At 37.1% G+C, this 576716-nt stretch overlaps 3 long non-coding RNA genes and 1 pseudogene across 31 annotated transcripts; 2 read left to right on the forward strand and 2 right to left on the reverse strand.

The window, feature by feature from the left end:
* Positions 1–79108: 79108 nt before the first annotated feature.
* Positions 79109–467667, forward strand: LOC129057743 (uncharacterized). Of its 24 annotated transcripts, XR_010136346.1 has the most exons (15): positions 79109–79368; positions 146809–148949; positions 149272–149431; positions 150045–150137; positions 165370–176548; positions 193880–194072; positions 204626–204715; positions 209270–209536; positions 219957–220020; positions 243851–243974; positions 249143–249208; positions 318289–318367; positions 356465–356565; positions 458587–458675; positions 467409–467667. It is a non-coding gene; the product is annotated as an uncharacterized LOC129057743 (long non-coding RNA). The 24 variants fall into 24 exon arrangements; XR_010136333.1 differs by lacking the exons at positions 318289–318367; positions 458587–458675; positions 467409–467667 and adding an exon at positions 357337–357698 and having other exon boundaries at positions 249140–249208; XR_010136335.1 differs by lacking the exons at positions 318289–318367; positions 356465–356565; positions 458587–458675; positions 467409–467667 and adding exons at positions 310639–313411; positions 314698–318280 and having other exon boundaries at positions 249140–249208.
* On the reverse strand, positions 231487–264159 carry LOC129057742 (uncharacterized). 4 transcript variants are annotated; one of them, XR_010136327.1, is made up of 8 exons: positions 264046–264159; positions 263532–263722; positions 243082–243264; positions 242409–242536; positions 242036–242191; positions 236722–236967; positions 232127–233236; positions 231487–231656 (listed from the first exon to the last, which is right to left on the reverse strand). It is a non-coding gene; the product is annotated as an uncharacterized LOC129057742 (long non-coding RNA). The 4 variants fall into 4 exon arrangements; XR_008522482.1 differs by lacking the exons at positions 263532–263722; positions 264046–264159 and adding an exon at positions 243816–243927; XR_008522486.1 differs by lacking the exons at positions 232127–233236; positions 263532–263722; positions 264046–264159 and adding exons at positions 240480–240543; positions 243816–243927 and having other exon boundaries at positions 231496–231656.
* Positions 448701–448818, forward strand: LOC112132221 (5S ribosomal RNA; annotated as a pseudogene).
* Positions 467668–472011: 4344 nt separating the features above from the next.
* Positions 472012–575266, reverse strand: LOC129057744 (uncharacterized). 3 transcript variants are annotated; one of them, XR_008522490.2, is made up of 10 exons: positions 575083–575266; positions 562746–562908; positions 561920–562142; positions 545395–545481; positions 537152–537230; positions 527259–527375; positions 476652–476717; positions 476347–476469; positions 473528–473556; positions 472012–472137 (listed from the first exon to the last, which is right to left on the reverse strand). It is a non-coding gene; the product is annotated as an uncharacterized LOC129057744 (long non-coding RNA). The 3 variants fall into 3 exon arrangements; XR_008522489.2 differs by lacking the exon at positions 561920–562142; XR_008522491.1 differs by lacking the exons at positions 472012–472137; positions 473528–473556; positions 476347–476469; ... (1 more) ...; positions 527259–527375; positions 537152–537230 and adding an exon at positions 541863–542051.
* Between the last annotated feature and the right edge of the window lie 1450 nt (positions 575267–576716).

A 576716-nucleotide genomic window follows, 5' to 3' on the forward strand; every position in this document is an offset into this window, starting at 1 on the left:
TTATTTTCAAGTGTTTTTTGCTAGTATATGGAAATAAAATTATTGATCTTGTGTCTTGTAACTTTTCTAAACACAATTTTTTAGTATTAATACATTTTAAAAAGATTTTATAGGATATTTTATGCAGATATCTGCAAATGAAGACATTTTTTCTACTTCCTTTCGAATCTAGATGCACTTATTTCTTTTTCTTGTTTTACTGCACTGTGTAGAACCTCCACTAAAACATGGTAAAGAATTAGTGAGAATTGCAATGCTTGTCTTGTTCTCAGTCTCTGGAGGAAAGCATTCATTCTTTCACTCTTAATTATGATATTAGCTGCAGATTTTTTGTAGATTACCCACTATCAGGTTGGGGATGTTCACTTCTATTCCTATTTTGATAGGAGGTTTTATCAGAAATGGATATTGGATTTTGTAAAATGCTTTATCTATGTATATTGAGATGACCATATGAATTTTCCTTTTATTTTAATAGGGCGAATTACAGTAATGGGTTTTTAGATGTTAAACTAACCTTGCATTCCTGGGTTATGTCCCACATGGCCATAGTGCTTTCTACTATTTATACAGATGGTGCTGTACTGATAATGACTTCACTTAAATTTTTTTAAACTTTCCAGTGGTGTGAAGGCAATATGCATTCAGTAGAAACTTTACTTCAACTTTTGAATTTTGCTGTTTTCTCCTGCTAGTGATATGTGGTATGATATTCTTACTTAAATGTTTATCATTTTATTATAAAATAGTATTTGTGTTAGATAACTTTGTTCAACTGGTGGTAAACATAAGTGTTTTGAATACATTTAAGATAGTCTGGGCTAAGCTATAATGTTCAGTAGGTTAGGTTTATTAAATGCATTTTTGACGTGGTATTTTTTTACTCAACATTGGGTTTATCAGGACATAAGCTCATCATAAGTCAAAGAGCATTTGCATATTGTTTAATTTATTTTGCTGTTTTTTAAATACTTGCATCTGTGTTAATGAGGGATATATGTATGTCCTTTCCTTGTCATGTCTTTGTCTAACTTAGGCATCAGGGTAATGCTGGCTCATAAGGTGAGTTGGAAAGTATTACCTCCTCTTCAATTTTCTGGAATAGTATATGTAAACTTAGTACTATTTCTTCCTTAAATAACTTATGGAATTAATCAGTGTATCTATCTGAGCTTGGAGTTTCCTGTAGTTAAGTTTTTAACTACAAATTCAATTTTCTTGCTATAAAGCTAATCAGGTTATCTATTTCTTCTTGAATGCACACTGGTAGTGTGTGTATTGCACTGTACTTTTTAATTTTATCTAAGTTGCTGAACAAATTAGTATACATTTGTTTATATAATCCTTTATTTTCCTTTAAATGTCTGTAGATTTTGTAATGGTGTCATCTCTCTCATTCTTGATATTGTTAATTTGTGTTTTCTCTCTTATCAGTCTGGCTAGAAGTTTATCAATTTTATTGATCTTCTCAAAGATCTAATGTTTCAGTGTAATTTCATTTATTTATTTATTTTTTATTTATTTTTATTTTATTTTTTTTTTTGAGACAGAGTCTCGCTCTGTCGCCCAGGTTGGAGTGCAGTGGCGTGAACTCGGCTCACTGCAAGCTCCGCCTCCTGGGTTCACGCCACTCTCCTGCCTCAGCCTCCCGAGTAGCTGGGACTACAGGCGCCCACCACCACGCCCGGCTAATTTTTTTTGTATTTTTTAGTAGAGACGGGGTTTCACCATGTTAGCCAGGATGGTCTCGATCTCCTGACCTCATGATCCACCCGCCTCGGCCTCCCAAAGTGCTGGGATTACAGGCATGAGCCACCGCGCCCAGCCAATTTCATTTATTAACAATTGTTTTTCTTCCTTGATTTTTCTCTCTTATCTTTATTATTTTTATTCTTCTGCTTACTTTGAATTTCATTTGTGCTTCGCTTTTTTCTTTAGGTAATAACTTTTCTTCTTTGCTAATATAAGCACTTGTTTTCATGAATTTCACTCTAAGTAAAGCTTTAGTGTCATTCCACAACTTTTGATGTGTTGTGTTTGAAGGTTCATTCTGTTCTAATTTTCCTTTTGTTTTCTTCTCTGACCCATTGACTATTTAGAAGTGTGCTATTAATATTTAGTTTTCATATATCTGAATTTTTCAGATACCTTTTTGTTACTAATTTCAAATTAAATTCCAAGTTGGTCATAGAACATACTTTGTGTGACTTAAATATTTTTAAATTTACTGAGATTTACTTTGTGATCTAGAATATGATTGATTATGCTAAATATTCTGTGGGCACTGGAGGAGAATGCATTTTCATCTCTTGTTGAGTGGGATAATATCAGTTAGGTTAAGTTAATGCTAGTGCCTTTTAAAATCTTCTCTACCCTTACTGATTTTCTATCTATTCTATCAATTATTGAGAGAGGGGTGATAAAATCTCAAATTATAATTATGAATTTGTCTATCCTTAAAGTTCTGTGTAGTAATTTTATTTCAAGTTATTTTGGTGAAGGTGATAGTGTAAAAATATAACCAGAGAATTTTAATTGGAAAATACCAAATTGTGTTAGGTTGGTGTTTGTTCTATGTATTTTGAAATTCTATTATTAATTAGGTACATAAATATTTAAGATTATTATGTTCTCTTAATGAACTGATTTCTTTTTTATGACTTAAACAATAGAAATGTATTCTCTCATAAATAAATGTGAGGCTAGAAGTCCAAGAAAAAGTTGCTGGCAGGGTTGATTTCTCTTGAGGCTCTCTCTTTCGCTTTCAGAAGCCCTCCTTCCCCCTGTGTCCTCACATGGCCTTTGGTCTGTATAGGTCCATCTCCCGGAGTCTCTTCCTTTCTTACAAGGACACCAGTCATATTGGATTAGGACCTCACCTTTATGACGTGAATTGATTGCTGAGTCATCATAAAACGACACTCTTTACCCTGTAATTTCTTTGCTCTAAAATACGCTTCATTTGATATTAACTTAGCCATTCAGCTCTCTTTTTTACTGATGTTCACATGGAATATCATTTTTATTAGTTTTACTTTTAATCCTTTGTTTCTTTATTTTTAAAGTGGACTTCTTATAACATATAACACAGTCTATTCTTCTCTCTCTACCTTTTAATAGTGTTTAGACTATTAACCTAAAATGTGATTATTGTTTTCATCAGATTTAAATCTACTGTCTTGCTATTTGGTTTCTGTTGTCTCCTCAGTTTTTGTTCTTCTCTTTCCCTCCACCCCCAGCCTCTCACCTTTTGGGCTTCTTTTGAATGAAATATTTTAAATGATTCCAAATTATCTTCTTTATTGGAGTCTCAAATTACATGAATACTTGACTGCTTGAAGTTGTCTGACAATTCACTTTTGCTATGTTAATGTTTTTGATCTTTTTCTCTACGTGTTTCTCTTTGGATAATTTCTATTGCTATGTCTTCAATTTCACTGTTATTTGTTTACAATTTCTAATCTCCTTTTAATATTTTTCATTTCTTGATCCAAATTTCTGTTGAGTCTCAATTGACTCCAATCTGAAAAACACCCTTTAGCATTTTGTTGTTGTGTAACTCTGCTGATGAAGAATTCTGTTTTCATTTGAGAACGTCATTTCCTCTTCATTTTATAAAAATTACTTGTTTAGAAATAACTTCATAATTTCAGCAAATGTATATGCTATTAGAGACAATAGTTGTACACACTTATCAACATTTACTTGATCTAGCCTAGGACCAATATTGCATTTAGCATTCATGCCTTTTGAGTATCTTTAACCTGGGGCTTTTTAGCTTTGAGATGTTCACAATTTTGGAGAAGAAAATATTCCCTATTTTGAATATGGTTGATGTTTTATCATAATTAATTTAGTTTATGCATTCCAGGCTACAATATCACATAAGAGATGTTGTGTTATTTTCAGGGTATTATATCTGGGGCGTGTGATGGCCATTTATACCCTCCTTGGTGATATGAATTTTGTTCACCCAGTCCAGGAGTTATCTGGATTCTTCAGTGTATAATTTCTATTTTTTCCTTGAATAATAAGAAATCTATATCATAAAAATAGCCCAACCTCCATCATAATCTGTCACATCAGACTGATGATTCTTGCCTGAATTGATTTTCATTTTCACAACTGCAGAATGTTTTCCAACTCCAGCACTTTTTACATATTTACTTGCCATCCCTCTTCCTTGTATTGTAGAGAAGCACCCACTTTCTTTTCTCTTCTTTTTTCTTTTATTGCCCTTCTTTTCTTTTTCCTTCTTTTTTTCCTCCCTCCTTCCCCCCTCCTTTATTCCTCTTATCCTCTTCCTGCCATTTTAATTAATTAATTAACAATCACTAGAAAGTTATTTATTTCTACTTCTTCCTTCCTGTACTTTATAATTCAATACTGAATTATTTTGCTGTTCATTATGTTTTAAATTTGGTTAGTGGAATTCAACTCAGTCTGTCTACTTTGTTTTTCTTATATCACCTTCATTTTCGACAACTTTTTCCACTGAATATGTTGAAAATGTTTATTGTTTTAGTATCTCATAGATGTTTTTCCATTGTCTTTTGGCTTCCATTATTTTTATGAGAAGTCATTTATTATTCATATTGTTAATTTTCCATAAGTGCCATTTTCTTCTGTTTTCAGAATTTTCTCTTTATTTTTGGTTTTGTTATTTAACTCTGATATTTTTAGGCATGATTTTCTTTGTAATTGTCTTTCTTTCCATTTCTAAACTTATATATGGAATTTTCTATACAATTTGGGAAATTTTCAGTCATTTTTTTTCTTCTCCAATCTTTTACTCTTCTAAGTTTCTAACTGCAGATCATTTGATATTGTTTTATAGGTGACTGAGGCTCTGTTCCTGTTTTTTAAAAATACCTTGGTTATTTGAATTAGGTGATTTATTTTGATATCTTTTTAATCATCTTAACTTTTTGTTCTTTAATCACCAATCTCTCTTAATCCCATTTAGTGAAAATTTTAATCAAACTACTCTAATTTTCATTCTAAAAATTTGATTTGATTCTTCTTTTATTCTCATATATCTGTTTAATTACATGACCATATTATTCTTTAAGCCTTTGAACATATTTGTAAGAGTGTCTTTCAAGTCCATTTTTGCTAATTCCAACATCTGGATTACTTCAAGATATTTTGCTATTGATTACTTTTTCTATCGACTGTGGTTCATATTTCCCTGTTTCTTCTGATGTCTAGTATTTTTTTATAGTATACTAGACATTATGGATGATATAGTATAAAAATTCTGGGTTCTTTCATCATCCTCTGAAGTATGTTTATTTTTTGTTCTTCCTGGCATTTAACTTAGTGCTATGGACTGAATGTTTATGTCTCACCAAATTCATATGTTGAAATCCAATCCCAATGTGATCATATTTGGAGACAGGGCCTTTATAAGGTAATTATGTCAGGAGAGTGGAGCCCTCATGAATGGGATTAGTGCCCTTATAAGAAGAGGCCAGAAAGCCAGCTAGCTCTCTTTCCACTTTGTCCGGATACAATGAGAAGTCATCAGTCTGCAACCTGAAAAAAGGCCTTCACCCAAACCCAACCATGCTGGTGGTATGATACACACCATCCAGCCTCCAGAAATGAGAAAAATAAATTCTTGTTGTTGATAAGCCTCCTAGTTTATGGCACTTTGTTATAGAAGCTTGAATTGACTAAGATATTTGGTTACATTCAAACTCCAAACTGTGTCTTCCATGTGATGGGTAGCAGCTAGAATCTCTGCTTAGTTCTTTTTGCCTGCCACCTATTGCTTTCCTTTGGGCCCATGGCATTTCCCCAGATAATCACAGCTGGGGCTTAACTAAGGATTTGGGCGGAGTTTATATACAGGTATTGGGCTTTCTGTCTGTGGCTGTGTGGCTTCTTCCTTTCTCCTCACTTTAAAAGTAGCTCAGGAGTCCTAACCTCCATTCTCAGACTTCTGAAACAAGCACCACTGTGACTTTCAGCCTGAGTTCCTGCAGAGCTGTGCTATCCTTACTGAGATTTCTCAGGAGAAGGGCCATTAAATGCAAATCTTACCCAGAGCATTTATCTTCTTTTAAGTGGCAGGTTCCTTTTCAGCTACTGGCTGATTTTGCTGCTCTTCTGTACTTTCAGATTCTTTATATTTTATGCAGGGTTTTTAATTATTACCATATAGAGGAATTCATCCAATACAAACTACCTTCCCATTAGCAGATGTGGAACTTCTTTTCTTCTGTGCTAACCTCACTCAGGCTATTATTCCCTTCACCCTACTAATAATGCTCTCATCAAGGTCCCTAGTATCCTCCATATTGACAGATTCAATGGTCATTGTCAGTCCATTTGTTATATGATATATGTAGAATACGTAGCCTTGGCATTTCTTTTTTTCTTCTTGAGTTTTTTTATTTGGTGTCAGGACATGATGCTATTTAATCTACTTCAATTCCACTGGTTGCTTCTTCTCAGTGTCCTTGTCTTTACTAAAGTCATATTCCTACCACAACATTTTGGATGGCACTGGGATTCAGAACTGGTTCTTCTCTGTTTCTCTACCTACAGTCACATCTAAGGTGACTTCATCTAGTACCATGGTTTTAAATGCTATGTAAAGTTTTTGTGATTATTGTCATTATATCTGATCAGATCTCTCCCCTGAATTCCAGTTTAATAAATCTCACTATTTTCTCAAAATCATCCCTTGGCATCTCAAATTTATTCTAAGTCTGAACTGTTGGCATTTTCCCCAAAAGGCCTTTTTCTTCTCTCCTTGGTAAAAATTAACTATTCATGCTGCTTCCTATTAACCAAACCATAGAATAATTTGAGACTACTAGTTTTTATGCAAATACCACACCAAGTTCCCCTGAGAATTTTCTCTGCTTTCCTTCAAAATGCATCCAGATTCTGGCCACTTTTCTTGTTCTTCTCTGCTACCAACTTAACCCAAGACATTATTAGCTTTTGCCAAGATTATTATAAATTCTTAATTCAACTTTTTTCTTGTTACTTGCACTATTACAGTCTTACACAGTAACCAGAGTAATGTTTTAAAAACCTAAGTTAATGTCTCTGTTCTGCTCACAATTATCTAATGGCTGGCATTTGCGTCTCAATCTCATTTGAAATGAGATCTGAATTCCTTCCCATTGCCTACAAGTCCCTGTGTGCTTCTGTCTCCCCAATAAGCTCTTTTATAATCTCATACATGACATCTTATCTACGCAGCATTCCTTTTACTGAGGCTACCCTCGTCTCCTTGCTGGGCCTTTGTACTTGCTGTTTCCTTTGATTTGAACACTGTTTCCCTAACAGTGTTTGCTTCATCATTCATTCATCTAGATTTCTGCTTCAATGTCACTCCATTAGAGAAGCATTCCTTTTTTTTTTTTTTCTATTTAAAACAGTACCTTTATTATTCTCTATTCACTTACCCTGTTTTGTAAAGCTTCATGACATTGATTTTGGCAATGGCTTCTTAAATATGACACCAAAAGCATAAGCAACAAATGCAAAAATAGACAAATGGGACTATATCAAACTAAAAACCTTCAGCCCAGCAAAGAAAACAATCAACAGAGTGAAAAGGCAACCTGCAGAATGGGAGAAAATATTTATTAGCCATTTATCGGATAAGAGGTTAATGTGTAAATATATAAGGAACTGTTATAACTCAATAGCAAACAAACAACGAAACAAACACACTGATCTAAAAAATGGGCAAGGGAATTGAATAGAGACTTCCCTGAAGAAAACATACTAATCTTCCACAATATGAAAAGATGTTCAACATTACTAATAATCAGAAAATGCAAATCAGTGTCACAATGAGATAGGACCTCACACCTGTTAGAATGGCTATCAAAAAAACAAAAGACAACAGTGTTGGCAAAGATGTGGATTAATTACAACCCTTGTACATTTTTTGTAGGAATGTAAATTGGTGCAGCTGCAATGGAAAATAGTATGGAGGTTCCTCAAAAACCAAAATGCAACTGCCATGTGATCCAATAATTCTACTTCTAGGTATATATAGCCATAATAGTTGAAATCAGGATCTTGAAATGGTATCTGCACACTGCTCCCACCCTTGTACATTGCAGCATTATTCACAATAGCCAAGATTTGGAAACACCTTAAATTTTCATCAGTGGATGAATGGATACAGAAATATTATTCATTTTTTTGTGAAAAAGGAAAATCTATCATATGCAACAACACGGACAAACCTGAGGACATTATGTTAACTAAGATAAACCAGTCACAGAAGGACAAATATTGCATGATTCCACTTATATCAGGTATCTAAATAGTCATATTCACAGAAGCAGAGAGAGAATGGTGGTTGCCAGGAACTATTGGGAAGGGGAAATGTGGGTTGCTGTTCAACGGGTATAAAGTTGCAGTTATGTAAGATGAGTAAGTCTTAGAATCTGCTGTACAACATTATGCCTAAACATACATACATATTTATATATATACACGCATACATATATATATACCATATTTGTTTAGTTTATTTAGTGTATATCTTCCCTGCAACAAAAATGTAAGCTCCATATGCACAGGCACTGGCTAAGTTTGGTTCATTGCAGTATATTTAATATCTCAGTTAGTGCCTAGGTCATAAGTAGGTGTCCAGTAATATTTGTGGGATGAACAGATGTGGGGAGAGGGAGTGCAGTGAGGAAATAAAAGAGGGCCAGGAGAAGTGACAACTTAGGCAGAGGCAAGACTATAGAATTCTGTAAACCATGTAAGCATGTTTCTTTTCTTTTGTTAGAGCAATGCATAGTCACTGAAGTATTTTAGACAACAGGACTAATGTAATCAAATTTAGGTTTTGAAAAAAAATCCCACCCTGGTCTGCAAAGTGTATGAACACTAGGGCAATAGTTCTCAGGCCCAGACTAATTAAATCAGACCCTCTAGGGAGGAAGCCCAGGCATCAGTAATTTCTAAAGCTTTTCAGGTGATTCCAATGCACAGCCAAGATTAGAAAGTAGTAGTATGACAATGTGGCAATTCCTCAAGGATCTAGAACCAGAAATACTATTTAACCCAGCAATCCCATTACTGGGTATATACCCAAAGAATTATAAATCATTCTACTATAAAGACACATGCACATGTGTGTTTATTGCAGCACTATTCATAATAGCAAAGACTTGGAACCAACCCAAATGCCCATCTGTGATAGACTGCATAAAGAAAATGTGGCACATATACACCATGGAATACTATGCAGCCATAAAAAATGATGATTTCATGTCCTTTGCAGGGACATGGATGAAGCTGGAAACCATCATTCTCAGCAAACTAACACAGGAACAGAAAACCAAACACTGCATGTTCTCACTCATAAGTGGGAGCTGAACAATGAGAATGCATGGACACAGGGAGGGGAACATCACTCACTGGGTCCTGTCAGGGGGTGGGAGGCTAGGGGAGGGAGAGCATTAGGATAAAAACCTAACGTAGATGACAGGTTGATGGGTACAGCAAACCACCATGGCACATGTATAACTATGTAACAAACCTGCACGTTATGCACATGTATCCCAGAACTTAAAGTATAATTAAAAAAAAAAAAAAAAGTAGTAGTTGAGAGTAAGATTCCTGACATAGCAGGACATACAGAATTCAAAATATAGGTGGAGGAATTTCTTGTTTCAGCTTTAATATGTTAAAATTGGAAGTTATTACTCTTGTCCTTACAATAAGAGGAAGTTATACGAGCTGAAAATCATGACTTTCTTAGTTCCATCAGAGAACTAAGGTTGCAGGACAGACAATCACCCTGAAATCTGGAGCATATCTGGGAGACATATCAACTAAGATCAACTTACATGGAGCAGAAACTGCTGGGACCACAACTGGTAGAAATGCTTAAATAGTAATTTTGACAGATTGCTGGAGTCTGTGTCTAGATTTGCATGAGAATGGGAAGCTCCTGGGGGCAGTAGTTATAGGGACTCTCATACTTTCCCAGGGTTTCTTCTAGGGACCCTACCATTTTCTCATGGGGAGAAGCTGTGAAATCTTCCTACATGGTCCTGGCAGGCAGAGACATGGAAGAAGAAACAGTAGCCATGGTGAAGTTCTCCTAAACAAAGGCCTAATCTCCAGGGTGAAGGACTTCATTAGAGGGTAATTTTGAAATGTTATCCCAGCTGGGGGAAGGCAACTCTGCCCCACTGATGTCTGTTCAAGCCCTTACTGTCTTACCTAAGGGAAAATAAGTAAGAGCCTAGTGTTTAAAGGTAAATAGAGGCATGATAACATTTTAAAGACTTTATTTGAACAAACAGTGATTTATCAATTGGGAAGCACCAAACTGAAGGTGGCTTGGATTCCCCCAAGGGTACACAAGGAGAGGGCTTTTCTAGGATGAACTCGGAAGCAATGTAAATAAAATACTTGATTGGTTACAGTTATGCAATTGCCTTATTTGGTCTATCATTGGAAAGTCCTTAGGTGTATAGCTGTAAGTTAGCTGGCATCTTCTGATTAGTTGATCTTAAGTTTCATTTTTCTTTAATTAGGCACTTACAAAAAACAGTTCAACTTAAGTTTTGCCTATGTTTGCAAATCTAATAAGGTCAAGGTTGCCACTGTGGATTAACTGGCTTTGTCTGCTCAGGAGATTCTCAGGTCTATTCTCCATTTTATTTTATTTTAACACTAGTCAACAGGGGAAAGGACTTCAAAAAATAGAATAGGAATGTTGTAGCTAGAAAGGGACTTGGAAACAGTGGGGGAAGAGATGTACTCCTAGCAAAGCGATAGATACTTCTGAAGTTCATACCCCTGAGACATAAGCCCACTAAAATACTAAGACACAAGTAGAAGATTATAGAATGCTCATGTCTAAGCACTTTCCCCACATCTTATCACTAAACTAACCAACTTACAGTAATAATAACAGTGGATTACAGGTGAAAAAGTAGTAAGGCACAGACTCTACCTGAGGAAGAGTACATAGGGAAGACCCAAAGCCAAGAAGGGAGGATAAAACAGTACCAGTAGAGGAATTTGAAGCCTTTGTTGCCTCTAGCTACAATAAACTTTAAACAGCCTGACTCCTAGCCAGATTAACACAAATCCTCATATTAAAGGCAAATCTACTTTTGTACCTATTATCTTAAACAACTCTGGCTGTCAGCCCAAAATTACAAGTCATTTTGGAAGGCAAGGCAGTCTGAAGAGACAATTATCAGAACCAGACTCAGATATGATAGATGTTGGATTTATCAGACAGGAACTTAAAGGAAAAAGTAGACGACATACAAAATCAGATGGGCTATATAAGCAAAGAGATGACCACTATAAGAAAGAATCAAGGCACAAGTGGAGAAACTGTCTTTAGCCAGGAAGAGGGACAAATTTAACATAACAGTAGAGAAGAAAAAAAATGTTTGGTGCAGATATAGACATGCATTTGTAATGCGAGCTTTGATTTCTCTGTTAATTCAGTCCTGTATTTTGTGATTTGGGAGGCACAGGGTGGGAAGGGGCAAAAGTAGGAGGCCATATTGCATGCACTTTCCTGTCCTCCTTCTGGGACTGTTAACCAGACCTGCCTCTCCAGGGTACCCAGCTAGGCTGTGGGAGAGGAAAAGAATGTAATGAGTGAAGAATGCTCAAAGGTGTTTTATTTAACTTAGATTTGGTCAGCTATTGTGCCACAATGTCGATCAAACAACAATCAGGTTGTTCATGTTGAGAGTGAGTACAGCTGTGACACATATGAAACATTAGGAAATGGAGAAGGCAAAGGAGAGGCCCACACAGTTTCCTGTTGACTCATTAGCACATAAATGTTTAGGTTACACTACCCAGATATCTGAGCATGACAAATTCCTCCAGTATGGTAGCCGTGAAATGAAGTAGTCAACAAGGAGCCAGGACACAGTCTGATGTGCTGTGAAATTGGGGAACCAAGTCCAGGGAAACCAGATATTTTAAATTCAACATCCTGTTTCCACAAATGAGTTCTCACATCTAAGTAAGGGCAGTATGTTTTTTAGTTTTTGAAGATTAGATATCTATAATATTAGATTCTAGTGATCAAAGACAAAAAGCAAGAAAGGATGAAAGGGGATTCATATTATCGTGAACTACCATTTACTGAGCACCTATTATGTCTTGAGCTCTGTACTGTATCAGATATTTTACTGAGCTCACAATACCTTTTCAAGGTACGTTTTAAAAACACTCATTTTATAAGTGAGGAAGCAGAAGCCTAAAGAAGTAAATAAATACACAGAGCTGGGAAGAGGTGCATGTCTCATACACACTTGTGTTTTGTTTGTATGGGATGGGAGTTTTTAAACTTCCGTCTCCATATCCACTGTTTATTCCACTGCTTTGTGTTTTTCATATAATAGCAAGTGGGAAAGTAAGTTGTGATAATGGTTTTGCTTAAAAAATGAAAACTTAGCTCTCTATTGGAGGTTTTTTTATCTGATTTCCACCTCAGTTAAATAGTTTGCATTTGTAGCATTGTACTGTATTGATTTAAATGTAAATTTAAAAGTTAAAAGAGTAATGATGGCTTTTAATGCCTTTACAAAATTATGTGATTATACAATATTGAAAATAAAGTTATTGTGACTATAGAAGATTGCTTGCCAAATGCTAGAAAGTGCAATTAAAGGCAAGAGAAATTGTTAAGTTTCTTAAAATAGATCATATAATTTTGAGAGCTTGAGAGAGTGATGCCATCAAGTGATGCCTCCTGAAGGACTCTCACACTAGCCCTGAACTGCTATTAATATTTTGCTGAAGAGCTTCCACTCAGCTTGTAAACAAAGATATTTAACTTCTAGCAATACTTAATAAATCAAGAAAACTATATAAACAAGTAAACCCAAAGTTTGACCACATAGTCAGTATAGATAAAAATGTTATGCCTACATTTATACTTTCAATTGTAAAGAAGCTAAAATGACCCCAATTGATGAAGAATTTATGATTGGGGCAGGAGGGGTAGAGATGGACAACCCACCTGGGGTGCTGAAGAGCAATACATGATTTCACTAATGCTACACAAACATTGTACAAGAGGTGTTCCAGAGAAGTTTTACATATGCCAGCTAATTGTTATAGATGCTAATTTATGAAGGACTTGAAGAATGAGAAACTACCTGTAATAGTGACCAAGCAGACATCCAAGGAAAACTAAGTATTAAAGGATTGTAAGAGCCTTAACAGGTTGAAAAGTTAGGGGTGGGGACTATTTCATGTATGTACCTTCTTCCTCTACCCAACTAGTGTTCATGTCAGAGTTTTCCATTTGGTTGCACTAAAGAAATTATTTAATATTTTTAAAATGAAGGACAACATCTCCTAATGGATATAGAACGTTTAATGTCATAGAAGAGCACAAAAAATCCCGACAGAGACCCTTCTACTCTTCTCACATCCATTTCAGATACATTCTCAGAGTCAGCACCATCCTATTTTTAAACATTTCATTTGTCAGCTTTTTATTATGAAAAAAATGTCCAATTTGCTTAAAGTGCCTCAGGCAGAAGTATGATCAAATTCATTGATGACAGCAACACTGAATAAGAATGTCCAGGGATGGAAATACCAGGGCCCATTAAAATGGACCCATGGATAAAGGACACTCTCACTGCTGCATTTGACCACATTCTGGGTTTAGCAAAATAAAACCAGGGATGATCATAGATTGACGCAGAATGAACCTCAGAGGCCATGTTTTCACAGCCGAAAAGACGGAATTGCTCTCTGGCTTGACCAAGAATATTCCCAGGGGGTTGTCTGAGTAACTGCGTTGTCTTCATACGCCCTCTCAGCTTAAACTGTTTTCCCTCAAAGATCTGTCAGGGAAGGAATGGCCTTTGACATTCTTATGTGGAGGTGTTGCCTCAAGCACATATAGGTTTAGATGATTTTAAATCAGGGTAGTTCATGTTGAGAGTGAGTACAGCTATGACATATATGAAACATTAAGAAATGGAGAAGGCAAAGGAGAGGCCCACACAGTTTCCTGTCGACTCTTTCATTAGCACATAAGTATTTAGGTTACACTACCCAGATATCTGAGCATGACAAATTCCTCCAGTATGGTAGCCATGAAATGAAGTAGCCAACAAGGAGCCAGGACACAGTTTGATGTACTGTGAAATTGAGGAGCCAAGTTCAGGCAAATCCAGAGATTTTAAACTAAAAATCCTGTTTCCACAAATGAGTTGTCACATCTAAGCAAGAGTCATTTTTTTTTAGTTCTTTGGAATTGAGGTCATTGAAGGGGTATGGGGGAAGGACAAGGAATGGAAGGCAGTTGAGCCGGCAGTAGAGAGGGCAGTGCTGCTGAAATCCTGAGGGGTCTCTGTGGAGGAGTCACCCAGCCTGTCTCATGGATGTCCTTATCTCCTTCCTGAAGAGGTGCTGAGCAGTAGGAAAGCTCCAGGACCTTGCACTTGATTGAAGGCCATGAAGAAGGCTTCTGGAGGTCTGAGTGAGAGTGGAGGGGGCAAGACATCATGAAGGTCAGAGAAAGGAGGTCTTAACTGATGGGGCATGAGGGAGGAGACCAAATGGAGAGATGCCATTTAAAAGTGGCTGCTAAGCCTTGGCCAGGTACAGTGGCTCATGCCTGTAATCCCAACACTTTGGGAGGCCAAGGCAGGCGGATCACTTGAGGTCAGGAGTTCGAGACCAGCCTGGCCAACATGGAGAAACTCTGTCTTTAGTAAAAACATAAAAATTAGCTGGGCTTGGTGGCGGGCAACTGTAGTCCCAGCTACTTGGGAGGCTGAGGCAGGAGAATCACATGAACTTGGGAGGAAGAGGTTGCAGTGAGCCGAGATCATGCTGCTGCACTTCAGAGTGGGTGACAGAGCAAGATTTCGTCTCAAAAAAGAAAAAAAAGTGCCTGCTAAGCTTTTCAACAAATGGTGACAGAACAATTGGACATCCATAGGCAGGGGTAAAAAAAGAGACAAGGGAGGAAAGTGGAAGGGAGCAGGAAGGAAGGAAAGAAGAAAGAAAGAGGACGGGATCCTTGACTTAAGCTTCACACCTTATAAAAAATTAATACAGAATGAATCACAAACTTAAGTGAAGAATATAAAACTATAAAATATATAGCTAGCAAACAAAAATACAGGAGAAAATTTTTGTGATCCAGGGCTAGGCAAAGATCTCTTAGGTTTGGCACCAAAAGCCCAATCTATAAAAGCAAAAATTGACAAATTAGACCTCATCAAAATTAAAAAAAAATTGCTGTGCAAACGACTCTTAATAGGATGAAAAGATAAGCTACAGACTAGGAGAAAATATTTGCAAACCATATATCAAACAAAGAACTGCTACCTTACCTGTATAAATAACTTTCAAAATTCAACAGTTTAAAAAAGCCAAACAATTCAATTATAACATGGGCAAAAGACATGCACAGATATTTTATTGAAGAAGATAGATATACAGATAATAAATAAGCACATGAAAAGATGTTCACCAACTGTATTAGCCTGTTCTCACACTGCTATAAAGAACTGCCAGACACTGGATAATCTATAAAGGAAAAAGTTTTAATTGACTCAGTTCAGCTTGGCTTGGGTGGCCTCAGGAAACTTACAATCATGGCGGAAGGGGAAATGGAAGCAAGACACTTTCTTCACAAGGCATCAGGAAGGAGAAGTGCCAAGCAAAGTGAGGAAGAAGCCCTTATAAAACCAGCAGATCTCCTGAGAACTCACTCACTATCACAAGAACAGCATGGGGGGAAAACGCACCCATGATCCAATTACCTCCACCTGGTCTCTCCCTTGAGATGTGAGGATTATGGGGATTATGGCGATTACAATTCAAGATGAGATTTCGATGTGGAACAAAGGCTAACCATATCACCAACAGTAGCCATTACAGAAACACAAATTAAAACCACAATGAGATATTAATATCTCTACACACCTATTAGAATAGCTAAAATTTTAAAAAATGACCACAACAAATGCTGGCAAGTCTATGGAGAAACTGTATGGCTCTTACATATTGCTGGTAGAATACAAAATGGAAAAACCACTCAGGGAAACAGTTTTGCAGTTTCTTATAAAACATGTGACTACCGTACAGCCCACAAATTGCACTCTTGGGCAGTCATCCCAGAGAAATTAAAACTTATGTTCACGTCTGCACATGGATGCTCATAGCAGTTTTATTTGTAGTAGCCAAAATCTGGGGAGAGCTAAGATAATCTTCACCATACAAATGATTAAACAAATTATGGTACATTCATACCAGGGCAAGTGGGTTTGGCTATAAAAGGGAAAGGAAAGGTGTCTCTGTGGTGATGGAAATCTGCATTTTGACATATCGATATTAATATCTTGGTTGTGATACTGTATCACGGGTTCACAAGATGTTATCACTGGTGGAATCTGGGTAAAAGATCTGTCTGTATTATTATTATTTTTCTTTTGAGATGGAGTTTCTCTCTCTTGCCCAGGCTGGAGTGCAGTGGCACGATGTCCATTCACTGCAAGCTCCGCCTCCTGGGTTCACACCATTCTCCTGCCTCAGCCTCCCGAGTAGCTGGGACTGCAGGTGCCCGCCACCATGCCCGGCTAATTTTTTGTATTTTTAGTAGAGACGGGGTTTCATCGTATTAGCCAGGGTGGTCTCGATCTCCTGACCTCGTGATCTGCTTGCCTTGGCCTCCCAAAGTGCTGGGATTACAGGCGTGAGCCACTGCGCCCGGCCTCTCTGTATTATTTCTTATAACTGCATGTGTATCTACAATTATCTCAAAATTAAAAGTTCAATTTTAACAAAAGTTCCTGAAAGTCCATTTAAAAAAGTCAATATATTATCTCCCTTAGAAAGTTCAAACCATATACAAGGTGGCTAGATTCTGGGGATCCAGAGAGAAATGGGGAAGAGGAGGTGCTTTGAACTTTGAAGTACTTTAAGCAGAGGGCTACCATGATCAGATTTACATTTAAGAGAGCCGTGATTTTCCTTTGTGATATGGATGTGAAGTGATGGGTGTTTATGGCTTGGGTAGGGAGACTAGAGGGAGAGAAACTACATAAAGTGTGATTACTACCAACGAGAAGAAACATCATAAGGGACTGTTCTACCAAGGCAAAATATTAAGGATGGTGAGAAAGGAAACACACAAGAAACAGATGATGGATTAATAGTACATAGTGGTTGGTTTGATTTGTGGTGGGGATTTGACAAAGAAAGCCAAGAATTAAGAAATATTTCTAGGGTCTTTTGCATTATCTTTCTATTGGAGAAACTATGGTCCACAATGATGAAGTTACTGGTTTAACACAAAAATCTTGGCTTCCTAACTCCATGAATATGTATTCTCAAAGAAATGGCATACTAATTATCCAGAAATTCCAGCATTTCTAGAAGAGATCTATCTATTCCTTGACCTAGTTGTGGAATTAAATGTTATACTTTCCCTTTGGAAAGAGACATCTGAAAACTATACCTAAAAGCAGTCTATGTGACTTAATTACTACACTGTATTTTTGGGAAGAAGAGGGAACATCATATTCATAGTGAATATACTCAAATAGCACAGGGCTCTGTCCAGAGGAGAGGTTTAGGGTGAATGCATGGTGGATTAGGCCTACCTATGTTTATTGGAGCTCTGACTCAAGCAGGCCCTGTCCAGATTGTAGTGTCACATGCAATCCTGTCTGTGGACTCCCAAGGGTTTCTGAGCATCTGCAATGCACTTCTGGGGTTTTCCTGTTAGGGAGAGAAAAAAAAATCTGCCAACGTTAACCATTTTTATAGTCCCCATCGAACAACATTGCCATATTGGACAAGGCGAGGTTCCAGTTGTGGATTTCTCCTTTACCGAAGCCCTCACTATTATTTCCTGGGTAACTCTAGAACTCTGCAGGGTCTATCCTGGCATCAGTGTCCCATAGCAGCTGGCCTCCTGGGTAGTGCTCCCTAGTACCTGCTGGCTAAGCACAAGAACTTGAGGCATTTGACTTCTTACCCCAGGAGAGCTGGTGTGGATGGGGGTTGGGGTCTCTTTATGAAGAGCACCTTCCTCCACCCATAGCTAGTTTCTTTTAGCACCTTCTTGGGAAGAGAGAAGCAATACCACAAACAAGAAGCCACCCAGGTTGTCATGTGAACACTGCCTTGCACAAAAGAGACCTGAAGGAGTAATTAAATTTCTCTGATGCCCTATCATCATTAAGGCTGATTTTTTTTCCTTCTATAAATACTGAATTACCCTGTGGTGTTTATTTAACGTAATACCCGGAAGATACTGGGCGTGCTTTCACATAAGATGCTTTTTTCCCTTTCCTTACATCTGTCTCACTGTTTCTCTAGGGTCCCTCAAGAGACTCAGCAGAACCCTGGAAGATGTGTCCTGATGGTGAAAGCTATGCTAAGTTTGGCCATGGGAAACGAAGCTCTTTCCAGGGAAATTCTATTTTTGTTTTCGTGTCTGCTTGAATAGACGTGGATAAGAAATTAAATCTGGCCAGGGGGTTGATGCTGGAGCTTGTGGGGGAGAGGAGCATATGGAAGGGTCAGGGAAGGAGAGCAAAACCTGGCCAGGAGGTGGCCCCTAAGGTGATAAAAGAAGGTCTGGAACCTTGCAAAAGCAGATCAGTGTGGCATTAGCGGCAGAAGAGATGTGCCAGCGGCTGATGAAAGACGATCTTAAGGGAAAGCTGAAATCTAGTTATTAGTGGAGGGAAAGAACCAGCCTGAGCTAGAGAAGTGATTTGAAGTGGGGGGACGTAAATAGAAACTGTGATTAGATAATTCCAGTCACTTACCTGCTGCCCAAGGAGGATGTGAGGAAGAACTGGGCTACAAGGTAGGCTCTTGACGGACACACCAGGTTCATCATTGTTGCTATTACATCTAGCATGTAAAGAAAAGCCTGTATGCACAGACCAGCCCATCTGTGCATTGGCAGATGGAATGGGAGCTGCCCGGGTAAAGAGCGCAGTACGATTTAGGACTAGATATGAATGAAATTATACTTAGGCTAGTTCAAATACAATTGCATTAATATGACTGTCTCAGATTTTTAACTGAATGAACAGTTTCTGAATTGATTTTATTGTTTAAAGTCATGCCAGTTAATGGCTTTTCGCAATAAAATTGCCTTTGGGTGATTTAAACATCAATAGAAGATTTTTAAAATGATTTGATTCTATTTTAAACCTCAAATCAAGATTTCTATGAAATCGGACATGTCCCATTTCCCCCTTTGTAAACTGGCTTATTTCTGAACATGCAATGAGCAAAACCAAACCAAATTACAAGCAGATCTGACAAATATTAGGTCAAACCTCAGTCAAAGCCTTTGTTTTCTGTGAACCATTGGATAAGTTGCTTAATTCCTGTTTCCTCAATAGAAAAAAAAATGGGACAATAATATCTACTTTGAAAGCCTATAGTGAAGATATAAGATAAAAAGTGCATAATATTATTTTCAGCCTATAGCAGACATTCAGCAATGGTTTCCTACATAACTATGTTTATTTTGCGTATAGTTCTTAGGTGTATATGTTTGCAATGTTGAAAAGACCTGGAGTGGAGCACAGGACACTTGTATCCAACAGAGAGAAAAGGCATAGAGAAAATAAAAGACGTGATACATTTGGGAATTTTTAAAAAAAATCTTGATCAGTAAGAAAATTACAAACATATTAGATCATGGAAAGTCTTAATTTGAACTTAATTTCCTAGTTCAGAGATTGGCAAGCTTTTTCTATAGAAAAGCCAGATAGTAAATATTTCCAGCTTTGTGGACCACACAGCCGCTGTCACAGATAATCAACTGTGCCATGATAGCGTGAGAACAGCCACAGATAATATGTAAGCAAATAAACATGGTTGTATTCCAATAAAACTTTATTTACAAAACCAGGCATTAGGCCTGATTTGGTCCTTAGGCTGTAGTTTGCCAACCCTTGCTGTAAGTGGCAGCATCCTATTTTATCATTCCTCCATTGAGAAATCCACAGATATTTTGCTTTATGAACTGGTTAGCTTCCAGCTAATCTTGAACTATAGTCATTCATTAAGTCATTTAATAAATACTTGAGTGTCTACTGTAATGAAGCACTGTTTGGGGTGCTGGAAAAATAGCTGTGAGCAAAACCACCAAACATTTCTGGCTCTAAGGAGCTCACGTGCCTTAAATGATGACAGAGCTATATCTGTCATTCCACTTTTGTATAAATCCTGCTCTACACAAACCATATTTATCAATGTGTGCAGTACTGCACTTAGATTTTCTTCCTATAGCATTAAATATAGTCTCCCTATAGCATTAAATAAAGAGATACTGTGGTATACTGTATTTGAATATCAGCAAAAGGTTTGACAGAGTACCCCTGATATTGATGTGGACTGGATGGAGAAATGTGGCTGGATGATAATGTGACTCAGTGTACTGGAACCTGGATGAAAGACAGTACTCAGTGACTGTTGATTGATGGATAACTGGCAACCTGGAGAGCAATCTCCAGTGACCTAGAGGGCCATGTCCTTGCCTCGGTCTACCCAACCTTTCCATAGATGACTTAGATGAAAACATGGAAAGCATGCTGATCAAATTTGCAGATGGCATAAAGCAAGGAGGGAGACAGCTGACAGGGCTGAGATCTAAAATGATTTCGACAGGCTGGAACAATAGCCTGAATCTAACAAGATGAAACTTAATAGGGATAAATGGAGGGTCCTGCACTTGGGTTCAAAAGTCAAATTGTACATGAGATGGGGGAGAAATGGCTAAACTGCAATACCTGGGAAAAAGCCTTAGAGATTTCATTGACAGCAGGCTCAATGGGAGTCCACAGTGTGATGTGAATGTCAAAAATGCCAGGGGAAACAAGCTATGTTGCTAAAAGGGCATCCCAGGGCAAGGGAGGTGGCTGTGCTATGGTGCTAGGCAAAGATCAGATCACACACATGTGTGGTTCTGAGTTTCAGATGTTTTGAGGGATTGGCATAGACTTGGCTATTGGAAAAAACTCAGTGAATAATGAGAAAAGTTAATAATGTGGGGCTTGATTGAGAAAATAAAGTTCATGCACTCTTCAATCTGATTTAGGGTTTCCACATCCCTCCAGAGAGCATATTGTGGGGCAAATGGGCAAAATTAACTCATCAAAACTGCCTCTTCTTTACCATCTTCTCTGAGGACCAAAGGGTGAATGGATGTTTGTTAAGATGCATGCCGTCTGGAAATAAAAGAGGCTGTAGGGGAGTGAGAGGATCATGTGTTAAAATTCATTTATTTCTATGGGTTTCCATACCAGTTTCATGCCTCTGTAATCCACGAGCCGTTTTTAAGGATCTGCATCAAATAACACAAGTGTGAGTTAGGTGAGTAGAAAGATAGCTTCTGGTCCACTGAGAAGCTAAGCACTGAGCACCAGATGTGTGCTCCCCAGGGACCACATTCAACCTGGATTCTTAGAGAAACTTCAGGAAGTCATAGGCTCAAGGAATGGGGCATTTAATTAAATTTTTCTGGTTAACTCTGAAAATATGTTTTCACTCAAGCCTTGCTGCTGAAAAATCTCTGTAAAACACATTTGTTTACATTTTTGCCTTGATAAAATGAATGAATGAATGAATAAATGAATGTTGAATCTTTAACGTGTTTTTCTTATTTGTAGGATAAAACCAAATCTCGTCTGCCTGGTGCAGTCTGACCTGGCGCTTGTATATCTCTTTGACATAATCACCTCTTCATTCCAGCAATGTTGACCTTTTCTCAGTTCCTTCTGGCCTTTGATGTCCCTTGATTTTGGAAGAATTTGTCTCCTCTATCTAATGCATCCTTCAGCATCTCTAACTCATTCTTTCTTTCCAGAAAGTTTAGAAGTCACAATTTCTGGGAAAAACCTTCTGTTTTCCAAAGTCTTTGTTAGGGCCCCATTCAGTACTGTCTGAGGACATCCTGTCCTTGTTATAACATAATTCGTACTCTACTTTCCAATAATTGACTGGCAATTGCTGTGTCTTCCTTTTAAGCCCCAAGAGGGCAGAAACCATGACTGACTGATTTGTTGCTATATCTCTAGCCTGTAGCCTGGTGTCTAGCACAAAATGTGTGATCGATAAATTTGTTAAATTGAATTAATTCCTTGGAGGTATTAAGAATTGAAGGGACATTATTTTGGCCATCAATAACATTGTGCCAAATATAAGCTGGCAGTAATACTGTAATAGTGATAGGAACCATCTATTCCAATGCGCTTTTATGTTAGAATAAGGAAATTGAGTTCCAGTGCAGGGGACTGACTTGCCCAAGGCCACATAGCCATTGAGCAGTTAAGCCAACACTAGACTCCATTTATATTGCCTAGAATCGTATTTTTCTGTCTCACCATAACTGCCATTGCCAGACTGTGAAGTCACACATTTGCTCTGGCAAAATCAAACACAAGAGGGACTTATTATCTCTGAATCCCAAGAATGCTGGAGAGCCAGGTTTGGGAAAAGAGCAGGAACTGAGAATGGTGAGGCATTTGGAAGGATGGACTGGAGCATATCCCAGTTTGAAACAAGCCATGCCTTGGGATGGTCTGGCTAGGAGGCTGACCTGGCAACTCAGTGCCGCTACCATTGGACCTTGGATTCTTCCCAGTAGGCTCACAGTCCTGGCACCACTCTGCTTTCCTACTGGATTTCTCACATGTCCCTGCATTTTTTCCCTTACCCCTTTAATATCCAAAATCCCACGCAGGAGCATCTCATTGGCTGAAGTAAGGTAATGGGTCTGAACCTAAGGTGCTGGGAGTAGGCCCAGGGAGAGTATCTGGCCCCATCCTGGTTGCTGCTATGGGAGGCAGATGTGACCAGGACTGACACAATCTAGGAAGAGTGCCCAGGTGCCTGTAGCCATAAAACAAACAAACTAAACCCTGCCCAGTCACCTCCCACTGCACTGTTTTTGTCTTCAGTGCCTCCGTATCACCATGTCACTTGTGGCTCACTCTAAGCAGCTTTCCTTTTGCCAGTAGAAGTAAAGATAACAACAGGAGGCACTGCATTATTTTTACTTTTTAGAAAATTTGGTAGCTGGTCTTTTCTTGGCTTGTGTCTTCATTTTCTCATCTGTGAAATGAATGTGGGGTTTGCATGGCCTCTCAGTGGGTCAGCCTTCCTCGACCACTCCATTCATAGACCCACTCGCCATGAGGTGTGAGTAACTTTCTGGGGGAAAACGTACTATTTGTCAACTTCTCTGCCTCAGGAAAGAAACTTCGGTAGCTACTGAGTTTGATTTGCTCATTGAAACTCTTGTAGACTCTCTGTCATCATTCTAAGTTCCACCTGCCTTTTCCAGAACTTCAGATGATGAAAGAGAAGAAGTCTAGGAGACAAGGTGGATGTACAGGTCCCAGCACATAGTGAGAATACTCTGATTCTGGCTAACACTCTGAAGGTAATTATCAACTTTAGTCCTAAAAATACATGAATGATCTCTGAAATGGACTGGTTCTGAAAGTGAAATAGAAACTGGTCTTAGAAAAGGCTTGGACTCAAGACTTGCCCTTTCCAACCTAGAGCAGAGAGAAGTTTTGGCTAGGCTGCCACCTTTACCCAAAGCCCAATTCATTGGGAAATCAACAGCCCTTTGAATTCACTTTGCACACATTAACAGTACAGTTTTATGATGACTTCCAACACTTCATGGAAAGCACAATCCCAGAGTGACAGAGAGAAATTCTTACTAACTTTTCCTGAAGCATGCTGCTCCTCAGTAGTCTTGTTGGAACATTAGTATTCATGCCAAGCATAGCGTCTTCCTGACCCATTAAATGATTTAAAACCAACTAGCAAACCAAATGGCAACCCAGGAAAATTCTCCTCTTTGAGACAATGTGGAGCCATTATTCATTTAATAGAATAAACATTATTCTCTATCCCACGATTACTAGCTTTTGAGTCTTTAATGGACTTCACATTGTACTTAGGGGATTAACAGAGAAGTTTGTAATTGATTCTCTTTGTTGGGGGAAATAAAGAAGACAAGTATTTACCTGGTCATGGGTTATGTTACTGATGGAATGCAAAAAGGCTCTCAATGTTTAGAGCAGGGTACATTGTTATTTTCTTCTTTAAAGAGGAGCATTGTGGTTAATATTTGAAAAACAAATCTGCAAATGTATGTTCCTTTAAGAGGACTGTAGGTTCCAGACCCCATTTCCTCACATTTACTCACTCAGACATATTCATTGTGCTTTATTGTGCACCTACTGCATGACAGGCATCCTGTAATCTCTAAGTAGACAGTGCATGTGATGTTGAACAGCATAAAGGTGATTCCAACTTTCAGTAGGATGGCAAGGAAGAGCAGGCATTCAGCTAATAATCACACACATCAATATAAAAGCAAAACTTGCAACAGATGCTAAAAAGAAAAGGAATGAGTGTTTATAGAAAAGAAAAACTAAAGATTGGGGGAAAGGTGGGAAAAGAGGATAATGGGATTAACTTCTTTGAGGAAAAAAGAGCATTTCAGTTGAGTCCCTGGTTTCTTGTGCCAAGTGTGTTCATTAGGCTCCTGGTATATGCTTCTGATTCCTCAGCACTGGTCTTTGGTAGCATATCATGATTACTCAGTACAAACGTGTGTCAGTCAGAGGTGCCAGGAAAACTGAGCCACCACCAACAACTGTAGGGATTTAATACAAGAGTTAAAGCTTAGACAAAAGTAGCGGGGCTAGGAAGGGAGGGAAGAGAATGTGAGGGTCAGAGGTCCAATTTGTAACTAATACTGTCTAAAGTGCTGGTGCAGTTGGGCAAGGCAGAGATTGCAAGAATACATCAAATGCCATACACTTCTGCCTGTGGATGTAGAACCACAAAAGTAAAGCATGTGAAGTCTATAGTGCAGCGCTGTGGAAACTGCTGACTTTATGGCTATGCCTGCGTCTATGGGAATGCTGCCTCTGAGAGTTTGCAGCCAAGCGTCTGGTGTTGGGCTTGTGGCTCCTATTGGTTAGCAAGGCCAGGGGTTGGGTAGACAACCTGGAGTCAGTGTAGGAGGGCAGTGGGGACTAGAGGGGCTGCTGGACACCCCTGTACCTCTTCATCACTGTGTCTGATCCTCATGATCTTCCAAGAAGAATAAGTGACATCACTTCCATTTCCCAAATCTAGCAAATCCATCCTGAGTTGATCAAAACTTTCCATTTTAGCACGGAAATTCCTGTACGTCAGGCAACACTTCCATCCTGAGCAAACCAGGGCAATTTATCACTCTTTTTTTTTTTTGAGATGGAGTTTCGCTCTTGTTGCCCACGCTGGAGTGCAATGGCAGAATCTCGGCTCACTGCAACCTCTGCCCCCTGGGTTCAAGCAATTCTCCTGCCTCAGACTCCCAAGTAGCTGGGATTACAGGTGCCCGCCACCACGCCAGCTAATTTTTTGTATTTTTAGTAGAGATGGGGTTTTACCATTTTGGCCAGGCTGGTCTCAAACTCCTGACCTCAGGTGATCCGCCCTCCTCGGTCTCCCAAAGTGCTGGAATTACAGGCATGAGCCATTGCGCTCGGCCTAGTTGATCACTCTTAAGTCTCATGTGAGTTAATCTCATTGGCCAGCTTTAATCCAAACCACATAGAAGAGGGGTTCAGGGAAACAAAATTCCCAGCCATAAGTAGGAACAGTAGTGCCAGGTTAGTCCGGATCATCTGGCATACCAGGTCTATCATATTACAAAAATCTTTGATGGCCAATATCCAAAGTGGACTATCTTCTAATCAGTGCTGCTATCCCATCTGACATCCCCTTAAGGACTATAAAATAAGTTTAATTCATATTTTTAAATAATGATACTTTGGTTGATGATAAAAGAAACTGTATTAGAATCTCCAAAACTAAAGTTAGATGTTTTTTGGGCCATCTTGTATTTGGCTGGCTTTTGGTATCACTCTAGTTGGTTAGGTTGAGTAAATGGAAATGAAAGCATCCCAGGCATGTCCACTATCCTGGCACTGGCACAAAGAGCCTGTCCTGTAGTTACATAGTTATGAGTGCTCAGGATAGAATAAAATCTCAAATCATTCTGGTGGAGAGTTTGCCAGGTATGAAATAAGGAGAAGTTAGAGGGATGCACTGGGGGGCCTCTATGATTTATTGCTAAGTCTTCCCCAATAGACCACTGTTGATTGTAGGGTATCTCAGCCCTAGGGTGTGTGCCAAGCATGGTGGGAACGTGAACGTTGATGACCAGAATGAAGGATGTTGCTGATAAAGGAAAAGGGGAAGAAGGTAGTCAGCAAGAAAAGGCAACTATAAGATTTGGAAAGACAGGAGAGAGGAGAAGCATGCTGCATATGACTGCCAGGAAAATTTAATCATGCCTGAGAAGGGCTTGGATTTATTGGTAATGAAGCAGGCAAGCTTGGGGCCATTCGTTCGGGCTCAGCCCTTATAAATGATTTGGAGGACTTTGTAGCATGGTAAGTAAGCATAATGGTTTTTGTATTGAACTGTGGCACCCTCAGCCAACTTGAAAGAACCAAGATTCTCTAGAATTCAATTTATTTTGCATTAACGGGAAATCCAATGCTCATCTGTTCTAACTGCTTCTTTTATCTAAGCTGCTAAAGAGTCACATGGTTTAGGAAGAAAATTAAGAAATTTCACATTTGTTGCTCTAAGCAAAATCATTTTGTTATCTACTTTAATGAGCGTGTGGATGAGTTTTCCTGTTTTAATAATCACTGTGTCTTAAACTTCTCTTCCATGAAGGCAATATCAACAAAAACTCTCTAGAGGCTTTATCTTTATACAATTAGTTTCTCTCTCTCTACCATCTAAAGTCCTTGAAATTATTTTTAAAACAGTAGGAGACATGTCCTTTCTCTGAAATCTCTGGACACATGTAAGGAAAATGGACATTACACTATTGCCTTGAAGAAGAAATTGTCATAAACTGAGGTCTCCATCCTTATCTGAATTCACATTGTTTGGAGCAGTTTTTTATTTTCCTTTATTTTACTTTATTTCTGTAGATAAAAGATCTGTATGGATTTCTGTAGGTTCTTTAGTCACTGAGGAGTGAATGTGTGTATTCATTGCATTCACATCTGTTGGGAATTCCTAAGAACTTGAAAAAAGCATTCCAAAATATAAATCTAATATTTTGGTGACTCTGTCTTACACTGTTGATAATAGACAGGTATTCATTTCTGTTGCAATTCCACATTTTGTATCTAAATAACCTAAGAAGTTTCTTCAAATGGTGCTTTATCCAAGTCTTCTGGACTGGGGATAGGCCATCCTGTTTCTGACTCAAATTTAACACTACATCTAAACTTAATGTCTTTATGTACATATTATGTTTATTGTCTATACTTCTGAAGTGTTTGAAAGAGTTCACAATGAAAGAAAATTTTAAAATAAGACTATTGAAATAGGCAAAAACTATAAGAAGGAGAAATGATATGTCAGGCACAAATTAATGGTGAGCTATTTGGAATTACAACAAAAGGAACAAGAAGAGTTACACTATTTTATTTGTCTGATGAAATGAGACACAATGTCTTTAGACAGAGAAACACTTCTGTTAGAAATAAGTATTAGAATGTAATGTTTTTTTGTAAGGACATGGTGTATGCTCTATTCAAGGATGATTTTTACGGATTATGCTAACGTAAGTTTATATGTTTTTTTTTAATTGGCTCTTGACAAAATGAGGAGGGTGTAATATTAAAAAATGTTCAGTAAAGAGGTTTCTGTACAAGGCTAGTCTCATAGGATCCAAGTAAGTTGCTTTCAGGTCATATATTAATAGAAGGCCACAGACATGCAAGCAGTGAAATTCAGGCCACTACAGTTCCCTGAAAATTCAGTGTAGTTTTATATTTGGCATTTTTCAAAGGGAAGTTATCACTGGTATTTTATAATAAGTTGAAATTTTTATATAGTATTAAGTATTAAGATAAAACTTATGTATTATTTTCACATATTTCTTCTAATCTTTACAGTGTTTTCTTCTTTTTATGTTGAAGAATTATTGGGAATTCCTTGAGACTTTATTACTCAGCCCCTGGGACCACTTCTAATGCTCCAATGGCTTCCCAGTTTCTCCTTTTTATTTCTCCTCTGTAGACTCTAAGGGGTCTGTCTGTTTTTTCAACTCTCACCACCTACTTCATCCATTGGGATTCTTTTCCTCTGAAGTCTGACTTCACAATAAAAGCTATTCTCCCAATATTCTCATTTCCCTGCAGCTTCCTTAGCAACCAAGCATCTCAGAAAAACCAGAAAGCAAACAAACACACAATCTACACCTCGCATGGCTCCACCTACTCCCTGGAGTCAGACTTCAACATCACCCTTCCCAAAGACTCAGACTTTATGGAACAGTGTTAGTAAATTTAATCAAAATATCATAATGTTTTAAATCAAAATATCATATTTTTAAATATCCAGCAACTTTTTACAGTGCGTGTCTTCTTTGACCTTTCTTCAGCTTTTACCATTAATGACTAGAATCTTTTCCACAAGCTCTCCCCTAGCTATTCCGTGTTTTTGCTCTGATCTACAAGGCTGTCCTTTGTGGACTTATCCATCTTGGTCCTGGGTATTTTGCTTGAGGTTCTGTCCCCAACTTTCATCGTGCCTTCCTCCTTTTATCTGTTGATCCCTATCTGTCTGTCTGTCTATCTGTCTGTCTGTCTATCTATCTATCTATCTATCTATCTATCTATCTATCTATCTATCTATCTATCATCTCTGGGTGATGTCTTTCACTCCCATGACTTCAACCATATAGGATATACCTATTCCAACTCTGTATCTCCTAAACATATTTCTTGCTCAGCTCAAGTCTCATTTATCTTACTATTTATTGCACATATTCCTGTTGGTACACCTCAGGTGCAAAACTCAACTTGTCGTGTTCACTCCCAATCTCTGCCATTGTCTTCTTTTCACTTCATTCTCTGTTCAGTCACACAAAGCAGAAAATATGGAATCATCATATACTTAGTTATTTTCTTGATCCTGATATCTAATTGCTCAAGAATAAGATATTTTCTGATTTCACTGAACTCTATCGCCCTGTAGATGTAGTTGTCTTATTTTTGCCAGAAAATAGTAATCCCTACCCCTGCCTAAAGACTAGCCCCAAGGTTGCCTGCTTCATTACTAAGTCATCCAAGCCCTTTTTAGACATGATTGAATTATTCTGGCTGTCAGACACAGAACCCATTTCCTTTATCCTCTGTTTTCAAATCTTATGTTGCCTTTTCTCACTAATTCATTTTGTTCCCATTTCCTTTACTGATAATTCCCTTGCTTTGATGAAGGCAGATATCTTGGAAGACAATACCTTTCCTCTTCAAGATTAGCCTCTATCTGCCCTCCTGGCCACTAGATCAATCACTGGGATCAAGTTAAGTATGGTTTGGTAGGGGAATTACTAGCCCTGCTAAGGGAGAGAGGGATTATTCATTGAAGGAGCTGCAGTATCATTTTACTATATATTGCCAGAAACTGGGAGAACAAGCCTTGGAATAGATCTCATGGGTACCGGCTGGAGTGCTAGACAGTATAAGGTTACAAAAGGAAGATTTTATAGATAGGGTGTCACACTACCCAGTGCTTCTGAATTTATTTCCATATAAGCAGGATCAGCATCTCCTGAGAAGTTGTTAGAAATGCAGATTCTTAGGGTCCACCAAAACCTACTGGATCAGAAACTCTGGGGGTGGGTCCCAGCAACTTTTATTTTAACAGTCTCTCCATATGAATATAATGCACCTTAACATTTGAGAAATACGACTCTACCATGATTCAGAATTTAATTCTGGCAAGGGTACCAAGAGCTGTCCTAATACACTGGTCAAACTTGGGAAAAACTGTGGCCCACATTAAATAAAGTGGAGGTGCAATAACTACCTAGGCAGATATTAAGGAAGGTATCAAAATATTAGAAGGACATGCACATGCTGAAATGGATTTATTGTATTGGACTCAGGAACACATGAGATGGATACACTCCTTGGATAAACCCAGAGGATATGGCCTCCACTAAGGCAACAAGAAACGTGCTGGTGAGGGGTCAACTCCAGTAAGTTCAGTAGTGCTGTTTTATGTAACTCCAGCCTGACTCGACGTTCCCTAGAGTTAATAAGGATTATAAAATCCTGAAATTGTACAGGCCATTGCCAGGGGCAGCAATGAGCTATGAGAGACAAGGTGGAATAAATTATTGTAATGGACATCAAGGTCAGAACTGTAATCAGAAGCCCTGGCCTGCAGGGATCTGTGGAAAACATTAATAAATAGACCATATGGTTTTTAGAGGCAAGATGATGACCAGACAACAACAACAACAACAAACAGATCTGACCTAGCTCTCAGAATCCAAGTCCATTAATTGAAGGAGAGGACAGGTTTCCCTGAGGAATGCACAGCAAATGTATACAGTACTAATTCCTTCTGTTCCTTCCTGAAGTGACATTGGCCATTTACATGCTTAGCTGTACACTGGGAAAGGAAATTCCCTGATTTTTGAAAGCTATTGGATATTAGATCTGAGCTGACACTGATACTAAGCCCTCCATAGCACAGTCACCTTGCTTCTGTTAGAATAAAGACATAAGGACGTCAGGTGATAAATGGAGTTCTGGCACAGTTCTGACTCACAATGGGTCCAGTGTGTCCACACACCCACCCATTGGTTATTTTTCTCAGAAGTTGGCAGAAATCTCACCAGAGTTCCTTGACCTTCAGAATAAGAACAGTTATTGGAAAGGTTAAGGACAGAAACTTCCCACTCCATCTGATACTCATGTACCATTCAAAGAAGCAGAGAAAGAACAATAGCAGCTCCCAGATAGATTAAGAGAGTTTAGTGCCGTTCTTAAAAACTTAAAAGGTGTGGGATGTTGGCTTACTTTATAACTATATTTAATTACCCAGGAATCAAAGCTACTCTCATTGTACTGTTTTCTCTCTGCTGGACAAAACTAGAGTTGTTGTTAGACCAGTATTGCTGCTGATAATCTAAGTTCACTATTTCTCTTCTTTAGGCTACCTGGACAAGATTTATAATTCCTCATGAGAACTTCTAGTTAGTTCAGCCAAGGTCATGTTATGCTGATCTGGCTGCTGGAGGTAGGCGTAGTGATGAGTGCAGTGAAGAGGGAGGGACAGGAAGAAAATTAGTCCCCACGGTCACTTGTGGCCATTGCTCAGAGAACAAGGGCAAGAGTGGTCTGGGGTAAAAAAGAAAGAGCAGGGAGGAACCTACTCATATAGGACATTGAGGTCCTGGATAGGATTTTAACTTCAAGGATAATTGCAAAATTATTGAAATATTTTAAGAAGGGGTATGCCATAGTCAATTCTGCTTTTTGCAAAGATTACTAAGGATAATTTGTGTAGAATAGATTAGAGTGGCATGAATAGATGCTAAGAGATTTCCATATATAAAAATGTATGCATAAGTCCTTGCAGGATATGATAGTGAATAAAGCTGGAAGGGGAAATGGAGATAAAAGGTAAAATTGAAAAATACTGCAACTATTAGATGTAGTTGTCTTTAGGGACATTTGAATATCAGAAGTAAGGGTAAGACACGTAAAGTATCCAGTTATACCAAGGGAGCTGGGAACCATCTGCCCTGGGTTTAGGCAACAAAGGAGGAATATTGACTGTAGAATACTTAAAAACAACAATAAACCCACGAAGGTGTCTGATTTTCATTATCACTATGCTCTGGAAAAATTTTTAATTAAAAATTCTGGCTGGGCGTGATGGCTCATGCCTGTAATCCCAGCTCTTTGGGAGGCTGAGGAGGGTGGATCACAAGGTCAGGAGTTCAAGAAAAGCCTGCCCAACATGGTAAAACCCCATCTGTACTAAAAATACAAAAATTAGCCAGGCGTGGTGGCTTGTGCCGGTAATCCCAGCTACTCAGGAGGCTGAGGCAGGAGAATCGCTTGAACCCAGGAGGCGGAGGTTGCAGTGAGCCGAGATCACGCCATTGCACTCTAGCCTGGGTGACAGAGAAAGACTCCATCTCCAAATAATAATAATAATAATAATAATGATAATTCTGAGATCTTTATGTATAACAAAATTCACTCGTTTTAAGTATTTCATATGTTTTGACAAAGGTATACACCTATGTAATGACTATTAAATATATCTCATACATGTATATAAATATGCATACACATATATAGATATATATACAGAGATATAGATATTTATTTCATATGTAGTACTATGAAATTTTAGACCTGTGTAGATTCAGGCAATCATTACCATAATCAGGATACGAATAGCTCCATCACAACAAAAATCAATGTCAGTGATAAAACATTTCTTCCAGAAAAATATTTTATTGGTTTTAAGTTCTAGTAATTTCTGTGGTTAGTGTTAATTTTACACACACACACACACACAATATATCTATATCTGTATCTATATATTATGATGTATATATTTTATATATATATGAAGGGAAGTTAGTGGGTGATAGATATGGTTTGGCTCTGTGTCCCCACCCAAATCTCATGTCAAATTGTAATCCCCTCATGTCGAGGGAGGGGCCTGTAATCCCCACTTGTCATGAGAAGGAGGTGATTGGATCATGGAGGCAGTTTCCCCCATCCTGTTCTCGTGATAGTGAATGAGTTCTCATGAGATCTGATGGTTTTATAAGGGGCTCTTCCCCCTTTACTTCGTCTCTCTCTCTCTCACACACACACCTGTTGCTAGGTAAGACGTGCCTGCTCCTCCTTCTGCCATGATTGTAAGTTTCCTGAGGCCTCCCCAGCCATGCAGAACTGTGAGTCAATTAAACCTCTTTGCTTTATAAATTACCTAGTCTCAGGAAAGTTCTATATAGCATGTCAAAATGGACTAATACACTGTGGTTATTTATATATATAATATCTTTACTATATATATATATATATATATATATAAAACTCAACAGTAACCAGAGGAATTTAAAGTTTTTTGTATGTATGTGTGTGTGTGTGTGTGTGTGTGTGTATGTATACATATATATATATCTCTCTCTCTCTCAGGCAATCATATATATATATATAATATATATTAGGCAATCATTACCATAATCAAGATATTAATAATATTTTATATATATATATAATTTGAAATTAACATGTTTATAATTTGTCTTTTACTGTCCATCTAAAAGGAAGTTAATTTGGAATTCTCAGTTAGACTGCTGCTCTGCATACCTCATGCACATGAGTCAGGCACATGAGTTCATTTGAGTAGTAAATGCCTAAAGGTGCAGAATCATTTCAGCTCATTTTGGGCACATTTTGTATTTCCAACTCACTTGTACTACACATGCCTAAATTTAAGTAATACATGTGACATAAAGAATGACAGCACAGTGATTGTAAAGATGAAGAAAAAGAACTTGAATTATTTAAATTCTGTCACTCTCAGTGACCATTTTAAGTTTTTATTTATGTTTAAAATTTTTTGACTGTGGGACAATTGAAACCTGCTAGAATAGATTCTGAAGAAACAATTACATGAGCAGAATTGCAATTCCTGGATTTTTCGTGTGACATGTAATATTTATGAATCTCCTGCCTAATCTGTCCTTTAAGACTTTTCTCAACTTTGTATATTGGTTACTTTACATTAAAAAATCTGAAAATTAAAATTGATTTAAAAAGTTACTCAGTCAACAAAGAGTGAAGAAAAATGGGCAAATCTGTTATGCTCTCTAGTAAACATGAATATGTGAAGAGCAATTTAAGTTCCAACAAATTTGTAGAATATAAGGCTCAGAAACAGAAAGTATATTATTATTAATTATTGCAACAACTAATATGCAGGTGTAGTGTTTTCAGTATTTTAAAAAGTACATTAAGTTTCTTAAAATATAAAACAACTACCTTTTTCCCTTTTACTATATACTTTTAAAAATCATGTATATATTAATTATTTAATTTCTAGCATGACCACAATGTTTAATTAAAATGTTTTATTTTTCACTTTCTGAGTTTCTGTTGTAATCATTGTCATTATTCATTTTTTCATGATTATTACTGAAAACAATTTTGTTGTATCGATGGGGGGATGTTACTCAGGTGCCAAATATCCAAGGCATGCCTCTGCAAAGCTCACGTGTAGTTTTTTGAAGCGAGCCACTTGGTGAAGGGGGATGTCATTTCCTGAGGTGAGGAACACTGCAAGAGAACAAAACTTAGGTGAGCTGACCGCATTGGTGAGGCATACTGAGTTGGAAGTATCATAGTAACATCCTTGAGAAGATATCATGTGGGCAGATGGATACTAACCCATGAAGCTCAAAAGAGAAGGTTGAGCCTGATGTATACATTTGTTACCCATTAAGGTACAAGAAGAAATTGAAATAATGAGAAAGGATGGGATTGCCTAAAGAGAATGTGCTGCATGAGATTTTAGGATGGCCAGGAACTGAGTCATAAGGAATATCAACATCTAAACGTAGGTAAAGATGAGCCAGCAAAAGAAACTGAGAAGTGACCAGAAAGAAGGGAGGAAAAGAAGGAAAATGAAGTGTCACAGTAACCAACGAGTAGATCATAGGTCATACATGCTAAAAGATACTAAAAGATTGAGTAAAATGAAAACAGAAGACATATACACAGAACTTAAGGAAGTAGAAATATTTAATGACCTTGTGAGAGCACCTCCAGGAAGTGCTATGGCTGGAGGACAAATTTTAGAAAGCTGATGGGAAAAGAGAAAGTGAAGAATTAAACACAGGGAATAAAAATATCTCTTTCAAGAACTTTGGCTGTAAGTTGGGAGAAGAAAGCTACTGTAGTGGTAGCTGGAGTTCTCGGATAGGGAGGACACTGGGAGAGGAAGAGACTGAAAGTGGTGAACACGGAGGAAGAAGCAGAGCTTAAGATTGCTTTGGCGATCCCACTTGTCTAGGTTGCCCATGCTTTTGGTGCCACATTCATTGCCAAGAGTAAGTCATGAAGATTTTTCAGTATGTTTTCTTGCAGGGGCTCTACAGTTTCAGATCAATACCTAAGTTTTAAATATGTTTTGAGTTGATTTTTCTGTAAGTGGAAGATAAGGGTCTGTTTTTATTTTTTTTGCATGTGGATATTCAGATTTCCCAACACCGTTTGTTGAAGAGACTATCCTTTCCCCAGTGTGTATTCTTGGTGCCTCTGGTTGGCCATATACGCATGAGATGGCAGGGGGCTCTCTATTCTGTTCCATTGGTCTGTATAACAAACTAAAAAGCTTCTGCATAGCAAAAGAACAATCAACAGAGTAAAAAGGCAACCTACACAAAGGGAAAAAGATTTCCAAACCATATATCAGGTACCAGGTTAACTTCCAAAATACAAAAGAAATTCCTTTAACTCAACAGCCCCCCCACCCCACCCCCCCAAAAAAAGAAAAAGAATAATCCAATTTGGAAAAGGGTAAAGAAACTGAATAGATACTTCTCCTAAAGCTGACCTAGAAATGATCAACAGGTGTAGACATAAAGAAGCTGAACATCACTAATCACCAGGGAAATGTAAATCGAACTACAATGAGATATCACCTCATACCTCTTAGGATTGCTATTAACAACGACAACAACAACAACAAGGTATTAGGTGTTGGCAAGGATGGGAAGAGATTGGAATTCTTGTACACTATTGGTGGGAATGCAAAGTGATGCAGTTGCTTTGGAAGACAGTATGAAGATTCCTGAAAAAAAATAAAAATAGAACTATCATATGACCCAGCAATTCCACTTCTGGATATTCATTCAATAGAATTGAAATGAGGATCTTGAGTTGATAGTACCACTCCCATGTTCATTAAAACACTATTCATATTAGCCAAGATGTGGAAACAACCTAAATGTTTATCAACAGATGAACTGATAAATAAAATGTAGAATATATACACATTGGGATATAATTCAGCATTAAAAATAAGGAAATCTTGTTATATGTGACAAAATGGATGAATCTTGAGGACAGTATGCTAAGTGAAATAAACCAGGAACAGAAAGGTAAACACTGCATGATTCCATATACATGAAGTGTTTAAAATAGTCAAACTCAGAGTCAGAGAGCAGAATTGTGGTTGCCAAGCCTGAAATGAGAGGGAAATGGAGAGTCGCTTATCAACAGGCATACAGGCACAATTATGCAAGATGAACACGTTCTAGAGATTTGCTATGCAACATTGTCCCTATAGTTAATTATACTGTATTGTGCACTTAAAATTTTAGAGTAGATCTCATTTTAACTGGTCTTATTAAAATTAAATTGAAGTTAATTTAATTTTTAAAAAAGATTCCTTTGGTGAAAGAAAACTCAACAGAACTAGAAAAATTGGTCACTTAAAGGATGATAGGAGAAGGAAGAAATATATATAAAGATGCAGGTAATAACAATTAAATGAACTACCTAAAATAAATCCACATTTAAGTTTTAATTTCGATTCAGTAAAATGGGATTTTTTAGTCCCAACAATCTTAGCAAAGACTTTCCATTGCTTTTAACTCCATAAATCTGAAAGCTTTGGGAAGCTAATAATACATATTTGAATTTTGTATCTTTGATTAATTATTTCAAGTCATATTAGTCAAAAACATTGTAAAGTTCTATTACTGGGTCATATGATAAACATCCAGGCCATTGTTTTCTGAAGTTATGCCAAAATATCTCATTTTTGCACTCTTTTTTGTTTTATGATTATAATATAAAAACGTCTTCCATAATTGAATAAGGTTACTGATATTTTTGACATTCATTAAGCTGTTACTGTTTTCCCTTTTTTATTAGTATCCGAGAACATGATATCCTGGGTTATTCATTCTAAGTTGAATCACTACATTTTTAAAAGCCACTGAGCTGTTTGTAACATTAAAGAACAAATGATCTGTGTTGCAGACATGAATTTGTTAATTTTCTGTTAAACTGTAAGATTTGTGGAAACTCATTTGAACATATCATCACATCATATGTCACATTATTTTTGTATATGTCATGATTTTGATCACGTACTCTAGATTGCAGGTTTTTCTTTCAAATCTGTTTCTCCTTTCTTTCTGAGCACCTGACCACCCAGCTACACATGTTTCCCAAAATTTCTCTCCTCACTCCCATCTTTCTGCTAGCTGGAACTGGCAATAGTGGTAGCAATCTCAGATATACCTGATGAGTTGGCAGAATGTCTCATTGGCCAGGCACCTGGATCATGCTATAGAGCAGAGACTACCTACCCATATTGTATTTTATGAAGGTGAAATAAACACATGTCTTATTTTAGTGGTTTTACTTGACCTTAATTAATAAAAAAAATTATTAGTTGGAAGAAGTGTTCTGAAATAACAAAAGCCTAAAATAAGTGGCATTGTCCCAGTGGGTGGCTGCTGGGTGGTGAAGAAATAGATATTGCAAGCTGGAAAGCTGGAGATACTTATTATGCTATAGAAACTCTTTGGTGGAATTATCATCCATGAGAACTTAGAAAGCAAATGATGTGCCTTTGGAGACTGTAACTCTATGGAAGGCAATTAGATAGAGCCAGAATGTTCTGGTGTATTATTTACTCTTTGCTGGTTTTAGAAAAGCATAACAAGAAAAAGATAAATACAAACAAGAATTGGAAAGTTTGTAAGCAGTGTGGGAAAACACAAGTGTTTCTGAATTACAAAGAGCAGAGATAAGGCTATTTGCCCAGAGCCTTTCATAAAAGCCCTATCATTAAGACTTTCAGACAAACTAAAGGATACAGCTTTGTGCCAGAAAATCAGGCTAATATTTGTATCTAACTAACAGCTTACATAGATTATCCCCATTAAAATGAGGGAGAGAGATATAGGATCAATACTGATTTTGGTATCTAAAGCCAAATTTAGCAGGTGTTCATAAAGGAAGTTTGGGTGAGGTTACTTGAGCACAAACATGCCAAGCATCAAAAGATCAGAAACTTACTAAGTTCTAGAGAGTTACACGAGAGAGAAAAGAAGTGTACCACATTTGAGCCAATAATTTTGGTGCCTCTTTGTATAGAGTCAGAAAAATGAAAGCAACTTAGCTTTTATTGTAATTCAAATTATTTCAAAAGTCTCTATAATCAATGTCATATTATTGAAAATGAATGAATCTACTGATGTCTATAAACCAAAGAGGCAGGGTGCAAAGGGAATAAGCATAAGTATATATTTAAAGAGGAAAGATCTTTAAAAATTAGACAGATATGAAAGGTTTTATTCTCTCTCTCTAGATACATGTGTATATATTTTCATGTGTGTGCATGTATGTACACACATACACATATAACACTACATAATTATTTGTAATATTGTTTAATTATATATATTTAATATATATAATTTATGATATATTTTAATATATACAATTTTATTATATATTAAAATTTTACTTTAATATATAATTTTATTTTAATATGTGTAAAATTTTAATACACATAAAATTTTAATATGTATACATACACACATATAGCACTACATAATTATTTGTAGTATTGTTTAATTTTTCATAAATAGAAGTAGAGATATGTAAAATCAGTGGGTAGCTTATTGAGAAAAAAGTAATTTTTTTAAAAAAATTGTATTTTAATATGGTTATCTGACATTGGGGCACTGAGAGCAACTGGAATCCCCTAAATACATTCTTTTAGAGTACTAAAAGGTATGGTTTGAAAAGATACGTTCTTAGATAGAAAAAGTTTAAAAGCTGCATAGACTCCTTAAAGAAGGGCTTTTTATAGTTTTCTATTTGTTAATCTATGACTGTGTGTCTCCAGGAGGGAGTTTCTTTCCCACAGAATATGTAATGGGACCAATATTTTGTGTTATGCAATGCTGCTTTAAACAAAAGAGTGAAGCCACGCTGACATACTTTGGTTCACAATGAGCTAAAAATATCCATCATGTTAATCTAGGCTTCTTCACAGAACTCTTCTCTGCCCTGCCCCTGGGAGACATCTAAACTCTCAGACTGATGTTTGGCACTGGCAGAAGCTCAGATACCTTATCTGACCCGGGTATGACCACAGCTCACGCTTGCCTTGCAAGATAAGAAGTTGTTACCAGTTTGATTTCAAATGTTCACTTTGTGGGATTTCAGCCTGCATGAGACATTTCGTGTAAAAATGACAAAAATGACAAAACTCAAGGGACTTCGTTATTGACATTAATGAAAAAGTTTGTCAACATTTTATTTTTCAAGAAATGGGCAGTAGTGGTTTGATTTGGGAGGTATGATCAGTCTTGATGCTGCTTTTCGTTTTAGAGTCTTGGGTCTCTGTGACAAAGCTGTAGCTGGAACCTGAAAGCGAAGCACACTGCTGTTCCCAAAAGCAAGTGCATGCAAGAGATGAGGGATACTGCAAGAAAGTTAGCTTTTCTTTAGAAATTTCCAAGTTCCCTTATGGAAAACAGCTTCTTAAATCATAAATGAAATCAAAAGACAAAATCAACCAAGGGTAAGGAGGAGAGAAACATCCACAGTTGCCAGCACAAAAGCAAGAAAGAAATCGATAGAGATATGGAGGAGAAAATGTACAAAACTGCCAAAGATGAGGTACCCAGACATGAATGATGAAGCTCCAGACTTTTCTCTGCTGGCTTCTTATGGCCCAGGAACACTTGCATGAAATGAACTAAAAATCTTAATTTAAATAATAATGATAGCAAGAGAAGGAGAAATGCCAAGTGGGAACTTTCCCAGGAAACTTAAGCTAGTATAGTAACTCCTGATAATTTTACAATACCTTACACTGCACATATACAGTCTGTTGTTGTTACCTTGAGCTTGCAGTTAGATTCAGTGTGAATCTCCATCCACTCCCAAATGCTGGGAATACCAGTAAGGGATCTGACTTATCATATACTCTATCGGTGAAATGGGGTAGTGTTTGTCCCACCAACATTTTTATAAGAATATTGTGAGGATACAATTAAGAAGTTCAGAAAAAACACTCAGCATATAATGATCAATTAGTAAATATTAATATTTTTTGTTGTGTTTACAAACATTTATATCTTTTGTCACACATTTTTCTTCATAGTACTATGGTACTTTGGTAACATCTCTTCCATTTGGATAACTATGCTGATAATCAAAAAGGTTAACCTAATCAAAGTCACAGAACTTCCAAAGATAACTCAAATGTGGGTTTCCTAACTGTGAGTTCAATGATTATCTTTCCTCCTTACTACATCATGGCCATTTTCAGACCAAAATTTAGAGATCTAATGTACAGCAAGAGGACTGTAGTTGATAATGTACTGTATACCAAAAATTCACCAAAAGTAGATTTTAGAAACACATGCATACACACACACACACACACACACACACACACACACACACACACACAGAGGTAACTATCAAAGTGATGAATCTGTGAATTTGTTTGTGGTAATCATTTCATTATGTATATCTGTTTCAAAACACATGTTATACACCTCAAATGTATACAAAACAAAATGAATGTGATTAATTCAGTGATTTAAGTTAAAGCTTATTGTAATTATTTTAATGCAAAATACTTTGTTTTAAAAATTCCTTTTACAATTCTTTGATTGTAAAGCTCTAAATTAAGTACCCTACCAGATATTGATTGTAACAGAAATTCCCACATTTGGGTGATCCTTTTGATAGTCCCATCTTTAGGTAAGTTCTCAGGCTAAGACCTATTTTTTATAGTTCAGTGGGCTTAATATTGGAATAATTGGCTAGCCATATGCTGAAGAATGAAGCTGAACTCCACCTTTCACCATATACAAAAATTAACTCGAAATGCATCAAAGATTTAAATGTAAGACTTCAAACCATAAAAATCCTAGGAGAAAACTTAGGAAATACTCTTCTCAACACTGGTACTGGCAAATAATTTTTGGCTAAGCCCCAAAAAGCAATTGAAAACAAAACAAAAATTGAGAAGTGAGACCCAATTAAACTAAAGAGCTTCTGCACAGCAAATAAAACTATCAACAGAGTAAATAGACAACCTACAGAATGGGAGAAAGTATTTGCAAACTATGCATCTAATGAAGGCCTAATATCCAGAATCTATAGAGAACTTAAATCAGCAAGCAAGCAAACAAACAAACAAAAAACACAAAAAAACCCACAAATAGCTCCATGAAAAAAAATGGGCAAAGGACACGAACAGACATCTCTCAAAAGAAAACATACAAGTAGCCAACAAACATGTAAAAAAAGCTTAGTATCATAATCATCAGAGAAATACAAATCAAAACCACAATGAGAGACCATTTCACACCAGTCAGAATGACTATTATGAAAAAGCCAAAAAACTATAGATGCTTGCAAGGCTACAGAGAAAAGAGAATGCTTATACACTGTTGGTAGGAATGTAAATTAGTTCTGCCACTGTAGAAAGCAGTTTGGAGATTTCTCAAAGAAATTAAAACAAGGCTATCATTAGACCCAGCAATCGCATTACTGGGTATATACCCAAAGAAAAATAGATCATTCTACCAAAAAGACACATGAACTTGTATGTTCACCTCTGTGCTATTCGAAATAGCAAAGATATAGAATCAACTTAGGTGCTCATCAGTGGTTGATTGGAAAAATAAAATGTGGTACATATATACCACAGAATACTACACAGCCGTAAAAAGAATAAAATCATGTCTTTGCAGCAACATGGATGCAGTTGGAGGTCATAATCCTAAATGAATTAACACAGGAACAAAAAATCAAATACCACACATTCTCACTTAAAAATAGGAGCGGAACCTTGAGCACACATGGAAATAAACATGGGAACAATAGACACTAGGGACTAGTGATGATAGTCCCATCTTTAGGTAAGTTCTCAGGCTAAGACCTATTTTTTATAGTTCAGTGGGTTTAATATTGGAATAATTGGCTAGCCATATGCTGAAGAATGAAGCTGAACTCCACCTTTCACCATATACACCACTCTAGGGACTACTAGAGTGGGGAGGTGAGGGAGGGGGTGTGAATTGAAAAACTACCTATAGATTACTGTGCTCACCTGGGTGATAAGATCATTTGTACTCCAAACTTCAGCATCACTCAATATACCCATCCAACAAACCTGCACATGTACCTCTTGTATCTAAAAGTTTAAGAAAAAAGTAAACAAAAAAATAAGAGAGAAAGTTGTATTTGTAAGTTTTTAACTAAGAATATTGTCTTTAGGTGGAATTTATAAACCCCAAATTCTAGTGTTTCGTTTAGATTATTGAAAGATCCATAATGCAACTCACAAAGTGAAATTTGTTAGCAATCTGAGGGCATCATAGAAACAGCTATGCTTCCTTTTTATTAAAATTTAAGTATATTAAAGTATTCAAACACACAGAAAACTAACCAACTTCCATATACATACCCCCTCTATTAAAAAGAAGCTTATGATTGACACATTACACTGAAGTTGGTGCATCTTTCCCATTCATCTTTTAATCATTTTTGTACACAAGTATCAAAGGTAAACAATATATAGTATGAGTTTTGTGTTTTAAAATTTCATACCTATGGAATCATATTGTAAGTATTATTCTGCAACTTACTATTTATAATTAACAAATAATAATTATGTATATTTATAAGGTATAATGTGATGTTTTAATCTGTAAATACATTGTAGGAAGATTCAGTTAAGCTAGTTAATATAACTGTCACCTCACCAACTCATTTTTTGTGGGGAGAATGTTAAAAATCTATTCTTTTAGCAATTTAAAAATATATAACACATTAATTGTGGTCTCCATGCAATGCAATAGATCACCAAAACTTCTTCCTCCAATCCAAGACTTTGTACCCTTTGATCAATATCTTCTCTATTCCATTTTTTCTCTTCCTCATCCCTCAGCCTCTGGTAACTAACATTCTACTCTCTGTTTTTATGAGATAGACTCTTTAATTTTAAGATAGATATAATATTCCACACATAAGTAAGATCATGCAGTATTTGTCTGTATCTGGCTTGTTTCACTTTCCATAATATCCTCTAGGTTTCTCAATGTTGTCACAAATGACAGAATTTTCTTTCTTTTTAAGGCTGACTCATGTTCCACTGGCATCATAGAAACAGCTGTGGTTTCTTTTTATTAAAATTTAAGTACATACATTATACATACTACATTTCCCCTGCCATTCATCTGCTGATGGACACTTATGTTGCTTCCATAGCCTGGCTATTATGAATAACAATGCAATGAATATGGTGATGCAGACTTCTCTCTGACATAACAATTTCAATTCCTTTGCATATATACTGAAAACTAAAATCGCTAGATTATTTACTAATTCTATTTTCAGTTTTTAAAGGACTCTTCATACTACTTTCCAAAGTTGCTGTACTAATTTATATTCATCAATAGTATACAAGTGTTCTCTTTTGTCCACATTCTTGCCAACACTTATTATTTGCAATTTTGATATTAGCCACTCTAACTGGTATGAAGTGATATCCTGGTTTCTGTTTGAATTTCTCTGATTAGAGATGTTGAACATTTAAAACATATATTTAACATCTCTTCTTTTGAGAAATGCCTGTGTAGACCCTTTGTCCATTTTTTAACTGGGTTATTTTTTTTTTACTATTGAGTTGTTTGAGTTCCTTATATATTTTGGTTTATTAGCCTCTTATAAGATATATGGTTTGCAAATATTCTTTCACAATCTTGGTATGGTATCTACACTTTGTTAATTGATTCCTTTGCTGTGCAGAAGGCTTTTCGTTTAATGCAGTCTAATTTGCCTGTTTTTGTTTTGTTGCCTGTGCTTTTGGACTCCTGTCCAAAAAATCACTAACCAGACCAGTGTTGCAGAGCTTTTTCTATGCGTTCTTCTGGTAACATAACAGTGTCAGATCATACATTTCAGTCTTTTATCTATTTTGAGTTGATTTTTGTATATGGTGTGAGATAAAGATTTAATTTTATTATTCTGCATGTGGATATATAGTTTTCCCACCACCATGTATTAAAAGGTTGTCTGTTCCTCATAGTATGTTCTTGGCACCTTTATCAAAAATCAGTTGACTATAAATACCTTGGTTTATTTCTGGGCTTTATATCGTGTTCTACTAGTGGGAGTGTTTTTGTTGTGAGGGTACCATGCTATTTTGATTACAATAGCTTTATGACATATTTTGAAGTCAGGAAGTGTGATGCCTCCAGCTTTGTACTTTTTGCTCAAGATTACTTTGAATATTGAGAGTCTTTTCTTGATTCCATATGAGTTGGAATTATTTTTTTCTCTTTCTGTAGGAAATGACATTGGGAGTTTGATAGGAATTACATTGAATCTATAGATAACTTTCAGTAGTATGGACTTTTTAACAATATTAATTCTCCCAATCCATGAACATGGAATACCTTTCCATTTATTTGTGTCTTCTTCAATTTTTTTTCTCAACATTTTGTAGTTTTCAGTGTACACATCTTTTACTTCCTTCATTAAATTTACTCCTAAATCTTTTATTTTGTTGATACTATTATGTGGAATTATTTTTTTAATTTATTATTTCAATTGCTCATTGTTAGCGTCTAGAAACACTACTAATTTTTGCCTGTTGGTTTTGTAAACTGCAGTTTTACTGAACTGATTAGTTCCAATAGTTTTTCCAATGAAATCTTTAGAGTCTTTTTATATATAAGATTATGTCCATATCCATCCAGCAAACAATGACAATTGCACTTCTTCTTTTATTATATGAATGCCTTTTACTACTTTTTCTTGCTTAATTGCTCCGGCTAGGATTTCTAGTACTATGTTAGATAGAGGTGGTAAGAGTGGGCATCTTTGTGTTGTTCCTGATGTTAGAGGAAAAGCTTTTAATTCTTCACCATTAGAATAATGTTAGCTGTAGCCTTGTCATACATTACCTTTATTATGTTGAGGTATTTTCCTTATATAGCTATTTTTGACAATTTTAATAATAAATGAATGACTTATGTTTAAATACAAATCATAAATGTAATATATATATATTGAAATACAAATATACCCCATTTGCCCTCAGCTCCATATGCCTTATATGAACTCTCTACCCAGTAGAATAATTGAATTCTTAGTTCCTAGGGCTCTGAGTCCTTGGCAGTCTTGCCTAGATGGCTATCACACCTATTTTTAGCAATTAAAAAAAATTATCTCCAGGATACCAAATGTTCTTCTCCTTGTTTCCATTGCATAGTAGTCTATTTTTTAAAGTAAACTACTATGCTACAGAAACAATCATTTGCATATATGTGTTTATATATGTATATATAAATGTGCATATATATATACACACATATATATATAAATTATTATATATGTGCGTGTCGCTCAGGTTATATGACTAACCTGAGGCAGCAGAGGGCTCTGCTCATCACAGTCTCTCAGAAACCCAGGCTTATGGATGCTCCAACTTGACACAATCTTACCTGATGACTAATGCAAGAAAAATAGAATAAGGCAAATTATTTAACATATCTTAATATTTCTGCTCACATTTCATGAGCTTTGCTCAAGTCACCAGGCCAAGAAGGCTATGACTATATTCAAAGACACAGGGAGATGCAATGCTACCATATGTCTGAAAAGAGGAGAAACAGATTTGGGAATAACTTGGTGATAATACCATATGCAGCAACTTTATTTTACCTTGATAAATCAATATTACACACCACAGTCAATACTTCCTTTTTTTTCCTTGTTCATTTATTTATATGTGAATCTTAATAGGTAATGTGATATGCTTAACTTTTAGTCTCTAGAAAAATTGCTGTGCCCCTGGCAAAAGCATTTCTTTCCTTAGGAACTAAATTCTCTAAAATGGCAGTACCTAGAATCGTTGAATGAAAAGTAAAAAATGTGTGCCTGGTCGCAATAATGAGTGGTGTCACTCCAATTTCCATCCCTTCCATCACAGTCTGATATGGTTTGGCTTTGTCCCCACCCAAATCTCAACCCAAATTGTATCTCCCAGAATTTCCACATGTTGTGAGAGGGACCCAGGGGGAGGTAATTGAATCATAGGAGCCAGTCTTTGCCATGCTATTCTCGTGATAATGAATAAGTCTCATGAGAGCTGATGGTTTTGTCTGGGGTTTCTGCTTTTCTTATTTTTCATTTTCTCTTGCTGCAGCCATGTAGGAACTTCCTTTTGCTCCCCACCATGATTATGAGGCTTCCCCAGCCATGTGGAACTGTGAGTTCAATTCAACCTCTTTTTCTTCCCAGTCTTGGGTATGTCTTTATGAGCAGTATGAAAATGGACTAATACGGTAAATTTGTACCAGTAGAGCGGGCATTGCTGGAAAGATACCTGAAAATGTGGAAGTGACTTTGGAACTGGGTAACAGGGAGACATTGGAACAGGTTAAAGGATTCAGAAGAAGATAGGAAAATGTGAGAAAGTTTGGAACTTCCTAGAGACTTGTTGAATGGCTTTGGCCAAAATGCTGATAGCGATATGGACAATAAAATCCAGGCTGAGGTGATCTCAGATGGAGATGAGGAACTTGTTGTGAAGTGGACAAAGATGACCCTTGTTATGTGTTAGCAAAGAGGCTGGCAGCATTTTGCCCTTGCCGTAGAGATTTATGGAAATGTGAACTTGAGAGAGATGATTTAGGGTATCTGGAGGAAGAAATTTCTAAGCAGCCAAGCATTCAAGAGGTGATTTTGGTGCTGTTAAAGGCATTCAGTTTTATAAGGCATGAAAGTTAAAAGCATAAAATAAAAGTTTGAAAAATTGAAAAGTTTATAAAAGCATAAAAGTTTGAAAAATTTGCAGCCTGACTGTGCAATAGAAAATAAAAACCCATTTTCTGGGGAGAAATTCAAGCTGGCTGCAGAAATTTGCATAAGCCGCAAGGAGCCTAATGTTAATCCCCAAAACCATGGAGAAAATGTCTTCAGGCCATGTCAGAGACCTTCATGGCAGTCCCTCCCATCACAGGCCTGGAGGCCCAGGAGGAAAATGTGGTTTTGTGTGCTGGGCCCAGGGTCCCCATGCTGTGTGCAGCCTAGGGACCAGATGCCCTGTGTGCCAGCTGCTCCAGCTGTGGATGAAAAGGGCCAATGTACAGCTCAGGCTGTGGCTTCAGAGGGTGGAAGTCCCAAACCTTGGTAGCTTCCACGTGGTGTTGAGCCTGTGAGTGCACAGAAGTCAAGAATTGAGATTTGAGAACCTCTGCTTAGATTTCAGAAGATGTATGGAAATGTCTGGATGCCCAGGCAAAAGTTTGCTACAGGGGTGGGGCCCTCATGGAGAACCCCTGCTAAGACAGTGTGGAAGGGAAATGTGGGGTCAGAGCCCCCAGAAAGAGTCCCTACTGGGGCACTGCCCAGTGGAGCTGTGAGAAGAGGGCCACCATCCTCCATACCCCAGAATGGTAGATGCCACTGACAGCTTGCACCATGCACCTGGAAAAGCCATAGACACTCAATGTCAGCCTGTGAAAGCATCCAGGAGGGAGGCTGTGCCCTGCAAATCCACAGGGGCAGAGTTGCCCAAGACCATGGGAACCCACCTCTTGCATCAGCATGACCTGGATGTGATACCTGGAATCAAAGTAGATCATTTTGCAGCCTTAAAATTTGACCGCTTTTCTGTATTTTGGACTTTTATGGGCCCTGTAACCCCTTTGTTTTGGATAACTTCTCCCATTTGGAATGGCTATATTTACTCAATATCTATACTGTCACTGTAACTAGGAAGTAGTAGCTTACTCTTGATTTTACAGGCTCATAGGTAGAAGGGACTTGCCTTGTCTCAGAAAAGACTTTGCACTGTGGACATTTGGGTTAATGCTGGAATGAATTAAGACTTTGGGGGACTGTTGGGAAGGCATGATTGGTTTTGAAATGAGAGGACATGAGATTTGGAGGGGCTGGGGTGGAATGATATGGTTCAGCTCTGTCCCCACCCAAATCTCAACTCAAATTGTATCTCCCAGAATGCCTGCGTGTGTGGGAGGGACCCAGGGGAAGGTAATTGAATCACGGGAGCTGGTCTTTCCCATACTGTTCTCATGATAGTGAATAAATCTCATGAGATCTAATGGGTTTATCAGGGCTTTCTGTTTCTGCTTTTTTCTCATTTTCTCTTGTCACTGCCATGTAAGAAGTGCCTTTTGCCCACTGCTGTGATTCTGAGGCCTCCCCAGCCAAGTGGAACTGTAAGTCCAATTAAACCTCTTTTTCTTTCCAGTCTCAGGCATGCCTTTATCTGCAGCATTGAAACGAAGTAGTACACAATCCTATATTCAGACCATGAGACAAATAGCATCATATAAAACATCTTGTAGGAGAGAGGATCTGTTTCACAAGTTGGTGTCTTTCAGCTTGTGATGTAACTGAGTGTTCAATTGGCTATTCCACTGTTCTTTAAAGCCACTTACTAGTATGTGATGGGACATACGGTATGGCCTGTGAATACCATGCATTCTCTCTTGTACCTTGCTTTATCTTTCATGAAATGAGGTCCTTTGTTAGATGCATCATAATATGGAGTACTAATAAGGCAAGAAAAGACAGGCACTTTTATTTGGTCAAGCCTCCTAGGAAACCAGCTTTGAGTCAACTTTGTATGAAGAAGGTTTCTTGGAACATGTTCTCCAGAAAATTTGCAAGGGAGTGTGGAAGGAGGGTTAAGCATAAGGAGAAAGTCAATTGCAATGAAGTTGCAATAGAGCACTCAGCCTATTCTTCAGAGAGCTCTGGAGCTAAGATGACCTTTCACTGAGATGAGGGCTGGGCCTCAACCTATACCCCTGCCTCAACCTATCACTAATTGCAGGATACATTGGGAAAAATGTATAAACTCAGGCAAAGCAGCTCCTTTGGGTGGGAGAAATTCCCAGAAAGATTGTTAGCTGTGAGCCAACAGCAGCTGACTCTCCCAGCAGCTGGGGAAATGTTCATCACTGCTGCTTTACAAATGCGGTTACTCAGCTGGGCAGTAGCCATTCTAGCCATAGCAAAGGGAAGTGACATTGTTTAGTACATGTACAACTTCCATTGTAACTAATATGGATAGTCTGCCAAGGTGATTATATTTTTATTCTTTAATTTATTAATATATTGCAGTGTTAAATTTTTCTGATGTTACACCAGCCTTACATTCTTAAGAAAATCTTTTCTTGGGCAAGATTAAATCTAGACACACTGCTACATTTGATTTCCCAATATTGTATTAGAATTTTTTTATCTATGTTCATAAGTATGATTGGTCTATAATTATCTAGTTCTCTACTTATCTAATTTTCATGTCAAGATTGAATCAGTCTCATAAAAAAGTTAGGTTTTTAACCTTTTTTATCTGTTCTTTGAAACTGGTTTGAAGAATTATCTTTTCATTTCAGTTTACAGAAAATTTACAAGTAAAATTCTTTTACCAATCTGACCTCATCTTCTACTCCTCCTTGCCCTTCTATTCCCTCTGATCCAGTGTTACTGGTCCTTTTGCTGTACTGGGAGCATGTGAGGCACCTGCCTGCATTGCCATTCTGATCTAGCTCTTTCCTCTGTTTGTAATGCTCTTTCTCTGATATCAGCAGAGTGATTTTCCTACCTCCTGAAACTCCCTGCATAGATGGGCCTACTCTGACTTCCAATTTAAAACCTCAGTCAAACTACAAACTCATATCCACCTCACTCCACCCACCCCTACCCCTTACCATGTTCTATGTAATTAACTTATTTTTAATAGTTTATTGTTGTCTCCCCTTATTAGAATTTCAACTCTTTAAATATAGTATTTTTGTTATTGTTTCGTTTCATTTACTGATGAGCCCAAGTGCCTAGCATAGTGTCTGACACATAGTAGGGCCTCAGTAAATAGGGGGAAACAGAAGGGATGAAAGTTTTGTAACTTTCATTTAATTTCATTAATAATTATTGTTTTTGTTAACAATTAAAGTTTGCTTTTTCTTCTTCTTAAGTAAGTCAATTCTAGCAATGTATACTTTTCCATAATATTGCCATTTCTCTAACTTGTAAAATTATTGGCAAATGTTGCTGTTTGTAGTAATTTCATGAGACTTTTGAAATCTCTTATACGTAGTCATATCCTGAATTTTTCATCTCTGATTTGTGTTCTCTCTCAGCTTCTCTCTCTCTTTCTTTTACATTCTTTGATCAGCCATACTTCAGCATAATCTATTTTGTGACTATTTTCAAAGAATCAGCTCCAAATTTGTGGATTAATTTTGTTTTTTAAATTTTATCAATTCATCCTTTATATGATTTATTTTCCTCATTCTTTTAATTTGTAGTATTTTTCTTTTTCTACCTTCTTGAGGTAAATACTTAACTCATTTATTTTCTCCTTTTTTTCTTTTCTTTTTTGAGATATATTCTCGTTCTGTCACCCAGGCTGGAGTGCAGTGGCGCTATCTCAGCTTGCTGCAACCTCTGCCTTTCTGGTTCAAGAGATTTCTTAAAGGCACATGCCACAACACCCAGCTAATTCTTGTGTTTTTTTCGTAAAGATGGGATTTCATCATGTTGGCCAGGCTGGTCTCAAACTCCTGACCTCAAGTGATGCACCCACCTCAGCCTCCCAAAGTGCTGGGATTACAGGCATGAGCCACTGCACCCAGCTTATTTATTTTTAATCATCCTTTTTAAAAAAGTGTTTTTAATACTGCAGTGGATCTCTAGTTCCACTTGTACTACATTCCACAAGGGCTGATGTATAGTTTATTTGTTGTCATTGAGTTCTAAATATTTTATAATTTTCATTGTGTTTTCTTCTTAAATCTATTTGTTATTTAGGAGTATTTCCTATTTTCATATATATAGTTTTGGGTTCTAATGTTTCTAATTTATATATGTTGTAGACAGAGATCGTATGCCATATGATAGCAATTATTTGAAGTGTATTAAGAATTTATTTTGTGGTCTAATACTGTGGAAGTCTGTGGTGGAAAACTTACTTTTGTATTTGTATGTATCAGTTAGTTCTTATTTAACCCCAAATCAAGAATACAATTTTGGTTGGATATGAAATTTCATATTGGTAACTATTTTTCTTCAGGTTGCTACCTTCAGATGTCTGTGTGTTCTGGCATTTAGTGTGGCTAAGGTCTGCTGTCACTTTAATTGTCTTTTCATTATAGTTAAGATGACTTTTCTCTCTGATGCCTTTTAGGATTTTCTCTTTATCCTTGAGGTTCTGAAGTTTCACTCAGAAATGTTTGGGTGTGGATTTATTTTTAATCGTCCCTGGAGTTTCCATCTCTCTTCTTACATTAGCAATCTGTTTTTGCATGTTATCTAATTTTTCCATTAAAACTCTTATATTAATCATAGTTATTTTAGATTTCATGTCTGATCATTCCTAAATCTGCATCATATCTGGTTCTGGCTCACATGCTTACTTTGCTCCTTTATACAATGTATGTATATATGTGTGCAGTGCATGCATGTACATGTGTGCACATTGCCTTTTTACATGCTTGGTAATTTTTTTGTTGAAAGCCAAGCTTGATGAATTGAGTAATAGGAACTGATATATAGGACTTCAGTGAGAGAATTTATGTTAATCTGGCTGGGAACTGGGCTGTGTTTAATGTTTGCTCTTGCAGCTGGTACTAGAGGTTCAAATTACTCTAGTGTTCTTGTTTTTTGTCTCCTTTCTTGACATTGGGATTTGCTATGTACTCCTTCTAAGAATCTGCATTTTGCAGCTCATTCACTATGATCCACTATTATCATACCCAAGTCCTATTGATATGGTAGTAAAGGGTGGAGGACATTCTATAACCTTATTATGAAATCTCAATATTTTAGTGGACCTGTGACCCTGGCTGGTCCTTTATAGTCTTTCTTAGCTTTCCCTCTTAGGTAAGACAGGAAGAGTAGAAGGAATTAGAGTGCCCTAAATGCTTTTCCCAGAGGTCAGCTATGGCTCTGGCTCTGGTAGGTTTTCATTGTGGAGAATACTTTAGGTGCATTTTACAATTACTAATACTTTCTTCCCTCCGACAGAAGCAATAGATTTGTCTAGGCTCTTAATCACAAGAACTGGATAAATTTCATGGAGGTAAGGCCCATGAAAGTATGAGGGCCCCCTTAGCCTGCCTGGCCTTCCCAGTTTCTCACTCTCACGTGAGTCCACACTCAACCATCAGGAATTCCTCAAAATTACCATTTACATATTTATACCAGTTTATAGCTCTATCAGCTTCTGCTCCAGATAATCAGAGCTTGGTCGCTGTGACTCTCTGGATTTATCTTTCTCTGCAAATTTCAGACTGGAAGTTTGCTTTGAGACCTCAATTTTCTGATGGGTAGAAGAGGAGTAATTGATTTTCTGTTTTATTCAGCTTTCTCTTGTAAGAAAGGGAGTGATGACATCTTAAGCTCTTTACATATTAGAGCTAAATATTTTCAGTCATTTTTGAATTTGCTATTCCAAAAGACATTAAGTTTTTGGAATAATAAAAAATAATAGGTTTTTGGCTGGGTGCGGTGTCTCAAGCCTGCCATACCAGCACTTTGAGAAGCCGAGGGTGGCGGATTGCTCTAGTCCAGGAGTTTGAGAGCACCCTGGGCAACTTGGCGAAACTTCATCTCTACAAAATATACAAAAATTAGCTAGGCATGCTGGCCCAAGCCTGTAGTCCCAGCTGCTCGGGAGACCAAAATGGAGGACTGCTTGAGCCTGGGAGGAAGAGGTTGCAGTGAGGGGAGATCGTGCCATTGTACTCTAGTAGGGGCAACAGAGTAAGGCCTTGTCTTTCTCATACACACTAATATAATAATAATAGATTTTTTTATTTTAAAAGTACTTTATAGGGTATGAAAACTCCACCCAGTCACTCAGTCATCAGTTTTAAATGATAAATTGAGCATTTGATTCTTATCCTTGTAAGGCATCCATTATACTTTCTAATAGGGTAACTATTAGGACCCTAGCCAGGTCTGCCAGACTCCAGACTTGGCAACTGTCAGACCAAGACCTCTAGCTTTTGATTAGTTGCTATTTGATCGCTGGCCCATAGAACTGTTTATCTCTTTTTGAACTAGAGCTCTTTAAAAATATATGGTTGTCTTATATTTTATCCATTAGTCCTGTATCTTACAGTAACACAGGACGATACGTTTAAAGCCTGAACCTATTGAGTTTGGAACGCTGAAGTTTATTTTAACTTTAGCATTGACTTTTGGACATCTTTGATGTAAGTAATCATATACACAAATTACATTTAGTCCTTTTGGTTTTTGTTTTTAAATTGTGTATTAATACATAATATTTGTGTATTTTATGGAGTACATGTGGTATTTTGTTACATGTGTAGAATGTGTAGTGATCAAGTCAGGATATTTAGGGCATCTATCACCTTGAGCACTTATTATTTCTATGTGTTGGGAATATTTCAAGTCCCCTCTTCTATCCATTTTTAAATATACAATACATTGTTGTTAACTCTAGTTACCCTACTCTGCTATTAAATTTAAGAACTTATTCCTTTTATCTAACTGTATATTTGTACCCATTAACCAATCACTCTTTATCTCCTTCCAATACCTGTTCCCCACATTACAAACACCCTTCTTAGCCTCTGGTTACTATCAATATACTCTCTACCTCTATGAGATCAACTTTTTAAATTTTCATATGTAAGTGAAAATATTCACTATTTGTCTTTTTATGATTGGCTTATCTCATTTAACATAATGACTTCCAGCTCCATTTACATTGCTGCAAATGACAGGATTTCATTCCTTTTTATGGCTGAAGAGTATTCTATTGTGTATCTATACCACAATTTCTTTATCCATTCATTTATTGATGGACATGTGGGTTTATTCCCTATCTTTGCTATTGTCAATAATACTGCAGTAAAATGGAAGTGTCAGTATCACTTTGATGTACTGTTTTTCTTTTCCTTGGCTAAATACCCACTAGTGGGGTTGCTTGATCTTATGGTAGTTCTATTTTTTGTTTTTTGAGAAATCTCCATACAGTTTGCTGCACTAATTTACATTCCTGTCAACAATGTATAAGAGTTCCCTTTACTCCATATCTTCACAAGCATCTATTTATTATTTTTAATAAGAGCCATTCTAACTGGAATAAGATGATACACAACATATATCACAGTAATATATTCAAGGAAAAAAGAATAAAAATTAAAAAGTTCCATCCAAGTGATAGTAAATTCAAAAATAGGAAGTGACAGCTTTCTCAGGTGAGAAGGAATCAGTAGAAAAACTCCAGCTGTACAAAGGGACAGAATGTCTCAACACCACTAAGGGATCACACTAGATCTTTAGCAATAGATCCTAACCAAAATGAAAAGCCTGAAATAACAGATAAAGAATTCAAAGTATGGATTGTAAGGAAACTCAATGAGATCTAAGAGAAAGTGAAAAATCAACACAAGGAAACCAAAAAAAATCAAGGATATGAAAGATGGAATAGCTATTTTAAAAAAACATATAAAAAGAAATAAAATTTCTTGAATTGAAAAATTTACTAAAGGAATTTTAAAATACAGTTGAAGTTTTAAAAGTAGACTAGAAGAAGCAGAAGAAATAATTTCAGACTTTGAAGACCTGTCTTTGGGATTAACCCGTCAGACAAAAATAATGAAAAAAAGAATTTAAAAACAAACCAAGCCTTCCAGAAACATGGGATTATGTGAAGGCAACCAAACCTATGACTTAGTGGCATTCTTGAGAGAGAAGAAAAAGTAAGCCACTTGGCAAATATTCTTAAGAAAATCATTCAAGAGAAATTTTCTTTTGCTAGAGAGGTTGACATGCAGCCACAAGAAATTCAAAGAATATCTGCAAGATACTACACTAGATGACCATCATCAATGCATATACTCATCAGACTATCCAGTCAAAATGAAAGAAAGAGTCTTAAAGGAAGCTAGAGAAAAGGGCCATGTTATCTATTAAAAAGTCTCACTAGACTAACAGCTTACTTCTCAGCGGAATCTTACAAGTCAGAGGAGATTAGTGGCCTATTTTTAGCTTTCCTAAAGAAAGAACAAAAATGCCGGCCAATAATTTTATATCCTGCTAAAGTAAGCTTCATAGAAAAGAGAAGCAGTCTTTCCAGACAAGTAAATTGTAAGAGAATTTGTCATCACCAGAATAGATCTACAAGAAATGCTCAAAGAAGTTGTAACATGGAAATGAAAGAGCGATACTACTACAGAAACACACATAAGTGCAAAGTTTACAGATCCTATATAGCAATTACACAATTAAAATTACAAAGCAACTAGCTAACAACATTATAACAGGCACAAAACCTCACATATCAATATTAACTTTGAAAATAAATGGCCTAAATGCTTCAATTGAAAGACATAGATTGGCAAATTGGACAAAGAACAAGACTCAACCATCTGCTGCATTCAAGAGACCCATCTTACAATTAATGACACACATAGACTCAAAGTGAAGTCGTGGAGAAAGATCTATCATGCAAATGAAACACAAAAAAGATCAGGGGTTGCTATTCTTGTATCAGATGAAACAAACATTGAATCAACAACATTTTAAAAAGATAAAAATAATAAAGTTTTAATTCAAAAAGAAGATTTAACTATCCTAAATATATGCACATCCATCACTGGAGCACCCGCGTTTGTAAAAGAAATACTACTAAACATCAGAAGAGAGATAAATAGCCATATAATGATATTGGAGGACTTCAAAACACCATTGACAGCACTGGGCTGATCATTGAGGCAGAAAAGTAAAAAAGAAACTCTAAACTTAAATTGGACTCTTAACCAAGTGGATCTAATAGACATGTACAAAATATTTCACCCAACAATCACAGAATATACAATTTTCTCATTTGAACATGGAATATTCTCTAAAATTAATCATATGCTTGGTTGTAAAGCAAGTCTCAATAAATTCGAAAAAATAAAATTATATCAAGCATCTGTTCAGACTACAGTGTAATAAAATTAGAAATCAATACCAAGAGAAACTCTAAAAAACACACACAAGTACATGGACACTACACAACTTGTTCCTGAAGGATTTTGGATAAACAACAAATAAGGAAGGAATCAAAATATTTCTTGAAATGGATTAAAATGGAGATAAAACATACCAAAACCTTTGTGGTGCAGCAAAGGGAGTGTTAAGTTGAAATTTTATGTTACTAAATGCCTACATCAAAACAATAGAAAGATCTTAAATTTACAAGCTAATCCTGTCCTAAAGTAACTAGAAAAACTAAAACAGACAAAACCCAAAACTAGCAGAAGAAAGGAAATAACAAAGAACAGAGGAAAACTAAATGAAATTGAGATTAACAACAAAAAAAAAAATACAAAGGATTAATGAAACAGAAAGTTGGTTTTTTGAAAGGATAAACAAAATTGATAGACCATTAGCTAGATTAATCAAGAGAAAAAAGAGATACCATTCAAATAAGAAAAAATCATAAATTATATATGCAGCATTACCACTTATACCACAAAAATACAGAAGATCCTCAGAGACAACTATGTACATCTCTATGTGTACGAACTAAAAAACCTAGAAGAAATGGATAAATATCTGGAAACCCAACCTCCCAAGTTTGAACCAGGAAGAAATTTAAATCCTAAACAGACCGATAATAGTTTATAAAATTCAATCAGTAATTTAAAAATATACTACCCAGAAAAAGCCCAGGACCAGATGGATTCAGTCAAATTCTAGTAGACACACAAAGAAAAGCTGATACCAATTTTACTGAGACTACTTGAAAAAATAGAGAAGGAAAGATTCCTCCTTAACTCATTCTATAAAACCAGTATTACTCTGATACCAAAATCTGAGTAGCACACACACAAAAATATTCCTGATGAACATAAATGCAAAAATATTCAACAAAATACAGGCAAACCGAATCCAGCAACACATCAAAAGGATAATTCATCAAGATCAAGTGAGGAGTTTTATTCCAGGAATTCAAGGATGGTTTAACATGTGCAAATCAATAAACTTGATTCACCATGTAAACATAATTAAAAACAAAAGCCATATGACCATTTCAATAGATGCAGAAAAAAAATTCAATAATATCCCAAGTCCCTTCATGGTAAAATTTCTCAACAACTAGGGCATTGAAAGACAATACTTCAAAATAATGAGAGCCATCTATGACAAACCTACAAGCAACATCATATTGAATGGGGAAAAGTTGAAAGCATTCCTCCTAAGAACTGGAATAAGAGAAGGACACCTAATCTCAACACTTCTTTTCACCATAGTACTGGAAGTCTTAGCCAGAGCAATCAGGCAAGCAAAATAAATAAAAGACATCCAAATAGGAAATTAGGAGGTCTAGTTACCTTTGTTTACAGATGACATGATCCTATACCCAGAAAGTCATAAAGATTCCTCCAAAAGACTCCTGGATGGGATAAATGACTCTACAAAGTTTCAGGACACAAAATTAATGCATGAAAATCAGTTGGATTTTTATGTATCAACAACATTCAAGTGGAAAATCAAATCAGGAACCCAATCCCATTTATAATTGCCACAAAGACAATAAAACACTTAGGAACACATCTAACCAAGGAGGTGAAAGATCTCTACAAGGAAAACTGCGGATACTGTCAAAAGAAATAGTAGATGACATAAACATATGGAAAAAAATTTCATGTACCTCAATAGGTAAAATCAATATTGTTAAAATGATTATACTGCCCAAAGAAATCTACGGATACAAGAAAATTCCTATTAAATTACCAAGATCATTTTTCACAGAATTAGAAAAAAAGATTCTAAAATTATTTGGAACCAACAAAGAGCATGAAGAGCCCAAAGAACCCTAAGCAAAAACAACAAAGCTGGAGGCATTACATTACCCAATTTCAAACTATAATATAAGGCTATAATATCAAAAACATCATGACACTGGCAGAGAAATTAATCTGCAGATAAATTGATTAGAATAGAGAACCCAAAAATAAAGTCACACACCTAAAATCACCTAATCTTTGACAAAGTTGACAAAAATAAACATTGAGGAAAAGCCACCCTATTCAATAAATATTGCTGGTAAAACTGGCTAGCCATATGCAAAGGAATGAAACTGGACCTCTACCTCTCATTACATATGAAAATCAACCCCAAATCAATTAAAGACTTAAATGTAAGGCCTGAAGCTATAAAACTACTAGATAAAAACCTAGGAAAAACTCTTCTGGAAATTAGCCTTGGCAAATAATTTATGAGGAAGGCCTTAAAAGCAAATGCAACAAAAACAAAAACAGATAAATGTGACTAAGTTAAACTAAAGAGCTTCTGTACAGTAAAAGGAACAATCAAGAGTTAACAGGTAATCTATAGAATGGGAGAGAATATTTGCAATCTATGAATGTGACAAAGAACTAATATCCAGAATACATAAAGAACTTAAACAAATCAACATGAAAAATACATAACCCCATTAAAAAGTGCACATAAGACATCAACACACACTTCTCAAAAGAAGATATAGAAGCAGCCAACAAACTTATGAAAAAATGCTCGTTACTAAATCATCTTAGAAATGCAAATTAAAATCACAATGATATTCTACCTCAAACCAGTCAGAATAACATATTTAACAGTCAAAAATAACAGATTTTAGTGAGGATGTGGAGAAAAGAGAACACTTATAGACTGTTGATTGGAATATAAATTAGTTTAGCACCTTTGGAAAATAGTATGGTGACTTCTGAAAGGACTAAAAATAGTCATGGCATCAACCTAAGTGTCCATCAAAAGTGGATTGGATAAAGAATAGGTGTTGCATATACACCATGGAATGCTATGAAGCCATAAAAAGAATAAAATCATGTATTTCACAGCAACATAAATGGAGTTGAAGGCCATCATGGTGAGAGAAAAATCTCAGAAACATTAAATCCAAGTCGCATGTCTCACTTATAAGTTAGGGCTAAATAATAGCTATACATGGACATGAAATGGAAATAGTAGACACTGGGGACCCCAAAAGGGGTGATATTGGGAGAGAGGCAAGAGTAGAAAAACTATATATTAAGTCTTATGTTCAGCATTTGTGTGATGGGTTCAGTAGAAGCCCAAACCCCAGCATTATGCAATATACCCATGTAGCAAATCTACACATTTTTAAATAGAATTTTAAAAAATGTTCTGTAGATGTCTATTAGGTCCATTTAATCTAAAGTGCAATCTAAGTCAAATATTTTTCCCATTGTTAATTTTCTGTCTAAATGATCTGTCTAATGCTGAGAATGTGGTGATCAAATTCCCAACTATTATTGTATTGAAATCCTTTTCTCCCTTTAGATCTAATAATATATTCTTTATATATCTGGATACTCCAATTTTCAGTGCATGTATATTTATAATTGTTGTATACTCTTGCTGAATTGATCCCTTTATCATTATATAATGATGTTCTTTGTCTCCTTTTACCGTTTTTTACTTAAAGTCTATTTTATCTGATGTAATTATAGCTACTGCTGCTCACTTTTGAATTTCATTAAGGTAGAATATCTTTTTCCGTCTCTTTATTTTCAGCCTATATGTGTCTTTACAGATGAGATAAGAGTCCTTTAGATAGCATATATTTGGGTTATGTTTTATTTCTATTCAGTTGGTTTAGATCTTTCAAGTGGAAAATTTAATATGTTTACATTTAAGGTTATTATTGATAAAAACTTATTTATGTCATTTTGTTAATTTTTTTCTGTTTGTTATACCATTTGTTCCTTTTTTTCCCCTCTCTTATTATCATTGCACTTTTGTGTTTTCCATAGAAGTAAAGTTTGGGTCTTTTCTCTTCCTTATTTGTATGTTTGCTTTAGCAAATGTCTCAACACCACTAAGGGTTTTTGTGTCCTGTGTTTTTATGATGGTAGATTTACTTCCAGGTGTATTACCCCTGGTGTCCCCACAAATTTCATCTTGAATTGTAGTTACCATAATCCCCACATGCTATGGGAGGGACCTGGTGAGGGGTAATTTAATCATGGGGGCGGTAACCCTCATGCTGTTCTTGTGATAGTGAATGGGTTCTCATGAGATCTGATGGTTTTTTAAGGGATTGTTCCCCTTTTACCCACTCACTTCTCTTTCTCCTGCCATGTGAAGAAGGACGTGTTTGTTTACCCTTATGCCATGATTGTAAGTTTCCTAAGGCTTCCCTGGCATGCTGAACTGTGAGTCAATTGAACCTATTTCCTTTATAAATTACCCAGTGTCTGGTATTTTATTATTTATTACCAGCGTGAGAACAGACTCATACGGTAAATTGGTACCAGAGAGAGTAGGGTGCTGATGTGAAGATACCCCAAAATGTGGAAGTGACATTGGAATTGGGTAACAGGCAGTGGTTGGAATAGTATGGATGGCTCAGAAGAAGACAGGAAAATGTGGGAAAGTTTGGAACTACCTAGATACTTGAAGGGCTCAGGGCTCAGAAGACCGGAAGATGTGGGAAAGTTTGGAACGTCCTGGAGACTTGTTGAATGGCTTTGAGCAAAATGTGATAGTGATATGAATAATGAAGTTCAGGCTGAGGTGATCTCAGATGGAGATGAGGAACTTGTTAGAAACTGGAGTAAAGGCCACTCTTACTATGCAAAGAGACTGGTGGCATTTTCCCTCTGACCTAGAGATCTGTGGAACTTTGATCTTAAGATAGATGATTCAGGGTATTTGGTGGAAGAAATTTCTAAGTGACAAAGCGTTCAAGAGAAAGCAGAGCATAAAAGTTTGGAAAATTTGCAGCCTGATGATGTGATAGAAAAGAAAACCCCATTTTCTGGGGAGAAAGTCAAGCCTGCTGCAGAAATTTGAAAAAGTAATGAAGAGCCAAATGTTAACCATTAAGACAATGGGGAAAATGTCTCCAGGGCATGTCAGAGACCTTCATGGCAGACCCTCCCATTACAGCCACAGTGGCCTAGGATGGAGAAATGATTTCCTGGGCAGGGTCCAGGGCCTCCCTGCTGTATGCAGCCTCAGGATTTGGTGCCGTGCATCCAAGCCACTTCAGCCATGGCTAAAAGGGACAAAGATACAGCTCAGGCCATTGCTTCAGAGGGTCCAAGCCCAAAGCCTTGGCAGCTTCCATGTGGTGGTGGTCCTGCAGGTTCACAGAAGACTAGAATTGCAGTTTGAAAACCTCCACCTAGATTTCAGAAGATGTATAGAAACACCTGGATTTCCAGGCAGAAGTCTGATGCAGGGGTGGAGCCCTCATGGAGAGCCTCTGCTAGGGCAGTGTGGAAGGGAAATGTGGGGCTCCCACACAGATTCCACACTGAGGTACAGCCCAGTGGAGCTGTGAGAAGAGGGTCACCATCCTTCAGACCCCACAATGGTAGATCCACCAACAGCTTGCACCACACATGTGGAAAAGCCCCAGACACTCAATGCCAGCCATGGAAGCAACTGAGGAGGGGGCTGTACCCTGAAAAGCCACAGGGTCAGAGCTACCCAAAGCCATGGGAGCCCACCTCTTGCATCAGCATGACCTGGATGTGAGACATGGAGTCAAAGGAGATCTGTTTGGAACTTTAAGGTTTAATAACTGTCCTATTGGATTCTGGACTTTCATGGAGCCTGTAGCCCTTTTGCTTTGGCCAATTTCTCTCATTTGGAATGCATGTATTTAACCAACCCCTGTACCCTACATTGTACCTAGAAAGTAACTAACTTGCTTTTGATTTTATAGGCTCATAGACAGAAGGGACTTGCCTGTCTCAGATGAGACTTTGGACTCGGACTTTTGGGTTAATGCTGGAATGAGTTAAGACTTTGGGGGACTGTTGGAAGGACATGATTGTGCTTTGAAATGTGAGGACATGTGATTTGAGAGAGGCCGGGGTGGAACAATATGATTTGGCTGTATCCCCCCCTATATCTTATCTTGAATTGTAGTTCCCATAATCCCATGTTTTATGGGAGGGACTCAGTTAGAGATAATTGAATCATGGGGTTGGTTACCCTCATTCTGTTCTCATGATAGTGAGTGAGTTCTTCATGAGATCTGACAGTTTTATAAGGAGGTTTCCCCTCTTTTACTCACTCACTTCTCTTCCTGCTGCCATGTGAAGAAGGATGTGTTTGATTTCCCTTCTGCCATGTTTGTAAAATTCCTGAGGCCTCCCCAGACTTGCTGACCTATGAGTCAATTAAATCTATTTTCTTTATAAATTACCCAATCTCAGGTATGTCTTTATTAGCAGTATGAGAATGGACTAGTACAAACCCCTTAAGCATTTTTTTGTAGGGTTGGTCCGATGGTGATGAATTTCTTCAGTGTTTGCTTTTCTGGGAAATACTTTATTTCTCCTTTATTTATAGAGGGTAATTGTGATGTTAAGGTGTCAATTTTAGATCTTTCCTGCTTTCTTCTGTGGGCATTTAGCGCTATAAATTTCCCTCTACACACTGCTTTAAATGTGTCCCAGAGATTCTGGTATGTTGTATCTTTGTTCTCCTTGGTTTCAAAGAACATCTTTATTTCTGCCTTCATTTTCTTATGTACCCAGTAGTCATTCAGGAGAAGATTGTTCAGTTTCCATGTAGTTGAGCAGTTCTGAATGAGTTTCTTAATCCTGAGTTCTAGTTTGATTGCACTGTGTTCTGAGAGATAGTTTGTTATAACTTTTCTGGGTATGGTATTTTTGGTTGGCAGTTTTTTTATTTTTATTCTTCCCCAGCACTTTGAATATATCATCCTATTCTCTCCTGGTGTGTAAGGTTTCCACTGAGAAATTCACTGTTAGTTTGATGGATATTCTCATATAAGTAACCAGACCCTTTTCTCTTGCTGTTTCTAAAAATCTTTGTTTGTCCTTGACTTTTGACAGTTTGATTATATTGTGTCTTGGAGGATATCTTTTTGGGTTGTATCTCTTTAAGAATCCCTTTGTTTACTATATCTGGATGTCTATATCTTGCTGGACTTGGGAAGTTTTCAGCTGTTATCTTGTTTAATAAGTATTTTATGCTTTTTGGTTTCTCTTACTGGAACACTAAAAATTTAAATATTTGGTGGCATTGTTCATTCTTTTTAATCCTTTTTTTTCTGACTAGGTTATTTCAAAGACCTGTCTTCAAGTTCTGAAATTCTTTCTTCTGCTTGATCTAGTTTATTGTTGAAATTCTGAAAAAATTTTATTTAATGCATTGAATTCTTCAGTTCCAGTAATTCTTTTTGGTTCTCTCTTATAATATCTTTATCTTTGGTAAATTTCTCATTCATATCCTGAATAATTTTTCTAATGCCTTTGTACTTATCTGCATTATCTTGTGTTTCACTGAACTTCTTTAATAAAATTAGTTTGAATTATCTTTCTGGCATTTTATATATTTACTTTTCATTGGGCTTTATTGCTGGAGAAATATTGTGTTCCTTTGGATGTGTCATATTTCCTTGCTTTTTCATATTTCCTGTATCCTTACACTGATATCTGTACATCTGGTTTCGTAGTTACCTCTTCTAATTTTTTGTAGTTTGCTTCATAGGGGAGAATTTTCACTAAGGATATATATATGAGTTGGTTGGGTAGGGAACTTTCACTTTGATCATGTGTGCATGCAGTAGTATAGTCTCTGTATGATTTCTCCAGATACAAACAGCATAAGTGGTATTTGTGATTTTCTCAGTAGCTTAGGTTAAATTTGTTCATAGAGACTTTGGTGAGGTTTTCCTGTGGACAGGGACATCACAGAGGCTAGTCCTTGGGCTACATTTGTGAACAGTGGCAAGATGAATGTGCTTGTCATTGGGCTTTCAGGCAGTGTATGTATGCAACAGTGTTAGCAAGTCCAAGCATGTTGATTCTTGGGCCTCAAGGCTGCTGGCTCAGGGGCTGGTAGTGGCATTAGTGGGCTGGGTGGGTGGGTGGGTCCTCGGCTCCTGGGAAGTGTGCATGGAATGGGAAATGACTGTGATGATGGAGGGACAGTCCTCAAGATCTCAGGCAACATGCACTTGTGTTATCAGTGAATGTGACAGGTTCGGTGAACAAGTCCCCAGTGCCCAGGTGGTATGTGCTGGTGGGTACTGGTTGTGATGGTAGCAGCATGCTGAGTGGGTCTATCTTCAGTCCCCTGGGAAGACTGCATAGATGCCAGCAGTGGTAGACAGGATGGGATGATCCTCAGTCCTGGGTGGTATGTTTGGGCACTGGCAGAGGAGGTGCCAGGCTGGGTAGGGCTGTCCTCAGGTTGTTGTGGGCATGGGCACAAGCTGTAGTGGGCAGAGTGAGGTGATCCCTACCTCCCTGGAATCAGTAGCAGCAGTGAATATTGGAAGACCATCTGCGGGGCACATGTAAGTGCATTGCTGCCTTGCTTCTGGGAAGTAATTTGGTTTAGGTCACTGGCAGCTGTCACAGGCAGTTAGTTCTCAGTCGTTGGAGAGTATGGACTTTGCTCTTCAGCAGCAGCAGCAGTGGCAGTGGGGAGACCCATTTCTCAGGGTGCATGCAAATGCAAGGCAGCCCTGCTGCTTTGGGGGCTGGGTTGCTGTCAGTGGCAGTGGCCTTAGGCAAGTGGGTTTCAGGTTCTGGAAAGTGTCCTTTGGCTTCCTTTGTCCAAGGGCAGCCTCCCTGCTGCACTACATCACCCATTCCCTGGAGTGCACGACCCTGTGTGCCAGAGTGATGGAGACTGTACTGATCCACTAGATCCAACCAGGGTGCTGCTTTGGCCCTCCAGGGTGACTCAGGATTATGTCAGTGGGGATCTAGGGATGTAGAGAAGAAGGGGGCTGTTGAGCCTCAGGGCAGAATTCAGTCTCCTGGGGGCTGGGCTCTCAAAGTGTTGCCATGCTGCAGCTGCTTAGGACATGGGTGTGTGTGTGTAGGACCCAGCGTTAACTTCCTCTTTGGAGCAATGCCTATTAGGCAGCCTGCAGGGATGTTCCTATGCTACTATTAGAGCCCACAAGGGTCAAGAAGGTCTCCTATGGATAGGGTTGTGGGAGTCCATGCTGGGAATGTAGACTGCTGAGGATCTCTCACTCACTCTTTCCTTGCATGGAGTAACCTCTCCAGGGCTTCAGCTAGCCCTAGCCAAGCTGGCTGCCTCACTTTCCTCTCTTTCTGTGCCTTGTGTGTTTCCTGTCACTTCTTTGTTGAATTCCAGTATTCTGTCTTAGATACTCTAGTTGACGTGTGATTATATGCTTGTTATTCGGGTTTTTCTTTGTGGAAGAGGCAGGTGTGGAATGCCTTTAGTGATCACATTGAAGAAACTCCCAGCTCTTGTTTTACTATACTTTTCCATAGTGAATAAAATTATCTCTTTAAACTATATTATAAAAAACATTTTAAATAATTATTATATACTCAAAGGGATCTTCCTCAGTCAAGAGATTATAGCATCATGGTGCCTCATAAACTATCTTCAAATTACTATGTCACTAGAAATCAACTTATAAATATTGTAATAGCTTAAAGATTTCCCATATCATTTGAAATTATTACAAGGCATAAAATATTACCAGAATCAGCCATCAAGTTATTTAAATGTCTGACAGAATTTATTGACTTATAATCGTTTTTGAAAATTAAAAACAAAAATAGTCATGCTTGTATGTTTACAGATGATCAAATGTTAACTATAGGTCAGACACTAATACAAAGAAATAAGTAATCCATAATATTTTAAAACTCTTTTTCATGTAGGTCATATTAATGATGAAAAACCTAATAACATTTATCCCAATGTAAAATTAACCTAGATATATAAGTCCTTAATTATATCTAGTAGATTTAAAAATTTCCCAGATATTGCAAGAATCTTTATTTCTGGATTCATAGGCCAAAGGAGAGAGTAGAAGAAGTCAAACTTGGAAGATTTAAAAACTGTTTTTAAAAATAATTCTATGTAAGTACTTTCACAATGAAATAAAATGATATCTTAATGGTTAAGATAATCACACACTTAAAATAATTACTTATAGTACTTATAGAGTGTCTTTTCGTTAAATGTGAATTATAACCAAGAAAAATAGTGGCTTTACTTTACATACAGGAAATCAAGGAAATGGGAAATATTTCATTAGTTGTTCTTATAACTCTTCCTTAGTTAGAGCTGGAAATGAGTGTTGAAGCTCATTTAAGAGCCTGGGCTTTGACATGGAATCCTCTGCCTTTTCATTTCATTCAAGCTCTGCCTCTGAAAGCCTACTAAACCCTCCCTGGCCCTTCCAGAATTACTGACCTGTGACTTCTACCACATATCTCTTCTGCCCTGAGCAGCGCTTTTGTCAGAATCATGGAAAATTCACTTAAGAAAGCAAAAATAAGGAAATGAGATGAGCATTTTTCCTTCTGACCCTGTCAGCTGTCCAGTGAGTTTCTGCCAAGGGTGTGTTAAGGGGAGTAGGACATTTATGCTCTTGGCAGACAGTAAACTCCACGTGAAGACATACAGCTTCATACTTTCTTGCTTTTTTTCCTTGTCTGTCCCCAAGGGCTGCTCAACAGTTAAGGCTGCTTGACTTGAATTCCACCCTGAAGCTTATAAAGTCATCTCTGGGTTACTCTGCTATCAGTTTGGTTATTTCACGGAAGAGAAAGGGACAAAGGGACTTGCTCTTTTGCCAAGTGTGTTGTTCCAGGATGAGCAGGCTAGAGGAAGGAAAAAGAATGCTTTACGCTTTAAGTGGCTGCCTTTTCAGCACAAGGAAACCTGCTGCTGTTATTTTCTCTACAATCCACTTTGGTAAAGATACATAATAGACATTTATATAATGCATGTAAAAAGTCAGAAAACCAGAAAGTTCTCTGACAGTAACACCTTACAACCTGATACTGAAGAAAATATCCTTGTAAGAGGAACATTGTGCATTTCATAGACATTACTCTTTTAGTTCCCTAAGCTTAACTGGCAGGCCTAGCGTTTCATTACGTCTCATATAGCGACTGATTGCTTGGGGCATCATATTCCTTTAAAAGTCATGCCTTTACTGCCTTTCCGTAATTGCATTCTGTGTGTGCAATGATCTGAAAGCTATTTGAGAAGAAGGAGCATAATATTACATATATGTTAGAGAGAAATACCAAACCCCTGCACCATTTCTTGACACTTGAAGGTTTTAATAGTGCTGATTCAATAATAATATAGTCACATCACTAATTTGTATTATCCTGGTTTGCAATTTCTACAGGCTTTTTAAAAAGAAAAATAAACCCATTTAAATCTTTTATTTGTGGTTAATTAGGTAATTGAAAATGTCAATCAATGATTTACCAAATACATTTCTAAACCAATGCAATTGTTCTTGCAAAACATCCAGCAGTCAATAAATGAATTAAAGGAAAAGAAATTTAATGCTAAGAAGAGCATGCATTAAAATATATGAATCCAGAGAAAAATTTATACATAAGGAGCAAAACTGGCAGTTTATTAGAGCCCGGCTTTGAAAGTCCAAAGGAAGAGAGGAAGGAGAGTGGCAAAATGACATCAAGGCCATAACCAATATGAGTATAGGTCCAATTAATTTATTGACATAATTAACACATAGTAATAACATTACAGAAGCAGTCAACTAGGAAGTGTGCATATACACCATTTGAATGAATTCAAAAGAACCCTGTACTTATCATAATTAAATTAATCGTTCTGGGAAAGCAACATAGACTATGGAGGCCATAACAGCAGGCCAGAAGTCACGCATCCAATTAATTTTCTCACCAAAATAAAACATCTAGAATTTTTATATCTCATCAAACTGAATCCATAAAACAGAAATAACTATAACTATCAGGATTGAGTGGCCCTCTTATAACTCTAGCATTTGTGAAGCTCTGAACCAAATTGCCTCATGGTTTATAAAAAAGAAACAGGAAAACATAAAAATGAAATTTTTAAGTGAAGTGCATTCTCTCAGCCAAGCAAATTCTTCACTTTTATATCTTTGCTTCTGGATACACACATAAAAATAAGAACCAAAAGAATTAAATTTAATATTTTCTTTTTTTTTTTTTTCTTTATTATTATTATTATTATTATAATTATACTTTAGGTTTTATGGTACATGTGCGCAATGTGCAGGTAAGTTACATATGTATACATGTGCCATGCTGGTGCGCTGCACCCACCAACTCGTCATCTAGCATTAGGTATATCTCCCAATGCTATCCCTCCCCCCTCCCCCCACCCCACAACAGTCCCCAAAGTGTGATGTTCCCCTTCCTGTGTCCATGTGTTCTCATTGTTCAATTCCCACCTATGAGTGAGAATATGCGGTGTTTGGTTTTTTGTTCTTGCGATAGTTTACTGAGAATGATGATTTCCAATTTCATCCATGTCCCTACAAAGGACATGAACTCATCATTTTTTATGGCTGCATAGTATTCCATGGTGTATATGTGCCACATTTTCTTAATCCAGTCTATCATTGTTGGACATTTGGGTTGGTTCCAAGTCTTTGCTATTGTGAATAATGCGGCAATAAACATACATGTGCATGTGTCTTTATAGCAGCATGATTTATAGTCCTTTGGGTATATACCCAGTAATGGGATGGCTGGGTCAAATGGAATTTCTAGTTCTAGATCCCTGAGGAATCGCCACACTGACTTCCACAAGAGTTGAACTAGTTTACAGTCCCACCAACAGTGTAAAAGTGTTCCTATTTCTCCACATCCTCTCCAGCACCTGTTGTTTCCTGACTTTTTAATGATCGCCATTCTAACTGGTGTGAGATGGTATCTCATTGTGGTTTTGATTTGCATTTCTCTGATGGCCAGTGATGGTGAGCATTTTTTCATGTGTTTTTTGGCTGCATAAATGTCTTCTTTTGAGAAGTGTCTGTTCATGTCCTTTGCCCACTTTTTGATGGGGTTGTTTGTTTTTTTCTTGTAAATTTGTTGGAGTTCATTGTAGATTCTGGATATTAGCCCTTTGTCAGATGAGTAGGTTGCGAAAATTTTCTCCAATTTTGTAGGTTGCCTGTTCACTCTGATGGTAGTTTCCTTTGCTGTGCAGAAGCTCTTTAGTTTAATTAGATCCCATTTGTCAATTTTGGCTTTTGTTGCCATTGCTTTTGGTGTTTTAGACATGAAGTCCTTGCCCATGCCTATGTCCTGAATGGTAATGCCTAGGTTTTCTTCTAGGGTTTTTATGGTTTTAGGTCTAACATGTAAGTCTTTAATCCATCTTGAATTGATTTTTGTATAAGGTGTAAGGAAGGGATCAAGTTTCAGCTTTCTACATACGGCTAGCCAGTTTTCCCAGCACCATTTATTAAATAGGGAATCCTTTCCCCATTTCTTGTTTTTGTCAGGTTTGTCAAAGATCAGATACTTGTAGATATGTGGCATTATTTCTGAGGGCTCTGTTCTGTTCCATTGATCTATATCTCTGTTTTGGTACCAGTACCATGCTGTTTTGGTTACTGTAGCCTTGTAGTATAGTTTGAAGTCAGGTAGCGTGATGCCTCCAGCTTTGTTCTTTTGGCTTAGGATTGACTTGGCGATGCGGGCTCTTTCTTTGTTCCATATGAACTTTAAAGTAGTTTTTTCCAATTCTGTGAAGAAAGTCATTGGTAGCTTGATGGGGATGGCATTGAATCTGTAAATTACCTTGGGAAGGATGGCCATTTTCATGATATTGATTCTTCCTACCCATGAGCATGGAATGTTCTTCCATTTGTTTGTATCCTCTTTTATTTCCTTGAGCAGTGGTTTGTAGTTCTCCTTGAAGAGGTCTTTCACATTCCTTGTAAGTTGGATTCCTAGGTATTTTATTCTCTTTGAAGCAATTGTGAATGGGAGTTCACTCATGATTTGGCTCTCTGTTTGTCTGTTATTGATGTATAAGAATGCTTGTGATTTTTGCACATTGATTTTGTATCCTGAGACTTTGCTGAAGTTGCTTATCAGCTTAAGGAGATTTTGGGCTGAGACAATGGGGTTTTCTAGATATACTATCATGTCATCTGCAAACAGGGACAATTTGACTTCCTCTTTTCCTAATTGAATACCCTTGATTTCCTTCTCCTGCCTAATTGCCCTGGCCAGAACTTCCAACACTATGTTGAATAGAAGTGGTGAGAGAGGGCATCCCTGTCTTGTGCCGGTTTTCAAAGGGAATGCTTCCAGTTTTTGCCCATTCAGTATGATATTGGCTGTGGGTTTGTCATAGATAGCTCTTATTATTTTGAGATACGTCCCATCAATTCCTAATTTATTGAGAGTTTTTAGCATGAAGGGTTGTTGAATTTTGTCAAAGGCCTTTTCTGCATCTATTGAGATAATCATGTGGTTTTTGTCTTTGGTTCTGTTTATATGCTGGATTACATTTATTGATTTGCGTATATTGAACCAGCCTTGCATCCCAGGGATGAAGCCCACTTGATCATGGTGGATAAGCTTTTTGATGTGCTGCTGGATTCTGTTTGCCAGTATTTTATTGAGGATTTTTGCATCAATGTTCAGCAAGGATATTGGTCTAAAATTCTCTTTTTTTGTTGTGTCTCTGCCAGGCTTTGGTATCAGGATGATGCTGGCCTCATAAAATGAGTTAGGGAGGATTCCCTCTTTTTCTATTGATCGGAATAGTTTCAGAAGGAATGGTACCAGCTCCTCCTTGTACCTCTGGTAGAATTCGGCTGTGAACCCATCTGGTCCTGGACTTTTTTTGGTTGGTAAGCTATTGATTATTGCCACAATTTCAGCTCCTGTTATTGGTCTATTCAGAGATTCAACTTCTTCCTGATTTAGTCTTGGGAGGGTGTATGTGTTGAGGAATTTATCCATTTCTTCTAGATTTTCTAGTTTATTTGCATAGAGGTGTTTGTAATATTCTCTGATGGTAGTTTGTATTTCTGTGGGATCGGTGGTGATATCCCCTTTATCATTTTTTATTGCATCTATTTGATTCTTCTCTCTTTTTTTCTTTATTAATCTTGCTAGCGGTCTATCAATTTTGTTGATCCTTTCAAAAAACCAGCTCCTAGATTCATTTATTTTTTGAAGGGTTTTTTGTGTCTCTATTTCCTTCAGTTCTGCTCTGATTTTAGTTATTTCTTGCCTTCTGCTAGCTTTTGAATGTGTTTGCTCTTGCTTTTCTAGTTCTTTTAATTGTGATGTTAGGGTGTCAATTTTGGATCTTTCCTGCTTTCTCTTGTGGGCATTTAGTGCTATAAATTTCCCTCTACACACTGCTTTGAATGCATCCCAGAGATTCTGGTATGTTGTGTCTTGGTTCTCGTTGGTTTCAAAGAACATCTTTATTTCTGCCTTCATTTCGTTATGTACCCAGTAGTCATTCAGGAGCAGGTTGTTCAGTTTCCACGTAGTTGAGCGATTTTGAGTGAGATTCTTAATCCTGAGTTCTAGCTTGATTGCACTGTGATCTGAGAGACAGTTTGTTACAATTTCTGTTCTTTTACATTTATTGAGGAGAGCTTTACTTCCAAGTATATGGTCAATTTTGGAATAGGTGTGGTGTGGTGCTGAAAAAAATGTATATTCTGTTGATTTGGGGTGGAGAGTTCTGTAGATGTCTATTAGGTCTGCTTCGTGCAGAGCTGAGTTCAATTCCTGGGTATCCTTGTTGACTTTCTGTCTCGTTGATCTGTCTAATGTTGACAGTGGGGTGTTAAAGTCTCCCATTATTAATGTGTGGGAGTCTAAGTCTCTTTGTAGGTCACTCAGGACTTGCTTTATGAATCTGGGTGCTCCTGTATTGGGTGCATATATATTTAGGATAGTTAGCTCTTCTTGTTGAATTAATCCCTTTACCATTATGTAATGGCCTTCTTTGTCTCTTTTGATCTTTGTTGGTTTAAAGTCTGTTTTATCAGAGACTAGGATTGCAACCCCTGCCTTTTTTTGTTTTCCATTTGCTTGGTAGATCTTCCTCCACCCTTTTATTTTGAGCCTATGTGTGTCTCTGCACGTGAGATGGGTTTCCTGAATACAGCACACTGATGGGTCTTGAGTCTTTATCCAATTTGCCAGTCTGTGTCTTTTAATTGGAGCATTTAGTCCATTTACATTTAAAGTTAATATTGTTATGTGTGAATCTGATCCTGTCATTATGATGTTAGCTGGTTGTTTTGCTCATTAGTTGATGCAGTCTCTTCCTAGTCTCGATGGTCTTTACATTTCGGTATGATTTTGCAGTGGCTGGTACCGGTTGTGCCTTTCCATGTTTAGCGCTTCCTTCAGGAGCTCTTTTAGGGCAGGCCTGGTGGTGACAAAATCTCTCAGCATTTGCTTGTCTGTAAAGTATTTTATTTCTCCTTCACTTATGAAGCTTAGTTTGGCAGGATATGAAATTCTGGGTTGAAAATTCTTTTCTTTAAGAATGTTGAATATTGGCCCCCACTCTCTTCTGGCTTGTAGGGTTTCTGCCGAGAGATCCGCTGTTAGTCTGATGGGCTTCCCTTTGATGGTAACCCGACCTTTCTCTCTGGCTGCCCTTAACATTTTTTCCTTCATTTCAACTTTGGTGAATCTGACAATTATGTGTCTTGGAGTTGCTCTTCTGGAGGAGTATCTTTGTGGCGTTCTCTGTATTTCCTGAATCTGAATGTTGGCCTGCCTTGCTAGATTGGGGAAGTTCTCCTGGATAATATCCTGCAGAGTGTTTTCCAACTTGGTTCCATTCTCCCCGTCACTTTCAGGTACACCAATCAGACGTAGATTTGGTCTTTTCACATAGTCCCACATTTCTTGGAGGCTTTGCTCGTTTCTTTTTATTCTTTTTTCTCTAAACTTCCCTTCTCGCTTCATTTCATTCATTTCATCTTCCAGGGCTGATACCCTTTCTTCCATTTGATCGCATCGGCTCCTGAGGCTTCTGCATTCTTCACGTAGTTCTCGAGCCTTGGTTTTCAGCTCCATCAGCTCCTTTAAGCAGTTCTCTGTATTGGTTATTCTAGTTATACATTCTTCTAAATTTTTTTCAAAGTTTTCAACTTCTTTGCCTTTGGTTTGAATATCCTCCCGTAGCTCGGAGTAATTTGATCGTCTGAAGCCTTCTTCTCTCAGCTCGTCAAAGTCATTCTCTGTCCAGCTTTGTTCCGTTGCTGGTGAGGAACTGCGTTCCTTTGGAGGAGGAGAGGTACTCTGGTTTTTAGAGTTTCCAGTTTTTCTGCTCTGTTTTTTCCCATCTTTGTGGTTTTATCTACTTTTGGTCTTTGATGATGGTGATGTACAGATGGGTTTTTGGTGTGGATGTCCTTTCTGTTAGTTTTCCTTCTAACAGACAGAACCCTCAGCTGCAGGTCTGTTGGAGTACCTGGCTGGCCGTGTGAGGTGTCAGTCTGCCCCTGCTGGGGGGTGCCTCCCAGTTAGGCTGCTTGGGGTTCAGGGGTCAGGGACCCACTTGAGGAGACAGTCAGCCCGTTCTCAGATCTCCAGCTGCGTGCTGGGAGAACCACTGCTCTCCTCACAGCTGTCAGACAGGAACATTTAAGTCTGCAGAGGTTACTACTGTCTTTTTGTTTGTCTGTGCCCTGCCCCCAGAGGTGGAGCCTACAGAGGCAGGCAGGCCTCCTTGAGCTGTGGTGGGCTCCACCCAGTTCAAGCTTCCAGGCTGCTTTGTTTACCTAAGCGAGCCTGGGCAATGGCCGGCGCCCCTCCCCCAGCCTCGCTGCCGACTTGCTGTTTGATCTGAGACTGCTGTGCTAGCAATCAGGGAGACTCCGTGGGCGTAGGACCCTCTGAGCCAGGTGCGGGCTATACTCTCCTGGGGCACCGTTTCCTAAGCCCATCGGAAAAGCACAGTATTCGGGTGGGAGTGGCCCGATTTTCCAGGTGCCGTCTGTCACCCCTGGAAGGGGAACTCCCTGACCCCTTGCGCTTCCCGAGTGAGGCAATGCCTCGCGCCTGCTTCGGCTGGTGCACGGTGCGCTCACCCACTGACCTGCGCCCACTGTCTGGCACTCCCTAGTGAGATGAACACGGTACCTCAGATGGAAATGCAGAAATCACCCGTCTTCTGCGTCGCTCGCGCTGGGAGCTGTAGACCGGAGCTGTTCCTATTCGGCCATCTTGGCTCCTCCCCCTAAATTTAATATTTTCTAAATACTACACAGAAATAAAAGCAAATACAGAGAATACGCCAACGTATTTAAAATGATAGATTAAAAAAAACTTTCTAACCTCTTTTCTTTAATTATGTTTTTAATGCTATTTACTTTAATCTTGCACTGCTTTTGTTTACCTGGTGAAAAGGATGCAGACTTTTCTTTAGTCAGGTAGATGAATTTTGTGCTGATACGGTTATTATATATTGAACTTGCTAAAGTCAATAAAACTTCTAAGAAAAGAAACCCAAAAATTAAAAAGGAAGGGTGATTTTTATTTTTTTAGGGAAAAATTTAGACTCTAGAAAAATAAAAGAAAACATGTTTTGGTAGAAAAGTTCTTTAGTGTATGCCTCCTATAAAATATGCTTCCTGGAGTATGCAGAAGAAAAATGTGTCTTGGAAATTTAGGAAAATATGGATCTGCATATAACTGGATAACATGTGAATGTGGGTAGGAGTTGGGGGTGGGGGTGTTAGATATAAATGGGAGTTTTCAAATAATAGTTGTGGTTGCCCAGAAATAGAATATGATTAGTCCTAGCAGAATATCCGTTGAATCCGGAAATTAAGAAATGACTTTTCTAGGGTGGTTTCTCCTTGGTTCTTTATCTCTCTGGATCTTTAGGGCTCTGATGAAATCTATGTTATTTGTAGCTATTTGACATATTTGTGCACAACATGCAAGAACAAGAAGACAAGCTTTAATAATAACTCAATAATATTTATTGTCATGCCGACCATCAGCCTGACATTCTTCTAAGTATTCTACCCACAAATTAACTGTTTGCATCCTACCAGTAACCTTATGAGATAAACATTATTTCCATTTTCACAGATGAAAAAACTGAAGCAAGGGGAGGTTAAGTTAGTTGTCCAGCTTCCTACAGCTAGAAATGGTAGAGCTGAGATGTAAGCATTCTAGAATCTGTGCTTTTAGCCACTTCACTTTGCACTTCTTTTACATCAAACCTTGGAGGCAAGATAGCTCTTCTCAGTCTTGACGTAGGAGTTGGCATTACCTTTTTGCCTGTTCTCCTAGCCAATGATTAAGTAGTATAAAAGGCAAGACGAGTGAGACCATCAGATGTACTGGTGGACACTGGAGTGAATGAGAACACTTAGGACAATTAAACTTTAATTATCACACACTGCTCTTTCGGGGCATCTTCAGATTTGTCTAGCATACTGTTTCTGGAATCTGTGCCCACAGAAACCTGCCAGTCTGAGATCATTAGTGCATTTACAAAGGCCTCACTAGTGTTTGCCTCTGTACATTCCCACCCTGAAAGATTTTTTTTCTGGTTGCTTTAGATACTAGGGAAAGCACAGGAACCTATCTTGACTCTTGCGTTTTCAAGGAATGAATAATATAGGGCAAGTCCTCTCCAGGGTATTAAAGGGGATTATCTGGTACAATACTGAGAGTGGATTGGGGGAAGATGGTGTGTGTCCTCACTGCGAGGCACAGCACCCCATGAGTGTCACAGGTCCTTGCTATGTATCTTGGTAGGCTGAGCCCTGCATTAACGTTGAGTCTGAATTTTAGGGAGTAGGAGGATATATCTTGAGAATTAGTGGCAAGAAAGAACCTCCTATCTTTCATTCAGCTTCAGGTGCCTGGATCAGAGCTTCCTGGGGGCTCTAAAATAAACATCTTGTTCTTTTTTTTATTATTAGTATTATTATACTTTAAGTTTTAGGGTACATGTGCACTTTTACACATTGTCCATCATAGGAGCCTTCTCTTTCTTCCTGACAGGCAAGTAAAGCAAATCTCTATTTTTATTTAAAAATGTGCATGCATCTCTAGAATAGAGACTTAAAGTGGGGATTTTCATTTATCTTTCTTTCTTTCTTTTTTGTCTTTTTTTTTTTTTTTTTTTTGAGACAGAGTCTTGCTCTTGTTGCCCAGGCTGGAGTGCAATGTGGCATGATCTTGGCTCACTGCAACCTCCACCTCCCAGGTTCAAGTGATTCTCCTGCCTCAACCTCCCAGGTAGCTGGGATTACAGGTATGTGCCACTATGCCAGCTAATTTTGTATTTTTAGTAGAGACGGGCTTTCTCCATGTTGGTCAGGCTGGTCTCCAACTCCCGACCTCAGGTGATCCACCTGCCTTTGCCTCCCAAAGTGCTGGGATTACAGGCGTGAGCCACCACGCCAGGCATATCTATTGATTTTTTAATTGAAGTATAATTTTTGTGCAGTGAAATGCAGACATTGTAAGTGTGCAGTTTATTCAATTTTAAGAAATGCATATGCCCCCGTAATGGATACCCTATCCATATCTAGAACATTTAAATTCCCTTGTGCCCCTTCCAAATCAATTCTCATCCCCTCCCTACCAGAGGCAACCACTATTCTGGCTTCTTGAAACATATATTAGTTTTGCTTATTCTAGAATGTCAAATAAATGAAATCGTATAGGGCTTCCTTCATTAATTGCATTTAAAAAAATATTAACTCACATTGTTGCATGCATCAGTCATTTGTCTCTTCTTATTGTGGAGCAGCAGCCATGGTATGAATATACAAATTAATATACATATGGATTGTTTCCAGGTTTTGGCTATTGTGAAACAAGCTGCTATAAACGTTCTTGTACAAGTTGTTTTTAGACATATATTTTCATTTGTATGAGAGGAATTGCTGAATCATACAGTAGTTTTTGAAGGATGAACAGGACTTGTAAAGGTAGAAGGAATAATATATTCCAGAACAGAAGAATGACCTGAGCAAATGTACACAGTGGCACCACAGAGGGGTCAACATCAGTTCACGACACAAGCATCACGCAGGAAAATGCAGAATTGTTGGGGCTCGGCTGAGTTCCCATCCTGGAACTGTTTCCTAGGGTAAGCTCTTATTCTTGCTACTCATTTCATTAATGACCCTAAATCCCACAGGTGTTCCCATTGCCCTGGAATGATTACTGTGATTATCTTTATTATACAATCCCTCCCATAGAACCATGCTCAGAATGGTGCCTGCTCTTGACAGGCTCCTACTGATATAATTCTGGCTCTGGGACACACCCCTGAGTAGTTTAAAATTTCTCTTAAAGTATCTTACTTCTGGTATGAAAATGGCATGAGATGGTGGCCCTGCATTTCTGTTCACAAACTCTAGAACACTCCAGAAGCCATGTCTTTACCATTATTTGTCAGTGTGACCTGTCTTTATTTCTTCAAAGGGCATGTACCGCTTGCTTCAAGAAAGATCACTATCTTATGGGTCCTAAATATTCCCTGAAGGGCCCAAATCTCACTTTCTCAGTCAAATAAGTTTTTAGTATTACTTCATTGACTAAATCTCTGCTCTTTAGGGATTCATTCATGATCCTATAGCAAAATATGTAAGAAAGTCAGCTAGAAATTAGATTTCCTCACCAAAGCTAGCAAAAGAGAACTGGATTCAGCGTGTAAACTTAGGGACTTAGGATAGCCTAAAAGATTTCTGGCCAGTAGTTAGAGCTTGTGTATTAGTTTCCCAGGGCTTCTATAACAAGGAACCACAAACTAGATGGTTAAAATAATGGAAATTTATTGTTTCACAGTTTTGGAGCCTAGAATTCTGAAATCAAGGTGTAGGTAGAGCCATGCTCTCTCTGAATCCTCTAAAGAAGGATTCTTCCTTGCCTCTTCCTAGATTCTGGTGATTTGTCTACAATTCCTTGGCTTGCAGCTATGAAATCCCAGTACACTTTCAGTGTCTTATGAGGCCTTCCATGTATGTCTCTATGTCTTCACATACTACCTTCTTATACACGCAGCTAGCATATTAGATTAGAAACCCATCCTACTCCAGTATAACCTCATCTTAACTAATTACATCTGCAAGGAACTTATTTCCAAATGTCACATTTTGAGGTTTTATGGGGTAGAACTTCAACATATCTTTTTTTTTTTTTTTTTGGTGGATAGAGTTCCATGACACCCTAGAATAAGCAGTTTCTCTGGCAATATTTTTAAACAAGAATGCTCAAGCTTTCAACATTATTAAGGTGTGTTCCTGAGAAACAATAATAGATTGTTCACTGTTCTGGGAGACTGAATCTACAGCAGACCTGAAACTAATTCCTATCAGCCATGATTCTGTTATCATTTTTTTCCCTCTAAACAATTGCTTCTAATTATGCCCCTTTGATGTTTATACCTCTCGAATAGCTTGAAACTGAGATCATTTCCATTTCTCACACTTTCAACATTGTTAACATGAGCTGAACAAAATTTAGTCCTTTTAGGCCTTTTTGGATAGTTGGATCCTATAGCACCTTAATAATTGTAAGTTGCTCTTTTCTTCACTTTTCTCCTCAGGTGGCAGCTTTCCTAGCACTGAAAATCTCACCTTGTATCTCACATAGTGGGAACAATGATGTGGCCACCTATGCTGTTTGTGAAGGGACTTCTGACACATTTAATTCCATCTAGAAGTTGAGTGTTCATGTCAGCAACTTTGCTTCTAATGGCTCCAGGGAAATCTGAGTTTTGTTTTTGTAGCTTTTACTTGTACATTTTGGTTTTCCATTCCTTTCACAAAACACACCATGGAAAGAAGTCCATGGTTTTTGCACCTTTTATATAAGCTTTTTGGTGATTAAAACCCTAGGGTGTTGAGTTAGTGTAAATGTTAAAAATGTGTGCCTAGAATACAGTAAGAGCTTTCTTTCTATGCATTTTTAAAAAGAGTGTTAGGGTTGTGAATAATGCTGGATTGAAAACTCTGGGAAGCCAAGGCCCCTCTGATTACAGCCCATGTGGTGATATTGTAAGTTTTTTTTTCCCAACTTTGCTGCATTAAGGCCGCCACATCATTTCAGAGAAAGAGAAGAAAGCTCATTTCTCTTTCAGAGCTCAGGAATTCTGGCCATTTAGTAAACAGTGACTATTAAGATGTGGGTATGTATTAAGCATGTCTTTTTATTCAGAGGCTTTGACATCTTGGGGCCTTGCTGACACTGGAAGGCACTGCGCCTGCTAGGTAACTAATCCCTAGAGACAGCAAATGACTGGGCCCCCAGGAATTGTGCCTTTCATATGCAAACCAACCAATCTAGAGCTCAGGCCCTGACTGCCTCCTTTATCAGGCTCCCACTAGGGGAACCACTATCTGCCTGCCCTAATCACCCCAGAGCCAGATAGCAGATAATTAGGGACAGCCCAGCACCCTACTAGAGCCTGCTGAAATTATTCAAACTAGCCAATCCTGGACCTGCTCAGCCTGCATATCCTCTCTTGCCCATTCTTTCCCAGGGAAATCCCAATGAAGGCTTTCCTTCCCTGGCTACCTCTGCCTCTTGACCAACCTGTGCTTTCCTGTGTGGCCCTGTGCGGCATGACAGACCTTCTGCTCTCAGCATCTGTGAGTATCAAAATTTCTTCCTTCATTTAAGTGTCTGTGTGTCTTACCATACCTAATTAAAACAAAACTGGGTACATATAAGATTCACTCAAGAGCAGCTGTAATCTCATCACTTTGAGATGTCCTTCATTGATTATAGCTGAGTCAGGGACTGGTCAAGGGTGATTTTGACCAGGCTAAGTCAAAAGAGGAATGGGACCCAATACTTATCTAAGCCTGCTGTCTGCAACAGGAAATCACTGAGATCACTGAGGCTTATGGTCAGGCTATTCTAAAGGGGGCAACAGTGCATGGAGAAAGTACTTTCTGAATTAGATGATCTGGGTCCCTTTCTCTGGCTGCTATAAGCTTCTTTTCACAACATTTTCATCTATTCTGATCTTCCTTTAAACTCTTCACTCCAGATCTGAGCCTAGGTAAGACATACCAGATACCTAGGGCACAGATTTTAAGGAGACACTAATCAGGATCATTCCAGAAATGCCTGGCTTGCCTCTCCCTATTCCTCACCCTGATTCACATTACCAGAGGGATCTAAATCTTAAAAGTCTGGGCTTTGATTCTGAAAAGTGCATTTATGCTTAGATAAATCATCATGTCTAATGGTCATTGGAATTATTCAGAAATTAAATTGAAACTAAGCATGAGTCTTGCCCTCTAATATATATTAGGCTAAAATTAATAAGAAAAGTACTGGTACATTGCTCATTCAAATATAGCCAGCAGGGTTGCTCCTCTAATACGGATTTCATGATTATAGTAGCAGAAGCTAGATAGAAGTGTCCTGGCATTGTTTTTGTAGACGGAATTTGTTGCATGATAAACTCATATATAGTAAAAGAAAGAGGTAGTCAGCCATCTTTTGTGTTACTATAGCACAAGGTTTGTTCCCCTGCTCTATGAAGTTTTATGTGGTGCTCAAATTGTTTGCTTGTGTGTGAGCTTTTCAACTGATGGGCTGTTCAAGGGCAGAAACCATTCTTAGTCCTCTCTGTTTCTCCAGAATCTAGGACATACTAGACATTCAAATACGTACTTACAGGGAAAGCTCTTCTTTGAATGAAACTGTTTTTAGAGCATTTTAGAAATATCTGTTTGCCATGTGAATATATGGTTCTGTGAAGCTGTGGCGATTCCAAATCTATCTATCTATCTATCTATCTGTCTGTCTGCCTGCCTATCTCTCTCTCTCTTTCTCTCTATCTATTCATCTGTCTGTCTGCCTGCCTGCCTGTCTGTCTGTCTGCCTGCCTATCTGTCTGTCTGTCTGTCTAGCTATCTATCTATCTGTCCATCTGTCCGTCTGTCTGTCTGTCTACACAGGGCTACTATTTACAGGTCCATAGTATAAAACCTATCATTCTAATAAAGCTATAAGGACTTTGAGGGGTGGGGAGAGTATATCTTTTCTGCTTTGCATATTTTGCCCAAATCATTTAACAAGGGATTGTGAATATATTTATTTTACCTCTTCTTGGTAAGTAGAAAAAGAATGATCTACAAAAATATCTATTTGTGAATATTTGATTCAAAATTATTACGTATTCTGCAATTCATGTGGTAGATATGAACTGAACACATTGGGTACCTCCCAATTTCCTTTTTTAAACTAAATTTCAATCTTTGGGAGTGGTTGCTTTGCCATTATGCATATCTTTTATGTTATGTTTTTAAATTGAGTAAAAAAATATGGAAGGGTAAATGATATAGTCCTAGGATTTGAATGTGATACTTGAACAAAAGCTGTGATATTCACAAGATGCAATGGAGCGTGCATCTGCTTATCTGACTGTGCAAACTTATGAGCCAGATTACAATGGCAATGAGGTATTTTTTGCATGAGTGATTCTTCAGGGATTCTTCTAATAGCCATGGTAGGAGACATGCACTTTGGGATCAGAGTTTTTGCTCTGAATAAAATTATGCAATTTTAGTGTCTCCACTTGTCTGAATTCTGACCTGATGACTTCTCCACATACCCAGCTTGGACTGGCCTCTGAATCTTGCTCATTTCTTCATTATTACTGCCCACCTTTGCCTCACTCACTGTGTATATTCATATGCACTGCATTTTTATGCATCCACCTAATTGATTACTTTTTTTTTGAGACTGAGTCTCACTTTCACCCAGGCTGCAGTGCAGTGGTTTGATCACAGCTCACTGCAGTCTCTACCTGTTGGGCTCAAGTGATTCTCCTGCCTCAGCCTCCTGAGTAGCTGGGACTGCAGCCACACACAACTGTGCCTGGCTAAAATTTTTTGTTTTTTGTTTTTTTGGTAAAGGCAAGGTTTTGCTGTGTTGCCTAGGCTGTGATTACTTTTTGAAGATAAAATAGCACAGACATATCCCCCTTTAAATATACAATCAATAGATTTATATTCATGACTTTCTTGTCTTTATTTCTCCTGATGCTTTGTGAAATGTGTCTGCATCATTCACTTATCACAATTTCTCTGTTTTAATATATTTTTAGGTGTACCATCAACTATTTATTCAAAAGATGGCATTTCTGAAGCTAGAGTTTCCTTAGGCAGGCATGCAAAACCAAATATACTCTGTAGTTGTATCTCCTATCTCTCTTCTTGTCTCAATATTCCAGCCAGAACACTGTGCACTGTAGACACAAAGCCACAGGCTCTGCTGTGAGCCTTTGTTTGACTTTTTACCCAGTCATCTTCACCAGCAAATGCTCCCCCTCCTTAACTCTACCTGGCTTCCAAAGTGGAGAAATGGTCTAGATCCTCTGGAAGCAATGTGCTTCTCTGTAACTGGGCGTAGGACACATTGTTTTGTACAAAAATGCTCTTGTGTTTTTTCTCAGGTTCTGAGATGCCAAGTATCTCCTACATTGAGGACTAAGCCTTACTTTGGTTTCCCAGAGTATTCAACAAATAGCTGAAACGCAGGAGGCATACAGCAAATGTTTGTTGAATTGAAAGGTTGCTTTGTTTTAGTTGTGTTGTGGTTACCCTGAGCCAAACCCAGTGTTATGCTCCCAATCACTGTTTGCAGCCTTCATTTGGCCAGAATTTCCCCACTCGCTTCATATTAAAGACAGTACAGTATAGATGTTAAAAGGGTTAAGTGTGAAGTTATGCTACCTAAGTATATATTCTGGCTCTGACACTCCCTAGCTGAGTAAATTTGAGCAAGTTACTTAACTTCTCTGAACTTCAGTTTCCTGACCTATAGAGTTTGGAGAATAATAGTATGCATCTGTCATCATTCCCTAAGTTCTCTACACCCATAGTATTTAAAGTGAAAAAAAAGTGAATTATGGAAATCCACTACATACAAAGAAACACACACAGAGATGCACTTTCTTCTTGGCTTTTGGAACATGGGCATTACTATTTCTCCATCTGAGATTTACTCTGCTTTCAGGATGCAAGTCAATATATTTCTGAATTCAGAGTATCATGACTCTAATTAAAAAGAAAAAATAACTTCCACCTTCTTTCCTTTACAGACTTTGTAATTAGGATCCTCCCTTTTTCTTCTTTTTTGTGCACCTCTTTTATCCTGCCACCCAGTTCAGAAGCTCCTTTCTTTTGATGCCAAATCTTTCTCTGAATAAGGAGATTCTATGATTCTATTAGAATGGATGAACGTTATGATACATGCTGGGGGTCAATGAAAATGTGAAAGAAAAACACAGGGATTAGAAGGTTTAACCTATGCAAGGAATCAATGGTATTACTCCAGGCAGAAGGACTGGGTAGGTAGAATAAATTTTAAGGTAGGGTGGGGGACAAGTATTCCTCAAGTTATTCCTCGTAGTCAAGTCTAACTTCTACTTTCATTTGCTGTGGCAGATGTGTGGAACTCTCATTTTGTTAACTTTCATTGTCTTTGATATATAACTCATGATTTTCAGAGAAGAAAGGAATGTCTTCCTAATTTGGGGGTAGAGTATAATATAATAGTTAAGACCATACACCTTGAAGCCAAATACCAACTTGGCTACTAATTTGCAAGGTGATCTGTGGCAAATTTACTTAACGAGTTTGTGCCTCAATTTACTAATCTGCAAAATGGAGATGATAAGACTGAGACCTTCCTTTAGAAAGTTAAATTAGTTAAAGTATGTAAAGTATTTAAAATATTGCCTGGGAAAAATTACAAGTGTCACTTTATAATTATTACCACATAAGCTCACCTGTCTAGCAAGGCAAGGCACCAAGTCAATAGGTAGGTCTATTTTCTGGCCTTTGAATTTTAACCTCAAGCCTGACCACCTTCCCCTAGAATGAAGTCAGATCATCACAAATATCTTTCCTGAAGTCTGTCTTTCATTTAATTACATGTCTTGTTGATTCCCCTCAATTGATTTCTTGACTCCCATTCAGGAGTCTCTTGCCCTTGGCTCACAGCATCTTCCAATCAAATATCAGCTAATAACTTGGATATTCCTGAGCCTCTCCCTACCTCTCAGCTTAGATCATCCTGCGATGAGGAAGGAGGGTTGATGCAAATTGCAACTGACAAGGTGCACTGAAGTGGATGTTTATTGACTCCCACTAACCATGCACAGTCGTAGAGATAATTAACATTCACAGCTCACACACACAAATGGCCAAATTGCACAGGTAAGGTGATGAGGAGAGGGCTTTATTTCAACTGGGAGCTTTTTCTCAGAAGTATTCTGCTGTGCCAGTCCTTCTATATTACTAAGATTAGTACCATGATGGCAGCTGTCTTAGTTCATTTGTGCTGCTATAACAAAATACCTAAGATTAAGTAATGTGTGTGTATATATATATATTTGTATAAACTGAAGTTTATTTTATCACAGTTCTAGAGTCTGGGATGTCCAAGCTCAAGGTGCCAGCAGGTTTGATTGTCTGGTGAGGGCTGCTCTTGGATTCCAAGATGGTACCTTGTTGCTGCATCCTCTGAAGGGGAGGAACCCTATGTCCTCACAGTGTGGAAGAGCAGTGGGGAGCCAAATGCTGCATGAAACCTCTTTTGTAAGGAGCCGTAATCTTATATATGAGGGAGGAGCCCTCACAAACTAATTTCCTTTTAAATGCTCCACGTCTTAATACTATCACATTGGTCATTAAGTTTCAATAGCTGAGTTTTAGAGAGGACACATTCAAACCATAGCAGCAGACCTCCATTTTCCCAAGTATAAAATATGTGTAGCCCAGAGCATGCCTTTAGACATTTAATCTGGGCCAAGTCTAGTTGCCTCTGGTAGGACAATACTCGGTGTATGCTTCCAAACTCAGAGCCAAGGTTCTGCCCTTCGTGGGGGCCCTGGGAACAGAGGTTGAATGCAGGAAAATAATGGAGGTGCTTTTTAGGACAGAAACATTAGTCCAAGTACAATCCATTAGGCAGTATCCAGGAATGATGCCACAGTTGAGAATTACGTAGTACAAAGGGACCAGCAAGAGAGAGAGATTGAGTGGGGGACAGAGAATGGAGTAGGCAGCTTCAGAAGGACAGGTGGAAGAACCACCTACAATTTCTTTAGGTTCTTCATCCTATCAAGGGTCATAATCTTAGCCAGTGTGGGAAGAAAGTTGGTAGGGACACTGAATTACTTCATTCTCTTTTTTTGGTCTTTCCATTGGGTCTCTGTGAATCCAAGTGATTTTACTGTATACACTTTTAGACTTGTCCATAAAATAAGTCACCTTTTTGTTTTAAAAAGGATATGTTTTTTTCATAGATTTTAGTCATGGATTTACTCACCTGATTAATATTCTTTTTTGCTTAAAGAACATTAATATGCACATACACATAACAGAATATATCAGAGTCCAATACTGTGGTTGACTGTGGCTAGGCCTTTTATAGAAATGTCCTTATATCAGGACCACCATAAAAGCCCACATAGCATCTTTGTGCACATTAGAAAAAGAGTTTATACAGCCCTCACATGAGCATGCCTGGCTTGGGGAGAAAAAGGTAGATTGGCTCTAAGCCTATTCAGCTATCAGCTGGACACATTATGCAAAGCCTAATCCCTACAAACAGAGAGGAACCCTTAATTATCTGGTACTGTGCAGGATGATGTCACACTTCTCCAGCTGAAGGGGATGAGAGCCATCTAGTCTGCTGCACTGGGCTTCTCTGACTGTAGCAAGTTCCTCACTCCAGGTAGATAGCATCCATCCAGGAAATCTGAACATGTCTTCGTGCTGGGTGACTAAAACAAAGGAGAGTTGCTTCCACTCTTGGACTTCTTCCAGGGAATCTGTAGCTATTCAATCAGTAAGGTAGCTTACTGGTTAGAAAGTACATTGAATTTGGGAATGGGAGTGAAACAAAGTCTGAATTTGGAAATTTCTGCCAATTTCCAAACCTAGATCTGTTATTTTTTTCCCCTTTAACTTGGGCACTCATTCTCAATCTCCCTTGAACAGTTTGGTTTTGTTTCAATTTGCCTCACTCTAAACTCACAGTTACTCCTTAGACCAATAGCCTGTGTTGAATGGAGAATTATGCCCCAGGTTTGGCTAGCAATTGATATGTGAGACAAATGATTTGCTGCCTCTGAACTTCACTTTTCTTATCTGTAAAATGGGGTGATATAAAGATCCAAAGAGATGAACAGTGTGAAATGCATCAAAAACCATAAAGCGCAATACAAAGTAAAGACACAATTGAAACCACAAAGAGTTAATTTAGCCTAAATTAGAGCAATTTACTCATCCATTTTAATATCATTTCTAGACACAGTTTGGACATATGTCAAATACTGAAGAAATATAACATTTTCAACTGTCTGAATCCATATGTGGTTGATTTCAAAACTTAATTGTGTTTGAATGAAGAATCAACACATTATAACTGCACTAACATTGCTCTGCTGAACTATCTGTGCAGGTTTCTGATGCCTTCATAGTATACTTTAATTTTCCCATTATATTTTCATTATTATCCCACACGTTTGAAAAGATTCTTTGAGAATTGAGTCACAAATCCCAAATGAATGGTAATAACTATTTGTTTTGACTTCAAGCTGCATTTGTTAGCAGCTTCTGTAGCTTTTCCTGGTTCCAGGCTGTCTCTATAAGAGAGACACCAAACAATTCTTCCTAAAACATTCATTTCATCATATTCCTTCTTAGTTAAAGTTTCCCCACTTTCCCAGCTTGTATTATTATGAGGGACAGCTAAAGCTTGTCATGGTTTGGCTACAGCATTGTTTTTGGTACTTGTCTCTCTGTTTTAGAATATAGCCCCTTTTCTAGCCAGGCTGAACACTTCACAGTTTCACATGAGAGGACTGTTCTCGATGGTGTCTTTGATCATTCTGACCTTACCCAGAATGCCTTTATCTCACAGTTGCCATAGCCAGTCTGACCCACAGCACAAGGTCCTATTCTGGACTTTTGGGGGTTTTCCAGTTCTAGTGACCTCTCTCTCTCTCTGATAAACCTTGACCCCTGGAACACATTGCCTGGGAAACCCCTTGATTTCTAGGACCATACTGCCTTTAGGGCAGCGCTGTCAATGCCAAAGTCAAGTCCAGATGGATCCTTAGGCCGTGCTGAGTCCTTCTCCTTCACCCTGAGACCAGTTCTTCATTTGGGCCGAGTGTAACTCCATTGTTAACAAAATAAAGCCCATCAATAAAATACAAACTTACCAACTGCTAATCGTAATAGGCTCACAACCAAGAGAAAACATAGTGCAGTTGTAAGACAACAGAGGTCAACGTGACCATGAGGCACACAGGAAATACAGCCAGATGCTGAGAAGAAAATGACAGCAACACTACAGGAAGCTGTCATCATCCTGAGTCCATCATCCTGTTAAAAGAGTACATTCAAGGTATAAATTTAAAGATTCTGGTATGTCTTCTTTAAGTTACTCAATATACTAATGAACTATGTTCTAGGAGGAAATTTTATCTCCTCTTGGAACATATCATCCAGGTTGGTAAGATCTCCAAACATTTTGAAGTTTCATTCCACCTGAATCTGCTTACAAACCTGACTGTATCAATGTCAATTTTGAGACAAGGTGAGTACATAAGTCATCTTTGTTGGAAATTTGGTGTGAATACCTGTCCAGCACCATTTCCTCCTCTAAAAAACTCTATACTTTCTTTTCTGAGTTGTTTCTCCTGACTCTGTGTATGTGTCAATGGGGATGACTCATTCCTTGACTCTAAGGGTTGACATCACCCTGCTTGATCAATCAGTGTATTCCAACTCCTCTGGGCACAGTGATTGGTTGGAGGAAGGCAAGACCTCATCCCCATTGGTCCCAAAAGACTCAATGTCAGAAAATGTATCTGAACATATTGGAGTGAGTTACTTGCCCTGCATCTGTTAGGGTTCTACCAGAGAAATAGAGCCAGTAAGATAGCAGATAGACACATAAATTTCAAGTAATTGGCTTACATGATTGTGTGGGCTGACTAGTCCAAAATCTGTAGGGCCCATAGCACTCTGGAAACTCTCTGGCATGAGCTGCTACTACAGTCCAGAGATGGAATTTCTCTTCCTCAGGTAAACCTCAGTTTTGCTTTTGACACTCTTAGAACTGATTGGATGAGGCCTACCCCATATTATTGAGGATAATCTGCCTAAAGTCAACTGATTATAGATATTAACCACAACTACACTAGAACTTGCTTTTTAGATGGCATTTGTGTGGGCATTTTCCAAACATCATTGAAGGAAATAAAATTCACAGGAGCCTTTTGATTGAATCAGCCAATGTCCAGGATCATGTTGTGACTTCAGACCAAGTGCAGATACTCTATGGCCAGATTCTTTTAAGATCTGTAAAATATATTTCCTGAATGAGGTTCCCAAATCAGCATGTCTGCATTATTCTGGTAAGCCAATCTCTTACAAACCTGTGAAGGAAATACCCAGTCCACAATGGGAACTATTAGTTTGTCAAGTCACTTTCCTAGAATTGGGATCCAGTCATAAGACCTGGAATGGCCCTCTAGTCTCCAATGCCTGAATGCAGCTGTGCATTTGATCGACTCCACACAGGGAGAGGTAATGGGGACAGGATGTCAGAATGCTCAGAAGGGGAGAAATGGAGCTGGGCGAAGTGGCTCACGCCTGTAATCCCAGCACCTTTGGAGGCCGAGGTGGGCGGATCACTTGAGGTCAGGAGTTCGAGTTCAAGACCAGCTTCGCAACATGGAGAAACCCCGTCTCTACTGAAAATATATAAATTAGCTGGGTGTGGTGGTTGGCGCCTGTAATCCCAGCTACTCGGGAGGCTGAGGCAGGAGAATTGCTTGAACCTGGGAGGCAGAGATTGCAATGTGCTGAGATTGCGCCACTGCACTCCAGCCTGGGTGACAGAGTGAGGTTGGATCTTAAATAAATAAATAAATAAATAAATAAATAAATAGTTTTTAAAAAATAAAGGGAGAAACGAGACTGAGGCAGTTCACATGGGGACTGGTCCAGGCTCCAGGGCTCTACTTGCAGGCACTGCTGACTCTGTTTCCAGTACCAGAGTGGGATTACATCAAACTTAGAAAACTTTAAGGAAGACACTCCAAAGCACAAGGCTCTGCTTGAGACAAGGGCCCTGCTTGTCCAGGTCTAAAGCGGATACTGCTCTGATGTCTACATTTTTTTCATCTGTCATTGCTGATGATGGTCATAGCCAGAGCACATTTCTTTTTTTACTTTAATTCTGCTATCTCTCAGAACAGTAATTTTATTTCTGTGAATTGTGTATTTTTAAAAAGCACTTCCCACCCCCATCATCACTATCTCTCAATACATGTGTGAGCGCACACACACACACACATATGCACACAACTAAATAGGATTCTTGTTAGAATAACTAAATTTGGAGATGAAAAGAGAGGATTAAGTATAGTGCTCATCCTATATTCTCCTCTTACAGTAATTGATATAACAACAGTGAGATTTTACTGGCAAAATTGATTCAAATCAAACCAGAAAAATTCAGCCTCAAGAACTGAAAATGATCTAAAAGATGGTAAGCAAAGAATAATAATATGTGGCAATGTCTTCAGATTATTCATATTTTAAGCTTTATATAATTTGAAGTTGCAAAGATGTGTTTAACAAGGGTGGATTTTTAAAAATGTGATGTCTTTATTAATGATCAGGAAGCAGTACTGAAAACACAATAATGTTATCTCTGTGATGTAAATTGGAAGGCATTGAAAACATTTGGGAAGAAATATAAATAATACAAATAGAGCTATACAGCTTATAAATATGGATGGAAGAGGGAACAAAGACATTTCAGAAATATACAAAACAATCGTGCATATAGGAAAATATAATTGAAAACAAAGAAATCCTCAGCTAGGTAAATGGCCCTGTGATATCCTTTTCTACTTAGTGTTCCATGTGCCATTGGGGTTGGTGTTGTATGATATTCCAAGAGGATGGTCAGAAGTAGTTATATTGATGTTGGGCAATAAATAAAATTGTACTTTAAAATCTTTTTTCTATCATTATAATGTGATAATGTGGCCATCTGCCAGTCTTTATGAAATAACTTTCTTTCTCCTTGGATTAATATTTTAAGACTGCCACATTGCACAACTCCTGGAGCTCCATTCATATACTCCCTTCATAGTCTATGCAAACAGTGCTCTCTGGGGATACGCAGTGAACACCCTGTATAACTTTACACCCTGCCATAGTTTAAAACAAAATGGACACTTCTATTTTAGAGTGTTCCCCTGTATCCAGTGATATTTGCATGATACTATATCTAGAATGTAAACAACATCCATTGGGTTATGTCAAACAATCATTTACCCTGAACTACATAATTATTCAAACACGTGGCATTAGGCAGGCCATAATCTGAATGATTTAGTGATTTACTGACTACTTTTCTGGGAGATTTGAAAAGTGCAGATATGTCTTCTGTTACTCTGCAGGTTTTACTGGCTTGTAAATTTTTCACAAAAGTGATTTCTACCTATATATTTAATTAGGTTTCACATTGTTTCACAGGTCACATTGTACCTATTGGCTTCAAATCAATTTACAGGATAAAATGCACCCACTGATTCCAAGCTTGGAAGGAGGTGGCCTCATTATAAACTGTGTCAGGTTAGGTCTCCCAGAACTGTTGGAAAGGTTGGTGTAGGACCTCCTCATGGGAGATTTGGGACTTCAAGCTGTGGCAAAAGCCCATTTTAAGCAAGTATAAAATTGTAATCTCCTGCTATAAGAATCCTTTTATGGATGTGTGCCTTTGCATTACTTTTAAACTACATATCTAATGATCATTCTTAAGAAACTTCTGGTTTCACATATATTGATGAAAATTATTAATTATAGATTATTTTCCTCTGCATTGTATTTTTCCTTTCTGATAGAGTTCTATGGTTAGTTAATTATGAATTAGAACATCCGTAGAACTTGGAGATCTGTTTTGGGGCATTCAGTCAATACAATTCACACTTTGTAAACAGGTTTGGCTGACAATATTGTTATGACTAGGGAAGGTTGTGTGAACCAACAAGGACCGACCTGCATGAAGTTCAGTAAATTGATGCAAGAGCCCAGATATACCTGTGTTGCTTTCTTATTATTCCAAGGGAAAGTCATCTGCATTGAGTCTCTGGTTCCCCAACCAGCTGTATGTAGCCCCCAGTGGAGATGGACCCATTAGGCACTCTTAAGCCAATGCTATTGTCATTGAAATTAAGCCACTCATTTCTCTTGGCAGTCTGAGCATATCCTGACTTCTCATGTTATTATTCGGGGAGTAAGAGTATATACTGACAGGACAACGTGAACCTTCTGACTTGCTTAGCAGTGTTTGTTCTCATTAATTAATGATACAGATTCAGTATTCTACATCAGTGGATTATGAATTTACTTAGTTGAGTCATGTCCTTAAGTTCAGTCATCTCTAGGTCCCTTGAAAAAATCTGGTGTCTGGATCCAACACTGGAGGTTAGACATTTGACCACGGGGCTCTTACAATATAATTGTGCCCCACACTTCCCTCATACATCCCACCCTACAATATATGAACAGTTTCTACAAATCAGTAAAATAAAGACATTCAACACAGTAGTAATACGGATAAAAGCCTTAAATGGACACTACACACACACACACACACACACACACACACACTTCAAATGGCCCAATAAACATGTGAGAAAGTGCACAGCCTTCTTAGTCATCACATAAATGCAAATTAACATCACAGTTATTTGATACTATGCATAAATCACAATGACTACAGATTCAAAAACTTAGACATACCAAGGGCTGCAGAAGATATGAAGCAACTAAAACTCTCATTCAATGCTGGTGGGAATATAAATGTATAAACTGCTATAGAAAATTTTTTGATAGCATTTACTAAAGCTTAACATAAGTTTACCTTATAACCCAGCAATTCTGTTCCTAGATATGTACCCAACAGAAATGTGTACATTTGGGCCTGTTGTGGGGTGGGGGAAGGGGGAAGGCATAGCATTAGGAGATATACCTAATGTTAAATGATGAGATAATGGGTGCAGCACACCAGCATGGCACATGTATACATACGTAACTAACCTGCACGTTGTGCACATGTACCCTAAAACTTAAAGTATTATAAAAAAAAAAACAAAAAAATAAAAAAATAAAAAAAATAAAAAATTAGCCAAGTATGGTGGTGAATGCCTGTAATCACAGCTACTCAGGAGACTGAGGTGGGACGATCACTTGAGCCCAGGAGGTTGAGGCTACAGTGAGCCATGATCATACCACTGCACTCCAGCCTGAGCAACATAGTGAGACCCTGTCTCAAAAATAATAAAAATAAGGCCAGGCGCGGTGGCTCACGCCTGTAATCCCAGCACTTTGGGATGCTGAGGAGGGCGGATCACGAGGTCAGGAGATGGAGACCATCCTGGCTAACACGGTGAAACCCCGTCTCTACTAAAAATACAAAAACAAAATTAGCCGGGCGTGGTGGCGGGCGCCTGTAGTTCCAGCTACTCAGGAGGCTAAGGCGGGAGAATGGCGTGAACGCAGGAGGCGGAGCTTGCAGTGAGCCAAGATGGCACCACTGCGCTCCAGCCTCGGTGACAGAGCGAGACTCGGTCTCAAAAAATAAATAAATAAATAAATAAAAATAAAAAGGCATTCTCATAAAAAATAAAAATAAAAGGACTATTAAACTAATTAGGCTATTGATATGTTAAATTACATGGAAAGCACTGTCAAATAAAAATGATATTAAAAAAAGTGTACATTTGGGCACTAGTAGACATGTGTCAGAGTATAGTGGCACTATTCCTAATAGTTAAATACAGAAAATGACCCACATTTTCCTCAACAGTAGAATGGATAAATTGTGGTAGATTCATAAAATTGATAAGTAGTCCATGAGAATAAACAACCATGTTATGCAATATAGATGAATTTCAAAGATATGATGTCGACAGTAAGAAGGCTTTCATTTCTCTAGATGTCAAAACGGGCAAAATCAACTGAGGGTGATATAAGTTAAGATAATGAGGAGCTTCAGAGAGGGCAGTGACTGGAAGGAAGCACATGGTTGGCTTCTAGGTTGCTGACAATATTATATATATATATATATTTTTTTTTTTCTTTTTTTTTTTGAGATGGAGTCTCACTCTGTTGCCCAGGCTGGAGTGCAGTGGCACAATCCTGGCTCACTGCAACCTCTGCCTCCTGGGTTCAAGTGATTCTTCTGCCTCAGCCTCCCAAGTAGCTGGATTACAGGCGTGCACCACACACGAAGCTAATTTTGTATTTTTAGTAGAGATGGGGTTTCACCATGTTAGCCAGGCCGATCTCGAATTTCCGACCTTAGGTGATCCACCCGCCTCAGCCTCCCAAAGTGCTGGAATTATAGGCATGAGCAACCACGCCCGGCCCAATATTGTACTTTTTGATGTGGGTGGTGGTTCATGAGTGAGTTCACTTCTTGAAATTCTATGATCTGTACATTTGTGATTGGTGAACTCTTCATGTATCTTCTTTTTCAATAAAAGTTTATACATGTATGTATATATAATATACATATATAGATGACAGAAAGAGCAAGAGCTGTATTAAGAGACTTAGCTGTATTGAACTAGGTTTTATAAATATAGTGAGTATAAAAGAAGGATGATTTTTCAATACCATCTGCCATTCCTCCAGAATATGCAATCCATCATGTCTGAAAGAGCTCATAATTAAAGTAATTCCAGGATTACACAGAGATTGTTGTGAAGTCTGGAGTCACAGTCAGTGCAGTAAGACCTTTTTTATTAAACAGCTATAAAAATATTTTGGGATAAGATGTTAAATAACTTCATAGATATAAACATGTTGAATCAAAGTTTGCTGAAAAAAGAAAAAAGCCTAATTTTAATAATAAACACTATCCTACCTCAAATAAATTGAAAATGTAGTTGGAATGTATTGTCTTTTTCCTCCACAACCAAGAAAAAAAGTCTTTTCTTCCAGTAGTAAGAATAATAGGGCACACAGACACCAACAGAGAGAACACTGAATATCCAGGTGGGGTTTGGGGTAGATTCACAGGGTAAGCAGGGCACAATTATATATTGTGAGGTCCTCATGGTCAAGGGTCTCATCTCCATTTTTTAATCCAGACATCAGATTTTTTCAAGAAAGTATAAGCCAATCTATGTGATCCATATAGATGAAAAGAAATCACAAAAAGCTAAGGAAGAGAATCCAGTAATGTACAAAAAGTTAATGTATGATGACAAAGTTGTCTATGTTCCAGGCATGCAAGGTTGTTTTAATATTTGAAAGTCTCCAAGATTCATCCCATTATCAGGAAATGGGGAAACTCATGATTATCTCAACAGATTCTGAAGAGCTCTTGTTAAAATTTAACATGTATTCATAATTAATAATAAAAAAACTCTTAGTAACTGAGAATAAAGGAAAAAAAAATTGGTGTGATGGAGCAGAGTGTACAAAAAAGCCTAGAGTAAAAAAACAAAATGCTTTTTTCTAAGATTGGGAATAAAACAAGGAGGTCAGTATCTCCATTTTTATTCAATATTGTGCTGGAGGTATTACCCAGTGCAATGGGGCATGAAAACCTGTAACATATAATATTTGGAAGAAAAATTAATAAAAATAATCATTAATCTGTCAATATAAAAGAGCACATATGGAAATCTAAGATAATCTAATAACACAATTAAAATTATGAGTTGAATTTGACAAGCTCACTTTTTGTAATTATTATATAAAATCAATTCTCTTTCTATAAATCAAAACAAATAGGAAAAAAATCACTATTTACAAAGCAAATTCTTTAAGACAAAAAAGCAGTGACCCATAAAATATTTGACTACTATAAAATCAAGAACATCTGTTCATTAAAACATGCAATCCATGGATTAAGAAAAGATATTTGCAATGCATATATTCAATATTTCTTTCTAGCAATGTCAAGTTTTGTGATCAAGGTTATGACGATTCTCTAACAATAGATTAGAAATTGTTCATTCTATTTACCTTTTCAGGAAGAGTTTGCACCATATTGTTGAGGTTTCTTCCTTAAATATTCAGAGAACTTGAAGTATGAAGTCACAAGGATCTGGAGAATACTTTGTGGAAAAGTTTTAAAGTATAGATTCTATTTCTTTAATATATGTAAGACTATTTAAATAGTCCTTTTCTTCTTGAATTAGCTGTGATGAGCTGTTTTTCCAAAAGTTTGCTATCTAAAGTTTGGCATTTACAAGCAAAAGTTGTCTATCGAATACTTGTAAGGACTGAGGGGAAAACTTCCCCTTTGCCCTCTGAAGGTTTGTTGAAAACTCAACTCAAAAAAAACAGATTAATTGGAGAAAAGCCATACACATTTATTAATGTATACACAGGAGAATCACAGTGATTACTCAACTACTCAAGCCCACACTGGAGTGCAGAAGCTTACATATATCCTGAGGTTACAGAAATAATGGGGGCTCAGAGCATGGCCCAAAACAGGTTATGATGGTAAATCAGGTTATGGTGACAAGATTGATTATGGGAGGAAGAGAAGAAGAAGCCTGTCTAGCAAAGGTGGTCTCCTTATATAACTGAAACTTCACAGACAGCAGCCCTCAGCAAGAATAGATGGTAAACATTTAAAAAAAAAAACCCTTTAATAAAGATGTCAGACTCAGAGTTAATCTTTTCTAGGTGGGGACATGGAAAAGCCTGGCTGTGTCAGTGCAGATTCTCTGCAGGTGCAAATCTCCCCCTCGAAAGACAGCTTTGCCAGCCTACTTCTGTTTTCTGGCTCTCTGAACAGGCATCTCAAAATATGTCAAAGAAATATATTTTGGGGTAAAATACTTTGATTTCCTTTATACTCACATTATCTTTTTAGAGGTGTAATGTACACAGTATAGTAGGCCAGATTTTAAGTCTGCATCTCAATGACTCGGAATAAATGTATATGTCTGTGTACCCGTTATCCCATTTAAAAGAAAAAATAACCCATCACTCCAATACCTTTCCTCACACTTTTTTTTCTCAGTAATACCTCACCCCTTCCTACAGGCAGATATCCTTCTGAGTTCATAGTTTTGCTTGTTCAAGAATGTCATATAAATAAGATTATATAGTATATATTCTTTTGTGAGGTTTCTTTAATATAACCTAATATTTTTGATATTCATTTATGTAGTGTATACATTAAGTTTGTATTTTTTATTATTGAGTAGGATTCCATTATCTGAGTATAGAATAATTTGTTTATTCACCTATTGATTTAACTTAGTATAATATATTTGTTTGACATCTGTTGGTATGTTATTTTACATTTCCTTAATGACAGATGACATTGGACGTCTTCTAAATATATTTTCTTGGCCATCTATACACTGTATTTTGCATATAAGTTTATGTCTTTTGCCCATTTTTATTTGTCTTTTTTATTACTGAGTTGTAGTAGATTTATCATTGCTCTTTTTCACTATTGTTTGGCTCTTCTAGATCCTTTACATATTTATATAAATTTTAGAATTAGCATGCAAATTTCCACACACTGACATACAGACTCCTGCAGAGACTTTGATTGGAATGGCACAAAATCTATGGCTAAAATTATGGAGTATTCACATCTTAACAATATCGAGTGTTCCAAACCATGAACATGTTAAAAGTTTTTCCATGTGTGTATGTATTCTTTAATTTGAAGGAGAAGTAGTGACATCCTATCCCTGTTTTTATTTCTGATACTGGCCTTTGGATGTGTTAATTTACTGTTATACAGTATTTTACCATTTCATTAATTTCTTTTCCCATATTTGTTATTTCCTTCTTTCTATTTTCTTTGAACATTATTCACTATTATAAGATGGATTGTTAGAGCACTGATGCCTCTCTTTTCTGCTTTTCTAATATATATATTTATAACCATAAGGTTCCTTTTAGGCAAACATTTAGTTGCAACCCTCTATTCCAAGCCCTCTTCCTCTAAGAAGTCTTTTCACACCACAGTTGCTTTGTCCCCACACCTCCTGGACAATGCACAGAAACGGATGGTCTTCAATGTGTAGGTCAAATGCAGACTCAAATGCAGTTTTTCCCAGCTTAGAGTTTTGATGTGCTCTGCTATTTTAGTTAGTTTTAAATATTTTCTAATTTTCATTTTGATTCCTTCTTTGATCTAAACATTGTTTTGAACTGTATTGCTTAATTTCCAACATTTGGAGGCTTCTACTTACCATTTCATTATTGATTTCTAGCTTAATGCATAGTGTGAGAGAACATATTCTGACTGATTCAATCCTTTGATATTTGTTGAAACTATGTTATGTCCCAGGACAACACTAATTTTGGCAAATGTTTAATTGTGCTAAGTATAATATATTTTCTCTTGTAGTGGGTGCAATGTTTTCTCTCTCTCTTTCTCGCAAATTATGTACATTGATTAGGTTTCATTTGGAATTCAAGTTGTTCAGATCATTTAGAATTTACTGGTGTTTTGTCTGCTTGTTCTATAGGCTTCTAAAATAAGTGGGTTAGAATTCTCCACTACGATTGTGGATTTTTCTACTCCATCTCTTAGTTTCATAAGTTTTGTGTTCACATTTGAAGCTAAGTATATAATATTTAGAATTCCAATATTTTATTGGTGAGTGAATTATTTTATTACTATAAAATAGCCCTTTCATAAATCTCTGATAGTGCTTCTTACCTTAAAGTCTATTGTGACAGATATGAATCTAGATAAATCAGTTTTCTTTTTGTTTACACCTACTTTGATTCTTTTATTTTTAGCTTGTATATATTTACATGTAAGCTGTATCTTTTGTAAACAATGTTTAATATGGTTTGTTTTATTAATCAATTCTGGCAACATTTATCTTTCATTGAGCATTGAAACTATTACTTTTAATGTGTTAATGAATACATATCTTCCAAGTATTATCATTTAGTTGCTATTTTTACTACCCATCTCCTATTTTCCTGTTTCTTTCTTTCTTTCCTCTCTTCTTCTTTTGTAACGCACACACACTTCTACAATTTTCCCACGATCTCACTAGTTGTAAATTCTTTTATTATTATACTAAGGTTGTCCCTTTGGAAAATAACCTGTATTTTTGACTCATTATGATGTATTGTGATGATAATTTTGCTACTTCCTAGATAAACTGAAACAAACTTTTCTTTTTCTCATGAAATACTCAAAATGATTGTGGAGAATGAACGTGAATGGACATGCTCAAATCATAGATTGGCAAAAGTTCTCATTCAAGTTCTTTTCTGAAAGCATATTTGAGAACTTATTCTGTATTAGACACTGTGCTGGTGGTATAAAATGAATTAACCATCTTGTATTTATTTGGTCCTTGCATGTTCTAGGCATTATCCTTGGTGCTGAAGATACAAAGAGAAGAACTAGATGTGTTCCCTTCCCTGCATGCCAATAATATACGCTCTAGTGAGAAGAAAAGAGAAAAAACACATAATTATAACATAGCATGTACATGTTTTAACACTACCAAAAGCAATGCTACATTTACTGAGCTCCACTATATACCAGGCACTTCCATGAGCACTTTTCATATGTCAGTGCTCACAATAGCCTAATAGGATTAGGTGTTTTTTCATTTTACTAATAAGGATACTGAAATACAGATAGGGTTAAGTAAGTGTTTTACCAAGAGTCACGTAGCTGAGAAGCGACATAGAATAAGAAAGACCTTTAGAAATACAGGGGAGTTAAATAATTCCACCTGGAATAATTGGGAAGGCTTCACAAAGGAGGAGGAGTTAGCAGAAGTCGGCAGATGTGGTTGAGCTGGCATCCAAAGTACATAGCCTGTGAAATGTGGTAGATTGTGCCTGTGTGTGTGCGTGCGTGCATGTGTGTATGTGAAGAGGCATCTGGTATGTTTGGAGCTCAGGGTTTCAAAAGCAATTTATAGAAAAAAGGAAGACTTTTAAAGAGAAAAGTAGCAGAAGCTGACCTGTTCTGGTCAGCATGTGGTAATCTATCTCTCCTCCTGATTCCTTTAAGAATAATATCTCATACAGAGGGCTTACTGTTTGCCAGGTGGTGTAGTAAGCACGTTACATATGTCAGTTCATTTAAACCTCGGAAGAAACCTATACTAGAAAAGATGAGAAAAGGAAGAAACAATAGAGGCACACAGCAGTTGAGTTACTTATCCAAGGCCACATCCCTAATGTGTGGAGGTGTCCAGATTTGGGTCTGTAGCTCTGCTCTGAACCACTGCATGGATGGTGGCTCTGTCTTTTGTCACTCACAGACTGGCATTGTCAGGTGTATTTTAATGAAGGGGTCTTGCTTCCCAGCTGAAACAAAAACACACCAGGGACAGAGACTCTCATCTATATTGCATTGCCATCCTTTCAGTGGTTATTAGAAAGCTAACCCTTACATAGTAAATGAGGAAGGAATATTTGGTCAATGGTAAGAAGTGGGATAAATATGATACCTGTTTGATAGACTGGCAAAGCAGAATGTGCATGTGTCTGTATACATTTATATATATGTGTGTATATATATAGTGTATATATAAAAAACGTAAAACAATTTTAATATAATATATATCACATATATTTTTCTCTTGAATTACTTGGTATCTTTTATTACTTAATTATGAAGATATGAGATTAAAAATTTTAGAGAAATTGTCAGTAGTTAAGGAGCTTACTTTCTAAGGTCTGGCAGAAACTATAATAATAAAATGAAAAAGAAAATCTGTATTGTTAACATTTCTTAAATAATATTTACTTTGTATTAATTTATTACCCAATGTCCTCAATATAGTAATTTACCTTGGCTTACAGCATATGTTGGGTCAGGATAAGGGTTCCTAGTTGCCAACTTTTCAGGAATAAGCTCTTCTCCATGACTTTCAAGATCTCCTGTTGTCTCACTTCTATATCTGATCTTGCTCTCTTTCCCCACACAGGCAGGGCTTCCTGCCTCCCACTTCACACCAGTGATTCCTCACCTACCTGTGACTTCACCATCACCATTGCTGCATATGTGTACTTGACTTTTTTTTTTTAAGTAGGATGACAATCTCAATCCCTTCACATGTCTTAAGAAGCAGAACTGCAGAGTTTTAGAATTTCTTTCTAAATCCCTTTTGATCTGTCTTTCCTCATTTGTTTCCAGAAGTTGTTACCAGAAAGGGTCCCAATTCAGATCCCAAGAGAGGGTTCTTGAATCTTGTGCAAGAAAGAATTCAGGGCAAGTCCATAGAGTAAAGTAAAAGCAAGTTTATTAAGAAAGTAAAGGAATAAAAGAATGGCTACTCCATAGGTAAAGCAGCCCTGAGGGCTGCTGGTTTACTATTTTTATGGCTATTTATTGATTATATGCTAAACAAGGGGTGGATTATTCATGAGTTTTCCAGGAAAGGGGTGGGCCATTCCCGGAACTGAAGGGTCCTCCCCTTTTTAGACCATATAGGGTAACTTGCCGACGTTGCCATGGCATCCATAAAATGTCTTGGTGCTGGTGAGGGTGTCTTTTAGCATATATAATTAGCGTATAAAGAGCAGGGAGGACGAACAGAGGTTACTTTTAGCACCATCTTGGTTTTGGTGGGTTTTGGCCTGTTTCTTTACCGCATCTTGTTTTATTAGCAAGGTCTTTGTGACCTGTACCTTGTGCCAGCCTTCTATCTCATCCTGTGACTTAGAATCCGTAACCTCCTGGGAATGCAGCCCAGTAGGTCTCAGCCTTATTTCACCCAGCCCCTATTCAAGGTGAAGTTGCTCTTGTTGAGATACCTCTGACAAAGTGAGAAAAGAAGAGTTTGAATAAGAGGGCCAAAGTTTCAGAACTAAGTAGCAACAGACCAGAGACTTAAGTCTATATCTCATGACCCCGGATCCTTTTTTCACTAATGTGTTTTAAATCTAAACCAGTACCTGAAACATTCATGCTGTGCAACACAGTTCAAACTTTTAATAACTTTTGGGCACTGTACCTGCTGATTAAAAGGCCTCTGTATGTTAGTAGTCTCTAGAACTGCACAATTAATTAAATGTGAATTTAATACTTTGGTCTGGTACTCATATTTTTAAAGAAAAAGGCAAAATGCTACACTAAAACCATTCATCATCTAAATAAAAGTAAAAATCTTTTTTAACACAGAGCTTGTGTTACAATATGAAATAAAGTAACCAATAGCACAGTTAAGTCTTTGCTAGCATTCATTTGTTTTGGTAATTTTGCACAGTCTTGATATTCGGTTCATAAAAGGTACATGCCAACAGAATGAATATCTGAAGTTCTTACAGAATTTGCCTAAATTTTGTGCTATTTTGAGGCTTAGGGACATTTCTAATTGAAGTAAAAATATATTGGGATATATTGAGAACAAGAATCAACTGAGAAGTCAGGCTGACTAGAAACATCATTTGTGATCTCTGAGACTGGACGGTACAGTGGCAAACTCTCAGAATTGCAGTGACACCAGAGATAAGGGTACTGGTTTCACTGTCGCTGCTTCCCCCCCACAGGCTTCAGGGAGCATAAATTACAGGATTTTTGTTTGTTTTTGTTTTTCTCCCTCAGAAAGTATTTGTTTTGTTCACTTATGTGACAGTGTTTTAGCAAAAGACAGAGATATTTCTAACACTCAATGCATCTTCCTCACCCCCGAAACATATTTTGCTATTCAGGTTTCTGATACTTTAAATTGTGACTTTGTGGCTTATGCAAATAAGAACATTGTTCTAGTAAAATCAAAATGCTTATCTTCATCTCCCAGGAAAACTTTCAGTTTTCCCATCTATAGTCATTTCAAGTTTATTGTTTTTTAATCAACTATTTTTCAATAACTCTATCTCTATTTCTAATTTTATAATATACAAATTTCTATCATACTACAATTTAAGGATTCCCTGTGTCTTAATTACTTTTGGGTTATTGCCTAATAAGGGCTTAAAGTGGTATTTCTCTCTCTCTCTCTCTACCTTGCTTCCTCCCTGCACACCCACATTTCTTTTCTCACCTCTCACAACTTGGCAATTGTGTCCTCCAACCCAACAGAGCCCGGAGGCTAACTCTCTGGAGAGGTTAAACCAAAATAAAAGATTTTGGGGCATCAGACAAACAAGAAGGTAAGATGTCAATAAGAAAATGAGGAGATTAAGGAAAAGTCTATACTGAATAATGAGCCCTGTAGACATCTTTTTGGTGTCAATTATTCTGCCTATCACAATTATATTTTGGACTTTGAAATCTCTATTAATGGAAAGCCCAGATAAGAATATTTGTTAATATTGTTTATTATCAAGACTGAAATGATACCTGATAAAACTACACTCTACTTGAAAAATTAGTTACCTGGTTTTATACCAGACTTCTTGAGTCAAAAAAATCTGGGACACCCAGTACAAATATTTAACAGTATTTCAAGGCATTCTCTACATTGAGGATCCATGGAAATGATAGAAGTATTTGTTGAGGCAGACTGAGCATGACTCAAGATAAGAAATATACCCTAGCAATATATTTAAGAAGTGTGCCGTATGTATGATATGTAATATGGGTCTCGTAGCACAGATATCATACTTTCAAATATGGACTCTTGAAGCCCACTGGCTGAATTCAAATTCTTGCTCCGTTTATTTCTCATGTAACCTTGAACCAGTCATTCAATTTCTGTCTTACTAATTTTCCCCAATAGGAACTGGGGGAGGAGAAGATAATAGTAACTATCTTACAGTATCATTACAAGTATTATTTAAGATAAAATATGTATAAAACTAAGAACAATGCCAAGTTATAATAAATGTTTGATAGAGGATAACTGTATTTTCTATATTAATAAATCTACAAAAAATTATAAAGATACATTGGATTCTTAAATGCATATCTGGTCACTTTTTAAAAATATATTTTATTTATAACCACTGCCCAGTGTGTTGGCTATTAAAATATTTTACTTTTTATCCTTGTCTGATTCATCTTCCAAGATCTTATAGCTACCTTCTCACATCTAATCATATTTCATCTTCTTTGAGGTTTAGGATGGACCAAAATATCTGTTTCTTGTTTCAGAAACATTTTAATAAACCTTAGTTTATGTGTGTTTTCTCAGAGCATCAGAGACAGTGATATATGTCAATGACATGCATAGCCTTTGGAATTAGGCTACCTGGGTTTAACCTCTTATAAATTTTGTGACCATGGGCATTTTATGTAAACTATTGAGCCTTCGTTTTCTGACTCGTGAAATGTGATTTTAATAATAATTTTGATGGGAATATTAAATAAAATAGTACATTTAAAGCTCTCTGGGTAGTATCTGCCAAACAATAAGTACCCAAGGGATGTTCTTAATGGAGCCAGCTGAGGGCAGGGCCTCTGCCAATCTTAGAGTCTAAGTCATTAGCGACTCATCACCTGGAGACTTAAGGCTGCTTGGGAGGGGACAGAAATATTCAGAGAACATTTGACATTTAAACTGCACTTTGGAGGAAAATAGGACCTTTCAAGGCAGAAAAGAGGTGGTTAGAACTTCTTGAAAATAGCATGTACCAACACAATAAAAAGTATGAAATCCTGTAAGTTGCCCAATGTAGCAGGCCCCTGGGTATATAGGCTGGGGCTATAAAGAGCGGCTGGGCTCAAGTGTGAGCCTGGATAGCAGAGGATGCACATTCTTTGTATGTTTGCTCATTGGAGTATTTGTTTCCAAAGAAAATAGTGAATATTATAAGAAGGAGAAAGAATAAGTTACCATTATTTGCTTTTTGGAGAATTACTATGCTGGTATATTAATGATACTAAAATTGGGCATAATTTTGAGAGCTGAATCTTGGTTTGTTTGGAAGACTGCAGATAGATTTTTCAGCCATTGTCAAAATTTATGAGCACATTTATGTTTGTCATAAGCAGGAATGAAGGGGTGGATTGTAGCTTTGCAGCATTTTTCTTTGTCATTGCATCCTTTACTTCCGGAAGCCCGAGACTCAGGACTTCCTGGCACTCAGGATCCTCCCACATCCTCCTCAGGCTCTCAAGGTCCCAGGTGATCTCCTTTTGGTTACATCTTTTTGTTTTCCAAACTCTACCCAGGGTCATACCCTCAGCCAGCAGTCACAAAATATAAGATCCAATTCCATTGCCTTGAAATATAAGTGATTGGTAACCTCAACAATATGCCCTCAAACCCTCCATACACACAAACAGCACAAATCTTACATTTTATCCATAATTTTAATTAATGATATTATGAATGATAGTATGACAGAAGGAGTTCCACATTGAAATAGGGAACCTCTCAAGATGACCTATCTGGACCGATTACTCCTCTGAGAAGCACTACCAGGAAAGGCCAGACTGCAGCTTATAAAGTAGCTTTCTTGATAGGAGGCTGTCACAGAATCTCTGGTTCCCAGAATTTCTAGAACCCAAGAATGAAAGCTCAAGTGCCCACTCTTAATTCTTAGTTGTCAGAGCACTAATTGCATAATTTTGTTCGGAAATGATGTCCAAGAAAGCATCACGGCTAAATGTTTGGACTTAGTAGACAATTTTCTCTTGTCCTGAGCAGAGGTCAGCACCAAAGAAGCAGCCTCTGAGTACCAATGTAGCCAAAAAAATTTTGTTCAGTCAAATGAAACATTTATCATTTTAAAGTCACTTTACTTTAAGTGATATTGATATAAACCAATTTTCCTCAAAATATGTAAAAACTAGGAACTCTAGGAATCGTTTGTGCATGATTCTGGATTGTTGCATAAATCATGAACTCTCTGACACTATTTTTTTTTTTTAACAGCAGTAACTAAATTTTACCACTGACAATAGATACCTGCCTGGTTCTTTCCTTTGGCTTTCTTAACAGGGTATTGATAATTAATTGCATCAACTCTACTACTTTAATAAAACTGGTCATCCACAAAGCAAATATGTATTGCTTAATTTTCATTTTGAGAGTTGATAACCACTGAAAATTAATCATCCATAGAAAGGGAACTAAGCAGCACTTCTAATCTCTGAAAAGATTGCCAGTCTATTAGAGTTATATGCTTTAATCAATTCACATATAACTGTATAATTTATAAGCTTCAAATTAGATCAGCTGTCTATTAGACCTAATAAAATGGAAATGTATTAATCAGATTAAAAAAATAAGAAAATTAGCAAGGAATGGAATGTGATATCCCTAGAAGAAAGAACAATGACAACTGTTAGTGTGGAATATGAATGGGTTAAGCTGATTTACTTTGTTTACAGTAATATGATTTGACTTGAGAGTTCTATAGTTTATATATAAAAGTTTAAAAAGGGTTCTTCTTGGAAATGATATCAAATCTAATATGCATGAACAAAAGTTCTTTATATTATCTATTACTGCTAAGAAGAAATAACATCTATTGGGCCCTTATTACATGCCAGGTGTGGGACTAAATCTGGATAACATAGGCATGTACTTTAAGACTCGTATTTTTGTTGAGCATACTTTCTAAGTTATAGAGACAATTAATACAATTTTTTTTCTTTCTAGATATCTAGATCAAAGAAACACTTTCTGGTTAAGTTTTTCTAGTGCTTCAAAACCATAAATATTTCTCAGGCTTAATTTGACAGTCAGCAAAACTTGAATGCTAATTAAGAAATCGTTTCAGTTTTATGCCATGTTCCTTCATTTTCTCTTTGTGCCCCTGAACTCAACAGCTGAGTTTATGCCAGCCCCTTACTGAACCACCAGAAACAACAACTTCCAGCTACAAGAAAAGTAACAGTAGAAAAAAATCATTTCTGTAAAAGTATTCTATGAAGAATAATGTTTTGTGGGCCGGGCGTGGTGGCTCATGCCTGTAATCCCAGCACTTTGGGAGGCCGAGGCAGGCAGATCACGAAGTCAGGAGATCAAGACCATCTTGGCTAACACGGTGCAACCCCATCTCTACTAAAAATACAAAAAAAAAAAAATAGCTGGGTGTGGTGGCGGGCGCCTGTAGTCCCAGCTACTCGGGAGGCTGAGTCAGGAGAATGGCGTGAACTCAGGAGATGGAGCTTGCAGGGAGCCGATATTGTGCCACTGCACTCCAGCCTGGGTGACAGAGTGAGACTCAGTCTCAAAAAAAAAAAAATTAATTAAAAAAAATAATAAAATAAAATAATCAGTTTTGTGTTTTAAAATATTGTTATTTTTATTTTTCTCACAAGTAAAAGAGTTTTCTATCTGAATCAAACTGAAACAAATCACATAATGCATCTGACACATAAGCAGCCATTACTTACACATCAGAATCCTTATAGCATCTACTGTGATAAAAGCAAAATGATAGTTTTTTTGGTAATCACCTAACTGTTGGTTTTGTCATTTGAAGTTTGGACATCCTTCTCCAGCTGTCTCCAAAGGGATGTCTGCAAAAAGCAAATATGTCTGCAAAAGCAAATATCAGATATGTAACCTCCTCTGAATAACTCAGTTAACCTGGAGTGAGTTTGCATGTGATTGAAAGATATATCACTTATTTTGCATTTGTCTTGCAAAGAACTGATGGCCACTAGAACTTTAACTTTCTTTAGCCACTCTGCATCAGTATTCAACAGTTATTTTTAGTTTCTTTTAAAATTGTTTGTTTCTCTAATGTTACAAATTTTCCTAATATTGCAGTATGTTTGTACCCCATATCAGATAATATCACATGTATATGGAATTCATTTAACATTCTCTATTTTGAAATAATTGAGTTTATTTTAATTTTTTATCATGTTTAGTATATAGTCACTTTCGTTTGGAAATGCTTTTTAAAGAATTCAGAATAAAAATATTTGCCTAGATTATTCTAGATACTTGATGCGCTTGATAAATTGCTTTTAAACCATCAATTTCCAGAAAATAGAAAAGCAGGGAATATTTTCTAATTCAGTTTTTGAGGCCAGCATTGTACTAAACACATAAACAGATAAAGACAGTATAAGAAAAGAAAATACAGACTAACATGCCTCATGAAAACACTTACAAAAATCCTCAACAAAATATTACCAAATCAAATCTAGCACTATATGGAAAGGATAATACAATGACCAAATGGAGTTTATCTCAGTAATTCAAGGTTGGTGTAACATTTTAATATCAGTCAATGAAATTCACCATTTTAATATATTAAATAAGAAAACCATATGATCTCAATAGATGAAGAAAAAGCACTTGAAAACAAAAAATGTGATAAAACTTCACTTATGATGGAACTCTCAGCAATCTAGTTACAGAGGGAAACTCCCTCAACCTGATAAAGGAATCTATAAAATCTCCTTAGCTAACAACACACTTAAAGTGAGAGGCTGAATGCTTTCCTCCTAAGGTCGGAAAAACGCCAAGGATGTTTACTCTCATCAGTTCCTAATCATCATCATACTGGAGGTCCTATCTAGTGGAAAAAGGCAAGAAGAATAAATAAAAGGCAACAAGGTTGTAAAGGAAGTAATTAAACTCTATTTACAACTGATATAATTGCTTACTTAGAAAATCCTAGATTCTACAAAAAAGCTACCAGAACTAATAAGTGCCTTGAGCAAGGTTTTGGGATATAAAAATAATATTTAAAAAATTATAGTTGACCCTTGAATAACATGGGTTTGAACTGTATGGGTCCATTTAATAAGGAAACATACAGATTTTTCCAATAAATACAGTAGGCTCTCCGTATACTTAGGTTCTGCATCCACGACAAAATGTGAGTGGAAAATACAGAATTCACTGGATGCAAAAGCTTCTGACAGAGAGGGTTCACTTTTTATACTTTTCTTGTATGTGAGTTTTGCAGGGCTAACTACAGGACTTGAGTAAACATGGATTTTGGTATCTGTAGGGTGTATTGGAACCAATCCCCTGCAGATACTGAGGACCAACTGTGTATTTCTATATTCTAGCAATAAACACCTTAAAATCAAAATTAAAATTTTATAATATCATCAAAAGCATGAGTTATACATAAAGTTATCAAAATATATGCAAGTTCTGCATGTTAAAAACTGTGAAATACTCAGAAGACAAAGAAGTCCTAAATAAATGGCAACTTATGGTTTGTTAATGGTTTGGAAGTCTCAGTATTACTAAGGTATCAATTCTCTCCAAACTAATATATGGATTCAACATAATAGGTGTCAAAATCTCAGGACTTTTTGAAGGAATTGACAAACCAATTCAAAAATGGAAGCATTGTATGTGAAAATGCAAAGGATCTAGAATAGCCAAAGCAATTTTGAAAAATAAAAATAAAACTGGAAGTGTTATACTGCCCAATTTTAATATTTATTATAAAGCTATAGCAATTGGGACAGTGTGGCATTGGTGATAGTACAGAGACACAAATCAAGTCAATGAAATGGAACAAAATGTTCAGAAGTCGGACAACTAGCTATATATATTTCACACACAGACACGTTTGTGTATGTCCCTATGTGTACATGGACAACTGGCTCTTGACAATGGTTCAAAGGCAATTAAATGAAAAGGACAGTGTTTTCTGCAAGTAGTTGAGGAAGTATTGACATCCACAAGCAAAATAGAGATCTCAACACTCAATGAAGGTTGATAAATTTTAAAACTATAGGAAACATACATAATAACATATCAAATACACAAGTATCTGCCAGCCAGAATGAAGTGTGAACATTTTATTGTTTCTGCTTCAGATGTCATTTTACTTCCTTTAAAAAATGAAAGCTGTATTACACCATTCTTACATTGCTATAAAGAAATACCTGAGGTTGGATAATTTCTAAATATAGAGGTTTATTTGGCTCACAGTTCTGTAGGTTTTACAGGAAGCAAGGTGCTGGCATGTGCTCAGCTTCTGGGGAAGCCTCAGGAAGCTCACAACCAGTGCAGAAAAGTGAAGGGGGAGCATGTGCATTACATGATAAAAGCAGAAGCTCGAGAGAGAGTTGGCGGGGAGGTGGCATACACTTTTAAATGACCAGATTTTGTGTGAACTCAGAGTGAGAGCTCACTTATCACCAAGAGGATGGCCCAAGCCATTCATGAGAAATCTGTCCCCACAATCCAAACACCTCCCGCCAGGCCCCACCTCAAATACTGGGGGTTAAATTTCAACATGAGATTTGGGCCGGGGCAAATATCCAAACTGTATCAAAAGTTATATAACATTATGGAAGACAGTGAAGTCCTCTTTGTTCCTCCTTGCAATTGCATTTTCTTACCTCCTTTCCCAGAGATGAACACTATCCCAAATATGATGTGTGCCCTTATTGTTCATACTTTTATTATTTTGTCACTTATATATCCATAAGTAAAGCATTGCTCTGTGTTGTTGTTTTAAAAACGTATATTAGTCATAGTATATGTACTATTCCAGAAGTTAGTTCTTTACTCAGTACAACTGACCCTTGAACAACTCAGGGGTTAGGGGGACCTATCCCCACACAGTTGAAAATCATCTGGATATGTGATTTGACTTCCCCAAAACTTAACTACTAATAGCTTACTGTTTTCCGGAAGCCTTACCGATAACATAAACAGTTGATTAACAATTTTTGTATATTATATGTTATATACAGTACTCTCACAATAAAGTAAGCTAGAGAAAAGAAACATTATTAAGAAAACTATAAGGAAATACATGTTTACTATTTATTAAGTGGAAGTGGATCATTATAAAGGTCTTCTTCCTTGCCTTAACCTTAAGGAGGCTGATGAGGACAAGGAGGAAGAGGAAAGGGTTGTCTTGCTGTCTCAGAGGTGTCAGAGGCAGAGAAAATTTGTGTATAAGTGGACCCATGCAGTTCAAACCTGTGTTGTTCAAGGGTCAACTGTATTATATTTTAAAAATCTATTTTCATATACATTAATCTAGTTTGTATTGCTGTATAAATTGAGTGAATGCACAATAATTTATTATTCATTCCCATAACTAAGGACACTGCTGCAACGGATATTTTCATGCATATCTCCTGTGGTGAATATGTACAAGAGTTTCTCTTGAGCATATATTTAAAATCGGCATTGCTGAGTCAGAGATTGCATACCTCAATATACTCAGTTATTGACAAGTTGCCCTCTAAAATAGTTTACCATTTTATTCTTCCACCAGCAGTAAATGAGAGGTCAGTTTTCTTTGTCTTTGTCAAATCTTAGTAGTGTCAGAATTTTGACTTTCCTAATTTAATTGGTATTAGATAATATCTAGATGATTGTTCCAGATTACTAAGGAAGGTAGGTATTTATTTATATATTTGTTGGACTTTGGTGTTTGTTCTTTTGTGAGCTACCTATTTAAAAACAAACACACAAACTTAATTATGAAAAATACATACTGAGAACTGTGTCCTTGTAGCTTAAATAGCTTGACTGAGAACTGAGACCACCTATGTCAACATGTTTACTTTATTTCTTCCAAAAAATTCTCGCCCTAGAAGATGAAGCTGTAATCCAATCAATATTCTCACCATTTGCTTCAGGAAATTCTTGAACGCCAATAGGTCTGGACAAAGAGCTTGCTCATCTGGGAAAATGGTTGTCCTACAAAATATTAGATTGCTCACCTGGGTAAACAAGTAGGTGGTCAAACAACAGTTTACTTATCATTACTCACGTCAAGATCATTGCCTCTCTATGCCAACTGTAATTTTGTCACAGACTTCTCTCAAAATCAAGGAGTCTGCAACTTGAAAGAACCACCTAAGTCACTTGAGCCCAAGTCCTAAAGCCTATAAATATCCTTCTTGACATCCTTGTTCTGAATCACAGCTATGACTGATAAGTTGATGCTCTCCCTCACTACACCATTTGGCCTTGATTGAAAGATTTATTGGTGATCTTTTGAGAAGTCAACAAAATACGGTGCTCATTTGCAAGAAGTCACCGTACAACACATGCTTAAGAAGTGAGAAGTTGTGACCTGCTTTTTTGAAGGAAGAGTACCTACATGAATTATTTGGAATACTTCTGCGTAGATTGTTTGTTTATTCTCCCACATTCATTTATTTATTCACTGATTTTTAAAACAATATGTGCTCGTGGGTATTCATGTTATTGGTTTAAAATCTAATACTGCTTTTTTTGATGCTCAAGTTGTTCTAACTTTGAATATTGGGAGTTCTTTCAGTTGACTCTTTTGTCCCTTTCACAAACTCACATCATTGTGTATGTGTTTAGCACTTCCTTACTTTCTGGCACCACAGCCTCCCACAGGCTTATCTTGTATATTTCCTGTTCCAGTCCCAGAATCGTTCATTTCTCCAAGGAGCCCTGGGTCCTTCTGTTAGAGAGCAGTATTGGAAACCAAATTCAAGGTGCTATTATGCTGGCTGCTCTTGGGGTGCTGTTGCTTCTAGTCCCATTCAGCTGACAGAGCAAAAAAAATGTGTGTATACTAGCCCATGTATATACAACTGTCTATAAATATTTGTATATGTGCCTAACTGTATCTATATTGAGCTAAAAGGGAATTTATATAGATGTCTCCAATTCTAATCCAGTACCATGTGATAATTCTAGCGTCCTCCCCCTTGCTTATATCTTTAACCTCTGACTTCAACAATGGGAGAAACCTACCTGGTACCATGTGTTTTCTTCAAGGTTCAATTTCAGTGTACGTACATAGCAGTAAAACAGTTGGTAACATGTATCCCCATGGGAAATAACTTTATCTATTAGAAAACAATGGTTATGTACAGTTTATATTGCCTTTCATCCTTTAATTTTAGATTCCACTCATTTACAAAGTTACTTATATCAGCACCATCTCCCCACTGCATCACTGAGGTTGTTTGATATGTTTGCAATACAATTAGATTCTTTGTTACAGTCTGCACTCCATCCTGGGAGCCCTTGGTGTCTTTAATTATTTTTTAATTTGTGTACAGTAAGATTCAGTATTGCACTATAAAGTTCTCGGGTTTTAATATATGTATTCCATCATGTATCCACCACTGCAATATACAGAATGGTTTCACTGCCCTAATATGGTCCTTGACTTTTTCAAACCTTCCTCCAAACCCCTGGCAAACACTGATCTTTTAACTGTCCATAATTTTGTTGTTTTCCAGAATGACATATAATTGTAATTAGATTATATGATTCCGTATGTGTGTAGCCGTTTCAGACTGGCTTTTTTCACTTAACAATATGAGTAAGATTCATCCATGTCTTTGCCTGACTTATAGGTCGTTCCTTTACGTTACATAATGGTATTCCATTACATACATGTGCCACAATTTGTTTACGCATTCATCTATTGAAGGATATTTTGTTGCTTCCAGTTTGGGCTATTATTATTATTATTATTATTATTATTATTTTTTGAGACACAGTCTTGCTCAGTCGCCCAGGCTGGAGTGCAGTGGCATGATCTCAGCTCACTGCAAGCTCCGTCTGCCGGGTTGATGCCATTCTCCTGCCTCAGCCTCCTGAGTAGCTGGGACTACAGGCACCCGCCACCACGCCCGGCTATTTTTTTTTGTATTTTTAGTAGAGACGGGGTTTCACCATGTTAGTCAGGATGGTCTCGATCTCCTGACCTCGTGATCCACCCATCTTGGCCTCCCATGGTGCTGGGATTACAGGCGTGAGCCACCGTGCCCGGCCTAGTTGGGGTTATTATTGATAAAGATATTCTAAACATTTGTGTGCAGATTTTTATGTGGACATCATTTTCAAATTAATTGGGTAGATCTACAGAAGAACAATTGCTGGATTATACAGTAACATTATGTTTAGCTTTGTAAGTAATTGCCAATCATCTGCTCCCACCAGCAATCTTTCACTCCCACAAACAATGAATGAGACTTCCTTTTGCTTCACATTCTCACCAGCAATTAGTATTGTCAGATGTTTGGATTTTAGCCATTCTCATAGGCATGCAAAGTATGTATATGAATGTTTTAATTTGCATTTCCTAATAAAAATGGTCTTGGGCATATTTTATACCCCATTATTGCAAGACTTTATGCTTAAAATTTTAATTTAATTTTTATTTTCTAAGTTTAATGTTTATTTTTAAAATATTGAATTGAGAAATATTGTATATAGTCAAGGTGTACAATGAGATGATTTGACGTACATATAATGTTGTAATGATTATTGTATCAAATTTATTAAGATATCTATCACCATCCATGCTGTACCTTTGATTTCCAGAACTTCTTAATCTTATAACTGAAAGTTTGTAGCCTTTGATCAACACCTCCTCATTCCAACCACCACTGGCCTCTGGTAACTACTATTCTACTCTCTGCTTCTATGGGTTTGACTTTTTTCGATGCCACATGTAAGTGAGATTGTACAGTATTTTTTTTTTTTTCGTGTCTGGCTTATTTCACTTAGTATAATGTCTTCCAGATTTGTCCATGTTGTCACAAATGATGGAATATCCTTCTTTTTTATAGCTAAATAGTATTCTGTTGTGTCTGTGTGTGTGCATACACACACACACCCAAACATACCACTTTTTATCTATCCATTAATCTTTTGGTTGACATGTGTTGTTTTCATAATTTGGCTATTGTGAATAATGCTGCAATGAACATGGGGGTACAGACATCTCTCAAGATAGTGATTTAATTTCCTTTGGACATATACCCAGAAGTGGGATTGCTGGATTATATGGCAATTCTATTTTTAATTTTTTTGAGGAGCTCCCATACTGATTTCCACAATAGCATACAAGGGTTAATTTTTCCTACATCCTTCATTACCACTTGTCTCTTGCCTTATTGATAATAGCCATCTTGACAGGTATGAGGTAATATCTCATTGTGTTTTTTATTTGCATTTTTTTCTGATGATTAGTGGTATTGAGCACCTTTTTATATACCTTTGGCCATTTTTATTGCTTCTTTGGAAAAATATCCACTTAGTACTTTGCCCACTTTTATTTTTTATTTTTATTTTTATTTTTATTTTTTGCCACTGAGCTGTGTGATTTCTTTATGTATTTTTTATGTTAATCCCTTATCAGACATAGGGTTTGCAAATATTTTCTTTCATTCCACAGGATGCCTTTTCATCTCATTGATTGTTTCCTTTGCTCTGCAGAAGCTTTTAAATTTGATGTTGTTTCCACCTGTTTATTTTTGCTTTTGTTGCTTGTGCTTTTGGTGTCATAGCCAAAAAATCATTGCCAAGACCAATGTCAAGGAGATTTTCCCCTTCCTTATGTTCTGGGAGTTTTATAGTTTCAGATCTTACCTTTAAGTGTTTAATTAATTTTAAATTAATATTTATATATGATGCAAGACAAAGTTCTAATTTTATTCATTTGAGAGCTTTTCCTCTGGGATCAGAAATAAGGCAAGTATGCCCACTCTTGCCACTTTTATTCAGCATGGTACTGGAAATCCTAATCAGAGCAATTAGGAGAAAACAAAGAGAGAGAGAGAGAGAGAGAGAGCATTCAAGTTGATTTAAGTTCGAAAGGAAGACGGTAAACTGTCTCTGTTTGCAGATGACGTAATCTTACACATAGAAAACCCTAAAGACTCTACCAAAAAATTGTCAGAACTAATAAATGAATTCAGTAAAGTTTCAGGATATAAAATACACAAAAATAAGTTTAACTTGCTGTATACTAACACAAACTATTTTAAAAAGAAAGAAAATTATTACGTTAATAATAGCATCAAAAATAATAAAATACTTAGGAATACATTTAACAAAGGTGGTGAAAGATTTGTAGAGTGAAAACTGTAGAATATTAGTGATAAAATTGAAGTAGATATAAATAAATGAAAATCCAGTGTTTCTGAACTGAAAGAATTAATATCATAGTAATGTACATACTACCCAAAGTGATTCAGAGGGATCCCTATCAAAATTCCAATGGCATTTTAAACAGAAATAAAAGTAAATTCTAAAATTTGTGTAAAACCACAAAGAACCCAAATAGCCAATGCAATTTTGAGAAAGAACAAAACTGAAGACATCACATTTCCTGATTTCACACTATATTAAAATGCTATAGTAATCAAAACCATATGGCACTGCCATAAAAATAAAACATAGTCCAATGGAACAGAATAGAGCCTGGAATAAACCCATGTATATTTGGTAAACTGATCTCTGACAAGAGTGCCAACAATATACAACAGGAAACAGTACCTTTAATAAATGCTACTGAGTAATCAGGGCTATAAGATGGAAAAATATAAATGCTGTTGGGAAAACTGAATATTCACTTGCAAAACTAGGAAATTTGATTCTTGTTTTCATATGCTTTACCATCCATATATATTCCTTGGCAAGGTGTCTGTTCAGATATTGTCCATTTTTCAATTTAATTTTTTTCTTAATGTTATTTTAAGAGTTCTCTGTATATTTTAGGCACAAGTTCATTTTCAGCTATGTGTTTTGCAAGTATTTTCTCCTAGTCTGTGCTTGTTTTTTCATTTGATGAGCCATATCTTTTGCAGAGAATAATTTTAAAAATTGTAATAAAACCTCATGTATCAAATTTTTCTTTGATAGATCATATTTTTGGTGTTGTGTCTAAAAAATGTCACCAAACCCATGGTCATATAGATTTTCTATTTTTTCTCGAAGCTTTAGTTTTGCACTTTACATTTTAGTGTATGAGTTAATTTTTGTGAAAGTATAAGACTTTTTTTCTGCAAATGAACATTCAATTGTTCCAGCACAATTTGTTGAAAAGGTTATCTTTTCCTATTGTCTTTGCACCTTTGTCAAAATCAGTTGACTGTATTGTGTGGCTGTATTATTTCCAAGGTCTCTATTCTGTTTTATTTATATATGTATTTACTTTCTTTTAGACTGTCTTGATTATTATAACTTTATATTGTCTTACTATAAGGCTGCTTATGTCCTCCGCACAGATGTTTTCATTTTTCAGTTTATATAAAAGTTGTTTACACTATACTGTAGTCTATTAAATGTACAACGGCAGTATCTCAAAAAAATGCATATACCTTAAGTAAAAATACTTTATTGCCAGAAGTTGCTAATGATCACCCAGTATTTCAGTGAGTTATAATCTTCTTTGCTGGTGGAGGGTCTTGCCTTGATGTTGATAGTTGCTGGCTGATCAGGGTGGTGGTTGCTAAAGCTTGGGGTAGCTGTGGCAATTTTAAAAAATAAGACAACAGTGAGGTATGTTGCATCGATGGACTCTTTCTTTCATAAAAGATTTCTCTGTAGCATATGAGGCTATTTGATAGCATTTAACCCACAGTAGAACTTCTTTCAAAAGTGGAGCCAATCTTCTCAAACAGCTGCTGTTTGGTCAACTAAGGTTATATAATACTCAAAATCCTTTGTTGTCATTTTAGTGTTCACAGGATCTTTATCAGGAATAAATTTGATCTCAACAAACCACTTTTTTAGCTCATCCATAGAAGGAATTCTTCTTCTGTTAACTTTTTTTTTTTCTTTTTTCAGAGCTAGGATCTTACTCTGCCATGCAGGCTGGAGTGCAGTGGTGTGAGTCTAGCTCTCTGCATCCTCAAACTCTGGGCTCAGGTGATCCTCCTTCTTCAGCCTTCTGAGTAGCTGGGGCTATGAGCATGTGCTACCATGCCTGGCTAATCATTCAAATTTTATTATGAGGTTGCAGCAATGCAGGCACATTTTCAGCCTCTACTTCTAGTTCTATTTCTGTTACTATATCTGCCACATATGTTGTTCCTTTCTCCATTGGAGTCTTGAACCTCTCAAAGTCATCCATGAAGGATGGAATCAACTTCTTCCACAATCTTATGAATGTTGATATTTTGACCTTCTCCTGGGAATCATTAATGTTTTTAATGACATCTACAATGGCGAATCCTTCCCAGAAGGTTTTCAATTTATTTTGCCCAGATCCATCAGAGGAATCATATCTATGGAAGTTATGGCCTTTTGAAATGTATTTCTTAAGCAATAAGACTTTAAAGTTGAAATTACTCCTTGATCTATGGACTGCAGAATGGATGCTGTGTTAGGAGGCATGAAAACAATATTAATCTCCTTGTACAACTTTGACCTCTTGAGTGACCAAGTATGTTGAAAATGAACAGTAATATTTAAAAAATCTTTTTATATGAGTAGTAGGTCTCAACAGTGGGCTTAAAATCTTCAGTAAACTATCCTGTAAACAGATGTGTGGTCATCGATACTTCATTGTTTCATTTATAGAGCACAGGTAGTGTAATTTTAGCTTTTTTTTTTTTTTTTTTTTTTTTTTTGAGATGGTGTTTTGCTCTCACAGCCCAGGCTGGAGTACAATGGCATGATTTTGGCTCATCGCAACTTCTGCCTCCCGGGTTCAAGCGAATTCTCCTGCCTCAGCCTCCCGAGTAGCTGGGATAACAGACATGCACCACCACGCCCGGCTACTTTTGTGTTTTTAGTAGAGACGGGGTTTCTCCATGTTGGTCAGGCTCGTCTCAAACTCCCGAACTCAGGCTGGTCTCGAACTCCCCACCTCAGGTGATCCACCCGCCTCAGCCTCTCAAAGTGCTGGGATTACAGGCATGAGCTACCATGCCTGGCCAGAATTAGCATAATTCTTAAGGGCTCTAGAATTTTCACAATGGTAAATGGGCACTGGCTTCAACTAAGAGTTGCCAGCTCCATTAGCCCCTAAAGAGTCAGCCTGTGCTTTGAAGCTTTGAAGCCAAGCATGCATTGACTTTTCCTCTTAGCGAGGTAAGTCCTAGATGGCATTCAAGAGAAGGCTGCTTTGTCTGCACTGCAAATGTGTTGTCTAGTGTAGCCAATTTCATCAATTATCTTTGCTTTATCTTCTGGATAATTTGCTGCAGCTTCTACATCAACTCTTACACCTTCACGTGTACTTTTTGTTATGGAGATGACTTATTTCCTTAAACCTCATTAATTAGCCTCTGCTAGCTGCCAACTTTTCTTCTGCAGCCACCTCACCCCTTTCAGCCTTCATAGAATTGGAATGAGATAGGGCATTTACTGGACTAGGCTTTGGATTAAGGGAACGTTGTGGCTGGTTTGATCTATACAGACAATTAAAACTTCCTCCATATCATCAATAAGGCTATCATTTACATCTCACTAAAGTGGATCTTCTAATTTCCTTCAAAAACTTTTCTTTTGCATTCACAACTTGGCTGTTTGGTGTAAGAGGCCTAGTGTTCACCCTGACTCAGCTTTCAATGTGCCTTCCTCACTAAGCTTAATCATTTCTAGCTTTTGATTTAGTGACAGAAATGCAACTCTTCCTTTCACTTGAATACTTACAGCCCACTTTAGGCTCATTAATTGGCCTAATTTGATATTGTTGCGTCTCAGGAAATGAGGAGAACTGAGGAGAGTGTTGGTGGAGCAGTCAGAACACTCATATTTTTCTGTTAAGTTACTGTCTGTATTAGTCTATTCTCACATTGCTATTAAGAAATACCCAGTGGTGCAGTGGCTCATGCCTCTAATCCCAGGACTTTGGGAGGCCAAGGTGGGAAGATCACCTGAGGTCAAGAGTTCGAGACCAGCCTGGCCAACATGGTGAAATCCCTTCTCTACTAAAAATATGAAAATTAGCCTGATGTGGTGGCATGCATCTGTAATCCCAACTACTGAGGAGGCTGAGGCAGGAGAATCTCTTGAACCTGGAGGCAGAGGTCGCAGTGAGCCGAGATTGCACCACTGCCCTCTAGTCTGAGCAACAGAGTGAGACCATCTCATAAAAAAAAAAAGAAAGAAAGAAAGAAAAAAAAAAAAAGAAATACCCCAAGACTGGGTAATTTATAAAAGAAATAGGTTTAATTGACTCACAGTTCTGCATGATTGGGGAGGCCTCAGGAAACCTACAATTGTAGTGGAAGGGGGAGTAGAAAGGTCCTTCTTCACATGGCAGCAGGAGAGAGAAGTGCTGAGCAAAGGGGGAAAAGCCCCTTATAAAACCATCAGATTTTATGAGAACTCACTATTACAAGATAATCATGAGGGTAACTGCCCCCATGATTCAATTGCCTCCTACCAGGACCCTCCCATGACACATGTGAATTATGGGAACTATAATTCAAGATGAGATTTGGGTGGGGACACAGCCAAACTTTATCATTCCTTCTCTGGCCCCTCTCACATTTCAAAATGCAATAATGTCATTCCAACAGTTCCCCAAAGTCTTATTCTAGCATGAACTCAAAAGTCCAAGACCAAAGTCTCATCTGAGAGAAGGCAAGTCCCTTCTGCCTAGGAGCCTATAAAATCAAAAGCAAGTTAGTTACTTCCTGGATGCAATGGGGGTACAGACATCAGGTAAATACACCCATTCCAAATGGGAGAAATTGGCCAAAACCAAGGGACTACAGATCCCACACAATTCTGAAATCCAGTAGGGTAGTCCTTAAACCTTATAATGCCAAAATTATCTCCTTTGACCCCATATCTCACATCCAGGTCATGCTGATGCAAAAGGTGTGCTCCCATAGCCTCAGGCAGCTCTGACCCTGTGGCTTTGCTGGATACAGCCCCCTTACTGGCTGCTTTTACAGGCTGGCATTGAGTGTCTGTGGCTTTTCCAGGCACATGGTGCATGCTGTCAGTGGATCTACCATTCTAGGGTCTGGAGGAGTGTCCCTCTTCTCACAGGTCCACTAGGAGTGCCCCAGTGGGGACTCTTTGTGGTGACTCCAACCCCATATTTGCCTTACCCACTGCACTAGTAAAGGTTCTCCATGAGGGGTCTGCCCTTGCAGCAACCTTTGGCCTGGGCACCCAGACATTTCCATACATCCTCTGAAATCTAGGAGGTGGTTCCCCAACCTCAATTCTTGACTTCTGTGCCCCCGTAGGCCCAACACCATGAGTAAGCTGCCAAAGCTTGGGGTTTGCACCCTGTGAAGCAATGGCCTGAGCTATACCTTGGCCCCTTTTAGCCATGGCTGGAGCTGAAGCAGCTGGGATGCAGAGCACCATGTCCTGAGGCTGCATAGACAGGGGGCCCTGGGACCATCCCTCAAAACCATTTTTCCTTCCTAGGCCTCAGGGCCTGTGATGGGTGGGGCTGCTGTGAAGGTCTTGGACATGCTCTGGAGACATTTTCTCTATTAATGTGTGTGTCTCAATGGATTTTCTTATTTGGTAGGTGGTACATTGGTTTATCCACAGGTAAATCAAGTCCAGGATCCTTCCAGCTTACTCAGTTACCATCGTTTATCTACCTTGTGTTTCTTTCATTTATCATAGAAGGAGGGAAGAGAACACGGGGAAAGCACACTTGCTTCTTAAGAGCGTTGGCCCACAATTACATATATCACAACCAATCACATTTCATTGTCTAAACTCTGTCATATTGTCATAACTACTTGCATAGGAGGAGATGGTGGCTGTGAAATATTATGTAGCTTCTTGTCCAGGAAATGGAGACAACATGAATTGGGGTGAGCACTTGCATTTTCTATCACAGATGTATACATTTTAATAGTTATTTTATTCTTAGTGATTGTGTATTAATTTAATTTTTATTTAATTTTACCATAGTGAGAAACCTTGCTAAATGCTTGAGATTTACTGAGTTACTTAGTTAATTATCATATTTTATTGATTATAAATTAATTGTTTTTCCGATTTCCAATCCCTGAAATTGGACTATGTATTGCAATTCATGGCTATTAACCAGTGGTAACTTTTTTTTCTTGGTATTCCTTAAAATAATGGAACATCTTATAAACAAACTTAGGTACGGTAAAAAAAAAATTGTAGTGCATTATCAGTCTTAAGAGTGTTACATGTAATGTGAAGTAATATATATTATTTATTTGTTAGATAAAGGATTATCTCTATAAAAATTAGATCAAGCTTGTTAACATTGTTTTTCAAAAATCTTACATTATTTCTATTTGTTTGTATAAACAATCTGTTCCTGAAAGAAATAATTAGAATCTCCTTCTATGATTAACATTCTTTTTCAATTTCTATTTAGTTATATAATTTTGCTTTGTAATTTCTGCCCCTATAGACCATTAAAGCTAAAAATTGTTTTCTTTGTATTGAATATACTTATAATAATATATAGTGTTTCACTTTACAGCCACTAATACTTTTGCCTTGTATTTTTCTTCCTGATATTAATGCTGCTCTACATGTTTGCTTTTGAGTGTGTCTGCCCTTTTATATATTTTTCTATCCTTCTCTATTGAACCTTCTGTTTCATTTTCTTCTAAAGTTAACTCGTTAAACTGTTCATCTGAATTAAAAATATTTTTATTATTGTATGCAAATAGGTATATATTCCATTTATATTTGTAAGATTGCTACTATATTTGAATATTGTATAACCTTATTTTATGTTTTTCAGTGTATCATCCCTAAAAATCAGACTGACTCTTAAAATCAATGATACTTATTTTCTGCCTTCTGGGGTTGAGTTGGCTTTTATTACACTGCTTCCATCATAGCACTTAAAACATTGCAGAATAATTTATTTGTTTACATCTGTCTACTTGCCTGAACATTATGCTCTTTCCTTGTAGGAAAACTGGCTAATTTATCTTGGTTTTTGGAGCAATGTGTGGCATCTGGAAATATTCGACAAAGATTTGAATCGTCTACAGCCATACCACCCTGAACGTGCCCGATTTTGTCTGATCGCAAAAGACTTGTTGAATGAATGAATGAATGAATGAATGAGTGAATGCATGAAGAAGTGGTATTTACAAATATACAATGTGGCTGTTATATCTCTATTCTGAACTCGTTTTGACTCCATTGTTCAACCTTGTGGTGTGCGGTAACTGTGTATAGTATGACCTGTAAAAATGCAGAAAAACCATCCATCTGTCTGTCTGCCACAGGGGAGTCAGATTTGTCACTTTCTTTATTTGCTGCTCCATGAAATCCTTCTTCATTTTTCTTTGATTTATCCATTTAATGTGCTTTCTATCTCTCCAGGTACTATGAATCATGCTTTTCCTTTCTTCTGGCTCTGCTTGGAAAATTGGTCAGTGTCTTTGCTGATACCTTGTATTTGGGGCTTTGTACCATAGGTCATGATTGATTTACCACATTTGAGTATTTGCATTTTGTATTCATCCTTTGATGTTTCTTTGTTTTTCTTTGTAGCTGGGTTTGCTCTAATGCAAGTAGGATTAACATCTTCAAACACTTATATCTGAATTCTCCTGAGGCCCTCCTGATCCTTTACTTAAAAATTTCTTCAGTGAGGTTCACTTGCCTTTCATGCAGGAGATTTTTTGGATGAAGAATGCTGTTGAGTATTACAGAGACTCTCACTCTTGACTTTGGATATCTTTGTCATTGGATATCCCCAGAAAGGATAAATCATTATTTAGTCATCATGTGGATATTTGGGTTTTCTTGGCCTGTAACAGTTGACCCAAAAATCAATCTTGTGAGCCTTTCATCCTTGGTGGAAATATGCTGCAGATTGTAAAAGATCATGTCTGTACTGTGTATCTGGATGGATTGTGTTTCCTGAAAAGGATTTAGGAATATGAGGTAGTGAACCTTCAACTTTGCAAATTTCAGACACCCACTTATGTAATACATTTATTAGGAACATACTATGTGCTAAAAATGTAGTACTTACTTGGGTTATAGGATGAATAAGACATGGTCCCTGTCTGCAGATGAATATTTGGTATAGGTAAGAAAATAGAGGTATTATAATAACTGTAATGTGTTGTGTCACTCTCATGATGGAGGCACGCACATGGAGCTCCCCAGTCTCCTCTTAGTTCTTTGTGCTGCACCAGCCTTTCTTCAGCCTGGCTCACCATCTCTCTGGGCCCTTTGGACTTGGACATCAAATATTTTGGATTTGACTTAAAATTAATCAGTTTAAAAGATAATGAAGGGAAAGTTTAGTTATCACATTCAATGAATGAACAGAAATGGAGAAGGAATAGGACAGTAGAAGTATCTCAGTGTTAATTTTATTGCCCACCTCTCACCTTCCCCCACCCCTTCCCAAGAAAAGTGACTATTTCAAAACTGGAAGCCTAGAGCTGTACCCAAAGGTCATGGTGGGGAACCTAGTAATTCTCATTTTAGCATTTAAGTCTAACTGGCATATGTTCCTGGCAATCTTATTGCATAAATTAAGTTTTAAATAAATGAAGTAGGAAACATTCTCAAAAAATGAGGACATTCAAATTTAGAACTTTAAAACTGAGCATCATTTTTTGACCCCTAAACAAATTGCCTTTCTGTTTATAGAGTATGCTTCCATGTGTCTGCTTATAAATTGAAGAATAAATGCTTGGAAAATCATTCCATGTTCTGCAATAGAGGTGGAGGAAGAAAGAGAAGCACATTTTTGGAAGAGTCAATGGGGGATAAATGCAGTGTGAGAATTTTGAGTGAATGTAATAAACTGTTGGTAGTCTATGGAATTCAAGCACATAGCAATGTAAATATAATTTCTGTGCTTGCAAGGCAAGACATGCTAAAGGCAATAGGAGTCCATGTAAGAAATGCCTGACCCTTTGAGTCGATGTGATTAGATGACTGGCTCCCAGACTTCTGTTGCCTCTTTCCAGGGAAGTGACAGATATACCTCATAGGTTATTAATCAATAATACTATTAAATGCAAATATTTATTGTCCTCTGACTATGGGCTAGGCACTGTTCTAAGCTCTAATACATATTAAGTCACTTAATAATTGCAACAACTCCAAGAAAAGGGGCTATTATCTCCCCTTGTAAATAAGGACAGAGAGGATAAATGATTAGCCTAAGGTCTACACAGCTGAAAGATGGACCAGCCAGGACTTACCCCAAGGAAGCCCAACTTCAGAGTCCACTATGAATAATTAACTTCTACCTAAACAATCTAGTGATACTGGGATCTAAAACTGTTTTTATGGAACTCAGAATATCATGGAAATCACTATTGTTCAATCTTGGCTCACTTTTGAGAGACTATGTTTATATATGAAACCCAAAGATCCCCTACTCAGAAGTGGAGTTATTACCTCTGAGCTCCAAATTTCCCTTCAGTGCCTATTCTGTGATAATGGACTGGAGGCTAAACATTTCTTCTTGACGATGAGCACAATGTGAAATTTTGTCAGTAGAGGGCATTGAGGAACACTGTAAGAGGAAGCGGACTTCTCTTCCTGGTTCTGGTTGCTGTGTTTGCTTCTGTCTGCTCTTGCTGTAGGATTGTCTGTGGTGCAGGTGTGTGGGAACCTCCAGGGTGCTCTGTCCCCACCACACACATGGCACACAGTACCTTGAAAAACTTACAGCCCCCACCTAGGCTGGTGACCATTTTCTACAGTTCTCCTGACATGAACACCATGCATTCCAGGCCTTGTGCCTGCAGGAATGCCCCCAACTTTCTCTGCCTGTCTTCTCACTGGTGTTTGCTCACTAGTCACTTGGAAGTTTATTCCTACTTGCTTGGCAACTGTGGGCAAGGTTTGGGCTAGGAAAACCAGCCAGCTTCTCCATCCGGTAGTCTACAACCACACCTTCCTTAAGGAGATGTGAACTGCAGCATTAGGAAGGCATCTGCCTTTCAATTTACTCTTTCCTTCAACACTCCCACCAGCTCTAGGTTACCCTTGAGAGTTCTTTTTACATTATTACAGTTATTCTATCCATAGCTTACTAATTATTTATATTGAGCTGCCCTATTTAAATTATCATTTGGTTTCTGTTTTCTGATTGTACCTGGACTGATACAAAAGCCAAGTAAGCTGAGTACTACGTACTATGACACACATGAAGAACATATGAAGGAGAACATCCCTTACTCAGTGCAGGAAATGCTGGAGAAAGTTGTATTGAGTTCTCTCTCTCTCTCTCTCTCTCTCTCTCTGTGTGTGTGTGTATGTGTGTGTGCGTGTGTGTGTTTCTATGTGGATTTTTCAGTTAAGAGTAGAGATTATACTTGTATATTCTAATGAAGAATCTCTGTCCCAGCAAGAGAAAAATGAAGAACTAAGTTCCCACAAATTTAGACAATATTTTCTATATAAATGCCAGATTGAGCAACTCAGGGACACAAAATGAATCTGAAACCCTCTTTTGAAAGATTCAAGTCCATAAATCAATGACTAGATTGCACTTTGTGATGCCTTTTGAAATTTTACAAGAAAGATAATGTGTGTAACATTCTTCCAAAATTGACTAATTCAAGTATAATTCAGAACAATTTACTAATGTGCAGTGATTTATAAAGAGACTTCGTTTTCCTTAAGAATTTCAGAATAGAATGCATGAGAGAGAATGGCTGAATTGAAATGGCTCTTACATGTTATGCAAAGGATGGGCTGTCGTATGAAGAGTGCTAAGACTAAAGCATCCAGAATTTTCACAGACTGATCTTCCAGAGTAACATTGTCCTGTCTGTGTGAACTGGGATGACTCCTGTGTGCTACATCATTTCCCTGGGGTCTGATAGGTGTCCTACAGCACGAATAACGCTGGTGAGTGATAAGCAGAGCAAACTGCACCGTTCCTATGTGATGAAAAGGGTCACAGGGAAAATAGTGCGTCCACATTCAACAATTCTGATTTGAGCATTCTTGTTTTTCCTACCCTCATACATTCATTCTACCTTCCTCATTCGATTATAATGAAACCAATTCCAGACATTATATCAGGTTGAACTGTTAAATTTCTGATCTTTGATGATTTTTGACTGATAAAGAGATCAAATTTATATTTCAACTTAATACCACTTTACCCAAAACTATATTGGTACATATTTCCAAAATAATTCATATTACCATAAGAATTATTTTGAAATACAGTCAAAAGAACACTATAACACCAGCAATATACAAGTTCTTTAATATCATCAAATGTCTAATTGTATTCAAATTATCTTGAATTTCTGTATTTTTGTATTTGTTTTGTCTGTAATTTTCTTTTCTTGTCATGTCTCCGTTAGGTTTTAACAGTAGCTTTAAGTTGGCCTCATAAAGTGAGTTGGGAAGTGTATTAGTTTGTTCTCAAATTGCTATAAAGAAATATCTGAGACTGGGTATCTTATAAAGAAAAGAGGTTCAATCGGCTCACTGTTCTGCAGGCTGTGCAGGAAGCATAGCAACTTCTGTTTCTAAGGAGGCCTCAGGAAACTTACAGTCATGGAGGAAGACAAAGCTGGAGTGAGACATTTCACATGGCTGGAGCTGGAGGAAGAGAGAGAAGGGGGAGGTGCTACACACTTTCAAAACAACCAGATCTGCTGCTAAGTCACTCACACACTATCAGGAGAATAGCACTGAGGGGATAGTGCTAAACCATTAATGAGAAACCACCCCCAGTCTCCTCCCACAAGGCCTCACCTCCAACACTGAGAATTACAATTGAACATGAGATTTCACAGAGACCCAAACTATATCAGGAAGTTTTTTTCTCCACTTCTATTTTATGATAGAGTGTGTGTAAGCTTGGTAATATTTATAATTTATATAGTGGTAGATTTTATTGCTGAGGCCATGTAGGCCTGGAATTGTCTTTGTGGGAAAGATTTTAATAACAAATTTAATTTTTTAAAAAAAAGTAGGCCTATTCATAGTTTTTATTTCTGCCTGAGGCCAATTTAGTAAATTTTTATTTTTGAGAATTTATTTTTATTTCAGGTTGTTGATTTTATTAGTATAAAGCTGTTAATTATATTAACTTTTATAATTTTTAGACCTGTAAAATCATTGGTGATGATTGTTATTGATTGTACAGTTGCCCTTCAGTACCCATGGGAGATTGGTTCCAAGACCCCCCACAAATACTAAAATCCAGAGGTACTCAAGGTACATATAAAATGACAGTATTGGCATATAATTTATGCACAAACTCTCATCTACTTTAAATCATATCTAGATTACTGATAATGCCTAATACAATGTAAATGCTATATAAATGGTTGCATTGTTTTTTATTTGTATTTTTTTTCTTTTATTATTATTATTATTATTATTATACTTTAGGTTTTATGGTACATGTGCGCAATGTGCAGGTAAGTTACATATGTATACATGTGCCATGCTGGTGCGCTGCACCCACCAACTCGTCATCTAGCATTAGGTATATCTCCCAATGCTATCCTTCCCCCCTCCCCCCACCCCACCCCACAACAGTCCCCAAAGTGTGATGTTCCCCTTCCTGTGTCCATGTGTTCTCATTGTTCAATTCCCACCTATGAGTGAGAATATGCGGTGTTTGGTTTTTTGTTCTTGTGATAGTTTACTGAGAATGATGATTTCCAATTTCATCCATGTCCCTACAAAGGACATGAACTCATCATTTTTTATGGCTGCATAGTATTCCATGGTGTATATGTGCCACATTTTCTTAATCCAGTCTATCATTGTTGGACATTTGGGTTGGTTCCAAGTCTTTGCTATTGTGAATAATGCCGCAATAAACATACGTGTGCATGTGTCTTTATAGCAGCATGATTTATAGTCCTTTGGGTATATACCCAGTAATGGGATGGCTGGGTCGAATGGAATTTCTAGTTCTAGATCGCTGAGGAATCGCCACACTGACTTCCACAAGGGTTGAACTAGTTTACAGTCCCACCAGCAGTGTAAAAGTGTTCCTATTTCTCCACATCGTCTCCAGCACCTGTTGTTTCCTGACTTTTTAATGATTGCCATTCTAACTGGTGTGAGATGGTATCTCATTGTGGTTTTGATTTGCATTTCTCTGATGGCCAGTGATGGTGAGCATTTTTTCATGTGTTTTTTGGCTGCATAAATGTCTTCTTTTGAGAAGTGTCTGTTCATGTCCTTTGCCCACTTTTTGATGGGGTTGTTTGTTTTTTTCTTGTAAATTTGTTGGAGTTCATTGTAGATTCTGGATATTAGCCCTTTGTCAGATGAGTAGGTTGCGAAAATTTTCTCCAATTTTGTAGGTTGCCTGTTCACTCTGATGGTAGTTTCCTTTGCTGTGCAGAAGCTCTTTAGTTTAATTAGATCCCATTTGTCAATTTTGGCTTTTGTTGCCATTGCTTTTGGTGTTTTAGACATGAAGTCCTTGCCCATGCCTATGTCCTGAATGGTAATGCCTAGGTTTTCTTCTAGGGTTTTTATGGTTTTAGGTCTAACATGTAAGTCTTTAATCCATCTTGAATTGATTTTTGTATAAGGTGTAAGGAAGGGATCCAATTTCAGCTTTCTACATATGGCTAGCTAGTTTTCCCAGCACCATTTATTAAATAGGGAATCCTTTCCCCATTTCTTGTTTTTGTCAGGTTTGTCAAAGATCAGATACTTGTAGATATGTGGCATTATTTCTGAGGGCTCTGTTCTGTTCCATTGATCTATATCTCTGTTTTGGTACCAGTACCATGCTGTTTTGGTTACTGTAGCCTTGTAGTATAGTTTGAAGTCAGGTAGTGTGATGCCTCCAGCTTTGTTCTTTTGGCTTAGGATTGACTTGGCGATGCGGGCTCTTTTTTGGTTCCATATGAACTTTAAAGTAGTTTTTTCCAATTCTGTGAAGAAAGTCATTGGTAGCTTGATGGGGATGGCATTGAATCTGTAAATTACCTTGGGAAAGATGGCCATTTTCATGATATTGATTCTTCCTACCCATGAGCATGGAATGTTCTTCCATTTGTTTGTATCCTCTTTTATTTCCTTGAGCAGTGGTTTGTAGTTCTCCTTGAAGAGGTCTTTCACATCCCCTGTAAGTTGGATTCCTAGGTATTTTATTCTCTTTGAAGCAATTGTGAATGGGAGTTCACTCATGATTTGGCTCTCTGTTTGTCTGTTATTGATGTATAAGAATGCTTGTGATTTTTGCACATTGATTTTGTATCCTGAGACTTTGCTGAAGTTGCTTATCAGCTTAAGGAGATTTTGGGCTGAGACAATGGGGTTTTCTAGATATACTATCATGTCATCTGCAAACAGGGACAATTTGACTTCCTCTTTTCCTAATTGAATACCCTTGATTTCCTTCTCCTGCCTAATTGCCCTGGCCAGAACTTCCAACACTATGTTGAATAGAAGTGGTGAGAGAGGGCATCCCTGTCTTGTGCCAGTTTTCAAAGGGAATGCTTCCAGTTTTTGCCCATTCAGTAAGATATTGGCTGTGGGTTTGTCATAAATAGCTCTTATTATTTTGAGATACATCCCATCAATTCCTAATTTATTGAGAGTTTTTAGCATGAAGGGTTGTTGAATTTTGTCAAAGGCCTTTTCTGCATCTATTGAGATAATCATGTGGTTTTTGTCTTTGGTTCTGTTTATATGCTGGATTACATTTATTGATTTGCGTATATTGAACCAGCCTTGCATCCCAGGGATGAAGCCCACTTGATCGTGGTGGATAAGCTTTTTGATGTGCTGCTGGATTCTGTTTGCCAGTATTTTATTGAGGATTTTTGCATCAATGTTCAGCAAGGATATTGGTCTAAAATTCTCTTTTTTTGTTGTGTCTCTGCCAGGCTTTGGTATCAGGATGATGCTGGCCTCATAAAATGAGTTAGGGAGGATTCCCTCTTTTTCTATTGATTGGAATAGTTTCAGAAGGAATGGTACCAGCTCCTCCTTGTACCTCTGGTAGAATTCGGCTGTGAACCCATCTGGTCCTGGACTTTTTTTGGTTGGTAAGCTATTGATTATTGCCACAATTTCAGCTCCTGTTATTGGTCTATTCAGAGATTCAACTTCTTCCTGGTTTAGTCTTGGGAGGGTGTATGTGTTGAGGAATTTATCCATTTCTTCTAGATTTTCTAGTTTATTTGCATAGAGGTGTTTGTAATATTCTCTGATGGTAGTTTGTATTTCTGTGGGATCGGTGGTGATATCCCCTTTATCATTTTTTATTGCATCTATTTGATTCTTCTCTCTTTTTTTCTTTATTAATCTTGCTAGCGGTCTATCAATTTTGTTGATCCTTTCAAAAAACCAGCTCCTGGATTCATTTATTTTTTGAAGGGTTTTTTGTGTCTCTATTTCCTTCAGTTCTGCTCTGATTTTAGTTATTTCTTGCCTTCTGCTAGCTTTTGAATGTGTTTGCTCTTGCTTTTCTAGTTCTTTTAATTGTGATGTTAGGGTGTCAATTTTGGATCTTTCCTGCTTTCTCTTGTGGGCATTTAGTGCTATAAATTTCCCTCTACACACTGCTTTGAATGCATCCCAGAGATTCTGGTATGTTGTGTCTTGGTTCTCATTGGTTTCAAAGAACATCTTTATTTCTGCCTTCATTTCATTATGTACCCAGTAGTCATTCAGGAGCAAGTTGTTCAGTTTCCATGTAGTTGAGCGGTTTTGAGTGAGATTCTTAATCCTGAGTTCTAGCTTGATTGCACTGTGATCTGAGAGACAGTTTGTTACAATTTCTGTTCTTTTACATTTATTGAGGAGAGCTTTACTTCCAAGTATATGGTCAATTTTGGAATAGGTGTGGTGTGGTGCTGAAAAAAATGTATATTCTGTTGATTTGGGGTGGAGAGTTCTGTAGATGTCTATTAGGTCCGCTTGGTGCAGAGCTGAGTTCAATTCATGGGTATCCTTGTTGACTTTCTGTCTCGTTGATCTGTCTAATGTTGACAGTGGGGTGTTAAAGTCTCCCATTATTAATGTGTGGGAGTCTAAGTCTCTTTGTAGGTCACTCAGGACTTGCTTTATGAATCTGGGTGCTCCTGTATTGGGTGCATATATATTTAGGATAGTTAGCTCTTCTTGTTGAATTAATCCCTTTACCATTATGTAATGGCCTTCTTTGTCTCTTTTGATCTTTGTTGGTTTAAAGTCTGTTTTATCAGAGACTAGGATTGCAACCCCTGCCTTTTTTTGTTTTCCATTTGCTTGGTAGATCTTCCTCCATCCTTTTATTTTAAGCCTATGTGTGTCTCTGCACGTGAGATGGGTTTCCTGAATACAGCACACTGATGGGTCTTGAGTCTTTATCCAATTTGCCAGTCTGTATCTTTTAATTGGAGCATTTAGTCCATTTACATTTAAAGTTAATATTGTTATGTGTGAATTTGATCCTGTCATTATGATGTTAGCTGGATATTTTGCTCGTTAGTTGATGCAGTCTCTTCCTAGTCTCCATGGTCTTTACATTTCAGTATGATTTTGCAGTGGCTGGTACCAGTTGTGCCTTTCCATGTTTAGCGTTTCCTTCAGGAGCTCTTTTAGGGCAGGCCTGGTGGTGACAAAATCTCTCAGCATTTGCTTGTCTGTAAAGTATTTTATTTCTCCTTCACTTATGAAGCTTAGTTTGGCAGGATATGAAATTCTGGGTTGAAAATTCTTTTCTTTAAGAATGTTGAATATTGGCCCCCACTCTCTTCTGGCTTGTAGGGTTTCTGCCGAGAGATCCGCTGTTAGTCTGATGGGCTTCCCTTTGATGGTAACCCGACCTTTCTCTCTGGCTGCCCTTAACATTTTTTCCTTCATTTCAACTTTGGTGAATCTGACAATTATGTGTCTTGGAGTTGCTCTTCTCGAGGAGTATCTTTGTGGCGTTCTCTGTATTTCCTGAATCTGAATGTTGGCCTGCCTTGCTAGATTGGGGAAGTTCTCCTGGATAATATCCTGCAGAGTGTTTTCCAACTTGTTTCCATTCTCCCCGTCACTTTCAGGTACACCAATCAGACGTAGATTTGGTCTTTTCACATAGTCCCACATTTCTTGGAGGCTTTGCTCGTTTCTTTTTATTCTTTTTTCTCTAAACTTCCCTTCTCGCTTCATTTCATTCATTTCATCTTCCAGGGCTGATACCCTTTCTTCCATTTGATCGCATCGGCTCCTGAGACTTCTGCATTCTTCACGTAGTTCTCGAGCCTTGGTTTTCAGCTCCATCAGCTCCTTTAAGCACTTCTCTGTATTGGTTATTCTAGTTATACATTCTTCTAAATTTTTTTCAAAGTTTTCAACTTCTTTGCCTTTGGTTTGAATATCCTCCCATAGCTCGGAGTAATTTGATCGTCTGAAGCCTTCTTCTCTCAGCTCGTCAAAGTCATTCTCCATCCAGCTTTGTTCCATTGCTGGTGAGGAACTGCGTTCCTTTGGAGGAGGAGAGGTACTCTGGTTTTTAGAGTTTCCAGTTTTTCTGCTCTGTTTTTTCCCCATCTTTGTGGTTTTATCTACTTTTGGTCTTTGATGATGGTGATGTACAGATGGGTTTTTGTTGTGGATGTCCTTTCTGTTAGTTTTCCTTCTAACAGACAGAACCCTCAGCTGCAGGTCTGTTGGAGTACCTGGCCGGCCGTGTGAGGTGTCAGTCTGCCCCTGCTGGGGGGTGCCTCCCAGTTAGGCTGCTCGGGGGTCAGGGGTCAGGGACCCACTTGACGAGGCAGTCAGCCCGTTCTCAGATCTCTAGCTGCGTGCTGGGAGAACCACTGCTCTCCTCACAGCTGTCAGACAGGGACATTTAAGTCTGCAGAGGTTACTGCTGTCTTTTTGTTTGTCTGTGCCCTGTCCCCAGAGGTGGAGCCTACAGAGGCAGGCAGGCCTCCTTGAGCTGTGGTGGGCTCCACCCAGTTCAAGCTTCCAGGCTGCTTTGTTTACCTAAGCGAGCCTGGGCAATGGCGGGCGCCCCTCCCCCAGCCTCGCTGCCGACTTGCTGTTTGATCTCAGACTGCTGTGCTAGCAATCAGCGAGACTCCGTGGGCGTAGGACCCTCTGAGCCAGGTGCAGGCTATACTCTCCTGGGGCACCGTTTCCTAAGCCCGTCGGAAAAGCACAGTATTCGGGTGGGAGTGGCCCGATTTTCCAGGTGCCGTCTGTCACCCCTGGAAGGGGAACTCCCTGACCCCTTGCGCTTCTCGAGTGAGGCAATGCCTCGCGCCTGCTTCGGCTGGCGCACGGTGCGCTCACCCACTGACCTGCGCCCACTGTCTGGCACTCCCTAGTGAGATGAACACGGTACCTCAGATGGAAATGCAGAAATCACCCATCTTCTGCGTCGCTCGCGCTGGGAGCTGTAGACTGGAGCTGTTCCTATTCGGCCATCTTGGCTCCTCCCCACAGCACAATGCTCTTTATTTGTATTTTTTTATTGTTGTAGTATTATTTTTTATTTTACTAAAAAATATTTTCTATGTGCAGTTGGTTGAATCCATGGATGGAGAACCTATGGATATGGAGGGCTGACTGTAACTTAATTCTGCTGTTAGAGAACATATTCTGAGTAATTTCCATCTTGTAAAAGTAATGAGACTTGTTTTATAGCCCAGTGTATAATCATTTTTGTTGAACTTTCCATATTCATGTTAAATGTGACCAAAGTTATTAGAATAGTATTGCCTAAATACTTAAATCAAGATGACTATTATTGCTACTCAAATATTTTTTTATCCTCACGGAACATTTTGTCTATCAATTACTGAAAAAAAGAAGGTTGAAATCTCTATGCTTATCTCTCTCTTTAGAATTTATTTATTTTCTTTTTTAATTTTTCCTTTGTGTATTTTGAAGATCCATCATTAGCTTTACATTCATTCACTATTGTATTAGGGTGTTTCAGAAAAATAGAACCGATAGAAAATACACACACACACAAACACACACACGTCTATTTCTCTATATACGTGTATGTATGTATATGTATATAGAAAAGAGGTTTTTATAAGGAATTGGCTCATGCCGTGATGGAGGCTGAGAAGTCCCACAATCTGCCCTCTGCAAGCTAGAAACTCAGGAAAGCTGGAGGTGTAGTTAGAAGGCCAGAGAACCAGAGAGCCAAAGATGTTTGAAGGCCTGAGAATTGAAAATGCCAAGGGAGGAGATCAATCTCCCAGCTCAAATTCAACTTTACTCTACTTTTTTGTTTTATTCAGACCCTCAAAGGGATGAGGCCTGCCCACATTGGGGAGGGCCATCTGCTTTACCAAATTCACCAATTCAAATGCTAATCTTTTTTTTTTTTTTTTTTTTGAGACGGAGTCTCGCTGTGTCGCCCAGACTGGAGTGCAGTGGCAAGCTCTGCCTCCTGGGTTCATGCCATTCTCCTGCCTCAGCCTCCCGAGTAGCTGGGACTACAGGTGCCTGCCACCACGCCTGGCTAAATTTTTAGATTTTTAGTAGAGACGGGGTTTCACCATTTTGGCCAGGATGGTCTCGATCTCCTGACCTCGTGATCCACCCGCCTTGGCCTCCCGAAGTGCTGGGATTACAGGCTTGAGCCACCGCGCCCAGCCCAAATGTTAATCTTTTACTGCAAAACCCTCATGGATCCACCCAGAAAGACTGTCCAACCAGATATTTAGGCATCCAGTGGCCCAGTCAAATTGACACATAAAACTAATCATCGTAAGTATTGTGGTGTTTTCTTAACCAATTGGCACTTTAGTTCTTATGAAATGCCTTTCTATATTTCCAGGGATACTTCTTTCCTTAAAGATTGATATTGTTAGAGGTATTCAAGCTTTATTCAGCTTGATGTTTGAACTTTGTATTTTCTACTCTTTTACGTTCTACCTATATGTATCTTTATATTTAATATATTTAGATATACTGGATCTGGAATTTTTATCCAGTTTGACTGGATAAGGGATTCGCTTATTTGATGGAATAAACTTATTAATATGTTTGGATCTAAGTCTGTCATATTGATGCTTTTTTCTATTTGTCTCCTGCCCTTTTTCCTTCTTTATTTCTTCCTTTAAAATAACATTGAAGAATATTTTCACTGGGTACAGAATTCTAAGTTTTATTCAATCAGCATGTTAAATATTTTATTCCATCAGCTTCTTTTTCTATTTTTTTCTGATAAGAAATAAGCCATCATTCTTATCTTTGTTCCTTTGGTTGCTCTTATAATTTTTTCATCACTTTTGGTCTTTAGGAGTTTAAGAATAATATGCTAAGGTGTGGTTTTTCTCATATGTATCTGCTTGTGGTTTTCTGAGATTCTTAGATCTATTGGTTGATCATTTTATTCAAATTTGGATAAATTTCAGCCAGTATTTTTAATATATTTTTTCTGCCTTGTTATCTCTTTTCTTTTCTTTTGAGACTTTCATTATATGTATGTTAGAGCTCTTGATATTGGCCCACAGATTATAAAGACTTTGTTTATTGTTTTAATTCTTTCTTCTGTCAATGGTTTTTATTGGAGAATTTCCATCGATTTATCAGTAAATTTACTGTTTCTATACCTGCTATGTCTATTCTACTTCTAACTGCATTCACAGAATTTTTTATGTCAGATGTATTTTTTCAGTGCTAGGATTTTCATTTGGTTTTTCTTTAAATATTTCTAAAATTCTTCTTTTCTTCATTTATTAAATCAATTTTTTCTGAAAATATTTTATTAAACATTAATATACTAATGTCTTTTTTGCTAATTTTAAGATGTGGATCATTTTTATATCGTCTTCTGCTGGCAATTTTTTCTCTTAAATATAGATTGCCTTTTACCTTTTCCTGCTTCATGGCATATATAGTAATTTTTATTGTGCATTAGATACTATGTCTGAAATGTGGACACTCTAGATTCTGTTAACATTTGTATATTTTTGAGTTTTATTTTAGTGGGAAGTTAAATTACCAGTGGGGCATCTTGATGCTAAGAAGGCTTAGATATAGACTTTGTGACTTTAATTTTGTACCTACTCCCAGAGTGTAGCCCTTAGTCCTGGGACATTATTTTACTTTTATGGCATTGCTTTTCTTAGATTTTAAGAGTAAGCCTAAGTTGCTTAGCTATCACCCCTAATTTGGTGAGACTTGATCTCTGAAATTTTTCTCCCCAGCTGAGGAGCTGCTGAAAATCTCTGCTCAGCTCTTTGATCGTTCCAAGTCTTCAAATTCCTCTGATTTGAAACTTGGTTTCTGCTCTTAACTTGTGCATATCTAGAACAGAATGCAATCAAGATTTGAGTGGCATTTGAATGCAGAATTTGAGGCTCCCCTTGTAGCTGTTTACTTTTCCAGTGCTTCCTTCAATTTTCCATCTCTTTTGAAGCTCTTTCCTTACTCTCCACCAGATTAAGATAATCACTTTTGGCTTGAGCTTTATCAACCACGTAATGCGAACAGGAGAAGCCCTGAGGGGAAAAGTTGGTTTAATGTGGATCTCAAATAGTTTAAAGTTTTCCCTTTAAAGATCAAATTCCTTCCAATTTCTGCCACTTTTTATTTTTCTCCAATGATTTCAGCATTGTTTTCTTTTTCATGTTAACCAAAATTTTTGTGGAAAGTTTAGTCTCATACAAGCTAGTCCATTGTTACTGAAAGTGGTACTTCTTAATTATCTACTTTAGTCTTTCACCAGAAGCATGGTAATGTCCTCCTGTCTTATCTCTCTGCCTATAGTCTTTTCTTTTTTTTTTAACTTTAAGTTCTGGGATACATGTGCAGAACATGCAGGTTTGTTACATAGATATACATGCCCATGGTGGTTTGTTGCACCTATCAACCCATCATCTAGGTTTTAAGCCCTGCATGCATTAAATATTTGTCCTAATGCTCTTCCTCCCCTTGCCCCCCATCCCCAGACAGGCCCCAGTGTGTGATAGTCCCCTCCCTGTGTCCATGTGTTCTCACTGTTCAACTCCCGCTTATGAGTGAGAACATGCGGCGTTTGGTTTTCTGTTTCTCTTAGTTTGCTGAGAATAATGGCTTCCAGCTTCATCCATGTCCCTGCAAAGGACATGAACTCATTCTTTTTTATGGCTGCATAGTATTCCATGATATATATGTGCCACATTTTCTTTATCCAGTCTATTATTGATGAGCAGTGTGGTGATTACCATTTGACCCAGCAATCCCATTACCGGGTATATACCCAAAGGATTACAAATCATTCTACTATAAACACACATGCACACGTATGTTTACTACAGCACTATTTACAATAGCAAAGACTTGGAACCAACCCAAATGCCTATAGTCTTTTAATCCACTCCTTCCTGCCTGCCTACATAGGCCATTTAGAATAATTTTTCTGAAAAACAAAACAAAACAAACAAAAATAGTTCTGCTTTTTTGCTGCCTCATTATAAACTATTTCCAGTGCTTCCATTTGCTTCCAATTTAAAGTGTACACTGTTTACTATGCCATATATATAAGAAGAAAACCTAAAATTATTTAATAATTTATAATTTATGGGTACCAATAAATAAATAAGAATCACAGTCAGTGCTCCATTTTGGTTGTACTAGATGAATATCAGCCCTGCACATGACTTTTTTAATCTTCTGCATCAAGCCACATTTCCTGATAATGCCTTCCTGTTAATCTCAATATTTCAGTTTCTAGATAATTCTTTTTCCCCCAAATATGGCATGGTATATATGGAATTGTCATATATACCTGTATTCATTTTCTCAGACAGGCTGGGAGCAAAGTATTGCAAACTGGATGGCTAAAAAGAAACTTAAGGCAAAAAGTCTTCAGTCAAGGTGTCAGGCATGACATACTGTTTCTGAAGGCTTTCAAAGGGGTTTCCTAGTTGAAGAAGCATCACTGCAATCTCTACTTCCATCAACACATGGCATTCTCTGTGTGTCTCTGTGTCCAAATTTGCCTTTTTTATAAGGATACCAGCCATTGCATTAGGGCCCACCCTAATTCAGAATGACTTTTTCTTAACTTCATTACATCTGCAAAGACTTATTTCCAAATAAGGTCACATTCACAAATTACTGATGAATATGAATTTTTTTGAGGGGGAACTGTTAAATCCAGTACAGTACTTAAACCTTATTTGGCATTTATCAACCAAATGACTCTCCCCTTCAAGTATTTTTCTAATTCCTTCCATTGAATAGTGCTGTTTCCTTCACACAGATAATACAGTTGTTTTCTTGGCTGTCCCCCTCCAATAATTTTGAGTCTTGCAGAAAGACTAGTTTATTATTTATCTTTGCTTCTTCAGAGCCTCCTTCAATGCATAGCTTAGGGTAGTCAATGTTTGGTAAATGAATGATTTTTTAAGGTAACAAAGAATGTGCCTTCTTTCTTATTCTTTAAAACCCTCAAGCCTTATTAGCTTTGTATATTATTATCTCATCCCCTTCTGCCACAATTTTTTTCATCAAGATGAAAGAAATTAAAATCATATTCTTGGCAAATTACAAACATAAGCTGTGGTATCAGGATAGAACCTCTGAGTCTGAAAAGAAAGAATAGATAGAAACATAATGTAAGTCTAAAAATGTTACTGAGAATGTTAGTAATGATATTGACTTAATTTTGCTCACTAGGGAAGGACCATGACTGAACTCAATGTGTTGAAAAGTTCAGAGACATTAATCTTCTTATCTGTGCCCCAGAACTCCCCCTGCAAAGACAAATGAGCAAGCATTGATGGATGCTGCTTCATTAGGAGAATTTAAAAATGCAATTTGTCTTCATGAAAAGGAAGCATTTTTACATTTTCCATTTTACAATGAATCAGTGAAAAGAATTTTCAACCATTACCCTTTGACTTAGAATGGCCTTTATGAACAGCATATCAGCTCAGTAATAGACTTTAGGGGAAATCTTAACACAAAGAAACTTCCTGGAAATATCCAAAACAATATCTATAATCTACAGTTCCTTAAAAGACTTTTATTAAATATTTTCAGAGTTTTAAATGCCCCTTTTGTTTACTTTTATAAGAGGCAAGAAAACTAAAAACTAAGAATAATAAAAAGCAAACAAAACACACAAAAAAATCTTTAAAAGGGAATTTTCTGGTCTGTCATAGAGTAAGAATATAGTCTTCCAAATCTTGTGCTTTTCAGTATTCATGTAATCAACAGTAAAACATTTTGTCCTCAGTGATTACATAAAAATCTACAAGATCCACACCGACCCAAACATAAATATACCATGGTCACTCTGTTCTTAGAAGGAATATCAACTTCAAACAAACTGTTGGGGCTCAGGAGACACCACCACAATAAATGCTGTTTCGGCCTATTGGTTACTTTGAGATAAAAGAAATTTAGAGCCAGCCAACGTAGGAGAAGTTCTTCATCTCCTTCTAAACTGTCTAAAATATACAACTCCTATTTTGTAAAGAGAAATTTACATGTACAAAGGAAATGTTAATTAGTAAAGTTATCTGAACTAGAGAAAGAGGCTACTCTGAGACGTTTGTCACCTTAGAGACTTTTATCTGCATAAACAAGGCAACATTTATTATCATACTTTATGTCCTCTAAACCTCCCATAATTTGTCTTCACCACCCTAGATGCCCCAATCCCCTATGTCTTTCTGTGATTAAGGATGCTATATAAACCTCAGTCATCAGGACACTTCATTGAGTCTCATATTTTTGTGGGACTCTTGAGCATGTGTACATACATAAAGTTATTGTTCTTGTGTCAATTTAATTTGTAGACCAGCCAAAGAACCTAGAAAGGTAGAGGAAAGCAATTTTTCATTCCCTACAAAACAAACAAACAAAGCCTTAATATCAGAAAGTATCATCTGTTTAACCATCAAATGAATAGAATATGAAATTATTCAGAACCCTCATCATATATAATCAGCCTTGTTAATGGGAGCGTTGTAGTTCATTTATGTGATAGTATTCATTCAAGTAATTGTTTTTTAGCATTTAAGTTTTGTTCCCATTGTTAAATATATTTTAATGTACTTCACTATCCATGGTGAGTTGGAGGAGCACCATGAGCACTCCTGTGTGTCACTTGCACGTGGGTCTGTCTGCAGGACATTTGTCATTGGCAGTCCATACATTCACTACCAGAAGAATCACCTGGTGAACTTTAAAAAATTCTGCCCCACAAAGATTTTGTTTTTAAAAGGAAATGGATCAGGCCCTGGAATTCAGAATTTTAAAGAAATATTCCAGGTGATTCAAATGCAGGTAGTTTAGGGATCACATTTTGAGGAGTACTAATTCTCTCTGCTTCCACTTAAGTATGCTTTCTGTGTGTAGATCACTCTTTCTTTGTTCCAAAAGAGCACATGGAATTTGTTGTTGCATCAGTGAGTTTTCCTTATATCCTTTTAATTTTACACACACATTACTGAGAAATTTTTTGGAAACCACCAGCTGGCTCCACATGTCACGTATATATATGTGTGTGTGTGTGTGTGTGTGTATATGTATACATATATGTGTATATATATATGTATATATATATATATTTTTTTTTTTGCCTAGATCTTCCATTTTTTAGACTCTCATTCACAACTGAATACTTCATTTCCTTCGACCTTGAGAATCAATTTTCTGCAGCCTCAAAATCCTTTTTCCCTCGGTCTTTGGCCTCTACAAAATTCAGCTCTTCAACTCAAGTGCCCACCATCTGGAAAAAAAAATCCTGCTTACATTTCTCCACCTCATCAGCTCTCCATATGGCTTCAAAACTCAGTTAAAAACACATCTCCTTCTTCTGTGCTAAAGATCTCTTGATTTTCACCTCTCCTTGAGTTATAATTTATTTTTATCTCAACGTCTGCTAACCTTGAAGACCGTCTTTTAAAAAGAATTTAACTCTTGGTTGGTAGTATAGGCTTTGAGATTGATCCTAAGGAATAAAATGCTAATCATGTTGAAGAAAGACAAACTCTGTCCTTTGCAGGTTAACTGCATCTGTGCAGACCTGTTTGTCTTCATCTTTTACCCAAAACATCACATCTTTATATCCTTGGTCAGTATAAGATCTTCTAGAATCATCCTGGTATACACACTGGCTTTATGATGATGACATACAATTTTTTTTTCCTTGCCTTCTTTTCATGGGAGACTTTTCCAGAAAAGGATCTCTACTCAGTGTCCTAAGAAGGGTGAGGCATAGTGTAATTGTAAAGAAAATTGAAATATATTGCAAATTTTGTATGAAATGTGAAGGCCATGAAATATTTCAGCAAAAAAAAAAAAAGATTTGAGGCCTAGAAGGCAAAAAATATGAGAAAAAGATGTAGGCAGCAATGATGCATGAAATGTTTGAAACCACAGAGGAAGTGCCTGACAAGATAGGTAGGAACAAGGTGAACAACATATCAAAGACTGGGAAGGAACAGCTGTTGAGAAAAGACAAGAGATGAAGAGAAGGAGTTTGAGAAGGTGTTTAATTTACTCAGCTGGGTAACACCCTAAGGGAAAAGATCACAAAATTTATTTGAAAATACACTGTCTTTATGGGCTAATACTACCATCATGGAAATAAGTTGGTGGAATTACTTATAGAATTTTCTTCTCTCTGAGTGTTAAGTTTTTTTTCACCATGATATTGATCAGGAACCCCTAAGAAATTGAACTAAAGCCAATGGTATCATAATCATTTTGGGAGTGCATATTCTCTGGACCATTGCTATTGAAATATTTTACTGGAGATTTCCATTCTTAAGGGCTCAGAGGGAAAGAAAATGCTACCAGCATAGACCCCGGTGGTGTTCTTTCTGAACCAGGTGGAAGGGGGATGGTGAGTTCTGAGGTAACTCGCATTTATAGTGAAATCCTATTGTGCCAGGCTGCCGGAAGCCCTTCATTTTAGAGAATCTTTGTGTTCTGCCTATTCTAGCTTCTGTTGCTGCTGCTTCCAAATTTCTCTTAACCTGCTTTCTGGTGTTTTCCCTAACAGATGCAGGTTTGTGGTGGGAGGTGGAGCTGCGTCATCCACAGAGGTAGATGCCTGATTGACTCTAACACACTGTGGAGCTCTCCTATTCCCACCACTTAGCCTTCCAGCCTCATGTGGGAAGACTCTCCTCACTCTGTGGAGTCTTCTGTCAAGAATTAAATTGTCTCACCTTCTTTACAAGGAAAGAACGAGGAGAGGCAGTACTGATTCTAGCCAGGGCCAGAGCCTTAGCAGCCAGCATGAGAGGGGATCTTGAGGCCCAGCTTAAGCCCCTGCTGTGTCAACTGGTTCCTATAGCACCTACATTTATTCTCCAGGGGGACTGACTGCCTCAAAAATCCATAGTAGTGTTCTGATTTTGAATGCTAAAATCCTTTGACCTGTGGCTCTGTTTAATTTTTTTTTCTATTTCATTTAAATCAAAACTGACAGGAAAAAGAGCAGACTAAAAGAGTTATTTCCCTTTGCTGCTTAATGGGATATGAAGCCTCAGCTTATGACTGAAAATAAAACTTTCCACTTGGGTAAACATAATTCTCTCTCTCTCTCTTTTATTATTTCTTTCCCAGAAATAATCCCATTCATTTACAAGGATAGAGTAATTTAGTATAAAATAATTCCCCTTCAACATCTTTTGTTGTAATTACTTGGCTATCTCCTTAGTTCTCTTCTTTTGTGAGTTGTGGACCATCCAGAGTCTGAGCTGGCAATACAGACTGTCCTGGAGACCAGAGGCCAAAGGGATGAGCACAGATCCTTGTAATGCCCCATGAGGCCACAGACCATTAATTGAGAGTCTATAATGATTGAGACCCTTGCTCAATCATTCCTTACAGTTGGCATCAGACCCAAAGATGGAGAGACTCTTGGACAGTTCCTTCCAAGCCAGGGGAATTCATGCTTTTTTGTTGGGGAAGGTTAGCAGTGCATCTCTGATGTTCAGTGACAGTGATGTACATATCCAAGTGGATCTATTGGCTGGTCCAATGAGGAGCAAATACAATCAATGCTGCTGTAAGGGAACTTCCCATGCAGATAACTTTTTGGAAATTTTTATCTCAAGCTCACTGCTTCCCCACTCTCACTCCCATCATGTGCACCAGCTTTTCCTTAAGTACTAAGGAGAGGAGGCAGAGAATTTATCATTTAAATTTATCTTCAGATCCCTCATGGGGTTCAATTAGTCTTGTTCTTTGTCATTCTTAACACTCACTAAGCCACAGTTTTTCTTTTGAGAGCTTATTTTGCATATATTAATGTGCATTAAAATGTAACAAATAGGAATGGAACTGAAAAACACTGTGTATTTATAGGTATATCAAGATTTCATTTCTTTTTTGTAGAAGAAACTCAAGTTTTCTACAGCTTGTTTAATACTGAAACGTAATGACTCTACCTAGTACTATTACTGGGAAAGTAATGGTAGGCTCTGCCAAGGAAGAAGCTGGACCCCAGGGCATTGGAAAGAGAACAGCTAACCAGACTTTAATATAGAAAAATAGATAAATAGGGTGATAATTCAATCAGAAGGCAATGTACCTATCATGCAATAGGGGAAAGCACAGCTGGAGGATTTGAAAGTGATTTGGAAGAGAAAACTTCTTATTAAATTAGAGACAAAGAATCAAGTTAGGTGTTGGTAGTGGAGTAAAACTTGGTTGTGAGGTCCTGGAAAAAGAGCTGCCAGCTCTTTTGTTGTAAATCAGAATATTTCAGAGAGCCCAGTTTTTCTCACAAGTTTGCTTTAGGTAAAATCCAAGTCAGCACCCTTCTGAATCACAAGGAGATGTGTAGTTCCTGATTTACTTGGTAACCATATCTCTGGGAATTGGCTCTGAGGCTGTCACTGCAATCAAGTGAAATTCATTAGCCGATGTTGGATTTTAGTATAACCTGACAGGCATGTGATATCACCAAACAACCAGCTTAGGAAAGCAACTTTGGAAATAGACATAGTTTGCATTAAGTTTATACCAGCATAGGCTAAGAAAATTAGGGGATAAATGTTAGTGAGATACTTCAATCTTTGTCTGGAGGCCAAGTTAGGGTCTGTGACAGAAATCCTAAACATTGTATTATGTGCGTGGTACCAACTGATTTCTTGGCCTTTCATTTTAGGTCAAATAAGCATTTATTCTGTGCTCATGTTTTAGGAGGATCCAAAAGTGAGCTGGGCCCAGATTTTTTCTTCAGAGAGCTTACAGAGTAGATATGGGGAAAGAGCCCATTGTAAAAGTACAAACTTTAATTCAGGGAGACAAGGATCTGTATCATTGACAGGCAGACACAAAATGCTATGAGAATTTAGAAGAGTGAGATGTCACCTTTTTAGTGCTGAGAAAAGGTCAGACTCTTCAGCGGCATTGTGTGTGTTCCATACTCTTTGTAGATATGAAAGTATAGATTTTCCAGGAGTTGTTTTTTAAAGAGTTTAAAGGAGAGTTTTCTATTTTGTTAACATTTGTCCTATTTTTCTAGCGTCTTCAAAAGCACTGGGTTCACCTTTTTCTGCCTCTAGAGCACCCTATTCGTCTTCCATTGCTGATCACTGGAGGGCTGTCTGTGTGGCAATGGGTAGCCCTTGTCCCTACGGAGATGAAGAAAAATGGAATCAGGCTCTTGGATTCCCAATCCTTAGTCCGTCAGTGGCTGGTAAAGCAGAACCTGGCTCAGTTTTCATTATCCCAAGATTTATGCTCCATGTAGGAGAGCTTTGGCAATAGTGGAAAGAGATTCATTTGCTGGCCTATGTTTAATAAGAAATATGGTGGCCGGCCGGGCACGGTGGCTCACGCCTGTAATCCCAGCACTTTGGGAGGCCAAGGCGGGCGATCACGAGGTCAAGAGATTGAGACCATCCTGGCTAACACAGTGAAACCCCGTCTCTACTAAAAATACAAAAAAATTAGCCGGGCAAGGTGGCGGGAGCCTGTGGTCCCAGCTACTTGAGAGGCTGAGGCAGGAGAATGGTGTGAACCCGGGAGGCGGAGGTTGCAGTGAGCTGAGATTGCAGCACTGCACTCCAGCCTGGGCAACAGAGCGAGACTCCATCTTAAAAAAAGAAATAAAAAGAAATGTGGTGGCCTTGGAAATCAATTCACAGCTGCGTCCTTTACCCATAATAGTGAAACTAGACTCCATTAGGTTTCTCTAAATAGTTACCGCACTGTTTCTGGCACTCACATTTCTATTTTTATGGCCCTTCTTGATTTAGACTTTTTGCACACACATTACATTTTCTGATAGCATGATGTATGTCCAAATTATTAGTTTCTTTCATAATTTCAGGATCCAAGAAGGGGCTCAATTATGTTTTGGAAGAGAGAGGTAGAAAATGAATGAATATAGACTTTTATTCATGGGTATTTCTAGATCCATAATACCTTGAATCTTTGTTCAAAACCATTTTGGCAATTGAGGCCACATCTATTCAATTCTTTGAGACTCAATTTTCTCCTCCACAAAGCAGATAATGATTGAGACTTTAGACTTAAAGATGTTCTCCAAATGCCCAGAACTGACATTTTAAGATTTTTAAAGTCTCTCTGAATGTTTAAGTGACTGTTGAAATATAGATCATTTTCCCACATACTGGAAAAGGATTGTATAAGGTGGCTATCTTCCAACTGGTATGAGTGTTTACTTGGACATATATAAAAACTGTCCAGGACTGTGAGAGTATATACATCTTTAAGAAAATCAATTTTCAGATTCAAATGTCCTCTTTCCTAAAATCAATTCTTGAAAAAGTTCTTTTGCACTGCCATTCTTCTTTCCCACCTCCTTTTCACAAATTTCTGCCTTCTAGTTAATAAAGAAAGATCAATTTCTCACCTATCATGACTCCCACTGTGGTTCATTGCCTTGGGAGGTAAACACTTCTGAGGCACCAAACAAAAGGCCAAAGGAAAATGTCTTGCTTCAGAGAGAAGTCCCGTAGAAGCAAAGTGAGAATATTTGGCCCTGTTTCATCTAGGTGACATATTCTTGACAGTGCTCTGTGTTTTTTCTACCTGTCAATCTATATTTGGATTAGAATTTGGGAGAGAGATACTTGTCATGAAGTCATTTATTAACAAGTTTATTTGAACTGAAAAATTGAAGTAGGCATTTTCTGACAAAAAATAATAATAATTCTTATTTGACGGATTGAGTAGATGCCAAAATTGGTTTGCGAATTAACTTATATAGAAGATTGTATGTACAAATTGAGTGAGATAATTCTTCAGCTCCAAAGTTTTGAGAAGTAGCACATATTTAAAGCACAGTCAGAATATATACTAGACAGAAATTATATTCTTTGCAACTATGCATTCTTACGATGAAAAAATTTGGATGTCCACTTAAAACTGTGGAAAATAGTGTATATGTTTTCTAAAACTCTAGTAGAGTATACAGAAACAAAAGTCTGAAAATCACTGAATGAACGTAAGTTCATTAACATTAATTCTGTTTCCCTTTTGTAGGTAATCAGAAGCATGTGGCCAATGCATGGTCCATATGTATTTCCCTAGTCACCCCTTATTACAGCAAACTTCAGAATAAATCCTCTGAGAATTAGATTATACCATCAGCCACTGATGGTTACACTGGCAGCTGAACACTTCTGCCATTCGCATGTTACAAACCACTGTTAGCATCACAATCACCTTACATTTAATGTGCCTTACTTATCATGTAATGGCCCTGTGTTCTATACATTGTCATCTGTAATCTTAACCGCAGCTTCTTGAGGCATATAGGATATTCTTTTATTGGCACATGAATTGGGGACCATTAAGTACACATTTTCTTCTACTTTATACACCTCTCACATGGCAGACACAGAATTTTAATGCAAGAGATTTCAACATAAAGCTTAACCTTTTAGACTATGCATCCTGCAAAAATGAGCTACACTTACCCTAAATGTTTTAAAATGGTTTTTAAAAGTCAAAATTTTGTAGGATCTTCACAAAATTGATCATATTTTAATGTAATTTTATCTGAAAATTACAGTCATTTTTGAGGGATACTATAGTGAGATTTTAATAACAAAATCAAAACATGATATTTCATGTTACCTAAAATAAGAAGGAAAATATTTATGTTCTGTTAGATAGTAACTAAACAATTTAATGTTTTAGGGTAAAATTAATGCTGATTTTCCTTCAGAAATTCTTATAAATAAAAATGTCACAGTCAACTATGAAATTACAAAGAAAATTTCTACACTGAGTACATGGTATGATTTCTTAATCTTGAGGTCACTTTTCTAATTTTGTGGACAATAAATATTCTGTGAATAAATTGTCCAAAAACAATTCTTATACTTTCATGATGATGAGATAATACAATGATAAATATTTCATTATTTATTGAGCAATTACTATGTGCCAATCACTCTGTTGGTTGTTATATATATATATTATTTAATTTGAAACTCATGAGCTATCAGTGAGATAGGTATTATCTGCTTCTTACAGACGATGAAAATTAAACTTGTAAAGGTTAAATAACTTACAAATCACACAGTAGATGATGAAGTTTAGTAACAACATAGGCTGTTTAACTGTAAAAGGCTCTGTATTAAAATATTGTTGGAGATTAAAAAATTTTCTTTCATTGAATCACATTTATTCTTTTTTATTTTTTTAGATGGAGTCTTGCTCTGTTGCCCAGGCTGGAGTGCAATGGCTTGATCTCTGCTCACTGCAACTGCTGCCTCCCAGGTTCAAGAAATTCTTCTGCCTCAGCCTCCGAGTAGCTGGGATTACAGGTGCATGCCACCATGCCCTGCTAATTTTTGTACTTTTAGTAGAGATGGGGTTTCACCCTGTTGGCCAGGTTGGTCTCAAACTCCTGACCTCAGGTGATCTGCCTGCCTCGGCCTCCCAAAGTGGTGAGATTACAGGTGTGAGCCACCATGCTCGGCCACATTTGTTCTTTTATATTATTCTATCTGGGCTAGTAAGGTTATATGGACATGAAAACTTAGAAAGTATAACAGAATCAGAATACAGTCCAGAATTGAGCAACCTGAAAGGAGTAACTTAGTTCAGTTATGCAGTAACAATGGATTGTTCTATAAGGCATTTATTTTTCTGTATTAATTTATGTTTTCACAATCATAGTGGTGATGTGACAGTGTGATCAGAGGTTTGGGGCCAAGGAGGATGCTGGTGAGGAAAGCTTAGGGCTCACATGTGAGGTCCTTCCATGTTAAGAAGCTAATGAATACATTGCATCACTGCATATCTCCTTATTCTTATTCTTTTTTTTTTTTTTTTTTTGAGACAGAGTCTCACTCTGTCACCTGGCTGGAGTGCAATGGCGTGATCTCAGCTCTCTGCAACCTTCGCCTCCCGGGTTCAAGCAATTATCCCTGCCTCAGCCTCCCAAGTAGCTGGGATTACAGGTGCCTGCCACCACACCCAGCTAATTTTTGCATTTTGTAGTAGAGACCAGGTTTCACCATTTTGGCCAGGCTGGTCTTGAACTCCTGACCTCAGGTGATCCACCCATCTTGGCCTCCCAAAGTGCTGGAATTACAGGTGTGAGCCACTGCACCCAGGCTCCTTATTCTAATTCTACCATCTCTTAGTTAGACATGATTTTGGCAAATAATTTCTTGCAGCATCTGTTTCCTCATCTGCAAAGTGAGGATGATATCTCCTTATATGGGTACTCTTATGACCATGAAGATAATTCAAAGTGTTTAGCATAACCTCTAGCATCTGGTAGGTTGCACAACACATGTTAATTACTGTCATTATCATTGTTATTTTCATCATTGTTCTCATTTGACTTGAAGTGCCTTCTGTGTAATAGATGTCATAGACACAACTTAGAAATCTATGACTATTTTGTAAAATTTTCAAATAATCTGGAGATCCTACCTCTTCCCTGGGGACTTGATCATATTTTGCAGTTAGCTGTGCTGTGTGATCTACCTTTTGTTATCTTCACAGGCGCTGCTTTGTTAAAGGAAGGCATTGAAAGCATGGATGACTTCATGGAGCAGATTGTTAAATACTCTCTGGAATGGTTATTTAAATATCTCATTTCTTTGCACATTTCTTCCTGAAAATGTTTCTTGAAAGAGACTCAAGGCAGGAGTTAGGATTTTTATAAGAATTTCTGATATAAGTGGACAATAGTAACTGAGAGTGTGAGAAATAGCAGTGACTCTCTAATGGGTCTTATTTCTGATCTTTGCTTTATAGCTAGCAGGGAAGACAGGAGTTTGAGAATCATGAGAAAAGGAGAACTAGTGGGGGCGGTGTCATTCATACAATAGGGCACAGGGCAGACAAGCAAGCAAAACATCTTTCCATTCATGCTGTGGAAGTGGCTAATTTTTGCTTTTTTTTTTTTTTTTTTTGGAGACGGAGTCTTACTCTGTCGCCCAGGCTGGAGTGCAATGGTATCATCTCCACTCCCTGCAACTTCCTCCTCCCAGGCTCAAGTGGTTCTCCTGCCTCAGCCTCCCAAGTAGCTGGGACTACAGGCGCCCACCACCATGCCTGGCTAATTTTTGTATTTTTAGTAGAGACGGGGTTTCACTATGTTGACCAGGGCTGGTCTTGAACTCCTGACCTCGTGATCTGCCCGCCTTGGCCTCCCAAAGTGCTGGGATTACAGGCGTGAGCCATCGTGCCTGGCTGGAAGTGGCTACTTTTTCAGAACAAAAAGTTAGCGTGTGGGGAGCCAAGTACTGTAAGGAAGCATTGCTCTCTAAAGTGAAGAGCTGTGAGCCGCCTGGAGAAAGCTGTAGTCTCTTCAGATCCTCAAAGAAGGTGGGAGTGTGTGTGGGAAGGGTTGGGGGGATTCGATTTAGGCCACAGACACTGATAACTTTATTAAATATTGATTTTTGAAAAAATATATATATTCACTAAACCATGAGCCAGAGAAGATCAGAGTTAGTGATAAAAATAATTATTAGTAGTATTTCAGTTTTATTGCAAACAAAATAAGTTGGTATAATCTATGTGTAGAACCATCTATAAAAATAACTATCATCTCCATTCCACTTGGAAAGTGGGAGCCACTCTTTCTTTCATGACAACCAGGAGGTCCACTTCAAAGTGGTAATATTTGTTTCTTTTGTGGCTTCAGGAGCCAGCAAAGCCAGGATTTCTGGTCATCTCACAGACTTTCAAAGACTATTAACCCAGGCTCAAAAACAGGGCTGCAGAATTTGTGGCAAGCAGGGCCTGGGAAAATATTCTGTGCGGTGAACAAGGAGAGGAGAGGGCCACTTGAACAAAGCCCAAGAGTAAGCAGTGTCCTTGCTAATTCTGCATAGCGTTTATTTGATATCAGTGGTGTTTCTAACTCCAGGGAGCCTGAGAGCCTTCAGCATCAGTCACCTCTGTTTTTAGAGTAATAACTACTGATTCATTTAATAAGTGTCTCCTAAACTAAAGGATGCAAATGTAGGGAAGGTCTGCTTCTACTTAGAGGACATCAACTTTGGAAGTAGGTATCTTGAGAATTATAAACTTCTTGTCACCACAAGTATTCAGGCAGGGACTAGACAAGCATTTATCAGAGCATACGCTGTGGGTGGGGCATTGAATGTAGTCAGGCACCCCCAAAGCATTCAGCATTCTATGATTCTTCCACAGGCCCAAGTCTCTGATACTCTGTCCTTCTAAGAAGGTAATGATAGCAATACTCTTGTTGATTATGATAATGACTTGTGTTGATTATTCATTGTTTCTCATTTCAATGAATGACAGATCTGATGAGATGCATTCAAGATAATGAGTAAATGGTGCCTTTTACTGAAATGGAAAGTAGACTAGGAACTGTGAGAAATGTTCTTCAATCCAAGCACATAACCCTTTCCACAACTCTAAGAGATTGATGTTATCTCCATTTTACAGATAAGAAAACCAAGCCTCAGAATTAAGACTTGGTTTCTGCCCTTGAATATTTCAGAGTGAGAAAAGAAGCCATATACACAGTTACTGAAAAACGTAAGTAGAGCCTGCTGACACATGGCAATGTGGGAGCTGTTATAAGACATTCCATATCATGAGCACGCCAAGTGTGCATGAGCCCGAGACCTGGCTGGGCGCTGAGAAGGTCTATGGTAGAGGCGGGAACACATTACTTAAGAGGATGGTCTATTTGGTCACATAAGTGGAAGGTTTATACTTACTTTAAAATAAAATCTTTTAAAAAATGAATGTGCTGGCTGGAATTTTACTGTGGCGTCAATAACTTTCCATGCAAGAGCTATCAAATTGGCTGTGTACTCTGGTTAAATATCCTTCCCATTTTATTTGGCTTTAAACCTGGGTTACAGGAGAAACAAATCACTGTAAGTAGGAATACCCAAATTAAATGGGAGTTCAGTTTTGAGTCTACCTGCTTCAGTGTTCTTAAGCCACATGTTTTAAAATTCCCTTAGATTATGTTGGTGGGATTGTAAGTAAATCCACATAAAGAAAATAGATAATTCTCCTACCTCTCTGGACTCCTTGCTAAACTGTTCTGTGAGAAATTAGATACTGACTAAACTTTGCAATCAATTGAAACTTGTCTAGGCACACACATCTATAGATGTGTATAGAGACAGGCTTGTTTTGGCTTTTGAAGAGAGAATGTGAATTATGAGTTGGAAGATGTGAATTTTGGTGGGAGCTTTGTCACCATGACCTTCTGCTTACCCTCAATGCTCTCATCTGTGAAATGAGGCCTTTATACAAGACATTATGACTGACTCACCCTAACAAGGATTCTTTAATGTTGTGTTTTTCAAGATAGAAAAGGAGTAGAGGAAACTGAACATCAACCCTGAGTACAATCCATCCTCTCTCACCACTTTATGGAACAATTTTGGAGGTCATGTCAAGTATTCGTTTAAAGAAGGAATGATTATATTGCAAATTAAACCAAATAAACAGTCACTGGCATCTTCAAGGAGAAGGAAGTTTAGATAACCTCAATTAAAAACAAATCACTATGAATTACTTTTTCTGCTTCTTGCACTTCATATAAATGCATCCTATTCTATGTGGTTTTTTTTTTTTTTTTTTTTGGCCTGGCTTCTTTTGCTCAACTAAATGTCTTTGAGGTTTATCCATATTGTTGCATGTATCTGCAATTAAAATTTTGCACTTTGCTATACCTTAATTTAAAAAATGGAATAAAAACATTACTTAAAAAGGAATAAACAAATCAATATTATCTTTAAAATCATCACCTCCTGGGGTCTTGGTGCGGGCTGAAATTAGAAAAAATGTATATTACGGGATAGGAGAAATTGGCTGGGAAAACATTTTTTCTATATCAGCAGATCACCATTCTCTATGTTGGACCCCTCCTTTCACATAATCAGAAGTGAAGTAAAAGCTATTTTGGTTTTATAATATATTAGTTTTCCCCATTGGATCCCACTTAGTACGATGTTAAATACCCAGGACTTATGCAATGTAAATTTGGCACTTCTAACCAGCAATAGCCAGGCAAGAGTGTGGATGTGCTTTTTCTAGCATGGGCAGGGGAATGTGGCTGGCCACAAGGCTGAGGTCCAAACTCCAGGCCTGGCATTTCAAGCTGTTTAGAGTCAGTCCTTGATTCGGACTAATGCGCTCCCATTCCTTTCTGATTCTTTCTGATTCTGGGTGGCTTGCAAAGAAGCCGCACAGCTTGTCATCACAGCACCCCAGAGCTAAATCTAAAGTGTAGGTTTTCCAGAGTGGTAATTCATTCAAGTCAGCTAACATTTATATAGTGGCTATTGCCTACCTATCTGTTTTCAAGTGTGATATTTTTAAAATCTTTATTCTTTGCTCTCCTATTCCCTATCATCACCGCTGATATGAGCATCACTTAATATATCATAGACTTGGAGATATAGCAGTCTTCTTTGTGAAAAGTGACAGTATCTTTCAACTTTCACCTTATACCTGACAGTCTCTTTTCCTGGGATATCTTCACTCATTCATTCACTCACTTATTCACTCAAACAAATCTTCTCTTCTTGGGGATGAGGATACATCAAGAAATAAAAGTACAAAATTCCCTGCCCTCTTTCCATGTTGCTACCTGTTGTTCAAGACTTGGCTTAACTCCCGCCTCCTTCAGGAATGCTTCCCCCTTCTAAGCTTCTGCAAGCCCGACTTTCTGCACTGTCCTCAGATACTGCTTGCTTACATCTGCTTTATGACTCTTCCTATAAGAGCTTCAAGTATTAGCTAATTCTTTGTAAGGTGATATTTCAGTTTCTCAGCGGCATCATCAACTCTAAAGGATCATACATTATATATTGGTGGACTCCTAAGTGTACCCGTCACAGTACCTTGTGTGGAGTAGGTGTCAAGTGGACAAGGGAATGAACATTTTCTCTCCAGCGATTGTAGGAAGTAATGGACTCTAATGTGCAGATGTACCCTGGATTTCAGGCCGAGCTCCAACATCTCTTAAAATGTAAGGATTATTATAATGTAATTCCCTTTATAGCAGTCCATCAATTTGAACCTGAAGATGCCTCAGCATGTACCTCAGGGCTTGGCATATTTCTAGCACTCAAAAAATATTATTTTACTTTAACATAAAGGTGCCATGGGTGTTTCATATGTAAAGAACCGAGAGTGTGCTGAAGGACCTCTGAAGTGCTGATAGGCTCTGGTGTGCAGGGGTGGGGAAGGATGAGGAGGTGGTAGGGCTTCCTTAGTGGAGTGGGAGCACTCAAACTGACAATAGAGTATGTTGGGGTGCCTAAGGTTGTTCCATCTGGAGAAATGGCACAAGCATGAACTATCCTTGATCTTATTCCTGGTCTCAGTGCTTTTTTCCCCTAAATGCAACCCCCAAAGGAAGAGTACACTTTGACAACAATACCATGTACACCTGCTCTCTGGGTAGTATGTTTAGCATCAAAGCATTGAGAAGTGCTCATGAAATGTAGAAATGGCCTTGGCTCCCGAGTTCTACCCAATCTTCCCTCAGTCAACAAGCCCTGAATGAATTGCATGCCCTCATCTTTCTACTTAGAGGAGGTCAACTTTGGAAGGGGCTCCTTCAGGAGTGTGAGCTTCTACTGAGAGCAAATCGGCCAGCAGAGGCTATACAAGCACCTCTCAGGGGGCGCGCTATGGGTGGGGAACTGAGTTAGGTCAGACACCTTTCATTCTGTGATTCTTCAATGTGCATGCATTTTCTCTGGATGTTGTGTGAGAAGAACTCTATTGCCAGGGGGAAGGAAGGCAAGAAGGAAGGGGCTGCAGGTGGTCTTCTCAAACCCCATCAATGCACAGTGGGAAGCCTGGGCTGAGCCCTCCAAGGATAACAAGTGCACCCAAGTGCAACACCAACGTGCAGCCTTGAGTATTTCTACTTAACGCTTTCATCTCCATTTTTGTTTCTCACAAAGTGAATTCAAGCTGCCTGCCACCTACATATCCCACAGGCTTCTGTGAGGTTGAATGTGTTAATGGTTGTAAAGTGCTTTGACCTTCTCTCATGAAAAGTACTTTGAGAGTACAGAATATTATTATCATTTCATGGACATCTTGCAGTTCCCAGTGGTTAGTTTCATTCTTCCTTTTAATCTTGAATGCATTAAAATGGCTAAATAAAAAGTATTTTGAGTAAATAAAGATACCCATGATTTTTAAAAGTTCTTTATTATATATTTTGATATGCATCATCACCTTCTTCTGACTTTCCACAAAAACTGCTATGGCTAAACAGCTCTGTAATGATATTGCTACTTGGCTATAATTTAGAATGCTATAAAGATTATTTAGCACAAATAAGTATTTCCAGTTAAAATTTAGCAACTCCTTTCAAATAGATTTACATTAAATCTTAGACTGAATTTTAGAAACATTGAGCGAAGCAAAAATAAAATGTAGCTCATGTTCTCGTAAAATATCTGTTCCTCCACTGGCTCTTTACCCTCTGTTTTTCTTTATGGCAGATTGCCTCTACAGTTAGAAGCAACCTACCTTCCCTTTGCTTTCCTTTCCTTTCATTTGTTTCCAACTCTTACCTCCCTCCTTACATCTCTTCTTTCTTTCCTTCAAAAAAAAAAGATACGCTGAAGAAAGCACTTCCCTGGTGTCTGGTATATTGTTAATTTTGGATAAAGATTTAATGTTCCTGTTGTTGTTGCTGTTGTCATATACCAGGCATTGTTTAAGCTCTTGAAAGGACAAAAGGCAGTGAGTTCCTACACTTAAGTATTACATAAGATAGATAAATAGAAACACAGACATATAAGTATATAAATAACAGCATAATGTTTTAGTACTGACATAGAGAATATTTAAAAAGGTTGTGGGACCTACTAATTTCTTAACAAACCATAACAATTAACTGTCACCCACCTGGAATAAAATCTCAATTTTTTTCCCACATTCTTTCTTTGTGACGTTAGACAAGTTGATAATCTTTTTGTGCTTCCATTTTCCTTCTGTAAAATGGGAATAATAGTGCCTTCCTCGTATGGTTGTTTTAAGTCTTAAATGAGCTAATGTATGAAAATAGGCTTATGCCTGGAATGCAAGCCTTAAGCATGGATCAACAAACAAAACAATAAACTCAATGTTCATTACATTCCAGATATTTATTGGGAATAGAAAATAATCTGACACACACACAAACACACACACATACCCCTTCACTTAAACTTTTCAAGTAATCATTCAATTTTTCTTTGTGTTTTACAGTTAAACTTCTTGAATGGGTCTTTACATCATCTTTCCCAGTTCTTCCTTTAACCCTCTAGTCCTAATTTTTCATTTTATGTCCTTGGGCACAGTATTTAATCAAAGTAGTTGGATCTTTTTGAATTCTGGTAGTCGTACAGTGCAAAGATCCCAGGCATGTGTAAGCAATGGTGATTGAAGACTGATGAAAGGACGCCTGCTGTTGGCTGCTTCCCATTTATTTCATTTTACTAGGAAAATGAAATGTCCCATTCTCACTTCAATCCATTCTATTTGCTCTTTCATTCCCACCACTGTACTTAACAATGTCACTGACTACCTTTATCTTGCCAAATCCAGTGTTCAATCGGCAGCCTCCTCCTATTTCAACCCTGTGCCCTCAGTCATCTTGGAAGGCCATATTTTAGGTTAGACAGAGGTTTCTTTTTGATATCTTCTCCTACCCCATCATGTGCCCTACTTGGGTTCATTTCCCACCTTTTGCTGGAAGTTGTTCTTCTTTCTTCTGTTGCTAGTGCTTTTACTACAAACTGCTAGTCACACAGGAAGATCTCCAGGGTACCTATTTATATTGATTTAGTTTATTGATATTTTCAGGGGCAGTTGGAATTTCAAAGTAAAGTCCAGAGAGAGTCTGTAACAAAGGCGATGCAATCATAACGCTAAAATTTCAGGCTCTGAATTAGGCATCAGGAGAAATTTCTCAGCGTGGAGGCTCTCCTGTGTTCTTTAAATCAGACCCCATGAAAATTCAGTCTCACTCACTTCTGACCAACCTGGATGAAGATTTGTCACCACTTAGAGTTTACTTCTTCAGATTGAATAAGACGGGAAATTCAAGGCTAGCCAGAAAATAACATGCATAAGAGGTGATAGGAGAAGAACAGGAATAATTGCTTACAGCTATATCTCAGTATTTCTTTCTGACCTTTTGTTCTTGATCTCTTCTCCTAAATGTCAAATTCTTTTTGAAAAGCCTTAAGCATGGATCAGCAAACGGTGTGTGGTCAGTAAACTCTTATCAGTTTAAGAAAACATCATGAATAATGAGAGATTTTGAAGTAAGGAAACCCTTAGCATGGGCTTAAATATTGTCCAGGAAGGAATGAACTTACAACTGAATTTATTCTTAAGTAACTGATAGGGACAAAATAAAATGTTTTAAAAATAGCATATATAATATTAAAATATCTGAATCAATCAAAGTTGCATAGCTTGATGAGCAAGATATGTACGTGTGCCTGCATGATGCTAAGTTTTCTGGAGCAGTTTACACTAACAGTCACCATGAGTAGTACCAGGTTTCCCTAGATGAGATGTAGAACTCATAGATACAAATCTGTGGCTGCAATAGTCAAAGCTCACTGCATATCCACTGTGACATGTTAAAACAGCACTTTAAATTCTGGCATATTCTGAAAAGAAAATTATGGTGAGATGGTGCTACTGCCAATTATCTGAACACAACTGACAGTCAAAGCAACCAAGTATGAAGTCAAGTTTGTGATTCCCCTTAGATTGCCAAGTTTTTTTTTTTTTTTTTTTCGCCAGGGGGTTGAGATCCTAATCAGATTTTCTTGATTCCGAAATTCAGCCTGGGCAAAACTGATTTTCCTTTATAAGTTGGTCACCAAATGGCCACGTGGCCTGTTGTACACTACACAACAGTTGGCTTTGTTTCTAAGACCTGCTAACATAAAGGAGACAAAGAATATTGATGAATGATCTAACACACAGTTGTAAAGATTTGAGGCTCATATGCACCGAAGGAGGCTAAGTTAGATTCCTCAGATATACTTTTCTCCCTTTACACCCAACCCAATGTCTTGGATATTCCATTGACTCAAGTGCTGCGAGGATCACATTTTCTGGGATTTCGTTTGCACTTGCCACCCCTTCTGCCAAGAATTCATCTTGTAAAATCAGGCATGGAGAGAACTTTACTTTTTGGGGTGTCATATCAACCCATCAGCAAATCCTGTTAGCTATACCTGTAAAACAGATGCAGAATTTTACCACCTTTGACCACCTCTGTCACTCCCACTTGTGCCCAGACCATCATCATTTTCGCTTGGCATATTACAACAGCTTCCTCAACTGATCTTCCTCTTATATGCTTACTTCCTTGAAATCCTTTCTCTAGAAAACATCCAGAGTGGTCTTCCTGAAACTTAAGTTACAAGTTATTACTGTTTACGGCCGGGCGCGGTGGCTCACGCCTGTAATCCCAGCACTTTGGGAGGCCGAGGTGGGCGGATCACGAGGTCAGGAGATCGAGACCATCCTGGCTAACACGATGAAACCCCGTCTCTACTAAAAATACAAAAAGTTAGCCGGGCGTGGTTGCGGGTGCCTGTAGTCCCAGCTACTCGGGAGGCTGAGGCAGGAGAATGGCGTGAACCCGGGAGGCGGAGCTTGCAGTGAGCCGAGATCGCGCCACTGCACTCCGTCCGGCCCGGGCAACAGAGCGAAACTCCGTCTCAAAAAAAAAAAAAAAAAAAAGAAAGAAATTATTACTGTTTACTAGAAGTCTTTTAATGGTTTCAGATTAAATGAGTCAGGTTTAATGAGTCAGATTAGAAGGCAGGGTCCTTAGCAGCAGTAGAACCAGCCACAGTGTCCCGTGTAAACCAGCTACCTGCCAGCTCACCCCTATACCCACACAGGTTTCCTTCTGATTTCTCAAACTTCCAGGCACATTCCAGCCTTGGGGCTTAATTTGCACTTTCTGTTCCTCCAGGCTGGGATCATTTTCTCTGAGTTATCTACACGGCTGCTCCCTCATTTCCTGCAGATCTCTGTTTAAATATCACCTTCCCAGAGAGACTTGTGATGACCAGCCTGTATCTGGCGACATCCACAACATGTACACTATCTTTCTCTTCAGCCTGCTTCGTTTCCCTTCTTAGCATTAATCCTTGCCCAGCATGTTGTTCATTTTCCTTTATTATCTGTCTCCCCTCTCTGGAATTGGGCTTCATAAGTACAGGAGAGGCTTATGGGCTCCATAAGTACTTTTACCATTGTGTCTACTATTGTATCCACTTACCTAGAAATAACCTCTAATGTCATTAAATATAATCAGGGCATTACCTACACCATTATTTCAAAACCTTTCTTATCAGATGAGGCTGTGGTCTAAACAAGTAAAGTGATTTTTCTGTTGTCACACAACAAGTCATGTTTGGAAGAACTCGAATCCTTTTTCCTTTGCTATCCTGTTCCTAGACTCAAATCCTGGGATCATGTGTCTGTGGTCTCTTTGCATCAGGGGTAAGAGAGAGGCAGCTCTCCTATACTTAAGCATTCAATTTTTTTTTTCTTTTTTTGAGACGGACTCTCGCTCTGTCACCCAAGTACAATCTTGGCTCACTGCAACCTCTGACTCCCGGGTTCGAGTGATTCTCCTGCCTCAGCCTCCTGAGTAGCTGGGATTACAGGTGCGTGCACCACGCCCGGCTAGTTTTTGTATTTTTAGTAGAGACGAGGTTTCACCACGTTGGTCGGCTGGTCTCGAACCCCTGACCTTGTGATCCGCCCGCCTTGGCCTCCCAAACTGCTGAGATTACAGGTGTGAGCTACTGCACCTGGCCTCAGGCATTCAATTTTTAAGAAACGAAACAGGATGACATATACTTTCTTTGCTATGGATCATTCCCTAGGGCCTCTACTTTCTTCATTCTCTATTTTATCCTAATTTCTCTCCTTTCTTTGGTTGTTCTGGGCACCACTTAATTCATTTATGATTTGTTCAAATTGCACATACAATTTTGAGTCCTGGGCATTTATAGACTTCAGCATAACAATGTTATTGAATACCTACTATGTGCTACATGCCCATTCTCTTCAGCTGCCTCAGCAGAGTTTGAATTAACAATTGCATTGGTAGAAACACATATTTCTATACTGAAACTTTTTCTTCCTGCCAAAGCCAAATGTTAAATGCATTTATTCTCAGCTGAAGTTCTAGAAAGCAAAATTGCATGGTTCGAGAGTGAAAAAATCAAAGTATCATTTTAGGATATGTCAGGTACAATTCTAAATCTGTGTGCAAGGGTTAGAGATTTGCTAAGTGCAGACCCAGGCTGGTATTATAATTAGCATGCCTGTAGAATACTGAGGCGTAGGCAAGGTCGATGTGGCTGTACCTCAGAGGGCTGCATAGGTATACAGCCTTTTTTACTGACTTTGTATTTATCTGGATACTTAGCCAGGCTTTGTTGGTGCAAGTTTACCTATTAGCTTTGCTTCCTCTCTCCATCCATAAGCACAATGTGAGTGTGAATTCACCAGGTGCTATTCACTTCCTGGTCTTGCAGAGCTGATTTGATTCTCATAATACACACAAAAAATCAGAAGTTAACTATTTTCATAATTCACATCCAAGCAAACCCTGGCATAAGACATAATTCTCTTTACATTTTTTCATTCACTTGGTGATCACCTGACTCAGTAATTGTTTACCCTTGTACTGAAATTCTTAGAGAAGCCATCCTTAAGGCATTTTGTTTCAAGACACAAATAACCATCATAGAAAGCTACCAAGCTTCTGGTGGTCTTACCTCAGTTGCAGCTGAAACTCTTACAGCATCTTCACAGATATGATGCCTTTTTGTGCAAAAGTGAAAAAAATCAGCATAAAAGCAATCTTTTATTATGGTTTCAAAGGAGTAGATTTTCAGTATCTCAGAAATGTATGAAATAGAAACAGATGAAAGGAGACACAATCAGAAAGGGAATATCCTCATGATTAATCAAAGACAAATAATTCCATCATTGAAAGATGACTCAGTATTTAATGTTTTCCTTTGCTCTTTAACACCAAAATTCTATAAAACTTTGAATTCGCAATATTGGAAATAAAAAGATAGGAAATTTTTTACTCTAAAATTTTTTGACGAAGTGAAATTCCGTACTTAAAAGCATAGAATAATCGCTTTATGTTGCCTCTCAGATGAAAGCCTGAATTCCTGGGCCTGGCCTCAGAAGCCCTGGTTGCTGGAGTTTCCTGACCTTATCACCTTAAATTCTTAACAGGAATCATCTAGTTTCTCCCTCCATCCTCATCTAGTTTCTCCCTCCATCCTCATCTAGTTTCTTCCTCCATCCTCATCTAGTTTCTCCCTCCATCCTCATCTAGTTTCTCCCTCCATCCTCATCTAGTTTCTCCCTCCATCCTCATCTAGTTTCTCCCTCCATCTTAAACACTCTCTTTGTACCTCTCTCTTGAGCATCTTAATCTTCAAGAACCTATTAAAGTAATAAACTACTGTTAGCCACTTAATGCTTGGATGCAGAAATTTAGTCCCTATCTTCAAGAAGCCTTCACTCCTTGCCCCAGCTAGGGTTTGCTTCTCCCTTTCATAAGCTCTAGTAGCGCCCACCAAGCCCCCGAGCTCTCTTATTCAGCCCACTGCAGCATTACAGGCTATTTTGAAGTGGTAATAGATCCTAAACTCCCCAAGAACTCCAAACATAGCTTACGTGTCTCTTATATTCCCCAGAGTGCTCAAGAAAATATGAAGCACATGGTTTAGTCAATGTTTGGTGACTTGATAATTTCAGGAAGAAATCAACATTGGTTTTGAAAAAGGACACGTTCTCATGTTTAGGCATGACTAGGTGAGGTTAAGGTAATTACCACTGGCAAGAGCTTTCTTAATGAAAATGTCAAGTGGCCTGGAGACCACTGTACTTCACACTCAGCATCTCTCAAGTGGCATTCCTCACCCACAATTAGCACTTGTATTTTGGATACTTCTTTAACATCCGTAAAAATCCTAAAATATTTTCTTTATATAGAGTACTCAAAAACACCTGCAGTGAGTTGCAACAGTTGGAACCTACAATCCCAGTGTATGAGAGTATCAGGCAAAGCATTTTCCAGAAAATAAGTAATTGAGTTGCTTAAAATAGACCTTTCTATGCCATCATTATGAAACAATACTTTTGTTTAATACTTTACAGTATACAATGCACCTCACATTTCTTATTTTGTTCTCGTTTGCTTTATATTATTTTATCTCAACTTAATCTTTATACCTAGATTTTCATCCATTATCAAATAAGAAGAAACTGAGGCTTACAAGTTGTGGTGGTGCTGAGCTATCTAAGATGAATAGAAAATATCTGTGACAGAAATTTAATTAAGGTTGCATATTCTTCTTCCTACCATGGCAGTTTCCACTCCCATAATTCTGTAATACAAATCCTGGAGGGCTTTATTGCTTATAAAAGAGAGCAAAGCTGAGAATATTCCCTTAAACAACTTTTCTCAGAAAGTTCAGCTCCATATGAGAGCAACATTTGCAGTCTTTGTTTAGTATATGATTCCCTTTTAAAATATATCACTGCACCCTATGTGCCATGCACCCACACATGAGATGAGCAGTGTCTTTTTTTGCTGAGTGAGTAACTGAGATTAAGGTAAACTAGGGAAGTGTACTGAGGCAGGGTTCTATAAACTTCTGGCCAGTAAATTTCTCTTCATAAAAAAACCTGTTTCAAAAACCTGGAGCAAAAGTCTATTCTCTTTTGCATTACGGGGATGATATTACTTTATGTTCTTCAGCAGGTTATTAATCTAGGGTGACAGCTCAGTTGAAATGTGTTTATTTTTCAGAGTAATCTCGAACCTCTCTTAGAGAGTGTTGTTTTAACATTGTTAACAATCTGAAAGCTTATTAATCTTGTCAAGCATCAATCTTCTCTTTGATAGATGGGTGGGGTATTCATTGCTTTTCATGCTACAGTCTCCAGTGAGGCATCTTTCCAGATATACATACCTGTCTGTGGCTCCTTTCCTTAAACCTGGGCTGTGACCTGCTTTAATGAACAAATGTGGCAAAAATGATGGTATGCCTGTTTCATGCTGAAGCCTTAAGACCTGGAAACTGCTACCTTGGGGTTCTGGGGGAATCCAGCTTCCATATTAGCAATTCAAGTACCCTGAGACCACTATATGGTGAGCGGCCCCACCTAGCCATGTGGAGCAGCTGTGGAGAACTGAGGCCCCTGCCAGCCAGCCCAGCTGAGTTCCCAGGTGATAGTTAGCATCAATTTGCTGGCCGCATGTGTGAGGTCATCTGAGCAGTGGAGTCTTCAAATTCCGCCAAGACACTCTAGCTGATGCCCCATGAAACAGACACAGACTATCCTTGCTGAACTCCACCCAGATTGCAGAAATGTAAGAAACTGAAAAAAATTATTGCTTATGAGCCAATAAGTTTTTTGAGATAGTTTATTGTGTAGCAATATATAACGAAAGCAACAGATAAACAGCAAGAGTCATCCAAATAAACAGAATAGATAAACCTGCTGAAAAAAAAAAAAAGAATTAAAAACAAAAGCTGTTGTCATTCATTCTACTGGATTCCTGGCCCATTCCACCTGTCTGGCCCCTTATGCCTCTCTCTACATCTTCTCCTTTGTTTCTCTTCACAACTCCCCAGCCACGTGCACTATTTCCTCTTTCCCTGACGTCATCAGCACTTCTGGTCACACAGAACAAGGTATATACTATCAAAACACAAGAAAACAATACCAAAACAGCAGCATCAAAAAATGAGTGGAAAGTTTTTATATACTAATGGGCAGGATAAACAATTTTGAATTAATTCCATTAATTGTTGCCAGCATTTAAAGAACAAGATTTGTTTTTTATTTTATTGACTGCTTTTTGTCATCCTGCTAATTAGTCTTATCTGAAGCCACCATATTTTAAATGAAACCCATTTGATCTGTCTTTACTATCTACACCAGCAGTGGCTCTAGTTCTATAGCTCATGTTCTTGAAAGGAATTTAAAATCTGTATTAATTAATGAAGTTGGCACCTAAAGTCATAAAGCAGGACATTTTTTAGCTTTTCTCTGCCACAGTTTATTTTGCTTTCTAATGTTTTTCTTTAGCTACTGAACAAACTTTCTAGTTTATAAAAATTTATTACCATGAACTCTAACCAAGTGGCTTGCAACTTCATAGATTTATAGTAAAATTAACAAGAAAATGTTCAAGAACATAACAACCTAAGGTTTACTATTACGGTTGTTACTAAGTGTTTATTAATCAAAGTTTTAGGTGTTTCATAAGAATATGAATAGTGATAGTGATTAAATTTATTTTTTAGGAAAATATTTTCTTTCTTTAGTGACATATTGTCTTTCTACCTTTCTCTAAATAACCAAAATCAATTAGTAGTACATTTTATCATGTTTATAGTTTTGTACTTAATAAACATATCTGCAAGAGACACCAGTTTAAATATTCTGTTATATATGTTGTTCATATATGTATTTGTATTTTGTGTATATGTGTGTATGTGTTTTTTACATATATATATTTTTTCCCTCCATTTACACTTGTCTCAGCTTAAGAAAAAAATTCAGTCTGGCATGACGAGAAGCCAACCTCAACTGAACACAATAAATTGTGTTTATTTTTATGAACTAACAATTATATCTTCTAGTCTTTCTCAGACTCAGTTTTCTTGTCTACAAAATGAGATAATAATTCCTAAGCCCTTGTAGTTCTTGTGACCATTTCATCAGACCACAGGTGTGAAAGTGCTTAGCACAGACATCTGATGTAGAATAACCACTTAGAAAATATTTATTAAAACTCACTCTGAATAGTTCGAATACTTGTATTTATTGAGTTAATGAGTAGGATGCTCACTAGTACATATCTGTACTACTGCAAGCATTTGGTAGTTCTGTTGGTTCCTGGGTAATTACATTGCACTTTACTTCTGTGTATCATCTGGATAATAAAATAATCTCTTCAGATGCATGAGCAAGTTATCTGAACACACTGAAAGTGGTAAGAATGTATAGAGGAGGTTTCATACCAAGCCTAGCTCCCCGATAGGGTGAATTATTCAGATGATGGATGCAATTATTTACATACTGTAACAAAAAGTGGGTGATTATTTATCCATTCTGGGCAACAGAAATGTAAAGTTGACTCAGACACATGATATTTTTCCTAGGAGATCTCAGAATCTACCTAGGGAGACAAACACACACCCAACTGACTGTGATCTATGTTACAATAAGATAATGGTTAAATGTAAAGAGAAGAAGATCTGAGAATCACAAAGAGATAGTAACTGATTCTTAAGAGACCTACAAAGGCTTCACGGAAGAGGGAGACTATGAACAGAGACTTCAGAGGTGAAATAATTTGGATGAACTTTCAGGGAATTGGTACCAGTCTATCCCGCTCTGTTGTAGGCATTTTAGATTGTCCTCCAGACCTACACTCCATCCTTCTCCAATCTGCTCTGTGATGAGGGTTTCTGGCCAAAAGAGACCGTCTCAACTGGCTCCCTTGCCCTCTGGCTCCAGGTTGGTTTTAACCCATGGGGGCGCTGTCGGTCGACAGGAGAGAGGGAGAAGAGTGAGGTTAGGAATACTTGTCCTCCTGGTTTCCTCCCTGCAGTGCTGCAGTGGGCTGATTGCACCCTCAAATTTAGTCTCAGGTCTCCAGTTCTGCTGAGCAGACTCTACTTCTGGATTTCAGCTACTTATCCCTCCCCTGTAGCCCTTCAGTTCTGGGATACTTGCATTATCACTTGTCATTTCTCAATACCTGGCATACACCTTTATAAACAGACCCTTCATTACACTTTACTCAGGTTATCATAATTTTATTGTTCTATTTCCTGCTGAGTCCCTAACTGGATATACTTGATTTTACAAAACTTTGTGGGCTTTTACTCAAGAAAAGATGGCTGCTCGATTTCCCAAGATGCCAGCCATTTTCATCTCTCTATTTTGATCTTGCTGCCTCTCTGTCAGGAGCACCTGGCCATTCCACTCATTATTCAAGACTCTTAGTTTGAAATCTCATCTTTAGATCACTGTCATGGGGTCAGTTTCCTTTCTTTGACTCTACATAACATCATTCACATATACTAGTCATGGTCTTTGCCACAATAGAATATGAGTATATCTACTTTTCTCTCCCATTGAAATGAGACTTCCTCGAGGGTAGAAATCACATTTCTTACATCTTCAAGAATAGTCATTCACATGGTTGTTATAATACAACTTATTACACTGGTCAAATTTAGTGGACTGATTTAGTGTTTTATCCAGTAATCAATAATAATATTAGTTTTCTTTTGTTCGCTTGATTAATTTAAAACTATCTTTGACTTGATCTGTGGAAGTCCAGGTTAGAAGACTGATTCCTTAATACCTGGGTGATGAAATAATCTGCATAAGATACCCCCATGACACATGTTTACCTATATAACAAACTTTCACATGTACCCCAAAATTAAAATAAAAGTTAAATAAAATAAAATAATCAAAAAGAAGCCTTATTCCTTTAGATGAAAACTTTGTTGTGGGTTAAACTAGTTTGGTGTTTCCTAAGTCTTTTTAGTTCAGTGATGCAAATTTCATAAGAAAGAACATGTTTAATTATTTGTTCTGTGATTCATCAGATACCTCTGTTTTACTTTATAGTCCTTCTTCCTTTGACAACCTGATGTTGTTAACATGCAGTATTTTTTTCTGCCAGGATTCACATGACAGATGGATGTCACTCACATGCATAACCTATTTTATCATCTGTAACATAGGTAAATGTATGCGGCTTCTGCAAAATTCCATACTTCCTCCTACTCAACAAATTATGTCACTAAACTGAAAAAGAGTGACAGCATAGGGCTAGACTAGATTGAGCCTTGTTTTAATTCGTTCTATGAAAAAAATCACAAGATTTATTACTATAGCTAGTTTTTTGTTTTGTTTTTTAAAAATTACTTGGGAATGTAACATAACCACACAAATGTATAAGATCTTTCTAGTTTCTTAGAAATTGGCTTTTTAACTACCCACATATAAAGTCATGAAAAGAGATACAATGCAAGCCAATTCTGCTTTTTCATAACAGATATGACTAAGCAGGATATTAAAAAGAAGTTTCAAAGTATGTCTCTTTTCTTAATTTCCCATACCTTGCTCTCCTTTACTGAGTCCAATGAAGGAAAAATTAAGAAGAAAGACTAAATATTTTGAGTTAAAAGCATTAACCTATTCAAATAATTAATAATTATTGGCTCCAAGACCTTCTTGGATTCTACTTCAGAATTACCCCTGAAATGTCACCAGCATCATTCCTTGTTCTGTCTCTATCTCTGTTTTGGATTTTAAGAGAGTCAAGTGACATGGCTTCTAAGACCAGGATCTTTTGTAGTAAAACCACAGGTGAAAATGTCATCAATTTCTTGTTGCCTTGTTTTCAGGAGCAAACTAATTTGATGTTATTTCTTCTTCGATTTTTCCAGGAAATCACATTCAATTCTCAACTGTCCTGTTTTTGAAGAAAGATAAGACTTTGGTTTTGATTGAATTTTCCTTGAGATCAGTTATTGCCAAGTCCAGTTTATTAGAGAACTAACGTGGCATCAGTTCTGAATTCTCTGAGGTCATACTCAAGTTCATCTTTGAATTAAAGAATTTTTTTTTTAAGTGTGAATCCCAAGTTATACTTGTTTCCTATGCAAGGGGAGAGAGAATAAGTAAGTGGTAAAATGGGAAGATTATTCTTCCAGTTTGGTATTTCGTGCCATTTCCTTAAATTTGCACAGATGTTGATGCAAAATGTGTACTTGTTAAGCTTACTGTTCTGTTCATTTGTTTTTGTCATGGACATGTTACAAAATTCTCAAGTTTTATTTAGAATAAATATTTGTGGAGCTCTTAGAAGGAAATGTTTTTCTCCTTTGAGACTTGAAAGATGAGTCGAGAAGGAAGTGTGGTTAGGTACCAAACTAAGAAGGCGATGTATGGCTGCTCGCCTTTAGTGCCTAACAGTGCAATGGATGGCAATTTTATGTGCTTGCTCTTGTTGGAGAGAAATCTATGTCCAGAGATGCTGGAAAAAGTGGAGCTACATGTGCTCAACTTATACCACAGGTGAGTTTGCTATTGTACACCTCTGTGAATAATGCAGCTTTGTAGGCCGCACACCTGTGCAAATGAGACAACTCTTTTCACGGCAAACCTAAGAAGATGGGAAAATTCGTGTCTGAGTTTTGGTTGACCAGTTTTTCCATGATTTCCCAAAATGTATAGCATGTACATTTCCTAAAATTTTCAACGTTTAGAAGTCTCAAACTTTGGAAACGCTTTCTTTTTCTGTTACCTCTCCCAACCATGCAAATGATCAGGATTTTAAGGGGAGAAGTCATAATCAAAATCATATGCAGAAAGCTGAAAGAACAAAATAAACCATTTTAATGTCAAATTTCTGCTCAGAAATCTTTAATTTTATCTACTGGTTTGGTTGCATTAGTTCTAAAATTCTTCATGTGGCAATTGAGGCCCACCACAATCTGAATTTGTCACCTCATTGCAGTTGTATCTCCGATATCACCCCCATAGACACCAAGCAATTCTGCCTGGTGTGGTCTTGACTATCACCATACATACAATGCTTACCCCTGACTTTGTATCTTTTTTTGGGATCTGTCCTTACTAAAAGTTTTAATTTTCTTGTATTTCCAACAGCTATATAACTTTCTACTCCAGCTAAGAAATTCTGTCATGTGAGGAGCTCTCCTTGGTCATCTTAAGATCCATTTTTTTTTAAACTTTTCTGAGCTTCTACAGAATTCATTTTTATTTATTTATTTATTTATTTATTTTCGAGATGGAGGCTCACTTTATCACCCAGGCTGGAGTGCAGTGGTGTAATCTCAGCCTACTGCAACCTCCGTCTTCTGGGTTCAAGTGATTCTCTTGCTTCCGCCTCCCCAGTATCTGTGATCACAGGCATGCACCACCACGCCCAGCTAATTTTTGTATTATTATTATTTTTTTTTAGTGGAGACGGGGTTTAACCATGTTGGCCAGACTTTCTTGAACTCCTGACATCAGGTGAGCCACCCTCCTTGGCCTCCCAAAATGTTGGGATTACAGGCGTGAGCCACTGTGCCCAGCCAGAATTTATTTTCAGTGTAGATTTTTTTTGTTCCAAACAAGTCATTGTTGCTTTGTGAGTATGCTTCTCTTCTCTCCTACCAAATGCTGATTATTTCCTCTTCTGCCTCCTGAGTGGGTGACTTTGTTGAGGGTAGGGACAATAGCTCCTGTATTTCTTTTCCCAGACTCCAAGAGATAGATCCCTATGAGTACTGGCTGGGCTTCTCCTGCACCTCCTCTCCAAGGTCCTCCTGAAAGGACTTGGGCCTTCCCCAATTCTGGTGCCTTTAGTCTGTGAGTCTCCAGAAGGCATGGCCTGTGTTTCTTCCTCTTCAGTTTCTCTCACTTTGAACTATCTATAGTCCAATTTAGGCCTTCTGCTCTTCTGTGTGTTTACTTCATGAAGCCATCCATGACTACATTAGGTCTCCTTGGTCCCTGTTCCTAAAACCCTACAGCATTTGAGTTTAAATCATGTACAACCAGGGAGCCGATTGTGTCAGCACAAATGGCAGGTATGTGTGTGTGTGTTTGTGGGGGGTAGGGGATGTTGTTGAGGTACAGATGCCATCTGGTAAACCTCTTCTATTAAGAAGTAGAAGGACTGCAGCTGCCCAGTCAATGCTTACAGATGATTCAATATGGAATGATAATTCTGCTTTACTATCTTCTGTCTCCTTCTTCCTGCAGGTTGTTCCCAGCTATTCAATAATTCAACTTTTACTTTTTTTTGGCGAATGTCTCTGAGCCACTTCTTACCTGTCTCCTTCTTTAGTTTTCTATGTCCTGAAAGTCATGTTTCAACCTTAGCATTTTATACCTTGTGCATGCTATCTGATCATGTTTTTACTTCCTATCATTCTTCTTGTTTGGCCTGGAATCTCACACCATCACCCCATGTTCAGTACATTTAAGTGGAACTTTGTGATTACCTCTCCTGCCCTTTTTAGCCCCTTGTCCTAATACCTTAAATACTAATCCTCAGACTTGACTTCAGTCTATGTTGGTGACTTATTAGATTTTTCTTTTAGCTTTCCTCCAGGGGACATCAATTTCCAACCACCACAAGCACAGGTGCAACTTCTGCTCTTATAATTCCCACCCACACTCCTAACTACACTCTATCTCCTGATAACACCATATTAAGTCACTAATGGCTAGAGTTTGAAAGATTGAATGTTAAAAGCATAATTAGAGACTTAAGGGAAACAAATTGTACCCATAAAATTTAGAATTAATTTCAGGAAAATAGGGCAATTGAAGCACCTTGTGCTATTTGAAATGACTTCTAAATGAGCGACTGTGCCTGAAATCAGCCCCCTCTTAACTTCCTCTGCTTCCTTCTTATTTCCTTCTAAGAATAAGTGCAGGTTGGTGGGGGTAAGTTTGGTAAACAGCAATGCGTATTGCTTGTCAGAATATCAACCACAAAGAGCTCACCTCAAAGTTAAGCTTTCTCTCTGTAATGGAAATAGAAAATGGGAGGAGGTGTGTGGGTGAGACCAATTATTGACCTTGGGCGAGCTCGAGAAATTCTAAGACCAGAACCTGGGCATTCAAAGAGGTAGTTACTTCTGAGCCCAGGTTAATCCCATCAGTCAATAATTTCTCATTTCTTATATCCAACACTGACTAACAGTACTATCCCAATTCATACATAGTATGTTACATACCTTCAGTTCCCTGGTGCCCAAGTTCCCCTGCCCAAACAATATTGCCTTATGACAATGCTGGGCAGCTTCATTCACCAGTCCAAACCCATCCATTCTTCTAGGCATATTACCGCTTCTCCTTACACAGTCAAAAAGCCCTCTTTGACTACCACAGCCCTCACCTGTCTCTCTGATAGTTCTATGCCACGCAAAGACTGAAAAAAAAAATAGTAGCAGCTCCATGACAGGGACTGTCTGCTATCTGCATGAGCACAAAGGAGAATAACATATGACTCCATATATATAGTCTAGTGTAACAGGCAGCAGAGAGATACCTGTGATTAGGATGCTATAGGATCAAGACAGAGATATTGACGGGCCCTGTGCCTTATTTTCCTAGTTCTGTGTTTACAGACAGGTCATTTCTCTGATCCTCAGCTTTTCCATCCTTAAAACGATGAAATTAACAATTATTTTATAGGGTGGCTTAATATGTTAAATGGGATAATGAATGTAAAATGCATGGTAAAGGTCTGACCTATAGGGGATGTGAAATAACTGTTTTCTAGTTGGCATTCAGGCTGAAAATGGTTAAAGAGACTCTAATTACATGTTTGTTACAATTTAGGGCTGTCAGCAAATTCGGGTTGGCCTCACCTGTCACCCAATGTTTATTATTCTCAAGGGGGTGAGAATGAACATTATGATGGATTAGGGCATCTTCAACCTTAGTCTTGGAAACCCATGACTATGGACAGCAGCCGGGATTTTTGTTGTTGTTGTTAGAAACATAAGGAGAGCAAACCCATGGGGTCTGATTTACGTCAGGTTGTTGAGGTTGGGTTGGCAGTGAACATCTAGAAAATGTGAATAAAAACAATGCAGGCTCAGAGAACTAGAGAGTTCTCTGAAAGATTAACTATACAAATTTCTACTCTGGGGAACTTAGTAGAGAATATTTTTCCAAAATATCTTATTCCCTGTGGTCCTCAGTTGTTTCTTTTTTGGTGAAGCAAAAAGGAGGGAACAAAGAAAATCTAAAAAATCCAAATTGAAATACAGATTTAAAACAAGCGAAAGGAAGCCCTCACATAGCTTCTCTCACTGGGCTATGGAGTCATTCTGTGAATTGTGCATGAATTTTAATAAAACCTGTGTCTGTCTTTTGTAAGAAATAAAAAAACTATTTCTTTTGCTTGACACCTTCTTTTGGGAGGCAAGTCTGGTAGGCAAAATCTCATTCAACATCCTCTTAGATTGCTCTGAGAAACCTAGGAGCTTAGGGACTCCTGTTCCTTTTGCTTGAAAGTAAAAATGACTTAACATCTAGGCACACAGAGAGCTAAAAAGAGCTTTGTCAAATGAGGCAGCCCGACGGCGGCTCATGGACTGTAATCCTGAAAGCTCAGGTCACTACCACCTTGTCTATGGAGAAAGTCCTCAGCAGGCATATGGAATGTATTCTCTTCTTACATCTCCCGGAGGCCCTTAGCAGGTCTTTTGAAATTTATATTTGATCAAATTTAGGACCAGCATCAGTGGGTCATAAAACCAGAGCAAGCCAAAGCTGGGAGGTCATGACACTAGCTCTTGTCTTTCCCCTGTCTCCACAGAGCAGGAAAGAAACCCAGAGGGATGAGGTGATAGGCGGGATGGCTTTGCTAATTTCAGGCTTAACCTAAGGTACAAACATGGGCTCTGGACTCTCAGTCCAGTGCTCCACCTACTAAAATGAGCTGCCACAACAAACACTGAGCAGTGCAGGAACTGTCAGAGATGAGAGGAAATTGTGCTTGTCACAACGTATTGCCTCCCTCTCCATTTGGTAAAATGGCGGTAAGTGGGTAATGATATCAAAACTACCACAGATATTGCCTATGTTGTTCTCAACTACAAGAAGCACACTGAACATTTATAATGAGCAAATGTAATAAGACAGTGTATTGAGTTAAGTAAGGGAGAAAATATGTAAAGGAATATGCCCTTTTCCCTTAATATCTCCAGAGCAGATGAGGAAATGTACCTTTGACTCTTATGCCAGGGGTCAATGACATGTACTCAATTTTAAATTCTGTAAGGGAATGATTAGGCACCACAATCTCTAAGTGTTCATGAAGAAGGTGGGGGAAAGGATGCTACGGATATAAAGAGCAGGCTTTGAAAGGGAATCTGGGGAGGCTTCTCAGAGGAAATGGCATTTTCAGGTGGAATATGCATACAGACAGTACTTTGGTTGGTAAATATGGAGAGGGGATGATGATAATTACATCCAGAAAGAGAGTAATGGCATTTGTTGAGGGGAACATCTAGAAGAGAGAAGAGGGGATTGTGACTCAGAATAGTAGAATAGGGGGTTGATCAATACAACTGATATCCTGATGAAGTGAGATGAAGTCCAGGTGGGGGCTGGGTTGTAGGAGATGCATTTTTCTTCTTTATTTACTACCAGGAAATAAAATTCTAAGCCCTCAGAATAGAGGAGTGACACAGATAAGATCTTGATTTCAGAAAGATTCCATTCTTAACGGGAGCACATTATGACTTTCGTGAGCCGTAGGCACTCTTGCTTTTATAAGCTACTTCTTCCATAAAAAATATATACTTAAATTTATATTTTATGACTGCATTAGTATAAATATGAATATATTAATATTATACCTTAAAACATTTTCTTTAACCTGAAAGTTCATTTTAAAAAATTCTGATTTCAAAGAAAATTAAACCATTCCATGGGCCCCTAAAGGTATTGTGAACCCTAAGTGCCCCACCTATGGCCTAATGGATAAGTTGGCCTTGACTCTAAAAGCAATGTTTAAAATGCTTTAAAGGGCAAGTATGGAAACAGAGACCAGGGAAGAACTTTAGTTAATGGTTTAGGTGAGAGTTAAATTTAACAGTCACAAGTTGTAATGTATGCAAAAACAAAGAGGGAGAAAATGTTCTGAATTGATGTTTCACATAAATCACAAAGAAAATCTAAATTTAATAAATAAAAACAACAAATATATTCATTGATTTTAATCACTGTGAGGCTAAGAAATATCTCCGAAAGAGCTGTATATTATTATCCAAATTAATTTGAACTTTTGTGGTTTATACTATACTGAAGATTGTTCATTATAGAAGAATTCAATACTTTTCTGGTTTTCCTGCTCAGACCTCTACTACTTATAAGTATGCCCGTGTGAGCACACAACCTTTTTCATTTTTCAATTACTGGGTTATTCTAAGCTGCACCTACATCAAGGTCATGTATTTGACCTTCCAAGGTGCTTTATCTGATTTCTTGGGGGATTCAGGACTCTTATCTAAGACTGTTATTTCTTCTAATGGCTAGTAAAATCCCTTGTCTGTCTCTGAAGGAAGCTTTCTCCTGAGTCAGTTTGGCTTCTTTCTTGCTCCCTTGTAGAATTTATGACTTTGTGCAAAACCTCCCCACAGACCCTGGGCTCCGCAGCTTTCCTGGTGGTGATGTCTTGGCAGCATGACAGTGGGCTCACGTTCTCCGGGGAGATGCGTCCCTTTCCCACCATCAGAGGCATATCTTCTGTCTGCAAATCTTCTTAGGGTTTGACTGTGCGCCCTCACATGAAGCAATTCACTGCTGCCCTCTGCAGCTGTTTCACTCAGCTTCTCACCTACAGGGTTAAAGATCCCCAGTCATACAAAAAATTTTAATAAACCCAGATTTCTAAATAACATTTAGCTCCATGCTGGGGAGCTTATCAGTTCACATTAATAAGTTCTCTGTCCTCACAAAAGTTGGTTGTATTGAGAGAAGAAACCCATCCAAAGATATTAAAATGACAGGAGGAGGCAGTATGCGTGAGGAGGGTGGTTGTTTCCAGGAGCAGAGACCCGAAGGCCTGGGGAGGTCCTGGGAAGTTCTGTAGAAGGAATCTGGGGTGGGAATTTAGCTGTAACATTGAGCATGCACATTCCAAAATTTGTTTCAATGCAGAAAGAAATATTAGAATTTATATTTATGTATCTTATCCTTTTAAAATATTCTAAAATATACATTTTTCATAATAGCCTAGCAGATGGTAATGCTAGTATATAAATTAGAAATGAATAAATATGTATATCCTTGGAATACCTGCTGAATTCCTGTTACTAGTAGACAGGACAATTAACTAGGTGGTAAGACTTCTGATTTAGGTGCTTATCGATCATTACCCTTTTGACTTCCTGTTTCCCTAGTCCTAATGCAGTAACCATCTATTTCAGGCAAAGGAATTTCCTCATTGTCCCTTGGAAACACTATGATTTTTCCACTTCAGCAATGTTGGCTTTGTGGATCTTCAGATATTTTGAAAATCCCACCACTTCCCCTCCATCTCTCCAAAGATGAGCAGATTTCAGAGCCCAGTTCAGGTTCCTTCATCCATGCTGCACTCTGTGGACACTCTAACCCAAACTGTTTCCCCTCTGTGGGCACTTAGCCAAGAATTTGTAGCCAGTCAACCAACAGCGCATATGTTGATAGCTTTGTCCTAAGGTGGTGCTGTGCATGCATCTCTGACTGTCACTGCAACTTGGTTCTAAGCTCCCGGAGGCAAGGTCTGTGTCTTTCATTTCCCTGGAATCCCCTTCTGTGGTGGTTACTGGGGTAAGCCTTGGTGGGAACTGGGGATGACCATGATGTCTAGTTCACTGAGCTTTTGTGAACTCTAGTAAGTTACTTGTTCACAAGTGTTTGGTAAATCACTGAGGAATGTACTCCCATGAGGGTAGGTGTCCCATACAGATGAAGACAGAAAGGATGGATGCTTGGGTGGGTTGCAGAAACATAGCATAGTAGAAAGACCATAGCGTTACATAGCTTTAATATCAAAAGAGCCAGGCACAAATTCCAGTGCTGTGATTCATAAATTCTGGGTAAGTCTCCTAAATCCTCTCAGTCTTCTTCTTCATTTGTAAACAGAAGTAGATCCAGGATGCAATATGGATTAGGAATCATATAAGTAAATCCTACAATAGGCATTCTGTGTATGGTAGGTGTGTTCATAACCTCCTGGGCACACATTGGGAACTCACTAAGTTCTGTTTCTAAACCAGAGAGGGGCTCCATATACTCATACACCAGTCGCTTATCGTTTCAGGGCCTCACATAGGCTCCCTGGTTGGCATTATCTGTCTGGCCATGCCCACTTAGTTTTTAAAGGATTTATAGGCCTTGCACTTACAGACTGAGATTTGGCTTTTAATTCTGCTCCAGCAGAAGCCCCACAAAGGTCCCTGACACATCCCCCTCAACTCAGACCCCTCCTTACCTATTACCTAGGGGTCTTCCTTTTGTTACCTGACTTTGCTGACTAAAACAGTTAATGAAGAGGAAGCCTCAGATCCTTGTGTCACTGGTCTTTGTTTTTGTATTTTGTTCTGTTTTACTTCCTTTTTTGCACCTGAAAACAGGCAGCGTGCCTAGGTTTTCTCCAGGCATCGTGGAATGAGCAGATTTAATTGCTGCTGAAGGGCTGGTACAAAAGGTTATCCTACAATGTGAGATCTTATTTGGCACTGAACTTTGAAGCTGAGAATTATGGATTGTGGAACAAGATACAACCGTCTGCTGCTGTCCCAGAGCCGGGAATATAGAATTTAGAGGAAACTGGGTTAGAGCTGATGGGACCTCTCAGGGAGGTCAGGAAGAAACTAACTAGCCATCCATAAAGCTGTCGGAGCAGTTATTTGAAGGAAAAGGCCGAGGCTTCTCTTCCATGTTTCTAAAAACTTCAAATAAAAATAGACAATTCTGCATTGACATAGATATGAAATGGGCAGCAATCGAGGGCATCAAACTCAGAAATAAAACTAAGGTAACCTGTCATTGCTTTGAGGGAAAACTGTGAAATTGGTAGCCACAGCCCAGGCTGAGAGATGGTGAACGAGGAGATAATTTTTCTTTCAGTCTTATCTAAAGCCACAAGAAAAATGGGAAAACCAGAGAGTTGAGGAAGGGGAGGGGTCCTCACACCACTGATACAATTGCAGGGCAAAGCTGGGAGCTGTGTCCATCACTGCTTCAGTTGGACCTTGATGAGGCTGAGCTGGGATGTCTGCTTACATTGGAGAATTTTACCTCCCATGTTCCCTTGCTAACTGTCAGGCTGTCTGGCATTTTGTAACATGATGTCTGGAAGCCTAGGCTGCATCCTGATAAAACTGGAAGGTGTGCATATAGGACCTCCTCTCTGCCATCCCTTGAGTGTGTGTTATTATGTAATCCTCTGTTCTTTTTGGACATTTAATCTATTTAATATTCCTGCAAGTCTCTATTGCATGTGAGGAAAGCTATTAATTATCTAGCTTACTGCAAGCGAGCAGAGGTTAGTACCCCTAAGGGTCTTTGCCCTGCATGGAGTAGTGATAGAGCAAAGGTATTGAACTAGACCCTCTGACACCTACTTGAGTCCTGCAACTTGCTGGCCGTTTGACCTTGGGAAAGCTCCTCAAGGACAAGAAGTTATTCTCTCTTCTCCAGCTATCACCTATTTCTACTGTCATGCTCCAGCTGGGACTATCAGGCTTACCCCAGGTCCTTAGTCTAGTTTCCAAGTACATTTCATGGCAGGAATCTCCCTCTCCATAAATTAGCGCACAACATCTTTGGACGGGCCTGAATACTACAGAGGCTTCCCTGCTGGTAGAGTGAAAAGTTTGCAAATCTGCTGATTCATCAAGCCCATACAAGGGGTTACTGCTACTATACATCAAATCGTAACATTTTCTTGGAGGCTCATTTTTAACAAAAACATATCCATTTGGCTACAAGGATGACCTTTTCTGCCTCCTTACCACCCCATGCTGGAAGCCTTCATTTCCTGATGCCTGCTGCTAATATAGGACACATGTTGAAATGTTTATGCTAATTAGGCTTTGATTGGATCTCAGAAACAAGTTAAAATGACAAGTTTTATTGCATTGATGAATTAATTAATGAAATGAAATCATTGTTATGCTGTTTGAAACCAGTCCTCTGATTTTTGCAGGAGGCAGGCAGATTTTCTACTCTAAAAATCTAGTCGTTTTATGAGAAAGGAGTGCAGAATTTACGTGTTGTTCTCAGGTGGGAGTACTGTGGGAATAAAGAAGGATCATCCTTTTGATGAACAAGTGAGTAGCGATGGTGGATGATGAGAACAGGCATTCATTCATGTAAATGTGCAAACAAATGGAAAGGAGATATTAATAGAACAGGTGATGGAGAAGAATCAGTGGTCGGTGTCTGTGACACTGATAAATTGCAGTCTCCCCACATGAACCATCTTCAGAAATTCAGCTTTTCCGTGAAGTCTCAGTGTGTTCTGGATAGCATGCTGATAGGGTCAGTCATCATTCACAATGGGTCAAAGCCCTTTAGGAACCACACTTTAAAAAAACTTAAAAATTAATATGTTTGTGTGAGAAGGAAAATTCATATTCTCAAGAAAGTAAACATGAAATAGACTAGCTGTCCAGGAAATGAGTCCTTTCATTTGAGTTGTTTGACCATAGCAAGTTTATCCTGTGATGAGCAATGGATGTATTGACACTCAGAGGTACCTGGTTAATTCAACAGTCTCAGACTTCAGAGCATCCCAAATAGGGCAGGGGGCTTTCCCACAATCACACAATCAGCTCATGATGAAATGAGACTAATCACATATTTCCTCATTTAGTTTAGAATTTTTTTGTTGCTTTGACTGTGTGAAATGATGAATAATAATAGTGTCAAAAAATTCAAAGAAATGAAAGCCCAAAGAGAATAAATGACTTTCTGGAGACCACCCAGCAGGTTGTGAGACAGACACCCACCTGTCTCACAAGACACCCGCCAAAGCTGTTGATAAGCAAATTCAGACTGTGTTGCTCTTGGCCTCTCTAATCTCTGAGTTAACATTTAAAATAAGATTCTGTGGTTTGAATGTCCTTTCCAAAGCTTATGTTAAAATGGAATTGCTATTGTGATGGTATGGAGAGGTGGGACCTTTAAAAATTAATAAATCATGAGGGCAGAGCTTTCATGAATGGACTAAATGGCATTATCTTGGGAGTCAGTCAGTTATCCTGGGGTGAGTTCAGGCCAGTTTTCTTTCTCTGTCTTGAGTGTGTGCTTCCTCACCTCACGATGCCCTTCCACCATGTTGTGCACAGGGAAAGGGCTCTCATCAGATGTGGTCCCTCAATCTTGGACTTTCCAGCATTTAGAATCATAAGCCAAATGCATCTCTTTTTTATAAATTATCCAGTCTGTGGTATTCTGTTATAGCAGTAGAAAATGGACTAAGACATAGGACTTTTAAAATAGATGTCTCCAACACAGGACAACATGTATGCATGTTCACAAGTCACGCATTTCACTGAAGTCAGTTAGCCTCAAGAAACAAACCTTTGTCATCCATGATTACCATTAAGATAGACCTTGTATAAGTCTGTATTCCTGATGTTGCAAGTCTTGATAATGCAAAAGTCTTGAGTAGATTTATTAATTGTTCTTTATTCACATGAAAAATAACCAGAGTTTAATATAGTTTAATTCTAATAAGCATATCATTTGAGCCAAACATAATGTAAGTCATTATTTTGGCACTGGTGAAAACACGAAGAAGAGTAAATTTTGCACCTTGTCTTCTATGGATGGACTATATATTTATGAAAATAGATGTGTAAAACAAGGTAACTTTGATACAAAGAAGACTGAAATCTGCTGTCTAGGAGAGGTACATACAGTAGACGCTGGAGTTTCTAATTAGGAATGATGTGATGGGCCTGAATTATCTGAAAACCTTCATGAAACAACTAGTATCTCTGAAAAGCTTCAAGAACTAGTGAGGTTTTTGATTGGAGAAAAGGCACCCATTCTAAGCCACAGAAATAGCACAGGAAAGGACTTATGTGCATGAAAAGGAAAGGCATGCTTGGGTGAAGAACAAAGAACTAGGTAAGACTGTTTGCAAGATACACACACACTCATGCATGCACACACATACATCATGTACATTTATATTTTCTGAATTAACTTCATAATCTTCTTAAATTGCCAAGATATACATATGGAGCTCAGATAAGGACAAATTTCTTGTGCAATGAGCAATTATTATTTAGGATTAAAAATGAGCTCAGCTTGTTTTTATTTAGTGGATTGGTTGCTTTTTTGCCCCCAGATAACACAGTTATAGCCTGTGGCTGCAACACAGTGGTGGTGCATGTGAGAAAGACTCACGTTGCTTCTACAGTACATCCTCAGGTACCCATGCTATCTTCATTATATTAAAGGAATGGATAAATTTAGCAGGAATCTATAATTTAAATGACTGGCAATTTGCTAACTATTTAAGTGCATTTGGCAGAAAACATATTTGTTTTCTGGCTTCAAACTGCAATAGAGTCTTTGTAATTCACACCAGATTTGGAGCCTGTTCAGAAACACTTAGTTAAATTAATGAGATATTACCTACATCTGTTTTTCAATAGCTTCAGTCATGCCACCCAGTGGAAAATTTTTTTATTTTGTAGACTCTGTTAGATCAAAACCCATCTCAAGGACACACTTGTCTAATTGGTAAGATTGGCACAAGATTTCTTCAAGCAATTTCATTTGAGAACTCTACACAATGCATACTTGTTATATTTATTTAAGTTGGGGTCATATGCTTAGCCGATAGATGCCAGTATTTTGTATGCTTATTGACATTATACTTATCCCCTTCATAGTTAGTTTACCTTGCACTCTTTTCTTTTATACATAAACTAGGAATGGAAGCTCAGCAGATATTGGCTAAATGTGGTATTATGCTAATGAGAACAGTCATGATTAGTGCCCGAAAGAACTGGTCTTTCATTGTTACAGAGTAAATGTTTAATGTGTCTTGTTCACAGCATTGCAGAATACTCCCTTCTAAGCAGGTTAGTAATTGCATCACATCCAGCTACATTTTTAGACCTCAGGTAATGAAAGGTTTGCTTCTTAAGTCAGCCTTTAATGTGAAACACTTACAGCTGTAACAATATTCTACTCAGTATTTTTATATGTAAATATTCTCCTCACAAAATTCAGAAAAAAAGTAAATAGAATGATATAATACGGAAATATAATATCGGTTTTGTGACAGTCATCTTTCAGCATAGAACATTCTTCTCGTATTAGAAAGAAAGACATGCTGACAGTAAAGAGGACATTTTAGATTAGGTTTCCCTTTTCCAGAATGGCCTATACAATAATTTGTGAAATTAAAGGATACTTTTTTTTTTTTTTTACTCGCAATAGAAAAGCAACTCTAAGTTTGAGATATTATTGTTGGTTCTAAGAATAAGTATCATTTTCTTTTCACTGATATCTACAATATTAAAAAAAAGGATTTTCTTTCTTGAAAGCCCTTTGATGCCAAGAATGGAAAATTACGTCTTGTATCCAGGAAGATAATGTTTTATTTCATTAAAATGAAAAGGAAAATACGAGAAGAGGGTTTCAGTGTAATTCTTTAAGGGACAAAGTAAAAGATTCATGCAGGAAAAGTAAAATCCTGGATCTGCCATTTTTCACTCTTCAAATCCTGTGAAAGGTTTTGGCCCTTTTGGGTATTCATGGAGACATCCTGGGGTTCATGCAGAGTTCAAGACCTGTACCCTGTGAGCTGCATTTTCAGCCTTAAGTCTGTTGGCTGCCTCAAGAGGGGACTGAAAGAAAGGAATGTATCCCATTCAGCACAGATTCTTCCAGGTATAACAGGAAATAGGGGCACAGCAACCCATCACAGTTAATGAGAGAATGACTTCTGCTAGGTCCCGAAGGAGTAGCAAGAAGCAGGCTGGGCTTGCACTGGGCATGGAGATCTTTGATTCAAGATTGGGTAAAAGACAGTCATTTTCCACTCAAGTTTTTCACCCTCCACCTCCTAGTTCCATAGCAGGCTTTTCACTTTAAGTTTAGTGCAACAAAGCAGGAAGAATTTTGTAATCATTAGGAAGAAATTTTGAGTTGAGCTTTTATCGTATTTTCTTTTGCTCTTAAAACCAAAATTCTACCCATCTTGTCAATTCCAAGGAGGAAGACAACTAATCCTTCTAACAGAATCATCAGGATTTCTTAAGCATAAAAATGAATAAAAGAGGGGGAAAAGGATTTCTGCATGAAAGTTAATTTTATAATATTGCAGCATAAATTGTGACCTGGCAGTTCCCTCTGCAGTTTAATAGAACTGGCAGCAGGCACCACGACTTAAGCAGACTCTGTATAATGAGAAGCAAAGACAAATCGGTGTGAAGGACAGGGAGAAGGACATTACTGCTTCCCTCCTGGAAGATTAAAAATAGTAAAATATTGCAATCAGAATTTATCTAAAGGGAGATACTATCTGAGAAAGAAAGAAAGAAAAAAGAAAAAACCCATGATTTTAAGAGACAGCCATAGCACAGTGTATCATGAGCAGAGCCAGAGAGCCTGGTGCTGGCGTTTGAAAGAAGTCAGGCGGCCTGTGAGGGTTGACCAGTTCTCCTTCTAAAGACCTGGTGGCAGGTAATTGTTTACATTATGATTTTGAAGTGGAACAATTTTCTAAAGCATAATTAGAGTGAAATGAACATGTTACTCCTTTCGCACTATTAAATGCAGGCAAGAGACATGGGTCTACTAAATAAATGAGAGAATTTATTGTTAGAACACAAGAGCCAGCCTCGGCAGACAATCAGACAGGTGACTTTCTCAAAGGGTGCCATCCAGAGGAGGTGGACAGGCGCTGTCCAGGTTTGCGTGGCTGAATGTGTAATGGGCCTGCTCTGAGCTCTGTATCCACAGGAGCAATATCAGAGCAATTTCCAAAATTACACAGGGCACGCAGCTTCTAAATCTCCTAGCAGAACAGCCATATTATCCTGAGGACTTGCAATAACAGGAATTATATGCAATTTTCTGATAATGACTCCATTAATGTGAGTCACTGCTGACAATACAATTTGTTAAACATTGCTGGATTCCTAAATCTTACAGTCTATCACTCTGAAATCCATCATTAACACCACTACCATCATCACGATGATCGTCAGCATCACCGTCATTGTTGTCACCTTCATGGCCTTCATCATCATCATCTGAATAGCTAGGGACCTATTTGAGTTCACCAATATTACCTTTTCTTGATTTCACTAACATTTCAAAGGAAAAAAAAAAAAACATGTCTTTATCTGTTCAAGTATGCTTTGTAGTCGATGTGTTTGATTCCTTCTCTGGGAAACTAGGACCTCAAATTAATTAAATTTAGGCCAGGTATAGCTTAGCTTTAAATTGCCTTTTATATCAACAGAAACTGCCTTGGCAATTAGGTGTTCAAATGAGTGCCTGTAAATATCCATTATTGTACATTCTAATATACCTGGACATAGAATAGAACCTACAGCTCATGGTCTGTCTGATTTACTAATTGGGAGCAGCAACTGCACCTTGTGTTTTGAACCTGAATTAATTAACCAAAACAGATTAAATTGTCTTTGAGGTATTCAAGGGAGTGACACCAAAGGCAGAATTGAATGAGGAAAGGACTATTTAACTTTTTTTAATCACAAAGGTCAGCTTTTTTAATGTAGCAGATCATTAGAAAGTCTTCAAAGGTGGAAGGAAACTAGCAAAACAATCTTAGCTTCCCACAGGAATATGTAACCTGCTTTTCCTTAGACCAGCTTTCCTTTTGGTGATAAGAGATTTTCCCAGGACACATACCTTTGCCTAAAGAATTACATTTACCTACCAGACTTGCTCAATCAACAGAATTTTTTGTTCTGTACATGAAACTAACTTCTGAGATTTTCCTCCTCATTATCCCTGAAGCCACCACTGTGTCCTGATTCTTGCACATTCTTGAATTACTGCACTTGCAGCCTAAGCAGCCGCACGGCCTCTACTTCCTCCTTCCATCTCAAGGTGAAGAGTAAACCAGACTAACACATCTAAAGTATTTTCACCTCATTATCTTCATGCTCAAGAAGATTCCATAGTTTTCTTATTGCCTAGTGAACACAATTATAACCTCTTTCCCTAGATTCTAGCGATGGTTGGACACTGGATTCCAAGTCACACAGTTCCAATAGGTCCCATCCCACAATACTCCCTTCCATGGGGACATGGATGTGTTTGCAGTGCTCAGATTAGACCAGGCCCTGCCCACCTGGTCACTGCTGATCTCTACCTCTGTCTCCCCATGTCCAGCTATCCCCCAACAATTAAAACACACATAGAGACGGAGATAAAAGAGGGAGGGACAGGGGAAGGAAGCAGACAAGCTGTTTCTTCCTCTGAAGTTGTTTTCTGCTTTTTTATTTTAATCACCAGATTGCCTCCCGATCAATAACTCAATGAGAGAGGGTTAGCTCCTCACAGAAATGTATTCAGAAACTTAAGTTATTATAAAATTGGGTCTTCAAATTTTTTTTTCGGAGAATCAGTTTGAGAAATGGCCTTTTAAAAATTATCTCTGGGTATTTTATAAAATTCCGTAGGAGACACTATCCACTATGTTCTTCAATATCACTGATATTTTTTAAAAAAATCTGTCATAATGCATTGCCTAATTTTTTAAAGTCTTTTTTAATGACACTGTATTTTATTATTTAATATATTAAATTTGCTTTTTGCTTCAACGGCCAGTTTTTAACCCCCTTTTTTTTTTTTTTTTTGAGATGGAGTCTCACTCTGTTTCCCAGGCTGGAGTGCGGTGGCACGATCTCGGTCGCTGCAACCTTTGCTTGCCAGGTTCAAGCGATTCTCCTGCCTCAGCCTCCCGAGTAGCTGGGACTACAGGTGCGTGCCACCACGTCTGGCTAATTTTTTGTATTTTTAGTAGAGACGGAGTTTCATGGTGTTAGTCAGGCTGGTCTTGATTCCCTGACCTCGTGATCTGCCCGCCTCAGCCTCCAAAAGTGCTGGGATTACAGGCGTGAGCTACCGCGGCTGGCCCAGTTTAGCCCAAATTTTATTCTTGTTTCCAGGAATTTCTGTTAACTCAGTTTTTGAAACGATTATCTTGGAAACCCAACTCACTTCTTTCATTACTAGGTCTCCCTGTTATGCTCTTGTTTTAACATTTTGCATTATGCTTGCACCTCTGTAGCCATTTTTAGTCCTTTTTTGACATCTCTATGAGGAATCTATGTGATAAACAACAACAAAAAATCCTCTTGCTAAAGTTATTGTTGTTTTTTTTTCTTTGTGACTGCAGGGCAATTTGGTTGTGATTATTTCTCTTGAAGAACCCAGATAAGGCTTACTGAAAAACAGTTAAAACAGTAGGGGCTTCTTCATAGTAAGAAGCGCTCGGGTCCCCCAGCCCTCCTACCTCCTAAGGACTTTGCCTCCTTAGTTGTCCCTCTTTCTCCTGCATCAACAGCCTTTCTCCAGTCTTTCTTGAATCTCTTCCAGCAGCACACAATCGAGCATTAATATTTACCCATTCCCCCAACAAAAAGCAAATAAAACACTCCTGCTAGACATTGGCCCCCGTTCAGCTACTGCCCAATTTCTCTCAATTTCCTTTCACGGCCTTATTGGCTCTGGGTCCTGTTCTTCATTCCCAGCACTATCAACACACCCACTTTTGGCTTCCCCCACATCACTGGTGAAATGGTCACACTAATGACTTCCATATTAATGAAGTTCTTCCCTATGTCCATCTTATTCAACATCTCAGCATTTGGTCTCCTCTTGAAATATGCATTTTTCTTGCTTCTTCTGACAAAAGCCTCTTCTGGTTTCCCTGCAAACTCACTACACTGTCCCTATGAGCCACTTCTGTGGGCTCCTCCTGCTTTGTCTCCCAATGTGAGGTTTCTTGGATTTCAGTCCTGGATGCTCTTATCTTCACTCCCTATACCCTCTACTCAAATCATTTAAATAATTACCATATATGTATTTACCATTTATGCTGGTAAGTTTCAAATTTGTATCTTCATATTAGACTATTAGTCTGAGGTTTCAACACACATATTTAACTACTTTCTATTTATTTATTATTTTTTAATTTTTATGGGTATATGAGATATTTTGATACAGGCATACAATGCATAATTATTACATCAGAGTAAATGGGGTAACCATCACCTGAGGCATCTACCATTTCTTTGTGTTAGGAACATTTCAATTTACTCTTATAGCTATTTTTAAACATACAATAAATTTTTGTTGACTGTAATTACTCTGTGGTGCTATCAAATACTAGATTTTATTCAGTCTATCTAACTATATTTTTGTACCCATTAATCATCTCTTAACTTCCTTTAGATTCTTTCCTCCTAGTTGTGTGATAGATATCTCAAAGTCAGCCTAGCCACAATAAATAAACCCACTGGTTACTGAACCTCTCAGTGGTGATATCTCTTACCATGTTATTCATTTCAACAAACAGTGCCCACTTTCAACCAGATACTCCAGTCATCAGGCTAGGAGTCTGGATTGGTCCCTTCTTTTCCCTCCCCAACCACATTCCATCAATAAATCCTATTAATTACCTTTAAAATACATCTTGAATCTGCTTACTGTTGTGTATGTTAAATGCCAGTTGTTTAACATTAGCACATGATGCAGGTCATTTATCTTTTCTTCTCTGCAGCCAACTGCACACTCAGTCATCTCTTGGATGGAATAGAACCAGTCTCCTATTTTCTTTCATTTTTATTTTAAATTCTGAGGTACATGCACAGGATGTGCAGGTTTGTTACATAGATAAATGTGTGTCATGGTGGTTTGCTGCACTTATCAACCCATCACCTAGATATTAAGCCCAGCATGCATTAGCTGTTTATCCTGATGCTCTCCCCACACCACCCCTGACAAGCCCCAGTGTGTGTTTTTCCCCTCCTTGTGTCCATGTGTTCTCATTGTTCAGTTCCCACTTATAAGAACATGTGGTGTTTGGTTTTCTGTCCCTGCATTAGTTTGCTGAGAATAATGGCTTCCAGCTCCATACATGTCTCTGCAAAGGATATGATCTCATTCTTTATTATGGTTGCATAGTATCCCATGGTGCATATGTATCACATTTTCTTTATCCAGTGATGGGCATTTGGGTTGATTCCATGTCTTTGCTATTGTGAATAGTGCTGCAATGAACATATACGAGCATGTATCTTTAGAGTAGCATGATTTATATCCCTTTGGGTATATACACGGTAAATGGGATTGCTGGGTCAAATGGTATTTCTGGGTGTAGGTCTTTGAGGAATCACCACACTGTCTTGCACAATGGTTGAACTAATTTACATTTCCACCAACAGTATAAAAGCATTCCTATTTCTTCGCTGCCTTGCCAGCGTCTGTTGTTTCTCGACTTTTTAATAATCACCATTCTGACTGGCATGAGATAGTATCTCATTGTGATTTTGATTCGCACGTCTCTAATGCTCAGTGATGTTGACTTTTTTTTAATGTTTCCTGACCTCATAAATGTCTTCTTTTGAGAAGTGTCTGCTCATGTCTTGCCCACTTTTTAATGGGGTTGTTTTTTTTCTTGCAAATTTATTTAAGTTCCTTTTAGACTGTGGATATTAGACCTTTGTCAGATGGCTAGATTGCAATTTTTTTTCCATTCTTTAGATTATCTGTTCGCTCTGATCATAGTTTCTTTTGCTTGCAGAGGCTCTTTAGTTTAATTAGATCCCATTTGTCAATTTTTACTTTTGTTGCAGTTGTTTTTGACATCTTCATTATAAAATCGTCACCTACGCCTATGTCCTGAATGGTATTGGCTAGATTTTCTTTAGGGTTTTTATAGTTTTGGGTTTTATATTTAAATCTTGAATCCATCTTGAGTTAATTTTTGTATAAGGTACAAGAAAGGGTTCCAGTTTTAATTTTCTGTGTCTAGCTGGCCAGTTCTCCTAGCATCAGTTTTTAAATAGGGAACACTTCCCCCATTGCTTGTTTTTGTCAGATTTGTCAAAGATCAGATGGTTGTAGATGTGCCGTTTTATCTCTGACTTCTCTATTCTGTTCCATTGGTTGATGTGTCTGTTTTTATACCAGCACCATACTGTTTTGGTTACTATAGTTTGAAGTCAGGTAACATGATACCTCCAGCTTAGGATTGTCCTGGCTATACGTGCTCTTTTTTGGTTCCATATGAATTTTAAAATAGTTTTTTCTAGTTCTGTGAAGAATGTCCATGGTTGTTTAATGGGAATAGCATTGAATCTGTAAACTACTTTGGGCAGTATAGCCATTTTCACGATATTGACTCTTCCTACTCATGAGCATGGAATGTTTTTTCATTTGTTTGTGTCCTCTATTATTTCCTTGAGCAGTGGTTTGTAGTTCTCCTTGAAGAGGTCCTTCATTTTCCTTGTTAGCTGTATTCCTAGGTATTTTATTCTCTTTGTAGCAATTGTGAATGGGAGTTCATTAGTGATTTGGCTCTCTGCTTGTCTGTTGGTGGTGTTTAGGAATGCTTGTGATTTTTTCACATTGATTTTGTATCCTGAGACTTTGATGAAGTTGCTTATCAGCTTAAGAACCTTTTGGGCTGAGAAGATGGGATTTTCTACATATAGGATCATGTCATCTGCAAACAAAGACAATTTGACTTCCTATTTGAATACCTTTTATTTCTTTCTCTTGCCTGATTTCCCTGGCCAGAACTTCCAATACTATATTGAATAGGAGTGGTAAGAGAAGCATTTTTGTCTTGGGCCACTTTTCAAGGGGAATGCTTCCAGGTTTTGCCCATTCAGTATGATATTAGCTGTGGGTTTGTTATAAATGGCTCTTATAATTTTGAGATATGTTCCTTCAATACCTAGTTTATTGAGAGTTTTTAACAAGAAAAAGTGTTAAATATTATCAAAGACTTTTTCTGCATCTATTGAGATAATCATGTGGTTTTCATCTTTAGTTCCATTTATGAATTGTGTTTATTGATTTGCATATGTTGATCCGGCTTTTGAGATGAAGCTGACTTGATCATGGTGGATAAGAATTTTGATGTGCTGCTGGATTCAGTGTGCCAGTATTTTGCATTAAGATTCATCAGGGATATTGGCCTGAAGTTTTCTTTTTTTGTCGTATATCTGCCAGGTTTTGGTACCAGGATGATGCTGGCCTCATAAAATGAGCTAGGAGGAAGTCTCCTCTTTTCAGTTGTCTGGAATAGCTTCAAAAGTAATGGTACCACCGCCTCTTTGTACCTCTGGTAGAATTCAGCTATAAATCTATCTGGTCTTGGGCTTTTTTTTGGTTGGTAGTCTATTTATTATTGCCTCTATTTCAGGGATATTGGTCTATTCAGGGATTCAACTTTCTGGTTCAGTCTTGGGAGCGTGTATGTGTCCAGAAATTCATCAACTTTGTCTAGATTTCCTAGTGAATTTGCATAGAGGTGTGTACTGTATTATTTGATGGTTGTTTGTATTTCTGTGGGGTCAGTGGTGATATCCCCTTTATCGTTTCTTATTGTGTCTATTTTATTTTTCTCTCCTTTCTTCTTTATTAGTCTAGCTAGCAGTCTATTTTTATTAATTTTTTCAAAAAACCAGCTCCTGGATTTGTTGATTTTTTTGAAGGGTTTTTCGTGTCTCTATCTCCTTCAGTTCCACTCTGATCTTAGTTATTTCTTGTTTTCTGCTAGCTTTGGAGTTTGTTTGCTCCTGGTTCTCTAGTTATTTTAGTTGTGATGGTAGGATGTCGATTTGAGATCTTTCTAGCTTTTTGGTGTTGGCATTTAGTGCTATAAATTTCTCTCTTAGCACTGCTTTAGCTGCAGTCCAGAAATTCTGGTACATTGTCTCTTTGTTCTCAGTTTCAAAGAACTTCCTGCATTCTGCCTTAATTTTATTATTTACCCAGGAGTCATTCAGGAGCAGGTTGTTTAATTTCTGTGTAGTTGTGTGGTTTCGAGTGAGTTTCTTAATCTTCAGTTCTAATTTGTTTGCATTGTAGCCTGAGAGACTGTTCGTTATGATTTCAGTTCTTTCGTGTTTCCTGAGAGTGTTTTGTTTCCAATTATGTGATCAGTTTTAGAGTAAGTGCCATGTGGCACCAAGAAGAATGTATATTCTGTTGCATTTGGTGAAGAGTTCCGTAGATGTCTATTAGGTTCACTTGATCCAGAGCTGAGTTCAAGCCCTAATTATCTTTGTTAATTTTCTGTCTTGATGATCTGTCTAATACTGACATGCGGTGTTAAAGTCTCCCACTATTATTGTGTGGGAGTCTAAGTCTCTTTGTAGATCTCTAAGAACTTTTTTTATGAATCTGGGTGGTCCTGTATTGGAGCATATTGATGCATATATATTTAGGATAGTTAGCTCTTCTTGATGAATTGAACCCTTTACCATTATGTAATGCCCTTCTTTGTCTTTTTTAATCTTTGTTGGTTTAAAGTCTGTTTTGTCAGAAACAAGGATTGCAACACCTGCTTTATTTTGCTTTCCATTTCCTTGGTAAATTTTCCTTCATCCTTTTATTTTGAGCCTGTGTGTCTTTGCACATGAGACGGGTCTCTTGAATACAGGACGTTGGGTCTTGACTATCCAGCTTGCCATTCTGGGGCTTTTAACTGGGGCATTTAGCCCATCTGCATTTAAGATTAATATTGTTATGTATGAATTTGATCATGTCATCATGATACTAGCTGGTTATTTTGCAAATTTGTTAATGTAGTTACTTCATCGTGTCATTGGTCTGTGTACTACAGTGTGTTTTACAGTTGCTGGTAATGGTTTTTCCTTTCCATATTTAGGGTTTCTTTCAGGAGCTCTTGCAAGGCAGGCCTGGTGGTGATGAATTCACTCAGTATCTGCTTGTCTGTAAAGGATTTTATTTCTCTTTCACTTATGAAGCTTAGTTTGGCTGGATATAAAATTCTGGTTTGGAAATTCTTTAAGAATGTTGAATATTGGTCTCCAATCACTTTCAGGTTGTAGGGTTTCCACTGACGGGGCTGCTATTAGTCTGATGGGCTTCCCTTTGTTGGTGACCTGGCCTATCTCTCTGACTGCTCTTAACATTTTTTCCTTCATTTCGACCTTGGAGAATTTGATGATTATGGGTCAGGGGTTGATCTTCTCATGGAGTGTCTTACTGGGGTTCTCTGAATTTCCTGAATTTGAATGTTGGCCTGTCTTGCTAGGTTGAGGAAGTTCTTCTGGATGATATCCTGAAGTATGTTTTCCAACTTGGTTCCATTCTCCCCATTTCTTTCAGATACCCCAATCAGTCATAGGTTCAGCCTTTTTACATAATCCTATAGTTCTCAGAGGTTTTGTTTATTCCTATTCATTCTTTTTTCTCTAATCTTGTCTGCCTGTCTTATTTCAGCAAAGTAGTCTTCAAGCTCTGAGACTCTTCCCTCTGCTTGGTCTATTTGGCTATTGACACTTATAGTGGCATTGTGAAGTTCTCATGTTGTGTTTTTCAGGTCTATCAGGTCATTTATGTTTCTCTCTAAATTGGTTATTCTGGTTAACAGCTCTTGTAATGTTTTATCATGGTTCTTAGCTTCCTTGCATTGGGTTAGAACATATTCCTTTAGCTCAGTGAAGATTGCTATTACACCCCTTCTGAAGCTTACTTCTATCAGTTCATCCATCTCAGCCTCAGTCCAGTTCTGTACCCTTGCTGGAAAAGTGTTCAATCATTTGAAGAAGAGGTACTCTGGCTTTTTGAGTTTTCAGCATTTTTCCATAGATTCTTTCTCATCTTCATAAGCTTGTCTACCTTCAATCTTTGAGGCTGCTGAACTTTGGATGGGGTTTTTATGGGGTCTTTTTGTTGTTGTTGTTGCTTTCTGTTTGTTTTTCTTTTAAAAATAAGAACCTCAGGCCCTTCTTCCATAAGACTGCTGCAGTTTGCTGGGGGTCCACTCCAGACCCTATTCCCCAGGATCCCTGCCACACATGGAGGTGTCACCAGTGGAGGCTGCAGAACAGCAAAGGTGGCTGTCCGCTCCATCCTCTGGGAGCTCCATCCTGGGGGGACCAACCTGATGCCCAGTCTACTGTTTTCTAACCACAATTATTGCTCCCCACTTCCATTGTTTTTTTAATAGAAATCTGTGTTTGGCTTCTTAAAAAATAAATAATATGCCTCTATATCTGTCTGAAATTCTGTAGTGGTTGACTACTGTACCTAAAATAAAACGAAACACTTTTCTGTACCCTACAAGATAATGATCTGACCCATAGCTTCAGCTTCAACCTCAGGTAACACCAATACTCATCTTGCTCTCTCTTCTCCTAATAGCTAGAAATTCATTCTTTCAGTGTTTAAAATATATCTTACTTTTTCTTATTTGAAGTTTTAAAAAATTATTTGCAAATCTTATGTAATTTGCATTTAGTCTTACTCCTTATACTGTTCACACGATGGATCTTTCTTACCCTTTAGATTCACCTTAAATGTTACTTTATCCAGAATGCCTTCCGTGATTGTCCTATGTAAAATGCAATTCCACTCTTTATTTCTAGCCACAGTCTCTTTTTTCTCTCTTTAATGCCACATTTTTAATGTGTATTATTTTTGGCTTTTCTGTGTTTTATCTGTCTCCCTGAATTTAATGTGAACTCCAAGAGGGCAGAGACATTGTGTAGCTTGTACCTCCTTGATTGCACAAATTTTCTATTAATAGCATTAAGTAAATGGATGAATAAACTACATAAATAAATTAAAAAATGGGCTGGGCGTGGTGGCTCATGCCTGTAATCCCAGCACTTTGGGAGGCCGAGGTGGGCAGATCACCTGAGGTCGGGAGTTTGAGACCAGCCTGACCAACATGGAGAAACCCCGTCTTTACTAAAAATGCAAAATTAACTGGGTATGGTGGTGCATGCCTGTAATCCCAGCTACTCAGGAGGCTGTGGCAGGAGAATTGCTTGAACCCGGGATGCAGAGGTTACAGTGAGCCAAGATCCCACCATTGTACTCCAGTCTGGTCAACAAGAGTGAAACTCTGCCTCAAAAAAAAAAAAATTAAAAAATTAATAAATGAAGTTTCTTCATCATTATATTGCTACTCCCACTTCTACATTTCACTTTCCTGAGGGAATCCGTGTTTAAGACTTGGCTATGTGTCTTTGCCTATATTTTCATTTGAGTCATTAGTTTAATAGAAATGCTTTCATGCAATGTTTGACTCCCCCTTTCCACTAATCCATGTCTTATTTATCATTCAATAATTACTTCCATTTCCAACTCTCCCTGAAGACATTTTGATTTGCCCCAGCCCATTTGCATCTTTCTTGTCTTTGAATTTTCATCCCTTGATAATTATACCACCTATAGTCTCACTGAACAAATTACAGCTAGCTACTGATCACCTATGTGCACACAGTCCTGTGTGAGCAATTTGATTATGTTATTTTTATGGCTTCCTCAAAAATGCTAAGATATATTCCATATTTTACACAACAAGAATGCCCATACACAGCTGGTAGTAACATAGAAACAGGATCAGCACTTTGAAAAACAGTTTGGTAGTTTTTTTTAGAAGTTAAACATATACCCATCATGTAATCCAGCCATTCTGCAACTAGTTATTTACCCAAAAGATATGAAAATATACGTCAACACAAGGATTTGATGTGAATTTTCGTAGCATCTTTATTTATAATAACCCCAAACCAGAAATAATTCAAATGGCCATCAATAGATTTACTACCTTAGTTCATTTGGGCTGCTATAACAAAATGATCTTAGACTGGGTAATTTATAAATGATAGAAATTTATTGCTCACATCTCTGGAGGCTGGGAAGTCCAAGATCAAGGCACCACAGATTAAATGCCTATGAGAGCTTTGTCCTGATAGATAGTGCCTTCCTAGTGTCCTCACATGGCAGAAGAGACAAAAAAAAGCTCTCTAGGGCTTCATTTATAAGGCCACTAATCCCAATTATGAGGGCTCTGTTCTTATAAACTAATCACTTTCCAGATGCCCCATGTCCCAACACCACTGCACTAGGGATTAAATTTCAACTTATGGATTTTAGGGGATATATTCAGGCCATACCATTTCATCCCCGCCCTCTCCCCAAAATTCAGGTCCTTCTCACCTGAAAAATGCATTAATTCTATCCCAATAGCCCCAAAAGTCTTAACTCATTTCAATAACAACTCAAATGCTTAAAGTCCAATAGTTTCATCTAAATACTGTCTAAATTGAATGTCAGTGAAACTCAAGTTGGTACCCATCTGGAGGCAAATTCTCTTCTAACTCTGTGTCTGTAAAATAAAACAAGTGATGTGTTTCCAAAATACAATGGAGGGACAGGCATAGGATAGACATTCCCACTCCAAAAGGGAGATACAGGAAATAAGAAAGGGTAATGAGTTGCAAGTAAGCCCAAAGCTCAATAGGGGAAAAAACACTCAATCAAAAAGATTGAGAATAATTGTATTTGACTCCATTTTTTACCTGGGCTGGAGGTTGGGCTGCTAAGGCTTCAGGCAACCCCACCCTCATGGGTACAGCCCTTGCTGCAGGTCTCAGGGGTTGGAGTCCAGCACATGTGGCTCTCAGGTACTAAACTTGCATGCCAGTGGCTCCAACAGGCTGGCGTCTCAGGGTAGCCCCAACCCAATGGCTCCATTTATGGATATGCAAAATGAGCTCTATCTAAAAAATGGAACTCTACTCAGCAATAAAAAGGAATAAAATATGAATACACACAGTTACACTGATTCAACTAAAAAATCATGCTAATTAAATGAAGTCTGATGCAAAAAGTAAGTATTGTAAGACTCTATTAAAATTCTAGAAAATGAAAATTAATCTATGGTTATTAAAAGTAGAACAGTGGCTGCATGGAACTAGGGGTGGAAAAAATGGTAAATTGAAAAGTAGCCCAAGGAAATTTTGGGTGGTGATGGAAACGTTTTTGTTGTGACATTGGTTTCATTGAGTGTATATTTCACTGGTTTTGTGTTTGTATATATCTGTCAAAACTCATCAAATTTTAACCTATAATAGATGCAGTCTATTCTAAATAAATTATATGTCAATAAATTTGTTCAAAATAAACCCTGAAGCTTTAAGAGTCTGAGTATATTGATTAAGCTTTCATAGCTTCAGAACAGACTTAGAACCACAAATCTTATATTCTTGGCTACTTTAAAGTGCTACATTGAAATTATTGATTATTATATGATATCATGATAATTTTTCATTGACATTTTCTACAACTGGTTGACATAAGAAGATCTAAACTAAACTGCAAACTTTTTCAAATAATGTGAACATGAATCATATTCATATACCAGGAGCAACATACATCATGTCAAATGCATGGTATGTTTGTGTGTGTAGGTGTGTGTAGGTGTGTGTATGCACATTTGATATGGATAAGTTAATTGATTACTTACCTATATACTTGACTAATTTTTTTATGAGTGTGGCTAATTATATTTTTCAAATATGGTTGCAATAATATCTTCCATTCAACCTGTGACCTTTATTAAGACTTGACTTAATTTCCTTCCTCTGTAATCTGGATAGGTTTGCAACAGTTTCAACCAACAGTCCCATGTGATCCAATGGAACTTCCAAGGCTTCATCGTAAGAGACAATGCAGCTTCTTCTTTGTCTCCTGAAATATTCCCACTTGGGGTTTCAGGCTTCCCTGTAAGAAGTTCATCAGCACTGAGGCTGCTGTGCTATGAAGAAGCCAAGCAATAGAGAAAGGCCACATGTAAGCACACTGGTTGGGATTCTCATTATTCGGTTCATCCCAAGCCAGGCACCAATCAGCTGGCAGGTGATTTTAGTCACAGGTGTGAGTCATATCCACCATTGTGGCTTCCTATCTGATACCCTAGACAATTTGGGCCAGAGATCAACCATTCTCGCTGAGCCCTGTACTAGTTCCTGTCTGTTATTTACTGTATGTTTGTCCTCCCAAGATTCATATGTTGAAATCATATGGAATATGTGTATGTATAGCATTAGGAAGTGGGGCCTTTGGATGGTAATTTTTCATGAGGGTGGAGCCTTCTTGTGAGATTAGTGACCCTATAAGAGAAAAACAAGAGTTTGCCTCCTCCCTCTTGTCTGTGTGTTGTGAAGATGCAATGAGAAGACGACCATCTGCAAACCACGAAGCAGGCCCTCATCAGACACTGAATATACTAGTTCCCTGCTTCCAGAGCTATGAGAAATTAATTTCTGCCATTTAAGCTACTGAGTCTATAGTATTCTGTTATAGCAATCCAAACTAAGACACTGTCCCACCAAATCTGTGACCATAACAAAATAATCAGTTTAAGCTACCAAGTTTATTATTATAAAGTATTACTAACTAGAAGATGAATTTTGTCCCACAAGTGGGGTTCTGCTGTTGTAAAAATCTTAAAGCATATGGTATTTGCTGTAGAACTGGACAGCTGGTATAAGCTGAAAAGCCCTTTAATGTAGGTTATGAAAGTCAGTATGTTAATTAAAACAAAAAGAGATTTGATGAGATTATTCATAGTCTGGAAGGCTTCAGGTAGGCTGGTGGTTAAGGCTGTAAAGACAGAGAAGAAATTGTTATTAAAGAGTGGAGAATAAAATGACCCTTGCTCTGTAGTAGAAGAAATTTTAGTAACACTGTCATATGTGTTGATGTGAAAAAAATATATTATTTATCTAATTAACTGATGGATTTGGCTAAGAAAAATTTCAGGCAGATTTTGAAAGTACCCTTTGATTTCTTTTATCTGTGTATAAGGAGATATGGTGAGAGAAGAGTGAGAAAAAAAGAAAGAAAAAGCTATTTGTATTTTCAAGCAAAGTTTCAGGAAAATATAAAGAAGCCAGGACTTGCTGGGTTCAAAACAAAATTGTTTCTCATTCCCTGTCTCTTTCATTCAGCAAAAAAACTTTTTTCAAAGAAAGAATCCTAGAGAAAAATAAAATCCAGCATACTATCAGAAATACTTCTTAGGATAAAGATGAAGCCAAAGGTGTAACTTTAAAACTGTCCGTGAAAACCTCAGAAAAATTTAAGGAGATGCTTCATCAGCCTTTCAGATAAACAAACAGCCTTCTAAGGATCTTAAGGACATCTCTTGCATAGCCTCTTTGTTAAACGATAGGTTTTTAAGAGATCTTAAAAGCACTGTTATCACAGCAATCTCATGGGAAGCCCAAGGTAAGAGAACAGCTGATCTTTAAGAGAGTTGGGGACATGTCTTTTATTTGATGGATTCATACATTGAAACATAGAACATCCACAGTGTTTTTAGTGGCATTTTATCAGTTTGGAGCAAAAGAGACAATGACAGTACGAAATGTGAAGTGGACTTTCAAAACACCCTCCTCTCCAACTTTTTACAGGCAGGTAGGATGCAGGGAAGTCTATTTAATTGCAAACACAGGCCATTTCTTATGGAAAAAATAGCTTGACCCAGAGGATAAAACAAGAGTCCTCAGAGGGTGAAACCAAAACTTCAAGATATAGAACCAAGAGTTAGAGCCATATCTTCATGACAGTGAGACTGTACCTGAATCAAGGAACAGACAACCTGTGCCCAGCTGAACTTCAGAACTACTTTGAACAGGTGACTGCTGTGTGCATCCCATGGAGTGCCTGTAGCAATTATCTAGGCTTGTACCACCATTGTATTTTAAGTGGGAAACAGATAAGAATTTTTCTTTTGAGTTCACAGTTCTTTAAATTGAGAGATATAATGTTAAAAGTGCCACACCTCAGAAGGCTTATTATATTTTGACCCAATTTAAATGATAAGATCCTGGATTGAGAGTAAATATTGAAATAGGATGAGACTTGGGGTCTTGAAGGAAGGATGTCAAAAATAAACACATCCAGACATTTGTTAAAGTAGTTAAACAATTTTACTCAGTAACTACTGACAGTAGAGGAAAGAGCTGAGTTCCATTCCATTCTGATTTGTGCAAAGTTAACTATGTGTTTTGAAGGGATAATGAGGAAATATGGAGAAGGTACAAATGGGAGCTCAGGTAAAAACTGTAGAGGGTTGGTCAGTGTAAATAGGACGTGTGTCTGCTATCTGGCACTCACTGTGCAAATTAGGATTCCATCCTCTCACACAGACTGGGAGACAGAGATCTTATTCTTCTTGACAATTACATTCCAAAGCAATGGATTTCAGGTTTTTTAGAAAGACATTCTGGGGTTGTAGGAGCTATTTATATATATCAAAGAGGCTGAGAAGAGATCCACAAATATAAACCCTTTTAAATAAATGCTCTAAAAAAGGGAGGTCAGGGGCCTTTTATCAGGTTCTGTCTGGAACAAACTTTAAGTTATGCCTGGGTTGAATTTTCTTGGGCAGACATTGTAATGATGGGCTGGAGTCACCCTAGGAACACAGTACCTTATGTTGCTAGAAGTCACGCTGGGGTTTGGTCATCTCTTAGTCCAGAGGTTTGGATGGTATGTTAGTCCATTCTCACACTGCTATAAGAACATACCTGAGACTGGGTAATTTATAAAGGAAACAATGTTAATTGACTCAGAGTTCCACAAGGCTGAGGAAGCCTCAGGAAACTTACAATCATGACAGAAGGGGAAGCAAACACATTCTTCTTCACATAGCAGGATAAGAAAGAAGTGCAGAGTGAAAGGGGGAACAGCCCCTTATAAAACCATTAGGTCTCATGAGAACTCACTGACTATCATGAGAACAGCATGCGGGAACTGCCCCCAGCATCTAATTACCTCCCATAAAGTCTCTCCAGCAACACATGGGAATTACAATTCAGATTACAATTCAAGATGAGATTTGGGTGGGGACACAGCCAAACCATATCATTTTGCCCCTGGCCCCTCCAAAATCTCATGTTCTTACATTTCAAAACACAATCATGCCCTTTCAACAGTCCCCCAAGTCTTAACTCATTTCAGCATTAACCCAAAAGTCCTAATCCAAAGTCTCATCTGAGACAGGGCAAGTCCATTCCACTTATGAGCTGGTAAAATTAAAAGCAAGTTAGTTATTTCCTAGATATAATGGTAGTACAGGAATTGAGTAAATATACCCATTCCAAATGGGAGAAATTGGTTAATACAGAAGGGCTACAGGCTCCATGAAAGTCCAAAATCCAACAGAGCAGTCAAATCTTAAAGCTCCAAAATGATTTCCATTGACTCCATGTCGTCTCACATCCAGGTCACATGGATACAAGAGGTGGCTTCCATAGCTTTGGGCAGCTCTGCCCTGTGGTTTTGCAGGGTACAGCCCCGCTTCCAGCTGCTTTCATGGGCTGACATTGAATGTCTATGGCTTTTCCAGGTGCATGATGCAAACTTTCAGTGGATCTACCATTCTGGGGTCTGGAGGATGGTGGCCATCTTCTCACAGCTCTACCAGGCAGTGGCCCAGTAGGGACTCTGTGTGAGGGCTCCAACCCCATATTTCCCTTCTGCACTGCCCTAGCAGAGGTTCCAGATGAGGGCTCCACACCTGCAGCAAACTTCTGCCTGGACATCCAGGTGTCTCCATACATCTCCTGAAATCTAGGTGGAGGTTCCCAAACCTCAATTCTGGTCTTCTGTGCACCTACAGACTCATCACCACGTGAAAATTGCCAAGGCTTGGGACTTGCACCCTCTGAAACCATGGCCTGAGGTGTTCTTTGGCCCTTTTAGCTATGGCTGAAGCTGAAGGAGCTGGGACACAGGGCACCAAGTCCTGTGTCTGCACACAGCAGGGGGACCCTGGTTCCAGCCCAGGGAACCATTTTTTCCTCCTAGGCCTCCAGGCCTGTGATGGGAGGGGCTGCCTGGAGCCTGATGTGGGGGGTTGACATTCCCTGGAGACATGTTCTGTATTGTCTTGTTGATTAACATTGGGCTTCTTGTTACTTGTGCAAATTTCTGAAGCAGGCTTGAACCCTGGGAAATGCTCTGGTTCCTCTTGAGTGCTTTGCTGCTTAGAAATATCTTCTGCCAGATGTCCTAAATAATCTCTCTCAAGTTCAAAGTTCCACAGATCTCTAGGGCAGGGGCAAAATACTGTCAGTTTCTTTGCTAAAGCATAGCAAAAACCATCTTTATTCCAGTTCCCAACAAGTTCCTCATCTCCATCTGAGACCACCTCAGCCTGGACTTAATTGTCCATATCACTATCAACATTTTGGTCAAAGCCATTCAACAAGTCTCTAGGAAGTTCCAAACTTTCCCATATTTTCCTGTCTTCTGAGCCCTCCAAGTCTCTAGGAATTTCCAAACTTCCTCACATTTTCCTGTCTTCTTCTAAGCCCTCCAAACTGTTCCAACCTCTGCCTGTTACCCAGATCCAAAGTTGCTTCCATATTTTTGGGTATCCTTATAGAAGTACTCTACTCTCTGTAGTACTGATTTAATGTCTTAGTCCATTCTCGCACTGCTATAAGGACATACCCAAGACTGGGTAATTTATAAAAGCAAGATGTTTAATTGACTCATAGTTCTGCATGGCTGGGGAGGTCTCACTTACAATCATGGTGGAAAGAGAAGCAAACATATCCTTCTTCACCTGGTGGCAGGAGAGACAAGTTCAGAGCAAAAGGGGAAAAAGCTCCTTATAAAATCATCAGATCTCATGAAAACTCACTCACTATCATGAGAACAGCATGGGAGGACCTCCCCCCCCATGATCTAATCACCTCCCACCAGGTCCCTCCCCCAACATGTGGGGATTACAATTTGGATTACAATTCAAGATGGAATTTGGGTGGGGACACAGCCAAACCATATAAGATGGAGTCATTATGTGTGGAGAGTTTTACAGCTTTCAGAGGGTGAGTATATTTTCCATGTGAAAATAATATAAATAATGTATGGCCAGAGGTCAGACAATGGCAATTTTAAAACATAGTCTGTAAATTCTTTGATACTCTACTAACAAGAAAGAGATATAATTGACCTTCTCTTAAATCTGAGTAAACTTGTGACTGAGCAATGGAGTATAGCAGAAGTGATGCTATGGACTTCCATGCCCAGCTCATAATAGTCTTCGTTCACTGAAGACATCACACTTGGCTGTCTAAGCTTCCACATAAGAAGAATATAGCCATAATTTACAGGAGAATGGAGGACAAAATAGATTAAAGACTATAAGATGATTGTTAGGCACCACTAAGGGACCACTTGAGGTACAGGTCACTCAACAAATATTGGTAGAATAAATTAAAGGTGATTGAATAAATGAATTAATGAATGGGGTCACTTCATAGTGGATAATCTTATCTTTAAATTTGAATAGAAGTTCGTTGAGAATAAAAAGAAATTTAAATAATTAATGATAAATTCCTAAATAGCACATTAGTTATGTAATGGCCATTTTAGAAATTTAGGTAATTCTAAAACTATTTAAAATTTTCATACTGAAAAGGAAAAAAGTCATTTTGCTGTGAACAGAAGAGAATGATTTTTGAATCAAGATCATCATCATTCTATAAATATTTGTTTTATGAATGAATAACTCACTTTTATTTAATAGGCACTATGAGTTAAGCCTTGTAAGAAGAGCATTTTCATGCATCATACACCTAAATGATAGATACTATTTAAAAATCTATTACATAATTAAGAAAATGAAGTTAGAAAAAGTGTATTCATTTGTCCAAGAAAAAGGATTAGGGTTTAAGACGGCTTTTAGTAAGACTTAAAAATTGCTTTATTTCTAAACTCTCAGCATTCTGCTTTTTTCTTTTTTTTCCGAGACAGAGTCTCACTCTGTTGCCCAGGCTGGAGTGCAGTGGTGCGATCTCAGTTCACTGCAACCTCTACCTCCTGAGTTCAAGCAATTCTTCTGCCTCGGCCTCCTGAGTAGCTAGAATTACAGGTGCATGCCATCAGACCCAGCTAATTTTTTTTTTTTTTGTATTTATAGTAGAGATGGGGTTTTACCATGTGGGTCAGGCTGGTCTTGAACTCCTGACCTCATGATCCGCCCACCTTGGCCTCCCAAAGTGCTGGGATTACAGGCGTGAGCCACCGCACTTGGCCAGCATTCTTCTTTTTAAGTATAGCAGTTATTTTAGCAATGGATAAGCTTTACTTTGAAAACTTATATCCTAAAAAGACAGCAACTTGTTTGGAATTCACTTTCCTCAGATAGTTGCACAGCTTACTCCTGCGTCACCTTCAAGCCTGCTGAAATATAACCTTCCCAATGGAATCTTCCTTGAACATTCCATTTTAATTGTACCACTCATTCTTGCATTCTCATTCTCCCTTACCCTCATCTAATTTTTTTTTCCATAGCACCGACCATCTTTTAACATACTATATAATTTACTTACTTGTATTTATTGTGTAGCTCACTGCTCTGAAATGTAAAGTGTCCAAAGTCAAACATTTCTCTTTTATTCACGAATGTAAAACGGGACTAGAATAGTGCCTGGCACACAGCAACATGCATGTTGGGTACATATTTACTGAATGATGAATGCATGCATTGACTACAGTGTATGCTTTGACTGTTATGGTGAACAGAAAGACAAAAACCTCATTCATAAAGAATTTTCCCTTCAGCAGGAAAACACTGAGTAGAGGTTTTGCCATAAGTTGCAGTAGGTTAATTCAGCTCAGCCAGCTGTTTCTCCCTACTCTTAGGATTAGTAGTTATTATTTCGTTTATCATCCACTTTGTCTAATGTTCTTGTTTCTGAGGTCTCATTTTTTTACTCTTGTCTACTCCATAATATCTTTAAAAAATATTACATAGTTACATTTAAAAGGAAAATCTCTCAATGAAGACAAAGTATACAATAGGGTTACCTTTTAGGGTTCTTTCTTTCACCCTCTCTGCACTGTTGTCAAGGCTTCTTGACATCTTGTAACATCTAGTGTAATTTAAATCTCCATTTATAGAGCCAGTCCTTGTTCTCAGGGCGCTCATCTACCTTCAAGCGCCATCGGAACTTACTGGGCCTATGTTTTATCTTGGAAAGTTTGTCTGTCCTCCCTTCCCCATTATTACTGTTACAATAATTTCTAGTGAGTGGAATTATTTCCAGCTCGCAGCTATCACCCTCAAACAGCAAGAAGCAATGCAATAATATAGAAAATTAGATGTGATTGGTTTACTCCACATATATAAATACTTATTTCCTTTTGAAACAAAATGCTAATATGAACATTTCAGAGTATATCAAGTTAGTATAAGAGAATAGCCACTTGGGAAGATAAAACTGGAGATGGAGATCAGCTAGACTAAGACAGTATTTAATGAACCGCAAGTAATGTTTTCAGTATAAATTATAATCTCAGCTTTTGCAAAACCTTTGAAAATAAAAAAACTGCTAAGAGTGAAGTTGCATTAGGCAAGCAGAATGCCATATGCATTCTGATTCCTTCTCTATCTCTTACACACACACACACACACACACACACGCAAACACAAAGGCAAACACAGCACACATACACATACAATAACAAGATTACAGAATAAATTTTTTCTTTACTCTTTAGAATTAAAAAAAAATGAATCCCTTTAACTGGTCAGGAGAGTGCAGACTGTCAGATAAAGAGATAGTTAACTCAGATCCTGGGAAGTACTTTTGGTTGATGGTACAGTTTAACAATTAGGTATCTTATTCATACTTAATTGTATCATATTTAATTATTGTATTTCTATCTAATTACTTTATTGTTTATCTTACATTTTCTAATTTTGTTTTTTTATTCACTGTGATACTATTTAATAAAAGTGCTGTTATGCACTTTTATTTCTTTTTTTATAATATATACTGCATTTATTTTATACACTTTCAAAATATATGGCTAAAGGTGACTTTACTCACCTTCATTTTCAGATTCCCTTTAGCTTATCTTCTCCAAATACAAATAATAAAGTTTCCTTTATTAACTTATGAAAAACAAAATAAGAAGCAAATAAAAATATCTATAATGTTTGAATGGGACGTGCTCAATTTCTGAAGTATTTCAAACCCAAGATAGTAAATTGAGAGAAATAATGAATCTACTCATAGATCAATAATTTAAAAACTTGAAAAAGAAAAAAGTCCCAATGGCATAACACTTGGTAATATTTAACCACTATTGACAACAAATATTCATTTTTAAAATACAAATATATTACTTCTATAAAGTGACAAAGTTAATCTATGTTAAATTAAGAATCAATTTTGTACTTGTAGGTGAAAATCCTAGGTACTCCTTTTGGAAACAGATACAAAAAAATCATTTCTAGTCTTATCATTCTTATTTAATTATTTAAAAAATTTAAATTGTTAGAATAAGACATGGGAAAACCAATGAGAATAAATATTCAAAGAAGAATTCAAATAATACAATATAGCAAATTAATATAAAAGAATAAGCTAAAATGTATTGGGTCTAGCATAAATTTAGCATATTAGAAGGTTTAAAGATACGTACCTCAAAGCAATAATTTGCTAGGAAAAGAAATAAGAACACTGATATTTCATTCACATTAGTAACAAAAATGTAAAATACATAAAAGTAGCTTTAATAAGAGCTGGATGAGAACTCTATACATAAAACTGTAAAATAAAATTGCAAGTAAACCATGATCCAAATTACTGGAGCAGTCATGTTATTTAATGTAAAAATGGAGAATATCTTTGTATTTTGCCTGAAATCCTTTATGAACTTATGAGGCTGAGAACTCTTAAGAATTGCATGTAATTATGATGATCAGTTCCCTAGTTTTTGTTCTGTTTTCTTTAAGACTTTGTATTATTCGCAAGTTAGACACCCACAGTCTTTTCTCCATGACCTGTTTGTCATTTTCCTTTCCTCTTTCTATTGTTTTTCTGCATTTCTTATTGTACATTTTAATAATTTCAACGATTATTTTAATTTTACTTTTGCATATTTTTCATTTGTAAAGATGTATTCATTGCCTTCTCTTGTTTAATGCCAAAGCCCTCCTTTGTTTCTTTAAAATAGATTTCATAGGATCTCTTTTCTTTTTGTATACAGTGTGAAAAATCTTTTCAAGTCAAGTTTAGCTCTGATTGTTCTTGAATTGTTATTCTTTTGTGCTGCAAAATGTTTTCTTGTTTCCAAATTCATTTGAAGTCTGAATTTGCACAGATATCCTTGGTTATATTCTGTTATTTTGTAATGTTTTTGCTTGTTTGCATCAGGTGATGCTGACACTAATATAGTTCAATGTTGGTAGGCTGCTGATATTTTGGAAATCCTTTATTATCTTTGCCAGATTTTCCTAAATCTTATTCTAACCAAGGTAGCAGCTCAGTTGGCAGGGAGTTCAAGCCCACTGCTAAGAACGTCACTCAGGCTAGAGACATAGTACCTACTAATGACAAATTCACCATTAGATTTATCAGGGGATAGTTGGACAATGTAGTGCAAAATGAAGATCCTAGCTAAGAAGTTGGTCATAAATAATTCATTAACTAGATATACTTAAAAAATTTATGCAAGTTAAAATTCAGGAATATTTGAATGATAATAGCAGCAGAGAAAATTCAGTGACAATTGTTTTGTTTAAAAAGATGAAGTCATATAAAAAGGAAAAATAAGAGAGATAGAAAGAATAAGATTAAAACATAAGGTTTAGAGGAGCCTAACAAACTGAGCAGAATGTACAAATAATAGCAAAACAGAAAATCAGTTACCAAATCTGATGAATATAAAAATAGAAATCTCAGATATGAAAAACAAATATGACTTTGAATGCAGGGATGGTACCAGGAGAGTACTAGCATACCAATTAAGAAAACAATGTCTTTCTGGAATGTGATAAAAATGAGATACCTAAACCCAAATCATTTTAAAGAAGAGATAAGAGATTGTGACGCTGCCTTGTGCATTATCACAGCATACTCACAATATAATTTCAAGATAATATTTTTTAAAGAAAATATCCAATAACTAGTGGGTAGTATACAAAAGCCTACCAACAAGGAATCCTAATGAGGACATGACTGTTTAATTTCATCAAAATCATTATCATTTTTGCCCTAATGAATTACTGTACTCAGCTCAGATGGTTCCTGCAAAAATAGAAGGAAACAGATAAAGAGAAACAAAGTAAGCCTACTTTTGTAGAAACCAATTAATGAACAATGTAAATAAGTAAAGTGAGCAAATAGATAAGTTAATAGATATTAAAGCTCTCTAAGCTGCCTGTCATTCAGGTACAATTATAGGGTGTACCATAGTTAGATGATGTTGCCTTCAACTTGTTGTAGTAAAACTTTTTAATATATTTCTTCTCATACCATCATTACCTAAGCTTTCATAGCACCACGACTGATACCATTTTTTGTTTTCTCCAGGATTTTTAATTTTTTAAAATAATCACTTGTTCTTATCTCCATGAGTACCTTCAAGAAATGGCTGAGAGAAGAGAAAGATCCCCTAAAATGGTAATTATGCCCATTTGTCCTTAACCTGTGAAAGTATTTCATTATAATCTGTTTTACTCACTAATAAACTCAATAATAAAATGAGTATAGAAGAAAAATGCCCTTGGGTTGGGTGGTTGCATGCCATCTGGAGAATGCAATGTAGAGGACTAATGTTTTTGTGAAATTTGTACAACGTGGCTATAATGGTATTTCCTTTTCTTTCTGTTCTATGCATATTCAATTATTAAAATCATTCTCAAACCATTTAATAAGTTGGTTGTTACAAGTGACACCAATTCAAAATCCTAGGCATCACTTGAAATAGCGCTGAACAAGTCCTAGCGATGATATAGTGGGCTATACATAAAAGGAAGTTAGATGTCCTAGCTACATGACCTAGGTTCCCTGGTGTCTGATATAGTCTGCGCCATGCATGCATTCAACTCATGCTATGGGACAACTTTTTAAAACCTAAAGGAGAATATGAGCAAGGGTGCAGGCGGGGATTACAATGTGCTACTGCTCAGGGAAGAAGATTTTTATCAACGTTAACATAGTTTGGGGGGGCACAAAGCCCCATTGCTTTCCAAATATCTCTTCCTCCTTTTTGCTGATGACTTAAATTCCAACATTAAGAGCTTCACTGACTCTTTAATCTTGATTGAACATGATTTGGAATTTTAATTTTGTTTTGAATAGTAGCCTTTGGCTTCCAACACAATTCCAATGGCATTCAATTTCAAACCCATTCCTGATTTTTTTTTTTTTGACTTTACTCCTTTCATTTAGGTACTGTGATTTTTATATTGCTTTTTCTTTTATACATATTTGTTTAGGCTACCATATCATACTTGGGTGGATGATGTTCTCATTTTTTGTATGCTTTTCTTCCTTCTTTTTCCTCACAAAATGGGTCCACTAGACACAAACCTTAATTTTAGTAAATTATTATCAAAAAATAATACACACCCACATACTCATTTTCCAAAACTACTTAATTTAGTGGCATAAGATTAGGTTCAATCATTTTAGGAAATAGTTTCAACATTTATGAGGTTCTGTAACTGTAATTGAACTATCTAATTTTTAGCTTATAATTGGTTTGAAGTTTTTAGCATTTAGTTTCAAAATAACATCGGTTTTGGTAGGCTCTTTGGATTTTATAAATCTTATTATACTGTTGGATTAAAGAGTTTTCAAGTTGGCATATTATGTACTTCCCAGAGTGAGTGGATTCTTTTTTTTTTTCCTAAAAGGGAAAGGGAAGGACAATTTGAAGGCATTAAGTTCTTAATGGGTGAAAAGGAAGCACATTAAGGAGTGAAGGGGGCATAGAAAACTGAGGTTGAGAAAACTGAGGGAGAGCAAATGGAATGGGCTTCCCATTTATGTAGAACCCCAAGACACCTTAGAATCATCACATCTGAATCTAATTCCCTCTCTTGAAAATTCCTCTACTTCCCTTCTTGGTTTAATCCTCATTATTCTATTTTTTTTGTTTGTTTTTAATTATTGTGGATACATAGTAGTTGCACTTATTTATGGAATTCATGAGATATTTTGAGATAAGCTAACAATGCATAATGGTCAACTTAGGGTAATTGGAATATTCATTGCTTCAAGCATTTACCATTTCTTTGTGTTAGGAACATTTCAATTCTACTCTTTTTGTTATTTTGAGATATACAATAAATTACTTTTAACCATAGTCACTCTGCTTTGCTGCCAAACACTAGATCTTATTCCTTCTATCTAATTGTATGTTTGTACCCATTAACTATACCCTCTTTATCCACCCTCCCTACTTCCCTTCCCAATCTCTGGTAGCCATCATTCTACTCTCTAACTCCATGAGGTCAATTATCCTTTAGCTCCCACATATGAATGAGAACATGTGATATTTGACTTTCTGTGACTGTCCTATTTCACTTAATGTAATATCCTCCAGTTCTATCCATATTGTTGCAAATGAAAAAATTTCAGTTTTATGGCTTAGTAGTATTCTGTGGTGATACACAAAAGACACCATATTTTCTAAATCTATTCATTTGTTGATGGTCACAGGTTGATTCCATGTCTTTGCTATTATGAATAGTGCTGCAGTAAACATGGGAGTACAGATTTTTTTTGAGGTACTGATTTTTTTTTTTGGGTATATACCCAGCAATGAGATTGCTGGATCATATGGTAGATTTATTTTTAGATTTTTTGATGAACCTTCATACTGTTTTCCATAGTGGCTGTACTAATTTACATTTCCACCAATAGAGTATGAGGGTTCCCCTTTTTCTGCATCCTCATCAGCATCCATTATTATGTCTTTTTTATTTTTATTTTTTTTTTTTGAGACAGGGTCTCGTTCTGTTTCCCAGGCTGGAGTGCAGTGGTGTGATCACAGCTCACTGCAGCCTTGACCTCCTGAGCTCAAGCAATCAATCCACCCATTTCAGCCTTTCAAGTAGCTGAGACTACAAGTGTATGCCGCCATGTCTGGCTAATTAAGAGAATTTTTTCTGTAAAGACAGGGTCTTACTATGTTGTCCAGGCTGATCTCAAACTCCTGGGCTCAAGTGATTCTCCTGCCTCGGCCTCCCAAAGTGCTAAGATTATAGGAGTGAGCCACTGTGCCCAGCCTGTTGCCTATCTTTATTCTAGCAGATCGGGTTTAAATGTGACATCTTGTATCAAATCTTCCTTGACTCCCCTTTCTCCTCCAAACAGGTCAATCTTTCACCGCATGCATTGGATCTGATTGATTGCAGTACAACATTGTCAGAACTTACTGCCATAGAGATGATGCTGCACTTTATTCAGCTGTGCATGTTTTTACTTCTCTGACTTAAGGAGGATGGGGAAGGAACTAAAACACATTGAGCACTCATTACCTGTCAGGCAACACAATGATGAACATTGCATATTGCTCTTACACAAGCCTTGTGAATTAAGTTAGGGACTTCCATTAGATTTTATACCACCCTGCATTTACTTTATAATCATTTATAAAAATACATTAATTTGGAGATTATTTTCAGTCAATCTTCTCTGCTAAACTCTGGGAGAGCATGCACTGTGTTTTGGTTACCTTCCTAGTGTCCAGCACTAGGGCTAGTACCTAAAAACTAATCAATAAATATCTGTTGAATGAATTAGTGAATCAATAAAAATGTATTTTATGCCTATTTTATAAATGGGGAAACCCAGTCTCAATAAAAGTAAATAATTCAAGGTCACTTAGCGAGTAGGGGCAAACTATGACCAAGCTGACAACTATTGATCCCCATTCCTGTCAAATTTCAACCAGACTTCCTGGCATTCAACAACACAGGCTGAGGGATATACAGGAAGTTCTTGAAACAGAGCAGAATGAAGTCAAATATTTGTCATCCATTTAAGTTACATCAGAAACACATTACTCCATCATTCGCGTTTTTCATTCAGCAAATACTTATGCATATAACTTCCTACTCTTGTTATACTGACTCTGATTCCATCAGCTACCATTGGCCTAGGCATTCAGCATGACCTTGCAATTACAACAGGCATCTCTTTAAACCCCCATGTTTAGAAACCATTGATTTCATCTTGACATTTATTCTCCCGATTTTCCATGAAAGGTAATGTTGATTTTTCTATGTGTTTACCAAAAACTGCATTTCCAGAATTTCCTTAAATGTAGATGTGGTCCTGAGACCAAGTTGTGTAAGATATACATAAAATTGTTACATGAGACTTCTGGGAGGTCCCCTTAGAAGGAGATGATGTGCTGTTCTTTCTCTCTTTGTCTGTACTGCTGTGGATGTGGTCTTGAGCTCTGGTGTCCATCTTGGATCTGAGGACAAATGCCAAAGTCTAGTGCACCACTGGAGTCAGTTTAAGTACATACTGCCAAGTATGCTCATCCCGGATTACTTCTTATCTTCTTTTATTTAAGAGAAAAATCAGTGACATCTTGTGTAAGCATTGTTTTCTGGGACTGCTTTACTTGCAGCCAAATGTAACCCTAACTGATACCCATCCTAAGAGAAATAAAGATACCTAAACATTAGTAAGTCTTCTGGCTTCAGGAGATAGCAAAAGAGAAATCTCGTATGTCTATAAAATAAGCCTTTCAAATGGACAAGTAATTTTAAGGAAAGATTAGCTACAGATATATTCCATAAAATAAAAAGGTCCAAAAAATAAAAATAATATAGTCATAAAAGTTCAGCCAAAACAAATTTGAAACATGAAACATTTTCATTTCTATTTAAGATCATTGATTCCATCTTTCAGTGTAGCATAAATTATGCATTATGAAAATTACCTCATAAATAAATATAAAAATAGTTAAGAAAAAACAAATTTAAAAAATCAAACTGAAAGTACAGTATAGGAAATCCTATTAGAGGATTCTAAGGCAATATGGAGTAAAATATTTTTGAAAATGCAAAGGAGAATGTAACCTTTGATTTTAAAGAACAATATCATGTGATTATGAATGTTCTCCTGCATAAAATTAGCATATTGTCTTGAAGGGATCAAGGAGATTAACAGTTGGATTGTATTTATATTTTCCACTCTTACTGCTTCCAGTTCAAAAGACTACGATACTACTGAGCCTGCCCCAGAAGAAATGATCACACCATCACAATTGTCTGCCTCATAAGTTGCATCCTGGGGCAGGCCGAAGCATTTGGGGCAAATTCTGCCATTGCTGTCTTTTGAGGGAAACTTCCATCAGAGCTAAACCATAAATGGTGATATCATAAAGAAACTGCATCTCTTAAATCTGGTTGCCTGCACTGTGAAGATTTCAGAAGCTATGCACCTACTTACCTTTAGCTGCCTCCAGATTCTTAGGTAGGTAAACGTGCTTCTTCCTCAATGTCATCTGACTCTTGTTCATACTTCATGTCTACTTTAATAGTTCAGAATATATGCAACATCTAACCTTGATGGTTCTCCTTGCCAAATTGTTTTCTTATAGTGTTTTTTTTCCTGAAAATATTAACTTAGTTGATTGAAAATACATTTATCAAGGGCCTACTGTATCCCAGGTGCTATACTAGGCACTAGTTAGGATCTTTCAGGTCTGTACAGTCTCAGCAACCCTGGGAAGGAATTCAATCTTTGGTCCTGTCTTAAAGAACAGTTTATACAGTGTTCAACACCCTTCTTCTTAATATTTTTTTTGGGGAATTACATTTAAGTAATGAGAGCCTCTGTTGCACCATTGGATAGATGAGAGAATATTTGTCCATGTCCATAACCCTTTCAGGGAATATTCTCATGAAAAAAAAAGAATCAGGAGTGTCTCAGATTATAACAAATGGTGAACTAGGGGAGGGAGAACAGTGGGTAATATTAGGAATAAGATCACCCCATCTGCTTAGGAGACTTCAGAGAAGAGCTATTGAAGCAGAGACTAAAATTAACACCAGATCAGATCACTAGTTATTTGGTCTAATAGTGATTTTCAGTGAAGTACATGATCCTCTAGTCGACTGAGACCAAGAACCTGTGCTTCTATTTCAACAAGAAATGTAAATGTTAAAGTAAGAAAAAAAGATTAAAGATTAAATTTAAAGTCTTCCCAATGAGAAGGGGAAAAAAAGTATTTTTCCACTTTCATGAGTATAATGCTGGCTGCTTATTTTCAAAATGTTAATTTGCTTTTTCATAATATACTTAGTAATTAGTGAACAAAACTATAATGTACTGTGGGTATGATTTAAAGGCTTAAATGACAGACTCTAACTACAATAATTTCAGTTCTGATGTGTTGTTAAATAACAATATATTCTAAATGAGTAAACTTGGAATAACTAAGCCATTGGGGACTATTGGCCACCTGATAATTAAACTTGATCTAACATGGACATCAAAACCAATTATATGTACTAAGCAGAAAGACAGGTCAACTCCTCAGAGAGATGAAATGAACTTAGACAGATGGACAGAATGCAAATCATGCAGGTTTCTTAATGAAGGAGAAATGAAATGCAATTTGAAGCCCTATGAAAAATCTGGATAGCTATTCCTAGAGTACAAATCGCTGAAAAAAAATTAGGTTGAAACTAGATGGATTGCCACATTTCCAACCATCCAACCTCTAGAGAATTTAGATTTTCAAGTCTTTTAGGCAATGAGGTTTAGGACAAAATGGCTTTTGTGGTGTCTTTGTATTAATTTGCTAGGGAGGCCATAACAAAGTGCCTCATGCTGGGGGGACTTTAGCAACAGAAATTTATTTCCTCACAGCTCTGGAGGGTAAGAGTTCAAGACCAAGTCATCACCAGATTGGTTTCTTCTGAGAGCCTCTCTCCTTAGATTGCATATTGCTGTCTTCTTCTGGTTTTCACATGGCCTTTTCTCTGTGCCTGTGCATCTCTGGTGTCTCTTCCTCTTCTTAGAAGGCCACTATTCATATTGGATTAGGGCCCACCCCAACAGCTTCATTTCACCTTAATTCCTTCTGTAAAGACTATCTCCAAACAGTCCTATTTCAAGGTACTAGGGATTAGGCTTCATCACATGAATTTTGGGAGGACACAATTCAGCCCACAGCAATATTTATTGCACAATTTAGACACAATTTAGAGAGCGGAAACATCAAAATACGGAAATGAGTAGAGAGAAAATCAGTTGAGTACCTTACCAGAGGGAGGTTTTGATCTGTTGGTAGGGTGACCAACCATCCCGATTTTCCAGGAACTATCCTGGTTTTAGCACTGAAAGTCTCATATCCTGTCCTCAAACGACAATGGTTGGTCACTCAGTGTCGTGTGCTGGATACTCTACAAGTATAGTTAAACGTAGGAACATGTTTAATGACCCAAGGAATTGTGGTGGTATGATAAACAAATCATTATGTTCTTTAAAATTTTATTAGAAGTGTAAATTATACTCCAGCTAGCAGGCCTCCATATGAGTATGAAGTTGAATCCAGGAAGGTCTCACATCATTGGAAAGTTAACAGATCTACAGTTTGTATAAGAGTGGCACCTTCTTAGTGGCCAGCAAACTTCTCTCAAATGTCCCTCAGTGACAGATTTTATCACTTAAATGTAACTTCTTTTCTGTCTTCTTAGGTTTTATTCAGGGAGAAGAATATTTTTTCCCCAAATTCCAGGACTTATATTTAGGATGGTCTTAAGTCCTACTTTTCCTGGGACAGTCTCATTTTACCTATTGTTTCAGAATAATTTTTAGTAAATACTCCTTAAATTCTCCAGAAGTCCCTGTTTGTGAGATAAATTACATGGTCACCCAACTTCTGTTGCTCAAAGTTCTTCTGGCTCCATACACTTCTCTGCTTTTCTCTTCGTGTGACAGAGCAGCTTCTCCACTAGCCATTCACAGGCATAGATTCCTCCAGTCCCTGTGTGATTCCTCTCTTCACTGTCTGATCAGAGCAATGGAGATGGGACTCGCTTATTTTGTTTTAGAACCCCCTACTTGACCAGATCTTGTATTTTGATAACAAAAGAGAAAGTATAATTTTTCCCTCAGCAAAGAATCAGGGGACAGGAGCTTATATATTAGGGAGAAAATTAGAGAGTTTAAAACAATGCAAATAAATTACATGTGTGTGCAACATACTTTCAGTAATCATGAAATCTCAAGGGATTTCAGGAAACATATAGTTGAATCTTCTCCTTTTGCCAAGGAATAACATGAGGCTTACACAGAGGAAGCAATTTGTCATAGAGTATAACCTAATTTGACCTAGTTAGAAGAAGATTTCTGACCACCAATGAATTTGATATTTCCATTACCCAAGTCAGGTATTTTTACCATATGAGAAGAATATGATTACTGTTTTCTTACAATATCTTTTCTGGGCTTCTTTGTATCTTAAAATAACATATTTGTTTTCCTAAATGCAATTCTATTTGGTGCATCTTAGAAAAAGTATAAAATAGATGTAAGCCAAAGAAATCTAAAAAATTGTAAGTCCACTCCTTAGAAGTGATCACAGAATTATTTTCTTCCATTATGATTCCAGTTTAGTGCATGTAATCATGTGTGTGTGGTATGTGTGTGTAGGCATAAATTTGTCTGTGATACCTATGTCTGTGATACAAATTGAGATTGCTCCATCTTATGATATACATTAACTAGACCGTTAAACCTAAATATATATTATGAACACATTTTAGCCAACCATGATGTTACCACTGAAGATTTAACTGATTTTTTCTTTGTTGTTGTTGCTATTATAAAAAATGTTGCCGGAAGACTCTATGTGATAGTGTTTGTAAATTATTACTTATATCTGTGCTGCTAGTTACCTGAAGTGAAAAATTACTAATCAGAAGTCTGCACATTCTTAGTCCTTTTTAAAATGCTTTGCATATGGCTGCTCAGGAAGGTTGTGCCAATTCACACACCTGCAGCACTATGGAAGCATTTCTGTTTTCCTCCAACCCTTGACAACACTGGCAGTTCTCTTTTTATAGTTTCTGCCAGCTTGATAGAGAAAAATAGTGTATTCTGGTTGTAATTTGCATTCACTTCATTATGATTATACTTGTGCAGTTTTTACATGTTCATAGGCCTTTTGTAAAGTGCCTGTTTCTATTTTTTAACCTTTTCAGTTCTTTTGATTTGTTGTTTATCTTATCATACAGCAATAGATCTTTATAATAACACAATAATGTATTAACATAATCACTGCTTGAGTTGATACGTGTTGTAAATACATTTAATATTTTTCAATTTCATTTTAATGATTTTTTAAACTTGAAGTTTTAAAAGTGTTGCCCTATTATGTCTTATTTTACTTATTTTCTGCACCCTAAATATTATAGAAATACTCATTCTTATATTAGTAATCCATTTTTATTAATTGATTCATTCATTTTTACATTTACATATCCCTCCAGCTAGAAATTGCATGTGAATAAAGTGTGAGGTAGGGATGTTATTTTATTTCTTTTTATAAACAATTAGCTGTTTATGTCAATGATAATCATTGAAAAACCCACTATTTTCTATTTGAAATAGCTCGTTACCATATTACTTCCAATACTAAAACACCACAATGCATTTTAATATATGTTGCAACAAATTTCAGTATACTACAGACTTTACTTCTAAAAAATGATGTTGGATATTGTTTCTTCCTCTTTCTTCTTGATGAAGTTTTTAATCACTTTATTATCTCCCAATATTAAATTAAGTAGAGTTTTGAATAAATTTTAACGTAATAAGAAAATTTTTGGGGAGAGGTAAAACCATGTCTTTATCTTTAAATAAGAACCTTGTATGACTTTTCATTTTCCCATATATGTGTGTGTGTGAGTGTTCTTTAGTAAGCTTCTGAAGGGTGTATTAATATTATTGTTTAAGCAACTAATATCTTGACATGTCATATAGTGAAACCAACTATTTTTCAGTTGATTATCTCACATTGTATAGGTCAGCAATCATATTATTTAAAATTACTGAAATTTGGTTTTAATTTTTTCTTGTGTTATTTTTCTTTCCACTCCCCTGGAAAATTTATACCATTATAGAATAATAATAGTGATAGGAAGCACTCCTTATAACAGACTTTAATATATATGAAGGCCTCTATTGCGATATTTGTTGCTGATATCAGATATATATATATATTTTTCATGTTAATTACTTTGTTTTTAATTTTACTTAAAGCATTTTTTTAAGTTTACAAGTGAATTTCAATTTCTATCAAACACCCTTTAGTGTTCTTCAAGATAATATTGTAGTTCTTAGTCTATCACTTAGAGTAATAAAATGTATTAGACTTTTTTAACTTTGTGTCCTTTCTTGCTCAGAATAAATTTTGCACAATTATAGATTATAATCCCTGAACTTTTATTTATAAAATTTTACATATGTTACGTTTATATACATCTATGTTAATAAATTAGGTTGTTTCATAAACACACACACACATTGTCAAGTTTTTACAACTTCTAAAATCAGTCAGGATATTTTCCCAAAACCTAGGTTCTTTATTTATTATCTGCAATTATCTTTTTCTCGGATGATTGGTAGAACATGCTTATGATATCAATCAAGTCAGTATCTATTTGACTGGTAGTTCTTGAACATGTTTTTCCATTTCAGGAAGGGTAGGCTGACGTACTTACATGGCTTAATACAATAAACATGTAATCATCATTCAAGCCACTATCTAATATAGCATGTTGGGATGGAAGGATTTTGTTTCACTCAGGCATTCCCAGTTCCACCTTCCTTTCATTTTGTGGATTAGTCCTCCTGTAGGCCTTGCACAGGTGAAAATCCTGGCTGTATCTACTTAATTTGACAGGCAACGGGGAGCTTTTGAATATTTGTGTGGCGAAGGCTGGAGGTCACAGATGTATGATATACTTAGTAAGTGCTGGGAGAAGAAAGGAGATCTATCAGGAGGGAACAAGGGAAGGAGGAAACAGATCTACTCCACTACGCTAGCACACAGAGGAGGATGGAGAATGGTGAGTGTGAGGTCACTATGGGCTACGCTGTAAGTGATGTACAGCCTTTCTGCTCATATATATTTGTGTCATCAGAAAGAAGAGGAAACCAGATATTTCTATACCCCGATAGTCTCTGGCAAATGAATTAATTTAAATCATTTATTTTTTTGTTATGAAATTGGGTAATTCTTTAAAGTTTTTATAGTTATTAGCAGATAGTTATACAGATTTTTTTATTTGCTAGTCTCCATCTATGGTTAAAGCATTTCCTTGCCTTCTTCAGTCTCATCTTTCCTTTCTGCCTGCTTTTCTTCCTCCCTTTTCTGTTTCCTTCTTCCCTTGTTCCCTCCTTTCTGATAGATCTCCTTTCTTTCGTCTCCCAACACTTACTAAGTATATCATAGGTCCGTGACTTCAAAGAGCCATAAAGACTGTCTTATTACTTGTGCCTACCCACTGTCTAGCACTGTGCCCTTCTCAATTTAGGCACTCACTAAATCACCAAATTGGACTTAAATTGAATCAGCTATTTCCCCGGTTGCTCTAATAGCCTCCAAATTGTTTACTCAGCCTCCAGTAATATACCCAATATCCAACACACACTGCCAGATTCATTTTCCTGCAACACAACCCAGACAACCTCCAGCATTCTGCACACAAATATTCAAGAGCTCCCCATTGCCTGTCAGATTAAGTAAGTGCAGCCAGGATCTTCACCTGTGCAAGGCCTCTCTATTCTCAGGTGCTAGATCTTATTTCTCATCACTCATGCATACTTGCTTTGTGTTTTAACTACTCGCAAGTCCCATTATAATACTTTATATATGTGTTGTTTTTCAAAATTCACGATATGCTTTCCTCTTCCTTCAGGAAATGGCTCCAACTGAAAAGCCCTTGTATTGCTCATTCTGCCTTCCATTGGCTTGCTTGTTCTTTAACGGCTTGCTATATTCTCTCTTCTACCCTCAACTCCATGGACCATTTCTCTTCTTTCTCTCACAATCACGTGTGGCACATTGGAGAAAACTCTAATCACGGAGGAAATTTCTGCTAATATCAGCTGTGCCTCTGATTACTCAAAGAAGAAACACATTTTGGCAGTGTTCTCTACTATTTATCTGTCTTTTAAATGTTGAGAATAAGCCTAAAGACCAAACAAAAGCATCTATTTGGGGAATCCTAGTCTGAGACAAGCTGATGGAGAGATGATTTTGCCAAACCCAAGAACATAGCTGGGTCCTCTGAAGAGGTACTAAAAATAAAAGCATAGGCTTTCATAATACTTTCTGGGGCATCTGCCTCTTAATTCCAAATGAAAAAGGAAAGAGTTTAAATCAACTTTTTGATAAAGCATGTCTACATAACCCACACACACACAAAATTATGGTGAGAAAGGCTACATGGCCATACGGCTCCTGACTAAATTAAATGGTAATGTCCATTTCTATTTAAAAAAGGTTTATATTTTATTTATACTTGATATTTCAGTAGATATAACATAATTTCCAATTTAGATATGGAAAAATGAAAGTGTGCAGAAATTACAGCTTAATGCCTGGGGTAAGAAGAGAAGAAATTCACCTTTTTACAATTCAATCAAATGGAGAATAGGAGCAGTTAATAATTGTAGAATATGAATAATCAGATAAGACATTTTCTAGTGAAAACTCATAAATTTTATTTTTGGAGTACATTAAAATTCAGTTAAATTTTAAAATCACAGCATATCTTGAGCCACAGTGAATAGTTGCTGTATCTATAGAAATCTATTTTAGAAATATGCAAGTACAAATTATAGAATGTCAGCATGCAATTTGATTTTATGTGCTTTTCCACTAATATAAATAATGAAGCATGCTGAGAGCATTCAGATACATTCAGCTGAGTATAATTAAAATACTGAGGTATAACATGTTAAAAAAAAGAAACAAATTAAGTACTAAAATGAAGTAGGTAGAAATACCAGCAATTCAAAGCGATAACTATGCTGTGATTACAGTATTGTGAATAGACTAAATCTAATATTTTGGCTTAAAATGAAATCAGTGATAGCTGGAAAGTTAATAGAAGCAATGCCTTTATATTTTCTGCAAATAATGGAAAGGTTTCATTTCAGGAACACACATTTTTTTTTGCCATCTCTGGAAATAAGTCTCCATGGTATTCTGAATAAGCATTCTCACCCAAATGGAACAAACTCTCTGATGAAATTGGCCACTGGGGCCTACAACAAATAATTAAAATGGGATTTGGGAATCAGTTGATTTTTTATGTCCAACACTCCCTATTGGTTTAGTTGAATGAGGGCAAATCGGCTTCTTCAGACCATGTGAAAAACACAATTGAACTTCCTGCTGGTCACCACTAATTACACAGCGATTGTGACTGCCCACTCCAGGCTGAAGGCAAATTTCCCTTTAGGTTTTGTTGCTGAGGCCCTCCAAAGTACCAACTATTCATTCATGCTTGCCAGGGCTGATTTGGAATAAGAGATACTGGTATTCTGATAACAAAGAGCATTTGAATAACTGTGTTCCATTCTGTCCCATGAAGCACTAACTTTAGCCCTACTATGTTATAAATGGGGTCCCTAGGTTTTTATAGAACCTACATTGTGCTCCAACCTCAAGTTTCAACTGGGGCTTCTAGTAGTTACTTGGGATTTATGAGAACCGATATCTTATGAGATGAGTAAGAAAAGGTGACTTCATTCTATAACTACCAACAAAATACTAAATATTTATAGTTTGGGGAAGAAGAGATTGGAGCAGGTGAAGAGATAAGAGCAGAATCTATTCTCCACCAACTTCAAATCTGGGGCTAGAATTCCAAAGTTAGATTTAGAATCGGAGTAGTAATATACAAGTAAATACAAGAACTCTTTTCATTGTTTGACCTTGCTGGGTCTACTTATTCTTGGATCCACAGTTTTTCTCTTTTTTGAGCAATTCTTCATTTTGTGAATCATATCCTTACATAAACCCCTGAGAAAAGGTGAATGAGAAGCAACCTTCCTTAGTCTTTGCACATGTCTCCTGTTGGGACAAAAGCAATGCCTTACCTTCTTTATCTATAAACATTAATTGAACTTGTCTATCGACAGGTGTTCAACTACCACTTGTATTAAACTTCTTGAGCATGTTCATCCTTACTCTTAGAATATTCATTTCTGTGATTTATATACAAAACAATGAAAGAATGATAGAAAACATGATTTACCAAATTGCCAAACTGTGCAACCCTTTGCAAAATTCTTAATATCTCTGAGCCTTAGTTTTCTTATCCGTGAATAGTAATAGCAATAGGTAATCTAGAAAGTTGTGGTGATGCCAGGCGCGGTGGCTCATGCCTGTAATCCTAGCACTTTGGGAGGCTGAGGCTGGCAGATTGCCTGAGCTCAGGAGTTGAAGACCAGCCTGGGGAACACAGTGAAACCCTGTCTCTACTAAAATACAAAATAAATTAGCTGGGCATGGCAGCGTGTGCCTGTAGTCCAAGCTACTGGGGAGGCTGAGGCAGGAGAATTGCTTGAACCGGGAGGCGGAGGTTGCAGACAGCCCAGATCATGCCACTGCACTCCAGCCTGGGTGACAGAGTGAGACTCCATCTCTAAAAAAAAAAAAAAAAAAAAGAAAGTTGCGGTGATAGCTGTACAAAATGCAAGTTCAGCACGTACTGTACCATAGTGCCTTGTGCAGAGTAGGTAAGTAGGTGTCACTAAGTGTTGGTGTTACATTATTGTAATTTGGAATTACTGGGAGGGGACATCAAATTTTCATTAACAGCATAAACTTTTTCTACCCTGTTCTCATATATAGGTTATTTTGCTTAAGTGAAAGCTGTGCTCTTTTGTTTTTTATTTTTATTTTTTGAAATAGGGTTTCCCTCTGTTGCACAGGCTGGAGTGGGGTAGCATGATCATGGCTCACTGCAGCCTCAACCTTCCAGACTCAAGTGATCCTCCCACCTCAGCTTCCCGTGTAGCTGGGACTACAGGAATGCACCACCATGCCTGGCTAATTTTTCTATTTTTTTGTAGAGGTGAGATCTCACTGTTGCCTAGGCTGGTCTCAAATTCCTAGACTCAAGTGATCCTCCTGCTTTGGCCTCTTAAAATATTGGGATTACAGGATTAAGCCACCATGTCCAGCAGTGAATGATTTTTTAAATTTTTTGAATATCTATTAAGTTTGAAATTTAAAACAAAGTTTTTTCTCATTTAAAGAAAATGGAGAACAGTGAATACTGAGAAGTTTTGAAATATTCATGTTTAATTTTGTTTACCCATTGCTTCCCAAACATATTTGACAAAGAAACACTTTGTGTGTATAACACCTATTAACAAACTGCATATGGGATATTAAACAAAATGACACATCACACAGAATTATTATAGTTCTCATGTAATAGCAGCTTGTAATGAATGGATGAATTTGTACATGAAAGAATGATGCTTTTCTTACCTTCATACTAGGTTATAGATGTGGAATGTCTCTTCTACATTCCAGCCATCCAAATCTTACCTCGTTTCTTTCCCAGATTAAGTGCTATACATTTGCAATTATAGCAAATAATTTTTCTGAATTACAGAATATACTACTGGTTGTCAGTCATTTGGCATTTGGTTCTATTCAGTCTTGTTTTGTTCTATAATTGCCTTGTGTGTGAGTCATTAGGGCAGCTCCAAGGAGTAGAAGAGTGTGTTTGTCATTGATTTTATACCATTCTAACAAAACCTGGCGTAGAACTGGGAGAAATACACTATAGTGGATTTGTACCTTTTAATCTTATTCTTCTGTAAGTACTGTGTGTTTTTTTTTTTTTTTTAGCATCCAGGGATTTATTGCCCAAAATGATGCTCAAGACCTCTCACATCAGCAGAAGAACAAAATGGTGAGTGAAGTTACCCAATTTCTGCAGAACGCATAAACATCCTGAATGTAGGTCACACTCATTGCTTGATGTGCTGTGCATGTCATGTTCCAACAAAGCAGCTGCCACGAGTAGCCAAACTCCCGGAAAGCAGCACAAACCCAAAAAGAGCAGCCATTTGGAAACACATTTTCATTGACAATTTGGGGAAGTTGGGCATTCACTTAAGAAAAAGCCATAATTCTGTAAGAAATGAGCAATTTATGCATATTATAATCAAATTTATTTTTATATCCAGCTACTCCTACATGTGGGATAATTCAGTCTGGGAAATCATGCTAATTAGTTAGAAATCCATTACACTGTAAGTCTTGTAGCAGATGCAAATGCTGTTTCAAGTATTCTTACAACCATAATGCATGTGCTTTTATTAGAATGCATTCCCAGTGGTGGGCAGTTTGTTGGTGAACCAGGCTCTAAAGTTCATTTGAGGGAAAACACTTTTACAAACACCATTGATGGCATTTTAAATGCATTTTTTATGTATTTTGCTTTAAACTATGAAGAGAATTCCACCTGTCAGAAGACTGGTCAGAGCAGCAAATTTTTCAAGGCAAAATAATAATGATGGTAGTGATAGTGCTGGATTCTAATGGTCAATGAGATGCATCTTTGCTGAACTCAACATCTGGGCATGCCCTTTGCAGATCGTATGGAAGAGTAATGAGCTCAGAGTAGGACTGGAAAGACTGAGATTCAGAGACAGTGTCTCTGCTTGTGGATCACCCTGGCCATGTCACAAGCCTGTTAGATGTTGTGCTCTCTCCACTATAACCACAAATATCAGAACTCTCTCTGTCTTCATCAAAGAGCTGTTGCAAATTTAGACTAAGATGGATATGTAGTTTCTTATTTAAACAGACAGTATTTGGGGATTGTTGAAAATATTCTAACCCTGTTAAAAAGAAAAGCATGGTTCGAATCATGTAACCTCTATTAAAGATTTCATATACTGCACATTAATAGTATTTCAAAATAAGTAGTAAACCACAAGATCTAATTGAGGAGCTCTACTGATAAGAGAACTACCTTATAAAAGATTCTGTGATGAGTTAGGGCTTTGAGGTCTAGGAACTAATGGCTAGAAAAGTGAATTTGGCAAAATTTGTATTTTAGCTCCATATTTAAAAAAGAGAAATGAATATATACACCAGTCTTTTTCCATTCATAACAACAACAACAAATGTCCCTGCACAGTTACCTGCTCTTCCTATATGCCCATCCTTGGTGAATGCTACCTCTAAAACCTATAATAATCTGTAAGCCAGAAACCTAGGTTGATCTTTGGTCTCTCCATTTACCTTCCTGTCTAGTCCACCAAATACCCAATTAATTCTATATCCTAAGCATCTTTAAAACCTACTCCCTCTCCTTTTCCCTCTGCCTTATACTTTATGAGGCCATGGTGTTATTTCCTCAAGAACTTTACCTAACAGATTTCTACACATCCTGGGCTTTCTCCCTTCTATCTACTCTTCTAAAATCCAGTATCAGGTTTATAAAGTGCAATTTTATTGTAAATTGTTACTTTTAAAATTGAAATATTTAAATGAGTTCAAGGAGCCTCCAGATAAGTCCCTTGTGAATGACCCCTGTTTGCTTTTCCTTCTGACACAGGCTCTAGGCAGACTGAGAGTGGCTTTTCCTGAGTTCACAAATGCCCCGTGCTCTCTCTCACTTCAAGGATTTTGTATAACTTCATTCTGATTAAAGTGATTTCAACCCTCTCTACCAGGTCAACTTCTTCTTTCCTTTAGTTTTCAGCCAAGATGTCTATTACTCTGGGCAGCATGTGCCTTTCTCACCAATACTTGATTGACCCATGCTTCTAATTTGCCCCAATATGACCCTTTGTATTCTCTGATCACATATCACACTTCTCTGTATACTGGTCTTGGTTTTGTAAGAAACTGGGGGTACTTTTAAAAAGATTGACTCTTCCCTACCCTTTGTTTTTTCCCTCAGAGATTGGCAGGAGTAGATATTTGATTTTCTTGAATAATATTTATTTTATTATATAAAGATGAATGAATCATGAAAAAGATCTTAATAAATAACAACTTTAAATCCTTTTTAGAATAGTTCTTCAGCCTGACCAGGAAGCTCAGCGATGTCAATGGAAATATTCAAAATAGTCTTAACAACACAGGTTCTTTGGCAAACATTGTGAATTCACTTTTGCAGTAAGAAAGACCAGAGCTGAAATCTCTGCTCAGGTGTTACTTTGTGTTGTTAATTGTTTCTGATCTATGGAAACAAGGTGAGAGAGCAGGAAAGAAATCCCTCACCGCCCCTCCTTGCCCTGCAAATATATCCACCGCTATATTCCAAACAAACAAACATGACCACTTACAATGCATTCCTTGAATTGAACCTTCTAAGGGTAATCAGTTAATTCTAGGATTTTAATAATAAAACAATCACAAAGATTTAAAGTATTAAAAGTGTTCTTCTGATCCAATTGAGGCATGTACAGTAAGTAATCATTCCTTTCCATCTTCATAATCTTTGACCTTTGAGAAAACATGTAATCTGAACATTACAAAGAACTACTCCTGTAGGAGTTAATTAAGCCTTTCAAAGCCCATTAGAGATAAGTATTTGCAGACGTGTGTCTTGGTTTTACTGTTGAGTCTTGAAAGCTTGTACACTCTTGCTGTCAGACGCTCAGAATAGGTTTTGGCTTCATTGAGGAAAACAAAACAAAACAAATGAAAACATTGTCACCAGGGTATAGCCACATTTATTTGGTTAATTTAGGCCAGCTGTAGGTGACATTTTGTTTCTTTCAGTTAATTCAATCAAGAAGAATTGTGGGTGAATATAGCTGGTGACCCATGACATGCACAGTGTAAATGGTGCATGTGATTACAGATCAGAGACCATTTCTTGCTTGGGAAACAGTAGATATCGGAGCCCACCAGTTAAGATTCCAGTTAAGATAGGTAACCTTATGTATGAGAGTTAACTATTCTGTTTTATGACTGCAGTAAAGGGGTATTCAACTGCCCAGAATATTCTTTTATTTGCTAATAGATTCTAAAAACCCTCTACTTTAGGAGAGAAAAGAGATAGCCTTGCTTTGATGCATACCATAGGCTGGAACCTATGACTCAAATGACTCCACTCATGGCACTACTGTTTGTTTTTCCCAAGAACAACCTTTGGTATGGCAAGAAGTTCAGAGGCATGAGGTTACCTTTGAGAAATATAAGAAAGAGGGGAAAGGGGTCAGAAAGGAGATTGTGATAACTAACTGCTGTGCTAGTGACCTTGTGATGGCATTTCTTCATCTCGTGGAATATGGAATCTAACTGCCAACATCTTTTGAGGTTGCATATAAAATGACCAGCACTTAGGTGTCTTAAGTTTACCTAGTTCTGAGCTAGGTGCAGAGAGGCAAATGAAAACGAACACACAACACACAGGACTTCATATCTGTGAGACTTGCCATGTCTTTGAATGCATGCTACTCTTGAGAAATACGACACTATTGAAAGACTGAAAAATATGTTATCTGTTTGCCTATTTGTTTATTTGACATTTATTCATTGAGAACCTTCTAAGTGGAAAGCACTGTACAGGCATCTAATATAGAGGGTGGACACAAGATTGTGTGGTTTAGGAAAATACATACCAAAGGGAGTGGGATTTGGGCAGCTTCAGGTAGAACTGTTGGTTGAGGAAAGCAAGACATGAATAAGAGACAAGTTTACATGTAAAATATAAGCTTTTAAATTCTTCCCATGGGCCACTTGGGTTGGAAAGACTTGAAGAATGAGTATGAGAGGAGAGGTCACTTTTTCCAGCTAAACAAGTATTTTTTATTCCCTGAAATTACACAGAGGTTTTTAATTCTTTATTTTGATAATTATTGGGTAGTTAGTTGTTTTATTCAAACATTCATTTACTCAAGTATTGACTTTTATTTTTCCATCGTGTTTTCATCATGGAAAGATGAAGAGCTTTGAAACATGCCTTTGAAATATGCTTTGCCTCCGAGTTGTAAAAGCATGGACAAGTTATTTAAATCCACAACATCTTAGTTGATTCCTCTGAAAATGGAAAGAAGAATAATACCCATTTTCAGGGTTTGTGAGCATTAAATGAACTAGTGCCTTGTTTAAAACACAATGATGTTCTTGATGCATAATTGCGGCTCTAAAAATTATGGGAATATCTGAATCTTACCATCAAAGGCACTGTAATCTACTTGGGACAACAAGATGTTTACATAAAAACGTGGGAATTGAATGATAGGGCTGGAGAATGACAGGCTTATTATTAAAAGTGATGATTGCAGATGATCAGTGCAATGTTATCAGTGAGAAACTGGTCTTTGTCAAGAAAATGGGGGCAAAAAAAGGCAGGGAAACCTGTACAATCTGTGGCCATAAAGACAGATTTTAGAGTCTTTGAATGGAAGGGAGCTCATTCGTTTTCATCTTGGCTTTTCTTTTCTTTTGTCCTTGATCCTAAGGCTTGAACTTTAAGTAGTTTCAACTTAGTTCAAAGTTCATAAACATTTCTTTTCCCACCCAGTATATGCCACCTCTTGGCCTAGTGCAGATGGCTTGAGCCAGAGGATGGCCGTTGAACGTATTTATCAGGCTTTTAATAACAAACATGCCCCTTCATGAAGATGCCAACATCTGAAAGAAAAATTTAAAAAAATTTAAAAAAATTTACAAAAAATGCCAAGAGATTACAGACAAGGGTGTTCTCAGCCTGTGGCTGCTTTAAAGCTCAATATACAAACAGAATATTATAAATCATTTTTCTCTCTTTTTTTCATTGTCCTCCTCCTTTGTTCTCTCTTTTCCTTCTCTCCTTTCAATTCTTCCTTTTCAGCAAAGACATATTTTTCCTAAAGTCTAAGTAACATTTCCAAAGGTAAAACGTTTGTATCAGATTTATGTTCCACACTGTTGAGCACATATTAAACAAAGCCCAATATATAAACATATTAATTCATGAACCAAGCCAATTAATATGAATCATTTGCATAGAAGAAATATTGTTGTATTTGTCAAGGAGACTTCATAAGATTTCTTTTAATTGGAATTTTCCCCAGCACATGTAAAATGTGAGTTCCTTTTCAGTAATTTCTATATTTTTTTTAGGAAGACATCTGTTTTGTAAAAGAAGACACACCTGCAAGTCCAATTTCAAATGTCAATGTAGTAAACACGAATTACTGAGGAAAAGAAAATATATCCTAAATTATTATATTCCAGTCTTTCATTTTTGTTATCAGAGGGATTTGAAATAAAGTGCCTTACCTCCAATATCATTTCAGAAGTCACCTTTCTATTATTTTGACATGCAGGACAATTTCCCAGGTTTCAGCTTATGGGTAAATGATTCAATGTGACTTGTCTTCATCACAATTGAACATTATCATAAAACTATTATTCAAATGTCCTGAACAAAGATTTCTAATCTTCAACAAAAGACATACAGTTAACTACCATTTTTGACATCTTAAAGAATTAATCAAGATTTTTCTAAGTGCCAAAAGATGCAGAGGTGGAATGGTTTTTAAAGTTTCTTTTTCAGTCAGTGAAGTAAATTGCTGACTCTTCTCTTTTAACTTCCAAGAAAATTTGCAAACTGAACAGATAGTACGTGCCTTAAAGTCTAAAGACTTATCTTGGAATATGAAATGGTTGCAAGAAAAAAAAAGTAATTACTTCATGTAGATAACTCCATCGAATAATCCTAGGTGGTTGATCTGGAGTTATGCTAAGATAGGAGAATTGGGCTCTGTTAGGGAAATTATAAAATGAATTTAAAAAGGAATAATAAGAAAGGCTATTTTAGAGTTTAAAAATAATGAATTTGATCTGAACATAAAGTTTTGGATGTTAAAACTTGAACCCTTGAGGGATGGATAAAGTCAATTCAAATCTGCCTATGATGGAGTAATCTTGGATAAAAATGGTAGAGGAATCAGATTTTTCTTTTGAGACAGGCAGTCCAGCATCTGTTAAATGTCGTGGCAGTATTTCATTTTCTTTGACCTCTGGGGCTTCACAATTGCTGTTTTTGATGCCAGAAATACTCTTCTTTCTCCTCTTCTCATAACTAACTCTGCCTCGTCTCAGCTGTCTGTTTGAATGCCTAGTAACAGATTTCTGCCACCTTCCACTTCCAACCATGACTACCTTAGGGTCTACATGATGTGCCTAAGAACATCTTGTATTTCTCTTTCTCAGCAGTTTGTTCACTTATCTAAAAACTTATTTTTAATTAATATCATTGTATCAGGTATCTATTCTTACTGTGGACAAGGGCTGTGTTTGTCAGGTACATTGGCATGAACTTAGCATGTGACACAATGAAAGTAGCTCACAGAGACATATACAATTTTGCTCTTTGACCAATTAGAAGAAATTAAAAATTTAATTAGTTTTAATAATGAGCCTGTTATTCTCCAGCCCTGTCATTCAATTCCCATGTTTTTAACTAATCGTCTTGTTGTCCAAAGTAGATTACAGTACCTTTGATGGTGGGATTCAGATATTCCCACAATTAAAACTAATTGAAACTAATTAAAAATTAGTTGAGTAAATCACACACATATACTTTCACGTTTATTTGCAGAACATATATTTCAAGGTTCAGCCTCTGACCAGTCTCACTGGGACATACTGACAATAGCAGCCAATCAGCTATCACAGAAAAAGCATATTCAAACATCAAGGCCATAGCTAAGGAAGCCAGGCTTTGCGGTTAAAAAGTAAAATTAACTGGACTCACATCAAAACTTCATTCCACCCACCAGTGAGTTGATCAAGTAAAGAGGAGCTTGTTCCAGGCCTGCTGATATCATGGAGGAGGCTGCTCCATCTGAGCTCCTCTGCCTCGGGAAGGCCACGTACCACTCACACAGTCATGGAAGGAGCACTTGAGCACCTGCTCTGGGGTAAAACTTTCCTTTCTCAGCCTTTGGGTTGTCCTTTGCTATGTGTGAGGCTGAATTTTAAAGTTACACTCAGATATAAAAACTAAGGCGAAAAAGAACTGACTTTCCCAGGGTCCCAGCATCAGAAATGTGCTCAGCTGCCTCTCTTGAGACCCGGTTGCCCACCTACCCCAACATACTCAAGGTCGGCTCTGCTGGTGACTCAGATATAATGTGCTCTAAATAGCAGCATAATTTGGGGATCACATTCTCCTCATAGTGTTGTCCACCTTTACTCTTTAAAAATATATATATATAAAATTTTAAAAAATCATCAACCCATAATGGCAGAATTTCTTTTGTTGTTAGAATATTGCTTTCTTTGCTATAGTTTTTGACAAAAGAACCACAGTTCTCCTTTGATCCATCTTTGATTTTGATCTGCTTTGGAAAAGTGATTGTTTTACTTAATAGTTTACTTTTATTACTTTATTAATGAATTTAAGCTTTCCCTTCCTCAGACTCCTTTAAGCTAAGCTACCAACCTCGCATGTTGAGAATGACTCATTTTTGAAAGTAAAAATAAATGCATGGATCCATTTCAAAAATGATTCCAGAAGAATGTCATGCTTTTCTATTGTTTCAAATGCCATTTAACTTCTGTGACTTTGCATAGTGAACTCTTTAAGGCTGTTTCTTTTTCTGAAGTTGATGAAATTATTAGTTAATTAATCTAGTGACAATTTATGCAAATAAAATTAAATTCCTAAATGTGAAACATAAAAGCTAATATTAATAAAAAAGTAGAAGAATGGGTCTTTGTATGAACAAAATGAAAAAGATCTAAAACACACACAAATTATATATACATCAAAATTAAAGAAGCCTCATCAACAAATTGTAGCAGAGGAAAATTAACACAAGGATGACAACTGAATGGTGGCATTTGCAAAGTATAAAATTGGGAAGATATTATTATCTAGAAAAGGCAAAGGACAACACTAAGTAAGCCAAAAAAGGTAAAATCTCCTGTGGAAAAATTGAGCAAATAATATGAAAGGAAATTCAAAGAGAGGAACATCCAAATGACTAATAAAAACATGAGACAATGCTCAACTTTTTAGTAACCACAGAAAAGTAATTAAAACATTGAAACACCCCTTTGCATACTTCCAGATGGTAAAAGTCAAAAGCCTCAAAACATTAAGGGCATAAGATAGTGTGGCAACCTCCATGCACTACTGGTAAGAGTATGAACTGGTATAGCCATTCTAGTAGGGCTTATTGAAATTGAATATGTGCATCTGGGGGCCCAGCAGGACTTCACAGAAAATCTTAGATCCATAGCAAGACACTTTGAAGTAAAGGACTGAAAACATGATTATTGGTATATAAAATGTGTACTATGCATGGTCCAGAATATGTTTTAATCCCAAGGATCATATTTACATAAACTAGTGTGGATAGCTCCCAAGCATACAGAAATTAATGAAAAAAAAAAAAAAGCTGAAAAACAGCACGAGAATTACAGCACAATGCCATTTATATTAATTTTGAAAACCACACACGTTACTACATATATTTTAGTGTTTTAATTTTTTAAATAATATACAGAAATTTATAGAGAACAAGATAATATTCATTTATCCTTCTCTGACATAAAATTAATATTTTATACTAATTCTTTCAGATGGGTTTTCAAGTTAAGGAATATCAGATTTATATTTTCCAAGGAAATATCTATATCTAAACATATGGAAGGCAGGCATGAAGACATAATCCATATACTTGTAGAGAGGCATATGGCATAATGAACTTGGTGAGGGAACATGAAAACACAATAGATACAGTGACTTTATTTGGACTGATAATTATTGTTGGAGTAATCAGACCCAACACCAGGTCGTAGGGGCAACAAAGTCCAGTGGAGTCAAAGGATTGAGAAAAAGACAGTTTGAGAAGTAAAGTGGGACCAGGGGGCCATCACTAGTGTACGGAGGCTGCGAAGTCCCAGAGCTCTAGAAGCCCAGACTATTTATTGGTGATCAAACAAAGAAACAAATGGTGAGAATGTGGGGGTTGAAAGGACGCATTGCATTAAGTACATGATTTACATCTGCGACGGTTTAGCATATGCTCTGCTACTTGAGATAATGGGGAGCAGGTTCTTTTAACTCAAGATACGATCTATCCTGGGAGAGCAAGGAGCAAGGAGCCAGCAAATCTATTCCAGAGCCAGGAGCCCTGGATTCTATCCAAGCCACGAGGGATTTTATGCCCTGGGCTTAGATTACGGTGTGTCGGGGTAGCCTTCCACCTTTTGGCACAGAGCTTGGTGTTTCAAAGGTCACAAGGGATTTTAGATACTGGACCCCGGACATGTTCCAAGACTCTTTTACATTATGTCAGACATGCAAGCCCTGCCTCTGCTTCTCCCAACACACAGCTTTTCTCCCAACAATTATAGTGTATTATTGACTAATGAATATGAATAGTTCAATTGTATGTACCTGAGGTTCAGAAAGATGAGCAAACAACATAGAAATAAAAGCCGTGTGTATGTTGGTGTGTGTATGTGTGTGCAAGCCCATTGGTGGCTTTTTTTTGTTCTTGTTTTTGTTTTTGCTTCAGGTCATTTCCATGCCTATGTAAATCTTTTCTGAAGTTTCTGTGAGTTTTCTCTTCCCTTCCAACTTGTGAGGCTTGGAATCAGACCCTTCATTCAGTATCTAGAAAAGCATGGCCTGGAACTCACTTCCTCCCCACCAGCTTAATATTCTGATTACAATCTTGCCTGCCTTTCCAAGGTTGGTTCACAGTTGTTTCCTGAAATGTTATCTCATCACTCCAGTTGAAAGCAACATTTTCAACCTGGATCTTTTTCATTCCTGATTTCATCTTCTTGGCCTTTCTCATTCAGACACCTTTCCCTTTCTTATCATCTCCTTTATTCTCTGCTATGTTAGCTCTAACCTTGCTCTTCTGTAATTCACGATTATATTGCTCTTAAGACCAAAGGGCCTTTCACTATTTCAAGAGCATCGCATTTACTCCTGATGGAAATGTGAGTTCCTTACTGTATCCTATCTCCCTCTCCTTTTCCTTTCCACAAACATGCAGGCTTTTCTTTTAAATAATCAGAGACCTCTCCTGAAAGGCCAGACCAGCTTTAACAAGGTAGAGGAAGGTATTTTCCATGTTGGGACAGTAAGCTCCAGGAAGGGAATGAAGCTTGAACTGGCTGTGGGAGATGATCTAATGTTTGCTAAGACATTGCCGCACAGAAAAGGGGAGATCATTCTAGTGATTTTTTTTTTTTGAGGTGGAATTTTGCTCTTGTCACCTAGTCTGGAGGGCAATGGTGTAATCTGGGCTCACTGCAATGTCTGCCTCCCAGGTTCAAGTGATTCTTCTGCCTCAGACTCCTGAGTAGCTGGGAGTACAAATGTGCACCACCATGCCCAGCTAATTTTTGTATCTTTACTAGAGACCGCGTTTCACTACATTAGCCAGGCTGGTTTCGAACTCCTGACCTCAGGTGATCCACCTGTCTTGGCCTCCCAAAGGGTTAGGATTATAGGTGTGAGCCACTGTGCCCAGCCTAGTGAAATTTTTAGAAATGGAATTAGTAAGTTAAAGGCAATTAATACATTCAAGCCTTTTTAAAATAGATATTGACAGATGACTTCTCAGTAGGGTTTATAAGTAATTTATACTCTCATTTATGTTAATATAAATGTGCCTCTTTCATCTTCCACCAACTGGCATTGCTTCTGTGTATTAAATTTAAGTAATTTCTAATTTGTTAGATTAAAAAGTGTGTATTATTATTATACTATTTTTAATTTATTTGATTCCTCATGGGGGTGAACATCTTTCTTTCCATGTGTTTGTTAAAGTGTTCTATTCCTGTTTTGAGGAATTTGGTTTTTTGTCCATTGCTCATTTATTTACTGGTGTCTTTACATATTTATATAAAGAATTTAGCACTTTATTGCATCTGGAGTGTGTTCTGAGAAATAGACTAATAGCAGGATTCATATTTTTTAAAATTCCATTTCTATTACCCTAGCTCTTTTTATTGTTCTTATCCTTCTACTCTAATTGGAGATGACATATTTATTGCATAATAACTTATTTTATATATCCTTAGATTGGCTTATCACTTGCATATAACATAATTTCTTTTGCTGATAGGCAAAGGACTCCTTTTTTGATAGAGTTTATTTAAAGGTAATAATGGAAAATATCAAATCTGGAAATATCTTAAAACTGGTTTATATTTTTCAAAATTGTGTTCTATTTCTGTCTCCTTAGTTTTTCATGCACTGTAAGTAACTGAAGAAGTATTCTGCTTATTGATTTTATATCTTGGAAGAAAACTTTAATATATTTCAGAAGAAAGTACAGGAAAATAGATAAGTTATGACCACCCTCATCTTGTGTTAAAGCGTGTATTAACCAGATTCACATATGTGTTTGAATTTTAAGTGTTAATGAACAGAACTGGGTTTTCTACGTAAGGATGCTTCACACTTATGTTCATTTATTAATTAATTCATTCACTAATTTCACAAATGTTACTTGCCAGGGCTTGTAGTGTTTATAAGATATTTAATGGTTAATATATTCTCTTCTCTTCTCCATTTTGGGTTTGTTTTTTGTTGATTGGTGTACCAGTAAATTGGATCTAAAAGGAAATACAGATTAATTCAATGTAATGAAACATATTTAAATAAATGTGCATAGACATGTAACTACCTTGGGAAGCAAGGTGACCATTCCAAAATGCATAAAGAGATTTCCAACGTGTACATACCTCAGGACCACAAGCAGTAATTGTCAGTGAACAGTGCAGGATTGAGAAGGTGACCCAGGACTAAAAAGGGGCAAATGCCATTTTCATATTCATTTAAAAGGAGAAGCAGATGAGCTTTATGCCAACTCATGGCATTATTTTATTTTATTTATTTATTTTTAATTTTACTATAAGTTCTAGGGTACATGTGCACAACGTGCAGGTTTGTTAGATATGTATACATGTGCCATGTTGGTGTGCTGTACCCGTTAACTCATCAGCTATATTAGGTATATCTCCTAATGTTATCCCTCCCCCCGCCACCAACCTCCCAGCAGGCCCCAGTGTGTGATATTACCTACCGTGTGTCCATGTGTTCTCATTGTTCAATTCCCACCTATGAGTGAGAACATGTGGTGTTTGGTTTTCTGTCCTTGCGATAGTTTGCTCAGAATGATGGTTTCCAGCTTCATCCATGTCTCTATAAAGGACGTGAACTCATCCTTTTTTATGGCTGCATAGTATTCCATGGCATGTATGTGCCACATTTTCTTAATCCAGTCTATCATTGATGGACATCTGGGTTGGTTCCAAGTCTTTGCTATTGTGAATAGTGCCACAGTAAACATATATGTGCATGTGTCTTTACAGCAGCATGATTTATAATCCTTTGGGTATATGCCCAGTAAAGGGATGGCTGGGTCAAATGGTATTTCTAGTCCTAGATCCTTGAGGAATCGCCACACTGTCTTCTACAATGGTTGAACTAGTTTACAGTCCCACCAACAGTGTAAAAGTGTTTCTATTTCTCCACATCCTCTCCAGCACCTGTTGTTTCCTGACTTTTTAATGATCGCCATTCTAACTGGTGTGAGATGGTATCTCACTGTGGTTTTGATTTGCATTTCTCTGATGGCCAGTGATGATGAGCATTTTTTCATGTGTCTGTTGGCTGCATAAATGTCTTCCTTTCAGAAGTGTCTGTTCATATCCTTCGCCCACTTTTTGATGGGGATGTTTGATTTTTTCTTGTAAATTTGTTTAAGTTCTTTGTAGATTCTGGATATTAGCCCTTTGTCAGATGGGTAGATTGTAAAAATTTTCTCCCATTCTGTAGGTTGCCTGTTCACTCTGATGGTAGTTTCTTTTGCTATGCAGAAGCTCTTTAGTTAAATTAGATCCTATTTGTCAATTTTGGCTTTTGTTGCCATTGCTTTTGGTGTTTTAGTCATGAAGTCCTTGCCCAACTTATGGCATTATTTTAAAACTGTAGAAGACAATGGCCTTTGAGCCCCTAGAATAGAAAAAATACTTCCAGAAGCCAAAATGGGCTAAGCAGCAGTCATGTCCAAATTGAAGTATTTTTTTTTCCTTTTTAACTTAATGCTAAGGCTTATAATTCAAGAAAACGCAACAGACATAACACAAGTATTTTCATTTCTTTGTAGATTAAGTGTAGAGACATTGTGTGGCTACAAAGAAAAAAGTAAATTATTAGCTGGTAAAATGTATGTTTGAAATGAGCTTAGAAAATTATGAACTAGAGAGATTGCTAAAGGCCAGCAGGATGCTGTTGAATACTTTTTTCCATTTTAGCATTTTTATCAGTAATTTGAGTGGCAATACTAACTTGAAAGGTAACAGACTTTCCAAATTGTCGGATGATATTGTGTAAATCATCATCAGTTTTGTTCATTATTTAATTATTTATTTAAAAATCCTAAGTGGAATGAAAAGAACCAAATGTAATGATGTGATATTACTAAGAATATATGAAAATAAAAATTTAGATCTGAAAAATCTAATTCTATGAATATGGGATGGGGGAGGCATGATTTATTAGTTATCCATCACTGTATAACAAATTTAGTCTAAAACTAGCAGCTTAAAACATGAAGATTTATATTCTCACACAGTTTCTGAGAGTAGAGTAGTTTGGTGGTTCTGCTTTCTAAAGTTATATTCAAGGCTTAACGGGGGCTAAAGATGTTGTTGCTCAGATGACTCATTCACATGGCTCTTGGTGATGAGAGGCCCTGTTTCTCATTGTTTGGGCTTTTCTATTAAGATGGTATGTCCTCATGACATAGCAGCTGACTTCTGCTATGTCAAGAGGGAGCATAGCAGATATCACTTATAACCCAGCCTCAGAAGTGATAAGCTTTCACTTGTGTTGTGTTCTACATCACATAGACCAACCCAGTCATCATGCAATGTAGCAGGAAGCTACAGGATGGCTTGAAGCCAGAAGGGATCCTTGGGCCTGCATTGGAGCCTGGCCACCACACATGACTTGCTGTAGTTCTGTAAAAATGGTTTGGGGATTTTTTTGGGTTTTGTTTTTGGTTTGTAAACAGTGTAAATTATTGGTATGATGTAGCTGCCACGAAAGTTTATGTGATATAAACTTTTCACAGCCATATCATGGCTGTGTCCCCACCCAACTCTCATCTTGAATTGTAGCTCCTATATTTCCCATGTGTTGTGGGAGGGACCCCGTGGGAGGTAATTGAATCATGGGGGCAGGTCTTCATGTGCTATTCTCGTGATAGTGAATAATTCTCATGAGATCTGATGGTTTTATAAAGGGGAGTTCCCCTGCACAAGTTCTCTTGTCTGCTGCCAAGTAAGATGTGCCTTTTACCTTCTGCCATGATTGTGAGGCCTCCCCAGCTATGTGGAACTGTGCTCTTTTTCTTTATAAATCACCCAGTCTCAGGTATGTCTTTGTCAGCAGTGTGACAACAGACTAAAACAGGTGGCATCAAATATACACATGCACACACACACAAACATACACACACATATTATCTACTGTGTACTAGTAAAATTATAGATGTGATGAAAAATGTATGAGACATGTATATATATTATATATATGAATATATTCATAAGGAAAAAGTTAGGGAAATTTAAAAGTACAAAATATAAAATGGAGGATCGGCCTTGTATTCTTAGCCTGCATAAAAGATCCTGTACAAGAGATTCAAAAGGCAATAATCAAAGAACCATGATGTGAAAAAGGGAGTAGACTTGCTTTGTGTCTTTACAACGGGTGGGGATGTTCATCAATACGAAGAACACATTGGAAAGAAAACATACACTAAATGAGGGAAAACTTGTGTAAAAAAATGGAAAACTACTGAATTCTTTATCACTGCTTCTCCTTATGGAAAAATAGGGTAGCACTTGGTTAAGATATCAATAAGTATGTTTGAGAGGGATTTGAGCATTGAATGGATTATTCATTCCTTTAGTCATTATTTCAGAAGAGAGTAAATGATCATCTACTCACTATACACTGAGAGTTGTTTTTAAGGTCTGGATTGAGAGGTTGGTGAATGAGCAGGCAAAATCCTGTTCTTACCAGGTTTTTCTCTGATTGTGAAAAATATACAATAAACAGGTAAACTAATGCAAAAATAAGTTTACTTCACTGAAATAAAGCAAGCTAAGATAACAGAGTGTGATAAGGCATTTGTGGACAAGTCATGTAAGCTAGTGGTCAGGGAAGACTCCTCTAGGGAAATGAACATTAACACATTTATGCTGGAGGTTGAAATTTTTTGTTTGTGAAAAATCAGACCTTGGCGATGACTTTGAGCAGTAGGATATAAATAACTCCCACAAGTTTAGTGTTCCAATAGTGGAACACTAGGCATAAATGGGTTAAACCAAAGATCTGAATGGTGGAAGAATCCAGCTATGTCATAATGCAGGGAAAGAGAATTTCAGGCAGAAGGAACCATAAATGTAAGGCCCATTGGTTGGCTTAAGGGTAGTGTGTTCTATCTGCAAAAGTCGACCTCCCTTATTTGATCATCACAAGTGATGGGGGAGGGTGGGAGGACTCCAAGAATAAAAGGTAACATCAGCTGGAAAATCTATCACTTGTAGATAATGGTAACGAGCTTAAATTTTACATTAGTATATTCTAAGAAATATGTAGGTTTCAACATATTCTGCTTTGCACTTTATAAAATCATTTTGTTTGCTTTGTGGATTAAAAAAGGCTGTACTAAGGGAAACAATTAGGTGAAAGTAGGAAAAAGAATAAAAGACTATTTAATTGCTCTAGTTTGGGAGAAAAGAGATGCTGTCAAATTATTTGTTGACACATCTTCTGGAACAGATTTTGACTGGTTCCTGGGAATACAGAGACAGAAAAATAAAACTCATACTTAAAAAAATTATTCTAGGCTTTTTTCTCTGTTACATGGTTGTATTGCATAATGGTGAAGTTTGGGCTTCTCACGAATCTACCTCCCAAACAGTGAATATGGTACCTCATAGGTGGTTTTTCCACCCTCACACCCTGTCCTCTCTCCCTCCTTTTAGAGTCTTCAATGTTTATTACTTCCATCTTCATGTGGATATGTACCCATTTCTTAAAGAACTGAAAATAGAAGAATCATTTGACCTAGAAATCCTACTATTGGCTACCCACCCAAAGGAAAATGAAAAATTTCATCAAAAAGACACCTGTCCTTTTATGTTTATCACAGCACTATTTATAAGAGCAAAGTCATAAACTCAATCTAAGTGTCCATCAATAATTAATTGGTTAAAGAAAATGTGACATTTATATTCACCATGGAATACTATGTAGCCATAAAAAATAATGAAATCATGTCTTCACAGCAACATGGTTGGAGCTGGGGTTCATTATCCTGAGTGAAATAACTCATACTTTTATAAACCACTCTGCCTATAGAGAGGGTTAGGCATGCACAGCTGTGAGACAACTCTGGTGGTTGATGGTGAGATGGAGAAAATGTTGACAGAGCAGAACAAAGACTGAGTAAGCAACAAGGTACCATACAGAATTCATTGGCCTGAAAGCTGTATAGATAACCTTTGAGCTCCTTTTCAAATATGAGATTCTGTGATTCTACTAAAGCTTTCAAAAGACTTCCATTTGGTTCTGAGTTTGACAGCTTAGGGTTGTGAGACCTACCTTTCTTCCACATGGCCATGAAGAATGGGGAATTGGATATATTTTTGGATGCTGGAGGAACAATGATTTATCTTCCCCTCACCCAGGTGTCCTGATGGTTAAGCTCTGATCCTGAATGAGGCCACTGTAGGACAACTTAGGGTGAGGTACATTATATAGTGTCTCTTTTTCAGAAGCCAAGTCTAAGGCTAGTACTCTGTGTTACTGATCAATTCCTTTAATTCCTCTGGGTTCACTTTTTCTTATCTGAAAAACAAATAATAACCTGTTCAAATCTAATGCTGGTTCTACTCATGTCACAAAGGTGTTGAGATGACAGAAATTATCATCACTGCAGACAAACTTTGAAACCTAATTGAAATCTGTAGAAAAGTGAATAGTTATTTGAGAGATCAGACGCAGGAACAGCCATCTGAGAGACCTTGTTTCTACTTAATGCTCAGTTAGAATAAGCTGGACTTCTAGCTGGATATCACGTTTGGTTGGCCACACACACTGACCTTTCTGTATAGTGACTTTTTTTTTCCACTGCCCTGAGACAAGCATAAGTCTCCCTGAGGGAGTGAGAAAAGGAAATGGAGCATGAAGACAGAGTTAGTCTTTTTAGCACAGATCTCCAGGATTTCATATTTGCAAAGAGGTCGAAGTCATTTATGTTAATTTCCTTCCCATGCCTGTGATGGGTGTGCACTGCTACCCTCATTTATAGATCAGAAAACCAAAGATAGTAAAATCAAGTAACTTGCACTTGGTTTCACAGCAAATGAATCACAAAGCTGGGGAAAGGATCCTGGGTCAGACTGTGGTTTTAAAACCTGGGACCAGCAGCATCTGAGAAAGTAGACGCAATATTCTCTCACTTAATCACCTGTGAGTGGTTTTGACAATATAAGGCTTTCTAGCCCTCGAATAGACTTTATTATGAAATAAATCTATTCTTTTTCTTTCTTAGGGTTGGGTTTTTCCCATTTTATACTCAGATTGTCAAGTATACAGCCTGACTTTTTAATGCAACTACACTGATGATATTAGGTCCTATTTAACTCATGAAGCAACATATTAGGCAATAACTATGAGTCTGAGGCAAGTCTCATGAAATTGTAGGGGCAGAAATCAGCTGATAGATTGACGTTTCACAGAGACCAAGGATAATAAAACACTGATTTTAAGAATGCGTGGATAACACTGTTTCCCAAACTATGTTCCATAGAACCTAAATCTGTGCTAATAAAAGACAAAATACAGAAGTTTTTAAAAAATAAGATGGTGCATTTCTAATCAAATAAATTTGACCTTTACTACAGGTCTTCTGGATGCTTTTAAAATGATAATTCCTTACAATATTGCACACTACATTCCATTCTTACAGATGGGATATCTGTAAGAATGGCATATAGTATGCAATATTTCTCAAACTTATTTGGAAATGAATATTTTTCTTTTTTTTTCTTTGACTGACACAAAACAAGACTATGTTTCATAGATCAGTTGGGAAATACTGAAATGTAATTTTTCCCATCTTGACTCCTTAAATAATTTTGTTAGTATTGATCTCAATTTTTGCTTACAGAGTTGGATTTCCAGCTTCCCCCAGAAAAGACATCTCTCGCTATGTTAATCTGTACATCATTCCTCTATTTTCCAACTCCAAGCTCTAATTCATGGATGAGTGGGTAGTTTCCACCCACCCTTTCCTGGTGCCTGCTTGCTCAAGCCTATTTTGACTTTGTTTTTCTCTTTCTCTTGCTTAAGTGATACGTATAATGTAGTTTTCTCAGAGGGCATGTTGTTGCATATCTGAAGAGGCTCTGTCATGCAGAATTTCACATTTACGTAGGAATTGAATGCATATACCAAAATGGTGATCACATAAAGTGACTTGTCTTACATGTCCTACTTGAGGCACAGAGAAGGGAGGCAGGACGTTCAGAGGAAGTAGGAAACTTGCAGTCAGAAATCAGGGACCAGTTCTCAAAATGAGTCTTTAACCATAACGTTAGTTTAGAAAAAGATAAAATGGCGTTTAGACAGATACATGCCAGGTGAGAGGGAGGAATATGGCCAAAATTGTTCAATTCCTCTTTGGGAGAAGAAACTGGAAGTTGTGCTGATGACACTAGAGCCTTGTGCCTGACTGCATTATCTTCTGACTCCTGGAGCCCAAAATGTTAGTGGAAAAAATAAGGGTGCCCAGTCAAGGTGGCTACATGGAGTCTTCTGTGCTCTGCCATAGATTATCATGGGAAGAACTCAAACCATATAAAACAGGAAGTCTGGAAAGCTGAGTCCAAATTGTTAAAACTCCTTGGAGCCCCCTGGAATTCTACGTTGAACTGAGAGTTTTAGTAAATTTTCCCAAAGTTAAAACAAAATGTCTCAAAAGCTTTCAAATTATACCTGAAATCTCAGAAGTGCCAAAATTGTCTTAAGAGAATCTTCTGTTATGAACACCAACTCTTTCATGATTCCCTAATCCTGCTTTCCTTAAAGCAATTGAATAAAGAATGGGAAATGTATTTTCCAAATGTGAATATATCTGAATAGTAAATGTGAATATTTTTGAAATGTGAATAGTAAACTATGTAGAGATGAGGTCTCCTTAAAGCTCTGCACACAGTATGGGAAAAAAGCAGCTCAGGAGCTAGGGGGCTGAGCAGAAAAGAGTGAATGCAGCTGGCCTGAGACTGCCTCTCCTTAGAAAGGCCTTCTTACAAGGTCCATCTTTGACTGACTTGTGTCTGGGAACTTGACTGGTAAATAGTTGCTCACACTGATATTAAACATTTCCTGAATGGTCAGAGTGGCTCACTGTGCAGAAACTGTACAAACAATTTCTTTATATTGTATACCTGCTTTGTTTCTGTGCACCTGGCATTTTTAAATATGCTATGCAGAAGGTGTCTATGTGAACACCCCGCAGTATAAAGCTTGGACACTGAGTCTGTAATGTACTTCCTTGATAGACAACACTTCTTTTGTGTTGCCACAGCTCATTGCTGGTGAATTAAGTCCTGTGTGACTTCCACTGGCATAGACTGTTTGAAGCTAGTGCTTTCAGCACAAGTGTCTTTTCCCATTGCTGTGCTTGCTTCATATATGATATAGTTTGGCTGTGTCCCCATCCAAATCTCATCTTGAATTGTAACTCCCACAATTCCCAAGTGTCATGGGAGGAACCTGGTGGGAGGTGATTGAATTACAGGAGCGGGTCTTTCCTGCGCTGTTCTTGTGATAGGTAATAGTAAATGAGTCTCATAAGATCTGATGGTATTAAAAACGGGAGTTTCCCTGTACAAGCTTTTTCATTGCCTACTGCCATCCATGTAAGACATGACTTGCTCCTCTTTGCCTTTCACCTGCCACCATGAATGTGAGACCTCTCCAGCCACATGGAACTATAAGTCCAATAAACTTCTTTCTTTTGTAAATTACCCAGTCTTGGCTATATCTTAATCAGCAGTGTGAAAATGGACTAATACAGTATCCTTTCACTGTAATACATCTTAGCTGTGAGTATAATGATGGTTGAACCCTACAAATCCTTCTAGCAAATTACCAGACCTGGGGGTGGGCTTGGAGATCTCTGGCACAGGGCTCCTCTCTGAATGTCTAGTCCAAGGACAAGACCATTCATGTTCTTCTCTTAAGATCACTTTCCTTTTCCATATGCATATGTTACCTCTTCTGATTTAGCAGAAACCCTAGGCCTGCAAAAATTAGTGTTCTATTTAGACATTTTCTCAAATTTCTAGATTCACCTGTGTTTCTCTCCTTCAATTTCTCCACCCCAACTGCAGCATATATTTTGTCTTTCATTATAGTCTGCAATGGAAGTGAAGAAGTTGTATTGAAAATACATACAAGCACAGAGAGACAGAAATTGAAAAAGATTGTGATATTCTTATATCTTCAGCTCAGTTGGGAGCAAAACATTGTAAAATCTCTTGAGGATGTCTGCTATCCTCAGATGTAAGTCCAGATTTGTTGATTAGAGAGGTTTGTACCTCAGGGTGCTGAAAATAACTTCTAAACCTTTAGAAGTTTTCAGTGGGTTTGAATGTGAATGATGGAGGTTTGAAGCTGCCCATGGGGTCAGAAAGGCATGCACAGAAAGGAGATGCTTGAGCCATTCTCAAACACGCACACAGGACACACACATTTTAAAGTTCTCACAACCCCAAGTTTTATTTGTAGAGAACAGGGGTTGTGTTGTAGCAAGATTCTAGGTCTCTGTTGTCATTGGTGGTATTGTCTTTGAGCTAGAGACATAGTATGAAGCTAATGTCACCCTTTGTGAAAGGGATGTCCATGTATACAGTGGGGTTTGGAAGGTAAGGCATCAGGAGCAGAGACTTTCCTGAAGATAGTGACTTGCTGGGAGAGGGATTGTGGTCATACCCCCTATGCTGTCTCTTTGTTCTCTTCCAGCGACATATGGAGTGCTCTCATTCCATCTCAGAGTAGTCTTACTCATCTAGTGTCAGTGTGTCCAATATAGACCCATGACATTTGGGGCAGACGCTGCCCTAACACAAATTGTAATTGCAGCCATTTGCTATCACTGGATGAAGCTCATTACCTTATGCAAGTCCATCCAGTTACAAAAAGAAAATATCTTTGACCTTTGTAAAGAGATGAGAATATTTGCTCACAAGTGATCCTCTGTGATCTGTTTAGGAATCTTATCAACAGTTGTGACTGTTATGTGAAATGATATCTGTGGGTGCACAACTGAAACAATAGGAATAATTATTTTTTCTTCTATTAGCTCCTGTAATTAGCAGTTTTCTCCAGAAGGCAGAGAGTATATTAAACTCCACACTGCCCTGGAATTTTACAAAGCTAAATATGACTTCATTTATACTAAAATCTTTAATTTTCACTGGTGACTAAAACAGAATCAATAGATTTGAGTAACAAGGAAAAAAAGTATTTTCTTTCCAGCTACTGTAATTTCTACTGAGTATAATGGCTTTGAACTTTGCTAGGTAATCAAAAATATTAAATTTGTTTTGTCTAGTTTCTCTTAAGATTTAAATTTCTTGTTTATTTTAAATTTTTATTGTCTAATTATTTGCATAAAATATGAGCTAAGATTAGATATGTTATGCTACAATATATTTTTCTAAGTTTCTAACAGTTTACTTAGCTTATCTTTAATGCCTCATTACAAATCTCATCAAGACTAATTTATTGGATGTCTTGATGGATTTGTTTTTGTAAATATGATGGATTGTAAAAACATTGGTAGATTTCAGTTATTTCCAATTGTATATAATATTTTAATATTCAAAATTCACATCCTTGCAGTAACCTGGTCATGTAGGAATCTTCCCTCTTATGCAGATGATGATATGGAAATTAATGGGTCTTGGTGGAAGGACCAAGGTTGATTTTTTTTTATCTTTATCACTCCTTTTTTCTTCTTTCTTACTTCCTGCAGCTGATTTAAGCATCCATACCTTGATACCTGTAGGACATAATACAGACAGTAGCCTTTGGAATATGTTGTGTATAGAGCAAACCTAATTTAGTGAGAAGTTTTAGTTCATGACCCCACGTATGATTGATAATTCGTTCAAATGGCCCTTCCATGGAGAGAGTTTAGTCTACTATTTAGTTGGGTTTAGACTAATAAATCAACTTTGCCCCACCAAACTTCTCCCACTTTAAACCCCAGATCACACCTGTGATATAGATGTTTGCCTTTGAGAAAATGGGAAGCTATGGTCCGGTGGGTGCCTCCGTTCTATCTGAGAAGGAACATGAGGACATGCAGCACCTCACACAGACTATCCTCACAGGTCTCAGGTGCCTGAAAAGGTTAGCCAAAGAAGTAAGTGTGCAAAACAAGAGCTTCCTGGAAACTGCAATCTTTTTTGACAAATATTACAAGGCAAAGCTAAATAAATCTAAGTCCTGAATAAATCCAATTGTCATTGACTATGGGAATACTAGTTTTGGAGAGATGGCATTTATGATACCTTTACTAAACATTATGAAAACCTTTAAACTTCAAATACAAACTATGACCTTCAAGCAACATCCTACTTCCTTAATAATATGTTTAAATATCAGTTAAATCATTCTGATGGTGAATCTTTAGAAAACTCTATTGTAATAATCAAATAGTCAAGTAATCCTATCCAGGACAAGAAAAAAGATGACAAAGAGAAAGTGGGGAGGGGTAAGGGACAGCAACAAAGGCAGGAAAGAGAACAGATTAAAGAATGAGGGTAGGAGTTAATTGCTATGAATCCTGCATGTTTGTACATCTAAGTCTTTGTGCAAAAGGCTAGAATGTCCTGATGGACGTAGAGTGTGACCATTTGAAACAAGATCATTAAAATGATCACTCACCCAAAATAACACGTTGTGAAAAGCCATATAAATCACCAGCTGCAGTGCTGCCAAATATCTCTGTCTTTGCATTGCTCTTATGGAACCATTTTAAATTAACAATCCCAAAAGGTGAAGATCATGTCTTTATTTAGCCAGCAGATGTTGGATAAACAGTTAGTTGTCCCAGTTTTGTGAGAAGTGCTGTGGAGACAAAATGTATGTATTCAAATCCCTTTTCTTGAAAAGATCGTAGGGTAGTTAGGAAACTGACAATTAACTAACAGTTTAAATCCAGCTTCACATAGTATCAGAGGGGAATGGGTATATGAGCAAAGAGGGAGTCGACCAAACTAGCTAACAAAGGTTTCAGGAGGGTCTTGGAGATAAGGATGCCATTAAGAGAAACCTGTGTGCCATGTTACGGGTTAAGAATATTAACCAAAGAGCCTCCAATAACTCTTGACATTAGTCAGAAATGAAATTGGAAAGGACACAGACTAGAGGTTGGGAGACCAGTGAGGAGGTTGTGAGAGGCAATTCAGGAGAATTTTATCTGGGAAAGAATAACTAAGGACCCAGGCCATGTTAGAAACAGTGGGTGTAGGATGCAAAGAAATTATTAAAGAAACACTGAGGAGATTGAATGAATAAAACATTAATGTCTGTATCCTTAGCAACTTACACAGTGCCTGTAATAGGTAGGTGCTCTGAAAATATTAAGTGAAAGAACAAACAAGCCATGTAATACATACGTGAGTATTAACATTATGGTTGTCATTTCTACCAGGCTATCTCCAAATCCTGAGAGTGCAGGCCTGATCTATATTATCACACGCCCGATGACATCATAATGACCCACCTTCCCAACTCTGATTGTAACCCATTAGTCATCCCATGCTCAGTCACGACTGGTAGGTACAAATATTTTTATTGTGGATTCCAAGACTTTCATCACAGCAAATACTTTGCATTTAATTATTTGGGTCAAAAGAAAATATTTTCCATTTAAAATAAGATCATAGATCATTAGCAGGCAATGTGTTTACACTGACAGTCATTCAAAACTTTTTGTCTAATCCCCGAGAAAAGGGTTTGGTAAATGTGGGCCATTAAAAAAAAAATCTGAGGCCTGGTGCAGTGGCACACATCTGTAGTCCTACCACTTTGGGAGGACAAGGTGGGAGCATCGCTTGAGTTTGGGAGTTCGAGACCTGCCTGGGAAACTTAGCAAGACCCCCATCTCTACAAAAAATAGAAAGCAGTGGTCCTGGTGTGGTGGTCCACGACTGTAGTCCCATACACTCAGAAGCCTGAGGCAGAAGGATCGTTTGAGTTCAGGAGCTTGAGGCTATACTGAACCACAATCACACCACTTTACTCCAGCCTGGATAACAGAGTGAGAACTTGTCTCTAACAAAATGAAAATAAAAAATCTGGGTCCATCATTTACTAGCTGTATGATTGTGAGCAATTTATTCAAATCTCTCTGTACCTCAATTCCATCATCTTACAAAACAGGCATAATTATATTTATTTGGCCGTGTTTAGGAGAAAATTAAATTGGTTCTTATATATAAAGTGCTTAGCAAGTGTCTAAAGGGAGTAGGTGTTCAAGAAATTAAAATGTTATTTCATTCAAAGTCACCAACTAGCAGGGATGACAAAGCAATTAGTGGAGCCGTCTTCCTCTCAGTTTTCAAGTCAATTTTCCTATTGGAACCAGGAAACCTCTTAAACTTGCTCACCTACCAGGAAAACATAATGGTGGTTGACAAAGCATTCTTTGGAGGAACCAAGGTTTTTAGCAACCTCAGTAATTATGGTTTCCTTTGCTGCTGACACTTTCCTTGAAAAACAGAGAACTTCCAGGATCAATAAAACATTCTGGACCAGAAGTAATCTTCCAATCATGAAGAATGAGTTCAATGAATGCCACATTTGTCATCCTTCCATTCAGTCATTCAGTGATTGTTTATTGAGCATCTATCTGGTATCAGGCACTGTTCTAGATATCTGTTTTGCATAGGTAATTGAAACACATGCCCTGCCCTCAAATTATTCACAACCTAATAAGAAACACTAAAGCATAAGCAGATGGTTATGTTACAGAGGGGATAGAAATTTGTACAAGAAATAGTAGAAATACAAAGGACCCTGTGATCTATTCTAATAGTGCGTTCATGAACATTTCAATCCATGGGTTATATTTGAGCGTCTAGTGCTCAAATGGATAATAAGAGGGGTAAGTGGCTGATAATAACTATAAGGTTAAGAGATGACTTTGATGTCTATAACATTTGTCACTTTTTGTTTATATCATGCCACCCTCTCTCAAACTTACATAATTATATGGTTCTATACAGAACAACACCCTATAGATTGTCACTCATGCTCATCATTAGGCAGGAGTAACGGCAACAAGGGGTCAAGGTCCCATTCCTAGACTTTTGCATCTGAACCATCCACTTGTTCCCTTACACACACACTGTACACATGCGCTAATAACCTGGGCTTTACAAGCTCCTTTGATCCAACCTTTAAAGAACAATTCATGACTCATTGCTAAGCGAAATTTTTATGTCTTTCTATGGAGTAGATGGGTGCAGATCCTTGAAGAAGATAGACATCAGATGGAGGATGGGAGTACTTTTTGTGCTGCATTATGATGTGGGAGGCAGAAGAGAAAATTCTTTTTTCACTCATGAGATGAGCTGAGCATTTAAGAATAAAAAAAGAGGAAAATGTAGTATGTGGGCTTGAATTCAGCATGTAGATCCCAAATACTGAATGAAAGGGAGGGAAATGTATGCCACAGAGTAAAAGGTGTTATTTTCTCATTGTGAGGAAGTCCTCTCTGTATAGTGCCACAGATAGGGCTGAGGTGGATGATGATGCTGTAGGAAGCTCGATAATCATTCTGCAGAATAAATGGGTTCAGAGCATACTGTGTACAAATAAGAAATGATGAAATGAGCAGAGGAGTTGGAAGCTAGAAACATGGACTTTTTATTTCAATTTTTCACCTCTAATGTCTTTTGGTATAATTTGCCTTTCATTGTAACTAATTTCTTCATAGCCACGTTATCCAATGAAATACTAAGACTCAGTCTAAGAGCCAAGTTTAGTTCATTTGTGTACCTAATTGCTGCTTCCTATTTAGCCCTACTGCTATTACTATAACCCAGCAAGATCTATAATTCAACTTTTGTGGAGTCAGGAATTATTTGACTTGAAGAGTCCAGTTGGACTGCAGAGACTTGTGAACCATAGACAAGTGGGACAGAGGGGGCTTCGGACAGGTGAAAGATCAGGAGAAGAACAAAGAAAGAAAGTGATAAGAAGGGGGAAAATAAGTGAAAGGTGAAAAGAGGATGGCTGAGAGCTGGAGACAGCAGTCCAGGCAGGTGGCAGGCTGCAGGCTGAGCAGCCTACTGAAGGTAGCGGCTGGCCAAGTAGATGGCGCACTGTGTCATGGGAGTGGGATCTAGGGTTAGGTGGAGAGTCCAGGTGGGAAGAACATGGAGAGTCCAGGTGCTTACTGGAAAGTTGTGGCTTATGAATCGAAGATTAAGGGCAGCATTCAGGAACCGTTGCCCAGAAGGGCTGGTAAGAGCTAAGGCAGTTTCTATAGTTAGAATGGTAGGGGTGGGAAATTTCCAGGTGGAGAAGAACTGGGACAGATGGACCCATATTAGTGAAAGTGGAACTGAAAGAGATGAGGAGACCTTGGCCCATAAGTCATAGTAAAAACTTCTCTCCTGGGACTGGGTTTCAAGCCAGAGCCAAAACTACTCCCAGGCTGACTTAGTGCTAGACTGCCCATCTCCTAGAGAGGAAACTCATTAGTTCTCTCAACAAGACAAAATTGGCTCTCAGGCCTAAGATAGTATTCAGCATGCATATGGAAACTAACAGATTCCAATATGTGACCTCCCCCCATGTTAGTCTGTGAGGAAGATATTAGGTGGTTCTCTACATTAAGGTCAGGATACACATTTGGTCAAGATGATGGTAATGATGACCTCAATCCTCTGAAAACAATACCTGGTTCCACCTACACTGAAGAGGACCATGGAGGAAATCTATCAAGGAGGCAGTTTTACATTTTAGCTCTAATTAAGATAATCTCAGCGTGGATCCCAGACACAGACAGATACAAAGAGGCTGGGCTTCCTAGGGCAGTTTGCCACAGAATACTCATTCCACCTTGGGCAATTTATCCGTGTCTAGCCATGAAAGCCAGTTCCACCCTGCCAGCTCTCCACAGACTTCACCATCCTATTAATTGTAGCTGTTTAACCAAAGTTCTCGTCCTTTCTCTTTGCATTATTTCATATTAAAATTCAAAATAGCTTCCTAGTTAAGGTTAGCCTTGAACTAAACCCTAGAATTTTCAGCACTTTACAGTCAGAGGTGTGTTGGTTCTAGCTTACCTGTTTTTCTTACAGTACTTGATTATGTTAATAAAAATATTTTGAGAAGCTTCCCAGGCTGTTTGAGAAACATATAATTGGCTAATATATGTTAGAACTGTATTTGGTGGATATTACATAACCAAGGTGCTTGCCTCTATGGTTCTCTGCTACTTCCTACTTTTCTCTTGCATCAGGGCCAGCAAAGAACAGGAATGGGGGGATCTACTCCCGCCTTCTAGTGTGCATGGAAAAGAGGGCTCTAGCCCTCAGTGGCCCCACTCCATCCTCACCAGCCTCCCAGATGCTTTAGCCTGGGGTATAGACCAGGGCTCTAATTATAACTGCCCTCAACACAAAATGGGACATTGAACAAGCTGGGACCCCTTCCTTAACAAAAGGGCAACACATGGTTCCCGAGAGCCTTTTAAGTTCTATATATAGAAGAAAGGAGGAAAAAGATATTGGGAGGAACAGAATTGATTCAAATAAAATGCTTGTAGTGGACAGGTGATGTAGTTATTTGTGAAGCAAATGTTAGGTCAGGCTTTATTTTAATTTCTATTTATTGAGCATTTAGGCAGTTTCTGTGATATATTCAAATGTATATAATTATATATAATTGTTTTACAGAATCCATATGAATTTGATATTTGTATCCTCAGGTTAGACTTGACCAAATAAAAAGAATGAATGATGGCTTAAGTTTATATAGAGGGTACAGGGCAGCAACAGGTATCTAAGCCAGGTCTGATTCCAGTGTTGCTCCCTTCTTGACCACTATGACATACCTCCAATGGCTGAGGTATTAAACTGCTTTTTGCTTCTTACTCTGCCTGTAGATTAAAATATGAGACATCATGCCATTATATAGGCAATACCTAGAAATTGTCATGATGGGCCAATAGAAAGGAAACTCAGGAGGACGAGGAGGTAGACAAAAATTGATCTGGTTGGACATTATGATACCCAAAGAGGAATCCAAGAAGCACATTGTTTAGTGAGGTGGTAGTATTTATTATTTAATGAATGAGGCTACTACAGATGGCGTTTTGGGCTTGGCCCATCAATCTGATTATGACATGGCCTTCATCAACAGGTAAGAGTACAGATAGCACAGTCCAATCTCATGAGACAAAGATCATGAGAAGATCAAGTATTGGCTACATAATGCCGATGTTTGCAAAGCTGCAGTCACAGAGAATCTCAATTTCTAAGCATGAAAGCAGCCTGAGCCAACATGATAGATGACAAGTGAAAAGCTGTGAAGAGAGTGTCCCTGGGTTCCTTAGAATTGTACTACCTCAAACTCTTGTTCCCATCAGCTAGTGGGCAGAGGCTGATAATGTAGTGTTTGCCTCTTCCAGTATTGTTAAGGGGACAGAGCCTGTGTGAGTTTTGGCAGCTGATGTCTTTCAAAGAATTAGTCAATTTCATTTAAGCTAATAATCAAATATGTGGGCATAGGGTTGTTCATAGTATTTCTTACTATCTTCTTCAGTGTTTATGGTATCAGTATTGATGGGCTCTCTTTCATTTCTGGTATTAGTTATTTGTACTCGTGAAAAGCAAACAGAGGTCAGAGCTGATGTATTGCTTCACTATTTGAAGGGCTATGATTGTCATGTGTTAAGAAGGTAATGCTGTCATTCTCTATCTTTCAGTAGGTAGTACAGACTGGACATAATTGGCAGAGGAAGAAAGAGGAGAAGGAATAGAATCAAACCAGAGAGGTAAGTGATAGTGAAAAATAAGAGACAAAGAGATCTAGAAAGCAGAAGGTGAGTAGCGCTGAGCTCCAACTAGGAAGCATCATCCATAGTCCCAGAACCTCAGGCTAGATTAGAGACGGTGCTATAACCCTAAGTGCCCTAGAGGGCTCCTTAGCTTTCCTTCCTTCCAGGTAATAGAATAAAGCTTTGGTTTTTTTTTTCTATGTAGAGCTCTAGTTTTGGTTATATTATCAACTAATTTAGGGAAACACTTGGAGACAGGCATCATGTAGTACTTATAATTCAGACGTTGGAAAGTCCAGCAAAGGCCCAACTTACACTGAATTTCTCAGAAGAGGAATAATTTATTGTAAGATTTTTGTTTAATTTTCAGAGAGGCCTATAAATTTGAGAAATATTTGGTAATAGAATTGTAGAATTGGAAGGGAAATTTACTACAACAGCCGTTTATTTTACAGATAAATTGACCAAGGTCCAGAAGTGTCCAGAAGTACCTATAACTAAATAGTTATAGGTATAAAACTCATGTCTCCAAACCCCAATCTTAGTGTTTTTCTTGTAGCAAACAAGGTTCATCCTCAAATTTGCATTCTTGAACACATGTTTTTGCGTCCGTCAAGTACACATGCATGAATTCTTGCTCAACCATCCAATTATCTAATCTGCTCCCTTTACTCAGGATAAAGACTTGCTGGCAGAGGCTATGAGGGTCTGCTCAATGCTCATGTCAGTCATTGTACAGTAGCTTCAGGTGCCTCAAACTTGCAAGTGACAGTCTCTAATACAGCACCGTTCAAACCCACCAGAGAAATGACACATTAAGGATGCAAACTGGAATGACAACTTGAAATTACAGTTAACATTTAGTGACTATATATGTATATTACAATAACTCAGCATTTCAAAAGGAGGTATTTATCTGATGTTTCTGTCATGTTAATAAACAATTTTGTCTGAAGGATTCCCATTTACCTTTTCACCAAGCAGTCAATGCAGTGTGTCTTAATTTTGTATGATGCATCTTTAACCTTAATATTTTACTTATCACACAACAAAATTGAAGTATTCTATGACCAGTTAGACCAGCAGTTTAATAAACAAAAAATTGTTCAAATCCAAATTATATAGGTGTTATACGCACACATGTGTATGTATGGCTACAGCACATGTGTGTAATACATATATGTGTGTGTGTACATATATCTTGTAATGTATTTATTTAGGGAATTTTTATTGAGCATTTTCTATGTGCCAGGCATTGCCGTAGGCACTGGAGATACAGCAGTAAATGAGATTACCACGTCTCTTGTCTCAGGAAGTTACATTCTAAAGAAGAGAGATAGGAAATAATTTTTAAGAAAGAGAAGACAATTTAACACAATTATGTATGCTCTGAAGAAAATTAAAGCTTATCTGAAAGTATAAAAGTTAATAGTTGTAGGCTGGGTGTGGTGGCTCACACCTGTAATCCCAGCACTTTGGGAGGCCGAGGCAGGCAGATCACTAGGTCAGGAGTTCAAGACCAGCCTGGTCAATATGGTGAAACCCTGTCTCTACTAAAAATACAAAAATTAGCTGGGTGTGGTGGTGTGCTCCTGTAATCCCAGCTACACGGGAGGCTGAGGCGGGAGAATCACTTGAACCCAGGAGGCGAGGCAGAGGCTGCAGTAAGCTGAGACTGTGCCACTGCACTCCAGCTTGGGTGACAGAGCGAGACTCAGTCTCAAAAAAAAAAAGAGAAAGAAATGAAAGTTAATAGTTGTAGAAGAAAGACTCTTCTAGTAAGTCACACCTGAATGTATATTTCTCAATGCATTGTTGAGCTAAAAGAAAAGTTAAAAAGGTGTTTTAGAGCTTATGAAATATAAGAAAGTCCAAATCAGGAGAAAGCAAGAATCAATATTGCTTGAGGAAATTCTATTTATTCTTGATGACCTAACACATGGAAAGTTGGAGCAACTATGTGGATCTAGGTGGACTGAGGGCCAGCTTTCTCAGAAGACTGAAAGAAAGCATAAATGCACCCTACAGTGAGAAATGTGTGGACTGGTACCCCTGTTGGCACTGTGTCTAAATAATAATTATTGTAAAAAAAAAAATCTAATGAGAATTCCAACTCATAAGACTTCTCTCGAGTTCTGAGGCTTATATTTCATACTTTCTGTGCTTCCCAACCCCCTTCCCACCAAAAATATAATTTAAACTGGTTCTGAATTGCTAGTACTTTAGGCATTAGTCAAAGGCAAATGATTATCCTCTCTGGAATAACATATTTTAAACATAGATCTCATGTCAACAAATATTCACAGCTGGAGCACCAAGAAACATGTATTCACAATACAAAGTTATTAAACAAGTCATAAAATTAACAATCATGAGCAACAGATGACAGAAATAACAAATTACAGAGATTAATTATGAGATCAGATATGATCAGTATATTTTATATTTTTGAATAAATAAAAGAGACTATTAAAGTATAATGACAGATACTATTAAAATCAACAGGGATATATTTGCAAAAGAACTAGTTAAAATGGCAAGACACAGTGATTGAAATGATTAATTCAACAGACAGATTAAACATTCAATGAGATGTAGCTGAAGAGGGAATTAGCCAACTGGATGACAGATCTGACAATATAAAATGACAATGGAATGCTGCACAGAGAGGTGAGAAAACAGAAAATTGGAGAGAGAAAGCAGAAAATTGAGAGAGTTAAAATGCAGAAGACTAAGTGGGCAATTTCTAACTATGTTGTAATGATTAGGGTACAGACCAAAGTACTGTGATTAAGAGACCCTAAAATACAGTGGTTTATATAAAACAGAGTTTCTATCTTTCTTCCACAATAGTCTAGAAAAAAATGGTTTTTAAGTGGTAGGAAACCTCTGCCATTCTTGATATATGTTTTCTAATGTTACTTAAATATTACTCTCTCTTACCAATAAGAATACGTGGAAATGAGAAGTTCCTTACAGTACTGTCACTCACACTAATGACCAGAACTCATAACTCAGCTGCATGAACACAATTAGCCACACTTTCAATCTCAACAATTGCACATCAAATTTCCCTCATGCTTCCAATCGCTATGTCTTCCACTACCAGCTGCAGAAAACTCTGGTTTTAAAGGGGTTTATAGGACTATATTACACTTATTCAGATAATCTCCTTATCTTATATTCAACTATGCCATATAGTGTAACATTATCATGGGAGAGCTATCTCATCATATTCACAGGTTCTGGAGATTAGGACATGGAGCCTTGGAAGCCAATTTTCAAAATCTGCCTACCACATAAAGTAAGCACAAACTTAAGAAGGAGATAATTTCAAAAAATAATAGTAGTAAATTACTGAAGAATAAAACAAAGATATAATGGAGAGACTATCAAAAAAGATTAAGTGTGTCCATTGAAAAGACAAAATAGACAATTCAATTTTCCTTATAAACTAGAGAGAAAACCCCAAATAAACAATATTAGGCATAAAAAATGGGCCATAACTACAGAGAAGCACAGGTTAAAGTAATGAAATGCTAGTACATTCAGAGCATATATGTAGGAAATACATTTCTAGATAAATATAAGGAGCAAAAATAGATTTAAGAAATAAAAGGCATTAATGGCTTTAAACTCATTAAGGAAAATTGCATTAAATCTTTCTCCGAAGAAAATAGCATTCATTTTATAGGTCAACTCAACCAAACATTTATGAAACACATAATCCCAATCTGACATCCTCACAAGATTGTAATCTGTTACCTAAAGACAGTTGAACTTGGTTAAGTTAAGGGGTTGGGCAAACAGGTGGAACTGTGGTTGGAGTTGGGGGAGATAAGTGGGTGCATGTTTATGCAAGGAGGTTGAGGACATTGTGTGCCTCTGATCTTTAGGAGAAGTGACCTTGTGCTCTCTGGTCACTCACTATTTTATATGAATATTAAAAGATCCTTGAAGGGGAACAAACAACAGGTGCCAAAAGGTACAGATAGTGCAGTCCATCCACCTTTATATCTTGGTTGTCGTGGAAGTTTGAGCTGATTTAATATAAGAGGCCTCAGACCAAAGGTTTTCTGAATTTGTTTTTATGTTTTGTTAATTTTCTTATATCTTTATTTTTGTTCTTGTGATACTAATTATAACCCAGCTAATCTCTTCAATTTTCTTCTACCTTAGCAGTTTGTATGTGTCCTTGTTCCTCTTTTATTCAGTTCAAGATCCCCATAATTATGGAGTCACAATTTTTTATAGGTTCTATGAATAACTAAATCCAGGTAGAAACCAATATCGAATGTATAGGATTTAGTTTATTCTTGTTAAGTGAATTATGACTATTGAATGCTAACTGATACCCTAAAATAGTTCATTAGCTACTATTCCTTCATCTCATACATCTGTACCTCTTCCTGTCACCAAGCGCTCAGTTTGTATTGACGAGCAGCTTCTCCACTGACAAAGAGACTGACTTTATTGCATGGCACTGAAGAAAGAAAATATGACTTGTGGATTAAAGATCCAATTTAATTCTCACTTCTTATGAAATAAATAAACAAATTATACATCTTTCCAAGATTCTGAGGCATCTATAATCGAGCCAAATTGGAAGCTAGAGGTATGTTAGGTTATGATACTAGTTGCTAGACTGTGGTCAACAGGCAAGACTAGACATAATCTGTACAACATTGGAAGACACTAAGATCCCAAAAAGGGTCATCTTGAAAACTACATCCCTAAAGTAAAGCCTGCAATTGAGAATTAGTAGACATAGCCAAGAAACTAGGAGGCATGAATATAGTGGGGGTGTAGAGCAAAGTTCAATTCTTTCTTGCCCAGGACTGTTTGAAGCATAGATTCTCCTTGACTTATGATGGGGTTACATTTCAATAAACCTATTGTAAGGTGAAAATATCTTAAGTCAAAAATGCATTGAATACAGATAACCTACTAAACAGCATAGCTCAGCCCAGCCTAGCTTAAATATGCTCAGAACAATACATTGGCCCATAGTTGGCCTGTTTTATAAATTTTATAATTTTTATAAATCTTATAAATTTTATAATTTATAAAATTATCTAACACAAAGCCTGTTTTATAACAAAGTGCTGAATATCTCATGTATCTTATTGAATGCTGGACTGATAATGAAAAACAGAATGGCTGTATCAGTTGTTTACCCTCATGAACGTGTGGCTGACTGGGAGCTGTGGCTCGCTGCCAGTGTCCTGCATGGAGACAGCAAAAGAGAGAGAGGGAGAATAGCACCCCATCATAGCATAGCATCCCTGGAAAGGATCAAAATTCAAAGTATGGTTTCTATTGAATATGTATCACTTTTGTACCATCATAAAGTCAAAAAATAAGTTGAAAAATAACGTCAGAGACCATTTGTATGTCATGCACTCAAGCTCTGAAGAATTTTCTGTCTACAGAAGCTTGAAGATATCAACTGGATTCTGAAAGTAAACAATTTTTGGAACTGGATTATTTTTTATAGTCCTCCTTGCTCGGTTATTCTGTGATATATAGATGACTTTTACTAAAAATCTAGGAGCACCTGGATAAGCACATTGCAAATCCTGATCACTTATAAAGAGAACTTTCTGTATGAGTTTGTGAAGAGAGAGTTCCATTTTGTTAGAGAAAATCAATCTTCCCTAATGAGCACTGAAAAATCTTATTAATGTTACCTTCAAAATTCCACTTTGGCTCAACATTCTGGGGATTATGAGGCAGGAATCTTTTTATTTATTTATTTATTTATTTATTTATGTTTTTTTTGCCTCCTCTATGCATGACCCTGAGTCAGTTTCTTTAGCATTTTTCTCTAAACTTCGGTTTTTTTCCTGTGTAGAGAATATGTTAACTCTCTTTCACAGCTGGTTCATATAAATTAAATTAATTATTAAATGTATGTCTAGTAAAGTTCCTGGCAAGTTATAAATGTTACTTAAATATTATTTTTATTGTCAGTAGTAGTATTCCCAGTAATAGTCATTTTATAGATATATTTTATTAATTAATTAGCAAATATTTACTGATGCTTGGGAAGACACTGAAGTAGATGCTGAGATGGCAGCAGAAAATTTTTGCACAAGATCTGTATCTCGGTTACTTTGTAATCTGACTGGAAAGAGAAATCACATAGGCACATGCGAGCAGAGCTGCAGGCTATAGGAGCCAAAAGAGGAGCTCAGAAAGTCAAGTTTAATCTATTTCAACGATATTAGATGACAGGGCTGGAGAGACGTCCCTGAAGACTGGGTCTCAGATGAGGTAGGTCCTGGGGTGTGGAGTTAACTCACCGGTGAGGCTTTTGTTTGATTGTGTTTTTAGGAGAAAAGGCATATGAATTTATTTAACGTGTATGCACAAGAACCTTCAGAATGAAGACCCAACCCCCATCCCCTCATAGGGTACGGAAGCTTATATACCATCTTGAGGTTACAGAAAGAATGAGGTTTCAGAGAATGACCCAGAATGGGTTATGATGACAAATCAGGTCATAGAAGCGAGAAAAGAGGAGGTTTTACTAGGCAAGGTGGTGTTGTTACATAGTTGAAACTTCACAGGTAGCAGCCCTCAGAGAAAAAGGTGGTCAATGTTTCTTTTCAGACCTTTAGAGGAGTCAGCCTCTCTGTTAATCTTTCCTAGATCCAGACAAGGCCAGGCCTGGCTGCATTAGTGCAGATTATTTATTTATTTATTTTTTTTATTATACTTTAAGTTTTAGGGTACATGTGCACAACATGCAGGTTAGTTACATATGTATACATGTGCCATGTTGGTGTGCTGCACCCAGTAACTCGTCATTTAACATTAGGTATATCTCCTAATGCTATCTCTCCCCCATCCCCCCACCCCACAACAGTCCCTGGTGTGTGATGTTCCCCTTCCTGTGTCCATGTGTTCTCATTGTTCAATTCCCACCTATGAGTGAGAACATGTGGCGTTTGGTTTTTTGTCCTTGCGATAGTTTGCTGAGAATGATGGTTTCCAGCTTCATCCATGTCCCTACAAAGGACATGAACTCATCATTTTTTATGGCTGCACAGTATTCCATGGTGTATATGTGCCACATTTTCTTAATCCAGTCTATCATTGTTGGACATCTGGGTTGGTTCCAAGTCTTTGCTATTGTGAATAGTGCTGCAATAAACATACGTGTGCATGTGTCTTTATAGCAGCATGATTTATAATCCTTTGGGTATATACCCAGTAATGGGATGGCTGGGTCAAGTGGTATTTCTAGTTCCAGATCCCTGAGAAGTCTCCACACCGACTTCCACAATGGTTGAACTAGTTTACAGTCCCACCAACAGTGTAAAAGTGTTCCTATTTCTCCACATCCTCTCCAGCACCTGTTGTTTCCTGACTTTTTAATGATCGCCATTCGAACTGGTGTGAGATGGTATCTCATTGTAGTTTTGATTTGCATTTCTCTGATGGCCAGCGATGATGAGCATTTTTCCATGTGTCTTTTGGCTGCATAAATGTCTTCTTTTGAGAAGTGTCTGTTCATATCCTTCGCCCACTTTTTGATGGGATTGTTTGTTTTTTTCTTGTAAATTTGTTTGAGTTCATTGTAGATTCTGGATATTAGCCCTTTGTCAGATGAGTAGGTTGCGAAAATTTTCTCCCATTCTGTAGGCTGCCTGTTCACTCTGATGGTAGTTTCTTTTGCTGTGCAGAAGCTCTTTAGTTGAATTAGATCCCATTTGTCAATTTTGGCTTTTGTTGCCATTGCTTTTGGTGTTTTAGACATGAAGTCCTTGCCCATGCCTATATCCTGAATGGTATTGACTAGGTTTTCTTCTAGGGTTTTTATGGTTTCAGGTCTAACATTTAAGCCTTTAATCCATCTTGAATTAATTTTTGTATAAGGTGTAAGGAAGGGATCCAGTTTCAGCTTTCTACATATGGCTAGCCAGTTTTCCCAGCACCATTTGTTAAATAGGGGATCGTTTCCCCATTTCTTGTTTTTGTCAGGTTTGTCAAAGATCAGATGGTTGCAGATATGTGGCATTATTTCTGAGAGCTCTGTTCTGTTCCATTGATCTATATCTCTGTTTTGGTACCAGTACCATGCTGTTTTGGTTACTGTAGCCTTGTAGTATAGTTTGAAGTCAGGTAGCGTGATGCCTCCAGCTTTGTTCTTTTGGCTTAGGATTGTCTTGGCAATGCGGGCTCTTTTTTGGTTCCATATGAACTTTAAAGTAGTTTTTTCCAATTCTGTGAAGAAAGTCATTTGTAGCTTGATGGGGATGGCATTGAATGTATAAATTACCTTGGGCAGTATGGCCATTTTCATGATATTGATTCTTCCTATCCATGAGCATGGAATGTTCTTCCATTTGTTTGTATTCTCTTTTATTTCATTGAGCAGTGGTTTGTAGTTCTCCTTGAAGAGGTCCTTCACATCCCTTGTAAGTTGGATTCCTAGGTATTTTATTCTCTTTGAAGCAATTGTGAATGGGAGTTCACTCATGATTTGGCTCTCTGTTTGTCTGTTATTGGTGGATAAGAATGCTTGTGATTCTTGCACATTGATTTTGTATCCTGAGACTTTGCTGAAGTTGCCTATCAGCTTAAGAAGATTTTGGGCTGAGACGATGGGGTTTTCTAGATATACAATCACGTCATCTGCAAACAGGGACAATTTGACTTCCTCTTTTCCTAATTGAATACCCTTTATTTCCTTCTCCTGCCTGATTTTTTTAATGTTTATTTAAAGTTTAGGGGTACATGTGAAGGTTTGTTACATAGGTAAACACGTGTCATGGGAGTTTGTTGTACATGTTATTTCATCACCCAGGTATTAAGCCCAGTACCCAGTCGTTAACCTTTTCTGCTCCTCTCCCTCCTCCTACCCTCCCCCCTCAAGCAGACCCCAGTGTCTGTTGTTTCCTTCTTGGTGTTCATAAGTTCATTTAGCTCCCATTTATAAGTGAGAACATGCAGTATTTGGCTATTACCCTTAGCAAACTAATGCAAGAGGCTGTTTGCTAAGGGACCTTATGCATGTGGGTGGAGAGTGTGGGGACACACATGGCAACACCTCTAATCATGGATCTCTGTGTTCATTAATTAAGATTAATTTAGCAGACACCCTGCTTTGTAAACTGTATTATTTCCCGTGGCATAATAAGAAATATATGAGGATCTTTTTCCCTGATTGCTGTCACACATCTCCTAAAGTCCTTGGAATCTCCACAGGATGAGTGTCTTTTGTATGCTAATGATGTGATTGGTGTCTTGGGGCTCCAGACAGCTTTAGAATGGCAACTGCTCACCAGGAAGGTCAAGGCATGACTAGAAGTTGGAATTTTCAGCCTCAAGCAGTGACCCCTGGGGAGGGGAGAGAGTCTAAAGGTTGAGACCAATCACCAATGGCCAATAATTTAATCAATTATGCCTATGCAATGAGACCTGAATAAAAACCCTAAACAGTGGGGTTTGGAGAGCTTCTGAGTTGTTGGGAGTGCAGCATGCCCAGAGTGATCGTGGGAGTTCTGCACACACTCTCCCCCAATACATTGCATTGTGTATCTCTTTTATTTGGCTATTCCTGAGATGTATCCTTTACAATAAATAACGAAGTATTTTCCTGACTTCTATGAACTGTCCTAGAAAAGTAGCAAAACTTAAAAGGGGATAATGAAAACCCTCGAATTTATATCCAGTCAGTCAGAAGTACAGGTGACAGCCTGGCAGTTAGGACTGGTGTCTAAAGTGGGCATGGTCTTGTGGGACTGAGCTCTTAACTCATGGGCTCTGATGCTAACTCTAGGTAGATAGTGTCAGAACAGAATTGAATTGTAGGATATCTAGTTGGTGTCTAGAGAGCCGGAGAATTTGTTGTTGGTGTCAGAAAGCAGTGCAGACTATGCTCATTAATTTGGCAGACACCTGCTTTATAAGTTGTATTATATCCCTAGTGTAAAGGAAGTTCACAGCAGTAACTCCCAATAAAGGTGTGTCTTTGTGTGATTTTAATCACTACTGGAGACAGACACACTCACTGAAGGTTGGGTTACAGGATCTGTGCAGCTGGTAACAAAGCTGTTCAAAGGAATCCAGAGCAAGTTTCAGGGAGGAGAACCCAGGCTGGAGTGAGAGGGAAGCTGGAAGTGGCAACAACGTTAATGACTTCATTCTATGGAATGCACCCAGTCAGGAATCTGAACTATCTCCTCCTCTTGGGATCACATTTTACCTGCCAAAGGGCTTCAGGCTAATGCTTGTGGATAAGTCTCAAGAGACAGACCGTGTTATGGGGTCAGTGATGTTTGCAAGTGGCCCCTACATGCTGGCCTGGCTGCATGAATGTGAAGATGGATGGCTTTTCTGACCTAGACCACACCTACTTCATGACCTGGAAAGCTGGAGGCGACATCCTGAATTGTTAGGAAAACATTATATATTACATATATACATGTTTTCCTGAGCTTTGTCAGTAGCTTTGCAACATCTGAAAGAGGGGAGAGATTTTCATGCTTGCAGAGGGATAGGAGGAGATGAGGAGGGAGGGGAGAGAGCCAGAAACCAGAAAGAGAGAAGGAGGAGATCAGTGGGAGGGAGTGCATTTGTTCCAAAAGCAATTTACTCAGCCAGTCATTTCCAGTATTCTCTGGCTATTACTAAGGTAGAGAAAGAAATACGATGCTGGACAAGAACTGTCTCTCTTCCTCAGCCAAAATTCCTGCTGACAGACTCTGCCCACGGACCATTTTTCTTCCATGATGGTCTGCACGATGCCAGTTGCAGGAGGTGACCACGGGGCTGAGTGCAGGAGCAGTGGAGATGGGCAGAGAATCCTGACCCTTCCCTAAAACCCCCATTGTCTTCTGCACTTGCAGGAGTTATTGACTGGCAAGGGCAAGAGAGGGACACCCCATCAGACTGTGATGTGAGTTTGATAAGAGGCAGGTATGCCCGGGGAATGGCCAGGGTCCACAGCCACTCTCTCACCGAGCTTTGTGAAATATTATTAGTAGTGGTGTTTTGTTTGTTCAGGCCCCATTCTCTGAGGATTCCAAATGCTATACAAACATATTTAAAGTTAACATCCTGCCTTTGCTCATAAATTCTCTCAGGCCCATGTTTTGTAGCATGTAGCAGGTGAATATGGGGCTGTTCTTTGTTCGTTTGTTTTGTTTTATAAAAACAAATGTGGAATCAGAATTTGGGGATATCCAGGCAGTCCATGTGTCATTGGCTGAGCAAGAGTCTTCTCTAATGCCAAAATTTTATATGCCTATTTTACACAGTAGCTTCTCCATGACCCAACTTTCCAAGTTACAAAGAAATGCATTATGTCCTCTATTCTGTTTCAATTTGGAGTTCTTAGTCAAAATGTTCTCTTTCTTATTTTCCTGACAACCCGCAAACTTGTGTCTGTGTTATATTGGCCTATGCATATAATTTAAAAACAATAACAAGAAAGAAGGAAAGAAGAAAAAAAGGAAAGAAAGAGAAAGAGGGAGGGAGTGCGGCAGAAAGGAAAGGAAAGGAAGGAAACTTTGGTCTTCTCTTATTCTCAGTCATTTTAGAGGCTAAAGTGAGGGAGCTAAAAATACTATTTTCTAGAGTAGCATGGGTAGTATGCGAACAAAGAGAAAGAGTACAAGTGTGAAATGTGACTTGTGTTACATCACTTTTGAATGCCATTAGCAAGTTCTGGGTGGCAAGAATGTTTGAGAGTAATACTCTTTAAATCACACTCCATGAATAATATTTCCACAGGAAGTGGTAGTTGGGCTATGGAAGTCAGGGACTGATGAATAGATACTTTACTTCCACTTTAATAGTCAATATTCTACTTTAATTTTTTAATAATGGGCTTGTGCATACTACTTATGTCTAAAAAACGTTCAGTTACTTGAAGCATAAAATAAACATTTAGCAATTACTCTTTTTAGAACAATTACTAGTATTTTATAAAAAGTAATAACAGTAGCTCTCGTAAGAGTTTATTAGCAGTGTCTGGCACAGAATAGCTGTTTAACAAATATTCACTGAATGAATGTGTGTATATGTGTATGACTGTCTGCTCACCCAGACATGTTCACTAAACAATAACTCAAAACACTTTTACACTTGTAATCCAGAGAACACTATAATTCAATCTAAGTTGGCTCTTTCAGACATGGTCTCATACCAACCAGATGAAGCTATTTTACCACAGGAGACTTTGCTAGAAGTTTTGTTTTTTAATGATCATCTCTGTGTTTGTTTTTAAGCCAGCCAGTAGTGTTGTAATCAGACTTTGTTTTATAGATTTTTGCTCTTAAAAATCTACTCACTATTTCTGTATCCCTTGAAAGCTGACAGCAGAACTGGCAAAATGTCAAGAATGATTCACAAAAATGCCAATACAGGATATTCTTCAACAGAAGGAATACATCTTTGGAAGATTCCCTGTCTGGGTTAATTAGTGTTCTTTCTGAATCTTTCACAGAAATATCTTAGAGCTGCCTTTATTAGTGGTTTTATCTATAGTATAGAAGACCTAACCAGGCTTTTAGTTTGGCCTTAATACAGTGATATCTTCTCTGACAATCCCTGTCCTTTGATTAAAGAGGGGTTTCAAGAACACTCATCATTAGCTATTGTTATAAGAAATCAGCTCCTCAGCATGGGGTTTAGTCTTTGAAACTTTTTTTTTCCAGTCCAGAAATATGGATGGCATTGAAAGAAATGCCTGGTGATTACCTGGAGTCAGATGGAGCATCAGCCCAGAATTCCACAAGAGGAAGTCATGGGTGTTGGTTTTTCTCACTCTGCACTGCTCCCCAGAAGTTCTCTACATGAAAGGATTCATTTATTCAGAATCAACTCTCTTCCCTGTCAAAATGCATTAGCCGGAACCCTGAAGGTTGAGTGAGGCTGACAGACTCTAGACCCCCTTCTGAAGCTGCTGATCTTCTTTCCCCTTTACCTGCCCCCATCCTGGATTCTTGGATGTGGACGATGGGGGAGGTAATATGGGGAGAATTTTATATCTTGAGGGGTACTTCTTATTCTGCAATTGTATACTGTGTTTAAAGTCATTTCATCTAGGCAGGGGTGAACTATAAATAGCTTCTCCATATCTTTCTGTTCTCTTCTCCTTGCCCTGAGAGACACAAGTCATAATTACTTTCTAAACAATAGTCTCTGGATTTATTAAATTTCTCTTTTAATACTTCCAGATCATATTTTTGTAACACTTTTTATTCATAGCATATTCTCAAACATTTCATTTGATATAGCCAGGTAAGGTGGGGAGGAAAAGTAGCTTCTAAAAATGTGTTTCCATTTTGTTTTGGGAAATCTGAGGTTAGAGAGGTGAAGGGGTTTAAAAAGTCCAACAGTAGCAGAAAAGACAGAACCACAGTTTACTGATACTAACTTTTGTTATGTACCATCTCTGATAAAAACTCACATCTCTTAAATTCTGTTAACAGACAATCGTGCCTTTACCCCTGAGTTATTTGCTACGTATTTCACCGCACCTCAAAGGAGGCATGATGGAACTAGAGAATATACAAGGTCAGCAAGGCAGGATTAAGCTGCTGGGTCACAGAATGAACGGGATGAAAAGATGCAAGATTTTCATACAGGATTTAAGTTTTTATCATCATAAAATGTTTGGAAAAAATAGCCAAATCATTAATTTGATTAATAATTTAATTTGAACATTTGTTGAGTGTGTATATATATACACACACACCTACACTCACACACACACACACATATACACACACATATATATATATTTATTTATTTATATGATTAGTCCAGGAACAATATTATGTGCTTAGAATACCAAGATGATATACAGTCTCTTTGGGAGAAACACACTTAAACAAACATGGAAAAATTATACCCAAAGGTCTTCTGGTTCAAGATGGCAATTTAAGCCTTATGCATTTAATTCCCCTCCCTTACAAATTTATGTTTGCACAAATATATATGCAGAGCTATACATATATACGTAGATATATGGGTGTCAAATAATGTGTGTGTGTGTATCACACCAAAATACATATTAGGAGAATTTGCATCAGCATAGATAAGAAAAGAATCAGTATAAAATGTCTTGTTTACAGTATGAAATTGCAGGCTAGACTAACTCAAGATCCAGTAACTAAGAAGCCATACTATAAAGGGGGTAAATGTATAATCTCATAGCTTGAAGGGAGGGAAAAATTGGGATAAATAAATAAATCTGTCATACATAGCCAACCATAACTTGGAAAGACACTTGTTATATTCCTGAAATTATTCATAAGGTTAGAATTTTATCTCATCCACTTCAGCCATTTCCTATTCTTACCTGTCACCTTTATTTTTGTCTACATGGAGTTCCATCTACTTCACCTTTGATGGACTTAATCATAGGGCTTGTAGCTGATGGACAGTGTCCTAGTTTCAAGGATGGGCTTTGCGATGTATTCTGTGTTTCGGCTTACCATCTTGTGCTCCTGCGATCCATCAAGAGGAGTACATGGCTCAGGTGTCTGTTGCCTGCAAAAGAAAAAATGGTTGGAACAATGCTAATCTGACCTGCAGCCAAGCCCATCCTATCCTAGTAAAGCCATACCTGACCCACAGAAGCAAGGAAAATAAGTAGTTGCTGTTGTAATCTATTAAGATCTTGAGATTGTTTGTCACACAAAATGATTATGGTAATAATTGATGGATACACCATGGCATAGGGTGCACACTATTTAAAGTAGGACTTTACTGAAAAGGGTTTGTTGATAAGTGTCTTAGTCCATTTGGGCTGCTACCACAAAATACCGTATAGCTTATATAAAAGTAGCTTACAAACAACAGAAATTTCTCACAATTCTGAAGGCTGGAGGGTCCATGATCAGGGCACTGGCAAATTCAGTATCTGGTGAGACTCTGCTTTCTGATTTATAGATGGCATCCTCTCACTGTGTCCCCATATGATAAAAGGGAAAAGTCAGCACTCTGGGCCTACTTTATAAGGTCATAATCCCATTTATGAAGGTTGCACCCTCATGATCTAATCACCTCCCAGAAGCCCTGCCTTCTAATAGACTCGCATTGGTGACTAGGCTTCAGCATATTAATTTGGGGGTGGTGGCACACACATTCAAACCATGGCACACACATTCAAACCATAGCAATGAGCAAAGTCATTTCAATCAGGAAGAAGAGGCAGTAGCCCAGCTAACTTCAGTGTTACAACCAACTTGAGAGAGTAAAAACAAAGAAACAACTATCTTGTAAATAGCAGCAAGGTTTGTTACATTATGTTCCTCTTTCCAGTTGCTGTAAACCAAGTGATATGCCAACCAGGCAGTAGGGTCCATCAGTGCAGGCAGCAGGAGCTGGAGGAGAAGGGGTGGGGCATTGGGGTCAAGTTTGATTGTTTAGAAATGTAATTGGAGCAGACAATGGACAGAGGCACATAGAGCCTGCCCTGTGGGTGTGCCTGGTTTTGGAGGAGGCCTTCCTGTAAGAGTCTCGCAACATGGACACTTGCATTGCCCAATAAACAATAACTGAGGCCCTGGTAAATGTTGGCTGCTACAACAGATGCAAGCGACAAACATCCACAAACAGAGAAATAAACCCATGTCAGAAGAATCAAACCTTCCCACTGCATGAATGCCTGTAACTTTAGCTCCCTTCCTACTCCTCACTTACAAGGACTGGTATCATTATCTGGCAACATAAAAGTACAGGAAATAGAACAGAGTAGACAGGCCAATGTCAGTGGCTTGTTGAGAAAATGTCCCCATTTTATTTGGCATTAGTCGTGAAACTGTCTATGGTCAAAGAGCCCCAGAGTAAGAGTCCAAGCCTGGGACTCTCAAGGATTTTCCTGGTGTCCATGCTGAAGTCATTCAAATTGTGAGATTTGGACTCTCTTGATTGCCCAGGTCTTACCCATTTCTCCAATTCTGCCATGAGTGTTTTGGAGATCTGGGGGATTGCCTTCCCATGCGTTGAATCATAGGCTAGTAATTTTTCAATCTAGTAATCCAAGACCTATAATAAATCTTGGAAAAACACCCTCACAATATTGAATATGTGAATGGCATCCTTCCCTGTTTGGTAACACTGATGCAGTTTTTTAAAGTGTATATGTTTTTACATAACACTGTGAATATAAATGGAAATTTACTATGGTGTAGTTAAATATATAAGCTCTGTTTACCATCTTGAATGGAAGCTTGGAGGCATTTCCAAAATCTCACGGACAAAACTGACAATGGAATATATATGGGAGTGATTTGGAGGTTCTGTTTTGTTTGGGAGGCTAAGAGATGAAATTATATAAAGAAAGCACATATAGAAAGAACTAACAAAATTCTATGTAGTCTTAACATTTAGGGGCTAAATAATGGAAATAACTCTACATGAAGAAACTTAGAAAGAATTTTTTTTTTTCAAAATTATAAGGAGAAAATTCAAGATATTGCACAGTCCTGGGAACCACGAAAAGAGATAATTGAGAAAATTAGTGGGTGATGCAAAGTGACAAATACTGTTGGAAAATGGGTGTGATGCAGGTTAAACTGGCCGTTGGATTGGAAGGTTGTGTGGTCCTGGAAGATCAGTATCAGACAGGAGCCTGGGCCAGACTGCAGTGTTAAGAAATGAATGAGAAAAGAGAGGATAGGATAAAGTCAAACACATTTTCAGGAATCCAGTTAGCTGGCCATCATTCTGCTGTATTCTAATTGTCTGTTTACTTGACTCTCCTTCCCAAGGGGTGGTAAGCTGTTGAGGACAGACACTATGTTTTTAATCTGTATAACCAGCATCTAACACAGAGTCTGGCACATGGTAAACATTCACAAACTGTTCCTGAATGAATGAATTACCAACCCTGGTGGCTGGTAAGTGCCATGTTGATAGACATTCATCTCACCTTTAGCAAAGAAGCTGGGAAAAGCATGATACTCCCCAGGAAGGGTTCTCCAAAAGCCGTAGCGAAACTCTTTTTTTGTGCAACCCGGAATAGACACATTGCTGAAGCTACAGTCTGCAGAAACTGCAAGGGTAATTTTAGGTCATCGGGATGTCATTTCCCTAAATGGAATAACTAGTCTCTTGCTGGTTGAAAATCAAGTGTATTCTTGTCAGAGAACTTTCGGTGCAGATACTGGAGAAGGCCTTGCTGGTTTGAACTAAAGCTTTCAGCCCTCATTCTATAAGCATTGGTTTTGGAACCACATTTAAAATGAAAAATGCTATTTAAAAATATCTGAACTAAATAGTCCGTTAAGTTCATCGTTTTGTCGTCTTACCATCTTCTCTCAAAAGCAAGTGCTGGGCTGCGTTTCTCTAAGTGGCTTTTACAGTGACATAACACAGAAAAGCTGATTGTCTCTTCTTGAAAGGGTATGATCTTCCCATCTCAGAATAGGTCACTTTTTAGAAAGCATTGTTCCAATCCAGCTAATTTCAGTCTGATCATTTTCTTCTGTTCAATCTTCTAAAAAAGCATCCACTTTGCAACTCTGAATTCCATTCTGATTTTTTATACTTCATCTCTCATAAAGGATTCTTTTCTCTTTTTCCCACAGATACTAGTGTAGTCATATATCTAGATACATTCATTTGAATATATGTGTGTGTGTAAATATATAAAACAATAATTTTTTACACATGCAGATATTTTACCATTAAGAAGATTATAGGAAATAGATGAATTAATTCATTTGGCCACAAAGAGTGAGAATGCTGTCCAAGTGTCCTGCTCCCTCAAAGGCAAATGGGTTCAGTCTTCACCTCCTATCTTCTTTCCTATTTAGAATGAACAGACCATAAAGATATTAACATCTCTCATTAAGTTTTCTTCTAGGTCTGGCAAATGTGCTAAAATCCACTGGGTTTCAGTCTGACATGAGGGTCCACCCTGATATTATGGATAATAACCTCAGTCACAGAGAAGTACTTAAACTGATAATGCCTTTAGGATTAAAACTAAAGCATTTTTCTCTCTTTCCCTCTTTCCTCATCCTCATACTTTCCAACCTCTATTCCATCCAAGTGTTTAAGTATTTGTTCTATTATATGGAATCAAAATTATCACCAAGATATCTTTTACTATCTAGCTTACCACCTTTTCCTCTACGATGATTCCTTAACTACTATATTCATAGGGATCTCTTTTGACTTTAAAATCAACCAGCTCTTATTTTTCCTTACCTCTGTATTCTTCATATATTACCTTGACATTTTGTAATAGTGTATGGCTGTATTCTGATCTTTTTAGGCTCAGGGATATTGATTTTTTCAGCTCTGCTTCTCCTTCAATCCTAGGCAACACCTACACATAGTAGGTATTCAATAAGCACGTCTGTTTGTTCAATGACTAGGTCAGCTTTTAAAACCTTAGTTTTAAATGTCTGATGGTGGTTTTCGATTTTGTCTAACCTTCTGTGAAATGCCTCTCCTAGGCAACCAGTGTGGGCTGATCCCTTAGGACCTTTCTCAAGAGCAGATTTGTATTATTTCAAAATGGCAGACAACATTTGGTTGCAATGTTGGTAATCATTAAGATAAGACATAACTACTTATCTGAAAGTATCAAAAAAATCACAAGTATTTGTGGAATAATTAATGATTTCTGGAAACATTTGATTCATTTTGTTGCACAAAGCAATCATTTACAGTGTGTAAGCCAAGTGTTACTCCATGGTAGAGAAAAGTGAAATGTCTTTATCTGCTGAATATCACAAAACCAGCAAATAGCAAACTAAAACAGGAAAACAAGTTTCTTGGCTCCAAGATAAGTGAAGTTTCATTTGTTGTTTGCTTGCTTTCCTTCACCAAGGTTTTCTCCTACATGTTTAAAAAAGTTCCTGTGCTCTTTCATTTGCTTCCCTAAAACTTCAGGGAATTTCCATTGTTCTTATTTAGTTTTGTGCCCTAATGTGGTGTGTCTCTGTCTTCTGTGGCTATATACATGGTTCTCTCAGAGTGAATGTTTCTTTTTTTTTTCTTTTAGCAAATTTGTAGCATGGTATTTTAAACACAGTCCTTCAAATAAAAATTTAAAAGGTTGGCATGTTAGGGCTGACCTTTACACAGAGTGAATCCGGCTTGACATTTCCCATGCTTGAAGATGAGACTTCTCCATGATTGTTTCCTCTCCCCACCCTCCCTGCCTTAATTATTCTTGATCTCTTCCACTAAAACTTTGCTTAAGTGAACTCCGTTGTACCTTACCAGAGATCTCCCGGAAGAGCAGGTCAAAAGCAATTACCATAGCAAAGTCATTGGCTTTTTCTTAGCACAATCAAGGCTTCTAGGAAGGGTACTTTCCCTGCCCTTCTGTGTCAGGTTGGTACATAAAGGGTCTACTGCAGAGTACAGCACATCACCTTATACAACATGTGCTCCACAAACAGTGTCATCGTTGCAGCTGAGTCCTTAAATTCTCCTCGTGGAAGGAAGACACTAAGCATCAAAGCAGGATGAGGTATAGCTCTGTACTGCATTGAATAGTGCTCGCCCCTCACCCAATGTATGTGTATTTAGAACATCAGAAAGTGACCCTATTTGGAAATAGGGTCTTTGCAGATATAACTGGTTAAGGTAAGATGAGGACAGACTGGATGGGATGGGCCCTAAATCCAATATGACTGGTATTCTTATAAGAAAAAGAGAGGGCTTAGAAAGATACAGACACAGAGGGAAGTTGGCCATGTGAAGATGGAAGCAGAAATTGGAGTTATGTTATGTAGTTGTAAGCAAGTAATGCCAGGCATTGCCAGCAATACCAGAAACTAAGAGAAAGGCATGGAACAGATCCTTCTGTAGACCCTTCAGAGAAAGACTGGCTCTGTGGATACCTTGATCTCGGTCTTCTAACTTCCAGGAAGAAGAGAGAATGAATTTATGTTGTTTTAAGATGTCTAGGTTTCAGAATTTTGTTATGCCAAACGGAATAAATAGAAGATTCTACTTTTGAAAGACTTGTGCCTTCTTAGAGAGGATAGCATATCTACAGGACCTAGTGCTGGGCAATAGCTGCCCTGGTAGTTTAAGAGTGGCTTAGACAATTTAGAAAAGTGAGTCCTCAGTGAATACCATGGTCAGCATAGTTACTATAGGAAGGTATGTGTTGAGACTGGCTTTGCATGTTAAGCGGAACAGAGTAAATTATAAAGAATGGAGAGGAGATACATTCCAGGGAGATGACTTGTTTGCTTCATATTGAATTTGGGGAAGAGGGTGGGGACTGTGGAGGGCCTTATACTAAGAAAAGGTGCAGGTTTTAAAACTGTACCATTTAGACGGTGGGGGTGGGGAAGCATTGAAGACTTCTAAACTTTAAGGAGGGGCATCTTTCATCCTTTCACTGATTATTGATAAGGTTACTTTTCCATCCATTTCTCATATATTAAAGATGATAGGCAAGTCTGTATTGCTTAGAGGCAGGAAAAAGAAGCCCAAGCTTTGATTTTCCTGACACTTTATTTTGAATGAATCACTGTCAGTTCTGGTTAACCAGCTCTAATTTGACACAATCAATGAGATACAGTCACGTGTTGCTTAACGACGGGGATATGTTCTGAGAAATGCATCATTAGGCAATTACATTGTTGTGTGAACATCGCAGAGTGTACTTACACAGACTTAGATGCCGTAGCTTACTACATACCTAGGATGCAGGAGACAGTTTTGCTCCTAGGCTAAAAACCTGTACGGCATGTTTCTGTACTAAATACTGTAGGCAATTACAACACGATGGTAAATATTTGTGTATCTAAACATAGAAATGATACAATACAAATATAGTATAAAAGATAAAAAATGGTACACCTGTATAGGGTGGAAATTTCTCTGGGAGAGTTAGTGAGTGGTGAGTGAATATGAAGGCCTAGGACATTACTGTACACTATACACTATCACTTTATAAACATTATAGACATAAGGCACACTACATTTATAAGAACTTTTCAATAATAAATTAACTTTAGCTTGCTGTAACTTTATAATCTTTTAACTTTTTAAAAAAATTTGACTCTTTTGTAATAACATTTAGCTTAAAACACAAACACATTGTGCAGCTGTACAAAAATATTTTTTAAGCTTTTTTCTATTTTTAAAATGCCTATTTTTTTAACTTTTTAAAATTTTTGTTAAAAACTCAAACACAACACACATTAGCCTTGGCCTACACGGAGTCAGGATTATCAATATCACTGTCTTCCACCTCCATATCTTGTACACTGAAAGTTCTTCAAGGGGCCATAACACATATGGAGCTGTCATCTCCTCAGGTAATTACGCCTTCTTCTGGAGTACCTCCTAAAGGAACTGCCTGAGGCTATTTTACACCTAACTATTTTTTTTTTTTAATAAAGAGACTCAGTACACTATAAAGTAAATACATAAGCCAGTAACACAGTCATTTCTTAACATTATCAAGTATTATGTACCATACGTAATTCTATGTGCTATGTTTCTATATGGCTAGCGGTACAGTAGGTTTGTTTACACCAGAAAACCACAAACATGTAATACATTGTATTATGACCTCATGATGGCTACTATATCACCAAGTGATAAGAATTTTTCAGTTCCATTATAATCTTATGGTATTACCATCATATATGTAGTCCGTCATTGACCACAATGTTAACAGGCAGTGCCTGACTGTACTAGGAACCTGTGAAACTGTTTCTCTGAGCCTGGCGTGTCATGGAATGGCCACTCAGAGATATTATGCTGTCTTTTTTCACTAGAGGGCTGCTTTCCTGGGAGGCTGTTCTAGGAGAGCCTTCTTAACAGGCTAGGCACTTGAGTTCTGCACACCATCTTGCAGGAATCGAGGCACGTCCTGCACACTTGAGCTCGGCAGCCTTTTATCCTTTCTCGCAAAAAGTGAGCCAAGCTCAAACAAAGCTTTCTCCCACACTTGGATACTGTGGCAGTTGTTTTTCTCCAACCATCAGCAGTATTGCTTTGTTGACAATAGAGTAAATTCTAATGACAGTGATATCTGGATAGGAGAGGCTTCGCTTATGAGCTGCGACCACTCCAGCGCCATTCATGTCAGGAATACTTGAGTAGGCCACAGGGGAATTGGTGGGAAAAGGAATGAAAGATGAGATGCCATAATGGAGTTTGTTTTTCATACCTCAATTTTGATATTAAATTGATATATTTGCCATTGATAACCAGGTATTTAAAAGGTCCAGGAGTTTTCTTCCCTTATAAAACTTTATTTTGTATTCAAAAAGTGCACTGTATTATTGAAAGGTTCAGGAGTGAGTACACTAAATAAAATAATAACATGCACAATGTCTGGCCCATAGCAGGGGCTCAATATGTATGAAATAAATAAAGTTATGAATAAAGTGACACACAAGTTTCTAATTTTTGCAAATATTTCTGGCCATAGATATTTTCTAAGTGGATTTTAAAGTACGTACTTTTATAATTTTGTTTTGCTAAATAAGATAGGAGTGTGCTTAATTTTGAGCACAAAGTTGAAGATTAATATTGAAGTGAGTGAGATCTAATTTCTTCTGTCAATTAGTTCAAAACCTGATGGCTATGTAGGGTCAAATAAATTAAAAGTTAATATATAAAATGATTCATAATAGACTGTTATATCTGAGAAACAATCTGGGGGCCAAGGACAGAAATGAGTAAACACCATTTCTTACCTGGGGAACTCCCAAACAGACTTTTACTAGAGAAGGACAAATAAAAGGACAAATCACACTAAGATACATCATACTTTATGATAAAAAAAGGCTAGCATGGCAAGTGGGCCCAGGTAAGGGAGCTCCTAGCTCTTTCAGAATTATACACAGAGATTCTGATAGAAGTCACCAGACAAGTATCTACTTATGCAACTGGTGCTCAAAATGGAAAAAAGCAGAGAGGTCGCTAGCATGGGGACTAACATCAGGGGCCAGAGAAGAAACAAGTGTGATGTAATGATGCTGAGGTTCTAGAGTTTGGGGCTGGGGATCTTTAATTGGCAGAAGTGAAATTAACCCTGCAGTATGACCTATGTGATATCAGCTGTGTGGATAGGAGGCGAGTAGAGCTTCTAGTAAGCGTAATCCTTAGATATGGTTTAAAATGTCCCAAGGACATTCTTAGCTCCAAACACCATTTGTGCTTCATTAACCTATGTTTACTTTCTAGATTGCACCTGTTGACACCCCCCAGCCTATGTTTACAGGAAGATTCTCACATCCTCCTTTTCTGGTGAAAACTTAATAAACAAGATGGTAGTGTTTCTGTTTTGGTACAGAGGAGAAACGAGAATTAATTATCAGGGAAAATTTTCTTTGGAAAGCAGAAGCTCTATAGTAGAGAAAAGGGAGGTTGTTTTGACTGTGAATGTCTCAGAAAGAAAGTTGTGGTAGCGTGTGATTACTTCAGGGATGTAGCCTCCAGGGTTGGAAGGTAGTGATCAGTTGAATGCAGCTTTAGAGTGCCACAAAAATACCCTCTGTGCCTCCAAGCTTGGCTTTGCAAACCTTTCACCAACTTCCCTTCAAGAACTTCCCAAGTCCTTTAATCTCTATTGTGAACTTGATCTTTATTTTCATGTGTTAGATAAAGTGATGTTAGTTCCCCTTTAAGACAATATGATGTGTCCTTCATTGTGGAACTAGACGAAGAGATTACAATTCTATATTGAGAGGCATAATCTTTGCTTAAAAAGGAAAAAGCAGTGGTAGATCAAAATAAATTATCAGTAGGTATATAAAAAGGAGTTAAGTTACAGCAAACTCACCACATGCTTTTGTAGAAACAAGCAATGTTAAAAAGTTTTATAATGTGATGCTTTTGTCTGGTGTGAAAAATAGTGTGTTGTGTCTTTATACACAAGAAGAGAGTGCAGTTGTGTGTATGGGCCCCTGATAGCTTTGAGAATGAGAGCACTGTGCTTTCAAAACACCTCAAGGCAAATAGACAAGCAATACCTAAGCAAATACTGTGCTTCAGTTTCCCAAATTTCCACTCGGGTTCTTTTCATTCCTCTTCTCTCACCTTCGAGATGTTTCTAGGGTAACTTCAATCTCAATCTCACAGACCTTTGCAAATCAGAGTCATTTTGGGGAATTTCTGGGGAGAATAGAAAGGAGCCAGTACTGTGTTCTGGTACTGCCTGCACAGAGGTGAGCAGGGAGCCAGGACTGCACTGGGAGAGAGGACTGTAGGTAGCACTGCGTGGGGTAGGGCTATAGTCAAGATTAAGGACAGCCTGGCTGTGAAGTCAGACCCTCCATCTGGCTTCTCTCTGGGCAGAGGATCTTCTGGGGACTTGGATGGGGAAAGCTATCCACCATAGCTCTCCATCCCTCCCTCACCTTTATAGGGTTCCCCGTAGGTCTATGGGTCCCCTTTAAAGTTACACTACTCCCTAGGCACCCTCAGAAAGCATCTCCCTAGACACCAAATAGAACACAATTTTTTCCTGGGATGACCCTGTCTGACATTTTCTGGCCTGGATTATTGAGGTTAGGACCCCAATGACCCCTCTAAGTTTGGCTTTAGGGATCAGTGTATGCAGCTCTTTATCTTTCCCTAGTGTATTCCATGAGCACATCTAAAAGTCTCCCTTTTCAAGTGGTACATCAATATTAAAGTATGGAATGTTTTCCTAATGGCTGCATATACTAATTTTTAAAAATTCATTTTATAAACTCTTTTAAATGCACTTTCATGTATAGAAGCAGACTTTAGATGTCTCCAAGTGACTTTCAGTTTTTCAGGTTGTCCCTTGACCTTTTAAAGAGATGCATTTTTTAAAAAATCCCTTTTTCTATCATCTGAAAATAGAACTAGCAGGGAGAGAGGGAAGATTTTGTAAGCATCAGAAAAAGTAAATGCAAAGAAATTTCTTTGTTGTTCTGTACGTCAGAATAATAGGGCATTATTATTTCCCTGAGCGTAGAGGAGAACTGAATCTGAGAACTTTTGTTGCCCCAGGCAACAATGCTTATGGAGGTCAAGATATGGTTTCTGAGGCTTCTGAAATTACTTTTAAAAAACACCTCCTATTCCCCATTAGGTGTAGAGCTGCAAAATATCAACAAGGGGCCTTGCTTTCTCTTTGAATAAGCTTTTCTACTTCTTTATCAGTTTCAGGAATGGATACCTCAGCTAGGCTCTGAGCACCAAGAAAGAGATCTGCCATAGCTTTCCATCCCTCCTCCAACTTTACATTTCTAATCCCAACAGGGTGCTCAGGATTATTTATTAAATAATACATAATTTTTCAGTGATTAAATGAATGAAACAATTCTGGAGACACATAGCAACTATAGAAAAGACAAATACATAGGGAGCCCAGGAAAGTGAAAAACACAAATAGGGCTAGAGAGAAGGTGTTAGTCTTATGAAAACAGAAATTGTGATCAAGCCATAGAGAGTCCACTCTATTCATTTCCCAAGAAGTTTCCTAAATTCCAGAATTATTTCAAACACCTTGTAAGAGAAGGCATTTCTCCTAGAATAATAAGATGTTTTGTTTGTGTTTGTGTGTGCACATGCCAAAACTTACTTAGTTGAAAATTTTTCAGAGTCTGATAAAGGAAAATTGCTACACTTTGGTCCCTTTTTATATCTTTTTTTCTGGGGGTATTATTTTTTATACTTGGTGATTATGACATCTTCCTATTTGTCATCAAGAAAGTAATTATCTCTGTTTAACATGTAATCTGATCATTAATAAGAGTGTTAATGAAACTCAGTGGCTTATTGAGCTTTGGCACTGAATTTAAAGTTGTTCATCATTCCTAAAGCTAAGCATGGAGTGAGTCCAGATACCTCCAGATGTAGCCATGGATTTATATCTACAAGGAGTCATCAAATCAATTTTTGTTAATGGCAAAATAAAGAATTCTGTTTGGTAGGCTGTAGACGTAAACATATCATCCATCATTGACTTCATGATTTGGCCAGTCTTGAAGCTTTTTAAAATAGTTTTTTCTAGCAAATTTTTTATTTAAGCCACCATCACAGAAGGGTGATTGAGCAAATACATTTACCTGTATTATCTCTTTTTCATTACAACAGCAGCCACAGCGGGTATGTGTTATTATCTCCATTTTAAAGAGGTGAAGACTAAAGAGATAAAACAGTATGGTCAAGATCACAGTGCTTATAGATGGCAAGCCTCTTTCTCTTTAGTTTTCTTTAACAATTTTTTTTCTCTTTTCCTCTTCCCTTCCTCTCTCAATCTTTCTTATTTCATCTCTGCTCTCTTCATTTTCACTCATCTTTGTCTCTCTCTGACTCACTGTCTCTCACATTTCTTAATCTCTTCCTCCTCTTTCTCTCCTTCTGTACTACTTTCTTATTTCAGTCTCCTCTCTGTAACTCTCACTTATTTCCCTCTCTCTTTCCCACCTCATCCCTTATTTAAAAAAAATATATATATAGCTGTAATGAGAACAGGAGGGATCTCACTCCTCTCTGCCTCATTCAATGGTTAAAAGAGAAGTGGACTTTGGCTTTTTCTTAAAAACTTCTACATCTACTCTTGTAGAGAAGAGGCCTCAGGTTTAGGTGATGGGAATACCATCATATTTTAATGTGAATCACTTGCTGTAAATGCCCATAACCATGACCTTCTTCTTGGCTTTCCATTTCCCAAGCAGTGTCCTTTCAGGCCATGCCATGGAGAGGTTTAGTTCTGGCATGAATAGTGACCCAAGTTTAGGAATCATAAGAGATTGGAGTAAACTTTGGTTTCCAGGATATTCAGAAGCTGGAGTCAGAAGACTTGCTTTGAGAACTGTCTTACTCACCTCTCTGAGTCTATATTCTTCTTCTGTAACATGGACAAAATGATACCTCTTCTGCCTACTTCACAGGTGTGTCCTGAGGATCAAATTAAATACAGGATATAAAAAAACTTAAAAATGTCCTGCCTTGGAGTGAGGCAATAGCAGTTTCTTAAATAGGACAGAAAAAGCACTAATGATAAAAGTTAAAATGATAAATGAATTGTATTATGATTGACATCTCATTTCATATCATCAAAAGAAGGTGCTAACAGAGAAAAAAGGCAACCCTCAATTGGGAGAAGTTATTCACAATATGCCTATCCAACAAGGGCTCCTATTCAGAAAATGTAAAGAACTCCTACCAATCACACACACACAAAGACAGATGATTCTGTAGGAAAATATGCAAAAACTTGAACTCCTTGAAGGAGGATATCCAAATAGCCAATAAACAAATGAAAAGATGCTTAATTTTAAATCCTTAGGCACTTCACAATAGAGGATGTAAAATGATGAATAAATGTATAAAATTGTGCTCAGTCAGGGAAATGTGAATCAAAATGTAATAATGTGTTTATACTACTACACTATCATCAACATTGCTTTTTTAAAAAAATGACCCTAAACACTGTGTGTTGGTGTGTGTGTAGGACCTTGGGACACTCAGACAGTGATGATGAGGGCTTACATTCTTAAAGCCATTGACTTTAAACTACTGTTGGATGTATGTACTCCAGTTGAACATACATACACTATACATCCTATGACTTAGCAATTCCATTTCTGGTATTTTCCTATAAAAATTTATACCTATTCACCAAAAAACCTGCATAACAAGGTACATAGCAGAACTATTAATAATACCATAAAAAATAATTACCCAACTATCCACCAACAGGGAGAAAAAAATGTGGTTTATTTGTACAATGGAATGCTACACAGCAGTGAGAATGAATGAACTACAACTGCATACAATAATATGGTTGACTTTCAAATACAGCATAGACTGAAAGAAACAAGATATGAAAAAATAAATATCCCATTATTTCACTTATATAAAGTTCCCAAAAAGACAAAATTAATTGGTGGTAATAGATGACAGGTTAGTTTTCTATCAACTCCTGGAATAGAGGATAGTGACCGTGAGGCCAGCAGGGGGATTTCAGTGGTTCTAGTAATATTCTCTCTTTTGAGCTAGGGGGTTACTTAGATGAGTGTATTCAAATCCTGAAAATTCAAATAGCTGAACACTTATGATCTGTGTACCGTGCTGTAGATACATTACATCTCAATCCAAAGTTTTTAAACAATGCTGTTCCATAAGATGGGTGGGATTCAGGTACAACAGGGATTTTTTTCTAGTGGGAAGAAATACATATTACTTATCAGAAATTCTATGCATGGGAAAGATAAATTATGACCTGTTTCTAGTCAAGGAAAAAATTCAGGCTAAGAAAAATTCATGTATATTTGAACTCAATGGAGATGAATCAGGAAATTAAAGAAAGTAGAATATTTATGGTATGTTCTTAGATTGAAGTATAAGCAAGGCTGGCTGGAAACTGAAGGAAAGGTTGGTTGGCGTGAGGTTCTGGTGAAAATCTACTTTGAGTTTGTATTGAATTCCGTGTGTAATATATAGAGAGATAGACACAATTAAAGAGTTTCATCAGTTCCCGTCACGGAAGAAGAAACCACAAGACAGAGTAGAAGGATGAAGGACTGAATATGGGTCTGAAATCCAACAAGAAATGAAGGGGAGGGACATGATGGAGTAAATGACAGTTGGTGCAGAGATATAGCCCTTGGACATGAAGCTACTGAAGCCTGTAAATTCCTTTTTATTAAACCAAACTATCATATATTATGACAGAAATTAAACTCAACATCTCTTCTAAGAGTTTTCACAGAACTGGGACTTCATTATGAGTATATATATTTGTCCACATACACCATATATATGAACAGTGAGGAATCTCATCTATTCTCACATTAATATGTGGCAGAACTGTAATTTTTGTTTTTTTTTAAGACTTGTTTAAAAACCTGGCGGTCTTCTCTTCCTTCCCAGCCAAAATGGAGTAGTAGATTGCACTCCATTTATGAACCAGCCATACATTAGCTTGCAGCGTGGGTAGGATTACCATAAATTAAGGCAAAACTACAACACTAAGCAAAAGAACAGAATGTGTTTGGCAATGGGCTATCCTTGACTTTGTAATCATTTGTTTTAATTCTAATCTGCACACTCCAGTAATCCGCCAGCCAAAGAGGCTTGTGAATTAGCAAGGTTTTGCTGTTTATAAAACACTTGCATAAATATATGTGGAGACTATGTTTGCACCCAGGGTGTGCATTTTTGTGTGCAGATGCATCTGTGTGGGACTGGGCACAGTTCTGGATGTCTTGGGGACAATCCAGAGGTTTGTGAACTCACTGCCTAGTCTACTTTATTACAATAAGTGTAAATTTGGAGCAGACAATGACATTGGGGATGTTTTGTAGAACAGGTTACAGTGAGAAGAGGTGACCTGCTTAGAGTCACATGGATATTGGAGATAGGATACAGATTCCTCCTGAAAATAACTGCAAAATGAGTTTGTTTTCAAGTCCATTGAGTAACACTGGCTCTGAAAGTAATCTGAATCAGAAGTCTAAAACTTGAAGACAGGCAATCCCCATCTAGGGTATCCTTAGTGTCACTTCCTTTGTTTGCTTTACTGTGGTGAAATGATGGCCATTGTCCTACTTACCAGAGGCAGTGGGGACTAAAGACTGAAGCAGAGGGAGAATAAAGGAGGCATTTCTGTTGGTCTGTTTTAACTCACAGATCTTGGTATTGGTGGGGTGTGTATATGCCAGTGTACCTCCATGTGACCATGCCTGGTTTTAGGTATACAGAAACTAAGTTTTAAAATTACTAAGTAGCGGACTATATTCTACGAGGTCAAAGTCAGTAAAAGACTCTCCCTCCCACACTTAGTTATGCATGAAATTCTTCTAAAAAGAGGAAAGAGCTTCTTATTCTACATGATGGGGATTAGCAATTGGGTTCCCTAAGAACCCTGGAGTTTGCTGAAGGGGTAAGAAACTGATGTAAGAACACAATCCTAAGAACAGGTCTAAAGACTGAAGAAAGAAGAGAGTATGATGATACTAGGAATAGGGAAAGCATACGAAATGGAAGTAGGGCCCATAAGCTAAGTTTTAGTGATGTAGAGTTTGCTGAGTGTTGGCTCTGTGTGTGTGAATGTTGGGCATGTACACACATGAACACATATTGAATATATAAATTATCAGCACATTTTCTCTGTTGTGAAGTATTTAAGTGCCAAGATATAGGTGGTTCTTGGAAGTACTTGCAGAGCATATGCTGTGCTATTCCACCATCTGTACCAGCCCTTTGGACCAGATTCTGTTGCTTTGCTTTGGGGCAAGAAAGAAGGAAATGAGCAGATTTCTCCCTCATTTGTGGTTCTTCTGCCCTTACCAGCTCATTCCTGTGACTCTACCACCAATGGGTCTCATTCACCCTTCTCCCTGTGGTGCACTTGAAACTTGATCTTTCACAGTGAAGAAATGGCTCTGTTGTCACCTACAAGGGGAAAATTCCATCCTTTCAGACAACACTGCAGAGGCAACTCTGTTCTCAACAACGTGTTTATGCAAACTCTTTTCTAGAACATCATGTCTTTTTCTCTCCCCTAAGGACCTCATGAATACCACTCCCAGCTGCAATTTCCTTCCTAGCCTTGTTGGATAATCTGGCCAAAACTAGATCTGATCAGTGTCTATGTACAACTTATAAAACAAAATCTAAATCCTTTATTTAGCTAGATAAAAATGCTCATCACCAGGTTTTGCCTACCTTGCTGACTCTATGTCTCACTATTATACATCTTCTCTTGTCCCTACCACTAGGATGTATGTGAAGTTACACAAAGTTGTCATGCACTTTGGATACCAAATACATTCTTTCCTTAGCCTGAAAGGATGTAAGGCAGTAGGCATCCCTCCCCAAGCCCCCACCTCACCAAGCTTTCTAACCCTGATGCATTACATATGGCCTTGTGAAACACCATAATCCTTCAAACTTTTCTGGCTGAGTCATGGAAAGAGAGACTTTTCCATTTGTCCTCTAAAAATAAAAAAGGTTTTTTTTTTTTTTTTTATGAAAACAGTAAGGGAAAAAATAGAAAGGAAAAAAAGCATGTGACAAAACCTAGAATTTATTAAATTCTACAAAATGGGTTTCTTATTAAAATAACTTGCCCCCAAAGGGCTTAGCTATCCCAGTTTTCTCATTCCAGCCCTGCCTTGGCTGACCCAGGGCATAAATAGATTTCCTGAGACCTTGGCCAGCCTTAAGCTGCTGTCTTGGGAGTCTTTCTCCCACACTCCAAGGGACATTGCTGATTCATAGTGCTTGTTCTGGGAATTTGAAAAGGGCAATCAGAAGTTACACTGCATGATTTTTCATCTCCATGCTCACACAGAGGGCTGTGATAAGGGCATTGAGTAAGATGACCTCCAGGATTCTCCTTCCTTGGTCTTCTCTCCCTGGAATCCTCCCCAGCATCCTAATCTCATTTTTATTTTTTCCACCATGCAGCTGAAACTTGCTTTTCCTGTGTCTTCTAGGTGATACTCGCATGACCAAACTTAGAGTAGAGGAGCCACACTTAGTAATTAATGACTATCTGGGGTCTCTCAATGACGCAGTTTGTCATATGGGAAGAGTGATGAGATGGAAGACTTGAAGCACCACTTGTGGGGTGATAAGATCCATTCTCCTCTTGGCTGCCTCTTGGTTGCCATGGCAACACCATTGCTATAGGGCTCTGTGACTGTGTGAGGGGGTTGCAGGAATAAATTTGTGGCAGCCTTTGGGAGTCAGTCCTGATGCTGAAGGATCTCCCTTCTTCCCGAGTAGCATTTCCTCTGCTCTCATCAGTAAAGGGGGAGAATGTGAAATTGCCCATTTGAAGACACTGGTTAGCATGCTTCAAAGGCTGTGGTTAATGCTTGCTTATGAAGAGTTGAAAACTAGAAGAGCCAAATAGAAGTTCTCTGCTGCTGAGGACTGGCATTCATGGCAGTGAAGAGTGAAGTTGGGATTCAGACAGTAAACATCGTAGGAAATTTTGATGCATGGAGACCTCTTCATTCTCTGGAGTGCTGGGTGATGGAGCAGAGCTGGCTCTTTAATTCCTTACTTGTCCTGGGCTGGTGGTTCTCAGGATGGGTTCTGCCTCTTTTTCACTTTTATATATGTATATTAGCTCTACTTCTTATTCCAGTCCACAGGCATGTTCGCCGTATTCCAATTCCAAGCAGGGCCATGGTTTCTGAGCTTGCACTATTTTTTAACCAAATGCATAATTCTGCAGGGACTATAAGGCATGTTGATGTGAACATCTCACTCAGTTATGGGGTCATCTCTGCTTCTTGCTCTCAATTGCTGTATCTACTCTCATCGTGTAGGATGCCTATACTTTAAAATATATTGGTTTATTCACCTTGGTTCCTGTTAGGAAGAGCAGTGTGAAAACTTTCAAAAACATTTTGATAAATACTTTGAAATGGCAGGTGATATCCGATAAGAGGGGCACAAGTAGTGAACTACAGTCATGAAACAGGCTTCTAAGGCGAGCGGTGACAACTACGCGGAGGGTGTTAGTTTCACTCAGTCCTATGAGGTAAGGAGGGAATGCTGGTCAGAATTTACAGAGATGAATTGTTCCACATACAGAAAAGAGGAAAACCAGTAATTCAGAGAAATTCCTGACTGGAGAATAGAAGAACCAGATAGCAATTCAGATGCTAGAAACAAGAATGTATGAGAAATGGAAAGAGAAACTTCCCTTAGCACCAGCGTACAGCCTAGAAGGGATGTTTGATACTGAGACAAGAGTACAGATCATGTAGCAGAGCCCTGCCCAAGACTTCATGGATCTTTGCTACAGAACTCAGAATGTGACTGGTGTAACTGGATTCACTGAGAAGACTGTTGAAGGTTGGAGTTCTACTTCCTGGTTCACAGGGGCAAGGGACAGATGCCATCTCAGGAAGTGAGGAGAAGGTTGGAGTTCTGCTTCCTGGTTCACAGGGGCAGGGGACAGATGCCATCTCAGGAAGTGAGAAGAAGGTTGGAGTTCTGCTTCCTGGTTCACAGGAGCAGGGGACAGATGCCATCTCAGGGAGTGAAGAGCAGACTGTGGCCATGCAGCCAGGGCCAGCACATCTGCTTGCCACATGAGGTTGGAACACAGAAGCTTCCAGGAGAGATAGCCTTCCGTCTCTTCTTTGATTATTTGGTCACTGGTAGTGTGGGGCATGTGCAGCACCATTTCCCTATTTAATGATATCAACAAAGAGGCTGATTTTACTCATCTTAAGGTGTCACAGATAGATATTGTTCAGGATTATTAAAAATGTTACTCTGTAGTTATACAGTAGCTTAAGTGTTATAATCTCACCCAATGCCTCCTTAAGATTAGTCGCATGTTCTCTTATTAATCAATCTCTAGCATGTTATTCAGTCTGCTTTTCATAAACCAAGATGGCAAAAATAAAATTGTAAATCCTCTAAGTCTGTATAATGCAAAGTAGCTCCCTTATATTCTCTCAATTATACTAAGCAGGTCAGAATGTTTTTGCCTATTTTCTAGCTGAGAACATGTTGAGCATATTTTCTGAATAAAAACATCTAATTTTACCAAGTGTTATTTTCTGGTATATTAATCCATTTATATGGAAAATCCCAGACATAAAAATTAATTTATGTATATTTGTTTAATCAGCAAAATATATATACATATATATGTGTGTATATGTATGTATGTGTGTGTATATATATAAAGGATATAAGTGCCTAAACCTAAGATAGAATATAGGGTTGGTTTATCTCCCACACACACGGTTTAACTGCCAGTCTAGTATAGAATTAGATCATTTGTCTCTTGTTCCCTGCCTGTGCACTCAAGAACTATAACTCCTACCTTCTTGTTCACTGTCAGCCCTCCCCTGAAATTTTTATTCCTGGTCTCTTCGATTCTCAATCAGCATTTCTCTGACCTGTATTAGAAAAAGGTGATATGTAGATTCCTCCTTCTGGGAAATGGTATAGATCCCCAATCTCATAAATTAATTTATTACTGTTTGTGGAGTACATATTTGCATTTTAGAGGCTTTGTGGAAATCCCACTGGAGTCAGTTTGCTACTGAGAGAATATAAATCAAAGTTTAGCAGACCACCCAACTTTTGGTGAACAGGTGGTACAGCAACTAAGATGCTTGCTGTAGGCCCCTTCAGGTTTTATTATCATTTTGGAGCTACTTTGCTAACTGGAATTTTTGTATTTACAGACAATACTTTTATCTTTGGGTCCTCCAATTGAATTGGAGATATAGGATCTCAAAATCTCTTAGGGGCCACATACACTCAAATGCCTTGAGAGTCATTTCAAAAATATCTTCTGAAGAGGACAGAGGGTAGTGAAGACCATGAAAAAGGTGGCAAATGAGAGTACACATATCCACATATAAACATTTAAACTTATAAATATGCATTTAAAAAAGAATATACTGTAGTACCATCCAAACAAAGCAAACCTATAGCCATAAGGAGTCAAAGAACCTCCAGTTTAAATGCCTTCAAATATTATCTGGAATTGAAAATTAATTTCAAAGTTGAAAGGGAAAAATCAGAAAGGCCCACAGATGAGTAGCCCAACTTTGATGCTTTAGTCAGCAATGAATCTTGTAGATTGATGTGCAGTGCATTCTGTTGAAGGCTTATCAGCCCACTAAGGCCTGGTGGGAACGTTGAATTATACACTGTGCAGAGCCAGGGATCAGAATAGGCATCAAAAGAAGACATATTTCTTTTCTTCTCTGAAACTGTGTTTGCAGGAAAGACAGGACAAGGAGGGCGATAACACAAGGTCAGAGGACAATCAATTCCTTAGCTAAGTATTTAGGAAAATAGTAATTCAGAGTTTAGCTCAGAATCTTGAACAAATTTTGGCTTGGGGTAAAACATGTTTTCTGTCTGAATAATGTCTTACTAAATTTTGTGTTAAACTTGTCAATGATATAAGTAATTTTGAACTATTGGATTTATTTTTTACATTTAGGTTCACATCTTCAATATGGTACATCAGAGCTTCAACCCAACCACTATCAGATTCCACACTGGGAATAGTTGGGATAAGAGGTTATCAAATAAACAATTAGACTCATAAGGGAAGAGAGAAGGTGTTATTCTAGTGGTGTTGCTTCAGGGGATATGTTTGTTAGTACTTGGCTTCGTTGAAATGTGCGCATTCAATTTGAGAGATCTTGTGAGGCTTTTTAAAGTTTAATTGCTGCAAATCTCTTGTTATCATGGTTTCCTGTGAGATTTACACAGTCCTAAATGCTTTCCAGTTTGAAAATTATTCTTTCCCATATTGTTTTGCCTGAAAAAGTAGGGTGTGCTGAAATATACAAAAGAATAGCATTCCTTCCCAAGAGCAAGGAAAAATGTGTATTAGTTTGCTAGGGCTGTCATCACAAAGTACTATAGACTGGGAGGCTTAAACAACAGAAATTTGTTTTCTCACAATTCTGGAGGCTGGGAGTTTGAGATCTAGGTGTCGGCAGATTTGGTTCCCTCTTTGGCCTCTCTCCTTGGCTTGCAGATGGCTGCCTTCTTTCTGTATCGTCACATAGTGTCTCTTCTGTGAGTGCGCATACTTGGTATATCTCTTTGTATGTCCAAATTTCCTCTTTTTAAAAGGATGTCAGTCAGATTGGATTACGGCCCACCATAATAGCTTCATTTTAACCTGATCTTCTCTTTAAAGCCCCTACCTATCTCGAAACATAGTCACATTCTGAAGTACTAGGGGTTAGGACTTCAGCATATAAATTGGAGGACAAGGAAAACAACTCAGCCCTAAAAAAGTACAATTGCCTTCATGGTTAGACTGAATGACAGGTGAGGTCTCTTCTAGGTTTCTCCACATAGGATTTTCTGAAGCTAGAACTTGCTTCATTGGTGGTTTCTTAAAAAACAGACGAACATGTATAGAGCTGGTTTCACATCTATCTTTTTGCACTACATAGGCCATATCACACCAGCTTTCCTTGATGAATTGGGCTTGAGACATGACTTCCTGTTTTATGAGCTGTCTCCCTACTCTCACCATCATCCCCAATCACAAACTGTTCTAATTCCTATGTTAGTCAGAAAAGAATATCAAATAGGGATGATAAAACTATAGACTGTTGAGAGGAGAGGCTGCAATGATTTTCCTTAAGGGAACTTTAACATGTTAACACAACTTCATGAAAAATGATGGTTCCAGAACAAAAGCACTGGGGTCAGAGCACAGGATAGAGATATAAGAGACGTTTCTAAGGTAAAATTCTAATATGATGACTTATTAAATATGGCATATAAAAGAGCAAGGCACATAGAATACCTCTGTGGGTTCTTCTTCTATGGATGGTAGAGCCATTTACAAAGATGACTAGCAAAGAAGGGAGTTTACTTTAAAAGTTATCCAAAAGCATATATGTATAACTACGCACTATATATGTATATATATCTATTATATGTGTGTGCGTATATATGCTTGTAACCACAGACACATTTTTAAACTGTGCCAGCTAAGCAGAGCTTCTGCAGTATTTCAAAGAAGCCCAATCACAGAGTTTGACTTCTTTAATGGTTAGCAGACGCATAGCCCAAGGCTAAGGTGCCCTAGAGCTGTCTGTTTTAAATAGATAAATGCAAGAACTTGGCTTGTCCATATAAAAACACGTGGCATTTATATCCTAGGTGAAATAGCATGCACTGTGAGAAAAGGAATCATATGAGTAAGGTTCCAGACACATAGAATTAAAAAATATATGTATTAAATTGCAGGATTATCAAAAATGCAGTTTTTTAGTTTTTTGGTGCAATTTCTTTTTATCCACAGATAATGATCACTGCTCCACAGTAACTAATTGATAATAAATAATGTGTGGAAAAGGGTGTGGAATAAAACATTCATAGGAAACATTCCATTTTGTGATTAAGGGGCATTAGATGCATTAACTGCCTTACTAATGAATGTATTGTTAATTACTTGTTAGCACTTTGGCCAGGCAAATTACTTAGAACACTGCTGACTCTTGTGAGAAGATATGTTGGCAGTAAAAAATGGAAATATCCAGGAACATTTACAGAAACAACAAACTCCTAAGCTCAACTTTATCCAAGATGACATTAATTTTTTTGCTGAATTTTTATGCAAAATCCATCCATATAAGTTGATTGTTAATACACAAATGTGGTAGAAGCCGAAGGATGGGCTTCTTGGTTTGGGTTAGTAAATGGGTTCATTTAAGGGAAAACAAAGTCTTCTGTTGCCACAAAGACACATTCCTGCATGTGAGTTAAACATAGCTGCTAAGCCCAACTTTATGGGAAAGAACTCAAAGGAGAGCTGGAAGTAGAAGAAAACAGCTTTATTGAAGAGGCAGTGTTACCGCAGCTTTGTGACTGCTCTGCCAGAGCCGGGCTACCCCGTAAGCAGAGAGTAGCAGTCACATTTATACCCACTTTTAATAACATGCAGATTAAGGAGTGGTTTATGTAGAAATTTCTAGGGAAGGGGTAGTAAGTAACCTTTGGGTCATTGGGCCATTGTCTTGGAAAGGGGTGGTAACTCCTGGGTGTTGCCATGGCAGTGATAAATTGACATGGCACACTGGTGGTTGTGTCTGATTGGAAAACTGCCTCCTCCTTCATCCCTGTTTAGCTAGTCCTCAGTCTGGTCCAGTGTCCAAGCCCCACCTTTGGAGTCAAGTCCTGTCTCCTGCCTGAATACTATTAAGTTTCATTATCATTAAAACCAAATTGTACCACTCAGGGATACTTTAAATATAAGTGCGAAATGACTTGTTTCTTCCAATACCTCTATAACATTTACATTTAGTTCAAGTGTCTGGGATCAATTTCAATGTTGAAACATGATGAAGCTGAAAATTGCAGACTATGCCTAAACCAGCCCTCATGTAACCAACTCACCAGAATAACATAGTTGGGCACTCCATCTGTAAACATACAGAGTAGTGTCCACGGTGCTCTTGGTCTCATGGACTGCAGGCTCCTCTCCCCTGTTCTGGTGCAAACTGCTCCCACTCTTTGTAATGTCCTTACTATGTCTCAATAAATATGTTTAGGCTGGTTGCCCTTGCCACTGTAATTGCATGGCTCAATGAACTGATATTGGATAAATATCAGTTAAATCACTAAGTCATTAACTGCAAAAAAAGTTTCAGATTGTTTTCTAGGAAGCTGAGGTGCTAAATAATTGTCAAACTCTGGTAAGACAACCAAAAAAGGTAAGGAAAAAGATTGTAAAATTCTAGGATTATGAGCTCTGATGTCCTCTTCATAGTCTTTGCAATCTCCCTCTCATTTAAAGACATCATAAAATGAAATTGTAGACCATGTATCATAAATGTGGCTTTCAGAAGAAAACTTTGTGGAACTCTCATCAGAGAACCTGAGCACAACAAAAAGGCCTGGCTGGGCTTGGTGGCTTATGCCTGTAATCCCAACAGTTTGGGAGGCCAGGGCAGAAGAATCCCTTGAGTCCAGGAGCTTGAGACCAGCATGGGTAACATAGAGAGATCCTGTCTCTACAGAAAAAAAAATTTTAAAAATAGCCAGCATGGTGGTGTGTACCTGTGGTCCCAGGTACTCAGGATGCTGAGGTGGGAGGATCGCTTGAGTCCAGGAGCTTGATGTTGCAATGAGCTGTGACTGTGCCACTGTACTCCAGCCTGGGTGAAACAGTGAGACCCTGTCTTAAAACAAAAATAAAAACAAAGACAGAAAGAAATAACAAAAAAAAAGGCATTGGCCTTGCATCATAAGCATAGTTAATGAATGCACATTTATATATCTTAAGTGAAAACACAATGTTTAAGCAATAAGTGTTTATTTAAATAACTCTGCTTTACAGCCTTTTAAAATTAATTGGCCGGTTACTAACTTTGAATGCTCTAGATTGGAAGAGTTTCTATTGTATATGGAAAGAGAAAAACAACAGTGTACAAAATATTTACATTATAATCCTACTTTTAAAACTACTCTACATATGCAAGCATGTATATGTATTTTTAGAAAAAAGCGGATGAGAATATTAATATTTAATGTTGGGTGCCATGTTTACTCCTGGCCTTTATTTTCCTTGTTATATTTTTCTATAGTAAAATTTCCTATAATTCTCTCCTATTACATTTATAATGAGATTATCAACCTGTAAATGCTATTTAACGCCCTGTGTTTTCAGCTCTTCTGTCTCAGACTCTATCCTCGTATCTCCCACCAGAGACATTTGACCATTCCTGAGGACAGCATGCTCAGAACCTCCCACAAGGCAACGTTCGCAGCAGGGCTGGTCTGTGCTTCTTCCTGGATCACATCCAGGGGCTTCATTCCTAAGGACCTTTTTAAATGTGTCCTCATTTACAAAGTTTCTTCTTGGTCCCAGGAAAAACTCAGAGATAGGGTCTCTGAGTTTCAAAGACAAAAAACAAAAATTCTCCCTTTGCTTTGTTTTAGTTTGCCACAGTCACCATGGTTTGCTGATAATTGAGGCTATAGGAAATCTAAGCACTTGGAACCCCAGCAACATTTATAAATATTTCAAATTGTTATGGTTTATATCCTTTTTTCCCTTGCAGTCATGTTCTGAAAAAAGGAAAAAAATAAGGGCATTAGTTGAACCTGTTCTCTGAAACTACACGTGTGACTTGTTTTTAATTATGGTTGAATATATTGGGGAAAAAATGACTTCCTGTTTACTTCAGGAAGACTAAACTGATATCAGCTTACAACTGATATCAGCTGTAACTAATGCTGACAACATAGAGGAAGGAAGACAGAACTTTTCCTGTAACTCTAAGAGCAACCCAAGAGGGGTTAACATGGAGACTGTCGCCTTGGGCCTTGCAACTTATGCCATATACAGCACGCTGGGGAGCAGAGCCCAAGAGAGCAGGCAAGATATCCAAAATATTGCCCAGTATGTTCTAAGAATCCACCTGGTTTTGGCACCCAGCAGACATGGCTATTTTCAAAACGCCTTGTCTGATTATGTTTACATCTGAGTTCAGTTTAATGTTAATTGTCCTATAATGTGTTGGCATTTTTCTGCTTTAAGGCACTGGTAACAGAAGACATGTTTCTCCCCCGCACCCACCCCACTGTTTTCCAATATCATCATGTCTTTGTTTCTGATTGCCTTACAATCATAGGGCAGATCTGAGGAAATAAGAAAGTGGTCAGGGGTCAGAGACTCCTCGCAGTCACTTATTCAGTTTTGTACTTCTTAGATTTGTTCACCCTGGCCACAGGGCTTCTGACCCTCTGAGTCTGGTCTTCTATCTGCCATCCATAGGTTGAGTATGAGGATGAAATTAGTACTTACGGATATTGAGTACATAAGTAATTTACATGTGTTTCTTAGAATAAGTCTCACAACAAACGTAAAGACTGTTAATCATTCTCATTTTGATGTAGGTGAGACTTCAGACCAGATTGAAGACTGGTTGAAACAGGGAAGAGGCAGGGAAAGCAGCATCCCTCCATAAAATATGCCCATCAGCACCATGACCGTTTACCATTGCCATGGCAACATCTGGAAGTTAATGCCCCTTTCCATGGCAACACCAAGAAGCTACCAGCCCTTTTCTAGAAATTTCTGAATAACCCACTCCTAAATTTGCATGAAATTGAAAGAGTTTAAATATGACAGTAGTACTGCCCTTGAGCTGCTACTCTGGGCACACTGCCTGTGGGTTCTGCTGCTGCCGCACACTGCCCCTTCAAATTAATAGTTGCTAACACCACCAGCTCACATTTAAATTCTTTCCCAGGTGAAGCCAAGAACGCTCCTGGGCTAAGCCCTAATTTTGGGGCTTGCCTGCCCTGCATCAGTTTCACTATTGAGAAAACTGAGGTTCAATAGGCTTACAATCAAATTGTCTATGATCACAAAACCAAGAAGCATCATACCCGGGGTGTGAACCTAGTTCAGTTTGAAAAGTTCTAAGATGATATTGTTTGTACACTTCATGTGCTGCTGCACTATATGGAACTGTCCCTTTATACATGGCTGGGCTGCTCACCCAGGGTACAGAAAACACAGAAAAATGAACTGTACACACCAACCCTCACCTTGGGATTTCACTCTTCCTTTGTTCTACTCTACTCTCCCTTCTCCATCTTTGACTTTAAGTCTTTACCCTTTATTTTTATTTATTATTTAATTTTTATTTTAGTTTCAGGGGTACACGTACAGGTTTGTTATATAGATAGATTACATGTTGTGGAAGTTTAGCGTACAAATTATTTTGTCACCCAGGTAATATCTATAGTATCCCAATAGGCAGTTTTTTGATCTTCACCCTCCTCCCCCCTCTACCCTCAAGTAGATCCTGGTGTCTGTTGTTACCTTCTTTGTGTGCATATGTACTCAGTGTTTAGCTCCCACTTATAAGTGAGAACATACAGTATTTGGTTTTCTGTTCCTGCATTAGTTAAGGATAATGGCCTCCAGCTCCATTCATCCACATGAGAGCAGAGCACACGGGCTACTTCTAGCCCACCATCTTGACCCAAACCCTCAGGATTTACTCTTCTTGTTTGCAGTGAGATATAAACTCTATTACCTGGCAGTATTTATTTATTTTTTTTAAAAAGTAACCTTAGAGGTATAATTTACATGCAATAAAATATTCATATTGTAACCTCCTCCTCCAACCTCCTGCCCTACCCACAGTGAGCACTAAAATCACAGGGCCTCCGTATGCCATGAATAATGTACCAGAGTGTCCTAATAAAACCCAAGACAGAATCACTGGTTCCAGGAAACATCTTGTGGCCATGGAGCCACGATCCCTCCCCTTGCATGTCCAGGAACTCTCTACCAGGATTCACATATGGCCTTAACATTAACTGTGGCTTTAAACATTTGAGATCCTCACTTATTTCTCCCTTTACCATACAATTTACTTCCAGATGCCAATGATCAAATTGTTGCTTGTTTGAGTATTACACGATTTTTGATTTCTTACTGGCTACCCCTGCCAATCTGGTGACCACCACCAGAACACACAACACATTTCAGTTAGTTTATGACTTCCACCTGTAATAGGGAGAGATGGAGCCGCAGGATTCAGAAACAATAACTTGAAATATAGGAAGAGATAGGTCTTGTGACTAATATCACATTTGGCTATATTTTCAGAAGTGTCATGAATGGTACTATAAGTAAAAATTGCATTTTTATCAGGAGGTTGAAGGGTTTTTTTTTTTATGCCTACAGAAAATGAAGTTGTCAGTTTGAAGTAATATAAACAGTTTGAAGTTGAATGATCTATGCAGCTTTCGCCAATAGCAAATACCCTCTGTAAAGTGTATATTACAATGTAAAATGTAGGATATATTGTCATTTTTATTATAATACAGAAAGAGTGGCAACACACTCTGCTGTGCTCAAAGCTGTTTCAATCTGTCCTAGCAATTGCCAGGTTTCTCTGATCATCTCTCCTTCACTAAAATCCACAGCAAAATAAGATCAGTTCCCACATGGGCATCAGGAATTACAGGACTAGTCTTGGTGATGAGACAAGAATTCGCACCTTGCAGAATCCCCATATGGCCCCAGCACATGGACAAATCTTTGGGGTGTCAAAATGCAAAGGCTGCCTTTCAGATTCTAGGCTATCCTTGTAGCCTTCTTGGGATTCAGTGGGTGTAAAACATACGGAGATTTTAGCCATGATTCCTATGAGTGAATCAGGCCACACTGGAAAAATTATAGGGCATTTCCCAAATTTCTTGTAGAGAACTCTAAATTCAGTGGAGGGGTCTGAGGTGATGCATGGGTTTCTAACTTCTTGCACCAAGGGCAGCACTGTACCCTTGATTCCTGACTTAAATAATCAATAGTATATTTTTAGAAAAAGAAAACATGGGAATCCTTTCCTAAATAATATGTAAAGTTTAATTTATACTCTACTTGTTGAGAGTGGGCTACTTCTCACCTCAAGAAATTGTGAAGCAATCTGAAGCTGTGAACACCAAAATCATTAGTTCTAATTGTTATACTTCATACACAAAAGTGCTAGAGGATCATGCAGCAGGCAGTGATGAATTAAGGCAATGTTGGAATGCGAAATTCCAGCTCTCCCCTGAATCCAAAAAGTATTCATGCTTATGTTTACAGTGTGCTTGCATCTGCATGAAGAATGGCCTTGTTTCAGTAATCCTGACGTCTACAGCTGCAGTTGGGCTGCATCTATTGTCTATCCTGCAATCCTCTCTTGACTGATGCCTTCAATCCCTTTGTCACTGAGACAAGAATGCCACACTAACCTTCTGTTTCAGTATGATAACTGTGTTTCATTCAGAATTCAGTGCAATTATATAAAACCAGTGCTCTATCCACGAGCTTTTTTATTTTATTTTATTTTATTTTTTTGGTGTTGGGGGTTATTAGTAGCTCTGGCTGCCACAATCATTGAATAATCTGTCATCTCAAAATCTCAGCCTCACAATTCTCCTTTTAGGTAATCACTTAGTTGCAAGATATGTTTTTCTTAGATTGTAGAAACTGGGCTTGTGGCTATAGCTGCCCTGTCACCCTCTGTGGAGAATGGACATTCCACATGTGCTGTGCTTCAAAAGTGAGGTCCAAAGAGTGGGGTCTGGGCTTCTGTGCCACAAAAAAATATTCAGAAAAGCAGATGAAGGCAGAGACACCGGAAGCGTAGTAATTAACCATGGACCAGGGGCATTCATGAGTCACCTTGACAGACAGAACCTTGCTGATAACCTGATTACCTCACTCATCTCCTGGAGATAGAAAACTAGAGAATCCATAGGGGATTGGTCCTGTGGGTTCTCCTAGCCAGAGGAAGGTCAGCTTCAAAGACTCTAGTTTGTTAAGGAGAGATCCAAAAGTCATTTAAACCAGAAATGCACAGATAGGAGTGGGATAAGGATTAAAATATTTTAAAGAGGTAAAATTCATTGCCTGAATATAACCATGTAGAATCTCAGAACTTCAGAAGTTTTAAAATAAATGTCCTTGAATTTAGACTTAGTGCATCTTCTTAAAGAAGTTAATTATGTCTGAGAATATTTATCTCATCAAAAACTCTATAGCATTCTTCACAACTTTTAGTTGTTTGTCAGTTATAATAGGAAGGAAATGTTATTGTAACATTCTAGCTAAATTAAAGCACATCTTTTAAATAATTAAGCTTTTTGGAACTTTTAAAATTTATTATTTTCTATTTTAGGTAACCAAGAACATCAAAAGTACTAAATTGGAACTATGAGTGCCAATCTGGAATAGTTTGTTTATTAAAACTGGCTCACTCAGATGTGGTGTGGGAAAGGCAGTTCCACTGGGCTTGGTCTTATGAGTAAGCCTAGGGCTGGTGCAGCTGGACAAGCTAAGAGGCACTTTAAAAGGTGAACTTTGGGGAATGTGGGCTGGAGAAGCAAGCGGTGGGGGGCAAGAGGAAACCTAGCTCTGGAACCTGTCTGGAACGAACAGGATCACCCTGGCCTCTCTGTCTCCTGAAGCTACAGGCTAATCCTGACTTTCCACTTCCCTTCAGTTTGAAAAATGTGTGTGCACCAGAATCCATGCTAGGTGCTTGGGATACAAGTAAAAATTAAACATGATTTTTCCTTCTTACATTGCTCAGAGCATTGAAGAAAAGGAAAAAACTTATTAGCTAAATTTTCCTTCACTTTATGTTTTCTGAGGCATTATTTAATTTTGAAATATGTTCTCTTTTATTTGCATAGGTAATAGAGCTTACCGGAAAAAGATTTTGTAAAAATCAGAACAATTATTCTTTTCCTCTGCCTCTTGGTTGCAGGTTGGCACACCTTCTATAAGCCAAAGTTGTTGATATTGTGGTGGTGGTGGTTGTTTTGCTTCTACTCCTCCATTAATGGGACAGATCTTCATAATTTTACTGTTCTCTGTCTAGGGAGAAATAAGCCTCCATTTCCAGTGAGGCCTTCTCATTCAGTGATTGAGAGGGAGTGCTGGCTCAAGTGCATGGCCCACAGGCAAATTGCCCATACCTGCCCATCAGTTACCTAGTAGACTCTGCTGTATCAAACAGCAATTCTGCTTATATACAGTGTAATACATAGTAGACAAGATGTGGTCTAGAGGACAGAAGCCACTCTGGATATTTAAAGCAGGAAGAATTTAATTAGGAAGTTAGCTGCTTATAAAACCATTGAGACAGCTGGGAAAGCCAAGGATCAAGGTCAGTTCAAGTAGCTGGCTTTGTTGGAAATTAGGAAATGCAGGAATTATAGGAATTTCTGCACATAATCTCAAAGACCCACAGCACCAGAGTGAGTGACTCACAGGAGCAGGTCTAGAAAGTTTTCTAAACCCCACTTTTTCTTGCTACCCTCTCATCTACAGGCCACTGGAAGAAGAAAATAATGGCTTCTCTTTCTTGTCTTCCTAATTGTATGTAGGCAGCTTTTATTGATAGGATCTAAGTCAGAACTCCAGGAAATCTGAGAAAATTACTTTCTAGGCTTCCAGACCTTGTGAGGTTCAAAAGTAAGTGTGTGTGTGCATGTGTGCGTGTGCGTGTGTGCGTGTGTGTGCGTGTGTGTGCATGTGCGTGTGTGTGCGTGTATGTGTGTGTGTGTGCATGTGGTCACATGCACCTGCCTGAGAGTATGTTTTGTGGGGTTAGGGTTTGGAGATGCTGAGTACCAACAATCTCCAGCATTTAATAATAATAATAATAATAATAATGATAATAATAATATAAATAGTAACGACTATCATGTATTGAATTTCCCTTTATTCTATTCGCTATGTTAGGGACTTCACATGTATTCTCATAGGTGCTACATAAAAGGGTCACTAGTACCATTCTCATTTTACGGATTAAAAATCTGAATGTTAGAAATATGGAGTAAATTTATCAAAGCCCACCACTGCTAAGTAGTGGTGTTGGCATGCAAATCTAGGTCTATTTTACTTCTATGCATGGATTCTACTTAGAATTAAATCCTACTTCTGCTGTTTGATCAACTGATGGTACAGGGGGATATTTATTTCTCAATAATTAGGTGCTTTCTGTAATTATTCTCTTGCTATAAAGCAGAAATCAAAACTACAACTCAGAAAGTTGATCATTTTCCTAGATCTTCACATTGGACCCTTTCATCTGATCATTTTTGTTCCCTCAAAACTTTATCTGAGCTTTGGTTAGTAAAAATTTCTCCAGGGTTTTGGCAGAGCATTGAGAAATCTCAAGTTTCCACTTTTTTTTTTTTTAACTTGCTAACGTTTGTTTGTGTATGTTTTCATAAATATTATATCAGGGCCACAGCTGAGAGGCCGTCACGGATCTTTTCAATAAAATATAACAAGTCTGTTAATAGAGATATGCATTGGGTGCTGAAGAGAAGGAAGGAGCATGCAATATATATCTCTTTTTTGCGCTGACACAGTCTTTAAGAAAATACCCCATACCCTGATGTATTGTTCCAATAACATGGTTACTAGAAGCATGGACAGCACAAAGATGTTTGGTTATAACGAAGCTAGATGTTTGGATATAGGGAATTTGATACTGCCTATGTAATTATGCTTTCTTGATCTGACGCCTACCTAAGCTTAGTTCTTCAAAATTAAGTATGAAAGCATCTTTTCTTTTTGCCTCCTAAGATTGTAGTTAAATAACAAATAAGATGAAATAATCACAAGAGAAGAATTATATTCATCCATAAAAGCTTTAAGAATTACAAAATTTTTCCATATGTGTTATCTCATTTGATTCTTATAACCAGACTAAAAAGTAGATAGATTACATATGATATCCTTATTTTAAAATGAAGATTCTCCAACTCAAAAGGATTAAGAGTGGCATATTGTGTTCAGCGGGGCTTATCTACATGCACCTCCCATGGAGTTGGCATCGTGATAGAATGAGCCTATTGCAAACCCTGTTCTCAAATTCTCACCCTGGGACACATGACTGATCTGCACCATCTGTGAAATAACAATTCAATAAATACTACGGTATGACAAGTTAGACATGCATAGTGTCCGACTGAGTTGTACAGATAGAAAGTGCCAAAAGAGCTTGGAGAAAGCTCTAGGAAAGCCATATAGAAAAACTTTCTCAAGAAAGTTGCTCTGGGGCTCTGGGCCATGGATATGAATTAAGGACATGAGATGTTGGCCAGAAAAATGCCACTGGTGTGGTCCCAAAGCAGGAGAAAAGTAACTTTTGGTACATCTTTCCTATACCCCAGGAATTAGAGTAATCATCTAATACGCTATTTTGCATTTAATCTTCACAAGAGCCCCAGGAGTTAACTAAAATCGTTCCTTTTTTAAAAAAATGAGAAAAATCAAGGACATAAAATTGAAGTTACTATTCTGAAATCACACAATTGTTAGATAACAAGGGAAGATTTTAATGTAGTCTGTCTGACTTGAAGTCCAAACTTGGGTCTTTTCATTGTACCAAACTAACAAAGTAATAACTGTGTTTTACCATTGAGGTTACTCATCTATTCAGTCAGCAAATGTTTATTAAGTACTTCTTATGTTCAATGGGAGACACTTGCCTTTGAGAGCCTCAAATGAATGAGAAGATGCTGAATGCTTATAGCAGGTGGTGATTTAATTCATTTCGTGTCAGTTACAGGATACATCAGTCTATGCCAGCATTCCATTTGGGAATCTCATATTTTAACATAGTACTGGTAGGGTTCACTCAGGGAATTTCCACCAAGAATATTACCCTCGTTTACTCAGAGGCACATGCCACAACGCACCAAAATTTCTAGAACCTTCTGTTCCTCTACAAAATCAAACACATTTTTGCACACATCACAGTTTGAATGTGCTTTTTCCTCTAAGGTAGAGAGTCCCAGATCACAGGGCAGTGTTAGTTGAAATGACTTGGACATGAATTTAAAGTATGAAGTACCATCTGTTTCAAACAGGAAAAAGATAATGGGAGAGACACTTTCGAAGATAGATGGTTATTGGAAAACAACATTTGGTTGAGGAATTACTAAGACAGCACACTCAGGTCATTTATAATCCACCCAGTGTCTGATGACAAAGAGGAGAAAAAAATGGCGTGAAAACTGAGAAATGGTGTTATTTTCCTGCCCCATGAATTTAGCTCAGGAATTAAGGTCTGTTGTATTACATCTAGAATAAACACCACAAGGTATCCATAGATATCATTCATGAGTGATTATCAAATAAGACTAAGAACAATGCAACAGGCTGCCCACTGAGGTCCAGAGCCCCTGTCCTCTGACAGCATGAAATCATTCTTCACAGTGTTAGTTCTGGACTTCAGGCTTGGAGCCTCCACATTTTAGAAGACAGTGTTCCCAATGAGAGGACTTTAGCAGAAGATCAAGTAACTGCAGGTAGCTAGTGCTGTAAGTTATATTGCTATGAGCCGTGTTACCTGCCCACTCCTCCATTTTTGAGCATTTGCACTTCAGCCCTTTTTTGCTGCTGCCTTTTTCAGAATTGTAGAGATGTAAGATGATCTTATTTGCTTGTTTGTTTTTTCCTCTTGAGTTCATCCGCTCTGGTATTAAATTATGTGTGTGATTCTCTTTTCTGAATTCCCCAGCATTGGTTGGCTTCTGTTTAAAATACGAGGACCCAAAGTGAAAATGGCACTGCAGATCCAAAACATCGAGCATGCCAAAGGCCTTTTCTTTCTCTCCTTGATTCGATGAGGACTTTTTGTCCACAGCCCAAGTGATTTCTTCTCGCCTGCTCCCGTCTCCTCTTGGCAATGTCTTTATGATAAAATGTCCACTTTCTCCAAACCCTCATGGTCCCTGCTGCTCTGCTTCCCATTAACCATGTGTGTTTCTGCTTGTTTGTCTCCAGATGTATTCGTTAGCATTTTTCCAGTTGAATCTCATCCTGTTATTTCTTGCTTACGTTGGTAACCTCTCCAGGGGCCCATATGCTTCCATAGCTCTTGTGCCAAAATCACAGAGTATCTTAATACAAACCTTCCTTCAACATCTTCACACCAGCCAAAACCACAGGCTCAATAGACTGCCAGCATGATTTATAACCAGCTTTGTCCTAGTGTTAATGAGCACCAGGTTTGAAATTGAATCATAACCATGTCAGTTCCTAGGTGTGTGACCTTAGGCAAGTCAGTTTCACCCTTGAGCCTCAGTTTCCTCACCTCCATTCTCAGAATGGCAACCACTTTGCACAGTCAGAATATGAGATAATGGCTGGTGAGCACTTTGTGTGTTCCCTGGCAACTGGAGGCACGTTCTGTCTTTTGGGACAGCAGAGAGGACAAGAGACTGTTAGACTCAATAATAAACAGACTCTCTGCCAAACCCAGGCAAGACTAGAACATTAATGAAATGACTGTCTTAAATACATCAAACTGTTAGAGCAAATTAGTGAAAAAAATGGTGGCTACAGGAAACTAGCCTTTGAGGCCATGGCCTCCTCCTGTTTCACTAAGTTTTCTTGCTGCTTGTAGATAGGCTTTCAGCTCCCTGAACACACTATGCATGCTCACACCAGCATTCCTAATGACATTATTTTTCTATAGTATCTCTATCCCTTCCCACATCTTTACCCACCTAGCAAACTTCTCTTCAACCTTCAAGTCTCAAGTCAAGCATCACCTCCTTCAGGAAACTCTCTTAACCTCCCCAGGCTGAATTAAGTACTTATGCTTCTGTGCAAATCTCTTCAACTGCTGCAAACCTCTCAGAGCACAAATAACTTTGCTGTGATTTGTGCTTTCTGTCTATCCCTAGACTTGTTTGTGCACCTCTACAAGGAAAGAACAATATTCCACTTATCTGTGTATTTCAACTTTCCAGAACTATGTTTGGTACACTAAATAAATGCCTGATGAAAACACGTGTGAATCAATGAATAAATGAAAAACATCCCATCAGTTAAATTCAACTTTGGCTAATAGCAAGCCCAGCATGATTTTAATTTTCAGACCTGTCTTAGGAGGATAGATAGAAGAAGTTCTGTTGAAATAACTGAAATGCCTTTCACAATGGCTCTCCACCCTGAACTGCCATTAGAAATGTCATTTTTTATGCCCTCTCCCCACTTCCAGGGACAGAGAAAATCAGACTGTTGTTCATCTGATGCAGTTTTTCTAAATGATTCGTAAGAATGGATCAGAAATCAAGGAGGCCTAGCAGCAAGGCAAGATCTAATTGCTGCAGCCATGTAGAAAAGGGAATCCAGTTAGTGGGAATGAGGAGAAGCTTATAAGCTCTGGGAGGGTAAAGACTGTGTCTTTCATTAATACACACTGTTAAGCTCACTCATTCTTTGAGGTCTTTTAAGTCCTGACCCTTTGGTTGGAATATTCTTTCTCAGATCATCTTAGGGTTAAAAGAGGACTTCTTTGATCATCTTATGTAAAGAAGCACCCTTGTCACACTTTGTAACAGCATCAAAATTCATTTTCTTGTATCATTTATCACTTGATAAACTTATGTTGTTTACTTATCTCTTCTTGCCTTCTGTCTCTTCCCACCATTGTGCCTGCCTGCCTCTTTTTAAGACTCCAGGTCCCATGAGGGTAGAAATGGTTTCCTAATTAATAGGTATTTAGTAAGTATTTGGAAACTGACTGATTCATTGCTTACACTGTAACATTTTCCTTCTTCATTTGCTTATTCAGCTAATAATGATTAAGGACTGGCCGATATTGTAGTAGGGGGATGTGGTAAACTTAAGATAAATTAACTTAGAAGGGTTATAATGGAAAAGGGCCATATTTGTAAAACAGCTGTCTCTGAAATTGAGAAATAGGGCAGCAGCATAAAGTAATGAATAAAATGTACTTATTTTATTGAAGTCCTTATTTTCCTAGAGATGAGGGTACAATAAAGTAAGCACAAGGCTGGCTATGGGCAGACATTTCTACCCAGCCCAATACCTGGTTTGCAGATGAGAGATTGCCTACAATACCAATGTGCCCATTTGTCCTGGCTACCCCTAATCCCTGGGCATATATTTAACCTAAACTGAAGATGAGCTCATGGAGAAGATCCGAAACTCAAGCTCTGATTTCCTAATACTCTTAAACTTACTGATTTCTTAATACTCTTAAACTTATAGGTCTTGGATTATTGTGTAGTGGAAAGCTAATATTCATTTACCATAATTGACAGTTTATTGATGTTTTCAGTTATGTAAATCCAGCATGTAGCCATGGATAAAACAGGAAATTGAGCACTGATCATTTTTCTCAGACCTATTTTCCAGAGACTTTAACCCCTTTGGAGGTGGGAAAAGTGTAAAAGAAATTCTGAAGTCAGTGGCTTGAGTAAGACACAGGATTCTGTCTTAAAATGGAATCTTAAAGCAGGAGGCTATAAATATGAATGAAGAATATAAGAATCAGATTGAATACACTTGAACTTGGATAATGTTCCATTGTAGAGGCTTTTTAAACATCTGAGAGGAGGAATACCCTGGGCTGACAATCAGGTGCTATCCAAATGAGGCCACGTCATGCAGAGCTCTAGCCAAGCAAAGAAAGGGGAGTGAATTCTTCAGTTACATTGCCCATCACCTTTCTCTGCATACTCAGAGTCTGTCTTCAGGGTCCTCCAAGTGTACGTCCTCCAAGTAGACCAAATCTGCAGAACCTCGGCCAAGGTCCTCCCTGTGTTCTTCTAGCTGCTAGTTATTGCCTCTTACTGTACTTTGTCCTCTCTACCCTACACTTCTCTCAGACTTGCCACTGATATTTAATCCCTAACCCAAAAACTTAGGAGGACATTAAACAAGGAATGGAGAAAATAAGCCTTGAGAGAGTGTAAGGGAAAAGACATGACTAGCTTTATGCATAGCTTCCTTCACTCAGCAGATACCCACCAAGTACCTACTCTGTGTTAGGTACTGTGACAGTCTCAAGAGTAGAAAATCTTGAGTCTTGAACTTCAAGACTCAGTCTAGGGAAGTATATAAAATATATTGTCCAACTATAATGAAATGTGATGATATTGGTTTCTAAACTTGTCCCTGAATTAGGTTTATGCAAGATATTTGATATAAATCCAGATCTCTTGGCCTCCCCCAGATATACTGAAAGAGAATCTTCTAGGGTGGGACTCAGAATTCTGCATTAAAAACAAAAACATTCTTTTTTTTTTTTTTTTTTTTTTTTTGAGACAGAGTCTCGCTCTGTCTGGAGTTCAGTAGCATGATCTTGGCTCATTGCAACCTCCACCTCCTGGGTTCAAGTGATTCTCCTGCCTCAGCCTCCCGAGTAGCTGGGATAACAGGCGCCTGCCACTGCAAACAAAAACATTCTTTTCCAGGGATTCTGATGACCTGGACCACACATCTTTTCTGGGAAGTACTGCTCTAATAGATGCCTGCGTGGTGTACAGTAATTAAACCAAGAAAGGTGCTTTCTCAGCTTCCTGGTTCCTCAAAGGTCACTCTTTCCAGTGTCTTTCACTATGGGTTTGTAGGTTTCATACCCTCCACACTTACAGAAGTTGTCTTACTTTTATTTGCTATTTTCATCAGCTATCACTAACAGATTGCCTTGGAAGGATGGTTGCTTTTAACTGTATAATACAAGAAAAAAAGATTATGCCATGTATTACATATCTATAGGAAAGTCTCTGACTTTTAGGTACTGTGATTTTAGCTCATGGTTTGAGTTTAATAGCAATGTGCTTTAACACCTGGTCTGTGATATAATTGGAAAGCATTCAAGAGCCTGCTACTTCCTATGCATAATTTTAAAATATAGGTACCATGTGTCATTTAATGGAGGAGAAAGAACCAACTGCAGATTGACCTTGTTTGAACTTTCATTAAAGTGCTCTGCTAAGTTAATTGTCACTAAGAACAACATAACATTTTGTGAAGGACCATTTTCTGGGATCAACCCCAAAGTCCTGATCTCATCTCCTGCTGTTAATTGATGTGGCCAGGACCTTTCTGATGAATATATTGTGTAAAACTGGTGAGGATTATTTTTCTCTGAAACAATGTTTGACTTTCAGATTGAAAGTTGCAACAGGAAGAAGTCAATTATGTTACCTTTTTTTTTCTACCAAGAAACATAAATAGAAAAAGTCAAAATTGCACTTTTGTGCAGCCAGGGGGAAAATGTATAGGTAAAGGGAAAATGACATCAAGTGTTCTGACTCTTACACCCTTACCCCTACCACTACCACTATAATTTGCCCCCAGGTGATCATTTTGAATCTGTGAGTCTGGCTGTATTAGTCCGTTTTCATGCTGCTGATAAAGACATACCCGAGATTGGGCAATTTACAAAAGGAAGAGGTTTAATTGGACTTACAGTTCCACGTGGCTGGGGAAGCCTCACAATCATGGAGGAAGGCAAGGAAGAGCAAGTCACGTCTTATATGGATAGCAGCAAGCAAAGAGAGAATGAACACCAAGAGAAACGGGTTTCCCCTTATCAAACCATTATACCTCGTGAGACTTATTCACTACCATGAGAACAGTACAGGAAAGACTTGCCCCCATAATTCAAACATTTCCCACTGGGTCCCTCCCATAACACATGGGAATTATGGGAGCTACAAGATGAGATTTGGGTAGAGACACAAAGCCAAACCACATCATTCCACCCCTGGCCCCTCTTGAATCTCATATCTTCACATTTCAAAATCAATCATACCTTCCCAAAAGTCCCCCAAAGTCTTAACTCATTTCAGCATTAACTCAAAAGTCCACACTCCAAAGTTTCATCTGAGACAAGGCAACTCCCTTCTACCTATGAGCCTGTAAAATCAAAAGCAAGTTAGTTACTTCCTAGATACAATGGGGGTACAGGCGTTGGGTAAATACATCCATTCCAAATGGGAGAAATTGGCCAGAACAAAAGGGCTGCAGGCCCTACACAAGTCTGAAATCCAGCAGGGCAGTCAAATATTAAAGCTCCAAAATGATCTCCTTTGACTCCATGTCTCGCATCCAGGTCATGTTGATGCAAGAGGTGGGTTCCCATGGTCTTGAGAAGCTCTGCCCCTGTGGCTTTGCAGAGTATAACCTCCCCTCTGGCTGCTTTCATGGGCTGATATTGAGTGTCTATGGCTTTTCCCGGTGCACAGTGCAAGCTCTCAGTGGATCTACCATGCTGGGGGCTGGAAGATGGTAGCCCTCTTCTCACAACTATACTAGGCAGTGCTCCAGTAGGGAATCTATGTGGGGACTCCAACCCCATATTTCCCTTCCACACTGCCCTAGCAAAGGTTCTCCATGAGGGCCCCGCCCTTGCAGCAAACTTCTGCAGTGGCATCCAGGCATTTCCATACATCTTTTGAAATCTAGGTGGAGATTCCCAAACCTCAATTCTTGACTTCTGTGTGCTCGCTCAACACCACATGGAAACTGCCAAGGCTTGAGGCTTGCACCCTCTGAAGCCACAGACTGATCTCTATGTTGGCCCCTTTCAGCCATGGCTACAGTGGCTGGGATGTAGGACATCAAGTCCCTATGCTGCACACAGCACAGGGACACTAGGCCCAGCCCACAAAACCATTTTTTCCTAGGCCTCTGGGCTTGTGATGGGAGGGGCTGCTGTGAAGACCTCTGTCATGCCCTGGAGACATTTCCCCATTGTCTTGGGGATTAACATTCGACTCCTTGTTGCTTACGCAAATATCTGCAGCTAGCTAGAATTTCTCCTTAGAAAATGGGTTTTTTGTTGTTGTTGTTTGTTTTTTTTTGAGATAGAGTCTCGCTCTGTTGCCCAGACTGGAGTTCAGTGGCACAATCTTGGCTTGCTGCAACCTCCACCTTCTGGGTTCAAGTGATCCTCCTGCCTCAGCCTGCCAAGTAGCTGGGACTATAGGCACCTGCCACCATGCCTGGCTAATTTTTTGTATTTTTAGTAGAGACGGGGTTTCACTGGGTTAGCCAGGATGGTCTCCATCTCCTGACCTCGTGATCTGCCTGCCTTGGCCTCCCAAAGTGCTGGGATTACAGGTGTGAGCCACCATGGCCAGGCTGGGTTTTTTTTTTCTATCACATTGTTAGGCTGCAAATTTTCTGAACTTTTATGCTCTGCTTCCCTTTTAAAGCTGAATGCCTTTAATAGCACCCAAGTCACCTCTTGACTGCTTTGGTGCTTAGAAATTTCTTCTGCCAGATACCCTAAATTATCTCTCTGAAGTTCAAAGTTCCACGAATCTCTAGTGCAGGGATAAAACGCCAGCAGTCTCTTTGCTAAAACATAACAAGAGCCACCTTTGCTCCAGTTCCCAACAAGGTCCTCATCTCCATCTGAGACCACCTCAGCATGGACCTTATTGTGCAGATCGCTACCAGGCTTTTGGTCGAAGCTATTCAACAAGTCTCTAGGAAGTTCCAAACTTTCCCACATTTTCCTGTCTTCTTTTGAGCCCTCTAAACAGTTCCAACCTCTGCCTGTTTCCCAGTTCCAAAGTTGTTTCCACATTTTCTGGTATCTTTTCAGCAACGCCCCACTGTACTGGTAACAGTTTACCGTATTAGTCCATTTTCATGCTCCTGATAAAAACATACCTGAGACTGGGCAATTTACAAAAGGAAGAGGTTTAATTGGACTTACAATTCCACGTGGCTGGGGAAGCCTCACAATCATGGAGGAAGGTAAGGAAGAGCAAGTTACATCTTACATGGGTGGCAGCAAGCAAAGAGAGAATGGGCGCCAAGCGAAACGGGTTTCCCCTTATCAAATCATCATGTCTCATGAGACTTATTCACTACCATGAGAACAGTACGGGAAAGACCCATCCTCACAATTCAAACATCTTCCACCAGATCCTTCCCACCACACGCAGGAATTATGGGAACTACAAGATGAGATTTGGGTGGGGACATAGAGCCAAACCACATCACCAGCTGTATGGTTATCAGATCATTACTTCAAAGACATCATGCCTACAACTTAAGCTACTATAAGCCTCTTGAGGCAATGTCTATATTTTACTTATTTTTCCTCTATATTGCACAGAGTCATTATCTGCTTAGTATACAGCATCCACTTAATACTCTTACTGATATTGTTGGCTTGGTTATGGTACTGTGATTCAAAACTCTAAACTTTGTAAGATGTCACTCCATAGTTTATAAACTCTACCTTCAGACACTCCTCCTAGCAGCTCCTATAAAGAAGAAGGTAGTTGCCAATAATAATAAAAATAGTTAATACTTGCTGATTGTTTACCAGACATTGAAACTAAGGGTCATGTACCATTAGCCACAGATATTACATGTGAAGAGATTACAGCATAACAGTAAAGTCATTTGTCCAAGCTAAGAAGATTTCAGATGAAAATTGAACTTCAGATATCCCAATCCTAATCATTTTCCCCTTTGAATTGCAGGTAGTGTGTTGTTCATATCCTCCCAAATAATCTCCAAACTCGAACTAAATAGTGTAGTTTTTAGTTCATTAGTTTTATGTATTGAGTTTTCATTAAATATTTTAAATGAACAAAATGTTTAGTGGATAAACCACTGATGTGTATAAAAGAGACAGATAACCTATGATATGTTCGTAAAAGTGCCTTTTCTGGAAACTTGCTCGATTTTATATAACAACATATTACAAAAACTAATATTTTCATTCAGTAATGATGTCATTTATTATAAAAGGCAAAGAAATGCCAATACTTGTGCATATAATAAATTTTATTCACAATTTAGTGTAAACTAAGCAGTGTCTAAGCCACTGGGCTTATACTGAGCTTTCTTTGCTAAATGTCTCTTTGTTGCTGAATACATCAATGCTATAAATTAACTAAGTAGCATATGATAATGCTGTCATGTTTATTTAATGTAAGATAGTATAGATTGCAAGATGCACCATTATTTTATGTACCATTAAGAAATAAAAAAGTACCACTACTGACTACATGATGACATGCCAGCATATGAAAGATTAATCTTGGACACATTAAAGTCTGAAAATATGCATCTTAGAATTAACTAAATAGTTATCTCCAATACTCTTGTGATAGTGGTAGTGTTTAATTTGTATCTTACTAAAAAGAGAAATAATTCATCCTCCGTATAGAGTCCTGGTTAAGAAAATGAACTTTAGATTTGGACTTCACGATTTAGGATACTGACTTCACCAATATTAGGCAACTTACTTTCTGTCATGTAGTTTCACCATTTAATACCAAATGACACTGTGAAAATGACATAGGGTAATACACAGAGAATTGTTTGTCACATAATAAGAAACATGCTGGGTGTAAAACAAATGCTAGGTATTTATGTTTTATAATTAGATGTGAAAATATGGAAGAAAGTAGTATTTTGTCCAAATATAGAAAGTGACCACAAATTCTTTGATGTTCCTCTCATCAAAGAAGCTCTTTCTGACAGTGGCTCACACCTGTAATCCCAACACTTTGGGAGGCCCAGGCGGGCAGATCGCTTGAGGTCAGGAGTTCAAGATCAGCCTGGCCAACATGGTGAAACACTGTCTCCACGAAAAATACAAAAATTACCTAGGCATGTGGCACACACCTGTAATCCCCAGCTACTTTGGAGGTTGAGGCAGGAGAATTACTTGAACCCAGGAGGCCGAGGTTGCAGTGAGCCGAGATTGTGCCACTGCACTCCAGCCTGGGTGACAGAGTGAGTGAGACTCTGTTTAAAAAAAAAAAAAAAAAACCTCTTTCTTTCTCCACCCATTGAATATTGACTATTAATTTGGCCTTATGAATTTCTTTGGCCAGAGGGAAACTAGAAAACATGATACAAACAAAAGTTTGAAAAGGTGTTTTGTTTTGTTTTGTTTTTGATAATGAAATAACTGTTGGATAATGAAGGATATATATAGGTATCAACCAGTTGACACAAAGCCAACCATCAGTCACAGTCACAGGGGAGAAACACTATTACATATCAACAACTTACCAAATGCCAGAGATGTGTGTGAGCCCATCCAAGACCAACTAGCCCTCCAAGAACCCATCATCTGAATGCAATTGTATAAATAAAAGAAGCCTAGGAAAGAAGGATTGCCCAACTGAGCCCAGCTCAACTTACTGATCCACATAAGTCAACTCTTAAAGAATTGTTTTCTGTTTTTTTGTTTTGTTTTGTTTTTTGAGACAGGATCCCTTTCTGTCACACAGGCTGGTATGCAGTGGCACAATCACATCTCACTGCAACCTTGACCTCCCAGGCTTAAGCAATCCTCCTACCTCAGCTTCCCTAGTACCTGGAACTACAGGCATGCACCACCATGCCTGGCTAATTTTTGTATTTTTTAATAGAGATGTGGTTTTACTATATTGCCTAGGCTGGACTTTAGTTCCTGGGCCCCCTGACTTAGCCTCCCAAAGTGCTGAGATTACAGGTGTGAGCCACCATGCCCGGCCTAAAGAATTGTTGCTTTAAGCTACCAAATGTTAGGAGAGTTTGTTATGCAGCAAAGCCACTGATACTATGGAGACACACTATTCTCCTGTAGCTGTGCTACAGGAGACGATTTCTTTTTCCCAATATGGAAAAAGTCTTGTCTTTATTAGTCTTTTTAAAAATTATGGTTTAACATGTAAAATTCTAATTTAATTAAATCTATTAAACACCCTCACAAGATCTAAAAGCCTTTCAAACTTCGTGTGTGGCAAAAACAGATTTTAATTCTTTCCGAGTAAGTAGTAAGTTTAAATTTTGAAGGCTTTTAATAGTAAAGAGAGAGGGAAAAAAAAAGCAATATGAGACAAGTAGGGAAGCAACATGTTGATACCTTGCAACTTAAATATGTCTTTGACAGCCTGCTTGCTTGGATTTTTTTTTAATAGTAATAACAGGTCATTTAATCCTGGCTACAACAACAACAAAAAATCCATAAAAGAACCTTGACATACTTTGGATTCCTTCTCTTATTCCATCCTGTGCCTTTCCATTCTTGAAATGGTATGGAAAGGTGCATGGTAAAGCCCTTTCTGGCAGATAAATCTGCTGATAGTTTTGCAGACGTGTTTTTCTAGAATATTTAACTCACATCTTCTTCTGTCTTTATGACCAGCACAGTACTGAGCAAAAAGATGGTACTTAACATGCTGCACTAGCTTTGAGAACAACACATTCTCTGGGGATGACCATGCCAGCTGATAAATGATTTTTTCCTACTCTGTACAGTCCAGACTTTCACATATGTACTGAACAAAAAGGAAAACTTCCATATGGCATCAGAGGACTTGACTGGAAATATTAATAATCATTTAATAAAAAACTAATTTGGAGGACTCTGGAAAAACTGCAAGACAGAAAATGAGAAATTATCTCACAATTCTTTTGGCCTTCTCACATTGCCAAATGAAAATTAACAAGGAATTTTCAGACTCATGTTATCATGGTTATTTAATAATGAAAGAAAGATGGATCTGAAAACCTATAAGATTATTCCAAGAAACCTCTTTACTGGTCTATGGGCCATCTCACTACTTGTTTATTTGTTTGTTTTTAATTTCTCACCACTGTAAATAAAGATATGTCTTAATATTTTCCACCAAAAAATAGGTTAGTAATAAGACAGTTTCTGTCATACTTATACCTGTGTTTGTAATGGCATTAAATATTTATACACTCATATATTCTGCTAGTTAGTGAGTTATTCTAGAATATATGCTTCTACCTTTTATCTTTCGTGACTGGCATAATGTTTCAATTATCTGTTGCTACATAACAAAATACCCCCAAATTTAGTAGCTTAAAACAACAACACTTTCTTGTTTCTCATGATTCTGTGAGTTGATAAGCAGTCCTGCACTGAGCTGGGAGCTGAGCTGGGGCTGGGAAGTCCAAGATGGTCTCCTTCATATATCTGTCAGACAGTGTCGGCTGTTGGCTGCACATCAGTTCTCCACATGGTCTACCTCTTCTTCCATTAGCTTAGATAGGCTTCCCTAGTGTATGGAGGCTGGGTTCCAAGAGAGTGAAGCTCAAGCTGCCAAGCCTTTTACAGGTTGGGCCCAGAACTGGCATGGTGTCATGTTCGCTGAATTCCGTTTGTCAAAGTCAGCCTAGATTTGAGTGGAAGTGCAATAGAGTCCACCTCTGGAAGGAAGGAGTGGTCAACCAGTTCTAGGATGGGAAGAAGTGTTGGTGGTCATCTTTGAGGGAATTCATAGTTTTAAAAATATATTCATTGATTGAATGAATGAGTGAGCAGTGGAGAAACCTATTGTCTAGATGGCAACCAGAATTCTGAAGAATAACGTACCAGAAAGAGAATGTATGTATTTCCCTTTACTCCTTTTCAACTTCTCTTTCTTTTTTATTCATTCAGAAATTTTGAATAATGATTAAGCATTTGCCAGAAAGAGATGAAGTGACTGGCTACTGGCATTTCAGACAGAAGGGGCACCCTGTGAAAAGACCTAGAGCAATAAAATTACATGATGGGCATGGGGAACAGTGAGTAATTGAATGTGACTCATAGGTTGGGGCACATACAGAAGACCGGTGAGAGATGAAGCTGAAAATGTAAAAGGAGGCGCTGGAATGTCATAGAAAGAAAATTGGCGTTTGTTCTTTAAGCAATGGAGAGTTGTTGAAGGATTTGAAATACAGTATAATCCTGATGAGGTTTTTTAGTGTATGTGTAACATAGATTATCTGGACTCTAGTGAGGACAGAAGTCTTGTGTGTCTTGTTCATTTCTACATACTCTCTTAAAACTCTAAGACACCTACCATGTGGCCGATTTTTTTTTTAATGTTGAGTGCTTGATTTCTGAATATTCATTCAGATTGTTCACATGTGCCAGACTATTTGGAAAACTAAGTGTGAGGGAGTTCATACAGGGGTTTTTGGAAAATTGGCTGGAATCATAGATGATGGACTACAGCATGCAGACTTTGAAAATCACGATGAAGAGGAAGAGATTAATAGATTAAGAAAGGAATAGATTAATTAATATATTAATAGAATGTTGAGGAATAGAGGACTGGATTAATGGAATAGATTAATAGACCTTGTCAAGCTGATCCTTTCACCAGGAAAACTGTCTTTGTTGAGATTACATCATCTCATTTATTTTGTCCCAAAAGACATAGTCTGAATACATATTCTTCCCATTCATTTACTTATGTAATTAGATATAATTCGCCTTTATAAACTATTTCAACTACATCATAAATATGTAACTTTACCATTTTATTTGTTCACCTTCTCTGAATTTTGGTCTATTTGGAGTAAAGACACTTATTATGTATTTTGCTTACATCACGTTATGATTGGTGTGGAGGAAATGATACACCTCTTCATATTTAATTTTTCCCATTAGCAAAACACTTTCATGTACATTTCATTATAACATTGGTACCCACAGCAACTATAATAGGTGGGAAGTCTGAATCCCTTTTGCAGAAAAAGAAGGTGAGGTTTTGACAGTTTAAAGAACTTATGCATTTACTCTAATGTCAGGGAAATTACTCCCAATGAGCAATATAAGTGGATCAAACTAAAAGGTGAATTTAATGAAATTTCTAAAAGTCTTGAACTACTTCTGTAAGCTGACATATAGATTCTTTGCTCTGTGACCTTTGGGCAATTTCATATTTCTCAGAAATTGTTTGTTTAATGCTTCAACCTGAACATCTCCTGGAAGATCAAGATCAAGAGCACCAAGAAGTACACATTTCTCCCTAGGATACATCTGATCATAAAAGGCCATAGACCAAGTCCCAAGTCATAAGGAGGCCCTTCTGTAATAAACCTGAGTGGACAGCACTATGCTTCAGCACATACGAAATTCCAGAGATAGGCAACTCTGCCTCTGGACCTGCCTTCAGATCAGCCTTTGGACAGCAGTTGGAGATTTTAGAAGGCCTTACACATGCATTTGGAGTGCACTGTTCTATAGACTGGAAACAAATCCCACCAAGTGTTAAAGAAAATGTAAATGTGACTCAGATTTCTTTATAGACTGTTACTTATGTAAATCAACAGAATGATTATACTTAGGGAATGGGTAGTGATGAAAATAAATTGATGATTTATTTTTTAAAACCTCTCTTCTCAAAAGAGAATGACTTGTAAATGAGAAATGAGGAAAATTCCTGAGTTTTATCAAGAATGTGGGAAAAGAAGAAGGTAAAGTGGGCCTTTCCTCTTACAATTCTTGCCTTCAATCACCTTTCTCATCTTCCCTGAATGTTTCCTTTCACATTTAATATAAGTGTAGTTATTCTTTCTATTTTAATTATAGAGATGTACTCAGGATGCTTTCTAATTTAATGCATTGAGAAACAAATTCATTCTGGAGATACTGCTGGGTAGCACTGGAATGTGTTAATCCCAGGATTAACCTGTCTCTCCTCTCTCTGCCTTTCTATTATCAAGAATTCTATCACCTGTGACTTCATGCTCACCTCTCTAAAGGTGTTACTTGGTGGGCTGATCTAGTTGCTTATAGCTATGAGAGCGTAAGCTGCAGAACTCAGTATTACAGTTATGCTGTCACAGTTCTGACCATCTGGATGTTGATTTAAATATTCCCTCCAAGCCTCCACTCCTCTACACACTGGGACTTCTCATCCTGGTTCCCAACTCATGGCAGTGTTACGTGATGTCAGTGTGGGGTGCTGTTCCCCCTCCTCTGGTTTCCACCTGGAGAGATGTTCCCTTTACACTCCCAGCTTCGTGTCCTGCCACTTCATTACTCCTTTCCAAAAGAATTGGAGTGAATGCTGATTAATACTTTGGGTGCAGTGACTTAAGATACTCTCCTTTTTCTCTCAGAATGGATATTCCTGCCTGCAAAGAACTTACGCTCCCCTCTACCCTTGGCCATGTGTGGTGCTGACTTGCAGATGAGTTGCCAATGATGTCCCGCAATGCTTGTAATGCAGTGGGTAATTTACACTGAAGGACATAGTATTAAAGGGTCCACCTAGTTAACAGGCCTAAATCTGCATTCCCCTACCCAGCCTTTGACAGCAATAGATGTGATTTACTCATCTTTGTCTTCCTGAGTCATTTCTCTTTAAATATGATCAAGCTGAGATAGAGAGGTGAGGGTGTGATTCACTAGCCTTAGTTTTTTGCCTATAACTTCTTGTTGGACTTTTCTGAATGCCCCTCCTATAAAATGAGAAGGATCCTGCTATGTTGTGCTCTTTTGCTTTAGTTAGTAAATTCATATACTAATTCTCTTCACATAACTAGAAAAAAAGTACTCTGACTGAGACATGCATGATGGTGCATAACATGACCCTAACTGCCAACAAATGTGAACAAGAGTGTGAAAACTCAGAGGCATGTGATTTATTTGGAACTTCCCTACAGGAGACTATTTTATCTTGGGTGAAAGGAAGCTAGCAGAATAGAGAGTAATACGGTGTTTTTTTGGGTGGGGGTGCTTTTCCCCCTCCTATCAAGAGAATTCTTTTGTTTGAAAACCTACTTTAGGTCCAATAGATAGAATAGATTAAAATGATGCTGCCATAAAGTGGGGATGAAAGGCTTCCTGTGCCACTTTGGTGCCTCCATGATACCCTTAGAATATACATGGCTGCACTTTTGCTTTTTTTCCATTTGTAGAGATGAGATCTCTCTATGTTGCCCAGGATCGCCTTGAACACCTGGGATCAAGCAATCCTCCTGCCTCAGCCTCCCAAAGTGCTGGGATTACAGGTGTGAGTCACGGTGTTCAGCCTGCACTCACTTTTAATGCCACAGAATCACTGCCCTGGAAGTCAAGCCCATGAAGATTTATGTCCATAAACACCTCAATGAACAAAGAGCATTTAAACTGACCAATAATTCATTTTTATCACCTTTTGGAGGCAACCAGACTCTTAAGTCCTTCTGGCTTATAGAATTAAACATAATATTTTAAAAAGTAGAAGGTAGCTCCCTCTCTAAATTCCTAGGGTATCGCATCTCAGCATCCTATTCTTGAATTTTCCACAATGTCTAGAATAGTACACCTGGCTTAAAGCTGACAGTCAATGAATGCTTAATGACTGAATGAGTGAATGAATGAATAGAAAAAGCTGATAGCTGTTTTTGGGAGCAGTGGAGGACAAGAACCAGCCAGACACTATGTAATAAAGAATCTCATTCAGAAAGTTTCTCTATTGACTTTTCAAAGATTAGAAATCTACAGACCTAAAATTACCTTCTCCATCTTTCAAAGGTAAATTTTCACAAAGGGAAACTCCTGTCGGGTGGAATATGACTGTCCCCTGCTGAAAACACCTGTTCCTGACAGATTTGGCTTCTTTACCCTACAAAGGCACTGTGAAGAGATGACCCACAGCCTTTCCAGAAAAAAGTACAAGGAAATAACACTTGTTTCATTTAGGTGACAAGACTGCTTATAAGCTATTTTTCAGGTGTGTCTTAAGTTTCTGATTTCAGCCACGTTTCATCTCTTTTTCTAGAAAATGAATACTGGGGGTTAAAAAAATATTATTGGCCAGGTGCGGTGGCTCATGCCTGAAATCCCAGCACTTTGGGAGGCTGACGTGGGCGGATCACAAGGTCAGGAGATTGAGACCATCCTGGTAACATGGTGAAACCCCATCTCTACTAAAAATACACAATTAGCTGGGCGTGGCAGCTCATGCTGCCAGCTACTTGGGAGGCTGAAGCGGGAGAATCACTTTAACCCAGGAGGTGGAGGATGCAGTGAGCCGAGATCATGCCACTGCACTCCAGCCTGGTGACAAAGCTAGACTCCGTCTCTCTCTCTCTCTCTATTTATATATTATATATTTATATATAATATATATGTGTATATATATTATATATAAAACATTTATATATGTATATATATTATATATAAAACATTTATATATACACATATGTGTGTATATATGTATACACATATATACACATATATGTGTATAAAAGTCAATATATATACACATATGTGTATCTACGTATATATACACATATGTGTATCTACGTATATATACACATATGTGTATCTACGTATATATACACATATGTGTATCTACGTATATATACACATGTGTATCTACGTATATATACACATGTGTATCTACGTATATACACACATGTGTATCTATGTATATATACACATACGTGTATCTGTATGTATACACATATGTGTATCTATGTATACATATGTACATATATGTGTATAGGTATACATATATACACATATATAAATATATATATACCAAAAATTCATTTTTATCACCTTTTGGAGGCAACTTGACTCTTAAGTCCCTTCTGGCTTATAGAATTAAATATAATATTTCAAAAATTAGAAAGTGGCTCACTCTCTAAATTCCTAAGGTATTGCATCTCAGCATCCCATTCTTGAATTTTCTACAATGTCTAGAATATAGAATATTGAAGAATGTATATATAGTCTTTCTATACTGACCCTTATCAACTTACCATCTCCAAACCCTAACTGTTGACTCTTACGGGAAGCCTGCGCAAACAAGGGATTTGTTTCTGTCATTCTCTTATATCTGTGGGTCCCAAAAGTTGCTGAAGTGCCCTTGGGTGCCATGGAAAATTCACATGGGTATCTTGGGATAGTTTAATTGTTTCAGTGAAATGCAACAATGTTTGTTAGACATCCCACAAAATACTCTCAAGGCAGCTCACAGTTTGAGTGTTAGATTGAGCAATTTTCCTCTAGGTGATGCCAGCTGGGATTTGGGAGGTTGCTGTAATACAAAGAAAACATGACGTGAAAATCATCATGGAACAGGACACAAGGGTGGCAGTGCTCAATCTGATTCCAAGGTTTGACTTGTACAGCATGCTCAGGTGCACATCATTTGTGACTAATTGTGGTTACTTAAACATGAGATGAAAGTTGTATGTATTCTTTCCATGTGTGCATATTGTTTTCTTTCAAATGATGACTAAGTTGTTAATAAACACTTGTTAAATTATTTGGACCTAGCTAATTAATTAATTTGGTTTGGAGTCACTGTGTTAATGGTGACAGCCAGATGGGATTCAATTTTTATAGAAGATTCATAGGACCCAAAATGACAGTACTTACAAATCTATGATTTATTGGAGGAAAATGATATAATTTAGAAACAGCATTTAACTAAGAATGTGCATTTGCAGCCAAAGGCTGCTCCACAGTAAAGGGTGTGGAGAGACCAGGCATGAGTGAAACTTTCCACTTGCTTCAGGACCATACTGGATACACTTCCTCTCTTGGATCAGGACCATCTCATCGTGTGCGTGTGCACCTCAGAACCAGGGAGTTCACTATGGAGGCTTGGCCATGGTTTCTTATACCCTGCTTGTTATCTAGGCATATTTGTTGTTACATAAATGGCTCCAATGGTAGGGCCCTCTAGGGTGTTCTTGCTGAAACTAGGGGCAAACCGTCATCTTACTGTTTATCAATAAACCATGCTATCAAATTGACACAAACATCCTTGGACCCACTGTTACAAAATAACACTATTAATCAGTGGATGTTATGCCTTTACCAAGGGTCACCCAGTACCCTGAAGGCACATCTCTTACCTCAGCAAAACAATTTAGGCAAATTTCAGATGTGCTGGAATTTACCTCCACAGCATAGACACTGTGTAAAAAGTACCAGGCACTAGAATATCATGATGAGAAAGTTTGGACATCTCTGCCTTGAAACTTGATTTCAATAAATGCATCTGTATGTGTTGTTATGGCAATTAGTGTGCAGTAGAAATGTGTTGAACTCTAGGGCCTTTTATTTGAACAGCTTCCTGAAACTTAACGTTATTTTCCAGATACCTAATCTCGTTGACAATGTTTTCAGCCTCATTTCTGAACAGAATATTCATCTTCAGGACAAGTAACAGCACAACATTTACCTCTTTATGAAAAAAGATGACAAAAGAATGAAAAAAGAAAAAGGATTCTTATAGGAAATCATGTGAATAAAACAGAGAACATAGGACAAATTACTTTTTATCATGTACTAGTCCAGCAAATATGTGTTATATATTTTTTTGTTTTCCTAAGAGTTCTGTTTTTGATCCTCAACTTTTTTCTCATTCAAGCTTTGCCTAGGTTTGCAATCTGCCCCACTGATCTGATTAAACTGCCATGTACATGCTGATGACTCAAACCTGTGTCTCCAACCCAGTTGCCTGCTGGGATCCAGCTTAAGATATACCCAAATTCTTACAGGTCCCCTGTTCACAACGTACCACAGGGTTTTTAAGCTCAACACATCTGTAACTATGTTTATTATTCTCCCCACTCCCCAACTTCAGCTGCAAACCTGCTTCTCTAGCTTATTTTTCTGTTTTGGTTAATGGTATTAACACTTTCTAAGTTATGCAACCTAGAAAATTGGTGATGATGTTCTTCTCTCCTAATTGCCTATATCCCTGTAAGGTCTCTTATATTCATCTCACAGCCAATGCTGCATTTCAGTAATTACTCACTCATCAATTATCATAATTGTCTCTCGAATGCTCATTCTCTCTAGTATTTTCAGTCTCCATTTAAGCCTCCACATTTTTGTAGATCACAGTGAGCATCGTGCTGCAGAGTCAACACTATATTATTTCCTTCAGGTAAAATGGAGTCATGGCTCCCTAATATCAAGCCAAGTGAGTCGTTATTTCCACTCTTCCTCATAGTTCCTAAAGTACTCTGGACTGACTCACATTCTGTTCTTTGTCTGTGTGGCTCCTCCTCCTTTCCTGTCTAGTCGTTAAGTTTAAATTCAGGCTTCATCTCTCCTAGAAGTAAAAGCAGGAATTAAGTCCAAGTAGAGTTCGTGGTCTGGCTCTGTCTCATGAATTGTTAAGCTAGTATTCCCCATGCAACATACACTTACCATCATTCCTAATCAAGGAATAGGAGAGTTGCAGAGAAGTCTTAATAAAGAAAATGTTGATGTTCAGATGTCTAGAATTTAGAGAGTATGTCGCACCAGTGTTTAAGATTGCATTAATTAGAGGGAGAGGCTACAGATAAAATATAAAGGAGAAAATCCATGCAGGACATTGGGCAAATCATGCAAGCAGTAGTGCTTCAGTCACAGCTGGGCAACTGTAATACAGAGATTGGAAAGAGACATAGAACTCAGTAGGTGTCCCACAGAATGGGGTATGAAGAGTCCACTGCTGTTTAGTGTCCCAGTGGAGTGTGGATTTGGCATGCTGAGCAGGAAAGCAGATGTCCTGTGGAGGGCACGTCTCACCATGTAGGTGAGGAGGAGATTCCTCAATTTATAAACAGTGAACATGAACAGCAAAGCAGGAGCAGAAGGAAAAAAACCAAATACATTAGGAGGATATAAGACACTACCTGGGGACTCTCAGAAACACCAGAGCAGACTTCATGGGGAGCTATTGTATCAGCTGGTTAGGGTGATTAATATGTTGATGTGACCACATTTCTGTTCACAAACTAGTGGGCTTGGAAGTTTCACTTGTTACACGTTCTCATTCGCACTAGAATTTATTTCTTTCTCTGCAGTGCCTCATCTTTTCCCGTTGTCTGCATAGCATATAGAAGCCACATTTCAATAACACTATTTCACTTACATCTTCATATGTCTATCTCCCTGATTAAACTATAAGCTTTTTCAGGGCAGGCACCATGATCATTCCTGTGTTTACACTCACTAAATACAGTGCCAGGAAAAGAATAGCAGTTCATTAACACTAATTAACTAGAACTGAATTCCCTTAGAAACCTTAGAGAGGATTGGATGACTGAAGTATCATTTTCTAATTTGCAACTAAGAGGCAGCTAGCAAGTTTTCTCATAAACAAAGAAGTGATAACTATCAAAGCACTATTAATCAAAATGTGTTCCCTCTCCTACCAGGCTTTACTCATTAGGATGATGAGGGAGGGAATTTATGTAGGAGCATAAATCAAGAATCTTAATGCTGAAGAGAGTTGTATATTGCCAGAATTAGAAAAATGGCCCCTAGTTTAAAGGAAACAACAATTAAAGCTCTCTGTGCATAGAGTTCTTTCCAAGATCACTCAAGCTTTCTGTAACTATGGAAATGTTGAGATAAGTTTTAATATTGAAAAAAGGTGATTTACTTTCACTTTGAAGCATTGTTTGTGTCTTTTGTATCTAATTCCAGAATTATTTAGGCTTTCCTTGTTACCATGTTACCAATGTGTTCCTATAGTATATGTGCATCAGTGATAGATCTAGGAATTGTGTTTGGAAAATAAAAATCAATAAAAATTGTTTTCTTTATATTAATAGTTGTAAATAATAAATATTCTTCTTATTGTCTTAGATTTCACCATATTGCAAAAAGAAACCAGGGTGGTTAGATATGGAGAGTTGGCAGAATCCATCCATGTCTGGGGAAGTAGGTGAGAGTTTTGGTTTTCACTACATACCATGATTGTGTTGTCTAGAGTCGTAAACATAGTACTGCCTTTGGTTTTGCAACTAGAGCTAAAACTTCTACTGGTTGGAATGTCTGTTACTTGAGATAGAAATGATGGTAATCAATAAAGATATGCAGAAAACCTGCTATAGAATACGTACTCTCCAACTGGGCTTCAGTTGTTTTTTTTTTTTTTAGTTGTTCCTCCGTAAGACAGAAGAAAAAGGAGCCTTCCCAGATGCCTTAGGCAGTTTAGAAAATTATCAAAGACTTCTTAGGTAATAGCTTCGAAACTCACTAAGATGTCTTTGTGCTTTCAAATATTCTGCATGGGTGCTCATGTGTTCCGGTCTAGTAATTGTATATGTTTAATATACCCCTTATAGTTTGCTTTTTATGCATTCAACTCATTTAATTATTTTAAAAGTCCTATAAGATAACACTATTGTCATCACCATTTTCCCATGAGGAAACTGAGCCTTAGGGAGTTGACAGAATTTCTCCATACTCATGTAATTAAGTAGCATAGGTAGACCTTGAACCCCATATCCATGAATAACATGGATTAACCACTAATTATATGACAAAAATCTTCATAGAAATATAATTTTTGGGTATGTGAATATGGTAAAGATCAAATTTTTATAATAGGATCAGTTATTATATTTCAAGTCTGTTGATTTTGCTTTAAGCTTGTAAAAAGTCAGACTAATTGAAATCATCAGTGAGAGATGATGGATTCTTTCCCAGATGGATTTGCAACTTTCTGTACTAATTTCCCTAATTCAAATTTTCTACCTAGGTTTCCATCTCTGAGCTAACAAAGATGTAGACTCTTCCTTCCAGGATCTCCAGGTCTAGCAGGAAGAAACCTTTATAAATTCCCAGCTGTGAAAAACCCTGAAAAGTGCTATAATAGAGATATGCATAAAAAGGACATGAGAGGCCCCCCAAGGAGATACTAACTATGACTGAAAAATACCTACTAATTCTACTTGGACTTGACTAGGGGCTGGATATCAGGTAGAGATAGAAATGCTGAATCTTAGAGGCAAACGGGGAACATAAACAAAGGTGTGAACTTAGCTAGTGGACCCATGCTCAGCATCAGATATGTTTGGTCAAGACTTTGAGTAGGGTATACAGAAAGGGAAGTGAGAGACAAGGCTAGGATTTTACTAGACGCATAACAAGTTGTTAAAGACAAGTTCTCCATTCCATTTAACATGTTCCTGCATTTGTTAATATAAGATTTAATCATCATTATTGAGACAAACATTGATCAGAAGGAAGTACATCCATATTTAAACAAAAAACGTTTTTGATGTGTATTACAGTGACTACATGCCTATTTAAAGGTAATATTCTTAAATGAATGGTCACATCATTAGTGGATATCTAGAACTTGTGATGCATTTTCAAAATTGCTGATAGGTTTTTTTTGGTAAAGAATATAAACTAAATTTTAATGAGTTTTAATTTAAAGTAGTCTAAAATGTGAATGTTTTTCCCTAACGAGGTGAGTTCTAATTATTGTCACTGTAGTTCATATTTGGTAATGGCCAGCATTGCTTTGGATAGTTCATTAAATCATGAAGTGATTGATTTTCTTTTCCTTTTCTACTTTCAAGGGGATTATTTCTACCAAATATAATTGTCCTTTAGTGAACAGTGTTAGTTTGATGTACTGTGAACTTCCTTGGGGATGATCAGCCTCTGTGAATAGTAGCATTAATCTAGTACAGAAACATTAGTGGCTTGTAAGGATTAATTCTATTTTAAGAACCTTTTACGAACCTTGAGTGTACACATGCTCCATAATAACTTGTTTCCAATTTCTCAACTGTCACATCTTTAATTTGGTTATTCACATTGTTTCTTCACAGTTGTTGATTCAAAAATCTGCTATACATTCTTTACGTAATATTTTAAACCATTCCTGTTGTTCTGAGAATGAAAAATGGACGGCAGACATGACACTGATGTTTTAAAGCACATGCATCAAAGATAGAACCAATTTTTTGAGTTTCCTTACTGCTGTAGCAAATACATATTAGTACAGGCTTTCCCTGATTAAATTCTGTTTCTTCTATGTTGTCAGCAGAAATTTAGTTTTAAATTTTAAATTCAGATTTCTAAAACAATTATCACTTCACCTGGACATTCCAACAAGTTAATCAGTGGTTGAATTGAAATCATCATCAACTCATCAAGCAACTGCACAGAGAGTATCTGCTAATTTGGTTCAAGTCAATTAATCCCTAGTGGAATGAAGTGGCAGCAGATGGAGATGGAGGGAGTCACTCCTATCCAACTCATCATTGGTCCCAACTCATCAAGAGACCAGTGAGCTTTCTTCCGGGTACTTACAGTGGACTGCAAAAAGGCCATGCCATTTTCCTATTTAGCATGATGAATTATAAGGTTCTCCAGGAAAATATTTGCATTGTGTAATGATCATAGGCAGGAAATGTTTTCCTTTGTATAGGGCTATTCAACAGCACAATTGGTGTGCCTGTCTGTTTCTGGTAGGAGAATTAAAAATAAATAAATAAAAGGGAAGCATAGTATGATATTATGCTTTGGATTAATTCTAATTGATCCTGGAGAATTTAGAACTTAAATCTGGAAAGGTTAACATATGAAGTAAAGCTCCTTAAAAATAAATGACTTTTCTATTGACTGTTGTGATGGCAATGACATCTCTGGATGTAATAGCCTTTTTATCCAGAAAGATCCTCAAATTGAATGTGGGGATGGAGCAGAGCTTTAGCTCATTATCATTTGTCACATCTCAGATCTTGTGAGTGATGGTTAGTATTGTTTGCTGCCACACCCGCGCAGCTCTAAGCACTTAATAGAGTATACGTGTCATTTGGACATAGAAAACATACTTTATAACCTCCCTCTGGTGAATGTTTTCTGGATGAAGACCAACATAGACTAATAGTAACTTGGTAAATTAATGAACCCTTTACTCTTCTTTTGTAATTATTTGTATACTCAAGTAAATCTTAATTCTGGAAGGCTATTGCTTTCACATTAGAAAGCATCCATTGTTTGAAAAATTGAGGGGAATGGGCACGTCAGTGTATCACAGTGGCTGCAGTCAATCATTTACTTTTTCACATGTACAATTAATCAATAATTTTGATTAAGCATACTTCATGTGGATAATGAGAAGTGGAAATTTGAATGATAGAATTCTTTTATGCAAGGTTTACAGCCATCATTCAATGAACCTGATGATTGCTTTTATGTTAGAGGAGGAAAAAAGAGGAATCAAGAATTTAAGCGCCATCAAAATAAGCACTGTGTCATATCTCACCCACCTCCCTGGCTTGCATAGGGCAAAGCCTGCATCAGACACTTGCCAAAATGCTCGTGGATGATTGCGAGGCCAGGGTTGCAAGTCTGGGCTTTCTTGTTCTGTGATCTCATACTTACCATAGTGATGCAGAAGGAGGGCTGTGGATGGCTTGAGGGTATTAATGATCTTGTTTTATTTGATAAACATTTCTTACAAAGCTATGGATTGAGTGTCGGTTGGGGCTAAATGCACAATAGTTAATTTGAAGAAGTACAAATCTTTGGATCAAGCCAGAACAGTGGTATAACTATGTATACTGCTAATTTCTCAGTCTTAATTTTATTGCAGTAGAAGGACATTTTGAAAGTTAACAGACATGATGCAGAATTCTCTAAGTAATTCAATGTTTTTAAAAGGCAAATCTGTTAAAAATCTGATTAATATTCTGCTTTGTAACTTACATAATCCATATTCAATCTCTTAATGAGCTTTTGATTGTCACAATGTTCCCTGTACATACTTGAAGGTGAATTTAAAACAAAAGTAGTGGAAAACAGTAATTAATATCCAAATACTTTCTGTAAAGGTCATTCAATAAATAATCAATATTATATATATATATTTGTGCATTTGCTAAATATACAATGTATGTCTATATATTGATTATTGACAATATGACTACCTTGAAGTAGGATTTAAGGAAAATGATATTACATGAGCTGTTAGTCATAGTTCTCAGGATATTAGTGTAGCTTTAAGGATTGTATGTTTATATATCTCCCAGAATCAGCCTGAGAAATAATAGTGCATTGACTGTCTGCATGTAATTATAAAGTAATATAGTGAGGATTTTCCCTCAAATCCCTAACACATTAACATATCCTTAAATAATATGATTCATCTTTTAGATATATTGCAAGCATGGTTATTGGTCATGACAAAGAAAATCAATAATCCTCTAGTGGACCATTCATAATTTCACCATACAGACTATTATTTAAGAATTAAACACATTATAGGCCTGGCTCAGTGGTTCATGCCTGTAATCCCAGCACTTTGGGAGGCCAAGATGGGCGGATCACGAGGTCAGGAGATCGAGACCATTCTGGCTAACACGATGAAACCCCATCTCTACTAAAAATACAAAAAATTAGCCGGGCGTGGTGGCGGGCACCTGTGGTTCCAGCTACTCAGGAAGCTGAGGCAGGAGAATGGCGTGAACCCAGGAGGCGGAGCTCGCAGTGAGCCGAGATCGTGCCACTGCACTCCAGCCTGGGTGACAGAGCGAGACTCCATCTCAAAAAAAAAAAAAAAAAAAGAAAAAAAAAAGAATTTAACACATTATATTATGATTATATATTTGAATGTTTTTCTTCTTTACTAAACCTTTGTTCTTATCCATTCTATCTTTGAAGACCAACACCATACATATGGTCTTTATATAGTAACAAATATTTATTTAATGGATTAGGATATTATCTGTTTTTCAGAATTTACCTTATTCTTCTGACTACTAATGTAAAGAGAAACAATTAGAACAACAAAGTATTTTATTATTTTAACAGCTAGACCAAAACTACAAAATTTATTTTTGTCTAGCATTCCCCAACATTGAAATGAGAAACATTGAATTCCATCTATTATCTACTAGGGACTGATTTTACAATTACTCATTTAGAAAAAAAAATATGCAGTCAAGATGTATATGTTCTACAAAAGTCACTCTGAGATGGCAGACAGTTAACTTGATTTAAAAAAAAAAGATATGTTCAGACCCCTGTTGTAACACCCCTACCCTAAGATGTAGAACCCAAAAACAACTTTAGGGGGAAAAAGTGTGCTTCTATGAATACAATACGGTGATAGATGCTTCCATATCCAGCCAAGAAAATAAGTTGGGCTTTTTTATTTGCATAGTTGAATGTCATCTTTGTCACCTGCTCATCTTATTGGTCAAAAACACACAGATATCTACAGTTCAGCATCAGATATCAAATTGATCTTTGCTTGATGGTTCTTGGGTTTCTAAATATTTTCCAATATTTATTTATTTATTCTATTTTATTTGGGTTTCTAAATATTTTCCAATATTTATGTATTTATTCTACTTTAAATGTAATTTTATTATAAATGACCTCAAATGATCTTGAAAGTAGCCATAGTATACATTATATCCATACAGTGCTCACTTCTGTTTGTGTGACAAAACATATGCATTTATGGTGATATCTAGCCATGCAAATTTATTGCATAAATAGCTGGCCATGAATTGTTGAGACTTTGAGAAACTTTCCTGGTATAGAAGAGATATACAGTGGATCATGAAACACAGATAGGATTTAGATACATATTTACTTAGCATTTCAGGTGCGATCCATTGGATTCTCTTACTCATGGCCAATTAGAATGGTCTGAATGACTCTTTAGTGGAAATATAATAGAAGGAATAGAAATACAATAGACGGAATTTAAGTTTTTATGGACTGGAATAAATAGCTTATAAAACAGATGTTCTATGGCAGAAAATTTTTCCTTTGAGGCCTTTCTCAGCCTGTGATAATTAATCGAGATGTTTAAAGTATGGCCAAAAAGTGAATTAATCATTACAGGTAGTGTAACCAGAACTTGGAATTACAATCCTCTTTTATTTGTAATTTTTTCATAGCTCCTCTTATATTTGCTAAGACCTTGTCATATGAATAAATGCCATTTTTGACTCTCATATATGTCAATAATCTACCATACATTTTGAATATAATTCATTGAAGGTTATTTATTAAAGAAGGTGGTGTTTATAAATATAGTATATATTTAATTTACTCTGATTCCTGCCTGAGGAGTTATCTTGCTAACTTAATAGCCTTTACTGAATCCCAACAGAAGTGCTAACTCAGTCACTGCCAGGTCTGAATTAATTAGAGTCTATTTTGCATTATCTGTGGTCTATGGATTTATGGTTAGGGAGGAAGCATCTTGCAAAGGACCTTTGAGCAGATGCGTAGAATTATTTGGATCTCAGTAAGACAGGAAATAGCAAAGCTATCCTTCTGTTTACTTTTGTAAAGACTGGACCTTGTCCATGCAATTATATCTATGTATTAGGAAGGAGTACTGAATCCTAACTTCTCATATCAACATGTGGAGGATCTCCAGCTGACTAACACTTTTGGCTTTTCTCTCCATCCCTCATCCCTGCAAGAGAAGAGGGGTGCATTGTCAGAATGATGGTCTGGAAGGAGTTTAGCATGCTCAGCTTATGCCATTCCATTCTCCTCTTTAGCATCTCCCAGCTAAAGATGACACATTATGATCTTTTTTTTTTTTTTATCATTCCTGATAAAGAACTCTTTGGCTTTATTAAGTACTGGATTCTGGCGACATAATTTGGCTTCAGATAAATACATTAGAGTTATGATTGTTGTGTTTTCTATGTGTACTGTGATAGCCCTAAATTCTTTGGACTCCTTAATGCAAGAGGCATATAAGAAACGTGATATTGAACGAAAGCAACTTAGGTGGTCCTGAGGGAACAAACCCTTTCCAATGAGTAACATCCCAGGCTGCAACAACTGAATGCTTAGTTAAGGGATGGAACATACAAGAGGAAGTGGTTCTTTTTCTTAGGTACAGAAATGCCTTCAAATCGATTAATGTACTGTTTTGTCTCATTTTGGAGCCTTCCTGGAAGGATTTTAAACTCTCCACCAGTTGTATCAAAAAGATGTACAAAACCAGGTACTCAGTTCTGGGGGAACATTCTAGTGAAGATGCAAGTAGAGGATACCTCCATCACGGCTTAACAATAGACTTAACGTGTAAGATCAACAGCTAAGTGAATAGAAAGCTGAAGTGTTATGAAGGGGTACTTATTGTATACTCTTTATGTTTTCCTTTCATCTAAACTCAGGTTCTTGGCCTACTTTGTTCATGCTAAATCGTTTGGTTGATGTCCTTGGATGTAGTAGCTGAGCATGCTCTGCAAAGGCTAACTTATGTCTCCTCTTTCAGGCTGGTTCACCTGTAGAAGGAGTAAAAGTTAGTTTGTAATAATCCATGCAGTGAGGTGACTCTCTTTGAGGTGGAGACTTGAACTTGTCCCGTTTTGCCAGTCATAGTTGAATCGGTCTGTTTAATATTAGGGCAGTGAGTATTATTAAGCTCTTTTATGGGAGGGCCTAATGCTACATTGTCCAGCTGATTTTACTGTAAATGCAGCTAATGTGTTCATCTCTATTTTTCTGTCTTTTGTGTTTCACAATTGGCTCCAATCTCAGGGAGTGAAGAAAGGGCAATGCTTACTAGATCCTTACAGCCCCAGCCATAAATCATGAGATGAGAAGAATAAAGTTATGCAGGTAGCAATCAACTTTAGTTCATACTATAATGCCTATCTCAAATATGAACATAAACAAATTAAGGAGCCTGCTATATGGTTAAAAAAATTTCAGCCCTTTCCCAATAGTTTCTTTTTAATCCAGTGTAATTAATCCCTGTACAAAGCTTCCATTGAGACAACTGAACAGTTCCATTTTCTTTGATTTAAGTAAAGTTTATCTAAAAAATTCCATCTGAGATAGATAGCAGATTTTGTAGGAAATTATAGTATATTGTATTATTCTTCCCATGTGTTTGCTACCCTTCTCTATTAGATCCTTCACTGAAGGGCCCCTCCCTGCAAGAGGAATATAGTATCACCTTTCACTGATGTCAGGCTTGGTCATGTGACTTGCTTTGGCCAATAGAAGGCCAGCAGAAATAAAGTAGGCTACATCTGAGAAGTTCAAAGAGCCATTCCTTAACCCACCATTGATTCTCTCCCTGTGCCATGAGACTACATGTTTTAGATGCAGGCAGGCTGCTTCTTCAGTCTGGATTCCAACCAACAAAGGTGAAAAATAGGCCTTTGTCCTCATCAGCCACTGAGATTGGGAGTTGTTTGTTACCATGACATAGCCTAACACAGGTGATTAACACAGAATCAACAATGGGCATTCACACACATATTTCCTCTTTTACCATTTATGTCTAAAAAAATTATCCTTAGTATTCTACCCGCCCATTTTGTTCCTTCTTTAAATCTGATTTTCTTCTCATTTGTGCCTTTTTGTTGTTTAGACTTATCAGCCCACTTCCTTTAAAAATGGCTCTACCAGAAATCTGGTCTCATCCAGAGTTAAAAAGAAAAAAAGTCATTTTCCTCAAATTGATTCACTGGGTGGAGTTTATATCCAACTTGTTTTATTTTTGAAAATGTCATGAGAAACTCTTGACATTGAGAATTTTTAAAAATCTTTGCTTATAAACATTCTTTGGTCTCTTAGCATTGTCATACCACAGAAGAGAAGGAGGACGTGTATAAGATTTATATAGCTGACAGAGATTTCTATGTACTGTATGCACTACATTTATATTTTCAGCTTAAATCATTGAGTGATTATTTTCTGAAAGAATTTTGTCTTTCTTGGGGGAGGTTGAAAATCATGTCTACTCGATGATTTATCAAGTGAATAAGTAAGTGAAAATGAACAGACTGGTACTGATTTTTACCATAGGCAGCAAATTATGAATAATGATTCTTCCATGCTTGAACTCTCTTGCAGTGATTCTGCAAATAATTCTAGTTTTCTCAGGTTGTTTCGGCCAAATGGATTTGCATAGTCAGGAGAAGCTAAAAGATAGCAGGATAGGCTTGAAGCCCTGTGTCGGAGGGCACGCTGGAATTTTATTAGAAATATGGGCTTGACTGCCATTAGGTGCCCTTCGTTCATCACTGTCTTATGCTTGTGGCTTCATAAGTGAGGGGAAGACTAGAAAATATTTAGTGTCATGTAGCAAATAAATATTTGGGTTCAAAGAACTTTTAAAATGCATCTTAAAATGTCAAAGGGTTTACTATTCAACTGAAGAGGGTTAAGAAATCTGTGGGATCTATCACTTCCTACCTTTATAGATACCCTTGGTATACATTCTTGGAGAGCAAATTAGTATTCTCATTTTTCCAAGGTATAGCCTTTTTAATATGTTAGATATTACCATATGCCATTTCCTTTGTTCTAGGTCAAAAACAGTTGAAACTTGGCAATTTCATTTTGTTTAAGCAAATAGCTTCAAGTTTGTAATCCAACTGCACTTCATGACAAAATAACTATTTTCAAATGTGTACATCAGATTCAATATGCAGAATGTACATTTGTAAATTTTTAACAACTAATTTTTATTAATATGCCATAAATCATTTATAGGTTGCATATTTTTGTTACTAAATATCATAACTTTTAAATTATGCTTTATTGATATGCCACAATGTATTAAAATATCTTAATATTAAATACATACTTTACTTTCCTAATTTGTTGTCATTGTTGATGGTGGTGGTAGACTGAATTTTGTTTGCTTTAGATTTAGCAGGTTAGAGTGAAATGTTTCATCTTTATAGGTTACAGTAAAATGCCCCGCCCCAAAAGATATTGTGTGCACATATTAAGTGCATTACATAGTTTTCTTTTACCAATATCTCTATGGCCTTATATTATGTCATTTTGCTTTCTGAAAGTACTAATATTCAATGGCATTGCAATTAGTTTATCAATTATCTATAATTGTGCTTGCATTAGATAATTATATTATCTTTATCTTCATATGTTAATACATCTATAACGTTATCTCATTTGCTATAATTTGAATTCTGGTATTTCTAGAGAGATCTAGTGTTTCCAGGTACATTTTTTGCTAATATATTGGGGTAATTTATTCTATTATAGTCCTTAATTTTTTCCGTATCTTGATAATTTTAGCACGGACACATGCAGAGATGTTTAACAAATATGGGGTGGGATGGTGGTAAGGAAAGCCAATGTGTGTGAAGAAGCAAAGGTACTCTGAAAAGAACAACACTGGGAAAAAGGGGGAAATTTGCCAGAGGAGGCTATGTGTTACAGCAGCTCAGAGATGCAGAGATACAGAGAAAGTGTGCAGATGCGTCTGGTCTCTTCTTGTGCCTAAAAGAATCATCTGCCTGTCCCTGCCACTCCTTGAATTTGTATCTTTGAAAGGAAAAAGCTATAATAAAAAGGAAAACAGGCTCAATTCTGCTCTGTGGCCCTCCTCTGAAAGATTCTGCAGTGAGAAGAGACACAGTTCTCTAGAACAAAGGGGTTATTATAGACATCTGAGACTGGCAAGCTGCCCAAGCTGGCAACATATTAAAAAACACATTCCGTCCCCCTGATCCCCCACATCCACACACACACTACGGGATGCTCCAGGGATTCAGGACAGATCAGGGTCTCCACCTGTGCACCTCTAGCTAAACATGGTGGCTCTCAGATTGAAAGAGGTAGCAGGCGGCAATGTGGTCAGGAGTATGTGATGGAAAGGACACTTGTGATCTGGAGGAGGTTAGCAGTGGTACAGGAGGGGACCTGGTATGAGCTGGGCAAAAGCAAAAACAGAGAGAAAAAAGAGGTAGCGGCTGCCATGGAGGCATGATATAGACCCCAGCAAAATTTCTGGCTGCTTCTTGAGCCCTTCAAACTCCCACCTGGGGAGACCTATGGAGCCACAGAAAGGAATATACTGAGGTTCTGGTCTTTCCAGAATATTCTTAGTTATATAATTTATCTATGGCTATATATATGCAACTTATATATAATACATATGCAACATATATATGTAACTTTATATATATATATGTATTTGTATATAGTCAGTTTCCAAAGAACAATTGTTTTCTGCAATTTAGATCTGTACAGAAATTTCAAACATCTCTTATGTTTTGCCTTCTAGTCTAATAGATTTATGTGTTCTTTTATTCAATTCTTTAAAATAGTTCAAAAAGCATGGTATTTTTCTCTTTTCTTAATAATTTAATTCTAGTGAAACAGAGAAAGTTTAGAAAATGCATATGTAAAATTTCAAGAATAACGACATGGCTGCCCACATAGTCAAAACTCAGTTTAATAAAAAGAATGTCACCAGGACTTTAGAAATGGTCAGGGTGTCCCTCACCGACAGCATAGTGTTATCTGTCCCCCAGGTGACCACGATTTTGGATTCTGTTTTCATCAGCCTCACACTTTTATTAAAGGTAGTTTATCTTCTATTCATGCACACTTCAAGAACGTGTGGCTTGAATGCTTCTTTGATTTGCCTCTCTGCAGCAATATAATGCTTCAATTGTTCATCCGTGTGGGTACAAGTCACTGTGTAGTCCTAATGTAGTTAACATTTTAACTGCTATAAGAATGTTCTAGAGTTTATCTGTCATTGATGGATATTTGGACATTTCCTTTTTTTGCCTTTGTGAAAAAGGGTGATACGAACATTCTTGTATACATCTCTCACTGCACTTGGTCGGTCACGAGTTTCTCCGTCATGTTTCCCTAGACGTAGAATGGAGCATTCCTTAGTAATGTTAAACCCTTTTCCAAAGTGGTTGTGCCAATGTACAATTGCACCGCAATAAATAGAGTAGTTTGCTAAGGAATTTCTCCAACATCTGGTACTGTTCAAATTTTTAATATTTACCAAACAGGGATGTGAAATGGTAGCTAATTTTTTTTCACATACCATGTTTAAAAATTACACATTTCTCATTGTCAATGAGACACCAACTATTTTCAGACATTTATGACTCATTCTTATTTCCTCTTTTCTTCATGCCTTCTGTGTATGTTTCTGTAAAAATATTTGACTTTTTGTATTGCTTTGAGGTAATCTTTTAATATAAAAGTTTAATAATTTATTATATGATGTGCAAATATCATTCCAAAGTAAAGCTTGCCTTTTACTCACTGGGTCATAACAGAACTTCATAAATTTGTGATCTTTTCTCTTAGTGTTCACACATTTTGGGTGTTTAAGAAATTCCTTGTTATCATGAGGTCATGAACACATTTATTTTTCTTGTTTCCTAAAAGTTTTATAATGTTGCTTTTTACATTTAAGTTTTTACTCCACTTAAATTATTATTTATAGGGGGTAAAGATAAATTAATTATTTTGTATGGATAACCCACCACTCAAGAAAAATTAGGTAGTCTGTTTTTTTCCTCACTGATCGGGAGGGTCAGCTCAACTATAAATGTTGTTTGCACATGTGCATAAATTTTAAATAGCACAGTTTATAGTAAGTCTTGATACCTGTTAGGGCAAGTCACCCCATTTCTCTTTTAGGAGAACCCTGTTCTTCTTGTATTATCATATAAATTTTAGAAAAAATTTGTCATTTCCATGAACAATTCTGTAGATATTTGGTTTGGAATTTCATTAAAAGTAAAAATAGAAAAACTTTACATTCTCATATTCAGTCTTCTTGTCCTATAGAGGAATATATTTCTTATTTTTTAGGCCTTCTTTAATATCATCAAAAGTATATAATTTTTTTAAAGAATTTGTGCATAGACACATGTAGGCATTATTTCAAGTCTATTATAATTTTTCTTTCTATTAGAAACAGCATTCTTCCCCCTTTCAGTTACTAAAGTTCTCCACTTGCAATTTTCCCTTCATCATCCCTTCCTACAAAATCCCAACCACTGTCTTTACTTCTAGTAACATATGTTAATTTTGAATGTTTTTGAACTTTATAATTTGAATTATCCTGTACACTTTTTGTCTCTGGCTTTTTTGGTTCAAGAGTGATGACAATGATATTGATTATGTTTATATATTATCCAATTCTAGTAATTTATGTATCTATATGGATGAACATGTAGCTGGTCTCCAGCTTTTGATTATTAGGAAAAATTGTGCTATGAACATAGCTATACAAATTTCTGGAGTACATATGTATATATTCGTGCTGGGTATATATGTATAAGTGAAAATGTGATAGCATAGAATATGCGTATGTTCAGCTTTTGCAGATATTGTCAATTTTTCAAAAAGTGGCTAAATAATTAATCCTGATGTAGTAATGTATAAAAGTTTCAGTTGCTTCTTGCTTTTCTCTCGGTATGGATAGGCATTTTGTTTTATTTTATTTTTTGATGGGTGTATAGTTGTGTCATTATGGTTTTAATTTATATCCCTCTGATATTTTATGAGAATGAGCAGCTTTTCATATGTCTTTTGGCCATTTAATATATTCTTTTGTAAAATGCCTGGTTATGTCTTTTATTTTATTTATTTATTTAAACAAAAATTAGATTACAAGTCATTTCCTAATTGATATATATAAGACTTTCATATCTGCCTAAGTCCTCTATCATATGCAATCTAAATATTCTCTTCCACTTTTGATATGCCTTTCACATTATTAATGGTGTCTGTTGATAAACAGAAGTTCTTAATTTTAACACAGTTTCTTCAGCTATTTTCTCTGTACCACTGTCTTCTTATGGAACTTCTATCAGGCATTTATTATAGGTTCTTCTTCTATGCTTTATGTTTGCTATATCTTAGTTTCACTAGGCTGCATCATATATACTTTCATCAAATGTGCTTTCTATTTACCAATTCTTCCTTCAGCTATATCTAATCTATTGCTTACTGGTTATATCAAGTGTTTAGAAATTTTACTTATAGAAGTTCTGTTACTCATTTTCAAATCAATTTGTTCCTTTTTATGATTTCTTTTAGCTCATGAAGTCATTTATAAAAAGTACAACATTTTCATGAGATATATTATCTCTGGTGTTTTTAATATCTGAAGTACATGTTAGATTAATATGGATAACTCTTTTCTGTCTCTTTATCATTTTTCTTTTTAAAATTGTAGACAATGAACTGATTTTTTTTCTAAAACTTCATTTGTGGAAAATGTTTGAGAATCAAATAGAAGTTGTTCTCTTCCAGAGAAAATCACTTTTTAGCTTTTCCAAGCACTTAGAGTTACAGGAGAGTTATTTCAATGAAATTCTGCCCTTGAATGTTTTGGATTCAAGGTAATTTGGATTACAAACTCATTGCTTTTTGGACTTGGCTGAATGAAGATGTCCTCCCCTACATCTAGCCTCAAAATCTAGGCATAAAATATGCTTGCTATTTATGTATATGTAGTAGGTTTAGATTTTGTTTACACTTAGACTGAGGGTACACATCAGGAATGCAGGGTTCTGTGAAGTTTTCCTGACAGACTGTCTTGGATGGCCCTAGGCCTCCTCCTCCAACCCAGAAATTTGTGTGGCTCAAGATCTCCAGGAATTTTCAGAAATGCTCTGGATAAAAGCTGTTTTGGGTACAGTTTACCTATGAGTTTCTGGTACTTTGTTTTTGTCTTTGGCCTTTGCAGATATTTACAATTTTTACCTGATCGACAATGTGTTTTTAATAATTGCTTTTCTGTTTTAATCAGTATTATTATTATTTATTATTGCTACAAGAAAGGCCATTCATTGTATCTGGTCTACCATGCAGTTAGAAATAGAAGTCTAGTTATCTTGATAACAAAACCATGTGCACATAAAACTAGATTTTGTGCTTTATTTTTGAGAATAAATGGAATCTTTTGTTCTATCTTATCCCTTCTTTATCCAATTCTTGTACAGGAATATTACTGAGGTTTATTTACTTGTTTTGTTTAACTAAAATTATTTGATCAAATATAGTTTTTAAAAATGGATTCCCTTAGATTTTTTTAGGGATGAAGTTATGTTAGTCATAGGTAATTTTTTTTTCTAGTTTTCAGTAGATTTTTCATATAGTATCATAATTACTTGTAATGCTAAGTAAATATCTTTGTATTCTATCATTAACTTAAATTTTGGCATTTAAGTACATTAGAAATATTTTTACATACTGACTTAACATTTTTATATTTTGTTTATTTAATTAGAATATTTAATTTTCAACACTTTCTTTTTCTCCCTATTAACTTTTTCCCATGGTCCCTACTTAGAAGACTATTTCCAGAGCAGACAAATATACACTGATGTTCCTGTAAAATAAAGCAAGTGAGCCAACTAATAGAGCTCCCAATGGCAAAAGCTGAAACAATCTGAGTGACAAATGAAATAGTACTGGATTGCTAGCCAAAATACAAAATAAATATCCATCAGAACATACTGATGTAAATAAATGATTAAATTAATTATTAAATGGAGGAGAAAAGACAAATCTTCTATGGAAAAAATTCTAAATAAGCTATTTAAATATTCCACCTGCAAAGAGGGGGAAAATAACTTCTCTCCCCTTAAATTGTACTTTGCATAGTGACATTCTTCCAAAGAGTATAGTATGGAAAGGGGAAAAGAGAGTAACACTGCAGTAGAGAAAACCAACAAACATGACTTCAGCCAAAAGGTGACCAAGGTCAGCATCAGCAGTCATAAATTATGTTGATAGTTTGTACCCTTGATATAATGTGATGGAAATGACACTTTATCTTGGTTATGTTCCTCCACAAAACCCCTAGTCTCAGTCTAACCATCAGAAATAACATCAGACGACTATCAATAAAGGAAAACCCTATAATGCACCTGAGAAGTACTCCTCAAAACTGTCAGTAATCAAAAACAAGAAAACTGTCAAAAATATGTGGAGAATAAAGAGACATGGCAACTAACTAGTGTGGCGTCCTAAAAGGGATCATGAAAAAGAAAATAAAAAAAGGATATTAGGAGAAAACTAAGGAAATTTGAATGAACAATGGCCTTGAGTTAATAAAAATTTGTCAACATTGGGAAACTAAATGCCCTATAGACTTCGGTTAATAATATGTCAAAATTGGTTCATTAGTTGTAACTGATGTAAGATACTTCTGTAGGATGTCATTTGTGGGTGTGGGACATATGGGGATTATCTGCACCATCTAAATTTTTCTATAAATTTAAAACTGTTCTAAAAATGAATGTCTATTAAAAATTAATAAAGAAAGCAGGTGAAATGTGTAGAGTTGACGTGTTGAGTAAGTTGCTGTCAATTCAGTTCTGAATATCCCTTAACTCAAATATATTACCATTATCAATGAATGCCTACAAGTTACTTTGGAACTAGTGCATCAAAATGAATGAGCATTGTCCAATTTGTAATACAAGTGAGTATCTCTAAAAAAAGGAGTAAGGTAATTGAAATAATAATTATCCATTATCATTTATTATAGCCTGTTATGGGAGCTAGTGCTCCAACCTAGCAGAAATGTGAACTTTTATAAATATTGAATGATAATTAATCAAAATGAAATACTTTGCTCCAAGATATAAACTTTAGTTCTTTAGAAAATTAATTGAATTTAAAGTAGTATTTTTGTAGGTTTGGGTAAGTATTCATTAATACTGGGGGACATTTACAATTGCAAAACTTTCAGAATATTTAATAGAAATGCAGACTCACAGAGCTGGAAGGGAGTTCATCTCAAGTCTCTCATTTACTCCCTGAAGGAGAGAGATGGTCTGGCCAAGACAGTTGCAGTGTTCATCACAGAACTCAGAATGCATTTTACTTTTCTACTACAGATTAGAATTTGAAGCCAAGACATTTGGGCTTGGGTCCTAAATGTCCTATTCTCATATAGCCCCATCACAGACTGTATGAGAATAAGCAGGTTTTTTAACTTTTATATTTCTAAGTATTCATTTTTTCATGATAAAATGAGGATGAGAATGATGATATAATAACAATTTTCCAAGTAGTTCATAATGCTGATTAAACTTTCTCTGACATTATGTACTGGAAAGACATTTGACTACTCTAAATCAAACATGTTAATATTGTTCTTAGTTTATTAAATGTTATCTACTGTCTCCCACATCTGATTTTCTCATTGTGGATGGATAAATTAGTAACTAAGCCATGAAGCCTAGTCTCAGAATTTGTAGAATTTATTCTGTATATAATCAGGTTTGGATAGCTTCAATACATTTCATTAATTTCTGTGCCTGTCCTCCTCCTTCTTCATCTCCTTCTCCTTCTTTTGTCCGTCCTCCTCCTCCTCCTCTTCCTCCTCCTCTTCCTCCTTTCCTTTTTATTTTGCTCCTCCTCCTCCTCAGCTACCATCAGCTTTTCCTCTTCTTCCTCTTCCTCGGTACTTTAATTTGTCTTATTGGGTTTTATAGTACTGTGAGTAAGAGAGAATATGTCTTTGTAGCATTAGACTGTCCTGATCATTTTTGCTTGTTATAGTTACTCTCTTTTCCAATGTCTTCTGCCATCATACCTTCTTCTGGTTTTCCTTTTACTTCTTTGAGCAGTCCTTAGCCATCTTTTCTTCCTCCTATGACTTAGACAATAATATTACTTTGAGTCTTATGTTGAGTATCCTTATCTTCTCATTACACATATACTTCCTTGATAGCTTCATTTAATTTTTACCATCCCAAATTTAGAATACACCGCAACAAACTTTAACTTTGTATCTCCAGCCCAGATCACTGTCTTGAATTTCAGACTTATAAACTAATTATCTACAGGCATTCCTCCAAGTATATCTAATAGTCATATTAAATCTAAAATATCCAAAGATAGAGTCATGGCCCCTTATTCCCTCTAATTTCCATAACCTTCCTCCTAAATTTGAACTCATAATCATCTTTCATACAAATCAGAAATGTTAAAGTTATCTGCAATATTTTCCTCTGTTTACATTCTCATTTCTAATTGTGAAACACATTTCATTGCATTTATTTCCTAATTAATTGTTAAATCTCTCCCCTTTCCATCTCCACTTTCTCTGTTTAGGATAAGGTTTTCATTTTCTCTCCTGTACCTTTACAATAATCTCTTAAGTTAGGTGACTTTGATTTGCTTAATTTCTTTATATATTTTACACTTTTATTGTTTCTAAATGACATGCTATGCCATGTAACTTCTCTGCTTAAAACTAATTCAGTGGTTCCCTGTTTATAATCGATCAGTTAACAACCAAATTTCCTAGATAGTAATCAAGGATCTTCATTATCTGGCCTCTGAGAGTCTTTCCAGCCTCATCTTTCTCCAGTTGCCACATTCTATTATTAATTCCCCAACTGAAAAAGCTTTTTCATAATTGTTTACTTTGCCTAGGATGCCTTACATACAGTTATTCTAAAACGTTAAATAACCAACTCAAATGTTGCTGCTTATAACTCCTTCAAAATGTAGTGGTCCTCACCTAACAGTTTCTTTGTCATGGTAATAAAATTAGATTTTACATATTAATTTCCATCACTAGACTATAATGCACCATAATACACTACAAGGTAGAATAGTCATCTGCTCGTGGGAATTCACTCAACAAAATTAAATTAAAAGTGTAAAGTGGTAGAAGATTCCCTTTGGTGTATATTGCATGAATAGTTCTAACATAATTAATAATATCTAGATCTGTGAAAATTGGTATTTTTATTAATATTAGAGTATGATCAATTGTCATTGCCTGTCAAAAGAGAAGCGAAAGATCAGGTGGTATTTAGTAGGAATCCTTTGTCCAAATTCCCTTCCAATAAAATTATTTTTAAATTTAAGAATAAATGTAAACATTTCATTTTAAAAACATTTATTTAAGTGTAGCTTATACTTTTTTTTTCCTATGATGTCTTTTCAGGAAAACTTCTGGTCACTGGTGTTACACCACAAGAAAGTTGTTAAGGTTGGGTCTGCTAATGAACTCTGTAAACACATTCAGCATCTGGCAGACATTCCAAGGTGAAAGCCAAGCAGATGGCTAATTTAATATAATCTAAGTGACTTTGGATCAGATAAAGCAATTGAATTAACAGCACTTTAACTCCACATATATCAGTTCCCAGCCATTCCTAACATTTCATTCCAATAGGCACGTCTTCAGGAAGAAAATCAGTGCTAATTGAAATCTCATATGGTGATGTTTATATCTGTAAAATGTGTGGTTAAATCGCATATTAAAAACATGTGGGCCTAAATATTAGGATTGGGAAATGGGTTTAATATAGAATAAATCACAATGCCCTTAGAGTTATTTTATGGATTTTAAATCACAAATTGTATTCTATCCATTGCGCCTACTATATTTATCTCAATTTCATTCAGACTCTTTGGATTAGATCTATGGGGATTTATGGTTGATGCACAGTGACTTTCAACTTTCTATCCTGTGGGGTAAGAGTATATATGTGTGTGAATGCACTTTTGAGTATGTATGTGGAGAAAGACCAGTTTTTATTTTGTTATTCGAGAATTTTTATGTTTTCAACAATCTTTACTTGGCAAAGTATATTTTAATCTTATTTTATAAGGTGAGATACATGTACAACAAGATGTTATAAATAATTGTTCTCAAGCCACTAAACAAATGGCAGAAATAATCCCAGAATTGGTGACTTTTAGCTGTGATGAAAGAGCATGGCTATTAGGGTTAGGAAGACCAGGATTCAAGCGCTGGTTCTATAGCTTACCAGGTATCTAACATTATGTGGTTAGGTTAATTTTTCTAGGTCTCAGGTTTACTATCAGTCTAGGGAAGCTGCTAAACACCAACACTATTGCTATTCAGACATGGGATCTAATTAAACTAAACAGCTTCTGCACAGCAAAAGAAACTATCATCAGAGTGACAGGCAACATACAGAATAGGAGAAAATGTTTGCAATCTATCCATCTGACAAAGGGCTAATATCCAGAATCTACAAGGAATTTAAACAAATCTACAAAAAAACAAAAAACCATCAAAAAGTGGGTAAAGGATATGAACAGACACTTCTCCAAAGAAGGCATTTATGCAGCCAACAAACATATGAAAAAAAGCTCATCATCACTGGTCATTAGAGAAATGGAAATCAAAACCAAAATGAGATACCATCCCATGCCAGTTAGAATGGCGATCATTAAAAAGTCAGGAAACAATAGATGCTGGAGAGGATGTGGAGAAATGGGAATGTTTTTACACTGTTGGTAGGAGTGTAAATTAGTTGAACCATTGTGGAAGACAGTGTGGTGATTCCTCAAGGATCTAGAACCAAAAATATCATTTGACCCAGCAATCCCATTACTGAGTATATACCCAAAGGATTATAAATCATTCTCCTTTAAAGACACATACACGCGTATGTTTATTGCAGCACTATTCACAATTGCAAAGACTTGGAACAAACCCAAATGCCCATCAATGATAGACTGGATGAAGAAAATGTGGCACATATACACCATAGAATACTATGCAGCCATAAAAAAGAATGAGTTCATGTCCTTTGCAGGGACATAGATGAAGCTGGAAACCATCATTCTCAGCAAACTAACACAGGAACAGAAAACCAAACACCGCATGTTCTCACTCATAAGTGGAAGTTGAACAGTGAGAACATATGGACACAGGGAGGGGAACATCACACACCGGCACCTGTTGGGGGGTGGGGGGCAAGGGGAGGGAGAGCATTAGGACAAATACCTAATGCATGCGGGGCTTGAAACCTAGATGACGGGTTGATGGGTGCAGCAAACCACCAAGGCACATGTATACCTATGTAACAAACCTGCACATTCTGCACATGTATCCCAGAACTTAAAGTATAATAATAATAAAAAAGAAGAACATATGATATGGTGCTTACAAATTATGAAACATAGTATGGGTGGCAACTCAATGAGTATAAATAATTATTATCAGTATCTTTTCACCATCATCACCATTAGCATGATAAATGTTATTGTTTCATTGGCTTATTCAATTAGCACTCATTTATTCTTTGCAGGGAACTATGCTAGGCACTAGTAATAAAAAGGTAATTTAAAAGGAAAGAGATGATAAAGTGAAAACGCAGGTAGACTTTGAAGCCAAACTGCCAGAGTACCAATTCCAGCATCACCACTTACTAGTTCTGCACCCTTGGACAACACTTAAACTGCTTCTGCTTTAGTCTCCTTCAATATGTAAGATAGAAATAGCCTAGTACCTGCCTCATTGGGTTGTTGCTTTAAGTTGTTAATCTATGTCAAGAGCTTTGACCTGCGCTTGAAATACAGTCAGCATTATAGAAGTGCTAGAGAAATACTCGATGTATAAGACCTGAAACTATAAAACTACTGGAAGAAAACAAAGAGGAAAGCTCCATGATATTGGTCTGAGCAATGAATTATTGGATACTACCCCAAAAGTACAGGCCATAAAGGCAGAAATAGACAAATGGGATGATTACATCATATTTAAAAGTTTCTGAAAAGGAAACAACAGAGTGAAAAGACAGCCCACAGCATGTGAGAAAATATTTGCAAACAATGCATCTGATAAGGAATCAATATCCAAATCTATATGGAATTTAATAGCAAAAAACCCCCAAATGACCTGATTAAAAAGTGGGCAAAAAGACCTGAATAGATATTTCAAAAAAAAGGGACATACATATCACCAACAGATACATGAAAAAATGCTCAACATCACTAATTATCAGGGAAATGCAAATTGAAACCACAATATTCCCATCACACCTGTTAGAAGGGCTATTATCAAGATGATGAAAGATAAGTATCAGCAAGATGTGGAGAAAAGGGAGTCCTTGGACACTATTGGTGGGAATGTAAATTAGTATAGATATTACAGAACCATAGTATGGAAGCTCCTCAGAAAATTAAAAATTACCATGTGATTCAGCAATCCCACTTCTGGGTAGAAAGCCAAAGGAACTGAAATTGGTATGTCTAGGAGATACCTGTACTCTCATGTTTATCGCATCATTATTCACAATAGCACAGATATGGAAGCAACCCAAGTGTTCAGGAAAAAGGTGAATAAAAAAAATGTGGTATATATACACAAATGGAATACGATTCAATCTTAAAAATGAGGGAAATTCTGTCATTGTGACAACATGGATGAATCTAGAGGACATTATATTAAATGAAATAAGACAAAGACAAATACTGCATTATCTTACTTATATGTGGAATCTAAAATAGTCAAACTCAGTAGAAGTAATGAGTGGAGTTGTCATTATCACAGGCTGTGGGGCTGGGGGCAGGTGAACAGGAAAAGGGGAGATGTTGGTCAAAGAGTATAAAGTTCAATTTTATAGGGTCCTTCTAGGTTTAAACATTCTTACCACAAAGAAATGATAAATATGTGAGGTGATGAATATTTTCATTGCTTGATTTAATCATTCTGCAATCGTATAAATATAACAAATCCTACACCATAAAGATATACAATTATTATTTACCAATTAAAAATAATTAAATTTACAAAAACAGAACATAAGCTGCGTGAAGATATTTTTGCCATTTTGTACTACTTTTTAAAGGTATTAATATTTATTGAATAAGTGAAAGATAAAATCCTTTCCTTCAAGGAACACACAACCTAGTAAAGAAGTTTATGATCACACAGATTCCAATCAAAGTGTCTTTTTAGTGGATGCTAAATAGAGTTATACTTACACATGGCCCCTGCCCTCTGAGAGGGACTTGTGAGAAGCCAGCCAACATTAATGCAGTATGTGTGATGACTTTGTAATTAATTATTGTGCTGGAGGCACAGTCCTCCTTTTGTGTTTGGTTAACTCAGTGAGCAAATAAACAAATTTGCTTTACAGAGTCTCATGAAACCTAATTGACATCATGATCCTGCCAAGCACTGTGGCACAGGTGAAGCCATTTTGCACTCATGGTTCAATGAGTATAAAAGACATGAAAAGCACACCTCCTTCCACCTTGCACAGACCTTCCGGTTCAGCATGTCTTCTCCTATCATGCAAGTTTCGCATCCAGATTAGCACAAGGATGTATCACAGGGAGATATAGGAGAAGAGGGCCCACAAATATAACTTCAGTTCTCAATTTAAAGGTGATTTTACCCTCTTATGGGACTTTGATATCTGGTGATATGCAGTATTCAACTTCATAGCATGAGACATTTTCCAAGATGAAGATCTTTGAACCATTAAATTACTCTTGCTGGTACACTGACCATGTACACGCACACACACATATGCACACATGAACGATATTAACTAAGTACGTTTCAAGCATAGAGCTAGATAGTCTAGCACAACAGAACTGGGCTGTCCCATAAATCCCACTAGCAGGTAAGTTGTGAGGATGATGACTGTCCACTTTTTCCTGCATATACTAGATCAACAGCTTCTACGCTCACATAGCAGATCATGTACCTTGGAGTACCCAGAGGAACACAGCACAGGTTTCCTTGTCTTGTCCTCCAAGCTCTAGTCTGTGCCTTCAGTCCTGCTCCTACTTCCCCTCCCCACTGGCAGTCCTCCCTTGCTGTGGGGGTCTGTCTGTCTGCAGAGATCTGTCTGCTGAGGTCTCTCTAGTCCTTTTGGGCCTACCTCATTAGTTTCCTAACTATTTTGCTTTTTTTTTTTTTTTTCTTTTTCGAGACAGTCTCACTCTGTTGCCCAGTCTGGAGTGCAGTGGTACAATCTCAGCTCACTGCAACATCTGCCTCCAGGGTTCAACTGCAGGGTTCAACTCCAGGATTCATCTGCCTCCAGGGTTCACTGCAACTCCTGCCTCAGCCTCCTGAGTGGCTGGGATTACAGGTGTGCACCAGCACGCCCGGCTAATTTTTGTATTTTTAGTAGAGACGGGGTTTCACCCTGTTGGTCAGGCTGGTCTCAAACGCCTGAGCTTGTGATTCCCCTGCCTCAGGCTCTCAAAGTGCTGGATTACAGGCATAAGCCACTGTGCCTGGCCTACTTTCCTAACTTTTAAGGCCCCTTGATTTAATCTGCTTTATTTCTCACTGTTTCTCCAGCTCCACCTTTCTGTCAAATGGAGAATACCCTCCACAAACCCCTCTTTGAAGTGTGAGTCTCACGCAGAGTGGATGGTCCTCTAAAAGATGCAGTATTTGTGCTTTACTACAGCACCCTCTCTCTCCAAAATTTTGAATTCTAATACCCTCAGGCTCTTGCCACATTTAAAATCTGAATTCTGCCAATTGCGTTTTTTCTATACTTTTCCAGACATGAGTTAAAAACAAGTTTCAAATGTGTTTTCCTCCACAGTAACTCTAGACCTCCTGAAAATCAGATATGTGACAGGACATCTCTGTGATTGTCTCCAGCTAATTCTACTGTGATTATCAACTGGGAGACATAAGTAATTTCAAGGGGCCACCTCTAGCTAACGCCACAGGACAGTGTACAGCAACATGTTGTTGCAACCACAAACAAATGATGATGTAGTGCATCACTGCATGCTAAACTGACTCACAGAAAGCTATTTTTTTTAGAGAAAATGTGGTACACATACACCATGGAATACTATGCAGCCATAAAAGAATGAGATCATGTCCTTTGCAGCAACATGGATGCAGCTAGAGGGCATTATCCTAAGTGAATTAACACAAGAACAGAAAACCAAGCACTGCATGTTCTCACTTGTAAGTGGGAGCTAAATACTGAGCACACATGGACATAACCGTTGGAACAATAGACACTGGAGACTACTGGGGGGGCAGAAGGGAGGTGGGAGTGTATTGCTAAACTACCTAGTGGGTATTATACTCATTAACTGAGTGATAGGATGAGTACACTATACCTCAGCATCACACAATATACCCATGTAATGAGCCTGCACGTGTGCCCGCTGTATCTAAAATAAAAGTTGAAATTTAAAAATAAAAAGAAACAAGGTGGGAAGAGGAATGCAAGGTATTGGGTTTGAACCATTCATATCAGGACCTTGTGTTGAAGTTCAATACACAGACTAGCTCACCCCATTTCCATTCAATCATTTCCTTTCATCAGCATCTCTAACATAAAAGAAGTATCAATACTATGTATGGACAAATTGTGCAGGCAAATCATGTGACTAAATGTACACATTGAGATCCTACGTAAATCCGCTTCCCTGGGCATGTAGCTGAACATATCTTAAAAACCCCAGAGTTATCTGGTCCCTATTTTCCTCTCTAAGCTAATCTCTCTCAGTTCCAACCACACCAGCCTTCCTTCCTTTGTTCAAACACACAGTGCTGCTCCCCTCTTCCCATAGCCTTAATACATGCTACTCCTTTAACAATATTTTATGGCTATATCACATCTTATAATCAAATACTGTCATAGTAGCAACACATCTAAACTGTTGTACATTTTGCCATTTTACATTTCTCTTTCAGTTACTTGATTGATATTTCTGTCCACCGTAGACTGTGAGATTCCTCAGAGCAGGGATTCTATCTGTTTTTTTCACTATTTGTACCATCAGCCCTGACCCAAGTATCTGGCATATAGTAAGACTTCAATTAATATTTGTTGAATGAATTACTGATGTGGATTTTATCTTCTATTTTTCTTCTTTATTGTTTTAATATTTTTGAGCTTTGGCTCTGTGGCCAGGCACTTTCCTGTCCTAGCACACATATTTTCTTAAGCCGTTCTTTTGCTTAGAGATTTATTTACTGGTTAGTCAAAGCACAATAATTTGAGAAGTTATAATTTTGGAAACTCCGTAATTGGAAAATGAATGGGATCAGAATGAACAAAGAAAATATCAGGTTGTTTTGTTTTTGTTTTTGTTTGTTTGTTTGTTTTTTTGAGACAGAGTCTCGCTCTGTTGCCCAGGCTAGAGTGCAGTGGCATGATCTCTGCTCACTGTAACCTCCACATCTCGGGTTCAAGCAATTCGCCTGCCTCAACCTCTCAAGTAGCTGGGATTACAGGTGTGTACCACCATGCCTGGCTAATTTTTGTATTTTTAGTAGAGACGGATTTTCACCATGTTGGTCAGGCTGGTCTCGAACTCCTGGCCTCAAGTGATCTGCTCACCTTGGCCTCCCAAAATTCTGGGATTACGGGCATGAACCATCACTCCTGGCCAGGATTAGGGACTTTGAAATAAGGTTTAAAGTAGATCAGCAATGATCAGGAATGAGAATACAGACATGTGGTGAGCAAAGGGAGGTTGTTGGAAAAGGGGAAGAAATCTGCTCAGCCCAGGGGGTTGTGGCCACTGCTAGGTGATGTGCAATGAGGTTACCTTCTAGGCGGAATGGATGTACAGATTTGGGATTGGATAAACTTGTTCTTGGCCCAAAACTTAAAGTAGCTGTCACTATAGCTGGACATGATGAATTAAGTGGAACCTACTCTAAACAGGCTACCCTGCATATTAAACTTCTCAAATGCACTAACAAAGCACTTTTGAAAGAATTGTAACTAGGTCAGCAATACATTTGCTGTATATCACACAAATAATTCTAATGTAATTCATAAATATCTAGGCTTATGGAAATTGATGTTTTCTGTAAATATTGGAGTGTGAACAACTCTCACTGCCAGTCAAAGTAAAATCAAATTTGAGGCTGGTACATATCAAGGGAAATAATGGAGATTCATAGATTACAGGGTGAGAGAGGTCAAGTGCTATATATTATCTGCCATAAACAGAAACTTCAAGACCTATAGCTTTTTTTTTTTTTTTTCATACAGTCAGACACAATCTTCTTTTCCTTTGTACTGTGTTCCTGAAGGCACCTTAGTGAGATTTTCTGGAGTAAATGATTCTATTGGCCTGCTTGAACTTATTTGAAAAGATTCATCCTGAAGTGTCCTCTCAGCTTCTCTTTCAAATCAGTTTTTTGCCTGTCCCTGGCCCTCTTGACTGCCTTGATTAACTTTTCCAGGATTCAATCATCATGATCTCTTTAGGAGATTCAACAATGTTAGTATGGAATCTTCCAAAAATATTTCACAGAAATGTTAACGGTGATAATCAGGATGGTAATATTGCACATGCGCGTGCACACATGTATTTTCCAAAATTTCTAAAGTTAGTAGGTATTGATTTGATAATGTGTCAGTCAATTATTTATTCAGCCAATACTGCTTGAGTGTCCGCTCCATACCGTCCATTCTTCTAGATGCTTCAGATACAGAGGCAACAATGATTAAAATAAAGGGCCAAGGTTTCATTTGGGAAGATGTCAGTAATATTCCTGCAAACCCCTAGCATTACATTTTACACTGTGTCTTCCAGAACCCAAAGAACAGGCTCTGTGGCAGCAGGCTCTGTCCTGAAACATGGGAAAATAGAGGAAAAAACTGAGAGGAGAGAAAGCTCAACTTTCTTTTGTCAATATAAAGTTCTGAGTTTTTATTTTAGAGTGAAGTTAAAATTACTTCTTGAAGGTGAACTAATTTTCTTTTCTACATTTTCGGAGTTTCCCTTTGGGTGAGGCATATAGCGACCTAATTTTCTGCAAGATTTTGTAATCTATAGGGATGAAAATTAAAAGGAGAGATGTGTGCTGAGGAAAGAAAAAAGAGGAAGTAGAAAAGGATAGTGAATCACTAAAGATTTTTGCCTCAGAGAAACAAAAAAATAGCTGTTGACTTCTCAGTGTGTTGATTTTTCATCCAAATGTTTGTTAGGAAGCTGCTGATAGAAAAGTGGGTTGATAAACATATTTGAATTTGCTATCTAAAATTACCTATACATCTAATAGAGCAAGAGTGAGGCTTTTGAAATACTTGATTTAATTAAATATTTATTGACATTGACTGTATGCTTATAGACAAAATACCTATCCTGCCCTTAAAAACAATTCATTTTTTAAAAATGTGACAGGTAACTAAGGCATAACATATAGATGTCAGCCACCACTCCCATGGCTTGCCCTAGGCGCCTGTCACTTCAAGAAGCATCGAGAAGAGACCTGGAGTCCCAGCCCAGGACTTCAGAAGGAGCACATGGCAGGAAGAAGGCTGTCAGGGACGATTCTCTCGCTGACCCTACTCCTGATGGACAGCTCTGTGCTTTGAGCTGCCTGACTCAGTAGGAGGTTCGCTGTGGCTTATGCCATAGGCTCTTCCTAGGATTTATCTTGGCTTATCCTAGTCCCTAGGACTGCCCTCCTTCTCACTCACCAACCCACACTCAGTTGTGGAATTCCCTGGAACTGTTCTCTTGACATTGTCCTCATGTGTTTTCTCTCAGAATTTCCAAAAATGCCACTTAACTGATATAGTCTCTGTAATTTGGCATGTGCTGTTTTCTCTGCCTAGAGAGACACCCGCCTTACTCACTGTCTAATTCATGTTTGTGTCTCAGCTAACACATCGTTTCCTTTTTCTAAGGCCATGCTAAGCCCTCATTGTCTATGTACCCATATCCTTGGTACATCTCCTACAAAGCACCAATTGCATTAACTAACCTTGCCCAATGTCGATCCTTCTTGCTGACTTATAAATTCAGTGATGACAAGAAGTTTCTTTATCTACATGTTTGACAAAAAATAATAATGAATTGAATGAATCAAAGGCCTATATTTTCCCCTTGCTCTTGAGTATTCCTTTATCTCTCTGAGAAAGAAAGCAAATGCAAACATCTTGAATCTGCTCCCTACTTGACAGGCAGAAATTCAGATCATGGACCAAAGGCTTGTATTTGCATTCCAGATCAAACTTTGTCACTTTTGGTACCAACTATGTGGTATTTCTTTTTTTTTTTTTTTTCTAAATGAGTTCATCTCCAGTTATATCATGGAAGACAGAAGAGAAATGTGGTTCAGGAAATGGAATTTTGTTTGACATATTCTTCTCCAGAAAAACCACTGCTCTTTAAAGAACATGGGAACTATAGATTTCTGGGGTATAATTTCTGAGGGAAGGAACAAACAAAAAGGGGTGCAGAGAAGATTGAAAATGCGGTTGTCCATTATGCTTGCCTGAGGTAGCCTGGTGAAGCCTCTGCTGCAAGTGATGTCTGGAATGAAAGGAAGCTCTTTGGAGCTCATCAGCAATCTTTTTTTTTTAGATGGAGTCTTGCTTGGTTGCTCAGGCTGGAGTGCAGTGACACTATCTTGGCTCGCTGCAACCTCTGCCTCCCAGGTTCAAGTGATTCTCCTGCCTCAGCCTCAGCCTCCTGAGTAGCTGGGATTACAGGCATGCACTACTATGCTCAGCTAATTTTGTGTTCTTAGTGAAGATGGGGTTTCAACATGTTGGCCAGGCTGGTCTTGAACTCCTGACCTCAGGTGATACACCTACCTCGGCCTCCCAAATCGCTGGGATGACAGGCTTGAGCCCCGCCTGTCATTAACCTTTCTTAATTAAAACCGGCCCTTGAATCTTTGATGAAGGCTGCTACCATGGGCTAAAATGATAACTAAAATCCACAGAGGCCTGTAAGAGGACCCAAAACCCAAATCCTGCCCTTTTAGGAGACAAGGGCAGTGAGAAAACACTTCATCAGCAACTCACAGTTAAGCATCTCCAAATTTTCCCCAATTTTTTCCATCTGAGTAATCAGGAGTATAATTGAACACAATGAAGTGTTGAAAGCTTTTTCAATGTAATATAGAAGATTAACTATACAATTATCCCTTACAGAGCTAAAATAACACTGCTCTTGCATCATAATGTCTTACATAAGATTCTTTGAACTTCTCTGAGGCTCTGTAATAGTTTAGTACCCTATCATTATTGTCTTGCAGTCCGCCCATTTTTCAGATGGGAAGACAAAAATAAAGAACAATTTATCCTTCATATTGTGACCTCACCTAATTTATCAAGACATATAAAAAAGTCCAATGGACACATATTTACATCATTTTATATAAAATACCACATAACTGTGATGAATATTTTTGCCATACATATCAAAGTGATATTGAACAGAACTGCAAGAGATATAAAATCATATAAATCAGATACAGTAATTTAAAAATATAGCAGGTTGGGGTTATTTATCATAAAGATAAATATGTCCTTTATGACTCATTGCTTTCTGGGTCATTGCTGAGTGACAGCGCAGCATAGTATTGAGTATGTTGCATAATGACCAAGAGTTATCTCATCAGTTTAAGTTCTTTTTATAACCTCAGGTTATAAAAAGTCAGAGAATTGTGTCATACACTTTTTTAAAAATTTTCGAGCTTGGAATTGAAGTATAAAAGGTATTTTGGTTATTTCATCAGTCAATAAACAACATATTCAGTGGTAAAATTCAGGCAGATTTCACTCCGAAGGCTTACATCAGGTGCTGTACCCCGAGAGGCCCATGGCACCCTGCAAATACTTGTTAGACTCTACCATAATTCATTGTACATCTCTTTTCTAACTAAGCTTTCAGCTCTGAAGAAGAAGAATTGAATATTTTTCCATATAACACTACACTTGACACATAGCAGGTATTCAATTAAGTGTTTCTTGGAGGAGGGATATTTACTTGAAATAGTCCTTGCCATTCTGATTGGCTGCCTGGATGAAGGCTAAAAGGCCCTGAACTTTGAGATACTTTAATTCTAGTCAGGCATGAAAACACCATTCTTTTTGTACCAAATGTGGGCATGTTTACAGGTAGATTATTATATTGGTGAAGAATTGATCATTATTCAGAAATTTGCACTATTAAGAAAAATTTTCCAAAACATAGGATTACTGAGTCTTTTTTTTTTTTTTTGAGACGGAGTCTCACTCTGTTGTCCAGACTGGAATGCAGTGGAGTGACCTCCGCTTCCCGGATTCAAGTGATTCTCCTGCCTTAGCCTCCCAAGTAACTGTGATTACAGGCGTGCACCACCACAGCCGGCTAATTTTTTGTACTTTTAGTACAGACAGGGCTTCACCATATTGGCCAGCCTAGTCTCGAACTCCTGACCTCAGGTGATCTGCCCGCCTTGGCCTCCCAAAGTGCTGGCATTATAGGCGTGAGCCACTGTGCCCAGCCGGATTACCGATTCTTTTCCATGTCCTCTAAGACATTGTGTAGAAGCCTGGTCAAGGGATTACTTAATTCTCCTGTCTTACTTGACTTGCTATTTACTATTATTCAGGATAATAACCCTTATAACTTTCCAAGGGTAAATGTTAGCTCTCAGAAAATGGATAGCAATATAGATGATTCTCATCAAATAGCAATAGAAATGAATGTTGTGTGCAAGACACAAATAATTTTTGACCAAAGATTATAGTTTTATTGTCCTTTATGAACATTAAGCTATTTTGTACCTGAACTGGAAATCTTCTTTTTCTCGTAACCACTATACATATCTCCAGTACTTTTGGGACCAGCTTTAGTATTTTGGTGGTTTCATCATTAATGAACTAAAAAAACTTTGACATGTGCTCACTTTATATTTGCATATAATTTGTTGTTTTAGCTTTTTGAAAAATATTCTTTGGCAAAGTAAAACTCATATATATTTAATTTGTATAATCATGTTTAAAAGGTATTGAAAAATGCAGAAATAATCCAGATCCCCCAAAATATATTTTTATATTATATTTGATTTTTAAAAAATTGATGTGGAAAACCAAATGTCTCTGTGTGTGAGTAGGGGTTGGGTAGGGGTTAATCTAAAGCGTATAGGTTGAATTTTGCATATAATTGAGTAAAAACAAGATGGGGCAAATGAGGAAAATAAGATTTCAACAGTGAGGACATCAGTGGGAAAGTGATGAATTTGTCAATATGGTGTAACATTAAATAAGAATTCCTGCAGGCCAGGAAACAGGTCAACAAGAAAAGAGTGGGCAGACACTGAGGTGTTGGTGGGAAGCTGACATTGTTGAGACATTCTTCTTTCAGTATCACTGCACATTTTTAAAAAATAATAGCATTACTCTATAGGCATTTTTAAATGAACTATTTGATTCAAGCTCCACCTTAAAATGGGTTATTTGGGGGAAATTAAGGGACCATTAAAAAATAGAAATGCTCGTTAAGAGATGACACAAGTAAATTTGATTCAATGCAATATCTATATTTATATTCCACTATATACATAATTTATGTATCTACTATAAACCAAACTTTTAAAAGCACATAGCAGATTAAAAAGAAAAAGACATAAGCCTTTCCTCAAAGATATGAAATGTATTAGAAATTCAAAGCATAGCAATATAAAACAGAAAGAAAGTGAGATACCAGAGAAAGAAAGTAGTAATATCAGTGATTCTGGAGAAAGCCAACTATGGGAAATAATTGCTTCTTGGATAACAAAGACAATTATGGCCCATTCCCAAAAACTTCTTTATATTTGCCTTCAGTCATTAGCTTAAAGGTTCTTATTAACAGAGAAGATCACTGAAAGAGAAGAGTAATATTATTTCAAGTGAATCAAGGACTTGATCTGCTCTACAAAGCTCCTGTGTTTTATGGTGCCCTCAACCACATGTACACAGCTTAGTTGAGACCTACCTGTGGGGCAGCTGTGCTGTCTGGATGGCTCAGGCAGGAAGAAGAGGGAAAAACCAATTCTGCACCCAGTTTCTTCTCCTATCCTTTTCTCAGCCCTAGGTAGAATAAAGAGGGAGATAAAATAAGACTGCCTTTGCTGCTTGCTTTTATATCTCTGAAGTTGCTAACATTTTTCTTTATATCTATTTATTGCCAAATAGCCTTAGAACAAAATTTGGTTGAAGGGTATGAAAACAAAAAGTAGTAGAATTCTCTCCAAACTTATTACTAGTCACTTTTAAAGTGCTTTTACAATTTTTTTCCTGTATATCCTTCCAGTGTTTATCTGTATGCAAGCATGCTTTTAGAGAGTTTTATCTGTAGTATTCTTTATTATTCTCATTCATTCCATGATTTTTCATATTCTCCTTATAATTATATGTTAATAATTATTTTATATTGCTGCATAAGATTTAGACTCACTATACCTTACTTAGGTGTTTCTGTAATTTGAGGCATTTATTTAAATATCAGTTTGGTATTTTAAATAATTCTGCTGTAAATATTTTGGTGAATGTCATTCTGTTTTCATCATATCAGTGACTATAAACACTTAATCCTAAAGTAAGTATTTTTAAAGATCTTAACTCCTCTAAAATCAGGAAATGTTTTAAAATCTATGTGTGTATTTAATATGCTTGTTACATATTATTAACAAGATGTATTAAATTGATGGCAGGTCCTAAAACCATTATTAGTTTAGAATATAGAAAATTGTGTATTACGTTAAATTCCTAAAATTGATGAGAATAATAATATGAGGTGGTAAATATAAAAAGTGTTTAATTGTTGAAATATCTACCTCTAAAAAATGAATAGAAGATTAAAAAAAAAACAAAATGAAAAACGTCTTCTGTTTAAATGCTTAGGAGTGCGTACACATACACACATATATTTAACCAAACAAAAATGTTAGTTAAACACAAAATGTATAAATAATAGGCCAAATAGGAAGCCTGTGAGTGGATCTCTCCAGACTCTACCTGTGTCTTTGTCCTCAGTTTCCAACTGTGTGCCCTCACTATGTGAACGTAAAAAAACCTAGCCATAAGCACAACTGCATGCTGGGTCCTCTGAGTCCTAGTGAATCTCTGAAGATTGTCTTCATTTTCTCATTTGGGCAACCTTGATGGGAAAAAATTGGCAAGTACTAGGAGATATTCATACTCTTTTTCTTGGCAACTCAAAGATGTAATTGCATTGGTGAAAATCTTGGGAGGACATGGTAGGGAAAGTTAAAAATGTACTGTTCGGCAGGCAGGTGGGATATATTAAGGAGAATCATCCTAAACCATATGTTCTATAATCATGAAATCAGGAAAAAGAACAAAATAGACACATTTTACAATCAGAAAACGTGTCACAGATTAATTTTGTATCATCCTTTGTGTGCATGCATGGGTATGTGTGTGACATTTCTGATAATGAAATACACAAGACCTATCCAAAACAATTGTCTCTGGGTAGCATGATTGAGTAATGGAGAAACAAGGGAATGGGGTGGGGGAATGGAGGGAGTCTTTTTACCTTGTTACATTTTCTATTGATACATCTTACAGCTACATTATATGTATTTATTTTTGTATGTATTTATATCTATACCTGTTATGGTATTAATATGTATTTAGACCATTTGATATAGCATTTCCACTTTTAAAAACTTATTATTGGGAAACATGAATAAAGATGTATGTACAAAAATTTAACTGACTGATTATTTATAGTTAGTAAAATTTTGAGAAAAAAACAGAATTGAGCATTACTGGAATGGTTAAATTGTTGCAATACTTCTGTATGATGAAATCCAAAGACACAAAGATGAATGCTCATAACCTGATACTATATAAATAAGGCTAGGCAAGAGAAAGTGAGGGAAGGGAGAAGAGGCTGGGGATAAATAGAAAGAGCAAGAAGACACATGAAGAGATGGAAAGAAAAACATCATATTATTAACAGATTGGCAGTGATAAATACACCTCAGACATGTGGTTACAGATGCTTTTCCTTATTTTCATTACTTTACTCGTTATTGTCAATATTTGATAATGCATACACATATTATTTTCATATGGAAAAATATTAAAGTGTTTTTAAAATCCATATTGTTTATTGCTAGGTGAAGGTATATTATGTGGACATAGCTGTTGACATATAGTGCCAAATTTGTCTTCTAGAAAGGTTGCTTCATAATATACACAGATGTGAATTCTCCTGCTAGCTTTTTGCAACCTGCTTTTCATTGATTTCCATCATCTGTGTTGCTGCTTTAATATATTTATAATTCTCAATCTAAATTTATGCTTCTTTTCTGAGTTGAACATTTTTCTATTTGTTACATTTTATCTTTTCTCAACTGCCTAGTTCTGTCCTATGTCAAAAAGAGTTTTCTTAAAAATAGATTTATTAAATGTGGTACAAATATTTTTTACTTGATTTTTAACCATGATACGTTTGACATAAGTGAAAATTACTGATTGGTGTATAAGATGCACCATTTGGCTGATGGGTATACTAAAAGCCCAGACTTCACTGCTAGGCAGTAGACACATGCAAGAAATCTGTGCCTGTACTGATTTCCCTCTTTTTCTATGAAAATCTATAAAAATAACAAAGTAATAAAAAAATCAAAGGGAATGTGTAGGAAGCAATACTTTGCTGTTACTTGGAACTGGGGTGCATAAAAGGAAGTCATGGGGATTAAAAATGGAAAAATAATTTGGGAAATATTGAATAGTAGGCGAAGACATTTGGGTTTGTCAGTATTTAGTGGAGAGCCATTGGGGATTTTTGAACAAAGTACTGAAATAGTCAGAATTGAGCTTCACTATACAAGATGAAGAAGTCTTAGAGATCTACTGTACAGCATATTGTCAGTCATTAATAATATTGTATTATAGATTTAAAAAGTTGGTAAAAGGGTAGTTCTTATGTTAAGTGTCACCACAAGTAATAATAAATAAATAAATAAACAGGGCAGGAGAAAACTTTTGGAGATATTGGATAGGTTTATGGCACAGACTGTAAAGTTGGTTTCAGGGGTGTATGCAAATTTCTAAACTCACTAAGATGTATATGTTAAATATGTCCAGCCTTCTGTATGTCAATCATACCTCAATAAAGGTAATATAATTTTAAGAAAAAAATTTTTAAGAAAAGATTTTAAAGGAAAAAAGTTAATTTATTTTAAATTATAAAAATACAAATTTGGACACATCAATATTTTCCTGGATAATTTTAATTGTTATAAAAAAATTAGCATATTCAAAGAACATTAAAATTATGTAATTTATATGTTTCTATATAACTTTCCCTAATTTAGAGAAAATTTCTATGGTTTTTTGTTTACCTTAAAATATTTAAATAATGTGGCCAACAAGCATATAAAAAAATCCTCAACATCACTAATAATTACAGAAATGCAAATCAAAACCACAATGAGATACTATCTCACACCAGTCAGAATGGCTACTATTAAAAAGTAAAAAAAATAACAGATGCTGGCAAGGCTGCAGAGAAAAGGGAATGCTTATACACTGCTGGTGGGAATGTAGATTAGTTTAGTCGCTATGGAAAGCAGTTTACAATTTCTCAAAGAACTCAAAGCAGAATTACCACTGGTCCCAGCAATCCCGTTATTGGTACATACCCAGAGAAATACAAATCATTCTGCCATAAAGACACATGCATGCATATATTCCTCACAGAACTATTCATAATAGCAAAGATGTGGAATCAGCCTAAATGCCCATCAACAGTGGACTGGACAAAGAAAATGTGTTACATGTACACCAAAGAATAATACACAGCCATAAAAAAGAACAAGATCATGTCCTTTGCAGCAACGTGGATGAAGCTGGAGCAGGCCATTATTATCCTAAGTGAGCTAACACAGGAACAGAAAACCAAACACTGCATGTTTTCACTTATAAGTGGGAGCTAAACGTCGACTACATATGAGTACAAGAAGAGAACAAAAAACACTGCGGCCTACTTGAGAGTGGACGGAGGGAGGAGGTTGAGGATCAGAAAACTACCTATTGGGTACCTATTATATCATTTGAGTCATGAAATAATCTGTACAACAAACCCCCATGATACATAATTTACTCATAAAACAAACCTGCACATGTACCCCTAAACCTAAAATAAAGTTAAAATATGCATATTTAAATACATTCTAATTTGATATGCTAAATATTATTTTTCTATTAGTATAAGTTTACTGCCTTTCTTATGACAGATTTAAATATATATAATTTGTAATCTTTCTGGAAATATTTCGGGAGATATATATATGTGCACGTATGCGTATGTATGTATATGGAAGTAATCATGTATAAACAGAAAAATTACATATATACAAAGAAATTATATTTTGTATATGATATGTAACATGTATTTTCTCTGCTACACTGTTAATTACTTTTGTTGTTTTTTACTAGTTTATATTGTATTTATTCACCTAAAGAAATTTGTGCATTAAGGACAAATTAGAAAATAAAGAGAAGAAAAAGGAATTAAGTATCATCCTTAATCTAACAATTCACAGTCATTAGTCACTCTTTTGTACATATCTTCTAGAGTATTTCCTATGCTAATATGTAATCATACTACGTATAATGATTTTTATCTTGTTGTATATTGTTTTGTTTAATAATCTCATGTGATCTTATTTCCACTTTATTATTTTTCTATTACCTTACTTGTAGTTGCTAAATAAAATTCCATGAAAAGATCCGACATGATGATTTAACCAATTCCACATTTTAAATCATATGTTATTTTCAATTTTTTATTATCAATTGTGATCAGATGACTGTTTTGCAAATTAATATTTTCACATATGCTTTTTTCCTTAAGATAAATTTCTAGTTGTAGAGTTGTTTGGTCAAATGTAATGAACATTTTAATAATCTTTGATACAAAACATCATATGGCCTCTCAGAAAGATTCTACCATTTTACCATTTCACCAGCAATGTCTGGTGGGTGGTGGGCGATTGGCCAGGTACATGTTTTTCTCTATGTTTGTTGATATTAAGCATTAAGATTATATCCTATCCTTCAGGAGAAATAGGTATCTTCTCATTAATTAATTCACATATCTATTATATATAGACTTTTCATATGTTTATTTGATATTTTAGTTTTTCACTTTTAAAGTTTTGAAGTCAGTTATGACAATTGGTCCAGGGATGTTTCTCTTCTACATTTATGATGTTTCTAAAATTAGTTTAAATTTCTTTTAGATGCAAGTATATGAGTAAGTGAGGAATAAAATAGACACCTATCTGGCTAGTCAAATAACAACACTAAACATCTATTTCTTTATTGCATATGTATAATAGACATGTGAAAAGTTAGTTTTATATTTAACTTTGCATTGCTGAAGCATAGTGATTCTTAATTTTATTTCAGCTTATGTTACACAGGTTTAAAGTTGTGTTCTCTGTTTAATTTATCCTGATACTGTTTAGTAGATGTGAAAATGGCTTATTGAAAAGAGAGTTTTAAATTGTTTTTAATTTAGGTTCAGACTTTAAAAAATCCATTCATTTGGTGCTGATTTGCATATTTGACCTCTGTAGCTTTCTATTGTCTCAAGGAACCAATTAAAACATCTTCTTTCTAAGAATTTGTTATTAGTCAACTCTAGTTGAGTTATTGTATAGTAACACCCCAAAGTCTCAGTGGTATTCACATAATAAAGGTTTATTTCTCATCCATGCTGATGTCTACTATAGGTCTTCTGCAGCTCTATTCCATGTTACTGTCATTGGGGGTTCAGTCTGACAGAACAACGTCTAACATCACCAGTCTCCTTGCAGATGAAAAAAGGTGCACGGTAAGTCAAGCGTTGGATTTTAAAGCTTCTTGGATGTGAAACACATTATTCAATTCACAGTTCATTGGACAAAGAAGTTATATGACCAGGGTTGATGTTAAAGAAGCCAGAAAATGTAATCGTCCTCCTAGAAAGGTACAGCAAATATTTTGAACAATAATAGTATCACCACATCTGTTCAAGTAGTTTGCTAATATTGGCTCTAGAATTACAAAGCCGTGCCAGTGGAAGAGTCCCTTATGCGTTAATTAATTTAAGAAATTTGACCCCAATGCAGCCCTAAGTGAATTAAAGTGGGAGTCTGAAAACTTTTTCTGTAAAGAGCCAGATAGTATATGTTTCCTTCTTTGTGGGTCATACAGTCTCTGCTGCAACAATTGCAACTTCTCAAGTCCACTAATATAGCCAGAAAGTGGCCCTAGTTATAACAGAAACAAATAGGCATATCTATGTTCCAATAAATCTTTATTAACAAAACAATCCGTGGACTGGATTTTATCTTGCTGACCATTTGCCAATCTCAGAATAGATTCATTCTTGTCTAGTTAGAGTAGAAATTTGGAATAGCCTGTTGAGATCTGGAGTTTTATCCATTCTCACTGAAAGAAATTGCACTAATGGATACAAACTAAAATTTTGTTTATGGCGGGTCATATTCCACTATAAGGCCAACCGTATTTATTTTAAAGCTGTTAGTTCTGGGAAAGATATTCTGAGAGGCAGAGGTGTCATTCGAAAAATCATTTTCAATGTACTCATCTTCTTAAACAGGCTATAGAAAAAATGCTCTATGACATCTTCTGGGCTGATTGGAACATGCAGGCAACTGAGAAGGCATTGCAAGGGGTGTGGATTAAGACAAGAATGAGAAATTCTAATTTAATTCTTACAGTTGAATTAAAGGGGGTAGTTACCTGAAAACTGTACTCATTTCATCATGGTCCTGGAAAAAGCACAAAACTATATTGCTACTTATCTTCTAAATGGACATAATCACGATCTAGCCACATGCTATAACCAAAGGATAATTATGCCTGTATCTTTTGAACCTTTCTAGGAGTTCTTGTAGGTAACCACAAACATAGATATGTCTAATAGAGTTGACGAAGTAAAACAATATTATTCTACTGGATTGAGGCTTTCTGAAAATATTTAATAAAATTTAATAATAAATATTTAATAAATATTTAATAAAATTATATTGCTCCATTTTGTTTTAAGAATGAAAACCTGTGTTTTCTTGCGAAGAATAGGATATATGCAAAGTACTTTCAACTTTCTTCCCCCAAAAAATGCAGACCTAAATACAAAGAAGAAATGTTAATTGATTCATTGAACTTTTGAAGCAACTATTTAACATTTTCAATAAAAAGAAGCCTACCTCTAATCCCAGGCGGCAGCTTTACTAAAGACATACATTATAATTATGCTTCTGTTTTCATTTCCTGCTAATAACAGTGACTAGGAAAGTCTGCTTTCTACATCTGGATTTCAAACCATCATTCAGACAAAGCTTCATTAAACCCACCAAACGCTAAAGGTCACTGTGGTTTTCATATGTTTGTGTTGTAGCAACTAAATGTTGCAAAAATGATCAGCTGCCAGCCAAATTTAGAAACACCAGAAAATAGCAAAAGTAAGATGAGGACATACATGATATGTTTATCCATTCAACAAATAGAAACATAGATCAATACAATATAGCCCTTGCCCTCAAGGAAATCATTCTACATGGATGACTGAAGCTTAAATTGACAATTAGAATATTTCATGTAAATATGAAGTTGATTTCCATTAAATGGCTCGACTGAACTGATCCAGAAAATCATCTTTCTTATTTCAAACACACAGAAATGCCATTTAAAATATAACAAATACACATTAAATATATAGTTGAGCTCAAAATATAAACAAGAAAAAAAAATCTCCAAATAAAGAGGGAAGTTAACGTTGGAGTGTGAGTGGAAGCTGATGCCCAGGGGCTCATGGGCATTATTACTGGCTCAAGCCTTGGACTCTACCACTGTAAGTGAAGGAGACTCTTTGTGCTGAGAATTAGAAATGAATTGCTGCATAAAACCAAGATTCATAAGGTCTGACTCATTTATAAAATTGAAACTATACAAACTCCTAAAACCCAGGAAAAATGGCTCAAAATCTTACAGCCTGTCTGAGGTCATGAGCAGAAAGAGTGACCCAAAAGGAATCATCATCTCAGGCTTTCTTCCCTTCAGTGAAGTCAGAGTTCACAATCCACAATCCACACCCCAAAGTAGTTCAATGAAAAGGTCTATTAGAGTTGACTATTCCTGAAATGACATGCTTACAACCCAGGAAAAACAGAACTTTCACAGAATATAGCTCCTGATGCAGATGAACTTTAAATTTTAAAAATTATAAAGCATGCATGAAGTAAAAAATTGACAGAGAAGAGAGAGAGACAGAGAGAGAGAGAGAAAGCAAGCATATCAAACAGAAGATAACTGGATAATTAATTCAAAAGTGAATTTAAAGTAAGTGGATTTAAAAATGTTTAGATGATAAAAAATAATAAATGTTCTAAGAACAATACAGTATGGTATAGGTAGAGACACTGTTGAAAAACAGCCAAGCACATTTCTAAAAAATAAAACATAAAATGATTGAAATAAAAATAATAAATCCTCTTTGATTTATGATGAAATTTGATATAGTTAAAGAGTGAATATCTTAATTGGAAGACAGAGGGCAGGAAATCAGCTGTGGTCATACAAAACGGTAAGGACATGGGAAAGAGGTTTTAGGAGATATGGAGTAATAGATGAAGTAAGGGTGTTTCAAATGAAAGAAGAGGGAGAATGAGAAGGCAAAATTTAGTACTCAGACATTTCTCATCTTCATGATGAAAGATTCTCCCTGGGGCCTGAAAGCTTAAGGGAATGAATAACTCCTACCTTCTCAGGCCCAGTCCCAAGGCGCAAGGCCACTTGCACCAGCAGCATGTGTCAGCAAGATAGCAGAAGCAGGAAGAGAGCTGGCTGGAAGACATGTACCCCCTGAAGATCAAGAGAGAGGCCGTCCGGGCACCATGTAGCAGTTAGTGTCTGCTACTGAGACACTTCCTGTTTACAAGAGACTATAAAACCCCTGCCCCATCCTCATTTGGTGCTGACACCATTTTAGGCCTCAGCCGGCCTGCACCCAGGCACTTATTAAAACAGCATGTTACTCCACACAGCCTTGTGTTGTTTGTTGGTGTGCTCTCAGGGTTTGAACAGATACAAGAGCCTTGCACATGAAAGTCTGATTTTTTCAGATTGACTGAATCCTCCAAGTCTTAAATAGGGTGAATAGAACACCCACACCTGGTTGAATTATAATAAAGTCACATAACATTAAAAATAAAAAGAATTATGTTTCCTGAAAGAAAACTTATTTACAAAGCAAAAGTAAATGGACCTACAAAAAATACTTTACCAATAATGGCAGGTTCAAGACACTAGGAAAAAGATCCTCATAATAATGAAGAAAAATAACTGATTGTCTAGCATTTCAAATCAAGATAAAAATTAAGAGTCATGGTGAAATAAGGAAATTTCATAGCAAAAATTGAGAGAATTTACTTCTGGCAGTTCTCACTGTAAGAGCTACTAAAAATGTGCTTCAAAAAGAAGTATATTGAATCACAAAAAAAGAATAAGATGAAAGAAACAGTAAATGTGAATATATCAACATAAGCATTGACTGTAAATAATAGTGCTAAGTTAGAAGGTAAAGAAACTATTAGAACTGAAATACCAAGCAATTATAGGGAAGGTGAAATCTGGGGGAGAATGTTCTTAAAGAATTCTAAAGTTCTTGTAAACAAAGGAGGCAAGAAAGGTAGATTAGCTTTTCACTGTTTTGAGTATTTAAGTATTTAAATGTAGCTACAACAATAAAAGAAGCATATGTATATCTTTCAAACAGGTAGAGGAAAAACCAAACAAAAATATAGCCAATTGAGTAAAAGGCAGAAAATAAGAAAGACACAATAAACAGTTATGAATACAAAAATAATAGGATATAAATTGCCCTAAGATACCAGTAATCACAATCAGAGATAGTTACTAAATTATTTGCTATCAATTCTATCAGAAAATGAGATTAGAAAAATAAATCCAGCCACATGCTATTCAAAAGCGCCATCCATACAATAAAACTAACTTTGAAAGATTGTTATAAAATGATGGAAATATAAACATATATACTATTGCATATGTTCAAATATGTTCATTATATTTCTGTTTGAAATAATAAAGTATTGGAAAAAAAGCGATGTATTCAATGGGGGAATTGATAAATATTTACAGACTTTTAAAACTTATATTCTCCTATTATATTTTTATAGTCAATTATTTATGGTACATATGAATGTAATTGCTTTCAGGTATTTATTTTGCAATATTTGCATTCTTTTTTTTTTTTTTTTTTTTTTTTGAGACGGAGTCTCACTCTGTCACCCAGGCTGGAGTGCAGTGGCGCGATCTCGGCTCACTGCAAGCTCCGCCTCCTGGGTTCACGCCATTCTTCTGCCTCAGCCTCCCGAGTAGCTGGGACTACAGGTGCCTGCCAGCACGCCTGGCTAATTTTTTGTATTTTTAGTAGAGACGTCGTTTCACTGTGTTAGCCAGGATGGTCTTGATCTCCTGACCTCATGATCTGCCCTCCTCAGTCTCCCAAAGTGCTGGGATTACAGGCGTGAGCCACCGTGCCCAGCCTGCATTCTTAAATACTTTGTTAATCATCTAATCTCTATATATTTGTATATTAGCCTCTTCTTTTCATTCAATGGAGAAAAGTAAATTTTATCATGTTGCAATAGCTACACTTCCAGATAAAAACTAAATCATATGATGGGACCTGGTATATCAGTTCTCCTGTGTTAAATGCGAATTCCCTGAGCACTTTACTATTGTATATGATATGATTTGTTAGTATGATTATATTAGTTAATTCTCACACTGCTATAAAGAATGACCCAAGACTGCATAATTTATGAAGAAAAGAGGTTTAATTGGCTCACAGTTCTGCAGGCTGCACAGGAAGCATGATTGGGGAGGCATCAGGAAACTTACAATAATGATGGCAGGGTGAAGAGGAAGCAAGCACATCTTCATGTGGCAGCAGGAAACAGAAACAATGAAGAGCAGAGTGCTACACACCTTTAAACAAATATATCCCGTGAGAACTCACAAACTGTCATAAGAACAGCAAGAAGGAAAACCACCCCCGTGATCCCATCACCTCCACTCCAGTCCCTCTCTCAACATTGGGAATTACAACTGAATATGAGATTTGGGTGGGGACACAGCCAAACTTTATCAATGATATAAATTTTTTTTAATCATGCTAAGATAGGTTCTTCAATTCTTAGTTTATATAAACTGAGAGAAAACAAAAACTAAGAGTTTTTTTTGCTAAGAAATGTAGAATTTTATTAAAATCTGTTATTTCTAGTGAGATGATGATATGGTTTGGCTGTGTCCCCACCCAAATCTCATCTTGAATTGTAGCTCCCATAATTCCCACCTGTTGTGGGGAGGAACCTGGGGGAGATCATTGAATCATGAGGGTGGTTCCCCCATACTGGTTTTGTGGTAGTGAACAGGTCTCATGAGATCTGATGGTTTTTTAAGAGGAAACCCCTTTCACTTGGCTTTCATTCTCTCTTGCCTGTTGCCATGTAAGATGTGCATGATTGTGAGTACTCCCCAGCCACGTGGAAGTGTGAGACTACCAAACTTCTTTTTCTTCATAAATTACCCAGTCTCAGGTATGTCCTTATCAGCAGTGTGAAAAGAGACTAATAGAGATGATCAGATAATTCCTCTGTTTTGCCCTGCTGATAAGTACATTAATACTTTCTTGTTATTAAACATTTTAAAATTTTAGATTAAACCTTAATTGATTATAATGTGCATTATTTTGTTATATTTATTATTCTGTTTGGTATTTTACTTTGAATAATTGGATTTATGTTTTTAAGTGAGATTATTATTTTGCAGTTTTCTTGAAAACTCTGTTTTATCTTTAAAAAAATCCATTATCATTGCCAATTCACCAAAAGTTCAGTTAAGGCAGGAGCCAGATTTGGTTTGTTTATCATTTGCTAAACACATCATTTATGCTTAGCCCTGTGCCTGGTACACAGCAGAAATTCATAAACATTTGTTGAATAAATACTGCAATCCAACTTTTGTCAATAGCATTCTGTTTAAACTAAGTTTTAAAAAATCATTTTTTCTTGAAAACTAAAATATTATTCTGAAGAGTTAAAGATTTACATATGCTATCATATTAAAAAAATTTAATCAGATTAGCAATAAAAATTTAAAAGTTCAGTTTGTAAATAGAAACATAATGCATTTTTTAAAAAATTTTTTCTAAAATAAACATGGGATACATGTGCAGAACATGCAGGTTTATTACATAGGTATACATGTGCCATGGTGCTTTGCTGCATCTATTGATCCAATCTCTAATTACCACCCGTCATCCCCCACCCTCCAACAGGCCCTGGTGTGTGTTATTCCCTGCTCTGTGTCCATGTGTTCTCCTTGTTCAACTCCCATTTATGAGTGAGAACATGCAGTGTTTGGTTTTCTGTTCCTATGTTAGTCTGCTGAGGATGATGGCTTCCAGCTTTATCTATGTCCCTGCAAAGGACATGGTCTTATGCCTTTTAATGGCAGCATAGTATTCCATGGTGTATATGTACCACATATTCTTTATCATTTCTATCACTGATGGGCATTTGGGTTGATTCCCTGTCAACCTGAGACCAAAACTGGGAAAAGACACAACAAAAAAAGAAAATTTCAGGCCAATATCCCTGATGAATATTGAAAAAAATATAGAATACTGGCAAACTAAATCCAGCAGCACATCAAAAAACTTATCCACCATGATCAAGTCAGCTACAACTTTGAGATGCAAGGCTAATTCAACATATGCAAATCACTAAGCATAATCTATCAAATAAACAGAACCAAAGACAAAAACCACATGATTATCTCAATAGATGCAGAAAAGGACTTTGATAAAATTCAACATCCCTTCATGTTAAAAACTCTCAATAAACTAGGTATTGTTGGAACATATCTCAAAATAATAAGAGCTATTTATGACAAACCCACAGCCAATATCATATTGAATGGGCAAAAGCTGGAAGCATTCCCTTTGAAAACCAGCGCAAGACAAGGATGCCCTCTCTCACCACTCCTATTCAACATAGTATTGGAAGTTCTGGCCAGGGCAATCAGGCAACAGAAAGAAATAAAGGGTATTCAAATAGGAAGAGAGCAAGTCATATTGTCACTGTTTGCAGAAAACATGATTTTATATTTAGAAAACCCCATATCTCAGCCCCAAAGCTGCTTAAACCGATAAGCAACTTCAGTAAAGTCCCAGGATACAAAATTATTTTGCAAAAATCACAAGCATTCCTTTACACCAACAATAGACAAGCATAGAGCCAAATCATGAATGAACTCTCATTCACAATTGCTACAAAGAGAATAAAATGCCTATGAATACAGCTAACAAGGAATGTGAAGGACCTCCTCCAGGAGAACTACAAACCACTCCTCAAGGAAATAAGAGAGGACACAAACAAGTGGAAAAACATTCATCCTCATGGATAGGAAGAATCAATATTGTGAAAATCGTCATACTGTCCAAAGTAATTTATAGATTCAATGCTATTCCCATCAAACTACCACTGACATTCTTCATAGAATTACAAAAAATTTTAAATTTCATATGAATTCAAAAAAGACCCTGCATAGCCAAGACAATCCTAAGCAAAAACAACAAAGCTGGAGGCATCATGCTACCTGACTTCAAACTATACTACAAGGCTACAGCAACCAAAACAGCATGGTACTGGTACCAAAACAGACATATAGACCAATGGAGCAGAACAGAGACCTCAGGAATAACACCACACATCTACAACCATCTGATTTTCAACAAACCTGACAAAAAGAAACAATGGGGAAAGGCTCTCCTATTCAGTAAATGATGCTGGGAAAACTGGTTAGTACTATGCAGAAAACTGAAACTGGACCTCTGTCTTACACCTTATGCAAAAATTAACTCAAGATGGATTAAAGACTTAAATTTAAAACCCCAAACCATAAAAAAACTAGAAGAAAACCTAGGCAATACCATTCAGGACATAGGCCAAAATTGACAAATGAGATCTAATTAAACTAAAAAGCTTCTGCACAGCAAAATAAACTATCATCAGAGCAAATAGGCAACCTATAGAATGGGAGAAAATTTTTGCAATCCACCCATCTGACAAAGATCTAATATCCAGAATTTACAAAGAACTTAAATTTACAAAAAAGAAATCAAAATGAGCAAAATATATGAACAGACACTTCTCAAAAGAAGACATTTACACGGCCAAAAAACATATGAAAAAAAGCTCAACATCACTGATCATCAGAGAAATGCAAATCAAAACCACAATGAGATACCATCTTATGCCAGTCAGAATGGAGATTATTAAAAAGTCAAGAGGCCAGGCGTGGTGGCTCACCTGAAATCCCAGCACTTTGGGAGGCTGAGGTGGGCAGATCACCTGAGGTTGAGAGTTTGAGACCAGCCTGACCAACACAGAGAAACCCCGTCTCTACTAAAAATACAAAAATAGCCAGGCTTGGTGGTGCATGCCTGTAATCTCAGCTACTTAGGAGGCTGAGGCAGGAGAATCGCATGAACCTGGGAGGCAGAGGTTTGCAGTGAGCCAAAATTGCACCATCGCACTCCACCCTGGGCAAGAACAGTGAAACTCTGTCTCAAAAAAAAGAAAAAAGGCAGGAAACAATAGATGCTGGCAGGGCTGTGGAGAAATAGGAACACTTTTACACTGTTGGTGGGAATGTCAATTAGTTCAACCATTGTGGAAGACAGTATGGCGATTCCTCAAGGATCTAGAACCAGAAATACCATTTGACCCAGCAATTCCATTGCTGGCTATATACCCAAAATGAATATCAGTCATTCTACTATAAAGACATAGGCACACGTATGTTTATTGCAGCACTGTTAACAAAAATCATTTGTTCTTTGAAGCCTTTGCTTTTCAAGTTCCTTCACCGGCAAGGTAACTGTCAAAGATCTCTTATCCTTAAGAAAACCACACTAAATATTTTATGATATGTGGCTACAAAATGACTCTTAAAAAGATCCACTTTAAATTGATTTTTTAAATAATAAAAATAATGGATGATAAATTAATCTCTTAAATTATTCCTGGTTATGTTTGTTTGCCTTTAGGAATGAAAGGAATTAAATATCTAATCTTTTAAGAACCAAAATTTTATTTCGAGATTCCTACTGTTCCTGAGAAACATTTATAGATAGTAACTATTTTAACTCTCTGCAAATGGTAATAACCTGAGTCAGTATTATACTGGATCATAGGAAATACAAAGAAATAAAATTCTCACCTTTTGTAGGCAATGTAATTTCGTGGCTCCCTGATCTGGCTGGTGTATGGGGGAAGGATGGAGGGAGCAGGGGCAGAGGGTTTCCTCTAAGACAGTCCGGTGAACCTGCATTTCCAGAAGCCCAGGCCATCCTCTTGAAAGAGAATTTTGTTCTGCCCTGGCTGTGTGGAACTATTTACTGGAGAATGTTTGTCGGGACCCTGGCCAGCGTTTATGCTTGGCTAACAACAGCATTGGTGAAGGAGAAGCAAGTGTTGTCTCTGTCCTCACTAGCCCTCCTCCCCATTTTGATATCTTTCTTTAACTCTTGCAGATGTTTTTGCCATTAGGTGAACATTATTTAAACTAGATGACAAAAGTTATTGGATTTCTCTAAACCTTGAGATCTCCAATTGAAAACTGAAAGTGAAAATACCTAACTCAGAAGGTTGCTGTTGTAGCAGAAGTGTTCACTGTTGCAAAGAATGTCCTATGGTGCCTACCACACAGTAGGGTCTAAAAAGTAGTAAGCAGGTATTAGTGTCCTTCAAGTTCTCGTGTTCGTATCTTGCTTGCTTTAAACATTTGTGTCTTTTCATTTTTAAATTATTTTGTTATACATAGTGCAAAAATACATATTTTATGATTATAACAATTCCAGCAAATATTCGTAAATATAAAATAAAACATGTCGGCCTCCTAATCATTTTTTTCCCTCTTACCAAGAGATAACCATTGTTAAAGTGTTAGTGTGCATAGCACATGTCATTTTCAATGATTTTTTATTTTTACATTTGTATATGTATATATGCATATCTGTGGTATCGTAATATCATTTATCATATAATTTATATTGTGACTTAGTTTTCTCTTTGTGATATAATTTTAAATATTTTTTGTTCTTTCTTTTTGATAACTGCATAGAATACCATGATATGAATATATTATAATCAATTTTCCTCTGTCTTTGTGGAATGTTTAAAGTTTCCCCTTTTGATTTTGAATACAATATAGTAAAATTTTCATTCCAAATTAATTACAAAAATTAACAGTTTTACCAGTTGTATATGTGAATGTCCATTTCATTGTATTGCTTACCAATATTTGAAATTATTAATCTTTTTGATTTTGGCTATGCTAGTGGGCAATTTATACTTTTATATTTGTTAGTAAGCTTGAACACATTTAAAGACTGTTTCAATGTCTTTTTCTCTTAATGTGCTATACATTGTGTTCATCTATTTTTCTATTTATTTATTTCTATTTTTTCTATTTCATTGTTTGTATTATTATTTCTGACATGTAAAATCTCTTATGTGAATCTCTTCAATGATTTGGTTGTCAATATAAATATGACATCAATACTTTCTTTTCAGTCTGTACTTCACCACCTTCCTTGTCACACAAACTTTGTTCTTTAAGTGTGTGGGGTTTTCTTACATTTGTTTGTTCATTTTTCCCTTAAATGAAATCTCTCTCTTTGCCTATATGGATTCTGAATTTTGTATTCTCAAGCCCTTCCCCAGTATAAAATATGGCTGATTGATTCCTATTCTATGCTAGCATTTTTTGAGCTTATTTTTTTTTATACCTTTAACTCTCTATTCCAGTTCAATAGCAATTTAAAAAAATCTGACATAAGGCAACTTAATTTGTTTATTCAACAGTTATTTACTAAGGGCATGCTGTGTGTCTTCCATTGTTCTAGGCCCTAATGATACAAGCATGAAACAACAAAAGGTCCCTGCTCTTATAGAGCTTAAATTATAGTTGGGGAAGTGTTCTCACATGGCTATGAAGAAATACCTGAGACTGGGTTATTTATGAAGAAAAGAAGTTTAATTTATTCACAGTTCCACATGGCTGAGGAGGCCTCAGGAAACTTACAATCATGGCACAAGGCACCTCTGGTGCAGCAGGAGAGAATGAGAATCAAGCAAAGGGGGAACCCCCTTATAAAACCATCAGATCATGTGAAAACTCACTCATTATAATGAGAAAAGTATGGGGGAAACCACCCCAATGATTCAATTATCTCCGCTTGGTGCTGCCCTTGACACATAGAAATTACCACAATTCAAAGTGATATTTGGATGGGGACACAGAGCCAAACCATATCATTTCACCCCAGCCCCTCCAAAATCTCACATCCTCACATTTTAAAACACAATGATGCCTTTGCAACAGTTCCCCAAAGACTTAACTCATTCTGCCATTAACCCAAAAGTACAAGTCCAAAGTTTCATCTGAGACAAGGCAAGTCATTTCTCCCTTTGAGTCTGTAAAAATCAAAAACAAGTTAGTTACTTCCTAAATACAATGGGGGTACAGGCATTTGGTAAATACACCCATTCCAAATAGGAAAAATTGGCCAAAACAAAGGGGCAACAGGCCCCACGCAAGTCTGAAGTGCAACAAGGCAGTCATTAAAACTTAAAATTCCGAAATGATCTCCTTTGACTCCACATCTCGCATCTGGGTCATGCTGATGCAAGAAGGGGGCTCCCATGACCTTGTACAGCTCTGCCTCTGTGGCTTTGTGGGTACAGCCCAGCTCCTGGCTGCTTTCACAGGCTGGTGTTGAGTGTCTACAACTTTTCCAGGCACACAATACAAGCCATTTGTGGATCTACCATTCTGGGGTCTGGAGAATGGTGGCCCTCTCCTTACAGCTCCACTAGGTAGTGCACCAGTGGGGACTCTGATCTCACAGTTCTCTTCTCCACTGCCCTAGCATAGGTTTTCCATGAGGGATCCATCCCTGCAGCAAACTTCTGCCTGGACATGCAGCATTTCCATACATTCTCTGAAATCTAAGTGGAGGTTCCCAAATCTCAATTCTTGACTTCTCTGCACCTGCAGGCTCAACACCACATGGAAGCTGTTAAGGCTTGGGGCTTGCACCCTCTGCAGCCATGCCCAAGCTGTACCTTGGCTGCTTTTAGCCATGATTGCAGCAGCTGGGATTCAAGTCCCTAGGCTGCACACAGCAGTGGTCCCTGGGCCTGAGCCAGGAAATCATTTTTTCCTCCTAGGCCTCTGGGCCTGTGATGAGAGGGGCTGCCTTGAGGGTCTCTGACATGCTCTGGAGACATTTTCCCCATTGTCTTAGTCATTAACATTCAGCGCCTTTTCACTTTTGCAAATGCAAATTTCTGCAGCCAGCTTGAATTTCTCCCCCCCAAATCAGTTTTTCTTTTCTATTGCATTGTCAAGCTGCAAATTTTTCATACTTTCTTGGTCTGCTTCCTCTTGAATGCTTTGCCACTTAAAAACGTCTTTCACCAGATACCCTGAATTCTCTCTCTCAACTTCAAAGTTCCACAGATCTCTAGGTCAGGGGCAAAATGCTGCCAGTCTCTTTGCTAAAGCATAGCAAGAATTACCTTTATTCCAGTTCTCCAAACTTCCTCATCTCCATCACAGACTACCTCAGCCTGAATTTAATTGTCCATATTACTATCAGCATTTTGGTCAAAGCCATTCAGCAAGTTTCTAGGAAGTTCCAAATTTTCTCACATCTTCCTTTCTTCTTAGCCCTCCAAGTCTCTAGGAAGTTCCAAACTTTCCCGCATTTTCCTGCCTTCTTCTGGGCCCTCCAAACTGTTTCAACCTTTGCCTCTTTCCCAGTTCCAAAATTGTTTCCACGTTTTGGGGTATCTTTATAGCAGCACCCCACTCTCTGTGGTACCAATTTATGGTATTAGTTTGTTCTCATGCTACTATGAGGAAATATCTGATACTGGGTAATTTATAAAGAAAAGAGGTTTAATTGACTCACAGTTCCGCATGCCTGGTGAGGCCTCAGGAAACTTACATCCAGGCAGAAGGCACCTCTTCACAGGGTGGCAAGAGAGAATGAGAGTCAAACGAATGGGGAAACCCCTTAAAAAACCATCAGATCTCATGAGAGCTCAGTCGTTATCATGAGTACAGCATCGGGGAAACTGTCCTCCGTGATTCACTTATCTCTATCCTGTCCCAACCTTGACACATAGGGATTACTACAATTCAAGGTGAGATTTGTGTGAGAACCCAGAACCAAACCATATCAGAAAGTGAGAAAATAAAAAAAGAATATATGATAAAATATGATATGATATGATGTAGTGAAAAGTGAACTCAAGAAGAATAAATCAGTGATAAGGGTGACTATTTTGGTATGGTTTTCACAGAAGTGCTGTCTTAGGAAGTGACATTTGTGCACAGGTCAGAATGAGATGAATTAGTCAGCCATGATAAGATCTGAAGGAATGACATGGCAGGCACAGCACCTGCAAGGAGGCCAGGAAAGCTGGAGCTGTGTGATGAAGAGGCAGAGTGCTGGAGATGAAACATGGTCTAGAACAGTAGTCAGGAGGCTATCAGAATCAGAATACAAGTACAATTTCAGATTTTGTTCTAAGTGTGGTAAGAAGCTATTAGAGGATTTCGAGCAGGAAATCTAAATGGTCAGATTTGCATCTTAAAAGATAGGGCTGGGTGCTATGGCTCACACCTGTAATCCTAGCACTTTGGGAGGCTGAGACAGGCATATCATTCGAGGTCAGGAGTTCGAGACCAGCCTGGCCAACATGGTGAAACCCCATCTCTACTAAAAAATACAAAAATTAGCCAGGCGTGGTGGTGGGCACCTGTAATACCAGCTACTCCGGAGGCTGAAGCATGAGAATCATTTGAATCTGGGAGGTGGAGGTTGCAGTGAGCTGAGATCATGCCACTGCACTCCAGCCTGGGAGACAGAGCAGGACTCTGTCTCAAAACAAAACAAAACAAAACAAAACAAAACAAAACAAGATGGTTCTGCTGCTATTGCTGTTGGGAAATGGAGTATGGCGGTAGATGTGTAGAAAAGCAAGTAGATGAGGTTCTTGCATGCTTTCCACAAAAAGATGACCAATTATCTCCAAAACATGTTAAATTGTCTATCTTTTCTTCACTAACTTAAAGATGTAAAAGTCTATTAGATCTGAACTTCATGGGTACACATCTCCATTTCTTTTGTAAGTTACTCCATAGTTTGAATTGGGTCATGTTTTACCTCATTATTCTTTGCTGTAAACTTCTTTATTGTTGTGCATTTTCTTTTCTTTGTCAGCTGTAGAATCAGCATAAAAAGATAAATTCTAAAATGTACTGAGATTTATTTGCTAATGAGTATGGAAGAAATTGACATATTTACAATATTGTATCTTGCTAATGAGAAGTCTTTATTTAGGTCTTTTATAAATATCTATATCACTTTTGACAGATACCTAGTTTGCTTCTTGTTAATGTTATTCCTAGGAATGAATAGCTTTCTATAGATTTTGTTAACAGATTTTAATAATCACATTCTTAAAATTGTTACTAATTTCACTGTATAATGTTTTACATTAATTTTGTATTCAGATAATTATATTCTTATATTAGCTCTAACAGTATGTTGGTTGATTCTTTCAAATTTTTTTGTAAATATTTATATTGGCTTCAATTTAGGACTTTTTTGAATCTCAAATTTTCATTTTCAATGTTTGTACCTCCAATTTATTTTCTTATTTTAATGCCTTTTCTAAGACCTTCAATAAAACATTAAATAGGCATTGACATTAAATTGCCTTCATCAGTGGAAATCATGTTTTGCAATTATATTTTTAAGCCATCATTTAGGGAATACTTACTATTTTTTATTTAATATTCATAACTATCCAATGATACTCTACCCTAAGTATAGAGCATCCACATTTCATATGAGGAAACCAAGGTACAGAATAAATATGCAACTTACATGTTGCATAGCATTAACAGAGAGTGGAATCCAGGATTTAGGGAATCTAACTCCAGATTGTATGGGTATGTTGGAAAACCTTTTCAGGATAAGAAAGTTCCTCTTAGTGTACTGAGGATTTTGTCAGATTGAATGTTTCATTTCATCAGTACTCTATGGAGATAATCATATAGTTGTTCACCTTTGATCTTCTAATATACTGAATTAAATTAATAGATTTCCTGATGTTAATCCATTCATGCATTGCATTCCTGGAATACACCCTGCATGGTAATGACACACTTGTATATTTGATTTGCTATTATTTTATCTACAATATTTCATCTAGAGTAATATGTGAAATTAATATATTTTTATTTCATTTAGTAGCTAAGATGAATATTAGGATTATGGTAAGCCTCTGAAATGAAGTAAAGAGATTTCTATGTTTTCTAATAATAAAATAATACTGATCTAAAACAGCTAAATTTTGAGAATATGCTAAAAAGTTTGCGTGTATAACCTCATTGAGTTCTTACAACAGGCCCAACGAAACAATAATATAACTATCCACCTATTAACAAATAACACCTAAGATGTTAAGTAACTTGGAAAGTGTCACACAATTAGGAAATGGCACAATAACAGAGTCTTCGTTCTTGAGTCTAATAATGTTTCTTTATTAATTGAAATGAACTGTTTGCTAGAAATTAACTGGACATAATATTATTGTATGGGTAAATCTACAGCTGCCTTTGCACTTGCTTCTGTGATTTTTGGTCTGTGAAGTTCTTCCATTTTTGGGACAAATTTTCTAATTATATTCCCTAAAGAAATAATAACATTTATATATTTTTTTGATTATTTTTCTTCCTTTAGAGTTTTGATGTCATCAGTGTCTTTATTTCCACTTTATGCTTTCATATAGCAGTTTAGCTGATTAAGGAATTTAAACTCTTAGCACTTTTCTATCTTATTCCTTCAAGCACTGGCACTTACTGTTCTGATGAGAGAGACTGGGGTTAATCTGAATGTTGGTCTTTGAAGATCTATTTTCTCTCCCTTGTAGCTTCTAAATGCTTCTGCTTATCAGTGATTTTTTTTTTTTTGCAATTTCAAACAATAGGCCTGTGTCTGTGAGTTGAGGTGGGCTCAAGGGTCCACCACAGGGACCTGTGACGCAGGGGCTTTAACTTATCTATTTCATTCACCCATTTTTTATTCAACAGATATTTATTGAACCTTTGCTATGTTCCAGGTATTGTCCTAGACATGGGATATAAATTAGTGAATACATCAGAGAAAAACCCTGCCCTCATGTAGTTTATAGTCAAATTTGGAAAGTTGGGTGGATGACAAAATAAATTAGTAAATTATAGAGCAGTTTATATAATGACAACTTTATGAGGAAAAAAAAAGCAGAAAGGGTAGGGTGGAAACCCACATTTGGAGTGGCAATTTTTGTTGGAGTGGACATTTTAATAAACATGGTTGGGAAAACTTCACGTGGAAGGTAGTATTTGAGAGAGTGAGCAATGTGTATCTATAGGGAGGAAGGTTCCAGGCAGAGACCAGCAAATTATAAAGTTGTGTTATAGGATTGTATCTGGCACATCTGAATACAAGCAAAGAGGTCACCATGGTTGTAGAGGAGTAGACAAGTAGGATACTAGCAGGATATGCAGTCAGAGAGCTATTATAGGTCTGGTGGTGTCAAACTTTCCAGTCCTTTTAAAAGTCTCTAGATTGTAATCTACAAGAAATGGTCAACCACTGGGCTTTGAGTAGGAGAGAGTCTCTTTTTTTGTTTTTTTGAGATACGAACTCATTCTTTCACCCAGGCTGGAGTGTAGTGGCGTGATCTGAGCTCACTGCAACTTCCGCCCCACCCTGCCCCTGTTCAAGCAATTCCCCTGCCTCAGCGTCCCAAGTAGCTGGGACTACAGGCATGCGCCACCACGCCCAGCTAATTTTTGTATTTTTAGTAGAAAAGAGATTTTGTCATGTTGGCCAGGATTGGTAGAAGAGTTTCTTGATTGGGTTTATGTTTCATAAGATCATTCTGATTGTTCTATTGTAAATAATTAATAAAAAGTTAAAAAAACATGGAGACTAGTTATAAAGCTATTATTTTAGATTAAAAATGATAACAGCCTAAAATAGGTAGTAGCATTTGGAGGCTCTCAGAAGTAGTATGGGTCTTAACGTATTTTGAGGTAGGGTCAAGTGAATTTGACCCTAATTTAACCCCTTGTTTCCTCCTTTTCTCTCTTCACCCACATCTAATCCAGATGGATCTAGATGAATTAGATGTGGGTTAAAACAGAAAAGGTAGAAACAAAGAAAATTTTGGCGTCAGCAAATGAAATGATTGAAATGCCATAACAGATCTAGAAAAGACTGAAAAAAGTAAGTTTGAGGGGAAATAACACGAACTCAAGTTTTGACCTGTTACAATTGAGATGCTTGCTAGATCTCCACATGGATGAGGCTGTTGGAAATCTGAGTATGAACTACCGATATAATCCTGAGACTGTTCGGCTCTTACAAAGCATTTAAAGCCAAACAATTGAGGAACTCTCCTAGAGAGAGGCTGAGTATTAACAGACAAGAGAGGAGAGGGGAGGATTACAGAGAAAAAAAAAAAGACTGAGGCTTGTGGCATGACAACACAACAATGTAAAGATTTTCAGTTTTTCCCACTAACAAGTGAGTCAATATGGAAGGAGGAAAATCAGAAGACTGTGGTACGTGAGATATTATTTGAAAATGTTTCAAAAAAGATTCAAATGCTACTAATATGTAAAAACTAATGGTGGAGTTTCGAGGAAGAAGGTCTAGGGTTTAGCTTAAGAAATAATATAAGAACAGGATTTGAAGGCAGTAAAATAGAAATATAGACAACTTTTCAAGAACTATTGCTGGAAAGGGGAGAAAAAATATGAACTGGTAGCTGGAGGTAGAAATGAAGACAACAGATAAGTATTTTTTTCAATTTTTTAGATGGGAAAAATAAAAAGACAACTTTTATGTACTAGCAGAATAATCCAGTATTGGTTATACAACGAAGATAAATACAAATTGTTAATGTGATCTTTTTTATTAGTTCTCAAGGAATTAAGAGCTGGTGCAGAAGAGAAAGGATTGATTTTAGCCGAAAGCAGGAAGTTCATCTGTAGTAAGGGGAGAGAAGGCCGCTTGTGTGAGTGCAGATATTGGTACATGCACACGTGGTGACTTGTAAAAGTTCTCCTCTAATTGCTTCAGGTTTTCTATGAACTAGAGAGTAAGAACACTGAGTAAAAGTAAGGATAGTGGAGGAAGCATTGTAGGTTTGCCAAAATGAAAAATAACTAAGATAGCCATCTATAAGATTGGGAGACTTAATAGACTAGATAAATGTATTGTGATTACTATTTATATATAAGGAGTTCTATATATATATGTGAGTTCCATATATATATATAACTATGTATATATATAACTATATAACTATGTATATATAACTATATATATAACTGTGTATATATATAACTATATATAACTATGTATATATATATAAAACTATATATATATAAGGAGTTCCAATAGTTGAACAAGAAATAGATGAACTTGCCAAAGAAACATGAGATAGAACTTGTATTTACAATAAACACACAATATATATGTAGAGAGATGGCCAATAATCAAATGAAATAATGTTTAACCTCAATCCTAATCTAAGAAAATTAACACACTGGTTGATATTGCTCGAAGCATTTTTTTTTCTAGAGAGCAGTTTGTGAGAAGATATAACTAATTTCAACTATATGCCTATTCTTTTACTTGCCTTAAGGAATTTTTCCCTCAAGGAAATAATTGATTATGCTTGAAAATTTTTAATCCTACATTGTTATCTCTATTATTTATGAACATTGGAAAAAAGCAAATGTTGAAAAAAGGAAACTGCCTAAGTAAATTGCTTGTGAAGGCAATTATATTACATTCAACCAGTAAAATGCTGTTAATTGTAGATGAATATCTAATTTAAAAATTTATAATACACATAGATGAGTTCATGATTCTAATCAGGTAGTCTTCTCTTTTAAAAAGTGTATATTTTACATATGCATTTAATTATAAAAATGGGAATTATTGTCCTTGATATTTGTATCAGTTTGCATCCATTTATTAGTTTTCACCCTGACAAAGTTTTTCTTGATCCTTTGTGGTTTTTTGTTCATTTCTGTGGGTTTTGGGCAGAGAGTGGTGATAATTTGTAAACTGATAATTACAGTGTCATCTTTCTGGGCAACTCAGCTCACTGAATGCTTCTGCCTGGATCTGTGACCTGAAATGATTTTCATTTTAGAAAGATTATTCAAGTATCACAAGTGGTATAGTTTGGACAGAGATAAATTGCACACATGAAGACCAACTACGATCCTTTTCAGGAATCTATGAGAGAGGTAATGAGCATCAGGGAAGTAAGCAGTGGGAAGAGAGAATAGGGAACAGGGTGGAGGTTCCAGATGAGATGTATGAAGGGAAGCCTCCTAATATTCAGACAGAAAACCACATACCAAGAGGACCTTCCAGAGAAACCTACAAAGGCAGAAAGGAGCATGAATTAGAACCAATTTCTTCCCTACTAAAAAAGGCAATCTCTGCTTATACAGCAGCTTTACTATTACAATTTTAAAATGATAGGGTTATTTTTGTCCTCAGTTACTCTGTCTGTGTTTAATTATACACCACTGTAATGATAGGAAAATAGCAGCTATTTTGAGTGTGCTGTACCTTTTCAGGCTCTGTATCCCCTCTCCATGTGACACTGGAGTTAAAAAGAGGAACACAAAACAGAAGAGGTGCAGGTGGCTGTGTTTATGGCCTTCAGGGAGATATGATTACTTAGCTCAGCTGATTGCTACCTGAAGGAAGTCAGATTACAATTAAGACTGTCAGGTAAAGCACACAATTAAAGTTCATTGCAAATTCTGTCAACAAACTGGTATTAGCTGGGAAATGCACTCTGGCAAACAGTTGTATCCTAGAAAATAGAAATGGAGTGTTTTCTTCTAGAACAGATCTACTTCATCAAATCTGACAACTTTCACGTGAGCTCTGGGTCCTGCACTAGAAAGAGCTTCTCATTTGATTTCAGCAATTGGCACATAATATGCTGGCTGGAGATGAGTTGACTCATTAACTTATTTTGCTTAGTGGAGAAGGTAGAGGTGAGAGAAAACATGCTTAGCTCACCACATTTTGCTGTTTGCCTTCCAGATTTGTTTAAGAGCCAGAAATGTTGCATTCTACTCTGTATACTAAGCAGTAGAATTGTGGTTCTAAGATTGGAAAATTCTTATCACAAATATAGGAAAAAGCCATAGCTCTCCTTTAAAAGTTGGCTTTTAGTCAACCAGATAGTGTGGCACACTCAACCCATGTGTTATTAATCTCTTTAAGCATCTACTTGCATTTATATGCACTGGTAAGAAAGAGTTCCTATAGACAAACAGCAAGTCCTTTTCTGAGACGGAGTCTCAAGGCTGTTGCCCAGCCTGGAGTGCAGTGGCACAATCGTGTCTCAATGCAATCTCTACCTCCCGGGTTCAAGCAATTCTCCTGATTTAGCCTCCTGAGTAGCTGGGATTACAGGCATGCACCACCACACCCAGCTAATTTTTGTATTTTCAGTAGAGATAGGGCTTCACCATATTGGCTAGGCTGGTCTCGAACTCCTGACCTCAGGTGATTGGTCCACCTTGGCCTCCCAAAGTGCTAGGATTACAGACGTGAGCCACCGCACCTGGTTGACAAACAGCAATTCTGCTGTTTCATTTTACTCCACCACTAAATGTATGTATCATTACCTCTTAATAAAGTAGAGTGTTCCCGGGGCCTATTCATACCACAGCCATTACTGCTAATGGGAGTTGAGCACGGGGATGGAGGAGGAACTAAAACTCCTACTCCCAGCCTCCATTCTGCATTTTCCTCACTTAACAATATTTCTCATCTGGTGAGTAATGGAGGTAGTTGAGGTGGGGAACAGCTGTCACACAGGAATTCCACTCCAGGGGAAAGAGTTTGCTTTGCTCAGTAACACCAGGAGCCAACAGTCTGGAGTAGACCACAATCTATCTATACGTGAAACTTCAGACCACCATTAGAATCTCTTGGGAATCACTCAAATTAGAAAAATAAAAAGAGAAACACAAAGTATCCTAAGTTGGGGAGAAGTGTTTTCTGCCAGGGACATTCTCTTCCCTGATTCTTCCTGGCACTTTATTACTCCCTTGGGAAAATTTACCTCTCTGCATGCCCTGCAATGTTAAATAGAGTTAGGATGAAACTCGAAAAGCACATGGTAAGACCTGGAAGAATGGTCGTTTTCTCTCTCCTCCCCTCAGAGTATTTGGTGTCAACCACGCACAAACATTGGGTCCATGCTGCGTTAGTGACACTAGCTCACACCTAGATGGCACCCTCATTCCCGACAAACGCTGTCTTGTCCATGCGATAGTCATATGTAGCCTAAGATGTGTCCAGCTCTTCTATGGACTGCCTGTGGCAGTAACCCAGTATATTTTGTGAAACTCGGAAAGGGTGTTGACCTTCTAGTACATCCTTTCTAGTACATGTTTGTTAGTTATTCATTACATAGAGTGAAGTATGTAAAGGGCAAAAAGGTTAGGTAAATAGCATGATACGTTTTTATCTGTGTACATTCATATAACCACCATCACCTCATTTTAACAAATGTTATTTCCACTTACTTTAGTAAAACATTCAAGAACACCTCAACTTCCATTTCTTCTTCCTTCAGGATATTCCAATCTGCTGTCTTCTGAGGTGTTTTGGAGTTACATTTCTTCTTTTTACTCAAGATGTCTCAGGCTTTTACCTGGAAGAGAAGCTTGGCTATGGAAACTCAACAAACTCTCCCAAAATAACAAGCATTTGTATGGCAGGGGTGAAGTTCTTGTGAAACATTCAGATATGTAAGAGATGACATCTGATTGCAATTTACTCACAGTAGTAAAGAGGAAAAGGAAATGAAACTAGCATGTGATCAGTGCATATTCTGGGTCAAAGATTGTTCTAGGTGATTTATAAAAGCGTGGCCTTTAATCTCCCAAGCGTTTTCTATGTAAAACCAACCTGTGTAGTCTCTTGTGTCTCCGTTATTTCTATTACCCACTGCTAAACACCTTATCAGTGACCATCTGTTCCATAGAGGTTTTCTTATGGGTATTCATTGTCCTGGCCCTATTCTTCTCTATTTTTCTCTCTGTTTCTCTCTCTCTCTCACACACACACACACACACACACACGCACACCCCTTACTCTGAGCATCCTTTCTTGCCTTCTTTTCTTCATTTCTCTGCTCTCTGGTATACCTTGATATCTCAGAGACTAATGAAAGCCCATCTATGGTTGTTTCCTGGTAACACTGGCTCCCAATCTTGGGTGCTTGGCCACCTAGTAAACTGCCTTCTTCAGTCATTTCCCACTGGCACAGAGAGACTCAAAGATTCCAAAAGTGACAGCTCTCCCGTGGAAGGAAGCATGTGCCACTTTAAAATTTGGCCACTGGTAATATCTGAGTCATCTCTCACCCTTTTGGATGCCTAATTTCTTCATTCGATTCCAGAATATTTCTCTCTCTCTCTCTCTCAACCGTTGTAAGCGTTCATCATTCCAAGCCAATATCTACGTGAATCTTTTCTATTATTTTAATTGCCATTATCTTTTACATCCTATTCAAAGCAATTTAAAACAATGAAGCAACATCTATTTTAATAGAATCGTTAACATATTTCAGGAGCTTTTCCATTTGATTCTCACCCCACACTGGGATCTAGCCAAGGTGGGCATTATTATCTCCACATTTTCAACTATTGAGGGAAGAGAAGCAATAGGGCTAATTAACCTGTCAGGAGTCACTTCTCCCAACCTGCAATTATCTATATATTTTGTATTTTCTGTGTACTCCACTATAATATCAACTTCAGGAGAAACAGGGCCACTTATGTGAGGTTCAGTGTTTTATTTCTCAGCTTTTATCCCTGATAAATCAATAGCCAGCCAACAACTTGAACTTGGGCCTAAGGTCCAAAATAGTGTCAGGCTGGGTAGTGGGTGTGCTGATTCTGCTCATTGTTGAGGCCTCCACTTGTGTTTCCCTTACTTTGAGTTTATTTCTTATGACCTGCAAGGCCTCCTTTAGTATCCAGTTTTTCCCTAGGTTCTAGCTATCTCTGCTTCTGTAATACTCTTAATTAGGGTTGTTGACACTTTACCTGTCTTGATGCTTAGGGCTTTTGGACATTTCATCTCTTCAATACCCAGATTTTATTCAACTGATTGGCATGACCCAGGGAAGTTAATATTCTTCAGCCTGGACATAGCCCATGAAGCAGAGCCCCTTTTCCTTAATGGTCAGCAGTCAAGCTCCCAGGGCAGGAGAGAGTTCTGAGCACAGCCCTGTATCTTCCTGCCTCCCCTGAGAGAGTTCCTTCTTAGTCCTTTTATCCTGGAGCACCTGCTACATCTCTGCTCCTATTCTTTGAAACATTGTGGGTCTTAATTCCCAGAAGTTGTCAATCCCTTCTCCATATTTAGTCTACATAAAAACAATAATAGAAACAATAACTCCAAGAAATAATAATTCTTGTTTCATTTATTACCTTTGTAGATTATAATGTGACTGTGCAAATAAATAGTCCCAAATCAGTTATTTTATGATAAGCTCTTTAAAAATTGATCATTTTGTTCTTTCTTTCTTCCTCCAGCCTCTCAGTTGGGATTAATCAAGTTAATTGCCATAAGATTAAATTAGTCCATCATGTCAGTAGATTTTTACTTTATTCTAGAATTTCCAATGTTGGAAATTATCAGGCACCTAAGAAACAAATCGCTGCTTTAAACAGCCCCATTGTTTGCATGGGGTCCAGTTAATAGTCCTGTTAGCAAATAGGATAAGAATGATTTTTGGCTTTAGGATAAAAATCAGGCTTCTTACCACAGTGGACTTTTCAGAGCATTGCATACAACTCCAGTTAAAGTCTGATTTGCAACGTGATGCTAAAGTAAGATTCAGTTAAACAGATTTTTGAAGAGAAGTCTTTGAAAGAGCAAAGCACCTGTGGTGACTTTTCAGTGCTCAAAGTCCCCTGTCCTTCCCCTCAGATGGACACTGTCTGACCTCCTGGAGGTGGTTGCCAATGATGGTTTTATTTCAACTGTTGCCTCCTGGACTTGCCAATAAAACCAGATAAAGACATGGTGCTGAAAAAACTAGGAATTCAAAGATTTTAGCAATATGTGCTTTACTTTAAAAAAATAGGTAGAAAAGAAGAAAATTGTGGACATCCAAGTTTAGCTCAGTTTGAGGTTTTCTTTAGGTGTGGGGGCTCTGATTAGTCCATTTATACACTAAATACCTTACGTCTGACTGTACCAGTGCTTTGGATTCATACAGATGTCAGTGTAAATCTTGGTTCTGCTGATGGCTGGCTGTGTAAACTTGTTGGTGCTTCTTACTCTTTCTGAACCCTTCTTTTCCCATCCCTGAATCAGGGATAGTTGTATGCACCTCATAGTCTTGCACCAAAGATTAATTAGAACAATTAGAATAATACAGGTTTGCACAGACTGACATAGAGTAAATGCTGCAGTCAATTTTGTTCTTGTGGATACTACTACATTACTACTTTTCATTTATGTATTACCTTATATATTCAACAAATACTTATTGTCCCAGGTACCTTGCAAGATGCTATGGATATAGACACAAATAATATGCAGTCCCTGCCCTTACTGAGCTCATGATCTGGCAGGAATCACAGATAAGTAAATCCTGCAATTATAGTTCAAAAAGTTAAGTGCCTCAATGGAGGGGAAGACAGATACTTTAACTGTCACATTCCCATCACTTTGTGCTTGCTGCTGGGAGGAAGTTTCTCCTGCATTTAGCACCACACCAGGAGCAGAGAGCGTTGCTTTTCCCTGTGCCTAGTTGGCCTAAAGTGCAGTTGAACCACAGCAGGGGGGCTGACAATGAAGCCTCCACACATATTCTGTTGGGCATAGCACCAGGTTGTTAGTCCAGAGTTCAGGATTTTTCTGAATGTCCTGTTCCTCAGCCAGTTGTAAAGAAGTACAAGCCTGGCCAGGCGCAGTGGCTCACACCTGTAATCCCAGCACTTTGGGAGGCTCAGGTGGGTGGATCATGAGGTCAGGAGTTCAAGACCGGCCTGGCCAATATGGTGAAATCCCATCTTTACTAAAAATACAAAAATTAGCCAGGTATGGTGGCGTGCACCTGTAGTCCCAACTCTCGGGAGGCTGAGGCAGAAGAATCACTTGAACCTGGGAGGCAGAGATTGCAGTGAGCTGAGATTGCACCACTGCACTCCAGCCTGGGCAACAGAGCGGGACTCTGACTCAAAAAAGAAGAAGAAGCACAAGCCCTTTGTGGAACTTGTATTAACACTCTGCCATCTATCTTGGAGTCTAGAAAAAATTGAAAACCCAGAGCCTTATAAAATGTGTGCAACATTCTTTTATCCCTGCAGTTATATTTGAGCCTAACGATAGCCCCCTTAAGAAGCTGAGGCCCAAAGGGCAGAGTTATTTCCATTACATGACATGGCTACAGGGGTGGGACAGAGGCCTCCTGATTCCTGGTCCACAGCTCCTTCTCTCTGATGAGACATCTGTCAGAGCAGCGTTACAGGCAAGGAGGCATCAAATCAGTGTCATAATTTAATAACAACATCTAACTACCAAGTGCCTATTTTAGTAGTAGGTGCTGTTCAAAGCATTCACATAGTATTATCCATTTGAATCTTTAACACCACCAGCACTTACACTCTTTTATTCCTGTGTTACAAATAGATTAATAGTGATATTAAGTAGTTGTGCAAGACCACACACTGGTAGCCAGAAGGGGAAGGATTTGAGCAGTCTGTTTGACTCTCTTAATGCCTCTCCACATAGTCCTTCCTCTGTATCATTTTCTGACGCATCAACCCATGCTCAAATGCTCAAACTTGTGCTGAGCCCTCCAGGGTCAGATGCAGCGATGCGACCCCTGATTGCAGGGTCTAATCATTTCATCTTCAAAGTGTAGGGGAATACTGGCAAAGTCAGAGCACAGATTCATAAAGCTATGGATTATCAGAGTGGGTCTTCAAAAACATCAGCCCTTCTGTTAAAATTAAGACATGGACTAAGATATCTGATTGATGATCTGACTAGGACCTGATTGCTTTTATTCTTTCATGCATTTACTAAATTTATCCTCGAATGTGTCTTGTGAGGCAGGCACTGTCCAATGTCCTGGGAGAGTGACCGAGAGGAACAAACATGCTCTGCCACTGTAAGTAAAGAAGGCTCTTTGAGGTCTTGCATTCCCAAATGCAAGTCATACTAATATGTGGACATTGCCTCTACCATTTATTTTTCCTGAAATGCCCTTCACTTCTTAAAAACACTTATTTATCCTTCGAGGCCCAAGTACAATGTTACTCTATCCCTGCAGCTTTCCTTACATTTATGGGAAAATTTATTCACCATCATCTCTGTATTCCATAGCACTCTCTAGATACAAATCTTTTAGCATTGCTTTGTAGCGATGCATCCACAGGCCCTCCCTAGATCCTTGGCAGAAATCATATGTTGTCATCATCATATGTGCAATATCCAGAATTGACCCTGAATCATAATAGAGATTGAGTGAATGCGTGAGTTCTGTGTACTTTTCCTACCATGTCATTATTTCTCATTATTCCTTTATTGTCTCCTGTGTCCTATCTGTAGATACCTTGATGTCAGGGTCAATGGTTGCCCTTTTGCATTTTTCCTCATTAAAGTAGAACCCAATGCAAGGAACATGACATATATTTCCTGTCCATGAGAGGTAGCTGAGTATGATATGCAATTTTTCAGGGTTAACTTCTCAAACTCTTGGGTCTTTAGAAAGTGGTAGTGGTAGCATGCACCCAGCTGGGTTCACAGCTTGTAACAGCAAAGATCCCAATGGGGCCCCATACTGCAGAGAGGATTCTGAGACCTGTTCTTAAAGACCATATCATCTGTAGTGACTTCCTTATTCCCAGGTAGTACCATACCCTTGGAGGTCTCTTGACACCTGCTCTTACTGTACTATCTCTAGGTGAACTAGTCTTCAAATACTCAAGGTTTGGTAGGGATGCAATAGTCATTCATTCTTTCTATTCATAGAAGAATAATTCATTGAGTACCTACTAAGTGCCTGGAACTATCCAAACTGTTTGCAATACATCAGTGAACAAAAATAACCCCAAATTCCAGCCCACATAGAGTTTTGCATATCAGTAAAGGAAGAAACAATAATTAATATGTAGAACCAATAAAGATATTTTATAGAAACCTCTATAGATATTTAGAAACAGAGCAGGGTAAAGAAAAAGAGTTCAGGGAGAGATAGCAGGATGGAGGCACTAGTGATTTTAAGTCTAGTGGTAAAGATAGGACTCCTTGTGAAGACAGGGCTTTAGCCATGTGGATTTCTGGGGACGAGTATACCAGGAAGAGAAAATGTCCAGGGAAAAGCCTCTAAGATATGAATATACTCACATATATAGTTTTTAAATGATGTAACAGATTTTAATAATGGTGTTCCCTGCCTCTTTCTGTCCCCCTGAGATTCCTCCTACTCTTTGAAATATGAATTAAATTAATAGGTTTGAAATGGTAGGGCCTGTCATGATTGATGTGAAACCCTGCAAGAATGGATACCACAGCCTCTGGCAGAAGGAAGGCTTAGCCCTCATGATGGTTAGAGACTTGAACACATCAGAACTCAAAAACTGTCACAGTTATTAACACATTCCAGCCTCAGGAAAAGAGGTTTCATGCAGAGATCTGTTCAGGCCTGCCTACTTCTCTCTGCTCTGAGCAAAAGCCTTTTAGATCCCGGTGGTAGAAGGGAGTAGAAAGGGCAAAGGGCAATGCCTATGTTGTGGCTGGGTCCCTGAGCCTGACTTATTCCTTCGCATAGCCCATCAGGGAGCCTGATCTTGGTTACAGTTGGAGACAGTAATGCCAGAGTTTAGCCAGAGGATTCAATCACTGTCAAACACTTTCTGCCTGTGTCTACTCTGCATGTCAAGTCTCTGAGTTCTGGTCATAATGTGCAATGAACAGGCACAATCCTCTGCTCACAGTGAGTTTAAATGATACTAGGGAGGTAAGAAACAGTCAAATAAAAACAGTCAACAACTGAATTTCTAAGTGAGTGCTTCTAGAAGTCAATGGAGTAAGAAATCAGGGAAAGAGACATCCCATGGATATGAGGCACCAAAGAGGGCTTCTTGGAGGAGGTGAGGTCGTGAATTACAAATGGGAGGTATGAGGCTGGTGAAGGAAGACCTTTTCAGGCTGGATCAAGTGACTGGCAGAAGAACCTGGATGAGCATCAGGGGCCAGCAAGGGAAGAAACCTTGAAAGAATGTAAAAAGCTGCTCGGTGAGGCTCAATAGGTTTTTTGATGCCATTCCATTGCTATCATGGTGTTGGTTGTAACCATAATTCTCATCCACAAAAACAGTGAGGTGTAGTCTGGTGGAGAGAGATTAAACTTTATATTCAGAGGACCGAATTTAGTCCTAGCACCATCAATGCAACGACAACTAGTGCTTAACCATAAACTGGGCTTCAGTCTCTTTGCCTATAAAATTAAAATAACTCACAGAATTTTGAGAATCAGTTTAAATAATTGTCATAGATTCTTTGTGAAGGACAAAACGAGACACATGCCTACTCCTCATCACTGGCACCATCTTGATTATGCTACATGGGTAGGTGTTTCCCAGAAGCTTCTAATCTAAACGTGAGACAGCTGATAACTGTTAAGAACACAAACAAACAAAACGTACACAGGGACAAATATTATCTGCTAGAATGAAGCTATACTAACATGATAACAGCTTATCTGTTCAAACCATAGGAGGGCTTTTTGTCCATGACAGAGTTTCTAGGGAGTTGTTTTGTTTTGTTTTGTTATGTTTTCTGCAGCTATACCCCCCAATCTATCATCATGGCTTCGCTTGAGACACTGCTGATAAGCAAATGGGTGTCTGTTGCCCACTTCTGCAAGTCCTATGGAAATCAGGGTATAGATAGGGTGCCCATAAAATTAGCCATTCAAACAGGGCCATTTTGGGGAGTGAAAGGAGATGCTAGTAACCAAGATTGTTCTAGGACCGCAGTCCTGTAATTTGGGCTGCATCTAAAAGCCTTTGAGATCGCTGTACCCTTTTATTGACAAATCGTAGTACATATGTTTATAGGACACAATGTAATGTAATGTTTTGAAATATATAAACAATGTGGAATGATTAAATCAAGCTATCTAGCATATCCATCTCTTTGCTTACTTATCATTTTTTCATGGTGAGACATTTGAAATTTATTCTGCTAGTAATTGTGAAATATGCAATACATTGTTATTGATTCTAGTCACCCTGCTTTGCAAAAGATCTTAAAACTTATTCCTCCTGTTTATCTGAAACTTTGTACCCTTTGTACCCTTGGTACCCTCTCTCTCCCACTCCCCTCAATCTCTGGTAAACATCATTCTACTCTCTAATTCTGTGACTTCAAATTTTAGATTTCACATGTAAGTGAGATTATGCAATATTTGTCTTTCTGTCCTGGCATTCTGTTGAATGAATATGTCTTGAAGTGTATTATGGTAGAGATTGCTTTAATCTCAATCCTATGATATTACTTTGAGCTTGAGATCTCTTTAGACAGAAAATTCTTCATGGCTAAAAACCATCAAGACCCTTGTACGGAAGATGTAGATGTAGACAGGAAGAGTTGTCAATGTTGAAACTGTCATTGAACAATCTATTAGTTAAAACTCATTAGGTTTGAATTCTCATGCTAAGAGAAAGCCCTGCTGCTGAAGAGGCACTAATCAAGGTCTGATGAATGACTAAATAAACTCAGTGTCAAGAAAGGAGAAATGAAATACTGTGCAATTTAAAGCCACCTTCACTGCACCTCCTTAATGGGGCTGGGGTTTCTCATCACTGCAAAATGCTAAGACTAGCTAGGGGTACTAGTCAGTTATCAGGGATAATAGTAGAAGGTGAAACTAAGTGTCATGTGAGTCATCCTCCAGACATGAAAATATATGACTTAGGTACTATTTTTATGTTTTGGTCTTTAAAAATTTAAATACAACAAAGTTAGCCTTAACCAAACATTTTGTATTTACAGTAACTTTTCAAATCATCTAATGGCTTATACTTACAACTGCCTCCTCAACCTGGAATGCAACCTCCTAACAATGATAACAGCGTGAGGGTGTGGAAGAAAGGAACATGTTTAGTAAACGCAAAAGATAGATTTAACTTTTCTCTTTTTTTGAGAAGTCTCTGCTTTTTCTAACAAATTATTTTTGGGGATGATAGGGATTTCTAATTTTTTGATATTCCAAATAGCGTATTGCAGATAATTTGTGTATAGATGACAAATATAGAAAAAAATCTACAAAATTATTAAAATTTGATATACTAGATGAGAGGAAAAATGTATTATTTATCTCTTTCTATTTTACCCTTGTTAAATCATACTGTGGTTAACCCCAAAGTCTGAGGACTTGTGTTTATAAAAAGGAAAATCCTAACACAATTATTAGAATGAGAGAGAGAATGGGGAATCATGATATAATGTCTAGATTTTCAAAAATATTCTGCTTCAACCAGCCCGGAACTGAGACTTGGGGTAGTGAGTACTTAGCAGCTTCTCTCCAGGTTTACTAACTTTCATACTTACCATTGTTTCCGTGCTTGCATGCCAACATAATCCACTGTTTTTCTTCCTGCTATACTGGATGGTCATTGAACTTGAAGTTCCTGCCTTATTTGTTAGGAATGAAGTTCACGGCAAAATGTACAAAATCACAACCACATGAAGGCAATATATTTTTATATATTTTTTAAAATAATCGTTTCTGCAGACCTATGTTAATCAAATCTGTAAAAGCCTAGATATTTGGACTCATTGCCAAATTACGAGCATGTTAGTGATTCAAAGTGGAGGCTGCAGTGGTCATACAAGAGCTTGGAGAAGGGAAGAAGGTTCAAGAAGTAGAACAAAAAGGCATTTCCTTTTTATGTGGACGAAGTCTGTCTCATTTTCCCACCCAAAAAGTCACCATCATTCAGAGAAAATTATACCTCATTCCTAAGGATAAAAATTTGGAGGATGAGGACACTCACTTAGAAAAAATATTCAATGGGTGATAGGACTAATATTACAGGTAGACTGAAGTGAATGCCTCTCACAAATAATTTGAGGAATATCATAACACAAAAGACTGAGAAACCAAAACTCACCATGAAACAAAGGAATGCTTTGGGATTAGGGCAAAAGTTGTACAACTGTTTTCGTGGTTATTTGCTAGAAACATTGAAACTGGTTCAGTTTCCCCATAGAACTGATGTTTATGTTCTTTTTAAAAATAAACATAAAAATCGCCCCTCTCAGTCTTAAAGCTTGAAACTTACATTTGTCTTCTCTGAGTTCTTTTCAAAGGAAACTGACCCTCAGGCCTCTCTGATAATATCAAGCCCATTGCATCACTGCTTCTGTACAATGAGACTCTGGATCCCTCACCCCTCATAACTGCCTAATCAATCACCTGCTTCTTTTTTATTTTTTGACACAGAGTCTCGCTCTGTCACCCAGGCTGGAGTGCAGTGGCACAGTCTTGGCTTGCTGCAAACTCTACCTCCCGGGTTCAAGAGATAATCCTGCCTCAGCCTCCCATGTAGCTGGGATTACAGGAACATGCCACCACACCCAACTAATGTTTGTAATTTTAGTAGAGACAGGGTTTCACCACGTTGCCCAGGCTGGTCTCGAACTCCTGACCTCAGGTGATTCACCCTCCTTGGCCTCCCAAAGTGTCACCTGCTTCTTACTGAACAGTCCTGCACATAGCTACATTCCTTCCCTGCTATATAACTCCCTAACTTTGGTCGTGGAGGAGAGAGGGATTTGAGGTTTGGCTCCGGTCTCTCCAGCTGACATCTCCTGAATAAAGCCTTTCTTCCCTGGTGATATTCATTGTCTCAGTGATTGGCTTTTTCTGTGATGAGCAATGGGTCTTAGACTGAACCACTGGTGTTACGGTAACAATATTGTGTGTTATTAAATGCAACACAATTAATGTAGTTCTTCATCTTGGAAAACGACATTGTTTTAATAAAATGACATCCTTTTTATGGCTTCAACATAGCAGTTAAGGCAAAATTATCTATCTTAACAATTACACTAATGATATAGTCAATTGAACAACTTGTCTCCCACTCCATTGGTGGCCTGCTATAGATGTTATGATTTTCTCAACAATGGTGAAGGAGAAACTTCTCAGTCTGCAAAAGAACAAACTATTTGTACTTTCCCAAATCTGCCATTCTGCCAATGTCTCTGAGGTATTCTTTGTTCATGGGCTTTATTTAACTCACTTAGGCCATTTCAGAATTGGCTCAAAAATCAGATCCTCATGATTATCAATGGCCTTTCCAGTCTGATTAGATGGTTTTTTTCTGGGCTCCTATCACATTCACAGATTCCTTTTTCATGGATCTCACCACTCTGCATGCAAACCCTGATTTTATATTTCTGACAGTTCAATTAGAACTGAATGTCTTCAGGAATATGTGTGACTACATCTAAAATTTACACAATAGATACTCAATATGAAGTTAAAAAAATGAACTTGGGGTTACATGAGGCAACCCCCAATCTCCCCTCTAATATGCTACTTCAGGTTTAACTTTAGCAGAATCACTTAAAAACACCTTTGAGTCCATTTCTTAGCACTCAATGTAATCACTTCTGGTTCTATAATGACAACATACCATGATGGGGAAGGACCGAGATTTCTGGAATTAGCTACTTAGATCATAACCTCTTCCCATAATTGAAAAAAATGCAGAAAGTGTTTCCTTTTGCTGCATTCTTTTTTATTCACTATGTTTCTCTTTGACATATTTTCAAATGTCTTTATGGTAACTTTGATAGGCTTTAGGAGAGACAGGAGATACACAGAAGTGGTAAAATAAAAGTTGTTATTTAGGCTTGCTTATTTGAATATATTTTTCTTGGTATGGATGGAAGAATTATCCAGTGAAAGTATTTAGTTTGGTGTTGGTACATACCGTATATGCTCAAAATATATGATCATTATTATTTACAGAGCCCTTCTATCTTGTGTTCACCCTGATTCTGCAGTGGTGTTTCCATTGGATTCTAATGCTTAGTTCTAAATTGTGACTTATCCTTGTAACTTGTCTTTTTGCTTTTCATTCTTATTTTATTTTTTACTGATAGATAATAGATGTACACATTTTAGAGATACATATAATATTTTAATATACTAATATAAGTTTTAAAGATCAAATCAGTGTAATTGGGATATCCATCACCTTACATATTTGTTTTACTCTTTATAGTAGAGACATTTTAATTATTCTCTTCTAGCTATTTTGAAATATACAATAGATTATTGTAAATCATAGTCACCCTACTGATCTATCAAATCAAATACTAGGTCTTACCTTCTTCACCAAACTGCTTATTTTCACCCTCTAATCAATCTGTCTCCATTTTTGAAACACTTGACAGAGAGCAAGCAAGCCTTGTCCCTCCTTAATAACTAACCCAGACTCCTAGGACCCCTACCTGGAACCAGTGCACTGGTTCTTGTTTGTTTGTTACTAGATAACATTCCCCCCAAAGCTGGCAATTCAGTATAAAGAAAGATAAAAGCAAATAAATATAAATTAAACCTACAATGAAAACTCTACACAAAACATGTACAAATTATACTAAAAATCCAGAGAAGGTAGTAATTAACCATATGGAAAATTTATCCTAGAAGGGATAATAACTTCTTGAATTGTAGGAAAGTGTCTTCCTACAAGATTCTTCATTGTCTTTCATCTCAGATTCTAGTCTTTTTCTAAATCCTCTCATTGTTTTCTAATATACTGCCTCTTACTGCCCCCTTCTCACCATTATAATCCTTAAACTAGGGCCCGTCTTCATCACCTGCCTAGAGCACAATACTATTCTCCAAATGGGACTGCTCGTTGTTATTATAACGTAGTCCAATACATCCTACACACCTCTGCCAGGTTAAGGAAACTTCAAAACTGTTTTGATCACAGCACCCTATGATAAGAGAAGTAAAATTTCTTTCTAGATCATTAACATAAAAGTTAGAGATTTCTGGTGTGTTTCTAGTATATTTGAAGCTGGAATTCTATCATTTACTGCCGAATATCTATTTCTATATTAACTCATTAATTCATTTATTAAGTTAGTTAGCAGCCACTTAGTCAACATATATTTAATGGTTGGCATCTACTCATGGAACAAGCATTGTAATCAGAACTCAGGCATCTGAGTCCATGGCTGGCTCTTTCTGTCTCTGTATCTCTGTTTCTCTCTTTCCTTTGGTGGATCTGCTTTTTGTCTGTTCTGTCATGCACACTGCCCAAACATATGGCATCCATACCTAGTGTTTCCTGAGAATCTTCTGTCTGTCACAAAGGCAGTAAGAAGGTGGGTGTGGGAAATATAATGAATCAAAAGATTCATTTCTTTATTTTCTTCTAACTGCTGCAGCTTTCATAAAATCCAGCCCCATAGGTTATTGATTTTCACAATAGAAGAAAAACGAGTGGGAGTGGAGAATTATGATGTTATGTCCTAAATGAATTTTTCACGGCAAAAGAAGAACAAAATAACAACTATTCTCTGTCTTGGGCAGTTGGTCAGAAATAAGGTTTGGGGTATGGAATAGGAAAGGCAGGAGTGTATTCATCCTCAGGGGAGAGCAAGCATTGATCTCTTGGGTGATTGCCTTCACTACCTCTGAAGCTGAGAATTAGGTTCAATATGTTAGTGCTAAACATCTAAGTCCTTCAAATCTCCAAGGACATATCCTGCATTCTCTTTCTCTACCTCATTTATGTTTAGGTGAAAACTGACTTAACTTGTTACCTTCCAGCCTTTCTCTTTATTTATACAGAAACCTGGGCCTCAGTAAATTCATGAAAGCTTTGATGAGATGTTTAACTATTATTTCACAAGCAATGTGTTGGAAAGGAAGACAAATAAAGCCAAGTCTCTGCCCCTATAAGGATTTACTTTCTAACTAAGATAGCACTAATAGACCCCTTCTCCTTTTTGCTCATCTCTATGAAGAACATTTATCTCAGTAGCAAGGTGTTGCTGAGAAAAGACATCCATCAGAATCACTTAGAGAGCATTTAAAAATGTGCCTTTTTAGATGCAATTTCAGACCTGTGGTCAGACTCTCCAAGAGTAGGCCCTGGGATTCTGTATTTTAAAAATGGCAGCAGCAACAACAACAAACAGTTCTTGCAATTTATATTAGCTACTAGATACAATACAAAAAGTCATGAATAAGAAGATTGGGACAGTGGTACCAAATTCCATGGAGCAAATTGCTACAGATCAAACATTTAAAACAATATGCTAATCCATGAATCTGGCCCCAAAAAACAGCATAATAAGAGGAAAGATGGGATTGCAGACTTCTGGCAGCTTAGAAATTTCCCTAAAAACATATCTAATAATCTACTGATTAGTGTTATGAGATCTAGGATCAGGGAGGGGGTAAGGAAGAGGTGGAAAATGGTCCTGTGGAAACATAGCTCCATAGCTCTTGGCAGTAGAGGAAAAAGGCATAAGAAGAAAGCATGCCTACTGGATATTTCTATCCTCAAAAATATAACCTATTTGCTTAGAAGAAAATATGGTGAGGAAGTTAGTTGAACACAGAGATTCTGTTAGTTAAAGAACTTCGATTTAAGATACATCAAGCTACTAAATACTGAAAACTGGGGTAATATGTGCTCATGAGGCAAAAGATACATTAGAATTGGCCTGGGGGTGATTGAAACAACAAGGTCAGGTAGAGGCTGAAAATGGCACCAAATTGTTCCCTTTCAGCCTTCTGCACAGGATATGTCAGAAATAACCAGAATTTTTCAAGATGAGAAATTATTGGAAATAAGAGGAAAACTATCAATGAAAAACAGCCATATTGTGGCCAAGTTAACCCCAAAGAAAAAGGAAGAATCATGTCATTTACAAGGTAGTGGGTAGAGTGGGAACCTCAGGTTATAGAGGACAAAAGGATCAAAGGAACAGCTCCTCAGCCTCTGTATCCTTGAGAGTAGAAGGGGAATTCACTTATTCATCAATAAATTTATTCAACTATGCTTAATGGAAAACATATTATGTGCCAGTCACTATTCTAAGATTTGAGAATACGGTCATTCACAATATAGACTAGAGCCCAGCTATCATAGAGCTGATATTCTAATGGCGGAAAAAAGCCATACAAGAGATAAACAAACAAGAAAAATATGTTATGGAATTAGAATGGCCTGGTTTCAAATCTCAGCTGTGCCACTTACCATCTGTCTTTTTCTTAATCTTGCTGTGACTATTTTCTTCTCCGAAAATTTGAGATAGGAATGCTGACCTTGAAAGGTTGTAATGCGGATAAGAGGAGATCTGTGATGTTGAATATTACATGTGATATAGTAAACATTTTATTAAAATTTGTTGAATGGAAATTTGGTAACACGAAGGATCCAGTTAAAAGGGATAGAATGGAATTAAAAGCACAGTGAAAGAGTTTACTCTTAAAGGAGTAGAAGAATAATTGATACACACAGGCACACATATACGGAGACATACATGATGCATAGATACACATGTTTATACTCACACAAAGATTTTATATATATATATATATACACACACACACACACACATATATATGACAGTGATGGATACGTACACACACATGCATGCATAGATAGATAGATAGATACCATAGGGAAGGATGAAAAAATGGGTATAAAATATAGATAAATTGAATTGATGAGTTTGAAATAGAGGAGATAAAGGAGTTGTATTTTTTTCTATAACCTGGAAGGTGACAGGGTAAAGGTTAAAGCATTTGAGGAAAGTGGTGATATTGAAGAGGAAAGTGATAATGTAAAAGAATTCAGAGTGGAGAGTGACCTACATGGGCTTCATATTTGTGGGCTAAGAACCCTGATTTCACCACTGAAAACAGTTCAGTGTTTCAGAGACATCACAACAAGAAGCTATTGAGGATGTATATCTAAACAAGGAGCCCAGTGATGTGCTGAGAAGTAGCATGGTCAGAGAGAAGTCAGAACTTCTGTGGAAATTGTCAGTTTCTTTCAGTAGAAAGTCCTGCACTGGAAGCCAGTTGACAATCACAGAACTATCCAAGTAAGTCACAGAACTTCAGAAAATAATTCTGGGTCACATTAACATGAAGCACATTTTGGGGACCAATACTACTTCTAGCAAATGTTGTCTTTCTTAGCTATGTCAATGTATTCAGTTACCCTTATAATAGAATTTAATTGGAAGTTTTTTTAAAAGGTATATTGCATATCTCTATTTTATTCATTATATATTGATTTATTATTTAATTTATGACCAACTATGAGAAGAAAAATTTTTATTCTGTTTTCCCAAAATATTATGGTGGCATTATATAGTTCCATTTTTTTGTGCACTATAGGCAAATGAGATGTTTTGAATAAGCCCCTGCAATGGAAATTTCCAGGCCTAAACAAGAGTTGTATTATTAGTAATTAGGAAAAAAGTGGCTATAAAATCTTCCAGATATTTCATGAAGTATCTTTGGAAATCCTAAGGCTGTGAAGTAAGCCAAGGAAAAGCCAATGTTGAGTTAGGATTATGTTTATTTGTGTAACAAATATGACTGAGAATCTATAAATACCACACTTTGTGAAGTATTTGAATGTAGCAATGTATAAAGAAGGTCTCTACCTTAGGTAACTCAGAATTGAGTTGGAATAAATAAGCAACTACATAAGAGTTGTTGTTATTACATAACAATGAACGTTGTAATAAGGGCAGCAGAAAGATATCATAGAAAACAAAGGAGAGAACACAATCTGGGTATCTTGCCTCTAGATAAGGGTCCTTTGACATGTTTTGGTAGAAGAGTATACTCTCCAAGGCATAGTACTCACCCACAGTGGATGGCAATTTCCACCCAGTACATACTGCAGTGTCTCTTGCTATTCTGTATGACAAAGGCCAAGTGCAGAAAGGCTGTTACCCTCCTGCTTACTGGTTTTGTGGATAGGACTTAGCCTATTGTCCAAATAGGCTTTTTTTCCCTCATAATACAGTAATGCAAGATGCTTTATAATTAGTTCTCTAGTGATAAATCTAAGGTTTTCCTAATAGCATCATTAAGAACTTTTTCCATTCAAAGTTTGAGTGTAGAATTGTTGGTTTCCCATATGTATCATTTTCTGAGTCTGCTAATTTCCTTACTTATAAGCCTTATTCTCTTTTTAATTTTCAGGTCATAATATAAGGATAATCCATGTGGTTATCACCAGTGATGCACAAGGATGTAATTGGGAATAATCAGTGATATGAATATTAACTAGACGTGAATTCACTCTACAGAATTCTAGGTATCAGTAGATGACCCATCACGTCAACACTGCAAACCCCTTAGCCACTCCCACAAGAGAGAACCCAATCCAGAGGCGCTTCTTCATTGCACCTTTGGGAGGTCTTCCTGTGGATCCTAGTTTCCTTAGAGAGTTATGCTACATTTTAAGAATAATTACCTTAAAATTCCAGGAAAGAGACTTATCAATTTGAAAATGTATGTCCCAGAAGGTGGCTAATAATTGTGTGTATAATTAAAAGAGAAGTTCCAAGTCACAACTGGATTCTTCCTAAACCTTAGCTCTTAATAGCACATGCTGTTGCACAATGATGGCTCACACCATGAAATTTGTCTAACAAATGACACCCAGGACTATTGCTTTCTTTCTTTTTTCTTTTTTTTTTTTCCAACTTCACATGGAAGTCTTGCCTTCCTGCCTTCCTTCGTCTATGAAGTACATCTCTCTGTATCTACCAGTGTTCAGTGCGTGAACAGAGTGTAAGAAAGCCCCATCCATGTGTTCAGATGTTGAGCCTCCTAAATTATCCCTAGAAAACTGCTAATCAAGAAAAACTAAATGTATTAAGATTTACTGCATTAAGGGAAAACACCATCTTTTTTTAGACCTTAATAAGTAATTTATTTTTAGAAGGGTCAATTGACTGAGTTAATTTGCTCAGCCTTAGTAATAATGTGTTATGATTTAAGACTTGGTGTCTTTTTAAAAGAATAAATTTTATTGTATATATTTAGGAATACAACATGATGTTATGGAATACATGCAGATAGTAAAAAGGTTATTATAATAAAGCAATTTAACATATTCATCATCTCACAGTTACCCATTTTTTTTGTTTGTTTCTGTGGCTAGAGCAGCTAAAATCTACTCATTTAGTATGGACCCCATCTGTAGTAAAATTTTATAACCCATAGCCCTCCTGATGTGTATTAGGTCTCTAGACTTGTTCATCTTACATATCTGCTGCTTTCTATCCTCTGACCTGTATCTCCTCATTTCCTACCCAACCCCCACCCTATCCTGTAACCACAGTTTTCTATCTCTGTATATCTGAATTTTTTTCAGATTTCACATTTAAGTGAAATCATGCAATTTTCTTTCTGTGTCTGGTTTACTCCACTAAGCATAATATCATCCAGGCTCATCCATGATATGGCAAATGGCAAGATCTTATATTTTTTAGGGCTGTATAATATTCTATTGCTATCTATCTATCTATCTATCTATCTATATCGGTAAAACAGTTTATACATGTAGATAGGCATTGAGGAAGTCTCCACATCTTGCCTATTGTGAATAATGCTGCAATAAACATGGGAGTGCATATGTCTTTACAAGGTGGTGATTTAATTTCCTTTGGGTATATGCTCAGAACAGAAGAGGAATTGCTGAGTCACATGGTAGGGAACACCATCTTGATTGAGTCCCAGCAATACCTGCAATGGGGATATCAGAATTTGAATATCTGTAGGGCTTAGGGGTCTGTGTTCAAGTGGTTTAAGGCAGATATTTTTCTCATGAACTAGTTGAGAAGGGAAGTCAAGAAAATCCTTGACTTGGGTTGGACATACTTCACCGGTTCAGAAGGAAACAAGATCTTTCAGAAAAGAGTGGCAAAACACCAGTGTAACTTTAGTGAGGACTTAGAGAATAGATAGAATGTGTTTAATGGAGAGGGTGGAGTACAGCAGCTTGAGTTCATAGCTTCAGGAAAGGTATGGAGGTTAAAATACTGCTGCACACTCATGCACTTCTAAGGTGATTTATCTGTATTAAGCATAGATTAAATTTGGGAAACTATGTTAAATGAGAATGAGTCATTGACAAATAATATAATAGAAGGTCTCAAATTCTAAATAAGTTAGTTTGAATTGGTGAGGCTGGCAATGAGTACTTGCAAATTTATGTCACTTGAAATTTGTCTCACTTAGGAAGCTGAGTCTAGAATAATGGAGATGACTGGGAAAGTCCAAGGGAAAAATCTGCACCAGGTCTAAAATAACTATAGCAACTACTGACAAGTTCAGAGGATAAGAGTAATATGATATGAATAGTATTTTGGAAGTTGATTAATGTGACAGAAGGAATTAATGAGTCAATACTTACAAGGTGTTTAAAAGAGTACTTGGCACACAGCATGAATAAAAACAATAACAATAATAGTAATAGTAATTTATTTTTGGAAGAGGCACAGGTATGGTGCTGGGAGAACAGTTCGTAGGCCATTCATTGCATTAATGTGGATATAAATTACTGATGCTTGCTGTAGGCATTAGGCAATAGAGGAAAGTCAACTAAGCACCAAGACAAGATAAATCAGCAAGACAAAGAATACATTGCACCATGAGAAAAACACGGTGCAACATATTCTTTGCCCACCACAACATTTACTGTTAGCCACAGACCTTGCTACTCAATACAGGACCTAGCAGCAACAGGGACCTCACCTGTGAGCTTGTTAAACATGCAGAATCTCAGGACCCACTCACACCTGCAAAATCAGAATCTGCATCTTAATAATTTCTAGGTGATTCTTTGGTTAATGAAAGATGTCCTTTCAAATTCAAATGTAGCCTGGAAAAAAATATTTTTCTTCATAGAAAGTTGATTGGTTTCATTTATTTGAGATATTGGATACATAGTGCCCTAACCCTTGACATTTCCTAAGCAATTTTAGAAAAGATAATCTCACACCTCTCTTCCTTTCTATTAATAAGAGCATTTAAAAACACTAATTGCAAGTCTAATATTCTTCAAAATCTAAACTTCCTGTATTTATTTTCTCACTTATATACATACATATATATGTATGTATATATATATGTATGTTTATATATGTGTGTGTATGTGTGTGTGTGTGTATATATATATGTGTGTGTATATATATATATAGTTTTTTGTTTTTTTTTTTTGAGACAGAGTCTCGCTTTGTTGCCAGGCTGGAGTGCAGTGGTGCAATCTCGGCTCACTGCAACCTCCGCCTCCTGGATTCAAGTGATTCCTCAACGTCCCAAGTAGCTGGGACCACAGGCGTGCGCCACCACACCTAGCTATTTTTTTCTTTTTTGTAGTTTTAGTAGAGCCAGGGTTTCACCACGTTGACCAGGATGGTCTAGATCTCTTGACCTCATGATCCGCCTGCCTCAGCCTCCCAAAGTGCTGGGATTACAGGCGTGAGCCACTGCACCTGGCCTATTCAATATATTTTTAAACTATTCAGAATAGTTTCCCGACAGGTAATCTGTTCAACACATTTTTACTTTCAGGACTTTTTGAGAATTTGATAAAAATCTATAAAATTCCTTCACAGAAAAATGCACATAATCATATGCTAGCAATTTTTTTCACACAACTTATTTCTGCATTGGAAATATATTTCCTTCACATATATGGGCCATAAGAATTTTCACAAATATTGTGCTTCTCATTTTTCATTCAAAAATAAATGCCTTCTTCCTCAAATAGTGCGAATAAACCCAAGCTGTACAAAATAAACAGAATATAACCCATTCTGTGCTTTAGAAGTAAATTTCAATGAGATGTCAACTTTGACATCCGGCTGATACTGACTTTTTATTTTGATACCAACAAATACTGAAAGCTCTGACTCACAAAGATGAGGATAAGCAAAGAGTATCAGAGTTCTCATGGCTCACACTGCAGATAGAAGTAGGCTTTCTTCAAGACATAAGAAAATTCCTTAAAATCCTTCAGGTTGAATTCATGTGCCAGTATTTTCTTTCTTTGTCCTCAAGCCAACTAGGTAACTTTGGCAAGGTCTATACCATTGATGTTACCTATATTTATTACCTCTGTATTACCTGGATACATTATTACAATGTATTACCTGGATTTATTACCTCTGTAAATCTATCTAAATTTTGAAATTATTTAACAGAATGTAACCTCTGAAAGTTGTTTTTAGACATAGCTGATTTCTGATCGCAGAGTGATTAAAGAAAAAAAAAAAGAAAAAGACTTCTCTACCCTTACCTATAGCCAACAAAAGTACTTCCTCAAATATTTGAAATCTTATAGCCTCTCCTTCCAGAGTGGAAACATAACTTCTGTAAGAAAGATCATAGTTTTGTTTTATGTTTTTATATTTTGCTTCCTTCCCTACTTCACTGCTGTGGCCATTACAATGATTTCCAAGTTGCATACTGAAATTTTTGCTTTACTCACAGGGTCAAGTAGGCCTTAAGAGATGGATTTTTTTTTTCTCTCTCTCTCCTTCAGAGAGAGAGAGAGAGAGAGGGAGAGAGAGAAAGGCAAATGTGCTTGAAACTCATTAAAATGTTTTCAGAATTTTCCTGGTAAGCCAAATGATATCTGTACAGTAATAATATTCACATTCGACTCTAATGTCTTGAAAGTTATCTTAAATAATGATGATTTAAGGTCTGAGGCCCATAAAGAGAATGGTTTATGTGGCAATAAGCCAAGATTTGTGTAAATCAAACTATGTGGCTCTAGAAAATAATGAATAACAATAAATTTTCTTCACCAAAGCACCGAAATCATGTTTTACACATAAATTATTGCATTTTCTGAAAATAGGTGGCCATCTAGTGTATCTACAGTGTCAAATGGTATCCAGCAGGCTGCCAGGGGGGTCAGGAAATGCCCCTTCTTGCTTGACTCAGAGATAAAGTCCTTAAGTACTTGTGAGAATCTACCTCTCCCTACCTCTGTCTCCTCTCATTTCCCTCAATTTCAAACTTCATCATATCACATCATTGTAGAAGAGGCTTTTCATGCTATTTTGTTTGGTTTCCTTTGGCTGTGAGATTTAAATAAATTGCCTAAAATTTACTTTGAGGTGGTAGTGGGCCTTGTCAAGGTCATGGAAGAAGCACACTAGAGCAACTTAGTAAAACAACAGAAAGAACAGGGAAGGTCACATGGTAGAGGGCTGCAGATAAAATAATTCTGCCCATTTGTATTCTTGGGTATCCTCATAGTAATAGTAGCTGCTGCAATATTACTTCTCCATGGAGTAATAAGACTTTATATTCAACAGTTTTCCTTGTCCAAGAAACCTCTTACTCAATGTCAGTCATTGTTAATCTCCAAAGCAGTTCACTAAATAGAAAATCATCCATGATTTATTGAGTCTATTTTGTTTATTTTATTGTGTGACTTCTAAATGATTATCCATTGTCAGATGCTGTGCTAAGCATTGAACACACATTATCTCATTTAATACTTAAAATGATTCTTAATGTAGGGACTATTATTATTGTGAATTTCATAAATGAAGAAAATGCAGTTCTGAAAAATTAAGTAATGTGCAGTCTGAAGCAGGATTTTGTTCTAGATTTATTTCACTTTATAATCATTGTTATCTGCTATACCTCCCATGGAAAATCTATATGCATACATCAGACCAAAACCAGGACCTAGCTACCTGTACCAGAAAATCCTGTGGTTATATTCAATATAAAATATTTTTCAGGCCGGGCGCTGTGGCTCACGCCTATAATTCCAGCACTTTGGGAGGCCGAGGCAGGCGGATCATGAGGTCAAGAGATCGAGACCATCCTGGCCAACCAACATGGTGAAATCCCGTCTCTACTAAAAATATAAAAATTAGCTGGGCATAGTGGCGTATGCCTGTAGTCCCAGCTACTCGAGAAGCTGAGGCAGAGGAATTGCTTGAACCTGGGAGTTGGAGGCTGCAGTGAGCCGAGATTGTGCCACTGCACTCTAGCCCGGGTGACAGAGCGAGACTCCGTCTCAAAAAAAAAAAAAAAAAATATATATGTATATATATATATCAACAAAAGTAATATCATTACTCTAAAATATCTGGTGTCTATAAGATTTCTTCAGACTATTTAAGTATCATTTAAAACCCCAATGAACATACAGCCATTCATGCTATAGTTGCCCATATGAAAAATAGCTAGACCGTATATCATTGCCTGTGATTTAAAATATCTGTGTTTGTAATTTCCAGCCTAGAATTTACATTATTTGTGTTTTCTATACACAGTATTTTATTATGAATGATTCAGAGTAGTTCAAGAAAAAAACAAGAAAAAGACTTCTCTACTCTTGCCTATAGTCAATGGAAGTGCTTCCTCAAATATTTGAAATTATATAGAGTCTTTCCTTCCAGAGTGGAAACGTAACTTGTCGAAGAAAGATCATAGTTTTGCATATTTTTATATTTTGCTTCCTGCCCTGCTTCACTGCTGTAGCCATTATAATGATTCCTTCCTCTTGGTTGACAGTCACAGAAGCCTCTCATTGGGCCTTACTTTCAGCTGCTCTAGAGATAAGTGGCATTTTTTTCGGGCCTCCAAAACACTTGAACATCATGAATGCCACACAGTTTATATTTTAGGTGAGACCACCCTAAACACATCCTCCAAATATGATGCCAACTTATCCAGCTTTTTTGGTCTGAAACAATATTAGATGAAAAATAATAACTTTATGTGCATAGTTACTAAGTACTCTTTAGATATGTAAAATCAGCAGTTTTAAAAAACAACATTCACCATCCTGCACTCTGCATAAAACCATCCAGGTTCTGTGTCAGCCTCAGCTCTGTATGACAGATTAGCCAAATAATGCCCTATTCCTCTTCAACAGGCAGAAATCAGATAGTTGGATAGGAATTTTAGATAATGATTCTATTAATACAGAGGCAAATTTACCTCCCTACCTAGAGCATAAATATTTCATTAAGAAATCATGTCTTCTGTAAAATTGAGATAATCCAGAAAAAATTTGTCTGGAAGAGGCATCCTTCTGTATTTAGTTATAAACATGCCCAATAAGGAGACTCAGGTAATATGATTTTCGTGGAGTACACATTTGACATGTCTATTTTCTCACCCAAATCACAGAAACTTGCCTTGATGAAGGAAGGGTATTTTTTTTTTCTAAAGGGTTTTTCTATCAAAATTCTTTTACCATTTTCTAATTTTTCATTGCTTCAATAAGTTCCTCATGCCCTCCTAGGGAAAATCCAGCCAAGCTTGTTAGTTGACGTCAGAGACTTCAATACAAATCCTCCTTTTGTCCACAGAAGACATAGTGGACCTGGGGCACCAGAGCTAGGTCCACGCATTCAATCTGTTTACCAAAGACGGTCATTATTCTGTAATTCTCTCTGCTGATTTTGTGTGGGAACAAAGCCTTTTGGCTTCGTGATGCTAATGAGCTTAGGGCATTTCTCTTGTTTCAGGTCCAAGGCAGGGATTTTTCTTATTTTCCTTTCCTGTCGCTTCAGGTGAGCTAATCAGCTCTGAACAGCCATTGCTTTTGGAGCCTGTGAGTTTCCAGCTTCTCTCCTTAGTGTTTCCATCTTTAGCCAGGTCCCTTTTTTCTCAACTCATTTATGGCTCATATATCCTCTGTATTTGGCCTTCCATGTGGATGCCTGATCGCTTTCCTCCTGGAAACCACTCTGTGGGGATTTCTCTTTGTTTTCGGAACATGACTTTTAATTACACTTGGATTATTTAGCCATCAGCTGCTATGCAAAGCCTGAGTTAGTGCCATCTAACGGCATTAGAGCAGGGGGTGGCTACTGGCCAGAAGGGCAGTCTTTGCTCCTCAGTCTGTAATGGGCCATCTGTAAGAGCAGGGGCTGTGGAGAGGATCTCTCCTACACCTGATCCCGCTCTGCCCATAGCATATGTCTCTCCACCCCCAACACACGCTGTGCTTGGCAACGACAGACTTTAAAATATTTAAATGGTTTTATTTTGTTTCCTCCCTTCACTATACTACCTCCATTTTTAAACATTTTAGAGAAATGCCAACATGTGATTTTAAATGGCAAATTTATGATAGGTTTTTGGTGAATGGGGAAACTGCTGTGTTTTATTAATTGTTTTATTCATGCTATTCATTGATACCTAGATGTGATGTGGCCTTAAAGTAAATCTCTCAAGTAGTCTTTGTGATTTTACTGAGTATTTTCACTGGAGTCTTGTCTCAATCATCCTAAAATTTTTTTTGAATTTTTGTGTACTTCTGAGAGTTCTTATATCCTAGCACATTAGCTTGATAACAATAGATATTTAAAAGATGTTTGTTAGCTGTTCAATGATCAAGCTTATTGAGGGCAACACATGAAACAGAATGACTCTAATAAACTCACTTGTAAAATATACGGTCACGGTCTTCAGAAAATATTTCTTTTAAAAATTAATGTTGTACCTTATCAATATTTCAATACATTTTTCACTTCAGTTTTTATTTGGTAAAACTCAAGACTGGCCTATTCCTTAGTACAGAATTACAAAGGAAATTATCAAACTATCAAAACCTGCCATTTCACGATTACATGTAGCTTTCAGAATTATAGTCTAAACATATTTTTAGTTGACAAGACGTAGTTTGTTTTCCTTTGAAATACCTCTGTGTCACTTAGAACCAGGTCTTAATGCATTACTTATTTTATGGAAACATTTATTTCTAGTTACTATTACAATAAATTGTATACAAAGAGGAAAATGTATGTAAATGTGGCTAGATTTTTAAAAAGTCCTTTCAGAATGTATTTTGTAAATGTAACATAAGTTCTTACTCAATTATATAAGATGAGAATTTATTTCTCTAATATTTCAAAAGATACCAGGGCCCCTTAGGAAATCCATATTCACCAAATAAAAGCAGTACCATGTCACAATCCTGGAATAGATAGCACATATAACAAGCAGAAGTAAAGGCAAACACATTTCTTTGATTTCCCTGTGGGCTGGAGACACTTCTGGTCATGGTATTTAAAAGGAGCAACCCAGTGGAAAATGTTTTTCTTGCAAAACTCAAATATCTAATACTAACATTTACCTGGACCTGGATTCACCTTTGCAAGCAACAACTGACTGAGCTTATAAACGTGAAAGTTGCCAAACAGATGCAAGGTGATTTCTGCCTGCCCACCCCTTCCCTCTGTGTCTCTCTCGGTAGTCTATGTCAAGATCTTTTGTTATATGGAAACTAACGTGCCAGAGAAGCCAAAATGATTGTCTACCTTAGTGCTAATATTTTGGCTAGAATAGAAAAGAGTCCTGCAATTAAATAGACAAGTATCAGTTTCGTCACTGGAAACATACAAATAAAAACTCTCTTGCACTCTTGTCATTATAACCCTATTATGTGCCAGGCTGGCCTTCTTCGCTAGCTCATTCTGCAAACTGGTATTGAGTGCCCACCAGATACCAGGAACTGATGAGAGAGAAGTGGACACAATGTATTCTCTCCTCTCAAGGTTTTCATTGTCGGAGGATAAACACAAATATTTTTGAAATGTTATGGAAATGAATAAATAGCAGTAGGTTTAGAGAATAAAGGAAATTCAGTGAAACCGGCTGTCAGTATCAATCAGAACTAATTTTCTAATCATTACCAAGGGAAAACCATGCTCATTTTAATTTCAAATGATAAGAAGGAATAAGTCCTGTGCAGTTTGTTTATATGGAGTGGGAGAGGGGAAGGTCAAAGACAAAGAGAAGATCAGGAGCAAAGACGCAAAACCTAAAAACCATGCTCTGTATTTAGCAACAAGCAAGAATATTGTTGTTTCTGGAACCTAAACTATAAAACAAGTGCTGAGAGATGTCACTAGATAGATAGGGCTGGTAATGAAGAGCTTCGTAAACCACTATAAACATCACCCTGACGGTGATTTCGAGTAAATAAAGGCCTTCAGTGAGGGTAACGACCAATCAGACTTGTGTTTTAGGAATAATTCTTCAGTGGTTACACAGAAAGTGGTTTGGCTGATGCAAAAAGATCAGAGGAGGTAAGACCCTTTAGGAGGCAGTTGTCAGAATCCAGGCATAACGAAGATGGTAGGTGTAAAAGAGAGAAAAACTGGAGATGAAGAGATAAAATGGAAAGCTTCTTTGGAAGAAAACCAACAGAAAATAATGTACTTTCATAAGGGCATTTATCAAAGGAGATGGCAGAATGAAGTTTGAGCTCCAGGTTTGAATCATGAGGTCTGAATAGATTTTAGTGATAAAGATTCAATGTGTTTGTTAAAGTTAAGTGCCTCATTTTTATATCTCTGTCCAAATATTAATAACCGGTATGTAGCAGATGAAGTATTTTATTAAAAGGTGAAACTTGGGCTAGGACTTAAGGGATGAAAATTGTGTTAATTCATGAAGACCAGAAAGTGACCAGCATAGTTAGACCCAGTTAGCTGGAGATTGGGATCCATGTGCAGTCATGGCGAGAGAGTACAGGAATGGTGACATTGAATAAAAACCCATAGAAAGGCAACTGGTTTTTACTCTAAAGATAAGAAAGTGTTTGTTATGTATGTTTTCATGTTTTTTTCCTAATAACAAGGGGAAAACTTTGGAAGAGAAGTACTTTAGGGAAACCGATCTTGTGTAATGTCTAGGAGAGACTGGAGGGATAGGAGACTAGAGGGAGGGAGTTCAGTGAGAAGGCTATTATCAAGTCATAAAAACATAAGACAAGGGATGATTGGGCTTAAATGTAGGGGTTGCAATTGAAATAGAAATGACTGGTAGAGAGAGCTAGCAGGAGAACTTGTGTTTATTGGTTTAGTGGTTAAAATGGAACAATTTATTTGTGTTTGGCAGGGGTGAAGGAATTGTGATTTCTTCTATATCATTCAAACTGTACTTTGGTGGTGCTATGGAGGGTTAGCATTTCCACAAGGCCCAAAGGTGAACCAAATGTAGACTGCATTCCAATACCAGAAGCACCAATTGCTCCCTGGCAGGAATGATTGGCTACCCAGGCTTGCAGGATTCTTGAAAACTCCTAATCCAGAAGATTCAATTGTGGTTAAAACGCCTTTCTATACCAGTTTTATGTTTTTACTCAATTTGTTTTACTTGTGAAAATGATAGTATAATACCAATAATGGGGCTTTTAAAAAGAAAAGCAACTCTTCCCAAACTTTACTTTATAAGAAGTACTATTATTTATGTTTTCTTTCAGTTTTTTTTTTGTTCACATACATATTTTTTAAGTTCTATACCTATTTTACTACAAATTCTCTTTCTACTTTCTCATTTATAGATGCATCCTACAAGGTTTCATATTGCTGCAGTCATTAAATTACCATTCTGATTGTCTGCATATCATTCAATATATCAATATCATAATATTCATAGCCATTCTCTCATTGATAAATATTTTAGTTGCACACTAAAATGCCTGCATGATAGACAGTGTAATAGCAGGCATCTTTATATGCATATAGTCCTTTCTTTTAGAACACCTATTCAATAGAAATAAAATGCAAGGCACAAATATGAGCCACATACCTCATGTTAAATTTCCTTTAATATCCTACTGTTAATAGCCACATTAAAAAAGTAAAAAGAGGCTGAGCGTGGTGGCTCACACCTGTAATCCCAGCACTTTGGGAGGCTGAGGAGGGAAGATCACCTGAGGTCAGAAGTTCAAAACCAGCCTGGCCAACATGATGAAACCCCATCTCTACAAAAATACAAAAATTAGCCAGGCATGATGGCGGGTGCTTTTAATCCCAGCCACTTGGGATTATCCCCCAGGTGGGAGAATTGCTTGAACCTGGGAGGCAGAGGTTGCAGTGAGCTGAGATTGCGCCATTGCACTCCAGCCTGAGTGGCAGAGTGAGACTCCAACTCAAATGAAAAAAAAAATAAAAAGTAAAAAGAGAGAGGCAAAGTTAATTCTTATGACATATTTTATATAGTCTAATATATTCAAAATGTTTATTTCCACTGTGATCAAAGTAAAAATCATTAACGATATATTTCACATTTTTTATATTGTCTTTAAAATTCGATATTTACACTAATAGCACATGTCAACGTAGGCTAATCACATTTCATGTGCTCTATGTGGCTTGTGGCTACCACGCTGGACAACAGTTTTGGTGTATTTCCTGAAGAGAAGTACATAGTCATGGGATTACTAGTTTAAAAGTTGAACAATTTCAAGACTTTTGCTTTCATATTTATTAATTTTTCCAAATAAGTCAATAACCTTAAGCTGCATTTGTAAAGCTAATTAATTAAATACTTATTATGTATTGATCCTGAGCCACATGCCACAGAGAATTCTCATAAAACAAAATTTTGCCACCGTAATCCAATATTGAGTGGCAAGGAAGATTGAGATGCAATTACCTTACTTTAGAATCAAATTCAACTTAGCTTTATATCATCAAAGTAAGTAAATTTACTAATTTTAAAAGTCACATAAATAAACAGAAAGGTTTAAAAATACATCCCTAGTTGTTTAAATTACTTTTATATGAACTCATCTTCATAATTAATTTACAGTAAATACCACATAACCATAATTTTTAAAATAAAAGAAAACTGGGTCTATACAAACATAATCAGAGAAAAATTGTTCAGTGTGCCCAATCCAGATAATTCCATCCCACCCCAAACAAAACACATGCCTTTCTCCTGCCTTTACAGATGACTGATGTCTACAATTCCCTCACCAGCAAATATCGCTTTACTCAGGTAGATATATTCAAGCTTCACATATCTGGGTCTGTTCCACTCCGCAGGGGTGAATTGCGAATTCTATCATAGCAGCTTCCGCTTGAATTTTTGGCTGTAATTGTTCACATTCTTGCAGTACTTATGCTACGAGGCCAACAGCATCAACAAAAAGAAGCATTTGCAGTTTCTCTCCATCTACTGGGAAGCCTCCTTCCTAATCAATTCTCCTCAGCAAATGCTCCAGGACAGTGGAAAATTCCTTGGGTGAGAGATAATACCACCCAAGGGAAAATGCATTTATAATTGATGTGGTAAAAAGCTGTCAGAGAGACATGGGTTTTCTCAACCATTTTTGTAAACACTGTTAGCAGCCCTGCCTACAACAGCAGAAGTCTACAATCTCTCTACCTCTGGGTAGAAAATTGTATGCAGCAAGAAAAAGCCTGTGTACCAGATCTTGTGGTTATGTTTACTGAAGTCTCTCAAAACTGAACAATCAATGTAGACACTCTTGGCTTATGTCTACCTAACCATAATTTTTTATTAAATGACATTTAATAAAGTGCTTGATTTACTGCTGAGCACATTGCTAAGGATGAGGGAAAGAAGATGGAAAGAATATGAGAGGAGTTCTATCAAAAATTGAGGTTGCTTACTCTTAAATGGTCTTAGAAGTCATCAGGGAAAGGAAAAGATTTCCCTACAGACTCAGGTTATAAAAGATTTCAGAGACTAGTGCATTGCAAAAAGCCAAGTATATCCTGCAACTGGCAGAGTTTGGTAGAGCTAACACATTTAATTATTTTAGCTTTCAGGTGTGAAGATTGCAACTATATACAAAGAATAATACTTTATTCTTACCTCGCTTGTGGTTGTTTTCAGGCAACTATGAAATATTCATTTTATTGCATTTGCATAATCTCAAAAGTCAGGCAAAATGACATGTGTACTGCAGAACTGGGAAAAAGCTTAAGTAGAATTCACGGTGGTTTTAATCTTTCCCAGGACATCAGATTTGGAATGATTGTGTTCTTCTACATCTGTGATTATAATAATAATTAACACACACACACCACACAATATTTAAGGTCATTCTTGATTGTGAATCCTGGTTCTGTGCTCATGTTTTGATTTTAAGAAAATGATTTAATAAGTTGATCCTCCACTGCCTACCTGATAAATGGGGCTAATTTTAAATACTTTTCAAAGCTGTGGAGAAATTTAACAATGATATACAGGTGGATAAAGTTCTTCACCTAGAGTAGGCATTTAATACACAGTGACATTAAAACAAAATTGTCTTGTCGGTGAATTGCAGGAAGAATCATTGCAACTGATTTGCAGCAGTTCATTGTAATTTAACTGTAGAATTTGAGGGACTTATTGTAGGATTTCAATGGAATGTCTCATCAGCCACCTTGAGCAACTTTATGGGAGTTTCCTTTCCAAAGTCCCTTTCTAGATTAAAATTCAAGCTCACTATTGGTTTTAGTTTGAACTAAGGACTGGTTGAGCCTTTGACGTGTCCAGTTGGGATTTTGACTTTCAGCTCTAGCTCTCTATTACTCACTTGTCTCTTGTTCTTAATTCTGTTCTCTGCTTAATTATTCTTAAATTTGTTCTATCTCTCCCGTTTAAATGCAAAACAGGTAGCAGTAGAACCCAGAAGATTTTAAGAAAACCACTGCCCAAAGGGAAACTTTCCTTTTTCATGGTTAACTCTGCCCACGTTTCTTTCTAAAATAGATCTGATGATCTTTCTCTCCTGGCAAAGGAAGAAGCCATTACTTTACTTTTGACTTCAGCTGGCAAGGAGAAATTGGAGGCCTATCTCAGAGTTGAAAGACAGTTGTTTGGCTACATTTGGAGACACACAGAGTCAGAGACAACATAGTGTACTGATAAGAGAACGCATTGTGGAACCACACAGCCAGGATCTGAATGCTACTCTATGACTCACTAATTGTATAATCTTAAGCAAGGAACTTAATATTGTTGTGCCTCAGTTTCCTGACTTGTAATGTTTGGGGTTCAGACAGTCAGACAGTATACTAAAAAGGGGCAATGTAAGAGATTTTAGTAAAAGGAACATTCACAAAGTTGTGAGCAGGCTTAAGAAAAACTAATAACGAATAGTAAAGTACTTTGACAATAAAAACATCTTAGCCTGCCTAGGCCTAAAGAGGCGAGGGGAGAGGGTGGTGAATAGAATCTCAGGAGAGTTGTAACTGTAGGAGTGGGCTAGCTATGGAATTGAGGACTTTGGCGGAGAAAAGTATGTATTGTCAAAGTGCAGCTGGCAGAAAGGCAGCTAATGAAGTAAAATATTGACTTGTGTCTCCTCCCACCCTCCATATACTGTTGGTGTCTCCTACAGGCTGAACTCAATGACAAGTCACAGAACCAAAAAGACTGGTTGATGAGGGCAGGCTGCGGGGTGCTGAAGCAGGTGAAGAATAGGGGAGATGGAAATATTCAGCACAGTACTAGTACCTGCCTAATGGAGTTCTTTATGAAAATTCAATGAGTTAATATTTTTAAAGCACTAGGAATTATACCTAGTGTATAGTAAACATTATATGAAGCTTTTTTTTTTTTACAGAAGTTGTTTACTATTACAATAATTATCATCTCCATAAGTTATCCGACTCAGAGACAGCTCAAGATTCTACAAGAACTTGATTGTCTTACCTTTAGAAGGGTTTAGGATATCTGTAATGAGATTTAGAAATAAGAAACTAGAGTTTCTTATTTAAGAAACTGAGATACCAGGATGTGTCACTAGACCTTAGGAAGAAATAGGGTGCTTGTTAGGTTAAACATTTCAGCCAGGACTGCATAGGCTATTTTAGCTTGATTACTCTCTCTTTAATAGAGAATACTCACCTTAACAGATAAAACTACAGTCTAGATGGGTCGAAGAAGAACAGAACAGGCATATAGAAATTGCCAGGCTTGTCTCCTCAGGATAAAAGGAGAGCAGGATCTTAGTGGAGGAGATTGGTCAACCTTAATTAACATGCTGTCACCGAGAGGTATGAGAGTAACTCATGTCTGTATGAATGAATGAGTTTTAGTTAGGCATGTAGTTTTATTCAGGCAATATTCTATGTGTGTCAGATGTACATCAATACCTCAGACACAGTCCCAGACATTCATATGTCCTTATTTTGGTGGGTAACAAACAAAGACAGAAAACTAACCACGCAAGGCAGGAATAGTAAGGCAGACATGCTCCAAATTAGTGCTAATGATAAGAAGTTCTATAGGATTTTGACAGCTTGAGTATCTATTCAGAGCAATGAAGTTGAAGAAAGACTTCATAGAAGACACAAATTTGGGCAGGGCCTTGGGTTGAAGATGGTTTCTACAGGCAGAAAAGAGATGGGAAGGAAATTTATGATGATGGTGGAGTTGGCAGGTAGAGGGCAATAATTTGTGAAGTCTGGAAAATATGTACAAAGGACCATATACTCCCCTGTACAAGGAAATTAGACTAGCCTGAGAAAAACACTTTAAAAAAAGACACAAACTAGGTCTGAAATGGTAACACTGACCCAGAAATGGTAAGATTTTGATCCCAAGGCCAAGGATTGTATCATTTCCTATTTTCTATTCAGCTAAAGACGTAGCTTGAACAGTTGATTTCCATTTTGGCTTTCAGATATGGATCCAAACTCATTATTTCTGGACTACCTATATTTGAATCAATGACTAGCACAGAGAAATCCATGCATGCTAACTGGCTTCTATATGCCATGTATTTTCTGATTTTTTGTTTGGAATTTATTGATCCCTCTCAACTTTCTATCCACTCCCTGATAGACAAAGAAGTCAATGTAACTATATTAGAATTGATCTTGTCTTCAAAAAGCTGACCTCGAGCCAATACTAATGGATTAGGGATATAGAGCCGAGGCTGGACATGAGTGCCTGTCAGTCCTGCATTGGGAATGACATTGTTTGGAGTGATGAAGTGCAAGGCGAGAGAAGGCTGCAATCTTATAGTCAATCCACTCAGTTAATACCCACTGCACTTAGAGCCCAGGAAGTCAATAAGCAGGGGTGAGTGCTCATGCCTTGCTTTTCTCTTTGTGGGAGTTGAAACTATCCCAATTAATAATACGAAACAGCAAAGCAAAACCTTCCAGTGCCCTTTTTTTTTGTTTTTTTCTACCTGTGAAGGATTATTACAGACTTGCACTGTTACTGCGCTTAGAAGTTATAGGAGATAGAATAATTCCTAATGAGATTAGATACTACAGTTACAGGAATTCTCACAAAACAAAAAGCCCAAGAGAAAAATGAGGGGGGAAAAAAAGCAGGCGCCACAAAATAGAAAACCTGAATGGGATATGAAAATAGGAAAAGATGCTTAATGTCATTAACACCAGGAGAATTGCAAGTTAAGTTATATTTGTGTTACCATTTCACACCCACAAAATGAATAAAATTAAAGTCTGAAAGTACCAAGTGCTGGCAAGGTTTTGAAGTGGTGAAAACCATCATAAACCGCCAGAGGACTGTAAACTATTACAGCAGTTTTGAAAAGCAGTGTGTCGTTACCAAACAGTTGAAGATGGGTGAATTCTGTGGCCTTTCAATTTAATTTATATGTATAAACCCCAGAGAAAGTAGTACATGTGTATCAGAAGCTATGTACAAAAAAGCACATAGCAATATATAGATATATATTTATATATATAAAATATAATATGTATTTTATATATAATATATATTATATATTTTATATGTATATAAATATAATTTATATATAAATATATATTATATATATTTTATATATTATATATATAATATATTTTATATATTATATATATAATATATTTTATATATTATATATAATACATATTTTATATATAATATATTTTATATATTATATATAATATATTTTATATATTATATATAATATATTTTATATATTATATATAATATATAATTTATATAATATATAATATATATTTTATATATTATATATATAATATATGTTTTATTTATTATATATATAAAATATATATTTTATATAATATATATAATATATATTTTATATAATATATATAATATATATTTTATATAATATATATAATATATATTTTATATATTATATATAATATATATTTTATATATTATATATATTTTATATTTTATATATTATATATATTTTATATATTATATATAATATAGAAAATATATATTATATATATAATATATTTTATATATATTATATATGTAATATATATACTTTTTTGCAGGGCAAAGTACTAGAAGCAACTGAAAATTTTAGTAATAAAATTGATATAAAAAGTACATAGCAACATATATATATTTTTTGCATGGCAAAGTACTAGAAACAACTGAACATTTTAGTAATAAAATTGATATATAAATATTGCTACATTCATATACCACAATAAATATTATATATATTGAAGTTTAATGGGCTATAGCTATATGAATCAAAACAAATTAATCTCAAAAATACCACGTCCATTGAAAAAGTAAGTCATAAGTCAACTTATGCATTTTCATTTAAGTAAAATTATAGTAAACCAAACTAAACAATAACATTGTTTTGGGGATAGTTAACATGTGATAAAACTGTTTTTGAAAAACAATGGAATGATCAATACAAAAATCAAAGGAGGAGGGATACATTCAGAAATAAGCACACTTGGAATATCTTAGATGCTGCTGAGGTTATATTCCTAAAGTTTGAAGAAAGGTAAATGGTGTTTATTTTTTAATTTTATTCATTTATTTATTTTGAGACAGAGTTTCACTCTTTTGCCCAGGCTGGAGTGAAGTGGAGCGATCTTGGCTCACTGCAACCTCCGCCTCCCGGGTTCAAGCGATTCTCCTGCCTCAGCCTCCTGAGTAGCTGGGACTACAGGCACCCACCACCACGCCTGGCTAATTTGTGTATTTTTAGTAGAGACAGGGTTTCCCATGTTGGCCAGGCTGGTCTTGAACTCCTGACCTCAGGTGATCTGCCCGCCTCAGCTTCCCAAAGTACTGGGATTACAGGCATGTGCTACCATGCCCGGCCAATGGTGTTTATTTTTACATTAAAATGTGAATGCATTCTTTCTCTCTCACGTAATGTACATATATATATATATACGCCCATTTAAATATATGTCTATGTACCTATATAATGCATATATAAATACATATATACTCACTTTTCTGTTTGATAGATTTAATAATAAAATAAATTTAAAAGAATACCTCCGATATTCTTTACTGTAATTGAAGAGTAGTCAATTTGGGTTGGGTTTTTATCCAATTGAGATACACTTGCACTTATTGCAGTGCAATAAATTGTCCAGTTTCCACAGCAGAACAAATCAGAAAACAAGTTCTGCCTTCAGTTATCTTCCCACTTCTCTTTATCACATCAAATCTTCCTGGACTTTCCATTCTCACCATCTCTTGAACTCACTGCATCCAGACTTTGTACTCAGTTTTCTACTGACATTTTTTCCACTTAGACCCGTGACTCCCATTTAAAGAGTGGGTCATTATTTCTCAGTCTTCTCTTATTTGACATATCAGTTGTAGTTGGTGCAATTTATCACATCATCCTTCTTGAAGCATTTCACCTGGCCTCTGGGACACCTCTCACCAATTCTTTTAATTTTATGGTCCATATTTGCAGTCTCCTTGGCTGATTTCTCCTCAATTTTGCAACCTGTTAATTTTGAAATGGCCTGGGTTTGGCCATGTAATTGCTTCTCTATCTATACTTACTTTAGATGTCTTCTCAACCAATTGCATTGTTTTAAATTAGCATCTTCACACTGAAGTCTCTTAAATGTTTCTATCTACCCAAGATCTTTAGGCACCTGCAGATTTATAATCAAGTGCCTACTCAGTCTGTCCACTTGGATGTCTTACAGGTATATATGAAAAGCAATGGAATGACCGACACAAAAATCAAAGAAAGAGGAATACATTCAGAAATGAGCACACTTGGAGTATTTTCTTCAAGATACTTACCATTTTCATAGCAAGCAACCAATTCCCTCCACATCCGCTTTGATCTCTCCCTTCAGGGTTCCCAACCAAATATGATGCTCGACCTGTTTGAACTAAAAATTTTGGTATCAATTTTTATTTCTTTTTCTCAGTCCCTCAGCATCAATCCATTCTGTTGGTCTTAACTTCAAAATCTATTCCCAAACTTAGCACTTTCACCATATCCATAGCTGTCACCACAGTTCAAGCTTCCACAACCTCCTACCTAAATTATGGCAGTAATCTGTGATTTCTCTACTTTCATACTTGCCTTCTTCAGTTTATTTTTCAAAGAAAGGCTTGAATGAACTACCTGAAAAGAATCAAGTAAGTCTTCTACATACAACTTTTCTAATACTTCCCACCATATATACATTCAAATTCCAGGTCCTAACATGAATTCAATGACCCATATTTGGGCTTCTGGGTAACTCATCCACCACTCTCTACCTCCTCACTCTGCTCCAGCTTCATTGGCTTTTTATCTCTTCTGTTGAGCAAGCATGATCCTATGAAGACACTTGTACTTGCTAATGCTTCTGCCTATAATAAGCTTTCCCCAGGTATTTTCAGGGCCACCTTCCCCTCTTCGTTCTGGTTTCTTCCTAAATGTTATACAGGCCTATTTAGACCACCTTATTTAAGAAAATGCCTCTAACTCTATCCTCCTATTCTGCTTAATTTTTCCTTAAGGAAATTACCATTCCTTGACATGACATTAAATGCCACATTTTTATTGTTTCTTATTATTTTTGTCTCCTAGAATATAAGCTCCATGCGAAGAGTGTTTTTGTTCATTGCTGTGTGTCCAATACCTAAAACAGTAATTACTATATGATAGTCACCCAATAACTATTTACTGAATGAATGAATCTATAGATAAAGTGAATATGTAGCTTAAAATGTGGTTCCAAACATTTAATATCATTTTTACTCTCAGCTTTTGTTCGGGGAGGCTCATCATTTGCTTAGGATTTCTAGCGAAATTTATGTATATTTTTGATAAATATGATTTGATAACTCTCTAGATAAACAATTCTAATAAATTAACATTTACATCCTGTTTTCCATTGTTGAAATCATACTTTTCTTTTGTTTATTCTCTAAATTTCTTGTATTTTTTAACGCAAGCCAAGTTAATGATTGCAATTTAGCAGGTACAGATTGAATAATTTCTGATTTTTCACTTGCCACTTAATTAGTTATTCAGTCCTAGCTCATGGCGACTATAAAAGTGTGATATGCATAGCAAAATGCAGAGTGAGCTTGGGAGCCACAGCAACCCATATATATCTCCCTAGATTACACATCATGCCGGCCTTTTTAACCTCAATTATCTTGATGACTAATGATTTGATAGGAGGTAGATGTAAACTATTTTTCCAATTAGTTTCTCTGACAGTTTCATTCTAAATGAATTAAAATCTTGTTGAAGTTATGGCAAGTCATGCCCATTGCAGACTCCTCCAGAGTCTTTATTCTCTTACAGAGATGCAGTAAAAATGATTCAACAAAGTTGTCACCAGGTAAAGCATATTGTCGACAAGCTTATTTGATAAGAACTATTGAAACACTAAATATTACAACAAATTACAAACGTTTAGTTAAAATCACACATGACTGACCAGCAACCTCTGGGTAAAGCATCAATTCTAATATGCCTGAGACTCATCTTCCTTTCATTCACTTGCTGCCACCAGTGGTTGGGGCTGCTTGATGCTGTGTATGATGACTAAATCTCTCCTCCTTAATTCTTTCTTTTTTATTTTTATGTTAAATCTCAATAGTTTGGGGGGAACAGTTGGTATTTGGTTACATGGATAATTTCTTTAGTGGCAGTTTCTGAGATTTTGGTGCACCCGTCACCCAACCAGTGTACACTCCACCCAATGTGTAGTCTTTTATCCTTCACCCACCTCCCACCCTTCTCCTTGAATCCCCAAAGTCCATTATATTATTCTTAGGCCTTTACAACCTCATAGCTTAGCTCCCACTTATAAGTGAGAACATACGATATTTGGTTTTCCATTCCTGAGTTACTTCACTTAGAATAATGATCTCCCACGCCATCCAGGTTGCTGTGAATGCCATTATTTTTGTTCTTTTTTATGGCTGAGTAGTATTCCATGGTATATATAGCACATTTTCTTTATCCATTCATTGATTGATGGACATTTAGGCTGGTTCCATGTTTTCACAATGCGATTGTGAATTGTGCTACTATAAATGTGTGTGTAAGTGTCTTTTTCATATAATGACTGCAAACTATGCATCTGACAAAAGACTAATATCTTCCTTAATTCTTTTTATTCTTCTTTGTATCCTGGTGTGAGGGTGCTCCACAATCTCACTAAATGACTCTTGAAAATTTTGCTCTTCTCTCTTTCACAGACCCTCTGTTCCCACTTATGTGATTCCACTGTCTTCTTAATAAGCATTTTTCAGCCTCACTGTAGAGCTCTCACTAATGATATCTCCAAGTGATCTGTCTATATCTCCCCTCCCCTCCCCATCCTCTGTCTTTGTTTACATATCAATCTGGTTCCTTTCTAAATGTTACACAGGCCTTCTTTGACCACCTTATTTATCACAATGACTCCATAACTCTTTACCCTCCCACTCTGCTTAATTTTTCTTCAAGGAGCCTACCATTCCTTGACATGACATTAAATGCCTTCTTTTTTGTTTGTTTGTTTGTTTCTTATTATTTGTGTCTCCTAGAATATATATTGCTATGTATTCACGTATATATATATACATATATATATATATACACACTAGGAGACACAAATAATAAGAAACACACAACGACAACATATATATATATATATGTATTTCAAGGTCTTCTTCATTGAGGCCTCCTCCATAGAGCATTGTTTGCTTGCTTCTTCATCAAAAGAAAAGAATTTCTCTGAAATTTCAGAGCATATTTTTATGTGAGCATCCTATATTTGACAGTTGATCAAGAATAATGTTGCTTTGTCATGTGAATTTTCTTTATGCACAGATGTGTGTGCATTCTTGTGTGTATACATTCCAGTAAGATATTTGAAGTTCCTTATTAGTAGGGGCTATCTTTTAATTCCACCAAGTACTCATGTGATTCATTGTCATAGGTTTATGAATATTTTTCTTCTTTACAACATTAAGTGGCTGCTGTTTGCATTTAACTTCTAAGGTGAGATGTTTCAAGTTTGTTGTTTCCCTTTACTTTTGGGGTTTTGGGGGGGGCTGAGAAGAGGCTATGTTCTTTGTTGCATATGGCTCAGTCTGACTTGAATACATCTAGGGTGAGATTCTATTAACTTGGGAAGCTCTCAGTTGCCTTTGTGACAGCAGAAGATGGCTGTCACCACTCTCGTCATTTTTTGCTTGTCTGACAAAATATTTACAGGACAAAAGCAGGAAGCCTGGCTTGATCAGCCACTTAGAGGTCTTAAAAGATAAAACATCAAAAAAAGCAACAGGAAGAATGGAATCAATGAATTATCCATTAAGATGGAGAAGCTGCTAACAATCCATCCCTGATGGAAGCCCCCAAAATACGTCGACCTCCCTCACATCTCAACACTCTGGATTTACAAAGCATTTCTCCAGGATCTCAAATTCCCTCACAGCATCCCTATGAGTAAGAAAAAGCAGATATGGTCCCAATTTGTATATTACCTCTATCAAACAGTGCTTTCTGTCTCAAAAATCTCTTTTCCCATCAGAAACGGGGCTTTTTCCCCTTTTGCCACCTTTCCTTGGGAAGTCCTGCGAGCCCACTGTGGCTTCTGAAAGTTGTCCCTGTTTGGCTCGCCTCTCAGACCCTCTCCTGCTGTGTGCTTCTTTTCAGCACCAAATAAGTGTCAGACAATTAGAGATGGGACTGGAGATGTGTAAATTGTACTGTCGCCTCAACAAATTAGTAGTTTTGTGATAATACACTGTCCTTGTAACATGGTTAGAGTTACCACAGTTACCTGCTCCTATTTGTGCTAAAAATCCATGGGTAAGATTGATGAAGATCTGCGTGGTGATTCATTCTCCTTCTTGACATTCTTCGCACACCCCTCCTTTTCCCAGAACTGAGACATTAGCCAGGCTCTGAGAGCTGAACAAAGCCTCCACTTGTGACCCCAGTGCGTGCTGATGCCTTTCTTATTGTCACAGCCTGGAAGATGTTGTGCTGTTTGTGTTGAACAGGTACAGGAAAAAATAAAATAAATAAAAGGGTATGATGCAGGGAAAGGAATAAACTTCGCACACCTCCCAGTCCAGCCTTCTTTTGTCAATGGCCAAGCACTTAATGAGAACTGTTCTTGAGTTCAAAAATCTCAGTTACTGCTTTAACTTAGAAGCTTATAAATATTAAATGAGGATAATCCTGGTGTTTGTCTTTCTCTAATAAATGGATATGGCAATGATTCCTCCATAGAGTTGCTCTTTGAGGCCTTGGCACTTTCAAGTCCTAACTTTCCATAGGAAGAATGTATTCATTTCTGAAAGGTCCATCTTCCCATTGATGGATAGGCTACCTACTTACTTGTCTCAGTACCACTCTGGCTATGTTTCTAAGGAACAAGAAGACAGAAGTGGAACTTCAATTTGCTGTTGAAAGTCCCAGTCAAACCACACATAGTAGCCTGCTGCTATAGTTTAGCAATGAGGCAGTCTTATGAGTGGGATTGGTCACAGTGCCATCAACAAATATTTATCTGGGTATGATTTCCTATACTTTTGTGATAATGGTTACCATAATTATAATAATAATAAATAATAAATTATAATAAATCTACCACAAACTGACTTTTCCACAATTCCTACAGAGAATGAAAGGTTTGAGAATAGCCAAGGGAATTTTCAGTAAGCAGGGTGAGTGAATCTTGCCCTTTTAAATATTAAGATATTATGTAATTTATTAATTAAAACACTATGGTAATAATGTAAGGGCAACCAATACATAAGCAGAAAGAAAAAGAGAGTTAAGAGGTTGATCCAGGCATTTATAGGGAAATGGTATATGACTTATATAAGGATGTGGGGAAGCAAAGAGACTAGGAACTGACCAAGTAGATCTGAGAAGAAAGCCTCCATCCCACATGCCCAATTTTAAACGAATAGAAGACATTCAAATTAATGAAAAGATATTTCTAGTGCCAGAAATGAAGAAGAAATTTAAATCCATGAAGATCAGACATTGGCACCAAGAGGACTATAGGTTCATACTTAAGGATGTCTGCCTATGTTGGTGTGGATGTCAAAGCTGCAGGCACTGTATGAAGGAAGAAGTGGGAACAAGGCTTACTGTATAAATTATAGCCCTTTTGATACTGTAGCATAAAGAAACATTGCCCATTGAGATTTGAACACACCGTAAAAGTAAGTCACATGGCCTAGGCCAAGAGTGGAAAATAAGTTACTTGTGTTAAAACAAATGTACTTTTTCTCCAGGATTCAAAACTTGAAAGGACAAGTATAGGATTTACTTTGGAATCCTATTCTCAAGTAAGATATCTTCTACCAAGAAAAGCTCATGAGAAAAAATTAGAAACATATGAGAAATGCCATTGGTTTGGGCAAAAAGTAATAGATTCAATAAATAGGAGAATTTACAAGCAAACACCAGAGCTAAAGGAACAACAATAAAGAGAAAATGGAAATGTATGTTTCTAATTTTCAATGAGATAAAGAAAATAGAGCCTATTAACCAATAAAAGAGGATATTAGGAGCAAAATATTCAACCAATAACAAATATAGCCATTGAAATGAAAATAAATAAGAGATAAAATCTGAAGCATTCACAAAATTGAATAAAAGTGAGACCCAAAAATCCATACAAAGGATAAACAAAACCAAAATCTGGTTCTTTGAAAGGATAAACAAGACTGATAGACTGCTAGCTAGGTTAACAAAAAACAGAGAATATCCAAATATCTGCAATCACAAATGACAAAAGTGAAGTTACAACTGATCCCACAGAAATAAAGATCCTCAGGGTTTATTATGAACACCTATGTGCATGCAGACTAGAACATCTAAAGGAAATGGATAAATTCCTGGAAACACTCAACCTTTCAAGACTGAATCAAAAAGAAATAAAAACGCTGAACAGACCAATCGAGTTCTGAAGTTGAATCATTAATAGAAAACCTACCAACCAAAAAGAGCCTCATACTGGATGGATTCACAGCTGAATTCTACCAGCTCTACAGGGAAGATCTGGTATGTATTCTACTGAAACTATTTCCAGAAACTGAGGAGAAGGGACTCCTTTTCAACTCACCCTATGAAGCCAGCATCACTCCGATACAAAAATCAGGAAAAAACACAAGAAGAAAGCTACAAGCCAATATCCCTGATGAACATAGATGCAAAAATTATTGACAAAAATACTAGCAAACCAAATCCAGCAGGACATCAAAAAGTTAATTCACCATGATCAAGTGGGCGTTATTCCTGGGATGTGGGATTGGTTCAACATATGCAAATCAACAAATGTGATTCACCACATAAACAGAATTAAAAACAAAAACCATATGATCATCTCAACAGACACAAAAAACTCTTTCAATAAAATAAAAAAAAAAGACTCTTCATGATAAAAACCCTCAACAAACCAGGCATTGAAGGAACATACCTCAAAATAATGAGAGCCATCTATGATAAACCCACAGCCAATATCATACTGAATGGGCAAAAGCTAGAAGCATTCCCCATGAGAACTGGAGGGAGACAAGCATGCTAACTCTCCCCACCCCTATTCAGCATAGCACTGGAAGTCCTAGCCAGAGCAATCAGGCAAGAGAAAGAAATAAAAGGCATTCAAATCGTAAAAGAAAAAGTCAAATTATCTCTCTTCATTGATAATATTATTTTATACCTAGAAAAATCTAAAGACTCAGCCAAAAGGCTTCTAGAATTTTTAAATGACTTCAGTAAAGTTTCAGAATACAAAATCAATGTACAAAAATTAGTAGTATTTCTGTACACCAATAATGTTTAAGCTGAGAGACAAATCAAGAATGCAATTCCATTTACAATAGCCAGAAAAAAAAAATACCAAGGAATACATCTAACCAAGGAGGTGAAAGATCTCTACAAGGACATCTACAAAACACTGCTGAAAGAAATCATAGATGACACAAACAAATGGAAAAACAAGCCATGCTCATGGATTGAAAGAATCAATATTGTTAAAATGACCATACGCCCAAAGCAGTATACAGATTCAATGCTATTTCTATCAAACTACCAACATCGCTTTTCACTGAAATAGAAAAAACTATTCTAAAATTCACAGGAAACAAAAATGAGCCTGAATAATAGCTAAAGTCATCCTAACCAAAAAGAACAAAGCCAAAGGCATCACATTACTGAACTTCAAACTATACTAAAAGGCTTCAGTCTGATACAAATATAGACACATAGACCAATGGAACAGGATAGAAAACCCGTAAATGAAGCCACAAACCTACAACCATTTGATCTTCAATAAAGTTGACAAAAACAAGAAATGGGGAAGGGACTCCATTTTCCATAAACAGTAGTGGGATAACTGGCTAGCCATGAGCAAGAGAATAAAACTGGACCACCACCTTTCATCATATATAAAAATTAACTCACGATGGATTAAAGACTTAAATGTAAGATCTAAAACTATAACAATCCTAGAAGAAATCCTAAGAAACACCATTCTGGACATCAGCCTTGGAAATTCATGACTAAGTCCTCAAAAGCAATGACAACAAAACATTGACAAGTGGGACCTAATTAAAGTAAAGAGCTTCTGCACAGCAAAAGAAACTATCAACAGATTTAACAGACAACCTACAGAATGGAGAAAATATTCACAAACTGTGCATCCAACAAAGGTCTAATATCCAGAATCTATAAGGAATTGAAACAATTCAACAAGCAAAAAACAACCCTATTAAAAAGTGGGTAAAGGACATGGACAGACTTTTTCCTCCTCTCTGCTCCTCTCCTCTCCTCCCCTCCTCTCCCCTCCTCTCCCCTCCTCTCCTCTCCTCTCCTCTCCTCTCCTCTCCTCTCCTCTCCCCTCCCCTCCCCTCCCCTCCCCTCCCCTCCCCTCCTCTCCTCTCCTCTCCTCTTTTCTTTTCTTTTCTTTAACGGAGTCTCTCTCTGTGGCCAGGCTGGAGTGCAATGGCACGATCTTGGCTCACGGCAACCTCCGACTCCCTGGTTCAAGCCATTCTCCTGCCTCAGCCTCCTGAGTAGCTGGGATTACAGGCACTCACCACCATGCCCAGCTAATTTTTGTATTTTTAGTAGAGATGGGGTTTCACCACGTTGGCAGGGATGTTCTCAATCTCCTGACCTTGTGATCTGCCCCCCTAGGCCTCCCAAAGTGCTGGAATTATGGGCGTTAGCCACTGCTCCCAGCCATAGACACTTTACAAAAGAAGGCATACATGCAGCCAACAGACATATTAAAAAATGTTCAGCATCACTAATTGTCACAGAAATGCAAATAAAACCAACCACAATGAGATATCATCTCACATCAGTTAGAATGGCTATTATTAAAAAGTCAAAAAATAACCGATGCAGGTGTGGTTGCAGAGAAAAGGGAACGCTTATACACTGCTGGTGGGAATGTGAACTAGTTCAGCCATTGGAGAAAGCAGTTTGGTAATTTCTCAAGAACTCAAAGCAGAATTACCATTCAACTCAGCAATTCCATAATTGGGTATACTCCCAAAGAAATATAAATCATTTTACCATAGAGACACATGCGCACATATGTTCATCGCAGCACTATTTACAATAAGAAAGATATGGAATCCATCTAGAAGCCTTTCAATAATGGACTGGGTAAAGAATATGTGGTACATATATGCCATAAAATAGTATGCAGCCATAATAAACAAAATCATGTCATTTGCAGCAACATGGATGCAGCTGGAGGTCATTATCCTAAGTGAATTAACACAGGAACAGAAAATCAAATACTGCATATTCTCACTTAGAAGTGAGAGCTAGGCATTTATGTCCATGTGGACAGAAAGATGGGAACAATAGACCTGGGACTACTAGAGGGGAAACGGTTGAAAAACTATCTGTTGGGTACCATGCTCACTACCTGGGTGCAGGATACCCATGTTACAAACCTATACATTTACCCCCCAAGCCTACAATAAATGTTGAAATTTTTAAAAAGTTAAATTTAAAAAAGAAGAAAAGAAATAACAGCTCAATATGAGTTAAATGGAAATATAGCACAGCTAAAGAAAAAGTTAGTGAACTAGATCATAGATCTGAATCATCATCAAGAATGTAGCCTAAAATATAAAGAGACAGAAGAAATAAAAAAGAAGTTAGGAGACAGAAGATATCTAGGAAGATCCAAAACACTCCTTATAGTTCAAAAACATGAGGTAAATGAGAACTGGGAAGAAGAAATATTTTAAAAGATAACGGCATAAAAATTTCCTTCTTTAAAAAATAGCAAATCAGTGAGGTAAAGATAAACTAATAAATGATGCAGGAATAAAAAGGTCACACATCACATCCAGCATGGACACATTGTATGCAACTGTGAAAATAACCTGAAACGAGCCTAATGATGAATTATTAGAACACTAAGTTTAATTAATAAAATGTAACAGAGTCTCACAGTACTTTAGAGCATTTGAAATAAATAAATTTTATTCCTTCTTTCCTTTCTTCTTTATTTTTTTCCTGCTTCTTTTCCCTTCCTTTCCCTTCCCTTTTCTTCTTTCTTTCCTTCCTCTTTTCTCTCTTTCTTTCTCCCTTTTTCTCTCTCTTTCTCTTCTGGAGAAATTTAGAATTCATACTTTTAAGAAAAAAGTGAGTTATAAAACAATACATACAATATGATACTAAGTATGTATATTTAAAGCACATTTTGAAAGCCCTCGATATGTAATTCACGGTGTGTATATGTGCCTGTGTGTAGCCATGGGGATGGTGATGATGGTGGGTTGATGAGTAAGTGACAGTGCTTAGGTAGGTGAAAGATTTGGTGGGAAACCAGCAAGCACCTATGCAGTTTTCCTTCAGCTGCTTCTACTGTTCAAGCCATTATTGTTTTCCTAATTTTAGGCAAAGATGAGAATCATTGGTCTGATGCTCTTCAATTGCTCACTGTCATTTACTTTGTTCACGGAAGCAATGCAAGAAAAGTCTGATGAAAGTTTGATGAAAGAATACTTGCCTGAATTGTTGGTAAATAGAGGCCAGCATGGCTGAGGGGAAAAGTTCTTGTTGCTAGCATGACTAGGGAGGAGAGAATGAAGAAGTGAGCAAATGTATCCCCTCAGGGATATATGAGGCAAAATGCCCAGTGTTCTAGAGTCCAATTTCACCATCTTTCTCAACTTTAGCGAAACCATTCATTTTCCTCTTAAATAAGAACCATTGTCATTTTCTGTGTTGCAGGATAACTAACTAACAGGGATAAAGAGCTGTTGAAATGTTAAGTGTCATTACCCCAGTGACTCATTTTTTAGAGTAGCTTTGGAATGTGATTGGCAAAGTTTGTGAGTCACAGTGGGGAAAGTTTCTAGTGTTAAAACTCTAGATTTCTAACCACGCTGAACTCAGAGTGTAGAGCACCAATTAAAATTTCAGGATGCTAAGTTTGAAGCTCAACTTTTCAGAACACATTAAGCTACCTGTGGAGTAGTGCGAAATCTAGAAAGTGCACCTTCAAATCTGCTGTTACCAAAACTCATGAAAAATCTTCAGTTCTAATCATTTAGTAAACAGCTTCCTATTCCTTGTGCTGTTTCTCAGGAGGTGTGGTGTAAATTGTTTGGCCATAAGAAAGGAAATTTAAACATTGATCTTCTACTATTAAGTATTAACTAAGGAAGTTAGCATTTATTTATTTCATGATATTTAGTGTTAACTATAGAAGATGAAAGTCAATGGTTTTTAACCTTCAAGAAATCAATGTTACTTGTACAGAAGAAACTATTTCACCTAAAACAGAAAAGGACAATAGAGGTTTAGTTTAATCAAGTGTTAACTTTTGAGATACTGGCAAAAAATGATGCCCTAGTTTTGATATATAAAAAAGATCTCAGAGCAGGCTTGACAGAGATGAAAAGTGCCTAAGATGTGGGTAAGTAGATTAAAAGACATAGTACATTTCAAAAGGAGGAGCCCATGAAAGAATCTCATAAAAAGTAAAATTTCATTTTCTCTTTATTTTCTTCATTTTCTCCATTCATGTTATTTTAGGTCCTGCAGAGAATATGTAGTTTGACCATAAATGCTGTTGAAAGATCATATAGTTAATGCTATAGTTTTTTAAATGTAGAAATGGCTTCAGGCTGGATCTAATTGAGCAGTCACTGTAAAACATACTAAACCACAGAGAACTTGTACAGACAAGGATTTTTAAAATGTATTTGTATGATCTTTTTGGAGTAGAAGGCATTAACAACTTAATATGGCTTTTTTTTTCTGAAATCAACAGAAATACAGGCAGTTGGATTAGAGGATTAATGGCGCCCTCATTGCCTGAACTGTTTTTTTTTTTTAATATTCTTTTAGATAGCATATTGTCCATAAGGATTTCTGATTATCTTCTCTGTTATGCTTAGCAAGAACTTTGGAGGACTACGAAATTGGACTCAGTAGGTGTTAAAAAAAAGTTTATTAAATGCTGATGAGAATTTATCTAATTCTGGAGATTTTCCAGTTCTAAGGAAATTGCTTTATTTGCAGTATCTTCATTCCCTTGTTAACTGATTGTGTTTGTATATTTCAAGTATGTGTCACTTGATAGGAAAAAAATATGTACTAGAAAGACAAGTTATGACAAAAAATTGTTGCTGCCTTTCTCTGTTGCTGTATGACTCCTTTATTTGTATGTATGCTCTCTACCAGAGGACTACACTCCTTGATAGGTTTTTGGAATAGTCATTAACACCTTCATGTGGGGGCGAGATACACGGGCATCCTGTGGGGAGGATAACGAGTTTGGGATTGTGTTGCAGGGATTGCATTCCAGCTTCCAATTTTTTTCTATAGGTCACTCATATGCAAGTAATTCTTGAGCAAACCATTCCCCATCTGTTCGGATCTTGTTATAACAAACTCAGCCATGACAGATTATGGTACATAAAACAAAATAAACTTTGCTCAGCTGGATGTACAAAGTAAGGCCAGAAAGGATACACAGGGCCCTCTGGCTACAGAAAGCTGCAACCAGGGGAGGAGCATTTTCTATGGGAAGTGTGAAAGATATGGAAAGGGAAGGAAACATAGGGCTGCCTCTTTGATAAACCACTTCTCCTGCCTGCTGAATAATGTAAACAGGCAAATTAGAGCTTTGTCCTGAGCTGCATGTCCTCAGGTACAGCCCTCTGCTGTCTCATCTCATAAATGTCTGCACAAAACCCAAGATCCTCACAGAGTAGAATACAGGCTAGACAATGTGGCTGCCATCACTAGACGTGGCATAAAGAAAAATCCCATCATTGTGAGTTGAATAATCTCTCTAGTATATTCCAATGAAAAGACCATTTTGTTCATGACAGTTCTAAAATTTCCATAGACTACCTCTTTGAAGAGCTATTTTCAACTCTAAAGCAACCATGAGTTCACTTTTGCAGGAGCATCCTGGAAAAAGGGTATTGTTTATAACACTTTGCTCCAAATTTTTGCCCTTGCAGGAAAAGGAACAGCATGTGTCATGAAAGTCAAAGCGAAGTTGGCATTTTTAACACCAGTGATAGTGAAGAAATTGCTGTGTAGGTCACCTGTGTACCCCTTTCCAGGGGTAAGCTGTACTCTCCAATTAAGCTGATGTGACCTCACGCTGCACCTCTCCTGTCCTGAAATAGTGAGCCACTGGCCTCCTTTGTATTGCTTAAGCAAAAAAATGCTGGGGGTTCATTTTTCTTGTTTTTTGTTTTTTGTTTCTAAGTTGAGTAGGCTACTGTTGATGCATAGACTTTCCTTAGGAAAATCCACTGAACACCTCTCTTCCCCCACCCCCTCACCTTCCCACATCTGTCACCAGGTTTACCCTTTAGTGTGTTGCAGAACCAGGCAGATCAGCAGCTAGTGCATTTAGAAAATAAAAGAGTGAACAAAATGAAACTATAATACTCAATGGAGTGGTTTCTCTCTCATCTTCCATTCATGGTCATCTTCAAAGAGAGGAGAAGGCCCATTGCTCACATGTTTTCACAGCTATGTGGGTGTGTGCTAGGTGGTCATTATGCAGTTCATCGAAACAATCTAGAGTATTTCTTCTGAGAGGTGCATTATTCCTGGGCAATAAGACTGGACTTCAAGACTTCAACGTAAAGAGCGTAGACTGTCATATATCTAAACAGAGTTCTAGAGCCAACAATGGGCAAAAGGTAGCATTTGAAATGACAACAGTTGAAAACAATTCCAGAAATATTGACAGATACCAAAGCAGCTCAATAAACCCTAAGAAGATTCATGTGTTTAAAATAGGCAGTTAAAAGTCTTTGTCACCTGAAACCACTATTTAGATTATCTGCAAGTCTGTTTCCATTGCACCTTTTCTCTTGATTTTCAGATACATTGTCTTGCCTCTTAAACATGTTCATGTTTGTGATTTTTTAAGGTAAAAAGAACCAAAGAAACTGTAAATGATGCTATATTCTCCCAGGGAATGTTTAATCTGTCGGCAGATAATGAGCAACTGATCACTACAACCAGGGGTTTGCATGTTCTCTTTTGAGCTGTGGTCTCTGTAAGGCTCTGTTCACCTTTGAGTTATCTCTGTTTGTAGAATATGGCATCCTTGGGCTTTTGACCTAGCTCTGGAAAACAGAGAGGTTCACTACTACCCTCTAGAGTTTTAGTTTTTGTTCTTTAGTTTCCTACTCAAATTCTTCAGGAGAGACTAGTCATAGGTTGACTCCTTCTGGTTGGACTTTTTTTTTTTTTTTTTTTTTTTTTCATGAGGTACCCTTTTATTTGATTGTGAGCATATCAACATTGTTTTGTCATCATTTGAGCACAGAAACACATTTTTCCCCATCCAAATATGTGTTGGTGATTAAAAATCCACTATAAGTAAAAGCTTAGTTGGTCATTATTAAATGATATTTTTAATGATTTTTTTAAAATTTATTATTATTATACTTTAGGTTTTAGGGTACATGTGCGCAATGTGCAGGTTAGTTACATATGTATACATGTGCCATACTGGTGCACTGCACCCACTAACTCATCATCTAGCATTAGGTATATCTCCCAGTGCTATCCCTCCCCCCTCCCCCCACCCCACAACAGTCCCCAGAGTGTGATGATTCCGTTCCTGTGTCCATGTGTTCTCATTGTTCAGTTCCCACCTATGAGTGAGAATATGCGGTGTTTGGTTTTTTGTTATTGCGATAGTTTACTGAGAATGATGATTTCCAATTTCATCCATGGCCCTACAAAGGACATGAACTCATCATTTTTTATGGCTGCATAGTATTCCATGGTGTATATGTGCCACATTTTCTTAATCCAGTCTATCATTGTTGGACATTTGGGTTGGTTCCAAGTCTTTGCTATTGTGAATAGTGCTGCAATAAACATACATGTGCATGTGTCTTTATAGCAGCATGATTTACAGTCCTTTGGTTATATACCTAGTAATGGGATGGCTGGGTCAAATGGAATTTCTAGTTCTAGATCCCTGAGGAATCGCCACACTGACTTCCACAAGGGTTGAACTAGTTTACAGTCCCACCAACAGTGTAAAAGTGTTCCTATTTCTCCACATCCTCTCCAGCACCTGTTGTTTCCTGACTTTTTAATGATTGCCATTCAAACTGGTGTGAGATGGTATCTCATTGTGGTTTTGGTTTGCATTTCTCTGATGGCCAGTGATGGTGAGCATTTTTTCATGTGTTTTTTGGCTGCATAAATGTCTTCTTTTGAGAAGTGTCTGTTCATGGACTTTGTTTTTAAAACACTGTGAGACCATAGGAGATTTCTTGCTGTTTTTAGCAGCTTTTGATCTAGATACCCATACTCCCATGCCACCCCAAATTCAGCAAATGCCCGGGGCAGGAACCAGCTGTGTGTTTGGGGGCTCTACTATATTCTAATCTGTTTTATCAACCTGTGTATTAAAAAAAAAGAAACAAAAACACTATTTTCTCTTTCCATTAGTAGACACTCTCAGCTTTTGCCAAGTCTGATTATTGGCCCTCATCCAGAATGGAAAAATACCTTCAAGGGAGAAAAGTCTCCTGTGAATTTCAACACATCAAAAATCCAAGTTCACCTCTTCCTGAATTTTAATTCATTTAGTCCTCATTAATTTTGCAGCTCTCTCATGTCTTTTAAAATAGGGTATATATAAGTCATCTATTTTTATTAGCAGTTGCAAACAAACTTTGTTGACTTGATGTGATCTACTGCATTCTACCCAGAAAGAATAACTGAAAAAAATCCACACTTATATCATGTTAAAATGACAGCAGAGCAAGAATACTAAACCTGGAAAGAGATGGAAAAAGGCCTTGGGGTCTAAGGTGGGGCACATCCAGGTGATAAGTAAGTGAACAGCCAACTCCCTGATAGGCCATAAAAAGTCAACTGGCAGAGTGGTAAAATAGGAAAAAAGCTAGACACAGGAATGATAAATTTTATAAAATAATATATGTAAAGAATTAAGCAGGAAAAATTCACAACAGATAATAGATTCAAAAAAATCGGTTTGATTTCAAACATCTTTGTACAGTGGCAAAAGCTGGAATAAGAAAGGCATGACCTTATGTCTAAAGGAGCTGAACTATTGGCAGGTGACTGAAGCAAGGTGCAGGTGTTGGAACAGGTGTTATAAGCACAATTTATGTTTCTAGTCCTGTTGCACAGATCAGAGTGAATTCAAAACTGTAACCTTGCTTAATCTTCTAGTTTTTGAGCTCCTTAGCTGAAATTATGCAAAGCCAAATTCTCTTGTCCAAAGGTACAATTTTTCTCAGAGCCTGAGACAGAGAGGAAAAACACGGACCTGCACACGAGGGCTTCCTTTTCTCCCAAATTCTGCCTTGATGTGGTTTCCTACAACTTACCCTTGATCAGTCCTCTTTGACCCTTATCTGTCACTTGTCTTATTACTTACTTGTGTGTTTTAAAGTGCTACAACTTAGAAGCCGAGTTTAAATCGCGTTTCCCTTGGTCAAAAACTTTCTCTGGCAAAGAGAAAAGACTGTAAAGATCAAAATAAATGGAAATCAATACAAAGAAGACATTGAAATTCTGGCCCATTTGCCACTGTCACCTGCATAGGGCAGGCAGCCTGGTATCAAAGAGAAAGAAAGATTTGTTGGTAAAAGGTACAATAAAATTTATAAAGTCAGGGGTCTTCATTGGAATTGAGTGGTCCAGGCTGTGGCAGTTTGGCCTTTCTCAATGCTGCTCTCTGCTGGCCATAATGTGACCTGCAGGAAATCTCACTAAATGTAGGCTTAATTTACAAACCTCTGTCCTTCTGCACCCTGCAGGGATGGGGAATGAGGAGGGAAGCTCTGTGGCTTTCTCACTGATGCAAACAAATCAGAGCTTCAAGAACCATCTAAAGGGAGACAGGCAGAGCTCCAAGAAAATAACAAGGCAGTTTTTTTGGAAAGTGTGGATAGAACCAGATGACTGAAAACCAAGAGTAACTGAACATGCTTCCAGAGTAAATGAGGGAGATGATGAAGCAGCCAGGAAGTTCTAGCATGTTAGGTGGTGGGAGGAAACTAGCTGCTATAAGGCAGAACTTTTGAGGGATCAGGATTCCCAAACGTTTCCTGGCTTGTAGCTAGGAAAGGTTTACAATGCTAAGTCTTTGAAGGTACAACTTAGTATCCAGAAGTGCTAGGTTTTCACCATTTCTAGTGCCAAGATGGTTCCCAAATGGTGGTAGTTTTTCTTAAATAAAAATCTGGACCAATGGACTCGGGTCCTCCAGGTAAACTGTCCTTGTGGAACCAGCAGTCCTACACTGAACTTAGAAGGAGGCTGGCGACTTCAGTAGCTACAAAATCAACAGGCCAACCTATCCTCACTACCTTCTTCAAAGCTATTGATTCAAGATCGCAAACTGGACGCCCACCAGCCACATGCTAGCAAAGATGTTTCATGTGTGATGCACCTTCTGTTTTAGTCAGCACCTTCTGTTTTAGCCAGGAACATAATGCCGTCGACAGGTCTTATACAACAAATGTTTACTTCTCTCAGTTCTGGAGGCCAGGGTATCTGAGATCAGGGTGCCAGCACAGTACAGTTTTGGTGACGACCATTTTCGTGGCTTGTAGAGGCTGCTTTCTTGCTGTGTCCTCAACTGGGGGAGAGAGAAAGCTTTGGTGTCTCTTCCTCTTTTTATAAAGACACTAATCCCACCATGAGGACTTGACCCTCATGATGTCATCTCAACCTAATTACCTCCCAAAGGTCCAGTTGCGTCCTGTCATCACATTTGGGCTCGGGGCCTCAACATATGAAATTTGGGGGAATGAAAACATTTAGTTTATCACACCTGGCTTTTACGTTGCTATGAATTTGTTACAATTATTTAAAACCAGTTGACCTGTGAACAACATGGTGGTTGGGGTGCCGACTGTATATAAGTTTGATTCCTCCACAACTTAATTACTAATAGCCTACTATTGAGCAGAAGCTTTACCAATAGCATACCTAACTGATTTATACATTTTTTATATTATATGTATAATATGCTATATTCTTACAATGAAGTAAGCTAGAGAAAAGAACATGTTATTAAGAAAATTATAAGAAAAACAAAAGATGCTTACCATTCATTAAGTGGAAGTGAATCATCACAAAATTATTCATCCTCATCATCTTCACGTGGAGGAAGCTGAGGAGGAGGAGGAAGAGGAGGGGTTGGTCTTGCAGTCTCAGGGATGGTTGAAATGCAGAAAGTCTGCTTGTAAGTGAACCTGGACCCACCCAGTTCAAACCTGTGTTCTTCAATGGTCAAATGTGCTAGAATATTTCACATGAAGCCCAGATTTCATGTTTTTCTAAAGACTTAGAAGTTGTGAAAATATTGGACCCACATTTCGCATGACAACAATTAGATGTAGATTGCCTACTTTATTTATTTATTTTGAGATGGAGTTTCACTCTTGTTGCCCAGGCTGGAGTGCAGTGGCACGATATCGGCTCACTGCAACCTCCTCCTCCCAGGTTCAAGTGATTCTCCTGCCTTAGCCTCCTGAATAGCTGGGATTACAGGCATGCACCAGCACGCCCGGCTAATTTTATATTTTTAGTAGAGACAGGGTTTCTCCATGTTGGTCAGGCTGGTCTCGAACCCCTGACCTCAGGTGATCTGCCCACCTCGGCCTCCCAAAGTGCTGGGATTACAGGTGTGAGCCACTGCGCTCAGGCGGTTTTTCTACTTTAAAAGGAGCATTGTGCTGTACCCCGTTTTCTTCTCATATCCAACATACTTCTGTTCCATTCATTTGTATTCCTGACTGAACCTAGTCAGAAATTAAGTTTACAAACCAGGTACACAATAATTGTTAAAGTTGGTATGTCTCACAGAGGCTGTAGAGATAGTTTTGTAAAAAATCTCTGGAGGCAAATAGATTTTCTGTAGGACCGCACATCACCATCACCAATCAAGGAATTACTCTCTTTCCAGTCTTCGGTTTGTTAGTTTAGTTTAGTTTAGTTTGGATTTCTTATTTGACTTTCTCTGTAGCTCATTTTACTCAATATTCAAAAATAATGGCTACAGATCAGTTTCCCTTACCCATAAAACCCGGATATAAATCACAACTCATAAGGTTTTATATGTAATTCCATGAGGTAATGCACATAAAAGTTTTCAAATCGTCACTGTAATTCTATCAGTATTTAATAGTGCTATTTGTTGTGTCAATTTTTTTTAAGCTATCCTAAAGCTCAGTGGATTAAACAACCATTTATTTAACTCACAATTATTTGGGTTGATTGGATAGTTTTTCTGGTCTGAGATAGCTGAGTTGATCTTTCCTGGTCTCTGTCTCTGATATTTCTATAATCAGCTGTCAGGTTACATCATGGCTGGGGTGGTGGCTAGGTGATCTAGGATGGCCTCACTCACATGTCAGCCTGTTATCAGGCAGCTAGGCAGAGTCACAAGATGACTGGGAAATATGTCTGTCATCATTCAGGAGGCTGGCCCAGACTGCTTTACATACAGTTTGAGGTTTTCAAGAACTTTGACCCAGCCATCCCGTTACTGGGTATATACCCAAAGGACTATAAATCATGCTGCTATAAAGACACATGCACACGTATGTTTATTGTGGCACTATTCACAATAGCAAAGACTTGGAACCAACCCAAATGTCCAACAATGATAGACTGGATTAAGAAAATGTGGCACATATACACCATGGAATACTATGCAGCCATAAAAAATGATGAGTTCATGTCCTTTGTAGGGACATGGATGAAATTGGAAATCATCATTCTCAGTAAACTATCGCAAGGACAAAAAAACCAAACACCGCATGTCCTCACTCATAGATGGGAATTGAACAATGAGAACACATGGACCCAGGAAGGGGAACATCACACTCTGGGGACTGTTGTGGGGTTGGGGGAGAGGGGAGGGATAGCTTTAGGAGATATACCTAATGCTAAATGACGAGTTAATGGGTGCAGCACACCAGCATGGCACATGTATACGTATGTAACTAATCTGCACATTGTGCACATGTACCCTAAAACTTAAAGTACAATAATAATAATAATAATAATAATAATAGAAAGAACAGCAAGTGAGTGCAAGCCTCTCTATGAAAGACATCAAATCTTTGATAGCATGTTTGCTGTTTTCCCATTGACAAAGGACATCACAAAGCAGACTATATGAACAGAGAAACTCATTACACCTTGGATGGGAGAAGCTTAAGAGGCACTTTGCAAAGGATCAAATGTACAGGGATGGAGAGAATTTGTGGCCATTTTTGCAATCTATCAAACCGGTTATTATTTTTGTAGTTATTTATATTATTGATAAATATCAATAATTAAATATCAATAAAGTAAGAGTGTCAACATCTGGCCATTTAATTTCCCTATGCCATATCCTCACTTGTTTTCCATTAACACAGAAATAAAGCTGAAGCTCTTTATATGGTAGTCTACCCTTATCCTCAGGATATATGTTTCAAGACCCCAGTGGATGCCTGAAACCTCATATAATACCAAACCCTATATGTGTATAGTTTTTTTCTATACAGGCATGCCTGTGATAGAATTTAACTTATAAATTAGGCGCAGTAAGAGATTAACAACAATAACATAATAATAACATAGAACAATTATAACAATATGCCAGCATCGCTACCCTTGTGCTTTGGGACCATTATTAAGTATAAAAATGTTACTTGACTGGGCACGGTGGCTCATGCCTGTAATCCCAGCACTTTGCAAGGCCAAGGCGGGTGGATAACCTGAGGTGAGGAGTTCAAGACCAGCCTGGCCAACATGGTGAAACCCCATCCCTATTAAAAATACAAAAATTAGCCGGGCGTGGTGGCAGGAGCCTGTAATCCTGGTTACTCCAGAGCCTGAGGCAGGAGAATTGCTTGAATCTGGGAGGCGGAGGTTGCAGTGAGCCAACATCATACCATTGCATTCCAGCCTGGGAAACAAGAGCAAAATTCCATCTCAAAAAAAAAAAAAGTTACTTGGACGCAAGCAGTATGATACCATGACTGAGTCTCATAACGAAGAAGTCTACTGAGTGACAGGTAGCGCGTACAGCATAAAGATGCTGGATAAAAAGATGATTCACGTCCCACGTGAGATGGAGCAGAACAGCCCGAGATTTCATCACTTTATTCAGAAAAGCATGTGATTTAAAATTTATCAATTGTTTATTTCTGGAATTGTCTATTTAATATTTTTGGCCACAGTTGAATACAGGAAACTGGAATCACAGAAAGCAAAACTGCCGATAAAGGGGAGGCTCCTGTACTCACATCCACAGCCTTCTGGGCTATGACTATATGAACCTCTCTTGCCTCACCTCCTCTTTACCATGTAGAACATGGATTACACTCATTCAGAACTGCCTGACATTCTTATATACTATATATATATACGTGTGTGTGCGTATATATATGTGTGCATATATATGTAAGTGTATATATCTCTCTATATATACTGCTTGCCACCTTATATACTATATGTTTACTGCTTGCCATCTTATATACTATACTATAGTGTATATATATATTATATATATATACTATCTGTATATACTGCTTGCCACTTTATACACACTTTTCCAATTGTGCACATTTTATATATTATCTGCTTTCCAAAGACCAGCTAAGAAACTTCCATTCAGATCTCAAATTTCTGCTTACATTTCACATTCTCTATAAAAGCCTTCCTGACTCCTATTTCTCTCCCACAAGGTAAGTTTCTCCTTGCTCCATAACACCTCTATTACACTTCACTGAATATACCTGCCTAGCTACATGCACCACCCACAAATCTGTGTGCAGCTGTGGTGGGCCTATGTCCCTTTCCAGACAGCACTTGGCAAAGTGTCCAGAATCTAGTAGGTTCTCAAAAAAGTGCTTGGGGAATGAAGGTACAAATACTAGAGTGACAAACAAATTACATAGCCTAAATGTCATCTAGAGACAGGGTTAAAGATACCACCAATATGGGTCCTAGAGTGTGTGAGAAAGTCCTAATATCCAGGTTATATTTGTGTGTCTAGGTATCCTTGACTTCAGATAACCCACTTTTTATCATTCTGAATATGTTTCATCACAGAGAAAACCTTCTCTCCTTTCACTCTCAGTGTGAATAAATGCTCTGTCAAAAGTGGGCCATTCCCTGCTATGAATTGATAGGATAGGGTCAAGCATTTTCCAGATCTTGAAACTAAGTTTTGTGCAAAAGTGCATAAATGCTGTTAGTAATATATCTGGAGAATAGGATGTAGCCAGTGTACACCGGGGAACAGACTGCTTTGTGAGAACAATTTATGATCTGTCAGGTGGGAACTTTTATGGTGCTGTGCGAAGAGACAAAGAAATTTTAGGAGCTGCTAAAAGCAAAACAAAATATGCTTTCAAGCTTAATGAGGAGAGGCGATAGAATCGGGTTGGCATGTGAGGCTGGCTCCATGTGTTAGAGAAAAGCTGAAATGTTCTTAGTGTTATATATTTTGATTTTGCTAAATTTGTTTTGGGCAGAATGGATATTTATGTCCCTGCTCAACAAGCAGCGATTTCAATGTCTATCAATATAATAAGCGTTTTATTTGAAAATTGTGCCCCATGAACAATTTCTGTGTGAGTATGTCATAATTTTTTTTCATGCAAAAGCCTCCTTTTCTAGGGAAAGTGATAAATCCATTCCCCATTGTCTTGACTAAAGAAAGTAGCCTTACACAGGCCAAATAATTTTTACTTAGCTGATTAGAAAACATTCCCACAGGCGTCATCTTAAACGAGTCAAAGTATTCGTATTGATAATATTTCTAAACTTCTAAATCTACAGTCTCTTGATCTAACTACTGACCAATAAAGTTTCTACAATGAAATTCAGATTTATAGTGACAGTAGCCAAGATGAACTCAACAGTCCTCAAACATAGAAGGGCCCTATTAGAAAATTTAGATAGAAACCAATCCTATTACGTATGAGGAAACAGAGGTCAAAGTAGTTGAAGTGATGGATCAAGATTCGAACAGTTCAAACATGTCAAACATAAGGAGTGCACTCTTTTCACAGTCTATGACTGTCTTTTTGTGTCTTATTTTAATTGTTGACAAAACTGCATTTGCAGTTATTCTAATCAGGCTTCACAGAATATTCTCAACTACCCTAAAAACGACTGGAAGAAATGACTGCTTCAGTAGAATTCACTTTCAATACCATTGCAATGCAAAAGGTCCCCAAATCCACCACACCACACCACAAAATTGATACCACAATACCATAAGTGCACAGAATAATGCCTGTTGATTTATTCAGGAAGCAACGGAAAGGGAAGTATCAGTAACATCATATATATGTATGTTCTTTTTCTGACAAAAAAGAATAAGCATGATGAAAACATGTTTAATGTTTTCCAGATTTGATGCTATATATATTTTCCTCCAAAGACAAATATGAAAAATTGCATCCATCTTTTCATACATCCAGCCAAAAAAGTGCATACCTATGTACTTAAATTGTCCTAAAGTAATGCATGTCAATATTAGGAAAGTGCTCAAAACTTTAGGGGAAGATGGCCTGATATTAAACACTTGCTGGATGAAATCTTAAACCAAGAATCTCTTTGTCCCTTGACTATACAGTCTTATTTTATTTGCTTATGCCCATCCAAGTGGTCCAAAAGGAAATGCCCTCAACTCCTTTGATTAATGGGTGGGAAACTTCAGTCTGCATGAGAATCAATTGTAGAACACACACACACACACATATATATAAAATAAAAATATAAAACAAAAATATTGTATACAAAAGATATAATATATAATAAAATATGCTATATATAGTATATTTTATTGTGGACCTTTTATATATATATAAAAGCTCTGGCGATGGAGATGGAGATATACATCTCAATCTCCAGAGATTATGATTCAGTAGATCTGCAGGGAGATGGGGATTACAAAAGTCTAGTCTAGTTTTCGTATTATTACAGGTGAAACTAAAAGTTGATCTGCAAGTATTTTGAGGATCATTACTCTAGATTTTAAATCATTTTTGCTAAGCTGGGAAGGCATATTGCATATTGGGTTGTGATTAGACTTTTTTTCTGAGGCCTGATAAATTGTCATACATTTGAACCAAGTAAGGAAAAAATATCTGTACAGAGATATCAGGTACAGCCAGTATACAGTAACAGGGTAAAGGAAAAATCTTAGGCACTAAACTGCCTGAATTTGAGTCCTAACTTCACTACAAATTAGTTACGCACCCCTGGGAAAATTAGTCTCCTTCTACCCCATGTTTCTCCTAGGCACACGAGAGCTAATAATATTAGTTGCCTTACAAGATTGTTTTGCTGATTAAATGAATTGAAACAGTAAAAGAAAAAAAGGGGGGGAGAATGTGCACATAGAAAAGTGTCTGTAGAAAAGCAAACTAATTGTATAAAGTCATATTAATGTATATGCAGAAACTGACAAAATTGAGTGACAAATACAAGCAGAAGTATTATAAAACTTTAGTTGATTTGAGTGTTTGAGGGGAATGGATTGATTCAAGAAGGAAGGGAGTAAGATGCCTTCAGAAAACTATAGTAGGCTTTCAATGACCTGAGAAGGTAATAGAATATAGCAGTCAGAGTCTCTGACCAGAGTCATCAAAGATTCATTTTATGCAAATTGAGTATCATGATTCTTTTCTGTTTTCTCTTTGGACATCCACTGGCAGACATCTGTGTTTTAGAGAGTATATTCATGGAGGGTACTCCTTGAATATCTGGCCATTATTCTCTTGCGGACCTTGTCTTGTGGAGAGTCGAAGTAATTGAGAGATGGAGCAATATGTGTTTGTACTTTTTACAGGCTGTGATCCTGATTCTGACATCCACCTCTGGTCATATCACACAGTAGAAGAAAGGGATTATGAGCCCAGACTCAACAAAACCAATATAGACGTGTTTCTCCTAGCCGAGGAGAATTCTTCTTCTATGATAACATAGCGATATACTTTGAAAAATGCATTGGCAGATGCAAAAGGATTTGTACTTAAAAAGGAGAAAATATATTGTTTTTAAACACATTTCACTAAAATAATACATATTATAAAGTAAAATTTTAAAAAATGTGCTGCAGTAGTAAAAATAAAATAACTCCTTGCTTAGTACTCTAAGAGATTATAATTGATAACTTCAGTGTGTCAGGCATTTTCAGAAAAAAAAACTCACTATATATCCATCTATGAGAATGATACTTGATATTTGATTTGTATCTCATTTGGTTTGCAAAACATGGTATCATGACCAGGTTCCTCTGTCTTTAAAATTAGTTGAAAACCTCATTTGTACTGATGTGCTATAATGGATATGGAAGTCTTCTGCTTTTGAGAAAGTAGATTGTCATTCTTCTCCATTATAAATAATGATTTGTATATAAAATTGTTTTCTAGAGAGACGGTTCCAATTTGCAAATCAAGTACAGTGGAAGAGAACATTCATTTTCCTGTACCCTTGTTAACACTGAGTATGAATGATTTTTTTAAAATTTTAAAATTATCTAGTTAGTTCAATAAAAGGACTCATTTTTACAATTTATTTTTCTGAATTTATCATTTACCAGTAAAGTAAACTTAGTTTCAGCCAGTTGAGGATGTAGAATTTGGAAATGAAAATTTAGTGCCAACTGTGTGATCTGCCTTCCGTTCTTGATTTCTCTCCCTGCTGGTTGGGCTTAAAAATGAGCCTGTCACCATCTGTCTGTGTCTGCCCCATTTCTGTTCCTCAGAGTCATGCATGGGTGCAATCACGCAGACACCCCTTGATTCCACACATAATCAAGAGGAAAATTTAAAACCCCAGGAAAAAAGCTTTTCACAGAACAAGAATTGCATCCTCGATCTTTACATGCTAGAAACAGCCTTCAATTTTCTCCATGGAGATCTGTTTTATGTGTTATTTTGGTTTGCTTCTAACCCTGTTTTCTACTGCAAAAAGGCAATTTCTATTACTGGACTCTTGATTCGATGTGCAGTTAAATGCTACATCACAGCTGAGTTTCAATATTTCACAGTGGATGGGGAAAGTATTAACAAAGTTTGTGCTTCCCTCCACATGTAATAACCACTAATTCACCGGAGTTAGGGGTTTCAGCGGTCTGACTCTGTACTTCCCTAACAGCATATTTTCTACCTTTTTCATCAAGATTTCCCCAAATATAGTATTTTTTAGAAAACCCTCTGGTTTGCCTATTTGACAGAATGTCAATCTCAGTCATTTAACTCAAGTGCTTCAAACCTCTGACACCCCCGGACAGAGGAAGGCCAAAAAAACTCAAGAACAACAGTCAATCCCTGGTTTACTCTTCTAACAAAGCTTCACATTTCATCCTACAGTTCCCTAGTATCATTATCTGTTCTCTGTGTCAGCTAATTCCTACCCCCCAAAAAAATCATTTAGAAGATCCAGTAAAATCCAACTTATACTTGAAACTGGACTTGAAGATGGTAGTGGAAGGAATTCAGCTTCCGAAAGCTATCAGGGTTCTTTCCTGGTCAAGGAGGTTCATTTTGTATGTTCCCAAGTATGGGTGAGTACCAAGTGACCTTAAACATCATCATATAGGCCAGGCACGGTGGCTCACACCTTTAATCCCAGCACTTTGGGAGGCTGAGGCAGGCGGATTGCCTGAGGTCAGGAGTTCGAGACCAGCCTGGCCAACATGGTGAAACCCTGTCTCTACTAAAAATACAAAAATTAGCCGGGCGTGGTGGTGGGTGCCTGTAGTCCCAACTACTCAGGAGGCTGAGGCAGGAGAATCACTTGAACCTGGGAGGTGGAGGATGCAGTGAGCTGAGATTGCACCACTACATTCTGATGATGCAATTCAGTGAGAGTAAGTGTCAGTGGAGGGCCAGGACCAGAGTGTGAACCCCAAAATGTGAGCCTCAAATGAACTGGATGGATGGAGAACCTAGTGTCATTCCTGCAGGAAGCTGTTTGGTGCTTGTTTTTGTTGTGGTTTTTGTTCTGTTATTTTCTCAATGACTTTTCCACAGGGGTGTCTATGCCCCAAAACTACACTTTAAATTTCTTAAGGGCACTTTGCAGTCTGACAGATCTGAATTGTAAGCCAGGTTCACCAATTACTGTGTGATATCAGCAAACTTCTTTGATTTTTTTAATCTTAGTTTTCCCATGTGTTAAAAAAAGGAAAACATATCCTAAGGTTGTTGTGGGGATTACATATGTGCATATGTACAAATGCCTGCAACACTGCTCAGAACATGGTAAACATGAAGATATGGTAGCTATTTTAAAATATATTTCTTATGAACCTCCATGGCATTAAAATTGGGTTGGTCACAGGATCAGCATTTTAAAATTATTTTTGGGTTTGAATTGAGCTAGAGCAGAGCATTTTAATATATCTTATTGATTTGTTTATCCTTTCAAATATTCCAGCCTTCAATTTAGAGAATTTGTTTGAAATATATCATAAAAACAGATGATAGGAGAAAGGAAAACAAGCCATATTATTTTGGCACACAGTAGGCACTAAATAAATATTTGTTGAGTGGATGAACATATGTGTATGCTCCAAGCCACTCAACTCAGTGGAGGAAATTATGTATTTCAATTTGAGGCCTCAAGTGTGGTACAGAGGGAGAATGTAGTGATAGAGGTTTCAAGTTACTGTATATGTGCTAGAAGTTTTACACAGCTAAATGCAAAACATCTAATAAACTATAAATTTGCTTTACTGAAAAATTAATATCCTAAAAAGAGAGCCTTAAACAAGGTTCTGTCTCTGTCTGACAAAAAAGAAGTGGTTTATGTGTTGGAAGCCAAGGTATCTTAGAAAAAAGAGACCATGATGCCCAAAATTTATGATAAGTGAATAAACAGGACGTGGATCTGAGGTATTTAGATGTTGAAAATTCAGAGAAAAAGTATACCAGATTTCAGAATATGAGTTTTTTTGTTTTGTTTTGTTTTGTTTTTTAACTGGGTCTCACTCTGTCACCCAGACTGGAATGCAGTAGTGTGATCTCCGCTCACTGCAGCCTCGCGAACTCTGCCTCTCAGGCTCAAGTAATCTCACCTTAGCCTCCTGAGTAACTGGACCACAGGCTTGTGCCACCGCACCTAGATAATTGTTTTTGTATTTTTAGTAGAGACAGGGGTTTCCCCATGTTGCCCAGGCTGGTCTCAAGTGATCCACCTACCCCTGCCTCCCAAAGTGCTGGGATTAGAGGTGAGCTGCTGCTCCTGGCCAAGAATGAGATTTAAATGAAGAGGTGATTCCATCTTGCAGGGGAGATATCAGCAATGAAGTTTGAGATCATAGTGGTAAATGATTCTAATGAGCAACACTGATAGAAATGCCCCAGGGTTCCTAAAAAGTTGCCAAAGAGCTTGTAGACTGACTCAGATCTGAAAGGGACATGAGAAAGGAAGTGAGAACAACACACAGCATAAACAAATATGATATAGTAGGAAGGATGACAGGGATATTAAAAACCCCAAGGAACTGAGAGCTACGAACAGCGGTAAGCTCCACTTAATCTAAGCAAAGATGTAGTTGCTTTGTCTAGGAAAGGAAGATGGCCTAGAAAGGGAAACTGCTACTTGGGAATGACGTGCGAATTCTTTTATCTCCTATTTAGTAGCCTAACTTTTAAGAGTTGTCTGTATCTCCTGACATTGGACTTACTTATTTTTTTTAATTTAATTTTTTATATTAATTTTTGTGGTTACATAGCTGATGTATATACTATGGAGCACATGAGATTTTTGATATAAGCATGCAACGCATACTAATCACATCATGTAAAATGGGGTATACATTCCCTGAATTCAGTTATACTCTTTTAATTATTTTAAAATGTACAATTATATTATTATTGATTATAGTTATCCTCGATTTACTTCTTAGTATGCTCTGGTCTGACTTCTACTCCTATCACTGCATTGGCACTGTCACACTTACAAACATGAATCTTAAGGACATCTTCCTGTTCTCACCTTACTTCCTCTTGCTGTAGCATTTTAAATTGTCCCCTGCTTTCTCTACACTCTTCTATGTTAATTCTTGCCTCTCTAACAAACCTTAAAATGTTTGTATTTCTAGGGCCGGGGGCTGTGGCTCACGCCTGTAATCCCAGCACTTTGGGAGGCCAAGGCGGGCAGATCACAAGGTCAGGAGTTCGAGACCAGCCTGGCCAATATGGTGAAACCCCATCTCTTCTGAAAATACAAAAATTAGCCGGGTGTGGTGGTGGGTGCCTGTAGTCCCAGCTACTTGGGAGGCTGAGGCAGGAGAATCGCTTGAACCTGGGAGGCAGAGGTTATAGTGAGCTGAGATCGCGCCACTGCACTCCAGCCTGGGCAACAGAGCAAGACTCTGTCTCAAAAAAATTAATTAATTAATTAATTAATTTAAAAGTTTGTATTTCTCAAGCATTGCCCTGTCCTAGCCTTCTATTTTATATTTTCTCTCATAATCAACATTTCACATCAAGCTTGACATGTCAACTTTTATATATCCCAATATCAATATTGATCTGCCTCTTAAAGTGAGGTTTGCAGCTCAGATTTCTCCTTGAAGCTGCTTGCTTGGCAGCTGCATTCAAATTCATCTCAAATTCAATAGGTACAAAACTAAACTTCTGGCCGGGCACAGTGGCTTGCACCTGTAATCTCAGCACTTTGAGAGGCCCATGTGGGCAGGTCACCTGAGGTCAGGAGTTCAAGGCCAGCTTGGCCAACATGGTGAAACTCCATCTCTACTAAAGATAAAAAAATTAGCTGTGCATGGTGGCAGGTGCCTATAATCCCAGCTACTCAGAAGGCTGACACAGGAGAATCTCTTTAACCCGGGAGGCAGAGGTTGCAGTGAGCCAAGATTGCACCATTGCACTCCAGCCTGGGTGACAGAGTGAGACTCTGTCTCAAAACAAAAACAAAAACAACACAAAAAACAACTTCCAATGATCTTTTTTTATGGTGGAAGCGTGTATTTTTCTGTGTTCACAAACATTTTCTCAGTTATGCAAACTAGAAACATCTCAGTTACGCTTGCCCATTCATAGTGATTATCACTACATACTGCTGATTTTCCCTCCTAAATGTGTCTTAAATATTGCTAACTCTCCCGTGTCACCAACCACCCTATTCCCAAAACCATCATTAACCACCTGAACTAGTGCAAGAGCCTCCAACCTTCATTCTCCTCCTTGTCTTGGCTCTCCTGGAAATGATTTTCATGCTGCAGGCCAAAGATCTATGTAAAATAGAATTTGGAGATAATTGCTTCTCAGCTAAAAACCTGCAGTGGCTTCCTGTTGCAAACAACCTGGTGGCTGAGCTTCTTAGCAGAACTGGAAGTCCTGGCAGGGTGCAGGCCCTCACTATCTCTCTTGCCTCATCTGCCATGATTTTCTGCTTTGCTCCTCGAGCCTCCCTCACAATAATGTTCCATCAACAATTTTGTCATTGTTATTCTGTTTTAGTTTAATTTTTATTTTCATAATAGTTATTCATATACATGGTTTTCTAAACCTGTGGTTTTACCAGTCAATCAACTCCATAATTCTAAGTGACATGCATATATTGTTACTGTTTATTTTTAAAGAAACTTTCATTGCATTTATGCGGTTGAAAATAAATAAGTATCCCTCATACATTACTCTACACACAGGCTTCTCATTTTTCCATCCTAAAATACGATTGTATCGCAGGTTTGGGTTAATTTTAGCATTTTTATTATTTGCCTATGAAATAGTATTTGTGGCTGAGCCATGTAATATAATAGTAGTATAGTATGATTATAAATTTTTACCTTTTTGTCTCTCTTAGAGTTAATAATTCCTTTATCATTTAATTTACCTTTTTTATTATACTTACCATTAATTCATCCTCAAGATTTCAGGCAACAATATATATTTCCTCTTGGCGTATTTAAACACACCAAGGAGTTTCTCAATTTAGATTTGTTAAATTTAATGAATTAGTTTATCTCAGAGAAGTTTTCCATCTTCCTGCTCCAGTCTGATGAGTTGTTCTTTAGATTTGCTGTCCAGCTCTTGTCCTGAGATCTGCCTTCACCATCATCTTTGGATTTTATGACCCTATATTTTGGGATGAATTTCCTTTTCCATATGTCCATCGGTCTTAATTACCCATCATTTTGTTTTGCTTTGTAGTATTTTCCTGAGAAAGATATTTAATAACATTTTTGACAGTGTCTGTGATAAACCATGGCCCATTTCAGAAATAAGGTTCACTAAAGGATTAATTATAGGGTTTGGTCTTTTGGTAAGTGAGTTTGGGAAAGGTTGAAGGAATTGAGTTCTGTTCTCAGTTGGATGCTGTCAGGAAGTAGGGGCGATTACATGGGGCATCTTAATCATTCCTTTCTAGAAGGCGGGAGAAATGAAGATTTGCTAACATTCTGATTGGTTAAAAAAGCAGCACTTACTCCTATTGGTTAGGAAAGGGCTATTTGGGTACTTTTGTGGTTTAGACAATGTTCTTGTTTCTGTCTGTGCTCATCAGGATTATGGAGTACCTTATTTTGCCTTGTTCCATCATGGACACAGAGTGCCCTTGTCTGATATTAATTTTCTGTGAAACTGTGTGAGTTGGACAGGAGAACAAGAGGCCTACACAGCACTGAGTGTTAGGTCAGTTTCCAGCAAAACTGAGGCCCAGCTGAGAATGCCCAGCTGGCTTTTACTGTCAGGTGCTGCCTTTCTTTTTCTTACCTTTAATTTCTTGGCTCACCTTTTATGGAATTTATATGATTCGCTTGTTGAACAAAGTGGCTAACCCTTTGATGATCTTTTTGCTTAGTTTCATATTATTTTCTCTATTGTCCATCTTTGTCTTTTTCTGTTTTCTTTCTGGGAGATTTCCTAAATTTAACTTGCATCTTTTCCAGTAAATTTAATCTTCAAGAGTTTTTTTTTGTGGTTCTCCAGACATTTCTTTTCATGGCATTCTGTTCTTGTTCGTGCATTGAATACCTTATTTTATTGCTGCGAAGATAGGACAAAGTAAAGATGTTTGTGGCTTGTTTTTATTTGTTTTTGTTTTGTCTTAGGATTTTATCTCTCTGCATTGTCTTTTCTCATATATTCTTATATATCCTTTTCTCTGTTAATTTATTCTCCCCCTTCCGTTGATTCTTGTCTCTCCTTTCATATTTATAGCGAAACCCCGAGGAAGTCTGTATGCATGAGTGTTTTTCTTTTTTCATGTTCGTGAGGTCATTGTAGGGTGAAGTGGTTGGATTACTTCTTTTGAGAACCCACAGCCATTACTATGTGTAATTCTATTCACTTCCTAAGTTAGTTTTTAATTTTTCAGAAACTGGACATCCTATCTAACTAAGAATATAAACCTTGCTGCCAGGGATAAAGGAGAAGAAAGTTGGGTAAGGAAGTTTGAGGTTTCAAACTCATTCTGTAAGGTTTTGATTATTGCACCTTTTCAACATAGCACCCCTGACCTGAGCTGGCCTGATGTTCAAAATTCAGAGTTACGTGTAGTTAAAGGAGAGGGGCAACTCCCAATTTGACTTAGTCAATGAGATAGGAGTGTATCTTAGAGACTCTAACTTCTCCTATAGACTTTCAGTCCATTTTGTGTAGCCTCACTTGGAACTCATTTTTAGAAATTATTGAACCTCTAATGTGTGTTTTTCTCTCTGGGTTTCCTACCATATATTCACATTTTCATGATTCTTGTTAGTCTCATTACTAGCTTATGTGTTTATCCTCTGAGTCTGTTAAGTGAGTTAACACTTGCTCATCTATTCTCTACCATGTCATTTTGTTGTTGTTGCTGTTCCCTAATTTTCCTTTTGCTTTGTCACTGAGGATTTAGGAGTCACTAAAGTTAATCAAATGAGTTCAAATCTTCACATTTAACTGGAAGTCTCAGTTCATACTTCAGACATAAGGATAAATTAAATTTTGAAAGATGACCATGGCATGAATACTGAGCTAGAATCTAGACTCAGATATTAAAAAGAAAATGTTTCAGTGATTAGAAAGGGAAGTACCATATGGTTTTATTAAGAATAAGCCATATTGGCTGGGTGCGGTGGCTCACACCTATAATCCCAGCACTTTGGGAGGCCGAGGCGGGTGGATCACCTGAGGTCAGGAGTTCATGACCAGCCTGGCCAACATGGTGAAACCCCATCTCTCTACTAAAAATTAAAAAAAAAAAAAATTAGCCTGGTGTGGTGACAGGTGCCTGTAATCCCAGCTACTTGGGAGGCTGAGGCAGGAGAATCACTTGAACCTGGGAGACAGCGGTTGCAGTGGTGGAGATCATGCCATTGCACTCCAGCCTGGGTAACAAGAGCAAAACTCTGTCTCAAGAAAAACAAAAAAAGGCCAGGCGTGGTAGCTCACTCCTGTAATCCCAGCACTTTGGGAGACTGAGGCGGGCGGATCATGAGGTCAGGAGATTGAGACCATCCTGGCTAACATGGTGAAACCCTGTCTCTACTAAAAATTAAAAAAAAAAAATTAGCCGGGCATGGTGGCGGGCACCTGTAGTCCCAGCTACTCAAGAGGCTGAGGCAGGAGAATGGCATGAACCTGGGAGGCAGAGCTTGCAGTGAGCCAAGATCGCGCCACTGCACTGCACTCCAACCAGAGCAAGACTCTGCCTCAAAAAAAAAAAAAAAAAAAAAAAAAAAAAGTCATTGATTTATCCTAATTTCCTATGTTAATAAGTTAACTAACCTGGCAGATCAATGAAATGCATTAGGTAGAGTAAAATAAATCGTAGAATGGGTATTTGAAGATATTCTTATTGACATAATGTTGGGAAATAGTATTTGTGGTGAATAGGATTAAGGACTTCAGATTTTATACATAACATAGGGCTACATCATGGTTCTGCCAACTGTGTGACCTTGGATGAGTTACTTAACCTTTTATGCACAAGTTTACTCTTCTGTGAAAATGAGATTAATCATTTATTTTAAAATAAAGATTAAATGTTTATTAAAGTTGTTGAACATTTTAAATAGAGTAATATACGTGTGATGCTGTGCTAGACTGTCAGCAGCTCAGCCTCATATCCGCCCTCATCTTTATTTTCCATTGCATCACAGTGGAGAAGCTTGGGCAACATTTCCCCAAATCTTTTTTCAGTATGCTTTTGTATGAGATTCTGGTCCACAGCTATGCCACCCTGAACACACCTGATCTCCTCTGATCTTGGAAGCTAAGCAGGTTGGGTCTGGTTAGTTTTTGGATGGGAGAGTACCTGGAAATACCAGGTGCTGTAGGCTAAAATTAAAAAAAAAAAAAGGTAAATAAATAAGTGAGAGTCTGCCAATGAGAAACAATGATCTGAGATTTCAATGCAGAAGTAAAGGCAGCTGCAGGCAAAGTTGTAAACAAAAGACAGAGGCAAGATACAGGGTCCCACTCTGGTCAGCTCTGTCAAACCACTCACTTTAGTCCTGCATCCAATAGAGATCATTAACCACTGCCTCCTTGGACAAGGTCCTTCAAATTCCATGCCCCATACAACAGGCAACTGAGAGCATCTTCCAGGAATTGACCTGTGGCTGCCTGGGCTTTCAGATGTTGTGAAGTCTTATAGTAGCTTCTCTGACCTTCACTCACTCATCTCTTCCAACTTTTCTGTAACTTCTAGAACAATGTATTAAAATTATTTCTATCCATTAATACTGATTTACATGTGGCTGGTGGTGTATCCCCATGATATACATGTGGGAAAAAAAGTTGATCATGAGTTGACCACTGTTAAGGCTGCATATATGGGGGTTTATTTTGCTATTCTGTCTACTTCTACCTGTGTTTAAAAAGCAATAAGATGAGTTAAAATATATTTTCATATAAACAAACACAAAACTCTTTCTTCCTTGGAATATAGAATTAGTTCTGTTTTCCCAACAGTTACAAATGCTAAGCACAGGGCCCAGCAGAAGGCAGTGCCCCAGCCTGTCATCAATAGAAGTAGATTTTTTTTCATAGTGTTGTATAATTTTATATATGATTGGATTATTCTAACAAAGGTGTATGTATTGAAAAGCACATTTTGGTCTGGAAGTGGTTTTGGTGATATTTGCCTAGTCATTATCTTTGGTCTTCATACTATCACATAATCAGATTACCTAAAGTTGTGTAGCAACTGCAAAATGCAAGACAATATCATGATATACTAAAGCAATGGTACAAATCTTTAAAAAATATTAAGCTTATTGGAGTGTAAATGTGACACAGAACTTGAGCCCAAAAAAAAGAAAGATGATGGAATCCATAGATTATAAGTATTCTATCTTGTTTCAATTGTAGAACATTTTAATAAAGATTTTTAAAGTTTATTAGTATTTTAATAAGCCTATCATCTTTCTTTGTGTTTGCCCTGGATATGTGCCTTATTTGAGCAAGTGACCTTGTATTATCGAGCTGCCGCATTTCCCACAGCACTTAGCACAGAGCCAACCGTGTAAAATATCCTCACAAAGACTTATTAAATTAATTTCTTAAATCCCTTCTGGACTGCCCATTTGCCTTCATTAATTATGTTAGACCTAGAGGAGATGACCTCTACTTGCTGCCATGGTTGAATTACATCTTACACTTGTAGATTCATTGAACAATACAATTTTTCAGGGGAAGAGATAAACTATAGAGTTAGAACATACTCATTTTATGGATGAGGATATGAACGTTCTCATATTTCATGTGATTTTGCCACCTCCTTCCCTGAAACCCATATATTCACATTTGTTCTCTCAGATACTTTCTTACAATCACTTCTTGCTGCAAAAGAACAAATTTGGAGTGAGAATGGAGATGTACCTTCCCTTGTGTCTTTTCAGCTGGTAAACCACAAATAAATATCAGAGTCTTAACTATTATAATTCAAAATACAAATATGCCATGTCAAACTGTTTTTTAAATGATAGATTTTCATTTTTTAATTACAGCAAGTATTTCTTTTGAGATTCGAGAGATTTTAAGCTTTATGAGCATTAATACCTTTGTGATTGTGATTTGTTTGCCCCTAATTAAAAGAATCAGGAGTATAGTTGGGAAAGAATATTGATGCACCAGGAAGACTTATGAAGAATGCAGCTACTTATTTTCTCCTTTTGTTTCAATGATCAAAAATCTAGCACATGGCAGAAATGAGGCAAATCTGTTATGACGGGATAATTGTGGCTGTATCTTCTGTTCCATCATTCATTAACAACAGGATAAATATGAATCCTGGATTTTGCTAATCTGATGGTCTTGGCTGTGTTTTTGATAAACAGTATAAATTGTTTCCAGAAGAGCTGTGGAGAAAAATGTGAGATATTATTGCAGAACCCAACACTCTCATAAAACTTACAAAACTTCTGCATCTGGCCCAGGAGATGCTAACTACCCATGTGTCTTCCTGAGCCCAGGGGAAGACATCAGACAGGCTCTCTCCCTCACCATGTCCTCATGCTTAGTTCTCGTTGCACCTGGATGAAAGGGAGACTGCCAGCATTTCTTCAGCAGGCTTCTGGCTGTCAAAACAAACGCAAGCCTCCTGGGGATACTCACCCTTGCTTGCTGAGGCGAACACACTGTGTTAAGCGTTTTACATATGTTATCCTCATATATCCTTACAGAGCCTTTGAGTAGGGGCTTCATTAAGCAAATGATAAAAGTGAATCTCAGGGAGGGTTTGATTTTTAATAACGTATGTCTTTTAAATGAAAAAGTTGCGATTGGAGACCCTGTTTCTTGGTACCAAAGTGGGCACTGCGATATCCTGCTTCCCAGAGCTGCTCTGTGGGAGACATTAGTTCTGAAACCCTCCTGATTCCATTACTTTCCTTTGATGCCTGTCTTAGTCAGTTCAGGCTGCTAGAACAAAATACTATCAACTGGATAGTTTAAACAACAGAAATTTATTTCTCATAGTTCTGGTGGCTGGGTAGTCCAAGATCAGTGTGACAGCATGGTCCGTCTTTGGTGGGGGCCCTCTTCTGTATGGGATGGCCATTTTCTTGCCACGTCCTTCCTCACGTGGTGGAGAGTAGAGAAAGGAATCCTTTGTGTCTCTTCTTAAAAGGTCATTAATTCCATTCATGAGGGCTCCACCCTTATGTCCTAATCACTTCCTTTGGGAAGCCCTGCCTCCTAATACAATGGCACTGGAGATTAGGCTGTCTCAGGAATTTTGGCAGAACACAAACGTTCAGTCCCTAACAATGCCTGAGATTAACGGTGAGTAATTTAAGGTTTCTAAGTGATGAAAAGAAAGTTTTTCTAGCCCACTGTGTGCTGAGAATGCTGTTGTTACATGGCAATATTGACATTTAATTAAAATATTGTTAATACTAGAATGTAAGCTGCCTGGAGGCAGGGTTACTTGTCTATTTAGTTCAACATTGTATCTCAAGTTCCTGGAACAGTGCCTGACAAAACAAGGTGCTCAACAAATAGCTGTTGAATGAATGGATCTTCTGGGTTGAAGTCATCTCAGTGCCAGCTTTGGACTGCCCACCATTATTTTTGTTTTGTTGCAGAAAAGAAAGAGGAATAAATGAACCTTTTAGAATTCACTGAGAAAAAAAATGATAGAAGTTTCTGCAAACCACAACTAAGTAGATACAAAGTATCTAGCTACTCTTTCAGAGTAGTTCCTCACTCCTCATAAACTATAGGCATTTCTGCTTCCAGTCCACTAAGTTTTAGTCCATTAATAAAACCCCTACCAGGAGTGGTTGGTGCAAGCATGACAGGAGGAAAATGATGTCTTGGTATAAACAACCAGAATGGTAACTCTGCCCCAAATACAACTTGTTTCGTAGAGACTGTTTATTTGTTTGTTCCTAATTAATCTTTCTCTAGTAAGGATGAAATGTAGAGAGATACCTGACTTCCACATGATTCCAGTAACTGCTTGGCTTGTATATGTGTATTTAAAATAAAGAGAACAAATGAAAGAATGATAAATTATAAGGGGAGAGGAACAAGGGCTACGCAAGTATAACAAAAAAGAAAAGCTACAGAAGATCGGGAGAATCTAAACTGAAGGATGCGAATGGGAATTTCATTATACTTTAAAGGAGATGAGTGCTGCAAGTTGACTATTAGGATATGATTAAAAAATACTTTGTTGAGAAAAACAATGTTAGGCCCGGCACGGTGGCTCATGCCTGCAATCCCAGTACTTTGAGAGGCAGAGACGGGTGAATTGCTTGAACTCAGGAGTTCGAGACAAGCTTGGGCAACATGTCAGAGACCTCACCTCTGTTAAAAACAAAAAAAAATAGCCGGGAGGGTAGTGTGCGCCTGTGGTCTCAGCTACTCCAGAGGTTGAGGCAGGAGGATACCCTCAGCCCAGGAGGCGGAGGCTGCGGTGTGCCTAGATCACACCACTACATTCCAGCCTGGGTGATAAAGCAAGAAGACTCTGTTTTGGAAAAAAAACAAAACAAAAACAAAAACCAAACAAAAAACAATGTTGTAGATTCATGAGTTAGAATATCTTTTTAAAAAATTTTTACACTAATCTACATCTGAATTGCAAAACTACTATCTATTATTTGATCACAGTCGACCCTCTTGCAGTTGTGGTGAATAAAAGGAAGTAAGCCAAAGCAAATATCAGGATCTTAAATGTTTCAACTCTCTCCCTGATTTGTATTTTTCACAGTGATCCCTATTTACTCATGTGGAAAAGAGAGAGTATCACTCATGGCATAGTACAACTGCAGCAAAGGGAAGATTACAGATTTTCTTTCTAACTATAGCATCCAGGCTTTGCAATAAAATAGTAGTTTGATCATTTATATAATCATTACTTTTAAGGGAGCATTCAATCCCCAATTAAAGAGCTGAGGTACGTAAACGGATACGATGCTCTCTTTGCACTCTTATTGAGAAGTTACTTTTTAATTGCTTTTCTTATAATTTCAACTTCAAAGCCAGTAATAGCTTTCGAATTAATAGCTCATAGCCCATTTGATACACTGATATTTAATTAATGAGTTCATAACTCTAGTGGCACATTGCCTTTCTGACAGCTCCTCCAGGTTGTTAGTTTCCATATTGCTATCTGTTGTCTGCTAACATTCTTAGAGAGGTCATTTTGCCTGTGTTATCCTTTCAGCTGAATGGTGAAAAAGAATGGGCTCAATCAGAGAGAAAGGTGCCCCTTCCCCTTTCCTGCTCAGTAGATAACTAGCTCTGTTAGACCTCTGGGTATAGTTCAAATTTCATACTGTTTTAACTTTCTAGTTGTAGAGTTTGTCTACACTGATGTCATCTACAACCCACTAACTTAATAACTGTCATATCTATAGGGTTTGGAGATGGGGAGGTGGATGAATTAGGCCACGTCTCTGTCCTCTTCTCTCCAGAAGCCTTTTCAGATTATGTCATAGCCCACAATGTTTTTCCTTCCCATGACTCTACTAGTTACTTGGCAAGAGGTGGAAAACTGTAGCTTTTCAGCTAAGGATGTGTTTTACATTTTTTTAAAGGAAAAAGAAAGGAGGAGGAGGAAAGGGAAATTTCAAGACCTTTGCAGAAAAAAAACAAAAACAAAAACAAAAAAACAAAAAAAAACTTACTGACCCCTGAAGGATAAGTAACCCTGTGTTAAGCTTCTGTAATTGAAATCCTGTCACTGGGGACAACTTGGCCAATTTTTTTCTCTGACTCACGGAACGTGTTTTCTGTAAGTGTTGATGACAATGACAAGGTCACTCTATAAGAAGCCACCACTACTAATAGGCTATTCCTGTCAGAGAAGCAGGCAGCCACTCTCAGAGTGACTTGGGATTCATTATTCCTTCTTTTAGGTGAATTGGTGCCACTCAGCATTATGCCCTCTTACAGGGTTTCCGAATCTAAAACAAAACAAAAATCTCTCTGACACTGGGACTCCCTCTTCAAAATGCCTGCCCTCCCCAGATGTCCTCAGTTAGGATGCCTGGCATTGAGTCTGTCATTTGAAATCCACTTTGTTGAACTTAGTTCTGGCCTTTCAGAGGACTCTTCCAGAGGCAGTGACTCTGGGAACATTCACAAACAGGGACAAAGTGTTCCCATGTCACCCACCGGGGGTTTGTGGGTAGCCACTGAAAGCCAGGCCAGAGAGAGGATGACACAGGAGAAGGACCGAGAAAGCCAGAAGGACCACACCTTAGCCTGTATCAGCCAGTTCTCCTTACTGAGGACGAATTTATCCAGACTTTTTTTTTTTTTTTTTCTCTTTTGAGATGGAGTTTCGCTCTTGTTGCCCAGGCTGGAGTGCAATGGCGTGATCTCGGCTCACTGAAAGCTCTGCCTCCTGGGGTCAAGTGATTCTCCTGCCTCAGCCTCCCGAGTAGCTGGGACTACAGGCATGTGCCACCACGCCCTGCTAATTTTGTATTTTTAGTAGAGACGGGGGTTTCTCCATGTTGGTCAGGCTTGTCTTGAACTCCCGACCTCACGTGATCCACCTGCCTCGGCCTCCCAAAGTGCTATGATTACAGGCATGAGCCACTGTGCCCTTCCTATCCAGACCCTTTTAGGAAGAAGTCCTCACAAGATAAAGAGGAGAAGAATACTGCAGGAGTAGAGGATAGGAAGCAAACATAAATATGTCTACTTCAGTGTTTAGCTGAAGGCTGGCCCTGCCTTGACTTTATAGATTGCTATAAAGTTAGAAGTAATTAATGATAATTGAAATAACTGTGAGTTATTAGTAATATTTGGATTATTAAGATAAAGATAATTATAATAAAATTAGGTACTACAAATAGTGATTGCATTCATGATTTTAATTTTAATGATCGCTTTAAAAAGTGTGCTAGAAATTGATTTTCTATAAATGGGCTAATAATAATAATGGTAATAATTATAGCTACCACTTATTGAGTGCTTCCCATGCATCTGGAACTGTGTTGTGTTCTTCATATGCATTATCTTAACTCATTAAAAATATTTTGACAATGTGGATTAATGAGAAAAAGGACCCTCCCTGAGTTTTGAGAGGGTATGCCAAGAAAGTTGCCAGAGGAGAGAATTAGCTGAAGAAATATTTTATTAGAATTCTAGGTATGGGCCTGGTCTGGAAGCTCACACCTGTAATCCCAACGCTTTGAGAGGCCGAGGTGGGTGGATCACCTGAGGTTAGGAGTTTGAGACCAGCCTGGCCAACATAGTGAAACTCCGCCTCTACCAAAAATACAAAAATTAGCTGGGCATGGTGGCAGGCACCTGTAATCCCAGCTGCTTGGGAGGCTGAGGCAGGAGAATCATTTGAACCCGGAAGGCGGAGGCTGCAATGAGCCGAGATTGTGCCATTGCACTCCAGTCTAGGCGACATAGCGAGGCTCTGTCTCAAAAAAAAAAGAATTCTAGGTATGATTCTAGGTATGAGACTTTCCAATATGAAGACAAAACTTTTGCAGTCCATCCTCCTAAAGACAAGTGGAGAACATTTGAGATGACAGACTCTGAGCATTCTTCATGGACTGCTTCACAGAAATTTCATTTCCACAAGCAAGAAAAGGAGGCTCATATAAGACACAAACTCGAGAGCAGCACGTGCTCAAAACTACCCATTAAAATGACAGCAATAGTTATTTCTGTTTTGTCCTGAATCTGGCATATTTGGTTCTATTATTGGCTTCTGAAAAGGTCAAGTGCTTGTGCAAAGGTAGACAGGTATGTGCAGTTAATATAAACATTCGTGATAAATACATATGCTAAAAAACAGGATTCTGCTTTACTTATTGATTATCCTTGAACTTGTCTCTAAAGATATTGCATCAAAAAAAGATCAACAAAAAATGGCTACTATTTGTTGAGTGTTTAGAATTTGCTAGCAACCTGACAAGCATTTTACACGTTACAGCCCTTGAGTGAGTTGGCAAAATGATCCCCCACTTTAACTGTAAGGAAACTGAAGCTTAAAGAATGTTCTGATTTCCACAATGCCACAGAGACAATGTGCATTGTAGCTGAGATTTAGCTGTCTAAGTATTTATAAAGTCTCTTAAACTATTAATTGTTTAATTTGGTAGTTTGTTGTAATGTCCCCACTGGTCACTCACAACTCTAATCAGTTGTTCATCTCCACTGTGTTTATGTGTGTGTGTGTGCCTTTGTATTGTGAGCCCAAAAGAAAAAGGGCAGCCCCTCTCACAGCACCAGGTGGTGCTACTCATTTAATTAGCACATGCTTTGATGATGTTGATAACATTCAGTATTTTTCTCTCTTTTGCTCTAAGATATTTATCAGCATGGACCAGGATCCTTGCTTTTGTGCTACAGAAAAACTGGCCCTAAGATGCGTTGGAAAGGGAAAACTATTCATCTGATATTTGGTTTCTCTGCTTTTGTTTTCTGATTGTATGTGAGCACAGCCAGCTGCTCTAGAATTTTGAAAATTCCAAAGCCCTCCTATCTATTGAGTTAAATCTTTCCCCACCATTTAGCCCATGAGCCAGTGTCTCTTTCTAATTGTAAGGCTTATAAAAAGCTAATGAATATAGGAACTGTGTATGTAACTGTAGAACTATTATTTCTTTTTAATTCCACTCAGATTTTCTTCAACACACTATGGATGTGAATTGGGTAAAACTATTAAAGTCATCATGTACATTAACATAAAGCCAAAGCATTAAAACAAAGAGAGGTTATTTCTCAAGCCTTCTGGAGGTAATTTTCAAAGTTAGTCTTTTTTCTTTTTCTCCTCATAGACACATTTTGCATGCATCCAAGCTCCTCCCTTGTTACCAAATCAGGTCAAGATGGCCCAATGTGTGGACACTTTAGTTTGAACACAGCTACATGGAAACCTAAATGAGGTGCCAAGCAAAGATCACTGGAAATTTCCATTGCTTTTAATGATCTTTTGGAATGTATAGTACTTTTTTTTTTTTTTTTTTTTTTTTGGTTTATGGGATGGTAGCTTGCAGTTGGCAATGAGAATCAGAGGAACACCCAAAGTTAAATGTGTGAATAAAATACAAGAACAACATAGTAATGACTAATAAGATGTAAATGCCAAGAAATTTTCTTGTCTTTTAAATTAGACATCTGTGCCCTATTTTTACATGCTCATCACCATAAGCGCTTTAGCATGTTTCCCCCAATCTGTCAGGATAGACATATTCCGACGGCCCTGAAGCTTTAACACCTTCCCTGCTACAGAAATGCCCTGGCAGCCACTCCTGTGGAACATCTGCTGAAAGCAAAAGATGTGCGATGTAGGCCCCACCCTTGAGGGTTTTGTTAGAGAAACTGGCATAGAGCCGCTTCTCTGAGGAAAGAAAGAACTGTGTTTCTGGGTCATGTGTGCAGGAAGATCGGCTTGGGGGACACCGCATCTCCCCAACAGGCCTCCTTGTCATATGGATTTACCAGTTCAGAACTTGGCCTTGTGTATGCACAGGAGGAGGAGAGCAGATGAAGAGCTGTCTCAAAACTGAGCTGCCTCAAGCCCACACATGTTTGCACAGCTTGCAAAGTGGCAAGAGTGTGGACTGGTCCTATCTGCGGAAAAACAACTGGTCTGAAATCGTGTGAAATGCTTTGCATTTGACCAGGGGAGAAGCTGATGCTCAGCTTCAGAGGCCCCAGAAAGCTTCCTTGGAAAGATCATAGCCAGGGTTTTAGGAGGCTGCTTTGCTCACTGAGAAGATCCTTATTCAAAGCCAATGTGTTTTTAGGGGATCCTAAAAATCTGATGCTTCGTAAACTACTGGTTCACCTGCTGATACCTCAGAACCTACCCCTTCACATCCGTCTTGGGAAAATTTGTATATATATTTATATATATCTATATATAAATTTATATATATATAAATTATATATTAAATATAAATATATATTTATATTATTTATATATTATATATAAATATATAATTTTTATATATTAAACATATTTTATATATAATGATTATATATTATATATATAAAATATATATATAAAATATATATATATTAATAGTAAGAGATGGGCTTAAAAGTCAAATCCCTCAGCATGGGCAAAGTGATGACAATCATACATTAAAGTAGAAATGTCTGATAAATTGTTCTAGAGAGCAGGATGAGAAAACAGAGTAGCAGAAAAGCTGGGTGAAGAGAGAAGAGGCAAAGGTTGGAGACAGCAACCTCAGAAAAGACAAAGGTAAGGACCCCAAAGCTGAAGTTTGCTGGCTATATTGTTAAATCCCAAGCTCAACTGCATTTTCTATTAAGAATGTTATCAGTTCCTTTGTTGAACACTTTACATTTTATCCACTGACTTCTTAATTCATCAACCATCCTGTGAAATTATTTCCATTTTATAGACAAAGCAACTGAGGCTCAGAAAAGATCAGATCAAAGTTAGCTGAGAGAGATGCATGGGTTATACTGGAAAATAAATGGAATTTGGAGTCAAAATGACCTGAGATGTGAATTTCAGTTTCAAAAGTTATTAATTATATGACCTTGAGCAAGTATCCTGAGCTTCCCATGCTTCAGTTTCTGTGCTGAAACTATACTATAGGGATAAAAATATTCTCTTTTCAGAGTTGTCATGAGGACACAAGGTTAAATGACTTGTCCAAGTTTATACAACTGGCACGGAGTCAACCCAAAAGTACATAGCACAATTCACAACGCATGGTTAAGTGTTGAATAAATGTTCACTATTATTAGAAGTGACAGAACCAGGATTTAAATGCAGGTCTCCCAGGCCTACACGTTGTATGTGCTGTCACCTGTTATACTATCATCCTCACAAAGGATGATCATGCAGGAACAAGGAACATTTTGCCATTCATGCTTTTTTAGGCACAACTGTGGCCAGTGACCATGTGGCAATAAATCCACGGAAAATTATTCATATTGGCCATTGCCCTCTGTTCAGGAGATAAAAGCAATTTCTGGAAACGAAGCTCAGCATAAATTAAGAGAACAAAGGAATCATTTCCACAACCAACATTTAGCAGTGGTGATCGCTGCTTCCTGGAGGATATTTTTCATTCACCTTTTCAGGAAGCCTTTCCTCAAACACCTGGCCCATTGGTGTCAGCTTATTCTCATTCTGAGCTCCACTAGCATTTCATGTCTTCGACAGAAACATTCATTTATTTTTTAAAAAAACATATGTGTTTGCTTTTTTTTTCATAGAAGTTCTTTCTCTGTCAGCCAGGCTGAATGCAATGGGGTGATCATGGTTCACTGCAGCCTCAACATCCTGGGCTCAAACGATCCTCTCACCTCAGCCTCCCAATAGCTGGGACTACAGGTGCACACCATCATGCCTGAATAATTTTTTTAAAAAGAGACAGGGTCTCACTATATTGTCCAGACTGGTCTTAAACTCCTGGCCTCAAGTGATCCTCCCACCTTGGCCTCTCAAAGTGGTGGGATTACAGGTGTGAGCCACCACACTCAACCTAAATATTTATTAGTATTCTGTTGCGTGTCAGACATCTTTTGGGGTATTGAAAATAGAGCAGTGAACAAAACAGAAAAGGTCTTTGCATTTGTGAGTTGTGGATTCTTGTGTATATGTGATAGGAGCAGACAAAATAAATATAGAAGATGGAAATACTAATAGATAATGTGTTCATTTTCTGTGGCTGCTACAATTAATTACCACACACTGGATGGCTGAAAACAGCCGAAATTAATTTTCTTACAGTTCTCAGGAGGTAAGAAGTTAGAATCAGTATTACTGAGCTGAATTTAAGGTCTCAGCAAGGCCAGACTCCATCTTGATTCTCTGAGGGAGGTCCAGTTCTTTGCCTATTCCAGCCTCCAATGGCTGCCAGCATTCCTTGAGTTGTGGCCACATCAGTCCCCACCTTCTCCTCTCTGGGTGTGCACATCTAATCTTCCTCCACCTCTATCTTTAAGGATGCTTGTGATTATAATTGGGGACTACTTACTATTCCAGGATAATCTCCTCATCTCAAAGCTTTTAAATTAATTATACCTGCAAAGATCCTTTTAATCTAAATAAAGTAATATTTACACATTTTGGTGTTTTGGGAAATATTATTCAGCCAACCACAGATAGTATGTTAGATGGTAATATGTATTATGCAAAGGAAATTAACCAAATTATGACAGATACCGAATTCCAGCATGGTGTTAGGGACTCTTATTCTCTACAAGGCAGATATGAAAGGCATTGTTCTCATGGTAAACTTTAAGCAGAGACATGAAGGAAGTGAAGCCGTGTGTGGGAAGAGGGTATTAGGCAGTGGGGACGGTATCCGCAAAGTCCTGAGGACCCTGTGTGACTGCAATAGAGTGAACAGGAGCTACAGTGGTAAAGGATGTTGTCAAGTAGGGGGCATATTGTGCAAGGCCTCACTAGTCACTGTAAGAACCTTTATTCTGAATGAAATGGGAAGTCATATGAGGACCAAGAATGACAAAATTAGATTTAATTTTTGAAAGCATCTCTTTGGTTATTTTTAGGACAATAGAGTACAGGGATCAGAATGGAATGTGAACATTTCTTAGGAGTGTTGCCCAATAAATCTGTGAAACACGAAGACGGCTTAGAACAGAATGGAGAGGTAGAAGGGTTGGAAACTCATCTCAGTCTAATATATTTCATAGGTAGACTTAATAGGATTTATAGACAGGTCATACCTGAAGTGTAAGTGAAAGAGTGGGGAAAAGCAACATTGCCATGTTTTCAGCCTGAACAACAGCAAAGATAAAGCCGCCATGAAACTTAGATGGGACAGACTGGTGGATGGGTTGTCAGTCAGGTTAGGGGCAAAAGCTTTTTCAGTGTTGCCATGCTTTCTGGCATCTGAACTGAGATTCTGTGTCGACAGCTGGATGGAAGAGTGTGGAGTCTAGAGGCAAAATCTGGACTGAAGATAGAAATATGAGCATTGCCATCATACAGATGGTGTTAAAAGCCCTGAGGCTGAGTGAGCTCACCTGGGGACTGGTAGAGTCAGGCAGTGATTCATTTGTTCCGCAGCCAGTCCTGAGCTCCCAGGGAACATTTTGCACTGTTCTAAACATTGGTTGATGCCAAGGTGAATTAAACCATTGTCTCTGCTCTCAAGGTGCCCATATTCTGAGAGAAGGGAAAGTGTGCAAAAATATATATGCTTCATATATGAGGCTAAATTCTAGAGTAGCAATTAACTCTGCTTTAGTTACGTTGGGAAGATCTGGAAGTGTGTTTCAAGGGCACTTCATCTAGGCCTGGATGCTCGCGGTAAGGTTTTGTAAGTCTGAGAAAGATCAGGATGTCAGGAAGAAGAATAACTTCACACAGAGTCACATTTAGAGGGTTGTGGTTAATACAGAGATTCTCAGCCCTGGATGCACATGAGAGACCTCTTAAAGAATTGTTTACAACAAATAAACAATAACAACAACAACAGCATTTTTTTCTTTAGCTTCCACCTCAAACCATTTAAACCAGAATAGGCTGGTCTCAAGCAATGGAACATTTTAAAGTGTTTCAGTTAATGCTAATGTGTAGCTATAATTGAGACATATGAGGATAGGACATTAGGCAGTGTTTCTTGGAGTGTAGCCCCTGGACCACCTACATTACTAATTTTCAGAAAATTTGTTAAAAATGCAGTCTCCTGGCCGGGCGCAGTGGCTCACGCCTGTAATCCCAGCACTTTGGGAGGCTGAAGTGGGTGGATCACGAGGTCAGGAGACTCAGACCATCCTGGCTAACACGGTGAAACCCGGTCTCTAATAAAAAATACAAAAAATTAGCCGGGCGTGGTGGCGGGCGCCTGTAGTCCCAGCTGCTTGGGAGGCTGAGGCAGGAGAATGGCATGAACCCGGGAGGCGGAGCTTGCAGTAAGTCGAGACTGCGCCACTGCACTCCAGCCTGGGCAACAGAGCCAGACTCCGTCTCAAAAAAAAAAAAAAGAAAAAAGAAAAAGAAAAAAAGCAGTCTCCTGAGTCCCTTTCACACTATAAAGCCTGAATTTAAAAAGGCATTCAAGGTGAACATTTTGCACAACAGTGTCTTATAAACACTGGTGTGTGTGATGGGGAAAGTGAATACAACATTAGTGCTGAAAACGAGGTAAAGAAATGTCGTGCTAAGGACAGTGGATACAATCCTGGGGGAACCAGAAAATTAGGTGGCTTTAAAGAGAGAATAAATACACAACACTCTGTACCCATTTTCATAAGGGTTTAAATACAGCGGTGCTTTGAGGTTGGGTGTACAGTTAAGAGGCTGTTGGAGTAATCTAAGTAAGAGATTATAAGACCTGAACCCATCTGTGTCCTGCGATCATACACAGGTGACTCGCCTGTATGGGTCCCCAGGATATAACACATCTCAAAAATGGCCAAATTCACATCCAATCAGGTTGTGAAAAGTACGGTAGTTTAGCTCCTTATACCAACAAATCACCATGGAATTATCTCTCACTTTCCTGCCAGGAATTTAAAATTTCTCTCTGGAGCATAGATGCCTGCAGGAGAATCCTGCATTCCCTGTGTAAGAATTAATGAAACTATTTTTCTGATTCTTTTTAGTCCATTCTATTTGGTTAGTTTAAGTGACAACTAAACATATTAGCTCACATAGGAACTTATTTTTGAATAGCAAGATTTAAAAAATTTAGTACAGATTGCCAAATGTTTACTATGAAAGATGATAAGTCAGACTGAAACTCAGAGTATTAAGGAATTTGAATCATCTCAAAGGATTTTTTATTACAGTCAATACAACAAAAAAATTAACTACACTCTTCCTTTAAGACTAGCATTAAAGTTGGTCATTCAATGGCTTTTCTTCGTTTTACTTGTTTAATTTTAAGACAAGTCATAATTTTTCTACTGAAGGTGAGAGAATCTACAATGGGAAATTCATACTCTTCATAGAGCAAAAACACAAAAGGGAAAGTGAAATGAATTGGCAAAGCCTATATATATATGGCAGCCATTATTAAATATATATGTTTTTAATATATATATAAAAAAAATATATAAAATATATATAAAAATATATATATAAATATATAAATATATATAAATATATATAAATATATATATAAATATATATAAATATATAAATATATATAAATATATATATTTATATATATATAATGGTAGTTTCTTTTAATAGATTATTAATGGCTGAAGTTGACCATCTTCATAACTAGTCAACCGAATAAATATTTATGAGTTGTCGGTAACAAAAGTGATTGAATTCTATGAGTGATCATAAAAGGCTATTATTTGCGTGGTGCTCAATCAGGTGGGATAAGTCAATGCAATCTGTTTATCTCACTGATCACTATGAAAAACACTGGACAAAATATAAAAAGCAACTTTCTAAGGACTCCAATTATACATACAGTAGGCTACTGGACATTGTTCCGTATCTCATTGATGCTCTGTTTATTTTTTTCTCAACTGTTTTTCTTCCTCTGGATTTCATCTTGGGTAGTTTTCCCATGTCTTTAAGTTAATGAATTTTCTTATTCTGCGGTGCTAAATCTGCTGTTAATTTCATCCAGTACAGGTATTACTTTACTTTAAACTCCAAAAGTTTGATTTTAATATTGTCTCTAACATGTTCAAAATTTCCTCAGCTGCCATAAATGTAAGGAATATAGTTATAATAACTATTTGTATGTCTTTGTTTACTAATTCTATCATTTATGTCATTTCAGAGTCTTTTAAAACATTTTAAATTGTAAATTGACTGATGATAGTTGTATATATTTATGGGATACAACATGATGTTATGATTTATGAATCCAATGTGGAATAATTAAACTAATTAACATATCTATCACCTCAAATACTTATTTTTGGTGAGAACATTTCAAATTTACTCTCTTAGCAATTTTGAAGTGTGTAATCCATTATTATTGACTATATCCATGGTGTGGAATATATCTGAAAGAAAAAAATTCTTACTCCTCTTGTCTAATAGCAGCTTCGTACCTTTCAACTATCATCTCCCCATATACCCCAAGCCCCTATCCTCTGATGACTGACCACCATTCTACTCTCCGTTTCTTCGAGTTCCATTGTTTTAGATTCCACATATGAGTGAGAACATGTGGCATTTGTCTTTCTGTTTCTGGCTTGTTTCACTTAGCATAATGTTTTCTAATTCCATCCAAGTAGTTGCAAATGACAAAATTTCTGTTTTTTCAAGACTGAGTTGTGTCCCAGTGTATATATATATATACTTCACTTTCTTCATTCATTTGTTGATGAACACTTAAATTGCTTCCACATCTTGGCTATTGTGAATAATGCTGCAATAAACATAGGGGTGCCGATATTTGTTTGACACTACTAATTTCAAATATTTCGTGTAAATACACAGAAATGGGATTTCTAGATTAAATTGCCATTCTATTTTTTTTGTTTGTTTTTTTGAGGAACTTCCATACAGGTTCTTATAATAGGTGTATCAATTTATATTCCTAACAGTCTATTTTAATTTATTTATAGTATTTTCCTGCTTTTTGCATGATGGTTAATTGATCAACCATGATGGTGGAGTGAATGATAGGTATTGTGGATTTTGGGGTGTGGATATTTTTGCATCCATATACATATTATTGAGCTTTGCCCTGGGGTGCCTTTCAACTACTTACACACTGTTAGAACCTTTTGAGCCTTGCTTAAGTTTTGTGATGAGCTAATCAGAGCAGCCTTTGGTATAGGGCTAATATTAGTTTACAATTTAGGTAAATACCCCTTTGAGTATTCTCTTCAATATCTGGAGAATTATGTAGTTTTCCGCTCTATAATCCTGTAACAGTGAGAAGGCAGCCTATTCCTGATCCTGTGTGCAACCTCTGCACATTGTTCCCTTTAATCATTCTGGGGGTTGCATATTTTTTTCCCAGCCTCAGGTAGTTTCCTTGCAGGCGTGTGCTGATCAGTGCTCTGCTTAATATTTAACAGAGAAACTCTGCAGTTTTTCAGAGTGCTCTGTGTGAGTTTGTGTGTCTGTGCATACACTGTGTAGGTCTCTCCTCTTCAGTACTGTGTCCTGAAAACTTACCCTCCTGGCCTATTTCTTGAAGTTGCATCTTAGTCTCCTCAACTCAGGGAAACTGCCACCCTCTGGATGGGTTCCCTTTCTTGAGCTGCAGTCTGCAAACTCTCTTCAGTAGTAAGGTGCAGCAATCCTAGGGCTCGGCTTGTCTGTTCCTTCCTCCGAGTTATCAGTTCAAAGCCAAACTTACAAAATAAAATGGAACTCAAACCATCCCTCACAGTATATAAACAAATAACAACAAAAAAAGACAATATAGCTAAATGTGATATCTTGAATTAAAAATCTTTTAGAAGAAAACATAGGGGAAAAGCTTATGACCTTGAATTAGGTAAAGTGTTCTTAGATATGGCACAAAAAGTATAATTCATCAAAAAAAAAAAAACTGAGAAGTTGGACTTCATCAAATTAAAAGATTTTGCTCTGTGAAAGACACTTTTAAGAGACTGAAAAGACAAAGCAGAGATTTGAAGATAATATTTGCCAACCACATATTTGACAAAGACTTGCACTCAGGAAATACTAAGCACTCTCAAAACTCAGTAATAGGAAAACAAAAAACCCAATACAAATGTTGTGAACAGATACTTCACCAAAGGAGATGAATAGGTCACAAATAACCAAAAGTAATGAAGTTCAACATCATTAGTCTTTAGAAAAATGCAAATTAAAAACACAAAGAGATACTTTTACACATCTATTAGTATGGCTAAAGTGAAAAACAAAACCAATTGACAATACCAAGTTCTGTGGAGGACACAGAACAAGAATAACCCTTATTCATTGCTGATAAGAATGCAAGCTGGTAAAACCACTTTGGAATATAGTTGATGAATACTTAGCATATGATCTACCAATACCACTCCTACATATTTACCAAGAGAAATAAAACTTATGTCCACACAAAACTCGCATAAGAACATTTATTTTTAGCTTTATTTCTAACATTTCTACCCAAATCTCCTTCAATGGGAGAATGGATAAATATATTTTAGTACATCCAGACAATTGAATACTCCAAAGAATTGTAGAATAATGAGCTATTTATATATGAAACAATATGGGTAAATTTCACATAGATTGCTATAAGAGAGATTTACCAACAAGGCTATTTATGCCATATGATTATACTTTTATAACGTTCTCTAAAAAACAAACTATCGGGATGAAACAATCAATGGTTGCCAGGAGTTGGAAGTTAAGATTTGTTTAATACGAAAGGGCTGCTAACTGGATTTTCGGGCAATAGAACTGTTCTATGTCTTGTAGCAGTGCTTATGCAACTCTGTTTATTTTTCCAATATCATAAAATTGTACCCCAAAGTAGTGATATTTAATGTATGTAAATTTACAAGTAAATTTTAAAAGTGTGTTTATTTTTATTTCAAATAGAAAAATAAACTTCCAAAGTACTTGACTTCCAAGATAATTTGATGGTTTTGTTGTTTTTCTTTTTGTTTTTTGAGATGAAGTATCACTCTGTTGCCCAGGCTGAGTGCCATGGTGTGCTATCCACTCACCACAACCTTTGTCTCCCAGGGTCAAGAAATTCCCTTGCCTCAGCCTCCCAAGTAGTTGCTATTATAGGCATGTGCCACCATGCCCAGCTAATTTTTTTGGTATTTTTAGTAGAGACAGGGTTTCACCATATTGGCTGGGCTGGTCTCGAACTCCTGACCTTAAGTGATCTGCCACGCCCTCCTCGGCCTCCCAAAGTGCTGAGATTAGAAGTGTGAGCCACTGTGCCCATCCCATTTGATGCTTGACAAAAATTAATTGATCAAATTTAAATTCTAATTACCAATTCTCCAAACTGTGTCTTTAAATGATTTCAGTCTTAACAGGATGTTTTCCCAAATTTCATCTTGAATTTCCTCTCACTTCTTTCAGGATGGTGAGACTGATTGCTTCAAAAAATTCCAAGCACAAGGAGTTGCTATTGGCATGCTACAGCAGCATGGGTAGATGCTGAATAGATCACAGAGTTAAAGAAAAAGAAGGGCCAAGAGAACCTCCTGAGAAATTTAACCAAAAAAGTCCTTTCTCATTATTTTCTACCTGTCAACCTTCTGCTTCTTTTCTGAAAAAAGCACAAAATTCTTCCTACCTGATCTTTTATCCCTTCTTGTGTCCTCACCCATCCTGAACCCATGCCTCCTTTTCCTACTTTTTTTTTTTTTTTTTTTTTTGAGATGCAGTCTTGCTCTGTCGCCCAGGCTGGAGTGCAGTGGCGCAATCTCGGCTCACCGCAAGCTCTGCCTCCTGAGTTCACACCATTCTCCTGCCTCAGCCTCCTGGGTAGCTAGGATTACAGGCACATGCCACCACGCCCGGCTAATTGTTTGTATTTTTAGTAGAGATGGGGTTTCACCAAGTTAGCCAGGATGGTCTCGATCTCCTGACCTCATGATCCGCCCGCCTCGGCCTCCCAAAGTGCTGGGATTACAGGCGTGAGCCACCAGGCCCGGCCTCCTTTTCCTACTTTTAACCCATTATTTTGTTCACTGTCACCCAAACACATGCCAATGTCAGTTCCAGGCTTCATGTCTTATCCTTGTCTTCTTGCTGTCTAGAATGTCTCTAGAATATGCATGTCATCCCTTCATCTTTCTTGAAACGTTTTCTTTTCCAGGCTTTGGTAATGCCACATTCTCCTAGTTTACCTTTTCCTACCAGATTGCTGGCAACTGCTACCTACCTGGGCTTAATTCTCTGCTTTGCTAGGCTTTAGAAGGCTGTGCTACCCTACTAGTATTACACACACACACACACACACACACACACACACATATATATATATATTTATTTATTTATTTATTCTCACTCTGTCACCCAGGCTTGAGTGCAGTGGTGTGATTACAGCTCACTGCAGCCTTGACTTCCCAGGCTCAGGTGATCCTCCCACCTCAGCCTCCAGAGTAGCTGGGACTACAGATGCTGCATCACACTTGACTAATTGTTATTTTTTTTTGGAGAGATGGGGTCTTATCATGTTTCCCAGGCTGGTCTCGAACTCATGAGCTCAAGTAATCCACCCACCTCAGCCTCCTAAAGTGCTGGGATTACAGGCATGAGCCACTGGGCCTGGCCCCTACTAGTATTCTAAAGTCTCTTTTCAAACTATTCTTACTCCTTGGGTAAACCTATCCCATCCCAGAAGTATACCTAAAATCCATATACTGACAACCTCTGTGGAAGATTGCTAGTTGTCTCTTCCCAAATCTGTTTGCTCTATCCTCCCCAGGGATAGAATTTCAGCTAAGCTGCATTTCTTAGCTTCCCACACAGTTAGGTAGGGGCATTTGACTAGGTTTTTATCAGAAATATGAACACAGGGAATTAATACAACGTTTATGTCTTTTCTTTTTAATGTAACTCCTCCTCTTTATTTCCTCTGGTTTACCCTTTCTACTGGTTTGGGAACAGCTGTACCTGAAGCAGCCCCCAGAAAGCCAGAGAGGGAAGCTACATGCAGACCCTTTCCAAAATGTCTGACACTTTCTATGTCTCCTCCCTCAGGTGGACTTTTGTATTCAGCTCTACATCTAGATGTCTTTCTTAAGGGACTGACTTTGGACTACAGAAGTTGTTTGGTTGCAGAAAAAAAAAAAAAAAATGAAGCAAGATGTTAGTAGCCAATGATGACTACTACTCCTGAAACAAACGTGATGGCAAATTCCTACCCCTAATATAATGCTCCCCTGCAGGATAATATTGAAACAAAATCAGGGGACTTTGCCTGAAGTTACACCCTTGTTTGGCATCTTCCCCTTTCCTGCTCTGCCTCACCTGTTCACTTGCACATTTTTCTTGGTGATATTCCCTTAAGAAAGCACTTACATAAAAATTCAATCTGAGGATAAGCTTCTGTGAAAACTGACCTAAAGAGCTGCCCATACTCAAACTCTGTTTCCTAACCTATCTCTAACTCAATCTTACAAAAAGTAACAAGTCAAAGACAACTTCTTCCGCATAAAAGGGAGTACAGGCGTACACATGCCAGGTCTGTCCCGCCGACCCTGGCCAATGGATGAAATGAGTACTCAGACACAGGTATGCAGTGTAAGAGCAGCTAGGTGACTGCCTGAGTCTAGTGGCCAGAGAGCAGCCCCGAGAAGCTGGAGCTGCTTGCTTATATTCAGGGCAGGCACAATGCTGAAAACCTGGAATGAACACAACCTGTAGGGAATTAACTTTTATTGTTCCCCTTTCAGGGAATGTCATGCACGCCAATGATCAAAGGTCAGTTTCTGGTCAACATAAGTAAACAAGCCTGTTTAAGATAAATTCCCCCACATTCCCTTGTACCTACTCCTTGCCCTCTGCTTCAGGGTTATAGAACAGCTGCCTTCAGCTATTCTCCCCCAGGGCTCTGCAGAACCTTCTGACCTTTCAGAAGGTTTGTATCCTTTCCCTATAGTTTTTCCCACCATGTGACCGATCCCCCACATACACACATGTACACACACACACACATCAGTGTGGGAGCAATACAGTCATAACAGGGAACTACAGGGAACTTATGACATTCAAACTTTGGAGGAGAAATAGGCCTAGGATATCTTTAGTTGTGTAGTAGGGATGGAAGGTAATTTTGTCAGAGTGGGAGGGGATTCCTGAGGGGTTATTTGATACTGTTTCATGTAGAAATCGTAGGTGTAGGGCTACTAAGGCTGTAATAATAAAAGGTAAGATAAAGTGGAAAGTGAAGAATCGTGTGAGGGTGGGTTTGTCTATAAGTCACCCATGTTTTACACTCATGTTTTATTTAGTGTAACAGAAAATAAAAATAAACTTGAACCTTGGGAAAATCAAGGATACTGTCTCTTTACTTTTTTTTTTTTTTTTTGAGACAGAGTCTCGCTCTGTTGCCCGGGTCGGAGTGCAGTGGTGTGATCTTGGCTCACTACAACCTCCACCTCCCAAGTTCATGCTATTCTCCTGCCTCAGCCTCCTGAGTAGCTGGTATTACAGGTGCCCACCACCACGCCCAGCTAATTTTTGTATTTTTAGCAGAGACAGGGTTTCATCATGTTGGCCAGGGTGGTCTCAAACTCCTGGCCTCAAGTGATCACCTGTCATGGCCTCCCAAAGTGCTGGGATTACAGATGTGAGCCACTGTGCCCAGCCACGATACCATCTCATTACTAATCCTGGTATTAGAGATTTAAAAATCTGGAAGTAATAATTAAATCCAATCTAGCTATACATGCATTCGTAACTTACTGCTAATATGGACTGACAGCAAAAAAATTATTCCCTTTAAAAAAAATCCTGAATTGGTAGTGTTCCTACATGCTCTAAAAAATAAACAAACAAACAAATAAAAAACAATAACAAAAACCCACACAAATACTCTCTGGAGAAAAGCATCACACCATCAAATCAGGTCCTAACTAATCCCCACAGATAAACTTGTAGGGAGTATTAATTTACTGTCAAAAGAGACACAAACAAGGACAAAATATGGTAAAGAAAGGTCAGCCAAAATATCAGACAACAAAGAAAATCAATTTTTTAGATTTTTAAAAATCAGACATCAAGTATAAAACAAGTGCTATATGAATTTCAAAAAATAAAAAAAGCGAAAGATAATATGTTAAGAGGGATATGAAAACTAAGTGCCGGCCAGTTACGGTGGCTCATGCCTGTAATCCCAGCACTTTGGGAGGCTGAGGCAGGCAGATTGCCTGAGCTCAGGAGTTCAAGACCAGCCTGGGCAACACTATGAAACCCCGCCTCTACGAAAATACAAAAAAAATTAGCCGGGTGTGGCGGGGCATGCCTGTACTCCTAGCTACTTGGGAGGCTGAGGCAGGAGAATTGCTTGAACCCGGGAGGCGGAGGTTGCAGTGAGCTGAGATCAAGCCACTGCACTCCAGCCTGGGAGACAGAGCAAGACTCCATCTCCAAAAAAACATATATATATGTATATATATTTCATATATATATAAATTATATATATTTATATATATATAAATTATATATATATAAAATAAGTGCAAAAGAATCAAACGGAACTTCTAGATATAAAATGTAAAATATTTGGAAAAACAGAAGACAGAATTATGGCCTAAATAATAGATTTATAAAATATATCCAGAATACAGCCCATAGAAACAAAGACATGTGAAATGTGGGAGAAAGGGACACTGGGATATGGACACCCAACATTTGTCTAACTGGAGTTCTGGATAAGAGGAAAAATAATGCCTGAAACATTTTCCATGAATCAGAAAACTTCAGATTCAGCAATCCACAGGAAACCTAAGCAGGCTAAAACAAGGTCTCCACATCTAGACATAAAAATAATGAAATCAAAGAACAGCAAAGGGAAAACAACAATAGCAACAAGAAAACCACCATTGTGGGCACTACAGTATAGTGGAATAATATTATCAGAGAGATGAGAGAAAATAACTGTTAAATTATATATCCAGCAAAATAATATTTTCAAAAACAAGGGAATTTTAAATACACACACACATACACACACTTCAAATTAGTTTCACTCTTACTCTTTTTTATTTTTTAATTTTTATAAATTTAAGGGGCACAAGGGCAATTTTGTTGTATGGGTACCATTTCAAGAAAATAAATAGACTGTGTAACTTCCAAACTGGGGAAAAACAAAATAAGAAATGCAATTAAATTTAGGCAAAAAGAGAGGAAAAGAGACAGAAAATTTTGAGCAAATAGAAAATGTTGAAATAGTATTAAAGATGAATATAACTATATTAGATATTATAATAACATAAACTGATTAAATATTTCAAGTAAAAGATAAAGACTGTTAGACTGGATGTAAACAAAAACTAAAATACAACTATATGCCATTTACAAGAAATATATCTAAAATATATTCAGGCAAAATGATTAATATATGCAAAACGTTGCTACATGCTACTAAAGTATTTACTTCACCAGGAATATAAACTAGTACTGAACTTGTATAATCTAATAACTAGCTGAAGTTATATAAACAATCATACTGAGAAGGTAAGATATGCTTATTTTAGTATTTCATTACATAGGCAAACTAAATGAGTGATTTTACAGAAGAATTTAACAACAAAATTTACTACATTGATCCAAAGTTAACAAAATTAACTACATTAATAGTGGTTTTACACCAGTCATATTCTGTGATCCCTATGAATCTAAGTTAGAAAGCAGAAATAACAACATTGTTACAAACATTATTTAAAGTCTTCCTTTTTAAATAGCATACACTTGAAGAAGTCATAATAGAGGTTAGAATATATTTAGAACTAAAAAATGAATACGAAAATTGTGAAATGAGTTACAGTAGTACTTGGATGGAAATGTACAGTACTAAATGTTATACAAAATAGAAAACAAAATTCTGAAAATTAATGACCTAAGCTTCCAACATAAGATTTTTTTTGAGGGGGGATTTGAGGAGTTAGGGGATGATGAATGTGAGTGAAAAAATGAGCTACCATCAAATAAAACAAATAGAAAAATAATAAAGACAGTAAGGAGGGATGTATACTGTAAGCCACCAGTAAGATTTATCAAGAATAAAAGAGAATGCTCAAAAAATCAATATTAAGAATGAATAAGACACATGCACACGTATGTTCATTGCGGCATTATTCACAATAGCAAAGACTTGGAACCAACCCAAATGTCCAACAATGATAGACTGGATTAAGAAAATGTGGCACATATACACCATGGAATACTATGCAGCCATAAAAAATGATGAGTTCATGTCCTTTGTAGGGACATGGATGAAATTGGAAATCATCATTCTCAGTAAACTGTCGCAAGAACAAAAAACCAAACACTGCATATTCTCTCTCATAGGTGGGAATTGAACAATGAGAACACATGGACACAGGAAGGGGAACATCACACTTCGGAGACTGTTGTGGGGTGGGGGGGAGGGGGGAGGGATAGCAGTGGGAGATATACCTAATGCTAGATGACGAGTTAGTGGGTGCAGTGCACCAGCATGGCACATGTATACATATGTAACTTACCTGCACATTGCGCACATGTACCCTAAAACCTAAAGTATAATAATAATAATAATAATAAATAAAAAATAAAAAAATAAAAATAAATAAAAAAAGATATAACTATAGTTAATTCAGAAATTAAGAAGTTAATGAATGCATATAATGAACAACTTTATATTAATAAATTTTAAAACTTAAGTGAAATGAACAAATATCTAAGAAAAATGTAACTTATCAAATACGTCTCAATCAGAAGTAGATAACTGAACAGTTAGTTCTATAACCATTAAAAATGATCTGTGGTTAGTTAAAATTATTCCCATAAAAAAAACATCAGATAGAATGCTTTATGGCAAATTCTTTCAAACACTGAGGGAACGAGTAGATCAAATGTTACAAAATGAATAAAGAAGGAGAAAAAGTGGTAACACTCTGCCACACATTTTTTGGAGTTCACATAATCCTGATTCCAAGACCTAACAAAGGTAACAAGTCTAGAAATTTATTAGGCAATTTCCCTCATGAATATATATGCAAACACCCTAAATGAAATACTAAAAAATAGTACCTGTAATGAATAAAAGAACATAATATATCATGACCAAATTGGATCTTCTCATAAATACAATATTAGAATTTTATATTTAGAAAATTATATTTAGATTTTGTACTTGGATTAGTATTTAGATTTAGAAAATCTATTTAAATAATTCACCATATAAGAGTACAAAGGCCATAAAATTAAGTTAACAGTTTTAGGAACGGCATTAGATAAAATTCAACATCTATTCATAATGAAAAAATAGTAAAATAAAAATAAAAGAAATACAACAATCTTCTTTAATATAATAAAGTATATATTATATCCCTAAGTAAATATTCTTAATGAAGAAATATTTAAAGCAATTTATTGAAGATCAAGACCAAAAAGAAGTGTGAACTATCCCCACTTCTAGTTAACTTTACACTGGCAATCCTAGCCAGGCTTGTAAAGCATGATAAATGTAGAAATAAATGAATTAATAAATAAGTCAAGTAATCGATAATGATTTAAATGAAATAAGAAAATTATCTATATTTGCAGATGATTCAGTTAGCTATAAAAATAGGAAAGATATACATATGTAATAGAATTAATAAAATAATTTAGTGTGATTGCTATAAAGGATCAATATATTTTAAAAGGAATTGGCTTTTTATAGAATGAAAGAAATAATTAGCTAAAATAATTTAAGTGGTATAACTTAATAAACCACCAAAAAATACAAATACCCGGAAACAAATATAGTCCAAGGGTTATAAGTCATCTAATAAAAATATAATTTTTTATTAAATATAAAATATATTTTATAAAAATATAGTTTTTGATATTTTTTGATATTTTGATATTTTTTGATTTTTTTGATAAAAAATATAAATTTTTATCAAATGATATTCAGGAAAAGCTAACTAAATAGATTATCTATGTTAATGGATACAAAGACTCAATATTCAAAACATATCAATTCTCCCCCGAAGTAATCTATAATCTTGTGTAATTATAATCAAATGTCAAGTAATTACTTCGTAGATTTTGGTAAAATAAATCTAAAATTTATGGAAGAACAGAGGACCGAAATTGGCAGGCGTAGCTAAAATAAGAATGAGATTAGGATACTCACCTTATTAGATAGCAAGAATTATTAATATGCTATTGTAATTCAAAGATTTTTGTATAAGTGGAAGGGTAAATATATTGCTCTATGGAACAGAAAATGTCAAATAGAAAAATCTGATTTATGAGAAAGCTAGCAATACAGATGAATAGAATAAGGAAAGAATTTTAAATTATTTGTGTTGGCAGTTATTTGACCATATTAAAAAAGAAATTGTATTTCAGTTATCATTTTGACTTAAATCTTTGTATAAAAAACTATATTAAAATTATAAGATAAAATAAAAGATGTTTTTGACCTCAAAATATGAAAAAGTATTTTGATTTTGTTTTTGTTTTTAACAAGACAAAAGCACTAACTGTAAGTTTTAACTATTAATATTTTTAAATTTATACTTTTTCTCCATTACTAAACACCATTAAGAGTATTAACAGTAAATTTATGTTAGAAGAATATATTTTTATTGTGTAAAGCCATGATGAATATTTGGAATATGCAAAGTCATGTTACGTTTCAAATAAAATAGAAGCAATAGAAGAATAAGTCAATAGCAGTTCACAGAATAGAAAATACGAATGTCCAATAAAGATATAACAAGTTGCTCAATCTAATCGGTTGTCAGAAAAACACACATTATTGCTTTAAGATACTATGTCATACCCACAAAACTAACAATAGAAAAATAATCTGAAAATATAAATTGTTGGAGAAGGTCTTAAACATAGCTACTGGAGGTTTAAATGGGTATAACTATATGGAAATTAGTTTGGCTTCATCTAATAAAGTTAAAGAATCTAGATTAAGCCTAGTGGGATTCTTGCACAGTGGCTCTGAGGATAAATGTAGAAATACATATTGGAGCCTTACGTGCTATTGCAACAAATAGATTAACTACTGATTTTAAAAAGAATAAATACATGACATGTTTATATAATGAGGCACCTGCATATAATGGGGCACCTGCTTCACCACCAAAAGTTTTTACATTAGTAAAAATGAATAAACTGCTGCTATACCAAACATAAATTACTATCAGGAACATAACGCTAAACATGGAAGTTGCAGAATACATATAATGTGATTATATTTGTGTAGGTGAAAACAAGTAGTCTTAGTACACTTGTGCTGCCATAACTATAAATCTGATACTGGGTAATTTTAAAAGAACAGATAGTTATTCCTCACCATTCTGAAGGCTGGGAAGTCCAAGATCAAGGTGCTGGCAGTTTTGGTGTCTGGTGAAGGCTGCTTTCTGCTTTGAAGATGGTGCCTTGTTGCTGCACTCTCTAGAGGAGATGAGTGCTGTGTCTGCACATGGGAGAAGAGATGGAAGGGGAAAAAGGGAAAGGAAGCAGCTTCCACACACTTCTTTTCTTTCTATTCTTTCTACTTTCAATTTTCAAAATTAACACAAAACATTTGTATGTATTTATAGGGTACCTAGTGATGTTACATATTATGTATTATAGTGATGAAATCAGGATAATTACCTTATCCATATCAGACATTCATCATTTTTTTGTGTTAGGAACATTCGACATCCTCCTGCTAGCGATCTGAAAGTATATAATATATTATTGTTAAGTATAGTTATCCTATAGAGCTATAGAACACTAGAATGTATTCCTCCTATCTAGCTGTAATTTTGTTTTCTTTAACAAATCTCTCCCTTCTTCTCCTCTTACTTCTACCCTTCCTATCCTCTAGTATCCTTTGTTCTACTTTTTACTTCTATGTGATAAACTTTTTATCTTCCACATATGAGTGAGAACATTCAGTGTTTAACTTTCTTTCCCGGCTTATTTCACTTGACGTAATGTCCTCCAGTTCTATTCATGTTGCCATGAATGACAAGATTTTATTCTTTTTTATGGCTCGGTATTATTCTATTGTGTATGTAGAGATACCACATTTCATTCATCTGTTGTTGGACACGTAAGTTGATTCCATATCCTGGCTATTGTGAATAGCCTAGCACGTCAAAATGGAATTAGGCCACTAATTCCATTCATGAGAGCTCTGCCCTGGTGACCCAGTTACCTCCTAAAGGTCCCACTTCTTAATACTATCACATTAGTGATTAAGTTTCAACATATAAATGTGGGAAGACATATTCAGACCATAGCACATCTCAACCGCAATATGTATTTAATAATTCAAATATGTTTGGAAAGATTATGAAAGAGAAACAAAGGATGATAAACACAAAATTCAGAACATATCCCATAAATATATATACCTACTATATGCTCATAAAATTAAAAATACAGAATTTTAAAAATAACACAAAATTCAGAATACTGATTACTGCTGAGGAGGGAGAGAAGGAAATAACACTGAGAAAGTATTACTTGGAGCTTCCAAGATAATGGTAACTTTCAGTCAAAGTTTCAATAAAAGTGGAAGCAAAATAGGTGTTCATTTTAGTTGCTCTATATAGTTCACATATATTTATAAACATTTGTTTGTTTTCAGTGCTTAATCAAACAATACAAACCAAATCTTGGGAAAAACTTCAGGAAGATATCAAATATTAATCTACAAAATAAAGTTGGCCCTTTGTTTTATGTTGTTGTTGTTTGCCACTGGTAACTTTTTTTATTTTTTTATTTTAATTTTTTATTTCCATAAGTTTTGGGGGAACAGGTTGCATGAGTAAGTTCTGTAGTGGTGATTTGTGAGATTTTGGTGCACCCATCACCTGAGCAGTATATACTGAACCCAATTTGTAGTTGAGGAAAGGAAGTCATTATACAAAAGAGATACTTGCATATGCATGTTTACAGCAGCACAATTTGCAATTGCAAAAATGTGGAGCCAGCCCAAATGCCCATAATGAGTGAATAAAGTTGGTCCTTTGTATTCACGGGTTCCACATGTGCAAATTCAACTGACCACGGATCAAAAATTAAAAAAAACCAAAAAAAATAAAAAAATACAACAATAAAATACTATAAATAAAAATACAGTATAATAACTATGTATCATTAGCATTGTATTTAGTAAGTAAAGATGATTTAAAATATGTGGGATGATATGTGTGGGTTACATGCAAACATAGATTAGCATGCCTTATGAAAAATGCTTGGGACCAGAAGTGTTTTCAATTTTGGATATTTTTGGATTTTGGAATATTTTCATATACTTAATGAGGTATCTTGGGGATGGGACCTAAGTGTAAATATAAAATTCATTTATGTTTTCTACACAGCTTATATACATTGTTTGAAAGTAATTTTATACAATATTTTTAATAATTTTGTGTATCGTGTTAAGTACTTGTGTGTGGAACTTTCCGCTTGTGACATCCTATTGGTACTCAAGTTTCAAATTTTGGAGGATTCTGGGTTTCAGATTTTCAGATTAGGAATACTCAACCTATACTATGCCAGTTTATATAAGGGACTTGAACATACAGAAATTTTGGTATCTGCAGGGGTTCCTGGAACCAGTCTTCTCTGGATGCTGAGGAATGACTGTATATTATTTTTATACAGTGTAGAGACGAAGACATTTAGGACATATTTGAAAATCTTTTTAAAATGGGATAAGCGTCAAGCTAGTATCAACTCAAACTAGCATTATCTGACTTTAAGTCCACAGGTGTTTATTATATAGAAAGACTTTATCATTTGTTTGAAGAATTAAATTAAGCTTAGCCATTCTTAGAAAATAAGTGCTGTTTTAAGGGAAGACATAGGATTTGTTACACATTCGAAAAAATGAATTACAAAATTGATAAAGTGGGGTTAATTTATTTTACACAGTCTTTAGTATTGGCATAATTGGTTCATTCTTTGAACCTTAGTTTTTTATACATAAAATGAGTAGGGTGATGTGTTAGATAATTTTAATATAATTTTCACATAGGAGTTTACAAGTCTATGAAAATAGAAAGTTTTAAGAAATTCTTTTAAGTTTTCTAGAAAAAAAATGAAGGTATTGAAAAAATTGATTTCTGCCTCTACAGTATATTTAAATATGCTATTTTGGACATAAACACAGTTTTGGTATGCAATAAGAAGTGTTAAATTCAGGAAGGCTGATTCCTCCCATTTTCCTTTTATTTCACTTCCTTTCATTCCTCTCATTTTCTTTCCAGAATTGTTTTAGTTCTACTAGTTGCTTTGCCCTTAGATTGATCTTATCTATATCTACAAAGAGTCTTACTGAAATTCTTATAGGGATTGTGTTACGCCTGAATATCAATTTGAGGAAAATTTGCATCTTTCTGTATTGAGCCTTCCAATCTGTGTACAAGGTAATGCCTCTTTACTTGCATTTTTTGTTATATTTACATTCAAGTATATCATTTTTGAGTGAGTGTAAGCGATGTTGTGTTTTTAGTATCAGTGTCCCTGTGCTCATTGCTATTATATAGAAATGCAATTGACTTTTGTATGGTTGTCTTATATCCTGTGACCTTGCTAAACTCCCTTAGTAGTTGTAGAAGTTTTTATGGTAGATTTCTTGGGGTGTTCTACATAGAAAACTACATCATCTTCAAATAGGGACCGTTTTATTTTATTTTATTTTTTCCTTTCTGATCTGTGTGCCTTTTCTTTTCTTGCCTTATTGCACTGGCTAGAACTTCCAATACTATGCTGAATTGTAGAGGTGATGGCAGACATTCACTTGCCTTGTTCCTAATCTTAGGGGGAAACTGTTCATTAAGTATAACAGTAGCTCAGGGTTTTTTGTAGATGTCTTATCAAATTGAGAAAGTGACTGTATACTCCTATTTTTAGGAGAAGTTTTCCATTAATGAGTGTTGAATTTTGTGAAATGTTTTTTCTGTGTTTATTGATAAAAATGTGATTTTTTCTTTGTTTTTATAGTGAAATACATTGATTGATTTTTGGATATTCCAAGAGTGTTGCATATCTATAATAAATCCCAAATGGTCAAGGGTCATTTTTATTTTTCATGTATTCCTGAATATTCTACTTGCCAATATTTTGTTAAGGATTTTTGCATCTATATTCATGATATATATTGGTCATGTAGTTTTCTTTCATTGCACCATATGTTTCTGGTTTTAAAATGAGGGTAATAATAGCTTCATAAAATGCATTGGGAAGTGCTCCCTTCTCTTTCATTTTTGTGGAAGAGATTGCATCAAATTGGTTGTACTTCCTTAAACATTTGATAGAATTTTCCTGTGAAACCATCTGGTTGTGGAGATTTCTTTTTTGGAATTCTATTTGAATTGAAAATTCTAGTTCCCTAATATTTATAAGAATATTCAACTTATCTATTTCATATTGAGCAAGTTGTGATAGTTGGTGTTTTTTGAATAATTGGTTCATTTAATCTTAGTTGAATTTATTTGTATAGAGCTGTTCATAGTATTTCCTTATTAACCTCTCAAAGTCTGCAGAGTCTGCAAGGCTGTTTAAAAAACAGACTTAGCAAAGTCCTTATTATGCTAATACTAAGAGTTTAGTGTCCTCCTAATGTATATGCATATATGTATATGTCCTCTTTTTGTATATAAATATAATGGTATATATGAGTTTCTTCAAAAGTAATAGCATATACATCATTTCTTGGAATTAGTTTTTTTTTTTTACTATTGGAATTTATTTTTCTGCAGAATCCATTGTAAAATGCCTTCTAGAAAGAACCCTCTTAAGAGTTTTTTCTGATCTCTTCTTCTATCAAACATCATTGAGATGCCAGCCTAGAATGGTTATGTTGTCATCAATATCTCTAGAACAAAACTCACTATCTTGAGATCTGCCCAGGAGGACAAATTTGCCACTTTACCTTTTTTTAAAAAGTGTCACTTAATTTGTTATAAAATTGGCATAAAGGGTTGTAGGATTCTAATTGATTGGGAATCAGGCTTCCTAAAGGCAGGGAAAAATTTGCTTGTTACTCACATTTACATCCTTAGGGTCTTCAATTACTGTGCCTGGAGATAGCAGATGGTAATCAAATGTCTTTGAATGTACGAAGGATGAAATAAATGAATGAGTTGATCCCATCATTTTTTGTGTTGGAGACAGGTACCTAGAGGATTATCTGTTATCTGAGTTCTCCTTGTTTTCTTCGGCATTGTAGACAATCAGAAGGATATCTCAAATCACTTTTAGAAAATTGTCTCAGGTTGGTGGTATCAATCAGGGGCAATTTTGGCCTCCAGGGGACAGTTGGCAAAGTCTGGTGACATGTTTGTTACAAGTAGGGGTGTGTTACCAGGATCTAGTGGGAATAAGCCAGGCATACTGCTTAACTTCCTACAATGCAAAGAGAAGCTTCCAACAACAAGAAATTATATAGCCCAAATGTCAATAGTGTTGGGATTGAAAAGCCCTAAAAGGGTAAATGGATACAGCACATAGTTCATGATCCTCACCACATCTCTTCATATACCCCTAGTATCAGGTTCATGCTAGCACCTCCCTTTTAGCCCATATATTTTTGTTTTCTTGCCTCATGAATTTATTTTCCGAAGGCTTAGGAACTTTGTTAGTCCAAAATCATATATTCCAGGCAAACTGAAAGTGGGAGGAAATCAGTGGTCTTGGAGGATGACAACCTTAAACAATGTGGGATAGAAGTTGGTTGATACAGAGCTGAGACTCCTAATATTTCAGGAAACAATTATTCACATATTTTCTGCATGGCCATTCAGAGGATTTTCTGTGGGATAAAGCCCCAGTTGTCTGCAGTGGTAACCTGGACACTTTATTATAGTTTTCTCCTTTTCTCTCTTGTTCTTCTTGCTCTATCATTCCCACTTTCAAATAAACTACTGTGCCCAAGTCCCTGTTTCAGGTTTTATTTTAGATGAACCCAAACTTGAGCAATGGATCTTTCTTAAAAAACAAGTAGCAACTCCAAGATGCAATGAATAGGAAAGGGATAGGATAGTTTAGCTATTCCAAATCTAGTGTGGGACACATTGGAAATATAATAATGAAATTAAATAGCCAAAATGTATAACAGGCTACTGTGAGTCACTTTCACTGATCCCAGTCATTTTTATGAGTATGTTGTGAGAAATGAAGGTTCAGGTGCCTTGAGCACTGAGGCAGAACTGGGACAGTTACTAATTTAGAAGTAGCATCTTCCGTCCTTACTTACTCCTTGTCTTACTTTTCTTTGCCTTAAGTAGACTGTGAGATATGGGGTACAGAAGAAGAACTAGCTATTATAATAATTGGGAAAAGGAGATGAGAAAATCAGTATTCATTTAGGGTATTTCCTCCTGTTCAGATGTCATAGATGTTCTTTAAATCACTGTACAAATTTATAGTGTCTGTCATTCTGTGAAAAGCATTAATGAAACCCTGTTGAAGGCATTATATTATGAAAAATAATGCAGAGCAGTGAGGAAGACATACAAGTTCCCTACACCGAGACAGATTCTACACTTGAAGTCTCATGCTATAAATGTATGCATAATTGTTCTGAGGGTTGATAAGAGTTGCCTTAGCAGGTGAAATTAGCTGGGGACCTGGCAAAATCGTGATCAGGACATTCAAAAGCTTTCAAGGCTCAATGCAATCAGTCATATGAGTGACTACATACAATATTATTCTGCTTAGATTTCTTCATGCATTATATATAGGTTAAAAAAGGTTGCCGTAAATAGCAGGTTCATAGAAAGGACAGACTGAACGTTTGAACTCCGCAAAAGAAAAATTAAGTGTGAGAGAGAAAGACCGTTTTTCACTTCTTTCCCAGACTCCCTATCACCCCTGTGATGCAGGTGACTGCAGAAGCAGCATTAGTTCAACATTAAAATTCGATAAGCCTTTTTCTTGATTTCAATCTGACAGGTCTCCTGCATGGAAGAGAAGCCACAAGTCTGAATGAATGAGTTTCTAAACAAACTGGGTCAGATTTTGCTTTTGCCTGGCTTACTTAAGATTGATTGGTAATTAAGTGGTTTAAAATTGGTCCTTTCCTAGTGAGGAAAACTTGGTGCAGGGCTTTTCAGGTTTTTTCAGATCTTTAGAGAATTGGAAAAAAAGAATGAGAACGAGAAACAGGCATTTTGGAGGGTCTTGGTTTCAAAAGAAGAATGGATGTGGTTTCCCCTGTTGAATCTCATTTAATGATGGAGTCACTCAGTGTCAGAATTACAGGGGATAACAAGTGGTCTCTCTTCTGGAGAGCACAGAAGAGTGTATACATCCATCTACCTTCTCAAATCAAAATCAGTGTATGCATATGTAACTAACCTGCACGTGGTGCACATGTACCCTAAAACTTAAAGTATAATAAAAAAAAAAAATCAGTGATTTATGAACTGACCAGCATGCATGGAATTGGATTGACTCTGGTGGACTAGATACTATTTGGTAAATGAGTGCAGAGACCAAAATGGAAGAAATGGAATCTGAGAAGAAGCCGACATGACAGCCCAGGCTGGGTAGGTCAGCTCAGGGTGAGACAAAATAGGACATTGGAGAAGATATTCCAGCAGCACTTACTCAAGACCAAGTAGGGTACAACTAAGCACTACTGAAATCCCAGTTAAATCAAAATCACCACGTCTATGCTCCTGTGGAAATGGAAAAATGTAAAAAATGTATACATTAGCATCTTGTATTAAGTAATAAATTAAATGAATGAATAAAATGAACGAATTCAATATAATGAATGAAAATTATATATATTATAAAATACATGTTTACTTGTTTATCTCAATCCCTAACACATTTACCCTGATATTCTGATGATATGCATTCTAAGGTAAACTATTTCTTCTTGTTTTGTTACAATCAGAGGTAACTTTTAGAGAACTTTGTGCAAGCTTAATGAATACTTCAGAAATTTGCAGGAGCAGGCAGAAGACACAGGACATATTTTGTTGTCGTTGGTTGAGGGGATAAGTAGTATAGGTAATTTTGTATGGTTTTATATTTTGAATTTCCTGTCAAAGGTATGTTAACTCATATATTAATTCAATAAAGGTTTCTGGGGAATAAATAATGGCAAGATGCTGAAGGAAATAAGACAACCAGTGAAACAGAAATTCTATCCTTAAAGGGTTTATATATTCTATAACTAATAAGATAACACAATAAAAAGTTATGGGGCATAAAAGTACAAATGATTATAATAATTGGATTGATTAAGTAGAGACTTTTAAATGGGAGAGGGGTCAGGGAAAGCTCAGGAAAATAAACAAAATTTGAGTTGAAATCGGAGGGTGGGTGGAATTTGAATATGTATAAGTTGGATAAGGCACTCTGTTAAGAAGTTTTTAAAAAGCACATATGTGGGGAAAAATAGGGATAAGTACACAGAGCACCAAGAGGCTTGGCTGAAATATTGAATGTATGAAGGAAAATTTAAAAAGAAACTGGTAGAGATTATCTAGTATCACATATTCAAGGTCCTTAAGTGACAGTTGGAGGATCTGGGGATTTGGCCAGTGATCAGTGAGGACCTACTGAAGGCTGATCAACATGGTTTTGCCCTAAGTAGATAAATTTGGTAATGGAATTCAGGATAGATTTAAATGAGAGAGTAGATTTTAGGAGTCCAAATGAGTATTACAGTGTGCCAGAAGTGAAGTATACTGGGTGAGTGGCACCAACTCGGTAGTGGAGGTGAAAGATGAGAGAGCAATTGATTTCAGACATGCTGAACTCAAGTGCCACAAACATGTAGTCAAATGGAGGAGATAACCTGATTTTCAGAGCCTTTGTTTGCCCATAGTTATGCCAAAGATAGTGTACATATAATGACATTATGTAAAAATGTGTGTCTCCTAATTCACTAAGCTTTTTGTTGACCTTAAAAATGACTTTTATGCTCTAAGCAAGTGTTTTTCCTCTTGGGCTATGCAGGCAAATCTTCTGATGAGTTCTCAAAGCTAGGAAAGCCTTGAGTACCATTCCCAGCTCCCTTGGGCTGGGGTCCAGCAATTTGTATTTATAATATTCCAGAGCTGATTCAGATGTGTAACGTAGCAAGGTTGATAAACAGTGCCCACTTTGTAATTTTACAATCCCAGATGGAAAGCAGTCCTATATGTGGCCTCATGACTGAAAAAAATGAGACAGTTGGTAATTAGTGCAATCATAGCTACTTAAGTTGGGTGATTCATAGGACATTTTTGAATTTTATGAGATTCTTACCACACCTTATACTTTTGTATTTTGAGAAGTTTTTTTTTTTTCTTTACTACTTGGGACCAAGGATTATTCTTGAAAATTCATTATTGAAAGTTGATTTTTAAAAAGGTCATAATCACTTGATTGGGATTAGAGGTTGCTTCTCAGTGTCCATCTGAAGCCACTTGTTTCACTTCCAGTAATAGTAAGCAGTACTTTAAGAAGGGGAACAGAGATTGCCCTGAATAAGGCTGTCACACTATGGGAATCAATCTCAGTCAATTTTATCTGAAAATATTGTATTTTAAAATACAGTTTAAAAAAACAAAATAATTCATTCCAAAGAAAAATTCCAACAAAGGATTCACATTCAACCATTTTCATATCCCCGGGGTATGTGGGCTATTGCATTTTGCCTGACAGTTCCTGTTCATGTTGTATATTTTTGCGTAGTTCTAAGGTAGATATTTGGAAATTTTCTTTTTTCTTATGAATTAGATTAATTACCATTTTCCTAAGACTCTTCAATATTTCAGTATATGTGACTTCAAAATAGTATTTTAATGAGGATATAATGCTTCGTTAGATACACTGTAATTAACAGATTATTCCCCCATTAGTGGACATTGCTATTTTGGAATTTTTGTTAAGATAAGGAATGTTGTTGTTAACATGGAGTCTGTTGGGCTTTCACTTAAGAAATATACATTAAACAATGATTTACAATACTTGCTGTGGGTGAGAGATCCAGATGTGAATAAGCCTTTACCTGGTTGCATGAAGCTGACAATCTCATAATAAATTGTATGACTATATAATAGTGCCATAATTGATGACTATACAAATGTGGAAATACAACAAAGGGACACAACCATTATATGTGGATCAAGGACAGTTGAGACAAAGAAATAATGCCTGCATTGAGTCTGAAGGATGCAGAAGGATTTAGTAGGGAGGCAAAGTAGGGAAGGAGCCTATTCTGAAGAAATGAAGTAAGGATTTGCAGAGCCTCAAAGCTTATGAAAAGGCGCAGAGATCAAATCAGAAGGACCAGGTTGTTTGGTGTTAAATAGCTTAAAGTGTTTAAGTTAGAGTGCTGGAAAATGAATTTGGAAAGAGAGGCAATAACTTAATCTTCTTTATTTTTTCTTTATAATAAAATGCAAGTAGTAATATTATGGGGTCAAAAGGAAAGAATATTTTTATAGCTCTGAATATGTATTGCTAAGTACTTTGCAAAAGGGTATGTGCCAATTTACAATCCTAACAGCTATGTATCAGCATACCAGATTCACCAGCTCATTACTGGCTATATAAATATAATGAACAACTTAGGTGTTTAATTATTTGGTTAAAATTTTTATTGTGAAATATATTAAAAATGCTAAAAAGTATACAATGTACTCAGTAAAGTAAAATGATGTTTATATAACATGTATCCTACATTGTGCTTAATAAATAACTGATTTCCAGTGACCTAGAAGCCTTCCTAACTTATCTTATCCTCTTTATCCACACCATCATAGGGATAGTTTCTCCCTTAAATGTTGTATTGTTCTTTATTTTTCTGTAGAAATTTAGTATGTATATATCCTAATAATACTTGGTGAAATTTTGCCCACTTTGAACTTTACATAAACAGAAACATTATGTATTCTTTTGACCAACTATTTTTAGTTAATATTTTATTCTTAAGATCCAAGTTGCGACTGATTTGGTAGGTTCAGTTATTTTCACTGCTTTAGTGCTGTATTGTATGAATGGGTTATATAGCACAGTTTATTTATCGACTCATCTTGCCAACTGTGGATGAACTTTTTCATCGTTGCTGTTATGAACATTTTTGTACATGACTCCTAGTGGCAAATTCTTGTAGAATATGTACATTGAACATCAAAGGGCAGGGTGTAGATATGTGCATTTTCAGCCTTCCTAGGTAATACTGAATGCTTTCCAACATGACTGACAATTTACACTCCCACTAGCAAATATGAAATTCCATTGTCCCGTTACCTCATGTCCTTGCCCCCACTTTTTAAAAATTTCGCTACCCCAGTGCATATGGAATAGAGTCATTATCATTTTATTTTGGATTTTCTTTTTTTTTTTTTTTTCCGAGATGGAGTCTCACTCTGTTGCCCAGGCTGGAGTGCAGTAGCACAATCTCGGCTCACTGCAACCTCTGCCTCCCAGGTTCAAGTGATTCTCCTGCCCCAGCCCCCTGAGTAGCTGGGATTACAGGCACCTGCCACCACACCCAGCTATTTTTTTATATTTTTGGTAGAGATGGGAATTCACCATGTTGGCCAGGCTGGTCTCCAACTCCTGACCTGAGGTGATCTGCCCGCCTCAGCCTCCCTAAGTGTTGGGATTACAGGCATGAGCCACCATGCCCAGCCTGTATGCTCATCTCTCTGCTCCCCTTTAGGGCCACACCTTTCAAAACAGTTTCCTCTACACAGTTTCCAGCTCCTCACTTACTAGTCTTGCCTCCAGTGCAGTTTCAGTTCTCATTGCTCCACTGAAAGTGCTCTTGTCTGTGGACACGTTTTTGTCCTTGCCTTACCCAATCTCTGCTGTTTCTCCTTTATGGACGATATATCTCTCTTGGCCTATTTGACACCATACCTTCCTCCTCACTTTCAATTGGCTCTTTTCATTTCTCACCTTGACTAATTTCTCCTCGTCTTATTTGCATGAATCAGAGATGGCTCCACAGTACAATAGAAGACCCTCTTGTCTCTACTTTTAGCCCTAAGGTGGTCCATTCCTCACCGTGGCTTTGCCCAGCATCTGTGTGATAACAACTGCAAAATTTGTCCAGCTGAGGCTTCTCCACTAGGCTAAAATCATATACTTCAAACTTGTTGACTGTATTTGTGTATTTGGGTGCCTCAAAGCCGTTTCAAATTAAACATGGATGAAACTTATTTTAATATTTCCAAAAACTCTTTCTACCTTATTCTTCTTCATCTCTTTAAGAGTACAATTATCACTCACTTGTTCAAATCAGAAACCTTAAATGTATGCTTAATTATTCTCTTTATCTCAATCACAAAATCTAACATTTATTGACAACTCATTACTGTTCCTACAGAATATGCCTTGAACCCATGCTTTCCCTTTGATAATGACTTCCATGACCATATTCTCAAAAACAATCATATCTCACTGAGACTATTCCTACGGCTTCCTAATGGGTCTTTCACATTTACTCCACCATCATCCAGATTTTTCATAACAACCAGACTGATGTTTTTTCCAATGTGAGTAAAATCATGTCATTTCCCCAGCTTAAAACCCATAAGTGGCTTTCCACTCATCTTAGAAGAAATCTTAAACTCTCTTCTTTGGCCGCCTACTTGACCTGGTGTAACTTGCTCTCTTTTCTCTCCAATCTCATGTTATGAATGTCCTTTTGCCATGTCCTCTCTCACTTCAGAAGCTTTGCATTTTCTAGCTGTTTTGTCTGGATGGTGGTACACTACCCTGTGCTTCTAGATTCTTATAGGGCTACTCCTTCTCATTCTTCAGGTCTCACTTGAACCCACCATCACCTTATCTTAGTTCACTCCAACGTGTGACTTTTTCTATCACCTTATTTTCTCATCTTACTTGTAGCACTTTCCACAAATCTGGAATTATTCATATGCTTCCCTATTTGTTTTCTGTTTCCTAGCACATTGTAGACACACGATAAATATTTGTTGAATGAATAAATGGTAATGATTTCTAAGGACTGAAAAAAAGATCTATGGTAGTTATCAATCTCACATTAACATGAATTGTTTCACAAAACTGTGACTTCTCTTCCCTGAAACTGTTTACTTAGTCAATACATAATAACATGGCAGGGGTGCTGTGAAGTTCTCTCCTCTATTTTCTAGAAGGTTGGACTAGTTTGCCAATAAGGTTAAAGTTTGGATGAACTAAGGTGCATAATTAAAATGCTAACAGAAAAGTTTAAACGACAAATCATGTTGCTCAACAAATAAATCAACAAAAAATAAATAAGCAAATTTTTATTTGTCAATATTTTCGCACCTGCTATGAACCTCTGAATTCTCATTCGGCTCTCTGGAAACTAACTGGTACTGGTATGCCAGTGTTTACAAGCTAGGGTAACCAATTGTTACTCTTCAGTCAAGAGGCTAACTAGTATTTACAGAGGTTAAGGTGTGTCTTCCGAAATTTTTCTTATTTCTTCAAATTTTGCCTCCAGAAAATTTTGCTAATATACCTTAGAATCTGATTACTATGGCTGCAATTTTCCTGACATCTGGCTGTTATTTAAGCCTTTTACATTTGTGTGTATTTTTTTCTTTTAATTTACTCCCATTCCTCAAACAAGAAAGTGAAATTCAAAATTATATAACATTATGCTCTGATAAGAGTAAATGGAAGTGTTTATGAGCTGTTGAGGTTATTTTGATTCTACATCTGGTGTAAGTCTGGAAATGTGTATAGTTAAAAGCTAATTTGGAGAATGTTGGAAAGTAGTAAAAAATGATCCATGGATCCCCAAACTTGAATTAGCATTTTATAAATCACAGTGCTTCTCACCTGGACAAAGTGCTGAATGGACCAAGAATTCATTTTTATGAGTCAACACAAACTTGGAGAAGCCCCGTATAGGAATCATGGGACTGCATTATAAGGAAACAAACTAAGGACATCATAGGCAACAATTATATTGATGTAAAATAAGGATTGGGGCAAATTAGGTAAATACAATACCTGAGAAAGATAAATATTCAAAGTTATTTATTGTACCAGGAAGTTCCAAGTTCAAAATTTAAGTTATTTCCTCTGGTTCTTTAAGCCCCACTAGATTTTGAGCTGCATAAAGAATATAAACATAAAAAATATAAATACACCATAAAGAATATGCTGTATTTATATTTATATCACCATTATATGACAAAGATTTTTTGGCACCTAATTGCCATTTCTGAAATTAATGAAACAACATTATTTGTCCAACCTTTATTTTTTGTTAAATAATAGAATGTTATTGTCACCTCTTTGGGCTTGAATAAGAAGGGTTGTTATTTGGACTCTTTATTTGGTTTTGAATTTTTGTCCTTTTAGAAAGAAGGTGTGTGTATTACTGTAAAAAAACTGAGGACTTATTTGACAGCCACCTTTCTTGCCCTAAATATACTTTTATTTATATGGCACATATGCTGGTCTTTATCTCTATTTGTTTTTATGGAATCGATAAAGTGCTAAAAGTACACTGTATGCATATTTAAACATAGTTTTGTTTTAGTAAGTATTTTTATAACTTTCAGACAAAGAAAAAGTACATATCTCAAGAAATTTCAAATGAAAAAGCTTTTAAGCAGGTTTTAAACTCTTAACTAATTAGCCAAATTTAGAAGTTTTTCACTCTTATTGACTTCTCAGATAATGTTGGAAATGAGAATAAGAGGATAGAACAATAGTATCTCAAATTGTGATTTACTTCCTATGAGTGTACATAAATTAGATGGGAAGAAGAAATAAACAACAGCCACAAGAAAGCTATTTTTTTTTTTTTTTGAGACAGAGTCTCGCTCTGTTGCCCAGGCTGGAGTGCAGTGGCGTGATCTCAGCTGATTGCCACCTCCGCCTCCCAGGTTCAAGCAATTCTCCTGCCTCAGCCTCCTGAGTAGCTGGGATTACAGGTACCCACCACCATGCCTGGGTAATTTTTGTATTTTTAGTAGAGACAGGTTTTCACCATGTTGGACCAGGCTGGTCTCAAACTCCTGACCTCAGGTGATCTGCCCCCACTTGGCCTCCCAAAGTGCTGTGATGATAGGCGTGAGCCACCACGCATGGCCAAAGAAAGCTATTTTTTAAAAAGATTTACCTCTGGAAGCAAAAGAACAATATGGCGATTGTAAGAATGCAAATCTTCATTGAAAAGTTAAGCTGCCATTGAAAGACAGCATCTGGTCCACTTATAGTATTTTTTGTTATTTTGTTTTTTACTTTTTCTATAATAGAACAATATTTTCTCTGTCCATGCTTATCACTGAAATGAAGGAAGATTAGAAGGCTTCTAAACTCAAAAAGAGCTGGGGGAAATTTGTTATTTAAATCAGGGAGATATAATCAGATTTACATTATTGAGTAATAGATAACAGCTGAAATTGACTGTGCACCATTGCAAATTATAGCCAGGTGTTTCTACTTTAAAAGTTATTTTAGATTTTATCTTAAATGTGGTATGCAAATATTGGTAGGGATTTGTTATTACTACTATGATCATAACAGAGATATTGGTGTGGACTAATTTATGTAACTGTGATGCGTGCTATTCAGTGACCCCACAGATATTTTTGCTCATTGGAAACCTAACTGCTTTCAACCAGCACTAACACTTTGTGTCTCTCTTCACCCACTGGCAGTGAGTGGAACAATTTCCACAGTTCAGAAAAATGACATAGGTTTTAGGAAGCTCATGTTATTCAAGAAAGCTTAATAAATATTTGCCATTTTAAACAATGCTTTAAGATTTTTTTTTGTTTTTCAGTGTGTAGAAAACAATTTAATCAATGCAATTTTAAAAGATATTATAAGTGGTATCCTATAGGGAGGAGATGGTGGTATCTTCATAAGAAACCATTGTTAGCTCTTAGTGATATGTCACTGACCTCCTGTGCATCTGATACTGCTCACAAGTTCGACCTAGGTACAGGTTAAGCATGTGGTTTGGTCCCATCCTTAAGGATTCTGATTCAGTAGTTCTAGGTGGAATCCAGAAATCTATACAAGTACTTGAGTAGTTTTTGATTTTGGTTCTTGAAGGAAAACAAATTGAGAAACACAGATCTAAATACCCTTCCACCAGCAAAGGCCTGGGAACTGCCTCCATATGCACTTCCCCTTCTCTACTGAATGCTTTCCTTTTTCCCACTGGTTCATTTTGACTCATTGTGAAATCTTTGCAGAACACCCTCAGCAGAATACATGGTCCTTCCCAATGCTCACTACCCATCCCACAGAGCAACATTGCTTTAGTACATTGAACTATACTTATTTCATTTTACATTTTCCCCAACTAGCTTCTCAGCCCTTTGAGGGCAGGGACTGGGGCTCTTTTTTCATTTTACTCTGTGTTTTTATTTTTAAATTCCTAGTGCAAGGGGTAGTGCCTCATACACAGGAACCACTCAATACATATTTAAATAAATGAATATATTAAAATAAATTGATGGAAATAAAACATCAACCAAGGCTGTTTCTGTATAAACTTGGCTCGGGCTTGGAGGGAATTTGAAATACATGCAAAATATAATTTGGTGGGATTTGTGTACTTCCTTTGTCTATGCCCTGCTTTGTGATCATTTTGCATTCTCTGCATAATTTTAAAGAAGTTCGTGGAAGATATCTTGGTTTCTGACTTAAGTAACAGGTGTCTGGAGAGTCCAGAGTCATTAGTATCTATAGTATAAATCTATATTTATATCATAAAATCTAATAGAATCCCAAATTACTGATCATAAGAAATAGTGATTTTTAAATACTGAAAGTAAAGCATCATGCTAAGTGCTTTAATTATTTTTTCCTGGGAACTGATAATTTTATTATACCTGACACAATTAAGAAAAATGAATTCTTTGGGGAACTAGAATCTGACAAGGCTTCACATTTTAAGTGTTTTCTCTTCGGGTGAAGATTTATTTTATTTTAATAGGGGACCACTTAGTGAGTGAGAAGGTTGTAAAAGACTTCTGTGTGCACATTAAAATTTTACACGCTCTGTGTTCTTAGTATTTTACAATGTATATTATACATTTCCTGAAAAAGCAGATGATTCCTCAGAATGAAAATCATATTCTTAAGATAGCCATTTGTTTGTACCTACTTATGTGACCCACACTTAGCTGCCTACTTTAGGTATATAAATAGGAAATTTGGATCAGTTCAATGAGATATGGATACTTCTTGGGGAGTGGTTTTCATGTTGACCAAGAAACTCAAAAGTTTGGATAGACATTCTAAATAACATCTACTCAGTTCTTTAATTAATATTCTTTAAGGGGATACACTTAGGTTCATTTAATTTTTAAGGAAGTCCTGATCCTGAGGAACATGTTGTATTACACATATAATATGACAATGGGGCATAAGCTGTGAAATTGGAACTGTTTTGAACAATCTGGGGAAAGTGGCCATCACAGCTAATAGCCTGAACTTTCTGCTTGATGTTCTGAAGCTATGTGCATATTTAATCCCGTGTGCATTCTTGGATCTAAAGATATTGCCCTATCAACTAGGACATGCTTAGGCAACACTAAAAATGCTGCTGATTAGTAGAAACATAATGCCAACATGACTTATGAAAAACTTTTTTGAGGGAGACCTTGCTATGAAAAAAATGATACATTTTGAATCAGACTTTATATTTAATAGATGACTATGCTATTTCCACTTTTTCTAGTGGGCTCAAGGCAGATGATACATTTTAATAAATCAAATATAGTCTAGTTTGCAATAATTTCTTTTGTATTCAGAATATAATTGGTCTTTTCTTGTATCACTTGAACTAAGATAATAATTCAAAGATGCAGCTTCTCTCAAAATTTCACCTACACATTTCTTTCTCACTTTAAAAACAAAGGAGTTTCTCCTCCATGATTTTGTTTTTTGTTATCAAAATGAGTAACTCTTGCAAGTAGCCATTGAAAAAAATTAAAAGATTTGGATAAAAGATTTTACTTGCAAAAAAGTTGATTAAATTAAGAAAATGTACGTTGGGAGATGCATATTATTATTAAAAGCACATTCTAACAGAGCATTCAATTCTGAAACAAAAATTATCTGTACAAAGTATGTATTTTGGAGTAAAAGCTTAGGTTCAAATATTAATTTGCACTGGTAGCTGGATGACTTGATCACAAATATTGCTCTGAGACTCAATTTCGTGATTTGTAATATTTGTAAAATAAAATATATACCTCAAAGGGTTGCTATAAATATAAAATGAGTGAAGAGTTTTAAGCATATATTCTGGTATCTGTCACACATTATCAACCCTCAATGTGTTAGTTTGCATCCCCACACAGCTTAGGCTGAGAGACTTACTGGCACTTGCACTGAGAAAAGACCACAAAGTCAACATTGGGTCAAATACAAACAGACCTCCTGCTATTTAAAGCTTTAATATGTGTGTATAATCAGTTAAATAGAGCAGCTCAGTAACCAGTCACACAAAAGATGCATTTCATACAGTACATTATCATCATAAATACGCTGCAAATTTCCTCCACATACAATTGCTAGGGTTTTGTTTGTTTATTTGTTTTCACTGCAGCAGCAAAACTGAAGGGTGTGGAAGGAACATCTTCATTAGAATTATGGAATTCAGCTGGATATCCTCAAGAACCAGATACATGTGTTTTAAATGTATATACACATTTTAAAGAGACTTTGTTGCTTGAGAATGTTTGAGAAAGTGATTGGAGAAATATATACTATTTAACAATATTATATAGATAATATAAATTATATATTCAGGCATCTATTCTTAATTTTTATCAGATATTCTACTGAGATTCAAATTTTAGGTCTTGTGTTCCCCAAACATGATACCTATGTCTTGTAGGAAACTTGGACAAGAAATTATCCAGACAAAAAGCCACATAGAATGGCTGAAACCTATGAAGCCTTGGGAAGCAAAGTGCAACTCTGCCTTGCAGTGATTCCTCCACTGTCCACAGCACACAAGGAGGGTTGGATGGGGGCCAATACTAAAAATGAGCTCTCAGCCAAAAATGACAAATGTGCATTTATTTAACTTAGTAATTAAGTATATCTTTCAATTCTAGAAACTTTATTTAGTTATTGCCTTTTCATCCTTTCTCTTTTATCTCTTTGAGCATTATAATTATACCCATTTTAAAGTTTGTTTCAGGTTTTTAATTTTTAATTTATATTCTGTCTGGAGGAAATAAGTCACCATAGTGAAGAGTCAGCAACCTGAACAAAGAAAAGTTTTGGACATGGTTATGGACTTAATTGTGTCTCCCCCAAATTCATATACTGAAGGCCTAACCCCCAATGTGACTGTATTTGGAGACAGGGCCTTTAAGGACATAATCAAAATTAACATTTTTCATAAGGGTGGGCCCTACTCCAATAGGACTGGTGTCCTTTTAAGAAGAGGAAGAAACATGGATTGGTTTTCTCTCCCTCCCTCCCTCTCTCTGTCCCTCTCTACCCCCTTTTCCTTCCTCCCTCCCTTCTTTTTCTCATTCTCTCTCCTTTTTCTCTCCCTCTCCCTCTGTCTCCATATGCACAGTAGAAATGCTATGTGAAGACACAGCAAGAAGGCAGCTGTCTGTAAGCCAGGAAGAAAGGTTTCACCAGAGACCATTTTGCTAGCACCTTGAACTCTGTGATTCTAGCTTGCAGCCTGTGAGAAAATAAATGTATCTTGATTAAATCACCCAGTTTATGGTATCTTGTTATGGAAGCCCAAGGTGATTAATAGAAACACCAAGGATTATAAATTACAAATGATCTGAAATAAACTTTAAAAATAGTTATGAATACTATTGAATTATGAATGGTTAAATAAATATATAATAAATATAAATATATATAATATATATTAAATATAATAAATATTAAAAAAACACCAAAAGGCAATAACCAATTAGAAATGCAAGAAATAGAAAGTATATAGTTATTAATTTACATAAATGCTCATTAATTATCAGAGTAAAAGTAGATCTGATAGCAGGGCAGAAAACATTGCAAACCTGACCCCCACCTGGCAGAGTCTCAATATGAACACATACAAGTGCTGGACAGTATATAACAAAAATGTCCTTTAAAAATTAATAGAATCATTCACATGGAAGAGTGAACTCACTAGTTGGCAAAAATAAAGGGGGGTTTTAAAGTCATGTTCTTATGTTACATATGATGCCTACCTAGGAATGTGGTATAAAGAATCTGCTAAGCCCTTCCGCAAACGAGGTAGTTGTGTGTCCAGGGAATGGGATAAGGGGCCAGAAGGCTTTGTTTAAACTTCGAATTGACAGTGTCCTACTAAAGCATGGAGTTTTAAGTGTTGGTTTATGAAAGCAGAACTTCTACAAATGGTACCAAAGTGGTGGGAGAGACAGAGTAGTTATTACTGGTTGCTTGAGTTTCCAAGGAGGGTTATTAGAGGCTTTAGAACAGTTTTCCGCAAGCTAGGTTGGCATTATGTTACTACTGATCAGCAGCCTTTTAGTGTTGCCTACTCATGTTCCAGTTGATGAGGCAACATCTTTAGAGCCAAGCATGCACATGGGATTAAGTGGGTGCATAGCTTCAGGACATCAAGAGGAAAGCTCCGGCTGCTAGTTGTGATAGCCACTATCCCCAGATTGTTCAAAACAGTTCCTATTTCACAACTTATGTCCCACTGTCATGTGTTTAATCAAACATGTTCCTCAGGATCAGGCTTTTCTTAAAAATTTGATGAACACTGACTTAAATCAGACACTGACCTCAATTCTTTTCTAATACTCAGCTACTCCCCAGAAAAGAGTTCAGAGTTTCTGAGCTCACTAAATATCGTAAACTACATGTACATTTGTAAACTCAGGTGTTACAATGTTCAGTTGAAAAACTCTGGACATACATGCTGCTCTATTTGAAAGAAAGAAGAAAGAGGGGCTGTGCTTTATTTCCTTCTTTCTGTCTGTGTCATCATGAAGGAAATAGCAGCAGCTGAACCATATCTGCCCCAGGCCACTGGGAAGTGATTCTCTCTTCCTAGAGCTTGTCTTCCTACAGAAGGCCAGCTTCCTCTCACTGTGTCCTGAGGTTTGGTGCAACTTAGAAAGCAAGGTTTTTCTCCTTTAGTCTTTCAAGAATATTGGTAATAAAAATTTATTTCCAGAAGAGCAAAATGAGACTAAGTAAAGTTTTCTCTGTTAGGGCCCCTGCTTTATCTGTGGTTATAGATATTAGCTTTCCTGAATTCCATTTCTTCAAAGAAAATTTGACAGCAATCCTGGGTTATGAATATTCTATGTGATAGCCATTTGAGATGAACTCTTTGCATCAGTTTCTAAAATAAAAATAATAATAATTGCTTTTGCTTGTTGCCATAAATTTAAATAATGTTTGAGCATCATTTTTCTACTCAAGGTGACATTAGTGATAAACCTGTGTTGGGTGCTCTGTAAATATTAATAACATACCAAAACGTGTGATTTGTCAGTCAATATTGCTACAAAATTGGCCTGAATAATGGAATATGAGGCATCAGTGACCATCAGAACAAACTCAAAACGTGCCCAGATTGATTAAAGAAACTGGAGAAAAAAAATAGAAGAAAATTTTTAATATACAATTGCTCTTTAAATGTCTTTGCATTATTTGGTTGGATGATCATTGCTGGCATCATAGCATCCCATTTTAATGTCATTAAAAGTCCTTTATTTTCTAGGAAACATTTTAAGAAAATCTAATTCAGTAATGTTTTAATTTTTATAAATAGCATTCAGTACATTTATAAGTAAGGAATAATACACATTAAAATAATAATGGTTCAGGGATGTTGCTTTTTAAAATTAAAAAAATGAAAATTACAAAACGGAATTGTAAATATATGTAAAATATAATAATCCGTCTATAACACAGAGACATGATAAAATACATTTTAAAAATTTAAAGTATCTGTGTCTATAGATATAATTTATATCCAAAATCATGAGTGAAAATTTATGAGCAGTAGAGAGAGAATCTGGAGCCAAAGTAACTATGGGAAGTCAGGACCATATATAGATGATCTGGTCCAATTTTTAATGCCAACCAAGAAACAGATGCCAAATGCTTGTTACGCTTGGTATAGAATAAAAACCCTGTTCTTCATGTGTAAATAAGAACTAAACCATGCATCTTTTTGGTATATGGTGAATAAAAGAGTACCATCCATCTAGGGCATTGACCGTAACCAGATTGTCATTCCTATAAGGAAAAGACGCTCAGAATGACAGGCGATTTCTCACCATCAATACCATCTGTTAGAAGCTAAGGGCACAATAACTTCAAAGGGTTGAGGGAAATAACTGTTTATATTCCTTAAATTAGTACTTGAGACTGAGGCTTATATAAAGACATTACCAAGGTTATCAAGACTACACAGAGACTGAAGAAATAAAGAGAGCACAAAGGGAGCACTGAGTGCTGAACTCTGGGGAGCATTCACAGTCAGGAGAGAGGGGAGTTAGAGGAAAGCTCAGGAACGATTCGATAATTGACCTGGTGAGGCAGACAGACAGACTTGCCAAAGAAATAATTACCAATTATTTTGAAGACGCTCACAGGAGAAACCGAGCAGATGAGGGAGATAGATGTGTGATTAAGAGCAGCGGAAGTCAGGTTTGTCTTTGTAGGGTTGACACGGGTCATACAGGTCTTGAAACCAGGCGAAAACTTCAGATCAGGAGCCACAGACCTCTGAGCATGGGAGTGAGGACAGTTGCACCTTGGTTGGAGGGGTCAAATCCATAACTTTCAGTGACTGGAGACTGATCATTTTCAAGGGTGTGTCCCAGGTAGAACTGCCAATTTGTGGCTCAAGAATAAGTTTAAGAATTGCAACTGACAGCCACAGGAGTCAGGTGAGCTACGATTCTTCAATAAAAGATGGTGTCCAAAAAACAGAGATTCAAGAAAGTCCCTTCCCTGACTGAATGTGAATTCAGCAACTTTTTTTATTTTTCCTGGCTATGGGCCTGGTTAAGGAAGAAAAGTTGTGTATGGAAAGCTTCCACTATCTGCCAAACAAGAGTACACACCATTTGAGTGACTCCTCACAACTCCACAAGTGAGCATTGCGATTGCCACGTAACACCAGATGCTGCTGGGGTGCAGAGAAGGTAGGCCACACGGTGGATACGTGTTCAAGCCTGAATTCAAACTCCAGTTTGAGGGCCTTTGAACTCACTGTTCTTTCCACTGCCACTGCCTGCCGGGGAGCCAAGTGCTACTGTTCTCAGTAGCTGTAAATACAGTCTCATAACAATAGTTATGCAGCTAAAATAGGATTCTAGCCACAAGTTCCGGTGTCTAGTTCCTTGTCACTTGAGAGATGAGAGTCTGCTCTACTCTTTTTGTAAAGGAAGCATAAAGACAGTGATTTGGAAGATGAAATGGGCAGAATTTTGAGAAAGAAAAAAAAGGAAAGAAAGCACAATTTGACTAAAGACAAGCATGGCTGTATCTGGAAATGGAGGCTGTGCGTCAGTGCCTCCTGACTCTCTGCAGAGAGTCCCCTGGGAACACACAGGGGACCATTACATACAGTACTTAGATTATCAGTAAGTGCTGGGTACAGCTCTGTGGTGGGCGTCTCTCTGAGTTGCTGAGGCAAGAGATAAGCTTGAGGCTCATTCAATTGTGAAATTGGTTAAAGGGGAGAAAACAAATACCACCCCTCATCCCATACACACGTGCGTACTCAATGGCAGCAATGTCAGCAGGAAAAAGCGATTCTCCCGATATTGAAATTAACTCTTTTGTTACTGCTGTCTGCTTCTCCCTGTATTTGAGATATGCTTAAATAACTTTTGGAGAGATCAAGGTATTTCTAAAAGCAAATGCTTAATGGAGAGCCAAAGTACACAAAAGAGAATTTTAAAAATTATAATTAATACAAAGTCTGTAATTTAGTCAGCAATAGTAATACACCAATGTTTACTTCATAGTTTTGGCAAATGTGCTGTGGCTATGTAAGATGTTTACATTTACAAAAAATAACAGACCATTTGGAGTATACCTTTGAAGTACACCTTTCATGAAGTAGCCCTACTATGGATTTCAGAATCTTAGAACTCAGGTTTAGAAAAGTGCTCTTAATACCTAATGAGCTAAGGTCTAAACTGGATGCACTACTTAATCAGAAAGTTACCACAAAATTCAACTTACTTCCTAACATAGAATTTTATGCAACAGGAAACTGTTGTGGTAGCAAAGCACAGAGCATCCAAATCAATGCACTGATGCAACAGCTTCTCTAATCTACCTAGGACTTTGGCATTGTACTAATGACCTTAATTCTCAGGGATGGGCCACTATATATTCATACACACACATACACACAGACACACACACACTTTCTATTTAAAAGTACTCTGAAACTCTCTTGAATAAGATGGCTATTCATAGCTTTATACATTTCCTGCAATTCTTCTGATTATTATTTTTTAGATAGTCGACTTTTTCCTCTGTTGCAGTTAGTTATTATTTTTAGCCTGGCACTATGCATTAAGGAAGGAACTAGTTAAAGGGTTCTAAAAGAAGATAAGGATGGTAATGAGAGTGAAGTTAGTCTGTGTTGAATAGGACTTTAAAACCATATCTAAACATCATAGTTTCCTTAAATACTTGGCATTAGAAAGAGGGCCATATATTTCAGTTTGCCTGAAATACTCCTGATATAGCCCTGCTATCCCAGTGTCCACTTACCCCCTCAAAACTGTTTCTCTTAGGATGATTAACTATATTAGCACCTAATTAAGGACTCAGTAATGACAATTCTTTATTTTACACTAAGGAAAAAGTGATCCAATAGGATTAAAAGATTTACCTGAGGCTACCCAGATATCTTAATGTTCAAGTCAGGTCCTAGAATCATCTCTGTAGAGGGTTAGGAAGCACTCTTAATAGTGGATGAGGAGAGATGATAGACATCAGCTTTTAGGTGAGCACTTTGCGAAGATGCAAGCATGAGCTGCTCATCTTGGCTTGAAGGACACTCAACCAAGAAATTCAAACGGCTCCTCAATCAAGCCTAGAGGTGCTCTTAATACAATTGATGTCATCTTAAAAGTATCTGAATTGGAAGTACTTGCCAAATGCTACCTTAACTTGGCACTTATAAACAATTTTTAAAATATCAATTATGTAAAACTTAAAAGGGGTTTATTTCATGAGAGTAGGGGGAAGTAGTTACTCCTAATAGTGAATTAATTAGAAATTGCTTCCTCAAAAGCAGCTGTGTTTGCAGCTACAGAACCCCGCTCCCCACTCTGTTCTCCTCCTCTGCTGCAAGTGATGTGAGTTGAGGAACATATGCCCAGTAAACACACACAGACACAGAGCAATCTAGTCCTAGGGCTGGCTGAGTTCCAGTTCTTAGGAACTATCCACAGCAAGGCTGCCGTGTTAAATACGACTAAGCTCCTCCATATACAGCAGCCGTGATTGCAGAGAGCCCTTTGCAGCTGACCTTTAGAGGAACTGAGCTACAATCAGCAAGAGAAAAATGCTAGGCCTTTCATACAACAGAATGAAGTTTCTCTAATTTGTTTACTAGCAGTGCCCAGCAAGTACCTTCTCCCTACAGAAGGCTTTGGTGTGCAGAAATGAATCCAGGCAACTGCGTATACTAGATTAGGATGCAAGATGTGCATATTGCAATGGGAGCAAGAGTCCTGGAAAACAAATCCCTCTTGTACTCTGCTGTCACTTTTGGGGTTATTGTCTAACTGGAAGTTATTAATTCATTCTGCACTATGTATTAAACCACTAACATTGATAGCAATAGGAAACAAAAGTTTATGACTACTGGGCTTTTGGAGGGACTTTGAGTGACTGCTAAGTAATTTTTAGGCTCACAGAATCAACATTTCTTATCTTGCAAATTGTTAAGATTGTTTTTTAAACTTAAAGAGAAGAGTAGCACCTTTTTCTGTTTAATATCCACTGGTCTAAAATCAAGTTCCAGCATGAAATCAATGCATATTAATAAAGAGGCCAATGACCGGAAATTCTATGAGTCATAGGCTCTTATTTCTCCATTGATACCCTCTAAGGTTAAGTCACACACACACACACACACACACACACACACTAAACTACAGAACTCAGGTGCAAGTGCAAGATGAATTACAGTAGATTCCATGTGTTTTTTAAGTTTAGTTGTCTTTTTGTTGTTGTTGTTGTTTTTCAAATTTCCCCTTTGGAACTTGCCTAAATAAAACAGCATACATGGTCACTGTGAGGTTTACTGATGTTATGACGAAGGGTTAAGATGACTGAATGCTGAGATAAATGCTTTCTCAGGTACTAAAAGACAGAAGTGTTGACGTATTCCAGATTACATTTTTTTTTTCAGGAAAATGCCACACCATGGGCCTTTTGCACTGGTAAATTCTGGCCCACTTGATGGATGGCTTTGGCTGCCTATGCTCCAGGGTGGTGTTTCTCAAACTATTTCTTGTGAAAAATATATTTTTTTAAATTTTCATTTCTTAATGCATTGGTGCAAAAAAAACAAATGGCAAAGGAAGGATTACTAAAACATGAAAAATGGTACAATGAAATGCAAAATACGAGCCAAATATCTTAATTATTATAGATTCAACAGACATTAAAATACTTTGTCACATTGCTACAGACGTTTTTAAATTTTTACTCTTAATTTCTGTGTTTATTGCATCACATGAGGACACCTTTCCACAGACCACACTTTGAGTAGCACTGCCCCTTAACTAACAATGTTAAGTTTAAAAGCCACCTATTTTTCCACTTTTTAGACCAGTGATTAGCATGCTTTTTCTGACAGGGTCTAGATAGCAAATATTTCTGGCTTTGCAGGCCATATGGTCTGTTACAACTGTAGCATGAAAGCATCCATAGACAATATGTAAATGCATGAGCATGGCTGTGTTCCAATAGAACTTTATTTACAAAAGCAAGCTGTGAGTCAGATTTGATCTATGGACTGTGAGTTTGCTGACCCCTACTTTAGCCTTAGGTGGTCTGAGCTATATTTCCCTATGTTCTAAATATTTGTGTTTTGTGCTTTTAAAAAACGATGTTTAGAATAGATTAAAACTGCTGCTGTGTATTTTAAACACATGTGATGCTTTGATTTTCTCACCTTTTGGAATTACTGTCAATAAAAATAAGTCCTACCATTTTAAAGATTAAAATATTTTGAAGGGAAGTCCACCACAATCAAGTGGCAGAGAGAAAACCCCAAACTAGAATCTCTGTACATGTAGACTTTCTTTCCTAAGGCAGCTGGGAATTTTAAGTGTTAGCTAAGGGTCTTTGATTTTTCCTTGGAGATTCAACTCAAATATCACAACCTCTTTTATTCTGGCAACATTCTTCAGAATGTTTCTAAGTGGAACATTTTATGTGGGAGGTCCACTGCAAGGCCTATTAGACCCAGCAATCCCACTACCAGGTATCTACCCAAAGGGAAAGAAACCTTTATATAAATAGGACAACCACACTTGTATGTTTATCACAGCACTGTTCACAATAGCAAAGTCATGGAATCAATCTAAGTGTCCATGAGCAGCTGATTGGATAAAGAAAATCTAGTACATATACACCATGGAATACTATGCAGCCATACAAGAATCATGTCCTTTGCAGCAACTTGGATGCAGCTGGAGGCCATTATCCTAAGTGAAATAATTCAGAAACAGAAATCAATTACTGCATGTTCTCATTTATAAGTGGGAGCTAAGCAATGGGTACACATGGACAAAGATGGAAATAATAGACGCTGAGGCTTCAAAAGAGGGGAGGATTGAAGGGGGGTTGAGGGTTGAAAAATTACCTATTGGGTACAATGTTCACTCTTTGGGTGATAGGTTCACTAGAAGCCCAAACCCCATCATTATTCAACATAGTCACGTAACAAACCTGCAAATGTATTCCCTGAATCTAAAATAATAATAAAGTGTCAACTTTTACCTCCCCAAGAACCCCTACCACTTATCAAATCAGAGTTGTCTGTTCAGATGTCCCCCAATCCTCACAGATCATGAGATCTTCAGGATAGATTTAAATCTCTTAAAAGGCTCTTTGTTATTCCTAATGTCTAATGTAGAACTGATAAAACTGGAAATACATGGAAGAAGATTTTACATATATAACTAATACGTGTGTGTGTGTGTGTGTGTGCGTGTATGTGTGCCTTTATGTCTCAGACTAAAATGTGAAGACAGACCTGAACTGAATCACCTCCAGGATAATTGCAAAACACCACTGACATTACATGCACAAAAATGTTTATCATTTATAACAAATTATGCAGATGTGCTATTATTATGTCCTATTATGTACTTGTGGGAAGAAGATGGATTCAGATAAAATTAAAAGCAAAAATAAAGAGATGTGCACTATATGAATTATGGTATGAACTATATAACTGCTGTGGAGGCCAGAGTACAGGACTCAGGACAGTTGAGAGGCACCATGGTAAGTATTGCCAGATAAGTCAGAGAAATTCAACATGGAATGTTGTGATCTGTGATAGAAACCAACCAGCCTTGTAAATATGCAAAAGGACAGGCTCTGGTGTTATACAGAATTATATCAGGATCGAGGCTTAATCCATTGCCTGTTTTATGACCTTAGGTAAGTCACTTAACCTTCCTGAGTCAGTCAGAATTACTAGAATTAAATAAAATAACAGGAATCAGTATATACTCAACAAATATTAATTTCATTATTAATGGAATATTATGATTAATAGAATGAATTATCACTAACAATGATGGTTACACTGTTATTAGAAGTATTAATAATAGTAAAAGGGGATGCACATGATGGTTGGTGTCCTAGTTCCTACTCTAAATCACAGAAGTCCATACTTGCTGGTCTGCATGGTCATGTGTCCTTATTTTCTAGCCTGTTTGTCATGAGTGGGTTTCTATCATTAACGAGATTCATAAGTGCCTCATCCATGAACTTACGTGCTTGTGTCAGGAGACACAGGAGAGTCTACAAGCAGCATTTACATCTCTGTGATTCAGACAGTAACATTGACGAGGAAAGGAAGGCCTGATACCCAAGGCCAAGCAGAATCAGTACTTGCTCTAAGGAGAGGCTCTGTGAGGGCCAAGGTGTTTGTTTGCTGGTTCACAGCTCTATACACAGCACCTAGAATAGAAACTGACTCTCAAGAAATACTTTTGAATGGATCAATCAATGAACAAAACTTGAACACCTGTTCCACGTGCCCTGCAAAGGTTCAGTATTTATTGATTGCATGAATATGCACATGTACCATTGAGAAAGCCTTCCATTTGTTAGTTCAGTTCTAAAATCTTCTCCCTTTCATCCCTCAACTTTTATATTACCTTCCAAGGAAGAGTTTGGTAGGCTCTTTCCTTACCTATTTTTGATGTCCCCTTAGTAGATATTCCATCAACTTTAGGCCATATTTTAATAGTCAAGGTCAGTCCCAATTTTCTCTTCAAGTTATATACCCCATTTCTCCCTTAGATTCTCTAGCTTAATAGCACTTTTAACATTTGCCCCAAATCAACCCAATGTTTTCCTACAATTTTTAACCTCTTCTTAGGTGATTTCCTCCACCAGCCCTCATTTTGGTTACCTCTGTGGCTAAAGGTGTCAGCCAAGCCTCGAGCCTCAGCTCAGAATCACTTCCTCCTCAAGTCTTCCCTGACACTTACAAATGAGGTTTCCTCCTCAGGGTCTTCCATAATTTGTCTGTTTCCTTCCATACATTGAAGAATGTATCACTTCCCTATTTGTTACTGTTGGGTGTGTACGTACTGTGCCCCGTATCTGCCTGTGAGTAAGGTAAACCCAGCATCCTTGCCTTAGCCTGCATCTTCGTTAGTGCTGATCACTCAGTATATGTTACCTAAATGAAGAAATAGAAGAATTTCAAATTTGAAAAGAAAGGCATTGAATTTCATATTTAAAAAATTCTCTTTCCTTTTCTACTCACCCTCTAACAACTCAACACCCAGGCAAATCGGCTTCACCTCCTACTACAAATGTCCTGTGGTCTGAATGAACTAGTCCCCTTGCATGAGTGACAGCTCCACAGCATCCTCCTTTGAATCCACCAGAGACTCTGACCTGTTACCCGTTAGGAAGATTAGAAGATTTGGGAAAGTTCTCTGCATGTGTTTGTGTGAGCAAAAGCCAGCCCAATCTCATATGAATATGTTCCCGCCTCTGCTTCTGCCTCACAGTTACCTGACTCCATTCCTGGTACAGGAAATGCAACCAGTTAAGGTTTTTAAAAAATGACTTTTGAGACTTTTCTCTATGCAGCATTATCCATTTCCAGGATATTCCTAGGTGATTTTTAACCTTTTTAAAAGAGGTAGATTGAAATATACAGGTATTCCAACAAATTCCAGAAAGAACAAGGCCTGATAACCTACTCCTGTTTCCTAAGATTCAGGGTGAGATGACCTGAATCATGGGGACATGGCTGGCTTTGAACAAATTCCAGGTGTAAGAAATGAGACTAATGAGAATAAAATTACTGATTCATCCTTAGTAATTTGATTCCATTCAAAATTTTGTGTTAGACACTTTTGCTGACAACAACACAAAGCACGTAGATAGCCATTCTGTTGGACATAGAAAGCCAAAATTACCTTGTCTTGTTTGAAATATCCAATATGCAGAGGTAATATCTTTCTGGATTAAAAAGAGAAATGGAATTTCACTTTAATCTCTGGATTTAAAAGAGGTGGATTGAAATATACAGGTATTCCAACAAATTCCCGAAAGAACAAGGCCTGATAACCTACTCCTGTTTCTTAGATTCAGGGTGAGATGACCTGAATCATGGGGACATGGCTGGATGTGAACAAATTCCAGGTGTAAGAAATAAGACTAATGAGAATAAAATTACTGATTCATCCTTAGTAATTTGATTCCATTCAAAATTTTGTGTTAGACACTTTTGCTGACAACAACACAAAGCACATAGATAGCCATTCTGTTGGACATAGCCAAAATTACCTTGTCTTGTTTGAAATATCCAATATGCAGAGGTAATATCTTTCTGGATTAAAAAGAGAAATGGAATTTCACTTTAATCTCTGGATTTAAAAGAGGTGGATTGAAATATACAGGTATTCCAACAAATTCCAGAAAGAACAAGGCCTGATAACCTACTCCTGTTTCCTAAGATTCAGGGTGAGATGACCTGAATCATGGGGACATGGCTGGCTTTGAACAAATTCCAGGTGTAAGAAATGAGACTGAGAATAAAATTACTGATTCATCCTAGTCTGTGATTCACCCTTCTTATTGGAGTTACCCTCTCTCACACCACAAATGGCTGGACAGGGACTCGGTATGGCAATGCTGCCACAGACGTCACTAATGAACACAGCAATCACCTTTTATTGGGAGGTAGAGCTTATACAGCCCTTTTGGGACTGTGGTTCTTCTTTCTTGAACCCCCAAGCTATCTGAACACTAGCACCTGTGCACAAGTATAGGGAACTTCTATTGACTCTCTCTCACACTACAGACCCTGGGAACTGCATCTAGGCCTGCTCACTTCTCACAAAGTGTCTGTACTTCAGCTTTCTGGGAGTTTATCTAAATCCAGAGTGGTAAAATAGGATGGTGAGGAAACACATTTTAGGAAATGGTTCCTCAGATTCATCAGGTAATATTTCTTCTTGGAAATCTTGGTATTTCTTGATGGGAAGTGACTTTGAAACATGACGTGAGGCACAAAAGTATTAATTTCTCTCATGGTACATGTTAGACTGGTTTGAATACAGAAACAATTGAATTACTTACATATTTATTTATTATTATTCATTTACTACTTTAAAACTAGGTGTATCAGTAAGAAGGGTTCATTGTACGTATGGATAAATCAGTGATTTTGTTGCCAGCCCCTGGGGACTTGTACTTTTGGAAACTGTTTGCAATGTCGAGGGAGGAAGCATTTCAGACAGTCTGAGAAGTTGATAGCTGAGGAGGAGTACCTGCTAATAATTCTGTCCTTCTGGGAAGTGTGAAGTCTAGAAGAAAAAGAAAGATCAAGGGTGGGCTGAATCTGAGAAGAGAACAGATGGGCCATGGTTATGCTGCCAGAGGCATGGGCAGAAAGAAATGAAAAACTGTTCCTGCTCTCTTTCCCCTCCAAACAGGGAACACGTACACCAGAGCTCAATGTGGGTTGGGGCAGATGGGATGCTTAGAGAAAAAGGTTGGCAGTGCCTTCTCCAGAAGAAGAGGAGGCAGTCCCATGGACCTTATTTCCTCTGAAACTGGAGCTAGCCTCTGCTCTGCATCTTGGCGATCAGAAACGAAAACTTCTCATGAAAGCAGCTATTAAGTATCTGAAAACATTACTCACAGCATGTCCCATCCCCTAGGAATTATTTCCGATCTGGAAAGAGTTCTTTGTTTCAATGCTTTATTATAGGTAGTGCCTTTTAGTTTTTCACTAATGGAAGTTGCTGTGATATAGGACAGCCCTGTATCTAAAGTTTGGTCTCAAGACCAGAAGCATCAGCATCGCCTGTGAACCTGTTTGAAATGCAAATCCACGGAATCAGAAACACTGGGAGGAGAGTGCCCTATCTGTGCTTTAAAGTACCCTCCAGGTGATTCTGATGCAGGCCGAAGATTGAAAACTACTGTAAGGAGAGTGTAGAGGAGGGGGCTCTCAGTTAAAGTTTTGTATCACCCCTTTAGTGGTGCTGTGATTTTGCGCAGATTACTCACACTCATCAAAGCCCATTGCTCCTGGCTGTTGAGAAGATTAAATGAGGTAATGAGTGTGCAAATGCTGGAACAATACAAAGCGCAAAAACTTTCTAAGCAAACATCTGTTTGTAAGAAATGGGTGTAGGGAGAGAGAAAGAGAAACTGACTATAGTAGCCACACAAGTCTGGCTGAGAAAAGTAACACTCTTTGTTCCTTCTATTTCCTAGCCTCCTTTGCAGTGAGGCTGAGGCATGGTGACTGGCCAATGGCTGTGAGTGGAAGTAATATATGTCTGTCCCAGCCAGAGGCAGTTAGAACCAGGGTAATTCTTCCATTCTTTCGTTTCTCTTCCATGAGGCATATATCCTGTCCTATCAGACTCTCTTTGAGCCAGGAATAAACTTTTATGGTGTTTAGCTACTGAGAGATTTCGGGAGTGAAACATTGTAGCAGCTAGCATAGATTATTTGGGTCAGCAATGTAGAAGAAAATGCACTGAGAAAGAGATTAAGACTGACAATGAGGTATAGCTGATTTGTAGAAAGAGAATGATACTGCCTGACTATTGATAAAAGGAAGCAGACAATCAGCCATGTCTTCATCTCTGTAAGTCCTGGGAAGAAGACAGAGATCCCTGAAAGACTTAATACCAAAAGAAGGATAGATGATTTTCTAGTGCATTATTATCTGATTAATGCCTGTGAACATGACCAATTTAGACAGATATTCTACATTCTTTGGTTGTAGAGTGGGAAAAGCGTGGAGTGGCTTGAGCTTGCTTCCCACAATAATCCTAGGATTCTGTTAAAAAACAACTCTATCTCAAGACTCCTAACAAATTGTCTACCTTTCTTTGTGTAACATTAACCCAGTATCTGTAATGCAGTCCTTCTCCTTGCACTCACAAACACACACAAAAGAATTCGGCCGGGCGCAATGGCTCACCCCTGTAATCCCAGCACTTTGGGAGGCTGAGGCGGGCAGATCACCTAAGATCAGGAGTTCAAGACCAACCTGGCCAACATGGTGAAACCCCATCTCTACTAAGAAAAATACAAGAATTAGCTGGGCGTGATGGCAGGTGCCTATAATCCCAGCTACTCGGGAGGCTGAGGCAGGAGAATTGCTTGAACCCAAGAGGCAGAGTTTGCAGTGAGCCAAGATCGCACTACCACACTCCAGCCTGGGTGACAGAACGAGACTCTGTCTCAAAAAAGAAAAAAAAAAAAAAAAAAAGTAAGAATTCTACCAATGATGATCTGGCTCTCCTCCCTTTTTTCCTTCAAGTTCAATGTCTTAGTAATACTCTGTATGCTCTACTATTCTAACTTTCAATTGTGCAGAACCACTGATGTGTTACTGAATGTAACTGGCCCTTTCTAACATTAGTGTATCCACCTGTACTGTTTGACTCCATCCTTAGCCAAAGCTGACTCATTCTTGTCTTTCAGAGGCCAGGTTCTGAAATCACTTGTTTCAGGAAATCTTCTCTGGCTCTCTAATCCTGGATAAGTTGGTCTTCTTATGTGATCCCTGAAGAAAAATATTTACTCTTCCATTGAGGAGAGTAAAAAGAATGGCAGCTTCTACTGAATAGAGGAATGGAGTCAGTTAGAAGAGATCTTTCCATTCAAAATTTCATGTTAGACACTTTTGGTGACAACAACACAGGCATGTAGATAGCCATTCTGTTGGACATAGAAAGCCAAAATTACCTTGTCTTGTTTGAAACATCCAATATGCAGAGGTGATATCTTTCTGGATTAAAAAGAGAAATGGAATTTCACTTTAATCTCTGGATTTAAAAGAGGTGGATTGAAATATACAGGTATTCCAACAAATTCCAGAAAGAACAAGGCCTGATAACCTACTCCTGTTTCCTAAGATTCAGGGTGAGATGACCTGAATCATGGGGACATGGCTGGCTTTGAACAAATTCCAGGTGTAAGAAATGAGACTAATGAGAATAAAATTACCTTGAGTCAAGGAAGAGTTAAGGTTGGTTTCCCAAGCTCGACATAAAGGCCAGTTTGGTATTAAGGCATGGTGCTATGGCATGGAAATAATGAAAAGGCTTTTCATTCTTAGAACTCCTGGAATAGTAAATATAAGCTAAATAGCTTTAATCTTGGGAATTTATATTTGTAGCACCTTTGAAAGTAAAAGATAGAATATGTGAGTTCACATCCTATCATTAAAAGACAACTGCATCCTAGACTGAGAAGCCTCCCAGAAACATGGTATAGACTTCCTATGAGCTTTGTTGGCTTGGTAGTCAACAACTTGCAATGTTCATAATAGATTGATCAAGATAGTCATTGTTGCTCTTCACTAAAGGAGTGGCAGTAATTTGGAAAGAATAAAACACTCAAAGGGAGACACTAGACATGTTCAAACAAGGCATTGGGTTATAACAAATAATTGAATAACTGAATTCATAAATAAATGAATACATACTTACATTCATGTATACATATATATTTAGATGGAATGTACATATATATTTAGATGGAATGTACATATATTTGTACCAGAACTTGTGGAGCAGCCCAAAGAAGGAGACTTCTATTAAAGTAGCTTTACACTCAATTGTAGCTTTTACTTATTTATTTATTTTAAATTGAAGTTTCAGGTACAGAAAGTTAATTATCTTTTCAATTCATACTACGAAATATTTTACCCCTCCTCTAATTCTACCCCCACATTAGTATCCTTTCTAATTTTGAATATTTGTTCTTGGTTTTATCCTAGATGAATATATAGTGTTCTGTGTATATGTGTGTTTTATAGAATTCATAATGTAATATTCAACACTATGTCTTGAAGCATTATCTATGTTTTTCTTATAAATGTAAATGAATGTTTTCATTTCTCCTGATCCTTATGAACACTTGGAATTGTTCAACTTAAAAAATATAATGGAAGTAAATTTGATATTTTCTTCTATGTTTTTTCTTGCCTTTTTATATCTTAATCACATATTTTAATATTATTATTGTACTTTTCCCCTTTAATAAATTGGGTTAGTTTTTATTATTATTTTCTTAGTTACCCTAAAGATCAAACATGCATTTTTGATTTATTACAGTCTAATATACCTTATTACTTTTGCCACTTTCTCAACAGTGCTAAAACTTCAAATATGTTAACTTCATTTATCTACTCCGGTGTTTTATGTTACTATTATTACAAATTTAATTCCACATGTGTTTAAAGACATAAAATATGGTTTTTGGATAAATTTCATTTATATTTACCTATGTAGTTTTCTGTCTTCCAAAATTTTTCTTGAGATATATACAAACCTTACTGCTGTTATACTTTTGAAGGCAATCCCCTCTCCAAATGTCACTGTTTTGAGATTGCTCTTTTTTTTTTTTCTGTAGATTGCAAGAGCTTTACTTTATTTGTGTATTGGTGTGATTTTCTTTGCATTTATTTTGCTGGGGATTTGCAGAGCTTCATGAAACTTCATGAAATTGTAGATTGATTTCTTTTTTAATTGTCCATCCAGTATTTCCTCAAAGATTGCTTCTTCTCATTTCATATTCTCTTTCTGTGACTCTAATCTTGTGATTCCAATTACATGAAATTTTTAAATGTACTGTATTTTATATTTTTGTCACAAGTTCTTATGTATTTTCCCTTTTGTCCCCAATTATTTCTAGTGACTTAATTTCCAAGTCACAAATCCTCTCTCCTGCTGTGTCTAATGGGGCTAAACCCATTTAATAGTTCTTGATTTTGTTTACTGTGGTTTTTTTTCAGTTTTATAATACTCATTAGATTATTTTTACAGATTTAGTCTGTGATAAAATTCTCTATTTTCCAACTATTTTATTTTACCATATATAGAACATATTAATCTTAGTTACTTTAAATTTCATTATCTATTAACCCCACTGTCTGGGTAAACTGTGGGTCTATTTCTAGTATTTTCTTTATCATACTGGGTTTTGGTAATTTAGTTCTGTCTTGCAGTATGCCCAGTAATTATAATTGAATAATCAATATTGTAATGAAAGCATTATTGTTGGTATGGATGACATTATCTTTTTCAAGAGAAAGGTTACCCTTTTTCTGTTAGGCAGATATACTGAGATCCTATTCATATAAATTCTTAGGAAATAAGTTTGGTTGAGGCTAACTTGAATTTTAGGTAAGTCTCTTCTACTTGTGATTTATTGTCTCTCTCAGGGCATAACCTGTGGTGTTGACCGGCCATTTCCTCTATGGGTTCTTTGTTTCCTCAACACCAAAGGCTGCCAATCCTCAGCTTTGTTTCTCAGAAGTTTTTTCTTAATGCCTTGTAATGCGCAACTTAAGAATTTGGCGAATATGTATTTGTAAGTCACAGTGATACTCTCCTACTTTCTCAACAAAATTTTAGCTCCTCAAGTATGTGGGTTTTTAATTTTTATTAGTTTGTTTGTTAACTTTGGCTTTTCTCACTGATTTCTTTAAAGTTCCAGTTATATACTGGTTTCTCTGCCTTTAGTAACAGATGCTCTTTCTGGGCCCTTTGTAGATTCTTAGCTTCTTGCCTAGTATCCAGAATTCACAAAGGCCCCAAGTTTAAAATATGCGGTTACTGAATGTTGTTTACCTTTCTGAAGTGTTCTCTTCAGTTAGATCCTACCTTCCTCAATTCCTGCCTAGAAACTTTTTAATATCTTAAATCTGATTGTCTTTTCTATCATATCTATTTTTCCTAGTTGATCTTGGTGACAGCACTATTCAGCCACAAACTACCTTTATACTTCTCAGCTGGAAAAGACAGCTTTCTCTTTGTTAATTTGTAGTCCTCTGTTTTCTAGTGAAGTTATGCATCAAGTTATATACTGGATGGCCAATTAAATATTACAATTTATATATTATCCATTCTTATTATTTCTGTTTTATATAGTATTTAAGTCCTTCCCTATGCTAAGGGGCCCCTTTGGTATTCTCCAGTGTTTTCCATGGTTAACTTCATTATTATGCCTTTACCATTTAGAAGGATTTAGGCAACAAAGAGTAGCTGTGAAAACTATAAAACTTAGATCTTGGTCTCTAGTACCATTCTCTAATAAAGGAAACTAGGTTTTTTTTGGATAAATCATTGGTTTTATGAAAATATTCAAAATGAGCTTGAAGCATCTTATAATGACAGAAAGTAAAAAAAGTGCTTGAAAAAAAAAATAATGAAGGTATGTTGAAGGAAAACAGGCATTAATGGAAATAGCTTCAAAATGGCCAAAGCTTGAAAACTGTAAACAACAAAATAGAGTAGTATTAAATTATAACCCAACGTATAAAAGAATTTTCCCTGAGTCTGTTGCTGATAAAAATAAATTATTGAATAAATAAGTAAATGTGATTAATTGACAAGTCCCTCACGCAGAATTCCATGTAATCAATGTAGCTATTCTTCCAGTAAGGAGGTGGACCATAGCACCCCACTCCTTATGTGTAGATGGCACACAGTGACTTCCTTACAAAGAGTACAATACAAAAAGTAGGAGTGGGGAGAGTAACTTTACCATGGGGAAAAATGACAAATACTACCTCAGCCATATAATGAGATTAATGTAAACAACGTCATGTCTACAGTAGGCACTCATGATATGATGAGAACAACACTTTACATCTATGCGCTTCCTCCAAAAACACACATTGCCCCAATCTAATCATGAGAAAAATACCAGATAAAACCAAATTGAAAGACATTGCATAAAATATGTGGCCAGTACTCCTAAAAGCTGTGAAAGTCCTCAAAGTCGAGGAAAATCTGAGATTCTAGGAGACTGTCTCATTCAAGAAATACCAAAAGAGATACAGCAGGTAAATATAATATGATTTCTTATGGTATCCAGCGATTTTGAAACATAAAAAAATACAGAAAAACTAAGGGATTCTGAATAAAATACGGATGTTACTTGTAATTCATTGATGTAGGTTCATTAATTGTGATAAAAGTTCCATACTAATATAAGATGTTAATAAGAAGGGAAACTAGGCATGTCATAAAGCAATTCTCTACTATATTACAACTTCTCTGTAAAATTACAGCTTCTAAAATAAAAGTGAATTAAAAAACAGCAAACAACAACAACAACAACAAAAATGGGCCCTGGAGTCAGACTGCCTGGATTTGAATCTTCATTTCTTTATTGGCTATATATGTGATTTATTTTCTTGGTTACAAAACTTCAATTTATTAGGTTATAAAATAGTGATAACACTAAGTATGTATTAATTTCAGGAATATTAGTTCCTTAAATAGAAATAGTTTCAAATTTTGGCTATACACACATACACACACACACACACACACACACACACACACACTTCTCACTTACTTGGTTAAATACAACCACTTCTGTTAGTAACATCCATAAAGTCATGACTCAGTAAACCAGTTTTTTTTTTCGTCTTGTGGCTCCACTATCTTCAACTTGTTCATTTCAAGTGAAGAATGAATAACACATAGTAGTTACTAAAATCTCTATGTGCATTGAAAAAAGACCTCTATAATAGGTATGGGGGTTTTTAGAAGATTAGATCTTGATTCTGGTATCTGAGCAGAATAGCTTTGTCCAATGCTATGGAAAAGATCATACGAGAGAACGAGAACAAACAGGTGCCTGGCATTCTCACAGGGATGAGAACCTGTTTTCATCAGCCATACCAGAAAAATGAATGGGATTGTGTAGAATACTCAGGAAGATCTTGCCTAGGTAGTGTAGAGAAAATAGACCTAGACTAATTAGCAAATCTGAAAAGCAAGACCCAAAAGAACTAATTTTTATATATAAATTTATTTTTATCATACTTTAAGTTCTAGGGTACATGTGCACAACGTGCAGGTTTGTTACATATGTATACATGTGCCATGTTGGTGTGCTGCACCTATTAACTCGTTCATTTACATTAGGTATATCTCCTAATGCTATCTCTCCCCACTCCCGCCACCCCATGACAGGCCCCGGTGTGTGATGTTCCCCTTCCTGTGTCACACATGCACACGTATGTTTATTGCAGCACTACTCACAATAGCAAAGACTTGGAACCAACCCAAATGTCCAACAATGATAGGCTGGATTAAGAAAATGTGGCACATATACACCACGGAATACTATGCAGCCATAAAAAATGATGAGTTCATGTCCTTTGTAGGGACATGGATGAAGCTGGAAACCATCATTCTCAGCAAACTATCTCAAGAGCTAAATTGTTTTGAAGTAACTACATCCAAAAAAAAAAAAAAAAACTCAGTGATATTTATAGAAATAAAAAAAATCAAGTACCAAATAATGTAAAAGCACAACGTGTGATGCTCAATCAAACATTACCAAATATGCAGAGGAGAAAAACACAACTCCTAATGTGGAGAAAATCAATTGAAACTGGAGCAGAAGTGAAATGGATGTTATATGTTATAAGAAGTGAATACAGATGTTAGAAAAGTCATTAGAACTATATTTTAGAGGTTCAGAAAGTTACATAGAGACAGGAAAGTTATATAAAACCAAACTTCTAAAGTGGAAAGTACAATATTTGAGATTAAAAGTACGGATGGGATTAATGACACATTAGGTGTTACAAATGAAAGAGTAATAAACTTAAACACATAGTAATGTAAACTATCCAAAGTAAAATAAAGAGAAGAAAAATAATCTTTAAATGTACAGGACATTAATAAGCTGTGTAATAGCTTTAAGTGGCTATATAAATGTACATAATTTTAATATATTCTATATACAAATAATTATATAATCTATATTACAACATAGATAGTATGTAATATTATTACATAAATATAATATAATAACATTGTATATATATACACACACATATGTATGTGACTAAATAATTGTAATCTCTTAAAAGAGCCAGGGCAGAAACACTATTTGTAGAAATACTGGCTGAAATTTTATAAAGTTGAAGGAAATTGTAAATCCACAGGCCAAAGAAGTTCAATGAATTGTTTATAATACAAGTGTAATAAAGACAGCTGTACAAACACAACATAATAAAATGACTAAACAGTGATACAGACTACATTATAAAGATAGCCAGGAAGTGGAGGAAGGCAGCATGTTACATACGGAGCAGTAAAGATGGGGATTACAGTATATTTCTCATCAGAAACAATGCAAGTGACAAGGAAGTAGAGAAAAAAACTTTAAAGTGGTAAAATAAAATATGTTCACCCTATGCATCCAGTGAAAATATTTTTCAAAAGTAAACATGAAATACTTTTTCATAAATAGAAACGGTAAAAAAAAGTATCATCAGAAGATGTGCATAACAAGAAATATTAAAGGTAGCTCCTAAGGCAAAGGAAAATAACACCAGATGAAAATAGGGATCTTCACCAACAGACAAGAAACATTGAATATGGTAAAGATATGGGCAACTATGTATATATGTGTGTATGTGCATACATATGTATGTGTGTCATCTATAATTCTTTAGAATATTTATATCTGTGTTTTTAAACTTCTTTGAAAGATCATTGTTTAAACAAAAATAATAGCAAAGTCATGGGGATTTGTTAAAGGTGACAACACTGCATAAAATTCAGAAGGGACAAAAATAGAAGTATAGCGTTTTAATATTCTTTTATATAAAGTGGCATAACATCAATTAAAACTAAATTGTCATAAATTAATGGTATGTAACATAAATTCTAAATCAACTACTGAAACAACAAAACAAAGGGTTGTAGCTGAGAAGCAGCAAAATATATTAAATTGAATTATTAAACATCTGTTAATACAAAAGAAAGCAGAAAATAGAGAAAAATGGAATAAAAAAATGGGAAAAGTTGAAAACAAGTGGCAAGATGAGTGACTCAAACCTCACTACATCCTAGCTGTTGTATTACAAGTAGGTGGTCTAAACTTCCGTATTAAAGGCAAAGTTTGTCATTTTAATTGGAAACATTAAATTCAACTGTATAACTTACATGCTGTATGCAAATAAAGTATTTTAAACACAGAGTCACAAATAGGCCAAAAAGTAAAAGGATAGGAAATATATACTTTACTGACATTAGTTTTAAAAAGAAACTAGAGTGGCTATGTTAATATCAGACAAAGTAGAATTCAGGGAAAAGAATATTTCTTAGGATAAAGAAGGTCATTTTATACTGATAAAGGAGTCAATTCATCCAAAGGACATAACGTTCATAAATGTTTATGTACCTAATAACAGATCTTCAAAATTCATGAAGCAAAAACTGATGTAAGTGCAAGGAGAAAGAAACAAAACTAAATTATAGCTCAAGAACCCAATAACCCTATCTTCATAATTGGTAGAACAAGTAAATACAAAATCATCAAGGATATACAAGACTTAACAATATCAACCAACTTACATCAGAACACTTATATCAACAACAGAACATGCATTCTTTTCAAAAGCACATGAATATTTGCTGAAATAGACTGTATTCTAGGACACAAAAAAATGGCTCAATAAATTTAGGAGAATTCAAATCACACAAAGTATGTTCTCACACCACAATCACATTAAATTAAAATTAATAATAGAAGTTTCTCTGGAAGATCCTCAGGCATTTTAGAACTATAAAACACACTTCTAAATAATCTAGGGATCAAAGAAGAAGAGGGAAATTAGAACATATTTTAAACTGAATGACAGAGTCTATTTTACCCCCCTGCCACCTCCACCAGAACAGGTGCTGGTATCCACAGCTGAGAAACCCACAGATGGTTCAAATAACAGGACTCTGTGCAGACAACCCCCAGTACCAGCCCAGAGCCTGGTAGACTTGCTGAGTGGCTAGATACAGAAGAGAGATAGCAATCACTACAGCTCTGGTCTCAGGAAGCCACATCCCTGGGAAAAGTGGGAGAGTTCTATATCAAGGGAACACCCTGTGGGACAAAAGAATCTGAACAACAGCCTTCAGCCCTAGATCTTCCCTTTGACAGAGCCCACCCAAATGGGAAGGAACCAGAAAACCAACTCTGGTAATATGACAAAACAAGGTTCTTTTACACCCCACAAAATCACACTAGCTCACCAGCAATGGATCCAAACCAAGAAGAAATCCCTGATTTATCTGAAAAAGAATTCAGGAGGTTAGTTATTAAGCTGATCAGGTAGGCAGCAGAGAAAGGTGAAGCTCAATGTAAGGAAATCAAAAAAAGGATACAAGAAGTGAAGGGAGAAATATTCCATGAAATACCATAAATAAAAAACAATCAAAACTTCAGGAAACAATGGACACACTTATAGAAATGCAAAATCCTCTGGAATGTCTCAGGAATACAATCGAACAAGTAGAAGAAAGAAATTCAGAGCTTGAAGACAAGGTCTTCAAATTAACTCTATCCAACAAAGACAAAGAAAAGAAAATAAGAAAATATGAACAAAGTCTCCAAGAAATCTGGGATTATGTTAAATGACCAAACCTAAGAATAATCGGTGTTCCCAAGGAAGAAGAGGAGTCTAAAAGTTTGGAAAATATATTGGGGGAATAATTGAGGAAAACTTCCCCAACCTTGCCAGAGACTTAGACATCCAAATACAAGAAGCACAAAGAATACCTGGGAAATTCATCACAGAAAGATCATCATCTAGGGACATCGTCATCAGGTTATCTAAAGTTAAGACAAAGGAAACAATCTTAAGAGCTGTGAGACAAAAGCACAAGGTAACCTATAAAGAAAACCTAACAGATTAATAGCAGATTTCTCATTAGAAATCGTTCAAGCTAGAAAGGATTGGGATGTTATCTTTGGTCTCCTCAAACAAAACAATTATCAGCCAAGAATTTTGTATCCAGAGAAACTAAGCTTCATATATGAAGGAAAAATACAATCTTTTTCAGACAAACAAATGCTGAGAGAATTCACCACTACCATGCCACTACTACAAGAACTGCTAAAAGGAGCTCTAAATCTTGAAACAAAGCCTGGAAACACATCAAAAGAGAACCTCTATAAAGCATAAATCACACAGGACCTATAAAACAAAAATACAATTTAAAAGACAAAAAAAAAAAAAAACAAAAAACAAGAAACCAAGGTATACAAGCAACAAATAGCAGTATAAACAGAATAGTACCTCACATCTCAATGCTAACATTGAATGTAAATGGCCTAAATGTACCACTTAAAATATACAGAATTGCAGAATGGATAAGAATTCACTGATCAACTATCTGCTGCCTTTAAGAGACTTACCTAACACATAAGGACTCACATAAACTTAAGGTAAAAGGGTGGAAAAATACATTTCATGCAAATGGACACCAAAAGTGAGCAGGAGTAGCTATCGTTATATCAGACAAAACAAACTTTAAAGCAACAGCATTAAAAAGACAAAGAGGGACATTGTATAATGATAAAAGGCCAACAGGAAAATATCACAATCCTCAACATGTATGCTCCTAACACCGGAGGTCCCAAATTTATAAAACAATTACTAATAGACCTAAGAAATGAGATAAACAACAACACAATAATAGTGGGGGACTTCAGTACTCCACTAACAGCAGAAAGTCAGAAAGTCAACTCAAGACAGAAAGTCAAAAAAGAAACAATGGATTTAAACTATACTCTGCAACAAATGGACTTAACAGACATATACAGAGCATTCCATCTAACGACTGCAGAATATACATTCCATTCAACGGCGCAGGGAACTTTCTCCAAGATAGATCATATGATAGGCCACAAAATGAGCCTCAATAAATTTAAGAAAATTGAAATTTTTCAAGTACTCTCTCAGACCACAGTGTAATAAAACTGGAAATCAACTCTAAAAGGAACCTTCAAAACCATGCCAACACATTAAAATTAAATAACCTGCTCCTAAATGATCATTGGGTCAACAATCAAATCAAGATGGAAATTAAAAAATTCTTTGAACTGAACAACAATAGTGACACAATCTATCAAAACCTCTGGGATATAGCAAAGGCGGTGCTAAAAGCAAAGTTCATAGCCCTAAATGGCTACATCAAAAAGTCTGAAAGAGCACAAACAGATAATCTAAGGTCACACCTCAAGAAACTAGAGAAACAAGAAGAAACCAAACCCAAACCCAGCAAAAGAAAGGAAATAGCCAAGATCAGAGCAGAACTAAATGAAATTGAAACAAACAAACAAAATAAAAATACAAAAGATAAGTGAAACAAAAAGCTGGTTCTTTGAGAAGATAAATAAAAGTTATAGGCCATTAGCAAGATTAACCAAGATAAGAATAGAGAAAATCCAAATGACTTCAATAAGAAATGAAACAGGAGATATTACAACTGACACCACAGAAATACAAAAGATCATTCAAGGCTACTATGATCACCTTTATGCACATAAACCAGAAAACCTAGAAGAAATGGATAAATTCCTGGAAAGATACAAGCCTCCTAGCTTAAATCAGAAAGAATTAGCAACCTTGAACAGGCCAAATACAAGCAACGAGATTGAAATGGTAATGAAAAGATTACCAACAAAAAAAGTCCAGGACTAGATGGATTCACAGCAGAATTCTACCAGACATTCAAAGAAGACTTGGTACCAATTCTATTGACACTATTCCACAACATAGAGAAAGAGAAAACCCTCCCTAAATCATTCTATGAAGCTAGTATCACTCTAATACCAAAATCAGGAGAGGACATAACCAAAACAGAAAATTACATAACAATGTCCCTGATGAACGTAGATGCTAAAATCCTTAACAAAATACTAGCTACTGAATCCAACAACATGTCAAAAAGATAATCCACCATGATGAAGTGGGTTTCATACCAGAGATTCAGGGATGGTTTAACATATGCAAGTCAATAAATGTGATACACCACATAAACAGAATTAAAAACAAAAATCACGTGATCATCTCAATAGCTGCAGAAAAAGCACTCAAGAAAATCCATCATCCATTTATGATTAAAACTTGCAGCAAAATTGGCATAAAAGGGACATACCTCAATCTATGACAAAACCATAGTCAACATAATACTGAATGGGGAAAAGTTGAAACTGTTCCCTCTGAGAACTATAACAAAACAAGGTTGTCCTCTCTCACCACTCCGCTTTAACATAGTACTGGAAGTCCTAGCCAGAGCAATCAAACAAGAGAAAGAAATAAAGGGCATCCAAATTAGTAAAGAGGAAGCCAAACTGTTTCTGTTTGCTGAAAATATGATCGTCTACCTAAAAAACCCTAAATACTCCTCCAAAAAGCTCCTAGAACTGATAAAAGAATCCAGCAAAGTTTCTGGATACAAAATTAATGTACACAAATCAGTAACTCTTCTATACACCAACAGTGACCAAGATGAGAATCAAATCAAGAACTCAACCCATTTTACAATAGCTGCAAAAAAATAAAAATACTTAGGATTATAACTAAACAAGGAAGTGAAAGAACTTTAGAAGGAAAACTAAGAGACACTGCTGAAAGAAATCATGGACAACACAAACAAATGGAAATACATCCCATGCTCATGGATGGGTAGAAGCAATATTGTGAAAATGACCATCCTGAAAAAAGCAATCTACAAATTCAATGCAATTATCATCAAAATACCACCATCATCCCTCACAGAATTAGATGAAAACAATTCTAAAATTCATATGGAACCAAAAAGAGCCCACATAACCAAAGCAAGACTAAGCAAAAAGAAAAATCTGGAGGCATCACATTACTTAATTTCAAACTATACTATAGAGCCATAGTCACCAAAACACTAAAACAGCATGGCACTGGTATGAAAATAGGCATAAAGACCAATGGAACAGAATAGAGAACCCAGAAATAAACCCAAACAGTTACAGCCAACTGATCTTAGACAAAGCAAACAAAAACATAAAGTGGGGAAAGGATACCCTATTCAACAAATGGTGCTGGGATAATTGGCTAGCCACATGTAGAAGAATGAAACTGGATCCTTATCTCTCACCTTATACAAAAATCAACTCAAGATGGATTAAAGACTTCAATCTAAGACTTGAAAATATAGAAATTCTATCAATTAACATTGGAATAACCCTTCTAGACACTGGTTTAGGCAAGGATTTTATGACCAAGAACCCAAGAGCAAATGCAATAAAAACAAATATAAATAGTTGGGACTTAATTAAACTAAAGAGCTTTCGCACAGCAAAAGTAGTAGCAGAGTAAACAGACAACCCATAGAGTGGGAACAATATCTTCACAGTCTATACATCTGACAGAGGGCTAATATCCAGAATCTACAACAAACTCAAACAAATCAACAAGAAAAAAATCTTATCAAAATTGGGCTAGGGACATAAATAGACAATTCTCAAAAAAAGATACACAAATGGCCGACAAACATATGAAAAAATGTTCAACATCACTAATGATCAGGGAAATGCAAATCAAAACCACAATGAAATACCACGTTACTCCTGCAAGAATGGCCATAATCAAAAAAATTTTTAAAAAAGTAGAGTTGGCATGGATGCAGTGAACAGGGAAGACTTTTACACTGCTGGAGGGAATGTAAACTAGTACAACCACTATGAAAGACAATATGGAGATTCCTCAAAGAACTAAAGGTAGAACTACCATTTGATCCAGCAATCCCACTACTAGGTATCTACCCAGAGGAAAAGAAGAAGTCATTATGAAAAAGATACGTGAACACACATGTTTATAGCAGCACAATTCACAACTGCAAAAACGTGGAACCAGGACAAATGCCCATCAATCAATGAGTGGATAAACTGTGATATATATATATATATATATCTCACATATATATATTACATATGTGATATATATTATATATATCACATATAATATAAATATAATATATATTATATATATATATATATATATATATATATAAATACTACTCAGCCATAAGAAGGAATGAATTAATGACATTCACAGCAACCTGGATGAGACTGGAGACTATTATTCTAAGTGAAGTAACTCAGGAGTGGAAAACCAAACATCGTATGTTCTCACTCATAAGTGGGAGCTAAGCTATGAGGATGCAAAGGCATATAATAATGACACAATGAACTTTGGGGACTCGGGGAAAGGGTCAGAAGGGGGTGAGGGATAAAAAACAACAAACAGGGTGCAGTGTATACTTCTTGGGTGATGGGCACGCCAAAATCTCACAATTCACCACTAAAGAACTTACTTATATAACCAAACACCACTCGTTCCTCAACAATCAAACATCACTTGTTCCTTTTATTTTTTATGGAAATAAAAAAATAAAAAATAAAAATAAATTAAAAAATAAAAATATAAAAATAAAAATTAAATTAAAAATAAAAATAAATAATAAATAATAAAAATAAATAAAAATTAAATTAAAATAAGAACAAATTATAATGATAAATGAGTTTATTTCACATTTTAATTATAATGCCTTTTATTTGTATAGAACTTTAAAATGTCTAAAGTAGGGCTATGTAAAAAAAAAACGTATTTTAAGTTGAATGACTAATAAAAACACAACACGTTAAAATTTGTGGAATGTTCCTAAAGCAGTAACTTAGTGGAAAACCTTCTAGCACAGAAGATCTACATTTAAAAAAAAAATGGTCTTAAATCAATGACCTCAGCTTTTATCAATAACCTTGCTAAAGAAAAGCAAATTGAACCCAAAGTAAGAATGAAAAAGAAATAATAAAGACCAGAATTTAATTCACTGAAAAAAGAGAAAAAATGGAGAAAAATCCATTAAGTAAAAGGCTGATTTTCTGAGAAGGAAAATAACTTAGATTATATCATGACCAGCTAGATCATACCCATTTCTGAGGTCTACCCCAAAATGCAAAATTGGTTGAACACTCAAAGATCCATCAATAATTCAACATATTGACAAAATTAAAAGGAAAACATAGATGATCCCAAATAAATGCAGAAAAGCATTTGATAAAATTCAACATCCATTCCTGATAAAAGCTCTTAGCAAACTAGGAACAACAGAAAACTTCCTCGATCCAAGGAAGGGAATTGGTGAATAACCTACAGCTAACATAACACTTAATGGTAAAGACAGATTGTCTTCCATGAAAAATCAAGAACAGAGGTTTTTCTCTCACCACTTCTATTCTCTCTTTATTGCACTAGCCACTGAAATAGTGAGAGAGGATGAAGTAAAAGTCATACAGCTGGAAAGAAAAAAATAAAACTTTTGCATGAACAAAATCATTGTCTATGTGAAAAAAATTTTTAAATCTGCAAAAAACTACTAGAACATGTGAGTTTAGCAAGTTTGTAAGATACGTGATCAATAGGCAAAATATGTTTCTATAAAATAGCATCAAATGATTAGAAATTAAAATAAAAATGTATGACTTAAATAGCATAAAAATGAATATACAGTGACAAATCTCACAAAATATGTATACAACTTTGACATTGAAAACTATGAAACACTGCTAAGAGTATTTTTGAAATATCTAAAAAAAATGAAAGGATATGCTATGTTCAAGGGTAGAAAGACTCAGTATTCCTAAAATGTTAACTCTCCCCAATTTGACCTTTAGATTCAATCCTAGCACATTTTTTATAGATTTGATAAGCTGATTATAAAGTTCATATAAAAACACAAAAGGCTTAGAATATACAAAGTGAGAGTTCAAGATTTCTTATGAAAGTTATCAAAGTAGTGTGAAATTGACATAAAGACAGACAAGTAAATCAACAAAACATAGTAGTGCACACAGAAATAAACCCACACATATGAAGAATTTATGTTTTTACAATAGTACAAAAACATTTCAGTGGAGAAAGTAATCTTTTCAATGGATGGTACCAGAACAAATGAAATTAAATTTTAGCATCAAACTTAAAAATCAAAACTTAAAACTTTGTCTTTTGAAGAATATCCTTAGGAGAATGAATTTAACCATGTCAATGCAGTCTTTTTTACACTACTATTAACTAAAGAAAAATGGATGCTCTTTAAAGATTTTTTTAAGATTAGGAAAGAAAAAAGTCAGAAGGGCAAAATCATGAATAAAAGGTGGATATCTAATGACTTCCCAGCAGAACTCCCACAAAGTTGCCCTTGTTTGATGAGAGGTGAGCAGGATCATTGTTGTGGTGGAGAAAGACTCACTGGAAAAGCTTTCCTGTGTGTTCTTCTACTACAGCTTTGGCTAACTTTTTAAAAGCACTTTCATAACAAGCAGATGTTAGTCTTCTCTACCCCTCCACAGAGTCAACAAGTAAATGCCTTGAGCATCCCAAAATCTTTTGCCAAAACCTTTGCTCTTGCTTGTTTTTTGCTTTGACTGGACCACTTCCACTTTTTGGTAATCACTGCTTTGATCGTACTTTGCATTCCAGATCATACTGATAAAGCCATGTTTCTATCTTGATCCCGTTTGTTTAAAATTTATATTGGAAGTTGTGCTGTCATCTGCAGCTGATTTAGGCACCCACTGAGTGCAAAGTTTCTTGAACTTTGTTTTTTCAGCTGGAATTTTGTAATCTGAACCAATTAACATGTGTATGGTGTTGGGTATTGTTTGCACTGTTAATTGTCAGAACTCATGTTCACTGCTGAAGGGAATGTAAATTAGTACAGCCACTATGGAGAACAGTTTGGAGGTTCCTCAAAAAATTAAAAATAGAGCTACCATATGATCCAGCCATCCCACTTCTAGGTATATACCCAAAAGAAAGAAAATCAGTGTATCAAAGAGATATCTGCAACACCCATATTTGTTGAAGTGCTATTCATAATACCCAAGATTTGGAAGCAATGTAAGTGTCTGTCAACAGATGAATGGATAAAGAAAATTTACATATATGTGACGGAGTACTATTCAGCCATAAAAAGCATGTGATCCTATCACTTCTAACAACATGGATGGAACTGGAGGTCATTATGTTAAGTGAAAAAAGTCAGCCACAGAAAGACAAACTTGCATATTCTCACTTATTTCTGGGAGATAAAATAATTACAACAGTTAAACTCATGGACCTAGAGAGTAGAATGATGGTTACCAGAGGCTGGGAAAGGTAGTGCCAGGAGTTAAGGGACAGTGGGGTTAGTTAATGGGTATAAAAACCTAGTTAGCACAAATAAGATGTAGTATTTGATAGCACAACAGGGTGATGACAGTCAACAATGATTTGTTGTACTTTTAAAAATAACTACAAGTGGGGGTGGATGGGGGGGAGCAAGGAGAGGGAGTGCATTAGGACAAATACCTAATGCATGCGGGGCTTAAAACCTAGAAGACGGGTTGATGGGTGCAGCAAACCATCATGGCACATGTATACCTATGTAACAAACCTGCACATTCTGCACATGTATCCCATAACTTAAAGTAAAATAAAAAAAAGAATAGGAATTTTAGTGTTAATAAAATAAAAGTTCAACACTAAAATAAATAAATACATAAATAAATAAATAACAAGTACAAGGTCAGGTGCAGTGACTCACGCCTGTAATCCCAGCACTTTGGGAGGCTGAGGTGGCAGGATCACTTGTGTCCAGGAGTTCAAGACAAGCCTGGACAACATAGTGAGACCTCATTTTACAAAAAATACAAAAGTTAGCTGGACCTGGTGGCACATACCTGTAGTCCCAGCTACTTGGTAGGCTGAAGTGGGAGGATCGTTTGAGGTCAGGAGGTTGAGGCTGCAGTGAGTTGTGTTTGTGCCACTGCCCTCCATCCCCGGAAACAGAGTGAGACCTGTTTCAAGAAACATAAAAATAATGAAAATGTAAAAATAAAATAATTTAAAGAGTATAATTGGGGTGTTTGTAACACAAAGAAAGGATAATATGCTCCATTCACCCTGATGTGATTATTAGGCCAACACATGCCAGTGTCAAATTATCTCATGTATCACATAAATATATGCACCTACTGTGTATCCACAAACAAATTTAAAAAGAGTTTAAGTAAAACTAACTTAATTTTCCAAAGGTTATTTTTGTTACCTTGGGGGCTAGATATATCTCTTAAGCTTCTAGAATAAACAGATGGAATTTGAGGAGGACGAAGAACATCTAAGACATTTAGGGCAAGAAAATGATGTCTAAAATCAAATATAGATGCCCCATCCTATCCTATGCTCTCTCTCCCCACATACACATTTGTTTCATTTTATCAGACAAATGCTTTGTAGGACAAACCTTAGGGCAATCATAAGAGTATGAATTCAGGTCTATAAATTGTTTTTCTGAAAGTCTGTGAAGTGTCTTGAAGCTGAATAATCCTGAGAATCATTCAGAAGATGGAAAATCTTAAATAAGGGCATGGATACTTATTCTTTAAAATGAATGTTACAAAATAACAGTGGGCAATAAAAATAATGTAGTGATATGTAAAAAAGACATGCAGCCTAACTTAGTCACCAAACCACCCTCCTCAGCCAAGATTCATTAGTCTCCACATCAGTTTTGCTATTGAGTACCTTTATAGAAATGCATGCAATGTAATGGAAATGTACCTGTACCTTATTATACAAGTCGTCTGAATATAAATAATGCAGGAGGCCTGCTCTCTGCAAAAAGATGTTGTGTTAGAAAAAGAAAACTGTAAACAGATTTCTAGTGATAGGTATTGTATATGCTCCAGACAGCATCAAGCTTTCATATGTGTGTGAGTGCAAATGTGAATACGTCCTCTTCGACACACACACACACACGCACACACACACACACACACTCCTTTAATGGCACTGGATTTGTGCTTGCTTGTGTTTTTGTTTTTTGTTTTACTTTTTCTTTTGTATTCCTCAGCGAATCTTTACAGAATCTGTAATGTGAGTGTTCTTTGTTCATGATATTGTATACAAGGTTCTCCTGAAAATTAATAAGGCTGCCTCCAACTCAATGCCCTATTTGCATACTGCTCCCCTACCAGTTAGCTTTTGATTTTCCTCTGTATCTCTTTATCTTCAGGCTGTAGCTGAATGGTTCCTCTGCCAAATCCCAGATCACTCTTTCATACAGATTTCACATGATATTCTTCTTCAATTCTGGACCTTGTATTTTGGGCATTTACTGCTCTAAGGCTCTTATGATTATTTTATATTTCCTTTTTCCAAAAGATAAAATATGTGTCAAATTAACTTAATAAGGCAGTGCTAAAGGGTTAATGAAAACAGAATTCTATAATAATAATTAGGATTATAACCAAGAGCTTTCCAGTAAAGTTACAGTGCAATTAACCCTTTAAGAGTATAATATTAAGTAAATCTAATTTAATAGAACGTTAAATTGGTGGGTATTCTGTTTTTGTTTTTGTTTTTGTTTTTGTTTTTGTTTCTTACTACCGGGATTCCCTCTGAGAAGAATTCAGCAAAGGGAAGACTTAGCTGCTCCTTTATGGCCCAATATAATTGAAGTCTTTGATGCATGGACAAAAAGAGTTAGACTTGCTGAGGGTGAGCTTCCAATATTCATTCTCTCTTTCTCTCTCCCTCTCTCTCTCTCTCTCTCTCTCTCTGTTTCTCTTCTCAAACCATCTCTTGCTTCCCCAGAAGGCTCTACTGTACATCATTAGTTCATGATGTTTACAAGGCCATTACTTAGTAACTCTTGATTTTGAGGTTGAGATTAGCAGTATCTTTTAATCAATCAAAGGCACGTCATTTCCGCTGGAGAGCACATATTCAGCTCTTAGGAATCTCATGGCCCTTGGCCTGTCCCAAGATTCTGAACATTCCCCCTTCCCTTGAAAACTCATTTTCTCTTTATAATTTCAAATATCTCCTGGAATGGGCAATATTTACATACTTTTCAGCCAGAAGAATATGACAGTTTGCATAATTTTACCCTCTTAAATTAAATCCAAATCACCTTGGATGCCAACATAATGGCAAGAGAACCTTTCAGAAAGCCATGACCAAAATGTTGAATAGTTTTAAAAGTTATATGGGGGAAAAAACAAAACGTTTGATTTTAAAGCCTTTACTGAATATTCATTAGAGGAAGAGAACAGAGCAGGAAACATGCATTTCTTTGTAACAAGTCACATCTCAGGTGTCAAAGGCACAGAAGTGCCATGTGCAAGCAGTGGAAAACAAAGTAGAGCCGCCCTGCTCAGCACGGGCTGACATATGTGTAAAATGTTACTCCTGCAGGAGGCTCAGCAGCAGAACAGATGAGCTAACAGTTAAAGAAGTGTTCATCCTCTTGTATGTGGATTTTGTCTTGACTGTCTCAGAAGATGCATGGTGTTCCTTTAGAAGTGTTGTCTTTGTTTGACTCAATAGTTACCTTTTGGATAATCAAGCAGAGTGAAAAAGCATATCTGTACCTGATGCTGATGAGGAGGTATCACAGGATCTGAACTGGCACTGGGTGACACATATATCTTAGCTTGTTCGCTAGCCATTCTCCCCCTTCACATGTATGTTGTGATATTATTCTAGACCGAATTACTTATGCTTTACGACATGTACAGAAGCAAATTTGCATGTCGATTTTCTTGGTGAAGGGAGAGATGGATGTATTCTAACGTCAGATAAACTCACTCAGATAAGTAACTGAAGTCGCTCTACAAGGAGACAGGATTTGCCTTGTTAAAGTGTGAACAAGAAGGCACTCTCCAGCAAGGCAATGGATCTCAGGAGAGGGGAGCAAGTTGGGAATTGGGGTATATCACAAGACAAAATCACGTAAGAGGTGTCCATTTTTGTGCCCCACCCGTCACACTTGGGCCTAGAAGGTTAGTCATATGCAGCATGCAGCTTTTATTTTTGAACATTCCTCAATACACTTAAATTTCCTTTTGTTACCAAAACTCCTCAGTAAAATCAACATTTCCATTAAAATGTGTAAACATCTTGTAGAAAATTAAGCAATGGACCTTTAATGGAAATACAGTCTACCCCATATTCTCCTTTCCTGTTTTGAAAAGTCTGTGAGGAAGAAGTGATATCTTATTGAGGAGAACTGTGGAATAGAAGTTCTAGGTGTTTGCCAGTATTAGTAACCCCTCAAAAGCTGAATTCAGATATTCATAAGATAGAGAAATAACAGCCCAGGGACACAGTTCAAAGGCTAAAGGGAGACAACTCCCTCTTCTCAAAACCTTATAGGAAATTTATCCTTACAGGGAATGAAACTACCAACAAGATAAGACTTCCTATATACTTAACAAGAAGTGACAGCAATGTTTAGCCTTTCGTTAAATGTCTTTTGTAGGCATGTTGAACTCTCATTACTACCATGGAAAAATATTGAGATACGCAAGATGGTTTTTCTTTTTTAAAATGTCCCAAGATTGTGGTAATTTCAGGATCCATTTTGATTTATCTTATTGGCTTTATTATTTGGTGCCAGCTCTTATATTCACTTCTTTTCAAAGAGTAGACCTGCCTGTAGATATTTCTTCCTTTTTATCTAATCTATTGACTCTAGTTAGTGATGAATGAGAAAACAAGTAACAGTAAACTAGAATAATAGAAAATGATTTTGTAAGTTGAGCCTGAACAGATTGCTTATAAGTTAAGAGCAGACCCGGTGTTAGTTTAGATCAGGTATTAGCTCCTCCAGGCAGGCAGCTCTGATTCTATGGAGCTTCCCTAGTGCACCCTACTTGGTTCCCCCGAATCATATTGCCCTGTGTCCATCTATTTCTTGTCGATTTCTATTGATGGACTGTATGTTCCTTGAATTTCAGGACTCAGCATATCTTGATGACTATATATTCCCATCATCTATCAAAAAGGCTGGCAGAGGGTACGTTTTCGATGATATTCTTAGCTCAAACAAATAAATGAGACATTAACTATTATCTCTTATTTTTATCAGAGGAGAAATATAGCATTTTAAAAATTATTCCCTCCAGCTCTCTCCTTTCTTTATCTCCCATGTCAATAAGCCCATATTCCCCAAAATTACTTAAACTAGGGTTCATAACCCTGTATGTACATTGGAGTCACAGAGGACTCTCTACAAAGCCCCCATTTCTGGGCCCCTACCGAAGAGGAATTCAATCACTTCTCTGTGAATGTGAACCATGAAATACTTCTTGTATTTGTTATTTTATGAATGTATATTTATTTGTATTTATTTTTACTGTTAATTCTTCCAGGTAATCAAAATGTGAAGCCAAGGTAAAGAATCACTGAGTTTATCTACTCTGTTTTACTGATTTCTTTGCTCATTGCCAAGTATTTTGTATGTACCATTTTGATTCATTTTGTTATTTTGTTTTTTTCTCCATGAATTTGAATAATGTCTGCTGTTTTAAAATGTACATGATATACTTTAAATTTTTTTTCATCTTCAAAAAAATTTGGGGGTTGCCATTAAGTACAAATGAAAATTTGGCTAGATATATAATATTGGAAATGAACATTTTCCTCTCAGCAACTGATATGGTTAGGCTTCTGGTCTCCACCCAAATCTTATCTTGAATTGTAATCCCCATAATCCTCACACGTCAAGGGAGAGACCAGGTGGAAGTAACTGAATCATGAGGGGCAGTTTTCCCATCTGTTCTCGTGAGAGTGAGTGAGTTCTCAGGAGATCTGATGGTTTTATAAGCGGCTCTTCCCCCTTCACTGAGCACTTCTTCTTGCTGCCTTGTGAAGAAGATACCTTGTGTCCCCTTCGCCTTCCATTGTGATTGTAAGTTTCCTGTGGCCTCCCCAGCCATGCTGAACTGTGAGTCAATTAAACCTCTTTCCTTTATAAATTATCCAGTCTCGGGCAGTGCTTTATAGCAGTATGAAAACACACTAAAGAAGCAACTTATGACAATTTCAGTTCTTTGGCGTTTACTGATACTGAGAAAAAATAAGATTTATTAGTCACTACGCTTTCATTAGTAATTCCCCTAGCTTCATAAATATATCCCCTTAAATGTCTTTGCAGGTAAGAATTAGATAATTTCTCAACTTTGATAGAATAATTGCTTTTATTTGGTTTTGTTTTCAGAGAGCAGAATTTGAATTCTTTTTTCATTTTGGTTGCCTTCCTTTGAAGTATAAGGTGTTTTAATGTATCTTGCAATTTTTCTCAGAGGGCACTGTGTGTCCAATATTGAGATTTAGGATTGGTTCTGTCAGAGTGGTGTGAGTTCCTATCAAATCTTTAAGCCCCAAAGAAGGGGCAGATGTTGAAGCCAATTACAGCCTTTAGTTATAAATATGGGTTTCAGGTGCTCATTGAGAGGAATAAACAAAATACAGCTGGAGGCAACCTGACCAGAGAATCACTGCTGGGCCAGAGATTGTTGCCTTGTGTACCAGGGTGACTAAGTTGCTGTTTTAGAAGCTGCCTGCAGTTTACACCTGAGGCTTAAGAAGAAGTTGGGATTCATAGGGGACATACTGTTCTTTGGAAAACACCGCAGTGGGTATTTTTCTAGGTGGTTCAATCTTGGTGGGAGAGACTATAACAAAAGAAGGTGAGTAGCTCTGTATAGTAGAGTAACAGGAATTAGACCTGTTTCTTGGAGGATCCAAAAAAAAAAAAAAAACAGACATGCAAAAAAAAAAAAAAAATCCTGGGTGACGAGGTTAAGGCAGGTGGGAGGGAATGGGCTTTGGAGGATGAAGGAGCTCTTGTTTTTTTTATGTAATCAAAGAAGTTTGGCCAGTGGGAAAATTTCTCTGGATGACCTAGGAAATTCAGTATCATTATGCCTAACATTTAATTTTAAATTGTTCAATATTCTTTGCTGTGCTTTAGACCTTTTGAGTTATACTCAAATCTTCAGAAGTAGTACATTACAAACACTAGAATTTTATTAATGGCACATTAGGAAATGAAGGAGGAAGGACAGTACCTGAAGTGGGAGTGGCCTTCAGAAGACCTGAGATAATAAAGGCTGACCAAGGAAACAAAATGTACCCCACCTCCAGGTAGCTTCAGAAATGCTGGGAAGACTACTGGAATTTCCACAGTACAATATAAGTAGACTGGAATCATTTTCATTTCCTTTAAAGGAAAAGCTCTAGAGGAATTGGAAACAGAAGATTATACTTGCTTTTACAAGTGTAAATGACTCAACTTTAAGTTCTAAGTTCCCTCACTGAAGAACTACTACGATGCTTCTATTTTGCCTGGAATGCTGTTAGGGCCGGGGGTAAGCCAAAGAAAAGTCCTCAGCCACTAAGGCCTAGGACCCAGGACTCAAGACTGTTCTTGAAGGGACAATTCCCAGATTCCATAGTTGCCTCCCTCCTCTGCCATCCTGATTTAGGCTGTATAAGTAGATTCCTGTAGGGACTCCATTCACTCTCCCCCAATAGATTTCTTTATTCATATGTCTTATGTTCTGCAATGTTTATGATAAACTTCTCTCTGTCGTAAACTGTAATATGTCTTATAGGAATTTCTCATCATTTCTATGGATGGAACCCTTCCATACCAATAGTTTTGTTTTATTTTGGGCTTTGATTTATATTCTTGTGAATCTGGGAGGCCAGCTGGATAGCCCAATTTGTCTCTTGCACATTTAGATTACTTCATGTTTTCGTAAGGGTAGTTTCAAAACTCTTTATTTGTTAATTTGCTTAAACAAACTACTTTCTCTTAAATGTGAATAGGAAATATCACAACTGTTGTGCTATTTAATTAGCTCATGATCCCTATGCCTCGGAATAGAAATGTGAAATGGGCAGGTATTGGTGAATTTATTCTAGGGAGATGTGATGAATGGATTTGCTTCCTCTTGCTGCTGCAACAATTACCATAAATGTAATGGCTCAAAATGTAAATGTGACACAAATGTATTAACTTAGAGTCCCGGAAGTCAGAAGCCTAAAATGGGTCAGGACTGCATTCCTTTTGGGGGCTTAGGTGAAAATCTGCTATTGTGCCTTTTCTAGCTTCTAGAGGCCCCTTGTATTCCTTGGCTTGTCATCTCTCCTTTCGTTTTTGAAGACAAACAGCACCACAGCATCTTCAAATCCGTCTCCGAATCTCTCTCTGATCTCTGCTTATCACATCTCCACTGGCTGACCTTCCTCCCTCCGGCTCATAAAGACCCTCATAATTACAATATGCTCACTTGGATAAGACAGGCTAACTACTCCATCTCAACATTCTTAACCCATCACGTGTGCAGTGTACCTTTTGCCATGTAGGGGAACAAATTCACAGGTCCCAGAGATTAGGATGTCAGTGTCTTTGGGGGATCATTATTCCATCTACACAGTGAATAAACACTTCACTACCTGCATGCAGATATTAGGACATCCATTGAGGCTTGCAGTAAATGGAGAATCTTACTTCAGTGTTAAATGATTGAACTCAAAACATTCTCCAGGGAACATCTCCCGACCCAGGGAGCCAACTGGACTCATGGAATAAAGATATGATTTCCCCAAATGAAATAACTTCAGAAGACAAGTAATCATTTAGTAGAAAACACTGTGCTTTCTCTTACCTCCAGCCATCAAAGACATGGCTTTTTCTAAAAGAATATTTCACCATATCCCCCTTTTTCTACTCATCCTTCAGATCTTACAGCTAATTAATGTTGAAGCAGCATTGTCAGATGGAGTTTTTCAGGCCTGATGATTTTGGACAACACTTTGTATGTTAGTACCCCATAGACTCTGGAGTTGCTTGCTGAGTAATTTTAGATGACTAATAACCTCATAATTAGATAAATAATTGATATGGTTTAATTATATGCTCCTTTACAACTTTATTAATATTCGTGTTTGAGCTGTAGTTTCCTTTCTGCCCTTTACCTGCCTCAGAGAAAACAGAATCCTCCCCGGGTTTGGCAGAACGTGCTGGAGAACCCTTGCCAGCGCTCAGGATATGTAAATTAGCCATCTTGTTCCAAGGCATTAGCAGCTGTTGTTTTTAATTATTAATGAGATGGCCAGTATTTGCTGTAGGAGAGTGGAACCACGTGAATGGGTTTGGTATTTGTCTTGTTTAAACTCTATTTTTTATTCAAGGACCCTTAGCAAAAGTAGTTGAGTTGCTCAGAAGGTGGCCAGAGGTCTGCTGGCATTCCCAGATGGTGTGTGTCTCTAGGCTATGCGCTGTTGTATTCTTCTTAGGCATTGGCCTGTGTTGGGCTAGACTATAGTTAGTAAAGTGTGATTAATAAATCATTGATCTGTTATCGGTTGAAATAATAAAAGTACTTCCCAAATGCAAGAGATGTTTCTATTATTACCTATCATAACATCAATAAGACAATAAGTATAAAGTTACTTTATTAACTGGAAAAGCTAGAAATCATAGAAATGTTATAGGACATTTTATATGTGTCACCTGGATTAAATAGTAGAACACAGTAGATGATTATAATATCTGCCAATTTCTTTCAAAGGCACTATCTTAGAACTGCATTTAAACTGAAGTGTATAACTGCTTTCCTTTCTTTCAACTCCATTAATTTAAAATCTGCAACACATTTGAACTTCTATGACAAATATTGTCAATTGCTTGGTCACAGGTTTTGAAACTGGAGGCTTTGTTGTTTTTATTCTTTGCCTCCTACCATCACAAATTTTAAAATCTAGAATATGGGATAGATACATTTTTCCCCTTCTATTACCTTCCTATTATCATGGTCTAGGGTATTAAGGTGTCACACTTATGCTACTATAGTAGCTTCTGAACTAAACAATTTACATCCAGTCTCTCAGTTTTCCAGATATTGGCTCCCATTGCTGGAAAACAAACAAAACAACCTCAATACTCTTAAAAAAAAAAAAAAAAAAAAAAAAAAAACCCAAAAGAAAACCTGCTTTCTGCTTTTTTGTTGTTCACTTTTTTATTTTTAAAAATTGTTTGTGGGTACATAGTAGGTATATATATTTATGGAGCACATGAAATGTTTGGATACAGGTATGCAATGTGAAATAGGCACATCACGGATAATGGGGTATCTATCCCCTCAAGCATTTATCCTTTGAGTTACAAACAATCCAGTTACATTCTTTATCTGAAAATATACAATTATATTATCATTGACTATAGTCACCTTATTGTGTGATCAGACAGTAGGTCTTATTCATTCTTTCTAACTTTTTTTTTTTAACTCATTAACCATCCCACCTCCCCCAACCCCCTACTACCCTTCCCAGCCTCTGGTCATTATCCTTCTATTCTCTGCATCCATGAGTTTAACTGATTTGATTTCTAGAACCCATAAATAAGTGAGAACATGCAATGTTTGTCTTTCTGTGGCTTATTTCACTTAACATAATGATCTCTAGTTCCATCCATGTTGTTGCAAATGACTGGATCACATTCATTTTTATGGCTGAATAGTACTCAATAGTCTTTTCATTATACTAACTTACTTAAAAGGGTCCTACATCGTAGCCAATAGGTTAAGGCAGGAAAATGGGAAAACAAAATATTATTTAAAGGTAATCTAAATCTCTGGAAAGATAAAACTGCTTTGACTTAAAATAACAGTTGATTTTTAAATTATATCAATTAAATTTTAATAAATCTGAGACTCTAAGCTTGAGCAGGACATGCTGAGTATAGTTGTACCAGGGCCACAACTGACATGTGACTCACCTCCTCTGGATGCCTTTCACCAGTGATTCCATGTTCCCACATCAAGCCCCATGGCCTGAGGGTGGAAGTAGGGGTTGCCCTGTGATGAGGAACAGGAAGGAATTACAGTATCTTTGGTTTCTCTGTTAGAAACTTTCAAAGTAAATTACTCTTACATTCTTACTTGGTAAGATTAAAGTCATGATCATGTGTCTATTTTATTAAATTTCTGGCATCATTTCCCCCTAATAGTGAGTTTATGCTACATCAGGCGAAGCAGTTTGTGTGCTATAGTATTTCCTGCCTACATTAGTGATTTGGCAGTTACAAATTCAAGAAGGACTAAACTGTTTTAATTCTTTCTTTCTTTAAAAAGCAACCTTTAAAGCCCTTGCTTTGTGTTCTTTTTGTGTGTGTGTTTTCTTCATTGAATGAGAACAAAGGAATATACCATAATGGTCTTTGCAATGATTGAAGCCTTCTAATGAGAACTAGATGGCTTTCTGGAAGTTTCCTTGCCTGGTACTCTGGTAAACTCATTTCTTACCAACTGCTTAAATATCTACAGTTGTACTTGTTAGTCATAGCAACACAAAACTCAATTTATGATTTATTCTATTACAAAAATATTACTAATGATTAACTACTTAAATCATTTTTATTAAAAATAACAATTCAAGATGTTTGGTCTGAATTACCTGAAAAAAACACTTAAACAAAAAATTGAGTAGACTATTCAATTCAAATAAGGAAAATGCAAGAAAAATTTAAAGAATGAAGTTATTCCTTTCCTAATTGTATTTGAAAGCACTAAGAATGAGTACTACATATGTGGATATAATCCTCAAAGTACTCTTTGTCCGGAAAAAAAAATGAAACAATTTAGGAGGAAAAGATAGTGATAAGAGTACCTTCTACATCTGGGCAGTTGTGCAAAGATACTGAGGAGTGATTTCACTCACAGGCATACATTTAAGCACTAGCCAGGATAGAGTATGAGAGACCCTACAATGTAATATAAGGAATCTGACCATTTCATCAATTATTATTTTTGTGTCTTTAAAATTTTCATTTATATAATATATCACAATCCCATTTTAAAGGAGAAAGTATAATTTCTATTTTTCTGGTTCACTCGAACAGAGATTTCTTGGAAGATTCTATAGGTTCAATAGCCACAACAAATTATCTTATACTATAATTTTATATATTTACACTATAACACATAAGAAAAACAGGCACTGCACTGCAGAGGATTGAGAAAGCAGCATTTGCTTCATAGCCTTCACAGAGAATCATGTAAGAAATAAAGTATTTCTCTACTCTATTGATTCAGATTATATTAGTCTAGAGAGATCCCTTTAGATAATTACTGATTATAGAGCTCAAAGTCATAAATAGAGCTTATGCTATTTCTCCAGAACTTTAAGTTGTTCTTAGGCAGATGTTTTCCAGTGATTGAGATACATACTGTGGTTCCACCTACACTAATATAAGGTTTTTTTTTTTTAATTTCAATTTTAACGGAGTCAAGGGCTTCTCTGTGCTTTACATGAACTAGTAACTATGTTAGCTTGAGCAGGGTTTGCAACTAAACAATAAAATAAAGAGGTCAGAGAAAATGGTATAAACAATTTTCAGGAAACAGGAGAGAGTAACGGGGAGAAAATTTCCATGATACGTTATTGTGGGGCCTTTTATTTACAGCCGAAAATGGCATTCCTTGAATTTGACATTTAATTAAGATGATATAGCAAAATGGTGGATATCATTTTTGATGTCTGATGTTTGTTGTAGATATCGGTTTAACAAACAAATCTGTAGAGAAGATCAATACTCGCTGATTAGAAACAAGTTGGTCTGTACAGGGAGACGTGGACATGCTCAAGGCATGCTTGTTAACAAAGGCCACTGATCGGATGGCTGTGATGCCCCATTGGTTGGAGACATTTAAGACCATTTGGAACAAAGATTCTCCCTGAGTACTCATTCTGGAACCATTTTAACTTCTAGTTAATCTGATGATTTCTGATTGGTCAGAAATGTGAGAATTTCTGTGGCCGTGAGAGTAAAGATAAGTAATCAGGGTCAGAGATACAGACTTTGTGCATGTTGTATTATTGCTACCTTAGGCACATAAGGTGAGGCAGAGACCAGCTGAATGTGGCCGTGATTGCTGGTTGCTCAGTGAAGACATGTAATCATAGAGCTCATGTTACTGTTAGAGGTAGAGGGTGGGTTAAAGCTGATTCTACCAATGATGCCTGAAAGTTCAAACATGGCAAGTCCTACCTCTCTGCTCTCTATCTTCACGGCACTTGAAAATTCCCCACATTCTAACTTGTAGGAAGACCTAACAGTTTGAAGGCCTTCACCTTTTTAAGTAGATTAAGAATCCAGTTATCAGTATATCTAAATGGGATTGTATGTACATCACCTTCTGAGATGGAAATATGGTGGTAATATTGAATGTCAAGTTCTACCCAGATGATTGGGTTTTATAGATGTGGACATTCATAGTTATCACCAGTAATCTCAAGGAAGAGGAATGGGGAAAAGCACATGTGAGAGGTGCTGTGCTGGACACAGGGTGGCTGCTCTCACTCAGCCTCATTGCCTCCATCCTTCTTGTGCAGTGACCTTTCATGTTGTCTGTGAATTTGCTACTTGGGAAAGCCTTTAATCTCCCCAGTGCATCTGTCAATAGGAACAACAATCTTTCTTTTATTTTTAAAGGAATTGTAAGGAATTGTTGTGATGTTTAAATAAGCTGATGCCCTAAAACACTTTGTGGTCTGAGTTGGTCTGCGGATACATTATGTTTTTTTAAGCTGATTTTATGTAATGCTATCATACTTGCAATAAGAACCATAGTGCTGCTTTGCCAACTAGGAAGTAATTTTTAAAATTCTCTAGACTCAGTACAGCCTGCATATCCAATGAGCAAAAACAATTAGAAATATGGGGCTAATCCTGTAATAGAAATATGTCAATCTTGCTAGTAAAACTAGAAGTGTGAATCTCTCGCACCCACAAGCAGAAACTGGGAAGAGAACTGCATTCTGTGAAGTCATAAACTGTAATTTCAAAGTTTAAATCTTTTCCAATAAAAAAGCAGGTCTTGAATGATGTTTGTTAGAGCTTCTATGGAGAACTGAACCGAATAGTTTTGCTTAAGAAATCAAAAATATTTTTGTTTTGGTCTTTCCTTTGTTGTCTCTTTCTAGGGAGGATGATGGAAAAGGGTGAGCCAATGGGGAAAGGAGGGAAAAGAGAGAAGGGGACACTAGGAAAGTCACTTGGCCATGCAAAAAAGCTAATGTGTATAGGAGAAATGTTCGTTGTGCCATGTGGAAGTGTTTTGAACTGGTGAAATATGAGCCTGTTCTGTTCTTCCTGAGGTAAACAAATTTCCTGTGCCATGGAATTAAAATCTAATATGTGCTTGCATATGAGCAAGAGCATGAGGGGATGATTGGGATAGACAGGAAATGACGAGTAGATGGATGGATGGTTAGATAAGTAGATAGGAGAGAGAAAGGGAGGGAGAGAGAAAATAGTTACTTATTGCAGTAAGTGCTATGAAGATTTACTTATGGAGTTTCAACAGATAATATCAGAGGGTACTTTTCTTAGGGTAGGCCTACCTGAGAATAAAAAAAGAGGCCTACAAAAAACCAAGGCAATGAAGATAAGGAACAAGAAAATAGCAAGCCCAAAGGCTCTAAGGCAAATCAGAGAGATCTTGTGTTTTAGGAATGGCAGGGCCAGCTTAAAGGGAAAAAATTGACAAGGAAAAGTATCACAAGATGAAGTCGACTTGATCCACTTACGTGTTTTTAAAAGCAAAATAAATCACTCTGGCTACTATGTGACAAATGGATTGCAAGGGGGCAGAATCACTCTGCTGACATCAGGATTAATCTTGAATTAGAATATGATTCAAAGTCAACATTCAAGTGTCTAGCAGCATACATCTGTATTAATCAGAGTGAGCATTTAATCAATTTCTTGAATGATCAAATGAAGGGATGAATGAAAAAATAAACACTATATAAACAGTTATTTAACTTGACAGTGGTTTTCAAACCAAAACAAATTTACAGTGTGCTTTTTCATAAAAGCCTAAAATAGGTTCATGGCAGATGAAAATTATGAAGAGGAGATCTTATCAACAGAAGCAACCCTATGATGAACTGTCAGAATTAATGAAGAGAGTTAGTCATCTCTGATTTTGTTAAATAGGACAGTCTCTGTTAAGTAATACAGATTTTCTCACTTGAATAGAATTGTAGTTTTATGAATACCTTAGTCCTAAATTTGGAGGTTTCTCAGTGTTAATCTCAAATGCAAAATATATCTAACTCACAGTCTCAGAGAGGTTAAGGATCCAGTGTGGGAGCATGCAATTTTGTCATTGTGTCATGTGAAATTGTCTTATGTGTCTCAGTGCAAAGTAAAAATACAAAGAAATCATCATTCAGGTGATAAATTATTGGCTTCCAGACTAACATTTTAACTGATTTACCCCTCTTTTTCCTCTAGGATAGCTATAGTTGTTTGATATATCTCTTTTCCAGCTGATCAGTGGTATTTAGGGGAACATTTCTTTAACTGTATGCAAATTGGTCATGAAACACAGAAAGCCAAGCAATATGCCACAGAGTGAGATTTGTTAGGAATATAAGCTCTAGAAATATTGAGCTGTTAATCAGACAAGGAACACATCAAAGGTGTTAAGAGTAATGGATTGGCCAAATCACACTGTGCTGTCAGGACATACAATACAAGAGTTCTGTGCACTCCTGGGATGTTCAATAATTGATCAAAAGTAGCCTTATCAGAGGTGAATCAGAAATCAATCATTGCTTCATTGCTTGGATACACAGTGACAGCTCCATTTAAAGTACTTGTAGAATTTCTGAGAGAGGAAAAAATGGAATTTAAAATGAGTTCTGTTAGTTACTGATAAAATAAATTGAGATAAAAATCAATAATTTCTTTCCATATTTCAAGGAAATAGAATTTTAAGTATCCTGATTTTGGGTCCCTACAGAACTATTAGGGTATCACCTCCTTACAATGAAAAAAGGGAGAAATATAAGAATAAATTCCATTTTTCAGTGATCCATATGAAGGTAAGAAAACATATTGTTGCATAGAAATAGAGAATTTGTATCAAAAGCTATGAAAGATTTGAGAAAAACTGAAGAGACTCCATTCCTGCTCTTGTGTCTGTCTAAGGGGTTAAAAAGTCTGAGTTGTGGGTTCCATTATTATTCCTGATTGAGGTTGTAGACCTTTATATCAGTTTCCTTATGTGTAAGGTACACCAATTATCTTCAGAATTATTGAAATGATTAAATGAGGTAAAGTATTTTAAAATGGCAATTAAAATAGTTACAATAATGCTAATAAAAATAATATCATTTACTAGTATATATGAGTGAATAACTAGAAAAAAGGTAAACAGGAAAGTAGAGAAAAACATAAACGTGTCTGAACAATTCCACATGGAAAATGTTGTTTGAAGATATTAGTAGTTAAAATTATGACTTTAGGATATAATTTTGTCAGTGATAACTCAGGAGTCAACTGGCATCTATATTGCTGAAAAGTCCTGGCTCTTGACCAGGAGTAGGTACACTAGGGTACAGGAAATGATTTTGTGGGGCTTGGAACATCCTACTGCTGAAAACCCACTTTATCCTCATCCATCTGAGCCCTCAATACCCCAGTGTTGGGAACTCACACAGCCATGCCATGGAGAAGCAAGTTATGATCAGGTTCAAATAACAAGAATTTCAATGACTACACTTGGGTGAATTTTATGCCAGTGAAGAGAAAGATGGTAGCTGTGATATCTCATTAGAACAAGTTCATCCAGATCAGTAAACAGGAAGGCAGTTACTGAATTAACTGGACTGAATGATGCTGATTATTAAGGAAAAATAGGTTTGCTGCTCTACAGTAGGAGACAGGTGAATACATCTGGACAAGAGCGTCTATGAGGTATCTTAGAGGACATTGGAAACTTCAATACCAGTGCTCACACTCTTCAGGAATGAAGCTTCAGTTGTCCAAGATGCAAAGAACGGTTATCAATCTGATGTGCTGCCTCAAGGTAAAGGAATCATGGCATATATTGTGAAAGGTGGAAATTATAAATACCAGCCATGGTCTCATGATCAGTTGCAAAAACAAGAAAATGCGTATTTCTTTCCTTCTTTGTTATGGCCATATTATTATAGTAAACAAATTCTTTCTCTTTTCTTTTATATAAAGTATGCTGTTGGTTTTGAACTTCATGATTTAATTTTTACGTTGTAGTAATCTCAGGGTGGAATTTTGACTAGATGAAGAATGAACTACACAAAGGAAGAGAAAGTGTGATTGATGAGTCTCCTCTTTAAGGGAGGGAACAAGTGACTTTTCTTTATACAAGGGACTGTTACATTACAGTAGAGAGGACCAAGTGGATCTTTCTATTATCACTGTTGAACATTATGGATGTACGTCTCTATAGGGTTGTCTATGTGGGATAACTGGATGTTGGGATCAGCCTCTATTTCAGTTTCCTTTTTTGGAAGGTTTGGAAAGGTAAAAAATACATAATTTTTCTAGAAAATTTTGTAGCCAGTATTCTGGATATTAATTAGTTTCTGCCAATTAAATGCACTCACATGTACAATTTCACTTTTCTTTTTGGGGGGAAGGTTTGGAAAGGTAAATATTACATTAATGCAAAAGTAATTGTGGTTTTTGTTGTTAAAAGCAACAACAAAAACCGCAATTACTTTTGCACCAACTGTATATTTTCTAGACAGCTTTGTAGCTAGTATTCTGGATGTTAATTGTTTCTGCCAATTAAATGTACTCATATGAGATTAGAACAACAAACCCATCTCTCTGTCTATGCTAGCTAACAAGCAAGCAAGCATACTAGCAAACATGAGTGTCTGAAGCAGATTCATTTGCTTGTCACCAGCTTCATGGGTTTGAGACAGCTGTGGCAACGACAGCAGTGGTAGTATAAAAGCAGATAGTTCCTGCCAGCGAGTCTGTGTCATGAAGGTGTCACCTTGAAAAGCAAATTTAGTAGTAGCCCCTGACGTCAGCTCTCTAGCTTTTTCAATGATTTCTATATTAATTCCACTGTGCTTGAAAAACCTAGAGTAGTTTGTTTTCCTGCATTTAATCTCTTGTTGTCTAGGAATTTCTTTGGAAGGACTACAGTGTAAGCTCTAGGACCAACAACTTTAGACAGAGGTGTTTTCTGTTCCTCCAAGTGAATCAGAAACCCCTTATTAGAAGCCTAGCATAGAAGTGCAATAAAAAAGGTTCAAAAATAGTTATTTGATGAATGGATGTATGAAGTATGATAGGGAAATAAATGAGAGAAGTAATAAGAAAAAGGAAATTGGGTTGTAAACTGCTTCTGAAAAAGCAACTGACTTTAAGAAATAATTAGCAACTAAATAAATCAAGGTTAATAGATAGTAAATTCCAGAGAGAATGAGAGCTGGTATTTTCCAAGTTCTCTACTGTGTACTAGACATTGTCTAGTATTTAGAGTATTTAGTATACACACACACACATATATATATATAATATTTAGTATACTTTTCAAACATTATTTCCTTTAAGCCCCATAACATCTATACTAGGTAGGTGGTATTATTATTACCATTTCACAGATGCAGAAACTAAAGATTCTGGGTGTTAAGTTCCTTGGTATTTAACACAAGTAAACTTTGTACTTGAACCACAAAGCTTTAATTTTGGAAAGTGTGGTGTCGATGACTACCCCATACTACCTCTTACTGGTTTGGAGAACATTTTTTTCTGAACATGCCAGCCAGAAAGACCCCTGAAAATCAGTTTTTCCAGATGATTTTGCCCCTGAGGGACATTTGGAAGTGTCTGGAGACATTTTTTTATTATGACTGGGGATGCTGAGGACATCCCGTGGGCAGGGGCTCTGCATTCTACAGTGCACAGAACATTGCTCACAACATAGAATTATCTGGTTCAAATGTCAATAGTGCCAAGTTTAGGAAACTCTGGGTTAGTCAAACATTTCTCAAACCGTCCCATAGAATTTCTATGTACGGTGAAGAACAGACTCGTGATTAAAAAATACACCTTGGGAAGTGCTATGTGTTGTTCTTTTTGAATACTCTCTAGGAATATTGTATTTAAAACCTTATTTTAACATATAATTTAAAATTCTGAAAAGTCCTACAACAAAGACACCTGCTTACCTTTGTTTATGCCATAGTTAGGGATATTCATAGTTAGGATCACAGATGGAAACGGTCACGGCAGTCATATGTGACTCACCCAAGTTACTGGAATAAAAAAACACAATAAAAAGGCAATTTTCTTGATACCAACTCTAAACGTTGTAAGATGTTTTTCCAGAAAAGTATATATTAATTTTAATTTACAAAGTCAAATATTGAAATCAAAAAACAGCAAATAAAATGTTATGAACCACAGTTTAACAATCCTATTTTTAGTCAATTGGCAGAGATCAAACTTCATAGGTATCTCATGTTTTATAAGGGCACTGACACTCCTTCTGGTTCAAGGTGGAGAGGGGATAGAAATGGAGCTACATGGAAGTTCTATCCTTTAATACCTTACCTTTCACTGCTGAATATGACAGAGTCCATTAGCAGGAGGGGAGATAATGGCAAGTGATGGGTTAACTTCTGCAGGGTTGTTCCTGCTTATAAGGCTAATCCATAATTATTAAGCTACATACCTGCCTTGGCCTTTGCTCTCTTTGGAAAACTGACTATACACACTCTGTTGCTTGCTTCTTTACATACTGCCAACTGTCCAACATTGCAAACCCTATATTCCCTTGAAAGGTCCTTAGAAGAGTGGGAAGTAACACAAACCTATTTAACAATGTTTTTCTTGAATAGAAAGATGGAGATGGGCCATTTTTCAGTGTGGTCTCAAAGGAACCCATCGGGGGGGAAAACAAAAGCCTTGGAACAATGTTTCTCACCATACTTCAGACTGATTTGGAGGAGAAGTCTCTGCATGCCAATTTCTAACCATCTACTTTTCTGCACAGCTTAATGGTTGGCTTGGCACACCTCTGGGTTCCTTCAGACTTGGGCACAAGTGCTTATTCCTCTCTCATAATGAGATTTAATCAAGCAAAGCCAAAACCATTGCTACAAGTTAAACACTCCCCAGGGAGGGGGCACCAATGACTAGGGAAGTAATGAACCTCTATTTAACTTTCAGATTTTGTTAATAACAGTTTGACTTGTACTGGTAGGAGCTAATTAGTTACTGCAGTTTCTCCATTACTGGTTTATAAAATGGGGCTTACCTTGTGCATGTTAAACAATTTTCTCAGTGTGGGTCATTTTAGAGAAAACAGATGGAAACTCAGGGTCTTAAGCATGCATGATCATTTTGCTTTGTTGTGATTTACTTTCATATGGAGTTTCAAGAATGTCTACAGGTCAAGTTCTGACCAGTTCAGAAGCATATACTAAGACAACATGGTTTAACTTTATTTGGGGATTAGCTCAATTATTTGTGAAGCATTAAAGAGTGGAGTTCATATTTATCTCATAGAAGATACTCCAGACATGGTATACATTCTCAGGATTGATAGTTTAAAAAGTAGGGTACTGTTGGTGTTGGGTAATGAGTTGAGGCTTCTCCCTAGACTGAGAGGTATTCACTATGTCCTTAGGCTTGCAATGCTTGGTATTGTTCCCAAAGCAGACTGTGTCCACTGCTCTTATTCTTTCCCAGGGCGGTATTCTCAAATAAAATTATGAAAGGATCTTGATTACAACATAGCATTTGAAAAATCACGACAAGATGGATCAAGTAATATGAGGACAAAGAGTTGGAAAGTAATAATCATAATTCCAGGCTCTAGTGGTCTTAGATGTTTATGAGCATTATGAAACATGGCTTTGAGACTAGAATATTCTGGTACTAATGTCATATTCCATGTCCCCATGTCACTAGACTCCAAACTAGATTTGGAGGTGGCTGTCATCCCAACTAAGAGTGATGGACAAAAGGGCATCCTGCTGTATGCTCTGGACCACTGGACTAGAGATATATTGTCCCTCAGCCCAAGACCTCCCTTTTAGACTAGGCTGATTTTGAAACCTATTCAGATCTCTGGGCCAATTGTTTCTGTTCCATGTAGTCCTTTCCACACCTCTTTAATTTCTGTGTCTCATCTTCTCAATGTCTAAAACAAAGATTTGGCATCTGATCTTTTTAGTATTTATAAGTATATAATAAAATTAATATGCTTTTGGATATATTAGCTAGATGGTTTGATTTACTAATAGGATGGACTCTAGATTATTTCAGGTCCTGAGCATCTGATGGAGCAGGAATGATTAATAAATGAAAGATGAGAAGGGATTTGAGTTAGTCTTGACTGAGAAGGAGCAAAATCACATTGATAATTTCATTTACTAAACTCAGTAGTATTTCTGCATTGTGTTTTAAACCACTTACACTGCATAAGTGGGCAAAGTTGAATAAACTAGGTTATAGTATTGAACACTCACTCAAGGTACCCATTTCCTGAAGTCTATAAAACCTTTATTTTTACACAAGTCACATTTTAAAATGTAAAATGTAATACATTTAACTCTATTCCAAATTTGCAATTAAGCAAGGAGTACGCAGTGGTTATAATCTCCTTTTCTCTGGTGCCAGGCTGGAGATGATTTTAAGAAACAATGCACACTAATTTGGTGACAATGAGATGCACTTTTATTTTTGTTGTTCAAGCAGCATCAATGAAACAGGCCAAATGACACTGGAATCCCCATGTGTAACTATCAGTGTATCTGATAGTTCCACACTTATCCATCCAATGACAGTATCTCCTACGAAGTGGTCCTTTTGAAAGGCTGGGGCCTTGCGGCAGATTCAGTCTGAGAACTTCCTTTGGTGTATGAAACTTGTTCAAATCAGCCCAGCATACACTATTTAAAGGTGCTGAGATATAAAAACTATATCCGCAAGAAATATTTGAATGACTTTTTGTTAGCATAAAAGGATAAGCATTGCATGTATAAATGCTACAGTGACTTAACATTAATTATACTGAAGTCTACTGTTTTAAGTAGAAAATTTTGGAACCATGAAAAATAGAAGTGTCTTGATTTACATTGTTCTTCTTTCTATTGTCTCAATATAGGTACCAGAGTTGGATTATTTCTTCTATAAGGCTAAATGCCTTTCAATTTTTATACAGATTGTGTTTTTGCTCTGTTGGTTTATTTAACATAGCCTTCTATTTGCTGCATAAGATGATGTAGCAAAGGGAAATACAGAATGTGGCAACTTTATGACACATAAAAGGAAGCGATGGAGGATTTGGTGAAGATAATTATCAAAACCTCACTTATGAATCCATGGTTGCTTTAGTTTTCTTGGGATTAGTTGAAGGCATATTTGGAAGAAGAATGGAAATGAAAGATGACACTGCAATATGGAAACAAGCATTCTCCATAAAGGTCTCATTAGAGTTGGTTGAAAATGTGCCCTCCCTTTAGGTGTCACTGACACTATGAGTGCATAGCCTAAGATTTTGTAGTCTCATTCTACCTTACCCTTAGGATCTTGAAAGGCTAAGATCCTAAGCCTGATATTCACAATATTTTAATATTCTATAATGCTGAATTTTTATTCTATGAGAGCAAATTTGTTTATTAGAACCACTGCCAATTCATTCAGGTTCAATAATGATAAATATATTGAGAGATTAGCCCAGGATACATAATTATAAAATATCATCTTTTTAACCTGGAATTATATTAGAGAACTAACATACACACCTGGGTAAAAATATAACCTGCCCAACAAAAATAGAAATGAAAACTAAAAGCCTCTTCCCCCTACCTAACACCAATGTAACTCCCTATAGACAAATAGTGTTAACAGCTTTTTGTTTTGATTTTATGTGGATATTGTTTGTCTTTAAAAAGTGAACTCAGATCTGTTTCATAATATATTACCAGTAGAGAGAAGTTTAAAAATAACAATGAAAATTAGGAGGCATTGTATTGTACCATTAAACACCTATTCTTCCCAATTTTACTGCCCAGTTGTTAGTACTTGGTGTTGATAGGAGGCATTGTATTGTACCATTAAACACCTATTCTTCCCAATTTTACTGCCCAGTTGTTAGTACTTGTGTTGATAAGCACTTCACTTGTTGTTTAGTTGACATCATTAATTAAAATAAGTTTAAATCATTATTTCTGCACACATAAGAACTTCTGTCAACTTTAGACAGAATCTGTTGCACTTCCTGTATGAAAGATGTGAAATTGGGGCACCTAATGTTCTTTTACTAATATTCTTATTAATTTTTTCCCATTTTCTTAGCCATTTTATTTTGCATCAAGAGTTATGACATTACATTTTCCTCTATATCTATAATTGGGTTTTTTATTGTGTCTATAGTTTGATTCTAAAACCACATATTCTAAAACTAATATCAATTTAAAACTTCAATGCCAATTCATTACAGAACTAAATAGAATGAAGAAAATGTAACCTAATATTGTTAAAAGTTACTGCTGAAAGAAGACTCTACTGAGTGCCAGTAACTGATAGATTGTCTTGTTTCTGGACCAGGTTTAGTTGCCAAGCTTTCTTCTACTCATGTGACCAGACTCATTTTACATTTGTTCCCAGATGATATGCGTATTGGAAGTTTGACTGGATATAGAAATCTATGAAAATGTGTTTGATGATGTAATTATTCTGTAGATCCAGCATTCCTGATAAGAGGTCTAATAGTCTGGATAAAGTATAGTGTTTTCCTTTTAAAAGATATGGTTATAATATTCTGTTTTTCCTGTGGTTGTGAAAAATCATAAATGAATGCCTAGGTTTGAGGGAGTTGTTTCAAATAACATAGACATTTCAAATCTGGCAATATTTTCCCTCATATCCATTGTTTCTTTGATTCTGTCCTCCTTTCTGTTTCTGCTTTTTCATCCTGGAACTCTTAACTAGGATTAGGCTAAGAACCTGTATGTATAATACCTTCTCAATAAGCTTGCTTTTCGATCTTTTTCTGTTGTTTTGTCCTTTCATTTTTCTATATTATGGAGATTTATTTCAATTCCATTTTTGCAAATATTCTTATTTTTGTTCGTGTCCTTTTTGTAATTCAGATTATCTACTTAAAAGTGTAAGCAATTTGTCAAGTATATATTTTAGAGTTAACATATAACACATTGTATAATTATGTTATATGCATTTATATGTACACATATATAGCATTTTTTATTCTCAGATTGCTTCATTTAAAACATTCTTGTTCTGTTCACAAGTACATTGTTTTGTTTTTTGTGGGTTTTTGTATTTGTTTTTTGTTTGTTTTTTTTTTTGAGACAAGGTCTTGCCCTATTGCCCAGGCTGGAGTGCAGTGGCTCTGTCATGGCTCATTGCAGCCTTGACCTACTGGGCTCAAGTGGTCCTCACACCTCAGGCTTCTGATGAGCTAGGACTACAGATGTGCTCCACCATGCCTGGCTAATTTTTCTTTTGTAGCGATGGAGTCTCACTACGATGCCCCAGCTAGTCTAGAACTCCTAGGCTCCAGCAATACCTCATGAATATGTTTTTAAGCATTTGCTTTTGTTTACTGATTTGTCTGTTTTCCTCAGGGGTCATTTGTTTAATTCCTTTATTGTTGGCATTCTCTTTCAAATCTTTTTTTCTCTTCTCAAATGCTTAATGATTTCTACTTATTTGTGAATATCTGTGAATGAAGAAACATAGAAGGGATTACAAAGAGAAGATATAATCATGGTGGGATCCTAGCCTCAATCTGAGCTGGAAGAATTTCTAATTTTGGACTGAAATCCAGTATGAAATGAGATAATATGACTATTCTTTTTGTCTTGCAAATTTGCTTTGGTATTAACAAAAATAAGAATTACCAATTAGACAATTATACCATCACTGGAAGCACAATATACAGAAATGATGCTTCTTTCAAGGAAAGAAAATCTCATTCGAACGCAGAATGCAACTCTGTCAATGTTGTTTTTTAAATTTCTGAGTAGTCACAACACATAAAACAGAAAAAGTACAAAAATTTACTTTTAGTTAATACTATTTTCATCTGTTTCATTTTCAACAAAATTCTGTCAATATATTTAGGTATACAGTCTTATTGATTCTAAACATTCTATAAAAAGCATGTTTCATGTTTGTGTAGGTTTGGGTATACAAGTAGATTAATTTATCTCATTAAGCAATATTTGGTCCATATGTGCTTGGCATGCCACAAACATGCGTATGTAATCGTGAACAAAACAGAATGGATCTGTTTCCATGGTGGATAAGATATGAAATAAACACATAACAAATAAATTACAGATGTAATATATGAAAGAAAAATATGGGGTCCAGAGAGAAAAGAAACAAATATAAGTAATCAAATATTGTCCTTTCATGGATTAATATTTAAGCTGAATAAAATTAGTAAGAGAAGGAGAACATGACTCCTGAAAAGAGGGTGTAGGTGAACATTCCAGAAAGAGAAAATAGCAGATGTGAAAGCTTGATGTGGGAACAAGATGGGTTCAACCAAAGAGCCATGCTATTAGGAAGAAGGAGAGGTGAGAAAAGGACAAGGATGGTGAAGAAGATAGACGCTAGATGATGTAGGACTTTGTCCTAATAAAATGGGAAGTTACGGAATTATTTTAAATGTGTGATTAGAGTGATGGAAGTTTCTGTTAAAGATCAATTTAGCTTTCGTGTGAATGATGAATAAAATAAAAGAAAGAGGAGCTTGCAGTGAGCCGAGATTGTGCCACTGCACTCCAGCCTGGGCGACAGAGCAAGACTCCGTCTCAAAAAAAAAAAAAAAAAAAGAAAGAGTAGAATTTGATCATTGTGAAAATGTTTAAATTGAGATGTTGTTTTTACTTAGACTTGGGAATCTTTGTAAATCTACATTTATGTCATATAGTGGATATATGTACTGTTCTTTCTCACCCGAAACCCATTATTTTTTCTTTTGGTGTCTCAACCTTAAATTATTAGTCCCCAGTGTTCTTATTTCCATAGTAGGGAAATTGAATGTTTTATTTTAGAACTTTAAGTCTTATTTTGAGGATAAAAAAGATTATAAATTGTTGGAGTCAGTATACCCAGACACAGAATGCTGGGAAAAATTTCAATTAGTTCCTGTTACATGGATAGTGGTTGGCTTCCAGAGGATTGTTTGGGGTATTTGGATCCTTTCAAATCTCCATCAGCCTTTCGTTTTCGTTTATTTAGATGATGTATATATTTTCTTTCAATATTTTGAAAGTGCAATTGAAATGCAGCTTTCAGAAAAATTTCCCTAGGCCAGTCCCCTCCTTACTAGTGTTTGTGAGAATTTCTTCTGGTTACATTGTGTAACCATCAGTATTTGTGTCTTTGCAAGATATGGTGCTTCAGCTATCCTTTTTACTCTGTAAAATCCTCCAAATCCCTCTTAAACATTGTCTTACTTTTTAAGCCAGGTTGAATTTCTGTTAATTGCAACCACAAAATTTTAACAGATACACAACAGCCTCAAATACAAAATAACTATCCATTGGCAGCAATGGAATGAGAAAAGGACCTCCAAAAACTCCTTCATAAAAACAATAAGAACAATGGCAAAAAGTCAAAATCAACTTTTTCAGTACTCAGAATTAACAGGCCACGCAGCAATCCAAGGATGGTTTATTTTAAAAAGGGACCAAATCTCTGTAAGAACAGTGAGGTGTTCCAACATTTTAACATACTCACACCCTCTTTCCATTCTGTAGACGCCTTGAAAGTCAATAACCACACAATCACTGTAGCCTTGAAAATCAGTAGACAGCCGGGCGTTGTGGCTTACACCTGTAATCCCAGCACTTTGGGAGGCCGAGGTGGGCGGATTGCCTGAAGTCAGGAGTTCAAGACCAGCCTGGCCAACATGGTGAAACCCCGTCTCTACTAAAAATAAAAAATTAGCTGGGCACGGTGGCAGGTGCCTGTAATTCCAACTACTCGAGAGGCTGAGGCAAGAGAATGGCTTGAACCAGGGAGGCAGAGGTTGTAGTGAGCCGAGATTGCACCACCGCACTCCAGCCTGGGTGCCGGAGTAGGACTCTGTCTCAAGAAATAAATAAAATACAATAAAAAATAAAAATCGGTAAACAAGCAGCCACTGAAGGAAGAGAACAAGTTTGGAGATAACAAAGAGTGCCATTCCCAAACAGTGGAACTTAACAAACCCACCCTGTGGTTTCCTGGAAACTGACACTGACAGGGATTTTTTTTCGTTGTCCTGATTCAAAACTTGCTCCTTGTGGGCAGTTAATCAACAACTATTTAACATCCCAGCTTCCTGAAGCAGTTAAAACAAATGGGACAATTAAAAACTAAACAAAAAACAAATTAATGAAAATTTTGGAATATGAAATGTCCATAGGAAGCTTTGTTCTGCTCCTGGGAATCCAGAAGACCACCTGCATCTGCAGGAATGTGTGTACCCAGAAAAAAACTTAAAAGACCCTAATTGCTCAGCTGTGGCTGATCTTGAGATTCTCTACAAACCAGAAATAAATGCTAAGACAGAGCTGTAAACACTCTGAATGCATAAAAACACAGTCCAGTACACAAATAGAACCCATTAGCAAAAGCTAGAGGACTTTAAGTTCAAGGTATTTATGAAAATCTTTGTCCAGTCTGTTCTTGACTACTAAACTGAGCAGAAACTTAATTGGTCACACATAATAAAGATTAGTGATTTTACAGAATTAGTTTTGAAAACTCAATAAACAAACCAAAAACTACAAACAAAAAAATTTTTTTTTCTTTTTTTTTTTTTTTAAGACGGAGTCTTGGACAGGCTGGAGTGCAGTGGCACGATCTTGGCTCACTGCAGCCTCTGCCCCCTGGGTTCCAGCGATTCTCCTGCCTCAGCCTAATGGGGAGCTGGGATTACAGGCACACGCCACCATGCCCAGCTAATTTTTGTATTTTTAGTAGAGACAAGGTTTTGCTACGTCTACTCTGTTTTTGTTCAACTTTTTTAGATTTCATATAAATAAGTGAGACACTATTTGTCTTTATTTCACTGACATAATGACCTCCCGCTTCATCTGTGTTGTTGAAATGGTAAGATTTCCTTTTTTATGGTTAAACAAAACTAACAATAGCAACAACAATAAACAGCAACAATAACAAGCCTTGGTGAGGAGAGGGATCCAATTTGCAAAGTTGCAAAAGTTTATTACTTAAAACACCGAATTGTCTTTTTTTTCTTTTTTTTTTTTTTTTTTTTTTTTTTTGAGATAGAGTCTTGCTGTGTCGCCCAGGCTGGAGTGCAGTGGCGTGGTCTCCGCTCACTGCAAGCTCTGCCTCCCGGGTTCATGCCATACTCCTGCCTATAGTCCCAGCTACTCGGGAAGCTAAAATGCCCAATTTTCAACATAAAATAACAAAAATAAAAAGAAATAAGAAAGTATGGCCCATGCACAGGAAGAAAAATCGTGAATAGAAACTGTCCCTGAGAAAACCCATGTCATAGAGTTAACAGAAATTTTAAATCAATTATTTTTTTAAATATAATTTAAAAAATTTGAAAATTGTCTCACCAAATAGAGGATAACAATCAAGCAATAAAATTGATCTTTTTTAAAACCACATAAAAATTCTGGAGCAGAATTATCTAATAACCTTAAACAAAAATTTCACTGGAGTGGCTCAATAGCAGATTTGAGATGGCAGAATAAAAAAAGAATGATCTTGAATGTATGTTAATGGACGTATCTCATTTGAGAAAGAAAAAAAAGTGAATAAAAATAAACACAGCCTCAGAATCCTATGAGTCACCTTCAAGTATACCAACATACTTAGAATGGCAGATCCAGAAGTAGAGGAGAATAAAAATCCAAAAGGATATTTGAAGAAATGGTTGAAAACTCCATAGAATTAATTTAAAAACATTAATCTACAGATCCAAGAAGCACAAAAAGCCCTAAGCAGAATACAAAATGTAATCAGCATGCAGACACATCATACTATAATGTCAAAAGACAAGGACAGGCCGGGCGCGGTGGCTCACGCCTGTAATCCCAGCACTTTGGGAGGCCGAGGCAGGCAGATCACGAGGTCAGGAGATCGAGATCATCCTAACACGATGAAACCCCGTCTCTACTAAAAATACAAAAAATTAGCTGGGCGTAGTGGTGGGTGCCTGTAGTCCCAGCTACTCGGGAGGCTGAGGCAGGAGAATGGCGTGAACCCAGGAGGTGGAGCTTGCAGTGAGCCGAGATCGTGCCACTGCACTCCAGCCTGGGCGACAGAGTGAGACTCTGTCCCCTGCCCTCCCCCCCCCCCCAAAAAAAAAAGACGATGACAAATTCAAATCTTCAAATCGGCAAGAGTTAGGCAATCTATTATATATGGGTCATTTTCAGTAAGATTACTAGCTTATTTCTCAACAGAAACCCTGGAGACAGGCACTGGGATGGCATATTCAAGGTGCTAAAATAAAGAATATTGTCAGCCAAGAATTTAATGTTCAGCGAATCTATTCAACAATGAAGGAAAAATTTAGACATTCCCAGAAAATCAAAACTCAAAGAACTATTCGTTAGCATACCTTCCCCAAAAGAAATGATAAAGGGAATGTTCAGGCTGAAAGAAAAAGACATGAGACAATAACTTGCATGCACATGAATGAATAGCACCAAACAGGTAACAACATCTGTAAATTTAAAGAAAGTATAAGTGCTTTTTTGTTTGCAACACTGTGTGCGTGTTTCTATCTTATTTAAAAGGCGACTGAAAAAAGCAATAACTTAAAAAATTTGTTTCTAAGATTAAAAGACAAAGATTTAAATTGTGTGATGATAAAAGGAAAATGGAATTAAGTAATGATGTTATATAAGAGCAAAGTTTTTGTATACTGTTGGAATTAATTTGGTATAAACTTAAACTAGATTGTTATAATAAAAGATGTTATTTTAATCCCTAGGTTATTTCTAAGAAAATAACATACTAAGATAAGCAATAACAAAATTAAAATACTACACTGGAAAAAAAAAAAAAACCTTTGAAAGAAGGTGATAACGAAAAAACAGGATAACAAGGTATAAGATAAACATATAGAAAAATAGCAAAACAGTATCTGTAAATCATACCTTATCAGTAATTATATTAGATCAAAATGGATTAAATGCTCCAAAAAGCAAAGTAGGCAGAATTGATATTTTTAAAAGTATAATTTAATTATGTGGTTTACACAAAACACACTTTAGACTCAAAGACACGGAAGACTGAATGTAAAAGGATAGAAAAACACACAGTACACAATTGTAAGTAAAATATAGTTACTATATAAGACAAAAATTGCTGATAGAAACAAAGACAAATATTCAGATAAAAGGGTCAACAAAATATATAACCCATGTAAAATGGACAAATTTCTAGAAAGATACAAACTGCTCAACCAACCCAAGAAGTAAACAATCTGAATAGACCTATATAAAAATAGATTGAATTAATAGTCAAACATTTTCCACAAAGGGAAACCAAGAATCAGATGATATCATCTGTGAATTCTATCCAATGTTTAAAAAGCAATTAATATCAATCCTTAACAAAATTTTTCAAAAAATGGAAAATTATGGGGCATTTTCCAACTCATCTTATGTAGCCATTATTATGCTAATACTGAAACTAGACAAAGACATCACAAGAATAGAAGAAAAAAACTATAGGCCAATATCTCTTATGATATATACACAAAATTCTCAAGAAAGTAATAAGCTGAATTTAGGAATATATAAAAGTGATTTTGTACTTTGGCCAAGTAGAATTTATCCCAGGAATGGAAGGTTTAACACATAAAAACCTATCGATGAAATGTACTGTACTTATAAAGGAAAAAATGACCAATAGATGCAGAAAAAAATTGATAAAACTTATCCTTTTATGATAAAAGCACTCAAAAAGCTAGAAAAAAAAATGTCTAAAGCTAAGCAAGGGCATCCACACAAATCTCATATCTAACCTTGTAGCTAATGGTGAAAGATTGAAAGCTTTGCCTTGAAATAAAGAACAAGATAATGACACCCATATTTGGAAAGAAGAACCAAAACTCTCTCTGTTTGCAGACTGTGAACTTACTTAAAGAAAATCCAAAGAAAACAACAAAAGTCTATTAGAGGTTAAAAAGTTTAGAGAGGTTGTAAGATACAAAAATATATTTCATATCTATACACTAGCAAAAAACATGCCAAAAATGAAATTAAGAAAACAATACCATTTGAAATAGCAACTTTTATAATAGTAAAATAAATACAATAGGTCGGGCATGGTGGCCCACACCTGTAATCCCAGCACTTAGGGAGACCAAAGTGGGGAGATCATTTGAGGTCAGGAGATTGAGACCAGACTGGCCAACATGGTGAATCCCCATCTCTACTAAAGATACAAAAATTAGCTGGGCATGGTGGCGTGTGACTGTAATCCCAGCCACTAGGGAGGCTGAGTGGGGAGAATCACTTGAACCCAGGAGGCACAGGTTGCAGTGAGCCAAAATTGTGCCACAGCACTCCAGCCTGGATGACAAGAGTGAAACTCAGTTTCAAAATAAATAAATACAATAATTAGAAATTAATTTTTAAATGAAATCCAAAACTGTTAAACTGAAAGGCACAAAATGTCATTAAAGGAAATTAATAACTAAATGAAAAAAAAAGGAAGCCCATCCTCATGAATTAAAAGATTTAATATTGTTCAAATAACAATGCTCCCCAAATTAATCTGCAGACTCAATTTAAACTGCATCAAAATATCAAATACCTTCTTTTTGCAAAAACTGACAAACTGTTCCTAATATTCGCATGGAAATTCAAGGAACACAGAATTGTGAAAATAAATTTAAGAAGAGCAAAGGTAGAATACTTGTGTGTGTGTGTGTGTGTGTGTGTTGATGGGAGGTGTGATGAAGACATTTTGGAATTAGTGCACATGTTTGTGCATGAATATACCAAAACCATCTGAATTGTACACTTCAAAAGGGTAAATATTTTGGAATATGTATTTGTTTCCTAGAGGTGCCATAACTAATTGTATTAGTCTGTTTTCACACTGCTGATAGAGACATACCTTAGACTGGGCAATTTATGAGAGAAAGAGTACACTTACAGTTCTATGTGGCTAGGGAAGCCTCACAATCATGGCAGAAGGCAAGAAGGAGTAAGTCACATCTTACATGGATGGCAGCAGGCCAAAAGAGAGCTTGTGCAGGGAAACACCCATTTTTAAAACCATCAGATCTCATGAGACTCATTCACTATCACAAGAACAACACAGGAAAGACCCGCCCCCATAATTCAATCACCAGGGTCATCCCATGACATGTGGGGATTGTGGGAGTTACAATTCAAGGTGAGATTTGGGGGGGGACACAGCCAAACCATATCATTCTGCCTCAGCCCCTCCCAAATCTCATGTTCTTGCATTTCAAAACAAATCACACCTTCCCAATAGTCCCCAAAAGTCTTAACTCATTTCAGCATTAACTCAACAGTCCACAGTGCAATGTCTCATCTGAGACAAGGCAAGTCCCTTTCTCCTATGAGCCTGTAAAATCAAAAGTAAGTTAGTTACTTCCTAGATACACTGGGGGTATGGGCATTGAGTAAATACAGCCATTCCAAATGGGAGAAATTGGCCAAAACAAAGGGGCTATAGGCCCCACAAATGTCCAAAATCCAGCAGGCAGTCAAACCTTAAAGCTCCAAAATGATCTCCTTTGACTCTGTCTCACATCCAGGTCATGCTTTTGCAAGAGGTGAGTTCCCATGATCTTGGACAGTTCTGCCCCTGTGGCTTTGCAGGGTGCAGCCTCCCACCCAGCTGCTTTCGTGGGCTGGTGTTGAGTATCTGCAGCTTTTCCAGATAAATGGTGCAAGCTGTCAGTGGATCTACAATTCTGGGGTCTGGAGGACACTGGCCCTCTTCTCACAGTTCCACTAGGTGGTGCCCCAGTAGGGACTCTGTGTGGTGGCTCCAACCCCACATTTCCCTCCTAGCAGAGGTTCTCCATGAGGGCCCCACCCTTGAAGCAAACTTCTTCCTGGGCATCCAGGTGTTTCCATACATCTTCTGAAATCTAGGCAGAGGTTCCCAAACCCCAATTCTTCTGTGGACTCACAGGCTCAACACAATGTGGAAGCTGCCAAGGCTTGGGGCTTATACCCTCTGAAGCCATGGCCTGAGCTCTATGTTAGCCCCTTTCAGCCACAACTGGAGCAGCTGGGACATAGGGCACCAAGTCTCTAGGCTGCACACAGCATGGGGACTCTGGGCCTGGCCTACAAAACTATTTTTTCCTCCTGTGCCCTTGGGCCTGTGATGGGAGGGGCTGCTGTGAGACCTCTGACATGCCCTGGGGACATTTTCCCCATTGTCTTGGAGATTAACATTTGGCTCCTCATTATTTATGCAAATTTCTGCAGCTGGCTTGAATTTCTCCTTAGAAAATGAGATTTTCTTTTTTATCCCATTTTTGGGCTGCACATTTTTCAAATTTTTATGCTCTGCTTCCCTTATAAAACTGAATGTCTTTAACAACGCCCAAGTCACTTCTTGAATGCTTTGCTACTTATAAATTTCTTCACCAGATACCCTAAATTATCTCTCACAAGTTCAAAGTTCCACAAATGTCTAAGGCAGGGACAAATGCCACCAGTCTCTTTGCTAAAACGTAAGAGTCACCTTTGTTCTACTTCCCAACAAGTTCCAGATCTCCATCTAGGACCTCCTCAGTCTGGGCTTTATAGTTCATATCACTCTCATCATTTTTGTCAAAGCCATTCAACGAGTCTCTAGGAAGTTCCAAACTTTCCTATATTTTCCTGTCTTCTGAGCCCTCCAAACCATTCCAACCTTTTCCTGTTATCCAGTTCCAAAATTGCTTCCACATTTTTGGATATCTTTCCAACAGCACCCAACTCTCAGTACCAATTTATTGTATTAGTACATTTTCACACTGCTGATAAAGATATATCTGAGACTGGTAATTTGCAAGAGAAAAAGGTTTCATGGACTTACAGTTTCACGCGGCTGGGGAAGCCTCACAATCACGGTGGAAGGCAAGGAGGAGCAAGTCACATCTTATATGAATGGCAACAGGCAAAAAGAGAGCTTGTGCAGGGAAACTCCCATTTTTAAAACCATCAGATCTTGTGAGACTCATTCATCATCATGAGAACAGCATAGGAAAGACCTGCCCCCATAATTCAATCACCTCCCACTGGGTTTCTCCCTTAACATGTGGGAATTGTGGGAGTTAGAATTCAAGATGATTTTTGGGTGAGGACACAGCCAAACCATATCATGACTTAATACAACTTGGTGGCTTAAAACAACAGAAATTTATTTTCTCACAGTTCTTAAATCCAGAAATTCAAAACCAGAAGTTAGAGTGCACCATAATCTAGAATAGTTAATCATGAGATTCTTACCTAAATCTGTAAATATCCTATTTCCAAATAAAGTTACATCCTGAGATTCTGGATGAACACGAATTTTGGGGAGACGTTATTCAACTCACTCTAAGTTACCCTCTGTCTTCCTCAAATTCCTTACTTTTCTATATGCAAGCCACATTCACCCTGTCTCAATATCCTGAATAGTCTTAACTAATTCCAGCATCAACTCTAACTGCTAAATCTGATATAACATCATCTGCTAACTAATTTCCAAATCTCATCGCCTAATTCATCTAAATCAGGTATGGGTTCTACTTTGTGTATGATCCATCTTGGGATAAAATCCCTCTCTATCTCCAATTCTTGAAATTAGAAAACAACTTTTCTGCTTCCAAAATACAACGGTTGGATGGTTATATGATAGACATTTCCACTCCAAAAGGGAGATATTGGAAGTAGTAAGGGTCACTGGTTCCAAGCAAGACTGAAACCTAGCAGAGCAAATTTTATTACATTTCAGAGCCTGAAAATAATCCTCTATGGCTTAATGCTCTCTCCTCTAAATCTGTGGTGGTGGCAGCCTCATTCTCTGAGCCCTTTTTCTTGAAAAAGGAGACCTGATTCCAAAGATATGTGGCAGCTGAGTAGTTTTATCAGCCTGCTTTCTACCTATAGAATTTTGAAAGTCGAATTACCTTCATTTGTTATTTTATCTCTGTCAGTCCAGGTGTACCTTGTGTTCCTGCTTCCCCCAGGATAATGTTCTCAATAACTGATCCTCTTGTATATGTTAAAAGGATAAACACCATTCAACAAAATGGTTTTCCAGTGATCCTTTCTGAATAATCCCATCTGTATTTCTGCTTTCTGCTAAAATAGTTGATCAGATCCATGAGTGATACAACTAATCTTTCAACAAAAAGCTGTTGCTATGGTTTGGGTCTGTCTTCCAAAAGTTCATGTGTTGAAAAGATAATTGTCTTTATAGTAGTATTAAGAGAGATGGTTCCTTTAAGAGGTGATTAGGCCATGGGGGTTCTACTCTCAGGAAAGGATTGATGCCTTTGTCTCAGAAGGGGGTTAATTATTGCAGGGGGTAGACTCTCTACAAAAAGAATATTTCAGGTCCCATTTTGTTTTTCTCTGTTTAGCATGCAAGCTTCTGCCTTTTTCCTTCTGCCATAGGATGACCCTCACCAGATGCTGGTACCATGCTCCCGAGCTTCCCAGCCTTCAGAATTATAAGCCAAATAAAGTTCTGTTCTTTATAACTTACCCAGTCTGTGGTATTCTGTTATAGCAGCAGAAAACAGACTAAGACAGCTGTCCAGCCACATTCTTGGCATTCTCCCCAGAGTATGCTTTCTCAACAGTACATTTCCTAATTTAGCATCCTTTGAAATCTGGATAGACCAAGGAACTCACAAGTCTCAAATTGATGGTTCCTTTTTGCTTATCAGTTCCTTCCTCAATTTATCTCTTCCTTTTCACATTTTACTCTAAACAGAAAGGAGAAATCAGACCACACCTTGCTTGGAAATCTCCTCAGCTATATATACAATTTTATCACTTACAAGTTCTGCTTTCCACCCAACTGTAAAATGTAATTAAGCCAAGTTTTCTCTCTCTTTATAATAAGAATCTCCTTTCCTCCAGTGTCCAATAACATGTTTCTCATTTCTATCTGACCTCAACAGAAATACCTTTAACCTTTATATTTCTATGATTTTGTTTACAATGATATGTGTTTTCTCTAAGACAACAGCTTTCCCTACCATAATCCTCATTCCCATCTGAGCCTTCACCAGTATTGCCTATATTATCTATGTTTCTGTCAACATTCTCTTCAGTGCAATCTAGGCTATTTTCATCATGCATCCAAAAATGCTCCCAGTTTCTATCTATTTCCCAATCCCAAAGCCACTTACATATTTGTGGGTATTTGTTATAGCAGCAACCCATTTCCCAGTACTAAAATAGGTATTAGTTTTTTAGGGTTGCCATAACTTTTTACCACAACTTGGTGGCTTAAGATAACAAATTCATTTTCCTACAGTTCTGAAGTCCAGAAGGTCAAAATCATAGTGTTGTCAGGGCCTTACTTGCTCTGAAAGTATAGGAGAATCCTTCTTTGCCTCTTTCATCTTATGGTGACTCCTGATTTTCCATATCTTGTGGCAGCATGACACCAATCTCTGCTTCCATTTTCATACGGTATCACCACTGTGTGTCGCTGTGTTCATCAAACAAACATCCTTCTCCTTTCTGTTAAAAAGATACCAGTCACTGGACTTAGGACCCACTCTAAATACAGGATAATTTTATCTTCACGTATTTATTTAAATACGCAAATGATTATTTCCAAATAAGGTCACATTCTGAGATTCAAGTGGACATGAATTTTGGAGATACACTGTTCAACCCACTATCTTATATGAATTGTATCTCAATTTTAAAAACTGATATTAAGAACAAAAAAATAAGATGCTTAGTTCAGATACTATAATTACATTGAAACCTTTAATTATCCCACATTAGGAGGCAAATTTTATTAAATTTTATACTTTCGATGTCTGACACAAACACATAAAAGTAAGTGCATTGGGGAAATAATTATCCATTTAATGACTTTATTGGCTAGAGGAAGGAAAAAAAGTGCACTGAATCACAACAATCATGGAGCTAATTGTTTTAACCATGCTTCAAACCAATAAGCAATTTAATCATGTTTGAAGGTTTAATATGTTTTCTTTTCAGTGAAGTATTTTGAATTATATGATCTCCTTCCTGTGGCCAAATTGGCATTATTTCAAATTATTATTTGAGTACTATGTGTCAGGCACTGTGTCAAGCATGTGTTAGTTCACTGCCTTGGTCTGTTCAGGCTGCTACAAAAAAGTACCTCAGAGTGGATAACTTATAAACAATAGGAATTTATTGCTCTGGAAGCTAGTTCTGGAAGCTAGGAAGTCGGAGATCAAGGCACTAACAGATTTAGTGTTTGATGAGAGCCCATTGCTCACAGATGGCAACTTCTATGTGCCCTCACATGGCAGAAGGGGTGAACAAGCTCCTTGGGACCTCTTTTATAAGGGCACTAAGCTAACTGATGAAGACTCCACTATCATGACCTAATCACCTTCCAAAGACCCCACCTTCTAATATCACCATGGGGATTAGCTTTCAATATGTGAATTTGGTGGGGGAGGCCACAAACATTCATTCTATAAAATTCACTTAGTTCTCACAATTTTATAAAGTACATACTCAAGTAATCTTAATTTTATGAAAAAAAAAAAAAACTCAGACTTTGAGAAGCCAAACCACTCTCTCCTGTTCATATAACTATTAAATGAGTTTTGAATTTATTTACCACTGCCATGGATTTCAATTCAATGCATCTTTCTTGCTCATCCACAATGTGTAAGTCTCTATCTGATTGAAGAGTAATTAACTTTTCTAAAGGAAAGCTGCTCTTTCTGGTGATACATATTCCTCTTTTAACATGACAAATTTCAGGATCTAATAGTATTATTGAATTGCCATTTGGTTATGCTTTTCACATTTCAATTCACATTTTAATGCATTTTCATTTGATTCCCACAGCAACACTGAAACAAGGTTTAATAGGAATTATTATCCCCATATTATAAATGAAGAAAAAAGAGGTTTATATAGAGGTTATTCAGCTAGCACATGGGCTTACATTTACTATAAAGCTTACTCAATTGGCTCCAAGGCCAGCTGTATAATCCACAGTATTATGTCTCTCTAAGTTTCTAATGTTTCATTAAAGCCTTGAATAATTAATACAAGTAAACTTTATTAATAATGATTGCTCCTCTCTGTCAGATAAAGAAACACTACAGAGTTCTCTATTTTTATCTCACATAAATTGTTCAACTCTGGGCTGTCCTCACAAATTTCATTGTCCATCATTACAATGCTGCCCCAGATCTCAGGGGAGAGAAAGTTTCCATTCCTTCAATAACCTAAGGGTAGAAGGCAGTAGAGGATACATTGCCCAAACAATTAGAAATGGAGACCTAAGAGATTCTGATTGAACACACACTAAAATGGGGTGACAGACTTAATGTGTTAGGAAAACTGAGACAAGAATTGAATTTATTCCATGCCATTATCTTCCACCTCTAAATAGAGTCAAAGCTAAGACATCAGTGTTGGCAGTAAGAAAGAAGAGGTGAGCTAGCATGTACAATTAGGGAGGAGAAGGAAATTCTTGTAAGCATAAAATTTACAACTCTAAAGGGTTCAATGGAGCTCCCTTGGGCAATTAATACAGGTTCCACACAAACATGCACTGGCAGATAAGTGGTTCTGTACCCAACCTTTCCTGAGAGAGACGGATAATTTTAGAAACTTTGGCTGATCTGGGAGTAGGGGCCCCTCGGACAGATTGACTGAATGGGAAATATGAATCGCAAAGACGTAATGTCAGAGCAGAATGCGTAGTTAAAAATACATAGTTTAAAAGACTCTTAGAGAAGATGGCCTTTTACTAATGGGAGATTGTAACTAGAGCTGAGGGTTCTGAAATGTTTACCTTGAAAGTAAGACTGGCAAAGTTCCTGTGATGTCAAGGAATTTAGAGCTAAGCCTTAAAACTTTCTGGCTGTGAGGCTGCAGCAGCCTACCATTTTATTGTGAAATATCCCTTTGGTTTTACTAATAAAAATTAATGAGTTTCCAAAGTTTCCATTTCAGTCTGTAAGTGCCTAATTGCCTGGAGCTGAGCTGTTCCTCAGGGCTCCACCCACTGGAGGGTAGAGTCATTTTTTCATCCAATCATTATAGAAAACCTGTCTAAATTCCCTTTATGCTCATAGAATATTTCAGCAAATTTTAATTCTTAATATATTCTCTTTAAAGTATTAAAATTATCTCAAAATATGTGATTTTGGCTTAAAAATGATCAGACTCAAAATTCTATAAGCTATATCCATGATTGTAATTTTTACTAAAAGAGAACCTTTATGTTGGTTTTTTCAACTTCTCAAAAATCTTGCCATACATTTTTGAAATACTTGAAGTAATGTATAGATTGAGCGGATTGATCATCCGCTAAACTGTTCTCAGCTAGATGCTGAAAACCTGGGAGCAATCAAGTTTATATTAAGTAAATAAATGATAAATGAATTAAGCAAGAACACATTTAGTATATCAAGATTTGCAAAGATCTGGCTTTCAGGAAGGCTTTGGATTTTGTTAATGCATTCAGGACACCAAGCACTACATCATCAGGAGAAAACACTGTTTGATTTTCATAAGACATATTATTAAGAAATGTTTGGTGCTTAAGGTCATAGTTAGGTACACATAGTATATACTTAATGGATTTCTCAATAGTCATGAAGGTCAGGTGGAATTAGCCACATGTTGCTGCTAAGGAAACTTAAGCTCAGAGAGAGTGAAATAAGTCCCCAAGTTTCTACAGCTAGAAAGTAGCTGAGCCTGTATTGATCTCCAGTTCTCCACTCCATGGTAATCTAAAGCCTAGTCTCTTTCCAGCAGGTCAGGGTATTTCTCCCTGAATTACCATTTTATGAGGCTTGGAGAAAAATCTTGTTATTTGAGTTTCTACATTTTGGATTTCAGGATAAATGTTTTACCGTATCAGGGCTGAATTCCCACTGGTGTTATCATCCCTGTAGCCTTTTCACAAAACAACGAACTGGACATACTATCCCACACCCTTTTGCTCACATTCATATTCTAGTAGCAGAATGAATCCATGTTCAGTCTCCTTGTAAACATAACAAAACTGCCCTTTCACTTGGACAGCTTCAGAATGAGTGATTTTTTTTTTTTTTTTTTTTTTTTGGTGACAGAGTTTATGATTTTGGTCTGGTGAATGAATAAAATTGAAAACTTAGAAGATTTGGCTGTTCTTATGTCCTAAATGTAAAATGTTTCTAAAGCCAGCGTTCCTGCCTCACAAATGATAGGCGAAGTGTGCAGCACTGTGATACCAAAGCTTAATGTGTCCAGGCCTTGAACTTTCTGTCTCCATCTGACTTTCTAACATTTAGCAGCTAGAATACAAAATGGTCTGCTGCGGCTCTGCCTCCCAGGTGTCGGAAAGAGCAAATGCTGAAGGACTTTCAACTCAGTGGGCTTCACACAAACTGTACCCCAGAGAGAAAAATCTAAGCAGTGCTTCAGGCAGGTGCATGATGTGGTTCAGAGGCAGAAAACATTTGACTCGTGAGCAGGAGGCACTAAAATAGAGCTTTGGGAAGAAAGAAGGGATCAAGCAATGATGGGAGCAATATTGCCTCTGAGTTCCAACATTTGCACTGCTTCAGTGGCCATCTCTTTCCCGGGGCTTAAGGTTCAGCGAATAGCGGAGGGATCAGGTGAGGCAGAGGGTGCAATATAAGCACACCAACTCCAAACAACCTGAAGATGGGAGGGGCATTACTCCTTCTAAGAAGAAAAGGAAAGATACTCGCATCCCCAAAAAAGAAGAAATTTCCAGGAACCTGTGATTAGCTCAAAGGGCAAAAAGGCATTGTATCCACAAGGGTTTTCTAATTTCCTTGCAGAGCAGAAAAATAAGTTGTAGCTTGTGTTCCTCCCGTTCTCCCTTTTCCCCCTCTCCTGCTCCTCATCTTCTCCCCCTCTCCTGCTCCTCATCTTCTCCCTTCTTTTTTTATTTTTATTTTTTGCTTTATAACAGGCTTGGTAGAATTTGTAACAGTTTTTTAAACACATCCTGCAGGTAAAATTTAATTTGTATGTTACTCTCTAACAAGATGATTTGGTTTTACAGTGATTGATGAGACTAGGACTGTCTTCATGGTTTTGGGGAGAATGCTCTGGATTCAGGAACAGCCTGATGGTTTGTATTTGCTCACCAGAGGGCCCTAGCCCTCTTTTTAAGGGCAAAACTCTTTAATGTGAATACTCTGTAGTCAGAAATCTTTTATTCTCTGTCCTTCCCATCATTTCATAATGAAGACTCTGACTTGAACCTATGGATTTAAAAGGCAGTCAGTATGGGACCTATAACAATGAAATCAGAACTCCATTAACATCAACAGAAATTTAGGTGTACCAAGCACTTCGCTTAGCTTGCAGGTAGTAGCTGCCTATCCAAAAGTGGATTTTACATGGGATGACCTTTGTGTGTTTGTGTGTGTGTGTGTGTGTGTGTTTGAGATGGAGTCTTGCTCGCCGCCTCCTGGGTTCAAGCAATTCTCCTGCCTCAGCCTCCCAAGTACCTGGGATTACAGGCATGTGCCACCACACCTGGCTAATTTTTTTTTGTATTTTTTTAGTAGAGATGGGGTTTCACCATGTTGGCCAGGCTGTTCTAGAACTCCTGACCGCAGGTGATCCACCCACCTCAGCCTCCCAAAGTGCTAGGAGCCACCATGCCTGGCCGGGGATGACCTTTGTGGAATATTTCTTCTATATGTATTTATTTTATTTGATTTGGAAATATTGGTCACATTAGTCTCTAAAACACAACTCCTTTAACAAATAGTCTGATTTGGCAGAATAAGCTGTGAGACCACTGTGATCTTTGTTCATTATTGATCTTTGTTAATATAGATCTTGCCAAAGATTGGGCATCCAATGGGTTAACATTGCTTGTGGTATTGATTCTTTCATCCCCTGTGGAGGCTAGAACAGGCCTAGAGGCAGCCAAAGCCCATGGGCTAGTCACCTCTAACCTCAAACAGCCTCATCAAATTACCACAGTGTACTGTGCAAATATTATCATATTTGGTATGTACCAATACTGTTAAGCTCTGTGATACCTTGTAAATTCTAGACTAGTCATTTTGAAGTCAATAGACCTGCCAAAAAATAACAAAGAAAACAGTGATGAGAACATTTCTTCTATACCTAATTTGTATGCATTTTTATCATAAAGGGCGATGAATTTTGTCAATTGCTTTTTCTGCATCTATTGAGATGATCATATGATTTTTGTCCTTTATTCTGTTAATACAGTGTTTCCCATTTATAGATTTGTTTATGTTGAGCCATCTTTACATCGTGGAATAAATCTTAGTTGATCATGGTGAATGATCCTTTTAATGCACTCCTGAATTCAGTTTGCTAGTATCTTGTTGAGGATTTTTGCATCTATGTTCATCAGTGCTTGTGGTTTTCTTTTTGTATAGTGTTCTTGTCTGGCTCTGGAATCAGGGTACAACTCTGGCCATGTAAAATGGATTTGGAAGTATTCTGTCATCTTCAATTTTTTTGAAGGACTTTAAGTATGAGCATTTTAAAACATATTTGGTAGAATTCAACAGTGGAGCCATCTGGTCCTGGGCTTTTTTTTTTTTTTTTTTTTTGATGGGAGACTTTTAGTTACTGATTCAACCTCCTTACTCATCATTAGTCTGTTTAGATTTTCTAAAAGTCTTCATAGTTTGTATGTGTCTAGGGATTAACATATTTTTTACAGGATATTTCACGTTTTGCATATAATTGTGGATACTTGTCTCATAATCTTTTGCATTCCTGTGGTATGACTTGTTCTCTCTTTCATTTATTATTTTATTTGAGTCTTTTTTTTCCTTTTCTCTGTTAGTCTACATAAAGCTTTTCAATTTTATTTATCTTTGCAAAAAGCCAAATGATTAGTTTCCTGGATCTTTTCTGCTTTTTCTAGTCTCTATATCATTTATTTCTGCTCTGATCCCTGTTGTTTCTCTACTTCCTCTGGGTTTAGTTTGTTCTTCTTTTTCTAGTTTGTTGAAGTGTAACATTATCTTGTCTATTTGAAATCTTTCTTTTTAATTGATAGATAATATTTGTACATATTTATCAGGTACATGCATTTTTGATACATGCAATGTGTAATAATTAAATCAGGGTAATTGGGATACCATCACCTCAAATATTTATTATTTTTTTATGATGGGAGTATTCTAAATCTTCTATCTGTTTCGAACTATACTCTAAATTTAGTTAACTATAGTCACCCTACTGTGTTATCAAATGGTAGAACTTATTCCTTCAATTTAACTGTATTTTGTACTCATTAACCAACTTTGTCCCCTCTGCCCCCTATACTTCTTAGCTGCTGGTGACCACCATTCTTATCTCTACTCCATGCTTCTCATTACCTATAAGAGATCAAGTTTTTTTTTTTTTTAGCTCCTACATATGAGTGAGAACATATGCTATGTATCTTTCTGTGCCTGACTTACTTCACTTAACATAATAGTCACAGATATCATTATACTAAATGGTGAAAAGTTGAAAGCTTTCCCTCTAAGAGCAAGACAAGATAAGGATACTTAATCTCGTCATTTCTATTCAACACAGTACTGAAAGTCCTAGCTACAGCAATTGGCCAAGAGGAAGAAATAAAGACATCAAAATCGGGAAGAAAGGAGTTCAATTGTCTCTGATGCAGACAACATGATCTTATATATTGAAAACCTTAAAGACTACTGAAAAAAAAACTGTTACAAGTAAGAAATGTCCTGAGTAAAGCTGCAAAAAATAAAATCAACAAAGAAAAATCAGGATCATTTCTATACACTAACAATGACTGTCTGAAAAAAAAAAATCAAGAAAGCAAGCCATTTACAGTCGCTATAAAATAAAATAAAATACTTAGGAATACATTTACCCAAGGAAATAAAAGACTTGTACACAAAAAAAAAATAAAACACTGATGAAAGACATTAAAGAACACAGAAAATAAGTGAAAAAATGTATCCTGTGTCCATGGATTGGAAGGGTTAATATTATTAAAATGCCCATTTGAGCATTATTAAATTGACCAAAGTAATCTACAAATTTAATGCAAACCTATCAGAATTCCAAAGTCATTTTACACAGAAATAGAAAAAGCAATCATAAAATATCAAACCACAAATGACCCCAAATAATAAAACAATCTTGAGCGAAAAGAACAAAGTTGGAGGCATCGCAGTCTCTGATTTCAAAATATCATACGAATCTATAGCAATCAATACAGCATGGCACTGCCATAAAAACAGAAACATACACCAACAACATAATTGATAGCACAGAAACAAGTTCATGCATTTATGGTCAATAGATTTTTCACAAAGATGCAAAGAATACACAATGGGAAAGGACAATCTCTTCGATAAATTGTGTTGGGAAAATGGATATTCACATGCAGAAGAATATGAAACACTTATTCCACACCATATACAAAAATCTGCTCAAAATGGATTGAAGACTTACATGTAAGACTTGAATCTGTAAAATAATGAGAAGAAAACATAGGGAGAAAGCTCCATGATTTTGGTCTGGGCAATAATTTTTTTTAATATCCCCAAAGCATAAGCAACAAGAGCAAAAATTGACAAATGGGATTGAATCACACTAAAAAACTTCTGCATGGTAAATTACACAACTGATAGAATGAAGCAACAACCTATAGAACAGATGAAAATGTTTGAAAACCATTTTTCTTCCTTTTTAAAAAAATTTGAGACACAATCTGCTCTGTCATCCAATCTAGAGTACAGTGATACAATCATGGCTCACTGCAGCCTTGAACTCTTAGGCTCAAGTGATCCTCCCATCTTGACCTCCCAAAGTGCTGGGATTACAGGCATGAGCTACCACACCTGGCCCAAACCACACACTTGATAAGGGGTTAATACCTAGAATATGTAAGGAATTTACACCATTCATTACCAAAAAAAAAAAACCTGATTTTAAAAATAGGCAAAGGGCCTGAATAGACATTTCTCAAAAGACGACCAACAAGCAGCCAACAGATATATTTTTTAAATGGTCAACACCACTAATCATCAGGAAAATGCAAATTAAAATTATAAGGAGATGTTACCTCACACCTGTTAGGATGGCTGATATAAACAGGATGAAAAGTGTTGAGGATGATGTTCATAAAAGGAAACATTTGCACACTGTTGGTGAGAATGTAAGTTACTGAAAACAGCCATTATGGAAAATAGTATGGAGATTCCTCAAAAAATTCAACATAGAACTACCATATAATCCAGTATCTCACTTTTGGGTATATGTCCAAAAGGAAATAAAATAAGTATCATGAAGAGATAGCTGTATTTCCATGTTGTTGCCGCATGATATGCATAGCTAAGATACAGAATCAACCTCTGTCCCACAACAAAGGAATGGATAAAGAAAATATGACATATATGCAGTGGAATACTATTCAGCCTTTAAAAAGAAGAAAATATTGTCATTTGTATCAACATGGATGAACCTGGAGGGCATTATGTTATATGAAATAAGCTATGCATGAGGATTAATACCACATTATCCTACTTATACGTGGAATCTAGAAGAGGTGAACTCATAAAAGCAGAGAATAGAATATTGGTTTCCCAGGGTAGTGGTGGGTCATTGAGGAAATGTTGATCAAATGATAAAAAAATTTCAGTTAGATAGGAGGAATAAGTTCAAAAGATTTATTGTACAACATGATGACTGTGGTTAATAACAATAAACTATTTTTTTAATTGTTGAGAGAAGATTATAAATGTTCTTACTACCAAAAATAAGTACCTGAGGTAATGCATACATTAATTAGCTCAATTTAGCCATTCCACAATATTTCAAAACATTATATACAAAAAATATAAACAGTTTGTATTTTTTTGGTTACAAAAAAATATAGTGACAGGCCTTTCTATTCTTCAGACAGGACCCATACTGGCTTAAAAAGCTAATTTTGTCAAAGTATCTTGAAGCTGTATTTACTTCAGTGTTGATCCACAAGCACTCTCTCAGCCTCCAGATAGTGATGCTGGCTATGGCTTTGTGAGTAAAAGTAAGTCCATACCCAAAAACAAGCGTTACTTTTAATGGCAGAAAATACAATTGCTTTTGTGCCAATCTAATAGGAACTGTTTTACAACCTTGTTTTTTTCCCACAAAATATTATCTGTTCAAGGATTATTGTTATGGATACATACAGATAGCTTATTCATTTTAATTGCTTAAAGTTATACAGCTGAATGTATCTATTTTATTCCATTATTGAGGACAATTAGTCTCTCTAATTTTTCACCGTAATTGATGATGCTGCTATGAATCTCCATGGGTAAATATGATGGAAATCCTTAATGGAAAAAGTTCACACCTGGTGTATGCAACTGTCTTTCTCAGGGGCATTTGAAAATGTATATGTTCAGTTTGTTCATCATGATGGCTGAGGGATGCTGCTGGAAATTTTTACTAGGAGGCAAGGGATCCTTAACATCCTGCAATAAATATCTAAAACATGAAAGAATTAGCCATCCAAAACAACACAACTTTCCTTGTGCATAAACAGCTCTCTAGGTTGTGTGCTCAGAAGTGAAATTGTTGAATGAGGTGGATTTAGTTAGTTTGGTGCTTACCTTCCATTTTAAACTTCTCTTGTTTACTTGACCATCTCACAATACCTGGGAAGTTGTATACTCACTTCTGTCTGTAGTTGCAGATGTGTTTTAGATTTCCCAGTTGGATGGTCATGTGGAGATTTGGAAGGAAAAAAAAAAGAGGCAAAGGCTGGGCTGCTCTGCTAACAAGTAGGCACAGACAATGTCCCACTTTCCACTGTCCCACCCACGGGCAGGGTGCAGAGTACATTATTTTGCCTATGAACTAGCTGATGTGTTGCGGCCCTGGGGCTGACCTTGTGGTGACAGCATCGTGCCCCTGGGATAACAGCTATCTAGTAGTATATTTCATTGGACCACATCCTGATTCCCCACTGAACTCATTGTGGCAGGGACAGCAGCATCCCTGGTAAGCCAGGTAACAGACATTGCCTAAGAGTGATTCTTAAAAGCCCTGCCTAGGGTCTCTTCCTTCATACTCTCTGAAAATATTATATGCCTCTACATTCATGTTTTGAATTGCTTTCTCTTTCAGATGTCTAGATGTGTTTTCACAATATTCAACTGAACCATGGCTGAAGCACTAGGCTTTAGGAAGTAGATACCTTTGCGCTAGGTTTTGTCATATTGCTCTTCCAAATAATTGCATCACCTTATACCACCACATATGTGAGTTTCTATTTCCTCACACCCTAACCAACATTTGAAATTGTGATATTACTACTACTTCTTCTCCTCCTCTTCATCCTCATTATAATTATTATAACTATTATCTGTCAATTCAATTATTGTTAAATGACACAGTGTTGTATCTATTTGAGAACCCTGATTATTAATGATTGAGCAGTTTTACATGCTATTTATTTCCATTTTTTGATAAGTGCCTGATTATCTCCCTAATGTATTGTTCTATTGATTTTTTAAAATATTGATATGTAGAAGTTATCAGTACTCTTGTGCCACTGTCCGTCATTGGCTGGAATCAGCCCAAGAGAGGTGTGATCTCAGGACATCTTAGCAATGGATTTCAGCATTCAGCAGCAGAGGTCCTCAGTCAGTTTTCCTCTCTGTGGTCAGAGGACTGCACATTCTTATGGCTGCCACACTCCTCGTCTTGCACTGTTCAGATCTACATTTTTACATGGGTGTAGGGAGGAGCTCCTCCATGTGTCTTTTGTGGCCCTCTTATCTGAGTAAAAACTCAGAAAGACAAAGTGAATCTGATTAACTAGAGGCTTCATTGCTGCAGATGATCACAGGTCATCACTGACTCTCATTCCCTCCCTTCTCCACTCTATATTTCCCTCACCCTCAGCTATCACTTCAGCAGGTCTATGTGGCTCGTCTGGTGTTGCAACTCACACTTTTATCTCTGAGGGCTCTGAAGCTTTGATAGCCATTCTACTTCCAGGTCTACATTGCTGGACTTATCCATGCAGTTATAATGGAGCAAGGAAGTGCCAGGAAGGTGCCCAGTGTATCACCTCGGTTCCACAGGTGTTTCTCCTTGCTCCCATCTTGTGTATAAGGAGCATTATCTCCTGCTGCTTCTGGTTAATTACCCCTGCCAATATAGTGACCCTTTTTATTGCCTGCTGTTCTCTGGGTGGAAGAAGTCCAAAGTGCCCAGGTAGCAAATGTAACTTTTAATTCAGTAAGATACTCAGCTGTGTCCCCTGGCAAGAGTGTACCTGTTTGGAGACAACAACCTTCAACCCTGCAGAGCCTAGAGTTATAGGGACATAAATCATAAATTCCTCCCATGAATCATAAGGAGCATTGGTAAGTGGAGCTATCCATGCTTCCATCTTTTGGTTTCTGAACACATGTATCCTTCCTATAGGGGACAGGGCAGCATATAGAGAGATCTTTGTTTTAATAAGTACACTGTATTCTGAAGCATGGCACCCAGTCATGGACCACTCCAGCATTTCCTTCACCACCTTCATTTCATGTCAGTCCCCTGATCTGCTGACATGTGTATAGGAGGCTTACAGAGTGTTGATCCACAAGTATTCTCTAAGCCTTCAGATAGTGATGCTGGCTATGGCTTTGTGGGTAGAAGTAAGCCCATACCCAAAACAAGCACTTATCATACCTTTGAGGATGAGTAGCACTGTTTTCGGGATAGAAGGTACCCAATGTAATTTCTCACCAAGTAGTCAATTTCCTTGAGGAATAGTGCCATAACGGGTGTTTAGCATTGGTCTCTGTTACTGAAAAGGAGAAATTCAGAGGTGTCAATAGATCTGCCTTGGTTAGTGGGAGTTCATCTTGTTGGGCTCATTTATAGCCTGTGACTTTGTCAACATGATCACCCCATTCATGTATTCATCATGCCCATTGTGGGGTGGCTGATGACCAAGGCTAAGTCACAATGTCTATTTAATGGTTCAGTGTCTTTTCCATGATCTATACTTTCATGATGGGGTTAATGTGTAACGAAAATATCATTTTGTTCCCACCTCCATATGACCATACACGTGCTTCTGTCTGGAAGATATCTCCAAACTTCTAGTTCTTTTCCTCCTATAACCTTGACATGACACCATTTCTCATTCCACAAAAATAGATGACTGGGTTAACTGTTCATAGCTCAGCCCATTTGGAAAATTATCACTCTTGGCCATTTTTAAGGGTCACCACTGAATGAGGATCTATAGTCACTGACCATTTTCAATTTGTGCTCTCCCACTAAAGCTGAACTATCCATAAACCAAGTACAGCTGCTTCCTCTTCCTTCAGCTGGTTGCATAGAAACCCCCATATGGCTTTAAGTGCAAGAAGATGGAGAGACACTGGTGCGACTCCAGCAGATGAGATAGGATCTGGAAGTATGTACTCATGAGCAGAACTCAGGCCTTTTGATCTTGCTCAGATTCATTCCTTGATGTGACATTTTCATTTATGATGGGAAGCTATTGCCAGGCCTATCTGACTTTATGACTTGGTGGATCTCATAGACTCCAACTCATAATGGGAAATTTCAAAGGCATTGCCACTTTGTGTCCCATGTTCAAGTGTTCTATCTCTAATAGGGCCCAGGGACATGTCAAACTATGTTTATTTCTTGAAGTGCTTTAATTCTCTGTGGTGGATACCACAGCCCTCTATCCCAGGAGATGGCATTGTGATTCTCCCACTTGAGCTTGCTATGAGCTCCATACCACATTACTTCTGAACACCATAATGTCAGCAGAATCACATGGCCCAAGAGGCGGCACTGATGTCACTGCAACCTGGATTTACTGCGGTGTTCTTCTCTACTCCAGGAAATCTGAGAGGTTTTCATCTTCTCTAGTAATTATTCTTACATGTGGGTATACTACCTGTGGACCCAAAGTGGTCTACCAGATACTTTGTTCCCTTGTTTTTGGTGCCAGATGCAAGATGCAGCAATTTGTCTCTTACTTTGAAAGGAATATCATGGCAATCTCCTGAGAAACAAATCTCTCTAAATTTTACTAAAGTGTCAAGTCCCTGAATCTTTGTAGGATTTGTTTTTCTCCTTTGAAATGCACATATCCTACAAAGGCCTCCAGAGTTCTAGCCATTTCTTTCTTATCTTGCCAACTCAGCTGGATGTCATTGGTGTAATGCAGCAGGATGATACTCTTTGATATGTCCAGGTGGTCTAGATCTCTTAGGACTATATTGTAACAGAAGGCAAGAGACTTAACATAGTCCTGAGACATAATTGTAAATAAATATTGTTCTGTACCACATGAATGC

Source organism: Pongo abelii, chromosome 12, assembly GCF_028885655.2.
Source record: "Pongo abelii isolate AG06213 chromosome 12, NHGRI_mPonAbe1-v2.0_pri, whole genome shotgun sequence".
Taxonomy (NCBI): domain Eukaryota; kingdom Metazoa; phylum Chordata; class Mammalia; order Primates; family Hominidae; genus Pongo; species Pongo abelii.